At 54.5% G+C, this 463,161-nt stretch overlaps 133 protein-coding genes and 2 non-coding genes across 135 annotated transcripts; 65 read left to right on the plus strand and 70 right to left on the minus strand.

Annotated features, from left to right (window-relative positions):
• Positions 1-1,235: 1,235 nt before the first annotated feature.
• On the minus strand, positions 1,236-3,458 carry LRP88_13689 (P-loop containing nucleoside triphosphate hydrolase protein; the record flags this gene model as incomplete). The annotated part of the gene is made up of 1 exon (XM_083250047.1): positions 1,236-3,458. The coding sequence occupies one exon, from the start codon at positions 3,456-3,458 to the stop codon at positions 1,236-1,238; it is 2,223 nt and encodes a 740-aa protein (XP_083094381.1).
• A 4,263-nt stretch (positions 3,459-7,721) lies between these two features.
• LRP88_13690 (uncharacterized protein) lies at positions 7,722-11,231 on the plus strand (the record flags this gene model as incomplete). The annotated part of the gene is made up of 1 exon (XM_083250048.1): positions 7,722-11,231. One exon carries the CDS (start codon positions 7,722-7,724, stop codon positions 11,229-11,231), a length of 3,510 nt encoding a protein of 1,169 aa, XP_083094382.1.
• Positions 11,232-12,199: 968 nt separating this feature from the next.
• Positions 12,200-13,599, plus strand: LRP88_13691 (phosphomevalonate kinase; the record flags this gene model as incomplete). The annotated part of the gene is made up of 2 exons (XM_083250049.1): positions 12,200-12,468; positions 12,537-13,599. 2 exons carry the CDS (start codon positions 12,200-12,202, stop codon positions 13,597-13,599), a joined length of 1,332 nt encoding a protein of 443 aa, XP_083094383.1.
• A 395-nt stretch (positions 13,600-13,994) lies between these two features.
• On the minus strand, positions 13,995-14,433 carry LRP88_13692 (uncharacterized protein; the record flags this gene model as incomplete). The annotated part of the gene is made up of 3 exons (XM_083250050.1): positions 13,995-14,175; positions 14,230-14,288; positions 14,347-14,433. The coding sequence occupies 3 exons, from the start codon at positions 14,431-14,433 to the stop codon at positions 13,995-13,997; spliced, it is 327 nt and encodes a 108-aa protein (XP_083094384.1).
• A 1,706-nt stretch (positions 14,434-16,139) lies between these two features.
• On the minus strand, positions 16,140-17,718 carry LRP88_13693 (Aldehyde/histidinol dehydrogenase; the record flags this gene model as incomplete). The annotated part of the gene is made up of 4 exons (XM_083250051.1): positions 16,140-16,253; positions 16,329-16,498; positions 16,549-17,263; positions 17,314-17,718. 4 exons carry the CDS (start codon positions 17,716-17,718, stop codon positions 16,140-16,142), a joined length of 1,404 nt encoding a protein of 467 aa, XP_083094385.1.
• A 739-nt stretch (positions 17,719-18,457) lies between these two features.
• On the plus strand, positions 18,458-19,420 carry LRP88_13694 (RNA-binding ATPase activator ESF2; the record flags this gene model as incomplete). The annotated part of the gene is made up of 1 exon (XM_083250052.1): positions 18,458-19,420. The coding sequence occupies one exon, from the start codon at positions 18,458-18,460 to the stop codon at positions 19,418-19,420; it is 963 nt and encodes a 320-aa protein (XP_083094386.1).
• A 581-nt stretch (positions 19,421-20,001) lies between these two features.
• LRP88_13695 (ribosome-binding protein NMD3) lies at positions 20,002-21,637 on the plus strand (the record flags this gene model as incomplete). Its single annotated transcript, XM_083250053.1, has 2 exons — positions 20,002-20,069; positions 20,149-21,637. The coding sequence occupies 2 exons, from the start codon at positions 20,002-20,004 to the stop codon at positions 21,635-21,637; spliced, it is 1,557 nt and encodes a 518-aa protein (XP_083094387.1).
• An 86-nt stretch (positions 21,638-21,723) lies between these two features.
• LRP88_13696 (uncharacterized protein) lies at positions 21,724-22,593 on the minus strand (the record flags this gene model as incomplete). The annotated part of the gene is made up of 1 exon (XM_083250054.1): positions 21,724-22,593. The coding sequence occupies one exon, from the start codon at positions 22,591-22,593 to the stop codon at positions 21,724-21,726; it is 870 nt and encodes a 289-aa protein (XP_083094388.1).
• Positions 22,594-25,761: 3,168 nt separating this feature from the next.
• Positions 25,762-27,500, minus strand: LRP88_13697 (pyridoxal phosphate-dependent transferase; the record flags this gene model as incomplete). The annotated part of the gene is made up of 3 exons (XM_083250055.1): positions 25,762-26,847; positions 27,253-27,312; positions 27,387-27,500. 3 exons carry the CDS (start codon positions 27,498-27,500, stop codon positions 25,762-25,764), a joined length of 1,260 nt encoding a protein of 419 aa, XP_083094389.1.
• A 4,008-nt stretch (positions 27,501-31,508) lies between these two features.
• LRP88_13698 (uncharacterized protein) lies at positions 31,509-32,808 on the minus strand (the record flags this gene model as incomplete). Its single annotated transcript, XM_083250056.1, has 3 exons — positions 31,509-31,749; positions 31,938-32,632; positions 32,695-32,808. The coding sequence occupies 3 exons, from the start codon at positions 32,806-32,808 to the stop codon at positions 31,509-31,511; spliced, it is 1,050 nt and encodes a 349-aa protein (XP_083094390.1).
• Positions 32,809-33,704: 896 nt separating this feature from the next.
• Positions 33,705-35,336, plus strand: LRP88_13699 (major facilitator superfamily domain-containing protein; the record flags this gene model as incomplete). The annotated part of the gene is made up of 1 exon (XM_083250057.1): positions 33,705-35,336. The coding sequence occupies one exon, from the start codon at positions 33,705-33,707 to the stop codon at positions 35,334-35,336; it is 1,632 nt and encodes a 543-aa protein (XP_083094391.1).
• A 117-nt stretch (positions 35,337-35,453) lies between these two features.
• Positions 35,454-36,142, minus strand: LRP88_13700 (chaperone EMC4; the record flags this gene model as incomplete). The annotated part of the gene is made up of 3 exons (XM_083250058.1): positions 35,454-35,535; positions 35,596-35,951; positions 36,026-36,142. The coding sequence occupies 3 exons, from the start codon at positions 36,140-36,142 to the stop codon at positions 35,454-35,456; spliced, it is 555 nt and encodes a 184-aa protein (XP_083094392.1).
• A 701-nt stretch (positions 36,143-36,843) lies between these two features.
• Positions 36,844-39,420, plus strand: LRP88_13701 (adaptin N terminal region-domain-containing protein; the record flags this gene model as incomplete). The annotated part of the gene is made up of 5 exons (XM_083250059.1): positions 36,844-36,888; positions 37,179-37,363; positions 37,412-37,487; positions 37,537-37,901; positions 37,950-39,420. 5 exons carry the CDS (start codon positions 36,844-36,846, stop codon positions 39,418-39,420), a joined length of 2,142 nt encoding a protein of 713 aa, XP_083094393.1.
• A 2,533-nt stretch (positions 39,421-41,953) lies between these two features.
• On the plus strand, positions 41,954-42,781 carry LRP88_13702 (ubiquitin-related domain-containing protein; the record flags this gene model as incomplete). Its single annotated transcript, XM_083250060.1, has 2 exons — positions 41,954-42,563; positions 42,624-42,781. 2 exons carry the CDS (start codon positions 41,954-41,956, stop codon positions 42,779-42,781), a joined length of 768 nt encoding a protein of 255 aa, XP_083094394.1.
• Positions 42,782-43,326: 545 nt separating this feature from the next.
• On the minus strand, positions 43,327-43,853 carry LRP88_13703 (proteasome maturation factor UMP1-domain-containing protein; the record flags this gene model as incomplete). The annotated part of the gene is made up of 2 exons (XM_083250061.1): positions 43,327-43,785; positions 43,851-43,853. The coding sequence occupies 2 exons, from the start codon at positions 43,851-43,853 to the stop codon at positions 43,327-43,329; spliced, it is 462 nt and encodes a 153-aa protein (XP_083094395.1).
• A 399-nt stretch (positions 43,854-44,252) lies between these two features.
• LRP88_13704 (P-loop containing nucleoside triphosphate hydrolase protein) lies at positions 44,253-46,184 on the plus strand (the record flags this gene model as incomplete). The annotated part of the gene is made up of 1 exon (XM_083250062.1): positions 44,253-46,184. The coding sequence occupies one exon, from the start codon at positions 44,253-44,255 to the stop codon at positions 46,182-46,184; it is 1,932 nt and encodes a 643-aa protein (XP_083094396.1).
• Positions 46,185-46,717: 533 nt separating this feature from the next.
• LRP88_13705 (DUF202 domain-containing protein) lies at positions 46,718-47,484 on the plus strand (the record flags this gene model as incomplete). Its single annotated transcript, XM_083250063.1, has 5 exons — positions 46,718-46,824; positions 46,880-46,980; positions 47,032-47,211; positions 47,269-47,330; positions 47,401-47,484. 5 exons carry the CDS (start codon positions 46,718-46,720, stop codon positions 47,482-47,484), a joined length of 534 nt encoding a protein of 177 aa, XP_083094397.1.
• A 128-nt stretch (positions 47,485-47,612) lies between these two features.
• On the minus strand, positions 47,613-49,897 carry LRP88_13706 (uncharacterized protein; the record flags this gene model as incomplete). Its single annotated transcript, XM_083250064.1, has 5 exons — positions 47,613-48,484; positions 48,532-48,906; positions 48,957-49,142; positions 49,202-49,270; positions 49,324-49,897. 5 exons carry the CDS (start codon positions 49,895-49,897, stop codon positions 47,613-47,615), a joined length of 2,076 nt encoding a protein of 691 aa, XP_083094398.1.
• A 1,030-nt stretch (positions 49,898-50,927) lies between these two features.
• LRP88_13707 (uncharacterized protein) lies at positions 50,928-52,941 on the plus strand (the record flags this gene model as incomplete). The annotated part of the gene is made up of 2 exons (XM_083250065.1): positions 50,928-51,320; positions 51,373-52,941. 2 exons carry the CDS (start codon positions 50,928-50,930, stop codon positions 52,939-52,941), a joined length of 1,962 nt encoding a protein of 653 aa, XP_083094399.1.
• Positions 52,942-53,212: 271 nt separating this feature from the next.
• Positions 53,213-55,548, minus strand: LRP88_13708 (mismatch repair ATPase MLH1; the record flags this gene model as incomplete). The annotated part of the gene is made up of 3 exons (XM_083250066.1): positions 53,213-55,117; positions 55,173-55,357; positions 55,527-55,548. 3 exons carry the CDS (start codon positions 55,546-55,548, stop codon positions 53,213-53,215), a joined length of 2,112 nt encoding a protein of 703 aa, XP_083094400.1.
• Positions 55,549-57,885: 2,337 nt separating this feature from the next.
• On the plus strand, positions 57,886-58,266 carry LRP88_13709 (uncharacterized protein; the record flags this gene model as incomplete). Its single annotated transcript, XM_083250067.1, has 2 exons — positions 57,886-57,929; positions 58,020-58,266. 2 exons carry the CDS (start codon positions 57,886-57,888, stop codon positions 58,264-58,266), a joined length of 291 nt encoding a protein of 96 aa, XP_083094401.1.
• A 1,897-nt stretch (positions 58,267-60,163) lies between these two features.
• Positions 60,164-62,434, minus strand: LRP88_13710 (Zn(II)2Cys6 transcription factor domain-containing protein; the record flags this gene model as incomplete). The annotated part of the gene is made up of 3 exons (XM_083250068.1): positions 60,164-61,140; positions 61,193-61,404; positions 61,824-62,434. The coding sequence occupies 3 exons, from the start codon at positions 62,432-62,434 to the stop codon at positions 60,164-60,166; spliced, it is 1,800 nt and encodes a 599-aa protein (XP_083094402.1).
• A 14,699-nt stretch (positions 62,435-77,133) lies between these two features.
• LRP88_13711 (Lon protease C-terminal proteolytic domain-containing protein) lies at positions 77,134-80,198 on the minus strand (the record flags this gene model as incomplete). The annotated part of the gene is made up of 4 exons (XM_083250069.1): positions 77,134-77,221; positions 77,335-77,504; positions 77,569-79,676; positions 79,730-80,198. 4 exons carry the CDS (start codon positions 80,196-80,198, stop codon positions 77,134-77,136), a joined length of 2,835 nt encoding a protein of 944 aa, XP_083094403.1.
• Positions 80,199-81,026: 828 nt separating this feature from the next.
• On the plus strand, positions 81,027-81,956 carry LRP88_13712 (uncharacterized protein; the record flags this gene model as incomplete). The annotated part of the gene is made up of 3 exons (XM_083250070.1): positions 81,027-81,030; positions 81,087-81,196; positions 81,252-81,956. The coding sequence occupies 3 exons, from the start codon at positions 81,027-81,029 to the stop codon at positions 81,954-81,956; spliced, it is 819 nt and encodes a 272-aa protein (XP_083094404.1).
• A 498-nt stretch (positions 81,957-82,454) lies between these two features.
• Positions 82,455-83,355, minus strand: LRP88_13713 (uncharacterized protein; the record flags this gene model as incomplete). Its single annotated transcript, XM_083250071.1, has 3 exons — positions 82,455-82,658; positions 82,714-82,960; positions 83,018-83,355. 3 exons carry the CDS (start codon positions 83,353-83,355, stop codon positions 82,455-82,457), a joined length of 789 nt encoding a protein of 262 aa, XP_083094405.1.
• A 1,921-nt stretch (positions 83,356-85,276) lies between these two features.
• Positions 85,277-86,153, minus strand: LRP88_13714 (isopentenyl-diphosphate delta-isomerase IDI1; the record flags this gene model as incomplete). The annotated part of the gene is made up of 3 exons (XM_083250072.1): positions 85,277-85,509; positions 85,566-85,904; positions 85,964-86,153. 3 exons carry the CDS (start codon positions 86,151-86,153, stop codon positions 85,277-85,279), a joined length of 762 nt encoding a protein of 253 aa, XP_083094406.1.
• A 950-nt stretch (positions 86,154-87,103) lies between these two features.
• On the plus strand, positions 87,104-88,394 carry LRP88_13715 (actin cytoskeleton-regulatory complex protein END3-domain-containing protein; the record flags this gene model as incomplete). The annotated part of the gene is made up of 3 exons (XM_083250073.1): positions 87,104-87,340; positions 87,394-87,628; positions 87,676-88,394. 3 exons carry the CDS (start codon positions 87,104-87,106, stop codon positions 88,392-88,394), a joined length of 1,191 nt encoding a protein of 396 aa, XP_083094407.1.
• Positions 88,395-88,518: 124 nt separating this feature from the next.
• On the minus strand, positions 88,519-89,697 carry LRP88_13716 (NAD(P)/FAD-dependent oxidoreductase; the record flags this gene model as incomplete). Its single annotated transcript, XM_083250074.1, has 2 exons — positions 88,519-89,523; positions 89,581-89,697. 2 exons carry the CDS (start codon positions 89,695-89,697, stop codon positions 88,519-88,521), a joined length of 1,122 nt encoding a protein of 373 aa, XP_083094408.1.
• A 602-nt stretch (positions 89,698-90,299) lies between these two features.
• Positions 90,300-90,740, plus strand: LRP88_13717 (long-chain fatty acid transporter ACB1; the record flags this gene model as incomplete). The annotated part of the gene is made up of 3 exons (XM_083250075.1): positions 90,300-90,396; positions 90,464-90,474; positions 90,588-90,740. The coding sequence occupies 3 exons, from the start codon at positions 90,300-90,302 to the stop codon at positions 90,738-90,740; spliced, it is 261 nt and encodes an 86-aa protein (XP_083094409.1).
• Positions 90,741-91,720: 980 nt separating this feature from the next.
• On the minus strand, positions 91,721-92,581 carry LRP88_13718 (uncharacterized protein; the record flags this gene model as incomplete). The annotated part of the gene is made up of 2 exons (XM_083250076.1): positions 91,721-92,244; positions 92,302-92,581. 2 exons carry the CDS (start codon positions 92,579-92,581, stop codon positions 91,721-91,723), a joined length of 804 nt encoding a protein of 267 aa, XP_083094410.1.
• A 2,595-nt stretch (positions 92,582-95,176) lies between these two features.
• On the minus strand, positions 95,177-96,535 carry LRP88_13719 (uncharacterized protein; the record flags this gene model as incomplete). The annotated part of the gene is made up of 3 exons (XM_083250077.1): positions 95,177-95,487; positions 95,538-96,382; positions 96,438-96,535. The coding sequence occupies 3 exons, from the start codon at positions 96,533-96,535 to the stop codon at positions 95,177-95,179; spliced, it is 1,254 nt and encodes a 417-aa protein (XP_083094411.1).
• A 5,091-nt stretch (positions 96,536-101,626) lies between these two features.
• On the minus strand, positions 101,627-103,092 carry LRP88_13720 (protein RAD55; the record flags this gene model as incomplete). Its single annotated transcript, XM_083250078.1, has 5 exons — positions 101,627-101,890; positions 101,944-102,259; positions 102,312-102,575; positions 102,770-102,980; positions 103,035-103,092. The coding sequence occupies 5 exons, from the start codon at positions 103,090-103,092 to the stop codon at positions 101,627-101,629; spliced, it is 1,113 nt and encodes a 370-aa protein (XP_083094412.1).
• An 8,165-nt stretch (positions 103,093-111,257) lies between these two features.
• Positions 111,258-112,502, plus strand: LRP88_13721 (carbon catabolite repression regulator; the record flags this gene model as incomplete). The annotated part of the gene is made up of 1 exon (XM_083250079.1): positions 111,258-112,502. The coding sequence occupies one exon, from the start codon at positions 111,258-111,260 to the stop codon at positions 112,500-112,502; it is 1,245 nt and encodes a 414-aa protein (XP_083094413.1).
• Positions 112,503-123,915: 11,413 nt separating this feature from the next.
• On the minus strand, positions 123,916-124,483 carry LRP88_13722 (protein tim21; the record flags this gene model as incomplete). The annotated part of the gene is made up of 3 exons (XM_083250080.1): positions 123,916-123,933; positions 123,985-124,164; positions 124,217-124,483. The coding sequence occupies 3 exons, from the start codon at positions 124,481-124,483 to the stop codon at positions 123,916-123,918; spliced, it is 465 nt and encodes a 154-aa protein (XP_083094414.1).
• Positions 124,484-124,926: 443 nt separating this feature from the next.
• LRP88_13723 (ADP-ribosylation factor GTPase-activating protein) lies at positions 124,927-126,596 on the plus strand (the record flags this gene model as incomplete). The annotated part of the gene is made up of 5 exons (XM_083250081.1): positions 124,927-124,998; positions 125,063-125,198; positions 125,254-125,437; positions 125,497-126,206; positions 126,259-126,596. The coding sequence occupies 5 exons, from the start codon at positions 124,927-124,929 to the stop codon at positions 126,594-126,596; spliced, it is 1,440 nt and encodes a 479-aa protein (XP_083094415.1).
• A 429-nt stretch (positions 126,597-127,025) lies between these two features.
• Positions 127,026-128,292, minus strand: LRP88_13724 (2-nitropropane dioxygenase; the record flags this gene model as incomplete). Its single annotated transcript, XM_083250082.1, has 3 exons — positions 127,026-127,836; positions 127,941-128,202; positions 128,280-128,292. 3 exons carry the CDS (start codon positions 128,290-128,292, stop codon positions 127,026-127,028), a joined length of 1,086 nt encoding a protein of 361 aa, XP_083094416.1.
• Positions 128,293-129,350: 1,058 nt separating this feature from the next.
• LRP88_13725 (folic acid synthesis protein) lies at positions 129,351-130,885 on the plus strand (the record flags this gene model as incomplete). The annotated part of the gene is made up of 3 exons (XM_083250083.1): positions 129,351-129,599; positions 129,657-129,865; positions 129,922-130,885. The coding sequence occupies 3 exons, from the start codon at positions 129,351-129,353 to the stop codon at positions 130,883-130,885; spliced, it is 1,422 nt and encodes a 473-aa protein (XP_083094417.1).
• A 3,366-nt stretch (positions 130,886-134,251) lies between these two features.
• Positions 134,252-135,727, minus strand: LRP88_13726 (NDT80/PhoG-like DNA-binding family protein; the record flags this gene model as incomplete). Its single annotated transcript, XM_083250084.1, has 1 exon — positions 134,252-135,727. One exon carries the CDS (start codon positions 135,725-135,727, stop codon positions 134,252-134,254), a length of 1,476 nt encoding a protein of 491 aa, XP_083094418.1.
• A 5,289-nt stretch (positions 135,728-141,016) lies between these two features.
• On the minus strand, positions 141,017-141,664 carry LRP88_13727 (uncharacterized protein; the record flags this gene model as incomplete). The annotated part of the gene is made up of 1 exon (XM_083250085.1): positions 141,017-141,664. The coding sequence occupies one exon, from the start codon at positions 141,662-141,664 to the stop codon at positions 141,017-141,019; it is 648 nt and encodes a 215-aa protein (XP_083094419.1).
• Positions 141,665-147,936: 6,272 nt separating this feature from the next.
• On the plus strand, positions 147,937-149,520 carry LRP88_13728 (uncharacterized protein; the record flags this gene model as incomplete). The annotated part of the gene is made up of 2 exons (XM_083250086.1): positions 147,937-148,018; positions 148,202-149,520. 2 exons carry the CDS (start codon positions 147,937-147,939, stop codon positions 149,518-149,520), a joined length of 1,401 nt encoding a protein of 466 aa, XP_083094420.1.
• Positions 149,521-151,585: 2,065 nt separating this feature from the next.
• Positions 151,586-153,980, plus strand: LRP88_13729 (P-loop containing nucleoside triphosphate hydrolase protein; the record flags this gene model as incomplete). Its single annotated transcript, XM_083250087.1, has 5 exons — positions 151,586-151,669; positions 151,720-151,888; positions 151,949-152,143; positions 152,199-152,391; positions 152,444-153,980. 5 exons carry the CDS (start codon positions 151,586-151,588, stop codon positions 153,978-153,980), a joined length of 2,178 nt encoding a protein of 725 aa, XP_083094421.1.
• An 86-nt stretch (positions 153,981-154,066) lies between these two features.
• Positions 154,067-155,575, minus strand: LRP88_13730 (ATP-NAD kinase-like domain-containing protein; the record flags this gene model as incomplete). The annotated part of the gene is made up of 1 exon (XM_083250088.1): positions 154,067-155,575. One exon carries the CDS (start codon positions 155,573-155,575, stop codon positions 154,067-154,069), a length of 1,509 nt encoding a protein of 502 aa, XP_083094422.1.
• A 566-nt stretch (positions 155,576-156,141) lies between these two features.
• LRP88_13731 (tRNA (guanine26-N2)-dimethyltransferase) lies at positions 156,142-158,085 on the minus strand (the record flags this gene model as incomplete). Its single annotated transcript, XM_083250089.1, has 1 exon — positions 156,142-158,085. One exon carries the CDS (start codon positions 158,083-158,085, stop codon positions 156,142-156,144), a length of 1,944 nt encoding a protein of 647 aa, XP_083094423.1.
• A 726-nt stretch (positions 158,086-158,811) lies between these two features.
• Positions 158,812-159,897, plus strand: LRP88_13732 (uncharacterized protein; the record flags this gene model as incomplete). Its single annotated transcript, XM_083250090.1, has 2 exons — positions 158,812-158,954; positions 159,099-159,897. The coding sequence occupies 2 exons, from the start codon at positions 158,812-158,814 to the stop codon at positions 159,895-159,897; spliced, it is 942 nt and encodes a 313-aa protein (XP_083094424.1).
• Positions 159,898-160,669: 772 nt separating this feature from the next.
• Positions 160,670-162,244, plus strand: LRP88_13733 (uncharacterized protein; the record flags this gene model as incomplete). Its single annotated transcript, XM_083250091.1, has 1 exon — positions 160,670-162,244. The coding sequence occupies one exon, from the start codon at positions 160,670-160,672 to the stop codon at positions 162,242-162,244; it is 1,575 nt and encodes a 524-aa protein (XP_083094425.1).
• A 4,051-nt stretch (positions 162,245-166,295) lies between these two features.
• Positions 166,296-167,022, plus strand: LRP88_13734 (uncharacterized protein; the record flags this gene model as incomplete). The annotated part of the gene is made up of 3 exons (XM_083250092.1): positions 166,296-166,835; positions 166,892-166,937; positions 166,994-167,022. The coding sequence occupies 3 exons, from the start codon at positions 166,296-166,298 to the stop codon at positions 167,020-167,022; spliced, it is 615 nt and encodes a 204-aa protein (XP_083094426.1).
• Positions 167,023-167,990: 968 nt separating this feature from the next.
• On the plus strand, positions 167,991-171,903 carry LRP88_13735 (uncharacterized protein; the record flags this gene model as incomplete). Its single annotated transcript, XM_083250093.1, has 2 exons — positions 167,991-168,334; positions 168,393-171,903. The coding sequence occupies 2 exons, from the start codon at positions 167,991-167,993 to the stop codon at positions 171,901-171,903; spliced, it is 3,855 nt and encodes a 1,284-aa protein (XP_083094427.1).
• A 790-nt stretch (positions 171,904-172,693) lies between these two features.
• On the plus strand, positions 172,694-172,775 carry LRP88_13736. Its single transcript has one exon. It is a non-coding gene; the product is annotated as a tRNA-Gly (tRNA).
• A 544-nt stretch (positions 172,776-173,319) lies between these two features.
• Positions 173,320-174,811, minus strand: LRP88_13737 (Alpha/Beta hydrolase protein; the record flags this gene model as incomplete). The annotated part of the gene is made up of 2 exons (XM_083250094.1): positions 173,320-174,615; positions 174,677-174,811. The coding sequence occupies 2 exons, from the start codon at positions 174,809-174,811 to the stop codon at positions 173,320-173,322; spliced, it is 1,431 nt and encodes a 476-aa protein (XP_083094428.1).
• A 1,094-nt stretch (positions 174,812-175,905) lies between these two features.
• On the plus strand, positions 175,906-177,186 carry LRP88_13738 (Nem1-Spo7 phosphatase regulatory subunit SPO7 domain-containing protein; the record flags this gene model as incomplete). Its single annotated transcript, XM_083250095.1, has 1 exon — positions 175,906-177,186. One exon carries the CDS (start codon positions 175,906-175,908, stop codon positions 177,184-177,186), a length of 1,281 nt encoding a protein of 426 aa, XP_083094429.1.
• Positions 177,187-177,300: 114 nt separating this feature from the next.
• Positions 177,301-178,287, minus strand: LRP88_13739 (uncharacterized protein; the record flags this gene model as incomplete). Its single annotated transcript, XM_083250096.1, has 1 exon — positions 177,301-178,287. One exon carries the CDS (start codon positions 178,285-178,287, stop codon positions 177,301-177,303), a length of 987 nt encoding a protein of 328 aa, XP_083094430.1.
• Positions 178,288-179,729: 1,442 nt separating this feature from the next.
• Positions 179,730-181,503, plus strand: LRP88_13740 (major facilitator superfamily domain-containing protein; the record flags this gene model as incomplete). The annotated part of the gene is made up of 6 exons (XM_083250097.1): positions 179,730-179,883; positions 179,931-180,243; positions 180,292-180,450; positions 180,503-180,570; positions 180,628-181,091; positions 181,150-181,503. The coding sequence occupies 6 exons, from the start codon at positions 179,730-179,732 to the stop codon at positions 181,501-181,503; spliced, it is 1,512 nt and encodes a 503-aa protein (XP_083094431.1).
• Positions 181,504-182,074: 571 nt separating this feature from the next.
• On the plus strand, positions 182,075-183,446 carry LRP88_13741 (uncharacterized protein; the record flags this gene model as incomplete). The annotated part of the gene is made up of 3 exons (XM_083250098.1): positions 182,075-182,192; positions 182,257-182,318; positions 182,370-183,446. The coding sequence occupies 3 exons, from the start codon at positions 182,075-182,077 to the stop codon at positions 183,444-183,446; spliced, it is 1,257 nt and encodes a 418-aa protein (XP_083094432.1).
• Positions 183,447-183,798: 352 nt separating this feature from the next.
• LRP88_13742 (uncharacterized protein) lies at positions 183,799-184,149 on the minus strand (the record flags this gene model as incomplete). The annotated part of the gene is made up of 1 exon (XM_083250099.1): positions 183,799-184,149. One exon carries the CDS (start codon positions 184,147-184,149, stop codon positions 183,799-183,801), a length of 351 nt encoding a protein of 116 aa, XP_083094433.1.
• A 1,010-nt stretch (positions 184,150-185,159) lies between these two features.
• Positions 185,160-186,165, plus strand: LRP88_13743 (translation initiation factor eIF3 core subunit g; the record flags this gene model as incomplete). The annotated part of the gene is made up of 3 exons (XM_083250100.1): positions 185,160-185,188; positions 185,254-185,887; positions 185,941-186,165. 3 exons carry the CDS (start codon positions 185,160-185,162, stop codon positions 186,163-186,165), a joined length of 888 nt encoding a protein of 295 aa, XP_083094434.1.
• Positions 186,166-189,090: 2,925 nt separating this feature from the next.
• Positions 189,091-192,141, plus strand: LRP88_13744 (phosphatidylethanolamine N-methyltransferase; the record flags this gene model as incomplete). The annotated part of the gene is made up of 3 exons (XM_083250101.1): positions 189,091-189,286; positions 189,350-192,006; positions 192,067-192,141. 3 exons carry the CDS (start codon positions 189,091-189,093, stop codon positions 192,139-192,141), a joined length of 2,928 nt encoding a protein of 975 aa, XP_083094435.1.
• A 1,064-nt stretch (positions 192,142-193,205) lies between these two features.
• On the plus strand, positions 193,206-194,583 carry LRP88_13745 (Lactonase, 7-bladed beta-propeller-domain-containing protein; the record flags this gene model as incomplete). The annotated part of the gene is made up of 3 exons (XM_083250102.1): positions 193,206-193,672; positions 193,721-194,180; positions 194,242-194,583. 3 exons carry the CDS (start codon positions 193,206-193,208, stop codon positions 194,581-194,583), a joined length of 1,269 nt encoding a protein of 422 aa, XP_083094436.1.
• Positions 194,584-197,666: 3,083 nt separating this feature from the next.
• On the plus strand, positions 197,667-199,871 carry LRP88_13746 (Zn(II)2Cys6 transcription factor; the record flags this gene model as incomplete). The annotated part of the gene is made up of 3 exons (XM_083250103.1): positions 197,667-198,035; positions 198,091-199,556; positions 199,607-199,871. 3 exons carry the CDS (start codon positions 197,667-197,669, stop codon positions 199,869-199,871), a joined length of 2,100 nt encoding a protein of 699 aa, XP_083094437.1.
• Positions 199,872-202,248: 2,377 nt separating this feature from the next.
• Positions 202,249-209,435, plus strand: LRP88_13747 (putative serine esterase-domain-containing protein; the record flags this gene model as incomplete). Its single annotated transcript, XM_083250104.1, has 7 exons — positions 202,249-203,126; positions 203,180-203,353; positions 203,408-203,894; positions 203,967-204,799; positions 204,853-204,862; positions 205,407-205,637; positions 206,151-209,435. 7 exons carry the CDS (start codon positions 202,249-202,251, stop codon positions 209,433-209,435), a joined length of 5,898 nt encoding a protein of 1,965 aa, XP_083094438.1.
• Positions 209,436-210,137: 702 nt separating this feature from the next.
• LRP88_13748 lies at positions 210,138-210,227 on the minus strand. The gene has a single exon. It is a non-coding gene; the product is annotated as a tRNA-Ala (tRNA).
• An 876-nt stretch (positions 210,228-211,103) lies between these two features.
• Positions 211,104-211,992, plus strand: LRP88_13749 (mitochondrial K+-H+ exchange-related-domain-containing protein; the record flags this gene model as incomplete). Its single annotated transcript, XM_083250105.1, has 2 exons — positions 211,104-211,537; positions 211,590-211,992. The coding sequence occupies 2 exons, from the start codon at positions 211,104-211,106 to the stop codon at positions 211,990-211,992; spliced, it is 837 nt and encodes a 278-aa protein (XP_083094439.1).
• A 253-nt stretch (positions 211,993-212,245) lies between these two features.
• LRP88_13750 (uncharacterized protein) lies at positions 212,246-212,772 on the minus strand (the record flags this gene model as incomplete). Its single annotated transcript, XM_083250106.1, has 2 exons — positions 212,246-212,428; positions 212,488-212,772. The coding sequence occupies 2 exons, from the start codon at positions 212,770-212,772 to the stop codon at positions 212,246-212,248; spliced, it is 468 nt and encodes a 155-aa protein (XP_083094440.1).
• Positions 212,773-213,883: 1,111 nt separating this feature from the next.
• LRP88_13751 (oxidative stress survival, Svf1-like protein) lies at positions 213,884-215,254 on the minus strand (the record flags this gene model as incomplete). Its single annotated transcript, XM_083250107.1, has 4 exons — positions 213,884-213,976; positions 214,042-214,843; positions 214,899-215,114; positions 215,232-215,254. The coding sequence occupies 4 exons, from the start codon at positions 215,252-215,254 to the stop codon at positions 213,884-213,886; spliced, it is 1,134 nt and encodes a 377-aa protein (XP_083094441.1).
• Positions 215,255-218,045: 2,791 nt separating this feature from the next.
• LRP88_13752 (GATA-type transcription factor) lies at positions 218,046-219,419 on the plus strand (the record flags this gene model as incomplete). Its single annotated transcript, XM_083250108.1, has 1 exon — positions 218,046-219,419. The coding sequence occupies one exon, from the start codon at positions 218,046-218,048 to the stop codon at positions 219,417-219,419; it is 1,374 nt and encodes a 457-aa protein (XP_083094442.1).
• Positions 219,420-220,563: 1,144 nt separating this feature from the next.
• On the plus strand, positions 220,564-221,320 carry LRP88_13753 (histone H4; the record flags this gene model as incomplete). Its single annotated transcript, XM_083250109.1, has 6 exons — positions 220,564-220,709; positions 220,770-220,801; positions 220,854-220,869; positions 220,959-221,046; positions 221,094-221,156; positions 221,210-221,320. The coding sequence occupies 6 exons, from the start codon at positions 220,564-220,566 to the stop codon at positions 221,318-221,320; spliced, it is 456 nt and encodes a 151-aa protein (XP_083094443.1).
• Positions 221,321-222,075: 755 nt separating this feature from the next.
• On the minus strand, positions 222,076-223,475 carry LRP88_13754 (uncharacterized protein; the record flags this gene model as incomplete). Its single annotated transcript, XM_083250110.1, has 2 exons — positions 222,076-222,947; positions 223,367-223,475. The coding sequence occupies 2 exons, from the start codon at positions 223,473-223,475 to the stop codon at positions 222,076-222,078; spliced, it is 981 nt and encodes a 326-aa protein (XP_083094444.1).
• Positions 223,476-226,332: 2,857 nt separating this feature from the next.
• LRP88_13755 (uncharacterized protein) lies at positions 226,333-229,427 on the minus strand (the record flags this gene model as incomplete). Its single annotated transcript, XM_083250111.1, has 2 exons — positions 226,333-228,800; positions 228,857-229,427. 2 exons carry the CDS (start codon positions 229,425-229,427, stop codon positions 226,333-226,335), a joined length of 3,039 nt encoding a protein of 1,012 aa, XP_083094445.1.
• Positions 229,428-230,563: 1,136 nt separating this feature from the next.
• LRP88_13756 (uncharacterized protein) lies at positions 230,564-232,492 on the minus strand (the record flags this gene model as incomplete). The annotated part of the gene is made up of 6 exons (XM_083250112.1): positions 230,564-230,626; positions 230,687-230,950; positions 231,006-231,338; positions 231,394-231,544; positions 231,597-232,118; positions 232,176-232,492. The coding sequence occupies 6 exons, from the start codon at positions 232,490-232,492 to the stop codon at positions 230,564-230,566; spliced, it is 1,650 nt and encodes a 549-aa protein (XP_083094446.1).
• An 812-nt stretch (positions 232,493-233,304) lies between these two features.
• LRP88_13757 (uncharacterized protein) lies at positions 233,305-234,504 on the plus strand (the record flags this gene model as incomplete). The annotated part of the gene is made up of 2 exons (XM_083250113.1): positions 233,305-233,319; positions 233,395-234,504. The coding sequence occupies 2 exons, from the start codon at positions 233,305-233,307 to the stop codon at positions 234,502-234,504; spliced, it is 1,125 nt and encodes a 374-aa protein (XP_083094447.1).
• A 10,768-nt stretch (positions 234,505-245,272) lies between these two features.
• On the minus strand, positions 245,273-250,444 carry LRP88_13758 (inositol polyphosphate kinase domain-containing protein; the record flags this gene model as incomplete). Its single annotated transcript, XM_083250114.1, has 5 exons — positions 245,273-245,477; positions 245,554-248,904; positions 249,015-249,036; positions 249,096-249,242; positions 249,334-250,444. The coding sequence occupies 5 exons, from the start codon at positions 250,442-250,444 to the stop codon at positions 245,273-245,275; spliced, it is 4,836 nt and encodes a 1,611-aa protein (XP_083094448.1).
• A 2,505-nt stretch (positions 250,445-252,949) lies between these two features.
• On the minus strand, positions 252,950-255,756 carry LRP88_13759 (alkaline-phosphatase-like protein; the record flags this gene model as incomplete). Its single annotated transcript, XM_083250115.1, has 4 exons — positions 252,950-255,165; positions 255,219-255,431; positions 255,494-255,521; positions 255,616-255,756. 4 exons carry the CDS (start codon positions 255,754-255,756, stop codon positions 252,950-252,952), a joined length of 2,598 nt encoding a protein of 865 aa, XP_083094449.1.
• A 2,034-nt stretch (positions 255,757-257,790) lies between these two features.
• On the plus strand, positions 257,791-261,032 carry LRP88_13760 (rRNA-processing protein UTP21; the record flags this gene model as incomplete). The annotated part of the gene is made up of 3 exons (XM_083250116.1): positions 257,791-257,901; positions 257,957-260,633; positions 260,692-261,032. 3 exons carry the CDS (start codon positions 257,791-257,793, stop codon positions 261,030-261,032), a joined length of 3,129 nt encoding a protein of 1,042 aa, XP_083094450.1.
• Positions 261,033-261,467: 435 nt separating this feature from the next.
• Positions 261,468-262,136, minus strand: LRP88_13761 (Golgi apparatus membrane protein TVP15; the record flags this gene model as incomplete). Its single annotated transcript, XM_083250117.1, has 5 exons — positions 261,468-261,643; positions 261,699-261,767; positions 261,818-261,876; positions 261,984-262,055; positions 262,117-262,136. The coding sequence occupies 5 exons, from the start codon at positions 262,134-262,136 to the stop codon at positions 261,468-261,470; spliced, it is 396 nt and encodes a 131-aa protein (XP_083094451.1).
• Positions 262,137-262,688: 552 nt separating this feature from the next.
• LRP88_13762 (mitochondrial elongation factor MEF2) lies at positions 262,689-265,167 on the plus strand (the record flags this gene model as incomplete). Its single annotated transcript, XM_083250118.1, has 3 exons — positions 262,689-262,760; positions 262,815-262,875; positions 262,940-265,167. 3 exons carry the CDS (start codon positions 262,689-262,691, stop codon positions 265,165-265,167), a joined length of 2,361 nt encoding a protein of 786 aa, XP_083094452.1.
• Positions 265,168-265,577: 410 nt separating this feature from the next.
• On the minus strand, positions 265,578-266,443 carry LRP88_13763 (RmlC-like cupin domain-containing protein; the record flags this gene model as incomplete). Its single annotated transcript, XM_083250119.1, has 3 exons — positions 265,578-266,005; positions 266,088-266,254; positions 266,316-266,443. 3 exons carry the CDS (start codon positions 266,441-266,443, stop codon positions 265,578-265,580), a joined length of 723 nt encoding a protein of 240 aa, XP_083094453.1.
• Positions 266,444-271,058: 4,615 nt separating this feature from the next.
• On the plus strand, positions 271,059-272,668 carry LRP88_13764 (uncharacterized protein; the record flags this gene model as incomplete). Its single annotated transcript, XM_083250120.1, has 3 exons — positions 271,059-271,388; positions 271,445-271,677; positions 271,726-272,668. 3 exons carry the CDS (start codon positions 271,059-271,061, stop codon positions 272,666-272,668), a joined length of 1,506 nt encoding a protein of 501 aa, XP_083094454.1.
• A 989-nt stretch (positions 272,669-273,657) lies between these two features.
• Positions 273,658-275,356, minus strand: LRP88_13765 (uncharacterized protein; the record flags this gene model as incomplete). Its single annotated transcript, XM_083250121.1, has 3 exons — positions 273,658-274,623; positions 274,675-274,972; positions 275,031-275,356. The coding sequence occupies 3 exons, from the start codon at positions 275,354-275,356 to the stop codon at positions 273,658-273,660; spliced, it is 1,590 nt and encodes a 529-aa protein (XP_083094455.1).
• Positions 275,357-275,849: 493 nt separating this feature from the next.
• On the minus strand, positions 275,850-277,189 carry LRP88_13766 (Thiolase, N-terminal domain-containing protein; the record flags this gene model as incomplete). The annotated part of the gene is made up of 3 exons (XM_083250122.1): positions 275,850-277,006; positions 277,066-277,081; positions 277,136-277,189. The coding sequence occupies 3 exons, from the start codon at positions 277,187-277,189 to the stop codon at positions 275,850-275,852; spliced, it is 1,227 nt and encodes a 408-aa protein (XP_083094456.1).
• Positions 277,190-278,120: 931 nt separating this feature from the next.
• Positions 278,121-278,743, plus strand: LRP88_13767 (E2 ubiquitin-conjugating protein RAD6; the record flags this gene model as incomplete). The annotated part of the gene is made up of 4 exons (XM_083250123.1): positions 278,121-278,162; positions 278,213-278,277; positions 278,339-278,563; positions 278,620-278,743. 4 exons carry the CDS (start codon positions 278,121-278,123, stop codon positions 278,741-278,743), a joined length of 456 nt encoding a protein of 151 aa, XP_083094457.1.
• Positions 278,744-280,228: 1,485 nt separating this feature from the next.
• On the plus strand, positions 280,229-283,144 carry LRP88_13768 (putative kinesin family protein (KinA); the record flags this gene model as incomplete). The annotated part of the gene is made up of 3 exons (XM_083250124.1): positions 280,229-280,348; positions 280,417-282,839; positions 282,898-283,144. 3 exons carry the CDS (start codon positions 280,229-280,231, stop codon positions 283,142-283,144), a joined length of 2,790 nt encoding a protein of 929 aa, XP_083094458.1.
• Positions 283,145-283,804: 660 nt separating this feature from the next.
• LRP88_13769 (uncharacterized protein) lies at positions 283,805-284,940 on the minus strand (the record flags this gene model as incomplete). The annotated part of the gene is made up of 2 exons (XM_083250125.1): positions 283,805-284,755; positions 284,803-284,940. 2 exons carry the CDS (start codon positions 284,938-284,940, stop codon positions 283,805-283,807), a joined length of 1,089 nt encoding a protein of 362 aa, XP_083094459.1.
• A 1,164-nt stretch (positions 284,941-286,104) lies between these two features.
• On the plus strand, positions 286,105-287,297 carry LRP88_13770 (leucine carboxy methyltransferase; the record flags this gene model as incomplete). Its single annotated transcript, XM_083250126.1, has 2 exons — positions 286,105-286,363; positions 286,423-287,297. 2 exons carry the CDS (start codon positions 286,105-286,107, stop codon positions 287,295-287,297), a joined length of 1,134 nt encoding a protein of 377 aa, XP_083094460.1.
• A 749-nt stretch (positions 287,298-288,046) lies between these two features.
• Positions 288,047-289,077, plus strand: LRP88_13771 (transcription initiation factor IID, 18kD subunit-domain-containing protein; the record flags this gene model as incomplete). The annotated part of the gene is made up of 2 exons (XM_083250127.1): positions 288,047-288,190; positions 288,238-289,077. 2 exons carry the CDS (start codon positions 288,047-288,049, stop codon positions 289,075-289,077), a joined length of 984 nt encoding a protein of 327 aa, XP_083094461.1.
• Positions 289,078-289,301: 224 nt separating this feature from the next.
• Positions 289,302-292,874, minus strand: LRP88_13772 (uncharacterized protein; the record flags this gene model as incomplete). The annotated part of the gene is made up of 2 exons (XM_083250128.1): positions 289,302-290,497; positions 290,549-292,874. 2 exons carry the CDS (start codon positions 292,872-292,874, stop codon positions 289,302-289,304), a joined length of 3,522 nt encoding a protein of 1,173 aa, XP_083094462.1.
• A 1,051-nt stretch (positions 292,875-293,925) lies between these two features.
• On the plus strand, positions 293,926-294,416 carry LRP88_13773 (AP complex, mu/sigma subunit; the record flags this gene model as incomplete). The annotated part of the gene is made up of 2 exons (XM_083250129.1): positions 293,926-293,957; positions 294,017-294,416. 2 exons carry the CDS (start codon positions 293,926-293,928, stop codon positions 294,414-294,416), a joined length of 432 nt encoding a protein of 143 aa, XP_083094463.1.
• A 286-nt stretch (positions 294,417-294,702) lies between these two features.
• LRP88_13774 (uncharacterized protein) lies at positions 294,703-295,340 on the minus strand (the record flags this gene model as incomplete). The annotated part of the gene is made up of 2 exons (XM_083250130.1): positions 294,703-295,161; positions 295,209-295,340. 2 exons carry the CDS (start codon positions 295,338-295,340, stop codon positions 294,703-294,705), a joined length of 591 nt encoding a protein of 196 aa, XP_083094464.1.
• A 1,236-nt stretch (positions 295,341-296,576) lies between these two features.
• Positions 296,577-297,575, minus strand: LRP88_13775 (regulator of Vps4 activity in the MVB pathway-domain-containing protein; the record flags this gene model as incomplete). The annotated part of the gene is made up of 2 exons (XM_083250131.1): positions 296,577-297,437; positions 297,552-297,575. 2 exons carry the CDS (start codon positions 297,573-297,575, stop codon positions 296,577-296,579), a joined length of 885 nt encoding a protein of 294 aa, XP_083094465.1.
• Positions 297,576-298,309: 734 nt separating this feature from the next.
• On the minus strand, positions 298,310-301,514 carry LRP88_13776 (putative nuclear serine protease HtrA2/Nma111; the record flags this gene model as incomplete). The annotated part of the gene is made up of 4 exons (XM_083250132.1): positions 298,310-298,518; positions 298,571-300,868; positions 300,922-301,118; positions 301,177-301,514. The coding sequence occupies 4 exons, from the start codon at positions 301,512-301,514 to the stop codon at positions 298,310-298,312; spliced, it is 3,042 nt and encodes a 1,013-aa protein (XP_083094466.1).
• Positions 301,515-302,992: 1,478 nt separating this feature from the next.
• LRP88_13777 (uncharacterized protein) lies at positions 302,993-304,846 on the minus strand (the record flags this gene model as incomplete). The annotated part of the gene is made up of 5 exons (XM_083250133.1): positions 302,993-303,289; positions 303,347-303,796; positions 303,925-304,041; positions 304,218-304,387; positions 304,438-304,846. 5 exons carry the CDS (start codon positions 304,844-304,846, stop codon positions 302,993-302,995), a joined length of 1,443 nt encoding a protein of 480 aa, XP_083094467.1.
• Positions 304,847-305,997: 1,151 nt separating this feature from the next.
• LRP88_13778 (uncharacterized protein) lies at positions 305,998-306,624 on the minus strand (the record flags this gene model as incomplete). The annotated part of the gene is made up of 4 exons (XM_083250134.1): positions 305,998-306,113; positions 306,170-306,268; positions 306,320-306,515; positions 306,571-306,624. The coding sequence occupies 4 exons, from the start codon at positions 306,622-306,624 to the stop codon at positions 305,998-306,000; spliced, it is 465 nt and encodes a 154-aa protein (XP_083094468.1).
• Positions 306,625-307,946: 1,322 nt separating this feature from the next.
• LRP88_13779 (J domain-containing protein) lies at positions 307,947-310,829 on the minus strand (the record flags this gene model as incomplete). Its single annotated transcript, XM_083250135.1, has 3 exons — positions 307,947-309,673; positions 309,729-310,688; positions 310,742-310,829. 3 exons carry the CDS (start codon positions 310,827-310,829, stop codon positions 307,947-307,949), a joined length of 2,775 nt encoding a protein of 924 aa, XP_083094469.1.
• A 2,097-nt stretch (positions 310,830-312,926) lies between these two features.
• Positions 312,927-313,550, minus strand: LRP88_13780 (CUE domain-containing protein; the record flags this gene model as incomplete). Its single annotated transcript, XM_083250136.1, has 2 exons — positions 312,927-313,220; positions 313,281-313,550. 2 exons carry the CDS (start codon positions 313,548-313,550, stop codon positions 312,927-312,929), a joined length of 564 nt encoding a protein of 187 aa, XP_083094470.1.
• An 843-nt stretch (positions 313,551-314,393) lies between these two features.
• LRP88_13781 (NOT2/NOT3/NOT5 family protein) lies at positions 314,394-316,265 on the minus strand (the record flags this gene model as incomplete). Its single annotated transcript, XM_083250137.1, has 8 exons — positions 314,394-314,459; positions 314,512-314,653; positions 314,711-314,920; positions 314,976-315,177; positions 315,232-315,297; positions 315,350-315,801; positions 315,914-316,058; positions 316,121-316,265. The coding sequence occupies 8 exons, from the start codon at positions 316,263-316,265 to the stop codon at positions 314,394-314,396; spliced, it is 1,428 nt and encodes a 475-aa protein (XP_083094471.1).
• An 881-nt stretch (positions 316,266-317,146) lies between these two features.
• LRP88_13782 (CobW/HypB/UreG, nucleotide-binding domain-containing protein) lies at positions 317,147-318,507 on the minus strand (the record flags this gene model as incomplete). Its single annotated transcript, XM_083250138.1, has 5 exons — positions 317,147-317,470; positions 317,529-318,024; positions 318,111-318,165; positions 318,217-318,228; positions 318,408-318,507. The coding sequence occupies 5 exons, from the start codon at positions 318,505-318,507 to the stop codon at positions 317,147-317,149; spliced, it is 987 nt and encodes a 328-aa protein (XP_083094472.1).
• Positions 318,508-318,913: 406 nt separating this feature from the next.
• On the plus strand, positions 318,914-320,474 carry LRP88_13783 (Mob1/phocein; the record flags this gene model as incomplete). Its single annotated transcript, XM_083250139.1, has 2 exons — positions 318,914-319,129; positions 319,182-320,474. 2 exons carry the CDS (start codon positions 318,914-318,916, stop codon positions 320,472-320,474), a joined length of 1,509 nt encoding a protein of 502 aa, XP_083094473.1.
• A 636-nt stretch (positions 320,475-321,110) lies between these two features.
• Positions 321,111-323,384, minus strand: LRP88_13784 (uncharacterized protein; the record flags this gene model as incomplete). Its single annotated transcript, XM_083250140.1, has 4 exons — positions 321,111-321,369; positions 321,433-322,232; positions 322,287-322,810; positions 323,123-323,384. The coding sequence occupies 4 exons, from the start codon at positions 323,382-323,384 to the stop codon at positions 321,111-321,113; spliced, it is 1,845 nt and encodes a 614-aa protein (XP_083094474.1).
• An 8,083-nt stretch (positions 323,385-331,467) lies between these two features.
• On the plus strand, positions 331,468-333,112 carry LRP88_13785 (uncharacterized protein; the record flags this gene model as incomplete). Its single annotated transcript, XM_083250141.1, has 4 exons — positions 331,468-332,464; positions 332,517-332,633; positions 332,705-332,810; positions 332,875-333,112. 4 exons carry the CDS (start codon positions 331,468-331,470, stop codon positions 333,110-333,112), a joined length of 1,458 nt encoding a protein of 485 aa, XP_083094475.1.
• A 269-nt stretch (positions 333,113-333,381) lies between these two features.
• Positions 333,382-337,137, minus strand: LRP88_13786 (condensin subunit SMC2; the record flags this gene model as incomplete). Its single annotated transcript, XM_083250142.1, has 5 exons — positions 333,382-333,646; positions 333,704-336,792; positions 336,862-336,961; positions 337,011-337,051; positions 337,111-337,137. 5 exons carry the CDS (start codon positions 337,135-337,137, stop codon positions 333,382-333,384), a joined length of 3,522 nt encoding a protein of 1,173 aa, XP_083094476.1.
• Positions 337,138-337,564: 427 nt separating this feature from the next.
• LRP88_13787 (uncharacterized protein) lies at positions 337,565-341,548 on the plus strand (the record flags this gene model as incomplete). The annotated part of the gene is made up of 4 exons (XM_083250143.1): positions 337,565-337,740; positions 337,795-337,885; positions 337,937-340,870; positions 340,925-341,548. The coding sequence occupies 4 exons, from the start codon at positions 337,565-337,567 to the stop codon at positions 341,546-341,548; spliced, it is 3,825 nt and encodes a 1,274-aa protein (XP_083094477.1).
• A 1,001-nt stretch (positions 341,549-342,549) lies between these two features.
• On the plus strand, positions 342,550-343,596 carry LRP88_13788 (uncharacterized protein; the record flags this gene model as incomplete). The annotated part of the gene is made up of 2 exons (XM_083250144.1): positions 342,550-342,952; positions 343,010-343,596. 2 exons carry the CDS (start codon positions 342,550-342,552, stop codon positions 343,594-343,596), a joined length of 990 nt encoding a protein of 329 aa, XP_083094478.1.
• A 476-nt stretch (positions 343,597-344,072) lies between these two features.
• On the plus strand, positions 344,073-346,055 carry LRP88_13789 (P-loop containing nucleoside triphosphate hydrolase protein; the record flags this gene model as incomplete). Its single annotated transcript, XM_083250145.1, has 2 exons — positions 344,073-344,428; positions 344,480-346,055. The coding sequence occupies 2 exons, from the start codon at positions 344,073-344,075 to the stop codon at positions 346,053-346,055; spliced, it is 1,932 nt and encodes a 643-aa protein (XP_083094479.1).
• A 453-nt stretch (positions 346,056-346,508) lies between these two features.
• On the minus strand, positions 346,509-347,687 carry LRP88_13790 (WD40-repeat-containing domain protein; the record flags this gene model as incomplete). The annotated part of the gene is made up of 3 exons (XM_083250146.1): positions 346,509-347,162; positions 347,218-347,443; positions 347,515-347,687. 3 exons carry the CDS (start codon positions 347,685-347,687, stop codon positions 346,509-346,511), a joined length of 1,053 nt encoding a protein of 350 aa, XP_083094480.1.
• Positions 347,688-348,080: 393 nt separating this feature from the next.
• LRP88_13791 (uncharacterized protein) lies at positions 348,081-349,423 on the plus strand (the record flags this gene model as incomplete). Its single annotated transcript, XM_083250147.1, has 2 exons — positions 348,081-348,662; positions 348,719-349,423. 2 exons carry the CDS (start codon positions 348,081-348,083, stop codon positions 349,421-349,423), a joined length of 1,287 nt encoding a protein of 428 aa, XP_083094481.1.
• A 255-nt stretch (positions 349,424-349,678) lies between these two features.
• Positions 349,679-351,051, minus strand: LRP88_13792 (MCT family MFS transporter; the record flags this gene model as incomplete). The annotated part of the gene is made up of 2 exons (XM_083250148.1): positions 349,679-350,797; positions 350,851-351,051. The coding sequence occupies 2 exons, from the start codon at positions 351,049-351,051 to the stop codon at positions 349,679-349,681; spliced, it is 1,320 nt and encodes a 439-aa protein (XP_083094482.1).
• A 1,181-nt stretch (positions 351,052-352,232) lies between these two features.
• On the plus strand, positions 352,233-353,734 carry LRP88_13793 (fungal specific transcription factor domain-containing protein; the record flags this gene model as incomplete). The annotated part of the gene is made up of 2 exons (XM_083250149.1): positions 352,233-352,469; positions 352,517-353,734. The coding sequence occupies 2 exons, from the start codon at positions 352,233-352,235 to the stop codon at positions 353,732-353,734; spliced, it is 1,455 nt and encodes a 484-aa protein (XP_083094483.1).
• Positions 353,735-356,064: 2,330 nt separating this feature from the next.
• Positions 356,065-356,871, plus strand: LRP88_13794 (2,5-diamino-6-(ribosylamino)-4(3H)-pyrimidinone 5'-phosphate reductase; the record flags this gene model as incomplete). The annotated part of the gene is made up of 1 exon (XM_083250150.1): positions 356,065-356,871. One exon carries the CDS (start codon positions 356,065-356,067, stop codon positions 356,869-356,871), a length of 807 nt encoding a protein of 268 aa, XP_083094484.1.
• A 301-nt stretch (positions 356,872-357,172) lies between these two features.
• On the minus strand, positions 357,173-358,916 carry LRP88_13795 (permease for cytosine/purines, uracil, thiamine, allantoin-domain-containing protein; the record flags this gene model as incomplete). Its single annotated transcript, XM_083250151.1, has 4 exons — positions 357,173-357,869; positions 357,927-358,172; positions 358,392-358,559; positions 358,618-358,916. The coding sequence occupies 4 exons, from the start codon at positions 358,914-358,916 to the stop codon at positions 357,173-357,175; spliced, it is 1,410 nt and encodes a 469-aa protein (XP_083094485.1).
• A 2,700-nt stretch (positions 358,917-361,616) lies between these two features.
• On the minus strand, positions 361,617-362,215 carry LRP88_13796 (uncharacterized protein; the record flags this gene model as incomplete). Its single annotated transcript, XM_083250152.1, has 3 exons — positions 361,617-361,695; positions 361,880-362,023; positions 362,094-362,215. The coding sequence occupies 3 exons, from the start codon at positions 362,213-362,215 to the stop codon at positions 361,617-361,619; spliced, it is 345 nt and encodes a 114-aa protein (XP_083094486.1).
• A 38-nt stretch (positions 362,216-362,253) lies between these two features.
• LRP88_13797 (cytochrome P450) lies at positions 362,254-364,019 on the minus strand (the record flags this gene model as incomplete). Its single annotated transcript, XM_083250153.1, has 9 exons — positions 362,254-362,294; positions 362,356-362,412; positions 362,491-362,513; positions 362,575-362,741; positions 362,799-362,942; positions 363,022-363,137; positions 363,204-363,541; positions 363,619-363,751; positions 363,821-364,019. 9 exons carry the CDS (start codon positions 364,017-364,019, stop codon positions 362,254-362,256), a joined length of 1,218 nt encoding a protein of 405 aa, XP_083094487.1.
• A 2,671-nt stretch (positions 364,020-366,690) lies between these two features.
• Positions 366,691-367,656, plus strand: LRP88_13798 (Ribokinase-like protein; the record flags this gene model as incomplete). The annotated part of the gene is made up of 1 exon (XM_083250154.1): positions 366,691-367,656. The coding sequence occupies one exon, from the start codon at positions 366,691-366,693 to the stop codon at positions 367,654-367,656; it is 966 nt and encodes a 321-aa protein (XP_083094488.1).
• A 127-nt stretch (positions 367,657-367,783) lies between these two features.
• LRP88_13799 (uncharacterized protein) lies at positions 367,784-368,203 on the plus strand (the record flags this gene model as incomplete). Its single annotated transcript, XM_083250155.1, has 1 exon — positions 367,784-368,203. The coding sequence occupies one exon, from the start codon at positions 367,784-367,786 to the stop codon at positions 368,201-368,203; it is 420 nt and encodes a 139-aa protein (XP_083094489.1).
• A 2,237-nt stretch (positions 368,204-370,440) lies between these two features.
• Positions 370,441-371,601, minus strand: LRP88_13800 (ubiquitin-conjugating enzyme/RWD-like protein; the record flags this gene model as incomplete). Its single annotated transcript, XM_083250156.1, has 4 exons — positions 370,441-370,521; positions 370,583-371,337; positions 371,391-371,485; positions 371,555-371,601. 4 exons carry the CDS (start codon positions 371,599-371,601, stop codon positions 370,441-370,443), a joined length of 978 nt encoding a protein of 325 aa, XP_083094490.1.
• Positions 371,602-372,021: 420 nt separating this feature from the next.
• LRP88_13801 (coiled-coil domain-containing protein 124) lies at positions 372,022-372,735 on the minus strand (the record flags this gene model as incomplete). The annotated part of the gene is made up of 2 exons (XM_083250157.1): positions 372,022-372,523; positions 372,587-372,735. 2 exons carry the CDS (start codon positions 372,733-372,735, stop codon positions 372,022-372,024), a joined length of 651 nt encoding a protein of 216 aa, XP_083094491.1.
• A 9,209-nt stretch (positions 372,736-381,944) lies between these two features.
• LRP88_13802 (major facilitator superfamily domain-containing protein) lies at positions 381,945-383,903 on the plus strand (the record flags this gene model as incomplete). The annotated part of the gene is made up of 6 exons (XM_083250158.1): positions 381,945-382,029; positions 382,085-382,394; positions 382,444-382,502; positions 382,553-382,592; positions 382,648-383,175; positions 383,231-383,903. 6 exons carry the CDS (start codon positions 381,945-381,947, stop codon positions 383,901-383,903), a joined length of 1,695 nt encoding a protein of 564 aa, XP_083094492.1.
• A 4,856-nt stretch (positions 383,904-388,759) lies between these two features.
• On the plus strand, positions 388,760-391,914 carry LRP88_13803 (transcription factor domain-containing protein; the record flags this gene model as incomplete). Its single annotated transcript, XM_083250159.1, has 4 exons — positions 388,760-389,100; positions 389,231-390,088; positions 390,139-391,069; positions 391,123-391,914. 4 exons carry the CDS (start codon positions 388,760-388,762, stop codon positions 391,912-391,914), a joined length of 2,922 nt encoding a protein of 973 aa, XP_083094493.1.
• A 755-nt stretch (positions 391,915-392,669) lies between these two features.
• Positions 392,670-393,401, minus strand: LRP88_13804 (uncharacterized protein; the record flags this gene model as incomplete). Its single annotated transcript, XM_083250160.1, has 1 exon — positions 392,670-393,401. The coding sequence occupies one exon, from the start codon at positions 393,399-393,401 to the stop codon at positions 392,670-392,672; it is 732 nt and encodes a 243-aa protein (XP_083094494.1).
• Positions 393,402-394,472: 1,071 nt separating this feature from the next.
• Positions 394,473-396,980, minus strand: LRP88_13805 (uncharacterized protein; the record flags this gene model as incomplete). The annotated part of the gene is made up of 1 exon (XM_083250161.1): positions 394,473-396,980. The coding sequence occupies one exon, from the start codon at positions 396,978-396,980 to the stop codon at positions 394,473-394,475; it is 2,508 nt and encodes an 835-aa protein (XP_083094495.1).
• A 6,599-nt stretch (positions 396,981-403,579) lies between these two features.
• On the plus strand, positions 403,580-404,701 carry LRP88_13806 (uncharacterized protein; the record flags this gene model as incomplete). The annotated part of the gene is made up of 4 exons (XM_083250162.1): positions 403,580-403,709; positions 403,764-404,020; positions 404,073-404,508; positions 404,565-404,701. The coding sequence occupies 4 exons, from the start codon at positions 403,580-403,582 to the stop codon at positions 404,699-404,701; spliced, it is 960 nt and encodes a 319-aa protein (XP_083094496.1).
• Positions 404,702-405,237: 536 nt separating this feature from the next.
• Positions 405,238-406,659, plus strand: LRP88_13807 (FAD dependent oxidoreductase; the record flags this gene model as incomplete). Its single annotated transcript, XM_083250163.1, has 2 exons — positions 405,238-405,339; positions 405,520-406,659. 2 exons carry the CDS (start codon positions 405,238-405,240, stop codon positions 406,657-406,659), a joined length of 1,242 nt encoding a protein of 413 aa, XP_083094497.1.
• Positions 406,660-406,969: 310 nt separating this feature from the next.
• LRP88_13808 (uncharacterized protein) lies at positions 406,970-409,113 on the minus strand (the record flags this gene model as incomplete). The annotated part of the gene is made up of 4 exons (XM_083250164.1): positions 406,970-407,054; positions 407,106-408,875; positions 408,933-409,001; positions 409,094-409,113. 4 exons carry the CDS (start codon positions 409,111-409,113, stop codon positions 406,970-406,972), a joined length of 1,944 nt encoding a protein of 647 aa, XP_083094498.1.
• Positions 409,114-410,725: 1,612 nt separating this feature from the next.
• On the plus strand, positions 410,726-412,873 carry LRP88_13809 (heat shock protein 70 family; the record flags this gene model as incomplete). Its single annotated transcript, XM_083250165.1, has 3 exons — positions 410,726-410,752; positions 410,811-411,009; positions 411,066-412,873. 3 exons carry the CDS (start codon positions 410,726-410,728, stop codon positions 412,871-412,873), a joined length of 2,034 nt encoding a protein of 677 aa, XP_083094499.1.
• Positions 412,874-413,299: 426 nt separating this feature from the next.
• On the minus strand, positions 413,300-413,851 carry LRP88_13810 (uncharacterized protein; the record flags this gene model as incomplete). Its single annotated transcript, XM_083250166.1, has 1 exon — positions 413,300-413,851. The coding sequence occupies one exon, from the start codon at positions 413,849-413,851 to the stop codon at positions 413,300-413,302; it is 552 nt and encodes a 183-aa protein (XP_083094500.1).
• Positions 413,852-414,271: 420 nt separating this feature from the next.
• Positions 414,272-416,199, minus strand: LRP88_13811 (signal recognition particle subunit SRP68; the record flags this gene model as incomplete). Its single annotated transcript, XM_083250167.1, has 3 exons — positions 414,272-414,785; positions 414,835-415,959; positions 416,009-416,199. The coding sequence occupies 3 exons, from the start codon at positions 416,197-416,199 to the stop codon at positions 414,272-414,274; spliced, it is 1,830 nt and encodes a 609-aa protein (XP_083094501.1).
• Positions 416,200-417,755: 1,556 nt separating this feature from the next.
• LRP88_13812 (SNF2 family N-terminal domain-containing protein) lies at positions 417,756-421,243 on the plus strand (the record flags this gene model as incomplete). The annotated part of the gene is made up of 3 exons (XM_083250168.1): positions 417,756-417,768; positions 417,871-418,356; positions 418,407-421,243. 3 exons carry the CDS (start codon positions 417,756-417,758, stop codon positions 421,241-421,243), a joined length of 3,336 nt encoding a protein of 1,111 aa, XP_083094502.1.
• Positions 421,244-421,948: 705 nt separating this feature from the next.
• Positions 421,949-424,851, minus strand: LRP88_13813 (gamma-tubulin-complex subunit SPC97; the record flags this gene model as incomplete). The annotated part of the gene is made up of 3 exons (XM_083250169.1): positions 421,949-422,374; positions 422,430-424,393; positions 424,446-424,851. The coding sequence occupies 3 exons, from the start codon at positions 424,849-424,851 to the stop codon at positions 421,949-421,951; spliced, it is 2,796 nt and encodes a 931-aa protein (XP_083094503.1).
• Positions 424,852-425,611: 760 nt separating this feature from the next.
• On the plus strand, positions 425,612-426,479 carry LRP88_13814 (proteasome core particle subunit alpha 5; the record flags this gene model as incomplete). The annotated part of the gene is made up of 3 exons (XM_083250170.1): positions 425,612-425,636; positions 425,706-426,244; positions 426,306-426,479. 3 exons carry the CDS (start codon positions 425,612-425,614, stop codon positions 426,477-426,479), a joined length of 738 nt encoding a protein of 245 aa, XP_083094504.1.
• Positions 426,480-426,894: 415 nt separating this feature from the next.
• On the minus strand, positions 426,895-429,914 carry LRP88_13815 (Zn(II)2Cys6 transcription factor domain-containing protein; the record flags this gene model as incomplete). The annotated part of the gene is made up of 6 exons (XM_083250171.1): positions 426,895-427,239; positions 427,301-427,949; positions 428,007-428,069; positions 428,121-428,643; positions 428,792-429,703; positions 429,776-429,914. The coding sequence occupies 6 exons, from the start codon at positions 429,912-429,914 to the stop codon at positions 426,895-426,897; spliced, it is 2,631 nt and encodes an 876-aa protein (XP_083094505.1).
• Positions 429,915-435,484: 5,570 nt separating this feature from the next.
• Positions 435,485-436,966, plus strand: LRP88_13816 (25S rRNA (adenine645-N1)-methyltransferase; the record flags this gene model as incomplete). The annotated part of the gene is made up of 2 exons (XM_083250172.1): positions 435,485-436,177; positions 436,232-436,966. The coding sequence occupies 2 exons, from the start codon at positions 435,485-435,487 to the stop codon at positions 436,964-436,966; spliced, it is 1,428 nt and encodes a 475-aa protein (XP_083094506.1).
• A 372-nt stretch (positions 436,967-437,338) lies between these two features.
• LRP88_13817 (DNA damage-inducible protein 1) lies at positions 437,339-438,644 on the minus strand (the record flags this gene model as incomplete). The annotated part of the gene is made up of 2 exons (XM_083250173.1): positions 437,339-438,066; positions 438,122-438,644. 2 exons carry the CDS (start codon positions 438,642-438,644, stop codon positions 437,339-437,341), a joined length of 1,251 nt encoding a protein of 416 aa, XP_083094507.1.
• Positions 438,645-441,864: 3,220 nt separating this feature from the next.
• Positions 441,865-442,964, plus strand: LRP88_13818 (uncharacterized protein; the record flags this gene model as incomplete). Its single annotated transcript, XM_083250174.1, has 4 exons — positions 441,865-442,194; positions 442,277-442,690; positions 442,743-442,829; positions 442,884-442,964. 4 exons carry the CDS (start codon positions 441,865-441,867, stop codon positions 442,962-442,964), a joined length of 912 nt encoding a protein of 303 aa, XP_083094508.1.
• Positions 442,965-443,237: 273 nt separating this feature from the next.
• On the minus strand, positions 443,238-443,939 carry LRP88_13819 (orotate phosphoribosyltransferase URA5; the record flags this gene model as incomplete). Its single annotated transcript, XM_083250175.1, has 1 exon — positions 443,238-443,939. The coding sequence occupies one exon, from the start codon at positions 443,937-443,939 to the stop codon at positions 443,238-443,240; it is 702 nt and encodes a 233-aa protein (XP_083094509.1).
• A 370-nt stretch (positions 443,940-444,309) lies between these two features.
• LRP88_13820 (protein NOG1) lies at positions 444,310-446,403 on the plus strand (the record flags this gene model as incomplete). The annotated part of the gene is made up of 3 exons (XM_083250176.1): positions 444,310-444,439; positions 444,499-446,306; positions 446,362-446,403. 3 exons carry the CDS (start codon positions 444,310-444,312, stop codon positions 446,401-446,403), a joined length of 1,980 nt encoding a protein of 659 aa, XP_083094510.1.
• Positions 446,404-447,036: 633 nt separating this feature from the next.
• On the minus strand, positions 447,037-449,041 carry LRP88_13821 (GDP dissociation inhibitor; the record flags this gene model as incomplete). Its single annotated transcript, XM_083250177.1, has 8 exons — positions 447,037-447,231; positions 447,288-447,442; positions 447,496-448,035; positions 448,126-448,471; positions 448,558-448,585; positions 448,647-448,706; positions 448,838-448,862; positions 448,996-449,041. The coding sequence occupies 8 exons, from the start codon at positions 449,039-449,041 to the stop codon at positions 447,037-447,039; spliced, it is 1,395 nt and encodes a 464-aa protein (XP_083094511.1).
• A 1,058-nt stretch (positions 449,042-450,099) lies between these two features.
• Positions 450,100-450,970, minus strand: LRP88_13822 (mitochondrial 54S ribosomal protein uL29m; the record flags this gene model as incomplete). Its single annotated transcript, XM_083250178.1, has 2 exons — positions 450,100-450,387; positions 450,455-450,970. The coding sequence occupies 2 exons, from the start codon at positions 450,968-450,970 to the stop codon at positions 450,100-450,102; spliced, it is 804 nt and encodes a 267-aa protein (XP_083094512.1).
• An 8,905-nt stretch (positions 450,971-459,875) lies between these two features.
• LRP88_13823 (transcription factor domain-containing protein) lies at positions 459,876-462,870 on the plus strand (the record flags this gene model as incomplete). Its single annotated transcript, XM_083250179.1, has 2 exons — positions 459,876-460,599; positions 460,655-462,870. The coding sequence occupies 2 exons, from the start codon at positions 459,876-459,878 to the stop codon at positions 462,868-462,870; spliced, it is 2,940 nt and encodes a 979-aa protein (XP_083094513.1).
• Between the last annotated feature and the right edge of the window lie 291 nt (positions 462,871-463,161).

The following is a 463,161-nucleotide window of genomic DNA, read 5'->3' on the forward strand; positions in this document are numbered from 1 at the left end:
GCCCCTCAATAACGGGATGTAGTCACGCTTGACAACCCCTCAAACACACATATGCAGCTGCCCACAAGACCAAACCCAATCACGCATGACAACTAGACAAGGGAACCAGGCTGTCGTTCGTTTCGAAGCCCCTCATGATGTCACTTCAAGGCGGTGCCTCAACCCCCCCGCACTCCCGCCTGCCCAAGGAACGATAGTGGCGGGCTGCCAGGGAGACGTGAGGTTCCTTGTCTTCTTACTCTGTCCCTTTTCCTTATGCAAACGATTTCTTAGAACTCCAAAGCATGGAACTGATCTCTGGACAGAACCTGTCCATGTTAAACAAGTTAACGCAACTCGAAACACCAGAGACCAAGGCATGGGGCAAGTCTTCCTTGGGTTCTACCCTGAGAATCAAGGCTCCCTGAGTAGTTGCATGACTCCGCAACGAAACACGCACTTGGAAGAGGCCGTCCATAGCCGGCATGACACTAAACGATGCTGAACAGTCACTAGGTCGCTGCAAGTCCTACGCAAGCGTGGTGAAACCATCGTCGCCCGCCCCCGACTTAAGCAGTTGCCCAGACCAACCTGCACATGCCTTGGTCAGGTTCTCACACCTTGCAAGAATATTGTAATTACCTGCCTGGAACGGGAACGAGAGAGAACCTGGCGGCTAAAGGGAATCCATGTTCATCACCCCCTGCACGATGACGAGGATGACGGGATGCACAGGAAGAATCTCAGAGGGGCACGAGGAGGTTCGGCCTATGGCTCTAGGTGGTCAGAAGACTACGGAACCAAGGCCCCCAAAGCCCATGCGATGTTTCCCCAGCAAGGACAAGCCGTGGGGGTCCCGGGATGGTGCAGCTTCAACATCTTGTCAACTTACCTAGGCCCAGTTTCAACATGTTGATGACGACTGTTGCCAAGCACTGTTACGAAACAGGGCCTTCGCAACGAAATCACAAAGCGTCGCCCCTAACCGTCGTGAATGCTCATTGGATATTTGCCTTGGACATGGTTCCTCTCTTGGAGGCTCTGGGGTGAAGTTCGGTGTCGCTCACGGGTGATATTCCTCAGGAGAGAAGCACAAAGTCATTACTGCACATGCATTCGAACAACACACACGGCGATGTGGAAATGGCGCGAATGACATGCCTCTGACAAATTACTTGAATCGAAAGGGAAAAAAACAAGGGCATGACCGCCCGGCTTTTAATGGTCTATCTCAAACTAGAAATGCAACCCGCTACTTAACCAATATTAAACTCGTCCGCGGCAGAATTCATCAACATCATGCTCTTCTTCTTGATGATGTTCCGGTTCTGCCATTCGTCACCCGCCTGCTGCTCCTGATCCTTCTCGACGCCCTTGTTGTTGCGCTTCTTCGTCTTCCTCTCCACGCCCGCCCCGATGCCGCCCGGCGCCTCTCTCAGTCCGTAGCTCTTGGCCGTGTGTCCCAGGTGCAGCTCCGAAATGTCAAAGTGCTTCCTCTCCTCCTTGGTGTGGGTGGCGTACGCCCTGATGTGTGACTTGAAGCCGTTTCGGGCGAGTTCGAGCCGCTTCGTGTCTTCGAGAAGGCGCTGCTCGATGTGTAGCTGGAGACTCTCAGCCTTGTCGTGGTAGGAAGTGCCGTCGTCGGGCTTGGCGGATGTTTCGACGGGGAACTCGAGTTTGGTCATCATTCCCTTCTGAAGGATTGAGTCATAAGACTGGGGCGTGGGAGGCGTGGATGACTTGAGAAGCTCGATATAACCCTCCTCTGTTCCGGGGAGAAGGAAAAGGAGAGCGTCACCGGGCCTTCCAGCTCGAGCAGTTCGACCAACACGGTGGATATGATCCGCAAAGCTGAAAGCAGGGTCGTACTCGATGACCAGATCAACGGATGGAATATCGAGACCTCGCGAGGATACATCGGTTGTGATCAGGAGAGAGGGCGACTTGCAGGCTGAGAACGAGCGCAGAGTAGCTGTTCGCACCGGTTGCGACAAAGATCCGTGCATTCGGTGCAAAACGACCTCAGGGCTTGCAGGTGACGTGATATATGCTGCTTTGGCCACCGTCTTGGAGATCGACTCCGCGTCTTTCGAAGATGCCACAGGTGCCTCGTCATTGTTAGGATCCCGCAACATCTCGTAGTGAAAGTCGACCGAGTCTGCGCAAGAGATAAAGATGATGGCCTTCATCGTCTTTCCTCGCCGGGAAAATGTGGACTTGAGATAAGATATCAAGGTGACGAGACGAAGCTTGGCGGGAACAATCGAGTAGTACTGGTGAAGCTGCGCAGGCGCCGTCATGGCCGTTTTGTCAATCTCCACCTCGCCCTCCTCCTTCTTGGCTGCCAGGAACGTCGCGTCCGCCAAACTCATCTCTCCCAGCTTCTGCACGTTCATCTTCATAGTGGCCGAGCAGAGTACAGTGACTCTCCGGTCAGGAAGAGACTTGAGCGGTGTCCCATCGGCGAGCTTGTCAGAGACGTCAACCTTGCGGAGGGCTGCAATGGTCTTCTTCAAGTCATCTTCGAAACCCAAATCCATCAGACGATCTCCCTCATCCAGAATCAACCATCGAACAGTGCCGAGATCGAGAGCCTTGGTGTTATCAATATGGTCGGCAAGTCGTCCAGGTGTTGCGACCAAAAAATTGACGCCCTTTCTTATGCGCGCCTTCTCAGCCTTCTTCGACTCTCCTCCGGTGATTGCTGTTGAGACGAGCCAGGGGAACGGCCGAATAAGTTGCTCCAGAACGGTGTGGGTTTGCTTGGCGAGTTCGCGAGTAGGTGACACGATGATGGCAAAGACTCCAGAGTCGCGGTGAATCTGCGCCTTGCCCTTCTCACTGAGGAGCAGAACGCGATGCAAGATCGGCAAGAGATAAGAAAAGGTCTTTCCGGAACCTGTCTCAGCTTGCACAAATGCATCTGAGCTGTTTTCCAACATGTGAGGAATAACCTTCTTTTGGATGGCTGTGGGACGCTCCAAGTTCATCTTTGCCAGCTCATCGACGAGGCGGGCGGATAATGTCAAGGTGCCAAAGCTGGCAACATCTGAGAGAGGAGCATTTGTTGGCTCCGGAGCGGTCCAGTCTGATTGCTTCTCCTCCAACTCCGTCTTTTGGGCAGGGTTGTAAGAGAACAGCCGTGAGATGACCTGCCTTCCCTTGTCCGCATGAGGGTTTCGAGGTTGGCCTGAGGCGGAGGATCCTTGGGCGTCGGTGTCTGCAGGCTTTGGTCGTGAAAAGCTCCTAGGGGCCGCTCTGTAGTCGGAATGGCCATATCCTCCATCATCCGTCCTCTGGCGTTTCGTCGATCTTTGCTCATCAAACCCGTCTCCTGTAGGCTTCGGCTTGGATGAGCCCAATCTTGCCGACTTCTCGGCCTGTTTCCTATCACGCCAGCGACCACCCTTGAACTTGATTTGAGGCTTGATAGGTCCAGACCCCAGCTCAAAGTTTAAGAGCATGCCATCGTCGGCCATGGTTGCGGTTGTTGTTTGAGTTGGTTGAGGTGAGAGGTGGGGCTTGCACTTGATATCTTGAAGCTTGGGATATTTTTTTTTCTTCCTCTCTCCTTGGGGCTTATCGATAAGATGGGTGGACACCCTTTCTGCCACATCACTACTAACCGTTTTAGGAAGGCGGGCCTTCGATGTGATGCTTCAACTCAAGCAAGGTTGGTCTACATTTTGATGTGCTCTTCTCTCACTGTCACAACACTAAGCCTGGATAAAGGAGTAGTATATATGAAAGAGCCGAACGCCAACGATTATAAAGCAATGACAGCCAACTTTTTTCTTTTTTTCTTTTTCTTTTTTCTTTTAGGTATTTTTTCACATTGTGATTTGACTCTTTCTCTCCTTGCCTCGATATGTGTCAGGAGTGAGGCTTCTGAGTAATAAAACGAAGTTATTGTTCAGACTTTTTGGGAGACTGAGTGATATTATGCTGGCATGGCCATCGGCCTCGATATTTATAGGGAGATAAAATTAAAAAAAAAAAAAAAAAAAAAAAAAAAACCTCAGGCAACATAGCAGGCGCGAGCGCTTCTTTCTGAGAGATCCGGGGCAACATGGCAAGCCTTGCTCAGTGAGATGTTGGTGAGACCAGCCTCGGGCACGATTTGACCAACCTGCTCCTTGCGAATGACAACCGTGGGTCTATCGATAAGATCTTATCGATCTTACCACCCATGCCCAAAGTTGTCAGGAATGGGGCAGCCACAATGCCGTCCATGATGATTTCAGATGCAATTGAGCTCCGTCGTAAATCCGAGTATAGATTGCCATGACGAAAATAGTTATCTCATGACCGTCAAAGCGGAAACTCCATGGGGAAAAGACTCGAATTTAATTGCAACCTCAAAGAAAGTCCCTGACTTTCCCGAACTTGACCTGTCAAGTGACCAAGATCCTTTGAGTCATCTTACTAGGAAAGCGCCGAGATTGCGAAAATGAGTTGTCGTTGAAGTTGACGAATAGAGAGGGATGACGCAGTTGGATACGAGGCGGGACAACGAGGCATATTCTCAATCCCGTAGAATCTCGAACCCCGGATTATGGCGCGTAAGCAAGCACAAGGGAGGCGCGCGGATGCAGAGTGATGCAACCGCCATTGTGACACGGTTCGCATTTCAGGAGAACCTGATTGCAGGTGATACAATCTACTCAGTACCTACGCACTGTACCTGACACAAAGGCTGTGAACAAACTAAGCCGATGCCACACACGAACAATCATGTCGTTGACACACAACCTGATCAGGCAATTAGAAGAAACGTCATGAATCTACAGCAAACTTTTCGCTTTTCAAAGGCTCAATGTGGTTCTCTAGTCCAGTCTCTTTCAACCCATCACACGTTGAAGGTGCTTGTTGTTGTTGTTGTTGTTGTTGTCGTCGGACGTCGGACTGTTCCATCAAGCCGATAGGAATTAAAAGGCCATGCACGACGTCAAGGATCCAAATGCCAGACGGTGATTGAGGGAGTTCGGACCGGGGCAAGTGAAAATGCCGATGCGCCTCATTGCAGCTTACAGCCGCTCGGGCTCGGCTAAGCAGCCAAAGAAGGGGAGCTTGGAGACATGAGAGGCAAGGGATATGTCAGCCAGCAGTCAGACGGGGCTCCGTGACATCCGGGCATCGACGGGAGACGGGTCTTTTTCGTCGTCGGCCCTGTTGCCTGGCCATGTGACGGGAACAAATTGTAAACTGCAGCCCTGCGGTTCCCAGCGGTTGGAGCTAGGTAAACTTGGTGCTGACATTGCCACACTGTTTTTTTCTCGCTTGTCGCTTTTTTTTTTTTTTTTGCCTTTTGCCCTGGGACTGTGGCTTGGGCAGACGGAGTTCCGCTAGAGTGCCCGGATGGCAACCCGGGGGGTTGTGTCTTGCAGACGTCGGGGTTAACCGTAGATTTGGTGGTAAACTACTGTGCTGATGCTAAATTACTGCCAGTGAGGCTTCGTTTCACTTTATTGCAACGTGGTTGTAGATGATACTTGGTAATTTCCCAAGGTCTGCCACACCTTCTCCAGATTTTCAAATCTCCCACACCGAGAGAAAAAACGTGGATGATAGCCGAGGAAGGTTGTGGCGGCGTATTGCTTATGTCGATATCCATATCATGATGGATGGACGGCCCCAACTGGATCCACCTCTGCACGACTGAACACGAGGGAGAGCTGAAAAAAAGAACCCTCATGGACCAGGACAAGTAAGAAACGGTCAGGAAGAGCAAAAATTATGAAATCTGAAATTGGATTGACGATTCACAGCCCTCGATCAAGCCTCGAGGTGTCCTCTCCAGGACGGGGCATCTGGGAGAGACCCGACAGGCTGGACGTGGAGTTCCGGCTTCTCCCTTGGGTCCCCACCACCAGCGGGAAGACGAGGTCAGGGCCCATCCATTGAGGCATGGCAGAGAGGCTAGGGCAGCGGGCAGCCAAGGAAAGTCTAGGACAGCTGCACCGGTTTGTTCTCGCCCCGGCCACCACCACGGACGGAGGCTTGGGGTGTGGCAGAGGCAGAGGGTGGTCAATGACCTCGAGACCCCTGATGATGCGTGCTCGACTCCTGGGCCCTGAAGGATGGATCTGCGTACTGTAACTGTCAAAGGAATCAAGAGTCAAGAAAGAGGGCGTGCCGTCCAGCCGTTGCAATTTGTCGTCATTTTACGCGCATGCCATGTTGTGGCCTGGGAGCCTACGTAGTAAGGTAGGTCGCGTGCGTGGGGACCTTTTCAACCACCAAGCAGAGGACAGAGATATCATAATCAAATCAATTTCACGTGTGCGTGGTTTCTGGCGCAAAGTGCGTGCTGCGCTGCATTTGACTGGGGGATCCTATGGAGAAAAAGCAATTGACAGAGATCGTCCCAAAAGCAAGCAAGCAACACAACGAGAAAAAATTGTTGCATGCCGACTAAAATCCACCGGTGATAGGATTCGGTGAAAGGTGATAGGCCGAGGGACAAGACGCAACGACGCCCTTCCAGCCGATTCCTCTGATAACCAGGATCCTCTTTCTCTCTCTGGGATGCTCGTCTGCATGCAAGCAGAGACCTAGCATGGGCATCCAAGCGTCCATTGCAGTCCAGTCCATCAAAGTGGAATTGATCCATGGCCGCCTTTTCCCTCGCGTCTTGACAAGAAGCACTTGACCTGCCAGAAATTGCTCTTCGGGAGCTCTAGGGAGCTTATCAAGGTAACAGAAAAAAAGGCGGAGGATGATCAACACCAAAGCGACGAACCAGGTACAACAACGGCTTGAGTCATTCCAGAACCTCACCCACTGAACGCCTTGTCTCCGAGCCCACCCACAGCAGAGGAACCCCCCTGTCGACACACCCACAGAAGGGCCACAGCGGGGTCTTCTGTACGCACACAAGCCGCCGCCTCCGCCGCAGCCAACGCCCGTCGCCCTAACTCCGCGCCCCGAAAAGGCCGCGCAGACATCATCGATGGCGGACAGAAAAAAACTGCCCGGCTGGCGTCGTAGCGGTCTAGCCCACTGCGGAGGGAGCTCACCTTGGGTGGTGGCAGCGTGAGTCGTCCACTGTAAAGCTCTCGGTTGTAGGGCGGGTTTGAAGAAACTTCCCCACACTCTGCGGCCTCCCTCTTGCCTTCTGACGCATCCATTTTGTCGCAACCTCGATCGCAGCTGCCATTTACCGTGGTAGGTACGTAGCTTTCTGTATCCACACCGCACCCTCAGGCAAAGAAAAAAAGGCAGCCGCCCCCCCGTCCCCGAGGCCCGGGTCCATGCCGAATCCCACATCCTCGTCCTCCAGCAGGTCAAACAATCCTAGACGAACACTTTTTTCTTCGATCTGCCTCCAGCCATTTCTTGAATTCTTTTCCTTCACATTTTTGCTCTTTCTTCCTCCCCTCTACAATTCCTTCCCTATTCTGGCCTGCGCGTTTGTTTGACGGCTTGGGAGCTGTCAAATGAACCTGCAATCGTTAATCATTTCTTCCCTCTAATGTAAGTGGTTTTTCTTGTTGTGCATTCCTCTTCTCCGCTGGTCCACCACACCACTTCCCTCTCCGCGCGCCCACCGAGATCTCATGGCCCGACCACGATCTCATAATCGTTCGACGTGATTCCGGCTTTTGCTCTTCCTCAGGCACAACACTCAATGGCGTTTCACTATACTCGAGACGCAGCTTCATTGCTTGCTTGTTTCCCCTCTGGTTCCTGTTGCTGATGTAGAGGCTCCGCAGTCCTCTCCCCCGCCAGGCGTCTTCTAAATGCCCACCATATACTCCTCCCTTTACTCGAATTTCGTCCGTCAAGGATCAACATTCGCCAAGTCGATCACTACACACGGCTACGCTCAATCACTAGTCGCCGCTACTCACCCTCACGTCCTCAATTCGCAGAACCGACCAGTCTTTGTTCGACGAAAGACCAACCGCCTCGGCCGCTTCTCTAACCTCCAGCTTCACTCCGCTTTCCACACTGAGCGAACAGCAACCTCGGGCCTTCCCGCCGTTGAGCATCGCCCCGAAAACCATGGAGGTTTAGACGCCTACTTCGAGGCCTTGCAGCACCAGCAGGCCAGCGGCGAAGTCGATGCCGAATGGACCCAATTCGACTTTCCCAAGCGCATTGAGTGGAAGCCCACCGCGGCCTCCATTCTCACCAAGGATAAGGCATCTGCCCAGGATGTTGAGCAGGCGTTGATCGAGGAGGAGGAGAGGTCCAACCTCTCCCTTGAGGACCAGGCGGCTCTTGCGCACATCGATGCTGCCCTCGAGCGAGAGATTGAGGCGCGGAGTCTCCAAGAGGCGGCTGAGAATGCCGTCGCTGCGGGACGACCAGCTTCTGCTCTTGGCCTTGAGTCACGATCTCCTGTGGTTGAGAGGTCGCGAACTCCCGCGAGTGTCGCTCGCAGTGCCACCCCGCCGGCCGATCCTCAGTCACAGTCTTACGCCGACCACCTCCACAAGCTCGCTGAGGGTGGTCGATATGCTGAGATCCCGGCTGTCTTCGAGGCCATGCTGGCCACTGGCGTCCAGCCCATTGCTGGTGCCTACAACGCCCTCCTTCTGGCCGCCATTCACATCCCGATCAAGAAGATTGAGATTGTCTCCAAGGCTCTCGATGTCTACGCTGACATGCTCCGAAGGAGGGTGTCGCCTGATGCCGACACCTTCAACATTCTCGTTGGTCTTCTGGCCTCCCGATGCCTCGAGGTGGCCGAGCTGAAGGCCATCCTGGAGGACAAGCGTGCTCGATTTGGTGGAATGGATGAGCCTGGCAAGTTCATGCTCGGATCCCACGAGCTTGAGCATGCTATTCTCTGCGAGGACGACCGGCTCGATCTTGCCATCAAGCTGTTCGACACCTCGGTTGACACCGACGCTGCCGAGTACTCGGCCGAGACTTACCATCAGTTGATCACTGCCTGTGCAAAGGCTGGTCGCGTTGCCGATATGCTCCGTCTCTTCGAGCACATGGAGGCCAATCAGACCGTCCCCTTCGCAGCGGTCTTTCCCACCATGATCACTGCGTTTGCCTCGTCCGGCGACCTGATCAGTGCTGTCGAATGCTACAACGAGTACCGCAACCTGGCCATTGCTCACGATGAAGGACGCGATACCCTCCATGACCGACTTGATGCCGAGGTCTACGCCGCGGTCATCAACGCCTATGTGGTGACCGACAAGATCGAGGGTGCTATGAAGTTCTTCAAGAAGATTGTCGATGAGTACGGTGTTCGTGCTGCTGACATTAAGGATGCTTTGGTCACCACCGGCTTTGTCAAGGGTTTCATTACCCGAGGTATCTACCAGGAGGCTTTCCACTGGGCTCAGGCCGTAGAGGCCGAGTCTCGTGCGAAGGCCATGGGCGAGATTGCCACCATTGCCGCTGACAAGGATGACAAGGCTACCGCTGTCGCCGCCTACACCGGTATTCCTACCCACTTTGAGGATCTGGCCACTCCGGCGACCGCTCTTCTGGCCATGAGTGTGCGAGAGGGCGATGTCGCCAGTGCCACCAAGTACTGGCAGGCTCTCAGCAACCCTGAGATGCAGGCCACTTCTGCCTTCATTGAGCCCACCGCCATGTATGCCGTCGCCTTGATTGGCTCCGGTCAAGTGGCCGAGGGCCTGGCTCAGTCCGAGATGATGTTCCAGCGAATCCGATCCTCAGTGTCCGATCCCCAGTCTCACCTTGCCGAAGAGATTGACGAGGGCGCCGAGTTTATCTCACGGTACATGGAAAGCCGAGGAATCACTGATCCTCGCGAAGCTGCTTCCCAGGTCTCGAGCTTCCCCCAGCAGAATTTGTCCGCCTCTCCCTTCCTGTCGACCCCTAGCGTTTCCAGCTTCGAGGATACTTACGACCCATACGCCCACAACACCGACTTCAAGGGTTCTTCCCTTATTGCTGACGATTTGGAGGGCAACCACGGCCGCAAGGGACCTCGTCTCAGTGATGCTCTCAACCGATTCCGAAACATGCGACGTGCTGGCCGACACCCCCGTTACATTACCTACGCTAAGCTGATCTCCGCTGCTGCCCGTGATGGCAAGATTGACCTGTGCCACGACATCCTCGCCATGGCCCGAACCGATATGCCTCTCATGCCCCAGTACGCTGTTGTTCGTTATGGTTGGTCCAGTATCCTCGATGCTATGGTTGGCGCTTGCCTGACCATGGGTAACCGAGGACGGGCTGAGCAGTTCCATCAGGAGCTTCTGGAAATGGGCGCTACTCCTTCTGCTAACACTTTCGGTCTCTACATCACTACCCTCAAGGACTCGACCAAGACTTTCGACGAGGCTTCTGAGGCTGTCCGGATCTTTCACCGTGCCAAGGCTGAGGGTGTTGAGCCCAGCTCCTTCCTGTACAATGCTCTGATTGGCAAGCTTGGAAAGGCCCGCCGCATCGACGACTGCCTCTTCTACTTTGCTGAGATGAGGGCTCTTGGAATCAAGCCTACTTCGGTCACCTACGGTACCATTGTCAATGCTCTCTGCCGAGTGAGTGATGAGAAGTTTGCTGAGGAGCTGTTTGATGAGATGGAGGCCATGCCCAACTACAAGGCTCGCCCCGCTCCCTACAACAGCATGATGCAGTTCTTCCTCACCACCAAGCGAGACAAGTCCAAGGTTCTGGCTTACTACGAGCGCATGAAGGTCAAGGGAATTGCCCCTACTGCCCACACTTATAAGCTTCTGGTTGATACTCACGCTACTCTCGAGCCCGTCGATATGTCTGCGGCTGAGGAGGTGCTTGGCATGATCCGCACCTCTGGCCAGCGTGTCGAGCCTGTTCACTACGCCTCTCTCATCCACGCGAGGGGCTGTGTGATGCATGACATGGAAGGCGCCCGCAACATGTTTGATTCGGTTCTCAAGGAGGGTCTGGTTCCCGTCAGCGCCAGCCTGTATCAGGCTCTGTTCGAGGCTATGGTTGCCAATCACCAGGTTGCTGCTACCGAGTCTGTCCTGGAGCAGATGCGACGCAAGGGCGTTGAGCTCACCCCCTACATTGCCAACACTCTGATCCATGGCTGGGCCGCTGAGAAGAAGATTGAGAAGGCCCAGAGCATCTATGATACCGTCGGTCGGGAGAAGCGCGAGCCGAGCACATACGAGGCCATGACCCGGGCTTTCCTGGCTGTTGAGCAGCGGGAGCAAGCCAAGGGTGTCGTGGGCGAGATGCTCACGCGCGGCTACCCCAGCGCTGTCGTCAACAAGGTTCTCGAGCTTCTTGGTGGTGGCCAGGAGACTGCTGCTGCCGAGTAAAGCATGTTTTAGTTGCATGATATCAGTGTGAATGGTTGTGGGACCGGGAATTGTTTTCTTTGTTGAATTGGCGCAATCTGCTTGATACCCCGTTGTACTGGTTGGAGGTTGGGTGGGTTTTTATTATCGGGGATATTGGGATGAAGTTCAAGAGGCTGGTGGCCCTCGAACTGGTTGACTGGAACGGCGTTTGGGGAAACAAAACGGGTCTTGATACGGAGCGTTGGCCTTTGAATGATTGGATTTGGGGCCGGACGTTCCCTGATAGAACATCACCACTCCAAGAAAGGGAAAACTACATGTCTGCAGCACGAATGGACCAAAAGAGCAGGGAACGAGGCAGGTCAGGTCAGGGGACAGGGGAAGGGAAGGGAAAGGAACGGATAAAGGAGGCCACCTGGGAAGAATTGGTCAAGGGAAAGCAGAGCAAAGGGTCCTGCTGCTTGTACCAACAATATTTACGTATCTACCTATAAAGGAAGAAATGACAATGATGAAACAAGTCAAGTCGTTTGCTAAGTGATGATGAGACTGATTGGAGATTGCACAAGTTGAGGAGTGATGCTAGGTTCCGGTATGTAGCGACAATGACGTGAGGTTAGCATCATGATCAGGTCAAACAGTTGACTGGTAAAGAGTGAAGCCTTGCTGTTGTGTATTCTGATTGGATCATGGTTGTGCCTTGGAATAGAAGCAATGCTTAGGAAATGGTCTGTCGGACTCTGAGTGTGCTTAGATGACAGTGTGGGTCATGTGTGGAAACCTCTCACATGCACTGTACGAGTAGGAAGGAAGCTGATGAGATGAGGATGCCCCGCCAGGCGTCTACGATTCTTCCCGGACTATAAGTTAAAAGAGCTCACAACTCACGGAGCCATTGAGCGTCAGCCCCAATTGATCGTCTTGCCCTTCTCTTCACGCCTCTCTATCGACTGTATAGATACATATATACATACCTGCCGCCCAGCATGTCCACCCGCAACCCCACCGTCGCCGTGTCCGCCCCCGGCAAGGTCTTCCTGGCGGGCGGGTATCTGGTGCTCGACCAGCAGTACACGGCGTTTGTGTTTGGGCTGGACGCTCGCATCAACATCATCGCGGGCGAGATTCACACGACGCCTGGGGTGCAGCTGACCGAGATCGTCGTCGACAGCCCGCAGTTCCTCGAGGCGCAGTGGAGGTACGGATACCACCTGGCCGAGGAGGGCGGCGGCATCAAGGTGACTCAATTGCAGGTGTAAGTGAGAGCCCTGGTAATTTAGCTTCTAAGAGATGAAGTCCATCTCATTACTCACTCTTCTGTAGCGGAGCCAAGATCAACCCCAATCCCTTTGTCGAGACAACCCTCAGCTACGCGCTCACCTACATTGACCGCGTCGCTGGCCAGCGGCCCACCCACAGCATGACGTCTGCCCGCCTCATCATCCTCGCGGACAATGACTACTACTCCCATTCAGAGGTCAAGGGCTCCAAGGGTGACCGCTTCGCCAGGTTCCCCGTGACGCTGGGCGAGGCCAACAAGACAGGCCTGGGCTCGTCGGCTGCCCTCGTCACCTCGCTGACGGCGTCCCTTCTGGCTCACTACCTGCCCCAGGACCTCTTCGTCATTGACTCGGACAAGGGCAGGCGGACGCTGCACAACCTGGCACAGGCGGCTCACTGCGCTGCGCAGGGCAAGGTCGGGTCCGGCTTTGACGTGGCGACGGCCGTCTACGGGTCCTGCAGGTACAGGCGCTTCTCGCCGGCGACGCTGAGCAAGATTCCCGAGCCGGGAGCCGCCGGGTTCGCGGATGCGCTGGTGAAGCTGGTCGACGGTGAGTCCGAGTGGGATGTCGAGATCCTCAAGGACGCCGTCATCATGCCCAAGGGCGTGGTGCTGCGCATGTGCGATGTCGACTGCGGAAGCAAGACAGTCGGCATGGTCAAGACGGTGCTGGCGTGGAAGGCCCAGAACCCGGAGGCTTCCAAGAAGCTCTGGGATGAGCTCCAGCGGAGGAACGAGCAGTTCATCGCGACTCTCAACGCTGGTGATGTCGAGCAGCTGCCAAGCAGAATCGCGGCGGTGAGGGAGTTGATCAGGAAGATGGGCGACGCGAGCGAGGTGCCCATCGAGCCCGAGAGCCAGACAGAGCTCATCGACGGCCTAAGCACCGTCGAGGGCGTCTACGGCGGCGTTGTCCCGGGCGCTGGCGGCTTCGACGCCGTGGCACTGCTGATGAGGGACGACGAGGAGACCAAGCAACGGGTCGAGGAGTTTCTGAAGCGGTGGGCTCAGGACAAGGGCACCAAGGTCAAGCTCTTGGCCGTCAAGGGTGAGATGCAAGGTGTCCGATCCGAGAGCCTCGACGTGTACGCAGGCTGGGTCTGAAAGCAGAGCTGACGTAGAGGAGCCATGTTGGTCACTGAAAAGAGAGGTCCAGTCTCAGAAGCCGAAATAAAACATTTTTGCTGTCCTCGTCACCGCGTTTCATTCACATTCCAGGTGATGGCTTGAATGGGTAAAAGCAGAAATTACATTATACTCCAGGTATGATGGACAAGTAACACATTTTCGCCTTCCTTTCCGATCCTTTCCTTTCCGTGCCTTTGTTTGTTTTGAGATGCGAATCCCAGGCATCCATATCCGTATCCATCTAGTTTATATCGTACAAGGGGATCCATGCCACCTACAGTTGTCAAATACGTGTTCCCAAACCAACAGTGACGCCCCATTCTTTAAAAAGCAACAAACAACAAACACGATCCTGCTGAGGCTGTGTCTCTTCACTGCAGGCTCTCGGTCGACGAGACAGAGTTGGACGTGAGGACCGACTTGATGGGAGGCCGGACAGGGTGGGAGAAGAGGCTTGATGTCGAGACGGGAGAGCGAGGGGCTCGAGGGGGGGTGCATGGGTCTGCGATGCCGATGCGGCTGGCGGCCTCTTTTTCACGGAGCATAACGAGTCTAGATGTGAATGTTAGAGGTGAAGATGTGATGTTGTGGATTGTGTATGCTTACTGCTCCTCGGACAGACCCGGCAGATGGACGGGGTTCTTTTCAAAGTTGAACGGTTCAGACTAACAAGAACAGTCAGTAACACGGCACAATCGAGTCTAACACCACAGGTAGACTCACAATCTGCATCGTCCTCTTCTCCTTTCGCCGCCGAACAATGGCGTGAACACGCGAGCAAAGCGTCTGAAGATCGTCCGACACGTGCATCTTGGCTCTAAAAGTTCGAAGGCGAGTAAAGGGTAGTTGAAAGCACCGGGGATCTCTTTCCGGGGAAGAGACGAGCACTGCGGATCCCATCAAGGTCTGATGTGTCGTTTTTCTTCTAGAAGGTCGAAGAGAAGGATTGTGTTTGCTTTTATACAGACAACAACAACATCTGCCTGCAGACTCTTGGGGGGAGGAATCCTCGATCGACGGGAAAGAGGCGGGACGTTCTAGAGCCGGCGAGAAAGAAGCAAAATCGAAGTGATGTGTGTGTGTCTTGACGCACAGGTTCAATGGAAAAAGAGACCAGTTGAGAAGTGGATGAAAGAAGCAAGTTGTTTCTTTAAATTTGACAGCAAGGCGGGAAAGACGGTAATAACAAGCTTCTAGACTCGCTTCTAGAGGAAGAAGACAAAGAAAAGAGAGAGGTCGAGAGGAGAAACCCGGCACGCGGCTCGAGGGGGTTGGCGGGTATTTGATAAGAGAGACAAAGAAGTTTGGTGTGAGTGAGTGAGTGAGTGAGTGGAGAGACTGTGTAGAGAGGAGAGTCAAAAAGTCCAAGACACGGGAAGTGGGAATGAAAGAGAGAGTGTGTGAGTGAGAAAAAAAATGAGTGACAGGAATTCTTTTCTACACGAGAGAGGAAAGACTTTTAAATAAATGAATAAAAAAAAGGAAAAACCCTTTGACTCTAGAGCGCAAATGCCAACTCATATAAAACCAAGACTTTGAAAGGATCGTCCTCGTAGAGATTGGCTGCCAACATCCCAAAACGCCGGGAGCAGGGGCAGAGCGACAAATCTTTCTGGAATGAATCCGACGCACTGGAATTCCAACCGCCTCCAGGGGCCATCAAAGTCCCCTTTTTCATCTCTCTCGCTTTATTGACAAGTCCACAGCTGGCTGTCTCACTTCTCGCCCTTCAGCTGAGACAAGGCGCAGTGCACACGCAACGCACGGTTGCGGGACATGACCGTGAACAACAAGTCGAGTGCGCTTACGAGAGCTAGAGCTGGAGCTGTCACAGGGAGGCCGCTGCAAGAAATAGCTTAGGTTCGGTACCTGAGCCATGGATCCATGTCTTGGACCTACCGACAGGGAGTCAGTTAGTGTATGCGTGTCACACGAGGGATGGGCGCATCGCTAATCGCAGAGGCTACCCATGATCTACAACCTGTCAAAAGGATGAATTATGCAACCGAACCATCCATCATTGATCGACCTTTTCGTGTCGTGATAGTTTACTACCTTGCCCAAGGGAATGGGCCATCAATGTCGTCACTCGCCGCCTCCACACGAACCGTACCACGCCGTGGCGGCATGTCGCAGATTGCTCGACACACCAACGTGTCCGAATGCGGTAATGTCATCCTGAGTAGCTTTGGTTGCGAGAGAGATGAACTTCCTCGTTGAAAACGTCTCACACAAATCGCTCTCTGGCGAGACGCGTCTCAGAGACAGTCGCCAAGCCACCCGTTATCATGTGCGTTCTGCTCGACGCTCACAGAAAAGAGACTCATCATCAACCGAACTGTGAACCGTGGTCTCATATCATTTCATATTCTTTCTCCATTTGCTTGTTTGCTTGCTTGCATGCAGCTGACACGTCCTCTGAATCAATTCAAGGCCGCGTTCGTCTCATTCATCCGAGTCACATGTCTAACCGCCCCTTCTGTCACTGATCCGTTCCCAATCAAAGAATAGGTCCTCTATTTCGGATAATCCTTGAGGTGGTAGCTCTTGAGCTTCACAAACTGGTCAAAGCCGAACCGGCTAAGGGTCTGTCCCTTGCCTGAGTTCTTCCATCCTGTCCACGCAAGGTCCTGTTGTCAATTAGCAAATGAATCCATCAATACGTTCCCGCCGACACTCCCTGCGCTAGGGAGAAGAAAACTTACCGGGCTCGGGTAGTCGCAACGGTTGACAAAGACGGTACCCGCCTCCACTTCCTCGGCAAGCTCGTATCCTTTATCCGTGTCCTTGGTCCAGATGCTGGCTGTGAGTCCAAACTCACTGTCGTTCATGAGCTTGACGGCCTCCTCGTCACTCTTGACCTTCATAACGGGGACTGCAGCGTCGTTAGTACAGGTTACGTCAAGATGGACCGCAAGAATTTACTGATTGGGGCAAACGACTCCTCCGTCATGACTCGCATGCTGTGGTCGACGCCCGTGAGCAAGGTGGGTTTCACAAAGTTGCCCTTGGCAGGCGGGTTGCTAAAGGTGTCGTTCTCGGGTGTCGCATCCTTGGCACCATTGGCGATGGCGTCCTTGATGTGGTCCTCGGCAGTCTGCTTGGATCGCTTCGAGATGACAGGGCCGATTTGAGTCTCCTTGGAGAATGGGTCACCAAGCTTGTAGCTCTTGAGCACATTCTGCACCGCCTCGACGAACCTGTCGTGGATCTTCTCATCCACGTACACACGCTCAAGAGAGCAGCAGCTCTGTCCCGAGTTAAAGATTGCGCCGTCGACAATCTCGGCAGCAGCCCAGTCAATGTCGACATCTGATCGAACATATGCCGGGTCCTTGCCGCCCAACTCCAGACCGACGCCCACAATTCGGTCAGAAGCCGCCTTCTGAACTGCAAGCCCTCCCGCAACAGAGCCAGTGAAGCAAACCAAAGAGATCTTGGGATCCCTCACGATAGTCTCCATAAGACTGGGGGATCCAGAGTGGAAGTACTGGCAGACACCATCGGGGAGGCCCGACTCCTTGAGGATCTCGGCAACACGCTCCACGATGGTGGGTGTCTGAGGTGAGGGCTTCAGGATCACACTGCAACCCGCGAGCAGAGCAGGAACCAGTGAGTTGACCAAGATGAGGTAAGGATACTAGATCGGGTTAACAAGATGATCAACATGGTGATAGGGCTAGCACGTACATTCCAGGCAAAGATGATGAGCACAGGACCAACAGGAACCTTTCTGATGAAACGCTTGAAGCCCTTCTCGGCCTCACCGTCGGTATCCTGCAGAGCCTCGTCGCTAATCTTGAGGAGATACTCGCCACGCTTGACAGCTGTGGCAACCTCTCCGGGTGTGTACGAGATGGGACGTCCCATCTGCACGGTAAGCTCCTCACCGAGCTCATCCTTCTTCGCCAACAGGCCGTCCAGGAACTTGCGCACGATCTGCTGTCGCTCCTTCAGCGTTGTCTTGCGGTAGCTCTCAAAGGCCTCGGTGGCGACCTTGGGGAGGGTCTCAAGATCAGCCGCAGAGGCACCATTCCTGGTGAGAATGGCCTCGTTGGTGTTGGGGGAGATTGTGGTGATGACTTCGACAGACATTGTGAGAAAATTGATTAAGGAACTAAGAGAAGAGGAGGGTTCAAGGTTGAAGCCTTGTATCTGTAGAGAGACTGGACTATCTCGCTTGGAGGTTGAAGAGTGGAGTATTTGAGTTGGAGATGCCTCACTCACTCATCAGTGAATGACGGCGGCAGGCGGCTCGCGGCTCGCGGTCCAGTCCATTGATTGATTGCTCTTGCCCCACGTAACCCATCCGAAACCCGACGTCGGCCGCAGCCAAGGTCATTCATCACTCACCAACCCCGCTATCACTGCCCTCATGATAAGGCGAGAGAGGGAGAACTGGCTGCCGCGGTACGCCCTTCCACAAAAAGAAACCTGCATCAGATTGGTACTGGGATGAAATGCCGAGGAGTCAGTGCTTTGCTCTACCTAGCTGGCCTAAAATCTACTACATGTCTATGGTAGAGCTAACTATCCGCCACCCAACTAAGAACTTGTCATATTTGGCCAACATCAGTAACAATTATCTGTAGCTAGAGGCGATGCCTCCAAAATTAAACTCCAATTCGCTTTGAACAGTACCATTATCAACTTGGTATCCTGGGCTTCCCCTCACAATCGGTGACGTCGTTCAAAGGCCCCTCCAAGTCACATGACCCTTTACCTCAATGGATGAGCTAGGGATGGCTTATCTTATCAGCCACTTTTTTTTCTAGATCCCCAGCCTCAGGGTCTGATGCTCTGCAGTTCGCGACAAACCAATTGGCACTTCAACATGGCGCCCGAAAAGAAGAACGACTTTCTCGACACCGCCGACAGCGACGAGGAGAACGATGTCGGTTACAACTCTGAGGATGAAGTGACAAAGGGCGGCCACACCGCCAAGCGACGGAAACTCGACTCGGACGATGAGGACGACCTGGGTAGCGACGTTGATCGCGATGCCAGCGACAACGAGGACGATGTGGCCGAGGGAGGTGCAGACCTAAAGGAGGATGAGGAAACCAAAGACGAACCCAAAAAGTCAAAACGCAAATCAAAAGACTCCCTATCGACAGAACTGCCCGACATCACAAAGCCCCTAACAAAGAAGAACCTCGTCGCATCCGAGGCCGCAATCAAAAAGTCTGGCGTCGTCTATCTCTCCCGCATCCCGCCCTTCATGAAGCCCGCCAAGCTTCGCTCCCTCCTCGAGCCCTACGGCACCATCAACCGCATCTTCCTAGCCCCGGAGGATCCTGCGTCGCACGCCCGCCGCGTCCGCGCCGGTGGCAACAAGAAGCGTTCCTACACAGAGGGCTGGGTCGAGTTTGTCAACAAGAAGGATGCCAAGGCCGTCTGCGAGCTGCTCAACGCGCGCACCATCGGCGGCAAGAAGGGCAGCTACTACCGCGACGACCTGTGGAACCTGCTCTACCTCAAGGGTTTCAAGTGGCACAACCTGACGGAGCAGATTGCCACCGAGAACGCCGAGCGCACCAGCCGCATGAGGGCCGAGATCAGCAAGACGACACGCGAGAACAAGGAGTTTGTCAGGAACGTCGAGAAAGCCAAGATGCTCGACGGCATGGAGGCAAAGGCAAAGGCCAAGAAGAGGAAGGCTGGTGGCGAGGAGCAGGGCGAAGACGAGGTGCGGCAGGTCAAGAGGTCGTTCAAGCAGGTTCCGCTGGCCAAGAAGAGGACGGAAATGGAGGAACAGCCAGCAGAGGTGGCGAGAGTATTAAGCAAGATTTTTTAATAACCAGCCAGTTTTTGATACTTTTCTATGCGGAGTACAGGACAGTTAACTTAGGACATATAAAAATGGCATTGCATAAGTATATGGATTTCCAACGCCTTCAACTTGAATCACACCAAATTAAGTTGAGCTCAAGAGGTACCTAGTTAATGGGTAGTTGCCAGATGGACTTATCTCCTACCCTAGGAGCTAAGGAATTCGCATTTCCGAGTTATATGAAACAACATAACGTACCCAGCCACAAAATGGTAAACATCATCATCACCATCCCCCATACTTCCAATTATCATAGGCACATGCTTCGATCTTTAACATCTATGTGCAGCCTAACACGTCGAATATATCTAAGGCTATTGGTAACCACAGCCAAAGAAAAATACCCCACTTTCCCAAAAAAGAATCGCCAGAAATCGCCTCCCGGCAGGAGGGGCAACAATTTTTCAGCAAAAAAATCATGGCCGATAAGGCGCCCGCAGCGCTTATCAACCAATTTTCCCACTCTTTCCTGAGAGTCACGAACTCGTCCATCTTGAAACAAATCAACCAAAGCCATCCATTACCAGAGACATCGTTTGCCCAACATGTCGATGGATCTTGATGACCAGCCTATTTCCATCGCCCCTGTCTCTCAGCAGCAGGGCGCTGCGACGTGAGTGTGCCCTCGTTCCCATCCCATCCATCACCCCGCACACATGCGCAAAGAGAAAGACGACTAATTAAGACTTCAGTATTCTCTGCTGCAACTGCGGCGCCCCTATCGATGGAACGACTTCCGCCGGCGCCCTCTGCTACGACTGCATCAAGCTCACTGTCGACATCTCCCAGGGCGTCCAGCGCGAGGCCACCCTCAACTTCTGCCGAGACTGCGACCGATGGCTCATGCCCCCCACCAGCTGGATCGTGGCCGCCCCCGAGTCCCGCGAGCTGCTGGCCCTGTGCCTCAAGAAGTTGCGCGGCCTGAACAAGGTCCGCATCGTCGACGCTAGCTTTGTCTGGACCGAGCCGCACTCGCGCCGTATCAAGGTCAAGCTCACCATCCAGGACGCTGTCCAGGATGGTATGCTCCTCCAGCAGAGCTTCGAGGTGGTCTACGTCGTGGCCTACCAGCAGTGCCCCGAGTGCGCCAAGTCGTACACGGCCAACGTCTGGCGAGCCGCCGTCCAGGTCCGCCAAAAGGTCCTCCACAAGCGAACCTTTTTGTTCCTCGAGCAGTTGATCATGAAGCACGGCGCCCACCGGGATACCCTCAACATCAAGGAGGCCAAGGACGGCATCGACTTTTTCTTTTCCCAGAAGAACCAGGCTGAGAAGTTTATTGATTTCCTCAACTCTGTTGTTCCCGTCAAGGTGAAGGCTTCTCAGGAGCTCATCTCTCACGACGTCCACACCTCCAAGACGTCCTACAAGTTCACATACTCGGCCGAGTTGGTGCCCATATGCAAAGACGACTTGGTCGCCATGCCCATCAAGATGGCCAAGCAGAACGGCAACGTCTCCCCTCTCCTCCTCTGCCACAGGATCGGCACCTCGGTCTACCTTTTGGACCCCCAGACCCTTCAGACATGCGACATCAGCTCACCAATCTACTGGCGTGCTCCTTTCCTGTCTCTCGCCGACACACACGAGCTCGTCGAGTTCATCGTCATGGATATTGAGCCTACCATGACTCAGAAGGGCAAGTGGACGCTTGCCGAAGCCACAGTTGCCCGAGCCTCTGATCTCGGCCACAATGACCGAACATATTTCACAAGGACACACCTGGGTCGACTCCTCCAGCCTGGTGACTCGGCCATGGGTTACCTACTGTCCGGTACCGTCTTCAACAACACAGAGTACGAGGCTATCGAGGCCTCTAACCAGTACGGGTCGACAATTCCCGACGTGGTGCTGGTCAAGAAGCACTATCCCCGCCGCCGGAAGAACCGCAAGAGAAACTGGAAGCTCAAGCGCATGGACAAGGACGAGGGCGAGCTTCTTCCCAAGAAGGCCGATCAGGACCGTATGGACCGAGAGTACGAGCAGTTCTTGCGGGATGTGGAGGAAGACGAGGAACTCCGTGCTACGCTCGCCTTGTACAAGTCTAAGAAGAAGACAGAGGAGGAGATGAGCATAGCAGAGACGGAGGAGGGTGATGATGAGGCGCCGCATGTTGATATGGATGAGTTGCTGGACGACTTTGATGAGCTTACGATGGAGGATCGGCAAATGCATGGTTAGGACTCACAATGAAAAGAACTGATTTGACTTCCATCGTGTGTGTCGGTGTTTGATAAGATTGTGGTGATGAGTATTGCCCATGATACTCATATAAAAGAGGGAATGTCGTCGAGGGAAGACCTCTTTTTGGCAGGTGTTTGCTGTTCCACCTTGCGAACTTGCTCTTTTGACTTTTGCCGTTGAATTCTTCGCTTCTTAATCCCAAAAGGGTCGTCATCTTCATCGTCATCATGAATATCCTTGTGCTTGGATGCTTTGCCGGTATAAGGTGTCTCGATTTTGCTGGATGCTGTAGTTGGCCGCCTTATACTCGAGCTTGTTCTTGGGGTATTAGTGGTGGTCGTGCTCAAGGGTCGAGGAGTGCTAAATGTCGGCCTTGTCGCTGACCGAGCCATGGCTGGAGATGAAGTTTGCGCGATGCGACTTGATTTCACCATGGGTGTCCGAGAGGGCGTGGATAGGTCTAGATCCTCTCCGTCGTCCGTCTCCTCGTCATCCGCGGCGGGTAGTTGACGCTTCTTGGCCGAGAACGCCTTCGGAGTTGCTCTTAGCTTGACTGGGCTCAACTTTTGTGAATCGAACCCTGCTGCTGCTCTTGTGGCCGCCGCCCCGGCCATGCCGCCTGATATCCATTTGTGCTCCTTTCTGGGACTCTCCATCAAGCCCTTCAGGCTCCTCCCCACGAACGGCGTCTCTTCTTCATCGCCGTTACGCATGAATCCGCGCTGTTTGACAGCACGCCGCGCGCTTTCCTGCCTCCGCCGAGCGAGGAGCGTGGATGCCCCTATTACAGGACGCTCAATCTCGCGGATGGTGTCGGCGTTTTGGCTCTTGGCTAGAGATTTGAGACGGTTGTACTCTGCGCGGTGAAGATGCGTGGTGAACTGGTGAGCCATGTTGACGAACTCATCCTCGACCATGCGGTAGCGGTCATCATGCTGAGGACCGGGTCTCATGAATCTGGGGTATATCAGTCACGGGGTTCAAGAAAGGATAAAAGTGAGATGTACCTCTCTGGTGGCGGTTCTGGCGGCGGTGACGTGGATGGGCTCCTTACACCATCTTAAAACACGTTTAGTCACGAAACGATGTGCGTGAGCAAGTTGTGAGAATACCTTCATCGTCAATGACGCGATCGCAACGCGGTTTCTTGATGAACGACGCCGGGGTTGAGGCTGACGGCAGGCTCGGTGGGTGAGTCCGCGCGGCGCGTGGGCTGTCCAACTTTCCGACCAGTTTCTTATCAGCGCTCGAAGGAGTCGTGGATGTCTTCCACGGCAGGCGTCTGCCCATGGTTGCATTACGGGTGGTTGATTGATTGATTTGATTGATGCTATCTTGATAGTGTTTGGTGGTGGGGTCAGGAGTGGTTGGAACTGTGCTCGCGTAGTGGCTCTAGGCAGCTACACCTCCCCAGGCATTTGGGCCTAGTCGCGGAGTCACACAAAGAGGAGAATAGCATCCAACACAACAGAGCTACCTTCTAGGAACATTTTTCTGCAGTAAGGAATAGCATTTTGCGACACTGAAAGTTCAGATGGCTTTTCTATCTTTAACAATCATTCCTAGGTAAGGTTCAACCTGTTCCCCGCCACGGTGGTGCAAGGGAGGCAGGCTGGTAGTTGAATAAGTCGAGACTCCGCCTAGCTCAACCTTGTGACTGAATTCGACATACCATTATTTCCTAGGTCGGAGAATGGGCCTTCTTGCATTAGATAGTTATACGAGTTACTGCCTTTGACAATCTCCGTCTGTTGAATCTGAACGGGAATCCCTACCAATAGTTTGAACCAAGCCGGCCGACCTGTGAACCCAACCATCCATGCAAGTTCTGTTCTCATGAACTTCCTATTGCAACAACTATCCCGAGGTCATGTAAATATTACAACTCACACCGAGGACGTTCACAAGAAAAAACAATGTATTACCGAGGCAATCCCCCCCTAACCTCCCAAGATCGCCAAGTCATGCCACGGCCTGTCGATTCAACCGGGGAGATCAGTCCATCTTGCACAGCCGTCTCGGTTATCTTTGTTGTCCACCTACCTAGACACAGACACGGATGGATATCTGTCTCCGCCAACTTTCACTCCCTCCGGAAGACCAGTGTCCGAAGAGATAAGATGCTGGAACGGGGCAGAAAGCACACTTCCGTCATGTTGGGACTCACCAACAAACCCCCCGGCGATAACCCCAGAGATAACCCCAGATTCGCCATGAGTCGAATGTTTACGCCCTGCTCAACCCTTGCTTATCGAACCAAGGCAGCGTTTTTCAATGTCCGAAGCTTCAACACCCTCATCCTGTGAGACAGTTGAGACACGCAGTTACATGACCGCCAGAAGTTGCCCTCCCTCACCAAACAGCCGGGTCTCTCTTTTTTCCTACAGACAGCCTCACCGAGATACACAAAATACGCAAGGTACACTACCGATTGCGAGACCCCTACGTAATGTTGGTAATCTGCACCGTCCCAGTGGCCGCCAAGCAATTTATTCTTGGTCATTTTTACTATCGCCGCACCCCCACCGGCATCGGAGGCCCTTGCAACAAGAAAGACTCATTGGAGGTGGGAATTTTCTTCCCCAAAGTCCTGGTTTGTACCTTCAGGTCAACATTGTTTGGGTCCCAAGGACCCGCAGCGGTGGATACGCAATTGAGTAATAGCCCGCCTGCAAATGTACATAGAGCAAGTCATCTTGACCGGCAAGTTTTTCCTGCTTTGAGAAAAACATTGGATCTTGTAGAAGTTTTACGGAAAAACTTCATGACATCGGCGTTTGTCGGGGTTAAAATGGATCCTATGTTGTAAAGCTGCTTCCTCATGACATAACGAAAAGGTAAGCAGGACTGTTCAAACAGCAACTTTTGATGCAGACTTGCAGTTCAAACATAATCACCTGGTTATCAAAGACAATCCACTCCCCCCTCTGGACTCACTTTGTTGTCCGCGGTGAAGCTCCTTATCACCTCCGTCCCCACCGCCAGGAACCTCCGTTCCGCCGGTTTCCCCCGTCCAGGTAAAGTCAAGCGCAGAAACACCACACCCCCTCCGGCCATTGGCCGGGTTTTGGGTCCCGTCCCAGTATCAACGCCCCCTGGTCCCCAGGTCAGGGCAAGCGAGCGGCTCCCATGCGGGGGAACAAATGGCATCCATGCGGGGGTGGGCTGAAAGAAAAAAAAAATCGAGAGAGAAGGTGAAGCGGGAGAAGAACGAAAACCGGACCGCCCTTCTCCGTGTGGGGAGGCGACCGTCTATTCCCTTTCCCCAGACGGGACCAGGGGACCAGTCATCGACCCTCCCCCCTCCCCCGGTATCTCGGAGTCGCTTCACCGTCGGCCGTGAACCCTCACGAGGCCGGACTTTAGAAGAAGTCATCGTCGCCATCTCCCCCGAGAGTGCGAGATTTCACCGAATGGTGTGGGTGGTGTTTTCTTTTGCATGATCCCCATGTTTCTTCTCTTGCGTTGGCGTCCCTTCCTGCTTTGGGCCCCAGCTACCACAGAAAGATAAAACTTGCCCAACAAGGCAGGAACTACCCGCCGCCCAAGGTGAGAGGCGGGCCAATCACAGACAAAGCTCGGGAATCGGAGCCTGCTCGAAGCGGCAGTTTAAAAGAAATCGAGGGAGGGAAGCTGCGACTCCACTGCACCTGCCTTCCTCCGGGCCAGGTCAGGTCAGGTCCCCCCAGGGTGTTCATGCCCGTCTGCTGGGAAAAGATGTGGCGTCCAAGTACCTAACGCCAAGAATACGCCCTTACCACATGTCAACGTGGACAATGAAACAAGGTCTCGAGACTTGGAGCTCAAGCTCAAGCTCAAGCTCAGACGACATCACACGATAAACAGAGCAAGGCACAACATACAACAGGTTAAAGTCTAATTCGTCTTGAAATGCATTGGCTTGCGGGTGAGGTATATTAGAGCTATACGCAGAACACAAAAACCAGGATCGTCCAATGCTTTTTGCAGAGACCCCGCCAAAGATGTAGGTAGGTACCTAGGTGCGATAATCAAAAGCTGTAAACCAACGCCGAGTCCTTTCCAGGGTCTTCTTGTAGTAGTAGTGTGACCATGTCCCATGAGTTCATACAAACGATCCCAAAACAAATCAAGTTGCTTGCTTACTCTTCCGTCACCTCAACGTCGTCCCGTACTACCTTGTCAACAGCCTTGGCAAAGTACTCGACGTTGTTCTCGTTGAGACCAGCCATGCTGATGCGACCGTTCTTGGTCATGTAGATGTGGAACTCTTCCCGGAGCTTGAGTACTTGTGACTCGGTCAGACCCGTGAAGCTGAACATGCCAATCTGGTCGGTGATGTGGTTCCAGGTGCCAGGGGTCTCGAGCTCCTCAAGCTTGGACCGCAGGGCGTCACGCATGCTGATGATGCGGCCCGACATGGTGCGCAGGTTCTCCTCCCACTCGGCAAAGAGGTCGGCGTCGTTGAGCACAGTGCTGACAATGCGAGCACCGTACAAGGGAGGGTTGGAGATCTCGGATCGCTGGAGGACGGCGAGCTGAGAGCCAATGCGGGTGATGGTGGTGGAGGCATCATCACTTGAGGGAGTGACGGCGTGGAAGCAGCCAGCACGCTCGCCATAGAGGCCAAAGTTCTTGGCGAAACTTTGAGCGACAACGAGCTCAAAGCCCTGCTCTGTGAAGTAGCGGATGGACCAGGCGTCGCGGGCGAGGTCGCCAGAGGCGAAGCCCTGGTAGGCGGTGTCGAAGAAGGGGAAGTGCTTCTTCTCCTTCATGATGGCAGCGATCTCGGTCCACTGTTCCTGGGTCGGGTCGACACCAGTGGGGTTGTGAGCGCAGGCATGGAGGACGAAGACGGAACCCTCGGCAGCGGATTGCAGAGTCTCCTTCAGGCCCTCAAAGTCGAGGCCCTTGGTCTCCTTGTGGAAGTAGGGGTATGTGTCGACCGTGAGACCGACGTTCTTGAAGATCTGGTGGTGGTTCGCCCAGGTGGGATTTGAGACGTAGATAGTGCGGGGGCCCTGGTAGAACTTGGCGAGGAAGAGAGCGCCCAGATGCACGGCACCGGTGCCCGAGATGGTCTGCAGAGTGACGGTGCGCTTCTCCTGGAGCGCCTGGGAGTCGGCGCCGAAGATCAGCTCGGCAGCCTTGGAGGTAAAGCTGGCGATACCCGCAATGGGGGCGTACTCATGGTTGAGCTCGGGGTCGTTTCGGAGGATCTCATCAGCCTGTGACGCATGCGGGGTTAGCCAAGTTCTAGAGCAGTCAAGAATTCGGGCAAAATCGCGGCGGGGCCGATTGGGGCGATTGGGGCGAGCTCTGGCACGGATTTGCGCGAGAGGGCTCCATGAGGCGCATCGTGAAGTGTTGGCCCCATGACCCCCGAAGCGCGCTTATACGGAAGCCAGAGAGAGCGCGCGAGCTGTAAGGAGCTGGAGCTGCCTCTGGCGGATCCGCATCGGAGGCGTCTCCCGAGCAGGGGGGATTGTTTTTGGGTGGTAGGGCGTTCGTGGAAGGGCAATGCATGTGCATGCGACAGAGGGGATGGGGCTTATGGGTTTATGCGACAGAGGGATGCAGAGGGCGACGCGGCAGAGCGAAGCTCACGGGGAGCAGCTCGGTGTAAGGCATACCTTCTTGACGACGGGCAACACCCAAGGCTTTGCGTTCTCGTCTCTGTAAGCGCCGATACCCTGAGAGAAAGAGAGGTTAGCAAGAGTCAACGACAACAAGAGGGACAAGATAAGAAGAAGAAGAAGCAACTTACAAGATCGACCTTGCTGGTGCTCTCATCGGCCTTGTAAGCCCTGGCGAGACCGAAGAGAGCATCTTCGGGGGCCTGGGGGACAATGTCGGCAGGGAAGTTGGTAGTGGAAGCCATGATGGGCGATAGATGACGAGCGATATGGTTGAGTCTAGAGATGGAACTCGAGAAAGAAGAGGACGAGGTCGGCGCCGTTTTATCAGTCGAGCTGAGGATGCTACGGCCACCGTGAGTCTGACGGGGCGTGCTCAGCGACGGTGTCATAGTGGGCTGCGGCCCTGAGGATTTTCGATTAGGGGGGGGGGGGAGGAAGGAGGGGCCTTGGGGCCTTGGGGAGCCGTCTCCGGTGGCCTGGGTGGGGACCGGGGGGGCGTGTTTTTGCGGGTGAGGTGAGGTGAGGTGAGGTCCCGGGCGGGAGTGTGCGTCCGAAAAAGATACCTGGAGTACATTGGAACAGTCAGTCAGTGTCATCCATGGATGATGGACAGTTGTTTGTTTGGAGTGCGGCATGCCACTGGAGATGCCCTGTAGCCAGCCTGCAGCGCACCCCGAGCCCGCCGAGTCGCCCCCCCGGGTGCTGCAAGACTCTGTAAGAGGCTGCCGCTCCAGCGATGCATCGTCGCTGCAGGTGTGCTGCACTACACTGCACTACACTGCACGCAACGCCCCAGGCCCAGTCCGCAAGCCCGTAAAGAAAGATACCTTATCGACGAAAGGTACCTACACCGGTGACCTCAGGTCCCCTCGAGCTTGAGGTGCCCGCTCCACACAGAGGAGCCAGCCATGGCAGTTGCGTAAACCAGATTCTGGCCTGATGCAATTGGCCATGCCCGGGGCGTGGTGTCAAGGAGCTCGACGCACGCGGGCAAATTGGGCGCCGTTGTTCCGGACCAGTGGAGCGCTCGGGGCAAGGGGCTGTGGTGGCTGACTCCGCCAGATGCCAAACGAGGGCAAAAGGTGGGCGAAGGTGGGCTCACCGGGCCACGCTCCAAGGTGGACTTTTTGCTTGTGCGCTTGCGCGATGCTTGTTGTCCGATGATGACTTATGGATGCCCATGTCCGAAGGGAAGGGAAAGGGAAAGGGACAATGGATGCCACGATGAGCATGGACACGGATGGAATGGACGACCGGGTTGCCGCCGGCCGGGGTGCATGGCTTTTTTTCTTCTTGAAGTGGCAAAGGGAAAAAGGGAAAGGGGGTGGACAACAAAAAACAGATGGCAGCTGGGCTCTCAACTCAACTGGGACAGGCCTGCAGCGGACCAAGGGCAGCTTTTCGTTTTGTTTGAGCCTTGCCGTTCACTCACCTTTGCTGAAACTCGCCTGCTTCCCGAGTTCCTGGGGTTCCCTAGCTCTGCCTCAGACGATGATGGGCAGTAGTGCGCTTCTAAGCTGTTGGTTCTGGATGCAAGCTCCAGTTTCCAGCAGAGCTCGATCGATACAGCGGTCAAAAGATGATGATAGTAATAATAGTTCCCCGAGTGGGAGAACGGTAACAAAACGGAGTTTGACAGAACGGTCGGCGAGACCACCCACGAAACAGAGATCAGATGGCAAGAGAGATTGGATGTGGCGGAAAACGAGGATCGATCCTGCTCCCCGATGGGATCTGGCGGTTGTGTGTACAGTAGGTCCGTTATGCAAGACCGTGAAACCGTTTCCCGAGATGGAATGACCAGTTGCAGAGGTTGTAGTTGGGATCGGACCTTTATGCTTCGATTCTCATTCCCCGGTGTCCATCTTCTTCCCCGTCCAGGGTGACCGCGATCCTCTTTTTATGCTTTCCCGTGGAACTCGGCATACCGAAAAACCTCCGCGGTGCTTGTGAAAAAGCTTGTGAACAAGACGTTTCTCTCTCACCTCGGAGGGAAAAAAGGGCGGCGAGCAAGCAATAACCTCGCTACAAAGTACCTAGGTAGGATTGGGCAACAGGAAGGACAAGGCGCCGAGGCTCCTTGTCAGTCTAACGTCACGCGGCGGATGGATCTGACCGAGCGACGTCCACTCAACTGTCACCTTTCCCCGTTCCTTACCTATGTACCTTTTCGTACATGGGCTTGGCATGGGGACGGTGAGGTAGATTACGGAGCAGGACATGGGGACTGTTGACGTAGTGCTGCAAGTGACTGATTACAGCTTGTTTTTTTTTCTCTCTGTGTCTCTTTGGCTGAGACTGGAGTTGTCAACGAGTGTCACTTCTCTGAGACTCATGACAACCCAACCCAGTTGTCTGTCTGTCACGTTCGTCGTCGTTTCCTTGTCCTGTCTTGCGGTTCGCTTCGAGTCGCTTGATTGCTTGTTTCATCTGATCTATATCTCATCGGATTTATTTATGCGAAGAATCAAGGCCGGCTCATGCCCGCTCACCGAGTTCCCCTTGTCTTGTCTTGCCTTGCCCGTGTGTATCATGCCTCCTCGCCGAGTCCTCGCCTCTTGTTGCTTGTTTGCTTGCTTCCGTTCCCTGCTGATCTACATTCGTAAAATACGTACTTGTCAATACCTTCTTCCCGTTAGTTTCTTCCCCAACCCCCCATCCCCGTGCCCCGATGACTCCGATGGATCCAATCCATTACGGTACGGTACAGATAGGTATTCTAGGTACCTGAATTGCATTCATCCATGGTCATGCCCCATCCCCCAGAAAAAACCCGGCCTTCCAGACCCCTTCGATTCCCTTCCCCTTCCATCGCCCGGGCTCCATCCCGCTACATATGCATCTCCCGGTGCCGAGTGGCTCCCTTTGGGGACAAAAGAGGCCCGTCGCGGGTCCCGTGTCACGGGGAGGAAAAAAAAGACACTTGTTGCAAAAAAAGACCATCACAAGGGGGCGCGCTTCGAGATGCACGGTTGGGTAATAGTCGAGGCCCGGTCGTCAGCAGAAAAAGGAGAGGAGCTCTGGCGACCTCCGACTTCGCCCGGCTGAAAACGTAACATGACGCTTCCTATTTGTCGTATGATGGAACGGTCGTTGCAACTTGCGAGGCTTATCCCTCATCACCACTCATTCCCCCCTCCCGTCCCTTTCAAGCGCACCCGCGCGCCCCTGAGGGCTTCTACTCAAAGTATGGTTCCATGAGGGCCCCGGCGCGGGGCCGGTCTCCCCGCCAGCGTAATTGGACGACATCCATCCATTGCGGCACGGCATGGCATCGCGTGTCTTTGCATTTCACACGGGCTCAGGCTAGTCCCGCCAGAGGGGAGAGCATGTAGAGTTGAGCTCGAGTTGTCGGCGTCTAAGTGAGGGTTGTGTGCCTGGTTGCGCGGCTGCGCATAGTTGCCATGTAGGATGGATGGATGGGATGGTACTGTATGGCATCATGTAGTGTGGCAGACTTGTTACAAGCCATGGATTCTGCAGAGGATAGATCTGAGAGGCATCACTTTCGCCTCACCCTCACGCCTTGTCGGTAGCCGTAGGTACCCCCAGATGGAAACGGCCATCTTGCTTTTGCTTCCTTGCTCCCCATGCAGATTTCTTGCCTGGCCCCTGTTCCCATGATGTACATTGAATACTTTGCAGTACACTGCCGGCCCTCCAGAGTAAACCCCCTCGCCCCGTCCCCATCGCCGCTGGCCCTGCGTCCCTCGTTGCTGAGCTGTGTTGGGCGTGGGTGGTCGGCCCCATCGCCTGGCCGCTGCCCTATCGATCGTCTTCTCGGTACCTGTGCACATACGATACGCCCACTTCTATCTATGGCAATTCTCTCTCCCTCGAGATTGGACCCTATCGGTTGCGCGATCCCGACCCTGAATGGGATTCCGCATAATCTCCACTGCCATGAAAGGTGAATGGGCAGCCCCACGCTCTGGCCACCGACAATTGCGCAGTTTCCAACAGTTAGTTTTACATGTCTGTTTTTGTAGTGAGAAATTTGGCTGCAACATGGAACCAATGCGCAGTGTGATATGCCGTACACGATCCATCCCTGGTTGTCTCTGCCTCCCGCTCTATTCCTCAACTGCGGCTCCCACGCCCCCCTCTGACAGGCAGGCAGTTGGAACGCCTTGATCTGCTCTGCGCTGCGTGGTGGCTCATTCAAGCAGTCCAGTCAATCAATCGTCGGCTGGCACGACGACCACGTCGCCCTACCTACCCACACCCCCTTCTCGTTCGTTAATCAAAACTCAGATCACGAGGTCCCAGAGAATCAGAAACGCGCACACTCCGCTGGCCGCATAGCAAGTGTACTTGGCAAAGCTTGCGCGCTCCGTTGCCTTCTTCAACTCCTTGTTACCGCCTCCCACGTTGTCTGCAGTGGAAAACGAGTCCGCCACCAACTGCTCAATATGTGCCGACTGCGTCGCAAGATTGCTCACGAGGAGCGACTGCAGCTCAGAGATTTCCAGCAAAGACTTCTCAGCGGTTCTGCGGGACCCTCAATCAGTTCACCTGAGCAGACACCGGCTCATTTTCCTGTAGACGAGGTGGGGCGCCTGCTATCAAATGGACCCTGACGCATATACAAAGCATAGCGTAGCTCAGGCACAGAATAGAGCCGCCCCAGCAATCGGTCTACTGTGTGGGAAGGACACATGGCATGGAACGTAACGTACCTGACTTTGTCCAAGCTGCTCTCGTAATGCTTCATCATGTCTTGGTTCCCTTCCTCAAACATCTGTATCTGCTCCTCTGTCAACCCCTGGCTCTCGCTCGGAGCCTGACCGTCGTCGGACGTAGGGATCGCCCCAGAGGCAGGGGTCGCCTGGGACTGTCGCCGGACAGACGGAGGGGAGAACTCTGCAAAGTCCCCGGCGATAGATGCCCCGGATTTCGAGAGCATGCTGCGGCTCTTTTCCATCTCCCGTGTCAGACGTGCCTCCATCATGTCCTGCTGTGTCCGGCAGCACAACTCCAGTCGCTGTCGCAGAAACCATAGAATGCCGTCCCGGTGAATTCCAACGTCTCGCGCCTTTGCTTCTGCTGCCGCATGCTCGTTCGACTTGTTGCTGGCCATGCCGCCCGACGCCCATGATCCCAACGCCCCGAGACCTCCCACGTACTTTTTTCGGATGATGGCCGACTCGGTCTCGCGCCTCAGCTGCTCGGCGTCATCGAGGGCGCGGATGCTGGCGTTGAGCTCCCGGATCATCTGTTTCGCATTGGCGTCGATGTCTTCTCGATCTCTGTCCGAGAGTACGCGTGATTGCCCCTTTGCAGCTCGGCTATGCGTCTTTCTCGGTTGTGCAGTCGAGAGGTAGGCCTGCCTAACGTCTTGGAGTTCTCGATGCAGACTGGTGATGTGCGAGTTCTGTGACAGCCGGTCAGCTCGAGTGTGGTGGCTAGGGAGAAGGGGGGGAGGGCGTGACGGACGATCCGGTATGCCTCCTTCAGAAAGCCATCGATGGCATCCATGGTGACTCGTTTCTTCGCCGCTGGCGCATCTCGTTGCCGAAGGAGCTCGTTGAAGCCGATTGTGATGTCCATGGCGTCCAATGCGCACCCTTCCCGGGCCGGAAAGGAGGGTTGCACTGAGAGAGAGAAGTGCCGAAGAGGAGGGAAACGTCGATATTAAGCTGGTAGTGGATGCGAGGTTTTGCGCCTTCCCTGCTTTGCTTCGGCTCAAGCTCATGCATCAACAGGAAGATCCGAGGTTCAAGACACCATGGCTGCAATTCGATGAAGCTCTGACGCAGAGCTGTTACGTAGCACCAAGTTGGGTGGCTTAGTCATCCACCAGCTCAACCCCAACCCACAGCCGACTCTTGCCAGCTCTCTCCTCTCCATCTTGACTCCAGCATCATCCGAATTACGAGCCATTGAGGTCTGAAAAATTGCTCTATCCTCAATACAGCATATCTCGCAGCTTCTAGACATCGCTCACCGTCGAGAGCCTTGTTGTCCTCATCCTATGAGTGCAACTCTCGCTAACTCCACTCGCTAGCTTCGACCAGCAAATGATCGACTAACAGTCAAGATGCTCCCACGTGCTTCACTCCTTCATCTACCCCTGGGTTGGCACTCAACGAACTCCCCACCAGCTTGCAGCGGTTCTTGATCTGGCCACTGGCGGTGGTGGGGATTTTGATGATGCGGCAAAAGTACCCATCATCGGTACCTCGCCGAGTTGCCAACGGCCGCAAGCCGGAGACAGGAACGGGGACCTTCCGGGACGTGGGTCTCGTCCGAGTCGACCTCCCGGCCGAAGTAGCACGGAAATAAGCATCATAGCTTCCGGAAATAGAGCATCTAAGGAGGATGGAGAATCATTGCCGATATCGCCAGCACGTTATCGAATAGAAAAAGATTTGGACACTCCTCTCTCGCTTCTCCTCACGTCATGAACAACAAACTCATCCTTTCCCCTATTCCAAGGATCGGCCATGGAAGGGAGCAGCAAGAATCACCCAACAACCGACGCCAGCAACCCCGTTGGCCATGATGAGAATCCCAACGCAGAGATGGACGAATCGAACATATCAGCAGCGCCCGAGCGCGGGGCTGAGAAGGCTAACGAATCGACCATTCGGGAGCCTGCAGAGCGTGCGGACCAGACCATCTTGAACGATCCGGAAAGTATGTCAAGAGTCTCGAGCGGACCGCCCTATAGCAGCTTTTCCAAGAACACCAAGCGATGGATCACGGCCATGGTGACAACCGCAAGCTTTGTTTCACCCCTGACCGCCAACATCTATTTTCCAGCCCTGAACCCAATCGCCGAAGACCTGGACGTTTCCGTTTCGCTTATCAATATCACGTTGACGTCTTACATGATCTTTCAGGGGCTGTCCCCCACCATCTTTGGGGACCTTGGTGACATGGCAGGACGTCGACTAGCCTACATCCTGGCCTTCCTGATATACATCTGCGCGAATATTGGGCTCGCCCTACAGCGGAATTATGTCGCGTTACTGGTATTACGATGTCTTCAGAGTGCCGGGAGTAGCGGGACCCTGGTGCTCGGTTTCGCCGTGATTGCAGACATCTCGTCGACGGCTGAGAGGGGCAAATACATGGGAATTGTGGGTGCTGGTATCAACGTCGGACCAGCACTGGGACCAGTGTTGGGGGGTGTGCTGAGCCAGTTTCTCGGATGGCCCGCCATCTTTTGGTTCTGTACCATCTTCGCTGTCTCATGGCTCGTTCCTTGGGTCCTCTCAGCCCCAGAAACGTGCCGGAATGTGGTTGGTAATGGGTCGATAGCACCGCAGCGATGGAACAGGTCACTCCTGGATCTCTACAAGCACCGCGATGACGCTACATCCCAGAACATTCCCAAGCGGGAGTTCAAGTTTCCTAACCCCCTGAAAACCTTGGGCATTGTGTTCGAAAAAGAGATGGCTCTCATCCTGTTCATCAACGCCATGATATATCTTGGTTTCATCCTAGTGGCAGCAACCATGTCCACCCTGTTCAAAGAGATATACGGATACAACGACCTCGAGGTCGGACTCTGCTATCTCCCTTACGGCGCTGGATGTGCTGGTGCGGTCGTTGCTCAAGGGTATGTCCTGGACTGGAATTATCGCCGCATTGCAAAAAGCATTGGCTTCACCATCGATCGTCGTCGAGGAGATGATCTCGCAAGATTCCCCATAGAGACTGCCCGGATCCAGCCTTTGTACCCTACACTGTTTCTCGGCATTGGAGCTCTTATTGCATATGGTTGGGCGTTGGAGGTTGAGACATCAGTTGCCGTACCGCTGGTCCTAGTGTTTCTCATTGGCATGCTGATTCCAACGTCGTTCAGCGTCCTCAACACGCTGATCGTTGATCTCAACCCCCAGGCGCCCGCAACCGCAACAGCAGCTAATAACCTCGTGCGGTGCTTGTTTGGAGCCGCGGCAACGGCAGCCATTGACTCTATGATCAAGGGCATGGGCAGGGGCTGGTGCTTCACATTCCTTGCGCTGATCAACCTGGCGTTGATGCCTGCTCTGAGGCTGCTAGACAAGAGAGGTCTGCAATGGAGAGCAGCAAGGGCGAAAAGAGAAGTATCAAACGCAGCGGCTTGATTCTATAAATGTGAGTCTGCTGGTATGCACGTTGACGTACATGCATAAAATGATAGTTTCTATTCAATGTAATTGTGGCGTTGGGGTTTCATTATGGGTCTTTATATAGACCGGCTGTTAATCATAGCACTTGTAATGGTTTATAACGCTGCCACAGCGTGTTCCAAAGGTTCCCTCTGCACCTCCCACATCAACCAGTCTGATCGTGTTGTTCTGGGTTTGTTAGCAACTGTCAAGCTTAGATGTCTATGACACTTACGGCAATAGGCCCATGCCATTGATCTTCCAAACTCCAACAGCCAGTGCAAGAAGCTGGCACGCCACGTACACGAACTTGACCTGCAACATCTGGGCTGAGTTGCTCTCCGTCTGGAATCGCTCGAGTGCCTGGTTCGTGTTGACCAGACCCATCAGGGGGTTCTTGAAGGCCATAAAGACCATCATGATGCTGAAGATCTGGAGAGAGTTGCCCGACATGTACATCATGAAGCCTGTCATTGGGAGTCCCTTGACAGGAGCCAGCGCGACCTCCCATGCCTTCTTGAGCTTCAGGGTATCCATCTCTTCGGCGGTCGGGGGCTTGCGCGGCTGAACCTTGGCATCCTTATTCTGCTTCTGTGACGGGTGTCAGTCGCCCTGTGATCGAAATCCACGCGATGAGGGAGCGCGCATGCCTTGGAGTGGGATACGGCGGCTCCGGAGCTGAAGCCTGGAGGGTCCTGGACACCTGCCACCTTGGCCTTTGCGGCAGGGGGATGTTCGAGCTGCGAAACCCAGGCAGGGGCGTTGGATGACTGGGCAGACATTGTTACTGCGGGTAGAGGTGCGAATTGCCCGGTGGCAGAGTATATCGTGGTCGGTCGCTCGTTGTGTCGCGAAAGGCTGAGGTGTGAGCTTCGGGGAGACGTCGACGTTGGTTCATTGGAGGCGGCCCACTCAAGCCATGTGGCGTCGCCGGCGCTGGGCAATTTACGCTTAATTGCAAGCCCCCTATGAACCGTTATCGATAACGTCCGATACCCCTAGAAAGTCTTGGCTGCTGTTATTTGGCTTACCTGAGAGTCTCTCGAGCTCTCCTTTCCCACTCCGACGACGCCGGCGCCCGACGCAAAACGACACAGCAACGATCGCAACAAACGTCGCGATATTTTTTCGAGACCCTTATCGTATCGCCTCCCCCGGACGCAACGAGAGAGGCCCGTAGCGACAGAAAGCGCACCAGAGATCAAAGACACCCCTGTGGCTTGGAATCGTGGACAGCACCTCAGGCGCACATGTGACCGTCCCCTCCTCCCAACTGCCATCCACCCTCCACGACTCCTGGTGCTGGACCACGCGTTTCGCCCAATTAGCTGCAGGATCTTTGGACAGCCGCTGCGAGTCTTCCAAGAAACAAGAAGTGAGGGGCTTGCGAAGTCTGGGGCGCCTATTCCGTATTCATCATCCCACCGGTTGCATCAAAGCCAAGTCGCAGTGATAGCCCCGTTCGGGATACAAGCACAACACCATGTCGAGCTCCGCCGGTGGAGGGGACTCCAAGTTGTTTGCTCGAGTAAGCCTTCCTGCTCCTCTACCATGTCTCAGCCTCGTAGGACGTGAGCTCCCTCAACACGTCCTTAATCCGCAGCGCTGAGACTTTCCATCTTTGTCTCCTTTCCCTCCCTTTGCCCCCCGTACCCTCGCCGCCCAACAAGAACCCCTCCATATCCCAATCACGCACTTCGACCTCATGTCGTTGCCAACCCGCCCTTCCCTGCCGACACGAACCACGGGATGGCCGCCATGTTTCTCGCATACATTCCGCCGACGACGACGTATAGTTCGAGGCTAAAATCTCCGCAGGGCAAAGTAGCCGAGCTACGCCTCGAGCTGAACAGTGGAGGAAAGAAGGACAAGAACTATTCGTCCAAGAAGATTGCGCTCAAGAAGATTGTCGCCAACATGACAATGAGCAACAATGATATGGTAGCTCTGTTCCCTGACATCATCGGATGCATGGGTATCCAGAGCTTGGAAATCAAGAAGATGTAAGTCTTTTGGGAGTTTGGAAACGTTCCGTAGCTGACAGATTGAAGGTGCTTCCTATTCCTGGTCAACTACGCAAGGATGAGACCCGAAATTGCCGTCAAGGCTATTCCTGTGTTGGAACATGTTAGTCTATCGAGTTCCGTTCAGCAAATAGCAACTAACCATGACATAGGATATGGAAGACCACAACCCCCTAGTGCGAGCACTGGCTCTCCGCACAATATCCTATATCCATGTGCGAGAGTTTGTCGAGGCGACTGTACCGCTGGTCAAGCATATGCTCAAGGACGGTGACCCCTATGTTCGAAAGACGGCGGCGTTTTGCGTGGCGAAGCTCTATGATCATGATCGACATATGGTGGAGAATTCAGATCTTATTGATCGCCTAAACTCTCTGCTGAGAGATGATAACCCTACGGTAGTCGCAAGTGCGTTAGCTGGTTTAATGGATATCTGGGAACGCAGTGATGCCATTAAACTTACCATCGACTACAACAATGCCTCCAAGATGGTGGCCATTCTCCCTGACTGTTCCGAGTAAGTCAGCTAATTGTTGAAAAGAATATTGCTAACTCATGGAAACAGATGGGGTCAGACGTATATCCTCGAGGCCCTCATGTCATACGTACCACAGGAATCTGGAGAGGCGGTATTGCTGGCCGAGCGGATATCTCCACGACTGTCACATTCTAATTCGTCCGTCGTGTTGACCTGCATTCGGGTGATTCTGTATCTGATGAATTATATCGCCGACCAAAAGCAGATCTCGGCTCTCTGCAGGAAACTGTCGCCCCCTCTGGTTACACTTCTTGCCAAGGGGCCCGAGGTCCAGTATCTCGCTCTTCGAAATGCCCTTCTCATTCTCCAGCGACGACCAGAAGTCTTGCGGAATGACATTCGAGTCTTTTTCTGCAAGTACAATGACCCCATCTATGTCAAGGTCACCAAGCTTGAACTCATCTTTATGCTCGCCAACGAAGACAATATCGATGAAGTCTTGACAGAACTGCGCGAGTACGCCACCGAGATTGACGTTCACTTTGTGCGCAAGGCGGTGCGTGCGATTGGAAAGCTTGCGATCAAGATTGAGCCAGCAGCGCGACGGTGTATCAACCTGCTCCTTGAGCTTGTGGCAACCAAGGTCACGTACATCGTGCAGGAGGCCACAGTGGTTATCCGAAACATCTTCCGCAAATACCCCAACCAGTACGAGTCTATTATCAGCACCTTGTGCGAGCACCTTGACTCCCTGGACGAGCCTGAGGCGAAAGCGGCTATGGTGTGGGTGATTGGCCAGTACGCGGATCGAATCGAGAACAGCGATGCTCTGCTGGAGGACTTTTTGTACTCGTTTGCCGAGGAGCCAGTCGAAGTCCAGCTGGCCTTGCTCACGGCGACGGTGAAGCTCTTTATCCAGCGACCAACCAAGGGACAAGAGCTGGTGCCCAAGGTCCTGAAGTGGGCGACGGAGGAGACAGACAACCCTGATCTTCGAGACAGGGCGTACATGTACTGGCGGCTACTGTCTACGGATATGAACGCTGCAAGGCAGATTGTGATGGGCGACAAGCCAGCGATCACGGCCGAGTCGGAACGACTCGACTCGGCGACGTTGGAGGAGATGTGTCTCAACGTGGGCACTCTGGCGACGGTGTACCTTAAGCCGGTCCAGACCGTCTTTAGATCGGCGCGGCCCCGGAAGCTTCAGGACTCGCCGGCCCTGCAGAAGCAGAATCTCCTCGTGGCGGCGGACAGTCAGAAGAGCATCAGCATGTTTGGCCACGCCGGGCAGCCGACGGATATGGATCCCAGAAGCCGGACTGCAATGACAAGCAACGGTCAAGGGAACATTGCGCAGGCGGTCAACGATGCGGACGCATACTTCTCGAGCATCGGCACGCAACAGATGGCGTCAATGCGCATCGACCAAGGGGATGATGTGTTTGGAGGAGGTAATGGCCACTCGACTGGGTACGTGGTGAGCGCGCATGCCCCTCAGGCGGTTCTCCAACCAGCCCAGGGCGCAGGCAGTAATGGTGATCTTCTAGTGCTATGAGCGATATCTGAGTCAACTATCTAGCGACGGGAGGTATAGTGAGGATTCAAAGCAGTTCAAATAAATCAGTACAAAGCTCGTTCTGCGTCAGAGACCTTGTCAGAGCACGTGTGTCTTCCTTCGAGGCGAACCTGAGACCATGTCTTCTGGGCGCCCCTTGTCAAGCTGATTCTCGACTCATGACAGGAATCTACGGAAGATGGCCCGGGAGACGGAGTGGGCTTGATTCGGTTTGGCTCAAGAACCTTAATCCAGATGTCCGTTTGGGGCGAAGCCAGCCATAGGGTCACACTGGCGAGATCTAGACTTGCCTCTTTGGTCGGGACATGGAGGTCAATTGAGGAGCATCAAGACCAAGAGGAGCGAAATGGCGGAGAAACAGTCGCACGTATGGGTGGCCTCATGGCGCAGGTGAGGGGGGAATAAAACCCGAGATATCGGTGAGCGGGTGTCGAGACCGTTTTTCGAGCGTGTTGCATGTGCATCGTCCGCAAACGACTGTGGCGGGAAAACGCTGGGGTATTCCCTCCATCTTGGGGGCGAGATACGGTTCAGGAACAAGCCGACTCAGGAGATGCATCCATGCAAGTCAGTGTGAACTCAGGAGCAGAGTTGATTTGAACTGCCCTTTACTTGTCTTGATCAGCTTTTTGTTAGCAAACCATCACGGAATAGCAGCAATGACCATTCGGGCATCAATAGCTCATCTCCGGGGGCCATGAACCTGGCCTAGAATCTGGTGATGGAGTGAGCAGTGACCAGTTGTGCGAGTAGAGCGGATCTTATCCGAGGAGCTGCTCCATTGTTTCTTCTCAAAAGTTCTGTTAGTATAAACAAACGAAAGAAAGATATCTCGTTGATCAAAAGTTATGTTAGATGTCATAAAGGGCCATCATGGAAGAGAGGATGAACTCATGATAAATGGGGGCGAATAGGAGACCAACCGGATGGCGGTCCAGAAAGGGAAACACAATGGATCCAATGGCAGGCAGACTGTGCAACGTCCTGTTGGGCAGCAGCTCAGGTAGTCAGATCAGAGCCCATGGACCGCCAAAAGCTTCATCTCCAGGGGCAGCAAATACAGTGCGTATTCCGACGCCGCCAAGGATCGATGGCTTGCCGAGGCTGGGGCTAGTCGAGCGGCCCATCCGGCTTCCGTGGCCCGTCAACCACGGGCGGGCAACCACACGGGCAACGACTGGTGCCAGTGGTTCCTGCCGCAAGAACTGAACCTAGACTTGCTGAACGGGAAGTACCTGCCCGTGTGGGCAAGGTACCTCGATGCCCGCCAACCGAACCAGAAGGTACCTGACTGAGGTGTGCTTGGCTCCTTCTCGCTCCATCTCTTTGGGTCTGGGGAACTTTTTAGCCTCCCGTTCTATCCTCGCATCGGTCGGCTTCTCGTCCCTCTCCCCGTCAAATCTTGCTTTTCGTCCATCGAGAGACAGAGGCAAATTGGATCTCGTTGCTTCGTCGTTTCCGCGGCGGCTCAGAGCATTTTTAAGCACCATCAGAGGAGCGCCAAGCGTCCTTCCCCAGTCGTTTCAGCTACTATCATACTTCGGTGCGCTGCGCGTACCAAACCACCCGCCCAAGCTCCAGAGTACCTCCCTCAGCGGTGTCGTCACTTTTACTCCCCGTCTGTACTTACTTTATCTTGGCTCTCTGTCCGACATTTCTTGCATCCATTCAACGTCTCCTCCCCCGTGGGCGCCAACGGTTTCCCCTCGTATCTCATCCGCCGACATCGACACCTCCAAGCAGCATAGCCCCCCTTTGCTCCTGCACCTCGCAGCCTTCCCATCGTGGGTTGCTTCGCCCTGGTCTTGGCTCTCGTCTTCGCCCTCGTCATCGCTGGTCGTGCCTCTCTCGGCGACTCAAGAGCCATCCCCAAGCCAAGGCTCCCAAGGCCCCAGGCCCCCCCTCCCTAGCCGTTCCTTGTCGGGCAAAGCGTCCATCGAGCGACTCCACCAAGAAATCCACTGCGTCGCACCGTCCGCTCCACTTGGGTCTCCACGCTCCAGCCGCCTACCGCCCAGGGTTGCTTGCTCGACCTGCTGCTTCGCTCTGCTGTCGCCTGCCTCTTCCTCTGTTCTGCGTCCTCGTGCGTTGCGTTGCTCTACACTGCGTTGCATCCATCCTGTCACAACTTGATCAAGCGTCTTGTCTGGCTGACGAGACTCCGGCCATTTCTGCCCCACCCCCGGTCTCCCGGCCCCCGGCCTGGTCGATCCATCCTCCCAAGGAACTTGACGTCTTTCACTTTTAATTCCGAGACCAGACCTACCTGGCCACGCTACGCTACCGAGACGCTTCCACTCTCATCCGCATCCTTGATCCGCCATCCCATCCATCCTCGAACTCTTGATCGCGAACCCACCTTTCCACCAGTGTCAACGCCCGCGAATGATCTGGTCGCGTTGGTCTCACTCTCTATCACACGTTTTCCAGTCTCGCGTGGTGTGATCATAAGCCTTCGCCGCCCTGTCATATCCGCCCTTCTCCCAGAATGTCGGCTCCAGCGGAATCCACCATGAGCGGTGGTAAAGCTGTACCAGAAGAGACCTCACGACTCGAACAACCTAATGACGCTGTCGCCCTTGACAACATAGACCAGCCATCTCAACAGGCGCCCCTCGATCCCGCATGCGACACCGATAAGGCGGGCGACAACGCTGCTTCAAACGAGCCATCGTCTTCGACAGCCGCACCAACAACATCCGAGAACCCCGAGCAGCCAAACACCGCAGCACCTCCCTCGCCAAAGGGCAAGGAAAAGGAGATGGCTCCTCCGCCACCTACAAAGCAGGACTCTAACTTGGGTATTGGGCCTGCTGTTGACGACATCAAGGCTGTTGCCGGGGGCTCGTCTGATGGCCCTGTTTGCAACATTACTCTTCTCCTGACATCGGGAAGTCGACATCCTTACAAGATCGACGCCAAGTATTTGAACCGGAGGAATGTGGATATTCCAGACCAGACGGAGAGCGGGCAGCCGGATCCTTTCAGCATCAGCATCTACACCCTTAAGGAGCTGATACTTCGTGAATGGCGAAATGATTGGGAGGCTAAGCCCGCTAGTCCCAGCAGCATCAGACTTATCCATTTTGGAAAACTATTAGATGATAAGGAGCAGTTGAAGAGTAAGATTCACCGCTGGTCAGATCAATTCACCGAAGAAAACTTTACTAACCGACTTGTAGAGTACCAGCTGAGCACGGAGAGCCCCAATGTGATACATATGAGCATTCGACCACAGGATCTTGATGAGGAAGAGCCCAAGGCTGGAAACAAGAATCTCTCGTCAGGGGGCGGCGATGGGCAGCGATCTCGAGGGTCAGGCTGCTGCGTGGTATTATAGGCGACATCTACGATGGGTTGAAGCGATTCCTGAGCAAAACAAACTCGGCCCCTGTATCCGTCAAGGGGCTCACTACGACATGGGCTAGAATCTATCGACAGCTGCGAGTTGAGCTGTCTGCAACAATCGACGAGCCCAGCCCCTGACTGTCCAAACAGTAGGGTGTCGCCCGTACGTTCATTAGTGTTTTCTTGGTCTATTGTCTCTGGTAAGGAGAAGCGAATGATGGGTATGACGCGTGGAAGACGGGGACATCGGAGTCTACATTGGCGTATCATTGTGTATATTCAATGTTTGCGTGTTTCTTTTTTTCATTTATTTTTCACCGGCGCTTCGCTGACAGGATTGTCAATGCCCAGCGCATATCTAGCAGGATAGATGGCACTCATATTGCTGAATTCATATTATTTCATCCCTGCACACCTCAGGCGAGCTGACCTGTTTAGCTCTTGAGGGTCGACCGCCTTGGTCTTCTATAAAGCGTATTGAGCCGTGTTGTAGAATGCCATGACATGGTTGCTCGGCTGGTGAACTGCGGTGTATGTTTACTGAATCTTGAGCTTCTTCTCCATCTCGTCGTGGAAGCCAGCAACGCCCCTCGTCTCATCGCCGGTAAAGATATCCTCCCAGGTAATCATGTCATCGCGACCCTTGAGGATATCCTCGTGGACGCTGGGTAGACCTCCGCCGAGAGCCATGGGCCGCCACTCGCCGTTGCGGACAATCTTGAGCTCCATGCCGCGGCGGATGGGCTCGGCCATGCCAAAGGAGCGGCGGAGGGTCTCCATGCGGAGGGACTCCTGGGTAGCCTCCCAGTTCTTGAGGCGGGCCTCGAGGGGGTGCGCCGACACGGGGACCGACGACTTGGCGTTGTAGGGCGAGACGCCGACGCCGTGGCGGAGGGTGTCGTGGATACCCGGGGCAGAGGGCGCCGACGAGGTGTGCGTCGTGTGGGTGAAGGTCTGGGGGTTGTTGTTTCCGGGGACGATGCGCATTGACTGAGACTGGAGGGGAGGGTTTGTTAGCTTGATGTTATCGCGGATGGGATACGGTGGTGTTTGATGCTTACCATCTTGGCGGTTCGTGACTGAGGCGGAGAGGGAGAAGAGTGTTGCTGAGTGCGATATGCGTGTCTTGCTTCGGTAGTTTCCTCGAAATGGGTGTTGTGAGGTTATTCGTGGGGGGGAATGTAGGCGACGTTGATGGGAGGTTTGGCTGGTTGTGTGTGGTTGATGATGAAAGCTCCAGCTGCCTTGAGCAGCCTTGCGCTGGCGTTGCCGCACCTAGAGGTACGTACCTACACCAGCACCTGGTAGAAGGTACGTACCGCCGAACCCCGGCTTTCCCATTCATGATGGAGACCCACGCAGGCATCGTCACTCACTTACCTAAGGTGAACAGTTCCGACTTCGCTGATTGACTTCAGTACAAGAATGAAACTTGTACTTCTTGGAGGAACTCAATTCACATCATGAGGCCTCTTCCGACACGTCCTCCCATTATAAGGATCGCCAATGGCACCTTTTACCGGCACCATCCCAACGCAGCATCCTCGCGCCCCAACCCGCCGCTCTTTAGCGACTTGAGCTTCGAGCTCGCTTCGGCGTCATCCACACCTCGCAACTGGTGCATCGTGGGACCTTCGCTGTCAGGAAAGACAACTTTCCTACAGGCGCTGAGGGGGAGGTTTCTCTGCGACCCTCCTGCTGCTCGGTCTTATCCCTACTTGTCTACAGACGCTGTGTCGAGCCGGTTGCGGACACCACAGAAGGCTATTCAGTATGTGGGTTTTGATGCTGAACAGGGCGGAGGGAGTTTGGGTGGGAATGTTGCTACGAGTGCGTATCTGTCAGCGAGATATGAGTCGAGACGCGAGATCACCGACTTTTCTCTCAGAGACTTTTTGCTGGGCAACACGGAGTTGAATCCCCTGAAGGAAAACCTGGACGACGATGCCAGCATCTCACAGGATCTCCTTGCTAGAGTCGTCAGAGATCTCAAGCTTGAGCATCTCCTCGATCTACCCGTTTCGTTCCTCAGTAACGGACAAGGTCGAAGGGCTCGTATCGCTCGTGCCCTCCTCACAAAGCCCGAGGTGCTGCTCCTCGATGAGCCTTTCATGGGACTTGATCCGCCTACGGTCACAGGTCTGAGCCCCTTGCTTCAGTCACTGGCTGAAAAGGCAAGCCCCCGGTTAGTGCTCAGCGCGCGACCGCAGGATCCGGTGCCCGAATGGGTAACGGACCTGGTGTACCTAAGGACAGACTGCCAAGTGGGCTCGATGGGACCCAAGGAAGAGGTCCTTGATGGTCTGAAGAAGTACATTCAAGGAGTGCGAAAGGATGGGCTCGTCGAGGACGAGAAGTTACCACTCCACTCTCTCGTTGATATTGGACGTGTTCTACCTTCAAGCGCATCGACTGAGGGATCGGGTCACCTGGAGCACGCATCTTACAAGGAACTGGAGCCTGTGAACCCCAATGCTGAGCCGTTGGTGGAGATGAATGGGTGCAGAGTTCAATACCAAGGAAAGGTTGCGCTGGGTAACTGGACTCAGCAGACTACCGACGGCTCCAAGGATGGATTGATATGGACAGTTCGACGGGGTGAGCGCTGGGGAGTCTTTGGACCTAATGGATCAGGAAAGACGACAATCGTCTCGCTGCTCTGCTCGGATCATCCCCAGTCTTACTCTCTTCCCATAAAACTGTTCGGAGGAACTCGTCTTCCAGAGCCGGGCTCTGGTAAACGGCCACTTACTTTTTGGGATATCCAGTCTCGAATCGGACACTCTAGCCCGGAAGTTCACCAGCACATGCCTCGTAACCTAACAGTTCGTCAGGTTATCGAGAACGCGTGGTCAGAGACCTTCCGCGCAAAGCCAAAGCTGGATGATGCAGCCCGGGAAAAGGTTGAGGCTGCCCTTGAATGGTTTGCGCCAGAGCTCAACCCAAGCTACTCATCACCTTCAGGTGAGAAGCTCGCATGGGCAGACGAGTACATGTTTGGCGGCCTCTCCTTCAGCGCGCAGCGTGTGGCCCTATTTATCCGCTCCATGATCAAGGGTCCAGACGTGGTGGTTCTCGACGAGGCTTTCAGCGGCATGGACGATGCGGTACGGGACAAGTGCACGCTGTTCCTAGAGGAGGGCGAGGCCAAGACATACCGAGGCGAGGAGATTATTGAGAGCGATGCCTCCAAGTCTGGTCAAGTCAAGATTCCGGGTCTTTCTGGCAACCAGGCTCTCATTTGCATTGCTCACGTCAAGGAAGAGGTGCCCGACTGTGTGAGGGAGTGGCTGTGTCTCCCCGAGGCCAACACAGGGCGAGCGGCGAGGTTTGGACGACTGGACGGTCCGCTAAGGACTGATGAAGGGCGATGGCGTGAGGTCTGGGGATTCTGAAAGAGCTATTGTTTGTGTAATCGATGCCATGGCAGAGATGTTGATGTAGAAGCCAGAGGCACGTGAGCGCAAGTTAAGATGTGAAGTGCAGGAAGGAGATACCAAGTGAAAATAAAAATGCAGGTGCTCCATTGATAATGATGCCATCTCACAAACTGGTACAACGCCCAGTTTCACCATCTTTTTTCTAAAAATCCATCTCATGATTCAACTCGCAGCCGTTAATTCTCATGAGCCGCGGCAGATGGTGTAGCTAACGTTAGCAAGCCACATTCTGCGGCAATCGGTGCTAAGCATGGCACCATCCGACCGACGGCGCCGACAGCCAGACTAGAAGGTCCCCGTCCCGTCCAGGTTGTCTCAGAAGCTGTCTACCAGTAGCCAACCAGGTTGACATCACCACCACCACCCTCCTACTCAATTCAACCTCACATGGTCATTCCATTCCTCTCCGCCTGGCCATTGTAGTCGCCGACTTCCTCTGAATCCCTCTATTCCGCTCTCTTCAACCTCAATTCTTTTCTTCACCCACAATGACCTCCCATCAAAACGACGGCATCGACGATGAGGACCTCACGGTTCACGCGTGCTGCGCGCCGCTTGAGAGCTTCACCCGACCCGTCAACGTCAGTGAAATAAGGTGCGGCTATCGGGAAACCCGTGGCCAAGAGCAATTGACACTCATGCTTTCACAGCGAGGACGAGCGGAGACCCTTCTTCCACTGGCCGTACTTTGGGCCTCTGCTAGTTGAGAATGAAAGCAGCGATGCGAGGGATCACTGCGCAAACGAGAGAAGTGCGCATTTAGTTATTGCTCTTTTACGCGATCAGAACTGACGCATCGTAGCTTTCCTCTCGTATCTACGCCTCTCAATCTACATGGCCATCGTCTCGGTTGCCATCACCCTCTCCTTTCACCTCAAGACCGAGGCGACGCCGCTGGAGCTGCGCATGGCCAAACCCCTCGGCACCATCTTCTGGGCCCTGTCCGTCATGACCCTGTTTGCCGGCATGGGCAACTACATCAGTGAGTGTGGCGACGATGCAAAAGGATCCGCGCAGCCTGCTGACAGGTCACACGCAGCAACCGTCAACAAGTATAGCCGTAGAGCGGCAATCGTGCAGATTGGTTGGAAAACACATGCCGTGAGTTCCCCTCATCAGATCGCAGAAGCACAGACCGACAGCTGGGCCCTTGACTGACATCCTTGTCCAGATATTCAGCATCACAGCTGTAGCCATCATAGGAACTTGCCTCATCCTGCTTGTCATTGCCAAGATTCGCAACTCAAGTTCATGATGACATGAGATACCCAAACTTGAAATTCCATTGTATTCTAGCGCCAGAGTTCATCATGCAAATCCGTAGTTGATGGTGAAGAAGGAAATGTCCATCCATATCCACGCCCTCCCAACCAGTAGATCCTATTACGCCTCATCCTTGACCAGCTTTTCCGCAGGCGCCGCGTCTGCTGGTGCCGCCGCCGCTGCTTTTGGTGCTTCAGCCGACCCAGGCGCTGCCTCGCTGGCTGATCCAGCCGTATTACAAAATAGATCACCTGCGTCCTTGTCACGCCGTGGCATTCCATAGTCGTCCTCCTCGTCTGACTCGCTCTCTGAGCATCCACCGACTTCTTGGCGGAAAAGACGCGCAAGATTCCTTGAGCTTGATTCCAACTCGGCAAACGTCAAGGTGTTGCCGTCCCATGAAACAAGCGGTACGTCCTCCAACGCTGGTAATTCTCCCTTGCCAGGCAGTGTGGCGAGCATGTCTATCTGAGACGTGGAATCAAAGGTGGAAGTAGCCTTGTCTGCTCTTCCCTTGTCCCCGTCTTCCTCTCCATCGCCCAAGTACTCCTCTGGGACATTACTCAAGTCGCTGTGGGCTCCGAGGATGACGCTGGCCGTCTCCGGGCTGGGGTAGAGTGTCAAGTAGCCTCGGAGGCGCGATAGCTGAAGCACATACTCTAGCCAGGCTGGGTGCTTCTTGGTGGCGTGCTTCTTGGCCAAAAAGGCTGGTGTGTCTTTCTTTGTTTGTTGCCTCTCCAGAATCCGCGATACGTAACCATGGAGCTCAACCCACTTGTCTCCCATGATGAGAATAGCATCACTTGTTGGTGCTTGCCAGAAGAAAGGGTTGTCGTTATCTGACTTGTCGGTGGTTTTGGGGGCTGTTAAAGGGGTGGTGTCGTCGAGAAGGGCGCTGCGAGACTGAAGACTAATGCCCATGATATTATCAGTCCAGTCATGGAGAAGAGAGGCTCGAGAGTAGAAGCTGTGCAGCATGGTGTATTTGACATCTGGTCGGCTTAGCATGGTGTATAGGCGAATGCAAGGTGTCACTTACAGTGAAAGAATTGGGACGACACCTCAGTGTGAGGTGCCAGCACAAGTACATGGTTGTGTGAAGGCTTTCCTGGCCAGAATGATTCTAGGAATCTCACCGAGCTCTCCTCTTCATCGATCTGGTGAGAGGGGATTCGGTGGCGGAGTGAGATCATCTGCGACTGGGGCAGTTGACCCGATGATCTCAAGGGCCACTGGAAGTCAGACAAGAACTTCTCAAGCGGCTGCTCAACGACCGAGGGCAGCTCAATGGTAAGGTGAGGAGTAGATATGGGGCTCTTGTCCGCATTTCGAAGAGAAGTGAGGAGCCTTTGTAAGTTGGCCGTGCCAAGAGGGGGTGCTTGGATGATGATATCAAAATGCACCTTGTTCCACGCTGAGACGAGTTAGTGAATTAGCAACTCAACTGCATGAGGCTCTGCTCACCAGACAGGGACGAAGCGTCAAGCTTTGAGATCCAAGAGAAGCGAGCCTCGGGCTTATCCGGGAGTTCTATGAGGGCCGACTTTGTGGCCATCACTTGATCCCGAATGGAGCGCAGGAAATAGTCATCTTCGAGGTGGGAACTATCAACGATGATGGCCTGAGGATGCATAAAGTTGTTGATGTAAACTAGGGATCAGGCGAGTTAGACAAGATGAGGCTCAGAAGGGCAATGGGGCCGGTCTTACAAAACGAGCGGATAGTAGCGAGTTTCAACCTTGTCTCAGTAGACGTGGCAGCATGGTCGGTGCGGGCATCTACAGGCACGATTAGGAGGGTGAATTCGATAGTCTCCAGGGGTTGGCCATACCATGAAGAAAGAGCTTGCAGCTATCATCGATGCCGTTGATCTGGAGCAGCTCCTTAAGCGGCACCTCACTCCTACCGGCGATAGCAAAGTGAACATGGTTCAGGTCTTGCGCTGACATCTGACAGGCTATGGGGAGTAGCGTAGAGACACTCTTGAGGTTAGAAGCAGCAAACAAAACATTCCTATTCCTCTCATAGCTGCCTCCGGTTCCTTGGATATTGCGCAATGTCTTGGCCAGCTCCGGAAACCTGAGGGGTCCATTGTAGGCCTTATCCTGTCCTCCTCTGTTGGCGCCATGGCCCGGCGCCGCCTCGCGGTCTGTCGCAGACTGTCTGCGGTCCGTCACACTGTCGGATGGTGATAATATTAGGTTGTAAACGGCGTAGAAGGTGAGCGAGGCGAAGACGACGTAGGCAAGAAGACGACCGAGGGCGCGACGACGGGGCGCACGTGTAGCTTGCCATTGAGGGAGTCTGGGGTTGTGTCCGTGGATATGATGATCGTCGTCCTTTTTGGCCATTTCCTCGTCGCCGACCCAAAAGCGCGCCTTTGTTCTGCCGCGCGCAGGAGTCATGATGGCGGATTTCGTCGTCGGATCTGTCTGGGGGTGGTGTAGTTGTTCAGACTGCGTCGATGGGTGCTGCTGATAGTGGAGGTGGGATCGAGCTCATGAGGAGAGCTTTCGAGCGAGGAACTAGGGAGGGATGTCGACGGGAGACATTTACGCGGCGGGTCTCTTCATGGGCGGCGGATGTTTGCGACGAGGGAGGGAGGGAGAGGGTAAAAAGGACAAAGTCGCTTTTAATGAATTAGGAGCAAACGATTGAAGAAGGATGACGAAGCTGACCCTTGCTTAGAACCTAGCGGAGGTTAGCTGTTGGAGGTTGTACCGTACCGTATGTAACAGCGTGGCTCGTGCTTGGCATCCCGCAGTGTGGCTTGGTTTTAGCTTCGCTTTCAGTGGCTTCAGGCTTGGGGGCAGCTGGAAATATGCTGTAAGATGGGAGTGTCTCAACATAAAAAGCAATGGAGTAGATGACGGAGGTATATTTGTGCATAATAAAGACTTCTTGATCGTCAACTATAAATGACTATGTTCCATATCTTGATACATGCGCTACTAAAACTGAGGCGAGCCGAAATCGTTGTCTAAAGCCATAATGTAACCTTGTAAATACACTCGACACGAGAGGTTAAAGGCCACTTGCCAAGGCGAGGGTGGTTCTGAGACCAGAGCAGGGAGAAGCAGATAAGGCAGGGTCAGACAATGGCATACCTGAGCACGGATACGCGGCAATGGCACAAAGGATTGTTCAAGACGCCAATTCTTTCAAGAGGTTATTCCCAGCCAAGATAATTAATCACAGGGATGACGAGAAGTTAGTAGTAGCAGCTTGTACTCCATCGTAGTGTTAGCAACGGCGAAACAAATATTTTGGTGGGGCACGAATCGCCGTCGCCAAACATCCTTGTAAATTTTCATCCACCATCAAATTATTCACACTTTAACAAGAAACACAACTCACTCTTGTCCCCTTCCTTTGAAACAAACTCTCTCTCTCTCTCTCGCCCCAAGATAATCAACCTCGGAACACTTCTCTCCCATGGCAAAGTCCCGCAGAAATCGCGGCAACGCCGCCCGCAAAAACCCCATAGCAAAAACCATCAAGCCGCCCTCGGACCCAGAGCTCGCCGCTCTCAGAGAGTCCAAGATCCTTCCCGTCATCAACGACCTTAAGAGCTCCGACCCCAAGTCTCGCGCCGCCGCCGCTACCGCCGTCTCGAGCATCATCCAGGATGAGAGGTGTCGCAAGCTGCTCCTGCGCGAGCAGATCGTGAGGACCATCCTCGACCAGACCCTCACTGACGCTGCTCTCGAGAGTCGTGCTGCTGGGTGGGGGATCTTGCAGGTTCTGGCTCAGGAGGAGGAGCCTGATTTCTGTGTTCATCTTTACCGGGTTGATATTCTCACTGCTATTGAGTTTGCGGCCAAGTCGGTAAGTCAAATGTTTCAGCCTGACCAAGTATGCATCAACTCACATGAACCAGGTTACCGAGCTGTTGCTGTCCAAGGAGTTGGAGTTCCAGAAACGTTCCAAGCCTGAGCAGACAGCCATTCTCAGCATTGCTTCATCACTCATCTCACTTCTGACTGCTCTCGCTGAAGCTCAAGATGACATTCTAGAAGCCATCTCCCGCAACACCATCATCACTCGCCTTCTCTTCCTCCTCACATCTGACGAGCTTGCCAGCAACCCTGAGATCGTTTCACTAAGGAGCGATGCCCTGGCCTGTCTCATGATCCTCTGTGAGGATAACGAGCAGCTTTCCGACAAGGTTGTCGCTTCCAAGGAGCACCGCACATACGGCACCCTTCTATCTTTGAGGAAAAAGGCCAACAGTGACGGCATTCTGGCCTGTGGTGTCCTGCATAACCTCTTTGCTGCTCTCGAAGGCCAAGACTTGGCCCTTGGTGCCGACGATTCTCTTCTTATCCCCACTCTCTCACAGGCCATCAAGACCTACGAGCCAGGTCAGTCCTCGGACGCTCTCGGCTGGGCGAACCCCATCGAGTGTCAACAGCTGGCCCTCGAGATTCTTGCCTCCATTGGAACAACGCTCAACACATCAGGGGATGTCGATGGACCCCCCAAGCCTGAAAAGACGGGAGCCAAGGATGACGAGGAGATGGGTGATGCCGATGGGGTCTCTGATGGAGAGGAAATGGCAGACGACGATGATGAGATGGACGAGGACGAACTAGAAGCCGACATGGAGATGGTAACAGGCGCTGACAGAGACGAAGAAGACGGAAACATCGATGATCTCCCTGTTCTCAAGACCCTCATCGATACAGCCCTCCCTGAGCTCATCCGTATAGCCTCCCTCTCCCCCTCGGATGACACAGCCCTCCGCCTCCAGTCCCACGCCCTCGCCGCCCTAAGCAACATCGCTTGGTCCGTCTCACTCATTGACTTTTCGGACAAGCACAACGCTCCCATCCAGGCCGCCTGGGATCCCGCTGGCCGCGCCCTCTGGACCGGCGTCGTCGCCCCTATTCTCGCCACCGATACTGCCGACGTCGGCCTCGCGACACATGTCACCGGCCTCGCATGGGCAGTCACCCGCTCTCTCCGCGGCCGACCCTCGACCCCCTTTGCTGATGAGCACCGCCGCTTCATCGCCCTCTACCAGGCCACCAAGGGCTCCCCCGCCGCCCAGGATGCCGAGGATCCCTTCCAGGCCCTGAGCGTAAAGTGCATTGGCGTCCTGGGCCAGCTGGCCCTCGAGCCCGCACCCCTGGGCCGCAACCGCGACGTCGGCACCTTTCTCATCACCCTCCTCGCCGGTCTGCCCGCCACACCGCCAGCCGACGCCGTCGAGGCCCTCAACCAAGTCTTTGACGTCTACGCCGACGAGGGCTACTCATACGACAAGGACGTCTTCTGGAAGGACAACTTTGTCAAGCATCTCGAAGAGGTGCTCCCTAAGGCGCGCGCCATGGTCAAGACCATCGACAAGCGCGCCCATGGCGAGCTGCGCCTACGTGCGGACGAGGCTGTGCTCAACTTGAATCGTTTCTTGGCGTACAAGCGGAAGAACAAGCCCGAGGCCTAGGTTTAAATAAAAGCTGTTGAGTTTTTAATCTGATGAGAATATGAATCTTGGTATATGCCGCTCAAGCAAGGCTTTTTAAACTCGTCATGTAATCCCGAAGTGACTTAGGAGACGCCTATGTGCTCTTGTAGCTTACGCTTTTATCTACTTTGTCCTCAAAGTTGATCCCAATAATCGGCGCCTTCCCCCATATTCGACAGTTCCAACATATTGAGCCCCTTAACCGCAGGTGGTAGGTTCGAAGTCCCGCCTCTAGATACTCTCATGACTCTCAGCACCGTTCAAACACCCGATATAAACCCTTCAAACTTGCAACCTCCAGCACTCCATCTTGCATGAGTGATTTGGTCGCCACCAGTCTCGCCTTGAACGCCGGAAAGAAAACGTGTTGTACGGCGTGCCTCACATGCTGACGCCGAGCACGCAAATCTTCGTCAATTTTCTCCTCGCGAAGGCTTTCTGGGTCCCCTGGCAATGCTGGCAACGATTCCGGGACGTAGAAAGTGGCCAACTCACGCAGAAAGGTTTCAAAACACGCCTTCTCCTCGGTCCAATCGACAGCTGGGCCAAGACGGAGGAGAAAGCGAGGGAGTTTGACCAGGGGTGGAGTATATCCCTTAATGAGAAGCGGCAGCGAGACAAGTTCGCCAGCAGGGGAAATCTCAAGAGAAAAGTACTCGAGCAGCATTTCGCGACGCTCAATGAGCTGATCTGCCACTCGGTTGACCAAGGTTTCAACGTCAAAGTCCTCATCAGGCGAGGCAATGGCATTCTTCTCCGTCTGAGCTGCCATTCGAAGCAGCTCACGGAGATCCAGTGCAGGGCCAAATCTGATGGTGCCAAAGTTGCCAAAGTCTGTCAAACCAAGTTGATAAAAGTATTCGAAACATGTCCGGCCGTAGTCGATCAGATATAGCTTGACGTCTCCTTGGATCGCCGCGAGTCGACGCTGGTCGTCAACAATACCAACAAAGGTATGAGAGGAAAAGATCTCTGTCAACTCATTATGCATATCTTCTCTGACATCGTGCCTCAACTGCTTTATACTGTTGAGTCGACATTGGACTGTCTCTCGATCCACCATCTCATATTCCAGAGCTTCGGGTGCCGCAGATGTATCTCCTGCATGATCGTTCGACGCCGTAGACTCGCTCGGGCCAGCCCTAACAAACATGGATGTAATCTTCCGTTCGGCAGTATCGGTTCTAACCAGGTCATTCGAGTTTCTTCTAGCTCTTTTCGTTGCCGGTGTTCTTCGGCTAGGGGTCCCGTCGGTCTCGGTCTGTGGTGTTGATTCAACAGGCTTTGCACCGGGAAGGAGAGTCTGCGTCATAAAAGTTCGGCTAGTATCAACAGCAGCCAGCTTTGACTCGATATGCTCGCAGATAACCTGGATAATCTCATCCTCATTGAGGAAGTGTACTTCCTTCTTGGTGGGATGGACATTGACATCTACCCGAGCCGGGTCGATCTCGAGGCTCAAGTAGATGAACGGGTGGCCATTCTTGGGCAAGAAATTGCTATACGTCTGCTCCACCGCCTTCTTGATATGTGTTGACTCGACACATCGATGATTGATAAAGAGAAGCAGCGTTGTCTTCTTGACCGAATAGTTTGCATTGGTCGCGTAGCCCTCAGCCTTGAAACCCCAGCGATCTTCTGAAGTCGCAAACTCCAGGAGCTCATTCGCCACACTGCTACCGTGAATCTGGCGAATGCGATCAATGACGGTGGCGTGGGCCTGTACTGATAAGCTGGTCGATGCCTCGCCTGCTTTCTTGCAGGTGAAGCCAACGCCCTTGCAGTGGACGGCGTATCGACCAACCATATCAATGATCTTGTTGAACTCGTCAGCAGTAGAGCGGAAAGCCCTTCTGCGGGTGGGCACATTGTAAAACAGGTCTTCAACTGTGATTTGAGTGCCCGGACGACCCGCCACACCTTTTGGCTCGGCTGACTGACCAGGTTTCGGGGCAGTCAGTCTGCCGTCGAGGTAGTGAGCCCGCCAGGCGAGGTCAGAGTCCTTGGTCTTGGTGGTGACAGACAGGTGGGCAATGTGGCTGATGCTGGCCAAAGCCTCACCTCTGAATCCATAGGTTTCAATCGAGGACAAGTCCTCAAAAGTGCTGATCTTTGAGGTGGTGTGGCGCTCGCAGAGAATTGCCAAATCATCTTTCTGCCCTGGGAATCAGCCTTGTGAGTCATATGGGCGTGGTGGCCGAGTCATTCACCTGGATTCCGCAGCCATTGTCGGTGATCTGGAGGAGCTTCAGGCCTCCATCCTTGGCCATCACGTCCAAGGAGGTAGCGCCCGCATCGACGGCGTTCTCAATGAGCTCCTTGAGAGCATGGACAGGAGCCACAATGATCTCGCCGGCGGCGATCTTATTGACAACATTGGGGTCAAGTGCCTGGGCTTCATGTCAGCATGGGAAGTAAGCCACATCTGGGATCCAAAGTGGCAAAGGCAGCCGCAGATAGTTCGCTAACCTTTATTCTTCGGGGGGCACTGCTTTCATCGGGGTCGCTCTCGGCTTTCCTTTTTGTGCCGGCATGGGAAATGCCGTTGTCGATTGTTGGGACACCTCCCATGTCAACATCAGCCATGATGTGTGTGAGTCGGGCAAGCAAGGCTGGGTACGCACTCGCCCGGGGCTGTGTTGTCTCGACGCACTGGCCCAGCAAAATGATGCGGGTTCAGGGAGGTAGATGCGCGCGAAGATGAAAGTGGAAATAGTACTCGTAACGCAAGAAGCACGGTCATGTGCGGGTTTGGTTGATGTCTCTTATCCCATGTCCGTTTCCTCGTTGGTTGTTATCTCATCTCTCGTTTCCCCTGGGGCCCGGGTTGTTCGGCCGTGGTGGCCTGACCTGGTTGACGTTGTCTAGAAGAAGGGAAGCGAAAAAAACAAATAGGCGCGTTCATGCAGGAGAGGACGAACTGCGCGTAACCCAAGCCAAGCAATCCGTGAGGTAACAAGGACCTGGTGATCGGATGAAATGCCGGCGGCCTCAGTGGAGGAGCAGGCAGCTGGGCATGTGTGGCACGTGATACGGCGCTTGCATGCTGGTACCTGCCTTCTGTAGTAATACCGAATCACGATTGCAGGTATGTACAGCAGCAAACCAAACACCGTCGAAGAAGAATTCCCCTGAATTGCCCTGGATGCGTCAGCTTATGCCTAAACTCTATTTCTTATGGTCCAATATCATGACTTTTTTTTTTCTTTTTCCACATTGAACAACTCATCACCCTGCAAGGCAGCTTCGCCCTGAAGAAACCTGGTCCCAACAAAAGATCTCAGTACAGATTAGCTCAAGAAGGCCCGTGTGAATCAGCCCTCCAGGGCTGTGAGTACGAGGATCGCGCGGGGATGGGATGGTGCAACCAAACCATGGCCCGACCTCAACCTCAATCTCCATCCCCCGCGCCGCGGCCTTGCTCCATAGTTGGCCAGGCGCAGGTTGATGTGATCCAATGCAAGCTAAGGTAGGTACTGCTGGGCCAGAAGCAGGTGCCTGCCTCTGTGAATGGGTGAATTGCACTACGCTATGTCACTGGCTCACAATGTCTCAAAGGGCAGCGGGATGTTTCTTGCACATTTCACTAAATGTGCATGTGAAATTTTGTACCTCAAAAAAGGGACACAATTAACAAACATCTCTTCCATGAAGATGCCTTGTTAGTCTTTTTCTCTTGGGTGACTCAGTGTCCAAGTTAGCCTGAAGCGAGGCGCTCAGCACAGCCTCTGAAGTTGAGCCTAGCATTCTGCCCAGCGTCGAATATGACAGTTCAACTCTGTATATTGGTATATTGAGTCATTGTCCTTTTCACTGCGCCCTTTCACAGCCTCTATCCTTTGTCCTTTTCAACTCATATTGAGCCCCGCAGTCCCACGTTGCCTTGTTTTCCTTTCTCTGCAATTTCCATTTCATACTCTTCCTGGGCGTCTAGTCCGTGGCGCATGTGCGCCTGCCTCTGCTAATCCACTTCGCTCTTTTCACGGTACCTCAAACGTTGAGACAACATGCGCCTCCTTTCCTTTCGTACATCGCCCACTGACGATGGGAAAAGTCTGCAAATCTTTTCTCATTTCAGATTTTTACTCTCTTCACCGCTCTGCTGGGTGGCAAAAAGGTCAGTTGTTGCCTGGATAACTGGTAAGGTCATCAGGTATCACCACAAGTGTGAGACACAGAAAAACTCTCCGGGGGGTGACAGTTGGGGCAACTGGGCGCTTGCTGTGCTTCTCTCTTCCCTCACCTGAATTCCCAATGCAAGTCTGTAGCTGCTTGTTAACCATGTTGCAACATTGTCTCGCGCGGTACTGGGATGTTGGGTTGCATGCGCCTGTCAGACTTTGTCATTGACACAAAATGCAACTTTATCACGAAGTGTCTGTCATGTGTTCAGGGACCCCAATTCAGGGACGCCAGTCAGGAACATGAGGCTTCTAAGAGGTCTACCAGAAATGGATCAACATGAATAAGATGCTAACCGGCATCTTTGAAGTCTATACATCCGTAGTAAACACAGCTGTGGGCGGAATTGACGTACCGTGTACTCCAAGGTGCCCATGGCAGCCTAGAGTAGTCACGGCTGTGAGGCGCAAACCTCCAGCTCCACCACCCTCCTTGTCGTCATCCATGGCTATGAATTTTTCCACTTCAACCGTACTACGCACACACTTGAGAAAGGACCACGGCTTGAAAACAATCGTCCAAAACACACTTGTATTTTAGATCCATTGCTGACCATCTGCCTCGTGGTTCGCAAACAACCGTAGCTCTTATTTAAGTCCTGCTTCTGCCGCACCCCTTCTGAATCAAGTCCCTCCATCTTTCGACAAACCATTAATACCCAATTACGGCCCTCCTGAGAAGCATCAATCACCAAACAACATCGCAGTCCTGCTCGATTAACCTTCCAAAAACATTTCGAAAATGGCTCCTTCCACAGTCAATACGTCTACTATCGTTCACCCTCCGTACGCTTCTTCCCCGTGTCTCCCAACTCTCTCCCGAGCGAGAGTGACGCTTCCAGTAGACGCTCATTGCTGACATGAACCACTTATCAGATCCATTTCCTCCAACACGCGCTCAGTGTCACCCGCTTCTGCCCCGACCAACGCCGGCCAGCCTCCAGCTCCCTCCGACAGCACCACCTTCGGTTACATGCAGTCCGGCCCCACCGCCCCGGTCGCTGGCAGCGACCCTGGCGCCGATCTCGACCGCCTTTCCAACAACAGGAATCTCACTCCCATCAGGCCCAGAGTCACGCTGCCGGATATGAGTGTGCTAGTGACGACGCCCAAGAAGTCCTAGGCAGTAGAGGAAACACCTTCTTCAGCAGACCCGGCTCGACGAAGTCAAAATGGCTGCATGAGGTCAGTGGGGGGGCTTCAGAGCAACTCAACACAGCCGGAACACAACTGAAGCCTACGCCGAAGCTTCAATGACACAATAACAACGACCCGTCTCGACAACAAACTTTCCTGACCTTTCGGCGCCAGAGACGGATCCCCCACGAGCCCTTGTAATATAACACCACGAATATTTCCGGGTCGCCTTTCCCCGTCTTCAGATTGTTACCACCTTCGGCATTATGTTTTTCTGGATTGTCTGTTATTGTTTAGAAAGAGGTCGATGGGTCATATCGGCCAATTCGCATTGGCTAGCAGGCGTTATGGATAGAATGGATGTTTGGAGATATAGGTGCCCGGTTCAATATTAAAACTGCTTCTTTATACCCCCAAAACTTGCCCCTTCAGGCCCTTACCCACAGCCCGTGATGTCCTCCACCAGCCTCCTCCGCCGCCCGATCCAGCCAGCACCTGGGCCACAATGTCGGGGCGCCGGACCTCGACTCCGATATTCGCGTCTCCGGCACCCGGGTCGCTCTTGTCTCCCCCATCCCCATCCCCGACACGGCGGCCACAACGCAAGCCCAGGTCCCGGGAGTGGAGGGAGCGGGCCGTTCTGTAGGGCTCTCGGAGAATTAAAAATAAAAATAAAGGAGCGGCCATCGATCGAGACACAGACGCGCGCATCCCTTCCTCCGTCCATACATCACACGCCCCCTCTCAAGGAACCCTTGTTCACCTGCTGACTGACTCCATGATAAATTCGGGTGCTGGCCGCATTGGCCACGGGTTTGGTATCACAAACCACACACACACAACGTTTCTGCATCCATCCATTCACTACCTGCTCTTCCCGCTTCCTTTGCCGTGTCTTTCCCGCCGCCTCATTGGTGGCTTCGGCTCTAATCCCCTGGCTGCCTCATCTCTGCGCCAATCTCTCGCTCTCCCCCTCCCCCCTCTCGTTCCCTTCCAACTGCTTTGCCGTGAGATCAGATCCTTCGCCAGGGATCAATGCTTGTTGCGTTGTGTAACCAGCATCAAACACGTGGGATGTCGCATGGATTGCTTTCAACATCGTCCTTGAGTATTCACAACGAGATCCTCTACCTCCCACTCTCCGTCTCTCCGAGCCTGCATCGTCCCCCTCATCATAGACCCCAATGTGTCCTTGACGCATAAACAAACATGCTGCCCCTCTCGGTCTCGTTTGCTGCCCAACCCTCATCTGCAGGTCTGCCTTGATGCCGGCCAGCCAGCATCGTCCTTCTTCTTGGCTCGAGTTCTTCCTCTTTGCCCGCCCACTCTCTGTTTCCCTTGCGACCGAGTCTCCCTCCTGGGTATACTTGAAAACGCCTTCAAAATGCAGCAACCTTCAGCAGACTTCACCAACCCTTGGAACCAATCACGCTGCTCATCTAGAGCTTCTCTTTCACCATCAAGGAACACAACCTCATACAGAGCTGCCCAACACAGAGGAGTCAGCTAAAATCAAATTCAACCAGTCATTTGGCCGCTTGTTCAGCCCTGCAAGCTTGTGGCCATTTCAACGTCCTCAACGCAACCCAACGCCGCCGGCTGGAAATGCCTGAAACAGCCTCCTTGACAGGATCCCATCCATCCCTTACTGGCTTCTTCGCTCCCGCAACAAAACAAAAACGGTATATGTGGTGCATCACACCGATAGGACTATTGTACATGCTGTGGTGTCCTTATAGACACGAAATCCCATCACACCCAAATCAAAAAAAATCAAACATCCCATCCAGGCTCCCCCTTCATCATGTAAAAATGTTTAGTTTCCCTTCATTATCAGTATGGCGCTGTCCCCTTGCGCCTCGTCACTGGAGCTTTTCACGGCACTACCGCGGCCGTCCTGGAGCATCAGGCTTATCGATCAGGCCTCCAATATCAACCCGACTCGGCCGCTCCCCCCGAGGCCATGATTGCTCCCCCGATGGGCGTGCCCCAGGCTGATCTGGCTGGGCTCGGATCGGCGGAAGCTGAAACGACGCTTGAGGACGTGGTCCGCTCGGAGGAGGTAGTTCGCTTCGGGGAACATGATATGACGGTGGGCCTGCATATTCGGTACGGCTAGGTGATGCCGCATACGACGCCGCTCCAGCACCGACAGCAATTCGAGGAGACAGATTTGCCGGCAGCTGCGTTGAGGGCCCAGGAGCCGGTCGAGATACCAAGGGCATGTCGTTGAATCGGCCCCGTGTCGGGTCAAAGGGTGGCGGCACTGGCACTGACGCTGGCGGCGGTATTCGCTGACTATAGGCAGCCTGAGGAGTCGGCGGTTGAGAACCATAGGCATGCGCCACCTCTCGAGAGACAGGCGAAGGCGGCAAGGGATATCTCAAGCTGAGCATCATGACCACGAAATAGATGGATCCCTCTTTCGCGAGGCCTAGACGGATAGGAAATTGCCTCGGTTGGCCATCAACACCTCTGAATACCAGGTATTCTTGGCGGTCAAGCTGGAACCGCCCGATTTCCTCCGCCCCAAATCCAAGTCCCTGGATGATGTGGTCGAGCCGAGCGAGTATGGGAGGGAGGTAATTCGGTTCCTTTCTCGTCTGTTCTTCGATGAGTTGGCTTCGAATCGACAATACCTTATCCCTGTCTGATGGAGCAACAACATCACTCAAGTTCTGTCCGTGAAGAACAGGGTGTCCCACAGCCTCAGTAAAAGCTGGCGATGTCTTTGCAAAGTCCATCTTCATATTTAGGAAAGCCACGGGCTCTCCACCTCTGGCAGCAGTCGGCAAAGGTGCTGGGTAATGGGTAGGGTCGGTGTTCGGTGTTCGTTCGAGGTACCTGGGAGCCATGTGTTCTCTGATTCAAGTGGTTAGCGAAATGGCACAACCAGTCCGTAAAAAGGGGACCAGCATACCCAGGGCCTACTGGCACACCCGAAGGGTATATGCTTAGTGGTCGCCTTGCTGCAGCATCCTGAGGGTGCGGAAACCTGGACGGGTCATAACGCGTATCTCGATCATCCCTTAACCGTGGTCGACCCCTTTTCTTATGTTGAACATCCACGCATGACTCTTCCTTTCCGTTCGTCACGCATCTCGAGCATGGCCGTTGCGCTATCCTCAACATTAGCCCCTGAATCAACATCTTGCATCGTTTAAAGCTCCAAGTGGTCCGCTGAGAAGAGCGAGTCCCAGGCCTCCCATCTTTGAACCCCAGCCCCTTCTTCACCAACACAGAGACGGCTTCTCTTATGGGGGAGGGGGGCTATCTATCGGAAGCTTCCATGCCAATCTGACTAGTCCACTAGGACATAGTATGATTGTGTGTCCATGTTATCCAAAAGCAGGGTAGGCGCATTCGATATCGACAAACTCCAGGAAAACTTCAGCACACAACAGGGAGTGGATACCACATCGCGCAAGTGCTCTCAGGGCCTAACAAGAAGGAAGAATACGGATACATACCATCGCAACTATCTGCAAGTCAGCAGGTGAGGCTCAGGGGTAAGGGCTTATCTTCGCACGAGTTGCCACTTACCGAAGATGGGCTCGTTTGCAAGGAACACACGCAGAAGCCACATGGCCTTTGGTTTTCCTCTGCGATTTGGGCGAAGTCATTGCCTGGTTCTCGGTGCCCGTTGGCCGGGCAGATGGAGGATAGGGCGCAGGCGCTCCAGGCCCACCAGGAGGGATGTAGCTTGGCGGTTGAGACATGGACGGAGCGCCTGGTTGAGCATAGGATACAGGTCGTGGTGCCGTTTCCTCCGGCCTGCGATATGAGTATGCGGAAGCGTCGGGAGCTTCTTGCTGGAACAACCTTGGAAGCGTGGGCTGCATATTGATTGGTCCTGGGCGATCAATTGGAGGTTGTTGAGGCAGGTTACCTCGATAGGCATCCTGACGATTGGGATTTGAATAGCCAACAGGTACTTGACCACGATCACCAGCTTCTTGGGGCGGCTTCGGGGGGAGGGGCGGAGATCCTGACATGGGCGGAGAGGGATATGCCCGAGACCGAGCAATGGCGTCCTGCTCTGCTCTCTCGGGTGCCCAGGTCAGATCCAAAGCTATTTGCGCCAGGTCTGTGATGCCTCGGCGTTGGCCGAGAGGAATAGACGTTGTATCGAAGAAGGGGCTATTGGTGACCATGAGGGGAGAGGTGCTGCAGGATGATCAGTCGGCTGGACAGAAAGGTCCCAATCCAAACCAACAACAACAGGCAGGGCCTTTGGTCAAGGCTGGCCTTCCTTTCAGGCTGTGGACTCCAGATGTATGGTAGAGGTTGTTATCCAGCTGCTGACATGCGCCCGTCAAGCGCCCGCGGCAGCCCTGGGTCCGCAGGCTTCCCCAGCGATGGGCTCGTCTGTCGAAAGAACGAGGGTTTGAAATAACAGGCAGCTCTAGCCAGTCGGAAGAGCTAATCAGGCCGTCGAGTCCACGGCTGCAAGGTTGTCGAGACTGATGAGGAAAGAAGGCTGCCCCGCTTCGAGGATCTGCAGAGCTGAGGTGGCAGGAAAGAAGGACAGGTCCAGGAGAGGCAGAGTATTAAGCCGATGTTGGGAGTGTTTCGCTGCGGCAGCGAGGCAACAGGCCAAGGGTCAGAGGAGGCGACAAGCGAGGGTGAGGACGAGGAGCCGTGAGACGAGATGCTGCACCCGTGATACTAACAAGATGGATCTTGGGGAGGGCTGGTGATACGACATGAGGCCGTGCAGTTGGATGTCGAGACGGAGTCGGGCAGCTGCAGATGTTCCCAGGACCGGAGCCTGAGAGGCGGAACCGGACGAAGGAGGACGGGGAGAGTTAAGTCTTTCGGGCCCTTCCTGGCCGGCAGGCCGTGAGCACAACAAGTCGGACTGCGGACGGAGGCTGGACGGTGGCCCGCAGTCGGTTTTTGTGTGACTGCTGGGGCTGCCCGGGGTGGGCGGCGCGATTGAGATGCAGCTGGGATGGGTTCAGGGTTGATGACAGGGCCTCGGAGAGGACCCTGGCTCCGATTTTAGAGTGGCTGCTAGTCAAGGGTTCCGGTAGAGGTCCATGACGAGAATTCTCCGCCTGTCTTGGGCCCCAGAGATGCGTCAGAGGTTTGCTCGCCTGTGTTGTGTTGTGTTGTGTTGGGCTGGCCTTTTTTTCTGTCTGGGCGCGCAAGGAGCAATAAGACACGATACGCGGTTGTGATTGGGGCGTGCCTGAAGGCGAAGGAGTGTCACCAGAGGATGAGGGCGATGATGAGAAGGGAGTCTTCAGCCTTTCTCGTCCGTTGCCTGTCTGAGCTTGACCAGAACGGACCTGTCTTATCGGCCGAGGGTGTATGCTCCTCGAGTCTACCTTCCTTGCCTGCCTTCCTACCTGCCTACCAACCAGCAGCTGTAGGGGGGGCGTGAGAGCTAACAAAGGAAGACGAACAAGGGCTGTCAAGCTGGAGAGCTGTATGGAGTGATGGGAGCCGTCGACAGAGACGGGCGAGCGCCGACTGGCTGGGTAGAAATCGGCAGGCCCGAATGGATGGGATTGACAGAAAACGATGAGGATGACAACCCAACGGCTGGGAAGTCGAGCAGCAAAATGAAGAAGCCGCCAACCAGCGGTTTTAACTAGACCAAGGCGTGAAAGAGTCAAGGGAAAAGATGTGGACGAGGATGCAGATGCAAGCGCGGACGCAGATGCAGCCAGATGCAGCACAGCAAGACGCAGCTCGAGTCCGACCGGTAGGTAAGGTATCCGTAGTCTCGTCTTGTAAGTAGCAACTAACTTGACGGACCAAGGTGAGCTAAGCCTAGGTACCAGGGCGGTATGGCGGTGCCTGTGGAGATGGTTGATGTGGAGGTTGTCCATGGGCTCTCTGCCCGGCCGAGGGAAGAAGGGGGGGGTGGAGGGGTGAAGCCAGAAATGGGCGAGGGGCCCAGCAAACCCAAGAACGCAGCTAGTGTCAAATTGCTCGGTAACCCTGCAGAATCGCAGAATAGCAGGCCGATGAAGGGCACATGATGTATGTTCATGGGTAGGGATTAAGGCAGTGAAGGAGGAGCCGAGAGGCATGAAGCGGGGGATCAATGTTGGTTATCAGAGGCGCGGCGGGGGTCAACAGCAAGACGGGACGACGACGACGGCATTGGCATTGGCATTGGCAGGGATGAAGCCATCAGTATCAGTCAGAATTCATCAAGCTCGGCTAGGTACCAAGAGGCGAGGGCGGGACTGGAGCCTCATATCAAGACAGAAGCAACAACGCCTAGCTAAAAGCCATGGCACAGCTCTATGAGACCACTTGTGGATGCGGCAGAGACAACAGGATAAATAAGAGGGTGAGAGCCCAGATGAAGTCGAGCAGAGAGAAGCATTGGCCAATTGCTGAGCCTAGGTGAAGCGAAAGTGGGCTGAGTTGCAGTTGCAATTCATCAAGACCAGTGCGGCGCGTGGTGGCATGGAGCTTTGGGGCCCAGGAGAATCAAAGCGTCAGCGGAACGTTAGTGCTTCTCTGTTCCAGATCTGAGGAGCCCATAGTGCCAATCCGAAGCTGATGCTGCACATCATGTATCTAGCGGCGCAGATACAGTGTTAGTTGTCGAGTAACAGCACCACTGGGGAGCCATCTCGTCTGTCGGTTCAATGGCACGCGAACAAGGACTACGAAATCAAGGTTGGACATGACGCTGGTCTTCCTTGCCCATCTAGTCCAGTCCGTCCAGTGCTTCGTGGCTAATTGCGGAACCAGGTACCGAAGGCCTGTAAAGCTTGAGCTTCGCAAGTTGGCAGGAAGGGTGTGCGGGTTGCGTCTCCTTCGGGCGTGGGTGTTGAGGTTGGCGTTGGCCACAGCGTTGGTGCTGGTGTTGGTCCTTGGCTGGCGTTGGCGTCAGTGAGCGGGCTCTCGGGGTCAGGGTGGAGCCTGGGTCCCCAGCTACCTGCCTGAGCTGAGGAAAGCCAATGGGTAGGTAGGTAGGTAGACATATTCATCGTTCGGCCGCCGCTCCGACTCGACCAAGTCCCTCTTGATGCCTTGGCAGGAAGGGGTCCAGTCACCATATGAGACCGCGATGCTGCGTACGCCGTGAACCTGTCGGTACGAAGGGGGCCAGGAAGGATGCCCTGATGGCCGGAAGCCCGGGGTATGAAGACAGGGGCCGGGGCTAAGACCTGGGAATGGGACTGGGACTGGGATTGTTTTGGAAATGGGGGGCGGATGATGCAAGAGATGATGTTGGAGAATGATGGGATGAAAAGAAGAAAAAAGCCGGGGGTCGCCTTTCCCTGGGCTCTCTTGCCTTGCTCTCCCTCACCCTGCCTTTGTCTGCCATCCACAGCCAATAGCCGGTAACCCAAGCTCTGGTTAGGCTCGTTGTGGGCATGTGTAGACGCTTTAGTGCAGGCGGTTGCGCCGCAATTGGAGGGCTCTTGTGCTCGTTGCGGGTTGGGATGGTTGGTGACCCTAGTGGTGGTCTGCTGCTCCGGCCGGCAACATCCAACGTCGCCCGCGCTTCTCAACTACAGCACGCGCTTCCTGCTTTAAGCCCCGGGAGCCTGGGATGACACGGCCAGCCTTGGTTGGGTGTGGTAAATTTAGCCAGAGGTTACCAGCGGCGGCGGCGAAGCGCAGTAGGGTTGAAGGTAGCCCTCGACATCCATGGGATTGGGACTCAAGGAGATGGGAAAGTGCGAATAGTAGCTTGGATTCATGGTTGTCTTGGGTGGTGGTGTTGGTGGGGATGAGGGATGCCGGCGCATGCCTCTGCCTGAGTTAAACGGACGCCTGGTCGAGGTCGTGTCGTGTAGGTTGTTGCGATGACATTTGATTAATCCATGGATGTTGCTCCAGGCCAGGTCGGTCCCTACGCAGATAGGCTCGAGGGGCGGCCTCTTCATCTCCATCGATAGCTGCTTCCCGTCCGCAGTTCCATATTTAGATAGAAGGTAGCAGGGAAGTAGTTGTCCATAGCACCTGCCTCCACTTCCAATCCCACTGCCAGCTGCCATGGCAAGGTCCAGGAAGGTTCCTCTAACGAGAGCAGAGGTTGGGGTTATTAGTCACCTGCCAATAGCCGCTCTTTGTTCAGTGCACGGTTCCGCAAGTCCATTCACTCACATGCGGAAGCTCACTCTTTCACTTTCTCTCTTCCACTCTCCAACCTCAATCGCTGGGAACCAACCTACCTCGATGCAGAGGTGGTAGCACGCTCAGGAAGCTAAATGTACGATGCCACAAGATCTGGTGCCAGGGTGCAAGGTTCAGCCCCAGCACCAGTCAGTCCCTCGGTTGCACCACATGCTGCTCTCATCCCCTCGTCCATTGATGATACTCGGTCCTCGACCAGATGGCTCCCTCCCGTCCTGTTCTTGAGTCACAACGACGACACAACCACGGCATGTTGAGCAACACAAGACACCGCATCAGCTCCCGCCTTGGGGGAGCACTTTCCCTTGCAGACTGGGAGGCTGCTTCAAGAGCACAGCCTAACCAACCCCGGAGGTGCTTGGCTGACACTGCACCAGCGCCTAGCAAGTCCCAGGACCCAGGAAATCCACCTCGATCAACGGCCATCCCAAGTTAGCGAGTTAGCAAGTCGTCATCTCTGCCGGCCCGGCGCGCATCGGCAGCCTTGGTATCTGGGGGGAGGGCTGAAGCACCGTGCCGTTGAGACAAGGAGCAGAGCTAGTGTGTACAGGGCCAGCCCCCCTTCGTTCCAGTGCCCTATCAGCCTCACCTGAGATGGATGCTACACTCCTCGGGAGCCTGTCTACCAACACACATCTGGGAGACACCACTCAAGCGTATACCTTTGAAGGGCAGTAAGAGGTGTGAATTCCAGGACCAAGGAAACCTCTCCAGCGAGTCTGGTTTGCGAGCAAGAGCGAGATGTGGGGGCCTGGAGGCTGGGCTGCCCAGCAGCCTCTCTACCACCCACCTCTCACACACGCAGAATCTAGTGGGTAGTGGGCCATTCCCCGCTGTGCGGCTGTCACTACCAGGTGCTGAGTTGCTTGGCGTTCGCTTAGACTGGACCGGACGCTCTCTTTGGCGGGCCTATCGCCTGCTTTGACACGAGACGGAGAAAAAGGCACAGTCCAGACGAAAATGTTCCCTGATGCACTCTTTCTGGGCTTCATGGTGCGCTGCTTGTGGATGGTCTCGAAGGATCCCGAGTCTGGCGCTTCCTAATTAGGGACCGTCCCCATGACGTTGCCGCACCCTCTAGCAACGGTCGGTTACCAACTAGTGCAATCCCAAAATCATACCGGCCGCTACGACATACTTTGCATGTACGTACCTGCTCATTGGAGACGGAGGAATAGATCTGGGCCCTGCCGTAGAGGTGCGGGCCAAGAGGAGACCACCTCGCCTGGCTGGATGCAACAGTACCATCGCGGGACGAGTCAAAGCATGAGGGCAGAAAATTTCCGTTGCTCGCGAGTGTCGGATCTCACACATCAACCTCAGGCTTGGGACGGTGTCAGGCCAGCCCGATGCCCTTGTCGACCGAATGGATGATGACAGGAGTTGTACCTATCTCTTGCGGGCGCCACACTAATAGCATATCACATCTGTATCGATGTCTGCAGCCCTGGAGAAAATCTCCGTGGCCCGGGGTGCGCTGCCGTCAACGTGCGGCATCTTCACAGTCCACTGACTGACTGCTGCTTCCCCGACCCTCCTGCTCCGAGCGGCCGCTCCCAACTGCATCCCAGGGCGACCCCGTCCGTAGCCTTGCAAGTCCGGCCATGATGAAACGACCAGTTGCGCATCATCAAGCCTGCAGATAAATTCTCGCCCAGTTCAGCAGGCCACCCATACCCAGCACCATCGTTGATGATCGCCATTCTCCTGGGGTGATGACATGCCAACCTCCCTTTCTAATCTCAGGGCTCGGGATAAGCTCCAGGCTCTGCAGTTGAGATTCCCTTTGGCCCATGGTGGGCGGGTTTAATATCCCAACGGCATCGCTCCAAGGGGAAAGAGATTGGCTCGCCACTGTTTGGATTCGATTCCTGCCCTGGCCTACCCTCCGAGTCGAGTCGAGTCGCCTGAGTCGGGAACTTGATCCCTGCCCTGCTTGACGGAGCCCCGGTGCCACATCGTCACAATGATTACCTCGAGAGATTCCAGCTTCAGGTAGAGAGGTGCCGACCGACAGGTCACTTCATGTTGGAATTACGTCGGTCGAGGCGTAGCCGCGACCGTTGGGCCGGCCCAGCTCTAGGCCAATGGCTAAATGTCCCGACCCAGGGCGCGGCTTGCCCGCCGTCCCGTGCTTGCACGTCCTAGCTCCCAGACCATGGGAACCTTGGCTCCCAGTGCGAGAGATGCCACGGCCCAACCAAGGAAGGCTTCATTGTGCATGACAGGGCACTGACAAGGCAAAATAGACGGACTGGCAATGGATGTTGATCTCGTCCTTCTGCCCCTGCCTGCTGCTCCATCGCATTCGCAGACTATTCTGCACGCGACCTGCCTGTGGCGTAGGCTATAGTCTACTCAGCTCGGAGATGATGTATTGAAAGCTGTCTAGTTCGGACTCGTGCGTGAATGACGGGGCAGCGCATGATGCCTCTGGTCTGGTCTGGTCTGGTCGTCGTCGACGTTGCTGCAGGCAATACACGATGCCGTCTCGGAGAAAAGAGGCTGAGAAAGGATGCAGCCTTTAGCGACGACGGTGTGGCAAAGGATGAGACATGCCGCTCAGAAGAAAGCTGGAATGGACTCCGGCCAGGTCCAGACAGACGAACTGGCGTGATCTTGAATCGACAATCGCTTGGCTGGCCACGGTGACTTGTCCAGACCCTTCCCCTTCCCACGCCCCATCACACCTGTCTAGAATTGGATTAATTACCGGCAAACTATCGTGTCTGCACATGGCATTACGGGTCTTGGCTTTTCTGGCTGAAGTAACCTTGGCCAGCACGGACGACGGACGGCTCAGAGCGATAGGTACTTGACTCAACTGGCAACCATTCGCCGGCATGAATCCTGCTTCATCCTGGATCTTGACTGAGCTGGTCCAAGCAGAAGCAGAGGGGAAAATGGCGGCAAGCCAAGGCGACTCACTCACCCTGGCAGCAAGCCACGGACCCAAGGCTCAGGGCCTGAGCTTCAGAATGTGGGTGCGCCTCAACGCCGTTTTCTTGCTTCTTTGAACCAATGAACCAACGAACCACGACCGCAGTTCCAAAGCCGTTGAGCCAGAGATGGTACTAGCAGACAGGGACGGCCTTCAAGCCACGGCCATGCACGCAGATCCAGCTGCCGAGTTTCCCAAAGCAAGACTACGACCCAGAGGCCCATCCCACCTGTCAGACTTCACCTGAGACATTCAGCATGTGGCCGGCGATGATGCCCTTGACAGCAGCCAAGAGACCTGCCGTTTTGGAGTCTGGTCGTTCCGAGCGTTGCTTTTTCAGTCGTGCCGACATCGTGGCTGTCGCCAGCTCACCGAGCAAACCCCTGTCCAGCTGTCCTTGAACCAGATCCCCACGCCAGTCCCTGCTTGCGAGTTGCATCCATTCCGTGCTGACGGTGACTATTCAATTTGCTGTCAACATCCCACACCTCGACATTGCCTCGTGGTCTGATGCGGCTTAGTGCCGTGCCTTGGCACGCTCGACTCCGGCGTGTCGGTGCTGGGAGAGGGCACTGTGAGGGACAGGAGGCTGCCAGGAGGCTGTGCAGGGCGAGTCAGGTACCTGCTGCAGTGCGCAAATGGGCGCAGACCGTGAAGTCATGGCTGCTGGCTTTAGACTCAGATATACGACCATCCATCTATGAGCTAGGAAGAGTTGCACGAGGTCAACCAGCGGATCTGGTTTCCAATTGGCTCACGCTCATCGTTGGAACTACAGAATTATGATATCGCGCCCACGACACAGCATTGACCTGCCAACCAGCTCGAGGACTCGGGTTTGTTCCTGGGACATATCTTGAGAAGGATATTCGTATAAGAAAAAGCGGCCCAGCCGCACAAATGGCCACACCAGCAGGATGGTTGACTGTGGATATCGGCGCCAGCCTTTACTGGGCTAGTCGAGTGGCTGTCAATGGATGTTCTGTGCACCTACTGTGCTGTGCTTAGGGAGTATGTGACGCCGTCATGTCTTCAGAGCGGTGCCGCTCTCCTCCCTTTACTTTTGTGCTGCGTTAATTTCAATCTGAGAGACTACAGTACGTGCGATGCGACTCGATGACTCGTCCTGGGGCGTCGTCGTTGGATCGGGGCCCAAATGGTTGGTTTTTGCCTCCAGACCGGCGCCCTCGGTGTGTCTGGGTTTCCTTGCAGCTGGGGCTGTCTACTGTACAGCACAGTACCGAGGCGAGGGTTCAGCAGAGCTGACTAGCGATGCTTTCCGTGGGATGTCTTAGACAAGGGAACTTATTTGGCGACTGGTTCACAGAGTTGAGAACTCTGGGGTTTCATGACGCGGGTGTTGTCGGACCTGTGGGCGGATGTGGCGCCCTCTGTGTGCTGTGAGACATTGGCGAGAGAGATGTTCCTATCGTGGCAAAGTAGAAGAGTCTGGAGCCTTGGGGACGCGGCTGACAACCTCCATTTTGACGATGTTGAGCCGCGTCTGGGAGCAGCAAGATGTCGTCACATCGAACGAGTGAGGCGATCGAGCAACTAGGGGTTCTACTGGCCGATTGACGACGGCATGTACTCAATCAAATGCCATGCCAAGAAGCAGAAAAATCACCGTGGAGCCGTGGGATGGGTCCATTGTTGAAGCTGTCCCCGTCACAATGACTTTGATAAGGGGGGTTGTAGATAGCGATGCTACCCTGCACCGCATCAGCGGAAGACAAATTCTCCTCGGCGTACAACAACTCGGGCATCAAAAGAGGCGTCGGATGCGAGATGCGCAATCGCCTGTTGTACAGCATCCCGTGGATATAGTACATGGGGCATAGAGAGGCTGTACAACGGACGTGCTGCAATAGAGCTCGAGGTTCCAAGACAACCATGGGCCCGTTACCATACCGCTCTGACAGCGCAGAGCAAGCCAAGCCCGTCCCTTGTCTACCAGCCCTGGCCACCCAGGTGCAGCGGGACTGGCTAGCAGCTTGTTGGCCCTGCATGAACAGGCCGCGCGAGCGGTAAGCAATATTTTACTGCATTTTATTTTTATTTTTATCTCCATACCTATCTCCTGTACTAATGTGCCTCTGTTGCGGCTGACACGCAGATGGCTGGGGCACATGAGCAGCTGCACTGGGCCAGAGGCAAGGCTTGGTGGGGATGATATGATGATGAGCAGGCTGAATTTCTATTCTCTTCATAGTGTGTAGACGGGTAACTAGATCCGAACCGATAGTAGAGGGACTAGACGCATAGTTGAACATGAGGTGGCCAGCAACACTAGACCTATATCGCAGCGTGGGAAGTCTACGTGGGCAAGCATATCCCCGTCTCTATCTAGGTAGTTTTCCCATCAATTGGGCGGATGACCCGGGAATGGCGTCTTGCCTGTCTCGCCTCCAGCTGCCTAGGTTAGGTAGGTTGGTTGTGGGTTTTGTTTTTAACTTTTTGCCAGTGTTGGGTCGCTCCTCCCGTCTCTTCTGCGACCAGGCTTATTAGGTCAGGTCAGTTGCCGAAGCAAAGGTGCCAATGCCAAATATACGAGGAAGGAGCGGGTCCCTAATCCCATGTAGGCAATCCGCCAACACGGCGCTGCCGTTTCCTTCTCGCCTCCCATCATCTCCTTTCTTCTTCCTTCAACATCTGTCACCAACAACAGCAGCAGCATCATCTCGCGATACCAATGCCTCCACCCACCACTGCCACCACCTCTTGGCCCGACTAGGTAGGCTGGTTCCTAAAAGTGGTCTTCAGAAACGACCAATAGCGTCTCAAGTCGGATCGGCGGTACAGCAACAGGGTCGCCGACCTTGCAGACAATCCACTTCAACAAGCGGGGAAAAGAAACGGTGACGCAAAAGCACCAACAGGGAGCCCAGGCTCCTCTGATTTCACAGCGATACGCGTTCTGCATATCTCTCGAGCAGCCAGTTTCGTCATGTTCAATACAGCTCCTTCATAGTAGCTAGCTGTTGACCAGCCAGCCTAGCGTTTTCTCGCGATACTAGGACCGCAGATCACTCTCTCTGATGCGGCTTCTTCCGTTCTATCCTGGAGCCGTTATTCCAACCTGTCCTCCACCGGAGATATTTCGCAGCAAGCCAGGCGTCATACCTTACTTGCAGACAGTCAGTGCCGCCACGAAATAGCTCGACGCCGTTGCTAGGATTTGTCCGGGGGAGGGTGGACAGGTGCCCGGCCGGAAACTAGACCCCCGAACTACTTCGGCCTGGTGCTGAGTCTAAAGACCTGGGATCCGGACAGCCATGGCACAGTCCTCTTGCTGGCTCCTCCGTCCTGGGAGCACTATCCAAGACATGACAGGGTCACCCCTGCTCCGATGCGCCGCTTGGGAAGCTCAAGGACACTTTCGGTAGGGGGAAGGACACATGGCAGTGGAACCTCGCCTGTCTCTCCACATGCAGCCCAGCATCGTCGTCAGCGGGCCTTGATTGCCAACCAGGTCTTTCACGAGCAGCTCCAACAAAGAGTGCACTGCTAGCTTCCCTCTTGGGCTGGCCGCAGCGTGCCAAACCACCGAGCTGCTACTTACGGGTCCGAAGCCAGGGTCTGATAGCCTGCAAAGGCTATCTCCAGCGGAATTGAGTTTTCAAGTGCGGCGCAAGAAGAAACTTTTCATGCAAACAAGCGTTGTGTTGCTCCCGTCTCCCTCTCAGAGTTGCGGCGGCAGTCTGACATCGGGCTTGCCTATCGTACGAGCCTGAGGGTCCCGACCACAGTCTGTTTCGGTCGAGGATCCAGCACGGCTCAGCTCAGCTCAGGTGAAGTGCAGCTCTTCAACATCGCCCACCTCACCGGTTTCCCATGGCTTGACAAGCTAGCCGCGGCCTGCTAACAGCAACCGCGATTTCAGAATGCCATGGATCATGGATCAGCCCAGTTGCCAGACCATGTCTCCCTCGCCCGGTACGTATCGCTCGCACTCCAGATTCGATCATATGCCCGGCAGCTCCCAGCAGCTTGGAGGCGGGCGGGACCCTCCCCCTGGTGCGGCCTTTTGACCTTTTGGGTAGAGCCGAGTAAACGGCGAGCGTTGATTCCCTGCAGGCCAGCTACTACTGTACGATCATCTAGGGTGGCATTTCATCTCATCAAACCCCACCAGCCAGGATCCTGGGCTTGGACATTTGGAATTGACGCAAGACGACGAGTGCTACAGGCCCGGCTCTGGACGCCCGACCCTGGCCTGCCCCCCATACACGCCTTCCTGCTTGGACGGAGGCCTGGGGACTCTCTTGACAACACCCAGCTGGTTGTCAGCCTTGACCACGGCGGCTGGTGCCGTGGTCGCGGTTCCGATAGGGGCAGCGCTATTGGCAGGCTAGGTAAATTTCCGTGACAAGGGTGGTCCTTGGAAAACATGATATGATATGACGATGTTGTCCACCATCACGGCGATGGGCTCTGGGGATCAACTTCTGACCAAGCCAGATTGGTTCCACCTCTGCAGACTCCGTTGGCAGCCAACCCAATACGTCACCTTGCACAGACTTGGCTCTGTCGCTCCAACCAGACGAGGGCTGATGCTATTGCTGGAGGTATCCATGCTGCGGCCTCGATAGCTTGGCGTTGAAGGAATGGCGGATAATGGGGACATCTCATGGCGCGGATCAACTCTGCCCAATGGAGCAGCCGCAGCACTCCAACAATAAGACATCACAGGATTCAGAACGCTCCGCTCCCCTGGGGATCGACAGAATCTCCGGCTTGTCTCGGGCCTCTTTGCGGCCTTGTCTTGCTGCACGAGACCACATTCAACTCTGCCGTCAGCATGGAGGCTTCAAGCCCCCTCCCCTGGTCCAACAGAGCGTTGACCAGACGGAGATTTTCTGGCTGTTGTACGTCGGATTGAGGGGAATTTGTTGTCGATTGCAAAGACTCTGCAATTTCTCGGGGCCCATGGCTCGCAGAATGCATGCCTGGTTGGTTTCGAGCGATGCACATGGCCGCTGTGCCGTCGGCCTTGATCAAACCAAGAGTTGCAACTGCCCACACATGAGCTTCCAACGGGGCAAGTTGTCTGGCAGTGCTATCAGGCAACGCATGTTCAACGGCAGATGGAGGATTCCCGAGACATGTACAACACGGGGCCATTGGGAGTCACCATGGGCCCAGAGGCCTGGGACGCGGCCGTGTTCTTGCAGGTTGTGCCAGGCTGGTCCCCGCGGGTTACTGCATACTCGGCCTCTCATCTGGTCATATCGGCACGGACGATCATCCGTGCACATGACGACCCAGCCGTGGATGGAGATGTGACAGATGATAGTCGAGAGCGATAATAAGGGGTAATAATGGGGAGGTAAGGTTGATCGACGTGCCCTAGGTATCCAGTCTTGGAGGCAGACCGAGGCTGATACACGATACGTACTGACCAGGCCTCTGGAGTAACTAGGTGCAGGCGGTCATTTGTCAAGGCCACCAAGGTGGAGCAGACCTTGTACCAAGCGGGCTGTATCAGACTCTGATAGGACCCTGCAAGTCTCATTGCGCGCAGGATTAGTCTGTGTTTCAAAAGCGCAAAATGACAGGTGTGTGCGGATTTGATTCAGCGGCGCTCATGAAGATGACCACGAGGTTATGTATGGTTTCCGCTGACCTGCCCGGGTCCCGGTCGAGTCGTGCACCGATGGGGCAGAGTGGCTTTATGTCTCAGGGAGAAGGCTACTGGGCGAATGCCTGGTTGTGCTATGCACGACGGACGAATCCTGGTCAACAGGAGCAGTTGACTCTGAAGTTGATTCACACCTTGGCTTGGGCCACGGCGCAGATTGGAGGCTCTTGGCCTGTTGCTGACAGCAGACTATGCTCGACAACTGAACTGGAAAGTAGAGCCTGTGTTCAACAGGCTCGCACAACTCACCCGTTTCACGGTTTCATGCCAAGCCTCGCGCTTCCTCTATGAGATATCCCAAACATGCCTGCACATGCACACCGGAGCGCGCCTCATCATGAACTAGCAACTGGCGCCATCAAGAGCTGCGTGCCGCCGGACGCGGAAGGGACAAGTGTTAAAAAGCACATATGTTTTTGTACACACCGGCTTGTCATCGAATTCCAGTCACCAATCCAACAAACATGATCTGATCTTGCAGAAGCAACTTCAAGGCTTGGGACAGAGACGGTCTTGACTAGTGAATCATCGACGGCGCAATGCGGCTGATGACCTAGTTTCGCTTCCTGGTTCGGATCCCCTCTATGGATTCGCTTCTGCTACCAGGGAAGAGAGAAAAAAACAAATAAAACTCTCCGCGAGGCTTTTGCGGTCCCCTCCACCTCTGCCGTTCCCTTGATGTCATGGCCCAGCATTGCGGATCGAAGGCTGAGATTGGGAGGCGAATATTCGGTGGGAGCTCCGACTGGCCTGATAGGTCTGTGAACGAAGGGATATGCACCGCCTTGCGACTGAACCCTTCCTTTCTGCCCCTTCCCTCACTAACACCGACAACTTGCATCCACGACCCGCTCCTCGGCCTATGGGGGTAGTTGTAGGGCTTACGATGCGCTAAATTCGGCTGTCATTACGGAGTACGCCTTTTGGAGATGAGATCAGATGTGTGCGTAATGTACGTATGTACGCTGTTGGTTGGGGAATGGGTCTCCCTTGGATGGTTTTGTGTCGTGCGAGAATGCGGCACGAGTCTAGGTTTCTCTCAGGCTCAAGGTCTCTCCCTAGGGGCACCGAGGGCATGGATACCAAGCCCCCAACGTCACGGCAGTGATGCTGAGTGGTCTAGTGACCAGACAGCTCAACCCTTGATCTTTGCGCGAATGAGATCGGTTATAACCCCCAAGTACAAGCGAACCAGATCAGGACAAGCTGACGATCGAGTTTGGTATTCGAGACAACTAGACCTAGACATGGCTAACATTCAGGCTGGTAATCATACCATACAAGGAAAAAAAGAGCCAAGACAACGCCCAAAAAAATGACCAACTCCCTTGGCTAACCCTTCAACATTGGTTGACCCTTCACACCGTGTCTCGCTGGCTCGCACCGACATTTCTCCCCCGCAGCATGAGCTCCGGAGCGTTACACACGTCCTTGTCTGGCACGTCGAGGCCTCTCGACCCTGCCGACTGAGGCTGTCGTGACGAGTCGCATGTGCAACTGGACACCGTTTGATGGACGATTCTCTCCCGGAAAATGACAGATGAAACGACACGGCCACACCTATCACATCAGACCAAGCACCATACCACGTCCTCGCGGCCATGAACCGACCAGGCTCTGCAGGGTAACACGGGGACTCGTCCATGTTCGCTTGATCCGCTGCGGCGTCACCCTGGCGGTACCTGTCTGGCACAGAATTCACCGCACAGAATAGGCGAGGACGGTGGCGCGCTCACGGTGCCAGAAATGGCACGCATTTCTTGTCTGGGAACGCCACAACCACCGCCTTTACTGTCTTTGATGCTGCATGTCTTAAAAGGGGACCAGGCATGTGCGCACGCAGGGGGTGAGCCATTGTTGGCGCCGGCGGGAAGGACAACGTGGGATCACGGGAAAGGGGGGGCTGTGAGACGGGTGGCCGTTTGGTGGATCGGCTAGATGCGTCGCAAAGAGGGCTGAATTGGGCCATGCTGGGGGATCTCGGTGAGGCCTAGGTGGACGAGCATGGGCGGGGAGGGTGATGGGCGGCTGGGGGAAGGTCGCCACGAGACGTTTCAGAGTTGAGGAACAGGACAGGATGGGGGACGCATCCGCGAGACATGAACCATGGGCCAGGTGACGGTGCGGCCAGAGGATGAGCTGAGATGCAGCATCCATCACAGTCGGCTCTCGATACCTCGGTAGTTGCTGTCATCGGCCCATTGCGAATCTGGCCAGACAAGGCGGATGGCCTCCCAGATATGGCTGTTCAAGACATGCGTCAGTGATACGAACTTCTCGTCCTCGGGGCATAGCAAGTGGCGGAGCGTGCCACGAGGGGCGCGTTGACGAAGCACGGGGTAGAGGGCATGACTTACTTGACATGGAGGATCTCGAGTCCATCCTTGACCTCCTGGGGTAGATCTTTGACGTCCTTTCGGTTCTGGGCCGGCAGTAGCACCGTCTTGACTCCCGCTCGGAGGGCGCCGATGAGTTTCTCCTTGATACCTCCGACGGCTGTGACTCGGCCCCGGAGAGAAATCTCGCCCTGTTACACACAAGACTGTCAGTGTACTGAGTCATCACGGTTGACTTGTTGCTTGGGAACCTACCGTCATGGCCATGGTCGGTGGCACCGGCTTGCCCGAGAAGAGGGAGATGAGTGCAATCGCCTGGCCGATACCACTGCTGGGACCGTCCTTGGGGATGGCTCCCGAGGGACAGTGTACGTGGATGCTGCGCTCCTTCATGATATCAGTCGTCGGCTCTGGTGTGAGGCCCAGCTCGAAAGCATGTGCCTTGACCCATGTTAGTGCCACCTCGACGCTCTCCTTGAGAACGTCACCCAGCTTTCCTGTTAGCTGAACTCGTCCGTTGCCGGGCATGTCAGCAACCTCGATGAAGAGGATGCTGCCATTGCCACCGGTACTGTAGGCGACGAGACCCGTCACAATGCCCGGGCGACTCGTCTTCTCAGCAATCTCCTCCTCGAACTTCTCAATGCCCAAAATGTTCTCGATATCCTCCACTGTAAGATCCGAGCGGTACTCTTCAATGTGACCCCCGTCCTTGGCCTCGGCGAATTCCACAGCTTTGGCACGGCAAACGGAACCAATCTCACGCTCAAGGTTACGGACTCCGGATTCACGAGTGTAAGACTCGATGATCTTGGACACAACGTCCTGGTTGAAAGCAACCTGGGTCTCGGCAAGTCCGTTGACCCTGATCTGCTTGGGCACCAGATGCTGCATCGCAATGTGACGCTTCTCCAGAGTGGTGTAGCCGGGGATGTAGATGGTCTCCATTCGGTCCAGGAGAGGGGCGGGAATGGTCTCCAGGCTGTTGGCAGTAGCGATGAAGAGGATCTTGGAAAGATCAATTGGCATGCCGACGTAGTGATCCTGGAACGAGTGGTTCTGCTCGGGGTCAAGAACCTCAAGCATGGCGGCCGAGGGATCACCGTGGATGCTGGCTTGTCCAATCTTGTCGATCTCGTCGAGCAAGAAGACGGGGTTGGCAACACCAACCTTTCTTAGCCCCTGAACGATCAAACCAGGCATGGCCGCAACATAGGTTCTTCGATGACCACGGATCTCGGCCTCATCTCTCACGCCTCCGAGTGAAATGCGGTGGAATTTGCGGCCCAGAGCCGTAGCCACTGACCGCGCAAGACTTGTCTTGCCCACACCTGGGGGTCCTGCCAGAAGCATAATGGGAGACTTGTCCACCATACGCTGGGACTTGAGGATTTGAAGCTTGGCCACGTCGGGCTTCACGGCCTCGACTTCTGAGCTTGCCTCGGCCGTCTCCTCTTCTTTCTCTCCCTCCTCCTTCTTCTCCCTCTCCTTCTCTTGCTGGTGACGCGCCTCAGCCTGGGCTTCCTCCTCCGCCTTCTTTATCTTCTCGTCGACGTCATCATTGATGGATTGTTTGAGTCTCAGAACGGCCAGATACTCGATAAGCCTCTTCTTGACGTTATCCAGTCCGTAGTGGTCCTCATCTAGCTGCTTTCTTGCCTTGTGCAGGGTGTCCGGGCCGAGGCGGTCATCAGTCGTGGCTGTCCAGGGGATTTCGGCGAGCGTTTCCAACCAGTTTCGGGTGACTTGGTATTCCTGGTTCATGGGTTGCATCTTCTGGAGTCGGCGCATCTCCCTCTCTACCGTCTTGGCGGACTCTGCAGGGAGCTTCGCGCTTTGAAGCTTGCGTTTGAGTTCGTCAAGCTCGTTGGCTTCCTCGTCGTTATTTTGGTCGTTGCCGCCGGGCATCTGAGCACCGGGAGGCACAAAGGTGATGCCGGGAATGTTGGGAATTGGGCCTGTCTTTCGCTGCTGGTCCTCGTTTAACCGATCGAGAATTTGGACGGGCATTGTTGTGAAAGTAGTGATCTTGAAGTTATTCTTGATGCCGCCGACCTGACGCTCCAACAGTTCAATGACCTTGGTGAGGCGCACCTTGACATCCAGAGCGGCGATAACCTCGAGCTTCTCCTCGTGCGTGCTCTCGACCAGATTGGCCATGAAATCGGCGAGAAGACCGGCTTCCTTGAGCTCCCTCCTCATGATGAGCATCTCGAGTCGTCGTGTAAGCACTGGCGAAAGCACTGGTCCAGCCTTGGTTCGGGGGAGAAGAGAGGAAATCCTTAGAATAGTGACGAGTTCACGGGATCGCGATTTCAAAAGGTTGAAGAGGTCTTGTAGCTGCTTATCGGGAGGACTGCTGGCTGTAACGGAGATAAGTGGGGGATCATTGACAAGATGACGAGGGTAGGCCTACTATCTTCTTTAAAGTATGTAACCTTTGCCTCAAAATAAGGACGCTCTCTAGTGAAGCTATCGATGCGGATTCGCGTGACGCCTTCAACGCGCAAGGCGAACTCCCCGGTACCTCTCCCATCGATGCCAATGATCTTGGCCTCGACACCGAAGTTGTAGAGGTCCTCCTTGCGCGCGGATCCAGGGAGAACATTTTCAATCTCTGCAGGATCTATGTCCTCAGCATCGCCGATGAGACGCTGGCCATTGGGGCCGACGAGAGGTGACGAGATGGGGACACAGCCGATGGGGATGCTGTCGATTCGCGTGTCGGGGCCCTTGGTGGCGGCCTGCTCGTAGACGTGGGCGAGGAGGGCGGGGACGTCGGGTCGGTTGGACGAGACTGGAATGCGCTGGACGAGACCGGGGAGGAGGATGGTGCCTCGTGCGAGCGGTATCAGGGGCAGAGTTCCGGTCTGCGGCTTGGACATGACGACACGAGACGTGGCTGCTGGAGATTAAGGGGATTAGAAGACGGGAAGAATCAACGCTTGGTAGAGAAACAAATTAGGGACGATGGCGGGTTCTGCTCTGATGGACAAAGTAGATGGATACGCGAACGGACGGAAGTGATGGATGGATGGATGGATAGATGGCCGATAGATGACCGTTGTTGGTCGCGGAAAAGAAACCTGGAGAAACACGGGGGTCAAGGCCGAGGCCGGGGTCCGTTGCCGCTTCGCTTCGTTCGTTTCCACTTTTGATGGGATGCCGAGGCTAATGCGAAATGGGTTCTGCCAATTGTTTGACGATTTCATATGTGATGCTCTCCTCTTTGACAAGAGGAGGAGCTTCGGGAAGCTGCCACGGCTTCTCACCGATGCCATCGTCTTCCATGATCCCAGCCGGACATCCCGTTGTTGTGACCTGATGTTCGCATCCACTACGGGGAAGCGTTCCGCTAGATGCATGATGAGGTCGAGTCGTACCTTTGAATTGTGTCAAAAGCCATTGAGCGAATGGTGTTCTCTTTGGTCCAGCTTCAAGACGTAAAGGATCGTGGCGCTCTCCTTGATTCATTCTGTCGGCCACATGTCACCCTCCTGCTTCTCCTCAGCTTCAAGCTTGGTGATGGCTTGGCAATCGCTTCTCAAATGGCACGTGCTCGAACTTTGGTGAATGACTAAGGCAGAAGCTGCCCCACACTGTGAATCGCGGGGCAAACCCATTAAACCTAGGCGCGTTTTAACGCGTCTTCTATTCCCTACGAAGCTTGCATCCTAGTCTTCACGCTCAACCTACATCACACAATTATCACAATGTGTATGTGCAACATCTCACCTTACCTCTTGCGGATCCTGACTGACAACTTGCTACAGCTGCCTACACTGGATTCCAAAAATCAGGTTATGGCCAAGGGGGCGATGACTCGGGCGGTTTCTTTGCTGGAGGCTCACAGCAGGGCAGCCAGGGCGGCGGTGGCGGCAAGGTACGATGGCATCCCTCACACTTCACCCACAGCTTCTGACGATCTGCCTTTACAGTCATACCAAGATGAGTCTTTGCGTCCTGTCACCATCAAGCAGATCCTCGACGCCGAGGAGGCCTTCCAGGGCGCCGACTTCAAGATCGACGGCTCCCTTATCACCCAAATCACATTCGTCGGCCAGATCCGCAGCGTGACCCCCCAGCCCACAAACATCACCTTGAAGATCGACGACGGCACCGGCCAGATCGAGGTCAAGAAGTGGGTCGACGCCGACAACAACAACGACCCGGAGTTCGAGCTCGACTCGCACGTCCGCGTCTGGGGACGCCTCAAGTCCTTCAACAGCAAGCGGCACGTCGGCGCCCACGTCATCAGGCCTGTCGAGGACTTCAACGAGGTCAGCTACCACATGCTCGAGGCCACATATGTTCACCTGTACTTTACCAAGGGGCCCCTTGGTGGCCAGGGTGGTGCCAACGGCGAAGGAGATAGCATGTTTGTCGACGGTGGCGGCTACAACGACCAGGCCGGTGGAAACGCAGCGCCTTCGAAACTGTCTGGATGTTCCGGCCTAGCCAAGAAGATGTTTAGCTTTATGAACGACGCTCCTGGCGGCAACGAGGGTGTCCACATCAACGGTATTACCAGCTCTACTGGCCTGTCAGTGAGAGACGTTCTCACTGCTGCCGACGAGCTGCTTGGTCAGGGTCTCATTTACACAACGGTTGACGACGAGACATGGGCAATCCTCGAGTACTAGGTTGAACAAATGTTACGAAGGAGGGGCTTGTCGACGTCCACGCCTACAAATCTACAAAAGCTAGGTGCAACGGTGTTGACGGTTATAGGCGGGATCAGCTTATGAAGGAATGACGATTTTATTTGTTTTCTTTCTTCCTAATGAACGACTCGAGCTAGTCGACCAACTGCAAAGCAATGCAAAAAAAGCATAAAAAATTAGAGCAACAATTGCGGTAAAGACTGGCGGTCAGCAAATGTCGGCCAAATCGAAGCAATCCATGATCCTCTCCCTTATCCGTGTGCTCATTCTTATTGTTCCCAGAGAATCAAGGTCGATCGGTCAATGCAAATTCATGACGACAAACACATTTCCTCACTCAAAGTTCAAGACTCACATCACAACACACTCAGGTCCATGTGCTCGTCTTGCACCCCCCAGCTCCTCGACATACTCGAGTTCCTCGACGACAGCCTCTGATCCCTCGTCGGCCTTTGGCTGGACCAGAGGCTCGTTTCCCTAGAACTTTACCGTGGCCATGACGGCCGGGCCGCAGGACGGTCGAGGGGCCTGAGGCTCGCGGACCATGATGTACATGGTGATGGGCTCCGGGCTGTTCTCAAAGACGACAGGGCGTTTGACCTTGAAGCCGAACTTGGCGTAGTATTCGCTGTTGCGCTTGGTGCTGGCTTCAAGGTACATGGGGCGGTTCTCGGCGTCGGCCTGAGTGAGTGTTAGCGTGTACTCTGAATTCTTTTCGGTTATTTCTTACCTTGGCAATCATGTCGCGGATCAGCTTGCCCGCGTATCCCTTGCCTTGGGCAGCAGGCTTAGTGCCGATGTAGACGAGATAGTAGCAGTCCTTGTCCCTCTCACCCATGACCTCCTCCTTGGTCTGGTTCAGCACAGGCAGCATCTCATCGTAGTAGCGTCTCCTGCCCTCGGCCGAAAGCTGGTAGTACAGCCTCCACATGCCGCTGCGCAGAGACGTCCACCAGTCATCCATTTGCTGACCGGGAGGCAGCCTGACGACGCATGTTAGCTGAAGCTTGTTTCTCAGAGACACAAGGGGGGAAACATACCACAGAGCAACAGCGTCGTAGTCGGACCCGATGGCCGTTACGACGCCCTTGTAGCAGTGAGCCGCCACCATGTACGTCATGTGGTCGACATGGAGCTTCCACTTCTGCTCGTCCGAGTAATCCGCCATGTCGTCGCCGTCGAGCACATACTGGCTCATGGCGTCGGTCGCGAACGCGTGCGCCAGCGACCTACCCGCCTCGGCCGACTCGTTGACGCTCACAAAGCGGATCGAGTCCTCCCACGAGGGCGGCACGAGAGACCGACGTCGCCACTTGGCGAGAGCCGAGGCGCCGCTGAGATTATGACTGATACTCTTGGTGGTCGTAGTTCCCTCCATGATGAACCAGTTATTTACTCGGTACTAGAACTGATGGCTGTATCTAGAAAACACAGGGGCTCCCCTTTTTGCAAAGAGGGGAGCGCCGCGGGTGGCATTAAGCATGATGGGTTCAGATTCATCAAGTCCCCAAACTCACATTGTATATTTTGGATACTATCGCCCGTGTGAACCCGCGAGAGCTGAGTTCTGGAGACGGGCGTGAATCTCGAAGGATGACGCAGACAGTTAAGGCTTGTGCGAACTTCAACCGACATCAAGTTGGTGCTTGAGCGGGCCAGGCTCGCGATTATGGCTTTAAGGGGAGGAGGGGGATGTAGGTATCGAACGAGCGTCGATCGGTTCGACCGAGTTTCTCAATGTGGGCGTACGATAGGTTCACGAGGGCGAGCTGAGAGGAAGATGGTTGGAGAGACAAGTTGACAAAGAAGAGAGGCACGAGAGGTTTCAGACGATAATGTTGACTGAACAGTCGTTCACCATGCAGAGGTTGGTGCTCAGAGTAGCAATCAACAAGCGGCAACAGCAGTAGCAAGACACCAAGGTGGCTATTCTTTCCAGCAATCCCCTTCTAAGAGAGAGCTTAGCAAGATTTCCTGACAAAGGGTCCTGTTAGTGAGGCCAGACTGTGGTGTGGGTAGAATGACTTGAGATAAAGTGAAGTATGAGAGTAAGAGGTAGGTAGGTAGGCAGTTGAGGAGAGGAAGAGAGAAGCAAGCAGAGATAGGCAATCGGCCGAGGGGGTTTATGTAGGCGGGCGGGTGATAGATAGATGTGCCGTGTGGACCCCAATGGCCGGCAGCGTAGATACGGCACAACTCGAAGACTCGGTGATGCCATTGGTCAGTTTACAGATGACAGCCACTTCGTGGGGTAACGGCTAACGTTAGCTCTCCCGAGTCGTACACGAAAGGGAACGGCGAGAGGGCAGACCGAGCGTTAGGGAATCAAGGAAGCGGGAGACGGAGCACAGTGCTTGGTCCATGAGGCGCCCTGGGGGACCACATGACCATGGGTGGCCGGTGGGGGGCAACCCTGCAGAATCCGTGGAATACTGGCAAGCCATGCTGTGAAGCTGTCTCAGAGACCTGGGGTCAGCCAGTCAGTGTACGGTTGCTGACTGTTTTTGTGGCTCCTTGACGTGGGAGAATGGGACTGAGCCATGGAGATTCCTCAAGCTGTGGAGATGAACGAGAGCTCTGGCGTCAGCTGTGGTCCAGTATAGCCAAGGACGAGCGTGAACCTACGCCACCTGGTGCAGGAGATGCGAGGGCCTCACGCGCAGGGCATCCTCTCATTAGTCAAGATAGCCGGCTCCGGGTCGAGGTGCTTTGTTGATTGAGGAGCACATGTGCCTCCAACGCGAGGGCTGAATCGGTTGGCGCGGTTGAACCAAAGTTCACCGGCAGCGTCCAAAGACATTGATTGTCTTGTCTGTCTTGGATGTCAGCGGCTTGCAACGGCACCCGAGGTCACCAGACTAAGAATGTACTGTGCAACTTGTGAGTTGTGATGAGCTCGGATGAGGCGGGAAAGAAGCAAGTTGGGGGCTCAAGTATTGATGCACAAGAGTCCAATCGCTCATATGTGAGTAGTAGTAAATCATGAAAATTCGCCCGAGATTGCAGCTGTCTCTGCGAACTGCCAGGGTTTTGCAGGGCCCCAGAAACAACAATTTGCTGCGTCGAAGAAAATGATGAATGTAAACGACGTCAAATTAAAAAGCGGCTCTGTGCCCCTCGTGAGATCTGATCTAGACACGGCGGAGGCGCGAGAGCGGATATCTATGCTGATCGACCGCGAACAGCCTATGCAACCGCAACCTGATTCTTTCCCTCGTAACTCTTTTTGGCAATCATCTTGTCTCCCCTGTCGTCCTGTTTCGTTCCGGAGGTTTCTTTGTCTCGTTATCCGTGGTTCGTTACATGCGGCGAATCTCCTGCTCGTTCAGGTACTTGTCCAGGCCAGAGTCGAGGTTCTCCCACCACTCAAACAGCATCGAGTTGCAGATGAGCTTGAACCAGGGAGTGAAGACCAGGCTGGGGTCGTCGAATTGCTTCTTGAGCTTCTCTGGGCTGACATACTGGGTGTCCCTGACCTCGTTCTTGTTGACATCGAGGTCGACATTGGCCTTGATGAACAGAATATAGTCGACTAGGTCGCCGTTAGATATTGTACCTTCGCATCAAGAGACCAGTTGTAAAACATACTTTCATGTTCACCCCACTTTCCGTCGCTGGGAGCCTTGTAGTGAATTCGGGTCAGGAAGTGGAACTTCTCAAAGGGGACCTGCTCCTTCTTGATGCCCAGCTCGTGGTCGAGCTTGCGCTGAGCGGCCCTCTTGACGCCGGCAATGGCATCCTCGAGGCTCGATCCCGTCTCCGTGGGGATGTTGAGGGGGTGGGAGCAGCAGGTGTTGGTCCACATGTCGGGGAAGGTGATCTTCTCGGTGGCGCGCTGCTGAAGAAGCAGCTCGTTCTTGTCGTTGAAGAGGAAGACGGAAAAGGCACGGTGGAGGAGGCCCTTGTCGATGTTGGTCATGAGATGGCCTGGGAGTGATCTAGTTAGCAATGCAAAGGATTCGGGGTATAGCTGAGGCGCAACGTACAAATCTTCTTGCTGGCAGTGCCAATTGGCTTGTCGTTCTCGTCGAGGACGATGCAGACCTCGTCCATGAGGCGGATCTGCTCCTCATCGTGACCGGACAAGGGCTCCGAGCTGGTGTCGATGTCGGGGAAGAGACGGAGCATAGCCTCAGCCGTGATGGGCTGGGCAGTGATGGTTGTTGTTGTTGACATTGCGACAGAGTTGAGACAGTACAATTGCGCAATGCTTCAAGAAAAGAGAAGAGAGAGTCTTTGCGGTGAAAGCGAAGCAAGCAAAAGAGAGCGGTCTGTAACAAGCAAGAGGCGGTTTAGCTTCAATTTAAGGTCATTTCCTTTGCCTTGTGCCCCTCCAAAGGCTGTTCGGGTGTGGCAGCCGTGCCCCTCCATGGGCCTGCCATCGATTGGGCAGTCCACTGAAGCCAGCCACTGGGGGACGATTCCTGGGGGGCTCATGCCAGGGACAGTGGGGCTCAACCACAGCAAGCTCGGTGAGACTCGTCTGGGGATAGTGTCGTTGTTCTATGATCATGTAGTTGGAGCAGTAGTTGTAAAGCCCAAAGTGGAAGCCCAGAGGCATATGCGATTTCATTTCGTGAGACATTATGGACCATCAGGAATATGTCAAGTAGGTATGCAGCCGAACTCAGGGGTTAAGCCAACACAGACTTCAGTAGCTCTATGCATAATTCCTCTCCCTCACTCTCTGAATCCGCATGTATGCCATACCTACATACGTATGTGAGCCTCACGTGTCAGTTAATCACAGCCAGTGAACAGTGAATGAATGGCCTGTCATCTCTCACCACCTTGATCATGGCATGGGAGAATGATGGCCGAGATTGAGATTACTTATTGCGCTTACTTGGATATTTCTCAAAGCGGGGCTCGCGGAACTGCGGCCTCTCCATCCCATCCATCAGGGGAAAGCAGCCCAAGGCGTGGCTGGAGACGGAGCTTCGTCATTCGCAACCTCACGCCCCGACCCGACACCGACATCATCTCTCCGCCGTATTCCACATTCTGCGGTCGCCGCCCAAACGATTGCTACTTAATTCTACTCTCCAGATAATCTGATCTTCCCCTTTGTCCTTGATACTTTCGCCGGCAACGTCCCCAGTCGTCCAGCGCCATCCGACGCAGCCATGGCTCCCAAGATCGAGGCGCAAGAAATCGAAACCTATTGGAACATCTTTTCCGCCCGGACAGGCGGCGGCAAGTTCCTTACAGGAGAGCAGGCCGCCCCCGTGCTCAAGAACAGTGGTCTCCGAGATGATCAGCTGGAGCGAGTATGGGACCTGGCAGATGTGGACAATGATGGAAACCTTGACTTTGAGGAGTTCTGCGTCGCCATGCGCGTCATCTTTGACATCCTGAATGGGGTATGGTTCTGTCGCTCAAGAACCTTTGTGGCACGGCAGCTTACCTAGCACAGGAATACGCAGACGTTCCAACCTCCCTGCCCGATTGGCTCGTCCCAGAGTCCAAGGCCCATTTGGTGCAAGCGACCCGGGCCATCACTGGCAAGCAAGTGCAGTTCGAGCAAGTTGAGGATGAAACAGAGGACCTCGGCCTCAAGGACGGCTTCGAGTGGTACATGAAGCCCGAGGACAAGTCCAAATACGAGCAGATTTACCAGGAGAGCCGGGACATGCGCGGCGAGATTGCTTGTACGTCCCCTAACTGAATCTCAAGAAGCATAAGCTAATCGACACAGTCAACTCCCTCGGCGATCTCTACGAGTCCCTTGACGTTCCCGATACCGACATTAGATCCGCATGGAACTTGGTCAACCCATCTGCGCAATCGACCATTAACAAAGACGCCGCCCTCGCCTTCCTACATATTCTTAACTACCGACACGAGGGTTTCCGAATCCCGCGCACCGTCCCTGCCTCTCTCCGCTCCAGCTTTGAGCGCAACCAGATCGACTACCAAGTCGACAACCAGCGAACCGGCGCCAACTCACGATGGGCTACCAAGGCCGACGACTCGACCACCACTGGGCGCAAGGCCAAGTTTGGCGACCAATACCTTACGCGTCTAGGTCGTAGCGGTTTCAAGACCGCGGGCACAGATTTCTCGACGGAGAAGACGGAAGATTGGGAAGAGGTGCGACTGAAGCGCAAGCTGCAAGACCTGGAGGAGAAGATGAAGAAGGTGGAGGAGATTGCCGAGCGCCGGAAAGGCGGCAAGCGTGATTCGAAGCCCGCACTGGTCAAGAAGGAACTTGACCAGCTACTTGAATACAAGCGCAGGGAGCTGAGGGAGCTAGAAGAGGGAACGGGCAAGAGTGCGGTAGGCGGGGGTCTTAAGAGCATACAGGAGGATCTCCAGACAGTCCGCGAGCAGGTCGAGGGTCTAGAATCACACCTGCGGTCGCGCGAGCAAGTGCTTGAGGAGATCCGGAGGGAGATTGAGGACGAGAAGAGGTAAAGGGGAGGTCGTATATAATCGAGGGTTGGCGGGCTCGCTGTTTATTATGTAGGAATATCATGGCGTTTTCTTTAATGGGACGTTAGGCGTTGCTGCTCTAGTCATTCGCCTACTCAACCCCCTGTCACCACATACTCCCATCCGCGTACTTCTGCGTGCGCTGCATACCCAGAGTACGGCCCTTGACTGCCCACACAGCGAGAGACGGTACGGGCACGACTCCTAGTCGCCCAGCTCCGCGACTGCGACCTGTGGAGCATAGGAAGACATCCACGAGGGGACCGCTCACGGACTGTGCCGGCTTGTCCTTGAGCGCAAGGTCGATGTTCTTTGCAACGCCTGCGGCCTGGGCGTCAGTGATCATGAAGGCCGCCCGCGGCTTAGACACGACGTCTCCCACAGCCCACACACCATCACCAGCAGCCTTCACACGCATCTCCTCGTCCACGTCCACATAGCCGTGCTCATTCAGCCACTCCTTTGGCAAGAACCCCGTGTTGGGCCGGAGTCCCATAGTCGAGAGGTACAAGTCCGTCTCAAGAACCCCACCGTCCGATAGCGTCACCCGCGTCCTACCGTCCGGCAGCTCCGTTGCGGCATCGGCGCGCACGCCCGCTCGGATCTCAACGCCCAGCCGGCGGAGCTCGGCCTCGACACACCCGGCTATCTGATCCCCCGCGACGACATGGTCCCCTGATGATATGAGCACTACTGTCGTTGATGGGAAGGCGTAGCGGATTTCGCCAGCCAGCTCGACTCCAGTGGCGCCGGCGCCAGCGATGACAATATGCTTTGCCTTCTCAACCTTGGCAGCTGTGTCGTGAAGACTGGTCAGGAGGTCCTCATGCGAACCGCTAGCCTTCCAGGGGAGAGCCGGGTCAGCGGCGTCCGCGCCCGTAGCGACCACAAGGTGATCATATGTAAGCACCGGGCCCGGGCCGCCGTCCTTATCAACCCGGACGGTGCGGGCCGCTGGGTCAGCGGCGGAGGCGGCGCCGACGATGAACTCAACGCTGCCGGCTGGGTACTGGGCCAAACCAGGCTCAATGGGAGCGAGGATCTGGTCGTCTTTAATTACACCAGGAATAACGGCACGGACGGAAGCTAGGTTCCAATAGAAGTGACTGTTCTACCAGAGTGAGCCTCGAGGGATGGCTTGTGGAAAGAGGCCGGACTTTTTTTTTACCTTGGACACGAGAATCACCTTGAGGTCTTCCTCATGTGGCCGCGTGTACTTGAGCAGACGGTGAGTAACAGCCATGCCACCGAGGCTGCCACCCAAGACGACGACGGTCTTTGTCATGATTGTGAGCTTGGAGAGAAGCCGATGTTAATTACTCTTCTTTGTGTTTGTGGTTATGATCCTGTGTGAGTGAGTTGACTGATGAGAGCAGGATGTAAAGGGAGACGTCGTCGATCTCGGAATAATTCCATGTTTGTCTATGACGAGCCGACGTATGGCACGTAGCCTACCGCAGTGTGTTTCATGGCTGAATCATGGTCCCTCCATAGGTATATGTCTGTCCGCTTGACATGATGCCGACAGTGTTGCAGCATCTGTCGCACCGATAGACTCGCACATCATCTTCAAGCTGTTGAAGCCGAGGCATCTTTGTGTCTACTCTGGTCGATGATCATCCGCTGATGCTCGTGCCTTGTTCGGGTAACGCCGCGCATTACCCGACTCACGTCCTCCATAGCGAGCGCCGCGCCTGACCCCTCCATGGCAATCCCATGACCCCGCTATAACCCGCACCGCCGGGGGGGAAGGCCAAGTTCCTCAACAATAATCCCAACACCCGCAACTTCGTCATTTCCTCTTCTCCCTCTCTCATCTCTCTCTACATACCAGAAGCAACTCGCCTTTTACCTCTAATCACCAACCTCCTTCTCTATTCCATCACCATGGCTGCCCCCCAGAGCGACGCCTTCAAGAAGGCCATTGAGGACTCCAAGAAGCTCACCTCTAAGCCTGGCCCTGACGAGCTCCTCCAGCTCTACGGTAACCGCCACCTTGCCCCCCCCTCACCACGTTCCCATCCCAGCTAACATGTTGTCTTTTCGCACAGCTCTCTACAAGGTCGGCACTGGTGAGGACTTCTCCAAGGCCCCTACCCCTGGCACCTTCGACTTCAAGGCAAGCTCCCCTTACGCCCCTCCCAACGCCGACGAAAAGCTAACACACTCCCACAGGGCAAGGCCAAGCACAACGCGTGGAAGAAGGTCGTCGATGATAGCGTCACCCCCGACGCCGCTCAGGAGCAATACGTCAAGCTCGTCGAGGAGCTCAAGGAGAAGTACGGCTACGACGAGAACAAGGTGCCCGAGGCCGTCGGCGGAAACTAGACGAATTTAGACAAGACGAAGAATGTTTACGATGCGACGAGGCCAAAGAGTAGGGAACCCCGGTACACACATACATGAAGAAACAGAATAAAGCTTGGAATGGAAATGGGAGGGCCGTTTGCTATCGGTTGCGCTGCGTCCGCACGCGTCGTGTTTAGTTGCTGAGAGAAATCATACCCAGTCGCTTTCTCATCTTGATTCGTGTCATCGAGAGCTTGAAACTGACGCCATCTTGTGACTTACTACACCATCACCTCCATATTTACACTTTGGTTCCTGGGGTGGCTGATAGCTGCTTTCGGGAGCGGCCGCATCATCCCGGAACCCTGGAGCCAGCCTGTCGGTATAAGATATGATCTAATCTCAACCCAGTCGATACCCTGAGCTCTTATTCATCCTTGACCTCTTACTACTAATATTGCCAAGCTACGAGTCATAGTCTCTATGCAAACCTCACAAGACACGTGGGAACCTTCTCAAGCGTGTGCAATGTCGAGTAAAATTGTCTACCAGGGCAATTATTAGGTCAAGTATGGTCACGAAGCGGAGGCTGTAGCTCTCGCTCCGTGAGGAATAGTAACTAAGATTCAAGTGTAAAGTAGGTACTAGGTACCTTGGGTATACGAAGGTCGTGTACCAGACGTCAAAGCATTCCAAGCACTTGTGAGCGTTTCTCATTTCGTCCATCTCATCCTCTTCCTCGCTCCCTTCCCTTCCTTTCTTTTCCTTACCAAACACACAAAAAACACCAAGCCCGTCAACTCCGGTTGAAATTCGAAAAAAGGGGGTATGATCATCAGAAGGGTATTAGAAGCTCGACATTGCAACACGGGGTTTTTCCAATAGTCGTCATCTCAAATGCACCAAGCCTCCCATCGCTCTCTTCATCATGAACTCGTAAATATCGTGGCGACGCCGAGCACGTCGTATCCGAAAGGCGACTCAAGAGTAGCCAACGCTTCCACGGGACAGAGCTTGATTTAGAGGAGGGCGAAGACACCAGCAGCGACAAGGAGCAGAGCGCTCACACCAGTGGTGGCGGCACCACCGGTGGCATGAGTAGGCTCACTGGTTGCCGTGGTCTCGATAGGAGCAGGACCAGTCTCAGAGGGCTGAGTCGGGACGGCACTGGCGATGGTGCTGTTGGAACCACGCCATGCAGTGCTGTAACCAGAGCTGGGGCAGGGGGTGGTGGTCTTCTCAACGACCTCGGTCTTGGTCTTAGCCGTGACGGCCTTGGTCGTGGGAACAGCGATGGTAGTAGGGGTGGTAGAGGTGGTCTCAGGGGTGGGGAGAGAGGTGCTCGTGATGAGAACGGTGGTGGAGATGGTCTTAAGCTCAGAAGCGGTGGTGGCAGGCTTGGAAGTGGTCAAAGGCGAGTCGGTCTCAAGGCCGTCCTTGACGCCGTACGCAGCCGCACACTGAACCAAGTCCATCGAGTCAGGGCAGCACCAGGTCTGAGACTTGGTGTCATGAGTGCAGTAGTAGCCATCATCGCAAGAGTCTAGGGCAAGGTTAGTTCATCCATTTTGTCGTGTAAGCCGAGTATGGCGCAACATACTTCCAGTGCCATCAGAGCAGCACTTCTGCTTGACCAGGGGGTTGTAGCAGTGAGTGGAATCGTCGTTGGAAGGGCACGTCTCGTAGCCCTGACCGCAAGCTTCAGCGCAGGTGCTGCCGTCGCCGCAGGTAGACTGCTCAGGCTGATACCCGGGGGTAGAGCGACGCGCGAGACTGAGGCCCTCAACGGGGGCCTTAATCAGCTTGTAAGGCTGGGGGTCGGCGGCGACGTTTGTGGCGCAGGCCAGAAGGACGAGCGAGGCGAGAGTCTTGAAGTTCATCTTGGCGGACGGGAAGGACTGAAGTCGAAAGAATATAGTCGAGTTGAAGCGCTTACACGATGCGATTTGGCAGGCAGGGAACGAGAGCCACAAACAGGGTTTCGCGGTGGAGAAACAGTGAAGCGAGTAAGTGAGTGAGTGAGTGAACAAGATGCTAGGTCTGTAAGACTAGGATCGAGTAAGGATGCCGTGTCAAAGGATGAGTTGAAAGAATGGATCGAGTATCGACAGATGCGAATCTCTAGGCAGGACAACGACAACAGCAGCAACAACAACGAGGACGGAGAGGGTGGAGGAGGGTGATGGTTGACAAGATGGGGGCCATCTCGGTGTAAGTACTCATTTGAGGGTGCCACTGGCAGTGGCAGCGAGGGAAGCAAGCCGGTACACGCCAAGGAAAGAAAGGCTCAAACGCGACCTAGAACCACAACGGGCAGCAGCCCAGAAGCCAGGCCAGCCCTGGGCAAGGCATCGCGAGAGAGTCCGGCTGGTTGGAAGGGGAATGGGGTCTCGTCTCAAGCCTCCCATAGGCTTGATCGACGGGTAGGGGGGGCGCGTGCTTGGCCATGGATCCCATCTCCTTTTTTAATTTAAATTGTGTCCCCCCCTCGACATTTGCCTCCATCGCGACCTTGGGCTGCCCGGCGCCTAGCCTATTGTGGGAGCGTTGAGGGGTAGGGCAGTTGAGGCCCTGGTAGAAAGGAAGGGAAGGGTTCTTTTGCGACGAGACATCCATTGTTTTGACAAAGAGTTTCTTGGTCTTTGCATCCTCGTCCAAGACAAACATGGTGTTTCATGCAACGCAGTCGACACATGTCCATGCGCCGGGCAATTAAGCAATTTGTCCGAGTCGAGCGAGTCTCTCTGCTAACTTAGTCTGCGAGATTTTCGACGCCAGATCCCCATGATCGTCAGTTGCATCAAATGAGGGCTGAACTGGAGGTGTTAATTAGCCACTCACCGACCTGCCAGACCAGACCTTGCTGGACCATGGCATGGCATGGCGCATTAGACCGCTTCAAGAGTGCAATCTTGGGGAAGAAGAGAGAAGCCTCTTGACGTCAACGAGTGATATTGCAGCTACAGAGCTCTCCATTTCTTCGACATGGGCTCTCAAGGCCCTACTTGCCTCTTCTGGTAGGTCCCTCCAGTCGCAATGTCACCCGCTGACGCCTCTGAGTGGCCAGCTTGCTGCCGCCCGGCTTCAGGGGTCCTGCCAACCAGCTGCAGGTGCTAGCCGAGGCCCGTTGCGCTAGGAAGCCGCCTGACGCAGGAACCAGGAACAGGCCACCACACAGAAGCAAGCAATAGATACCTACTGAGTAGACAAACACGCTGCACAAGCTTGAGAAGACGCAAAGCATGAAGAGAAGAGGAGAGAAACATTCATGGCAGACGTGGCTCTTCTACGGCTAAACTATCCTCCCTGCTACCTATACCAAGCCCTCCTATTGGCTCTCCCACTCACACGACACCACCCGGGTTTCAGGTTATTCCATGAACCAGGTCATGGGCCATTAGCCTCTCGACAAGACGACAGGGATCTCAAGGGCTGGACCGAACGAGAACGTCAGTGGCAATCTCAATTTCAAAGTCTGTCTCTTTGTCGAGTCCAGCTATGATTGCCAGACTGCAACCGCTCGCCCCGACTCACCAGGCTGTTGCTAACCATCACTTGTCTGTGACACTATGTGCATATAAGTCAACAAACAATACATTCATTATTCACTCTATTTCCTCTTCACCGACAGTATATAGTATTCTATGTTTAGGCTTTGTATGCATCCATCATCTGCCAACACATTGCTTTTCTATTTATTCCCCATCATGCATCACCACCAGGCCAGCTGCACCACATCAATGCCTCGCATCCAGACAAACCACCTAAAAATAAAAAGCAAGCCCAAGACAGACAACCTGACTCTCTTCTTCTCGTGACTCACTGATTCTTTATGCACTTGCCAACATGCATCTTGCCGTTCGTGTCAGTACAGTCCCGACGGCTGGCGACAAGTTGCCGTCAAATTAGACGCCCTTGAACAGGCCCAAATATACCGCAAATTGCTCCTCATCTCCAGCAACTCGGAATATCTGTACCTAGCCGTCCGGCGGGATAATTCATCGCGGTTAATAGCACTTGACCCTTCACTCTAGTTCCACTTGACTCACCATCTCCTCCACTCATCTGCATCACAGCATAGAAACGGTCAAAGATCATCCATCTCACTTCACGTCGGTCAAGCTGAGCAGCGACAACAAGGGTGTCCCGAGAGATTATTATCTATCTTGGTACAACACACAAAGACACCGCCTATTCCCGACATGCCCTTGCCAGGTTTCCAGAGACGCCTTGTAATGGAGCCTATTACACCAGGTACAATCTCATCCCTGGCCCATGAAATCTCTCATCTGCTCCCTTTACACCGTGGAAACCGAGGCGAGTGAATACCCTAGCTACAGTAAAGCCGAGAAATAAACCAGCCTCCATGCTATCCCTTTTGCACCAGGCTCCTTGAAAGCGGCACCCCATCGTGCCTAGCCAATGTGTTCAAGGAGCCGTCAACTCGCTGCCACAATGGTCTCGAGGGAATCAAATTAGTCCTCGTCGCCAGTCATCTTGGCAACCCATTTGTTCATCTGTAGAAACTTTTCCTCAAAGGTCTTCTGGAGTCTCTCTCCAGCGGCCCACATAGGATCTCCCTCCTTCCAGTACGTGAAGCAGTTCTCAAAGATCTGGCGAATGTCCCTCAGGAACTCATCCTCGTTTGCGTACTCCTTTCTGTCCATCTTAGCCTTGATGGTGCTCAGATCCATAGGTCGCTTGACTTTGTCAAAGTAATCCGGCACGCCATCTTCAATAGGCTCAACGGGATCACGAAAGGGGCCGACGAGTCGGGTCCAGAAACCTGTGCAAGTTAGTTCCAGTGTCGTACAAGAAATGCGAGGGTTCACGTACCAGGGCCAGATAGCATTCTGCTCAAGAGGTCGGCACAGAATTCCATCTTCCGTGCTGTGCTAAACTCACGGCCGTCTGCGTAGCCCGCGCTGGTTCTACGCTTGACAGCGGGCTTGGGCAGGGTGACGCGAGCCTTGATAGATCTATCCGCCGACGACGGGTTGCTGATGGGGATCCCACTGACTCGTCGAGCCTTCTTGGCGTCACTGTCAGGCTCGTCCTCGAGGTAGTGAACATTCTTTCGAGGTGTCGCAGCCGGCATGGTGGAGGGCACAACGATGGATTCGGTAGCCCGCCCTACCGCGGGAGCAGTGTCGAAGGAGCTCATGGCAACGACAAGCTCGCTGAGGACCTCCTGGGGCAGCGACTTGGCAAACTCTGCTCGAGCATCCGAGGATCGCATGTACTCGGCCGTCCACGACAGGAGCAGCTTTCGGATCGAAGAGCCCTCGGGGGTTTCCTTCCAGACCTGGATGAGAAGAGGCGTCGCTGGGATTCGCTCAGTGAGACGTCGACAATCAACCATGGCATCGAGGGCCTTGTCACAGAGCCCCTTGATGCCCAGGTGATGGCCGAGCTTCCAGAGTCCAACCAGGGCCTCGTAGGAGGGCACATTAGACTCATCAGATATGACCTTGTCGGTGTACAGAAAGTGTTGGGCCAGCCCAAAAATCTCCTTGGTCGTGTCGGGGAGCTTGACAAGGTGTTCTACCTTGTCAAGGGAGCTCATCGCAGCGAAGTGTTTCTCATAGAATTCGGATCGCGCGCAGAGAAAGTCCTTCTGTATTCCAAAGGGACATTCTTCGGGGCCGACAAGAATGATGACAAAGATGGGATGCGGGTTACTACATGGGATATTAGCACGATGTTCGTCCGGAGAAGGGACGGAGTGTTGCGTACAGCCAGGAGAATGGCTTCTCATCCTTCTTGACATTGACAGTGTCAGTGTCAGTGTCCTTGCCAGCCGGGGGACTGGTCCCGTTCTGCGGTTCAGCCATTGCGATTGCGTGATACCGGAATTTTTGTGATAAGTAAAAGGTGAGGTTTGATATTGGAAAGGTGTGGGTTTTAAAAGTCGTCGATATCTGATGCAGGCCTGAATTGGTGGTGAGCAACTCATTCACGGTCGCTTGAACAATAGAATATTCGTGCCACTGTCGAAGTCGACCCGTGCACTTGCATCGCCATTGACAGCCAGCTGACGATATGCAGTCCTGGTGGGGGCGATTTTGGGTCTTGTTGTATGCAGATGATTGATGATCTGCGGTTCACAGAGGTGTCTCAATCTTACCTCAACGTCCCCCAACTCCCGCGTTCAAACTCAGGTCCAATCTCACCCACTGGCAGACACACTTCGAATCGGGGTTCAGGGCCAATTGTGCCACATCTGTCGGCCGCTAACTGTAAGTGAATCCAATAATTGTCAGCTTTTGGATAAAGGGGGTTGAGCAGCGATGAAGCAAAGGCTGGCCGTCTTTGATCTCCTGTTCGGAATGGATGGAGTGAGCAGCAGTCGCGATGAGCTTGTTGGCCAATGAGGTCGCTGAATTGCTCTGAGGTGAGTCGGCATGGAGATTGTCCGTTTCCGGCTGACCTCGGTCAGGTGGGCTTGACCGAGAATTGGCTACCCTGTACCAACTCTAGACGTTGACGAGGACTTGGAGTTATATGAACAGGACAACTCAGTGTCATTTTACTACTTGAGATTGGTATCCTTCACAGATTATGACCTGCTTTGAATAATAATTTTGCTTGTTCTACTGAATATTCATGTTGTTTGCTCTTATTCTAAGTTCAACCAACGATGGTTGAGATATACAAGTGTAGAAACACCAACACCACTATACCAGTGTCGGTTGAGATGAGCAATCCAAAACGAGTAGCATAACGATGTCTCGAAACACGCAGGGTAATAGCATATGCCGTAAAACTCGAAACCGCCAATCCCGGGAAGATATGAAACTAAGTCTCCAGAGATATATCAAACCCAGCCCATAATAGTCCCCAACTAAGATCACTTAACAACTATCCCCATAGCCCAAATATGCACAGATAAAAAAACACACCGGCATTGACGGTATCGACAGCGGTACCCATCTCTCAGGCACAGACCGCCGAGTTTCCCCCATACAGCAGCACTGCCACTGCTCATCACCGCCAGGATCCGTCCGAGTATAGAAGGTGGAAGGCGACGTTGTATCAGCTTTAGAGTTGCCCGACAACACATCAAGGGGAAATCGGTTCCCCGAGGACGGACGGGCCTACATGACACACGTGTGTAATTCATGCGGACTCTCATCCGCGGCAATGTCCAAAAAGCCTTTAATGTCACGTCAGCATGGGACTCGAGAGGCGTGCCGGTTCAACAAGCCAATCGCTTGTTATCTAAGCGAACAATAAACAAAATTGAAACCAAGGCAGCGAAATGCCTCTCTCGTTCCGCGGCTAGGGATATCATGACACGCGACAGCCGGGACGAACCCGCCAAGAGATGAATGACCATGAGCAGCTCGCTCCGGCGTCGGCAACAGATTGCGAAGGAGAGCGCGTGCTCAAGGTATCGAATTCAGGCAAATAACACTGACAGCCAGTCCCCAAGGTTCGCGGGGACCCCGTGATCCAGGACCAACGCCATCCTCGGTTCCCCAGGTTTCCCTTCTCCGTTCAACCACACCCCTTAAGGAGCCCGTGACCGGGAGAATGCGACGGCAATGGTAAATCATGGAGTTTGACAGGGCCGTCGACCGTCCACCGCAACATTACTGCCTGTATCCATCACGCGTTTCTGCTTGGCCCCCTCCGTCCGGCACGGCACCTAGACTGCTACCCGGGAGAGGTAGAGGCTCCGTCCGTCGCTGAGTGCCGAGGACCGTCTCCCGAATGATACGATCGCGCAGGTCGGCGAGGGAAGCCGGGTGCATCGGACGATATCACGTTTATCTGCCTTGCTGCGGCGGCGGTTTAATTCCCCAGACCGAGGACATGGTGCATTCACACACACGGAGAAACACATCTTATGGGGAAAGAAGGATGCACCATGGGGTCGATGTAGCAAGATCGTCGCCCATCTGCCGCGCATATGCCGATGAGGCATCCGAGACGGAGGTGTAGGAGCAAGGAACGGGAGGGAATGATTGGGGGACGAGGGCGCCAAATCTTGGGGCAGACGGCCGTCAACCACGACGATCAGGCCAGAAGACGGTCAGGGCGCGTGCTTCAACATTCCATTCCACGACGGACATCCACGGATGCCGTACCGTACAGTCTCTCCTCTCACCGACCAAGTCCGAGATGCCGTCGCACGCGCAGGAGAACCCGAAACGGTCGCACGACGAGTGCAGTCCCGTCGTGTGCTTCCCGTCTGCCGAGGCCGCCAAGCATCCATACAATGTATCAGTGAGGCCAAAAGAAGCAAGCAAATCCAGGGGTATCGTCCACTGAGGTCGTAGATACAACCTTGCCCTTCCATATCTACCTTATCCCCCGTGTGTAGATAGGTAGCTGTAGCTGTAGCTCCTCGCTGCAACGAGGGGGAGCTCTCGGAGACTGGTCTCCGCTTCGATCGGCCCATGTCGACGGAGAATCGCCTGAGCGCCCTGCAGATGCACCCTCGTCCTCAGTAACAATCCCTGAGCTTCCTCGATACGGAGCCCACGTACGATCTGACGAGCAGCCGTCTCACAACGGCAATAGTCACGGGAAAGAAGGAGAAGCGGGAAGAAGAAAAAAAAAGTTGCCAAGGGGGAGATGGAATCGATGGTTCTCCGGGTAAGCAATTGACAGAGCACAACAACACCACGTAGCAGCGCTTCTACACCGCTAACATCTCGTTGTCAAGGACGAACCATTGGGCGCATTTGCCAATGCCAATGGGTCTCGCAAGATGCACGACGAGAGGCGTACAAAGACGGCCACCGTATAGCTTCATTTTATCAATCCCACCATCTCACCCATCCCCCAACCCCAACCCCAGTCACGATAAAAAACGCCATTTCTTCCAGGTGCGGACATGTCTCGGCACCGCTGCAGTTCCCTACAGGGGCTAGTGTCATTTCTCTTCCTTCTTTAGCACCGTCCCATCTCGGCCCAACTGGCGCATCGCATCCCAGATCTCACGATCTGGGCGGCTGGAGTCGTACTAGCGCACAACCCGCTCGTTCGTTGCCGAGAAGAAGCGACATCATTGGCGAGACTGGGAACAGAGTTGAAAATGCATTGAGTGAGAAAAAAAAAAAAAAAGCCACGACGGCGGTGTGCATCCAAAAGCCGCAAACCCGTAAAAACTCCATCATGGCCTGCTGCCCAACAACCGAGAACAAAATTTTTCTTTGCCCTTGTTGCCTTCACCTCTAGACTAGATAGCCGCCCTTGACGTTGAGTGGTGGTTCTCGAGGCAGGTTGAGGCGGAACGGGTCATGTCGGGAGACTGGCTCTGACTCACAAGCAAACAACCAGCGTTGACTTGGCCAATTCAAGATCTTTCTGCGTATCCAGTCAGGTACCAGTCCCTGTCTGTAACCGCTCTACTCATGATCATGATGCATCTTGTTGTTGCGTTGTCTCGGGGCAGAGTGACCCCGTCAAACACGATCCCCACTCCATGATGAAGCACTACTCCGTACGGTGATACAAAACACAAGAGCATCGTCTTTTACAGTAGCATCAACCTCTCCATGCCATAGCCATGTCGGACCCTCGCCGAGTTCTACTCCACAGCATGAGATGACGTTGGGGACTCAACCCAGTCGACGACCAGGACGCTTGCAGGTTGCATCCCATCGTGCATAGATTGTGCCGGACTGGGGTGTTTTGCAGGCTAAAACTGCACCGCACGATGAGTAGCGAGCGATTTGTGGGAGACTCTCAGATGGCCGTCATAGGAATGAATGCTGAAGACTGGAGGTAACGTTAGTTGGGGTAGATTCCGGCTCAAGTCGTAGTGTCGCACAGAGTACAGAGTCGAATGCCGATGGCACTGGCCCTATTCTTGGTACAGTACCGTACCATCTCATGCGTCATCAATCCCCATCTTCTTCCCTGCTTCCATGATGCTTCCTCGGAGGTTTTCTTTGCTTCCATCCCTCAGACCGAGATGGTTGCGTGCCCACCACGTTTTTCATGCCGAGTTGCCACCGTCCATGACGGCAAGCAGCAGGTTGATGGGGGAAACCTTGGGAAGACCAAGGATGGGATGGATGGCTGGATGGCAGGGAAGATTTGGATAGCCAGGAGCCCCAAGACGCCATCGCATCGGCCATGGTCCAAAAGCGCATGAGGGTGGTGTGTCGTTACGAAACCCTGGGGCAGAAGCTGGACCAGAAGTATCTTTTCCCCACAGGTACATCGAGCATCCCTCGAGCATCCCTCCAGAAGAGCGACCGGCCCGGTGGAGCACGAGCCCTTCGATGCTTGCTAGGCTTGCTTGGCTTGCTCGACGCTCCACGCCCGCTCAGTAAAACCTCCGCCAGCCGCCCAACCGTTGTCCCTGCTTCACCTGGATGGAGAAACGCCCAGGGCCTCTAGTCCTCTTCGGGACGCCTGGGTCCTGGGGCAGTCTCTTAGCTAAGACGCCAATGATGCCATTAGAGAAAATTCTTGTCCTTCCAGAAGCATGCCATAGTCTGGGGCACCCGGGTAAAATAGGTCCTGTATGACGAAACCCTCCCACCCCATGAGCCACGCTCGCTCCTCGCTCGGCCACGATGCTTAACCTCATGGGACTACGGCCGGACTTGGCCGAGCTTGCTTGACAAACCGACTGTGGCCCAGCGAGCACGATGCGCGGCTTTATTGCGGTCCCCCACAGTCCCAGCGTTGCGCTGATTTTTCGCTTTCGGTGGAGAATTGGTAGGGTAAGAAAGGGGCTCACATCAATGCGCCTTTTTGCCATTCTCTCATCTCGCTCCGCGGCCATGTCGTGCCCTGCTCCGTTCCGTTCTGAGGCTCTGCCAATGCCTAGAGATGCCGGTCGCCGTCTCGACTCGGTGTCCATTCTCGGCGCTTCGCCGGCGCCGAGAAGGGTTCTCGCCTCCTTCTAAACAATCCCCAGACTCCATCCGACCCATCTAGAGCCTCCTTTACTTTGCTGATTAGTTGTCGTCCCCGTGCTCCTCATCGTCTCCATCACTGTTCTCGTCCTCGCTCCGTCCGACTTCCTGGCCCAAGATGAGGTCCTCACTGCCTTGCCACTGAGGTGGCGGGGCCGGCATAGCCGCTTCGTCTTCATCTGCCCATCCGTAGTCCTCGTCGTCCTCGCTGTCAGGAACTTCGAGCTCCGTCTCGCCAAGCTTTCGCTTGTGCCTGGCCAGCTCAATTGATTGAATCGCTTCGTAGGGAATCTGGGCCACGCCGTCCTGCCATCTTCATGTGAGCGATCGCCAGCTTGGACACACGATGCCTGACATACCAACTCCACTTTGAATGCGACTACGTTCTCCACGGTCTCCTGAGACGCCTTTCCATCCACCTTTTGCAGACCTGCGAGGAACACGCTCGCAAGCTTGCCCTCTTGCCAGACCCAGTCTCGAAACACGACAAGCCGTGTCGAGACCCCTTGCTCCCAAACCGTGGCATTGACTGCTGCAGTCAACGTTGCACCCCTTTCCGAGTGCATCTTGGTCGCGCATTGAGACAGGATTACAACTGCGCAATTCCTAGTGGCCGCAAGTTTGTGAAGAGCATTCATGATGGACTGCAGTGCCTGTAGCCGTTTCGTAGAGGGACTTGGACCTGCAAACATGTCAGCTACGGGACATCAAGCACTCGCTTATCCACATACCCTTGGCAGACTTAGAAATAGCCTTGCCATCATGCGATTTTGGCAGAGCCGAGTTGACTAATGCTGATAGGGAGCTGATAACCACCAGCGAAGAATTGGCTGGTATAGCTTTGGCAGTAGGTCGTGAGATGAGGGCGACAAAGTGAGGAAGAGTCAGACATGAATAATGAAGGAATCGACCAGCGTCACCCTCAACATCATGCGCTTCCACATCTGAATCGCCTTGATCGTCCTTGATAGTATTGATGACTGCCTTTAGCCTGTTGTGAGGAATAGCCTGAAAGCAGTCTATACAGTAAAGTTGGGTCAGATATTGATATCGAAGGAGGGTTATGCTTGACTCAACGAACCTACCCAGACCACTGCATTGCCATCCCGCAATGCATTTGAGGCGAGCTGCAGTCTTTCTCGCACGTTAGTCTCGTAATATGCAAGGGAACGTCCACTTCCTTACCCCAAGGCAGTTTTCCCCGTTCCAGGGGGGCCCCAAATTTCTGTCACTTGGCCGCGATGAACACCACCTTTTGGGGTAGAATCCTGAGAGTCAACAGATACTGTACCCGCAAGAGCATGATCTAGATCCTCGAGACCTGTAGAGACATGGCTTGACGCGTCGCCTCTAAGCTCGTCCAGGGCCTGGGAAGCCGAGACGGTTGGTAATCGGTCTGTATAGCGGGTTAGTTTAGGCACCAGATCGTGGGATGCATCGTGAGACTGACGGGCACCAGATGTGTCAAAGCTGGCTCTGTCATGACCGTGAATCGCATGATAATCCATCCTCCACTCTCATGACGTTGCGCGGAGTTTTTCCAGGCCAGTCAATAAAGCAATCGTGAGTGGACCTTTCATCACTGGTGGTCGCGGCAGTCACGCACGTGCTTCGAAGAACAAAGAACGCGGGGTCACGTGACCTAATAAATACTCTTTCTAAGTCGTCGGGCAAGTCTCGCGGCGAAGCTCCCACGCCAAAGGATCGACCATCTGTGGAGGATGAAACCCTGTCTTCCTTTACGGCATAGTCGACTTCTTTGGAACATTCGATGAGACCGAGTATCAGCCCACCGAAGCTCACCTGAGCTAGCTCTCCGCTTACTCAAGGTTGCCTTGAACTGTTTCCCCTTCTCTCCTCTCGCCGAGCCACTCAATCCCCGGCTTTGGGCCACGAATCTCGATAAGCGGTCCACAGATATCCCAGCATGGAGCAAGGGCAGTTTAACCGCTGTGGCAAACGGCCGTGGCAAACCGCTCGCCATTGGGAAGGGATCAGAGCACAATTGCCAGATAGTCGTGGTATTTGCTGTGAAAGGTGAGCAGTCACAGAGTTGTTGTCCACTAAGAAAGCCGAAAAGGCCAAGGTCCATTAGACTTTATTGCATTCCACAACGCTTCGGTCACCACACCGGCACTTACGGGCCAATATCCCAGCAAATATTGGCTACACAACTAGCTCCTGGGAATGGATGTGGCTCGGGTAACACTGAGCTGATTCTCACCAGGTCGACTTCAATACGGGGCCCAGCGAGTCCTAAACCCCAGACGAGTATTGGAGCCATCGTGGGGACGTGGAGACTCCAGCTTCAAATTAGAGAGTGGCGAAGAAAAAGGTGCGAGGTGATCGCCGGTGGTAGATTGAGAGCTTGACTCGAGCAGCGCATGATACTAGAGATAACGACCTCGGCGCTATTAGCACTTCCTCCCGTCCTTGAGATGATTGCGGGAGGAGGTTGTGGGGAAGACGAGGCTACCCCATTCCCCATCTCCCCGGTCCCCGGCAGAGCACGGAAAAGATTTCGAGTCACAGGATTGACAGTCTGGGGTCATGATAGGAGCCTGTCCGTAACGGGAAACTGCAGAGATAAGAGATTCCAGCTGACGGCGTGATTAGGACGGACCGGCCAAGGGACGGTACAGCGCAGCACAGCACAGCAAAGACGGGGTCAGACGGTGGGCGGGCTCCGTTCTGCGACTTTCCAAGATTCTCGACGGTCTTGGCTCCCCGTTGATGCTTGTGTTACATCCATCCAGACCATGCTTGTCTTGTGCCTTGCATGAGTTACCCCGTGCCAGTTTCAAGTGACACAGCAAAGTTTGCTTGCTCGACTCGCAACGGAGGTGGAAGCCTCGGCTCTCAAGAGACAAACGGACAATTGCTTGTCTTGTCTGAGGGAAAAGACGTCCAGTGGAGTCTGGATGGCTGAGACTCACTGATCAAGCTTCTAGACTTGCTGCAGCGATGACTTCGCCTCTTCCCCCAGGTCTGCCCCACCCGATTGCAATGCAGACCAAGGAGTTAGCATTACGGCATCAGATTTAGCGCCGCCATTTCCGAGCTTGACCCTCTCCTGGTGGTTTATCGCTGTTTGATGCTGTCCCGCTCACCCAGATTGTCCGTGTATCCTAGCTCGCTCCAGCTTGCCGACAATGAGGCTTAGTTGGACGTGCACTGGAGACGATGAGACGGCGTGTCCTCTCAAAAACCCTCACCCGGCTAGATGCGGCGGCTCTAAACTGCAAGGTACCGAATACGATTCCAGTCCATGATGGGGCAGCGTGGTGAAAGCCCTGACTTTTATCATGGGTTTGTCGCCTAGACCCTGGGGCCTGTCGAGGAGCTCCTCCTCCTCCAGGAGGCCTTGAGTCTGGAGAACCAGGTGCCCTTGAGGTAGTAGGGTAGGTAAGTTGCGGGCCATGACACCGGCCCGGTCAGATAGCTTCGTCTGGCTGAATGAAGCCATGACCACGGCGGTTCTTGTCCCTTTTTTGCGGGGAGACAGGTGATTTCGGTGCGACAAGTCATCTCACCTGAGGCTCTCAGCACCCACACCGACAGCCAATACAGATGGGCGATTGGACCGACAGCTCGACTGTGCGGCTACTGTGCATCACGGCGGGCGCCAACAGTACGTGCACGGCTCGGCCAATGTCGGGATCGTGAGCGGGAAAACTGGGGATGGCCAGAGACCAGAGGCTCGGCAGCTTGCGTGCTGCTCGCTGCCATGCTGCAGAGGCAGTAGGTATTGGACGATGCCAGTGCAGCTGGACCAGCTTTACCAAGCGTGGCAACTCTCAGTGTCAGAGACCCCCACGGAGAGAGGCCTTTCATGCGACGCACGGCCACGGCTATGTGAAGCTCTCCCTGGCCTTGACTGTGACAGTTGCTTTCAGCGCCATGCTTGCGCAAGATCTTGGCCGTCTTGCTCAATCGTCCCCCTAAGCGCCATCCGGGAATGGTCATGGCCATGACGAGCTTCATCGTCCTTTCCTGGGACTAGTTCAGCCTTCAATGAGCCGCAGGCCCCTCTGCAAGGGACATCATGGCACGCCGCTGCATTGTGCATGCAAAAAGCTGGAGCCCCGCGAAGGCTTGTTGGAGATCTAGACCCTGGGATCTGCGACGAGGGACCTCCCACAAGCCACCACCGAGGCTCTGGCTCGGTATGCCAGAAGCCGATCAGCGGCTTGCCAGGGCTGCTGTACCAACACGTTTCCTCACCGGATAGCTTCAACTCTCGGTCAACGACCGCTGCAAGATCACGCCTAGCTCACCTATTACATGCGGCAGAGCACCCCCAGGTCTCTCTCTTCCGCCATCAACGATCCCAATCTCGCGCTGACATTGAAGCCCCCCAGCGGAGCCGCCTCCGATGGTGGTCGGATAGGCACCTGGATAGCATCACATCACGTAGCGGCGAGTAACGTAGTCGACCCTGATGAAGAACGGCACTACGCACAATACCACCACGTGGGTGGGAACAAGCACTGGGAAGTTTGTCGCCTCAATACGCCCAAGATCCAGCAACCGAGATGACCTGCCCCTAGGAGTTCTCGGGCCTTTAGACGCCTAGTCGGCTACTCTGGCTAAACGGCAAATCAGACGGCCGGGACTGACACATGAAAAACGCAATTCCTTTCGAGTGTCGTGAAATCCCCAAGACGCCCCAGGGAACGGGGCTGCTATCGTGGACGGGGGTGTAGTCAAGCGGTCCAGTCAGGGCCGACGTGGCCGTATCCGCACGTGTTGGGTCCCTGAAAGCCGCTACTGTGGAAAAGTCGTTCGACGGGCTGGGGTACAGAGCTGGAGACTGAATTCTCTCGGGAGGAGGACGGGCATGACTACTAATGCGTCATTGAGACGAGAGTTGTACCCCTTCGGTCTGAAGTAGATGACATCCGTGGCAACCACGAGGGCTATCTGGGGAAATAGAACGTCTCCGGGTGCAAGTCTGAGTCTTAACCGGCTCGTTGGATTCAGGGCGGACGCATTGGCCGTATCGGCTGGACATGGTTTGCCGCATCTTGCATGTCAGCGCATTATTAACATCGCGGACTAGCAGGCCCTGCTGGATTCCAATGGAGCCCCCTCATGGAGGATGGAGGAGTTGCGCATGGACAGGCAGCTGATGAAAATGGAGGCTCTTCTCAAGTCGGACCCTCTCTCTGGGGCAGCGAATCCGCGACAGTCCAGGCGCAGGGCAAGGCCAGTTGGCCGGCGGCGCTACGGAAAGCTGGGTAATCCCGTCGAAACAACTGTTTGCTGACGACACTGCTCGCCTTGTCGAGGCAGAGGCTCAATGCGTCAGGGGTACGGGGTAGAAATACATGTATCCGTGTTGTCAACCGCTTGCGCCTCGAAGCCGCAACCCGAGTGGCCTCGGAATGGTTCATGCCTCTCGTGCGGGAGTTGGAGGCGTCAAATGCCAGCTGCCAAGATAAGGACCAAAAACCTGGAAGGCCTTTGAACTCCGGACCAAATCCGAGGTGTTGACATGCAATCGCGGACATCGCCGTTCCGAATCACCGAGGGCCAGGATAAGATCTGAGATCATTTGCCCCGGAATTGCCGCAATCGGCTAGCTCGTAGGGTTGCGACAGGCATCAGGGGCTCGGGTCTGGGGCGCCATCGCACAAGGGGAAGCTGGAGAAAGATGGAGCACGACAGAGCCTCCTGGCCTGGGGTTTCTTGGCCGGGCTCAATTGCCTTATCTGCTCGGGGAAGCTCGCTCAGTACAAGACAGACCAGACCAGACACACGATGCGGTGGCGCGCTAGGATTCTTGGATAAGGGCGGCCTTGGTTGACAGGCTAAACGGGCTAACACGACAAGGAAGCAAAGCAAGCGCACATCAACAAGGGGCATGGGTCGACCCAGACGCCCGCCCGGTGGCTTGCGAATCCCTACCATCTGCCGGAGGAGGGTGTCTCTCTGCGCCTGTGTTTGGGAACTTGGGCGTGATATCAGCCAGATTAGCTTATCACCCCCACGTTGGAATTGGGCAAGTGTTAGCACCCCTGGCGGGCTATCAGCAACATTGGCAACATTGGCTGGATGTGGAGGGGGGTGAAGTATTCATTCATTGTCCGACACCAGACCTGACTCCTGAAGCCTGGAATCTGGGGAAGAGGTTGCCGTCCATCCGCTGTACCGTAGCCGCAGCCGCAATCTGGAGATATGGAGATATGAAGAGGGGAAGAGGGGAAGGGGAGCAGTCTCGAATCTCTGGATGGATCTCAACTTATCTCGTGATGAAGTTGATTGCGGAGATGGGCAAGGTAGGCCTGGGCTGGACGGCCCGCAGACACGGCAGGTGAGAGGAGACGGCGGCAGACAGACAGAGCAGCTCATTTGATTTGGCTTAGACCGAGGGTATTGCCCGGGGATGGGGGCGGACATGAGGAAGCTGGCAGAACTGCGAGGAGGCGAATCAACCTCTGGAACCATGTCTTGGAACTGGGCCTCATGGGGACGCCTCATGTGGCTATCTCCCCCCTGGAAAGGACCGGCCCCGGAATACCAAGCAGCGCGCGACTGACGATAGGGACCTCGAGGATGATGCACTCGAGACCTTGCAAAGCCTTTCCCCCCCAGACGACGGCTTAAGGCGGAACTCTGGGGAGCGCGCTTATCGCGTTGAATGGCCCGATTACACTGGGGCCAACAACCTGATGGTGATGGGATGGATTTGCGCCGGTCTCGTGGCTCCCCAGAAAAAGAGAGTACGGCCCGGGAGGGGTTCAGGAGGAATCTGGAGTTTAGACAACTGACAAGTCCGGAGTAAGGGACTGTCTGGTGATTTGATGCCGGAGCTCAGGCTAAGCGGGCTTATCATGGTTCGGCCTGAAGTGGTGAAAGCCCGGCCATGGCGCCCTTTGGTGTTGTGGGAGTAGATACCCCACAATCGGACTCGTTCCCGAGGCTTTTGCCCTGCGATGTCGCCCGATTATTTGTTCGCGTAATTATTTTCGAGCCTGGCTCTCCTCTGCTTGGATCTGGCAACCAAGACCAGGACGCCCTCCCCTCTTGAGCCGGCCACAACGACCTGGACCTGCGGCTGATCATGTCACGAGAGAGTTTGCCCCAAATCCGGGGGTAAAAGTGTGTGTGGAATTGTGGTAACCTGGGGTAGGGAGGATACTATCATGCGGGATAGGCTATAGCCCCCTTTGAAGGGCTGCTAGCCGGCAGCAACAACAGGGACACAAAAGTATTGCCGAAGGGGGCAATAAGAAAAAGTAAAGATAGGCCGGATCGATTGATAATGAGAAACCAATGCCAATCGACCCTGGGACGGGGTAGTGGCGCTTCTGAAGCATCGTGAGGTCCCAACCAGGAAGTAATCAACGCCATCCAGGACAGCCCTAGCGCAGTGTCCACCTGAGAAGAGGAGAAGAAAGAGGAGGGTCCCACTGGAGCTCTGAGACTAGCTAGCATGATAGCATCAGAAGACGGAGAAACGGAGAGACTGAGTTTGACTGGGGGAGTGCCGTTGCATGGCATTGGCATTGGCATGGCATGATGGATGGGATCGAGGACAGGTCCGACGTTGCAAACGGGCGATTACGTACGTTGAGGAGCCCTTCTTCACCATGGTTACTCATACCAAGGCGAAATGCATGGCAGAGCATGACAACAGCGCCGCACAGAATGGACAATATGCCTGATACAGGAGATCGACACGCAATTGCGTCTTCTTTGCCTACCAAGGCGCACAGCCATGGCAACACGAATTATTCACGAATGGCATGTTTGAAAGCAACCACTGCCATGCCATGCCAGCTCAGCCCAGCTTACAGCACAGTAGCCCAGCCTCAACAAGACGACAACCACGAGTCAACGTGGCGGTCGCATAACGGTTCGGTACAGGTCCCGTAAAAACCGAAAAGGGCTTGAGGGCTCTGAGCAAAAAAATCACCGAGAAAAAAAAGGATCAAAGGGGGCAGTCGGAGCCGCTTCATGGAATGGAGACCAATCAGTCGAGCACGACATGAACAAGAGGCCTGATGTGCCCCACGCCCCGGGCCGGCCATCAGAGAGAGAAAAAAAAACTACAGCGCTCACAGCGAGAGGAAGCCCACGGTGAAGTGGAGCGAGAGAAGGGTGGGCGAAAGGTCTCACCGTCGAACCTCTTCGGGCATTGGCGGCGGCCAGATGGGCTGGGGGGCCAAGCGGGCGAACGAGAGGACGAGGAACAAACTCCACACGCCTCTCCAGGTCGGCATCCCAGGACGAAGGTGAGAGGTCGGCGTTCGGGGCGTGGAGGCCGAGTCTTGTCCTCTCGAGGAGGGGACTCCACGGGCGCAAACAGAGGCCAGAGATTGAGGATCCCAGAGATGGGGAGAGACTCGGAGGATGGTCGGCGCGGAGGGGTGGACTCCGCGGTCGAAAGGCCATCTCGGGAGGGGTGGCCGTACCAAATCCCCAGTCCATCCGTCGTTGTCGTCCCGACACTGGTCGTGACTCGTTCCGTTCGCTCTTGTCTCCGGGGGCGGATCATGAAAGTTTTCTCAATGTTGTACCGGGGGAGATGAGGAGGCAACTTGCAATGGACAGGTTGGACGAGGCTTGGAGTAGCACATTGGGTCTCTCTGTGACTGATTTTTCTTCCTTCCTCATCTGTTGCTGCTCGCCCCGTTATGCCCCCCAGGATAAGGCCCGAAGAAACGGGGCATCCAGGTTTCCAGTTGTTCCAGAGCCCCAGCGCAGGTTTCCAGTGGAAGACCCCATCGCACCTTCCATTGGAGCCTCCTGCTTCTCCCGCCGGGGTAGAAAGGGACGAGCAAGAAAGGTGGAGGGGCAGGAAGGTACATACAGTCCACGCCCCACGCCCCACACGTCCTTCCTTACTTGCCTTCCCACGCTCATAAGATCACCCCTCATTTTCTCGTCTGGGTGGACCCTCCTCTGGCTTGTATGGCTCTTGCGTGCTTGAGGTGAAGAGCGAAAAAAAAACTGTGAGAGCCCACTAAGGGGGCCACCCACGGGGCACTCCACTCACTGAACAAACCCACTGGACATTGACATTCCCCTGTAGCTGTAGCGGTGCACCGGACCAACCCCCTAGTCCTCTAGTGACCTGCCCTGCTGGCCCTGAGGGCGCTCCTGTTTTACCGCTGCCTGGCACAAGGCGGGCTCAGGTACCCTCGGGCAGTGCCTACAAGCCAGCGTGGGGTGCAGGGGCGTGCATCTAGGCAAGGCGTGTGTGCGTGGGTTGCTTGTTCCCGTCCCTCGTTCCTTCTTCCCCCCCTCCACGCACCCTCCACCCTCCACCCTCCACCCTCCACCCTCCTCCACTCGCTCCGTTCACTCGCTCGTCCTTCTCCGTCTCGATGTCGCAGTGCGTGGTCTAGTACCGACCCGGCCGAGCCCGGCACTCTTTATAACCATTGGATCCCCCCCGTCCCCTCCTTCACTCCAGATTCCCGTTCTCTCCAAATCGTTACGCCAGATCCTCCAGCTTCCCCAGAACTTGACTCCTCCACCAACCTGCATCAGCTTCAGCTTCAGAGACTTCGTTCCAAGAACAATCACCCAATACACCAGCAACCCAAACCGCACATCAACGATCGCTATATCGGCTCTCGACTCTGGACTCTTATCCACCGACATCGCCAATCTTGATAACTTCTATCACGTTGAGCGTTGGGTCCTCCACCAGTCGAATCACATGCAACGAGCACTGGATTTCTCCAACCTACTGAATCCCACAGCGTCGGCTGATACGGAACCCGAGAAACCCCAACAGGGCGACGTCGAGATGGCAACCGCAGCAGTCACTGTTATCAAACCCAACGGGCCCCTCCCGGGTGCCCAGGCCTCAGAGAGCTCCAACGAGCTGCCTCGACCTTACAAGTGCCCTCTCTGCGACAAGGCCTTCCACCGTCTCGAGCATCAGACTCGACACATCCGCACTCACACTGGCGAGAAGCCTCATGCCTGCCAGTTTCCCGGCTGCAGCAAGAAGTTCTCTCGCTCTGATGAGCTCACCCGCCACTCCCGTATTCACAACAACCCCAACTCGAGGAGAGGCAACAAGGCTGCTCAGCAGCACCAGCAACAGCAGCAGCATCAGATGCACCAGCAGCAGGGCCTCCCGCCTCACATGCTTCCCGATGGAATGATGGCGCCGCCTCCCGCTCCCAAGACCATCCGCTCTGCTCCCACATCCACTCTGGCCTCCCCCAATGTCTCTCCTCCCCACTCTTACTCGACATTTGCTCTTCCCGTCTCGGCTGTTCACTACAACCGAAGTGGTGACATTTCCATGCTGGCCAAGGCCGCTACTCAGGTTGAGCGTGAGACCCTCACTGCTCCTCCTCACCACAACTCGCGTCACCACCCTTACTACAGCCACGGAATGCACAGCTCCCGAGGCCACCTTCCGACGCTCTCCTCTTATCACATGTCGCGCTCTCACTCCAACGATGAGCCCAACGACGACCACTACTCTGGCGCTATGCGACACTCCAAGAGGTCGCGGCCCAACTCCCCCAACTCGACGGCTCCCTCTTCGCCAACCTTCTCCCACGACTCTCTCTCTCCTACTCCCGACCACACTCCCATCGCCACTCCCGCTCACTCTCCTCGCCTGCGACCTTTCTCCGGCTATGAGCTCCCCAGCCTCCGGAACCTGTCTCTCCAGCACAACACGACCCCTGCCCTGGCTCCTATGGAGCCTCATCTCGAGAACCACCATCTTCAGGGACCTCCTCCCTCTTCTGCTCCCCGCGCCACTGGAATGTCCCTGACGGACATCATCAGCCGGCCAGATGGATCTCAGCGAAAGCTCCCCGTTCCCCAGGTCCCCAAGGTAGCAGTCCAGGACCTGCTCTCGGATAATGGATTCAGCCACAGCGGCAGGAGCTCCGGCGCCAACAGTCTGGCAGGAGGCGATCTCATGGATCGGATGTAGGACAGACGATTGCTTCGCAGCTCGCACGACATGATGACGAACAATATGGGTTATAGAGGTATAGAAAGAGACGGCGTTTACGGGTTACTACATGGCAATCGAATTTCATCATCTCAAACACAGTATTGAGCACTCGAGGACTTGGGCGGCACTTGTGAAACGAAAGAAGGCAGGCATTTTTCTCCAGGGGCGGCGGACATTGGTTCCAACATGAGTCCCGCCCTCTACGGGGGGCGGCAGAAACTAGATTTCGAATTGCGGAGCACTTGGATTTTTCCCTCGGGCTTGCCTCGGGGCTGTTGGGGCCACCATACCTCGACCGGAAAAGCAGAGTCTATTTTGATATCCATGGCTGGTTTTTTTCCCTTTCTTTTTTATTTCTTGAGACAAAAAAACTCGACTCCTGTCTATTCAAACAAAAATTTTATGTCAAATGTCTAATGTTCATGTCTTCCTTCTCTTGTTCAATGTGCGGGATCACTTCTATTGCTTCGGCACCAAATGTATCCATTGATTTGGCAGAGGGTCTTGAAAGATAACTAATGGCGACCAGGGGTTGCAGTATCGGGGGGTCGGCATAATGGGCGGAGACGTGCCCCCGGAGGGATTTTGCTCTCCTGAGAATTACGAACCAAGTGTATGATGTATGGTAATAGATAGACGCAGCGCAGCACACGCAAAGCAAACTAGCTCGAGCTTTACCCACTCAACCCTGACCTGACCTGTGACTTTGTTGCTTTGACTTGACTTGACTTGACTTGATCTGATCTGACCTGTGTGATTTGGAATGACCAAGCACTTGATCCAACATGTGTAAACAACCTGCCCCGGTGACCGACGTCAGGATCGCCTCGTGTGACATAATGAAGACGGAGGGAGACAATGTGGGAGGGAGCACCCAGATCAGATCGGATGGACAACCCTGCGGAACCGCAGCTGGAGGGTTGGAATCTGGATCGCGTCCTTACTCAAACGGGGGAGCAGGTCCGGGGAGAACCAAGGGAAAACAGAAACGTCAAGTTGAGGTGCTGTAGCTAGCGAGCACACCTTGGGCCAGGCAACTCGCGCTTTGGCATGTCGTTTGGCCTGTTTGGGTAGCAGGGCCAGCGAGGCGTTCAGCCAGCCCAGATGGATGGCCTTAGTGCGCGCGCCCCTTGGGGGCTTGGGGGACGGTAGGTAGATCTCAGGATGCCGTCATTAGTCGGGGAGTTTGACAGCATCCGTGGTTGCTAGGGGCTTGTCGATTGTTACGCAGATGTTTCCCCCCTTTGACCCGGGGAACACTCCTTGGTCAAGATGAGACTCTTTGCTTGTGTTGCGTGTCCCTCGAATCGATATCCTCTCTCTGGCCATGCTCTTCTCTCCCCCACGCACACACGGGCACACACGCACACATGCTTCCAAAGGGCTGACGGGACGGCACAAATCAATCTGATCTGCCGCCTTCCCCCACCACTAGAAAGCCAAGGCCTGGGAAATCCCACCACCCACACCCATGCCCCTCCTGGATCTCTCGTCCAACCCCTGCGGCGTCAACTCAAGTGGGTGAAGATGGGTTGAAAGTCAGATGGTCGCAGTTATCACATGGAGACGAGAAAACCGCAGGTGATAAGAGCACAACACCACAAGGGCCTGAGCCTAAACACCATCCACTACCACACACACACACTCATACACAAGGGAGGAGGGGAAAATAACAAATGCTTTCTCATCGGCTCTGCGGCTAAGGCGTGTATGGGATGGGTTGCGTTGCGTGCAGCACGCGGTGCGAGGTCGGCGCATGAGCGGACCGTAACCGGGCAGAGAAGGGAAGGTAGAAGTTGAACCGGATTCTTTTCTGGTCTGATGGAAAAAATATTTGCCAGCAAGAAAAAAAAAGAACCCCTCCAGTTTTCGAGGCGCAGCGGCCGCACGCTTCCCCAGTTTGTGGACGCATATACTTTCAGGGCGCTCCAGCAGAGAGTGGGCTCTGAGTTTCAGGGTGCAGCGCCTTGGCCTCGAGTTTATCGGGCAATGGAAAGCCACCAGAACCAGTCCAGCATTGGACCTAACTTTCTGCGTGCTATGACAAGTCCCTGACAAGGCTTCGCCTCGTTTCTGTTCCCCCAGACTCTCTATGGGTTGTCAGGGGTGGTGGTAACACAAAAAAGCAAAGAACCGACGTGGAATCCCCCATACAGACACACAAAACAAAAAAGCTCGTAAAAGCAGCTGCAACATTTGGGGGGGCAGAAACCTTCTGAGTGGCACGCCTCAAAAGCTCTGCATCACGTCAGCCTGTGAGGCTTTGGGCGGTGGTGGTGGATGAAAGCTGAGCTCAGGCGCAGCCCCCCTGATAAGTGCTTGCCTGTTTTCCCTCCCTGGTGGCGGCTTTGTTTGATAACAGGGCCAAAGCGGCCGTCCGTCTTACAGTACAATCAGAAGGAAGCTCTTGCTCCATCCAAAGACGATGAACCACGTAGGACGGAGAAGGGCTGGTTGCGCGTCCCCTCCCAAGACCAAGACCCAAGCCTCTTACTCTTCCTTCTTTAGAACCGCGTACAAGTTCAGGGGTGCAGCTATTTAGGATTTGGCAAAGGCAAGGGGAAGCAGCGTCATTGGGCGGACCAGCATTGGGGGCGTACAGTCGTCATGTTTGTGCGTTGTGCCTCTTTTTTACCCCATGGGCCAGTTGAATGAGGCATCCAATGTCAGGTCTACGCAACACACGTACGGCAACCCCGCCTATGAATTGTTGGGGGGATGGATCAAGGGAAGTCCGCCCTGTGTAAGAGGCAGGTCGGCCGGCTCGTAGGGCCGCTCCACGGTCTCGGTCTCGGGCCGGGATGGTCGGTGAAGGTGAAGGGGAGGCGTTACGCGCGGAGAGTCGCACAATGGGGCGTATCTCTTGCTCAATCCGGCCGCCCTTCGTGGGCTGAGTGGTCGAGTGCTGGCCCTTGGCCTGCGATAAGCAGTCCGGTTTAATTAGAAGGCGGACCAAGATGCAGCACAAAGCGCCACACGTGCGTCCTACATACCACCTACTGTACATGCACAGTACACCGCCAGAACCGGGGCTGGCGAATGAGGGCTGAGCCGGAAATCGGGAGAGGATAGAAATAAGGGAAGTGGTGTGAAGAAATCTTGGGAACCCAAAGGAAGGAGAAAAAAAGGGAAGCCCATGTTTGGTCCATATCTAGGCGAGTGTCAGAAATCCGGGGGTGGTGTGTGCGCGCGAAATGCGGGTGTGTAGCCGCCGCTGGCTACTTCTGCTGCTTGCTTTTTGGAGGGTGGTATTCGCGGGGCAGAAAGAGCCAAAGAAAGGAAAAAAAAAAGCTGGGGTTGGAATGGGCGCATTTGGCTGGTGGATGGACGATGACAACGGCATGTCGACGACGTCAAGTCTTTGTCGATCTTTTCCCCTGACAAGAAGGGGAAAACAAATTTTGTTATCACGCCCTTTTCTCGAGTCATCGTCGTCGTGGCCCCCGTTAATGATGTCTTATCTTTTGGGTTTCCGGGGCCCCGGAGGAACGGAGTCTCTAATGTTTGACTCAGGGGCCGAGCATTTTGGAGCACATTGTGCGCCAGTTTGCATCTCCCCCAGACCAGGGCACAGATTGAATTAATGAATGAATACCCTCATCACCATGCAGGCAGGCTTGATTTTGTCCCACGTCTAGCTGCGGATAGCGGCGGCCGCTGTCTGGGGCAGTGTGTGACTGTGTCACCTCACCTGGGGATGGGTGCAAGCAATGCTGGGTGGGCAGTTGAACAACCTGATCCTGAATCCCGGTATCCTGATCTAGCATTGGAAATCGACCACCGCCAACAAAGAGACCGCCGGCCCGCTCGACGAGAACCGAGTCAGTCAGTCATGGGAACGGCAGATCTCATACGGGCCGGAGTCTGGCGTGGGGTTGTCTCCCGGACTTTGAATGCCATCAGAGTTGACTAGTCAAATGCTTGGATAGAATAGCCGGGCGAGACTAGAGGATAGCATGCCAATCTACGTCTTGAACACGGGTCAAGTCTCGGGATCAGCGTGTCTCACGACACAAATAGACATGAGCTCCTTACTTGTTGTCTAGAAGATGCCGTCAAATGGCTGGCTGACCCGAGACCAATTCACGTCAGTTCCTTTCCTTTCTTTTCCTTGCGGGGGTGGAGTTGTGTTGTCGGTTGAATGTAGTCGAGATCGGCCATCGCTTCTTATACATCATCCCGCCTTGCGTCGCGCGGTTGAGACCAGATGGGCAAGCGGCAGACGAGACAAGAGAAGGGAGCTTTTGTTCTTCAAGGGGCGTGTGAGGCGACCCTTTCATCCATGGATGCTTTCAATTACAAATTTCTGGGGAAAGTAAACGCCCTTCTTTCCTTTGCTCCTTCGACCTATCACCTGCCTAGGTAAGACTTGCCTAGGAAGGCAGGCAAGTTCTTTGATGCAATTTATGCGCCCACTTATAAGCGCTACCTAGACTCTTAGTCGAATCGCAGCGAGAAGAAGGGTCTCACTTGGCCGATTCCTTATCTTCCTCATCTTCACATTCATGTCCTCGGTCGATTAACACCGAGCCTGACTCGTATCCTCACCTCGCCATCATTTAGCCGATCATTCGAAGGGCAATCGGCGTACAGAAAAGCCACTCTGCCTTTGTGGAGCTATCCGCGCAAACCCCCCCAGACGATCGGCAAACGCCCGCAGACAGCTAATGACACATCTTCCATGCCCAGCCCAGGCAAGGCCAGGCAAGACTGTTTCCACAAAAGAAAAAATAACCTGTAAGTTGCGGTACCTGAAATCGGGCAATCTAGCCCGGCACGGAGCGCTGATCAGGGCACCCTGATAGCGAAGAACGGGCAGTCCAGCGTGTTTTCCTGTTGGCGCTAGCTCGAATGTCAAGCGACATTTGATGCTCCTCGTGGCCTGCTTGCGATGCCCATGGGATGGGGCTGCGGATACACACGGCATGAGCATGAACAGAGCGTGAGCGAGCGGCCGTTCATCCACACAGACGGGGCGGGCCAGGGAGTTCCAGCGGCTGGGAAATGAGGCCTTCTGAGGCTCCTCTGGCGAAACCGAGAACTGAACTGAATCAGGTCTCGGCCGGCAAGGGGGCTTTGAGAGAGATGTCACAAAGCGGACCCAGGAATGACGACAGGATCCTCCAACGGCATCGACGACAAAGAATCTGATGAGCGCTGTGTACCTCTACGGAGTACCCGCCGAAGCTGCATCACCTCCAGCTCCAGACGATGGATGGATGTGTCCCCCACGCCGCGCCCCGCGAGATGTCAGAACAGCAGGGGTCAGCATGGGGAAGATGTCGTTGCAAACAACGATGCCCTTGCCAGACAGCTCCATCTAGGGCCCCCAAGGGGTGTGGGTAATTTTCATGCCCACAGGCTCCAAGCACCGGGTTCGGTTCACCAACAAACACCTGCTGCTGTCTCGGCCTCTGAGAGGTTTATGCCGTTGAGCAACCCCCATCCAGCATCGTCTCATCTTGCGCCGGGACTGCTCATGCTGACATTGAGACAGAAAGGTATCCATCCACACATACTACAGGTAGACTCATTGCGGTTTGTATGCCGGACGGGTTGCACCCCGATGCCCGACCGGTCTGTCTGAGTCCGCATAGATTGCCGTGAGCAAGTTTGCGCAGACAAGTGTCAGGCAATGCACAACATTTCCTAGGTGCCCAAGGCAGTTGCTTGCATAAAGCGCAACCCTTTTGTATCTTCATTTGATAAGAGGCAGAAACCGGCTTCCGGCTAGCGCACGTCGTTGGCTGCTGACAAGTGCAGCGCGCCCGACGTGTTGGACAGCCCAGATTGCCTGTTCCCTGCCAGAGCATGGCATAGCTGCGATCCTGTCGTGTACGTCCCGTCCCGGCAGACGAAACCAACACCGAACGTGGTCTTTGCTTGGCGTGGGAGATGACGGGCTTTGGTCCTACGGGCGTGGGACGGAATCCAACGTGACGGGACAATCTCCCACGGGTCGTTCACGCATCTGACTACGGAGCAGGCATTACACAATTTCACGCTCAGCCTACGACCTCGTCTGATACTTGGACCGGGACCAAATGGTGCAGCTCTTTGCATCTGCCACCCAGGCATGCCCTCTTTGTTGATGCTCAAGGCGGCCGCAGCGCACGCATAACGACAAAGAAGCACCGTGATTGCCCCGTCTCGCTTCACAGGCTTATTGTCAAGCAATCACACAACCTTGCCGTGTAACGAAGAGCCTCAGATCGCACGTCCTTGACTGGCCATTGCGCAACCACCAGCGAAGGGTTGGCTTCCAGTTGCGCCCGGCCGTCTGAAGGAACGTGATAAGACCCTGAACTCGCAGCATGTGCGTTGCGGATGCTGAGGAAGCTATCTGCATGTGCTCAATCGCGGATCCGAGTACTCTGGAGCCATAATGGATCTTGCGGCCGCGGAATATGGAGCTTATCATGAAGATTGAGACCTTGGTTGGGGATCCATCAACCTGACAGGCCTTATTTCGCCGGAGCGTTGTGGGGATCGCGGAAGCAAGGGACCAAACATGGACGTCTGTGGTGAGATTGTAACGCGTGTTTAGGGCCCTGAGGCATCATAAGCGAGGATTGATGGGATCTTGTTGAGCCGCCATCTATCGATGAAGAGCTTCCGCAGGGCTGAGATTCCCACCGCGAGTCGGTTCCGCCGGCAGCGTTCTGCCGTATCACGGAGCTACATGTTACCTATTGTTGGAACGTGCTTTAGCTATTTGTCACAATCACATGTGAGGAACCATGTCTAACAGGTACGTGTACTGAGTCGATGTTGACTAACAAACTCGAGGTCTTTCAGAGGTTGGAGATGCACGTTGAGGGTGTAGCAGCCCCGATTGGGCTCTCTTAGCATGTGATAATGCTTGCGCAAGCTCTGGTTTTTACTTTATTGAATAAGTGATGAGTCGGAATAACAGTCCATGACGGAAAGGCTCTGAGTGGGCTGCTGCAGAGTCGTTGACGGCATCGGCATCAATCAAGATGTCTTGACTTGCACACCATTAGCTTCAGTCAACGACAGGCACCTTCTCAGCTGTGGACGCATCCAAGATCGGAACGTTCGGGCGCCACGGACCACATCCCGATCTAATCAGGTACGGCCGGCATGAGCCTGGTGGACGGTTCTTTCAGCCTCAATTCCAGGTTCACCTCCCCAGGTGTGCTGGTGCTGTTTGCTAATATTTTAGTTCCCAACAAGCCGGGGAACGACAAAGGTGTTCGGACATGCGGAAAGACTTCACCTCTGGAGCTTGCACAGGGCGAATTAGCCCTGCAAGTTTAGCTGATGGGCTCGTATCATTCTCGGTCAGAATCCAGACGCTCGAAACAGCCAAGGAGGGCTTGCGTTAAGTCAAAGCCACCACGCTGTCCTCTTTTTGCAGGGTCCAAGGCTAATCCAAGGTGAGCTCGCCAGTGAGGAGCAAGCACGTTCTCAGCAGGGATCTTTAGCATCCAGGGTCTCTCCTCGGAGGAAGACGGAAGATCCGAGAAGACTTCGGGAAGAGACGTGTTCTCGCGCACTAATCAACCCCTTTACGGGTGAACCGAGAGCTCCAATCCAAAAGCCAAGAGATAACGTCAGTTTTACGGGGCCCGTGGGGAATTGGATGAATGAAATGCTGGGGGCGAGTCGCGGGAACCGCAGAGCCGCTCGTCCGAGGCTCGCAATTGCCGGTACAGCGTTGCTTTGGCGGACGACCTCCTACCGCAAGACGCCGGGCGTAGACCGAGATTGTCTTGAATGGCGGCATCCCGAGATCAGTGAATGGAGACCGAACCCCCGAAGACAGAGACAGAGATCGCGGATCCGACTTCGGATCATAACTCTAGTGGCAAGCCTTTTGTCAACCTCTGTTCATTTCCCCAGATTTCACTCCGCACGCCCTTGCTCCAGAAAACGCCGATCGCTGAGCCGCAGTACAGTGCTGTAGGCGTGGGCGTATGACGATTGTGGAGGATGGCCATGATGGCTTCGTCGAGGAACTCTAGTCTGGTACCTCGTAAGGTTTCGCCGACTGTCGACACTTGGGGATGGTACGATTACTCCGTACCTGATTATGTAAATGAATAGGTGCTTGAGACGGTAGTGTAAGTGTAGTTCTCAACTTGGTGTCAGTCAATAGAAGACTACCTACCCAACTCCTCAACAAAGCAAGTCAAATCAACCTCCAGCCTCGAAGTTCTCTGACGTCGAGAGGCTCCCATGCGGCTCAAGAAACACGAGGTTGTTGGTTTGTCCCCCGCATAATCACATGCCTTGGCCCGTTCTTGGGGAAAGATGGCTGCCGGTGGAAACGCGGCCCGTATATCCCACAACCTCGCCGCTACGTAGCGGGATGCCGAGGTGATGCCGTGCACCGCGATGACCGAGGTGTTTGTTGGCTACTATGAGTATGGGATTCGGCTTTGTAGTACCGTCGGAGTTTATGGGGTGTGAATCTGAGAGCCCATGTCGATGTGAACAGCTTCACGGCTAGGGTGTGTTATGAGATGAGGTGTGTACAAGCGACCCGAGGCTATTGCCGGCCTCGGTATAGAGCGGTCGATTCGGCATGATGGTTCATGTCACATTGTGGAATTCTACGATGAACGTGTCTACCGAGGCTGGGATGATCCTAGATGTTGGCGAATTACTAGCATGCCTTGACTGTGAGAACCAGTTCCTTGGCAGACCAGTATCGAACGGTTGGCCATACCACATCCCTATTGAGAAGATTGAGTATTGCCGAGTTACAAGTCTTTGTAACTCGTTCAGGCCTGAGGTTGACGAAATTCAACTAGCAAGCAAAGTATCATTCGTCCTACTATCTACGATCCTGGCATCACCTTGGGGATATAAGAATCCATACAGCTTTGGGGTTACCAGCGATTGTCATACCATGACACTAAAGAAAGTGTCAGAACCCATGAGACTCGGTTGCAGCCGAGACTTGAGGTGCTGCGACATGTCTGCTTGATCTGGTTCATACAGCTATGATTCTAATGTGGCGAGGCTGGTTGTTCAACAAGGCCTAGAACCTACCACGTTCTTTTCCGCAGAGATATGATTACATTTGAGTCCTATGATAGTCTATAGTTGGTGCAATAACTGGAAGTAGGTACAGATACTAGATCTTGGGAAAGCGGGCGGTTGTGCTTCTAACCACCCTCTTGTATCAGCTCCCTCAAGCGGTCGAAACTGCTTTAGATAGTCAGGGTATGGGACCACAAACCATTAAAATCGCCAGAAGCCATTGGCAATAGTCTCTCCGTTCTCATAAGTTTACATACTGTTGCCAGTGCTTCCTTCCACAGATGTTAAGTCACCTCAGTGAACTATCAGGAACTCTGGGGGTAGTCGTTCTGGATAGGGTTGAGACTCGTCCGTTAAGTGTGCTCCTGAGGCTGGATATAGATGATCGAACGAATGAGCCGATATACTTTATGGGGCAAAGCTGGCCTTGCGAGCTTCGGGGGCTATTATCAACTGGCTATAATCTAGTCGTGAGCCTCTTCTATAGTAACTGACTACACCGCGACGCCATCAATCGCACAAGCGGAATATGACCTCTCAAGGTAGGATCAGTGCTGATCCACAGCCTGACAGAACGGCTCGCCTCCTACTCACGGCCCAAATTCTTCGAGTTAAGCTAATGCTGCCTCCAGTGGTTTGAAGCCAAGCTCAAAGGTATCATCTGCCCAGTTGCTTATGTAGTAGAAATATTCAACTCGGACCAAAGTTCATGTATATCGACAGAGCTAAGTCACGTAAACAACGGCCTCGACATGTTTTGTGCCTTATGTACTCAACTTGTGAGTCTCAAGCAGAACTGTCTTGATGTTTCTACTTAACCGACGACGCATGAAGTAAACACCCCTCCTCATTCAAGCCTTAGAGGGGTTCGTTAAGACAATTTGTGTACATGGGACATGCCTAAAGAGCTGGTTGGATGCCAGCCACTACGTTGAAGGGCATGTCGTGGTGATATCACTGTGTTTAGAACTGCATATCTGTTCCCAGGCTGCCTTGGTGTATAGTTTAGGAAAGCTCATCCATTGAGTCGGCAAGAACTACGTTGTGGCAAGAAAGAGGCCTGGGGTATAAGCTAAAAGGATGAGCAAACTTGGCCGATGTCTCAAGAACGGTCGGATTATTCTTGGTCGTTTCATCAAGTCCTCTCAGTTGTGGCAACAACCTGGTGGTCTGGACATGGCATTCCCTTACTTAGAAAGCACATGATAAATACAGTCTTAACTAAATGTCAAAGGCTGAGATTTTTATGCTCTCCGCTGATATGTAATTTGCAACGATGCGTGAAACCAATACTTCCAGCTTCTATGCAAGGTTAAAGATATGGATCAAGCATGCAATTGTAGTCTCACAGAAACTCATCACGTCTGAACGACGCCCGAGTGTGGTGGCCTTTGCAGGATGGTGACTTCAAAACGCATCGATGCCCTTACACGGATATCTCAGTGCTAATGAGTAGGAATAGATTCACAGACTGCTCCTATCAAGTAAGAACTTGCTAGCATCCATCGTTAGGGTGTTATGGCTTAGCAAAGCCATACAATGGCGACACATTGGGAATGTAGTCGATCAGCTTTGAAGAGAGGAAATAGATTTATGTTCAGCGCGAACACGTCAGACAGTGATGTATGTTTACTAGAAAGTGCCGGCTTAACAGGAAGGGCTGTAGAGTTGGCTCAAGGTGGCTTCGCTTGAGTGTTGGTAGGCCAAGGTGAGGAGAAGGGTTTACTAGGAATGGCAGAGTGATTGACCAGAGAGAGGTTTGTAAGAGAGTGATGAGAAGTGACCGTGGATTAGAAAGAGATGCTGTCCTCTGGTTGTCCAATTGAGGCGTCACTTGACATGGACGAACCCAATGAAAGGGGTCAGCTCTTTAAATATAGATGGCCCATCGAGAACTCCGCATCCGGGCATGTCAAATATTCAAAATCATCGGCTAAGTTAATAGATACAAATGGAAGCTGACCAGGGGCCAAGCAACCAGGATATGATACAAGGAAACCACGCCTGCTCATCACATCGTCGAAGCCATAGCAGAGGCTTTCCAGACCAAGGCCGAATGTTGTCCTTGGTGGAAAACGGTATTGATACACTTGGCGCCGTGGTTCAACCCCACTTGACACCAAAGAAGCTGAGCTTCTTCCCTAATTTCGACGCAGCTGTCTCTTCATGCTCGAGGTAGACCCTCTCGTGACCCTTTACATCCACAAAGAAGTACTTGTACTCGTAGTCGCCCTGTCCGCGATGCCTAATCATGTGTAGTCGCGCAACGCCGTTGTTTAATGGCCCCTCGACCTGTTGCAGTTAGCATATGTCCGACTTTAGGTATGCTTGTGAACTTGCATAGAAATGCATCAGCAAGTGCTGGTTTCCCTGGGCATCAACAGACTCCGTGGACCTAGAATTGTCAGCACTTGCCCAATGTAAGTATGTGATATACATACGCAACAGGGCGTGCCCGTCTCCACTTGTTGAATGTTTCATCTCCATGCGCCGAGATCTTCTTGGCGTCGCCGAGCAGCTCTAAACATCGAGGGTCGTCCTTGATTCTGTCGACGGCGCGATTGAAGTTTGAGATTTTGCTATCGGGAGAAAAGACTTCGGTCCACATAAAGTATGTCACGCCACCCTATTAGATGTTTAGAAATTTGTCGCATGCCTTGGCGGGAAAGGTAACTTACAGTGAGCACGAGGCCGATCAGAATCATGCCAAAGTTGACAGTCTGCTGTGTGGCCCGACCAGCCTTCTCTGCCACTGAGAGCTGGCTCCATGGAACATATCCGGTATCGTTGAATGGCGTTACTGCCCTCCGCTTAGGGCCCTGGGGTGTTGCGCCCACGCCTTTATGTGTCGCATAGCATCGCGAAAGTAGGAGAGGTTGTAGTTTGGAGGGGCACCCCACGAAGACGGTCGATCGGATCGGAATTAAGGAGGTGGTCGGCTTCATCCTGGCGGTCTCACAGCAGCCATGGTATCAGGACGATTGCCCTGACAATAAATCCAACGATTGAACCAACAAAAGGCTGACGTAGGAGTTGACTGCATCTCGAGCCTCTCTCAATTGGAGCTCCACGATGGGTTCCGTGTTGTAGTTGCTTCACCGCCCGGCAGAACGACGTGGGGAAGAGATGTGGCCGAATCGGGACTAGCGTGGCTGATATGCCACTTTACCTTAGAGACACCTGCCCTTGATGACCGACTCCTTATTATTCCTTGAACGATTCCGGCGCCCAACTTGACGTTAAGACCTCCCTAGCCCGACGGACTCTGTCTCTTCTTTGACACGTCACCTATAGCCGTCGCACCTTAAAGTGGCCTCTCGAGCTCCCGAAGTACTCGCCAACCTTTCCAGAACATTGTGTCCTGCCTGATCGAGGCCCAAAAGTCAACATGAGCGCTCTTGCGACGAAGCAGCAGTCGCTGAAGATCTTTGAGAAGTTGAAGACCAAGCCTACGAACAAGGTATGTAGCTGCCAAACACTCTTTGCGCAGCCGTGGCAGCAGCGCTAACCATTACCCAACTTAGATCTGCTTCGACTGCGGCCAGAAGAACCCTACCTGGACATCAGTTCCCTTCGGCATCTACCTCTGCCTGGACTGCTCTGCCAACCACCGAAACCTTGGTGTCCATATCTCATTCGTGCGATCAACCAACCTCGACCGTATGTAGCCTGCGACACCTCCCTCATCGCCTACAAGACTGACGACCGAGTACAGAGTGGCAATGGGACCAGCTGCGCTTGATGAAGGTCGGTGGTAACGAGTCTGCCACCAAGTTCTTCCAGCAGAATGGCGGCACCGCTGCCCTGAACAGCAAGGACCCCAAGACCAAGTACCAATCTAACGCCGCCACCAAGTACAAGGACGAACTTAAGCGACGCGCTGCGCGGGACGCCCAAGAGTATGTCTCGGTTCTTCCCCTAAGGCGCCCCTTGATATACATACCTGACATGTGTCTAGTTTCCCCGACGAGGTTGTCATCACCGATGCTGTCGATGACGGCTCTGCCACCCCCGCCGGCGAGCCTGACGACGACTTTTTCTCTTCCTGGGACAAGCCTGCTATCAAGAAGCCTACACCCCCCGTTTCTCGCACCGCGACCCCACCTGTGATGGGCCGAACACCCTCTCCTTTCCTCAACGCCGGCAACGGCAAGGATATTGCCCGCGCTTCTTCGCCTCTTGCCCGAAACGCCTCGAGCGAGTCCAAGCCCGCAAGCAGAATCACGACATCGGCTGCCCTCCGCAAGACTGGTGGCATTGGTGGTCCCCGCAAGGCCAATGTCCTCGGTGCCAAGAAGACTACCAAGCTGGGCGCAAAGAAGGTTACTAGCGACGCCATCGACTTTGACGAGGCCGAGAGGAAGGCCAAGGAGGAGGCCGACAGGATCGCGAAGCTTGGCTACGACCCCGACGCGGAAGAGGACCCTGCGACCAAGGCTGCTACTGGATCGGCTGCTGCCATCATTTCTCCCACCCCCGTCAGCCCCAACAAGAACAGTTATTCATCGCATACACGCCAGAAGTCGGATGCCGAAGTTGAGCGATTGGGCATGGGCATTGGACGACTGGGGTTTGGCCAAATCGGTGGCCCCAAGGCTGCCGCCGCCGCCCCCAAGAAGAATGCTGGTGGATTTGGTTCCGTCGGACCTGTCAAGGCTGCGGCTGTTGGTAAGTTTTACCTATGCATCTATCTGAACAAGCATGTGCTAACCCAAGACAGATGACTCGGAGCGATATGCCCGCGACAAGTTCGGTGCCCAGAAGGGCATCTCATCAGACGAATTCTTCGGCAAGGGTGCCTTTGACCCCAACGCCCAGGCTGAGGCCAAGACCCGACTCCAAGGCTTCGAGGGCGCGAGTGCCATCTCGTCCAACGCTTACTTTGGACGACCTGAGGATGAGCCTGAGGAGGAGTACGGCGATCTCGAGTCGGCAGCCAAGGACTTTGTGCGCAAGTTTGGCATCACGGCCGGTGATGATCTCGAGAACCTGACACAAATGGCGGGCGAGGTGTCCTCCCGGCTCCAGGGAGCCATCCGATCTTACCTCGGCAACTAAACAGATGTGGAATTGACAAGTTAGAATGAGAAGCATGAGGTTCCTGTGTCTCCAGGGGACGTCGAAGGAGAAGAAAGCAGAGAGGCATGGGCCGGTTCGAGAATATGGCATCGAGCAAATCATGGCGCATATACCTACGTGCGCTTGGCATGGCATGGCATGAATCTGTCTGGGGCGGGGTGCTTTTTGGAGCTGGCGTACATGCGATGTCCCAAGTTGGCTGCTTTGGTTACCTAGTATGAAATAGAGATTTGATGTTTGCTACCTACCTTAGTTTACGATAAAAAAGAGTCTACACTGTTTTAAATCTTTTCAAGTGTCAGATCAAGTAAAGCAATGAATTCATGCTGCAATGGTGCGTACTACATGGTGATGCTATAGTCTACAATAAGGTATCCAGAAAACAGGAGCGTCAAAGAAAAAAGGCTGTTACAGCTTGGCAATCATCTTGTTGCCCTTCTGCAACCAAGCGACGGCGTCATCCACAAACTCGTCCACGACGGCCTTGGCCGACTTTTGCTCGTTGACCACGGCAGCACACTTGCCCATGAGGTAAGGGCGGTACTTGTCAAAGATGTCCTCCTCCTCGTCATCGTTGTCGTTGGCGTTCTCGGACAGCTTGTCGAGGTCGGCCTCGTAGGGGATGACACCCTTGGCAGCGAGCTCCTTCATCTCGGCCACGCGGTTGGTCTCCCAGTCGTTGATGTACTCATTGTTGCGCACACGCATGGGACGGCCGGTGAAGATGATGGTGCGGATGTTGTCGTCGTGGCCAGAGGTGCGGACAGCCTCCTTGTGGGCCTTGGGGGCGCCAGCCTCATCAGTCAGGATGAAACGAGTGCCGACCCAGACGGCGCCAGCGCCCATCATGAGAGAGGCGGCGAGCAGCTGGCCGTTGTGAATGCCACCAGCGGCAATGACCTGAACAGGCTGGCCGGTCAGGGGCGACTTGTGCTTCTTGCAAATGTCGACGACGGCGGGGATAAGGACGGTGGTGGGGATGTCGCCAGTGTGGCCGCCACCCTCACCACCCTGAGCGCAGATGATGTCGACGCCAAGGTCGATACACTTCTGAACGTGCTTGACATGGCCGATCATGTTCATGTAGACGATGCCGTTGGCGTGGAGCTTGTCGACGACGGCCTTGGGGGGCACGCCGACGGCCGAGACGAAGAGCTTGGCGCCCTCCTGGATAATGATGTCGACCAGCTCATTGAGCTTGCCCTTGGTGTAGTCGTAGCTGTTTCGGAGTGTCAGCCAAAGTGTTCATGTTCAAATTTGCATGTGATTGAGGACATGTCGGGAGTGGAGGGGCCGGAATGTGGAGGATGGGAGAAAACGTACTTGGTCTTGCGAGCGCTTCCGCCGACCTGGGGGAGAAGCAGGTCAACACCAAAGGGGGCGTTCTTGTCGACGAGGAAGCTCTTGAGCTCGGCGATCTGCTCGCGCAGCATCTCTGGGGTGTAGCCGACGCCTCCGATGACACCGAGGCCGCCGGCGTTGGAGACTGCGGCGGCGAGCTTGGGGCCGGCAGCCACGTTCATGCCGGCGAGCAGAACGGGGTGCTTGATCTTGAACAGATCGGTGATGGGGGTTCGGAGCTTCTCTGCATGACGAGAGTTTCTGTTAGCGATTGCTTGCGCATCATAGGGGAGCGAATGCGATTCCGGGGTAATGACGTACGTGGGGAGGCCATGATGTCTAGATTGGCGACTGAGGTTTTGTAGATGGAGGACAAGAGCTGCTCGCTTGGTGGATGAGGAGTAAGTGGAGGAGGAGTAGAAAGAAAGAGTATGGAGAAGTTAGCAAGCGTGGTCAGCAGGGGCTCAAGAGATTATAAACAAGCCCCTAAAGTTGTTTGATCAGCTGAGGGGGATGCAAGAAAGAGGCCAGAAGCTGCTTCGCGATGGACGACGGATGGACCACATGCCGAGGCTTGGAGCCGGAGATGGGAGGATGATGCGGGGGGTTAGGCCGGTTATGGCTTAGCGCGCAATTGAAATTGAATCTGGGGAAGATGCCGAGGGACGAGAGTTGCGTGGCTGCCTTTTTTGGCTCGGTTTAAACGGTTATGTCGGTTCATCGCTGAGGAGAAATGAGATTATCAGATGAAACGGACAAAATGAGTTCTTTTTCTTCCTTGCTGCAATTATCAGCTGAGACTGGGATCCATCCATTGTTGGACGACAGTCTTCTTTGTCTCTGACATGTGCTCTCGGTGCTAGTCTCTGACTAAGACGGTCTTGGCCTCGGACGCTATTCAAGACCCCGTGACATGGACAATGACAACCACTGCAAGTTCAACGTCAGCCCCAAAAGCCACCAAGAGACAACGACTCTGACTCTGAGTCAGATTGAACAGTATCAATTCAACTCGTCCAGGGCCCAAATGTAAGGGTCCAAACTCTCAAGAGACGAGTCATGGTCAGCCTGGACGCTTCTTCATGGCGTCCACCTTCTACCGTTCATCAAGGCCCCACCAGCTCGTCAATTTAGCGCCAAATTTTTGCAACCTCTCTCCATGGAGGCTCACCACTCGCTCAAACACCATAACCTAGTCCCGCGAACCAGCATGTAGGTAGGTAGCAGCGGCAGACGAAAATCGCCATGAGAAAACCTTTTCCTTCCCGCTCGCTGATACGCAGCCTTGCCACTACACGCAATGCTGCATACCCGTCCAGGCGAGCCTTTGCCTCAGCCTCGCCATGCCGGATGCCCTCGGCCATTACGGTGCGACCTCGCCTCTGCGCGACAATGCCTGGACTGAAACGCTCAGCTTGCGGCTGTGCGTGCTCGTGTGGTAGCGGAAGCAACAGCGGGCCGCGCAAGACGACGGCGTATATCGCCTTGGGGAGCAATATGGGAGACCGCGTTGCTGAGATTGAGCGTGCGTGCAACGAGATGGACCGTCGAGGCATCAAGGTCAAGAGGACCAGTAGTCTTTGGGAGACTGAGCCCATGTATGTGACGGACCAAGACCGCTTCGTCAATGGAGCTTGTGAGGTGTGTATATCAAGAGGAAAGAAGATGTATAGTTCAAGAGGCTGACCAATCATCCAGGTCGAGACCGAGTTGGAGCCCTTGGCTCTGCTGGATCAGCTACAAGCCATTGAGAATGAAATGGGCCGCAAGAAAGTCATTGACAAGGGCCCACGCAACATTGACCTAGATCTTCTCCTATACGGCGACGAGAGGGTCGACCATGAGCGGCTCAAGGTTCCTCATATCGGCATCCTGGAGAGGGAGTTTGTCCTCAGACCCCTGGCCGAGTAAGTTGAATTTTTCTCGTCAACCGTGTGACAAGGAAATCTGACAACCGCCACAGGCTCGTTCCGGCAAAGTCATTGGACCCCTCCAAGCCGTGGAAGCTAATCCAGGACCATTTGAACGAGTTACCTCTCGGCGAGCCCCTGTCGTCCATGACACCCCTCTCGCCGTCCTCGAGTCCCCTGACGCCACTCGCGCGCAAGAGAAAGACGCATATCATGGGGATCCTCAACCTGACGCCGGACTCGTTTTCAGACGGCGGGGTGCATGCTCAGGAGAGCATCGCTCAGACGGTGATTAACATGGTCAGGGACGGGACGTCTATTATCGACGTGGGCGGCCAGTCCACTGCGCCTGGCCGACCCGAGGTTTCAGCTGACGAGGAAGTATCCCGCGTGGTGCCAGCAGTGCAGCTCATCCGCTCCATCCCAGAGGCCCGCGATATAGTCATCAGCGTCGACACGTATCGGGCGTCAGTAGCCGAGCAGGCGATAGCCAGCGGTGCAGACATGATCAACGATGTATCAGCCGGTGTGCTCGACGCCGGTATGCTCCCGACGGTGGCCCGGCTCGACAAGACCATCTGCCTGATGCACATGCGCGGGACGCCGCAGACCATGACAGAGCTCACGTCGTACCCGGACGGGCTGATCCCAACGGTGGCGTCGGAGCTCATTTCGCGGGTGGCGGCGGCCGAGGCGGCGGGGATCCGGCGGTGGCGGATAGTCCTCGACCCGGGCATCGGCTTCGCCAAGACTGGGTCTCAGAACCTCGAGGTGCTCCGACGTCTCGAGGAGCTGCGGTACTGGCCTGGTCTCGAGGGTCTGCCGTGGCTGGTGGGCTCGAGCCGCAAGGCCTTTGTCGGGAGGATCACGGGGGTGACGGAGCCGGCTCGGCGGACGTGGGGCACGGCGGCGACGGTGGCCGCGGCGGTGCAGGGCGGGGCCGACGTGGTGAGGGTACACGACACGGCCGAGATGGGAGCGGTGGCCAAGATGTCGGATGCCATCTGGAGGTTCTGATGTGTACATCTCAAGTTGGAATAAATCAAAAATGCCGTGATATAGAGTACGACTTGGTGGCTTGCATTCCAGACTCTCCCGCCAAGCTTTCCTCTCTCCCCCCCCGTCAAAGCTGTCACATATCAGAATCCGTCTCAGCCTATCACCTCTTTCCTCCCCACATATACACGACCACGCCCCTCCCTCCCTTTTCCCTTTGGAGAGAATTTCTAAACCGGCGTCCGAGGAAGGCCTCATCGGTGGAGCCTCTCTGGCAGGGTGCGACCGGTGTAGCGACCTGCATGAGGCTCATCAACCCTGTTTGTTTTGGGTGGGCAGTCGCTTGGCGTTGTTTTTGCTCCGATTACTTTAGGGGGGGGGAGTTGTTTTCTCAGCCTGATTTTTTTATTTACCGAGTGACATCTGCCTGAATGCACTCTTTCTCATGTGATGACTCTACTCCCTCCAATTCGCTTGATCGAGTACAGAGCCTGATCTCAAGAGGTCAATGTCCATGCATCCACCCACGTCAGCGGGCTTCCTCTCCGCCTCCGCCGACCGGGCTGCTGGCTTCGTTGAGATGTGACGCTTATGCCGCAACACGTCGGGAGATGTGAAAGTGGTGGCAGCAATGGATGGCAACACAGCGCACGCAGGAAAGGAGGCTTGCATGATTACCCGCCTCGGTGGAGGGGGATGAGAAAGAAAGCAGACCGGGTAACAGGGAAGATGGAGGGGAGGGGCTTTCTTCCCCCCTCCTCCGTGAATCTCGCCATTGTTTGTGATGAGGGCATACTCAGTCAGCAAGGCAGGCTTGATGCATACAGGGTCTTTTGATGGGTCTCTGTGAGAGTGACACGGCACGGACGTGATAGACCCTGATGCATCTCGTCGATATCTGTCTCCGGTCGGCCGCCCAATGTAGAGTGATGCAGAGGCATGGCCTGACGTCTGTGTGTATGTCTGTATGTCTGCGAGCAGCACTTGCAGTTGAGTTTTAGTGTACATACCTAGATAGGTAGATAGCCGTGCTGAGCTGAGCTGAGGTGGTGTTTTTGATTTTCACGCCGCAGCCTCAACTCGGTATTGCTCAGCAGACGGCAGCATCCATCTTTTAGACCATGCAGTCTCATCACACCGTGTTACTTGACGATAGCTGTTTACTGTCACCAACCTCCTCTCCTATGCCTCGTCAATACCCGTCTTGGCTTATTCCCGATCTGATCCACTCTCCCGCTCCAGACTTTGAGATAGCGTCGATCCTCTTTCTCTCTGCTCAAAGTGCCCCCAACCCTAGACCCTCTCACGAACCCGCCCCGCCGATCCCTTCCCCCCTACCAGATTTGTACTTACTGTTTCCAACCCTTGTATTTTACAGCCACTAAGAGAAGAGAGATGAGCGCTTTCTTTTACATACAGTGCGTGCGTGCCGATTTTATCCCTGCTTTGTCGCACTTGGCCAAGTTTTTTAGACTTCAACCGACGTCGGGCTAAAATAGGTCGAGTAATCTACCACCAAAACCCATTTGCCATCGTTGGACTGTCAGATGGCAATTAATTCCCCGTCGAGTTTTTGATTGATTGAAATTCTTTTCATGCCCCTTCCAATGAATTAATCTGATAATGGGGACGGTCCGCGCCCTTCCCGCCGGGAAAATCACCCTCTAGCGTGCCAACCTTAATCCAACAACCGCCTCAAGCACGGGTCATCCAACCTCTTTGGTAAAATCTGCTGATAAACACCATGTACCGGGTACATACATACTGTAACAGTGAGGGTGGAACGGCACAGCGTCGGGGCCAGGGGTTCGCTTGCTGGTTTCTCCCAAGGCTGAGCTGGGGGTGTTACAGCATCATGTTGGCGTGGCCGCCGTTTTTTCATGCTTGACAACAGATCCATACCACTATAATAATAACCGCCCTCGCCTCCCCAACGTATGCACTTGACAATCTTGACCTCTGAGACCTTGAGATGTTGTCATCTTATGCCATGTTCGAGACAAGACAAGACGAGATAACCCGTAAATCACATTCACGCCCCTCCAACCTCGACAAGCCTCTTTGGCTAAATCAACGCCATCCTCGCATCCATACGACGCAGCCGAGCCGAATCGAAACGAAACGATACGACACGAGCTGAACAAGCAAGCAAGCCAGCAAGCATCATTCACTCCCTCCCTTGCTTCGCTTCCTAGACCATGCAAGATCCCTCCTCACCGAAAACACACGGAGCCGCCGTGCCGTCTTTGGTGGAAATCAAGTCATGGGACCGGCCAAGTGACGAGAAGACATGCATCGATAGTGAGAATAGAGAAATGACCAGACATCCGAGAAAACCTCCAATCAACACTGGCCCAACGGGTTCCCGCATGCCACCGAGCCCCCCAATGTGCCTGTCTGTATGCCTGCCTGCCTGCCTGCCTCCCAACCTACCTGGCCATGTATGTATGTAAGTATCCTTGAGCTCGACGCCCAGTTACTTCTCTCTCAGCTTGCCAACGCCCACGTCTCCCTCTCATGTCTCATCCTCCTCACCCACAGAGTGCGCCCTTTCTCATACCCCTCCCTCACCGAGCCACAGGAGCCAATCGAAATATCAAAGTAACCAAGCAGAGTATCAAAAGAAAGGAGGTGTAAGAAGAGGAGCAAGAAGAGAAGACCCTGGTTACCTAGGGCTGTGGGGTGCCAAGATGAAAAAATGACCAAAATTACATTCAGTTGAGAAAATGAAACTTGTAGTAAATCCATGTGTCAGAAGAAGTGAAGAAATGCACACTCTGGGTATCCTCCCATCCCCCCCTCTCTGCCTTTGACCTTCTTGTCGAGCCATCTGCCTCTCTTACATTCTCAGCCCCAGTCAGTGTAGTGTAGCGTAGTGTAGTAGACATCCAAGTCATGCCGCACACAACCAGCTCCTGACCAAGTGTCGTACACATCGTCGTCATTTTGATTCTTGCCCCTGGCCTGGCCTTCTGTCCCCCCATGCGTGCCTACCGTCACAGGTAGTTCGGTTGCTGCTGTCCCAAAGCGCCCCTGTCTTTTCAAACGAAAGAACTTTAACCTTAGATCGATCGATCTGGTTCCTGAACCCAAAAACCCATGCCATTGTCATGCCCATATCCATGCCCGTAGTCGTACCTGTGCCTGTAACCGTGCCCATGCCCATGCCCATGATTCTTTTATTTGTTTTGTTGTGTTTTGTCTTTTGCTCTTTTTTTTTTGGCGTCTTTTTTCTCCTTTCTTCTTGTAGAAAATTTGTGTGTCCAACGAAAGTATGCAATTTTGAACCTTTACTTGATTCTTCCATCTTCTTTTCTTCGCTCGTGTACGGGTTCGTCTCGTCTCGTTTCGTTCCCTAGAGCGTATCCTGAGCCATCCATGTGTGGCTCATGTCATGGTCATGTTGATTCCAGACGAGGGAATCATGGAAGTCGGGTAGTAGCCGCTCGATGTCGACTTGCCCTCGAATGGCGCAGGTGTACGATCCCCGAGATGTGCCGGAGGTTGAAAGATGCTTGGGAGTGTAGTGCTATCGTAGTCGGTCTTGATCTTGGCGCCTACGTCTAGCCCCGTGGCCATGTGAGGCACCACGCCGTCACGCTCTGTTCGAGGGTTGAACAGTTCGACCCGTTCGCTCTGAGTCTCGTAGATGGGCCCTGGGTAATACTGATACTCTCTGACCGTGTTGATGGCCTTGGCCTCCTCGGACGAGATCATCGACTCGGGTGGAATGTCATGATGACGCACGCCATACATGTTTCCTCGGTTATCGAACCCACCACCGCCGCCGCCGTATCCCGGTGGGTTCATCATCGGATTGGCGTTGAAATCCGGCATTCCGCCCATGGGCCCAAATGGCCCAAGATTACCGGCCGAGCCACCTGGTCCGCTGCTCTGGCTTCCGCGTCTGTCATTTTGATAATGTCCGGGTGATCGGCCCCGAACAATCATTTTTGCGGACTTGCGTGTGGCCACCTTGACGAAATGATCACCGTTGCTGCCGTTGCTGCCAACGTCAGCCCAAAGCTCCACGACCAGCTGGTAGTATTGCTGAGCAGCTCTGCGCTTGCCATTGTTCTGCGTGGCCTGCTTGAACTGGATACGCTCAAAAGTGTGTTCAGTGGGGAGCTGCTGGCCGCCGGGCTGGCTGCTGAAGCTGTCCGAGTAGACTGGGCGGCTGGCCACGTCTGGGTACATGCCCATGTGGTGGTGATGGCTCGCCTGGGGTGGTTTGACGCCCAGGCGAACCCTCTCGGGCTTCATGATGGGACCCTTGTCCCGCTTAGGCGTGTGCTGCACGAGTTCAATGCTGTGCTGCTCATTGTCGGATACAACGGCCGAGATGCACATGGCAAAGCCGTAGACTTGGACTGGCTGGTTGGAGCCGGTCGCGGTGTACTGGATAGACACACCGGGAAGATGGGGGTTCAGTGAGAAGGAGCAGATGCAAGAAAAGTAGTTTCTGCGGTAGCAGGTCCATTCGTTCTCCGAGAGGAAGAAGCCTTTGTCGATTACACCCTGGATTTCGGCCTTGACAGGCGTTCCCGCGCCGTCGGCGTACTGAAGGCTGCCCATCATGTGGACTGCTTGCAAGGGAGGAATGTTGTTCGGGGCCGGTCGGCTTGTGTAGCCACTAGAGCCCATGCTTGGGGCAGCAGTGGAAAAGACGGTGTTGGGGCTCGTCGTCGGAGACAGGGGATGACGGCCTCTATGCTGAGTTGCAAAGGATGGTGAGCGGGTAGCGTGTTCAGACGGCCTTCTGAAGGAGGGCGTCGCAGGCGTGTACTGGTCTCGAGTACTGATCTGAGGTCCTGGGTGAGGAAGAGCTGCGGTGCGATGTGAAGGTGGATAGGGATGTGCCATTCCCGTCGAGGAAGTGCTACTGCTGACGGCAGTCAGTTTCTACCTGTTGCTGCTCAAGAGAGCTTCTCTCTGGTGCTTGACATATCCAGCCCGGCACATGTCTCGGACGAGGATGGGGGAAGGGAAGGGGGTGCCTGGGAGGCCGGCCAAACAGGACAAGCTGATCAGTCGGTTCGAGGCGGCTCCCAACGACTGAAGGGTTAACAGGAGTGGGATGAATGATTGATTGACTGATTCTCTATCGGAATGACAAGTGGGCAAGGTAGAGTAGAGGGTGTGCGACTCTGACCCTGACTCTAGAGGGTGAGGTTGAGGAGTGAGGAGTGAGAGTGAGAAGGACAAGTGAAAATGAGTGAGAGGGAGAGCTTTAAAGAAAAGAGACAACACGACGTACTTGGAGCCAAGGCGTGAGCGGACGTCGATCCCCGGATACAGCTGAGGACCGGCAGGTTGAGACTGGAAAAAGGCACCTCCGTCCTGGGGGTACTGCGCAGCCGAGTTAAGGACCGGCGGATGGAACAGGTTCAAGAGCGACGAGGACTGGGTGGGCTCTATCGTCAAAGAGGAGGTGCTGGCTTCTTGGGGGTATCTGACGCCTCATCAGCGGATCGGCCTTAGCCAGGGAGCGGCAGACAGCGGTCGCGGTAGCGGTAGCAAGGAGGACGCGGGCAATAGGTAGCAACAGCAACGGCAACGGCAACAGAAGCAGCAAATGGATGGCAATAGCAGCAGCAGCGACGGCAACGGCAGAGGACGCGGCCACAGAGACGCTGTATTGCCATGCCCTGGAAATACAGTGTTCCCCGTATCACAGCTTGCAGCGCACCTCAGGTATCACCGTCTACCGTTGGTGTGCCACAGGCAGCCAGCACGGTTTCGAGAGGCTGCGGGAAATGCAGCAGCTCACGGCACTGGGCAGCGGGCAGCAGCGGGCAACGAGGCAACGGCAGCAGGCTTGCAGAGGAGGGGGGAAGAGGAGGGAGAAGAAGAGAGACAAAGTAAGCGCGGGAGTGGCTCCGGGGTGAGGCAGAGAGCCATGGCAAGGCAAGGCAAGGCAAGGGAATCAGAGAAGGTTGCAAAGCCCTCCACCATGCGTCCCGTCAGTGGACGGATAGGATAGACAGTGGAGGAGGTTTGATAGGCAAGGTAGGTAGGTAGGTCGTAGGTAGGTCGGAGACAGGTACGTAGTCAGAGGTAGACACCAAAGGATAGACTAGATCCTCAGGCGAGGCGGCAACGGCAGTGACAGCGGCACCCCGGGCGTTAGAACAGCGTGCCCATTGCTCAACCTCAAGCCACCGACGAAGGGGGTATGGAGGGGAGAGACGACGACGTTCGTGGGCTGCACTTTGATGGGCGGCGTGTGTGAGTGTGAGTGTGTGTGCGTGTGTGTGCGTGCGTGGGTGCGAGCGAGAGTGAGTGAGCAATCGGGCTGGCTGGCTGGCTGGCTGGCTGGATACACCGGCCGACCTGGCTGGGAAATTTCAACAAGGGAGCGAGAGTGGTGGAGGGACGGGCAGCAGGGATTTGCTCTGTGGGCGACAGCGGGGAGGGGGATAAGAGAGAAAAAAGCACGAGCAGGAGAGAGGGGGAGGCTGGCTTGCTCGAGCGACTGGATGGATGGACGGATGGGCTGGGGTTGGGGAAGCCGAGTTAAGAATGGGGATTGGAATGCTCGAATGACAAGGACGGGAAGACAATGCTGGGGAACTAATCCGACTTGTCGCAGCTGAGCAAGCTGACCCGACAAGGACTGTTGGTTCCAGGACCTGGCCTGTCTGTGTCTGTGTCTGTGATCTGTTCTGGTCTGGCCTGGTTTACAACTCGTATCCTGGCGAGTCCAAGACAAGTTGAGTTGATTTGATGGGAGAGAAGCGGGCAATTGAGGCAATCGCAATCATTGACCTGACCAACTTAGGTCTCGGCAGAGATTTCCCCTCTCGCTCGCTCGTTGCCTCTAACTAACGCGTTGGGCGGGGAGAGAGAATACAAGCAACAGAGAGGGTCCGTCCTCGAATCGAATCCAGTATAAGCGGCAGAGACCAAGGCCGGCCACCTTGTAGGAAAAAGAAACGAAAACTGACAGGGGGTTCTGTAGTGCTAGATCCGGCAGGGAAAACTGCAACAACAACAAAATTGACAAGTTACTGAGCGAGGCAACTAGCCCGTCCAGTCCGTGTTTATGCCGTCTGTCCGTCCGTCCATCCATCCATTCATTGTCTGAGAAGCCCGACAACGCCACCACCAACGTGCTGAGGCCTGCAATGAATGACATCCATCGGCTCAATTCGCCAAGTGATAGCTGACGCCTGTAGGTAGAATGTGACGGGACAATAAAAGTGAAATGACGAGACAGGACAAGCCCAACCTGCAGCAAGGGCTCTCTTGTCATGGGTGATGATGATGGATAACGTCAAGTACAACACAACGGAGCTGAACGCCCAAGCCAAGGGACAGACGGCAGCACGCACTCGAGTCAACCATTGCCGCCACCGACGTGGGTTATCACATCCAAGTGGTCCCTGGCGGAGCTCACCCCAGATCCTAGATCCCAGTTCCCCGTTCGCAACTTGCGAACGTTGGTGAGCCTGTTCTTGAGCCATCAATCATGTCCAAGGGAAATTAAAATGTGCAATGCGCCTACTAAGCCCACCGCACCAGCATCCATGTTTTGCAGAGTACCGACCAAGGCCATCAAGAGGTAAGGTAGGCTGGGGAAACAAGGGTAGAGATACTCAACCAACAGAATGCGCAGTAAAGAGCTCGAGACAAACAGAACATGCCGCTGACAAGGAGGGTAAAAGGATGAAACAAGATGCAAAGAAAGAAGCGCATGTCATCAAAACTCACCTCATTTCTCCCGCGTGCGTCGCCATATCCATGTAGCCCATCGTGGGCGGCGAAGATTCGAATTCCTGTTTAAGTGACGGCGCATTAGCCCCTGGTCCCAACGGCGATGACAAGCCTGGCGAGTCTTTATTTCCTCCCCCAGAAGGCGAGGAAACCCTCTCTGTTGTTGAAACAGCCATGGATGTGTGTCTGTCGTCTGAGCGGCTACATGGCAACGTGTCTTGCTTTTCAGCCCGGGATGTCTGCTGTCCTGTTCAGTTAGCCGAATGTCAATCCCATCATCAACGTTGATAACAGCGCAACCATGCCCCCAGGTTGCCCCAGAGTCATGCAGATTGTTTGCCGTCCAATTGTAGTTTGTCATGACAGCTTGGAGCACCGGATCCCTCTCGCCATGCGCCATACAAGCATGCCTGCCCGGTGCAACAGAGCACTCCAGACCCCCAAACGCAAGTCCAATTGGGGCCAAAATCTTAGGCTTGCCGTTGTTGGCGCACGAAACACGAAGTACAAAGGTGCACAGCACTACAGCACACAGAACTGCAGCCGAAAACAGGACGCCACAGATTTCTTGCAGAGGGCACAATCCTTGCGTGGATTGGTCTACCCCCAGCAAGACTTGGCACTGCTCGGACGACGCAGCTGTCTATCGTTGACTTTGATTGACTGACAGCCGGAGCGAGCATTCAAAGCCACTGCAAGGAACAAGGCGTAGCCGAATGCCATTAGCTGCAGGTCTGTCTTTCCGAGCTGCAGCTGAGGGGAAGCGGCAATCAAACCCACCGCGCCGTGGTATGTCAGGACGAGGAAGCTGACTGTTTGTGAAAAGGCAAAAGAAAAGTATCATACGTACCAGTATTGAGTGAGAGTCTTGAGAGCGCTGGCCCTGGTGTACCCGAACCTACTAGATGCCGTTCCCACTCCAGATGGAGATACACAGCCAAGCATCGTCCCCCCCAAATTTGGAACCTCAATGCTCCGTGAAAGAGAAAGATCTCATCGTACCTTGGGAATTTGAGAATTCATGCGCGGCTCTCAAGCGACGCTTCGCTGTCGCAATCGAGAATGTACTCCACCTGGCAATTCGCAATAGTAGTCGGCCAGATTCGAACCACCTGTGGTCAAGGCTGGGATCCGGATAATGCACTTATCGGCAAGATTCCTTCTTAGCTAACCGCCATTCTCCGTCCGGATCGTAGTAAGTTTGGGATAGCGCTCGTACCTGGAGAATCGATGGTTGAGAACGATGTGGGTTCCTTGTCGTTGTCCTCGAATGTGGGGAGCCCCTTGACTCCTATTGTTTTCTAATATGTTCTTGGACCTGCATGGGCAAACAGGTTAGCTCTCTACCTCTAGAAAACTCATTTGTTCTAGAAGGTGCGTGTCAAGGGGATGAATGAAAGTCGGAGACGCCAGTGTAATGTTTATGAATCCAGTTACGAAGCTGCCATATTGGAGGTGCCGGTCTGATCCTGCTTCCAAGGCATTCTTCTCAAAGGGCCAGCTTTCAACATTCTGTTGCTACCGGCACTCAAAGAAAATCGCCCAGGGCCGAGCTGAGGGAGAGAGATGTGGGTGCCAGATTCGACAATGCTGTAGAAAGCTGCCCAGAGCAGCTCAGCAAGCACATATGCGTTGACTGATCTTGGCAAGGAACTGGCAAAGCCCAGTTCCCCAAGCCCAAGAAACCCAAAAGAGTTTCCGTTGGTTGCGGATAGCTCAGCGGTTGAAACTCTAAACAAGCCCGTCAAAGCATCCAGGCACCACCAGGTCTTCGATAGTGAATCGAGGAATTCCAGAATAATAGTCGTGTCTCACCTTTGTCTACCTCGTAAATCCTAAACGAGTCTGTTCGTGCTGATAAGGTTTCTCCTTCGTAGGTTACGTTGTTCGAGAGAGGTGGCTGTCGTCGATCCACGGCCGAGTGACGACGTCGTTCGACGAGCTGGTGTAACGGACGACAGGCAGAGTGCTGGGCTGCTGCGAGGAAATTGTGAACAATGACAATACAAGAGAAGGCACAACCGCGCGAGTGCAGGATCTCGCTGTCTATATACCCTCGCTGCGGCTTCAGGCGGCGGTGGCTGACCTAGGATCGTACAGGAACAGACTGAGAAGAAGGGATCAGAGAGGCTCAAGGGGGCGACGGCGAGAACATGTGGTACAGGTCTGAGCAAAGAGTAGAAGGGGAAAGGAGCTAAGTCCCAAGCAGGCAGTCTGCCGATGGTCTCGAAGAAATAATGGCAGACTCGGGGTCACCGGCCGGGGGCAGGGACCTTTGGATGGGGATGACTTTGGGTTGTGCGAGCCTGAGACAACGGGAAGGAGACATGAAAATTATGGGGAGCTCGATGATCCTGGTTCTAATAAAAAGCCAAAATTCTGGACATCTCTTGGATGATCGAGATAGGCAGATCCAGGAGCGGTGTAAGGCATGGCCTAACCGCCATCAATGACTGGCAGCAGTGGAGAGCCGCCGAGGGTGCCCGCGATGTTGACGGAGTTCACGGTAACAATCAAAGGCAGGAAGCCGTATCCAAGTGCAGGGCCATGCTGCAAATCCCCACGGCTCTCGCCACCCAGGCCACACAAAGGCCTCGAGAGCCCTTCCTTGACGCACTCCGGGATGAGATCACGGGCCGCCGAGACGCGGCGAACCATGGCCGCTCGAGAAGAGATCCGTCTGCTCGAGCTAGTCTCGATCAACAGTCTCCCCATCGTAGACATAGCAATTGGGCAGTTGTGCTTCGGTAGGTGAACGCAGAGACCAGCCTCAGGACCGAGCAGAGCGGCACTTGCAGTCGCCGTGCTTCGTATATGGTACAGCCGTGGTGAGAACCATGGACGCTGCCCTGAGCCTGAGAAGCGTAGCCATCCATTCCGGGCGCCAGCCCGAGTGCATGAGTATGCAAGCACCCGGCCGTGAAGGCTTCTACGATACGCCACAAACACGGGCTTTGATTGGGAAAGGTCCGGCTTTGACGAGAGAAAGACGCCAGAGTCGGAACACAGCAGGCCAGACCAGGTGTGAGGCGGTGGAGGGACAGCAGCCAGCCACTTGGATCGAAGTGCCTGATTTCTGGGCATTCTGTCTCTGATACGAAGTCGAGGTGGGTGGTCAAGACCTGCGGTCACGGCGAAGGAGAAAATCCGCGGCGAGAACCATTCTGCGTCTGATGGCGAACGATATTGACGCAGCGACTGACGGCTTAGCCCATGCTTAATTGGGAGCTTTTCTTTCGCCAGGTGCAGCGTTAGGTCGGAGAGTCCCCAGGGAGCATAATCGCCGAGAGATCAAGGCACCGGCCAACCAGAGGCAGAATAAGCATCCGAGGCCACCTTGAACGGTTCAAGCTTTTCGGCCCTGTGAGCACCTCCACGCGCTTCGACAACCGGGTGGCTTTAAACCCTGACGCCATACGCAGGCATTGCCTGACGTCCAAGTCTGAGTAGGGCGGAAGATGATCGACCGCCCCCTGTCAGATGCCCAGGCCATGTTTCAGGCCCTGACGAGGCTAGTCATCCTTACACAACGACACGTGAGGCCGAAGAAGGTTTCATCTCCACGTACGGCGGATGCGGCATAACGGTTAGGGAACAGCAACACACCTGGCTCTCTGGAGCCGAGAGTCAACGGCTCTTTGGCATAGGGGCTGGAAGCTCTGACCAGGCCAGGGCTATGCCGGATGCTCGTGTGGAGCTGGCCAAAGGGAACGGGTGATCGATCTCAAGATCAGAAGTTCCGAGGGGGCGTTGATGATTGCGTAGCTTGGGGGCGGGCCAATGATATTCTCATCTACCCGAAGTGAGAGGGAGGGGGCGGCGCAGGCGCATTTCATGCTCCATCGTAGCGAGGACGGACTGATGAGCATGCCCAGAATTGGAAGCGGCAGGAGCTCGCAGACTCGCAGACTCGCAGCCTGCAAGCTCTCGTGTTTCTCCAGTATAAGTCCATCAAAGCCATCTGATGTTGGTGTCGGTTCCCGCTCGACTACCTAGCCTTGGGCGGGTGGGCGTGCAAGATCCATACGTCAACCCCGAGGGCGCCGTTGTCACGCTTCCCATCCGCACAGGGCGCGTACCTTGGAAGGCATATCGTGACATGCATTGCTTTGTCGCCTGAATCAGACTTGACCATGGCAGGCCGGCGGCGCAAACAAACGAAAACATGGCGAATAAAATCCAAGTTCGTCCTTGAGTCGGATCGGGCCGTCACTGGGAAGCATCTATCAGACCGACGGCTGTAGCCCACAGTGTAGATGTTGTGGCTAGAAGGGGAGTGGTGAAACTGGAGCCGTTGAGACCGCTGCAGCAAGCATCAAGCGCGTGAGTTCGCAACAGTAAAGCTGGGGATTTTGGACCGTTCGGCGTGATTCCAGTCAGATCTTTGTACTATGTGACATGTGACTGGGTTTCCAGGTCTCAAGTCGAGCAACCATCCTCTCTGCTATGCCTTGCTGATTGAGGCTGGACTGGGCGCGATCCTGCTGCAGCGAGGAAGAGGTGATACAAGAAGCAAGGCGTACTGTGGGTGTTTCGAAGCAGAAGCAGAACAGAAGCAGCGCCGCGGCGGTGAAAGCAGCAGCTCGGTGCCTAGCAAGCAGGGAAGCAAGCAAACAAGCATGCCAGTGGTGCACTGGGCTACAGGAGGGTGCTGCGCCAGTCGTCCAGGATCCATCTCTGACCAGGCTGCCGGCAGCAGGACCGTGAGTGCTCTCGTAGATGGACAAGGGTGGTTGAATTCCTATGAGATGCAGGCTGGGTAAGTCAGCAAGGATGGACGATCCTTGCTGCACATCTCACCCAGGAGGTCGTGTTGATGTTGAGCATGGTCCCAGCTTCCCGGGCGACCCTATCCTTCACGCAGGTGCCGTCCGAATAGGACATTTGTTGATGCCAGAATATCCATCCATTGACTGATCAATTCTCGTTGGAGCAAAGTCAAAACCGCCCAGGCTGTGAATGACAGACGGGGAGAGGCCGCGGATGGGCCGCAGACGGGCCCGTGATAGAAGGTAGGCAGCCTGTTGGTAATGGGCGTTGTGGGCGCGTCATATCCTACTCTGGGGTCTAGATGCGAGTGGATGATGGTGTTGTTGGAAGCGAAAAGAGTCGTCACGCACGGGCAGTCCCTCACCGGTCAACACATGGCTCCTGCCTCTTGATCTCCGGTGGCGGCTCTTGACGATGACTCTCGGCTCATGATTGGTCAGATCACCCACACAAAGGACCCACCGTTCAGCGCCGCCAAGAGCCTGTCAGAGGGGAACGGTGTGGGTTTGTTCGGCCCCAGCTTGCGCTAGCTCGGCGTCAGTGCACTGTTGGTGGGGACCCCGGGCAGGAGCCATGATGGATCTAATCCAGGCAGAGGCAGTTGCTCCTAAGACCGACTTCCATTCATCGAGCTACCATTGGAACTAGGGAGCTTCCATCTCATGTGCCATCATCAGCTTGCGCTAAACCAGGCACCAGAAGCTTCACTCTTGATATAGCATGACTTTGAGTTTCTCTTTGCTCCACACCGGATGATTTCAGCCTTGGCATCTCGGGTTCGAGCCTTCTTCGCTCAACGGAATCCCTCCTGGATATCCATCCCCTCCTCCACCTTGACCAGAATCGCACGCGACTGAACAAACATTCATTGCTAACTTGACCTCTCGTCTCTGTGGCGCCGATGAAGTTGGAAGGCACGTAAGCACAGCTTAGCCAAGTCAGGCAATAGCATTTCCGGAAGCTTGGCTTGCCGACAATGGATGCTTGAGACTGACTGGCTTCAAAGATTCCCCTCCCAGGCATCTCATGAGCAGCATATTCACGTCCATGATCTCGGATTCGATTGACACCTTGCGCTGTTTGGATGGCCCGGCATAAAGATTGTCGACAGGACACTTGACAACAGCTGGTCAACACGAGCACAGTATTGTTGTCACGGCGTCGAATTTCAGCACAGACATGAGGCCTTGTTGCCTGCCTGCCGTGCGAAAATGACCAGTCTTCTCTGTTGACCAAGGTGAGGGGCATGCAGACACAAACAGACCGTGCGTTATGGCTGACATGGATGAAAACTACCTCTCTAGGGATGGAGCTTATGCCTCAGACCTGTCGACCCTTTCCCCTGAAGCTCACGATTCGGACATTGCAAGTGCTTCTGCAGGGCATCGCATCTTGACCATTCTTGGACCAGTGTGCCATCCAAAGGCAAGCCGGGGAGTCAGCCGTGGACACTCGATCATTACTCAGTTTCCTATTGCCCGAGAACGCCATTGCAACGGGACCTACCTTGACTCCAAGACAGGTGGATCTCCAATCATCAAGGCCTGTGGTCTGAGTGGCACATTCTTCCCAACCCGGAAGTCAAATGCATGAGATCGTTCCCAAGGTCACACTACGCTTGACGGATTTCCTCCTCCGACGGCGTTAAACCAAATGCAACATGAAGATCAATCAGAAATCCAGGCTCGATACAATGTCTCACTTCAAATCAATCATTGCAGCATACCCGGTTTACCCCGGATGCGAAATGACTGGCGCAGACTGCTTCATGCTCAGAAACACCCGGGAGCGGAGACAATACCATCCGACTGCATCTGCTCTTGGCGGACTGTTGGTTGATATGTGACTTGGTCTTCAAGATAGGGTATGAGGCCAGCAGAAGCGAATTTGGGCTCTGGCAATTATCCGGGACATCTTCATTTCAAGACATGTCGCCTGGAGGGGGATTAAGCCTGCCCCAGCTCAGTATGTCCCTATCTCGAGCCCCATTGGACTTCGGGATGGGAGTGTCCATGAAAAGACGCAGATGGCAGCATAACTTCGGTTATCTTGAGTGTCGCGACAGGGGATGCACCGATTCCCAACTCCCACCCTTTATTTGGACACTTCTGGACCACAGTGACTATCATGAGTCCTCTGAACTCATGAGGCCTTAGGTTGAAACTACGCGGACATCCAACATCCGTTGAGTGTTGAGCTTGAAGGTCTAGACCCCGGGCATGTACCCAGGTAGACAACCATCCCGACACTCCCTGTGCGACCCTGAAGGAGGAGGAGGATGGCTCCCTCCAGACCACCCTGCTGGGAGTGCTTACAGCAACCTATGCAGGTCTTTTGACACCAATCTACCGAGCGATATTTGTTGGCCTCAAGCATGCCCGGAGAAATCGCTAGAGGGCTCCATGGTTGCTCAGTTGTCCCCTTGACCTCAAATCGGGCCTGCATTAGAGCCATTTGCCGGATTTGTTCGCTTCTTCTTTCCTGATAAAGCTCTTGTCAAACCAAACTACGCAAGCTAGTTTTGATACCGGAAACAAGCTGCGGCAAGGAGGCTTTGGCCAAGGGGCCATGACTGCTGTGCGCACCCTTCTCTCACGGGTGCTTGCCTCTGCGCGCGACAGGGTCTCTAAACAAGCCTGGCGTGACTGAGGCATCATTCCCTATTCAATTGATATCGCAATAGGATGGGGAAGTGATACGTGGCGAACGCCTGGGAGCACAAGTTAAAGCTGAATTGGTAACCAATGAGCCGCGCCCAAGCAAGCAGGGCGGCGTATTGGCGCCGCAAATACCCCCTCGAGCATGAGATGAATGTGTTGTCGGTTGCTATCCTGATTGTCATGCTTCCTTTGAAACGACACGGACCAGGGTGGTATGACATGGACCGGCTCATGACCCTCTGCTGCATCCTGAGATGAGCAGTCACGGATCTTGTTGCCTTAATTTAGGGGACAAGCTTGCCCTTGGATCTGAACTCGCTATGCGAGTGTTCTCGAGCCTTGAAGAGCACATGGCCGCAAAGGCTGCAGGCACCAAGCCACCACCTCGAATAGAACTCATCATGCCGACTTGGCCAACAACAATGCGGACATTGACCACCAAGCTTCGGCGCCACCCAGCGGTTGTCCGCCATAGATGGCCGGAAGGATATTCTGTACGACCCCCCAGCTTCGATGGATGAAATCAGGTACGCAGGCGCCCGTGGTTCATGAACCCTTGCCGACGGGCAAGGTTTTTCCTGCTTGGAACGATCGAGAAAGCAACGTTCATTACCACTTGTCCCCAGCCACGGGTCACTTACACGCAAAGATTCTTAGAATCGAGACTCCAACGTTGATGGAACGTAGCAGAAGACCAGCAGCTATTTCCGGATATCCATCACTGGCCTGAGATGTCGGTCCCCGGAAGTCGTCAAGGCAATCGGGAGGATTTACCAATAGCAACTAGCCATCTCATGCCTACCCATCCAGCTCTCCTATGGCAAGGGACCTAGATTGCAAGGTTATGGGGGCCTGCTGATTTCAGGACTGGATGCTCCAATTCTGGGCACATGCAGGTTTCCGAGCAGTCCATGTCATCTATCCTTGCAAGTCCTCAGACACAGCCGTCACTCATCAACACACTCTATGAGCCCGTCAGGATATGTCTGGTCGAAAGGAGTATGGAACTGCTGTAAAAAGGGATTTGGTGAGTGTGCACGGCATGATGCTCTTCGAAGTATGGAATCGCGATCTGACATGTAGAGGGGGGTTTCTCTCCAAGGCTCCAGAGACCGTTACCCACGCAACAGATAATACCCATCACCCGGTGCTTTCTCGATACTCGGTGTACACCGGCTTAGTATATGGACGAGTATGCATGCACGTCATTGCTGGGGGCCGGTTGACGTATGAAGGCTGCATCTGGGCCGCGAGACGGCAGCGAGGCGAGGTGAAGCGAGGCGAAGCGAGGAGGCCATGGCGGTTGGCCTTGAGGGCGTATCGGCAAGAGATTGAGTCGGCTGTGCTATTTACTTAGACATGATCTGACCATGCTCTACGCTGGATCCGTCCATATGTCAACAATTGCCGCGTGTGATGAGCAACAATGGATGGATCTGGATATCTGCAGTCACATCTCACAGCCTTCCCTCCACGCCTATCCACCCGACCAGGACTCCACGCTCAGACGGACTGTCTGCCAGGGGCTTGGGGGCTCTGTCGGTAGTGGCGTTAGCGCCTACTGGGGGTGTGAGACCACTAAGCCCAGCCTGGAGTCACCCTGCCGTCATGGCTTCTCTCCAGTGAGACGAAGCTGATTAGGGCGGCGGCAGGAGAGCTGGAAATGGATGGCTTGGATCAGGATGACTCTTTGCGCTGATGACTCTTCCATGGATCCATCTCATCATCGTCATCCCTCAGTTCAACTCCACTCTCTCCCACGCGACAAACAGACGCTGGGCGTCAGCTTGACTCATCGAGGTTGATACACGATCCTAGACAAATACCTCTACGTTGCACCTCGATCTCCAGAGCTTCTTTCTGCCCTCACTCCCTCTCGGCTCGCCTGCCACTACCTACTGGAGAGAGGCAGCTTCTTCCCCGGGCATGCCGAAGAAAAGAAACCACATCAGGTCCTTCAAGCCAACTCCAGCGGCTTTTCCGACAGCCTCTTCATCCGGCAGCTCTGGTAAGCTCATCCATCCAGTCCCCTTTCCCCCTTGACTTCTCGCCACACGCATCGCACGGCAGCGCACACGCCCCTCCTGTGCTCGCCCGAACCCCCGGCCACCTCTCGGCTTGCTTCCTTTTGAACCCCTCCCCAGATACCTCAGGACCGCGTGGCAGCCAGAGTCTCACAAGCTGTGCTCAGCAGACAAGCCCTCCCGAAGCGTCAACGAGCTCCTAGCAAACCTACGTCGTACCTCGACTGGCCCCTCCGCCGCCGGTGCCGCCGCCTCCTCGTCAGCCCTGCCTGCAACAGCTCCGAGCGTGCCCCCCGCCATCAGAGAGATCCTCCAGATCCCCGAGACGCCAGCCCCTGCTCCCCGACACATCACTCGCCAGAGATTCGACGGTCATGGCAGAAGACTCCCTGCTGGTCCTCCTCCGCCGGGGAGCTGGGTCTCCCGCGGCCCCGCGGATCCCTCTGCTGAGGCCTCCTCGAGCTCCTCGCGGTTGAGCCAGAGGGGCCTGCAAGATACCTGCCTACCGGGGACGTACCTCCCTTCCCGTGGGAGTATGATAGATATCGTTTTGCGGAAGCTCGCATGCGACTGGAGCTTCCACCGAGTCTACAACCAGTATCATCTGTACTTTGTGCCCAACCATCTCAAGTCAGCCCTGATCCGTTACGTCGGAATTGCGAGCGAGGACGGCTTGTCCATCAGTGATCTCAAGATCATTCTACTGCCGCCGCCGGATACCTTTGACGAGGATGAGTTGGATGAGCTGGCTACTTCAAACCTAGAGGTCAACTATCTTGATCTATCGGGGTCCATTGGCCGCTCGATGAGATTAAAAGATATTAGTGACTTGCTGTTTCCCGTGAAGGAGCAGGAACCCGCGTCAGAGCTTCAAGAATCCTGGGACACAGCCGAGGCGATCCCCAGCCCTCCTCGGACTTTGCTGCCCAACCTCACCCACCTGTCGCTCGCCTTGCATCCTCATCATGCCTCGTCTGCATCCTGGAGGCAGCTCATTTCGCTGTCCTCCAAGCTCACGACGCTCACCCACCTGAGCCTTGCGTACTGGCCCGAACCGTGTTTTACGCCCCGGGCTCGCATGTCGACAGTGGCCACTCCCCAAGGGGGCCAGATTCCGTACGGGGGCACGAATCTGTACTCCCATTCGCTCGATCACGACTGGAGCGAGGCGTTGCTCGTATTGCGCATGTTTAGTAGGAATCTATACGCGCTCGAGTTTCTGGACCTCACCGGTTGCTCACCCTGGTTCAAGGCCCTGTGTGCTGAATCTGGCCACGACTTTGTCAATTGGGCTGACAGCTGGGGCAAGATCACTGAGCTTCGGCTCTACACAGGATGGACCCCTGGTCCGGATGCCTTGCCTTCTGAGCAAGCGAGCTATAGGGAATCTATCGAGATGGCCAAGAGCGTGGCGAAACATGTTCGAACGATGAGGGCTGGCAAGGGGCGGTTCATTGCTGTAGAGCACGACCATCTAGACGCATAGAAAACAAATCTGAAATACAGCATCATAATTATGTACATCATCTGATACGCTCTACGTGAACTAAGTCCGAGAATTGACTTCGGCTTAACGCAAAGCCTCAAACGTGCCACTTGATGCCAGAAGGTTAGTCCTATTATCTGCCCACCTTGACAACGTAGTCTTCCTCAGTATTTCTATCTATGATTTAACGCTTTGTGATTGAATGGTGAGCGGCATGTCGATGTTGATGCTGAAAACTACCATAAGATGCTGTCAAATCATTCGTTGAAACAGATTTCGTACCCATTCCCAAAGCTAGTCCTTCTCATCTCGCCGGGCAGATTTCTCATGTCTTCAGCAAAGTGCTTGATTCAGGCTACCGATCTAATTGGACTTTTGATCGACGCTTGGAACTAATTGAGTTTTTCTTAAATGAGCTGGGCTATGTGGACGATACGCCCGTTACACTTGCCTCCTCGTCCGCTCGCAGTCGGAGAGCAAAGCTACTGAGGGCGGAACTAGTTTATGCCGCAACAGGGCTTTATGTAAAGGCACAAAAAGTTGGACCTTGAGAAAGTTTCGAGAAACTCTGCGTATATACACCATCTCTTCGAGCTGACAGGGGCAAATCCAGGAGGAGTTTAGAGGCAAACATGAGAGCTGGATGAAGAGCACCCATCACCGAAGGTAGCCAACATAACCTGTCTACCTATGTTTACGATAACTCTGAGTAAATACACGAAATGCGAGTATATATACACAACTGTTTAGATTGCATTGAGAGCTAGCAAGAGTTGTGATAGCCTCAACCGTTCCAGCATTTTAGGTGGATCTAGGGTATGTGTCAAACAAGGCAAGAAAATGACTACAGTTTACGCTAGCCGCGGCTTGCTGTGATTAATCTATGATCTATCATTGTAAAAAGTCAGAGAACGTTGGCATCTCTTGTCAACCACTCCCACAGCGTAATTCTGATGAACTCATGGCTTATCTCAGATATGGTCGTAACAACCTTACCAGAGAGTCATGTTACGCTCGCTTACCAAATGTCACTTCAGACTCCACGAAAGAGGCAACTTAGCCATAATTTACTTCTACCCTTAGATCTAATTGCTAGTCAGAAGAATCTTTAAAAGCCTGTCAGAACGGCGTGACTATGTAAAAATGACCCAGAGGAGGCTCCGGCCGTAATATCGGGTGAGTGGAGCCCGGGGCCGGCGATCAAGGTAGATGCGGAGCTTTGCTCCACCTTTCGAACAACAAGTACGGAGCTTGAGAACAAGTTCAGAATGAAGGTAGGATAGTGAGTATTTGAAGAGTCAAGATCAAGAGTTGTGGTAAATGGGGAGATGCTATAATGAAGTACTGAGATGTGGATGGGCGTTCCGCAGAAGAATGAGGATGAAAGGACATGGAAGGTTCAGCCAGCAACCATGATAAAATAGGTAGACACCTGGTTGTTCTATTTTGACCTTTAAGCATCACTACCTTTGAGAGTCGATTACTAAAGGGAGACTCTATTAACTTAGGTAGGTAGGTAGTTAACTAGTTCGTCTGGCCACCTCCCTATTTGGTGACTTGCCAAGGAATGGACTGAGCAACACACATCTCGTTGTGACAAGAATTGTGAGTCAATCAAGCCATTTTGCATATAAAAACAACAAAAACGACTTTTCTCACCCAATTTCGTATGCTGATCTTGCTCTTACCCCCAGAATATGGCCTGTGTGGAGGTTGACTTGCGAGTCACTCGGTGTGAGTCACTGCATTATTGTGCGACATGATGGCGGCATTTTCAGTTGAGCCGGCGTTGGCAGTGGCGCCAGACGACGAGATGGTTATTGAAAGAATGTGGCTGATGAGAATCGAACAATTGTTCACCCGCCACATTCGCAACTTTTAATGATTGAGGAACCTACTTAAACAGCAGCGACAGAATGTCATGTCGATGAGAGCCTGGTCTTTCAGGACTTCAATCACCAAGGCAGGAGCTTCTCTCAATTGCACCTTCCCCAAATTGTTTTATTCCCGAATTTATTCCCCTTCCAACTTGTACCTCCGCTACTTCTAATCCAACATCTTCAACATGACGTCGATGGCCTCGGAATCCGTAGCAACCATCCTCTGCAACTCCAAGCAGACGCGCTTCCAAATCACCAACTACCGCGAGGTATGACCCCTCTACCATCCAATTATTGGTTTGCATACTAAAATCTTTAGCTCGACATTGAAGGTGTCACCATCACTGTCACCTCGGGTGAGAAGCCCGTTGGCAAGGGTAAAGGCAAGGCTAGAGGTGAAGGCATCGAGATCCTTGCTGGCGCCAAGCTGCGACTGAAGGAGGGCCAGCGATATGCCCTCGTAGGCCGGAATGGAACGGGAAAGTCCAGTAAGATGAGCCAACCGGAATTACTACTGTATTATTGAGGACTAACACATCTGTGCGAAGCTTTGCTCAAGGCTATTGCTGAAAAGCTCATCCCCGGCATACCTGAGGAGACCCGAATTGCTATCCTCCAGCAGACGAAACTTGTGGATGAGAAGCCTAGGGGCACGCCAGAAGCTGGCAATGAAGGCCTATCCGTTCTCGAGCAGGTGATCGAGAAGGCCACAGCCAAGCAAGCCGTTGAACAGGACATCAAAGGTAATCTTGACTTATATTCTCCAAGGCAAACCAAGCTTATATAAAATGCCCACAGGTCTCTCTGAGGGGGTAAACGCCCCTGACCCATTTGCCCCTGTTCGAGCCCTTAGACGGCTCAAACACCAGAAGCACCAGCAGCGCCTCTTCCGTCTCGATAAAGATGCTCGACTTCGAAGTGGTGCCCGTGGCATGCAGGCTCGAAAGGCATTGACGGCTTACGAAAAGGTCGTCGCCGAGTCAAACACTCTGTATGTGTCCCTGGAGAGTTGAGACTTGACCTTGTCTCTAACACGCCCATAGGCTAGAGCAGTCGAACGAGGACATTTCGCCAGAGGCTCTCCAAGCTGAAACGCAGGAGGCCGTCGACATGCTCGCTGATCTTCAAATCCAAGTTGACCCAGCTCGGGTTTCAGAGATCGAGTCACAGGCCAAGAAGATCCTCACTGGTCTGGGCTTTAGCGATGCCCTCATGGGGAAGCCCATCTCGAGTCTGTCGGGCGGTTGGCACATGCGAGCTGCTCTGGCAACCGCTCTAGTCCAGGAAACCGACATCCTCATCCTGGACGAGCCTACTAACTTCCTCGACCTGCTTGGAATTATGTGGCTTCAGCGCTATCTTCAAGGCCTTGAAGAGTCTGACCAAGCCCCAACTCTTATTCTCGTCTCCCACGATCGCGACTTCATCTCACTATGCACTGATTTGCTCATACTAAAGGATAAGCAGCTCACCTACTTCCATGGTGACTTGCCCACCTATGAAGCATCGCAGTCTGAGCGCAAACAATGGCTCACCAAGATGAAGGACGCCCAGGACAAGCAAAAGGCTCACATCGAAAAGTCCATTGCCGCCAATATCAAAGCCGGCAAGGCAAACGATGATACAAACAAGCTCCGCCAGGCAAAGTCGCGACAGAAGAAGCTCGATGATCGCTGGGGACTGCAGGTCAGTGCCAAAGGCGGTCGCTTCAAACTCAACAGAGACCTCGTTGGTTATCACTTGACGGCTCGCGAGGAGATTGATATCCCACCCGAGGACCGGCCTGTGGTGGTCTATCTCCCAGAACCCCCTGATCTGCGCTTCCCTGGTGCTCTGATATCCCTCGAGAAAGTCGCTTTCCGATACTCGGCTAAGACCCCTCTTGTGGTTCAAGACGTTACCCTTTCTGTTGGTATGAGTGATCGTATCGGTGTCCTCGGCTTGAACGGTGCAGGAAAGTCGACGCTCATCAAGCTTCTAGTCGGGGAGACGCAGCCAACCTCTGGAACTGTCACGACACATCCTCGCTTGAAGCTTGGATACTACTCGCAGCATGCCGTTGATGCGCTACAGGCGCTCGGCCGTTCAGAGCCTGCCCTGACCGCCCTCGCTCTTCTCACTCGAGAAGTTGATGGGGAACTCACCGAGGGAGATCTTCGCGGCCTTCTGGGCCAGCTCGGTCTCCCTGGCCGCATCGCTTCTGATGTACCCATTAGTAAGCTCTCTGGAGGACAAGTCGTCCGCTGCGAACTTGCACGCCTTTTCTGGCGTCGTCCACACTGTCTCGTGCTTGATGAGGTGACTACTCATCTTGACTACGAAACAGTGACCGCTTTGCGAGAAGCACTGAGGGATTGGGAAGGCGCTGTAATCCTAGTGAGCCACGACCGATGGTTCATGCGCGGTGCGGTTGAAGGTGCGATGGAGGATGAAGAAGACGATGAGGATGAAGATGAGGAAAAGGAGAGCTTGAGAAGGCGGGTGGTGTATCGGTTGAAGGGAGGCAAGATGAGCAAGCTGGAGAACGGAGTGGAAGAGTTTGAGAAACTCATGGAGAAGAGGGTTAAGAAGCTGCTCTGACGGCGCAATTAATGTGTCAATACGGACGTTGCAAGAAATCCTGGCAACCTATCTCGGTAGTTACTAGTAGCTAGAGCTAGACACTATCATAGTTCCGAGGATCTTTGCCCCTCCCAGAGATGAGTGTCGGCCAAGATTCTGACAATGATGTGATCCAGCATTTTGACACTCATCTGCCCGCCCTTGGGAATTTCCACAATGGTCCCATCGATGCAGACCTTGCGCCACCTCTCGTCATCCTCAAGAATAGTAATCTTGACCTCGTCCACTTCATCATAGCCAACACGCTCGCCATCATCCCACTTCATGCCAACATGGCTTCCCTCCTCATACGCCTTCAGCATGACATTCATGGTGCGCTCACCGCCGATGGGACCAAAGTGGACAAGCCTGAGTCGCGAATCTAGAGGCCGAGTCGCGGGAGAGATTGTGAACTTGCGCTCGAGGTTCGACACGAGGGCCGTCAGAACGTAGGCGTGCTTGTCGCGGGGGATGATCTCAAAGGCGGTGGAACCACGACGGCGGATAGACACCTCTGCGGCGTACGCGTGAGACTCGCGCAGGAGCTCCTGAGCGACCATGCCGAAGCGCTTGTCCCCGTGGACGCGGTGCTCAGGGGTATCGCTCTCATAGACGATGCTCGCGTGGAAGCCGTAGCTGGCGACGATGGCCCCCTGGAGGTGCGACACTGATGTCTCTTGCTTCTGCAACTGGGCCGGGTCGACGGCGGCAGAGGGTGATTTGGCGGATTTGTCGGCGAATGTGACGATGCGGGATCCAGGCGAGAAGGATGCCCGGAAGACGGGGAGGTCATGGGCAACTCCTCGGAAGAGAGTTCGAAGGCCATGAACAAGCGGTATTGGGCCTGGGTCAGAGTATAGAGGCTTGTGAGTTGAATGGAAAAGGGCATTCCCCGTTCCTAGAGGCAGCAAGGCAATCACAGGAGGAACTTCAGGTGGCTCATCTCCATCAGAACCATTCAGGAGGTCCACGACACCGCCGTCACCGCTGAGAAGCACGACGGTCCTCCCACTAGGGCGACCACCCTCAGGAACCCACAGTTGCCGTGAGAATTCCCGAACAGTCTCTGGGCTTTCTGTGACGGTGACCCTGTAGTGCGACTTGGATGAATCGACCGTCAAACCATCGGTGCGCTCCCTGTGCGTAGCAACCAAGTCCCACAGGGGCTGCAGTACGTCCTGCCAGGCCGCCAGGGCCAGCCCCGTGCCAGACTTTGTCGAGACGATAATGTCGACATGGTTTGTGATTCCAGACTTGCTGGTGACGCCGTGTTGGAGATGGGGAGGCAGCCCAGTGACCATGAGGTCGAGGAGCTCGGAGGGTATCTGCGTGGTCCTCAGGACCGAGAGTCGAAAAGGGTGTTCCTTGTTTTCGGAATCTTGTTTGAGAAAACAGAGCAGAAAGTCGAGACCAGTGCCGAGTTTGCCTGCCATGAAGACAAACAAGAGCTCATGGCGAGGAGCTTGCTCGGAAACTTCGGCCCGAGTCCATGTCAGATTGTCACCGACGATCGAGACATTGTCGACGATTACAATCTCATTGGAGAGATCAGTGGATGGTTGTTTGGAGCCCATTGTGCCGAGGTAGGGTTCAAGGGATGCAAAGAAGACGGACGATGCGAAAAAGGAAAGAGGCCCTCGTTAAAGGTGGAAATGAAACAAGAAAGGCTGCGGTGTCTTTAATACTAGGTAGCTAGCAGTGCGATTTGGCGACAGAGGTGATATTGGTGTCTCTTCCTGCGGATAATGCGAGCTATCTAACCAATTGCGACGAGGCTCAGAGGTAAGGAATGCGACAGGACGCCATTAAGTCGCACGACGCGGCGATGGGCGATATCTGGAAGACTGAGCGAGGGGCAGAGGCTTAGTAGTCGAGGTTTCGAGAAGCGTGTGATGGATGAGTTTGAGGGTTATACCAAGGATCCAATGCATCTTGGCCTCCTCTCGGCGTTTTTGGTGGGGCTAGCGGCTTTGCTGACGAACATTGAATATGTCCATAATCGCCGACGCTTGCGCAATCCGTTTGCCTTGAGGCCTTGCTCGTCTCGTCTCGTCTCGTCCAATCCGCCCGCCCGTTGTCGCTTATGGTAGCCATCATGAAGAGCAATCAAATCCAAGGTATCCCGTCTAGTTGCACAGTATCACCGGCTGCTTGCCTTGCTCAGAGGACCCCAGTTTTCTCGTGGGTTCATCTGATATCGCACAAACTTCTGCTCTCCTCGCCTGCGCGCAAGACGAGCCAGGTTCTCATCAAAGACGAGGGTCTTGCGCAACGCCATCTCGCTTGGGACACCTTCGTCTTTCCCGTTTGTCGCATCCGAAGGCTTTGTGTCGGCGACTGCTGAAGATGGAGCCGACTGTTCCACACCCTCCATTCCCGACCCGTTCTCTGCAGTCTCAGTCTCAGTCTCGGTCTTGTCCTGCCCAACAATCCCGGCATCACTCAGGATCTTCCAGGCGGCCGAGGTTTTCTTGATATTGGCTTCCTTGATGGGCGACTTTTGCCGGATCCACTCGGTCATGACCCACCAGATGGTCGACCATGGAGCATCTGTCTTGATGCTACCTGGTCGACAGTGACTCCGTGCAGTACGGTATCCTAGGTGAATCAGTGCGCCTCGGAACATGTCCTCGCTTGGGGTTGAGCAGCTGACCACATTAGCCAAGCGGCTTGGGATGACAAAGAAAGGATACAGGTCGCGTGTGGCAAGCTGGGCGTCCTTCGGGTCCACGGGCTCCTTGACTTCGGGGCCAGGCAGATATTCTTCAAGCGCCGTTCGGAGCATGCCCTCGAGTCTCGGCATCGTACCATACACGGAGCGGTCGGCGCCAGGAATTTGGTCAAGCAGTTTTTGGATAAACTCCTGAGAGTGAATGTGTCCACCGTACATGGGACCGTTGATATGCATCCTGGTACCGCAGTGTTGGCAGTGTTGATCTGCGGTTGGTCCCTGTACCATGCTATGCTTGTAAAATGCGCCAGTGCCCTTCTTGTTGGGAGCAGGCTTGCTCTTCATCATAGGCTGAGTCTCCCAAGCACCGCAGCCTTGGTCACAGCTGTAGACCAACATGGTCTTTGCTGCTAGGAACTTGACGGCTTGCGGAGACTTTGTCACCTTGATGAAGAACTTGGTATAGAAGTCGATGGAGAGAGACAGGAGAGGCTCGATCGAAAGACCGTACCGAGCTGCCGAGGTGGCAACCGCGTTCAGAACAAGTCGTAGACCAGCTTCATGTGAATGCAATCCCTTGATCGGGATGCCTCCATACAAAGCAAACGTCTTCTCGCAATAGCTGTGTCCTGCCCACACTGCGCTATCCGTGCAAGTAATGCAGAGAAGACCTCCGTCATCTCTCACTGACTGCACAGCAGCATCAAAGAAAGGAGCAGCGGTGCCATAAGGGTCGAGATCGATAACGTCAAACTTGTTGGCTCTGCCAGGGTTGCCAGTCCTGTCTCTATTGGATAGGTCGTCGGCAATCCCCCGATACATGAGACCAAGAGCATCGCCTTGTGTGACGGAAATCTTGTCCTCCAGTCCATTGTGCTTGACATTCATCCTGATCGTCTCTGCGGCCGAGTCAGACAAGTCGTTGGCCTTTACAGAGGTCACAAATGGTAGCTCGTGGGCATATCGGAGCGCGCGCAGTCCTGACGCCGACAGCGCGTCGAGAATTCGGAATTGGGCCTTGTATGGCTTTGGCTGTTGAGAGTTCTCGGCTTCCTCAGCCTTGGGGCCCTCCTCGGTCGCTTGCGCATCCTTGGGTGGGGGGTTCGAGGTGGACTCGGTAGGCTTTTGCTCGTCATCGTCGCGCTTTCGCTTCTTGCCCTGCTTGTTCATCCTCGACTCGAACTGCCCCTTTCTCTTCTCAATAGACATCTCTCCATAGGTCTTGATCGCGAGAACCGACAGATCACGGTTGTACTGCTGGATCGGGTTGTAAAAGACCTGCTGCACCTCGCCGCGATCCTCACCAATCTTGGCGCCCTGGGGAACGAGGATGGTTGCCTTTCCCTCCGTTACGGTTCTGTACTCCTTGCCATCGAGGCTCACGACCTCTGTGTCGACTTTGTTATCCGCCATGTCGCTGGGGGTTGTGGAAAACAAGCGTTGCGCAGGTGTTTTGTCGCAAAGAATTTGATGGCCGCGATTCGAGTTGAAAAGAGCAGTGCGCAGATGGAGGAGAAGGGATGGGCTCCTTGGTCCAAGTCCCGCACTGGCGCGAAGAACTGGCCGTAGTATCCGAGCACTGCGAAGCATGCAAAAGTGTTGCACCAAGAGAATTTGCATGGCTCTAGAGTAGAGCTTCTCGTGGTGGAAGCTGAAAAAATGGAGATTCTGCCACTCGCAGGACGACAACGGCAGGCGGTGAGTGCAAACACCCACATAGAAATCTGGGTGGCTGAAGAAGTCTCGTTCTTGAGTGCATCATTGGCTTCCTATTGGATGTTATGGATATCATAGGTTGGATTGATTCATTGACGGGAATTCATCAATTATGAACTTAACCTGGTCTTCTCATTTATGCTGCACAGAAATATCCTCTGAGCGAGAAGTTACGTAGTAATCGCCATTTAGAGAACGATGGCCCAGATCAGCATCCTGGAGCATAGCGTCAGGCTAAACTCCTGATCCTTCCTTATAATCGCGTACAGAGTCTATAAGATCAAGATGAGGTCAAGTGCTCTGCACTGCCCTGGACAGCTTGATCGAGTGCTCTTGCTGTGTGTGTACCTATCCCAATAGCTAGCTACTCGTGAGGCAGGCACGAATCTTGGTGTCCAAGGGAAGAGCGTACCAGTCATCAAGATGGAGGCCCTCGTCAACTCCCGAGGCACCACCACACAACTTCTTCATCTTGTGCTAGGTAGCCATCACAACCTCAAGCATCCAATCGCCTACTCTAATCTCATCAACATCGACACTCTCTTTCTCTCCATTCCTTTCACCCTGTGAGTTACAAGAAGAGCCCATCTCCCGCGAGACCGGGTCTTTAACAGTCAACAGCCTCGTTCAATGAGCAACAACGCCTCTAATTTCCATTCACTTGGCCAAGATTGCAATATCAATAACATCCCAATGTCGGATCATTCTAGTTCCAGCAGAAACGGCGGCCCGCCAGCGCTCCCGCCCCTCCCTCTTGGCTCTTCCCGCCAGCCTCCTGCATCTAACGAACAAGGCAATGAGCGTGCCTACTTGAAGACATCCCGCCAGCAAGACCAAATCCAGGTTCCTCGTCACAGATTCCTTACATCGAATGAGTGGAATGTTCTCGCTCGTGGTGTTGGCGCCATTCGGGATACGGAAGAGAATGCACTCGTGGTCCCGACTAGCTGGTGGTGGCCAGCCAAGGGTCTTCCTCCAGGACTATACGCAGATGTCATTCGTCGGAGGTCTGTTTCTTTCTACTTCTTTCACCTCGCCAGCATCGTCCGCTGGGGCCTCTTGGTTGTGCAGCTTGTTCTCGGCGCCAGCCTCACTGCGCTTGGTGCCTTTAGCTTCGTCAATGGTACATCTATTACTGTTCTTGGCGCAGCAAACACCATAATTGCAGGACTTCTGGCTCTCTTGCACAACAGCGGACTTCCGGATCGATACCGTTACGACATGGCCGAGTTTGAAGAGGTGGAGGACCACATCAAAGAGATTCTCACGACAAGATTAGTGCGCGCTGATCTGACGCTGGATCAAGTACTTGCACAGTGCTACGACCTCTTCCACGACGCAAAGACAACCGTCGAGGCCAATATGCCGGCGACGTACACTCCAAGCCAGGCCACCCCAGTCAGAAGAGGTAGCGTCTCATCGGTGACACCTGGGACGGTCACACCACCAAAGCCGACTAGAGTTAGCTCTGAAGACGACCAAAGTCCGGCGACGCGACCTGGCAAATGATGCAGGGATCGAGAAAGTATGCGCTCTTTTCAGGGTCGACGCCCAAAATCGACTTAATTCGCAATGGCACTTGTACCTGCGTTAGCTTGCTTATCGACAAACACCATGTTAGTCAGACTGTCTACTTGGTCAAAAAGATGTATCCTTGGCATCAAAAGATAGGAGTCAAAGAGATCTGCAACTTTGAGACATGCAGGCTCCACGGGTTCTTCAAGATTTGACGTCAACTGGTGATGGCATGTTGATTGTGGCCAACGGCCCGGCCTTGACACAGAAAAGGGAAAGGCCAGTGAGTGATCGGCTGGCATCCACGCCATGAACCCTGTCACAGTTTAATTGCCTGCCCTGGATTTCCCCTCTTGAGACGACATGACACGACCAGGGTGCGCAGGGCCATGTCACGCCTAGAAACTGGGGCGCTTAGTTTCATGATGGCCTCGAAGGATGGCCAACCCCCACTACACCCTATCTACACTAAACAAGGGGACGATGACCTTCACAATGACTGTGCCGCATAGGGAAATTCGTCGCAACCGTTGACTATCTAGTGTTAATTTGCTTTAAATGGCTCGATTCGCCCTTCCTCGCGTGCGACTTTTTGTTTCCCCCGTCTCAGAAGTCGTTTCTGTTGCTTTGCCTTTGCACCACCATGCCTCTGTTGTAGTCGTTTAGCGACAACCATCCAGATTCTACCCACCCAAGTCACTCATTTTTTACTGGATAGGTAATCAGGTCGTCTTCTGGCGGTTTGATTTCTCTTCATTTTCAAGCCATGATTATGCTTTCTAGCTTCCCATCTTTACCCCCTAGAGTTGTTCAACTGGTGGTCTTGGTCGTCTTTGGCCTTCTCTTCATTCATACGCGATGGCTATCACAGTCTCGAGAGGACAGGATCGGCCTCAACCATCGTGAAATCGCAATCAACGGCCCGGTACCGGAAGAGCAATACTTGGACCGGCTGACACGACAGATCGGTCTCTCGAATTACACATCATGGACCGCATGGAAAATACGAATCTCAGAGCAGGACTCTGAGTGGACGTCACTTACGAACATTGACGCAGACTTTCATTCAAACCAACCTAGAGTTGTCGACGTGCGCGAACCTGTCCGCCGAGACTTGGTTGCCAACCAAGAGCTCACCATCCCCGTCCCCGGAGGCCCTCGCCCTGGACAGGTCGACGCCTCGGATTTCTTGTTCGCTGTCTCGACTAGCTTTGAGCGCGTCGCCAGAGATGACTACGCCGTGGTCAAGGACTGGGCGCGTTGGATGACTGGGGGAAATCAACGCGGAAACGGAGCGAGCTTTGTGCTTATGCTTGATCAGGCCGACAGCCTGCAGGTCAAGGAGCTCAACAACGTCCTACATACCTTTGGCATCGATGCCCATGTCACCGCGTCTACGAACCCAATGTCGGCGGCGAGGAGATACTTTAGCATGATCGAGGCTATCAAAGGATTCGGTGCCAAGCTTACGCAAAACGGCCAGAGAAAGAAGTGGTACGGCATTCTCGATGAGGAGATCTTTCTACCCAACCTGTCATATCTCCAGGAACGCCTGTTTGCCTTCAACTCTGATAAGGAGCTCTACATTGGGCTTCCGAGCGAGAGAGGAGATTGGGCTATCGGAGAGGGCTTCATGACCACCTACGGTGGTGGTGCCGTCTTTCTTACACGATCTGCTATAGCGCGCATCCCACAGCTGCCTTGTTTCGGTGATAGCGCCGATAACCCGACAGACAAGAAGCGATGGGACGGTGTTCTCCAAGAATGCTTGACGCAGCACACGAGAATGAGGATGCATATCCTTCCAAGCTTCTACTCGCCCAGCCACAACGACGAGTATACAGCCCACATTGACAGCTACGAGACAGGCGTTCAGCCCCTGGCGCTGCACGATTATGAAGAGAGACACCACCTCACTCCTAGCCTGGCACACCTCGTTACTGATGTTTGCGGTGAGGCATGTTTCTTGCAGCGCTACCGCTTTCGTGACAACTGGGTCCTCGTCAATGGCTACACCATCACCGAGTACCCAGATGGTATGAACCTAGCAGACATGCCACTCTCCATGGTAGGAAGGTCAGCAGAGGCGAGACGCAAGTCTGTCATCGGCCCCGTCAAACTAGACGAAGACCCGACAGACCGAAAGATGCTGTTCTGGACTGGGAGACGCAACGTCTGGAAGCTGATGGACTCGGCCATGACCAAGGAAGGGGACGTATGGCAGGCGTACGTCAAGAGGGGCGCGGTGGAGGATGCGACGTCGCGCAAGAGGTCCGTAGAGGACGTGACCGACTCGGTGATTGTGCTAATCTGGGAATCGGCCGCTTCTGCTGCGTCATGAGTCAAAGGAAAGGAAAGGAAAGGAAGGGAATTTCTTACGTTGAACGTGTATCATGTGTATGGCGGGTCAGTTAGTGTCTTTTAAAGCAAGAGAATGATATCCTACGATTTTCAGAGTGGTCACCATGGGGACGTAGTAACTTGTTCAGCGCTGCGTGATGTTTGTATGAAGCCCGCCTCCGTACCAGAAATGAACATGTACTTGAGAATAGTGATTGATGAGTGTGGACTCAAAGTAAAAATAATTGTTATTGTTGGCTATCTATTGTCCTAAGGGTGGTCTGGTTAACTCGACATGTCCCCTAAACAGCCCAACTATCTCCTGTTCTTTCTTCACCTAGCTCTCTTCATGCTCCCTCATCCGTATAGAAGTGAAGCTCCAACTTCAACCCTGCGAGGTTACCCGTGCTCCATGCATGGATATGCTTCTGCCTCAGCCGCCCCTCCGACTCGTTGAGCAACTCCTGGAGCGCCTCAGACATTTGGATCTCCCACTCAGCTTCAGATCCTTTGGGGATTCCACTCTCAAAGGGCTTCACCCAAAATTTCTCACCCGGCAAGTGTGCAGTGGCGCAGATGAAATGATCGGCAGGCGCTGGAGTAGTCAATATGATCTCGTGGATCAGACATTCGACAACCTCGGCCAGCTCGCACATACAGCAGACCTCTGCAATATTGCCGCCTTCTGAGAGGGTAGGCAGAATAGTAGATAACTGGGTCGGGCAATTGGGCACGGGGGCGCCCAAGTAGGCATGGCAACATTCCGCGTGCTGGAGATTGGCTCGGCACGTAGGAGAATTGGGATCGCGCTCCTCCTGCTCACACTCCCTGAGGTACTTGGCAATGCAATTGTCCCCAAAGATGTGTCCGCAGGCCAAGATAGATGCCCTGTGGTCCCGTTGGGAGCCGAGATTACTATATGGCTGCCCGCCAACTGTTGTCGACTCGAAGCAGATCTGGCACGATATATCGAGCCTGCCAAAGTTGTTACTGTCTTCTTCTAACTTCTTCTTTAGTGATGGCCAAAAGCTATCACTTACCTTGCTGGATTCCTGGGACATAATGGAAACCACGGAGAGCTTTCCTGGGGAAGATGGGTCGTATCTAGCCAACGTTGTTGGTCAAGATGAGGAAGTATCCAAAGATTGGTGGGGGGGGAAAGGGTGAGCCTCGAGACTTGTAGGTGTCAAGACGACTTTCAGTAGAAAGTGTATGAGTCGGCAGATGTCGAAGTGTCTGCGTGAGTGGATGTGAGGGGGAAGGGGGGAAAGCCAGGGGTAAACCGAAGAGTCAAGGTCTATATATAGAAGAATGGGAAGCCTTTAATCTATGAATTTGTAGGTTCATCTACTTACGTGGCTTGATGGGTCGTATTCTCGAGTTATTCAACCGTGTTCAGCTTCCTTTAAAAACGTTCAGTGTCCCAGCACATGACTGAAACTTGAGGACATGCGTATCACATCTCAGTCTATATAGTAAATAAGCTGATATTAACACACATGTGGAAACTGTACTATCTTTTTCATGTGTTCTTGTCTTCAGTAGCTCACATTCTCTGCCTTGTCTCGTCAGTTGTCTGATCACTCGCCGTCTGTCGCGGGGACAGTGATGGGCTGGGTTATCTGACGTACAGATCGCCTATCCATGTCCAGGGGGCCGCTGTACCTAAACAAGCGAATCTTCACGTCTCCATCTTTCACGAGTTGGCCAGGAAGGTTGCAGAGAACGACTAGTCTGGCCTCTATGTTTCGGCAGATGTCGTGCATGGAATCCGGTAGGGGTATCTCGACACACTCGCGCTCGTCACCCACCAACCTTCCCCAGATGAAATCTAGGACTTGGACATGATAGACGACTTCAAATGATTTCAGCTCCCCCCGAAATTCAGGCTCAAAGGTACTAGTGAGGGTTGTCAAGCACCGTCCCACATCCTTCAAGGTGCAGTCAGTGCATTTGGGCGTCACTGGCATACCTTCGGCCCTGGTAAACGGTTTGGCGTCAAAGTCTTCCACCCTGTCGGGCATGTTCCAGCAAAAGAGGAAGCATCCGCACTCGGGGCGATGGAGCGGCTCGCATTTGAGAGGTCAAGTGAAGCGAAGGCCCTTTTTTCGATGGTACATATTGAACTTGTGCATGCAACTGGTGCCGACTAGGTGGCCACAGGGGAGAATCACTGCTCTATGACCAAGTCCATTGTTGTTTTCACCCTGTTCATCGGCCTTGACTGACATGGACAAATCGCAGATCATGCATTCTAGGTTCAACCGATCCATCCCTGAGGGATCCCTTTCAAAAATTTTCCGAAGGACCGGCCAGTACGACTCATTGATCTGGTCCTCCTCCCTAGAGGACGCAGGGGTGGTTTCACTCGTCTCGTCTGAAGACATGGTGGAATCGGTGGGCGGGTTTTACGATGAGTAGAATCTAGATGAGCATGTTGAGGTTCTGTGGTGTGGTCAAACTCTTGTCTTTTTGTACATGGCCAGGAACTTGAACATTTGTGAACACTGTACTCAGCCATGGCACCCGAGCCAAAGAGAAGTCTTGACATACTCTGTTTTGTCTGTAGTTGGATAGAACAGCACTGATTTAAGTTCAAGGGTGCAATTTAGGTCTTGTGAAGAATTCCAGAAAAGGAATGAGAACACGGGACACTGGTGAACACTCATTTTAAACAAAGGCCACCACAATTAAGACTACAGGGGCCCTTTTTTCCGAGTTAACGATTGTTCTTTAGTGCAAAGGTCATGAGAGAGTTCATTGTTACTCAGTTATTCAAGGCACAGACTGAGGATGGTACGTCAGGTCGCCCTATGCCTAGGGTATATCCAGAACTACAACAGGTTTTCAGGGGGACAACCCAATTTCTCGGTTTCATGACCTCATGGCCCAAAGTATGTACCACCCCTATACTTATCAATTATAAATGAACTGCTAGCTTATACTTACTATGCCATAGTAATAGCCGCTGCGTGGAACAACAAATTTCAGTCCATTCGCCCCCCTTAACCTATAGTTTGAGTGATAACGATGATAAGAGATTGGGGCGTTAAAGTTCTGTATGTCATCTAATTAAATCGATCAGGCGCCTTTTAAGTTTGGGCCTTGCTACGAGTTAATGTCTTGATAATATTCTTTTCTGGGTGCGTCGGGGTAACCATGCCGGTAAAGCGTTTGAACTTCGATATGACAGCGGCCGGCATTCTGATCATCGCATCTCAACCCCATCCAGGTTTGGCATTAATTTAAGAGATAGGAAATACATTCTTGCATATGGTCATGTTCTCTCTACAAGGGTTAGTCTTTACTTATCCGTTGGCGTATGCACGATCGATGTGGGAGGCAGGACCTCAACCTCATCCTCCGCAATGGCCTCCTGATTTGGCGGTGGAGGATGCCTTGAACTTGGCTGCGCCACGAGGCCTTGACCTTTTGTTCTAGCTGGCAACTCATAATTGGATGCCAGCCGTCTACATGGCATTCCACGCCTAAGCCCCTAGAACTTCGCTTGTCATGTATCCTGCTCCTATCTTTAGTGGGCTGCATTGCTACCCTAGCCAGTTGAAGGATTCGGCGACTTGGCGACTTGGCAACTTCAATCCATCCAGTCAAGTTGACGACCTCAACCAGCTAAATATTTACCATCTGTTACTTTTATGGCACTCTTAGCAAGGGAACGTTAACAGGACCTCAGCCCGGCTAAGCGTGCATCCTTCAGGGGGGCAGCATGAAGGGAATCACATTCGGGGACCAATTCTAGCCGATACTCACCAACAGGAGCGATGCCCTTGTAACTAATAAAAATACTCTTGCTGGGGCTTCACAGCCACTTATAGGCGCCGTTGCTGGGCAGTGATATCTTAACATGATACCAACAGTGCCTCACTGTGTTGTTGCTCGGCACAAATGTGATCATCTATAAAACCTCGATATGCCATCATGCCAGGGACGGGATAATAGGACTCATCAGACTCATTCATTCAGTCACAGCCCTTTCACAGGCTCTCCTTTTCATCCTGCACACCATCAGCCCAACTCTACCAAATCTCAACATGCGCTTGGCTCTGGTCATTACCTATGCCGTTCTCGGCTTCTTTCCATCGTGCCTCTCAGCAATGGCCATAAGAGGTCTCCCACCCAACTACAGAGTCGGAACCCCAGGCATTGTCCACAACGATGGAAATGTCACCAAGCGCGGCGACACCCCCAAGTACTGTTGGGTGTCAACCATCGGAAAGGGCACCTACTGGTACGTCCCATATTTCGCCGGAGACGAAAACATCGCCTGCGTCATGGGTATGCAGCACTATACGGGTCTGTGGTGCCCCGAGGAGAAGTGGTGGCCGAGCGAATACGTCGACGATATCATCGCTGCGGGTCAGGAGCAGATCACCAAGGACGGCGGCGGCGAGAGATCCTATAAGGGCGTCTTTGAAGCGCAATGGGAGGGATGGACGAATGCTATTCCCAGTCGCGCACCGATGCAGGCCATTTTGGATGCCTACTTTCGATTCACGCTGCCCAACTGCGATACTGCGCCTTTGGCTTGCAGTCACCAGAACCGTCATTATTACTACAACTTTAAGGGAGAGGTAAGTAGTTCTTTACTATTATCGTCAAATAGAGTACGCTAACAATAATAACGCAGTCTATCGGAATCGTTCACAAGGATGGCGATTGTGGTGGTTTCCTAGGTATTGGAGGCGATCCCCTCGCCTATTGCCCAGGTAAAGACCACTGCAAGAAATAGGGCAGAAGCACAAGAAGTGTGCTGTGTAATGATGAATGATGGATTTGACAGCGAGCTAAACATGATTGAAACGATTAAACGTGCCACATTTCCCTGCTTGAAGCGTGTCCTTGATTGCAGATCGACCCATGTTGTTTGGAGATTGTTGAGTGATGGATGGTCCATGTGCCCGGCCCCAGCCGAGAATGTTGATCAATTCGAAACGAGCTACAAAGACGAGGAGAGCAATCAAAATTATACAAAGGATGAACTAAAAAAGAACAAAAAAAGCAAGCCACGCAACGCTCGTGGCGGCAAGCCTTTGATATGAATGTTTCTATTCTAATCCATTTCTTAGGCGCCCAAAGACTTCAACGGCGCTTCACCAACAAGCGCTCAAAATACGCAACAACCAACCAAGATACGACGCACACGAAAATTCCAGGCACAGGGGCCTGTTTCATCGCTGGAGGGTGGCCAATGAAGCCTCTGATGTCATACGGCCCCCATTACAGCGTTACACCGCACGGCGTGCCCAGTTTTTGCTGCCTCCCACTCTCAGGGCCTTCCTCGGCGGGGGAGTTGGCCCGTCGGCCAGCGCAGCCAGTTCGGTGGGGACAGCATCACTGCCATCACACTCCGCCAATCAGACTCTGCGCTTTCCCCAACTTGGAATGGACGGTCCCACAATGGACCCCAAGAGGGCAGGGGTCTCCAATCATGACGCGACCGAAGGCGGCAGGCCAAACACCAATATCTTGGAAACCAAACCCTCTAATCGCCTACTCTTTTCTCTTCTCATGACCTCTTTTGAGACCCTTTATCGTTTAATTTGTTTCTGTTAGTTATTCGCGTTGCTGGCTGCGAAAGCCCTTCACTTGCAACAACACCTCTGATTTTCTGCGGAATCCATTACAACACACATTGGGGAACATACTTTCGGCTCCCTCCCCCTGCTGGGGCACAATAACCTCTCCTCCACGTTTCACTTCCATCAACTCTCTCCTCCTCATCCAACATGTCTTCCACAGCGACAGACACCGCGGACTCGGTGACCGACACGGCGTCGGCCACCGGGACCGATTCGATTGTCAGCTCCCTCGCCAGCTCCATTGCTAGCACAATAGCTTCCTCCGCCCTGTCGGCCTCGGAGACTCTCAGCAGCTCAGAAACTCTCTCAACCGGAGCTACCAAGACATCTTCAGGAGGCATAGATACCACTCCATCGCAAACCAGTGCCGCGGACAAAGACAAGGGCATCGGCATCGTCAGCTTCCTTACTGCGGTCGCTGTTGCCATGGTCGTCTTTGCAGTTCAGATCTTGCTATTCTTATTCCTGCGTAACAAGCTGGCCCGAATTTTGTAAGCTTTGGACTCCATATACCCAATGCGATACCCTCACCCACTAACCTTCTTGCAGCAAGCCAAAGACATATCTAGTGCCCGAACGCGAACGAACCGAACCACCTCCACGAACGGTAGTAGGCATGCTCAAAACCCTATGGCACTACAGCGACCGCGAAGTTATTGAAAAGTGTGGACTCGACGCCTACTTTTTTCTTCGCTACCTCAAGACACTCCTCATCATCTTCATCCCCATCTGTGGCATTGTCATGCCCATCCTGATTCCCCTCAACTACGTCGGCGGAAGGGGCAAGAACATTGACATCAAGGACGACGACGCCAGTAGAAACGAAACCATACCGACGGGCCTGGACACACTTGCATGGGGCAATGTCAGTAGTAAGAATACGAGCAGATATGGCGCCCACTTGCTTATGGCCATTCTCGTCGTCATTTGGGTTTGCTGGGTCTTCTTCTTCGAGCTTCGAGTCTACATCAAAGTACGCCAAGATTATCTCACCAGCGCCGAGCACCGACTTAGGGCTTCCGCCACCACGGTTCTTGTCAACTCTATCCCCGGAAAATGGCTCAGCGAAGAGGCTCTGATGGGCCTCTTTGATGTCTTCCCCGGAGGCATTCGAAACGTCTGGATTAACCGAGACTTGTCGACGCTGCTGGACAAGATTAAGGAACGGAATAAGGTTCACCTCATGCTCGAGCAAGCAGAGACGGATCTCATCAAGTCCGCGAAAAAGGCGCAGTTGAAGCAGCAAAAGGCGCAGGAAAAGAAGGAACGCAAGGAGATGAAGCTTGGGGCAATGAGCAAGAAAGAAAGGGCCGAACGTAACGCGCGCGAGGATGCTGAAGCCCAAAGAATTGCGATGAGCGCTGAAGGCATGACCGCTGGAGACAAGCACGAGGTTCCTCATACTATCGACGCCGGAGTTCGTGAATCTCGATACGAGATTCTCAACCAAGCATCAGCCAACAACACCGAAGAGGAAGACAAGGCCTCATCCAAGGGCTTCAAGGTTCCGCTCCTGGGCGATCCCCTCTCCAAGGTTGGCCACGGCATCATGGGCGTTGTTTCTAAGGCCGGCAACAACGTGGAAGATACTTTGGAGACAACTAATGGCTTCATGGGTCTGTCACAGACCAATGATAACCGTGCCCCCTCTCGAAGCTCTGATCGATATCGAATTCGCCCCTCGGTTGATGAAGATGACAACCGTATCTCGGCCTCGGAGACGCTCCGCCAGAACAACCACTCTCGAAACACTTACAGAATGTCGGTCGAAAGCACAGCTGAGATCAACCCAAAGCCTTCGCGCGAGCCTATCGGCCTTGGAGGAAACACTGTACGGAAACTCGAGAACCCGGAGGACATCTATACCACCAAGGATTCCAAGTGGTGGCAGTTCTGGAAGCCTCCTCCTGGTGCCTACACATCTCCTGTCCCCCAGGGAGCTGCAGCTGCGGCATACAAGCAACTGAAGGAGGACAACAAGAAGACTCTGTGGCAGACGATCAAGTACTCACTCCCATTCGTCAAGCCCGAGGTCGAGGAGGAACCCATCGAGTATCCCTTGGCATACAACCCTGATTACACCGAGGAACAAGACCAGCCTGCGGAGTGGGAGAAGTATCTTAAGAAGAAGAATCGCCCGTCGCATCGTCTCCCCCTCTTCGGCGTCACATGGCTCTTTGGAGTGCCTTTTGTCACCAAAAAGGTCGATACAATTTATTGGTGCCGAGAGGAGCTTGCTCGTCTCAACTTGGAGATCGAGGAAGATCAGAAGCACCCTGAACGGTTCCCCCTGATGAACTCGGCCTTTATCCAGTTCAACCACCAAGTTGCCGCCCACATGGCTTGCCAGAGCGTCATCCACCACGTTCCCAAGCAGATGGCCCCAAGAATGAACGAGATTTCTCCCAAGGACGTTGTCTGGGACAACATGGCTTTCAGTTGGTGGCATGAGTGGATTCGATCAGCCCTCGTCTTTGTTATCGTTGCCGCCATGATCTTTCTGTGGGCAATCCCTGTTGCTTGGACGGCGGCATTGAGTCAACTAGACCAGCTCATTCAGGATAATGAGTGGCTTCACTTTCTCAAGGACAACCCGACTGTACACAACATCGCCAAGGCTGTGGCTGGTGTCTTGCCCGCTGTGGTGCTCGGTCTGCTGCTCTTCCTCATTCCCATCATCCTCGACTTTCTGGCCAGTTTCAAGGGAGCCAAGACTGGATCGCAAAAGGTCGAGTTTGTCCAGGTCTTCTACTTTGTCTTCTTGTTCATCCAGGTGTTCCTCATCGTTTCCATCGCATCTTTCTTCGCGGCGTCTATTGACGAGCTTGTCAACAACGTGAAGCAGTTACAAACTGCCAAGGCTGTCCTTGATCTTCTCGCGACGAACCTACCCAGCGCTTCCAACTACTTCTTCTCGTACATGATCTTGCAGGCCATGTCGACAAGTTCTGGAACCCTCCTCCAGATCGGAACGCTGGTCATGTGGTACGTCATTGCCAGGATTCTCGACAGCACTGCACGTAACAAGTGGTCACGAAACACCAAGCTCAACCAGGTCAAATGGGGCGCCTTCTTCCCCATCTACACCAACTTTGCCTGTATCGCGCTGATTTACTGCGTGATCGCGCCACTCATTTCCATCTTTGCTATCATCACCTTTGGGCTCTTATGGTTCGCCCAGCGATACGCGATGCTCTATGTCACTCGGTTTGAGCATGATACCGGTGGTGTCTTGTATCCTCGTGCTATCAACCAGACTTTTACCGGCATCTACTTCATGGAGCTCTGCATCGCGGGTCTGTTCTTCATTACCAAGGATGAAAAGGGCAAATCTGCATGCACAGCCCACGGAATCGTCATGATTGTTGTGCTCATCCTTACTATCCTCTACCAGGTGCTCCTCAACTACTCTTTCTCGCCACTTTTCCGTTACCTGCCAATCACATTCGAAGACGAGGCGGTGCTGCGTGATGAAGCGTTTCAGAGAGCTCAGGATCGCCGACTCGGTCTTCTTGAGGAGGATGAGCTACCAGAGGAAACTGAAGATGAGCAAGAGAAGACACACCAGCCAGAAACTGCTCAAGACATTGAGATGCGCAAGTTCGGTAGCATTCGTCGCCCAGTGAAGCAGGTCGGCACTTGGGCCAGGGACGGAGGAAACCAGATTCGCAAGCTGGCAGCGGTGGGCAAGTCGAGGGACAAGAATAAGAAGGCCTCGGAATACCGGCGACAGCATCGCGAGAAGGATGTCGAGGCCCAGCGAGCTATTGGAGAGGCACTTTTCGGGGGAATTCACGACGAAATCGAGGATCTCACTCCAGATGAGAGAGATGCCCTCGTTCGACACGCGTTCCAACACGAGGCACTTCGAGCACGCCGGCCTACCGTGTGGCTCCCTCGTGATGATTTAGGCGTCAGCGATGACGAGATTCGACGAACACAAGAATACAGCGAGAACATCTGGATCAGCAACGAGGGCACAGCTCTCGACAGCAAGGTCCGCGTCGTTTACGGCAGGGCACCACCCGACTTTTCAGAGGTGGACCTGATCAATCTGTAAAACACAAGACAAGACGAGGAGGAAATGTACAACGATTTTTTTTTTTTTACGGCCAGGCCTTTGTTACTCTTTTGCGCGGCGTCTCTGGAAGAAGGTTTTCTGTGGCTCGGAGCAGCGTCACAAAGGCACCTTGCAGGCAAGATGCAGTTTCCCTGACAGAATGAACGGCAACAAATACCCTGGCTCAAGAAGGGGGCATTTTGGTCTCGATAGAAAAACGAGCAATGGAGCTGGGGAGAGATTTCAATTTTTTGCTTATTAGACTTTATGAATACACGTATAACTACGATGTTGAATCATATCATTGTCATAGCTCTTGCTGTCCTGCTGGTGAGATCCAAGATAGGCACTTAGGTATGAAGCCGATCTACGGGACCACGTAAAGCACAGCCTTGGACGCTCTGTCTGAGACTACAATCATCATAGGGCTCGAAATTATAGTCCAAGACTTAATGCAGTCCAGTCAAGGAGTACTAGCACCCTGTGATTAGGAACTGATTAGATTAGACCCCCAAGACGGCCAAGGCAGCATGAATTTGGCTTCTCGGGCCGTCCCGACGCCTCATTGTGCCTGCATTAGGCTAAGGAGAAGATCTCAGAGGATTATAGAACGCGTTTTTTGCGGCTTTAATTCGTTTAAAGTGAAAAGGAGAGCCCAACTATCCGAAGCCTGGGAAAATGCGAATGATGGGATTCACCTATGTTGGCCATGGGTTAGAGTAGACCTCAGGTTATCCCTCTAGACTACTTAGTCTCCAATGTTTCCCGTAGTTATCACGTGATAAGAAAGGCGTAATTGGTTTAGTGGTAAAATTCTCCGTTGCCATTCGAGTAACGTCGGGGAGCCCTGGGTTCGATTCCCAGATTACGCATTGATTTTTGCCTTTTTTGCACATTCTCCTAACAATCAAAGATGTCTGTTTCTTTTTGAACATTATAGAGGCTTGTTTTGACATGATGGGTGTTGTGGTGGGCTCGTGTGCCCATGACCACCCATTCTCTATTTGTCGAGATCACGTGCAGCTTTCAAAGCATCACCCAATGGCAGTGACCCAGCTCACATCATGGCAGCAGACCCAAATCAATGCAGTTTAGAGTAGAATTTTAATTGTATTACAGAGAATGAATCTTTATACCGCTGTCTAACACTTTTATAATAGCCATGCTAGGCCGTGTATGTCTGTATCCAAATCTAATGATGCCGCAGCACAAGTCAGAAAACGCCCCTCCAAAGCGGCTCAGCAAACCGGCATGTCGTTACGGTCTGGGTCTCTCTCGACGCGCACATCAAGGCGCCGCGTGCAAGTCTCCCTGGCGCTAGCCTTGGTCAAGCAAGTCCCATTTCAACGCCGATCCAATGAAGCCTTCCCTTGTCCTTCTATTTTGATGCTCATAGCAGATTTAGAGTTATGTCGTCTATAATCCACGTTTTCGTCGCTCGTCTGCCCTCGTCTCTTCAAGCTCCTTGCGTATCATGTCGTTAAACTCATCTGGGTTATCCAAGTACAGGTGGTGGCCAGCCTTGGGAATCAGGAGGACCTTTGTTGTGCCGTTCTCATTGCGCTTCTCCTCGTCTGTTCCGTGGAGCAGTGCCTTGAGTCTTCTGTTATTGAGCTTCTCCTGTGCTGCTAGACCGCCAGCCACATCCATCCAATCATTTTCACCGTACATGAAAACGATGGGGAGACCTGTTTCCCTCTTTGGTGGGGCGCCGTCGGGTTGGGGAATCAGTTGTCGGCCAACCTCTTGGATACGGTTGATAACCGGACGACGAGCATATGCGCCAGGGGCGAGGATATATGCCAGTGCGTACTCGCCACTACCCTTTTGCTTGAAGATGGAGAATGAGTAGTCGTGGAGAGCCTGGGACTCGAGCTGCGGCAGATGGTTGAATCTCCGATAACTCCAGCCCGAGACGAATCGGGGGCCAAGAGGGCCACTCATGCGAACAATGCTGAAGGGCGAAATGTTCTGGTCCCAAAGCCAGACGAACCAGCCAGGCAGAGGGCGTCTCAAAACATTGGAGGCAGGCTTGTGCTTGGAGAGCGTACCGGCATCGTCGGTGGTACTCTGCTGGTCCTCTGTAAATTCGTTCGCCAGCGAGGAAGAGTTGGGATCAGGCATGGAGGCGTTGACAGCGTAAGGGTCCTCCGGCACACCGACTGGCGAGGCCAGAATAAGCTTCTTGAGGCGCCCAGGATACTTGATGGCGTAGGAAACAGCAAGATAGCCACCCAGAGAATGACCTAGCAGGGTGAATTGCTCCAGCTTCCTGGCCTTTCGCCATTCTTCCAAAGCATCGATAAACCAGCTCTCGGCTTCAAGAACTTGGTCCTCCTTCTTCTTGGCGTGAATCTTGAATGGCGGCCGAGTCGAGTTACCCATGCCGAGCATGTCCAGCGCATACAGCTTCAGTCCCCTCATGCGCGAAAGGGGTTCGAAGTTCTTGTAGAAGAAGCCGAGACCGGCGCCATATCCGTGGATCATGACAAGAGCATCTTCCGTCTCCTCCCCGACCCGTTCGACCGTAACTTCATTGAGGGCGCGATTTTTGCCGGACAGGTGGACCATTGTCCGTCTCCATACTCGGGTGCCATATGGATCGGGGCGGTCTGGGGTATCGATATTTGTGATGCTGTCGTTGGCCTCCTTCAGGTGAGGCATGAGCTTCAAAAGGTTGCGCTCAACAGCCTGAGGGGCAAGACTCGTCCACTAGACATTTTGTTAGTGCTATTCCCGACTGCGCTCTGATATTGCGCCGACTTAGACTTACCCATTGGTATGCAGCGTCTTTGTAACCAAGTGGGAACAGAAAAGCAGAAGAAGGCTTAAGTTCAGGTTGATGTTTAAATTCCTCAGGGGCATCAGCGGCCCGGGGGGGTCGCACGGCACCGTCTGCGGTAGACATCTTGCAAGAGGCAGCGGGTAGCGAAGCGGCGAGAGTAAGACGCGATAGTTGCAACGCCGCGAAAGTCGGTTGAATCTTGAGCATGGGCGACAAAGCCGGGGCCCTGGCCTCTTTATGAAGGCCCAGGCAGCCAAAACGACAAAAAAAGGGAGCCCCAATCAATTGATGACGCCTCGACCGTGACGCAAGTCGAGAACCGGAGTTAACGCAGAGATCGGCTTTTGGATGGTCCCGATGCCGACGGCCGGCGGCTGTGTTAATGATTAATGGGATGAAGTCCGCTGCGGAATGGACGAGACGGGGATACCCATTGCCAAGTCCGCAGCAATGGATTGGAAGCAGATTATGAGATGAGGCAGAGAAAAGAGTGTAAAAGGGCTCGCCCCCGAGGTCAAGGAGTTGTTGAGGCAAGTAAAAAATAGTAGAGAACGTCAAGGAGCCTTGTTAGTGGGAACCTGGAAGACGGGAGGCGGGATATATCGGTTTCTGCCGCTCTTGCCTTGGCCTTGCCTTGTACTGGGTACCGGCTGCACCAACGATGTTTCCCCAACGTGTTGGGAGAATCCACTGCAATTGGCGCTTGGATCACCCTAGCCCATCAGGTACCCCATACAAGTACCGACAGGCCGAGCTTGGGGCTTTCAAGTTCTTCAAGGCCTTCTGCCCTGCACCGCAGAGCAAAAAGCCGCTAGCCTAGAGGGGAGCTCCCTGTTCTTTTTGGCTTGTGATGACGATGGACCACCCACCGAGAAACGTTCCACCACCCGCCACGTTCCCCAGAAAAAGTCACCAGTAAAACTAACATCAACCACCACCACCACAACCACCTCTCGCATCGCCCACGTTTTGCGCTACCCTGAGCCGTCAGCGGCTCCAAGTCCGATTAATCACCCTCGAAGCGACGAATCCCCTTCTCCCGTTCTTCCTTCCCGTCGCTTATCGGACCCGAACTTGACCGCCCATCGATCCCCCTCCCTTCGCCTCGCACCTTGGCTCCTCTGCAGTGCATGGCCTTGTGCTCTCCCTAATCGGCTGCTCTTCAGCCTCTTGGGACCGACTCGGCCGACTAAACCTCTGGATTCCCCCATTGCGACATGGCCGACGACGTCGACTCCATCGTCAAGGGCGCCTCGGCCCCTAGCCAGGGCGTCAAGGAGGTTGCTGGCTCAAGTTCCTTGGGCAAGCAGGGTGACCCTCTTATCCATACTCCGAGTTCGCCTTCCATGATTTACCTGAATCTGTTGATTCTCGAGGCGTCGCTACGTGCCCAGTTTCTTGAGCTGCGCGCCAGGAAGCGTCACCATACCTTCTTCCTTGCGCTCCTGACAATCTGGATCGCCATGTTTGGATATGCTCTCTTCTTTGCCCCCCGAGAAGACGGTAGGGGCGTCGGTGGCTCTATCTACTGGGCCGTAGAGGGTGCCGAGAAGGTGTGTTTTATGGGTGGCATCATCACTGCGATTCTTGTGTGGGCAACTGGGATCTGGGAGCGCGGTATCAGGTGGCCGCGACGCTGGTTTGCCGTCTCCAACAGAGGCCTGCGCGGCTTTAACTGCAAGCTCGTCATAATACGGCGACCGTGGTGGGCTGAGGCGCTCTCGACCCTTGGCTTTTTCTTGACTTACGGCCTCTTCTCGCATACCGCCAGCTCATCCTACCGATACGTCGAGCCCAGCCTCTTGCGCGAGGTCGAAAGGGAGCTTCAGATCTCGAACGATAACCATCCTACATTGATACTCCCCCACGAAGATGAGGAGCGGGGTGGCCATGAAGAGGACCTCGCGCCAGGCGGCGACTACGTCAAACTGCTACTCCTTGCTAAACCCTTCTCAGCTACCTTTAGAGAGAACTGGGAGCTATACCGAACCGAGTATTGGGAGAAGGAGAATGAGCGGCGCGCATTGCTGCGCGAAAAGGTCAAGGAACGGGATCACCAGCTAGCAAGGCAGCAATATGGGTGGTTATGGTGGCTTCCATGGCGACAGCCTCAACTCCGACGACAGGACCCTGAGAAGGCTGCTCACCACCCGCGCCATCACGTAACCGAAAAGGAACGTAGGCGCCGGGGGAGCAGTGTTCGTCGTGCCTCGACCAGCTCCACCAGGAGCCAGACGCCGACTCTGGATGGTGAAGACCACCAGGTCAGCCGTCGATCTAGTAGTGGCTCGATTTCTGGACGCCGGAAGAGGCTCTCGACAAGCTCCAAGCCAAAGCGACCCGGAAGCGACTCGCGATCCGTCACTCCGGATTTCCCATCGCCCCTGGCTCGAGAGAGCAGCGCAACGCATACTCCAGATTTAGGGCCAGAAGGCGGAAGGGAACTGCGAAGCTCGGGGTCGAGATCGACTGTTAGTTCGAGAGAGCGCGATGGTTGAGGGACGCGGATAAGTAGGACAAGGGGTTCTAATAACTAGCAAATGATATGTTTACGACTACTCTACGCATGTATGGCATTCGAATATCTGGTGGGGAGTTTCTATGGTGAAGTCTCAGAAGTGCGCCACGGTCACCCTATCAATCTCCCTTGACTTCTGGTCACTAAGAGGTGTCGCCCCTAGGGCGATGAGTGCCTCGGCTGTGTATGGTTTCCATCGCTTGGTTAAGATAGTCACCAGCGAGTGACGGGATCCCGGGTAGAAGTCGCTGGGGGCGATATAATTGATATCAGCGCCGAGGTCAAGCAGCGGTTGCATAGAAGCAGCTGAGGCGTCGTTGTTTATGCCCAAGTATCGGGCTGCCCAGAGCAACGGTGGGTATCCATCAGCGTCTGGGTCGTTTGGCCCTGCGTGTCCCCCCTCTATGATCATCTTGATGGCCTCCACGTTCCCGTTTATGACAGCAACATGCAGCGCTGTGGTGCCGCAGGGCCGTTTACTAGCCGTCTCGCAGATCTCTATCGAGGCGCCGCGACGGAGGAGCAGCTCGGTCACATCGTTCTGCCGGCAGTGAATGGCTGCAATGAGAGGCGAAAACGAGACGGGAGGCGGCAACTCGAATATTCCACGGTCTTGGAAATCAATGTTGTAGGAATCTATACCGATCCCAAGGCCGAGGTCTCGCTGTGTCAGGGACTGAGCATCGATATCGGCGCCGTGATCCAGCAGGAACTCGACAGCATCGACCTGTCCATGCTCCGCAGCAACGTGCAACGGCGTCCAGTACCATCCGGTCACGGCATCCGTCTGGGGGTCAAAGTCGCCAGAGGTGTCGTATACCCGGTGCGTCCACTCCTCAGCGGCGACGACGCGGACCGTCATGTACTCGGCGATGTGCTTCAGAGTTCCGATACGGCCATTCTCAGCAGCCCAGAAGGTAATGTCGTGGTTTCCCTGCTTTGCCTGTCGCTTGTAGAGTAGCGGTATGGCGATATCATAGAGGTGGTGCGATGTCGCTGCAATGCTGGCTACTGCTCGGTTTGTGCAGCACTCTAAGACGCAACAGATTATCTCGGTGGGTAGACGATGAAATGAAGTCATGATAGTAGCTGTTTGTGAGTAATTATCTCAATGTTCAACATTGCAATGTTTTTGAGTTGTAGATCTGATCTGCCAATTGAGGCGATTTGATGCAGGTGGTTGAAAAGGATCATGATCCCCGCTAGGCAGATGCCCTATTGGTCGTCCATTTCAGCCCATATGGTGGAAGAAGAGCACTCAACCTCGAACTGAATCTGCTTCATGTAAACGAAATTCTATCTGTGTAATTTTCCTTGACTGACGATGATTGACAACCAAACCTTTGTCGGAGCACAACCCGGGCCAAGCTGCACACTACGTTTTGAGCCTTCGGATGTAGGTCCGAACCAACATACCCTAGATGGTGTTGTAATTTCTCGCTGCCGTCTTGATAACGGCATGGCCGAGCACTATAGAGTACGTGACGGGCTTATAACTTCTCTTATCTTGCCCAAACTTTATTTCTGTTACAGTGAGATCCGTGCCGTCGTTATCATGGCGGACTCACCGAGACCAGACCAACTGCCGGAGTCTAGATATACGACCGAAGCACCAATAGCGTCTCAGATCCCGAACCTCAAGGACCAATAAGATGTCGTTCTGCCATGGAAGAGCAACAGCCAACTACCAAAATTGTCGGGGTGGGTAATTTTCGCCGGTAGTGGTTAATTGTTCTTCCTGAAGTCATGACAAGACACTCGGGAAAGACTCGAACTCCAAGCAAGCATCTTCTTTCCGAATAAATAACCGCGTACTCGGATAAGAGGAAATATTCTCTTATTATTACATGCTACAACTTATTCATCTCGCTGCGGGATTTGATACGACCCAACGATCGTCAAACCTGACTCGCTGCAACCCTGACCAAGATCCTGGCCCCATATGACACAAGAAAACAGAACCGCATACGTAAAAAACCTAGAATAGAGGGGGCACGGGACTCGTAGACTAATGAGGAAGACTCCCGCATCTCACCCCAGCTTTCCTGGCCCATCCATGGTACGAGCTTTCTCCAGGAGTCCCTAGATACCCGCCGGCACCTCGCCGTCGGCCACCAACGACCGTGAGGCATTCATATCAAAGGTGGACATGCTCTGCGTGCCCAGAGTCTATCAATTCCTTTTACTAGGCTAGCTTATTCGCTGAAATCCGGGGTAAAAGCCTGCATGAGCGGTGCCACCATCCGCCCGTCGCCGCCGTTATCTCCCCGGCCTGATCTTGAATCCTTTCCTTCGACAGGACAGTCACTATCTTGTAGGTCGATCCATTTGGGGTAAGATCAGAGATAAACTATGGCACGAGGTTTTTCTATCTGTAGGTGGCGGGTTGTGGGAGGACGAACGATTTGTGTAGTTAAATAAGCTTGCTTCTGCACGACCAGCATAACGATCTTGACCCCTCATCACTTGTCTTCCCTCTTCCCCAGTGCCGCCTTCTATAATCTGTTGTAGAAGCTGCTTGCAATGTTTAGCTGGGACAAGTTTCTCTCTGCGAAGCCGTCTCTGGACGTTCCAAGTCTGGAGACGGTGGACCTCAATGACAAGGAGATGGAGAAGAGAATCGTCAGGAAGCAAGATCTCCGTATCATGCCCTGGATCTGCGTTACCTACCTGCTGAGTATGTGCATACACATTCTTATTATAGCATCTGCTGACATTCCCAAGACTACCTCGATCGAGTCAACTTGGGCAACGCACGCACACTCAACAATGACACCCCCGAGGACAACATCGTGACCCAGCTCGACCTCACTGGCCAAAAGTACAACATCGCCGTGGCCCTCTTCTTCGTCCCCTACGTCCTGATGGAGTTCCCCAGCAACATTCTCCTCAAGTACTTTTCGCCCAGCAAGTGGATCGCTAGGATCATGGTCTCGTGGGGCATCGTCACCATCTGCACCGCTGCTGTTTCGACATATGCCGGTCTGCTGATTGTGAGAATCTTTCTCGGTCTTGCTGAGGCTGGTTTCTTTCCTGGGTGAGTTGGGAGTTTTATCTGAGGGGAGAAGCTTTGCTGACTGGATAGTGTCATGATGTACCTGTGCTTTTGGTACAAGCCAGAGGAGCGAGCGACTAGAATGGCCATTTTTGCTTCCAGTGTCGCAGTAGCCGGTGCTTTTGGAGGTTTGCTAGCTACTGGCATCTCTTTCCTCAACGGAAAAGCTGGTTTGGCTGGCTGGCAGTGGTAAGTTTTGAAGTTGCTCCGTCGATATCTCGTTGTCTAACAAGTGCAATAGGCTGTTTGTCCTGGAGGGCATTCCCGCTGTTATTGTTGGTGTCATGGTGTGGTTCTGGCTTCCCGATTGTAAGTACCAACACATATAAATAGCATCTTGAATTATGCTAACCTGCGCCTGATCAGACCCCCAGACAGTCTCGTGGCTTTCCCCCGAGGAGAGAGCATTCGCCGTCAAGCGCCTTGGCCCCTACGCGCCCTCGATGGGCGACAAGCACTGGGACAGCAAGGTCGCCAAGGAGACCGTCATGGAGCCCTTCTTCTGGCTCTTCGCCATTCAGTACTTCTTCATGACCAACTCGCTCAATGCTTTCGGATACTTTGCCCCCTCGATCGTCGCCTCGCTCGGTTTCAAAGGATACAACGCCCAGCTCCTCACAGTTCCTCCCAACGTCTTTGCCCTCTTCATTATTATTGGCAACTGTCTTCACAGTGACAGGACCAAGGAGCGCTCGAAGCATGTTATTGGTGGCTTGGCCTTTGTGGCTACTGGATATCTTCTACTCGCTGTTGTCACCAACTGGCGTGTCCGCTACTTTGCCGTCTTCATCATTGCCTGCACCAACGCAGCTGTTCTGCCCTTCGTTGCTGTAAGTGAACTCTCTAGCATCTTTACGCACATAAATTGGTTATTGACTTTCTATCTAGCACCGAACGGCCACCGTCCGAGGCTCAACCGCGACAGCCCTGGCCACTGGAGGCATGATCGCCATTGCAAACACTGGCGGTATCTCTGCCCCCTTCCTGTTCCCCAGCAGCACCTCTCCCATGTACGCTATGGGCAACTGGACAGTCTTTGCCTTCCTCGTCGTGGCAGTCTTTATGACTGGATACGTCTGGTACGTCTTTGGCAGCCACAGCGGTTACCGAACTGGAACGGCAGATGAGGGAGGCAACCTCGAGGTCCTGGACGCGGGCGATCAGGACCCCAACCAGGTCATGAACGAAGCGCTTGCGGTGGAGAAGAAGAAGGAGCAGATCAAGGATATTGACATGGCTTGATGACTTGTGTTTTGAAACAAAAAAAAAGTTGGATTTTGGCTTCCGGAACTCACATTGCTATGATTCATGAGAATACCTCTAGAGTATGAAGTTGCAGATGACAAATCAAAGATGATGCTGCTACCGAATTCCATGCCGAAGATATTTGATCGAGTTCCATTGACAGTGTTAGTGACGTTCGTATTGTGCAGAGCCTCCGACTTCGCTTGGCATTTGATGTCACTCCCCGTGATGGTTGTCTACCTGTCAACCAGTCAGCGTAGAGTCATTTCCACCCTTGACAATGATAAAGAAAACACAGTAGAAAATCTCAAGCTAAGATCCAACTTGTTCAATTCGTTACGAATTGCTCTTGTAAAAGAGGCGACCGAAAATCGGGAGTAAAATGCTCCATTCAGGTGCGTCGGAACTCCCCCGCATCCCGGCATTTACTTCGGATAGTAACACGACGACGCATGTATAATCGGATAAAGAAACAACCAGTCCAGCCTTTCTTATAAATGCGTCTTGTTGTTTTTGACTTTGATTGATCGAACCATCAAGTAACCAAGACAACGAATTCATCGCCGACATGTCTGACGTTAGAGACTTGGAAATCGCCATCATCGGCTCGGGCATGGGTGGCCTAGGAGCCGCCCTCGCCCTGGCCAAACGAGGCTTCAAGCACATCAATATCTATGAGGCCGCCAGTAACCTCGGGTTTGTTGGAGCCGGTATTCAGATGGCCCCCAACATGGGGAGGATCCTTGACAGGTTGGGCTGCTGGGAGGGCATTGAGAAGGAGTCAACCTGTGTGGCAGGGAGCAGCATCAGACGTATACCTTGATCCATTCGCCTCTTCAGAACTCAACTAACACTGATTAGAGGGAGCTACAAATGTCGAACTTGCTCATGTCGATATGCCTGACATCAAGGCCAAGTATGGCTACTCTCACCTTTGTGGCCATCGATCCTCCTTGGCTGGCCACATGCATGAGGCGTGCAAAAAGGAGAGCAGCATCAAGTTCCACTTCTCAACCAGTCTACTGGAAATCACCAACTTTTCCCCTCGGGTTTCATTCAAGGTCCAGCCCAGAGACTCGGAGCCTTACACGTGCCACGCTGACATTCTACTTGGCGCCGACGGCATCAAGAGTGTGACGCGAGCCCAGCTGCTGCAACAGGTGGGTGCTGAGCCTGAAGAGGCCGAGACTGGGCAGGCTGCCTACCGCATCATGCTCAAAAGGGAAGACATGGCCCACGATCCAGAGCTTCTGGCTTTGGTTGACAGTGACGAGGTGGTTAGATGGGTTGGAGAGAAGCGCCACATCATTGCCTACTCTATCGCCAACAAGTCCATCTATAACTTGTCGACAGTCCAGCCAGATGAGAACTTTGCCACAGCCCCATCCATCACGTACACAACCAAGGGGTCGAAGAAGGTCATGCTCAAGGTCTTTGAGACCTTCTGCCCTCTCGTGCAAAAGATGCTCAACCTGGTTCCTGAAGGAGAGGTCTGCGAGTGGCGTCTGAGGATGTACAAGCCTCTACCGACCTGGACACAAGGGTCCGTCGCCCTCGTCGGAGACGCCTGTCATCCGACATTGCCGCATCTGAGCCAGGGAGCAGCCATGGCCATCGAGGACGGCTCGACCATCGCCGAGGTGCTGCTACAAGCCCCTGATGCTCGGCCCGAAACTCTCGCCAGGTGCCTCAAGGTGTATGAGCTGTCTCGGAAGGAGTGGACCTCGAACCTCGTCCAGATGGCATACATGTCCGGGCGAACGTTGCACCTGGGCGAGGGCAAGGCCAAGGAGGAGAGGGACAGGATGTTCAAGGAGCACAAGAGCAACGGCGCGGTGCCAGACAAGTGGGCATCTCCAGACGTGCAGAAGATGATTTACACGAACGACTGCGTCGAAAAGGTCAGGGCGGAATTCGAGACACTCTTTGCTGGGGTATAGTATCAGATCAGTTTGAGATCTGCGGCCACACATGCACAACACACAGCACATACTAGTCTGCATTCGTTCAGGTGAATTATATGATTAGAAGTCGTGCTTTGATATCAAGGAAACAAGCAAAAACAGCTGAATTAGTCCTTCCGGTACCTAATCAAACGAAACCCCAACGCCTTTAACATTCCAGTGAATTCTGCCCGTCTTCAGATGCGCCAACGCTGCGCTCGCCCCCTAGTCTCCTGCCTTTCGCGCAATATGCCCCAATTGCCATCAAATTCCCAAGAATCTTGCGCAGTGTAGTGACGGTGATATCGCGGTTGTAGGTCTTTGCGTAGTCGGTTTTTCCTTTTTTTGTTTAGAAGAGGCAGTCCAAGCAGCAGCAGCAGGCCAGACCGGCGAGCAATCCAGTCATGAGGCCACCTCCGGAACCGCCACCTCTTCTATCGTCTTCGGGATAGTAGCCTTGAGGAGGAGGACCGCCGGGCTGTCCATAAGGACCTGGCTGAGGAGGATAGGGGCCCTGTCCAGCTGGGAAGGGACCTTGCTGCTGGTTGTAGTATCCCATCTGAGGACCTTGCTGATAGTAGGGTTGCTGACCCGGCGGAGGGCCCTGCTGGTATTGATCTTGCTGATAGCCACCGTAGGTAGGCTGAGGGGCACCTGGGGGAGGGCCGTAGGCGGGAGGTTCGTCTTGCTTGTAGGCCATGGTGAAGCGGGAATGCGCTGTGAGACTCTGAAAAGGGGAGGGAGTGGTGGATTGCGAATAGGGAGCGCGCAGGAATGAGCGGCCGATCTGTGGTTCGCGAGGAAGGATAGGATATCAGTCGATATGAACAGAAGGAGAGATGTAGGTATTGACGGGACGAGGAGAAAGGAAAGACGACGGTGAGGAGAGGAAGCTCGTAACTAGTAGTAAAGTAAGTGTCTGGTGTCCGTCGGTCGGTGCTAAACTCTCCCTCTCACATGGCCCCTTGCACGCCACAGGCCGCGTTTGCGGGACTACGCGGCACCGGATTGGTGTGCGCAACGAGCTGCGCCACGCTTGGCCCTTCCAGGCCCGAACGCCCCCGTTCACCCAACAGCTTGGCATCTCAAACCGGCGCGTTTGGAAGGCCTCCCATTGTGATGCCAGCGCCAACGTGCATCTACCACGCCGACTTTTGGAGATTTGAATGCACATTTGGTTGTCCTCGATGTGTTTCAAATTTCCACCGCTTCTTACACGAGCTATTTTCAAACAAACAGATGCATGGAACAGTCTCGGTTGGGTAAGCATACGAGTTTAACACTGCGCCACTCTCTCGAGGCGCTTGTCGCTTCGTGCCGATATTCCCGGGGATATCAGTGACGCTCTGGCTTGACAGAATGGCACGATTCCAAATCAGAAAGTGGCATACGCCTCCAAAGGTTCAACAAAAAGACTCGGACTTGATGTATCACACTACAATGGCTGGGCAGCTTCTCAGGGGCGGAATAACGTAGGCCCTGTGGCTGGTGCACATCATGTGACTTTACTCTTTCGGAGCTGCTCTGTGGCTTGACACTTGCCCCACCACCGTTCAATCGCCGCACCACGAAAAAGTGATTAAATTCATCCATCACCGAGAAACCCCACGATCACGAACCGACGCCCCGACGAAGCTCTACGACGCATCCCGACGGCACCGCGAGAAAACGACGATATAGAAACAGTCGCACGGATACGCTCGATTCATCATGGCTGCCGCCGTTGCGAACAAGCCCAAGTGAGTGCAGCGCAGTTCGGACTGGGGTATCGATATGCCCTCTGACTAACCCCACCATCAAACAGGCACGACTGGGCCGACGACGACGATATCGAGGAGACCTCCACCGATCTCCCTCCCCCCCAGACCATCTCCAACAAGGACGGCACCAAGACCGTCATCACATTCCGCTACAATGACGACGGCGAGAAGGTCAAGACGACTCGCCGCATCCGATTCATCACCCACACCGAGACCGTAAACCCCCGCGTCGCCGACCGAAAAACCTGGTCCAAGTTTGGCCTCAGCGCAAAGGATCCCCCAGGCCCTGCCCCCGATACCACATCCGTCGGTGAGAACATCATCTTCCGACCAAGCATCAACTGGCGCAAGGATGCCAAGGACGAGACGGCCGACCCCAACGCCCAGGCCATGAAGGACAAGCTCAAGGACAAGAAGGTCAAGTGTCGTATTTGCAACGGCGAGCATTTCACTGCCAGGTGTCCGTACAAGGACACCATGGCGCCCATCGGGGAGAGCGGCGCCGCCGACGTTGCCGCTGGCATGGGCGACGAGCCTGCTGCTGCCGCCGCTGGTGGAGCTGGTGCCAAGAAGGGTTCATATGTGCCTCCTGCGCTGCGTGGCACCGGAGGAGCTGGCGAGCGGATGGGATCCAAGTTTGGCGAGAGGGACGACTTTGCTACGCTGCGCGTCACCAACGTGAGTGCTGCCGTCCCAAGACTCTTGCGTGATATGCTGACTTTATACCACAGGTCTCCGAGATGGCCGAAGAGGGAGAGCTGCGCGATATGTTCGAGCGGTTCGGTCGTGTCACCCGAGTGTTCCTTGCCAAGGACCGGGAAACCGGCATGGCCAAGGGATTCGCCTTTATCAGCTTCGCAGACCGCGGCGACGCTGTCAAGGCCTGCGCGAAGATGGACGGATTTGGTTTCAAGCATCTCATTCTCCGGGTGGAGTTTGCCAAGAAGGCTCAGTAGGGATTTTAAATTCTTGTCGTCACGGGTTAGTTAGGGGGCACGGTAATGCATTGGTTGAGGGCTTCAACCTCATGATTCGACGTCTGGGTACGGTTCTGAGATGAGATGGGGACACAAAAGTGATATTGCCTGCTTCGATTTGTGATTTTGGACGAGGCGAGAATGTTTGGGGGACCAGATCGTTGAATGATTACTGTTGCATGACAAGTGTTGCGATATGCCTGTGATCAACCTGGGCTGTATCTGTCTGCTCGTGGGTCGTAGATGTCCATGTCGTTCGATTAGGCTCTGGATAACCCTGGGCAGATAAGCAGCCGTGTTCAGGCCAAGAAAGCTTAGACTCGACCAGGGCCTGGATATGATGGGGAAAGGCCTTCTAATACCCATGACTTGGAGGTGTATGATCTCTGAAGCTGCTAAACACTTGGTTCTTCACTATTGGAGTCGGCTCGCTAGAGCTGTCTGCCAAACACCCACTAGGCTCCATTTCAACAAAGAAAAAGTGCCTAAGGCAGGAAACAACACTTGTTTAGTGAAGCTGAAAGGTATTTTCAAGTCATATCCGTGGCCTGGAGTTTGATGGCCCCTTTACCTGGTTTCTCCTCTTTGAGGAGAAGGGATGGAATGAATTGTCACGACCGAGCCCCTTTCTTACCAAACAACTTGGTCTGGTCGGACACTTCAAGCATGTTTTGCTCAGGAACTTTAGTAGCGCCCCAGCTTGCCCCTTGTTACGTCGTACATACCGAGAGAGTTCAAAGACCGAAAGAAGACTCGATGGCGAAATCAGAGAAGCCCAACAGAGTCACTAATCGTTTTTGATTCCCAATCGAAATTGCGGTGTCCTCTTAGTAGGAATAACGCACACTAAACTTGAGTGCCGCAAGCGGTGATTGACGTGTGGTATGCAGAAGGCTCGATGCAGTGCCGAGGCCTTTCATCATGGCATCCTATTCTTCCAACTGGACGATTCGTAAAGCAGGGCATTGCAGACTTTAACCGTGCCAATAGGGCTCCCTGAGAGTCGGCCCGTGACTCGACCCAAAGATAGGAATTATTTAGCGATTTCTCAGACTTGAGAATTATGTGAGTCGTTAAGAGCTCGTAATTTCAGGGGACTACCGCGAGCTGGTATCCTTGCCCACCAGCAGATGCCTCGACTCCGAGACGGATGGAATGACAACGAAGGAGAAAGAGATAGTAATTAAAAGACGAAAACAGACCAGGGGCCAATGAGCTTCAGCTTCCCAACAACTCGTGAACCGCTTATTCTAAGATGAAAACTGGCTCGATAGCGGGGACGAGACACTGCGGGATAAATGTCTCTCTCGCCTCCAGCAGTCGGGTCAACGGGATCCCTTCGGAATTCATTCGAGGCGGATTAGAAAAGGCCACTGTAAGATTAGCCATTGGCGTATTTCGCTCTCAACAGAATCGACTAGCTCGTGAAAGCAAGGGTCGCAGGTCGAGACCCTTGAAGGCTTGATGACTAGGGCTTGGGGTGATAGACGATCGCGAGAGAGTCGCTTCTGGATCCAGCTCAGGGTCTCGTGCTCACGGCCTTGGGAGGTCTTGAGAAGCGGACAAGCGAGTCTGGGCTAAAATTGAGACTTTGATGGCAGTAACTTTGCAAACGTATCGAGTCACAATGACCTCAATGTTGACTTTGAATCTCAGCCCGTAGCAGGGCGAAGCATTGATCTGAGATGCCTCTTTCCTCTCTGTTGCTCAGATTCACATGTGATTGTACCCCACGGATCTCGTTTAAATGAGGGTCCATTTCGTGCGCTGGCCTTCAAGGATCAGTGAGACGTGAAAGAAGCCACTGGACCTCTTCCATGGTCGAAGCTCACAGGAGTCGCATCCGAGCCCCCACCGCCGACTGGTGGGGTAGCTCCCGCGGTACCTATCGGGAGGCGTCCTCGATCACGGCGCCGGGCGCCGGCTGCAGTCCGTCTCTGCAGCGGCAGGGCAGGTTCCGGGTAGAATCGGCGTCGAGGAGCTGTCGTCGGTCGGGTCATGTGAGGCCGTAGACGTCAGGAGATGGTCGGTAGAGCAATTGTTCGAGCAGGGAACTCACCCGATGGAGGCTCTGTTCCCAAGTTACGGACCGAACAGGGAGGGCACGCGACTGAGGCGCCGAGAGGTGGAGAAGTTGATAGAAGTCCAAAGTCTTTCTTTGAGCGGTGTTTGGGGCCATTCCTAGCCCCACGCATTGAGTAAGGCTGGCGGGCTCCACGGTGTCACAGTGGGCTTAGCGGCTCCTGCTCCCTTGCAGCGCTCGCTCAGTGCCCCCCGGGCGGGCCCCGTTGAACGGTTGCAGCAGGAGCAGCTGCAGCCGGGAGGGAAACTGCTCCCCGCCTGTACTGGAGGTGGCATGTGTTACACGGTGGGCAAGTCTGTCTACCACACCCTCTTTCATTCTTATTCGCATCCAATCCCACAGACCAAACAGATCAGCGACTAATCGCAAGCCCAGACGAACCTTCAAAGTCGCGCCATTGGTGGCTTCTTGCACGTTCTCCTGCAAGAGGTCCGGGGAATAAATCGAGGCACAGCGCGGCTCCCCTGCTAAATCCCTCCTCTCCCTCCACTCACGACGCATCAGCTAGCCCCAGCTTCCAGCAGCTCAAGCTCCAGACCCTGCCCTGAGGTGCCCTGTCGTGTCCCGTTCGGAGCAGACAGAGCAGAGCTCAACCAACTGGCCCCGTGCTCTTTCAGCGGAGCCCTGACGTCGTTTCGAGCGCACGAGGGGCCTCCCCAACAGTTGTCCGTTTCTAGGTTCCGTCCCGTCCTCACTCGCCATTTCTACTTTCTAAACCATTTCTTTCTCTTTTTCCTTCGTCCTCAAGGGCGTCCAATTCATCAACACACCTCTCGTCAATTCAACATTGCTCTTCTGCTGAGCATCAAGCAACCTCAGTCATGAGTACTGCCGCCGATTTGCCCTCCACCGGCCCTGGGCTTCGGCTTCGGCAGCCTGGGGTCGAGTCGTCGGCCGATCAAGACAAGCTTCCCTCAGAACCAGGGCACAGCCGCCAGTCGTCAGATGCCAATGCAGATGCCAATGTGTCATCCGACAAGGCAAGCAAGACGTATGGACGAACCCCGGACGGCACAGGTACGCTTTGTTCATGGCAGAAGATCGTTTGTCGCGTTGGCTGACTTTCACATGTCAAAACAGTCTTCATTGTCCCCACCACTCATGACATGGTTTCTCAACTTCTTGATCCTCGACAACCAAAGAACTTTTCTGATGCAATTGTCTTGACTATCCTTGGTCTTCACATCTTGGCTGCCTATTTCCTTCCCTCTGTCTGGAAGCGCACTGTCTTTGCCTTTGTCTTTCTCTTCTGGCGAGCCTCCTACAACATCGGAATTGGCGTTCTCCTTCAGATTCAGTCAAACCATCGCCGTCTCGTCACTTGGGCTCGTCGCTGGAAGCTCTTTGAGAACCCAGCCACCGGCAAGAACCCCCGACCATGGCTCTACAACCTACTCAAGCACGAGCTCGAGACAAAGATTGAGGAAGATTACGAGTTCGAAAAGGCCCCCATTGAGTACAACACATGGCTGGTCTTCCGGAGGGTAGTTGACTTGATCCTCATGTGTGATTTCGTGTCCTACTGCCTCTTTGCAATCGTCTGTGGTCACAGCCCCGAGGGTGAGAACCCCCTGATTGGCTTCTCTCGATGGGCCATTGGCATCTCTCTCATCGGCTTCAACCTATGGGTCAAGCTGGACGCTCACCGCGTCGTCAAGGATTTTGCCTGGTACTGGGGAGATTTCTTCTACCTCATCGACCAGGACTTGACCTTTGACGGTGTCTTTGAGATGGCTCCCCACCCCATGTACTCGATCGGCTACGCGGGTTACTATGGCATCTCTATGATGGCCGCCAGCTACGAGGTGCTCTTCATCTCCATCCTCGCTCATTTGGCCCAGTTCGCCTTCCTCGTGATTGTTGAGAACCCTCACATTGAGAAGACCTACAACCCCCCGCCCCCTCGCAAGCGAACTGCCTCTGAGAGCCAAGGTGATGTTGTGCCCGCCGATATCAAGTCGCTTGAGGGCGCATTCGATGAGCAGACTCTTGCCCCTACGCACAAGGAATCGCCCGCTCCGGTCCACAACCTCGTTGGCTTGAACAACATTGACCTGTTCCGAGTCCCTGACTTTACCGTCATTGTTCTGCCATCTTATGTAGCTGTCCTCACCTTTGTAACGCCCTCAACTCCCGTCTGGCAAGCCATTTTTGTCCTCCACGCACTGGCGTGGCGCGTTTGGTATCATCTCGGCCTCGGCCTCATCCTGGATAGGCAGTCAAAGACCAAGATGTGGACGCGTCACTTCCTCAAGTTCGGCGAGAGTGCTGGCGAGGCATGGCGTCAGTGGAAGGGCCTTCACCACATCAGTATGATCATGTGCAACACCGCCTTCATTGCCGCGTGCTGGAAGATGTACTCCCCCCCTGAGGACTGGGCCTACGGCTTGGTGATGCTCAAGCACGTTCTCGGTGCCGGTCTGGTGGCCCTCCAGCTGTGGACTGCCTTTAGCGTCTATGACTCCCTTGGCGAGTTCGGATGGTTCTGCGGTGACTTCTTCTTTGACCAGCAGGCCAAGCTGACCTACAAGTCCATCTACCGATTCCTCAACAACCCTGACCGATTCTTTGGAACTGCTGGTGTCTGGGGCGCTGCGCTCATCACCTGGAGTCGATCCATCTTCCTCATGGCCCTGGTGACACAGATCCTGACCGTCTTCTATATCTCGTATATCGAGCGACCACACATGCAAAAGATCTACGGCCGGAGCCTTCGCAGAGAGGCGGGACTTACCAAGTTCATCAAGCGCTCGCTTCCCCCACCCGTCAAGGGATGGCAGGAGAGCGTTGACAAGGTGCTGGACGATACTACTCAATTTGTCGAAGACTTCCTCGATACTGCTCGACCCAAGTTTGCGGCTGGTGTCAAGACTATTGTCAGGGACACTTCGGCGCTGTTCAACATGGCTCCCGCCCGACTCACCATCACACGAATCGCTCCCGACTTGCAAGGCCACGATCCCAAGCTTTATTCCCTCTCAGTGCAGGGCACGCCCTCGATGAGTGCCTCTATCGACGAGAAGTTCACTGGAAAGGAGAGTTTGACTGGCAGGTTCCCCAAGCAAGTCAAGACTATGAGCTACGAGTACGGCGCGCCTCTTCGAGTCAAGTGGAGGGCACCCGCGGGCCACAGCAAGAAGGACTGGATTGGCCTTTACATGGTCACAGACAACCGTTCTAGGGAAACGACCGAGGTGCCATCTTTGGGACGCTGGGCACCTACAAATGCTGGCGTTTATGACTCGTTGACAGCCGATGTTAGCATTGCTGTGGAAGAGCATCCTGTTTCAACAACCGAGGCGACCGAGACCGACATGGTGGAAGGCGAGGTTGAATTCCGAGGAGACAAGCTGTGGTGGACACAAGGTGTTTTCGAATTCCGATACCACCATGATGGACACCACACTGCTCTCAGCATTTCCGAGCCCTTTGAGATCCGTATCAGCAAATTTGACGAGGAGGACGTTGATGTTGGTGCTAAGGGACTGTACGAGCAAGCAGTCGAGTCAGCTCTTCTGCCAGTCGTTCAGAACTGCTTGGACCGCGATCCTGATATTGCGCCTAACCAGCCTGAGGAACCATTTGGTGGCCACGTTGAGCGAGACACCAAGTACGCCAAGAGAATTGTGTATGCGATCCGAGAAATGTTTGGCATCGAGTTTGCACCACCTGTCGTGGCTGCGGACGGAAGTGTGAGGAAACTTGCATGGAGAGTCTGCAACGCAAAGGAAGTTTTGGTACGTGCAAGAAATATTGATTCGATTGATTGTAACTTGATACTAACTGACTCCGTCTAGGCACCTTATAGCATGTCCCGCTCAAGAGGAACCACTACGCCTGCAATCCAAGATTTCCCTGCCGAGAAGGCCTGATTTTAGGAGTAAGAGGAAGTGATGATTGGAGCGTTAAGAGTCTAGGAATGTGTTGTGTTGAAAAGGGGTGATGGCGGGGTGAGTTCAAGATCCATATGATACCAGGAAAATGTGATAAAAGACGAGGAAAAGGGGAGTAAATACGGGCTTGGACATTTTTCCAGCTATAGGAGTTGATACAAAAAATACAATGACATCTGGTGTTTATGACCATTTCTTTTGAGGAAGTTGTTGGGTGTTGAAGATGGTGGGCTGATGAAACACGCTTCATGATTCGTGGAATGATGTGAGACTGGAAGCGGCCGTGTCATGATGTGGCTCTGTTGCTGCTGCTGATGGATGTGAGGCAGGGCCCTCGGCCGTTGAACCCACCCACCGGGATATGGTTAATTAAGAATGGAAATGGATGCATGTGAAACGGGCACATGATACATACGTACGAACGGTGACCCGTTAAAACGTGGAATGGATGGATCTCAGATGTTGGGTGCCACTGCATCCATGGGCATGGCATGGCATGGCATCGACCTGAGGGAGGCTTTTGCTGTGGCTGTTGAAGCTGTCACCAGCCCCTGTCTGTCCCTGCCTGTCTCACAGGGCAGGGCAGGGCATCCACTGAAAAGAAGAGTTGAACAAATCCTCCCCAGCTTCAACTAACTTGGCTCCTCCATGGACTCTCACGCTCACGCTCACTCTCACTCTCATTTCCTTTTATTCCCTTAACCCGCAATCGCTTCCTTCATCACCCGCTCCCCCTCTCCACCCGCTCCGCATCAACTCCATTCCATCCCATCCCATCCCCTGCAGCAACGTTGTCGGCTAAAAGACCCCCCTGTCTGTCCAGTCCATTCGGGCAATGCTTGCTCAAATCTTAGCGCCGGATAGCTAGCGTGAGGTCGGGTTGCTTTGCTTTGTCGTTGACCATCGTCGTCAACTCTCAAGAGTCCGATCTGATCATCGACTTGCCGCTTTAATACGCTGCCGAGAGCCGGAATCACACAATGGGGTTGCTTCACAGGCGGGCTGCCTCGTTAGGGAACCCCTTTCGGGACAACAGCACCGCGATGCTGGTCTCGACCCTGTTCTTCGTTGTGCCGGTATTTCTGCTGCTGCTTCACTGCGCGTACCACACCCTTAACCGCGGGTATGCGCCTTGGGGCATGACCCACGGCTATTTGCAAGACCATGTGCTCTCGGAATCTTTCCTCTATGTGGCCTCCTACAGCGGGGTTGTCACTACGCTTAACATCACGGGCGTCAGACAGCAAGGGGGCGTTGTCGTTGTTCTTCCACCTGTGTCGACAACCGAGGGATGTGCTGGGAGCCCGTCGTGGCTTGCACTAGCTGACCGGGACTCGCTTCTTTACTGCCTCGACGAGGGGCTAAAGGATGGCAAGAATGGCTCACTCGTGTCCTTTAGGACAAACCGAGATGGGTCCTTGACGCCGTTAGGCAAGGTGTCCACTGTCTTTGGACCTGTCAGCGCTTCGTTGTACGGTGGCCGAGGCCACAGCCTTGTGGTGGCTCATTAGTATGTTACCCCTTCGTGATGAGGTCCAGAAGCTAACAGAACATCCAGCGGTGGTTCAGCCCTTTCCACTTGGGACATTCGGGATCCAGCCAAGATATCTCCTATTCAAGTTCAAGAGTTTGAACTTGCTAAGCCTGGCCCGAACCCCTCCCGGCAGGAGGCGCCGCATCCTCATGCCGCGGTTGTTGACCCCAGTGGTCGATTTGTCCTGGTGCCAGATCTAGGCGCTGACCTCATCCGCGTATATCTTGTCGATCACGCGGGCCCTGGTTTGATAGAGCTTGGGCCTCTGGCCGTTGCTGCTGGCAGCGGGCCTCGACACATCGCCTTTGCTGTCAAGCACAAGACGTTCATGTATGTTGTTACCGAGTTGGGCAACACAATCGTCGGTTATGAGGTGGCGTACGGCCAAGACTCTATCGCTTTTGAGGAAATTTGGAAGAGTGGCGTTCACGGTAAGGATAAGGATGTGCCAGAGGGTGCGGCAGCTTCTGAAGTTGTCGTCTCTGTAAGTGCCGACCTCTTGGGTTCTAAAGGAGGTTCAACGTCAGCTAAAATTCTTCACACAGCCTGACATGAGATTCCTTATCCTCTCTTCTCGGAATGAGAACACTCTCGAAGTACCCAACTTTGATCTCGACAACACCACGAGTATCATCTCGGACCCACTCGTCAACTTCGAGATAGATGCTGAGACGGGACATCTCAACCTACGTCAGGAGGTGCCTTGCGGAGGAGGTTTCCCTCGCCAGTTCACCATCAGCAAGGCCGGAACCTTGGTTGCGGTGGCACTTCAGAGTGATGGCCGGGTTGTCGTCATGGAGAGAGATGTCAAAACAGGCTTGCTGGGCAAGTTTGTTGCGTATGCCGAAGTGGAAGGCGGAGTCACAGCTGTCGTGTTTAATGAGTGATCAGGCCATATTTCAAACAAAGTCAGCATTGATCGTCCCCCTTACAAGCAGTTCCGGTCCTCTTCCGTGATGCACCTTGTCTCTGTTGGGCGTGAAGGCATACATGAAAGTCATGTAGCTGTCAGACGGCGCCGCCCACATTCCGAGATGTGCGTCCTGTTAGAGTCGTTCAAACATCAGCCGCATCCGCATTCGATCAGACGTCAATGCGTAGAACATCGTGTCCGGGTCGACGGCTTCCGAGGCCGATGAAGGATGAAGCCGAGCAAGTTGGGTTGCAGTGCCAGGGGCAGGTCGCCTTGCTCCGCTGCCATGTCCCCAGGTGATCGACCATCTCGGAGCTGTGGCGATCGTGCTATCTGCAGTTTCTGATGCAGGGGGAGCGCCCTGAAGCATTTTATAGCATCAGTGCATTAATGTTTCTTCCTTGCAGATACTTACGAGTGGGATGAACTTGTTTCAAGGCAGCACAAGGGGCTCTCGGAGCCGAGTACAGAAGCCTTCTACGGATTCATGCAAGACCCTTATTTTACTTCTATTACAGAACCGACTCGGAAGTTGTCAAGTTCCGACAACCCGACAAGGTTCTAGTCGTCGTTTTCAATAGTTCAACTCGTGGCTGGCAAGCCTTGTGAAGCAACGGTTGGGGTGCATAGGACCCCGCCGGAGAAAGTGTAGCGATGATGCATGGCTGAAGTTTTCCGTGTGATGAGACTACAGCAGCTGCATGAGAGCAAGCTCGCAAAGACTCCTGAAGTTGTTGCGGTGAGCGCCGTGGCTGAGACCGTCGTTCTCTTCAACATCGAGCGGCTGCTCAAAGGTTGTCAACCCAGGCCAGGCTCCTTGAAGTCGCATTAGGCGTGAGCGTCAGCCCGCGTGTCGGTACTTGGACTGAGCGAAATGATCTGGGAGGCGTCAGTCAGACAACCTTGGCCAACCTTCTCCTCTGTTGGAGACAACGTGCCACACCCCAAGCTTCCCCGCAGGTTTGACAGGCATTCTGAACTGGACCAGCATCATGTTCAGCGCCCCCAGACCGGGAGGGGGTGCACTGGGCCCCAGGTCGGCTACGGGCTGAGGATCGGATTGGGTAGGATTACAAGGCTCTACCGAAGTTGCCCTCCTATTCGGGCCGTTCGTATGCTGCCATCATGAGGGCGACTCGCAGGACAGTGCGTTCAGATGCTGACCGGCGCCCACTGACGACCTATATTGCCCCAGCGTATTGCCTCAAGAAGAGGCTGTTAGCTCCGTCGTAGCTTCATCAGCCTTCCCGTCTTTCCGGATATTATTGAAGATCTCTGAGAGTCAAAGGACGAGACAGGATCCGAGGTATCGTGATGGGTGGAGAGGTTTTTGGTCCCATGGCTCCCGAGCGACAGGGCACGGCTACTATCCGAGGCGATCATCAAGTACCCGAAGCAGCAAGGCTCGATTGACCACGAGGTCTAGACCGAAGCATCTCCATCTCGTCTGGTCAAGCTCTGCCGGACAAGGTACAGATGTTGCGAGACCGAGATACCTAGGGAAGCTCACAACAGTGTAGCCTTGCGATTTTAGCAGTCAGTTGCCTCTAGCAACTGAGTTATAAAATGAAAGGGTTTAGATGAAAAGAAATTGGACAAAACCAAACAGTTCCAGGATGTGAAATGACGCAAGTTGGATAGATGGGATGGAGGAGAGCAGGTAAAGGAAGGTATGGCACCGTATACACTTGAGAGCGCACTGGGCTACAGCGCGTTAGCAGCAGCAACATGTCGCGCATGCAGCTGCACCCCAGGTGGATCCGGTTCCTGTAAATACAGTGCGGATGTCTCACAACGCACATGTTTGGCTTCAGATTACAACTCGAGCCTTTCTTCATGCACGCTCTTTGACCTCAAACAACCTGGAACTCAACTGTCCAAGATTGTGACAAGTCTCAGGAATATCCCGAGAAAAAATGGAACGACGAGACTTTCAACGACCGTTCTCGCATGGCCAACTTCTCCACACACAACAACCAGCTATGATATGACCGGCCCACCAATCCGTCCTGTAGGCGACCCTCCCTCATCAAAAGATTATCCCCTACCTGGCTGCTTCAACGGGAACAACTGGCTCGGGCTCCCTCGTGCGGGTGATGACAAGCCTGGGCAAGGGGCGAGCGTCAAGCGGCCGATTCTAACTTAGCTTCTGGGGGACGGATCGGGCCAGTGCTCCAGAATGGCCAACGGAGTCTCGCGAAGCCGGCGAAACGAGAGGGCTTCCCCAGATTGGATCACCCGAGCTGTCATGATCAAGTCAAGACGAGACGGAACGAGACGAGACGAGACGACGGCATACACCACCACCACCACCATCATTGCCCAGAGCTGCGCCCGACACAATCGAGTCCAGCCAGTTCAGTCTTGCCCTCGGTTGTCATGCCATGCCCTGCCTTGCCCTGCCTCGCCGGCTCTCCATGCTCCATGGTCTTGGGACTCTGGGGGCCTGGCAGCCGTTGACTCGTCTAATTGGATCCCTCAAACACCCGCTGTGGTAGGCCAGCAAACGGTCCATTTCTCCAGAAGTTCCCAAATCGTTAAATCTCCTCCGCCGATTCTCCACCACCCTCTTCCACCGCCGGCCGCACCAGGGTCCGGGGTCATCGAGTACAGTGGTAACAGAGTCCTCTGAGACCCTTGTCCTTGCCGCTCCCCCATACATAACCATAGCTCCTCCATTTCGGTCCTCGGACGGAACGCCTCTTGCGACGTCAAATATTTGAACATCGCAATGCCCTCATTGTAACGGTGACGCCTGGCATACAAACACCTCGCTCTCAGGCTTGTCGCCTTTCTTGGAAGATACCACTAGTCGCCCGCTGTCAGCTTTGGCCTTGACTCTGCTCTGGAGCTTTCATCCCATCGCCTGATCCTCGTCTTACCGACCACCTCTCCTTTGCCTTGGCCCGAAATGTCGCCTCGCTGACAAACTCTCTGGGATTGTGCGCGCCTTCAGCTCTCTCCCCCCTCGGGACCGACCCAGCATCGACCTCATCCATTGCCGCACTCTGAACCAGAGGCAGCCACCCCATCTCGCCCTATTCGCATTACCACGTCATGTCTCCATCTTCGACAGGCGAATCTCCTCACTCAGCCTCCATGACTGCTGCGGCCAGGCCGTTTGCCGTCCCTTCACGCGACAGCTTCTCGCTAGAAATCCCGGCGGCTTCACTCACGGCCATATCCAACGAGATTGGAATAAAATCCCCTGTTAATTTCAAGAACCAGCGCACAGCTAGTTTCAGCAGAGACACCATGTTGAGCTCGGCGCAAAAACCCCGTCATCTCTCCCAGTCATCTGAGAACAGAACCGACACCATGACCAACGGCACACAGAAACTCCCGAGTGATGAAGGCTCGAACCCGCTCAAGAGGAGGAATACCGAAACAGGTGTCGACTATCCCCGGCGCAGGGCCACCATCGCTGTGCGTTGCGACATGAACCCGCTGTTGCTCATTCCGCGTGCTTACCATTCTCTAGTGTGAGGTTTGCCGTTCGAGAAAATCCCGCTGTGACGGGACTAAACCCAAATGCAAACTATGTACCGAGCTTGGTGCTGAATGCATCTATCGAGAGCCGGGTATCAAACTGGATGCCGGCGACAAGCTGATCCTCGAGCGGTTAAATCGTATCGAAAGCCTGTTGCAGATGAGTATGGTGAGCACATCGCCAAACGGCCTCAACCTGACCCAAGACTCGCCTGGTATGAGCAATGGCACGGGTCTTAGTGGCGACAACCTTGTTATGGCCGTCAACCCCACCAACTTTGTCTCTATTCCCAACGGTGGATTTGGCACTTGGTCCGCTCAGCCGATTGGAACGAACATCTCTACCATGCCCAAGGTTCACACCAACGCTGCCATGCATTTGTTGCAATGGCCTCTCATCAGAGACTTGGTCTCTCGGCCGTATGATCCGCAAATCCTCCTCCAGTTGGAAATGGCCCGAGAGCCGCTCCATTCTCTGACGAAAACTCCTTGCGTGGATCTCTCGAATACCCAGGCGTATATTGAGGCTTACTTCGAGAGGGTCAACGTTTGGTACGCCTGCGTCAACCCGTATACCTGGAGAAGCCAGTATCGCACCGCCCTTTCCAACGGTTTCAGAGAAGGACCAGAGAGCTGCGTGGTACTTCTTGTTTTGGCACTTGGCCAAGCAAGTCTACATGGAAGCATATCTAGGATCGTCCCCCAAGAGGATCCACCTGGTTTGCAATACTTCACGGCGGCCTGGTCACTTCTTCCGGGTATGATGACGGCGAACAGCGTTGTTGCAGCCCAATGCCACCTGCTTGCTGCTGCGTATCACTTTTATCTGGTCCGGCCCATGGAAGCATGGAACCTTCTCTGCACTACCAGCACGAAACTCCAGCTCCTCCTCATGGCACCGAGCCGCATCCCGAGCCATCAAAAAGAACTCGTGGAGCGCATCTACTGGAACGCTCTCCTGTTCGAGAGTGACTTACTGGCAGAGCTCGACCTACCTCACTCAGGCGTGGTGCAATTTGAAGAAAACGTTGGCCTCCCGTGTGGATTCGAAGGTGAAGAGTCGGAGCAGGCCGTTGGGCGTGATGAGCTTTGGTACTTCCTTGCTGAGATTGCCCTGCGTCGACTCCTGAACAGAGTGAGCCAACTCATCTATTCGAAAGATTCGATCGCATCAACAACAAGTTTGGAGCCAGTTGTCGGGGAACTCGACTACCAGCTAACGCAGTGGTACGAAAGCCTACCATTGCCACTGCAGTTTCCCTTCACACGAACTGTCCTTCAAGACCCTATCCAAACGGTGCTTCGACTTCGGTTCTTCGCTTGCCGCACAATAATCTACCGACCATACATCCTAGCAGTATTAGACAATGAGCAGGCAGTTTTAGACCCTGCTGTGCGGGAGAACTGTCACAAATGTCTTGAGGCTTCCATCCGCCAGTTGGAGCACATCCACGAACAGTACGTATCTCGAGCCCCTGTTTTTACTCTGCGATTAACGTTCGATATAGTCATGCTGGACACATGCCATATATCTGGCAGGGGGCACTGTCCATGGTCTCCCAAACTCTACTCATCATGGGCGCCAGCATGTCACCATCCTTGCTTGGTATATTGCTAACATTGGTGCCCCATCGAGAAGCTCTGGATCAAATCATCAACGAGGTGGTCCTGGAGGTTGAACGATACGCAACCCTAGCTCCAAGTCTAAGCCTAGCCGCCGAGATCATCAAGGAGGCTGAGGTGAGAAGGCGAGCGTTTCTGGGAACCCCCTAGTCAGGCGGGTAGTTTCTAGCCTCGCAGGCAGTGCAAGCGCGTAACCAAGTGGTTTGCTTGGCGGTCCAGGACCAACTCACGGCCGGTTCGTGAGACCCCGCAGACCTGGCGTGCTTGCTCAACTCAGCCCTCGTCCACGGGGTTAATACGCGTGCTTCATTGCACGAGGGCGGCCTCTTTCGATACGATTTCGTTCAAACGACAAAGGCACTGCCTTCTTTCGCTTCGAATTGGAGTATTACGTGGCTGCGACATGTCATTGCAACAAGCTTCTAGGCGGTGTCCCGCAGGCTTATCGGCCCTGATCTCGAAGCCCCGAAAGTTCTCCGGGCGCAGCCCCTCGAACTGGGTGGCATACTTGGGGATCATCCGGGGTGCATGCGTCTGGGTTAACTCAGTACCTGCGGAAGCGGCGGGGAAATGGGAATCGTTGGTTGGTTAGAAGGGTTCCCTAATACGGCTTTCCGGACCGGACACCCGAGACTGTCAACACCACGACGATATTTGTCTTCAAATGGAAGTTCTTAGTTGCATTATTTCCAGGGGTCTTGGTAATGGGTGGGCAAATTAGCAGGAAAGCAGGGCAGGTGCCAAACCTCGGTGTGTGTGGGAGGTTGGATGATGGAGTAAAGGTATCTCGGGTGGATTTCATGTCTGTTTGTAAGTTGATGATGACGTCTTGGATGATTGCATCAATACCCATTTGATTGTTTCCCGCCTACGATTAGCATCAGCGTATACAACCAAAGGCCCTGGAAAGGCCTATATTTGTGGCAGCGAGCATCCACTCTGGCAGATGTGCATCTATCTCGCCTTCCGGTGAGCTGGTTAGAGATGAAACAACGTTTCAAATGGGAGTGAAATCTCGGCTACCATTAAGGGGAGCATGGTCATTTCCACCCGTATAATCGACAAATGAGAGCTGACAGAAATCAGTCTGGGGCCCCAGATACCAGAGACTCGAGTAAGCCCAGGGGTGACTGATTAGTCTTCCTCTGTAGATAGGCTCAGGAAACGTGATCTCGGGTACAGGCGGGCGAGTGCGGGGAGGGTCGGGATGAGACCAAGTCCCTGCAGACAATGAAGCGGCGCCGCCCGGGATCGGCAGTCGGTGGCATACTTTGCACCCGTCAACAATCCGGGGTGCCGGGCGCTGGCCGGACCGGGCCGAGGAGGGTGGCCCCACCCAGGATTTCCCGGCCTCATGGGGACGGCCGATGCCTGATCCCCACGTCCGGCGGGCTCCCGTACCCTACTACGTAGTATGAAGATCCCAGGGGATTGTTTCATAATAAGGCAGACACGGATCCCATAAGGCATCCGTTAATTGGGACGTGTTTTGACGGGCTAATGGTTGCTTATTGCTGCCAAATATGAAAGGTGGTGTCGGCACTTGTCTGTCATCCATGCCCGAGCTATGTTCTGCATAATGTGCACGACAAAGATGGATGACGATACATGTCAGACATGAGGCCTTGAATTCGACCTCATTCTGTGGGCAGGGCAGGATTTTGATCCATCTTGATGATTTAGAGGCGACACAAGAATGGATACGTACCGTGCGTGCTGTGCAGTTGGCCAGCCACGTGACATCACACCGACAAAACAGATGCACCCACAGCAGCGCCGGCTCTCTAGACGCCAGCCACCCAACCACGCGGGCTCTTTGGACAGGATTCTCGTCATAAAGGGCTTGACGCTTCCACGACTCGTATGATCCGGCTCGTACGGTGCTGCAGAGCATACGCAGGGTCCATGGATTCCTGGTCCTCAAGTCACTGACGCCGCCTACGACGTCGACATTCCTCACCAACCCACGCGGGGGAGGGGCTCATTGATTCGCCTTTGGCTGCCCGATGGCTGATGGGGTGACCCTGTGCTGGGTATAAACCGCGCCCAAACTTGGTCTGCCGCGTTTCCCAGCGGCCAGCAGACGCAGCAGAACCTGGGCAGGGGGGGAATCGCTTGTCCACTTGATCTATTCGTCTTCTCCTCTCCCTTTCCCCCGACAATTCCTGCTCGTCTTTCCTCTTGTCTCATCGTCCTCAAGAAGATTGGCATTCCCGCCCTTGGACGTCCCCCCTCGAAAACCGCTTCCCGTCCCGTCTCGCGGCCCAACTTTCCAAGGCTCGCACTTGGCCCTCACCCGACGTGACGCTGCGGTTGCCATGCATGATCAGCCCCCCGACTCCAATCAGCTTTTGGGGGGTGCAATTGCTCGCGCAGCGTGGTCTCCGTTGAGTGGTCCAACTTCGTCATCGCGACTACCCTCGCCTGCCAGTGTGCTCCGACAGAGGAGCTAGTCTAGCCTCGGCCGTGTCGAGGCCCAACGCATACGTCTTTTCTGGGCCTTCCAAGTCCTCAGAGGCGCCTCAAAATGAGGCTAGGATACGATCGAGACGTTGGCGATGGCCATGCCCGCCTCGTGCGTCGCAGGCCCCTCCGCCCCGAGTCTCGCGATTGGTATGGGCCTGCTGACGTCGTGGACTACCCGATGCCCCATCGGACACGTATCGAGGAGATACAAAGGCCCAGCAGACGGACGCCCAGGGGCTATGCGAAGAGCTCCAGGAGCTTGGATGCGTACCCGCCAACCATGATGCCGCCACCGCACTTGACACGGGCTTCAACAGATGCTTATAAGCGACGCCCTCAGTTTTCCGTCTATGAAGCAGAAGACGATGACGATGACTCCGACGAACGATGGCCGCCCATGAAACCCCGGGGCCGCTACTCCGAACGGGCCCGACCCCGCCAGCCGCTCCGAAAACCCAGAGAGCCGACCCCGGAGTCGACACCTCCATCGGAGAGTGAAGAAGAAAGTGATAGCGAGGAGGAAGACGATGACGATGATGAGGAAGATGATGATGATGATAGCAATCAAATAGAAGTGGTGGTTGAAGAGGTGGATGACGACGACGACGACGACGACGATGATGACGATGATGAAGAAGAGGAGGAAGATCACAGACCACGCCCGAAACACCGACACCATCGACACCACCGACAAGTGAGCCGTGAAGAATATGTTACTTCCTCGGATGAGAAAAGACGACGAAGGCGGCAGAGAGTACCCTCATCGTCCACCTCCGACGAGATAGAAGTAACCTATGGTCGTCAAGCCTCCTCCGAAAGAGGCTCCCCCGACCGGAGACCCTCTTTGAGACGTGAGGTCAGCGATATGCCCAGGCACAGCTTCCCAGCGAGGTACACAAGTGTAATTGGGACTACTCGACCGCCTGTGTCTTCCAGGAGGTGAGTCGTGAATGCAGTCAAAGCTGCAGGGCTCGTACTAATCAAGACACCAGGACAACAAAGGTCTATGAATCACGAGAGCTAGTTCGCGAAAGCCGCCCTCGCCGGACTGGTCCTATTCAGGTCATCAGGGAATCTAGGTCGTCTTCACGACGCCCTCCGAGCTTGGTGGGCAGCATGTTTGGAGACTCATCCCGAAATGCATCTCCAGACCGGCCTGCTAAACTGTGAGTGCCCTCTACAGCTGCTTCTTTGTAAGCTCTAACAAATTGTGCCTCCAGTCGTGATTGTAAAGGATGCCTGGACGAAGTTCCTGTATCGAAGTGTCCCAAGCTTGACTGCGGCCATCGCATGTGCCACAACTGCCTCAAGCGACGGTTCAAGCAGTCCATGACAGATCCTCAGCAGATGCCCCCGAGCTGCTGCCCCCCTGAGCCCATTGGCCTGGAATATGTCGACACGCTTTTCGATCCCAAGTTCAAGAAGATGTGGAACAAGAAGTATGTGGAATACTCGATTGGAAACCGACTTTATTGCCCCTCCAGGCGATGCGGGGAATGGATTCGCCCGGCAAATATCTATACCGACCGTGACACGGGACGCAAGGCTGCCCGTTGCGACCATTGCAACACCAAGGTCTGTGTTGCTTGCAACGGCCGGTGGCATTTCTCTAGCAAGTGCCCTAGGGACGATGAAACGGTGAGGTTCCTCGATTACGCTAGAAGCGAAGGGCAGAGAAGATGCCATAAGTGTGGTGCTCATGCCGAGGTCAGAGACGGCGAGAATCACGCAGCATGGTAAGACAATCCTGGATGGCATAAATGTGTCTGCTAACACAAGAATAGCCGATGCGGTGCCAACTTCTGTATTGTATGCGGACAAAAGCCCAAGAGATGCGAATGTCCGTGGTTCAGCCCCGACAACCCAGACTCTGATCAGGTTGATACGGATGGCCCTGCCCTTGTACGCCGAGGCGACATCCAAGTCTTCCGCGAGGAGGCCCCGGCACCGCCAGAGGAGAGGCGAGTCTCTCGACGAGCACGAGGATCTACCAAGCCCCGATCGCGAATATATGATGAAGAAGCTCTTATGCGAAAGCAGCAAGAACAACAAGAGGAGGAGCTAGCCCGTCGGTCACAATACTACAGCAAGGAAGATGAGTACGACGCCATGGGAGACATCCCAGAGGAGGTTGGTGTTGGAAATCCACCACCGGGGCACTTGATGGACAAGTACCGCGGCACCGGCCGTAGAGTAGTTGGTGCTCCGCCTTCCCCAAACCGGCCAGGGTTTGACAGGAACCCTCCTCCTGGAGAGTACTACTCTGGCAGTGACCATATGAGAGGGCCACCGATGGATAGACGACTGGCAGATCGATTCGCGGAACCCCGATATGGCCCAATGCCCCCAATGGAGCCCCCGGTTGGAATGATGCCGCCGGGCTTGATGCCACCACCGATCGGAATGCCGCCTCCGATCCGTGAGAGCATGTACGGCGGAGGCATGGGACCTGACCGGGTTATCGTGGAACGAGATCCAAACTACGACGATAACGACTCGTACTACAGTCACAGCTCCCGCAGCCGCAAAAGCGGGCGGCGCAGCGAAACACCCAAATCCTCCGAGCTGGCCGGACTAAGCGGGCGCGGCACGGGCATGGGTCGAGTAGATGTGTGGAGGAAGTTTGTCGAGCCCGGAGATCCCGAAGGGGAGCTGACTACTGTAGCCGCGTCAGCGTGAGTATTAGATGAGAAGTGCATGACGATTGATGAGGGATGGAGTTTTCTTAACGGGTGTGAACAAGAAAGAAAGAAAGAGGTGGTTGAACGATAAAAGATTGCTTGCATTATAGAGATTGGGTCGTTCCATCTGTCTTGGCTGGGTTTGAGTGGGATTTTGCATCTGGACTCGGATATGGGATAGGGCATTGGACAGAGGCCAACAGAACTAGCATTCTACCTTGAGAACTACTGTGTACAGTAGCTACTGATGGCATGGCATTGGCATGGATGATATGGTATGGTATGGATGACATGACGATGGCAGGGGGGCTTTGGAATGGGTGGTCGTTTGATTCTAGTCTTTTTCAGCTTGTCATGATTAATGCGGTGTCATTTCGTATTTGCTTTTTGAAAAAATAGAGGTGCTTCTAGATGGTGCTTGTATTGATATATATTGCTTTGTATGCTGTCATAGATGCTTTCAGAGTGAGGTATTGCATCCATCTCATCAGACATTGAAAGGGTCCAGTCGCGTGACAGGGATGACCTCAGCTTGAAGCTTGTTGAGAATAAGCCCAACAACAAAGATGCATCGGAGCAGCCCGCGACTCCCGCCCGGGCTCTCCATGCCCGCGGTACCGCGGGTTCTGGTTTTGTACAGTATCGCGTGCTGTGGCTTCAGTGGGCTCCAGCGGCCCGCGTGATCAACCCAGGACTGCTCATGGCCTGGAAGCCCCTAAATCGAGAGAGATGTCACTGGGGCCCCCGCCATGATCGGGGGTTCATGTATGCCATTGGCCGTGGCTGGCTTCCTCGACGTGGCCACCCGAAATTGAGGGCGACTGCTTTTGGCCGTTTTCTGGGAAGCTTGCCGTCATTGTACATTGCTCACAACGCTCTTTTACCCGTCCCGTCCACTCGGTGTCGGTCTCGCAAAAAGACTCGTCTCTCATTCTCGTTGCTCTTCTCTTGTTGGCCCCCCACCGACGTCGGGTCCTTCGGCCGGCCTGTTGCAAGACCCCGTCTGCCGTCATGATCGACGCCCCTCTTGTTGCCATCTCTCAAGCTCGTCTCCTTTACAGCCGCCAATAATTACAGTACCAAGCAGATGTTATCCACGCCAGGCATGCTGACGTCAAAAGGCACCTTGTAGCCTCTCTCTTCCTCTCCCCTTCTCCCTCGATCGACACCACCTACATACCGTACCTAACTACGCGTCACTCTCATCCGAAGCACCAAGGAACCGCCCCTGCCGTCCTACACTCGCACCTGGGTACATTCGCCTGCTGCCTGTGCAGCGCAGCGCACCGCCGTCACGATGCTCCTCCTCCACCAGGTCGGCAGCCTCAAGACGGGCGAGGTCGTCCGCTACACGGTGACATACACCCCATCCCAAGATCGAATCCTGCCGTCCCCCGAGAAGCTCTATCTTCGCGTGCGCAACACTTCGGCCATTGCCCTCCGTGCCGCCTTCGTCCACGGACCCTACACCCTCTCCGTCGCCGCCTACCCTGCCGGCTTCAACCCCAACGAGAAGTTCGAGCACCCCGAGCTCTATGGAGTCCCCGAGTTTGAGCCTATGGTCAAGGCCGGTGGCTCGTGGGAGTGCGAGCTGATGGTCCCTGAGAATATTCGACAGAGCGCTGGTCTTGGAAGTCATGGCGGCTTTGGCAAGGGCCCCGCTCACGACGATGAGTGCGCCAGCTGGGTTATTGAGGTGTCGTCGCAGGTCCTCTTTTCGACCTCAGCAGCTGTAGGCTTCGAGGTGGTGCTTGCGCGAGACTACAAGTCCTTGAACCTCAGCAGCTCGAGCCCCGTTGTTAGCGGGCAAACACAAGCGGCGCAGCCAGGGAGGATTAGCGACCACCAGCAGAGCCCAGGCTCAAAGGACGGACATCACCCTGCGCAACAGCGCGGCATCTTCTCTCGCGCGATACGGGTCAAGGCGGAGGATACGGCGACTCTGTGGAACACTCCTAAACTCCCAGAGTGGGAAGATCATAAGCATGAACACTTGCAGAAACACCAAAGTCAAGACAAGCCCGCTGAGGGCGAGATCAAGACAGGCGAACCGCCTCCAACGAAAAAACCAAAGCAAAAGAAGATTCACATGGTGATTCTGACACATGGCCTGCACAGCAACCTTGGCGCCGATATGCTCTTTATGAAGGAGAGCATTGACGCAGCTGTCAGGCAAGCCAAGATCGATGCCAAGGCAAGGCGGGCCCGGGAGCGAGCCGCCAGAGGTCGAAATGGGGAAGCCGGAGCCGAATCAGAATGCGCCGATACAAAAGACATGGACAAGACGGATGGCGATGAGGATTCCGACGACGACGAAGAGGTGATTGTGCGCGGCTACTCGGGCAACGCCACCAAGACTGAACGCGGGATCAAGTATCTCGGGAAAAGGCTTGCGAGATATGTTCTCTCCATGACATTCCCAGATCAGCCTTTCCTGCCGTCAGGAAAGGGGGCGACCGATACCATAGTCCATACCCTCAAGGGGGACAAGGACGAGTCTGATTTGAAACCAGCACATAAACACAGCACAATCCAGCTCGACAAGGACGGGGCGCATCTTTACAAGGCAGAGCGGCCTTATAAAATCACCAGCATCAGCTTTATTTCACACTCTCTAGGTGGACTTGTACAAACCTACGCCATCGCGTACATCCAGAAGCACTCACCTCAATTCTTCGATCTCATCAAGCCCATCAACTTTATCGCCCTAGCTACACCCTTCTTGGGACTTAGCAACGAAAACCCTCTGTACGTCAAGTTTGCTCTTGACTTTGGCCTCGTGGGCAGGACGGGCAAGGACCTCGGCCTGACATGGCGAGCACCGACACTCGCGCGGAGCGGTTGGGGTGCCATCGTGGGCAACTTGGGAGAGACGGCCCATAAGAAAGTCTACGGAGAGTCGCAGCCCGAGTCAAAGCCCCTGTTGAGGATTCTACCAACCGGTCCTGCTCACACGGCACTGAAGAAGTTTCGCAATCGGACTGTCTACTCGAATGTGGTCAACGATGGTATCGTGCCACTTCGCACGAGTTGCCTCTTGTTCCTGGACTGGCAAGGACTCGGACGAGTTGAAAAAGCTCGACGAGATGCTGGCTTGGTCGAGACGGTTGTGGGATTCGGATGGGCCGAGTTGACAGGTTCCAACCTTGCAGTCTCTCGCCAGAGGCAATTGGCGTTGGGAGATCGTCAAGCTGACTCGGGCTCAACAACGCCCCATGAAACTCATGAGAACATGCACGAGGTTCCACAACCGCCCAGCACGGCCATGATGGAGGACGACAGAGCGAGTCTGCGGTCCGTACCTACCCCTTTTGACGATGTCCCGTCCGACTCGGCCGATTCGAACAGTAGCGGACCTTTGGCAGGATTCTTCAACTTCTTCAAGAGCAATGAACCGCCCAAGACTCCCACCGTATCTCAGAAACAGAAAAAGATCTTCCGGCGGAGTCAAACGATCAACTTTGATGAGCTCGGGGATACATCTGCTGGCGATTCAACCCCGACTTCGAACAAGCCATCGAGAGTGACATCTGGGCACGAGGGCGAGGAAGGCATGACGGCTCCGCCAAGGACGACCATCTTTGAGTCTGCTGGGGATCTCCTCAACCCCAAGATGCCAGATGTCGAGTATCTCATCGACCCTTCCAAGCGGCCGCGCACCATCTTTCATGACCGTGTCTATCACCCCTCTGACATCCCCGGACCACCACTAAAGAAACGCCCAGCGACGTTGGTTAGAAGAAAGACTGGTCAGCGCTCAAACTCGTCGCGAGCGGGCTCAATAAGCAGCACCAGCTCATCCCCTAATACCTCGATGAACCACGAGGATACGATGCAGTCAGCCAAGGACTATGACGACACGGCAAACACAAACCCCGACAAGGAACCGCTGGAAATCATTGATACCTCGGCCATGCGAGTGGAGGAAAAGATTGCCAGGGCTTACCACAAAGATCTGTCTTGGAGAAAGGTCCTTGTCAAGGTGGAACCCGACGCGCACAACAATGTCTTTGTGCGACGCATGTTTGCCAATGCATACGGCTGGCCTGTCGTCAAGCACATGGTTGACGCACACTTTAGCGACTCTGCTGCGTCACGCCTCCGCGATGAAGACGAGAGCAGTCGAGAAAGGGCACGAGACATGAACCAGCCCCCGGATGAGCACGGAGGTGAGATCAAGAACAGCAGAGATAACCTTGCGGGCATCACCCGGACTGAGAGTGAGAGCCGGGAGGCCCTCGACGCGGTGCCAGACTTGCCCAAGGCACCACACTCGCGAGGCAGCGACGCTTCAGCGGCCCAACGACCATCGCGATCGGATCGAGAGGACTCAGCCACATGGAGTGAGCGGGACTGGGTCGACAGCGAGTGTGATAGCGATCTGGACTTTGGAGGAGACCCGCGTGACCTGCCTCCTCTGTCGCCGGTTCAGCAGGACAAGGGCAAGGAGGCGCAGGGGCGGAGCTCAAGCCCACTATCAGCCGGGTGGAACTGGGCGGAGAAGATTGTGGGCAAGGGTGCGACATCACGGGCGAAGAGTCCCGTGCATGAGAGCGGGCGGAACTGAAGGGCGCCAATATTGGGGATTTTTAAGATGAGAATTTTGGCAGAAGGGAGCAACAGTGTATAAAGGATAGAAGGCATCCATTGGCGGCGTAATGAGCGGTTCTTTGGCGCATCACGGGTTGAATAAAAGACGATGACTCCAGAAATGTGCGGACGGCGAGAGGTTCTAGGTCTGTATGCACGAACAGACAGGCCTATGTAGGTCTTACATGGAGGAAGACGCCGACGATGAGATGTCTCAGGCACAGAGCCGTATTCTCGGATTCAAAGACGGGCTCCATTTCGAAGACATTCCGGAGAAAAGGTGTCAGGCTAAGAAACAAGTGTGTTTAGTCTGTGGGACTTTTGGGGAAGAAGTCTCCCTGCATATCAAGTCTGTGACGGCTTCAAGAGATGTTGAAACTCGATCGAGATGGGCGTCGTTTGAGTCTAGACATTGCAGATCCATGTTTGGTGTTTTTCAGAGCTGGTTGGGCTTGGTGTTTCGCCAACTCGAAAGAGCCGATGGACTCATGAGGAATACGGTGCTCAATCCGGTATACGTGATGAGTGAGAGCCAATGATAAAATGAATAAATCAATTAACTAACTTGACAGTTGCAGCTGGTCTGTGCAAAAATGAAGTAATCTGTATCATCAAGTCGGAAGCAAATAAGCAAAAACGTCAAAAAGAATATATAACAGCGGAATCAAACCGCCTGAATTGGACGAACAGGGAATCGAACCCTGGACCACTCCCAGATGATTCGGACAGAACATGCTAAGGGAGTATTATACCACTAAACCATTCGCCCGAGAGGATTGTTGAACAACTGAGGGATTTTGAACACTATGTTTGGTGGGCTGAGCCAAGGTGGGAAGAGGTTCTTGTGTGGTGGGGCTAATGTGAATCGAGTGCCGAGATCGAGGTGCACAAGGTTGCAGAGCAAATCTCTTGGCCAGTGAGGACCGAGCTTTTTAGAAGAGAAGATGAAAGAGCCGAGATTGGATGAATTTTTTGTATAGAGTCATTGACGTCGATGGATCCATGGAAGGGTAATGATAGGTAGTCTACAACCTGTGCCTTGAGGGGAGGTACTTTTGAACGCATCAGGTCTCTCTCTCTTCTTGCACGTGCTGTAAAGAGCATCGAACCTTCCCCAACCATGACGACCATGTGCGTCACTCTGGGGGCCTCCAAGGTCAGAGCTTCAAAGCGAGCTAAACTCCATCCAATGCAGCACAAAAAAAAAGAACCGACTCGTCCACCGACCGGTTCTAGTTCTGCATCGTCGTCAGCTTCGCCACGACTCTGGATTTTTCCGATCAAGGGTCCTTTTCTTGTTGGGTCTTTTGCCTCACTATTTAAATAGGTACTTGTTTGTCTGTCGTGCCCATTGTCGCTTCTTCCGTCGTTGTCTTGCGCCTTCAGCCGACTACTCACTCCTCCCACCGCGCGCGCGCCCGCCACCCCGCCAGCTAGAATATCCCGTCTATGATCGTCATGCTGCGATAAATCTCTGACGACTTTGCTGCGCCTCCCAGCTGGAACCTCTCTCTCTCCTTCTGAAGCCCACCGCGAGAAATACCACCCGACGCATCCGCCGAACGCTTAGCCACATTCCTAATATCCCAACCTCGTCGTCGTCGCATACGGTGTGCGCCCAGGCAGCACCCACCCTCACCGAGCCATGAGGTTATTCCTCCTCCCGCTCTCAACGCGGAGGACGCTCCTGTACGCCAAGCGCGGCCACATCAACAAGCACGACCACGGCTATGTCGACAGGGCCGCTGACTTTGCCGCCAAGAAGTGGGCTGAGTGGGAGAAGATGGAGTCTGGCTGGAAGCGCAAGGTGGTCGACTACGGTAACCACGCCTTTCGGCGCATCCCCTACGAGGAATGGGGTCTCAAATCGGTCCCGCCCCTGACGTCCCGCCGCCGCGCCGAAGAGCTTGAGGACCGCAAGAGGGTCGAGGTCGTCTTCCCATGGTCGGTGATACCGCCCAACAATGCATTGGGTATCCTCAAGACTCTGGCTACGGAGCGGCAGGCGTTGCATCGCAAGCGCCTCATATGGTGCTGTATCGGCATGCCAATCACGATTCCATTCGCATTGGTGCCTGTGTAAGTGCCAATGCCCATGTCTTTCTTGTAACATGAGAGCTGACATTTCTAGAATCCCCAACCTCCCCTTCTTCTATCTCGTTTACAGAGCCTGGTCACATTACAGAGCCATTGCGGGTGGAAAGCACATACAATGGCTTATTGAGAACGAATTGGTCTACTCGGTGCCATCAAGGACGCTTGATGATCTTTATGCGCTTCACGCACCGCCGGCTGAGGAGCCAGATAACAAGGAGCGCACACTTCTAACGCAGAAGGAGGTTCAGACCTTTTCGAAAACCCTCGACATGCCCGCGCTCGAGGTTGAACTCGAAAGGGCCATATGGCAGGTTGAGCAGTCACTCAAAGACCCGTCGGACAAGGGCCCCAACAAGGAGGAGGCAGCCGGCACAGCCTCCGAGAAACCAGGCTCCACCACTCCGGTGGAGGAGAAGAACAAGAAGAAAGATGAATGAGTCAAAGACATGTACGCCTTGGACGATGTATGATAAAGAGTAATTGGCACGGCCTTTTTGGGGGGGGTTCATGGTTTTTGGAGAAGTAACTGGGTTGTATAGATGGCGGCTTGAAAACAAAAACAGGCGTAGTACGCGGGTATATCCTATAGAAAACTCTCCCAACACCAAAGCAGAAGAAAGCGGAGCAACAATCGCAAATCCCTAATCCATCAATATCACGGTCACGGTCCTCGTCGTCTCCCAATCTCAGTCATAAAGGCCCCGCCTGCCGCAGCATGTCGCGGACCTTGAGGGCCGGCAGCACACCCATGAGACCCATGGCCAGCAACATTCGCCTCGTCTTGAGGCATGACAGGTCTGGTAGTCGAAGACCACTGGCGATGCGGTGGGCGTCTGAGAGGGAGAAGCTCATGCGGAGCGGGGGGTAACAGTTCTAAAGCGGCAACGTCTCAGTATGTGTACCGCACTATTGTTCATTATATCGAAACTCACCTTTCCCTTTGACCCCTTTGCTAAAGCAGCAGCCGCTGCACTCTCGTACTGAGCAACTTGGGCACTCAGCACATGTCCTCTCCACGCCTCGGCGGCCTTGACCCGGAGCAGTCGTTGAGTGAGAGTGTGTGATGCCGGGTGGTTCCTCCGAGTGGTCCGGTTGCGTCTCCGGCGCACGATGCGTCCAGGGCCGTAGTTGTTCTCGGGTCCATGGTTCGTGGGGTTGAGAGGGGAGGGGATGACGGGTGCGTACGACGACGCATCGCGGTAGGCAAAGGCAGCCATGACTAGTATTCTTTCCTCTCTTCTGCTGGAACGAAGGAGGAGGATGAAGCTCACGAGGGAGAATGTAAGTGGAATCGATGAATGGAATTATTCTTCTCGAGGAGTTGTTTGTTTGAGGGAGAGTGAGAGAGAGGGGGATGAATCCAGAACCAGGAGCAAGCAGTCCTCTTTATTCAATTCCTCTGGACCCCAAGAATCGGATCACAAGCCATGTAATAAAAGTGACGAGAAAAAAAGCCCTCTAGGGGCTGGAGACACCCATCCATCAGGTAAAACATTGTGGTCTGGATCCGAGGAATGTTGACAATCGCGTATAAGTCGCGAACCCCTCTCAGCCGCGACACACACACACATACATCATCGATCCCACCCTCATGATCCATCATCAGCTCTTCGGTGCTTCTAGTCAGGTACGCCAGGGGTTCCCGACGACTCAGATCATCTGTGTGTTTTGAATGTATGCACGTCAATAAACCCAAAAAGCAAAAAAGGAGTGAAGAAACAGAGAGGGAGCAAAAGATGGAGTGGGGGATGGCCAAGATTGTGACGAGACAGCGTAAAGTTCAGAGAGGAGAGTCGCCGCGGCGAGACATTTGCTCCATGGTCAGTGGGTAAATGAATAGAGGGCCCCAATGGTTCGCATGGAGCCATCGGGTTCTCCCTCCCTTGAGTACGGCGGGCCTACCTTAGGTACCTAATAATCGCCTATACTATTGGCTTCTCCCTCTCCACATTGTCTCCTCTATGGGCTAATATCTCTTGTTCTGCCCTGCCCTTCCCTTCGTCACAAGAGACATTGTCATGGAGCTGACAATGGAGCGATTGCGGGACGCGATCCGAGCGAACAAAGGTTCAATTACACGACGCGGCGAGACTCCCCGCCGTCTAAATGGAAGTTTGAGTTCGCGAGCGAGCTAGGTTATTAAAAAGAACCTCAAGGGCATCATCCATCAGTGACTGTATCTAAGCGAGTGACCAAGCCGTCTCCAACGCCGACCCTTTGATTATTGTATTATTACCCAACGTGATGGATGCAAAGTTGTATCTGTGTAAGAACAGGGATCCAAGACGGATTCAAGAAAGAGGTGAAATAAAACGACCGTCTTGTCTATTACGAGATAAAGGTTGCTTCGGTGAAGATGGTGCCCTCCTCGACGATCTCCTGGTCGCCGATCTTGAGCTTCAAGGGAAGCTTCGGGTGGTACTATACGGCCGAGTCAGCAAGGGGCATGGGACATTATCGGCTGATGCGGAAATTAATTAACAAACCTGATAGATGTAGGGCTTGGTTCCAGCAGCCGCTGCAACAATCGTCTTGACGAAGCCAGGCACCTCGGCCATGACATCGACGCGGTCAACGCGCTCTTCCAAAGGTCCCTCGGAGGACGCCTCGACGACCTTGCCGTCCTTGTCCGTGCCCGACCAGGTGTACTTGGCATGGCTCGGCTCCGGCCAGTCATTCTCCGAGTCGTTCTTAACCTGGGTATGAGTGGCCGTGTTCTTGGAGCCTCCAATGAGAATCTCGCCGTCCTTGGCGATGCCGCCGACGTTGACGAGCGTGGAGCCGTAGGAGGGCGTGCTGGTGAACTCCATCATGACAGCCGAGTAGGTGGGGCCCTGGAAGTTGACAAAGTTCCACCGGCTGGCGGCGTGGTGAGGCTTCATGCCCTGGAGGGCGTAGACGTAGAAGCCGCGGCCCTTGAAATCAATGGGGCCCTCGTCGGTGGTGATGGTGCCCTCGGCCACGCACCGCGGCCAGAAGACGTGTCGCATGGAGCCCCATGGGTTCTCGAGGTCAGTGCCATACAGAGTCTTTCCGGTGGCGCCGGCCTGGAAGCCGGGAGAGGTGCGGGTGAGCTTGAGGTTGACGATGGCCCGCTCGTCGTTCATGCTCTTGATGGTGTAAAAGGTGCCATCCTCGGACAGCTCGACGGCGAGGTCGTCGGCGTAGAAGCTTGCCATGTCCTCGCTAAAGTCATGGTTGGTGAGGGGTGTCGAGCACCAGAGGATGGGCTTGGAGCGGTCGGGGTAAAAGACTTTGCAGTTGAACTGGCAGGTTGTGCGGATGCCGCTTTGGTTTCCATGTTAGCCTGTACGTCCAGTATAAGCGGGCACGGCGCACATACGCAACATTGCTGTAGATGACCTGGAGAAGAGCGATGTAGCCGTTCTCGCCAAAAATGTAGATGGTCTGAGTCTCGACCGACGTCGAGTCCATGGCCTGCCACTTCAGGTCTTCACGCTTAGCCTCGGTGAAGGGCGTCTTCTCGGTCTCGACGGCGACCGACTTGATGGCCTCGGGGCCATAGATGGGCTCCTGGGTGCCGGCGACATTGGCCAGCCTAGAGCGAGGGTTCAATCGTCAGTTTTTTTGCTGCTTTTTGAGGTCAAGACAAAGGCAGCCGAGCTGGGCCAGGGTCCAAGCCAAGGTGGGGTTGGATGGGTGAGGCGTTTCTTACTGCTGCTTGGCCCAGTTGAACATGATGAAGGTATTCTCGCACGGCACTGGATATTTGGAGCAATAGGGGAGCAGAGGACAAGATACTCGACGGGTTCGGCGGAGAAAGGATGTGATGATGGGTCGAGAAATGCTGGGGGAGGTTCCAATTAAGAGTCTTGAATCGATGGGGATGGATGGATGTCACTTACTCTCACACCGCTGGGGGCATGGTACCTACAGCCTTAGGTTTCTTTGTGGCTTGACTTGATGCAACCTTGGAGGGGTCAATCATGGAGTGAGGGCCGAGCGGAGTGTGGCTGAAGACGTGGGGCCCTCAGCCATAATGACGTGTGTGAGGTGAGAAAACGCGTATTCGAGACGCGTTTTTTCTTACTCGGATCTGAAGGTGCTGGGGAGGTTGACGACGAGACATACGTTTCCGGCATTGTTTTCCCTACCTTCAGCCCAGGCAGACGCGGGAAGATTATGCGCCACACTTTGCTCTCGGCCTGGTGGACTTGGATTAGCAGTAGTCACTCCGTGCCTTCCGGAATTTGCGGGAGGCCTCGTGGACTCAGCAACGGCGAGGTACTAATCTCAGCCATGCCCAATTACATGGTTCTTGTCACCTTACCCTAGAGACGCCGAGTTGCCCCAGCAGATCCGGTCAAGAAAAGGCGAATAGGGGCTCTGGGAAAGTGGTACAGGCAGGCATCGTCGGGGCTCGGCTGTTTGATGCTTGTTTCTTATTTGAACTTCGACGTTACGTCACAATAGACCCGAGCTTCTATGGCCGTGGAAAGGTGAAATTAGTCTCAGCAATAGCCAGATCATGCATTCTAGATGCACTCATCTTCCACTCCCCCGAGGCCGCTTACACGCCAATAACCAGTTTAATGGCTTCTACTAATTACCGAGCGTCACCACAAGAAGCGCACAGCATCAGGTCATTATGAAAATTACCAAAAAGGGGCCGGCCAACGGAGGGAGGCCAGATCAACGAAATCACTCGCTGCGGATCCCCATCACGGGGGCAGAAAGAGATTTGGGCTCGGCCAGCTGGCGACCCCCCTGGGAAATTGTCCGCCTCTCTGGAAGGCCTCGACGAGGAACCAGGGACAAATAAATAAACCCCACAGGCTGGCGGGAGATGGCGATTAAGAATCCTCGTCGATCGGTGAGTTTTTGTTTCTCGGCGCGTCCCTAAAGACAGGACGATGAGATCTCGGAGCGCGTGATCTATGATGGTAGCTCTTACGTTCGTACGAACACCAAGACAAGACGGTTTGCCAGATCCGGCATTACCTAGGAATACGAATACTCCCGACTCGCTGGACGGACAGTTACAGTACCCAGGTTGTAGGTAGCCGGCCAGTCAGTCAAGCTGACAGGCCACATTGCGGAGGGGACAGTAATAATTGCTTGTGTAACGGCCAGCTGTCCAATCAGCAAGTCCCTAAACCTTCCAAGGCTCTTGCTGCAGCCAAAAACAAAAGTCTGCAACTCTATTGCTCGCTCGGCGTGTCGGCCCTTTAATACTAACATTCATTCACTGAGACTCGGTCGCTGATCAGTGCACGCGCGCCGCCGTCTCTCAGCTTAGGGGCCCCGGGGAATGTTGATTTTCCCAGATCACGCTTGCTTTCTTCTTCAGCTTTCTCATCTCATCGCATCAAATCATTCATTCAACGCGACATCGCTTCGCCTCGCTTCGTCGACACTGCACACCCCCTGTTGGCGCCGACCATCACTTTGGCTCTCTGTTTTGCAAGACGTAGCCGTAGCCTATTCCCCGGCTTATTCGCGTCCACTCGCTGTCTCTCAAGCTTCGTCCCTGACGCCCGCGCGGCCGCAGTTGATCAATCTTATCAGCGCGCGGCTACATCTTGATCGATAACGCACTTATCCAGACTACGTATCTCGCAGCAAGCTGCTCTGCAGTGGGGGCGCCAGGTACATATCCGAACCATGGAACCCACGGGCATGACGACCTCGTCGTCAATGGAGGATGAGCTGCCACAGACGACAACAACTCAACAAGATCACGACCCCAACGGTGCACCACCAGGTCTCGCAGACATTGCAGCAATCTGCGCAGCTTCGGAGAAACTAAGGTACGGGATTATGTCTCTCTGGATGTGATCATGTCGCGATTGTCACACAAAGCCCAAGCTCAACTTCAAGCGACTCGAACCCTTGGCCGTTTACTATCCGTCTGACCTAGCACTTACTAACACTCATCCACAGAACATTGTGTGAGCCATATCCATCACTCGGGATGTCCCCTAGCGCACCACACACTGCTGCATCGCCAGCTGCAGCACCACCAGCCGCATCGCCAGCTGTTGCATCTCCAGCAGTCGCGCCGCCCACCGCCACATCGCATGCCGCGACGAGTGGGGGTTCCGGGAGTAACCTGGTGAGTCCAGATTGATTTCTTATGTCATTATCTTATCAGTCCGTTCCCGAGATCACACTCCTGGGCCTCCTTCACGACCACCGACCCACGGTTTCCATGTCACCTGGACCGCAAACTTATTACACAAGGGAGCGAGCGCCGAGTGCCCATGCTCCGTGGTGCCCTGTAGTGGTCCTTGGGGTGGCCCACTGCTGTTCACCGTCTTATCGCGGCCGATTGATATGGTCACGTGAATCGGCATATCCTTGATGGCACTAAGCCTATCATGGGGTCGAGTGGGGCTCTCCTGTGGGCTTATCAAGCCAGTTACGTTGCAGCCAAAGAATTTTACTCCATCCTCTTATCGTGGTCGAGATAATAATCATCGCCCTCCCTCCCGCTTCGCCTTGGACTTCATCTTCAACAACCGGCGTCATGATGGCAACTAACGGATCAACGCAGCCAACCTGCCAAAACTGCAGCACTTCGACCACGCCGTTATGGCGCCGCGACGAATTTGGCTCCGTCTTGTGCAATGCCTGCGGTCTGTTCCTCAAGCTCCACGGCCGCCCTAGGCCAATCTCTCTAAAGACGGACGTTATCAAGAGCCGCAATCGCGTCAAGACGATGCGCCCGGACTTGGCGAACAAAAAAAAGGTGTGTTTGTTTGCGCCCGACACAGTACCCCTTACTGACCCCTTCTGGCAACAGCAACAACAACAGCTACAACAGCAACAGCAGCAACAGCAACAACAGCAAGCCCAGAACTTCGTCTCCACTGATCCCAACGGTGTTGACATTACCGGACAAACTGCTGCCGCCGCGGCGCATGCTGCTCAGGCCGCCCGACGAACATCACAAAAGTCAGCCAATGGGCATGATGGATCCGACTCTCCGATCTCGCGCACCGGAACCCCCTCGATGTATTCGCATAGCCTGTCTTCCTTCATGGTCGAAGACCCATACCAGACTGGCTACGTCGCTACAGGGGAAGGTCGAGCTACATCCCCCCTAAATGGCGACCGCAAGATGGAGGCCCCACAGACCCATGAACAGCTTATCGCTCACAACTCGAGCTTGAAGACTCGGGTCAGTGAGCTTGAAGTTATCATTGAGCTTTTCCGAGGTCGCTTGAGCCAGCTGGAGCAGCAAGAAGCCGTCGCGCGAAGTGGTCAACAAGTCGCAGGCGCAGAACAGACCCAGCTGCGTTCTCAACTGGAAGCCACTAGAGAAAGTGAAGCGCAATTGCGCGCGCAACTCGAGGACAGCCACAGAAGAGAAAACAGCTTGAAGCGACGACTGGATGACCTCGAACTTGAGCTTAAGGCAGCCCAAGATGCTAGAGAGGCTCTGGAAGAGCGCCCAGCCAAGAAACCCCGCATTGCCGAAGTACAGATCAAGGATGAGGTTGCCGCGGGCATTGAGGCTGCTGCTGAGGCCCTGCTGGCCGCCGAGGCGGTTAAGCCAACCGAGCCCACCGCCACGGAACCTGCTCCTGCTCCTGCTGTGGAAGTTCCTGAAGCACCCGCAGTGACCCAAGCTCCCGAAGTCGCTCAGCCTTCAGAAACGCCTGAGGTCCCTGCCGCGACTGAGACAGCAGATGTTCCTGTCGCGCCTGAAGCCACCGAAGCCACCGCAACTGCTGAAGCCACTGAAACTTCGGAAAGCAAAGAAGTGACTAAGGTGCCGGAAGACATCGAGATTCCTGACGCGCCCGCTGCACCAGAGGTATCCGCGCCAGAGGCATCTGCCCCTGAAGCCACCGAAGGAGTGGAAGCAACTGAGCCTGCAATCGCAGCAACAGCATGATAAGAGTGACGTTGCACATCATCTTGACCCTCAGCATGTCGCACGCAGCTGACGCTGGAACGTCGAATTCGGTTCCACTGTCATTGTATCAATACCTGTGTCGGCGGCGCATCAATGCTACTAGCCTCACAAGATGCGACGGCGACGATGGATGATATAATATTTCCGCATCGTTTACTCTTATTGCTTTATACCCTTGTTCGAGAGGCGTCGGGCGCGCTCACTTTGTTTTCATGTTATACCTCGGAAGGGCAGTGGTAGCGAGGAATCTGGCGTTGAGGCCAACTGTTTTGATTGTGCGAGACAATTGGGGAGCACACATGGTTTTTAATGGGACGATGACGATGTCAAGTTTGCTGGACCCTTTTTCAATCGATTGACGGGTTACCAACTACGTAGTACGGGCGACTTGGGAACATGTCGCGCCTGGTCGAAGGCATCATGGAGTTGAGCCTTACTGGCTTCCTCTGGAGGCTGTGTACGGTTGGGGATTTGAGAAGTGCGCACATCGACCTAGGCTACGAAAAGTTACGCTGCTTGCGAGATGATACAAAATATTCGATCTTGTTAATATGAATTTTGAGTGTATTTATTATGATGATATTTGGAATCTATGGCTAGACGTAGGTACTCACTCTACAACTAACAAAGTATACGACTATTACATAATCCGTCCATATTGCTCTTACTTGCTGCTTGTATACGAAGGTACCTACTTATCCATGTGTTCTTCTTCCCTGTAGCGTCTAGAATCTACTAGACGTGCAAATGGTTTGCATCTATGTTGGCTCCCGTTTGCTATGATGGTGTTCGTGGTTGCTTGCATAGTGAGGTCACGTGTTGTTCATGAGCAGACCGGCCTCCCGTCTGCCTGAACCTTAGGTAGGCTTTAGGGTGTGATATGATAGCTCTCTCCCCTCCAACGGCATTTCGAGCTCGCCACCTCTCTCTTTGTTATTCTGGAAAACAAAACACACCAGAATCAAATACCTACTTACTTGTCGCATTGGTATTCATTACACCGAGCTCTTTCTACAATCGCTTTTTTTCTTTCTTTTCTTTGAGACGCATTTGCTCGCACAGACCATTTCGCGCCGGTCCACTGCAGATCAATCAAGCTTCTTATCGACAACATCTCTCGACAATGCCTCCCACCGCGGCGACTCGCGGGGGTCCTGGCCTGAGGACGATGAATCCGTTGAATCCTCTAGTGCGCAGAGGTATGACCCACAAGCCTGGAATGGGCCGGGGGCCGGGCGGGAAGACCCTACCCGGGACGAAGAGACACCGGTGAGACTTCACACAAGACATCGACATCGCTCAAGGTAGATGCTAATGATTTCACCATAGAAAGGTTCTGACGGACAGTATATTTGGAGTCAGTAAGTATAATCTCACTTGTTTATGCATGAACGTGTTGCTAACATTGTACAGCCAAACCTGCCATCCGGTGAGCTTTGACTGTTGCACAGAGGGGAAACTGACGACCAACCTCGAGTCTTCTCTTCGAGAACTGCAGAGTACTGACTGAGACCCCAGACGACTTGCGCGCCGCGGCGGCGTGAAGCGTATCTCTGGCGATATTTACGATGAATCGCGGAAAGTTCTTAAAAGCTTTCTCACGAACGTCAGTAGCCATCTGCCCTAGCTGCTCCAACACTGACACCCAAGCAGGTGATTCGCGATTGCATCATCTACGTCGAGTACAGGAACGCGAAGACCGTCACTATCAGCGACGTATGTTGACCCAAACGGCGCCCATGTTGGAACTCTGCTGATCTGGTGACTAGGTTATCCACAGTTTGAGACGTATCGGCCGTCCTATCTACGGGTTTGACCCAGACACGGCGGAGAACAAGGCAAAGAGGCGCGACGCTCACCAACCTCTTCGATACCGCTAAGGGGTTCATCGTGCCCGGGCTTGTAGTAAGCCATCATGTACATGACATGAGACGACGCAAAAGGGGGGGAGTTTACCGGCGTACGGGGGGACAAAACTGTTTCTGTCATTTGGAATTCTGTCTGTCAAATCTCGCGGGCGTGTTTGGCTTTGAGACGGACAAAAGAGAGGTTGGGCATTTCACCTTCTGGGGGATAATTTCGACGTTGAAGAACAAGGGAAGGAAATTGGCACTCTGTTTGAGTTGAGAGAGATCAGAGATTGTTATTAGCACCAGGTCCATCATGCATGATATGACCCAATGAATTATGAGCTTCTTCTTTAACGAAAGAAATAGGTATGGGGTATCTCAAGTGACAGTACAAGTAGGTATCCAAAAAATATAGCAAGCAAGCAAGCTCCCGCCATTACGTGCTTCTTCCCCTGGCGTATAAGCCTCCATCTGGTATAACCTCCGTATGGTATAACCTCCAGTCTGGTATCGCCTCCACCTAGTTGGTGGTCTAGTTTCCTCGAGTCTCTGTCATGACCCTTCTTCTAGTGGTATCTGTGTGTAGTTTGTTTGTTGATTACAGCCGCGTCTTCCCGTCGATAGTATCGTCTCCTGGACTTTATATCACTCCATCGTCACCGGTTTCATTCTCCGTCTCTTCCTCATCATCGTCTCACATTGGTCGCCTTTTCTCGGTGATGAACTCGTTGGTTGTAGGACCCTTCATGTCCTCGTAATGTTGTTGTTTCATGCCATGGCCGCGTTTACCTTCTTCTCTTGAACATGTCCCAGTCGGCCAGAACTCCGTCCAGAGCCTTGGTGGCCCGCACCTCGTCCCTGCGGAAGGGCGCGTTGAAGATACCGGGGAGAAGCATGGCGCTGTTAGCGTGCTCCTGGGCGAAACCGATCTCGGCGTCCTTGCCGCAACGCTCCTTGGTCACGCGAACGGCCTCATGGAGGAGGTCCTTGCCAACACCCTTTCCACGGTAGTGGAGGTTGGTAGTCCACGCGCGGATGACACCCTTTCCACCACGGAGCGAGAGAGATCGTCTGCGTCTGTGACCAGAGGTTGGGTTGGGTTCGAGACGCAGGACGAGCGTTCCAATGATATCGTCGTTGAGGCGGGCAGCAAGCAGGGTATCCTCCTCACCATCGTCGGCCCGCAGCCAATTCCAGCGCAGTCGTTCAGCCAGGGAGATGTAGCCACTGGCTAGGTATCGGATCCCCATGAGGTAACTCATGATGACACCGCAGGAGATAGTCATACCAAGGCCGGGGTCGAGACGAGAGACGCCACCGAGGTGGTAAATGGCAGCGAGGGCAGTAGACAGACCAGCGAGGCATAGTGGGTGGAAGACGAGGTTCAACGAGGCTCGCTGACGCATCTGGGCGATGGAGTCGGCCACCAGGCGAAGACCCTCGACCTTGTCCTGAGGCTTGTCGAGAACCTCGAGGGACAGCGGTTCAATGTCATCGTCGTCATCGAAGCCACAGAAGGGACCACTGGCGGCAAGCGGCGAGGGCGATGGCGGGACATAGGAGGAGAACGGGACTGAAGGACCGAGCTGTGGAGAGTTGGTCGCCGAGGTCATGGCCGAGTGAAGGACGAGATTGGCGCGGAGGAATGTGAAGAAGGCTGCGGGCCGAAGTGTTAGTCATGGTGGCTTTGGCTGCAAATGTGTCTCGTCGAGGCCATTTCCAAAACGGTGAAGCGGAAGACCAAGCTCCCAGACAAAAGTTGTTTCAAGCTATCCACCAATGCCATTTCTGATACCGTCCGCCTCCAAAGGACACCATTACGAGCTTCAAGGCAAGGTCTGACTGTGACTCAAGCTCATCGCTTGAGCTCGTCGTCCAGGTTGACCTTGACCTTGAAACTCATGACAGGGGTGGCCTTGATGGTGGTGGCCGAGGTAACGAAGTGACAGGGGACCTAGACAAGCGAAAAAACTCGGGTCCAAGAAGACAAGGGTCCAACCACAGCCCAGACGAGTAAGAAAAGAAAAGAAATACGACAACAACAATAGGCAGAAGGGAAGTTGGGGAGAAACTCACCAGCACTCGTCTTGAGAACGGGGACAGCACCGACTCGGTCTGCCATGGTGCTTGGGTGGCAGGTCCTCAGGTCGAGCTCCCTGATAGCGATATGGTGAGGACCCTCCATGGTTGTGTAGGTGGCCATGATGGCTGTGGGTGGGTAAGGTAGGTATTAAAGAGACAGCAGGAGAACAAATATAAGGGAGAGATAATAGAGTAGAGCAAGGAAGGAAACCAGCCTCCAAGAACAAGTGCGTAGACTGGACAAGAAATAAGAGATGGTGCAAGAAGAACAAGATGGGTATCCGTAATAGTAATAGTAGGTGTGTATGATAATGTCAAGAGATGAAGTGAGAGAGAGGAGGGAGAGCAAAGAAGAAGTAGGGGTGGAATCTGGGGGATCAAGAAGAAATTTCAAAGTTTTGGATCTCGAGGCATTGGTCGTCAGCTCTTTGTTCTGGGCGACCCGACGCTCTGGTGGCCGTAGCGCCCTTTGCCCTTTGGCCTCTCAAATGCAACACACTCTGCATTAGAATCCTTGCATCTTTTGCGGCGCTGACACGGCCTTGCGAGCCCGGATCCCTGGGCTGGGAGGGTCTTCCTTGTCCCTTGTCTCTCTCCCAACCTCTGACGGCGACTGAGATTGTCGTCCAGGTAGTGCCAAGCCTAGCACGTATGCGGTTTGCTCCCATGTGGTGGTTGCGTGACAGTCGACGCTATTCTGTGAGCGATATCGTCGACGTGCTGCCCGCGCGGCATGGTCGTCCTCCTGTGCAGCAGTAGCTTGACTTTGGCACGTCACGTCAACTCGCCCTCCTCCTCATTCTCCCCTCGACCTCCTCTTCTGTGTCTCTTATCTCGATCCCCTCCTCCAATCATGCTTCATCGTCCACAGCTGCGAGCGTCCAAAAAGACCGCAAGCAGCAGCCCCCCAGCCCGTTTCCCCGCCGCCAGCAGAAGTATCATCAGCCAACTTCATCATGGTCTCGCAGGGGCTTGCTTGAGAGGGTCAAGCCCCTCTAAACTCCACCCCTTCTACCCAGCAATAAAGAAAGAGAAGCGGGGAGCCGAGCCGACAAGCAAGCCAGAAAGGCGTTAGCTCACCGTTGGCGTAGCCCATTAAAACCCGTGGCGTTGGTCGCACCGTTCCCCTCCACCCTCGTCCGCCCGCTCAGCTCATCAATTGTCGTCAAGAGCACGCGAGTCCGGTACCTCAGCGTCGGGTTCACCTGGGCTCGAGATAAAAGCCCTCACCTTGCCCGGGGCAACTTGATATCGCAGCCGGGCCAAGAGATGTGCTTCCCTCAGGTGTGAGTGGGCTCCTGGCCTACGCTGGAGGGACTAATCGTCGCTGGCAACCCTCACGTCGGTAGCTTGGGCAATCGTGTGATAACGCGCATGAGCCGTCGCGCGAACGCCTAATTGTCCAGACGCCACAAGATGCCCGCCATCCCGCTGCATCGATACCGCTCGTTGCACTAACGTCAACGTCCCTAGCACGTAGCCATCACTGTCGTCGCTGGATCGTCAGGGGGCCTTGGGGATCGGTCAACCCAGCCCAGGCAGATGTGAAGCCTGTCTGTTGGGACGAGAGTCTGGACCCGCGACGACGGGTGTGTCTCCTCATGCCACTAACCGTAGCGGCACAATCGTCTTTGACGCCATCTCTCTCTCATGCAGCAGCCAGTCCAATAGTTTGGTCCTCGACGCGTACGTAGTAACCTGACTCTGGTTACAGCGCCCCCATGAACATCAAAGGTTGAGTCGAACCAGGGCAAACCAACACTGGGCGCCATCAGGAATGGATGGATGAGTGAATGCAGCAAGAGGTCAACCAAGAACGGATATGGCTTCCCTCATGGATCCAGCTCCACTGCTGACGTATCAAGCATATCCCCGACTGGCCCAGCTCGTTAAACGCGCCGCCCGCTAGACATTGACACTGACTGGGGACCCCTTGGATCAAGGCCGTGGCCCATGGCCCAACCGACTGTGTGGGGGACCAGCCGAGAATTGAATTTCCTGCGCCCAACCACAAATGCTTGGTTACCAACGGTAACAAGATCGTGCGGGATAGTTCCAACGCCTCGTTGCATTTAGTCACCAGCCATTGCCTGTGAATGACCGTCGTCTCGCAACTTGCCGCCATCTTCATCTCCGTCACCTCCGTTTTCGTGGGGAGCGTTTCTGATCCTGAGAATTCCGTCGCATCCTCGATCCCCTCCCCGACCGCTGCAGCTAGAGATGTAGGATGTAGGTAGTATACGGAGTAGCATGCCTGTGCTCGACCATCGTTTCCCCGTCAATGCGGGCCCGCGCTTCAGGAATGCCAAGAGACGCTCATGAAACGCTCGACGACGAAACTCGAATGGAGCACGGGGCACGGAACGCGAAACACTTGATGTCCGTCGTTACGTTTGACCACCGGCGATCTGTTCCCAAGTTGGTTATGCCCGCCAGCAACGTCGTTGCTGGAGCCGCCGTCACCACTGCACGGATGGACCCTGGGTTTTCGGCATGTGGGAGATCGGGTGCGTTGAGCAAGGTACGTAAGAGAGTAGGCAGCCCGAGGTAATTCTTTTTTGCTAGACGAAGCTGCTGTCTGTGCCTTGTAGATTATCTCTGCTGTGGTTAAAGGTTTAATGGGTATTGTTGAATCGTCAAACATTGAACGAATCGGATCAAGAGACATGAAAGCACCTTCAAGGTTCAGTTGCCCAACACACAAAGTCACATGTCATGGCTATCATGTACATTTGATCGTGATCTGGAAGGAGCTCTACACGATGGATGTAGGTACCCAGCTCCTGCCTTTATTGGAAGCACAATGGTATAACAACAATCACCCTTGTCCAATATTTCATCACCAGGCGTCACATTCCATCATCTCCAACCAGACGGGATGTTACAGATACCTTCAAGTCTACCCATCTCGAGCATCCAGATATGGACATGCGTACCCAGAAGAACTCTAACCTTGCTCTCTACCTCCTCAGTCGGTGCCCAAGCACCATTCCAACAAAGGCGAGAACTCGGTATGCTGTTCCGATTGCAACCAAGACGCCAATGTTCATCCACTTTCGATCCAACTCGAATCCAGTCTCTCGCGCAGCAATGTTAACCTTGTAGAGATAGGCGAACGGTGCCACGAGCTGCCCAAAGTATATCTCCGCAAGCCAAGTAGCCGGGGATGCTCGCCAAAGCCACTCCATGTGCCAGTCCTTGACTGACGACAGGGGCGGTGCTGATCCAGACAGGATACCAGTGATGAGTGCAATCATGGTTGCAAATAGCGGCGCATCTTCTCTGCGGACGACCATGCTCACGATGCTGGCAAGACCATATATGCAGTAAAAGTACAGCAGGTTGGTAAGAAACGCGAGACCCCAGTCGATGATGGGCACTGACAATAGGAATAGGGGTGTCGTGAAATGGAGGCATCCAAGGGCCATCCGCGGCAAGACAGAAATCACCTTGGCAATGAAATACGCAAATCGGGAGTGTCCTGCTTCGGCCTCCCGTCTGTATAGCAGCGTCTCCTCAGAGAAGAGCTTGACTCCAGGGGCAGCCGCAACGAGACCAACAGCAATGGCGATGAGGAGGGCAAACTGCGGCGCAGAGATGAAATCGATGGCCGTCGACAAGACCTCGTAGGGTTCGTGGAAGATGCCAACAAACATTATGCCGTTCTTGGGGTTGTTGGCGAGTCCTAGCAAGGCTCCGGCAAGCACCGCAAGTCCCATCTCAGCGAAGAAGGCTCCCTTAGTGCGATATTGTTGAACCATGGCACGGCAAAGGCAGAGCCAGGCTTGCTTGAAAAATGGAGCACCGCGTTTCTTGAGGGCCTGGCGCATGCCAGTATCACCCAGCATGGTCGATCGGACACTCCTGCGCTCGAAATCCTCGGCCGTTTTGGCCTTCCGAGATGTTGACCAGTTGGAGATGAGGGCCTCCTTGGAGACGTCACCTTTGGCGTTGTATTCTCGACCATTTCCGGTGATAATGTCAGTAATCACGTCGGCGTGGTTGCTATGCTCGGGGAAATGGAAGCCCATGCCCTCAAAGTATGCCTGGGCCTCAGGCTGGGGTCCTTCATAGATGGTCTGTCCGTTTCCGAGGAGAATGAGGTTGTCGAATAGCTCAAAGATCTCGGTTCGGGGCTGGTGGATGATGACGATGATGGAGATACCGAGCTTCGCAATTGCCTTGAGCGTGCGCATGATGGAAGATGCGGCGGTGGCATCGAGACCACTGGTTGGCTCATCAAGGAAGATGGCCATGGGCGCAGCCGCCAGCTCCATGCCTATGCTCACTCGCTTTCTCTGTCCACCGCTAATGACGGGCTTACCTACACTGCCGACTCGAGAATCGCGCACATGCGACAGCTCCAAGCAGTCAATGACAGACTCGACATGAGCTTCGATGTCGGCCTTTTTCCATGTTCGAGGAAGCCGGATGCGTGCCGAGTGGACAATGTTTTCGTAAACGCTCAACTCGGGCAGTACGATATCGTCTTGGGGCACATAGCCCGTCAACTTCTTGTAACGCTTCATCTTGCCCGGGGTATTATTGACGGCAACGATACCGCTAGTGTTACTAGTTTTACCCATCAACACGTTGACAAATGTCGACTTGCCGGCTCCCGATCCACCCATGACAGCCACGAGTTGTCCCTGTTCGATGGATCCAGTGACGTTCTGGAGAACTGGTTTGACGGCCTTCTTAGGATGGAAGCTGAGGTCGGAGTACCTGAAGGAGAGACCAAAGTTTGTCGCCTCGGCTGCTCTGCGCATCGAATCAACAAAGGCCTTGAGCTGCGGTGAGACCTCGGCTTCCTTGTGCTGTTGATCAGAGCTATCGGTGCTGCCCCGTGCCAGAGCTGCCTCGAAGCCATGACCAGGACGACCCTCTCGATGTGGCATGTCGTAAGGCGAGTAGGGCGCATAGGGACTGTACGAGAGGTTCATGGGGGCCATCTCGTTGTCTTGTCCCTCGGGCAGTTCTTTGTATCCAGTGATGGTGGCTCTCACAGCCCTCATGGTCTTGTGCCTCTTCAGGGTGCCGGCATGCGCCTTGGAGGTAGAGTGCCACCGCTGCCGGAAAATCAGGAAGAACATGCCAATGACAAGGAGGACGTCGATAATGATCAGGACCACCAGGGGAACCATGAAGCGCTCGAATGATGATCCCTCGGGACAGAGGCTGCCAGAAGCACAAGGCGTCGGCTTGGAAGCACCAGGTTGACAGTATGAGCCCTTTGGACATCGAAACTTCTTCTTGCCTTCGTCTTCGAGAGGACAGTAGTAGCCCTGCTGGCAAACGATTGGTTCAAAAGGACCCATGCCTATGTTTTCGCCTTTGTAGTGGCAGGTCATTTGTGAAAGTCGTCCGACTGTGCACATCTCATTGGGAGGGCATGACTGGGGGAGTGAGTTGATGGTGTTGTTCATGCCTGGACTGATTAGAACTCGTTTCTCACATGGCTGAGGCTCAGCAACTGGGACTCACAAAGAAAACCTTCTTTACAGCCATCCTTGGTCCAAGACTCGACGGACTGCAGTTGCAGTGGCAAGGCGCCAGGTCTCCAGCACGGCGCCGCATCTAGGGGTAGCTGATCATTCAGCAGCTGTTGGTAAGAGCGATAGAAGCTGGTCGAGAAGCTGGACTGATTCTTGCCGGTGCAGTCTCGGTCGTAGACACTGAGCCTCTTGTTGTCTTCCAATGGCTTCAGTGTCCGGGTTCGAGCGTCCCATGTCAGCTGTTCGCTGGTCTTGGGAGGGTTCGACGCGTCGTAGATGGGCAGGTCGTCGATGCTTCCCTTGCCATTCTTGGACTTGAACCATTTTCCTGTTGTCGCGTTGTACACGACCTGGGTCTGGTTTCCGATGCATTGCCAGGCGGCCTCGTCACGCTCGAATCTCCATCCGTCTCCGGTGAGTTGATCGGCGCCGGGCAGAGGTCGCAATGCGCAGAGGCAGGCTGTTGTGTCGAGGAAGGATGGTCCTTCTGGCCTCACGATGGGGAGGAACGGCTGCTGCGGCACCTTGGCCGGATCAATGCCCCAACGCTCGAGCGCCATTGTGTTGCGCCTTAAGGGTGATGCTGGTTTCCCTCTGGGGAAGAAGAGTGTCGTTGGTGTGAGAATGCGCTCACGAGATGAGTGATGGTCAACGGCAGTTCAACTCCCTCGCATCTCGGCAGACCTGGCAGCGCGTGGGATACGTCTTTATACATGTTGGCAATTCCGCAAGGACTGCCTCAATGGGAAGAAAGACAACAATGGGGACACAGGGAATGAGCCCGAGAGTATGAAGGATCATCCAGCCAAGATGTGCTGCTGAGGCTATGGGATGGGGCCATTGGGGCTCCGTCGCTGGCACAGCGCAGTGCTTGTGAGATTTTAGTGCCCGCGAAGTCCCAGGGTCACAGAAGGCGAAGCTATTTCCAGCCAGCGGTCAACGATTGCAATTCCAATTCCTCCGAACGTGGTAGATGCCCCGCCGATCTCGACTGGCATGGCCAACGAGACGTGGTGGTGACGGCACCAGCTGGATCGTAGCATTAGGGCTGAGCCGGGTCGAACGTATCACAAGCAGTCAGCAGAAGATGCACATCTCCCCTCTGCGACTAGGATGCGCTTCAGTCCTTCAAGTTCATCTTCACAAGCAAGGTTCAGGGTCGAGGTCGTTGAGGTCGGTTCCCACGTTCGTTCCCGCAGCCTTACATCAGCGGCGGCGGCTCTCATTGGTTGGCGCTCCATCCCGCCCGATAGGGCTTAGAGTGTGGCGCACTTTGACACGACGTCAATCCAAGGGTTAGGGTTACCTTAGACTACTGCAGGTGTTTCTAGGCGCGAGCTCAAGAGCGAACGACGAACGACGACGCGAATGCCGGTGTTGGTGTTGGTGTAAATCTCACCTCACCTCACGACCATGCCCGCACGGGTTTCAGGGAAATGACGTGACGTGGTGGTTTCGAAACTTTTAGTGATAATCCGCGCCAAGGCTAACTACTGCATCTATGTCTTTTTTGCCTATTTCGGCCGTCATTACGCCTGCCAAGCAATCTGCCTTGCCCATTAGCTGAATCCCTCTCGATCCTCCCTCTATCCACATGGATCTCAAATCATTTTGCTGTTCCCGGGGTATCGTATCTCATGCGTTGCACCTTTTTTCTTCCCTTCTAGCCAAGACACAAGACTCAGCCCAGCCATTATTATTCCTTTTCCGTTACAGGGCCAGAGGCCACCGGTCCCTTCTCCGCCTTTTCATCTCCCGTCTCACCCGTAGCATTGGGATTGACCAAGCCCATCGACGCCGTCATCTCCTCCGCCGCCACCTTGTCAGCAGGTGTGTTGCCCTGAGTTCCGATGCGCAGGAACGGCAGGAAGAGGCAGCTCAGTCCCGCGAGTCCAACCGACACGAAAAAGGCCATTCGGTAGGGCACAACCGGATCGCCGCCATCGGCCTGCGCCTCCCCAACCGAGCTGTACACTGCCGTCGAAATACCAATGGCGACCGTCGAACCCAGACGAATAAGCATGTTGAAAATGCCTCCGGCCAATGATTGCTGGTGAATCGGAAGCGACTGCATGACGTACATCTATAAGATTTCGTTAGCATCTGTCCCTTGTCCCTTGAGCCATCAGGATACCTACGTTGGTCACGTTGAACTGAAAGTCGGCGCCAATGACATTCATGATAAGAGAAGGAAAGATAAACGCCCAGTATATCGTATTCGCCTTCTGAAAGGTGAGAAGGAGGTTGGCGCCCAGGTAGGCAAATGAGCCCACTGCCATGATGAGGGTGTTGTTGATGCTGTGGAGGATGCTGGCCGCCACCACGTTCCAGATGATGCCCGCGATGACCTGGGGCAGCAGGTGCACCGCGACGTTGAGGGCATCATAAGCCTTGACTTCCTGCATAAAGAGAGCGAGCCAAAAGTTGGAGGAAGCGAAGGACATCATGCCGAGAATCGCCGTCAAGACAAGCTATTATCCTTGGTAAGAAAACTGCCGAGAAGTAACGGCAACAACAGACACATACCAACGAGAAGTTACGGTCTCTCCAGACATGGAGCGGCATGAGGGGGTGCTCCCAGTAGCTCTCCCAGACCACGAAGCCGACGAGGAGAAAGAATCCAACGATAAGCATGGCGATGATGTGCGCAGACTTCCAGCCGTCATCGGGACCAAGACTGTACACAAGTTAGTCCAACCCAAAGCATGGGGAGAGGGACATGAACATACGTCAAAGCAGCTGTAAACATGCCAATACCTGTAACAGTCAGGACAGTTCCAACACTATCGAACTGCCTCAGAGCTGTGCGCATGCGTGTCTTGAATGGTGTTGGTTCAAAGGCTTCGACGCTCGGAACAATCCAGATGGATGCAACTCCAAGCACGGCCCAGATGATGGATAGGAGGATGAAGCCGGCCCGCCAGTTGAAGATGCGAGCTGCAATACCACAGACTATACTACCCAGGGCAAATCCAAGGGGGTTTCCAGCCGAGAAACTTGCAAAGGCCCAGTTCTTGCGCTGCGAGGGCACGTTGTAAGCGGCTCCCAGAATGCCAATGGCTGGGGGCACCACCATGGCTGAAGCCAGGCCGAGTACGCCACACAATATGTCCATCCAGAAGGGGTTCTGGGCAAACGCAACGATCAGACAGCCTCCGCTGAAGCAGCACATACCGAAGAGGAAGACGGCCTTGCGGCCCAAGAAGTCAGCGAGCTGGCCCAGCGCAAGCTGGAATGCTCCAGCAGTAAGCCTACAACCGAGTTAGAGGACTGAAGGCGAGAGAGGACATAAATATGTTAAGACTTACGTTGCAGCAGCAGCAATCCACGAGATTTGGCTCTGTGTCATGCCAAGGTCCTTGCCAATGGCCGCCGTAACAATAACTGTCGAGCCAGTCAAAAAGGTATTTGTCGCCATGGCAATGGTGGCCATGAAGACGAATGCGACCTCCTGAAAAGTGTTCTTGAAGCATTCGGGACGCGCTCCCAGCCCCGACACGGCCTTGACCTCTTCTCCTCCGCTTCCCTCAACATCTTGAGCGTCGTCGACGTTGGCGGGTGTCTTTTCAGCCTCTCGGGAAGTGGGGGCTTGATGGCCGCCCCTGGATGCCGGATCGGAGGCCATTGTACCGGCGATTGCTACGCCGCCGGAGCTCGGTGATGACAATAACCCGGAGGAGGACAAGCGCAGGGTCACCGAATCGTCCAACTTTCCCGAGCTTCAGTCGGGCTGACCTGTTGCTGCTCCGTCCGTTGGGTTGATGAATTGAGCGTGCAAAGGAAAAGTGGGATGAAATAAGGTACTGAAGCAACCGCTGATATAAGGGCCCAGATGCCGTCCCCACTGCGGAAAACTATTTCACGGATTGGCAGAGGTCGAGATCTCACGGGAGGAACTCCGAGACTCTCCCGAAGTCGGAGGCGGCGAGAATCGGTGATATCGAGGGACAACGACTAGGCTCAGGTGCGTCTGGTTGTTAGATGCAAGGACACGGTGGGCAAAGCAAGAGAACAAGACGAAAACAAAATAGAAGACAAGGGAGGCCCGACAGTGTTGAGCACCGCCAAGTCAACTACTCCATTCCTGATGGGACTCTTGAGAAAAGATTTGCGCGCCAGCAACGGCAATTCTAACCCTTCTCCCTGAGCAAGCTCTGCCTGCAATTGACACTAACATTGACGCTCCCCTCCCACACTGCCGAAAGTGGGAGCCGAAGAAGCATTAATTGCGTGCGCGCCTCCAGCTCCAAAGGCAGACTTTCAGCTCTCAAAGCCGCCTAGTTTCTTTATTATTTTGTCATGGCTTAGTCAATCGCTTGCTGGTGGCGCCGACAACGGTGGGGTTGCTCATCTCGATTATCAATCAGTCAACCTCTGCCATCCCCATCAGCAACAAACAGGCGCCCTGAGAGGTCAATTGAACCTGTCGCAGAAGCAATGAAGGTCACACAGGTATGATGCGAAGTTCATTACGCCGCATGCGATAAGATAACCACCCTGGAGCCCGTCGCTAACAATTAATGCCAGATTTGGTTCTACCCTATCAAGGGCATCCGGGGAATCCAGCTGGAATCCGCCAAACTGGGGCCCCAGGGTCTTGAACACGATCGCCGCTTTATGCTATGCAAGGTCGAGGAGTCGGGCGAATTGACAAAAATGCAGCTGTCCAAATTCCCCGAGTGCAGTCTCTTTGCCCAGGAGATTGTCGGTGACAAGATCCGCGTCAGGTACATAACTCCTCAAGAACCGTTGGTTCCCTGGCAGCCGGAACAAGACACCGTTTTGGACGTTCCGATCGACCCAAAGCTAGACGGGCTGGACAGAGCCGACGTCAATCTTCATCAAAGCTTGGTCGTCGCATATCACATGGGTCCGGAGTACGACGCATGGTTCTCTGCGTGCTTCGGCTTCAGCACCGCCCTGGTCTTCATCGGTGATGGTCGACGCCCTGTCTTGGGAACTTTTTCACCTAGTGCCCAGAGATGCCCCCAGTCATGGCCTTCGTGGCTAGCGAGCTATGTCGGGGGTTACGGGTTTTCTCGCACCGATGAGGACTGGCTTGCCTTTTCGGATTGTGCCCCTTATCTCTTCGCTACGGAGCAGTCACTCAACAACGTTAGTGCCCGCCTGGCCGAATGCGACGTGGACATGCGAGCCATGCGGCCCAACATTGTCCTGGACGGTGAGATCGAGTGGGATGAGGACTTCTGGGCGCAGTTGTCCATCAATGGCGCGCACAGAATCGCCCTGACCAAGAACTGCAACCGCTGTACTTCCCTCAACGTCGACTATGACACCGGCCGTACAGCGAAGGGAGAGCGTGGCACAGTGCTCAAGAAGCTCATGTCTGACCGGAGGGTTGACGTTGGTGCAAAGTACTCGCCCGTCTTCGGCAGATATGGTTTCCTCGTCAGCAAGCCTGGCAACAACGCCATCGTGTCCATCGGCGATCATGTCGAGGTTACGGAACGGATGACTGAGCGTACCGTCTGGGACTGGTCGCTGACAGATCCCGCAATCGCACGGTACTATCGCCATGCTCCCGATGCCAAGATGAGCTTGCCCGTCCTGCTCTCGCTTTGGTTGACCAGCGCGGCTTTGCTCGGTCTGCTTCCGTGCTGGTTTCTGCTGTCTTGAATAGAGTCGTAGTATCAATCAACATGCCACATACGCGTGATAGATGCAGCGAGTTCATTTCTCTTACAGGAGAGCGGCAGTCGCTTCCAGTATCATCATCCAACGCTTCAGTGACCATCCCGTCTTGGTAGGGAAATTCATCGACCTGCCCGGTCGCAAACGCCCAGTGTCCGTAACATCTCGGCCCGTGACGCCGGCGCGGTGGGGACTGGGGGTAGATCCCAAACCCGGACCCGACACGGAGCGGCGTCTTTTCGGCCTTGCCAGTGTCCGCAAATGGCCGGAGAACAAGCGGAGGCGAGCAGAGTACTGCCTTGTCCTAACGTCTGGAAACGTTCCATTACCCTGTGCCTGTAATTGCCGGAGCGTGACAAGGCGGTCCCGCGGGTCGGTTGCACAGGAGCCCTTGGAGCAAGCAATCTGAGGAGTACGAAACTTGACGTGTCTGAAGTGACATGGAGTGTTCCAAGACGAATAGATGTTCAAGTAATGCTCGGGAAGCGCGAAACGAGGCGAGACGAAGCGAGGCAGGCTAGCCACGGCCTGGGGCGCGATGGACGGTCGGTGAATGAGGCAAAGGTTAATTTGTCGTCAACGGTCTTGGATTCGCAAACCTTCCTCACTTCAACACCCCCGGACTCGTTCCCCGATGGGTCCGTGTCGGCCGGGCGGGCGGGAGGTCGGATCCGGTAGACAAGGGGGGCGTGTGCCATGTGGTGATATGGGAGCTGTTGGTATGTTGCCGCCTCCGCCGTCGCCGTCGTGACTCAAACGATGATTCATATGAATAAAAATTAATTAAAGAGCTCTCGATCACGGCAGCGTGTGCCTAGGCACATGAGTGCTCGTGTGGCCGCTGAGCGTAACGTGAGCTGGTACATGGCAATTTGAGGTCCTTGTCTGTGCTGACGTCGATTCTCCACCCTAGGGCGCGAGAAGGGGCCCCAAAACGCTCTGTGGGTGAGGTGGAAACAGGCCGAGGCGGTTTCTGAATTTGTTCTGGAAGCCTTCTGGTTCATCTTCTCTTTCCACGGGTCCTCAGGCTTGTGGGTCGCTGGGGCTTGGGCTGGACTGGGCTGGGCTGGCTGGGGGGTATTGGCGTCGTCGCCTCCTCGTGAAGCATTGGAGGTGAGGACTTGGTCGTTTTCCCTTTACAGCCTCGGTGTCCCTTTGCAGCGAGGGCGCCCTGCCACGACACAAACACAGACGTTGACGTAGCCGCAGCCGCAAGCCATCACCGTAGAGGGTTGGGATGTAGCCTGGGCAATATCAGCTCTATTCTTGCAAGTCTTGGGCTTCTCCCACGTCAGGCTGACACCAAGGATACCTCATCGACCCATGCCGAGGACGTCTCCGCCTCGGATTGCATTATTCATGGCGCGAGTAAGTCGGTCGAGAGAGACCCGAAGCGAGGGGAGAAGAGGGGAGAAGAAAGGCGGAAAGGATCAATGATGCGACGAGAGATCTACACCTCAATAGGTGCGGCGTATGGCCCAGAGCCGGAGGCAACGTGAGGCGGACGACGGACAACGGAAGGAGCGGGGGGAGGAAGTTGGGAACCTACTTACCTACCTGCCTGGGCAAGAGCGAGCTGGCTAAGGAAGACCATCCGGCCAACAGGAGATTACAGGACCTTGGCTCTTTTCCCCAAAACCAGTCGAGCTTTGATAGGTCCAAACCAGCAGTCCTGGCCGGCTCAGACAAGGAGGACAGTAACTAAGTATGATTCTGACCAATCGTGACTGACTTGGGGTAATTGTTGGCTGTTGACGGCTTCGTTTCCGGCACCAAGGTGAAGTGGAAGCTCCCACTTGGGTCTTGGGCCTTGGGGGGAGGCTTATGACGACCAAAGACGGGGGTCCATCTGGCCGAGACCCCAATCATGACCTCACCATTTCAATTCACAGCTCCACGCTTTACTTTTTTTTTTTTTTTTCCCTCCCTTCTCTCTCCTCCTCGGCTCAGAGAGAGAATTTAGTCACTTCAGGATTCACTCCCATGTCCATGTCCATGTTCACGTCCACGTAGCAGTACAGAAACACAGTTAGAAACAAAATCATGCCTAAATTATGACAACACAGACCAGCAAGCTAAAAACATTTTCTCCTGCCTTCTAGGTAGGTAGTCTCTCGCCCTGAGCTGAGCCCCCTTTTGTTTTCCCCATGTGTCTGGCCCGAGCCATAGTCTATTTCGAGCGCCTGCCCAAACACCAACCCATCAATTTCATTTGTCTTGCCTTGCGCCATAAACCAAACAGAAACAGAGGCTTAAACAACATGAGGCCATGACTGCGTGTCCCTTCCTTCTCCGTACTCCGGTTGCCTACCAGGTCGCCCAGGCAGGTCTAGAGGGTTAATGCCAAGCAAGTGAAGAAGAAAAGAAACCCAAAAATGGAAGCAGAATCAACGCCATCCTTCTATGCGATGCAGTAACAACAAACAGCGCAGTCGACCCCAGGGACGAAGCGAACAAGAGTAAGAAAGAGAAAAGATCAAAGAGAAGATAAAACAGAAAAGAGACAAGAAACAAGAGCGCCAAAACATCCTGTAACACGCCAAACTTCCACAAAGGGAAACCTCGGAGCCGCGCCATAGATTGGAGGAGGTGACAGGCGAAAACCGAGATACTCTGGAGACGTCAAAAGTGCCCAGAAGCCCCGTAGAAGCCCTGTATCGGTCGGCCCTAGGGGCCAAGCGAGTCCAGGCGTTAGTAACCACAGGAGGGTCACTAATGCTGCACAGTTCCGAAAACGGGCTTGAGGTCCCTGGGACTGGAGCCTCCCACGTGGAGCGTGCAGGGCACTACTCCGCCATGACAGTCCGAGAAAAAGTGTAAGTCATTCAATGCCACCGTTTGACCGAATCCCCCACCTGCGCTCTGGGATGAATCGAGATAAGCGTCCTTGGGCGCTTCTCCTTTCGGGCCCTTGGCGTCCAGACACCAGATTCAACCTGTTGGAGAATGTGGCTGCTTGAGATGCGATGCGTTGCGGTCCGGCGCGTTTCGATGTGTTGTCGTGAGGCTCAGCTCAGCTGTGCCATCCTCGCTGGCCGTGAATTGACACCCCGGCAAAAGTGACGTTTCGTGGTCGGTGATCGGTGCACGAGAGGGGTGTGACACGGTTTGGTAGCCGTACATCCAGAGCCAGCTCCGGGCTGTCGTTCCGTGCTCTGCCAAGCGCAATCAAAGGCCCTTGTTGAGACGCTCTGCCTTTGATCGCAATGTGCGCCTGCACCGAGACTAAGAAGGCATCCTTTTTCCTTTTGGGTTGAGTCTCGCGTCATGTCAGTCAGGCCACACCCGTCATTTGCTAGCACATGAGCAAAGAGTGAACGGCCCACGCACGGCAGAGAATCGCGCGCGCACTCACACACCCCTTTCCCCCACGCCAGACACCGAGGATGCATGTCTCAGCGCCGGGGGTTTTTCCCGCAAGGGCTCAAGCGGCCTGCGTGCAAGGGCGGCACAAGTGAAGCTTGCAGTATGTGCACTCAAAAATCATCCAGTGAGGTCCGGAACGGCAGTGTTGGCAAACCCACTGGATCAAGGTGCTATCTGACTTGATCATCCGGAACGAGTGGGCGCAAGCGTTGGCCATTTTGTCGGTAATGGTGGCGGTTGTTTGGGGTGGTACAGAGGAGGGTGTAGGTGTCGTCGAGAATATCTTGGAGGTGCTGAACCCTCTCACAAGATTTGGCCTGATTGGGTGGGAGGAGGATCCTTGGGACGGAAATGTTAGCCTTGCATGTATATATAACCAACTGGGGCACGACCGGTCATGTAAGTGGTGATGGTCATCGCAGCCTCTCAGTCTGCATGCTCGGTACTTACCAAAGGGGTAGTGGTTTTGTGTGAGTGGCAGATGCAATCGAGTGCGGTGAATCGATGTCGAGTGTTCGGGAGGAGACGAGTTGGAGAGGGAGAGTGAGCAATGTGAATGGGTGATGGTGATGGGTGTTGATGGTGTAGAAGCCGTTGAAGTGATCAAGTGATGTTGAGCAGTGATGGGAGGAGGAGGCCTTGGGCTTTTATGCTTTCAAAGAGGATCAGGTGAAGTGGTAGTTGCAGTTGCCGTTGCAGAGATGTGATGTGATGTCTGCCGTTTGTAGGGCCGGGGACCGTCAAACGAGAGCCGTGATGGAGTCGGAGAGCCGGGATAAGGCTTGCAACAACATGGACAAGAGATAAACGACGGGTGATGGAGGCACGAGCGACGAGGCGGGAATGCCGAGGAGGTGTGCCAATGACAAAATGGAGTAGATTAAATGGCCCAGGACGCGAGGCAAACGAGCGAGGTCGAGCGTTGGAGTGCCAGTTCTTGGGTTGTTACAGCACGGCACGGCACCGCTCGGGGATGTTGTCGATAATATGTACCTGCCCTGCCAGGTGGACGGGCGAGGATGATGCCCGTGCCCTTCTGGCCTTGGGAGCCGTCAGTCATGCCAGTTGCAAAATATCCCGTCCGTCGGCCCAAAAATCCAGAAGCACTCCCAACCCCCGGTCTGGAAAGGGTGCCTGTCCTCTGACGCTTCTGGAAGAAGTGAAGAAGGAAGAGGGGAAGGGGAGGGGAGGGGCGTAGGTAAACGGTTCCCAAGAACGGACCAGCAACCAAGCACAGGGCAAGGTATCGTACCTAACGTGTACCCACAGACGCAGGTACCTGCCTTCTGCCTCGCCTTGTTTGATCGCGCTACGGCCAATTACTTCGGACGGGGGAACAAGCCGAGCAATTCCCAATGGCAACGGACGAGGACGCCAGAGCCTACAAGGAAGGGCACGGGCAACCACCATCCGTGGGCGGGGGATGACGAACTGGTGAGGTGAGGTGTGGTTGACATGAGGTGAGTGTAGGGTTGAAGTCCCCGGGATAGGGATAGAGCCCAGGCAAGCCCCGAATGTGTCAAGAGAACAGCATGGTAAAATCAGAAGCCGCCCAAGAGCCCATGGGCGAAATGGCATGGCCGGCCAGCCAAGGCTCCGCCGGTTGCGCCCCCGTGTCCTGGTTCTCGGGGCCAGTTGCGCCAGGATCGGAGGTGGAGACGGCCAGCGTGGGAGTTGAACAAGGACGGGCCAGTCTAAAGCTGCTGCTGCCGACAAGGGCAGGCCGCAATCCGCATGAGGGGGTCAGTCGTGTGCATCGCATCGCATCGCAGGTGTGCGTGCTGTGCTGGGAGAACGGTGCGAATAGAAACCGCGGGCCGTGCTGTTTTGGAAACAGACCGTACGGAATCGATACCGAGGAGGCGGCAGATAAACCTAAAACTGCGACCTAGGCTTACAAGGCTAGTGCGCTCTGAGCGAGCTCCGAAACTGCCACGGACGGGCTGGACCTGTAGAGGCAGATGGAGGTGAGACGGTGAGGTCACAGGTAGGGGTGAGAGCATGAGAAAACGGATGCCAAACCAGTGTGAGCCGGCAAATGGCCATGCTACATGCTGTGTCCCTCTGTCGCATGTAAGAGAGCGGAGCCGACCGTTGGACCAGGAGTGTGGGAATGGATGGTGCCTGGGCATTCTGCAGAGATGGATATGGAGAGGAGAGGAGACAAGACCAGACGGGTGGGGTGGCGGTGTAAGAGTGAGAACATCTACCTTACCTGTGAGTCCGGGTTTCGGGAAATAAATCAGAAGCCCAGACGACGACCTTAATACGGAAGGCGCATGGATGAGTTGTCGCCTCCTTCCCCGGATGACTACAGTACCTAGTAGCCTGTCTGTTCCTAGGCAGGTACTGTACCTACCTAGGCAGTTCCAGCTTCTCGGAACCTACTCAAGATGCCTCAGCCAGAAGACAAAGCGAGCAGTCGGAAGGCGCTCACCACCACCAAAACAGGAAACAAGGCATAAAGTTAGGATGATTAGAGTTTCAACCCACGACTGCCGCCCTTGCCGGGACGTCCACTGGCTCTTCGGGTCTTGATCCCTCATCTTCCGCCTCGTCGATGCCCAAGTCATTAATCACATCTCCATGGTTGTCGCAAACAAGTTGGGTAGGTACCTACTCAGTACTGGCTCTTCTTCGACCTTCGAACCTCTCCTGTCTTGATCCGTGCTTCAAGTAAGGGTCCAGCCAGGCAGAGAGCCAGCGGGCTCACACAATGGGGCTCTAGATCGGGTATGGGAGACCCCTTCCATCAGCAGAGGTGCTTTGTCCCGTCTGCATCTTGAAAAACCATCCCCGGCAATACCCATCTCTGCTATGGACCAGCTTCCAAACTGACAGCTGATGTTGCTCGCATCCCGGCACCTAGCTAAGGTAACTCCTTTACCTGCAACACTCCGCTGTCTGCCGTGTTGTCATTCAATCGACAAGGCGGTGCTGACGGTTAACCATCTCGCCTCCTTCACGCCATGGCCGATTGGGACCGTCTTTTGATATCGCCATGAACAAAATCGGCGTGGGTCTAGACTTGGCGAACTGCTGGGCGATTGCCTACCTCGGATGGGGTCAACCTTGAAACTAGGCCGCCTCGATGTAGCGCGGCGTTGGTGCCAAAACACAAGATCGACCTCTTTACTTCTTCCCGTTGGTAATCAGCTGGCTGGTGCAACTCAATGTCGAGCAACCCTGTACCCCGTCCGTCATGCCACCCCAGCGTTTTTCGTTTCCTCGGGCGTTTTCGAAGCGGTTTGCAATCCACCACCGACCTACTTGTCTCCGGCTCCGCGCCACACACCTTGCCTTCTTCAGCACACCGTCCTGGTGCAGGGTATGTAGACACAAGCACTTGCATTCGATCAGAGGCTAATGGCAGACTGGGACTATGTTCTGTTTGGCACAAACCTCGGTGTTGGCTGAGTAACTCTGCTATTAGTTTGCTCTCGGAGTGCAATACTTATCACATCACAGACGTCGATTGCAACCGCAAATACTCAGGTTGTGTCACCCATCTCACAGGCTGTCAAGATCTATCAGATGGTTGCTCAATCTGGCAAGGCAGCCAGCCCGTGAAATGGGCGTCTTGCCATTCGCTTAGCGCTTGTGCGCGATTACTGGCGGACCTCGGCCACTCCTCAAAGGAGGAACGTCATCTACTGATGCTGAACTGGTCACTGCAGAGTTGTCACCTCGCATCTGGACATGGTTCACCTGGCTTCTGCTTCTGCTTCCGCGACTGGGATCGCGTGCGATGCTTCCGTTTTCTGTGGCTAAAAGCTTCATGCTGTCGGCGGCAGATGAGTAAACGCGGAATGGGCTATTATTGCCCAGGGACCACAGTTTTGCAGCCCACAGACCATGGTAACCGTCTGACTGGGTTGACCATCAAGACGAGGCGGCCCATCTCTCACCGTTATGGGGCCCGCTGTGATGAATACATCATGATGCTGAGGGAGATGCTGCTGATGGACGCTGGAGGCACTGACCGCCTCAGCCCACGACGCCGGGCACAGCCGTCTCATCTCCGTCATCAAGTTCTCCATCGCTCTGCTTCCATCCCAGGTTGTCCCTTCTCCCATGGGCCCGTTTCCGTCTGATAAACTACGGCCCGTCTCATGCATACAACAACTCGGTGGCTCTCCGACACTGGGACCAATGATGGCTTTCGAATTAGAATGGAACGTGTAAGCGAATAGGCCGCTCGCTAGATGTTGTTTGGAGACGTAAGCTCCGTGTTTGTTTAGCGGTTGGTTGTTGGTTTGTCTCTGATCTGTTGTAGCCGCCAATATGAGCACCGATGATGCTCGTTTACTTCCAACAACCTGGGCTCAAGCTGGGTACACGCATGCTCTGGCGGGTAGAGCCGCCCATGTCGGCCGGCCGGCCGTACTCTCTCGGCGCATGCCTGCCTGCCTGCCTGCGCCCAATCCAATTTGTGCTCTCGTTTGATTTGGGCGTTTTGAGAATTTGTCTCTTTTCTCAAATTTTGCGTGGCCTGATGTTCTCTCTTGTCCCGTTTCAGCGAGATGCACCGAGCCATGAGGTGTCGTCTGTGGACCTACTTCCTCTTTCGTCCAGTGACTGCTGGATGGCCCCTTCCAAGGTTCGTTCCCCTCCACCCACTCACTGCAGGTGCGCCGCGATGCATCCTCCACTCCGCTTACACCTTCCATCCCGTTCGCAATCTAGCCTCCAAACGTCAACCTGTAACCTCCAACAGTCCACCGACCGACCTACGACCTACACCGTGGATACTACCCAACGGGATTAAACTTTGCCGCCCCTGTCATTCGTGCCTTGTAACCTTCCCTCTCCTCTCGTCTCCTCCTCGTTTATCAACTCAATCCTTCCTCGTTCATGCCTGACCATCCTTCGCCAAAAGCCGCAAACAGCCTCTCATCCCCAAAGCCAAAGCCTCTCAATGCCAGCAAACCTTCAATTGCTGGCAAACAAATAGGCTTGCTTCCGGACGTCAGGGTACAAGGAAAGACCTGGGACGGAATCCCCTGTCCCCATCGATGACAACAACGTGGCAGGCCTTACCTTCTTACGCCCCTGGTTCACCCCCATATTGTTGATTGCCATCTTTTTTTTTCGTGCTCGCTTTGTCACCATCTCCAAATATCCGGCCTGTTGGTTTCCTGCATCATGCCTTGGCCTTCCGTGCCAAGCCTGGCCCTGTCTCTTGCACCGTTTCTCAACACAGGCCAGCCCTGAGCCTCTCTGCATTTCGTCGTCAAATCTGCTGACTTGCAGCCCATGCGACCCTCCCGATGTCCCTCCTTACCCCCGGCTCAAAGAGAAAGCGCATGGCGCGACCTGCCCTCCCCGGACAGCAACCCAGTGTCCATGTGAGTGCGGCCTGTCGCCGGCTCGTTCTGGCAGCCCCGGCAATTCGATTGTTCCCCCGCTGTGTCCGGGCCACAACCGCGCCGCCCCCAAGCCGCCGGTCAACCGTTGCTTGCTGCAAGGTGCTCTGCTCCGTCCTCCCGGCTAGCCACCCGTCTGGGACCCCCCGTTCTGAGAGACGGATCCGTCGACCGTTAGGTGTCATGATTGTGTCGGCGTCAATGGGCGCCTAAGCTTGGGCCAAGCTCGTCAGTCAATTTGACGCCTTGTTACTGAAACCGAAACGAGAGCCGTGGATGGAGCCGCATTTGTCTTCAGTGAGGTCATGTCTCCATGACCCCTCTTACACAGTCGTCCTCGGCCGAGGGGGATGCTGGCATCGCCCCGTTTCGCCCCCTGGCCAGAGTCTTGACTAGCCTCGTGGACTTTCGACGATACCTACTCTTTGGGAATACGAATACCCGAGCCTAGGGCGGCTCTACTATGGAGGCATTTCATATTTTCCGGTTAGCTTGCAAACCCGCCAACCGTGGTCGTTCGTCTCGCCTGCATGCTCAACAGCCCCATGCACATCTGCCGGGCGCCGGCATCGCACTTCCCCATCTGCAGGCGCCTCCGCTGTCTCGGATCTCTGAGGGAAATACACGGATGGCCTCCTCTGTTTGGACAGCGGCCCGTTGTCTTGAACCGCTTCTGGCATGGAGTGACGTCGCCAGCCAGTGGAAGGACCTAGTCGGTGTGCTGTGCTTGCACACTTCATCTTACGATCGAGCTTGGACCCATCATTTAACGGTTGGCTGCCTTAGTGGTAGGTTCATCCCTTCTCAAACGGGCGAAGAGAGCGTCAAGTTGCCCACTGTACTTGCTTCCATCAGGTCCATCGCATGTGGCCTTGCTAGCGCTCCATCGTTCCTCGGCTTCTTTCTGCCACCTCCAGGACGACTTCTGTTGCTCAACTTCTATCATCAATCGGTCTTAAGAAGCATAATTTCCCTCCTCCTGGCTGAGCAGAGGCTCATGAGGCGACTGCGCTTCACGAACAGGCCACCAAGAGAGCCCACCAGCGGATCCACACATTCCAGAACACAAGTCGAACATTCTTTTTGGAGGAACCGAAAGACCGTGGACCCTGTCCTGCTGAAATTCCCCCCACAGCAAGGCCCCTTGCTGGGCTTGATTCTGGCGAACGCCCCCACAATCTGGTCATTGTCACGCAGTAGCAGGTTTCCCATGGAAAGCATTAGGTGAATACCACCGCATGTTACTCGTCGTGGCACTGCCTCAGCCCTGGCCAAGGTCAAAGGATCCGGCACCCACGGCCTCGATGGCGAGTTTCAGGAGAAAGAAATTGTATCGGCGATCGCCTAGCTGAAGGTTGACCCAGATTTCCGGTTCCTGGGGTTGGGGGCTTGGGTCTTTGGGCCTTTTGCTTTGGCATGGCTGCACCAATCCCATGTTGTCGGTTTCTAAACCAGGGGAGGTCTTACACGCTGCTCGGAGAAAAAAGCCCCTGAAGATGGATGCCAAGACGCCCCATATCGGCTATTAACAAGCCTTTGCAGGGTGAGCTTCATTATATGCACTTGCAAACCCTATGCACGGAGCCCAACGGCTTCTGCATGGGAGGTAAGGAAGAAGAGATTGAGCCCCTAGGTATCCAGTTACCTGGAAACAGCCCTCATGTTTGATGTGAGCTTGACGAAAATTACACCTCGAGCACCTTATCACTCAGAAAGAGACGGCCACAAGGATCGATTGATTGATTGGTTTATTCATGTGTCAATGTGCTATTTCAACATGGTGCGTCCCGGAAGCCTCATGTGGTGGCTAGCCCTGGACGGTACTGATAGCAACGCTACACGGCTGCTGACCCCCTCCCCCGACGTGGGGAGGATGGCTCTGTCTGGCCTCATCAACAATGCCAATATTCGGTACAGTGTATGGCTCTAATGTGCGGTGAGCTGTGATGGGAGGCTTTTAGGTTTTCCGCAAGACCTTGCCCTAACCATCAACCATCATATCATCCGCGCATTTTCCTCCTCTAGGAAACAATCACCTCGCCAGCCCCGGTTGCGAGATCCTTCCTACCATCCTCATCGTCTGGCTTTTGCCTATCAGTCAGGAGATCCTTGGGCGGCACAGCCTTCATCTCCAGCACATCGTTGTCGCTCCCTTGCCGTTCTAGCTCTTCAAATGTGAAGGCATCCGACAGATTCACCGCCAGGAACGTCTTTGGTAACTTGACCCTGCGGTGCGAGTGTAAGTATAAGGTCACGGGGAGGAGGTAGATGCAGGCAGGGAGGGTTTAGTGGGGGCACTTACTGATTGAACTTGGCTCGCAAGGTCTTGATGACTTGCAACCAGTCGGCGTGGGGTGTCAAGCTTCGCCTGGGGGCAAAGCCAATGCAATGTCGGCTGTCAAGCTGCACGTGCAGGGGGTCAAAGACGTGGCAGCCCGGGCTAATGGTAATTCGGATGCTGTACGTGAAGGTGGGCTCGTCATGAGGTGACGCTCCCTCGCCCGTGGTCTTCATTTCTGCCTCGTAGAGCTCGAAGCAGATCTGCGAGAGGTAGTCAAGCTCAGGAATGGTGCTGCGCTTGATTTTAGTCTCGACGCCTCCCTCGATGATGCAGTTGAGCAGCGTATAGATGTGGGATTCCTTGGTAAAGTAGAAGAAGGACTTGGCATCGTCCGACGCCTGCATCTCCTCGAGGTCCTGAACGATCTCCTTGAGCAGGGGCAGCGATGTCAGCAGGCCAATCTCGAGCTTTTCGCTGTCCGAGATGCCATACTCCTGAGGGCAGATGAAGTCGAATAGGACCTTGGCTAGTCGGTAAAGCTCCTGAAGCGGCTCGTTGCGTGCGTCCGGTTTGGACGCGGCCTGGTTCGTTCCCTTGTAAAGCCGGAAGTACTGCTCCGGCGGCGCCTCCTCATTGAAGTGTCGCAAGTTGTTAAGGAACGATCGTCTTCTGAAGAGCTTCTTAACCGAGGCAGACCGGCTGCCGGCCTCCACCTTGTCCGAGCCATCGGGCGATGGGTTCTTGTCAACCTTGGCGTCTTCCGAGGACTTACCATCCTCCGCCGACTTTGCTTTTCCGTCCTTGGTGCCATTAGCACCGTTGGGGGTGTTGCTCGTGCCGGAGGCTGAGTACTCGTCAAGCATGTGGTTGGGTGGTGTGTACACCCATTCGAGGAACTGACGGTTGTGCAGGGCATCGAACTTCATGGTGTCGTAGAGTTCCGAGATCTTGCTCGGGTCAACCTTGTCGCCATCGCAGAACTCTGAAAAGAGCTTTTCCCAGCGTTCTCGGAACAGCTCCGCGTCTTCGCCACAGCACCACCGCGCCTGGATCTGGCCGACCGTATTTGCATGTGAGAGCGACGACGCGATCGACGAGTTCGAGTTTTCACCCGATAGCCTCTCGGTACTCGGGTTTGAGATGGCATTGAGCGATGTAACAGCGCCGCTGTACAATTTGCCGTAGTTGTACTGCATCACACGCCGATGGAAGTTCATCAGCTGCACGACTCTTGTCTGCACCTCGGAAGGCTCGGGCATGTTGTCTGGCCAGGCAAACTGGGCAGGCCGTTCGTTGCCCTTTCGCAGTAGACCCTTGAGCTTCTTCTTGACCTTGTCCATTTCGTCCTTTGCCGCATTCGAGTCGTCCAGCAGGTCCTTGCGAATCGTGATGAAGTCTTCAGGGACATCCTTCTTGCCTAGGAACGAGGCAGACCAGATCTGCGCACTCGTAGTCACGCGCCGCTCGGAGCTGCTGAACACGTGAACCTCGTCCAGAATGTCCCTGTTCATGAGCATGAGGTCGTTGCGCATGTTCTCGCCAAGTTCTTGGGATTGGTATCGGGCCGAGTGCGTCGGCTCTCCTCCCCATTTGACAATGAGTTGCAGCTTGTCCAGAACCAGGCTTTCTTCAGCAGCTGTAAACTTGGACATTGTGACACCGGAGAGAGAATCATGCCGCCTTGGGCTCCGATAGGGTTCGTCCTCCAGCGATGCCTCGCCTTCTTGTCCCGTAGGACTGGGCTCCTTGTTTTCTTCAGGCACAGGCACTTCCTCAACGGCTGGTACCACCTCCGTCTTCTTTTTCCGGAACATGGGCTTGATCTGGACCTTGGTGCCTGGCCAACTTCCCTTCTTGACGAGCACATTTCGAAGAGCCCGGAGTTTGCCACGATCCTCAATGTTTTGTTCGTATGCCAAATCCACTGCTTGTACAACGCTTCCCAATGCAGCTTCGCCAATGAGCAAAACCTCTTCCTGGTGCCCCTTCAGGAGAGCAATGAAGGGCTCTGAATGGAATGTGAACTTGTACTTTTGCTTGGGTGTCCGATCCGCGTGCCGTATCACGGAGACTATACCCTTCAGCTTCCAGGAGTGTGTTGGGAGGGGGGGCTCGGGCGCGGTGCTCGGCTGCTCTGATGGCGCATCCGATATGGCACTTTGTTGTGTCTGTGGAGGTGCCGAAGAGCTGCCAGACAAACTCAGATCAGCAGGGACCGATGGAATGAGTGGTGTCGCCGCAGAGCTGTGGGACTTGGAGGGCAGAGTGCTGTCTGGTATCAGAGGAGTAGCAGTTCCGCTGGGAACACGGCGGAAAGAGTCGTCGGGTTGTGAATCCGTAGCGTTCGACATGGAGTTTATGCTTGTCCTAACCCCGCCAGTGCCAGGCAAACTTGTTTGCTCACGATCCTTGAATGCGTTGGCTGCTCGAGTAAAGGGGTCGGTGTTATCTGACGGAGCAGGCGATGGCATTGGCGGAGTGACGCCTCCACGCCTGAGCTTTTCCTTAACAAAGAGGTCTTTGAGGATACCGGAGCAATGGTCGTAGTAGTCGTCGTTGTCCTTGACAAAGCTCCAGCCGTTGACGTCGATGACATAGCTCTTCCCTGACGCTCGCAGCAAGTCGAAGCCACAAACTCTCTGTCCAAACGCTGTAGAGATCCTACTGGCCATTTCCCTCTCTTTCGTATCCAGAGCCGTGACGTAGCGCAGCTCTTTACCGTGCGTGTTTCTCCGTACGACACCATCCACAACAGGGCTCTTTCGTGTCTCGGCATGGCAATACGCGGGGCCGACAGTGTAAGCCTTGACATCTTCGGCATTGTCAACCTGCATGAAACTTTCGTAGATGTAGCTGCTGTCGGGTTCGGTGATTGCTCTGGGAATGGTTAGATCTTGTATATAGTCGGAACTCTTGTTTCCAATCTTTCGGAAAAGCTTCCTAGCACCCCCACCAGCGCTCTTTGGGAAGTAGATGATAATGTTGTGATCCTCGCCACTTGTTGGTTTCTCGACGAATGGCTTCCTCAGGATTGCACCATCCACGCTCAGAGCATCCCCATCTTCGATCAGCTCGACTTTCTGAGGTGGAGGAACCTTGGCAGGGTCAATTGGCTCAAAGGAAACACCTGAAACATCCTTGATGTGCTTGACCATTTCTGGAGTGAGAATCTGGGGACCGCCATCACGACTGACTTCGATTCGCTTTGGTGTTCGGACGTTTATCTTGTCGAGCAGGTGCAGGCAGAGACGGCGATCCCACAGGATCTGCTGCATGGGAACATCATTAACACAAAAGGGCTTTCTCGCCTTGACATAGGCAATTGCCTTGTCGAGTGGGAAACCATCCGAATAGAAAGAAATGAGGTAGTCGCTGCATCTCTTGTTAGTGATCGTTTTGGGAAATCCGGCACGTGCCTCTTGCAGGAGCTTGGTCGATGCACCCCACCATTCTACTTCGGCTCACCGAGGGAATGGACTCACCAGATGGGCCAATTCTCAACCTCTGAGGACAAAACAGATTAGTCTCTCCTAGAAAATACATCTCTTGTGGATCAAACGTACCTTCGTCGAGAATCACCTTGTCGCCAAAAACAATCACGTCAAACTCGCGATTGGCAATCAGCCGGTTCAAGATGTTCCTGCTGGGCTTGCTCCGCGCCTTGACGTCAAGGGCGCACACCCCAATGACTCCCCATCGAGCTGGCTTCACTGCAGCAGGTTAGAGACATCGCTCGCTTCCAAGGCCAGTGGCTTCGAGATGAGAGAAGGGGAAAGAAGGGGGAAAAAAAAGAGGACTTACCCTCCTCCCTTTCCCGATGGTGGGGACCCCGATCGCTACTTGGGCTGTGGCTACTTGTCGCAGTGCTTCCACTAAAGCGCCTCTTGGCACGACTGCGGGAGCGGTCAGGCATGGAGCGCAAATTTGAAGTGCTGTTCTGCATGTTGTCGCGGATGGCTCGCTTGGTAAAGTCAAGTGGCTGTGAATGGAGATCCCTCGGGACCAGGTGATGCTGATGGTGATGTCCCACAACCGAGTGGCCTTGCTGAGTAGTGGACGAGGTGGTGACCGTCACGTTGGAGATGCCAGGCTCGGACTGAGACGGCGTTATTCCTTTGCCTGTCGACAGAAGGCCAGGTACAGATCGTGGAGGTGTTCCCAGCTCTGACCCATGAGCAGACGAAGAGCCGCTGAGGACGCCTCGAGCAGATGCAAGAGAATAGAGCGAGTTTCCTGAGAGTCTCCTGGACTGAGGATCCGAGGAGGAAGACAGGCGGTTGTTGATGGCACCGGAAGGTTCAGACGAGACGGTGTAGTTCGAGTTGGAGCTGTCGCTGGCGGTGGGCAGGCGGTTCAGGTTCCGCTGCTGGTTCTGGTTCTGGTTCTGGTGGGGGTCTTCGGTAAGGGCGAGCTGGGAGTCGGCCAGCGCCAGATCCTCAACGCAGACGTCAGAGGTCATGGACTCGCGGCGGGTGTGCAGCGGGAGAGAGTGAAGGTTTTTGACGGCCGCCGCTGAAGTCGAGACGTGCGAGGGAACAGAGAAGCTTGCACGACGGGCGTGGGTCTCTGCCGTGTCCGGCTCGGCACAGTGACCCTTGGTCGTTCCTGCAGCAGAGATGGAGGAGGAATTGGCGAGGGGTGACGACGTCGAGAGGATGCGAGAGGACCTGGGAGGATGGGATTGGCTATAGGTATGGGGCAGGGATTGGCCAAAACCAAGATAAGGAGCATGAAGGTGAGAACGGCGAGGAGAAGAGGAAAAGTCGGCAGCAGAAACGTCGTCGGAGGGGCTAGTTGAGTATGGTGGTGCTGGTGGTGGTGTTGGGCTATCCACGGCGCCGACGGTGGTGCTAACAAGCTTCGGGCCCGGTCGGTTGCTCATGGTGTCCACGGCGGCATCCATGACATCCATCCGATCAATGGTGTGCGCTGCGCAGCCGTTTCTTGTGTAGTGGCTTGTGTGAGTGTGCTTGTGTGCGTGTGTTTGTCCCGTTTGGTACAACACAGTAGGTAGGTTGGTGGCCAAAAAAAGACACCAGCCCAGCTGAGAGCTAATCGAAATTTTTACCTTTCAGACTGACAGACAGCTATGCCCGCTCCGGCATGAACGAAATGACAGATCCCGGCGGATAGAAGCGAGAACCTCGCACCAAGTAACCAGGCGGTGATGGGCGACTGCAGTAGGCGAGCTCGGAGCTTGTCGCCTACAAAACTCTGCCCGGTGCTGTAGGCCCGTTTATCAAGGTTAGGGACAGGGCCTCGAGTTGCTCAGCTTTAACCTGCGAGCAGACAGTGACGGTGGCTTGGACGTTTTCCGATGTCTCGGACCCCCATCTACCGATGTTTCTGCCCTTTTGTCTAAATGTCTCTGACGAGGACGGTTATTAGAGCTCAAGGCAAGACGGGCTGATTTGCAACCGGTCAGACGGGATGGGGTCATAGCCGGGAAAAGATGCAAGTGCAGGGAAGACGAGGGGAAAAAAAGATGATGCTAGGCGGTGATTGTTATTATCCTCTTCTCTTTTTTGCCCCCTGGAGCACGTCTCGCGTCCGTTCCAATGGGCGACTGAGACGGTGGCCAACGGATGCGGCGCGGCTTGTCTTTGATGTCTGCTGCTGCTGCTGCAAGTCACCCACTCACTTGTTGAAGTGGGCATGGATGAATGGGAATATTTTTTTCTTGTTTGTCCGGGGGATAAAGGTCCTGGAGCATCGAATCAGCGGGCTCGATGACGCAGGCGCTAGGGATCGCCACCATGCATCGAGATGCCGATATCTTGGTTGATAGGTTGTTGCCAGGGTTTGTTCGACGAGATGCTTTGTAGGGCCGGCCGAGATGCAAGGGCTGGCTTGCTCTGCTTGGCCGGATGGGTCGAGGCCCCCGTCGTCGCCTTCGCCGTATCTATAAGAGGTCCGTGGTCCCGTTCAACTTGCTGGCAAATGACTGTTTTCCTGTCATTTGGTCACGCTACGGAGGATTTGTCGTCCCTGCTGTCAAGGTGCCCTGCCCTTGCAAAGCGAAGCTGCTATCTTCGGTCCGGAGTTGCTGTCCTTGATCGCTTCTCCATGACGGGATTTGCTGGAAGGGCCTGGATGGCGGGGTCGCGATGGGGTCACCGGGGGAGGGGTCCTCTTGAGAGTGGAGAGACTAGAGGGCAGGTTCAAGGCCTTGTGAGTCTCGTGCCCTTGAGGAGGCGAAAGGCGAGAGCCGGAGCAAAAAGAAAACAGCTTTCTCGGGCCGTTCCCGTATGAGACGTTTCCCCCGACTGTCTCTGCGATACCTTGGTGTTTATAAACTCCCTCTCTTTTCGGTTGATTGACTGACTTGCATGCGGCCATGACAAGCAGCACATGATGGCCGCAGAGAGGACGCTACGCAGCTAGAGGTGAGACACTAGCAATCGTCATGGTGCCAGGAACTCGGCAATTGAGATGAGATCTGGAAGGGGCATGCTCGAATTGAGCCACGCCATTGGGCGAGATGAAGCGGAAATGGATGGCCACGAGGTTGATGCTAAACATCGGTTCTGGTCCCTTTGTGGCTTGGGGGCTTGGGGCATGCGACCACCCAAACCCGACGAGCTGGACCTTTGCTGCTGGCTACAGGGGGCGAGACCAACGCTGGGGAACCGCTGTCGATGATGATGTCGTTGATGGCCATGGCTTGTCGATCCGGTTCATGCTCTCTGGTTGTCGGTTCGGCAGTGCAGATGTAGTGCTCTCGTCAGCTGCCGCTTCTGTGGCCCTGTCAGTTGACCTTCATGGGTTGGCTGACTCTTCTGAGTCAGTTCCAACCTGGTGGGTTTTCAGGTGAAACCCTTCCATGGGTGAGGAATCCTTCAGAAAGCTTGTTGTTTGCAGATCCTCCTCTTCCAGTTCACTCTTTTCCTCTAGATGGCCCCAGACATTCTCATGGTTCCTCTCTTTTGTGGGGTCAGGCGCAAGAATCAGGGGTTGATGATGTGTTCCGTACGCGCCGTGTAGATACACTCCGCGTTTAGCCAGAGATTGGATAATCTGAAACCTCGCACCTGGGTCGCGAACGTTGCTCTATTGCTTGATTTGACCGACCATGTACAACAACGGGAGGCTTGTTAACCTGTGCATGTGGCACTCAGCCTACATATACACACGTGTCAAGCTCGCATAACCGCCTGCGTTACGCGTCACCCGTCTGACCTGTGTGAGGGAACCTGAAGATCATCAACAACAACCCAAGATACATGAAGCACGAGAAGAGTCGAAGCTGAAGTGTCCAAGGTATTTTATGAACCAAATATGCTCGAGAGAGCCCATCCTGTGTTACATACAGGTGTATATGCCATGTTCCAGGGCTATCATGTCCCAAAGCCCAGATCCCAAACAAAAAAAACCAAGCAAAAGTACCCAATGCATCATATCATACATTAAACGACGCTCAGTCGTCAGATCGATTGTATCCCCAAAGCCGGTTTCTCTCTATAGTCCACCAGTGAGCCACTGCATCGGCTTCACGAACCCAGTCGGCTGCTTCTTTGCCGTACTTGGCCTTAACCGCCTTGATCATGGGCTTGATGGCCCACCCATCCAGAGGATCCAACTCTAACGGATCCTGTCCCAGGTCGGTAAATGTGTATTCGAGATCCTTTTTCAACGGGATCGCCAGTCTCCAGGGTGCGTCTGCCGATGTGATCGTGAGCATACCACCGCCAGGGTTGATGAGCCCAAAGTTCCAGGCACGACGGCCATGTTGAGACTTGATATATGGTCGGATCAGTGATTGACCCTCGTAATCATGGACTAAGTCGGACGCAATCGCCGTGTCGTCCTCATTAAGGGATCCTGTGTGGACAAGGAGATCAAGGAGGGTCGGTAGAATCGAGATCGAGGTTACGTTCGCTTCGTACTGGATGCGAGGGATATTGGGGTGTCGGAACGAGATGGGGACTCGGAAGTTGCTGATGTGGCGGTTCTCGTAGGTACCCGTCTTGGAGAAATCTTCTTTGAAGGCTTGTCCGTGGTCGCCGACAAAGACAACAAGAGTCTCGTCGGCAATTCCGAGATCGTCAAACATCTGCATGAGCTCGCCTATCCACATGTCGGTGAACCTAATAGTGTTGAGGTACTTGTCAAAGTCCTTGTGGCGCTTGCCCTCCTTGCCCATGTACTTCTCGGTGTCGAACCACTTGGGGACACCCCAGGGATGGTGAGTTGTGCTGGTAAAATGCGACATGAAGAGACGCTTGTTGTTGGCGAGCCCCTCGGTGATGTACTCCTTGATGTGCGCCTTCAGATCCGTCTCGGGATAGCCAAAATAGTTAATCTCTTCCATGTCGGGATTGCTCTTGGCCTCCTTGTCGAGCTTGGGCTTCGTAAAGATGTGCTTGAATCCCATCTTGTTGTCGAACATATCCTGTCTATCGTATGTGTCCGTAACAGCCTGGAAGAAGGCAGAGTGCCATGGGTAATCGTGAAACTGTTCACTCTTCTTTGACCCCAGTGACAGCCAGCCTCTGGCTGCCTTGGTCTTGTTTTGCTTGAATGTGTTTAACATATTGAGGACCTGAGGAATGCAAGGCTGATAGCTCTCGAGCTCGGCCTCCTCGAACATGTTTACCGCCATGGGCCAAGCGCCACAGTGAGCTGCCATGAGACTCTTTGTCGAGACACTGCTGCTCGTGAGGCCTCCGACAACGTTGATACCACCATACTCAGGCCTCGTCTTGTCGTTCCACACCGGCTTCGCAGGAGGGTCGTAGGTGGTGCCGTTGCTGGCACTAAAGTTGCCAAATTTGCCTGTAATCTTCTCAAAGTTTGGCGTCAAGCGGGAAACTCGGTCGTTGACATCATCTCGAAGTGAGTCCTCGTGGGATTCCATAATGAACCTGTGAATGTCGGTACCTTGCTGGATCGGGAAGAGCTCTTCGCGCATGCTCTCCATCAAAATGAGGGCAACGTGTCGAATCTTGACAGAGTTTTGTGTGAGGGCCTCTTGCACCGAACCCAGGATACTCTCCTTAAGGTTGGTAATCCGCATTGGGTCGGCAACGGGGTTATAGAAGCCTCGGTCTGCGAGCGTGCCGGGGCACGAATCGTCGGGGGCAGCGGCCTTGTCCTGCGATTTTGTCTTATTCCACTTGTCAAACCCGTGAGGGATTGGATCGGGCAGCCACTTGGGAGTGTTATCTCTGTACTGCTTGACGAATTTGCTATCCCTGCCAGGAGCCCAACCCTTGAAGTGACCCTGAGGATCTTCCCACTTGGACTCCTGGATGAGTTCCTTCAAGGGCCAGTCATTCTTGGATGCGCAGAATCCGAGACTCGGCTTGAAAGAACCGAGAATTCGGAAGGGCAGACTTGTCGACATATGGTTGTATGGCCTCTCGGGGCGGACAATGGCCGTGATACCAACGAAAACCAAGACAGACGATGTGACGATCCAAGAAGGGATAGCGCACCATCTCCGTCGCATTGAAGAGCGCTCTTCCAGACCCTTCTCTTGCCCACTGCGACCGGAGCTGGATGACCTTCGACCATAGTCAGACGGGGAGGCGGAATCTCCGGAAAGATCACGCTCCATCAACGGTTCGACATTCTCGGGATCGCGCTGTACATGTTTTTGCGGGCGAAGCTTTCCTCTGAGAAATCTGGAGACTTTTGCAAGGTTAAAGACCTGGTGGGACAGCCTGGAGAGTCAGGCGACGTACCTGAAGCGATGCGCTTCCCCAACCCAGCTACAAGGTTACCGACGAGCTTGTAGAGAACGCCCTGCGTGAACCATGCAAGAATAATAATGATTAATGCAGAAACAAGAACGCTGTGGCTCTCGCTGAGCAAGACTTTGAGGCCTTCGTCGTTGGCATAGTCCCCTGCATCGCTCCACTCAACTTCGCCGCCCGTCCTGTAGTAAAATCCAAGCTCTGATGATGCAGCGCCGATGGAAATCAAGCTTCAACGGCGAGTCAGCATAAGCGGGCGCAACGGAAAAAAAAATGCACACGAGGGGGATACTTGCGTTAAGAAACATCCAAAGCAGTAGCCGACAAAAGAGACGATTGTCCGTTCCCTCCGCAGCAGGAGGCGGCCAAGGAAGATTACGAAGACATCTTGCAGGAAAAAGGTTGGTAGGTAGACAATGAAGTCGATGGCAGCAATAGAGTGCAGGTGAATGTACAGATGCAGCAGCTTGGCAACGAGGACTGATACAAAAAAGATTGCAAAAAGAAAGGATACTGAAGAAGGCATATTGGGCCTGCTTCACATCATCGAATCGATACTGCACCGACTGGAAGGAACAGAGAAACGAGCAAGTATGATGGAGGAAGGAGCAAGACGAGGTGAACAGCCGGCTGGGCAAAAGCCAAGATGTTTAAGGAACTGTTGTCAGACCCAAGAAGGCTATGCACTAGACCACAGTAAGACATTGACACACAAACACTGCACAAAGCCCCAAAAAGCCCCAGGGATGGCGCGGATGGCCCAGGGATGGCATCTGGTCGCGTGTTGCTTAAACTGGGTAGGGTAGTAGGTAGGGTAGGCTAAGCTGATGGCCGGGTGGGAGCTGACTGATCGCAGTAATCGATGGCGATTCTTCCATCCATTGCCGAACCGTGGCCTCCATTCTGATGGAACGCCAGTCTGACCAGTCCCTGAAGCCCCTTTCCGCCGTGGCTGAAACAAAAAGGGCTCTCCAAAGAGTCGATCTCCTGCCTCTCTAGGGGGATTTGAAAGGGCATCTCCGCTTTTACGAAGAGAAGGGGGTGGTGCTGGTGGTGAGTGTTCGTCAAGCTCGACCCGATTTACTTCTTTGTCGACCGTCCGTCGTCGCAGCATGGGCCACCCCCATGAGTTGCATTGCGCTCGTCTGGTCGTCCTTGATATCGAGTGGGCCAGGATTCACCGATGAATGGCTACGGATGCGCTGGGCTGGGGCGCTGCCGAACCTGAGGCGCGATACGAGACGGCCACACAGGAGCGTTGAAGTCCTGGCTAGTGCCGACAACCTTGTTTCGCTGGTGTCCCTGATGGCACATGTTTTGGCTGTGCATAGCCGGCCCTGGGATGCCCCCGCTAGCACCTCCGAGCTGATGAATGAGTGCTCTGCTCTGCTGCTCTGCCTTGTTTAAGGTTCCCACTGCCAGGCCATCATGGTGACGTCCTCTCTTCCATGTGCCGAGCTTACGAAACCCCAGATCCTCCCAGGCACAGTCACAACCTAAACTCCGTACCTAAACTCCTAACGTTAGATCGCAGAGCCAGGCTATTTTGGGACGGCGGGAAGCCTGCTTGCGCTTGCCCCAAGCATGTTTCGTTGGATATTGATACGACACAAAAAGGGCGAGCTGACCGAGATTAACCAAGAAAGGGCGGCCAGCCTGCCTCGTAACCCCTCTTCGTCCAGGACCTGGACGCGGCTCCATGGTTGCTTTGTCCTTGGCGCATTTCAGCACCAAGAGCCGTCGTTGGATAGCCCGTACGCATTATCCATCACCATCACCGGATACGTGTTCATGGCGTCGGCTGCTCCGTGCCTGCGCCGGTGCTGCTGGAACCTATACAGCCCTACCAGTGCTACGACAAAGAATGATGGAAGCCTGATGATGGCAAACGTCTGTCTTTGTCATGCCTAAATGGGCGGCGCCTCATGCCAGTCGCTCGGCCCTTGCTTCAACATGGCACGCACGTCAAGCACGGTCAGACTCGGTCTCGAATTCCATTCAACGCCATCCCACTCGGCCCCACTATTTGGCGCTTTTGACATCGCTGGCGCCGTAGCCTACCTGAACATCCTTCCAAAGGGGATTCCCGACCGGACATGCCAAGCTTCCATCAAGATCTCCCGAACCTGGAGCTGAGCTGATGGGAGGACGACAGAATCAACCGTACACGTGATGTCGAGACACCTGACCTTTCCCCCTGAGAATGGGGACTGAGAGAAGATGAAGAAAGGCAGAAACACACGTCCGCCGAATTCATCACCGAGCATATGCAAGGATGCAATAGTTTCGAATAAACTTGCTACGACATCTAACTTACAGTGCCTTGTACTGTGCAATGATTTCTTCAGCTTCTCCAGATGCTACCCCTGGGCGGACAAAAAAAGACGCCCATGTTTTCTGCTCCCCGGTACTGCCCCGCGTCACCGCCAAAAATAATTTTTGGAGATGGCTCCAGCCTCACACACTGAGCGGCCTTGCATGAGAGAGCACAAGCCGGTTCGACTACATATCTGGCTCCATATATAGCCTCTTCGCATCAGTCGCGTCGGCTAGGCTCACGATGCCTCATCAAGATATTGACCGTCCGCTGGTCAAGCGCCAGAAGACGACGGCGCCCGCCAATGCCTCGAAATCTCCATCCAACTCTTCGAGGATCTTTGCGCCTTTCCGAGTACGTCTACCCCTCTACCCTCACTCTTCGCAGCCTAACTCCCGCGATTGTATAGACTGTCGGCTTAGTGTCGCCGACGAGTGTTCCTTTCACCTCGATCCCCCTCGGAAAGACTACCTTTCAGATCTCTACCTCGGTTGGTCGCTCCATCCAGACCTACGATCTTCGCCGCGGTCTCAACCTCGTCTTTGTTACCCGGCCTCAAACCCCCGCTGATATTACTGCGACACTTGCCTGGGGCAAAAACATTTTCGCAGCATGGGGTGGATCAAAGAAGGGCGAGCCCCAAGGCATTTGGGTGTTCCAGAGGGGTAAGAAGGTTGACGAACTTGCGCTGCCCTCCGACTTGGACGAACCGATCCAGCAGATTTTGATTATGGGAACATGGACTATTGCTGCTGCTTCAACGAGAATCGAGGTGTTCAAGACGGCATCTCTCGAGCACTACACCACCATCTACACGACACCCGCAAACCAACGCGGTAATGAAATTACTGGCGGCATCGTCACCATGCCTACCTTCCTGAACAAGATTTTCGTTGGTCGCAAGGATGGGTGGGTTGAAATTTGGAATATCAGCACGGGAAAGCTCATCTACACCATTCTGCCTCCGTCTCCCGACAGCGGTTCTGTTACATGCCTGGAGCCTAGCCCGGCTCTATCACTGCTCGCCATCGCCTATTCCGAGGGAACTCTGATCATCACCAATGTTCTCACCGACAAGCGTGTCATCCGCATTGAAGCTGGCAGCTCAGAAGCGCCGGTAAACTCGATTTCATTCCGAACCGATGGTATGGGTGCTGGTAACGATGGGCGCAAGGACGGAGTTATGGCGACGGCAACTGCTGCGACTGGAGATGTGACATTCTGGGACCTCAACGGAGGTGGCCGCGTGATGGGCGTTTTGCGTAGTGCCCATAACCCGCCCTCTTACGAAGGCCCGACTGTCCGTGGCGGCATCAGCAAGATCGAGTTCCTCCCTGGCCAGCCAGTGGTGTTGACGAGCGGCCGAGACAACTCCCTCAAGTCTTGGATCTTTGACGAAACACCGTTCTCCCCTGTGCCCCGAATCCTTCACTCCCGCAGTGGACATGCTGGCCCGGTCAATTGTCTCCAGTTCCTGCCATCTGACTTTGACGGTGCTGATGCCGGCAACAAGTGGCTGATCAGTGGTGGCCAGGATCGGAGTCTTTGGGGATGGAGTTTGCGTCGGGATGGTCAGAGTTCAGAGCTGAGCCAGGGCAACATCCGCAAGAAGGCCAAGAAGGTGGGCATCTTGTCAACCAATGCCCTCGCCCATGGACCCACGACGACATTGGAGGATCTTAAGGCCCCAGAGATTACTTGCATTGCGTCCTCCTTGAACCGAGACGGTGGCATTGGAGCCATGCCTGGAAAGCAGGCCATCTGGCAAAAGTCTCAGAACAAGAAGAAGGCCCAGGATGCAGAGCTTAGTGGTATGACGGGCTGGGAGAGCGTGGTGACAGCTCACAAGAACGACCCCTATGCTCGAACCTGGTTCTGGGGACGAAAGAGGGCAGGCAGATGGGCTTTCGCTACAGGTGATGGCTCCAACGTCTCAACCGTTGCCATCAGCCCTTGCGGCACCTTTGCTCTCGTTGGTTCCGAGTCTGGCGGCATCGACATGTTCAACCTTCAGTCGGGAACGCACCGCCAGAGGTTCCCCTCAAGATTAACCCCAGCCCAGGCAAGACAGCTCAAGATGCAGCAACTGCGACAAGCTGACGATGTCGTTCAACTGCACACTGAAACCGGCCGTCAGTTCGCAGCGGGCACTGGAAAGCACACCAAGCCTATCACAGGCTTGATTGTTGATGACATGAACAAGACGGTGATTTCTTGCTCTCTGGACGGCAAGATCAAGTTTTGGGACTTCTTGACAGGCAACCTGCTGCACCAAACCGACTGGGCGCCGATGACTTTCCCTACAGGATGCAGATATCATCCCTCGAGCAACCTGCTTGCTTTCTCCTGCGACGACCTGTCAATCCGAGTAGTGGACATGGACACTAAGAGGACTATTCGAGAGTTCTGGGGACCTCGAGACGCCATCACCGACTTCTGTTTCTCAAGCGATGGGCGATGGATTATCGCATCCTCGAAGGATTGCATCATCCGGGTATGGGATCTCCCTACAAGCCACCTGATCGACGCGATCCGGCTCGAGAAGCCCTGCAGGGCACTTGCGATGTCAGTTACTGGCGAGTATCTGGCTGCCACGATTCAGGATGAGCTCGGCGTTACGCTCTGGACCAACAAGGCGCTGTTCAAGCACGTTCCCACGCGGCAGATCTCTGAAAAGGAGATTGGCCAGGTTTCTCTGCCTACGGTCTCTGGCGAGAACAACGAGGGCATGCTGGAGGGCGCATTCGAGGAGGACCAGGACGACGAAGACGACACTGTTGTGGCGCCTACAATCGAGCAGCTCAGCTCCGAGCTGACAACTCTGAGCTTGGTGCCCAAGAGCCGCTGGCAGACGCTGCTGCACTTGGATCTCATCAAGGAGCGCAACAAGCCCAAGGAGGCCCCCAAGGCTCCTGAGAAGGCTCCCTTCTTTTTGCCCTCAACGACAGGCAAAGAAAACATCCTAGCGCCAAAGCAGCAGACAGAGGCGGAGGACGATGGCAAGTCACGAATCACAAAGGTCGAGAAGGCTCGGTTCGAAGAGGTGCTGAGCTCCAAGCTTCAGGCTGGAGCAGCAACTGGCACTTGTAAGTTTCTAATCCTTTCCGCTGCACCTTGACTCGCCATCAAACTAACATGCTATAGACGATGAATTCATTGAGCATCTCAAGTCTCTCTCCCCCTCGAGCGCAGATCTCGAGCTGCGCTCACTCTCCATCGGCGACGGCAATGAGGGCTCGAACGAGCTGTTGCATTTCATCCGCGCTCTGACGGCTCGTCTCAAGGCCCGCCGCGACTATGAGCTGACTCAAGCGTGGATGACAGTGTTCCTGCGACTGCACTTTGACGTGGTCATGGAGAGCGAGGACCTGCTGGCGGCGCTGAGTGAGTGGAAGGAGTATCAAGAGAAGGAGTGCAGCCGATTGGACGGTCTAGTTGGCTACTGCAGTGGTGTGGTTACCTTCTTGAGAAATCCCCGGACATAAGTAGGAGATGACGGTGATGTCACTGGCTTGAGTGGTTGGCGTTTTGCAAGTGGCGTGTCTGTTGCTAATTCCCAAGAGTTCCTCGCGATCTTGAAGTTGTCGAGAAGACGAGTATATAGAACTAGACGAATGCAAAAAAGCATCTATTCTTTAACGTCATACACTACCAGTCCCGTAATCCCAATCGCCGAACCCTGTTCGATCGAAGGCAACTCTTGAACTCCGCCTGTGAGTCGTAAAAATACACATTCCACTACTGCCGTCTCTTCCCAATTCCAACCTCACGGAAGGGTCCTGTCCTGATACCTCCCAATGTCACCGTGTTTGTTACATCTTGGCATCGTTATTCGGCCGCTGCAGATGGTCGTTGCGAGGCAGTTTATGCGCTCAGGTCTGAGGCGCGCCCTCATTGGGCAAGCTTTGTTGATTGGCGCTCTAGACCTGCTCGGCACCCCAGCCAGCGTCTTCGGCTTCGCGCATGTTGCTGGGAGGCTCAATGGAGGGAAGGAACTCGAGGGCGACATATGCGATACCGGTGATTCCGACGATGCCACCGGCGATCTTGCTAATAACCAGCTGGCCGAGGAGAAGGGAGCCGAGGAAGATGTAGACTGAGTTGTATGAGTAACCATCAATGTGGCAGGTTTTCAGTAGAGCGCGACTTACAGACACCACGGCCGATGAAGGAGAAGAGGAAAGAGGCGTGTCGCGACACCTGGGGAGGAATCTGGAACTCTGTGGCTTGTTAGACATGATGGAGAGCTCGGAAGCAGTCCAGAACGTACCGAGAAGGCCGATGACGAGACCAAAAACAATCATATAGCAGCCGACAATGATAGGTTGCCTAGGCGAAAGGTGTTAGTGCTTGCAGTTGAGGCTTGTCATGCCGCATGAACGCGCTCGGATGCAGGGGCGAGAAGGGGTATTATCGGGTGTTCAGTTGGAACATACATGCTGAACTGGAAGATGTGCGTGATACCACCCAAAAGGGTGATGACGCCAACAGCCAAGTTGACAATGCGGCTACGCGATGGTCAGTAACGATGTTATTGTGACATGGGGGTTGGCCGGCGCAGCCACTGACAAGATGTCAGAGAGCTCCATGGTTGCTGTAGTTAATGTCCTTGCGCTTTCAGGAATCGAGGTCGACAAGAAGCGGGCTTAAGAGCTGCTGAGGGTCCCAGGCAGCAGTTTAAGGAGCGTAGGTCAGATGAGGGCGATGGCGATGAAGGTATGCGTGGCCACGAGACAAGACTTGAGTTGGAGAGTCGAGGATTACGTAGGAGCTTTGGCTTTGTCGCCGGGAGAGGCACGTACAGGCGGCGCTCATTTGGTGCTGTTTCTGCCAGAGCTCACCGCCTTCTGTGGTAGGACAAGCGCTGCGGCTAGCTGCCAGGGAGTAGCCAGTGGGTCTTCTGAGCTTGCTTCACGAGCCGGCGAATGACATCAAGGCTGAAAACAGCCGAGAAGCTCCAGAATCAACCTCGAGGGACAAACTCGAGGAATTGAGATGCCCCAGACGAGCATTGCTGCATCTCCTGGCTGGGGATGATTGTTCTTTCCCTTTTACGTCGAGGCCCGGCCGTCAGAGGCTCGGGCCGCTGCATTGCACGCCAATGGCGAGGCAGGGAGCTCGTGGGCTTGTCTCGCAGGGCTATGCACCAGGCACACCATGATGCTCAGCTCCAGAATACCCGGAATATCGGCATTATTGCCCATGTTGACGCTGTAGGTGATGACCTGGTAGTGGCAATGTGTGACATACCGCTTACTGACTGAAAGGGCAAAACTACTACTACCGAGCGGATGCTTTATTATAGTGGCGTCACGCAACGTGTTGGAGGTATGCATGGCTCATGATGTACTTACATGGTATGATTGGGGGATATACTTACCAACCACACCAGATGTTGATGCTGGAAATACTGTAACCGACTTTCTCGAATTGGAGCGAGAACGAGGCATCACCATTCAGTCAGCCGCCATCACCTTCAACTGGCCCCTCCAGCAGACACTTCCCCCAGGCGTCCACTCCAAGACCATTAACCTTATTGACACGCCTGGCCATCAAGACTTTCGCTTCGAAGTCGATCGTTGTCTTCCCATCCTCGATGGCGCCGTCTGCATCATAGACTCGGTCAAGGGTGTCGAGGCTCACACTGAAAGAGTATGGGCTTCTGCTCACGAGTTCAAGGTACCTCGTCTGGTCTATTGCAACAAGCTCGACCGTGAGGGCGCATCCTTCAAGAAGGCCGTCCTCGAGATCGGAGCCCGACTCAAGGGATGGCCTCTTGTCTGCCAGATCCCGTGGTGGGAGAAAGAGGACTTTGTCGGTGTCATTGACATTATCGACCGGGTGGGATATCGCTGGAAGTCGGAGCGTGAAAAGACGCGATACGACTTTCCGGCGCTCCAGGAGAAGCTCTCCAGCTCAAACAAGGACCTTCTTCCCGAGATTGAGTCAGCGAGGCAGGCATTGATTGAGGGTCTCGCGGATTTCGATGAAACCATTATGGATGAGTTTCTCGCTGAGAACCAAAACATTGACGGTGCTGTGATCAAGAAAGCTATCCGACGAGCTATTCGGAGTGGCGATGGTACCGCCATTCCCGTGTTTGCCGGCTCCAGCTTCCGTCACATCGGCGTTGAGCCCCTAATGGATGCCATCACCGACTATCTACCAAGCCCAGATGAACGTCCATCGGCAGAAGTGCGAGTTGGCTCAGTGAAGCAGCGCTTGGCTGATGTTATCGAAAAGAGCTCCAAGTCTGCCAAGTCGACTGTCGCATCCATCGCGTCCGTCTTCAAAGTCTTCAATCACCCCAAAGAGGGCGTCATTAGTTTCATTCGAGTCTACCATGGCACAATGACCAAGAACGCCTCAAGCTTCAACACCAACATGCTTATCAACGAGAGACCCATGGGGATTCTTCAGATCTCAGCATCCAAGACGCAGGACATTCAGGAGCTTTCGGTGGGACAGATTGGAGCCCTTAGGGGACTCAAGAAGGCCCGTACAGGCGACACGCTCATCACAACGACCGGTGGTAAGCCTGTTGCTGAAGCATTCCGCCACGTTCAGATCCGACCACCCGAGATTCCACCCCCAGTCGCCTTTCTGCAAGTTGAACCCTACGGCAATGTTGCTGCCCAGCAGCTTCAGATTGCCCTGGAAAACACAACGCGTGAGGATCCCAGTCTTCGATGGAGTCGCGATCCCAAAACGGAGCAGTTCACCATCCAGGGCATGGGCAAGCTTCACCTTGACGTTTCACTCTACAACATGAAGCAAAAGTACAAGATCGATGCCGACTTTGGCCCCATCGAGGTCGACTACAAGGAGTGTGTCACAATGGCTACACGGCCTCAACACACAGTCTTTGACCGCCCCGTTGCGAGCAAGCCTGGAAAGGCGTCCTGTACAGCCGTTCTTGAACCACTTGAGGACCACCATCGAGAGAGCTTGCTGGAATCGAGCGTTGAGCGAGACGGTAACATATACCATATCTCAATCCCTCTGACAGGCGAGACCAACTCGCTCAACTTTGATCCCGAAGAGGCCCGACAACAGCTTCTCAATGGAGCCATTGCCGGCCTGGCGAGGGGGCCGCGCCGTGCAGCACCCATCCACGGATGCCACGTCACCATCACTCTTGACACGGAGCCCGCCGCCTGTGAGACTCCCACAGGAGGACACTTTAGCACTGTCGCGCGTACTGCAGTGCAAGCAGCGCTCCGTGACGCCTTTGAAAAAGAGCAAATCGGCATCCTCGAGCCCATCATGCTCGCCCACATCACCTGCCCCGAGGTAGTCGCCGGCACGGTGCAGCACGATGTGACGGCGGGTGCGGGCGGACACGTCCTCGAGGTCAACGACCGGTCAGCCGAGACGACGGGCGAGGACCACATCGATGTGTCCAAGATCTACACGCCTCCCGATCCCTATGACTCTGTCACGTCCCTGCGCGGCAAGAAGTCGACGACGCGCATGGTGGAGATTGTGGCCAAGGTGCCGTACAAGGAGATGCTCGATTACGACAATCACCTGCGGAGTAAGACGGCAGGGCGACATTCCATGACCATGTCGTTTGACTCGTTTGCAAAGGTTGTCGGCCACCGAGAGAAGGGCTTGTGAAGGATCTGTCTCTGATACACTGCGTGTTGGATAAGATGACGAAGCTCATATGTATCATGATGTAAAATAAGGTAAAAATCAAAGCTCACAACTAAATGCATAGTTGACTACAATATCAAGGTGCGCCAATTTGTCCACCTAAATGTTTCATGTCATCACATAGGGGTGAATAAAGGTGAATGAACAGGTATATGTATATGTATAGTAGGGCTATGTACAAGGTGAATGCCATCTACAGAGAAGAGTGTTGAAACCCGAAACGAAACGAACCAAAACCGATCCGATCAAACAACCCCAAGAAACAATGATAAACAAATTCTAGAATCCCTTGTTTACGCCACCATGAGCTCCAGCTCAAAAACCAAGTCGCCGTCTACTCCCCAGGTAAGTGAAAAGCAGCCAGCTCAGGCTTAGATGCTGCGCTTCTTGATACCGCACTTCTTGAGGCAGTCCTCAACGCCGAGGGCGATGCTCGCGGGGATGGCATCACGGACACGGTCAATGTCCTCGCCAGCGATGGTCTGGCCAAAGGTGGCAGCAATGACATCGTCGCTGAGGGCAAATGTCTCGTCGGCGATCTGGCCGGTGCCAAAGTCCTCGGCGGCAAAGGCAGCAACAAAGGTAGCAGGCTCGCAGTCGGGGTTGAACTGCGTGTGGACGGAGCCCTGGTAGAAGGGGGTCATCATGTTGGCAGAGAGCTCGGTGCGGATCACGCGTCGCTTGCCGTCCTTGTCGAGGACACCGTTCTCGGGCACCATCTCGGTGATGAGGCGGCCAGAGGTGACGATCTGAAGCTCGGCGGAGCGGGGGTGGACGTGGAGGGTGTTCATGCCGCAGGCTGTAAAGGGGGAAAGCTGTTAGCTTGGTTGTTCCTCGTGGTGTTGAAGCTATCATGTCTCAGGGAGAGAGGGTTGTCTTACCATCAACACGGCCGAGAGCCATGCCGGCGCCGGTGCCAACAAGAGCAGGGAAAGTCTTGCGGTTGGCAGCGATGAGCTGGCCACCCTTGCCAGGGTTCTGTTGCTCCTGGTTGAAGTCAAAGACAAAGTCCTTGTCATCAGGGATGAGGGCGAAGCGATCAACGGCACTAGGGGGTAACTGTTTAGTCCGCGGTCTTTGTATTGCAGTCAGTTCTAGATGGTACTCACGTGTCGGCGAGGGTGAGCTGAGCAGTCAGGCTGAGACCATCGGAGCCCCGTCGAGAGTTGTGAGGAGCAGCCGAGGCGAGGGAAGTGAAGGCCAGGACGGCGGAAGCGATAGCGGCGGAGAACTGCATCTTGACTGGTGGTATTTAAAAGATGGAAAAGGTTGTTGATGTAAGTTATTGGAGTGTTTGAAGTGAGTATGAGAAAGCTGTGAGGCTAAGAGTGTTTGTGATGCTGGTGAAGATGCTGATGAAGATATTCCCAACTCCAAGCCGAACAAGCCCGACTTCTTATACACAACATCTCTCGCCCCCAAACAACACATCAAGGTTATCATTATGGTTGAAATCGAACCAAGTATAGCCCAGGAACTGCCAGCGCGAGGCTTTGAGCTAGAATCTCACTCGAAAAAGGCAACATCCCAGGCCCGACCGCATCGGAAAGTCGGGCTTCCGCTGGCCACCATCACCAAGCATTTGTCAAAGCCCCTCCAGATACCTGTATTCAAATCACCAGCCACTCCATGACCCTAGGCCCAGCCGTGCAGAGGTTGTCTAGTGCTGAGCTGCGTGCTTTGTCATTGGGCGGGAGGGTTACTCTGATGGATTGTTGGAGGGCTGTGCAGAGAGAGGCAGAGGCGGTCGGTCGGGTCTCTCTGGACCAGCGCAGCCCCCGAATTCTCCGACTGACCAAAAATAGTGTGAGAAACGGTTCGCCCAAGCGCTAAGCGCCTGCGGGAGTCAGCACCAAGAATGCGTTGTCGGTGGCGCCTCCATCACGGAGTCTAGCAGATCCGGCGCGGTAGACGCCAGCCGGAGATCCGTTTTGCATACGTGCTGCCACTAGAATAGTACAGAAGGGCTGGGTTTCCCCAGGAAACAGGGACTCCGCGGTCTTGGCTGTCAGCGTTGTCGGCCGCGATGAATGATCTCGAATAAGCATCGGATGCAATGCAACGTGATCCATAAGCAGGACAATTTTAAGATTGTGATCTTTTGTTGATCATTTGGAATCAAATGCCCTCATCAGTTGACATGTCGCTTGTACATAGACTGAACTCATAGTAGAAACTCCTGTTAGTCACACGCAAGCCAACACCACGCGATTCATCAAGACATTGCTTTGTTCCGGTCGGTTCCGCGCACGTACCAACAGGTGATGGATGCCATCATTATGCAGAAACGAAACAAACAAAGCAAAGCAAACAAAACATTCATGGCCGTTAAAATCTCCCCAAGCCCCCCTTCAATTTCGTGACTCCAGCGCCATCAAGCCATCCTCCACTTGGTTACCCGCGCCACTCCCGCTCGTGACAGCCTCATATGTTTCGATATGAGACATGGCTGCATCACTACTTTTACCTTTCAACCTTTTCCTGATGCCTTGCCGGTACAAATAACTCATCCTCTGAAAAATCATCGCTATAGGTGAATCTTGTTATGCGATCCACCGTCCAGATTGTTCCATTCAAGTAGGGCTTTGCCTTGCTCAAAGACCAGTTACTGGATGTGAACTGCACATTGACTGCCTCAAACATGCTGCTCAGCCAACCAGTCTCACTCGCCAGCTCACATTGAACCCATCGAAGCTTGGGGAACTGATCCGGTTGGCGCTGCTTCAACTCAGCAAGTCTCGCGAGACCCTTCTCCAGCATTGCCCGCCCTGTTCCCCCCCATCTGCTTGGTCTGGATCGACAAAGATACCAAGTGATGCGGGAAGTAGCCGGATCAAGGGCTCAGAACGAGGAAGGCCTTCCTCCTGTATTCCATCAAAGCCATAGATCATCTCAAAGCCAATACATAGGTGCTCGAGAACAGCAAAGTCTCTGAGATGGAGTCCATCTTCAATCTTGCCAACGAACCGACCTTGGGTGCTTAAATCAAGATGCAGCGACTTGAGCGTCCTCTGGTAACAAGAAAGCAGACTCACTGCGTCCGACAGCTGAAAGTGCCTGGGCATGTTTCGGCGCGAAGCTCCTCCTATGAAACTCCTGCTCTGTGTCGGCGGCCGCGACTCGTAAGCAAAAGTCTGAAGTCCACCGATACAGGCATTCAGGATGTCTTTAAGAAACGTCTTCCCAAGCCAGCACTCTGTCATCCGAAGGATCTTGAACTTTGGTAGAGGTGGTATTCTTCATAGAATCAGTCGCATGGAGGTTAAGGGTGTCTAGGCCTGGAGATAGCCTGACAACATCGTCAGGGCGCGGCCCAATATCCAATCTTCGAATGGGAAGTGACGAGATGTTGAGCGCTGCAAGGGGCGAGGTAGACACGCCGCCTCCGCTTGTCCATCGTGAACAACGTTGAAGACCGAGGTATTCGAGACTCAGGAGTTGAGCAATCAGCATAGCAACAAGCTCAGCTGCCACCTAATCCCTTTCCCTCCTTCGAGTTCGAACATCGCGATAGTACACTGCGGCATAGCTTGGTCCATAAACTAAAGGCGCCAGGAATAGTTCCCGATTTGTTGGTTTCCCAGTCAGATCACTACCTTCAGGACGTGGTATACGTGATTTCCAAATCTCGGCGAGGTCGATTCCTAGCGTTTCTGCAGCTTCGCCGAGCACGTCTCGAGGTCGATCACGATTGATTGCCCATAACAGCCTCGGGTGAACTCTTACCAGACGGGCCAGGTCCCGGCGCTGTCTAAGAGTCCGCATAAAGGAGATGAGCCGGCCATCCCAGGTATACAAGTCAGTACGCCATGAGTCATCATAACCCAGGACAAACTCGTGATACAAGATGCTCTGAGCAATCTCTCGAAACCTTCTTAAGACCAATGATAGCGAAACGAGGGCTTGACGATCCACAGAATACCACGACTTTTCGTCAGGGTTCTGTCGTGCTGAGCGATATCGCAGTGGCGGAGCGTCCCAAGGCTCGTTGTACTCGCCCTGGCAGTGGAGGCAGAACGGGCCAAATATCAGGACCAAGATATCCGTCGGGAAGTTTCCAAGAGAAGGGTAGTCCATGATTTCAGCTGCATCAAAGAAAAGGCCATGTTCATGATCCAAGATCCTTTCAACCATGTGTCGGTGTAACGAGTGTCAGACTGCCTTGGGCGAATGCAAATCACGTGGAACTTGTGTGACTGCCTGCCTGCCAATGTTCAGTCTCTCTTGAAACAACTTCTACTACCTATGGACACTCTTCTTCACCAAGGATGCAGCCCGCAAAAGAAACAATCCCGCCCTAGAACATTTGAACAAAGCTTTTAACATGGGATTTAATTGCTTCCTTTCTTCCTTCAACCATGGGCCCACTCGGCCGAGAGCTGAGATTCAGCTCCCACAGGACATTGCGAAAGGGAATTGCACCAATGGATACGCCGAGATCAAGCAGCTCTGTTTGGAAGGTCAGTTCAGTTGCGATCGCAATACGGAGTATCGTAATCGAATGACAGGCACTAACAGGCTAGCTGACTCGCTTCCTCCAGCTTAGCAGCTCTGTGATAAGCTCTCTTTACCGCGGACCCTCGACCAACTACAGACAGCACGCGTCGCGCTCGCCTCCGCAATCAGTTGTGGCTCTTGGCGCATAACCAGAATCAGGGACTGACCGTCCTTTTCGAGCTAAAAAGCACATTGGCCCAGGAACCATGCTACACGACAAAACGCCTGGCCAGGGGTCCTAAATGACCAACAGCCAATGCCATGCTTTGTCACAAGCCACACAAACAAACGGCCAGGGGCGTTGAGGGAAAAAGAGGAGAGGGCAGACTGCGGAAGACAAAAGACGAAATGGAAGCCCTGCGACAAAGCCAACAACCTGGGATAAGACAATGAGCCGAGACCAGTCCAAGCCAGGCTCAGAGACAATGCGCCAGCATCTCTGATACAAAACTGGAAGCGAGAAACTGGTCGTATTCCCTTACTCGGTCGTTCTCCCGGCTTAATGCCTGTTATATTCCCACGCGCAACGATCCGGCATCGCGTCGCATCCCTCAACGGGACCGAGTCGACCTTGTCTTTCATCATGAGGTTTAATCTGCGACGAGGGCAGCACCCTGGTTTCCAATGCACCTGAGCCAGGCACCGTCTCGACAGGATTGGCTGCGCCGGGCAAGGGGGAGATGAAATGACAGTCTGATTGGAGACCGTCTGATCACCCTGGCCCTCCGCCGGCGAAGCGAATCCACCATAGACAGGGTCTCGAGGGTCAGAGCCTTCGTTCCATGCAGGCACAGGCGCAGGCACAGGCGCAGGCACAGGAGGGCCATGGGTCCCGTCATGGGTCCCGTCGTGGGCCCTGCCAGGAGCCCACCAGGAGGAAGCCATTGCCTCATCTCTCAATCTCCTGGCCGCGGGTGGTAGGATTGCTGGCGGTGCCGTTGACGCTGCTGGTTCGCGCCGGTCCCCGCGCTGCTGCCCATTGCTCATTTCCTGGGGATCCATTTCCATCTCTCCCACTTTGCTTCCTTGCTTGGACCTGTCGATCTCTTAATATTCCTGTCCTGCGCTGCGCTTGCTGCTTCCACTCCTTCTCTCGTTTCCCTTGATTTGTTGTTTAAACGTTGGTGCTGCTGGTTCACGAAATCCTTCGACCTTTTCCCTCGTCAGCTTCATCACTCGTTCTGTTGCTCGACGACAAAGACATTCCTTGCCCGGAACCACCAGAATCTATTCTACCTATGTCCAGGTTGTGACGCGTTGTATGAAAGGACCGGAGGCATTCGTTCATTAACTAGGAACATCCGTGCTTGGATCTCGCGATACACAACCATCTTCATCTATCGACGACAGACCCCATGAGACTCGCTACTCTTCCAATCGCCCTCGCGGGCATCCTGTCGGCTTCGTCCTCGTTCGTCGCCGCCAAGGCTCACCAGCACCATGAGCGTGGCGCCGGCCATCTGCATGGCTCTCCTGCGCCCATCGTAAAGCGAGGAGGCCAGTGCCAGTTTCCCACCGATGACCCCAACATGGTCGCCGTCACTCCCGATGAGAAGAACGGCGGCTGGGCTATGAGCCCCGATCAGGAGTGCAAGCCTGGCAGCTACTGCCCCTTCGCTTGCAAGCCCGGTATGGTTATGAACCAGTGGGATCCCGATTCTACCTACGACTATCCTGCCTCAATGGTACGCCGCCAATATGAGCCACTCATCAGCTGGTAACTCGAGCTAATATACTTCAGAACGGTGGTCTTTTCTGCAATAAGAATGGCGAGATTGAGAAGCCATTCGAGGGTAAGCCCAACTGTGTTCAGGGAACTGGAGCTGTCGAGGCCGTCAACAAGTGCGGCTCCAAGATGTCTTGGTGCCAAACCGTTCTGCCCGGTAATGAGGCCATGATCATTCCTACTCTCGTCACCTCGAGCGCGACTCTGGCTGTTCCCGGATCTTCATACTGGTGCTCCACCGCTGCTCAGTAAGTAACGCCCAAGAAACAACTATGGAATGTCTCTAACTGTGTTAGCTTCTACATCAACCCCCCTGGTGTTGGTGAGGAGGGCTGCATCTGGGGCACTGAGGACGAGCCCATCGGAAACTGGAGCCCCTACGTCGCCGGTGCCAACACTGAGGCCAGTGGCACTACTTTTGTCAAGCTCGGCTGGAACCCCATCTGGGAGGACTCGGCCTTGAAGAGCAAGCTCCCTGACTTCGGTGTCGAGATCAAGTGCCCTGACGGCGGCTGCAACGGTCTGCCCTGCAAGATCGACCCCAGCGATGGTGAGGGCAAGGTTGAGAGCAATGAGGGAGGCATTGGTGCCGGTAACTCGGCTTTCTGTGTTGTCACAGTCCCCAAGGGCAGCACTGCTCAGATTGTTGCCTTCTCCGTCGGTTCCGGCTCGGGATCTGATGACTCGGATTCGGATGACGGCGAGATGGGCATTAAGAAGGTGGAGGAGTCTTCGACGACCGAAAAGGCCAAGCCCTCTACTACTACGACTGTCGCCGAAACCACAACATCGGAAAAGACGACCTCGACCACTGAAGAGGCTACATCGACCACCGAGGAGTCGACCACCACTTCTGAGGCCCCAACCACCTCCGAGGAGACTACTTCCACCACCTCGATCGAGTCCACCACTACCACTTCCGAGGAGTCCACGACCGAAGAGTCTACTTCGACACCTACCACGTCTACGTCCAAGGTCCACAAGTCTACCAAGGCTGTCACCACCACCAAAGTCGTCACCACCAAGAAGACTGCCCCTACTGTCAAGCCCGGTATCTTCCACGAGAACGGAACCACCACCTTCACTGGTGCCCAAGTCACCGAGAAGCCCGCTGCTACGGAAGCTGGCTCTGAGGCTGCCCCCACCCAGTCCAAGGAGGGTGAGGCTGGTCGTCATCAGGGCAATGCTGCCGTTGCTGGCCTTGTCGTCGCTTTCATCGCTGCCGCCTGTTTCTTTTAATTGAAGAAGCCCCCTCAAGAAAGACCTAATTTTGCATGTTCGCTTCTCCCTCGGCCAGCCTGCGGGCTCTCAACTTCTCCGCTGCAGCCTTTGCTTGGATGGGTGATGTCGGTTCTGATATCATCCACACCATCACTTCTCTGCCTCCCTCACCAGTCACTCACTACCCACCGTCTCATCTCCCTTCACACCTGGCAGCTGGCATTCTCCTCTTCGGCAAAAACTATTTTCCACGTCATACTTTGACCTTTACTCTTTGCATATACGATCAAGCCAACCACTCTATCGGCGATAGTGTTTATTGTCTTTAACCAGCCGGACTTGATTTGACAGCCGTGAACTTCACGGCAGCTGGGTCAACATGGTCACTGATACCCGCCCTCGGGTGTTAATTTGCTTCAGCAAGGATCTTATCAGATACTTGTGGCCCGCGGGCATTATATATACGTTCTACGCATTCCTTTCACGGTCGATATACCCTTTTTGAGAACGTTGGAGGCTTTGGATATTTGGAGGAATTTGGAACTGACAAGCGATGTTTAATTGTGTGCTAATTTAATCTCGGAATTGACGACGTGTATGTACAAATGAGCAGAGAGTGTTTGGAGTGTTGGAGAAAAGAAGAGATGGTGAGGCTTTGTTGGATGGTGTGACCTCCTTTCTTGGTGGTCATCTCGGCGCCCTCACGGGATCTTGTGTGGTTTTTTTCCCTCTGGAAAGAAAAAACGAAATGATCAGACATATTTGATAGATAGTATGATTGGCGCAGTCGTACCTACATAGCTACGGGCAAGAGAAATGTGGAAGATCATGAGCCAAAAGTTCCGGTCCAGATTGCGATCCATGGTGACATGACCATGTCTAGTTTAAATGATGTTTCTCGGGTATCTTGCCTGTAATATACAACGCTATTTCGACAGCCGGCGGGTGACCTATATCCAATCTAGCCTAGATGGTTCATTCAATTTCAACCCAAGACCCCCCCTTCTTTACTCTTTAACCCATCCGGGTACCTCCTCAGGGTCAAAGTCCTCCTCGTACCTCCTATCCTGGATCGTGTGCCACACGTTGGGCCATCCGGCAAGCACAGGGCTCCCCTTTGCCTTTGCTCCGATGATAGCGAAGCGACCCTGGCCGTGGGCGATGAATCCGTGCATGAGGCCCTGCTGGACAAGGGTGGCAACCATCATCTCCACGTCCTCGGGTGTAACGTCTGCGTTGCCCCAGACCATGCCCTCGTTTGGCCGCAGCGACTTGGGACCGCCTGGTGGTGGGGCTAGTATTGAGGCTTCGGTGCTTTGGGCATTGTTTGATAGAGCCTTCATGAGGAGAGGATTCACGTGTTGAGGGCGACCAAGAGTGTTGGGACCTGATGGGAGCCAGCCTTCGAGGCGGCGCTGGAGATACACGGCGACGGTGTGGAGATCCGCAAGGTCGAGAGTGGCCGCTTTACGAGAAGAAGCATCAGTTGGAGGTACGTAGGTTAGGATAAAGGTCTTTCGACTAAGGGATCGCCATAGGAGAGGTCGGAGACGATTGCTGAGTGTCAAGAGCAGGCCCTTTTCAAAGAGCCAGGTCTCATGCGCAGCCAAGTGGTGCTGGAAGTGGACAAAGTTTCCAGACCGGATGGCCTGGCAGAGAGGAAGGAAGACGGGGGCCAGAGTCTGGCACTCTTGGCGCTGGAGCAGTACCTGCGAAGGGAACCGCCCGAGAAGGATGTTGCAGGGAATGAGATATGTGAGGATGTTTGTCCGGTGAGAGACAAGCTGGGGAGGCGTCTGGAGATACGCCTCCTGTAGGCAGAGGGAGGCGCGGAGGTAGTGGTTGTTGGAAAAGTTGAAACGACCAAGATAGTAGAGGAATGTGACGCGCTGGGCGGCTGGGTAGAGGGATAGTGGTGGCGAGATTGTCGAGATGTTGACAAAGATCATCTTGGCAAGATGAGTTCTCCGGCACTGTATCCATGTCAGAACGAGAAAAGATATGGTGATGTGTGAGGGTCATACTGCAAAGAGGAGCTTGAGGACGAGGTTGGCAAACATGTAGACGCCAACCTTTTTGCCCTCAGGTCTGGCATAGCGACCGCTTGAACGGTCCGTTAGACACGTGGTGAAGATCTTTTGAATGATTTCTGCTGAAGACTCTGCGATTGTCTTGTCCTCGTCCAGAGCTCGAAGACGGCGCGTCAACTCGGGACGCCTGTTGAGGCTCATGGTGAGACGCGCAAGGGTCTCGGAGAGGGACATGCTGGTCTTGAGGAGCATGGCGCCGTATGTGGGATGAGCAAATGCCGTAGCACATGAGCTATTATCGCCAGTTAGCAAAGTTCTTCTTTGTCTATCAGTGAGGGTGAGATGCGCACTTGACGAGGCCGCTGAGCAACTGATGAGCGCCGAGCAAATCATCGTAATTGACGTCGCGCCAAAAGGCCATGTAATCCTTCATGAAGGCGATGAAGCCCGGCCACACGGTCGCCTGGCCGTCCGGAACATCGTCATCCTGCGGGAGAGACCTCTCGATGACGTTGTCGAGGCCCTGCTGGCGGAACTGGGAGCGCAGCTCAGCGGCGAGGCTGTGATACTGCTGGGGGCTTCCGGGCTCGACCTGGAGCCAGGCGCGAAGCTTGTCGCCGTCCTGGGCGCGGACAAAGTTGCGAACCTGGGTGAGGAACTCGAGAACCAGAGGCATCTTTGGTTTGTGGAAAGGTGTGGTTGAGATGCCAATGAGTGAGGTTTTGTTCTGAGCGCGTCGAGATTGGCTGGTTGCAAGGCTGAGGGAGGTTTGGCGAGTTGACATGGTCGGTGCTCCACTATGAGACAGCGAAGATACGTTCCATCCCGAATGGGATATATCACTTAACATCAAGCATCATGCATATGAGTTTAATGGAAGGTTTACAGTGTCAGTATTTAATTTCCTAATTGGGTTATTTAATCCTCAATGCATGCGCTGCGTGAAGCCTCGTTCATCCCGTCTCCTCAGACTTCCTGGCCTACCTACCCTGCATCACACCAAGTGTCTTCCGAGTCATCAACATCATGCAAACGACAGAACTGTAACCGGTTGTAAAAGGGGCGCAAAATCGAGTACACAAAAATTTTCGATTTTTTTTACGCTACTTGTATCTATCATCCAGTTTTAACTGACGTCATTCATGCCTATTTTCATCGCTTTTCATCTCTTACACAGACTCGATCCGCTGTACCACAAGGGCGGTTGCAGCACCACCACCATTGCAGATAGCCGCAACACCATACTCACCAGGCTTAAGCTGGTGAAGCAGAGTGGTGAGGATTCGCGAACCAGAGCTGCCGAGGGCATGGCCCAGAGAAATAGCACCACCCAGAGGGTTCACCTTGGCACCCTCAAGACCCAGGATCTTTGAGTTTGCCAGGATCACGCTGGCGAACGCCTCGTTGAACTCCCAGATGGCGACCTGGTCCTTGGTGATTCCTGCGCGCTCAAGAGCGATGGGGACAGCCTTGGCGGGGGCAACGGGGAAGTCGATGGGCGATGTGGCGGCATCAGCGTAACCACAGATCTTGGCCAGCACCCGGGAGCCTGAGCCATACTGTTGAGCAATAGCCTTGTTGCCGAGAACAAGAGCACTGGCACCATCGTTGAGAGTCGACGAGTTCGCCGCAGTCACAGTGCCGGTTCCATCGCGGACGAAAGCGGGCTTCAGCGTGGGGACCTTGTCGAACTTGACATCGTTGAAACCCTCGTCGGTGTCGACAACAATCTCGCCCTTTCGAGTCTTGACGGTGACGGGGGCAATCTCATCAGCAAAGGCCTTGTCCGCCCAAGCCTTTTGCGCGTTGCGGTACGACTGGATGGCGTACTCGTCCTGCTGCTCGCGGGTGATGTTGTGGTTCTTGACAGTGTTCTCGGCGCAGTTGCCCATGTGGAATTGGTCGTATACATCAGTCAGGCCGTCCTTGATGAGACCGTCCTCCATCTTCACATGGCCGAAAGCGGGGAGCCCACTTGCGCGGGGCACATAGTAGGGCACCTGGGACATGTTCTCCATACCACCAGCAATCTGGGCCTCGGCAAGTCCCAGCTGGATGTTCTGGGCGGCCAGGCTGACGGCCTTGAGACCAGATGCGCACACCTTGTTGATCGTGGTCGCCTCGACTTCCTTGGGGAGGCCGGCGAAGATGACGGCCTGTCGTGCGGGCGCTTGGCCAACGGAGCCCTGAAGGACGTTGCCCATGTAGACATCGGTGATCTTCTCGACGGGGACCTTGGACTTTTCGAGGGCCGACTTGATGGCGACGGCACCGAGCTTGGGCGCTGACACTGACAAGAAGGAGCCATTGAACTGGATTGTGTTAGCTGAGCAATGGTTAACTAGAGAACCTGGCATGCCTTGGTTGTAGGAGTTCGCGCAGCACTCAAGATGTAAGCATCCTGCAGTTCCTTGCGCAGAGCTGGCCGAGTAGAAAACTGTCGCGCCCCGTTCACATGTCCAGCAAGCTGGGCAAGCCGGCCGGCGGATCTAAGCTGAGTAGAGGACATTGCGAGAGAGGAATGGGGTATCAGAAGAAGGGGTTGACAGAACAAGAAAAAGACAAGAGAAGAAGAGAAAAAAGGATTAGAGGAAGAGGAGATCAATTAGTATTGTAGCAGTCGCAGAATTATAAGACCAAAACGGCCTCGGGTATCACGGGAGAGAGATGGCCGGAAACATTAGAGATGCCCTCCGCTCGGTCCCCTTCGGCTTCCAGCGGGGGAGGGCCGAAAGTGGTGGGGGATGAAGCTCTCTGAACCGAGCTGCAATCCGGGGAAGTGACGTCTTGCCTAGGTACAAGCCCGGCAGTGGGAAGGCGGCGGCAGATACAAGTACCTTTGCTGCATATCTTGCAAGAGTATTTCCGCCGAGCCCTCCATTTCCGTAAGCTAGACCCTGGAACAAGAGGAACCAGTTCCTGTATCGGACAACGTCCGCTGCCTTTTGCGGTTTCGCTTCCGAACTTTTCGGTTCCGAAGAGCCATGACGGATCAAGAAGAGCGGCCTTTGTCCCCCGCGACCATCTCAAAGACCCTGGTGGACGGACCACCCTGGCGGACTTTAGTGATCACGTGTAGTCAACAAAGAGTAGTGGATCTGACCCGGGCAAACAATTGGCTAAAGTCAAACGGATCTCTGATTGGCCAGCGATTACTGACACTGGAGCCTTCCAGTGGAATCACTCTCGTGAGGCTGTCGATGACCAATCTCCGTTTCCGCCCCATCCCTCCACTTTGCACCGCCAAATCCGTTGTCGCTGTAACAGCGAACCGTGCAGGTCATCTTTGTTTTCACACTCTGGGGATCATAGTTGGAATCATCGTCGTGGTCGGGTCTTTTTCTTCTTATCACCATCGAAACAGTCTCGATATCACACCTCCGAGCTCTTGAACGACTACCCTCCACCTCTCGAGTCCGCTTCCGCATCCATCCGCCATCATGTCTACAGCTGCGCGCCGCCGCTTGATGCGAGACTTTAAGGTATGGCATCTGGAAGAATAGCCAACATATAATGTTAACACCAGCTGCAGCGCATGCAGACCGACCCTCCCGCCGGTGTCTCTGCGTCTCCTGTCCCTGACAATGTCATGACTTGGTATGTCGCCTCGCCTCGACACCATCGGTGACCCGGCTCAGATGCTAATCAACTGCCATAGGAACGCCGTCATCATCGGTCCCGCCGACACCCCCTTCGAGGACGGCACCTTTCGACTCGTGATGCAGTTCGAGGAGCAGTATCCGAACAAGCCCCCGCAGGTCAAGTTCATCAGCGAGATGTTCCACCCAAACGTTTACGCCACCGGAGAGCTTTGCCTGGATATTCTGCAAAACCGATGGAGTCCCACGTACGATGTCGCCGCTGTTCTGACCAGCATTCAGAGGTAGGAGACAGGAAGGGAACACGGTTGCATATGAATTTGATGCTGATCATGGATAGTCTTCTCAACGACCCCAATACCGGCTCGCCCGCAAACGTCGAGGCTTCCAATCTGTACAAGGACAACAGGAAGGAGTACACCAAGCGTGTCAGAGAGACGGTCGAGAAGAGCTGGGAGGACTAAGACAGAATCGACTCGACTCGACTCGGATCGAAGCGACTACAGTGGGACAGAGAACGGTATGCCAACGTCGACTTGTCCAGCAGAGAAATGGATCACGGCCGCTCAACCATCATTCCCGTTCCTTGCACGGCCCGAATCTTGATAGCCGAACGAAGGACGGGAACAAATCTGTATATGGCGTTTTTTGGTGCGTGGAGTTGGACTGAATTGCATTCGAGGCGTTGCGACGTCCGAGGACGGAGGCCCTCCTTGGGACATGTTATGATATATCACGAGGCTCACTAACTTAGGAAGAGGAGTTGTCTGTTTCTTGAAGCGTCCGCATCTTTTCGAATAAAGTCTTGTGTGTGTGTGTGTGATATTGACACTTGTCTGAGTCGTTGACTCAGTGTTGACCAGTGACGGCGGGGGGATGCCATGGGCGGGTTGATTTGTCTGCTCCGATAGGAATGATGGCACCCACTCTCAATCATGCCGAAAGGAGCCCGCGTGCCATGATGATAACGGCCAGGTCCCACTTCCCAATGCCTGAATTGCTGTTGACAATGCGCACGCAATGATCCCTGCCACCTCCCACATTATGGTGTCTTGTTATAAGCTTGTGAGATGTTGAGCATAGGTACTAGATGAACTATTTATTCATTATTAGAGATCCTGCCCCCTTGTCAGGCAGCATCTTGACTAAAACCACCAATCCATCCCCCGATCAAGCCCCCCCACCCACGCCGCATCACGCAGTGCAGTATCAGGGACGGGACCCTGACCCCCTCTCCAAATTGCGTGGTTGCTGCTGGCTGAAACCCACACGGGGCCGTCCAGTCCAGTCGGTGGGGGACCTAGGGACGAAGGCGCCTAAAAGACCCAGCCTCAGGGGGGCCTGAAAACTCCAAAACCCGCTAAATCCCCCCTAAACTTACAGGAGGGGGCCTCCTGAGCGTACGCGAGTCTTCCCCTCCCCGTTTCCGCCCCCCCTCTTGGCAGTAGAGTTCTCCAATCAACTCGGCCAAAACCCACCGCCTCTCCATCGTTGTCAACGACTCGAGCTTGCGAAAGTGTGTTGTGTTGTCCAGTGCGTGTGTTGACCTGGCTGTCTGTTGTTGTTGCGCCGCACCCTAGTGTCAGCGCCTCTCTTTCTCGGTGTGTTTGCTGATCGCACCACAAACCACCCACCCCCCGCCAGCCAGACCCTGTCTTGGCCGTGTTTTTGACCTCTCCAGTATCTTATCCTTTTTCACTCTCCCTCACGCACGCTCCCTGCCCTGCTCCCGTGTTCGAGGTGTTCGAATCTCGACGCCGGCTTGCGGCTCTTTGCACCCTCCCGCGGCCCGCATCTCTGCGACCTCCCCGCCTCCCACCCCCCCCTGACGGCACTTGCAAGTTACATACATACAGACAACCAACCCACGATCGAGCCCAGCGACTCTTGGACGGCAGCACCGTGGCCGATGATAGCTTCCCCCGTGTGACAGATAGCCTCCGTCCATCATGTCGTCCGCAAACAGCATCAAGGTCGTCGCCCGGTTCCGACCTCAGAACAAGGTCGAACTCGAGTCGGGCGGAAAGCCCATCGTCTCCTTCGATGGCGAGGACACCTGCAGCCTCGACGTATGTCAATAATCTGCCTCTGCACCGCCTTGAGTGCCTTGACGCCCTTTGGCTAACCCGTTTCCTAGTCCAAGGATGCGCAGGGCAGCTTCACCTTTGACCGAGTCTTTGATATGGCATGTAAGCAACAGGACATTTTCGACTTCTCGATCCGCTCCACCGTCGACGATATCCTCAATGGATACAACGGAACCGTCTTCGCCTACGGCCAGACCGGTGCCGGTAAGTCGTATACCATGATGGGCACAAACATCGACGACGACGACGGCCGAGGTGTTATTCCCCGCATCGTCGAGCAGATCTTCGCCAGCATCATGTCGAGCCCCGGCACCATCGAGTACACCGTCCGAGTCAGTTACATGGAGATTTACATGGAGAGGATCCGCGATCTGCTCGCCCCCCAGAACGACAACCTGCCCGTCCATGAGGAGAAGAACCGTGGCGTCTACGTCAAGGGTCTCTTGGAGATTTACGTGTCGAGCGTCCAGGAGGTCTACGAAGTCATGAGGAGAGGAGGAAATGCCCGAGCCGTCGCCGCCACCAACATGAACCAGGAGTCGTCGCGATCCCACTCGATATTCGTCATCACCATCACCCAGAAGAACGTCGAGACCGGCTCGGCAAAGAGCGGACAGCTGTTCCTTGTGGATCTGGCTGGTAGCGAAAAGGTCGGCAAGACTGGAGCGAGCGGACAGACCCTCGAGGAAGCCAAGAAGATCAACAAGAGTTTGAGTGCCCTGGGAATGGTCATCAACGCCCTCACCGACGGCAAATCCTCGCACATCCCCTACCGAGACTCCAAGTTGACCCGTATCCTGCAAGAATCCCTCGGTGGTAACAGTCGGACGACACTGATCATCAACTGCTCTCCTAGCAGTTACAACGATGCTGAGACACTCAGTACCCTGCGATTTGGTATGAGAGCCAAATCCATCAAGAACAAGGCCAAGGTCAACGCCGAGCTCAGCCCTGCCGAGCTCAAGTCCCTTCTCAAGAAGGCCCAGGGGCAGGTCACCAATTTCGAGAGCTACATCTCAAATCTCGAGGGCGAAATTCAGCTGTGGCGTGCTGGTGAATCTGTTCCTAAGGAGAAATGGGCGACACCCAAGACTACCGATGCCGTCGCTAGAACCAAGGCCGACGCACGAAGCTCGACACGACCTTCCACACCCTCACTAATAGCGGAGAGCCGCTCAGAGACGCCCGCGATATCTGAGCGCGCTGGCACACCCAGCTTGCCGCTCGACAAGGACGAGAGGGAAGAGTTTTTGCGACGAGAGAATGAGCTGCAGGATCAGATCTCAGAAAAGGAGTCCCAGGCCACGGCTGCCGAGAAGCAGCTTCGGGAGACAAAGGAAGAGCTCGCCTACCTCAAGGAACACGACAGCAAGGTGGGCAAGGAGAACGAGAAGCTCACGACCGAGGTGAACGAGTTCAAGATGCAGCTGGAGAGGCTCACGTTTGAGAGCAAGGAGGCACAAATTACCATGGACGCTCTGAAGGAGGCAAACTCGGAGCTTACTACGGAGCTTGACGACGTGAAGCAGCAACTCCTTGACGTCAAGATGAGCGCCAAGGAGACGGGTGCTGCCCTCGACGAGAAGGAGAAGAGGAAGGCCGAGAAGATGGCCAAGATGATGGCCGGCTTCGACCTGGGCGGTGACGTGTTTAGCGAGAACGAGCGTCACATCGCAGAGACTATCGAGAAGGTCGATGCGCTACATGAGCTGAGCGCCACCGGCGACAACATCGCGCCCGATGAGTTCCAGGCACTTCGAGCCCGCTTGGTGGAGACACAAGGCATCGTCCGACAAGCTGAGCTCTCCATGTACAGCACTACTTCCAGCGAGGCCGACTCAAGGCGGAGACAAGAGCTGGAGGCTCGTCTGGAGGCCGTCCAGCAAGAATATGAGGAGGTTCTCACCCGCAACCTCGGCCCCGAGGATGTTGAGGAGGTCAAGGCTCGACTGGAGAACGCCTTTGCCAACCGCCAGACTGCCCAGTCTCAGTTTGTGGATGAGCTGAAGGCTGATATTACGCAGAAGGCTGCCGAGAACACAAGAATGAAGACGCTGATCGATGACCTTCAGCAGCGCGTCAAGGCTGGCGCCGCGGCACCAATGGCCAATGGCAAGACGATCCAGCAGCAGATCGCCGAGTTTGACGTCATGAAGAAGAGCCTCATGCGTGACCTTCAGAACCGATGCGAGCGTGTTGTTGAGCTCGAGATCTCGCTGGATGAGACCCGAGAGCAGTACAACAACGTTCTTCGATCGTCCAACAACCGGGCGCAGCAGAAGAAGATGGCCTTCCTGGAGAGGAACCTGGAGCAGCTGACCCAGGTCCAGCGCCAGCTCGTCGAGCAGAACTCGGCTCTCAAGAAGGAGGTTGCCATTGCTGAGCGCAAGCTCATTGCACGAAACGAGCGTATCCAGAGCCTGGAGAGCCTGCTACAGGATAGTCAGGAGAAGATGGCTGCTGCCAACCACAAGTATGTATCCCCCTTGCTGCCCCTTTTCAGTCAAACAGCACTGACAGTGTATCACTAGGTTCGAGGTCCAGCTGGCTGCGGTCAAGGAGCGTCTCGAGCTTGCCAAGGCCGGCAGCACCCGTGGCCTGAACTCACCAGGCGGCTTCAGCTTTGCCAGCGCCGGCAGCCGGATTGCGAAGCCCCTCCGCGGAGGCGGTGGCAGTGATGTAGCCCCCGCCATCCCAACCATCCAGAACCTTCACCAGACTGAAGGGAACAGTGGCAGCAGCAACAAGCGAGCTAGCTGGTTCTTTAACAAGTCATAGACGTGAAAGAGAAGAAAAGGAAAAAGACACCAAGAGAGAGAGAGAGAGGTCCCTGCTTTTGCGTTGGGCACGGCGTTGCGAGCAGATCTGGTAGAAGCCCCCATCATACCCCCACCAAACAATGCCCCGTTCGATAAAACTTTCTACTTGTTTCTTTCTTGTCTTGATTATTTTCCCTTGTCCCCTCGACTTCCCTTCTTGCTAGACGAGGGCCATAGAGGATGGGGAGGCTACGATGATTTGGATTTTATGACATGCTTCGCAATGGGACTAGGGATGGTCGGATGATTGCTATAGGGACGGCGCTCTGGGCGCGAAAGAGGGAGGCTAAGTGAGTTTGGTGAGATGAGGCAGAGAGAGGAGCTGCAGAGCAGAGCAAAGCAAGATATTGCACGTGTGGGAGTCTTGTTCCACGACGACGCAGGTAGCTCAGGCATGAAGTTTAAGAGAGTTAATGAATTGAGTTTCCAACTGGGTTTGATTTGGTTACCAGAGCGGGACTAGATAGACAAGAAATGTGATATGTGGTATTGTTTTTATCCAATGGTGCACTCCTTATTGTGCACGACATACATGGTACGCTATACGTAGATGATGCTAAAGTAGGTGGTTGAGTCGAGAAGCCGTGAGAGTGAGTTTTGAGTGTTTGCAGAGGACAGTTTAGTTGCCCTTCTCGCCAGAGTTGCCACTCTTGGAAGCAGCGACGAGGCCGAAGATGACGATCTGGAGGCCAACAAAGGCACCGAGAAGCGCGCCAACACCGATGGTGACACCGAGGATCTTGACATGAAGCATGATGATGCGGCGCCAAGCAGCCTTGGAGAAGCTGGACCAGGCGTCAGCGACGCTGGCATAGCCAGGTCCGCCGACGACAGCAGGCTCAACCCTGCCGTTAAAGGAGCGGTCGAAGGGGACGATGGTGTCCTCGTCTGCGGGGAGGAGGGAGGCCTGGATACGGACGAGAACAACCCAGGCGGGGATGAGCAGGATCACCTCGCCAACGACAAGGATAAGGCTAGCAAGGAGGATCCTGAAGGAAAGGTTGAAAGGGTCGCTGAACCTCGAGATCTGGAGCGTGTTGATAAGGAGACCGCAGAGGGCAAAGGTAGCCTGGCCAGCGGCCCAGAAGATGAGAGTAGGTCTCCAGGTGGCCTTGAGGGTGGTCTTGAAGGGGGGCAGACGGGACCAGAAGCTGAGGGCAGAGGCAGGAGTGATGACCTGGTGAATCCAGGCGGCTCTGAACTGGACGAGGGCCACGGAGCTGACGAGGCCACCGACGAAGACGCCGATGCCGTAGGGAAGGCAGAGCGAGAAGGCGCCCATGATGAGGGCGCTGAAGATGGTCTGGACGATGAGGCAGGGAAGGCCACGGAAGCAGGCGCGGAAGCCGCCATGAGATCGGACCAGACGGAAGGTAGCCCGGAAGGACGAGGTGACGGGCCGGCCGTCAGTACCAGGGCCGGCGACGTTGACAGCCGGAGCGGTGGTGGAGGGAGTCTTGGGGCCGTTGCCGTTGGCGAGGGGCTCAACGGGGAGGGGCTCGTAGGCGGGAGGCTTGTCATCCTCGATCATGGCAAGGAGGGGGAAGACCTTGCTGAAAGTGTAGTCGATCTGGAAGCTGTTAGAGAGGTTACACGAGGGGTTGAGGGGAGACTCACGAGGAGGATGGCGGGGATAAAGACAATGTAGTTGAGGATGATGATGATGTATTCCCACGATAACTGAGGCGACTCCGGGCCGCTGTCGCTGGGGACATGGCCGCGCTCCCAGAGCACTCTGCCTACGTTAGAGATCATGATGGCGGATAGAATGAGCGAGAGATAGTTTTATGAAAAAGAACAAAAGAGAAAACGGTGATGGTGTTGATAGAAGAAGAGTAAAATAGGTGGACAGCCTCGAGTTGAAGGAGGATGGTTAGAGATTCATGGATCTGAGGTGGGCGGCGTTGAATGACCTTTATGGGGTTTTACAGTGAGAGACGCCCATTGTTAGTGGCGCTGCAGGGGGGGTGTGTTGCCTGCAGGCAGTGTTCCTACGTAGGATGTGCACAGCCCCAGTGGCCATGATGGATCTACACACCCCATGATTTGGAGATGAAGAGTTAAGAGTAGATTAGATGTGAATGAGTAGAGTTTTATTCTTGAATGTTGGTTGAAAGAATATTATGCTACTATTAATCTATCGCTGTGATTTAATTGTATCTCTTGATTTGCAGTGACTGAAGCTTCCTTGAGTGAATCATTGCTTCGGCCATTGCTGTATTGGGTAATCAGCGAAGGATCTTGACCCTCGTCTTAGGACTGGTAAGATGCATTAAGGCCAACAATACTGCCTAGGCAGTGCAGCTATATCTACTTTGTTAAGTATTTTATTGTAAAAATTACTCGAGAATTACAGTATTCTCCCTTTATTCATTCATCCACGTTGTCGTCTACTGCCATCTCTTTAAGCTCATGTCCGGTGCATCCGCGCTCGCCCTCGTTTGCTGGTGCGGCGGGTGTTAGCGTGAAAGACGCGTCGACATTCCAGCGGAGCTTTGAAGCAGCCAATAGCGGGGAATTCTGCCCGTGGCTAGTGGCGCTTGGCTTGAGACGCCTGGGCGACGATGGACGTTAGGCGAGACATTCATCCTGACACATGTGAAACAGCAATATCTACCAACAGCTTATTCCCTATGAGTGATGTATTAAGTCGAAACATGTCAAGCAATGGATACGTTGGAAGAGGCGCTGTCCTACATTGCGTCACTGGTATTCATAGGCTGATATAATCTGTAGGCAAGTCCTACCTAAGGTAGATAGAGGCTCTAGGGAGTGCCCCGCAGCGCCTGCAGGGCTGACACCCATGGCCATCACTTGCCTAACTCGGAGCTGTGCTGTCAACCTTGAACCACCACATACAACCTCAAGCTCCATATCAACCCTCACCACCAAAGCCTCACCAACCTCCACCTCTTGGCCATGTCGGCTCCGGAGATACCAAACCTACTCAGCTCACTCCGATCCGCTCGCGGAGGACGTGGTAGAGGGAGAGGTCGAGGCGGACATCACGGCCCCTCATCCGTCACCCACGATGCCACTATCCAGGGCACCGACACAGACGCCTCGGTGTCAAGGCTGAGCGCTGTCGACCTTGGGTACCTCGATGACCCGTATGCTCAGTTCTTTGTACAGAGCGCCGATGGTCCTCCCGCGAGACGTCTCCCAATCATCAACCGAGGTGCGCTGGCTGGGCTAACGCCATGTTGTGCTGAGCTCGACTAAACCAGTCACTTGCAGGAACATATACTCGAACAATTTCTCTTGATACCCTAGTAGATTCTTTTCTCAACGACGATGAGGGTGCCGAAACAGGCTCCTCACCAAAGCAGATTGTGTCACTAGGTGCTGGCACTGATACTCGTCCTTTCCGGTTGTTTGCATCAAAGTCGCGGCCCGGTTTGGTCTATCATGAGATTGACTTTGAAGTTGTTGCATCTAGAAAGCTACGGACTGTACAGGCTACACCGCCGCTGAGAAACATCCTCACAAACATCTTCAACGACACCAAGAGTACCTGGTCAAGTCGACCGGCTTCAGGAGGAGAGTATTATTGTCATGGCCAAGACTTACGGAACCTTGCTCCGCGCCAAGTCCCTAACCCAGACGAGGAGTCTTCTTCACGACTAAAGGAGCAGCCTGAAGTCACTCTACCAGGCTTGCGCAACGATATCCCGACCCTTCTCATTTCAGAATGCTGCCTCTGCTACCTCGACGTCGCAGAAGCAAGCAACGTCATATCATTTTTCTCCTCCCAAATCTCCAGCCTTGCGACCATCATCTACGAGCCCACCCATCCGGATGACGCCTTCGGGAGGATGATGGTGTCTAACCTCGCTGCTCGGCGCATTCAAATGCCGACTCTGGACAAGTACCCCACACCCGAGGCTCAACGGACAAGGATGGCAGAGGCTGGCTTCGAGACGGTGCACCACATGACGATTGAGAAGATCTGGGAGACGTGGGTTTCACCAGAGGAGAAGCAGAGGGTTGACTTCTTGGAGGGACTAGACGAAGTGGAGGAGTGGAAGCTGCTGGCTGCGCATTATATCGTTGTGTGGGCTTCCAAAGGGAACGGCTTTGGGTCCTGGGAGAGCGTTGGCGGAGGGGCTTAGTCTTGGCAATGAGCAAGAGGGGACACTTGAGCGATCTTGGGGTCATCAATGGCTCAGCACGGCGACTATCGTGACGGGTCACCTTGACATGCTCATGCTTTGTCGTGTACTAAAAGTGCATACAGCAGCGTAGAGTCTTCGTGATGCAGGCACTAGAGAATTTATGAGACCACGAAATCTTACTATAAAATTGAATACCCCATCGATGAGATGAAGATACAGATGGGACAATATTGCCCATTTCACAGCCAGAGCTCCTTACAAACATTCATGACTGGTTGTGCTATCGTGGGACTCTGTTTACCTAGGTAGGTGGTGGGTCATTGTCGTGTTTCCCTTCATACTATGGCGCAGAATGGCAGTTTTGGCTAGTCTGAGTGTGCTTTTTTGAGTCAATACGCATGTGACTAAAATCTAACAGTTTTTCGGTGTTGAATTACTCTGTTAAAACTCACCTCGCGAAATACCTTAACGGTGTCTATTTACTTAGGTACTTGGACGTTGAGGCTCACAAGCAGGGGAGACAGACAAGGTGGAGCCATATCCATTTTAGGTTTAGCACGTTGCCCAGCACCTAGCTCAACGAACACAACATCCATCACAGTGAGTTCTGAGTTTAGAAAGTGTAAGTTCTCGAGAACTGTTGCTCTTGTCACGATTCATCCCGACTTTTCATAAACCACACATCTTCTGAATCTTGCTTCATACCAAAGAAACACCCACCTTACACTTGATAACTAGACTTCACAATGGCCGACTCAAAAGATAGCAAGGCGTACAAGTATCGCCAGGAGATTAGCCAGATGATGTACGTCTCTGGTGAGACGGCTGAACCCCCGGTTGAGACGACGAGCATCATTGAGGATATTGTCCGCCAACAAGTCATTGAACTCGTACGCATCTACCCATTCTATTGATACAAATTACTGACAGAATACAGCTCCGCAACTGCACAGAGCACGCCTCGCGGCGCGGCTCCAAGTCAATCGGCATCAACGACCTCATCTTCCAGATCCGCCACGACCAGGCCAAGGTGTCGCGTCTGCGCACTTTCCTCTCGTGGAAGGACGTGCGCAAGAACGTCAAGGACTCTGACGACAAGGGAGCCGACGCAGACATCGCGGCGGGAGACGACCCCGTGGGAGGCGTCGTGGCCGGCGGGGGACCCGTCGACGAGGCAGCCAAGAAGAACAAGAAGGCCAAGGTCGGACTCCCCTGGGAGCCCTCGTCCTATTACAACGTCGAGGTCCCCGAGCGTGAGGAAGAAGAGGATGAAGAAGAAGAAGAAATGAACTACATCACCCTGCAGCGCCTGCGCAAGGCCGACGAGCGGACAAAGGCCATGACCAAGGAGGAGTACGTCACGTGGTCCGAGTACCGCCAGGCATCCTTCACCTACCGCAAGGGAAAGCGTTTCCGCGAGTGGGCAGGTTTCGGAATCGTCACGGACAGCAAGCCATCGGATGACATTGTCGATATTCTCGGCTTCCTCACCTTTGAGATGGTCCAGACCCTCACCGAGATGGCCCTCAAGGTCAAGGAGCAGGAGGACCTGGCCAGGGCTCAGACCGGAGCCGGAGCAGGGGCTGGTGGTGAAAACGCTCCCAAGAAGCGGAAGCACGAGGGGGCCCTCTTTGACTTTCCCAGCGAGGGCAAGACACCTATCGAACCTCGTCACGTCCAAGAGGCGTCGCGACGCCTTCAGCAGAGGCCCAAGAAGTCGAGGGCCATGCTTAACGGCACTCGCATTGCTCAGCACACGCCCCTCAACATCTTCTAATGAGCACTTGCACTCAAATCAACTCTGGAATCGGCGGCGTTACGAGTACTGCATGGTGATTTTTAGTTACGGATGTGACAACTTAGGAAACGAGGGTACGGAGCGAAAGGCGCAGGTGTCATTGGGTTTTCTCATGTTCTTCTTCTTGTCTGGCTTTTCTCGCCTTGCTACTCTCTAGACTTTCGAATTTCATATAAAATGATCCCATTAAAACATCTACTTCGTCACCTGTTGTCGTGACTTAGTGTAAACGCCCGGCGCCGAACAACTGCATCGTTCTCACACAACCGTGTTCCAACTCTCTGCAAGCTCATGGGTATATCCTCCTCGCTATCACTGTCCACGGCATCCTCAATGCCCTTCTTCTTGCGTAGTCTCTCTCTAATATGCTCTGCGTGTCCCCGAATCGTTTGTGTCCGCTGTAGTCCCGTCGTCCTGCTGTTGTCACCCAAGAAGGCTGGTGCCGTTGATACTTCCTCTGCCGGAACGCCGGCTGTGCTGCTCTCGACGGTAGGCACAGATGCCAGGGGTACGTGGTTCAGGTGGGTGCGCTGACGGTAGTTGCTATACTCAGGCTTCTCAAGCAGTCCGCTGCGGAAGGCGTTGACCCCCACGAGAAGCTTGACAAGCTCAACAAGCTCCTCGAGATACTCGATAATCTCCATCTGACCTGCAGTACTCGCGTTCCAAGACAAGAATCGCTTCTGCGTGATGAGGTGAGCAACTTGCTGAGCCAATTCGCCATTCTCATCAAACACAGTCGGCACACCGCCAGCAGGTGTGTGCGTACCACTTCGCGACGCCAGCACTTCGCGGACGTGATTGACAAGCCGGAGCTGGGCGAGGCGACTTGATGGAATGAACTGAGGCAAGGGCTGCCATGTTATGAGAGCCTCGTTCACTGAAAAGAGAACGAGCATAATGCTGGCAGCCACGTTGCGTCGATACGCGTGGACCTTGGGGTTCAAGTCCTCCAAGATCGAGGAGCCATATTCTTTCCGTAGCTGAACCACATTGTCCATCCTGTCGATGATCTGGTGTAAGACATAGACAATCTCTTTGTAGATTGGCTCAAGCGGCTTGAAGCTTCCCTTGAGACGCGGCTCAGTCGTACAGAAGGGGAGAAACGTCTCCGCCGCAGCCAGCGCACCGCGTGCTTTGCTTCGGGCATGATTGAACCGTTTGTGAAGTCCTGGGTTCCGAAAGTCGGGTTTTATCGGGCTGTCTAGCCCAACTACCATTGAAGCCTGCATGTTTTGTACCTGTTTGACAGAGGCTGAGAGGGATTCAAGCAGTCGATCCCGCGCTCTGACAGGGAAAAGCAGCATCTCAATGAGAAGAGCGACTGCCCCTCCGATGACAAACGCCGTCAATCGCTTGTAAAAGTTTTCGTAGGCGGTACCAGAACCGTTCATGGCAGCTAGAGCTGGTCAGTAACTCCTTCATATTATATAAAGGGTGGGAGACATACCAAGGGCGACGACAACCATCGTCACCGTGGCTACCATGCCAGCCTTGACGTATTTTGTTCCCAGCTGGATATAGAATGATGGAACTATGCCGACCACCAGGATAAAAACCATGGCCACCCGACTCCCTCTCCCTATCACGTAGGAAAGGTATCCAAGGACGCAGCCAAATATCACGCCAATCAGACGGATAAAGAAGATGAAGAACGAAGTGCCTATAGCCACTTCAAAGACGAGAATCAGCTGCATGGGCGCCCAGATACCGCGAACCCCCGAATACCAGCCGTTCCAAGAAGCCACAAATGCAGGCCAGCTCACAGAGAAGACAGCAAGAGCGAGCTTGAGAGCATAAGAGATGTCGTCTGAATCCTGAATCCACTCAAGGGCGTCGGCTGCTTTCCCCCTCAACTTGAGAATCTTGCTCTCGTTGCTCTCATTTTTCGAGTCGTTCTCCGGTCTGGTCTCTTCGTTTTTGGGCGTATCTTCTTGGTCCGTCAACCTCTCAGGTTCCGCAAATCTGATCCCCTTTTCTTCGTCCTTTGGGTCTGATTGCTCAACATGTTCGTCGTTTCTCTTATGGTGCGTCTGGTTCCTGGCCTTGGAGCCAGGTGGTGCTTTTCCTCGGCGGACCTCCTTTCGACCTGTTTCTGGGAGTACGAGACCATCGATTTCACCACCAGTTGTCAACCATTGCCGGATATTGATGTGCTTGGGGAACCAAACGGACGATCTATCGTTTCGAGCTTTCCTCTCTTCAACAACCTTTCGAACGTGACGCAACATCTCGAGGATATGCATTGCAGACTGACGGAACGCAAGAACAAAGGAAGAAATAAGAAACGTTTCCATCCGGGGCATAAAGTCGATGCTGTGGCCAGTTTCGTCCAATGCAGAACGTCGAAGCTCCATCGCACAGCTGGCGTCAAAGTTGGTGATAGCCTCGTTAAAGACGTCGATCCGAAAGTCCAGTTCCTCCAAATGAATTCCTTTCGGAGCGGGCGCACCTGATGGCAACCTAGGCACATCGTAGCAATAGGCCAAACATACAATGACCAATCGCACCGCCTCTTTGAGTGAAGCCTCGAACTCTTGAACAGGCTCACGAATTCTCTCTAGGATTGACTCCAACAGACTGGCGCTGCTTGCTTCAATCTCTCTGAGCGGCTTTGCGTTCTGGACTCTCCGTAGGTAGTCATCAAAAGTGGACATGCGCTTGATACCGCTGGCATCGCTAGCGAAACTGTCGGTTGCTGTAAGATCGTCATCCTCAGAACGATCGTCGTTTTCCAGGACAATGAACTTGTTCTCGCAAGCCCCGATGACAGTTATCGTGCTCTGAACAAGACTGCTCATGTATGAAGTACTCAAGGGCTTCATGCTACTCGGAGGAAGAGCCGAGATGGAGACTTCATAGTTGACCTCCCTTTGAGCGGCCTTACAACGAGCAAGTCGAGTTCGAAGCTTTGCCTTTTTACCCGTCAAGCTGGCGACTGTTGTAAGACCAACTGGGACCGTTGAGGCACGATAGCGCCCTTGAGCTGGTTTAAATGGATTTGGAAAGCCGTCCAAGAACTTCTGGAAGCGGCCCTTTTTGCGTTTCGGTTTTTCGGGAGAGCTCTTGGCCGTAGTTGTCAGGGTTAGACCGACTGGGTGCAGGTCTTGTTGTGAATCGCCGCCGGGAGTAACAAACCAATGGGTGGCGCGAGTAAGAGTATCCATGGTTTCGCACAGAGTATCGATGGCAGAGAGACCGAGAAAACTACTCGACAACTCAGGGAACATGGATATGTTGACCACCACGGTAACACCGCCACCAGCAAGGAGTGGGTAGAGCACATTGGTGAAAACAGTCAAGGTTACCTCATGAGCCCCCCCAAGGAGTACGATAATACTGGCAATGAGGAGGAAGGCGACGAATAAGAAGACACGTGGACTCGAGGATCTCACGTAGCCATGGACCAGAACGGACACGAGCAGGAACATTGCTCGGATGGCATAGGCGGCCGGCTCATTGCGCTCGAACACGAGGCTTGATAGGAAGAGGCCAAATAGGGACCACCCAAGTCCTAACAGAGAGCCTAGCAGGAGCATCAAAAGAGACTCGATCATAGTGCCCATTCGCTGACCAGGATGAGCAAAGACGGTAGCCATCGGGGCTAGAAAGGTCGAAGGGCCGAAAACGGAGACAGCCTTGGGAGTAATGACAATGATGACAGCAGCGGTACATGCAATTGAGCATTTCACGATGCGTTGCCACAAGTCATTGACTTGGTAGTCGCCCCAGATGACTGTAATCAGCCTCCGGAGGCGCTTGGTGAAGGCTTTCATGTTGGTTCTCTTCGCAATGGCGATATCGTCGTTGAAGGTGTTGATGCTGGTGAATTTGCGTGAGGGGCCAGTGTCATCCCCTCGACTTGAGTATCGACGCCTCGAGACTCGCGTCGTCGTCAGAGATGGGAGGGATTATCTGGACATAGAAAGCCATGCAGAAGAGAGTAAGGGTCCTGGGGAGCGGCGAGGTGGTATCGATTGAGGAAGCGGAGCACGATGGGCAGTAATAAAAAAAAACAAGATGGTCGATGCGTTGGGCGGGAATTCAGCAGGATTAAATCATGAGAGTAATGGCAGACAGCGGGGGCAGCGTCTCTTGGTGTCTTGGGTTTTCGTGTCTTGGGCTCAGGTTCATGTGGAGGGAGGACGAGGGACCCCTGCGAGACTCGTCATAATGCGCCCAAGGTTATGGGCTAGGGCATTGACTGGTTCTTGGCTTGTGAGTTGTCAATATCGCGTCGCGTCTGGTGATGTTGGAATGAGAGGAGAAGGAATTGGGGAGGGGAGGGGATCTTCAAAAGAGGAGAGATAGCACACGATCACGCTACGGCAGACGGAGGAAGGCGCGTGTGACTTGGTTGTTGAAGGCAGGAACCCAGATGCGAATAAACTTGTCAGACGGGAGCAAGCAACCAAGAGTGAATAAGCGTCTGGGTAATCAACGCCATTTTCTAGCAATTGAATTAACAATATAAGCCTCTTCGGCCACAAGGAAAGCCAATTCCAACACTTTGCGGGGAAATGACAGTCACTTTGCGAGATGCAGATCCATTGCGATGCAGATGGATGCAGATGGTGGAGAGTTGCGACTTCCGGCCACTGGAGTTTGGGGTTCTCCAGGGTCTCCAACGGGTGGCCTTGAAGCCCCTCAGTGGCTGACCCCCTCCAAATCGCCGCCCAATCAGCTGTCGTCGCCTCTGCAGCCTCCTATCCTTCGCGCTCCAACGTCCAACTCCATCGGTTCCGGCGCATCCATCCCGCTATCACGAGCCTCACCTCCCGAACCTCATTCCTCCTTGATCGAGCTTCAGCCTCGCCCATCTCCACGATGCTCTCCTTTATCCTCATCCAGAACCGACAGTGAGTTTACCACCAGCCTCGATCCCCATGCCCAGCACACGTTGCTGACTTCTTTCCAGGGGCAAGACCCGTCTAGCCAAGTGGTACGCCCCTTTCAGCGACGAGCAAAAGATCAAGCTCAAGGGCGAGGTGCACCGCCTCGTGGCGCCGCGCGACCAAAAGTACCAGTCCAACTTTGTCGAGTTCCGCAACAACAAGATCGTCTACCGCCGCTACGCCGGCCTCTTCTTCTGCGCCTGCGTCGACACAAACGACAACGAGCTCGCCTACCTCGAGGCCATCCACTTCTTCGTCGAGGTCCTCGACGCCTTCTTCGGCAACGTCTGCGAGCTCGACCTCGTCTTCAACTTTTACAAGGTCTACGCTATCCTCGACGAGGTGTTTTTGGCTGGCGAGATTGAGGAGACGAGCAAACAGGTTGTGCTCACGCGGTTGGAGCATCTGGACAAGCTAGAATAAGAACGAGGTGGATAGTGCTGGTGCGGAAGGAGACGATAATGACCGGAAACTCGGTCGTGATACCCCTTCAACCTGAAGCAGGGAGTTTTTGTACATCACCGGGTGGCAGACAGGAGTCTTGGCGTTGGAGGAATAATTCATCATCTCATTAATATACCACTACAGGTAACTTTTGACTAATTCGGTTTCTGCTTCCTTTCACTTTCATAATCGCATTACTCTTGTCGACCAAGCATGGCCACCTCCCATCCATACCCACCCTCTCATGATTCTCACTCCTCCTGAATCAACACGACAAGTCTGATTCAGCTTCCTCACCGCAGTGGGCGATCTCTCCATCGTCGGCCGTCACGGTGGTCTCAGTCAACGAACTCGAACCAAGTGATGCATCAGTGCCGACATCATGAGGTGAATCGTCGAGGTCTGAGATTGGGCTCAAGGGCGGGAACAAGGTCGGAGAGCGCATATCTGGCGTGTTGTTCTCGAGATAGTGCCAGAGGATTTCGAACTTGTCAACCGGCATGGACTTTTGCCGTTTCGGTGCCGGCTCCTCTGACTCCTCCGACTCTGACTCCTTTGGCTCTGGCACCTCCAGCTCCTCGTCTGGCGTTTCAATGCTGGGAATTGGGATGTCCCTCGTGGGCCAGTTCTTCAAAGCCCACGCTAACCGAGCCCTCTCTTCTTCGCCATCTTCGTATTCCTCCCTCTTTCTGACCCTCCCACTGCCATTACTATGTCCCGAGCTCTTGGCATGGTTAGTACAAATCGCAAAAGTGAGGTTAGCCAGATTACCTTGGGTTTGTGCCATGTGTTGGCAGTGTCATCCCACCGTTCACACCGAGCCGCTTCTCGGCCAGACTCTTGACTTTTTGATGTCGCCTTTTCATAGTTGGACTGGGCAGTGTAGACTTGCTTCGAGTCCATGGTGATCGGCGATGCGAGATTGATGAGATCGGGGCGTCGTGGAGAACCTGGAGAAGGACTGGGTTGGGCGTATATAATGTGCAAGGGGGAACTTGAGGACATGAGAGGTATGATATGTCGGCTTGAACGTATATATAGGTAAGATGAAGGGAAAGCTGGGAAGGGTTGCCTGGTACGTTGTGTGTTGAAACTGCACTCCCTGTGATGACTTCAACTTGTTGAAGGAGGAAGAGGAAGGAGGAGAGAGCTGGCTTCAAACTGGGCCATTTGACAACCCCTTTATATATACTAGGTGAGTCCCAAAATAGAATATTCCATTTTCATCTTGTCCTCACTTTCTTCACGGTGAGGGGCAGAGCTCACTGATATACTGCCAAATAAGGCGACGACGGTTCGCTATCAAATTGCTCTTGACCGGCCGGCCATCACTGGCAGCAATCAAGACGACACATCACTGTCTGAATAGGGCAACATAGCAATCAAACAATGATTCATTATGCTTCTAGCGGTGGCATTCAGTGCCGGGTGCCTCTGTGGGTGCCTCTTCTTTCTCGTTTGTACTCTCGTTTTCACAGTCTATACACTTGTTGTGTAAACTACATGGCTGCCAAGATCATGAATGTGCTGAGTCTTTGATGCGAAAAGCTGTCATTAGATATGGTTTGGTATATACAACAACGATAGTAGCTTCTCCTAGCAAGCTCCTTTCCCGTGACTGCTTTGCGTACCTCTGCGGATTCAACATCATGATGCTGGGTCCGTCTCAAGCTCACTGCCAAACAGTCGCAAGGCCAGCACTGAAAGGCATGGATGTGATGCTGAATCACGGGATGACGCTGGTTACACAAAGTCTTCACATCACAGGCAATCTATCACTTCATCACATATCTCTTCCCAAGTGTCATTTCCCATCCGCTTTGTAGTCGATCAGTGGACATTGTCCCGCCATATCTGACATATATCACAAGAGTCACATCCGAAGCGTGTGCACGTTGCGAACATTGTGACTCTGAACCAAACTGAATCTGTTCAAGTTGAAAGGAAAAGATCTCAACGTCTTGGTGTCACCACGGCCATGCCATCCCCAACCCTCTGGCTTGTAGGTTTCTCACTCAAATGAAGCCAAGACACACTCAAGGTTGACATTGCACATCCAAAGTTCTGCTTAAATCAATAATCTCTTCAAAACAAAACTCCATGGTGCCATACATAATTCAAGAAACAACATATCCCACGTCACCGCTTCTTCAACGCCGCAAACCTCCTCTCCAAGTCTCCGATATCTGGGATCGATCCCTCAGGCTCCTTCCGCGCCGCCTCGGCCTTCTTGCTCGGTTTCAGCTCCACAGATCCCAGAGTCACCTTGGGATGCACGTTATCCGTCGTCATCCGGGGCGGCGTCACCGTGAGCGGACTGGTAGGACCCCCACCGCTGAGCTTCTTAACCGGTGTGTTTAGGACTGGGTCCTTGGGTCCCGCTGCCAGAGGCGCCTCGAGGACCTTTTGCTTCTGCCCACCCGAAGGCTTGTCTTCATCGTCTGCTGCTTCGTCGTCGTCGTCGAGGAGCTCTGGGGGTGGCGAGACCGTCTCCCGCTTGGGCCAGTCAACGCCGTAAGCCTTGGCAATCTCCTCCAGGTACCCAACCACAAGCTCCTCCCGAGGAGGCGTGACGCTCAGCTTCTTGACCACCTTCTCGTTGACCTTGCCTTCTGTGTTCTCCGTGGCCGACATGACATACTCCTTGCCGTACTTCTCGGCCAGCAGCGTCCTCACTGTTCCGAGCTCTTTGATCTCCGTCTTGGGCGCCGCGTAGATCAGACTCTGGATAGCCTCCTCCAGTCCTGGGTCGACCGTGTGTCCTTCCATAAGCCCCGCGCGCGCAAGCAGTAGTTCGCAGTAAAGCTCGAGCATCTCGTGTAGCTCGCTGGTGATGTCGGATCGGATGATGTTCTCGACGCGGATGCGGGCCGAGTCGATCTTGCCGGCCTCGAGGAGCTGGGCCATGGCCCTCCGCTGGGTCTTGCCGAGTTGCTCATCTCGCTGCTGTACCATGCGGAGGCGCGCGATGGTGAGCTTGAGCTGGACCTTGAGCTTGGTCTGCGACCATGGACGTCAACATCGGTACCTCGTCGCTGGGCGACTGTCGCATCATGACAATGGATCCATGGCGGGGAAACGTCCATGTGGGGTGGCTTAGAGGGGGGGACTCACCAGCAAAGAGGCACCAGGCGCCATGATGAACGAATAGGAGGGAAAGAAGAGAGGAACTGGGGAGAGATTGGGTTACAAGAGAGGGAGGGTATGTAGCGCCGGGGCGGCTATAAAGTAGAGAGAGTTGGAGAGTGTGGAGGGGGAAGAACTGGAGCCTGGAACTTACACAGCAACGCATGGGACAGCCCAACTGTGTCTAGCGCAGGCTTCAGCTATGAGCTCATCACCGTCCTCGGCCCCACCAAAGCTTCATCCAACGCCTCGACCATGGACTATCCCAGGCAGCCTCATAACTTATACAACAGCCGCCATAGAAGACGCGTCACCTTGTTCGTAGACCTCATTTTTTTTTTCTTTTTTCTCTTTTTTTTTTTTACTGATCACAGCTTCTTCTGTCATTATTAAGGCCCCAAAAACATGGGGAGCCTGCCCAGTCAGTCTATCTTTGTTGGAGCAGCTTGTCAACTGGCTTCCACACTCTAGGTAGCCAAGCCCATCCCATCCCAAATTGTACACGTCTCTCCGTGCCTACACAAAGCCATGATGCCCGTCCCAGGGGCTGTCGCACAGCTCCAGATAACCTCGAAACCGAGGTCCTTCATCGCCATAAAACGCCATGTCCCGATCCCACAGCCGCGGATTGCCTGCTTGCTAGCACACCCGCTGCTCCTGTAGCAAATATTTCAAAAAATGGCATCGTAGTTGGTACACTCCCTCTCTACCGGGGACTTGCAGTCATTGCTGAAACCTGCATCCTTCTACTCCATGTCGGCGTCCTCTGCAACTGGCGCCACGCCGTCAATTGCCTCGCCCGAGAAGACCTGCTTGCCTTCGTATGTCACGCGGCGCCATCCGCACGCCTCCTTGTCGTCCTTGATCCACTCCATTGTCGGGAAGTAGTGGTCGTTCTTCTTCATCGTAATCACCCACGGCACGCAGTCAAATGTGACTGCCTTGAGTCGGAAGTCTAGATCCTTGTTAGTTTGTTCATCCTTCTTACTCCATCAGGGTGTACTCACAGGTGTTGTCGGGAATCTCCCGGGTTGCGGCGATGAACGAGTCCAGATCGGGCGTCGAGGTGCCATTGACATGTGTGATAAAGTTGGTCGGGGCAAGACCGTACTGGTAGGCCGGCGAGCCGCGAATCCTACTTGATACGTAGACCTCGCTGTGCAGCTTGCTGATTTGCTGTCGAACAGCCTGGTGAGGCCTGTGCAGGATGGCACCGCAGAATGAGACCGCATGGTCCGTCTCCACGTCATCCGCCGCGACGGTAGGCAGCTGGAGATTCATCTCCTCGCACTCACGAACAATGACGGCGTCGAGGACTTCGTGCGAGTACATGACATCAAAGTCAGAGATGGTCGTGCACATCTTGCCGTTCAAGGTCAAGACAATGTCTCCCTCGAGCAGCGAAACCGGGTGGTTGACACGCTCAAAGGCCCGCTTGCTGACCATGAACAGCTGGTGGTGAGATCGGTTGGCCTGGGTCACCTTCTTGATCCATTCGTTGGACACGCCCATGACAGATGCCTGAGACATCTGAATTGATCTAAATTCGACCGAGAGAACGCGAAGCTGGGGGGTGATGCTCTTCTGGATCGACTCCACAACGGGGAGGAGAGTCTTGGTGCCTAGACCAAGGTAGTACTCCTCATCCCGTTGAGAGCATGGCGACCGCTCGCCAAGATACGACAGCCACAGAGCCTGGACCGTGCCGTCAGGGGCTACAAGCACACCACTATTGCAAGACGAGCCCAAGTTGCTGTCAATCGTAATGGCATCAACGTTGACAGCACGGTATCGGGGAGCTCCCGAGTTGGCAGGGATGGCTACCGCTGTGATCTCAGTGACGTTGGTAGAACCATGCACAACGCGGCCGATTCTGTTATAGCCAAGGAAGTAGGTCTTGGCACCCTGGGTAAGGACTTCGTTGCTCAGTCGTGCGCTCTTGACGGGCGCATCAACCAGCGAAGTATCGTACTGAATAATGGCATAATTCTGGAGAGGATGGAGGAAAACCACCTTACCGTCCACGATGATGGAGTCGGCGATGGTCACGGTGATGTCGCACAGATCGTAGGGAACAATGGCTCTGGAAATCAAGACCAGACCCTTCTCAGCATCAATGACCAGACCCATACCCCAGCGTCGGTTCTTGGGGAAGCCATCGAGCTTCACAGGCATGGTACAGTTGATGTGCACAAAGCTGCGAATAAGATCCGCGATACCAGGGTGAGGCATATGATCCAGCTCGATGAAGGAGGCTGATCGACGGACAGGGGGTACGGGAGGCAGGGGGTCTCCCAGGTCGGTAAAATCCCAGACGCCCGTCTCATCGTTTCGAACTGCCAACTTCATCTTGGAGGCCCAGTGGCGGTCAATGTAGACAACAGTCGTGTTGAGAGTGTGCAAGTCACGTAGATGCTTGTAAGTGACCACCACCCTGGCGCGGTCAGGGATACCCTTCATCACCTCGATGAACGTCTTCAGATCCGGCACCTTCTTGTGATCAACAGTCTGAACGATCCAGCCATTGTCAGCATTGTCGAATCGGAAGGATCCAGCAGACTCGCAGACGAAGACGCCCTTGACGGCGACAGCATAGAGTCGAGCCTGCTGGTAAGAGAGGTCATGGAAACTGGCACCCGCTACAGAGACGAATCGGTCAGGGGTGATGCTGTGAAGATCGCCAACCTGAATATCCACCTCCACATCCTGCCCACCGCGCTGAAGATGGAGTTTGATGGTCTCGCCAACGTTGGAATCCAAGATATCATCCAGTCGGATAAACTGGCTGATGAGCTCACCGTTGACCTTGATGAGAACATCACCTTCCTCAATCTTGCCATCCGAGGGGCCCTGGGGGAGGACGATCTCAGCCACAAGCATGTTGGTCACGGTTGGGAACTCCTTGCGCATCGCCGCCTCCCACTCGGGGCTCAGGCCCAGCCTACGGCACTCGTCGAACGGCTTGAGAAGGAACTGGCACTGGATATCACCACGGGTGACGGGCTTGCCAGCTTGGATACACTGGAGCGCCCGCAGAGGTCGGTCCAAGGGGAGGAAGTAATCGGTGGAAGCGCCATCAGATCGACCGCCAGCCTGCAGGGCGACTGCGCTGCCATCCTTGTTGACGACTGGACTGCCTGAACTTCCTCCACTGGCGGCGGCATTGGCCTGGTAGTAACACGTGTTGAAATCGCTGTAACCCTCGCCGTATTCGGGCGCGTTTCGATCGAGACGGCTGATGACACCTGACAGGATACTGAGCTTTTCTCCAGCATCGTTACCAACCACTCGAATCTCGGTGCCAACTACAGATGAACGTCAGCGTGTCTCGTGACCAAGTTTTCTCGCCACAGCTTACCTTTGGCGAGGTCTGGTCGCAATTCTAAGCCATCGACGTGCATGTACTTGATCGCCTTGGGATCGTATCGTAGAATGCCAAAGTCGTGAACGGGGTCGCGGTAGACGGGGTAGCAGTCGACCTCTTCGTGGTTGTCGAAGACCAGGTGGCCCCAGAAAGGACCAGCGCCGACAACATGGCGGTTGGTCAAGATGTATCTAAAGCGTCCATGTCAGCTTCGTCCCTGTCGCGTCATGACAGCAATGCGCCGCTCACCCTCGTTCAGAGTCAACAACATATCCAGTAGCCTCGCTAGTCAAGGAAGGGTCGGTATCGAAGGAGCACGTCTGACAAAAGCGAATCGAGACGACGTTGCGAACCACCTTCTGGATGGTGTCCTGCCATTCACCTAGACTCCCTGGTGTTCCAATATACATAGCGGCGTGGGGATGAAGGTCGTCGGTGAGGTCGGAGTGGTCGTCGAATTCAACAATATCGGGTGTGTTGTCATCAGGCGAGAGCTTTCCGTTGACTGCTCTCTTGGCCGGGGGGACCTGGTCGGGCGAACCCGGGGCCTTCCTCTTGGCCCTTGCCGAGGCCGCGGCGCCGTTCATGACGAAAGGCCTCTTGAGATCGCGACGGGAGACGAGACGACGGCCGCGAGCAAAAGCACGGCACTGAGGACGGGATTCGAGGGCTCGAAAGGGGACGGGGACGGGGTGTCGAGATGTTCGGCCTGGGCCGCAGACGGGGCGCAGGGCCAAGGGTCTCAGTGACAGGGTCGGGATCCGGCGCGAGAGAGGGCGACAGCGCATCCAGAGCAAGCTGGGAAGCGCAGATGGGGAGGAGAGGAAATGATGGAAATAAGAAAAAAAAAGGATTGAGGATGGGGGTTTAGCAGCGCATGTGATGGACGACCAGGCTGAGATCTGGGGAAAAAATATGATGCATGTCTTTTGCCTTGGCTGCTAACAGTGGCAGTGGGTGTGGATCAGAAGGATTATTCAGGCTGCATGGCTGCTGCTGTTGCTACGCTACGTACCTCGAGGTGCCTACGTAAGAGCCAGGTCCCTAGGTGTGTGGTGGAGGGACTGGAAATGGCGAGTTCACAAGAGTCATATTCTAGTTCTGCAGCTATTCACACACACAATAAGAAAAGTAACAGAGCACCTCCATCCGAGGATCCGAGGCACTATGCTATTGTCCTCGTACGAGTCCTTCTGACAACCAATATGCACGTAGCTTGCAGCTCACAAAGAACACCGCCTTCCCAACTTTTTTTGTCCGCCTCCCACTAGCTCCGCCGCCCTCGCTGCAGAGCCCACTGCACTACAGGGGAAATGACACCCAGAGCCCGCTAGACCAGGCGCTAACCCCAGCACACCTCTGCCGGGCCCTGGCCTAAAAACCAGAGCCCGCCAACAAGGTTGTGCCTTATGTAAGGCAACGCCATCGTGCATATGCACTCACCCATTCCCCGACCACCCAGAGGGTGTGGACGTCTCAGCCAACCAACTTCAACACCAACAGAGGCATGACCAGTCACTCGGGGCCTGAGAGGGTGGGCGATTGAGACCTTTGTCCCGCTTTTCAAGTTCGCATTTCTCTTCTATCAAGGTTCAAACGGGTGAGGTTGAGGCGCCTGTGCTCATGTATGTCTCATCCGAGCTCTATCACGCTTCTATAATGCAACGCTTCGACTTTTTAACTGCTGCACCTGACCCTCCAACGACCGTTGAAGGGGACAAGATGTACGAATATCACGGTTAACCAAACCTGCACCTTTCCATCCAGACCGCCGTTCGTGATGCTGTGCCATCCCATGCGGCCGAGCCTGCGGCATCGACAGAGCTCGCTCCTCGATCCACGGGACCATGCCGTGCATGCATCCAAGACAACAGTTGCCGTCCGAGACACGGAAATAAACGTGGATGACTTCCGCGCCACAGGATCCCGAAGCATCGCAGCTTCGTTGCACCGCCTCCCGATTCCAGGTGACCCTCAACACGTCTCGTGCCATGACTACCAGGGGTATATCCTGGATAGCTTGCTGTTGTGTCTGTCACGGAAGACATCGTACCAAGGGTCTCCCTCAAATCCCTTCGCGTCGTCTCCGCGGCATTGGCTCGAACAAGGCGTCCATCGAGGCCTGCTGCTTCTCTGGAGACATGCATGCCGGCCAGTGGATGAGATGTCCCCGTCTCTTCCTCACAAACCTGCTGTACAGGGCCCAGGCGCAAAAGACTGCTGCGACGCTGAGTGCCGTCGGGTTGTGGAACTGGTCAGGAGACGAGAAGATGATTGTCGACGTGTACGCACACATTTCAAACAGGCTCTGCCAGCTGGCTTCCACAGCAGAAAAGGCTCCCCGGTTCTCTGCTTCAACTTCCTACATTGCCAGAGTCAGCAATCTTTGCGGCATGATACCTTCAAGGACCAAACTTACCTCCTGAATTATGATCTGAGCTGACAGATCAAACCCCCATAGTCCTACTCGACTAAGCATCGAGCCGCATACAAGACCAAGTGTTGATATAAGGACGTTGTCTGTGTACCTCCAGAAGATGGAGATACCGACGGCCAAGCAGCCCAACTGCCAGCTTGAAAACCAGAGACCGGCACGAACAGGGCCAATCTTGGTCATCAACCACGGTCCGATCCAGGTAGCCAAGACCTCAAATGCCACCGAGACTGTCCTCGCAACAGCAATTTGTGTCGGAGTGTAGCCACTCGATAGTAGATAAGTCACCATGACACCACCGAAAGACAAGACTGTGCAGTATAGAAGTGCCCCTGCGAAGGAAGGGATAAAGACTGGGTGTTTGAAGTAGAGGCGCAGGTCTTGATAGGACTTCTTGACAGCCTTCTTCAATAACGTCCACGGTCCTTGGGTAGGCTGTTGGGGATTCTCGTCATTGTGTGTTGCAATTGCGGGTATCGTCTTTGGATGCTGTAGCTCCGGTACTTGATGGTATACCTGATTGGGTGAGCAGATGATCTTTTTTATATGTTAAGTTGGCTTACTCGGGCAATAGTAATGTACTCAACAATGACAGAGGTGCAGTTCATCCCCAAGTTGACAAAGATGGCCGTTTCCGTAGAGATGCCATCCATGATACCGATAAAGAACGGCCCAAGAAGCTTACAAATAAGGTCAATGCGTCTCATCCGGGAGTTCATTGCTATCAACAAATTAGATGATGTCTGTTGAGACTAGGAACAACTTACTTCGAAGTGCTGTAGTGTCCGACTGTGCAACGACGACGACCTGGAGGGAAGTTAGGAATTGGTCTCGATTGTTCGTCTTTATCACATACCCAGTCTCTCTCAACTGACACCAGGTTCATGATGGCGGCTAGTTTCTCGATGCAAGCCATGAGGACTAGCAACGCTAGAAGGCCAGTCCGTAGCCCATCAGAGAGGTTCTGAACTCTGCTCAGGACGAGGAAGATGGCACACGAAGTAGCGACAGCGAGCCGTTGCGAAACTAACGACTCAGTATACTTAGTTCGAGCCAATGGCCGTTTTGTGACATACCAATGGACAGCCTCACGGTCTTGAGACGGTCCTCGCGGTCAATGTACTGGCCAACCCACGATGACAGCGCTATTGCAGCGGCGCCGCGCGCCAAGGCGTAGACTGAAAGCGGCATCAACGTCCCGGGGAAGATGGAGGCGAGATAGAGGACGCTGCCAAACTCAAAGACACGCGAGTTCCACGTCGAGAGGGTGTGCGAGACATAGAGCCGGCGAGCGCTGTGGCTGACCGTCCAGCTGGCGTCTTGACTATTGGATACATCGTTGCTGCTGCTATCGCCGTGATGAGATGATGGATTCAATGATGAAGCGTCGGTGTGCGGTGATGCTGAAGATGAGCCAAGTAGAGGTGTGGTTTCTTGGTCGCCGACACCGGCGGGTGTGGCCATGGCTTTATTGGCCTGGTACATGTCGAGCAAGAGAATTGTCGCAAAATTGATTTCCAATTAACAAAGCATGATTAGAGAATGAAGCGACAAAACTATCACAGATGGTATCTAGAAAGAAAGAAAAATGTTTGACCTTGGTTGAGGTTTCATCAAGGTAAAGTTGTTCGTCGCCTGATTCCTTCCCTTCGGCTTCTCTGGTTGCCGGCCCCATCACATTTTAGTCCCCTCCACTATCCGGTCCCTGTCACTCAACATTGGAATCCCTCCCGACATTTCGGCATTTCTCCATGAGGCAATGTTGGTATAACAGATGGGACAACAAATACTTATTTATGGACCCGATTATTAGAAGGGAATCAAGGAATTACTGAAAGCCTTTGGATCAAAGCAACGGTTCAAGTAGAAGGGGTTGAGACTCTGAGTGAGACATGAATCATAAACGCCAAGAATAAGAAGATTTGAGTGTGTATGAGGAATCTCGACATGCTGCAAAATTCTAGGACAAAGTGGAATAATAACGACAATATGAATCAGAATTAATACATGGTAAAAGATGTTTGGCATCTCCTTAAGCACCAAACGTGGGTTGTCAACTAAGTCCTTGTTGGTTGTTGGTTTACCCTTAACCAACAAAGACACAACAAACCCAAACCCAACGAACCGGGCTTGGTTAAGAAGAGAAATCAAAAGTGATGATGGACTCTTCTTTTGAAATTCCACAAGCGTACTTGTCTCTCTTGGTTGTCTTGACTGCGTATTCATATGCTTTGTATGTTCTCTAATCTAAACAAACCTGTTTCGAGAGTCTAGAACTCCTCCTTCAACAGCCTGGAGGCAAAGTGTTTCTTTGAAGATGGTAATAGTCAGTATTTGGAGCACATCCTATCACGCCTCACACAGCCTCACTTGCTGATTTAACGGGCTGTTTGCATTTCACCTGGCTGTGTGACTAGATCCGAATACTCCCATCCAGACCAGGACCACTACTTCTGCACCCCCAGCGCCGTTCAGTTCCAATACTCGATGACCATACTTGCATGCCGAGAGATGTGACAGTAAAGTCAGAAATAGCAAAATAGATAGAATCATCATCGGCTGCACATTCCTTCTTCCCCTCCATTCCCATGTATGCCAAGTGGCATCACGATCTTCGTTTTTGGGTCGAGGAGACTCTAGACCTGGCCATGCTCAGAGTCGGCGTCGAAGCCGGACTCCTCCTTGACTTGGAAGTCCTCAAGCTCGGCAGCCTCTGCCTTGATGGCCTTGGCGGCACGCTCAAGAGTCTCGGCTATGGCATGGTCAGCATTGTAATGTATGGCAGAAGAAGAGAAATTGGTAACATACTGTTGCTTCGCTTGCGAGAGCCAGACTTCTTGGTGCTGACATAGGTGCCATCATCATCGTCCTCGGACTCAACCTTCTTGTTGGCCTTGCGCTTGCGGGCTGTGAAGAGTAGTTAGATTTGGCCAGGTCACGATGAGGCAAGACACTCACGAGTAGCCTTCTTGACAGGAACTCCGGCGACATCACCATCCTGCTGCTGCTGTCTGAGAGCGTCGATTCTCTTGTTGACAGCAGTCCACTGGTTCTGGAGGGACTTGACGGTGCGGCCGGGCATCTGGACCTCAGACCAGTTGATGCCCTTGCCCTCGGGCTTCAACTGCATGATGATTCGAAGAAGAAACTCGTTCTGTAGCACGTTTGAGTTAGACTAAGATGGTTGAATGATGTCTTCAGCACGTTACCTTGGCCTCTTCGGTCCAGGCGTTAGCCTTGCCAGTGGGGGTTCCCTCGGACATGATGAACGTTGGTGAGGATCGAAGATGGATAGTTTGGTTGCGTGGGCAGGTTGCTTCTTTGCTCAAGCAACGGGCAGTTTGCTACTGAAATATGGTCAAGACGGGGTCAGCTCGAGGGTCAAGGTGCAAATGAAGAAGGGAAACACGGCGGAGGGGAAGCTGCTCTCTCACCTTGGGAGAGATAGAGGCAGAGTCAAAGGTGAATTCTGCCAAGCGAACTGTGAGACCGATACTCTTTTGCCAGTCAGTAGAGAGCGACGAGTGAATGAAAGGTAGAGAGTAAAGAGTAAAGCACAAACCGAAGAGATGGTCCTGTTGTGTTGTGGTGAAGAGGAGAAAGGTGAAGAGAAAGGGAGAGCGAGTGCTAGTTGAGGGTGAAGGAGAGTGAAGGCTTCCCCGCCCTGCTCGAAAAGAGGAGGGGATTTTTGAGGTAGAGAGAGCACTGCACTGAGCCAGCACTGGCGCCTAGTCAAGTCCAATTGACCCAGGAGTTAAACAAAGGGCATTGGCAGGCGAACGGGTTCGAGTGCGACGAGTTATTTGAAAGGAGCAAACAAACTTACTGCTAGAATAGTATCAGTAGCTGTAGGTTTTCCCTATATTGGGGAGGTGTTGCGAGAAACGAGGGGCGTGGCGTGGTGAGCGAGTGTCAAAGAGAGAGTGTGGGGGATGAGAGAGTGTGGTGCAGGCCAGAGAAGCTATTCCCACACCCAGCCTACCTATATGTCTCGAGCTCACTCTCAGAGCAGTGAATCATTTGCTCTCAAAATAGATACAACTACGAGTTAATGACTCTCACACATGAATTTTCACACGCTACTCAATCAGTAACTATTCCAACACAGTTAGACCACACAAGTCCTTCAGGTCCATTACCATCTTGTCTATTTCTATGCGCTGTTCATACCATCGTATACACGTCCCGGAGCCTCATCTCCGTGAACCACGCCCTACCTTCTCTGGAGACCGCCGTAGAAGCTGTCCAGTATTAGTAAGGGCGAAAACGCCTTCAATGCCAAACCGCCATCGCCAAGCTGCTACTAAAGATAAGCCATAACCAGGATCAACCGGATCGCTCGCTCCCATGTGCCACACGTTCGCCTCGAGCTTGTGTTGTTATCTTCCTGCCCAGATCCAGGACCAAGCTCCCATCGCCGGATTTCCCCAGAAATGCCAGGAAATCATCTCTCTACCAGGGCATTCATGCTCTCTCCGTCCGTTAGACAGCATCCCATCTTGTCATCCCATATTGAAGCATAACGACACAGTAGACAGTGCGCCCCCCGTTCGCTGCCAACTCCACAAATGCAAAACCAAATCGCTTACTTCATCCTCATACGAAACGCCATGAACTCTCGGAATCGATGCTCGTGCTCTTCACACGCTGCACTCCAGCGTCTCCGAACGTCCATGTCCTGCTCCAGCCAGTTGTAGTATTCCTGAACATCTGCATCACCGCGAGCCTCTAGGAACGAGTATCCCTTCTCTTCTCTAGTACGCGCAATGTGCGCCTTTCGTGTGGCAAAGTGGTCGACCACCTGGCTGTTGAAAGTATCCCAAAGTCGCATGTAGTTTTCGAAGTCTTTGACGTACTTCTCCCAAAACGCCACATTCGGCTGGGCTCCATTAACTGCTGGGAGTTGAGGAGCGACAGGGGGTGATGGAAACCTCAAAGGATGGACCTTGGGGAGCTTGATGGAAACATCAGCTGAAGCCTTGCTCTCGAAAGGCAAGTTGTCCTTCATATCCGCAAAGGACTTCAGCCCCGAGCTCTGATGGGCAAATGGAGCCACGTTTCGCAGGTCGGCGAAACTAGCCCGGAACTCCTCACTATCCTCCGATCCCACATTGTTTGGGTTGGGATTCACCGGTTTCCTTGGGATCTCTACCGGCTTATCCTTGCCGTTCACGTTGTCCACATTGCCAGGGCGCCACTCAGGTCTGGAGGGCTCAACGTTGATGTTTCGAGGACCGTTGAATGCCGGAGCTGTTCCCACAACAGGTACTGGTTCAGCGGGTTGGGCTGGCTGTGCCACCGGTGGCTTGGGCTGGGGTGAAGGCGTAGTCGGGGCCGGTTGTGGTGTTGGGATCTTGGGGGGTCGAGGTGGTGGGACCGAGGTCGAAGCAGGAGGGCTGTCGATGTCCATGGCCTGAGGGCTCTCAGCGACAGGGGGCTCCTGACCCTTTCGTCCACGCCATTCAAACACCTCTTCATCACTGCTGCTATCGTCGACCAGTGCTGAGTGGCTCGGCTTCTTGGAAGCTTTGGGCTTCTTCGAGCTTGCTCGGTTAGATCGAGTCGGGGACACCGACTTGGACTGAGATGGCTGCGGAACAAACGTCTGTGGGCCAAACTTGTCACTCCATCCTTCAGGGTTGAACGCCGATTCGGGCTTGCCAGATTCCGGCCTCTCTGACTCAGATGGAACACTCGAAGTATCTGTACGGTTAAGGGTTGGGCGCTTCTTCGGCGACCGACGACCTCCTCTGCCTGTCTGAGATCGAGGCTTCGTTGGGCTACCTTGCTCTGCTCCACCAGCGTTAAACTGCCAACCAGTCGCGTCCTCGTCCTCGGCGAAGCTCGTGTTGATATCGTTGGTGCTGCTTCTCGCGAAGCGGCCAGGGTCAGGGGATGTTTGCGCGAAAGTATCGTCGTTGACGGGGAAACTGAAGCTATTGAAGTTGACCTTGTTAGCACGATTCGACGTACGGGGGTGATCTAAGTTGCTGTATTGATGCTTCGTCTTCTTGGTTGAGCTTCCAATCCCAGCGTTATTGATAAGCTTGTCCAAAAATTCGACCTGATGACGCTCAAAGGGGGTCAACTGATGAGGAGAATCATGTCTTCCACTGGGAGACGGGTTGAAAGAACTGGTGCCTGAGTCATAAGGGCATGCGTCGTATTGATGAATGCCCGCCAGACCTGGCTCAAAACCATGATTTCCCCGACACTTGCTGGATCCTGGTGAAAAGGGAAGGTGGTTGTACTTGGTAGAAGATGGTTCGTCATACATTGATGGTCCGCCAGCGTTGCTTTGTGATTGAGGTGCTGTCAAGGCGTGAGCAAGTCTGGCGTTTAAGATAGGTTCATCAATAACACTTACGGTTTCCGTCTGTAGGCACATTGGGGGCTTGGTCGGGAGTTGGAGTAGCATTCTTGAAGCCGCTGCGAGTCTTCTTCAAGGGAGCTTTGGGTCGGTCTGCGGGATCTTTAGGGAGCGGCTGTTCATGGCCCTTGGGCGCACTAGCACTGCGTTGTCGGTTGAAGGCCTCGTTATCAGAGGACTCGTCGCGGTTCGTGGTGTCTCGGGTGCTCTTGGCTCGGTTCAGGGGGATACCGTCAAAGGGATTCGTCTTCTCGCCACCATGTGACGTGTAGGGAGTGCTTTGTCGGGGATCTGCCCAGTTGTCTCGGTCTCTGAACTGGCTTAGAGGATCTGGCATCGTAGTAGGAGGTGGTCTCGCGGGAGGTGGGGGAGCTTCTTGAGGAGGCTCTTGCGGAAAGGTTTGCGCATATCGCTCCGATGCTGATCTTGAGTTGTAGTTACTGCTAGCCACTGGTGGCTCATCACCCATGGCTGAACGAGGATGGAATCCCGTCTTCCTAGCACCAAATGAGGCTTCGGCGCGCTGTCTGGCAGACTCAGTCCGTGGAGGAGGGGGTGGAGGAGGAGGCCGGGGCTGATCGCTCGTCTTGGCTGACGGGCCCTTGCGCATGTTCTCGAATGCCCGGGCAGCATTCTTCTTTGCTTCGGTCTCCGACTGCTTCGCGGTAGGAGGAACGCCTGAAGCAAAACGGGTTTGCCATCTCTGGGCGCCTGATGGAGTCGCTCTCGGGGTCCCGTTGTTACGTCGGGGTGGTGGCGGATACTGGGCACTGACATTCGACCACGGGTTTCCCTTAACACCCGATGCGCCTGGGTATCTGTTGCGAGTTCGCGATGCATCATACTTGGCTTTTTGGTCGGGATCGGAGAGAATCTCGTGCGCCGATTGAATTACTTGGAACTGGGTGTTGACCTCCTCTTCTCGCCCAGGATTGCGATCTGGGTGGTACTTTAGTGCTGTGCCGCGAGTTAGTTGATGCAAACGATTCAGATCCCGGTTGGAACGGTACCAAGTTTCCGGTATTGCTTCCTAATATCCGCGGCGTCTGCCGTCGGGGGCAGCTCTAGGTCTGCATAGTAGTCTCGGGGTGTGCCCATCGCAAAGGGCTCTCGTGCGCCGCCGACAAGTCGCTGAAGTCGGTTATGCGATGGCTAAGAGATCACACCAGCGCAGAATGAAAGATCAGCTCCTAGTTTGTCTTGGGATCGGCATGAAGGTTCGTGTCAGATCAATTTGCACTGCTCCTCGGGTAGGCGAGAGGGTGTTGGTGTTTTCGTCTCGGTCCGTTCGCTATACGTGAATCATCTAAGATACTGTAGATCCCGATGCGGGTTGCGCTCGGATTAAACAGACCCCGGATGATAGCAGGTTTGCTCCGTGCGAGTGCAAACCGTGTGAAGCGTTGTCTTGAAGACTGATGTCAGCTCAGGAATCGCCAAGCCAGCGGAGGGGCTGAAGTGAAGCGGCGAGGACGATGCAGGATCAGGATCTTGAAACCAGGAAACGTCAGGGAAGTGTCCTGGGCTGCGCAACATGGTTGTCCAGCCAGGAGCTAGGTCGGGTTTGACAGTATTCAAAGACCTCGGAACGAATGGTGCACTGCAGGGCCGTTTGGCTGTGTCCTCTTCCACCCGAGTTCCATTCTCGACACGGGGCTGCACAGATCCAGATCGGGGAGAGAGATGGTTGGCAGCTGATCCAAGGAAGCGGCATACTTACCAGAATGACGTCAAATCTTGGCCGTGAGGCAGGCTTCTAGGGACAGAGCGAAGTTGCAGAGAGGGAGCGGCGAAGGATGATGGAAGGAAGTCGAGGCGAATAGTCGGGCGCTCAAGGGAGGTGATGCAGCAAAAGTGTAGAGAAGGTCGAGAGAAGAGAGCAGCTGGCGCGCGCCAGAGGTGATCAGAGGTCAGGTACCTTTTAGCGATGGATGGAGGTTGATGGTGGGTGCCAGGTGTGCGGGAGGACGGTACTTCAAGGTACTTTGTTCCCCGAAGATTCTCGATGTACCACCCAGGGCCGCGTCGAGGGGCTGTGGCTCAGCTCTGGTGTGGCCTCCCAGCGCCTTCTGGGGCTTTTGGTCCGGCTTTACAGACCCGCACGGACGGATGCCAAAGGGTCTATCGGGTCGGTGCTTTGGAATTCAAAGGTACCAGGTTATTCACTGACGTTGGAGTCCTTGGGCGTAGATTTGTTCCAGGCAAAGTACTTGGGTGCAGGGTCGTGGGCGTAAAAGAAAACAAAACATGTGGCGGGGCAGTTTGTACCGGCCACGGCAACGGGGTGATGAAAGAAATCCCCGGAACCCCACTTCGGGCTGGAATGACAGACAACAACAATTGTGAGTGCCACCAAAAGTCCTCATGGACCAGGTGCAATCAATTAGGATTGGATATTTTGTATGGTGGATAATATACGTTCTACAATGGTAGTAAATGCCAGTTGATCTCACTCGGCTACCAGTCATCAACACTATGATGCGACGATGTATGATGGCTTGGTCTATAAACTTGATAGACCCGAGTAAAGTGAATGCCACACCTTCGCGTGCATGATTTCGCACTTCTCTAGACGAAAGACATACAATCTTACACTTGGAGGCCGTACGTGGTGCACAAGTGACCCCGTCATGAGAGCACTGCCACAAGTGCACTCATGACGAAGCCACATCAGCACCGCCACGCCCGACCCGGGTTGACATCAGAGGCTTGAGGGTGCCCGTCTGTGTCTGCATGGGACCTCGGTCGAGCAACACCAGAATCCAGGGCCATCGGAACCCGTGTGGCACTGAAGGCCTCTTCTCAAGCTGTGAAACGTGTAGCGGCCATAGCATCTTTTGCTGACAGTGTCTACCCAAAGGGCCAAAGGGGGAGAAGAGCTTGTATACACAACAACGGAACCAGGTTGCGCATGTGATCAAGCCAACCACGGGTGTTGGTGCACTACCTAGCCAGCATCTCTGCAGATCTTGGACTCGATTCTCAGTCAACCTCGCCTCGAAGGGTCCTATGAGATACAGGATATGGAGAGATTGCGCTAGTATCGTGAAGGCCTCACAACGCAAGACGGACCAAAAAGGACTCGTAATCGCATTCATCCAATGGCACGCGATCACATCAACAACGTTGCAAATTCTCGCTGGATTATCTGCCCGGTAAATTTACTCCATCTCATTATTTCTCTCTGCCTCAGCTTCACTGGCCCGCCTTCTCCGCCGCCATCTTGGCCTCCATCTTCCTCCGCGCCGCGAGGATCATCTCGTCCCGCCGCCGCTGCAGCGAAGCCTGGCGCTCGTCCCGGTTCGAGCTCCAGCCCTTGCCCTGAGGATCCTGCTCGCTGGACGGCGTGGTGTCCAGTTTGCTCTTCAGATTGTACCGCGTGATCAGGTCGGGCTGCGCCGGCTTCTCCGGTTGTCGGGGCGCCGTTGCTGCGCTGGCGCTGCCGGCGGATTGACCGGGAGGAGGCGGTGGTTGGAAGGTGATCGGGGGCTGGAGGGACAGTTCTTGTTAGAAAAACCGCCTGTGTCGGAGCTGAAGTCTTCAACATACCGTGTCTAATCGGCCGGCCAAGATGCGCTCCGTAGTGTTCTGGATATTTCCTCCGTTTCGTTGCAGATCCCAAAGGATACTCCGTCTATCCGCCTGGGGAAACATCTGTTGTATCCTCTCCACTGCGACCTCTCTTGACCTCATAAACGCCTCGGGGGAGCGCGTAGCTTGAGGTGGCGATGGGCCTCCGAAGAACAGATATCGTATTATCAGACCCGAGACCACTAGGATCGCCAGAAAGTACGGCAACGAGATCTGATCGTCCGCCATGGCTGTATAGTATGCGGAGCCGTCCACGAAAGGCACGTGAGCCGTACTGCGGTAATCGACGAAGTGATGCGGATATCTGCAAGGGCGGCTAAGATGGCAGTTCGTGGAGGTGAGGGAAGTGAAGGGTAGATTCACATGGAAGCTAATGAGCTGCCAGCGTGGGTCGATGGTATGGCTCTAACGTTGTGGTTACGCCAACAAGGATGACCAGGGATGGGGCGCCCAAAAAGCTCCCTTTTGGAGAAGCCAATGGTGGGGAAACCTCGGCTAATTCCCCAACCTAAGTTGTTTCAAAAGAATACTCACGTCACAGAGCTCAAGGTCACAACTTATGTTACCCCTTTGAAGCCACTGATTGTAGATGATATGAGCGCAAGGTATTCCAGGTCGATGTGTACAAGCTTTAAGCCTCCAAGTGTATCTAACAAATCAAGCTGAAAATAGTGCGCAAGGGTGATAATGCGTCCCCAAAAAAGCACTCGATCCCTCATCTCACACATGAATCACTTCAGGGACACGCCCAATGCAACTCCCGCCATCATTGGAAGGACACATATGCTTTGCAGAAACCGGGAGGCATCTTTTATTGAGCGCCCACACACCGGTGAAAAGCCATCAACTTCAAGAGACTAGATCGTCTCATTACTGACAGTACCAAAAGACCCAAACCATTTCCATGAGAAGGAGTTGCCCCGCCCTGACGGCCAAACGCCCATGGTACACTTCCCACCGTTTCCATCACTTATCCCCAATGCTGTCTTATGTTGCGCCATTGTCATGGCCCTTCTTGCTGGCATTATTACCCTTTGCCTTTGAACTCGGCTTTTCTAGAGATGTGTTACTCTAGGACACAGCCGGTCCCTGGCTGAGACTGGTATCAAGGTCGCCGTAATGGAGGGTGAATTCCCGCTGCAGTCACCGTTAGTTCTCGCCCTATAAAAGCCTAGACATATCGACATACCCGTTCCTTGCGCCAGGTGCTTGAATCCCACACAATGTAGTAGCCTCGCTCGTGGGTCGGGCCCAGAGTTTGAGGAGTCATGTGGTCATCCTTTGTCAACCAGAGCTGCAATTTCTTGTGCCATCTCCAGTTTCGCGAGTGTCTAGCAAGCCCGCGTTAGTGAAATGAAACCTTTCTGAGGCGAATCGGTCGTCCTTACAGTTCTACTGCGGCCATCTGCTGCTTCAAGTCCGCTGGGGAGCTGTAGAAGATCCAGAATAGGGTCTCCTCATTGAAGTTGGGGATTTTGCTCTCGATTGGTTGGACATTGGTCACGTTGTAGCAATCAGGCAGTCGGAATTTACCGGCATTTATAGCTGGCCGAGGAGGTGTGTCGTCAAAGAGGGAGTAGTTCTGCGTTGAGAACAGGCTGGGCTTGGTCAGTGGTGCTCCCAAACCAGACAAAAAGCACTTACTCCGGAGACGACATGTCGAGCCCCAACGACATCGGATCCATGCCCACCACCATCGCGTGGTAGTCGGGATAGTTGTTCATAAGCGTTCTGAGGCCCTTAATACCCCACCTGTCGGCTGCAGACATGCCAGCTAGAGGGTCAATAACCTCTGCAGCTTGGGCGTCCTGGTCGTCGTTCAAATTCCTACCAGAACCATCGTTGCCGATAGCTCCTAAGGGAGATGCTCCCTCAGCTGCGGCTGCGCCAGGTCCTTCTTCCCGCATACCTGTAGGTTTCTGCCGTGAATCGTCCTCAGTAGCAGCGGCCTTGCTATCCTGTGGCCTTGAAGAGCCTGCAAAGTTTAGCATCCGCATTAGAAGAATCGAAGGGAGACAAGGGCCTACCAGGGGCGCCAATGCCAGGCGGTGACCTTGCCTCATTCGCCCGGCTGTTAGCCGAAACCGCGTTGAGAAGGCCATTCCCCCTGTTTGGCACATGACCAGAGGCACCAGCTTGAGGTCCAAATCCCAGAGATGACATCAGATTCGCCGCGCGCTCAGATGAAATGTCTCCGTTTGCTGTTCGGTTGAGAGGGGGGAAGTCATCGATGCTGCCGGTTTGAGCCTGAGACGACTGGCCAAGGTTCCCTTGGTTTCCGAACCGAAAGCCACCCTGCACTGGAGGTCCGCGGGAGGAGGGGCTGAACAGATCTTCTTGGCCGCCCTGCTGCGAGCCAAGGGTGGCAGACTGGTTGCGTGGTACAGGGCCACCTGGGTTCCTCGACCCAGCCGTCGACCACATTGACTGCGCGTTGGCGTTGGACATCTGAGGGTTGTTGGATAATGATGGAAATTCTCTGGTAAATATTAGCGTGTGTTTATGTTCAAGTTTGGTGGTGGAATGATATATGGCGCCCAAAAAGATGAGCAAGTATGCGAGAATGTTGATGGCGAGGTGAGTGCACATACGACAAGTCCAGAGGTGTGGCAGGCTGCGACCCGGTCAAACTCTGCGCAAAGCTCACGTTCCCGCCAAGCTGACGTCCTGCGTTCTGAGGGCCTGCCCCTGCCATAGGAACACCTCCTCCAAACGCCCAACCCGAGTTGTTGTTTCCTGTATCGATGCGTCGTTAGCCTCAGCTCGAGGTCGGGCCATGGAAGCCGCCCGGCTACCACCAGGGCGGCTGCAAGCGCGTACCCAGCTTTCCGTTTGGTAATCGGGCTGAACCTGCTCGTCCAGGTTGTTGAGGTTGTTGTTGACCACCGAAGCCACCAGGCATTCCGCGGAGTGTCTGTGGCACTGCCCCTGCCGTTCGATCATCTCGTCAGCGCTGTCCTAACAACCCAGTGCTTTCATAATTTCTCCAGCCGTGATCCAAGCGACACTATAGAGAGCTCCAGATCGGGCTTTGCTCCGCATTTCAAGCCATTGAAGCGATTGTTGAGTCGTCCGAGCGTGGCAAACGAGGGTCGAGGAGGAGCATCGTGCGTGGTGCGAAGAATCGCGGGGATACACGAGCTCAGAAATAGACGCAAGGCTTCGTCCAAAAGCCGTAGCCACTCGCAATGTCTCGATGGGGCGAAGCGTGATCTCGGTATCGCAAGGTTCGGAGGCACAGGCTGGAGCGCGGGGTCCTGAGGCTGAAAGAACGACGTCGTGGGGTGGTCCTACCTGGCCGATTCATGATTGCAGTAGTTCGCGCGAGCTTTGAGGGCAAGTCGCGGAGGATGTAAAGTCAACGTAAGGTTGTCGAGCGAATGCTTGGATGGGAGGTCGCGGCTCGAGACTTGCTGCGTAGGTTGTCGGGCAGACGAAAGGCGGTCGTTGATGCGATCGATGGATGCTCTGGCAGGGCTCGCTCAGGCTTTTGCTGGCTGCGCTGGTCGGGGAAGGCTACGTACTGTGATAGGTTGTGCTGTCCATGCTCTGTGCGACTTGACGGCTGGGCTGGGCTGGCGGCACCTTCCCTTCCAGTGGATGCCCGGGCTCAAGTGGGTCCGCACCGACAGCGATGTACCCGCCAATCAGAGCCGGAACCGGCCAAGGCTGAGCGGCTGCTTGTTCGCACCTCGCGTCACCGGGCAGGCATTGGCAGCGTCAACACCAGGTACTGAAACCAGGCGCAAACAGGACCTGAGCCTGACCTTGGATGCATCTTCCCGCGCAGCGATTGTCGTTCTTCGTCTATTCGTGACTCTATTCTAGTTGACCGCTTGCTTGAAGCTGTTCTCAAATCCAACCTCAGCCACGTTTCGTCCAATCAGAATGATCTTGCCCTCTGGAGGCGGCGCCTCATCATCTCGTGGCCCGTCATTTATCTCAAAAATCTCCCTGACCCCCTGCAGCATCTTGATGTCTCCGTTGGCAAACACAAGACGACCCTTGGAGCGGTGAATCTCAAACCCTCCCTCCTTGTCCGCCTCGGGGAGCTTGTTGTCCCACAGCACTGACCGTAGCCAACGGTCAACAGCATCTAGCTGTTCCAGTTCAAGGCGACCGACAGGAATCGTGACGGTCGAGATGGTCTAAGCGGACGGTTAGCAACAGATTTTGACCCAAGTACCGAGGTCGACGGGAACTTACAGGGTCGAGATGGCTATGCCCCTTGGCACTCGCTTCCGATTCATTGAATTGATCATATGCGTGCAGATCAAGCAGGAATCCCTCCAGCTGGGGAACCACACTCCTCTCCGTCACATGGATCTTTGCCAGCCCGTTGATTGACTCAATCCGTGCTCTGACCTGGCTGAGCTCCGCCTCCGTAACCATGTCGGCCTTGTTGATGACAATCACATCCGCGTGAGAGATCTGGACATGGGCTGTGGTCATGAGTGGGCCATGATCGTCGTGGTCATGTCCTTCAACCTTGCCGTTGGGGTCATCAAGGCTGAGTAGGATGTTTTTCGCATCCACCAAAGTGACAATACCGTCGAGGTAAATTGTGCTTCCAAGCCCATCGTCCACCCAGAACAGCGGCGCCAGGTTACCAGGGTCAGCCAAGCCAGTCGTTTCCAGGAGGATGTAGTCGAATGCGCCCTTCTTGGACATGAGGGACTCAATCGCGTTCACACCCGTATCCCTATTCATGTTAGTTTTGCTCCGAAAACAGAAGGCTTGTCCTACTTGACTGAACAACATATGCAGCCATTGCCAACTTCAAGCCACTCCTCAACTTGTTCATCTCCCTTGTTTACAGTAAGGGACTTCTCAATGTCGAGTGCTGCAGTCCCACTTAGAAAGGCAGTAGTCATGTCACCTCAGGAGTACTTACAGTCCCCAAATTCTGTTCTGGAGTTAGCAAATGTTTACCATCAAGTCACGGTCCTTCCAAACCGTTCATAATCACAGCAATCTTTTTGCCATGCTGGGCTGTGAGGATGTAATTCAACAGCGTCGTTTTACCGGCGCCGAGGTAACCTAACATATGTCAGAAATGAAAGTGAGTGGTCCATGAGTTATTACCTGTAACAATAGTAATAGGGACCTTGACCGTGATTTCGCCATCCACATTGTTCGCGGCCGTGTTAACGAGCTCTGGCGGGGCATCGTCATCAAAATCCATAGTTGCTAGGCTTGGTAATGTCGTCAATCTCGATCTGAATGTTCGGTAGAAAATGCCCGAGTTCCACGCTCGAGAATTCAAAATATGTAGGGAAAAGTCCGATTTAAAATCCTAGAAATCGCTCTAGGTGGTGTATTTCCAAGATTTCCACTTCTATCATTTCGAATCAGGCACAGAACTTGGATCGTTGCGTATAAGTCGCACAGTCCCCGTTTGATGCATTCACCAAGCTGTCTATGCGTCTACTGAGGTCTTTTCTAGGACCCAGCCAAGCCCTGCCAGCCACTCACCCGCCAACGTCGCAGCCTCGTCGTGTGCTGTTAACCGCCCAGCTCTCCCCCAAACCTACACTCGTTCGTTATCGTGTGCGTTTTCTCGACACTGCGGCTCGACACCTCCAACCGCCATGTCGCTAGCACCGAGTTCGCCTCGGCTACCAAGCCCGCCGCCCGCGGCTGAGATCCAGATCGGTCCCAAGTCGCCGTCTGGTGGCCCAGCAGCCAGTCCCCAGACGACACCACAGGAGCAGACACAGCTTGATGCGAGTTCTAGACGGCGGATACACCCAGGCACAAAGGCGGCAGACATGGCTGCCGGGCCTCCTTTGATACCCTTACATGAGGTTTGTTGCGCTCATGTTGACCCATATTGAGCTCCCAACTAACATCAACCAGCTCGACTCTGCCTTCCAGCTTCAAGAACACCTAGCCGCCCTCCACTGCTACCATACCGCCTCCAACACCCAACCAATCACGCGCGCAACAGCACTGCAGCTTGCGCAACCCCCAAACGGCATCGACCGAACCATCTGGCTCTACGAGCTCTGTCGCTTCCTCATCTCCCAGTGCAACTCTCTCATCGTCGGCTTCCTCTTCGACACCCCGCCGTGCAGTGCAAACACGTGCCCCGAGATGCGCGCTTCGGAGTGGCAGTTCCTCTGCGCCGTACACGAGCAGCCCAAGAGCTGCTGTGCCATTGACTACTGCTGTCATACCCTCGACTGGGCAGCCAACGTCGTCACCGACCAGAAGATCTTTCCAAGCCGTTTCGTCGTCCTCAGTGACAATCATAGCAAGAACGTCGGCATAAAGAACCTGGTCAACGTGTTCCGCAGGCTGCACCGCATATTCGCCCACGCATGGTTCCAGCACCGTGGCGTATTCTGGTCTGTTGAGGCCCAAACCGGGCTCTATGTCTTCTTCAAGACGGTTTGCGACCTGTACGATCTGTTGCCTGCCGAGAACTACAAGCTACCGCCCGAGGCAGAGGGCTTGGAGACTCCTCAGCTAGAACATGAGATTGAGAAGCCCACACCCACCATTCTGAAACCTCCGTCCCAGCAGCGCGGGCCTGGTCCTGAAGACGACAACATGCATCCCATGAGGACAAACACTCGACGCCATATAAGGAGCAGCCCATCAACAGGCAGCGCCGTGACAACCGTCATGGAAGCGGAGGAGGAGGAGCCTGACGGAGTCTCACGCAAGCTCCGAGACATGCACATCACGGCCCCTTCACCAGTCGAAGAGGAGCCTGAAGTAGCTGAAGTCCCTGTTATTGTTGAGCAGTCCGCTATGCCGCAGGCCTCGTCTGAATCCCATGAGCAACCCGCCGAAGAAGAGGACGAGGAAGATGATGCCGACGCCGACGATGCTGATCTGACAATTGTGGAACCGGCCGTGGAGCCACCGGAGCAAGGTGCTGAAAAGGACACCGACCCTCAAACTACTGAAGCTGAGTCAAGCCCACAACCAGCAGTGCCCGAAGAAAGCCAAGAGAAGGACACAACTCAGGAGTCTTTGGCGGAGGAAAACGCTTCCGCGCCAGCGGAGACAGCGGTTGAGGAGCAGGGTTCTGCTTCTCAAGTTGCCCCTGAGTCTACCGGTGAGAACCAACAGACACAGCCAGAGACTTCCACATCTGCTACCACAGTGTCGGAAAAGGAGACCAAGGAGAATGAGGCATGATAGACCAGCAAAGAAACGCGCTTTACTTAATTCACAGCTCCTGCTGTCCGGAAGAGTGCTGTAGATCATCAGGTCGAGGCTCGCGTTAGCCAAGTTACTATATAATACATTGTATAATCTGAGTTCTCAGAGGTTGGGTATTTGCAGCTCGGGGAAGTAGCCGCTTTTTTCTTTTCCAAAGTCCATATCCAAATCCGCTCCGTCGAACGCCCTCTTGTGCCAGGTTCTTCCCAAAGTCTACCGTTGCATCACCCGCCAACGGCCGCCCTCCCGAGAAACGTGTCTATCCAGTTTCGCATGATGCCCCCCTTAACGCCATGTGACCTAACGTGGACCGAGATGATCAACCCTGTGTCGCCGTTGATTTCCGTGCCTCGCCTTTCCCGATCATATGCTCGCTCTGGTGGATAACTCCTAAAGAGCCAGCCATCTAGGCCTCAGCAATAGGCCTGAGTTCGGAGAAGTCTCGCTGCTCCAGCCCAACACTACTGCCTCAAAAAGCCATCGTATCGGTTGCCAAGCAAGCAAGCTGCGCCCAGGACCGAGTATTACATCCTCCTACAGAACAGCAGAATGAGGCTATTCAAGTCCATTGGATAATTTGTGTCGGCTCGTGCCCGCTTCCTGTCCCTTGCTCTACGACCCGGGCCCCTCGCCAGCAGGCGGCGATTTGTTTGCCTCATCCATTAATGACATCTTGGCGAAAATATGCCTGACCTCTCGAAGGTTCTCCTGTTGAGCTGTCACGGCGGCGGCGTTCCGCTCGTCGGCGAAGTTTCGGATGTTCTGTAATACAGGGCTGAACCCTTCATCGTTCGGTAACCACCACTGCACACACGACGGCTCTCGGAAGAGCTGGGCCATCTTACTTCGAATTGTGATAGGATGGATGTATCTAGCAGGCTGATCAGCATTTCGCTCTATTCGAAACAGCACACATCGGAGGCCGTCTCCTTACCCCATAGTCTCCAGCAAAGCAAACTTTCGACGGAACCACATGTGATGCCGTGCGTCCTGAGGCAAGAACAATGCCGCAATTGCAATGCAAGCTTGTATCAAGACCAACACGCCCCTGGGGGTCGATGGCCAGAACTCCAAAGTCTCGAAATATTGGCAAGTTCTGTACGCATGCCGGTTCAGATCCGCGAACAAGATGTCCGGCCTTATGCCAGATGACTGGCATTTGTGCATAATCATGATACTATTCCACTCCGCGCAAAGGACGGTTGCGTGAAACAACGGAAAGTCGTAGAGGATACCGACGGTGTATGGGTCGACAATATCGTCCGAGGGAATCGATTCTGGGGGCGGGAAATCCGTGATGAGATATCTCTGATCCAGGAGGGCAGGGTCGCGCTTTTCCTTCCACTCGACGAGTCGTTTATCTATTGCCTGGTGCTCTTTCATGAAGTCTTCGGGAGAGATCTGGCCCCTACTGCCTTTGGCGAACAAGATGGACATGTCGTATGAGATGAGCCGGAGCCGAGAAGACCATTCTTCGATTACCCATCGCAACTCCGCTGGATGGGCGGCTTTTTCGGATTGATAGAAGTCCACCATGGCCTGGAACCATTCTCGAGGCAGGTCGGTCGGAAAGCCTCCCATGAGGGCCACAAAGTTATCGAATCGAGCGTACCAGCTAAGGCACATGCGGCCCATGGCGGTCTGCATCACGGTCTGGGGGGTGAATATGCTAGTCAGTATCTCGAGTGCTGCTTTTTGGTGTCCCATGAGGTTCACCCAATCGCCAAAGTACTCCTAGATAAAGTTGTTAGAGGACCAGTATCGGAAAGCAATAGCTCGCAAACGTACCTCTATCGTAGCAAGCTGCAGGATTGTCAACAAGGTGGCCACGTTCGGTTTCTCCTTTCTCTTGAGTAGGCCCAGTAAAAGTGTCACGCTCTTGTTATAGTACTGCAAGAAATCTTGCAGTTTTCCTTGGGGATTGTCAAGTGTGAGATGATATGCAGAGAAACCGACAACAGCGTTAAGCAGTGGCTCATGACGAGTAGCCACGCTAGGGAGGATAGTCTTGAAGAAGTCATCCGAGTCGGTGGGGATACAGTAGTTAAAGCTGGTCATGTTTTCGACAAAGAAGGCAAGACATCGCTGATATTCGGGCGGCAAATGCGACCAGTCGGCTGGTCCTAGGTTCACGGGGAATTCGACAGAGGGGTAGGCAGCTGCGAGACTGCTTGGTGTTGCAGTCGCACTCGATGGAGACGAGCTCTTGGAGGGTGCGGAGCGTGCCGAAGACTTTGACGTCTGGTCTTCCGTTTCTTCCTCATCAGGGATCGTCTCAAGCTTGCTCTCTCGATCTGCATCTTCGTCGTCTTCTGCATTTGAGGAGGAGGGACTCGTTTGCTGAGTGGAGGAGGTAGAATCTCTAGATTTACCAGATCCCCCTGAGCTCTTTGAGGATGGAGGGTCGGGATACACACATTCTCGACTCCCCTTTTTGCAACCTTTGCATTGTCAGTAATGGCGCCCAATCGAATACATGCCATGGAGCTACACCCACGTTCGCATATTGGTCGTGTTTCGTCGCACTGAGCAAGTTAGATGCGCAAGTTTCCATGTTAGTTGCGAAGTGTTGCGTACCTTGACTCTCCGGCTCCGGCACATAAAGCATCCGGAACGTGTCCTACGATGCTTAACATGGTCCACTGCAGCAGGAGTTCCAACCGCAGACTTCCGGCGACCTTTCTGGGACTTGTTTGGGTTAAACATCATTGGGTCCGGGAAGCCGGTGAAATACCCGAGCTGCTGATACGGACCAGGCATCGGAGCGGAGGCCATGGAAATCGGGGGACCATGGAGTCGGGGGTCGAGCATCTCTTCGGGGGAGGTAACCGGATTCATCCCAGCCCCCGACATGGAAGAAAGAAAATGGTGATAGTAGTCTCCCATTGTGACAGACAGCTGCAGCACAAACAGCTCGGGTAGGTCGAGTGTTTCAGAGCTGCTGAGGGAAGGTGTCTTGGGTTAGGAAGAGAAACAAATTGCGATTCGCATGCTTGCCGAAAACGGTGCTTGCTGATTGACGGAGTTATGCCGGGTCTGAAGCGCACAATACAGAACCGTGAGCGGACAGAACCTTTCTTGAAGCTTAGCCGTTCCACCTGGCCCATGTGCCAAGGGCGGCTCGGAGTATATGAGCGTCAAGAGTCGACCACCAAGGCCAAGCAGAGAGGCGAGTTTCGACAAGATGAACGTGGACGATGGGGGCAACCAAACTTGGGGGCCGGCTGGCAATTTCTGTTTCCTGCCGGTAACAGTGACTAACCAGGGCTACGATCGTCCCCTAGTCTATCACGACAACCCCGGGTTGAAACCGGGAGAGTGGTAAGGTAAGGGCGTGCAGGAGGTGAGTTCGTCAAGGGTTGAGAGGCCTAGATGGGGAGCTGGTCCCAAACAGGCTGCAAGCAAAAGCCAGAAGAGGGTTGACTTTTATCAGGTTTGCTGGCACTGCGGATAGATCCAGGAAGCGGCAAGACGTCCGTGGTCTAGTGAAACGTGGTTTGCAAGGACGCTGTTTGGTCACAGGTGGGGGGAGGCCTGGGATGGTTGTATTGCAAGAGGGGCAGTCGACATGAGCAGGGACATGTATCGCGGCTGGGGAGCGGAGAGGCGCTGTCACGGTGACAGGGAGGAAAGATTGATCGATGGAGACACCTCTGATAGTATGGCAGAGGTTACTGGTTCCCAGAATCAGGGAGGGGAGGGGTCTCTGCAAAGACCAGCGGCAAGATGGGTCGGCCTGGGTGGTATCGGGCAAGCAGTTGGCCGGAGCCCCTGGAGATGGGGATGAATTCGAGGACGTCGTATCCTGTGGGAGAAGACCTGTCGCATGCAGGCCTGACGGGGCGTCAATCGCTGATCAACGGACAGCCCGGGCTCGTGGGTCCCGGGAGCCAGCCAAGAGCTTAAGTTGTGCCTCTTGACTGTTGGTTTTTGAGGAGGATCCCACGCCCACGGACAAGCAGATGAGCAAAGCAGGCCACTAGTTTGCGGATAGATGGTCCGGGCTTGGATGCAACGCTGCTTGCGGTGACTAGCAATGGGGAGATGGAACGGCACGATGAGGAGAAGATCGAGCAGAGTGATGACCTTCAAGGTCGACAACGTCCATCCGGTATGTTGAGTAGGCTGCTCCCGGGGCGGAACGGCGGATCCGTCTTGGGGCTTTTCGGAATTGAGACGAGGGTGTGTGATGGAGCCTCTGGGGTGTGCGTGAAGCTTCAGAGGGCTCCGGCAAAGCGGTACAGACTAAGAACGAAGGCGAATGAAGCTGTCGTGATGTCTAGATCTGGGAGAGCAACAAGGGAGAGCCCAACGACATGGAAGACACAACAGCAATGACTGACACAAGACGGTGACTTCCTAAAAGAGGATAACAATAACAATGCCAATGGTATGTCAGAGCTAATAAAATGATGAGGATACGCAAAACAATAACAATAACGAGGTGTTTAATACGGTCAATAAGAACAGTCAGTGATCGATGTGCCAGGGGTGAGTAATAAAGATTGGGTGACAGGATGGATGATGTTATTACCAAACAAGAGCGCGGGGCGGGCTGAACTTGGGTTGGAGGGGCTAGAGTGAGGTAGAGGGGGAAGGAGTGAAGGGGGAAGAAACACCCCCCCAGCCACGATGGCTACCTGCCTTACCTTGCCTGCCATCCATCCATGGATGCTACTCTGCTGGACCTTCCTTGCCTCCTCGCCGGCCCTTGACAGCTTCTTTCTTCTCTCGTACATGTTTTTTCCAGGTCCTTGGAATTGAGTCGACTGAGATTATTTCCGAACAACTCCGCCCCGTTGAACAGTAGGGCCCGGTATTCTGGTCCTTGTTTCCCTCTCCAAGAAATGCCGTTTTGTCTTTACCTGACTGGGAGTGCCGTGGCCACGGGTGACTGCAGCTGACACTCTGGGTTGGCGTTAAGATTTCAACTTGACGAGGGGGAACCGCCTCCTCGGGCTTGGGTGCACAGGGCGCGGAACTGGCCCTGCCCCAAAGCAGCTTAAGACCGCGGAAAGGAGACCGGATGGCTTAGAGGTGAGTCCCAGCGTCGTCAGGACCTCCCTTGGCTCTCTCAACAGGCCATCGAGGAGCCAGTACGTATTGCATGTCCTGATTAACATTGCAGTACCGATGAGGTCCATATCGTCGGTCACTCCAGTCTCGCTGGGCTGGGGCTGGCATTGGATTGGGCTTGTCGCCACTCAACCAGACCGATGAGCGACTGGGTTTAACGCCATGGGGTCAACAGACGTTGTCGACGAGGATCAGAATGGAGCTGAAAGGCTGTGGAGAACCCACTGTCCATGGCGTCCGCCGGGGACGGAGCAACTTCTTGTTCGTTGCATGGTGCCTGTTTGGGCATCTCACATCTGCGCCCGCGCTCTTGGCGTCGTCCACTCTGCCCTCAGTCTGTGGAAATAGGACGGCAGGCCAGGGGTCATCCATGAACGCGGCCGGTCATCAGCGGTGATGCAACCTACAAGAGAGGGGAAGAAGTAGGCGGTCGCTGGAATAACTGGCTTGAACCAAAGATGCAAGGCATCATGGGTGCGTTCCCCAACCTCTTGCCCCCCCATACTGAGTGAGAGGCTGAATTCACAACATAGCCAGTCCCAATATCAAGCGTCCTAATCGCCACTATAGCTGCGGCTGCGGCATCGAACAATCATGCCACGGGTTTCGCAGTTTTACTGTCGTGCCCCCCAGGCACCTGTCATGACAAGCTTGGCAAAAAATGCGATCATGGTTCCCAGTTCTCGGACGGGAAAGATGACGATCTGATAGGGCCCCGTCTACAGGGGTGACGGAGGATGAGAGTGCAAGCCTTACTCAATAAAGGCCTTGCTCAATGGAAACCCCTTGGGGTGACACCGACACCCTGAGCCATGCAGAAGCAAGCAGCAAGCATTGCGCACCGCACACCATCCGTCCCAACTTTCACAACCATCCACACCAACAAACAAAACGGCTCTGGTCTTGACGACGTCTTTGACGCTTGGATCAGGTCCCGCTCCCTACGCGTGGGTCGTCGCGTGGCAGACCCAGTTGTGAACACCACCGTGGGCCGTGGCTGTTCGAAATTGACTTTGCGTAGACTGTTGAGTGTTTCTGAGGCATGGAGCCAGTCATGACCATAATGGACGTCAAGACATGGCTATGAATCAGTGCACCGTTACTGCAGGTGGCTCTTTACTTTCCTCTCCTTCTCACCCTCTTTGTCTCCTGTTAAGCGCGTTCACTCAGCCAGCCCGGAGATTAACAAATGTCCGCAGGAAGCGAGCCACGGACGAATGATTACAACACTACTACGTGGGAGGCCACAGCTTCAACAGCCTCCCACCGGACGGGGTCCAAGTGAGGCGAGGATTTCTTCATCAACCACTCAAGCCACCAAATGGCTCTTCCACGATCTTCTTTGACCGTGTTGAGATCGAATCAAGTCTAGCTCAACACTAAATGCAGGTCTGGGTCAACCTGAAGCACAGGCCAAACGCGAAGCAGGCAACGCAACAAGACCAAGCAAGCATATTCAACAGGGCATTCCCCCGTCCAGTCTCAGCTGGAGCAAGTCCGACTGCTCCGTGAACCCAGCATCTAGAGCCAGAAAGCGGTGGCCTATTCATCCAATAGCCAGCCATGCCTCGTTGGTCGAACACTGCATATTTTGACATTGATGAACCGTGATAGGGGTCAAGAGCAGCGCAGGGGACCATCTCTGCAGATGCAACCTGTACCCTGCAACGCTCCTGTATGATGATATCGGTGTCTCACCTCACGTGGCATCGTATTCCACCGTCGGAGCCGGCACCCGACATCATCGGGGCGCTTCTCGCTCTCGTTCGGAGACTTGAGCAAAAGCCCTGCCGCCGACGCGCGCGGCCTTCACCTGGGCAGCGGCACAGGCATCCCCATGACAGGTGAGCACCAATGCATGGATCTCCTCCACCTTGCTTTGTTACACGGGTCGGGAGCTTTCCGCCGGGCCCGGATCCTAGGTTTCTAGAAAGACGTCAAAACAATGTCACAGAGCCTCGGTCAAATATTGGCCCAGGAACATCTTTTACTACAGGCACTCATCAACCTTGATGAGGATATCGTCTAACATCGTTGGGCAGCCCACCCTTATGCGCACTACTCAGTTCAGGATGGCTTCGATGTATCACCCACGGCCAGTATATTTTTTGATATGAAATGGCAGCCTGCTTGTACCAAGATGACAAGTCATGTTGTGGGCAGGATGGTCCGGCCTAATAACTGAACTTTGCAGCCAACCATTAACCCACAAGAGACAACCGTTTTGAACGGGGGCATTTGCTCCTCTCGTGCCGTACTCGTACTATGCAAGCTAAAGACAGAAATTCTTTCTCGCATTGCGGCGGCGGCTCCGACTCGTTGCTAGCCAAGAACTAGCAGAAGAATGGTATCTATTCTCCAATTCCGGGACTTGGCCGTGGATCTTAACTGGTCCAAGGCCGATGCAGTTCTTCGGAGTCTGACAGCAGGGGCACCAACAAGCTGGAAGAAGTTTTCAAGCGGGTACTCATGATTAAGACCTGCACGGCTGCATGGAGGTGGTGGGTTTCGAATCATTGCCCACAGGGGCGCGAGAGGACGAAGGATCGAGCCAAGGAGGCTGCTGCTTTGCATTTGCGCTCCAGGATAATACTCCGTACGGAGTACGGAGTTCAGAGTGACTAGGGCTGAGGAGGGCCAAGGCCGTTGTCGACGGGCACTCAAGAATTTTCTTATCCTTGCTCCTCCTCCTACCTTGGGTCTGTCCCTTCAAGACAACGAACGTGCTGGGGCGAGTTGCAATAATCGGGGTTTTGTCACGACTCCGAACCGCCAGGGCGGCGTCGACAGGGGGAAAACGTCACCCACGCCTCCAAGAACTGCGTTCACAGGCGCAACCTAATCGTTCAAGGCATGGCAAGTGGTCTGATGAGGGGAAATAAAACGCCATCCAGAACCGGCGCCTAGACCTGCAGCGCAAGACGTGGAGGCATAAGCGCCAAATGTCTAGCCAGAAAACCAGTCAATAACACCAAAATCCCCTCTTCCCAGGTCTGTGGCTCAAAAAGGAAACCTGATGGGTCTCCTTGGCGGTCTCCATTTCTGGGGACTGGGGCTGTCAAGGAGCTCCCAGGGATCTTGCTGGGGTCTACGGATGGGAGCCTTCTCGTTGGTGCTTTTAACAGGGGGCCACTTGAGAAAACTGCGACGCTGTACGGGTAACTGGGCAAAATTGGAGGCTTCAGCATAATATCTGCTATGAAGGCTCCACAGGACAATGTTGCTGTGCATTCAATATGCGCATGGGATCGATACTTGGTCAGAATCCCTCTGCAGGGTTTCGCCCCTCGCCCATCCATTGCATTCGAGATGGGCAGTATTCCCGTCCCGGATCATGCCGAATCATCCAGCCGTTGCAGTGCCCCAGGTACTTTGCCCCCGGAGTCGTGCCGTCTGTCAGTCAGCGAGAGAGTGAGAGAGAAAGTTAGGATCCAGTGGTTGTTGCTGGACATGACTGGACTATCGAATAGGCATTGTGAGTAGCGGGAGGTCCGCCAGACAACGAACGCCAACGAACCAAGATCGAGCCTCACTTGCCTGGTTCATCTCGAACTGCTGGGATCTGCCTTGCAGGACGGAGCGGAATCATCACCAAGAGGCAGGTCTTTCAGCCCGAGATGCACGGGGGGTGGAGCGCGGAGGCGGGCTTTGGTATTCCGGCTGGCGTCTTGAGAGAGGTCTGGGAGGAGATGAAGTGAGGAGATGCTGTTGGCCTCGCATCTATCATCGAGACTAGTTGTCAATCTCACTGCTCTCACCAGGCCAGCTTGCGACAGAGGCCCAACATTCCGCACAGGGCGAAGATCTGCGCGAACCCCCTGCTGAACGCAACGCCCATCATCAATCCAGTGTCTGCTAATGGGCAGCACTAATGCTGGAGGATCTGGGATTTGCCTATTTTTGGGCGGGCAGCCCTTGCCCAACGTTCATCATGTGAGATTGCGCCTAGCAGCATGAACGAAACGAGTGACGAACTCGTGCTCGATCTGGGAGCACGATGACGGCTGGACGAGGCATCTGCCATGGTCTTCCTTGTCACAACCCGCAAATGACTTTACCGGATGCGTTCAGCAAGACCCTGGCTGACAGCTCACTGGATGTCGACATTGGACAAGCCCGTGTATTTCGGCCCACCCCGCGCTCCCTTTCGTGCCTGGCCTGGCTGCCCTGCGAGTCAGTTTGTCGATATGACCAGGAGCCAGGAATGGAGGCTCTGGATGAATACAGAAGTATCTCCGGCTGGCCCCGGGGCGATCGGTGCAGCGAGGAATCCTTAGTGGCCGCAGCACGGGGCTGTGAGAGGCACCAAGGGCGAGTCCCTGCTGGGCTAATACGACTAGGTTGACGGTTTGACGGGAATTATCCCGACTCCGCTAGTAGCTCTGCAACCTTGGTCCTGCATTTGTTTGTTGATGGCCGGCCACACTGCATACCCTGCACCGGCCGCCGGGCAGATCAAGCTCCCCACAGGAGGGCGGTAGGGCGACGAATGTGCAAATGAGCGCCAGGCCACTCACGCCCACGCCTGAAGACGAGACGGCGGGAACAAAGGCTACTGCAGGCTGAGAGGGACGTGTGGACGGCGCCTCACTGCGGTGCGCTGCGGTGCGGCGTGAGGCGAGAGGCTGGTTGGCAAAGTGGGATTTTAACTTTGTCTTTCCTTTCTTTTGTGTCGGGACTTGTTCTCACCCCAGTCCAGCTGAACTGACACGGCTGTCGTCATGGAGGAGTGTTGTTGATGATGGCGAGGCTTTGGTCAACGGCTAACGTTAGTAGCCAGTCTAACTTGCCGGAACAGCGGGGCCATGGAACCAATGTGCCGATGTCCCATAGTGCCCGTTTTCGACGGCTTCATTGTTTCTGAGAAGGGAGCTCCCCTCTTTTCCAGGGCGCCGTCTGTCAAGTTGACTTAGACACGTATGATCTGTGGGTGTGAGACAGATAGGTCGAACTGGGCAACATGGGGTGATGTGGCAGCTACGAAGCCACCTATGCATGGCGCCTGGAGGTCCCAATCAAGGGCGAGGCTTTTGTGTGGGAGGGCACAAAGGCGGATGTTGGCGTGCAGTGGTTGCAAAGGGCACGCTGCAGGGTTAGCAGGGTTCTTGACACCTCCAACATTCTCACTCTCAGCCCGTCTTTGGTTGGTGCAGCGGATGCCGTAAAGCGCCTGGAGATCCAAGGCCCCTCTTCCCGTGCATATGATTCAGGTTGGAAACACCACAATCGAGAAGCCCAGTGGCAGCAAGTACCGGGTTTGGCAAATGGTCATGGACGATTTGCTTGCCCATTAAAGCTGCATACCGCTGCGGCCCTAGCCGAAAGGGCTGATAACTTGCATCCATCCCCATCAGACAGGTCAAGTACAGTAGCGCCACCCTGGAGCTACTTGGTACCTGGACGTATTTCTTGTCATGCCACAGCCTCGAGCTCCGTGATGATGACTCGAGGAAGAGGCACTCACTGTTCCGACCCAGAGAGAATGACCGCTCGATAGCATCGAGTCATTGTAAAGCTACTGGCTGCAATGACTCTGTAACGCACCGTGTCAGGTCCTGTTGGTCCTCTTTCTCAGACTGACCCTAGCCACATCTAAAACCAGGTGCGCCACAGATACCGTTGGCCGGGTCCGAGCCATCGGGGCCCGCGGCCAAGGAGTTAGCAACACGACGAACTCAACATGGACCCATCATGACATTGATGAACGAGAGACAAGACATTCCTGGAGAAGTCGGCATCTCGAGACCTCGGCAACGGAAGCAACAAGAACAGGACAACAACAGCAGCAGGAGCAGCGGCAGCAAAACACACCCATCTGCAAGGGCGCTTCTTGATCGTGGATCGTGTATGCAGGTCTGAGATACCACGGAACCCGCCATCGTGAGAGCGAACCATGTCCGCAGCAGCCGACTCGGGGGCCTTTGTCCCCAACCTACAGGGCCCTCTGGACGCTGCAGCCGGCAGTTCTACCATCGTGCGGCGCCTGGGCGACATGGCGACGGCGCTGCCGGGCTTTGGCACCAGTATGGAGGCGACAAAGGGGCTGCTGTCTAGCGTCGACGCAGTCTCGCTCATCCTCCTTGCCATAACCCTCGCCGCCTTCCTCATCCCCATCTTCATCCTCTTCCCGCCCGTCCCCGTGGACCGCAGCGATGTCCTCAACCAGACCCACTCCCGGGTCGGCGTGGCTCCGGGTGGCAGTAACCTCCGCCGCCAGTTCTCCGAGGAGCACCGGGCCCGGGAGGGGCGTCCGCCGCGGGTCCAGGGCTTGTACATCTACCCCGTCAAGTCGTGCCGCGGAATTGAGCTTGAGAGGAGCAGGGTGCTACCTACGGGCCTGGAACATGATAGACTGTACACGTTTGCTTACCTGAAGCCTCCCCGGGCTGGCAAGGAGGACAGTCCTTTCTGGGAGTTTGTGACTCTTCGACAGCTGCCCCTACTCGCCAACGTCAAAGTCGACCTCTGGGTCCCCGACCCGAATAAGGCGAGCCGCCAGCTGGGAAAGGTAGACGGCGCCTTTCTGGTGGTGAGGTTCCCCTGGATGGACGGAGGGCTGCGCGGCTTGGTGCAGTTGGCCTCGGCCAAGATCAGTCACGGGTTCAAGGCCGTGCCCGAGAAGGAATTCCTGCTGCCCGTCTCGTTCCCGGACATCGAGGAGATCAAGGCCCGGGGCTACTCGTTTGCCGACGTCAAGATCTGGAACGAGGTCACCACGGCTCTCAACATGGACAAGGAGCTTCCTACCGAGCTGGCTCGCTACCTGGGAGCAAAGCACCAACTAGGCATCTTCAGGATGGACCCTTCACAGCAGAGGGAGGTATTTCGGTGTGCCCAGCCTAAGGAAGCCCTGGGCTACCAACCCGTTGTCGACTTTCACGATGCTGTAAGTGCTTTGCTTGACTGAGGCTGTGGCGCAAGGGGGATTCATGATCTGACAAGTCCAGTACCCCCTCCACATGCTTAGCCTGAGCAGCATGCAAGCGCTAGACAAGAACGTTGTCAAGGACGAGACCATGAAGCAGCTCGATGCCCGACGGTTCCGGTCAAACATTATCAGTATGTCTCAACGCTACAGCACAGCACAGCACTAACCCGTACATCCACAAATGGCCACTAACACGTGTCAGTCGCCGGAAACGAAGAGTATGACGAAGATAACTGGAAGGTTATTCACCTCAAGCACGCCACCACTGGCCAAGAGTGCCACTTTGACGTGGCCTGTCGAACTGTCCGGTCAGCGCAACACCCCCCTTCCCCCCTTTCACTTTCGACAACTCGGGTCTAACAAAGAGTCTAGATGCAAATTGCCCAACGTCGATCCCGATACTGGCATCCGGCACAAGGCTGAGCCGGATCGGGCGCTGAGGAAGTTTCGTGACGTCGACGAGGGAGCTCCCAAGATGGGATGCATGGGGATGCAAATGTGCCCCATGTTTCCCGGTGCTGCAAAGCCCGAGCAGTTCCAATCATTCATCGAGGTGGGCATGGATATCGACGTTGTCCAGCGTGGTCACCACGTGTACATCTGCCAATAGTTTTCTACAAGCAATGTTGGGGGGCAAGGAAGAGGCTTTGACAAGCCGTGTAACAGGAGACTAGATGGAATGAATGGGTGCAAAACAATAAGATAGATTTCATAGGTCCTGCCTCATTACATAGAGCGGTATCACAACACAAGGTATCTCTAAACCACCCAAGACTGTTCTCCAGCGCCCAGCCAGCCCGACGCCTCATGTGAAACCTCCCATCTAGTCTTTCTCATACACTCGTTTTAGGGCATCCAGAGAGGTGTCTGTCAGCATCATTACTTCATATCTGCCGGCGTGAGAGCCTGCACCATACTGGTGCCCTCGCTGAAGCGCGTCCGGAAGATGCGGTTCGCGTTCTGGAACATGCCGTCCTTGAGACTGACGACGATGAACTGCGAGCCCTTGAACCGCGTCTTGATTAGACGGCCAATGTTTTGAGTGTGCGAGAGATCCAGCGCTGCGTCAACCTCGTCAAGAATGTACATGGGCGCAGGCTTGAACTGAAGCAGAGCCATGATGAGAGAGAGAGCAACGAGAGACCTAGAGTGGGTTAGTTAGCAAATGCCCTGTTTAAAAGGGGTTCATGAGAATCCTCACCTTTGACCACCACTCAGCTCGGTCAAACTTTGCTTCCACACCTTTCCGAGACAGACCTTGACCTCCAAGCCATCGCTGATAGTCTTGCCCTCGGGCGGATCAAGCTTGGCAAAGCTGCCACCAGGAAGCAGCTCCGAGAAGATGTTGCCAAAGTCTCCGTTGACCTTCTCCCACGTCTCCTGAAGGGCCTTCTTCTTGTAGTCGTCCAGGCTGACAATCGTCTCCTCGATCTTGCGCTTGTCCCTGATGACCGTCTTGATCATGTGCTTGAGTGACACCTCCTTCTTCTCAACACTATCAATCATGTTCATGACCTTGGGGTTGATCTTCTTCTTCATGCCCTGGAACCGTTCTGTCAGGTTGCGCAGCGTCGACTTGCACTCCCCGATATTCTGGTTACGGAAGTCATAAGGAGTTCCACTGCGGCCAAAATTGTCCTTCTCATCATGGATCCATTCGTATTCCTCTTCGAGATGGGCCACGTTCTCAGCCGCTCCCTCCTGCTCCTTGTGGAACTTCTCTACCTGGTGGCCGAGTTTTTGCATCTCGAGGCCCTCTTCGGCGATGCGTGCGTTCTTGGACCGGGTGGCATCCTCCAACGCTCGAAGCTCATCATCAAAGAGATGTAGCTTGGCACGCTCATCATCAAGCTCAGCCTGAACAGTGTCGTGTGTCTCGGTAACTTGAGCCTTTTGCTTGACGAGATCCTCGATATCCTTTTGTTGCGCACTGATACCGACATCGACTTCTTGTAGCTGCTCTCGAGCAGCAGACAGATCGAAACCCGCTTGCTCAGCATCAAGCTGAGCGTTTTGAAGCTCCTTCTGGAGTGTCTTGACTGCAGCAGCGTTCTTGCCGAGACCGGCTCGTAGCTTATCAAGAGCCTTCTGGAGCTCGACGAGCTTGGCGTCCTTGTTGTTGTCGAAGTCCTTCATATCCTTTTCGATGGTCTTGATATCGGTGCTAGCCTTTGCTTGCCGGGCCTTGGCCTCAGTGATACTCTCTTTCAGCTCTGCGATTGTTGACTTCATGTTCTCGACCTCCTGGATGATGGATGAGGAAGAGTTGCCGCCGATCTGCTCCTCAGCAAGCTTGATCTCGTGAGTCTTCAAGTCCAGGTCTTGCTTAATCCTGCGGGTTTGGTCTAGCTTGGCCTTCTCGGAGGAAATTCTACGCTGAAGCTCCTTCAACAAGTATTCGGCCTCGCTCAGCTGGCGGGTTAGGCTGTTGAGCTTCTGCAGAAGAACTAGAACACCACTTGAGTTGGGTGAACTTCCACCAGACAAGGTACCCGAGGGGTCGTAAGCATCACCCTCGAGAGTGATACTCCTCATGCGGACGTTGGGATCAAAGGTGACTCTCTTGGCCGTGTCTGCATCGGCACAGATCAAGGTATTGCCGAATACGTATTCCATCGCCGCGGAGACCTCGTCGTCGTATCCGACTAGAGTCAAAGCCAGATCGACCTTGCCTGGAGCAATTTTTTGAGCTGTAGCGATGGTTTGAGCTGATGCCTTGAAGGCGGCAATCTTGTTGAGTGGAATGATGGTCACTCGCTTCCGCAGCTTTCCCCTCTGCAGTAGTTGCGTACCCGTCACCTCGGTATCGACGACGACGTTGTAGAGGCGACCTCCAGCACATATCTCCAAAGCAGTACCGGCTTGTGTGTGCTGCTTATCCAGCGTGAAGAGCTGCGCGACCAATCCCTTGACCTTGGACCGGTCAAAGTTGGGCACAGGATCCGCGTAGTTGAACTCGGTGTTGGCAACCCGGCGCTTCAGCGTGTCCGACTCTTGTCTGAGGTTTCTGACCGTTTGCTGCAGCTCGGATTCTTGCTTGTACATTTGCTCTTCCTGACCTGGCTCAAAGCCTAGACGGCTGAGCTCCTTCTCGAGCTTTTGTGCCTGGACCTTTAGCCCGTCAAGGTCTCGCAAAAGATCAGCATTCTGCTCCTTCGCCTTCCTTGCTCGGGGCTCCTCTTCCTTGATGCGTTTCTCTAGATGCGATATCTTGATCTTGGCTTGCTCTTGTTCTGTCGCTGCTGCTGTGGTACGGTTCTTGGCGTCCTGGAGCTGACCTTGATAACCATTCTCCTGGCCGTCCTTGGAAGCGACACCGGTTTGTAGTGTCTGGAGAAGCTCTTCTTTGGACTCTGCATCCTTGTTCTGCTGCTCAAGGTCGTTCTTTGCAGCATCGTATGTGGCTTTGGCGTTCTCGAATGCGAGCGTCTTTTCTTGCAGGGTGGCCTCCAACTCGGCAACAGTCTTTTCCATCACCTCCTTCTTCTCCTTCTCCTCTGCTAGACTGGACTTCTTCAGGTCGAGAACAGTGGCCAGCCGCACAAGTTCATTTGAGTGCTTCTTGGCAGCCTCCTCCAGTGCTTGGGCCTTGCCGCCCTTTCGAAGCTCCTTGTCTCTCTGAGAGCGCACCTTCTTGACATCTTCTTCAAGGTGGGAGATTTCGCTTCGCAAGCGAGCGGCTGAGTCCTCCAAATCACGCTGCCTTTGCTTCTTTCCCTCAAGATCTGCTGCTGATTGTCTCAGCTTCTCTTGGCATCTGACATAGTCGTATGCAACAACCACTCTGGTCAGCCGCTCGAGGTCGTTTTGTGTCTGTTGAAAGTCGAGGAAGGCTCGCTTCTCGGTTCGTAGTTTCTCGAGCTTGGGCTCGATCTCGTCCTTCAAAAGCTCTCGAAGCTCCCCCAACTTCATCTCCTTCTTCGCCATTGTTTTCAAGGCCTTGTCTCGGCGATCCTCGAACATCCTTGTTCCTGCAGCTTCCTCAATCATAGCTAGGATTTCCACAGCCTTCATGTTGAGGACCTTTGTGATACGTCCCTGCATGATGAGGAAGTTGGGGTTGTTGATATTAAGCTGAACGGATTGGAAAAGGTTCTGCACCGTTTGCTGTTGCGCTCGATGACCGTTGATGAGGTACTTGGAGGTTCCTCCGAGGACGATCTGGCGAGTCACACTGATTGTGGCATATTCTTCGAATCCAATCGGCGACTTTTTGGTTTCTCGGTTGTCGAAAACGATTGTGACGCTGGCTTTTGTAACACCCGCTTGACCGCGCTTGTAAATCAAGTCCTACGAACTGTTAATTGAGAAGGATGAGGGGGGGTTGAGCTGGCTTGCCTGTAGGTTTTGCGCTCGAACAGTAGACATGTTGGTAATTCCGAGAACAAAGCAAATGGCATCGAGGATATTCGATTTTCCACTGCCGTTAAGGCCAGTGATCGAGTTGAAGCTCTCATCCCTAGGGGCGTTAGCTGTGGCTGTCGAGTTGTTTTGGCTGCATTATTTACCATCCCGAAATGACCGTACGCACTGCGTACGACTTGAAGCCCTGCGCAAAAGATTAATAACTGCAGAAAATTGCAAGACTGATTGCAAGTGACGGCTTACGTCGATAATCACTTCAATAACCCTCATCTTGGTTGAGGCTGAAGGTTCACGGCTGCTTTGAGTTGCTGTTGCTTGGTTTCGTCGCTCCGGACCTGAGGGGGGACGCGATAGCAAGCCAAAGTAAACAATAATGGGGGGTAACGATAAGCGCCATGTCACGTGCAGATCTCAGATCAGTACGTACCCACTGGACGGAAACGCGCTTTCCATTTGGATTCGAGGGCCTGTCCCACTTTAAGTTGTTGTTGTTAGCGCCTGCCCTGCCCGGACCCAAAACAAACAGAGCCACCATCCAACTCCGAGCTCTTTCTGCGATCAACCAAGCTCTTTGCAACTCCACCATTTTAGTTGTTTCCTGACACGCAAGCCCGATGAACTTGTAATCCGCCATATACGACTCGAGTCGAATTTGACCCTTTCTTATTACCGCGCGCACCTTCTCACGACCGACACAATGGCGGCTATGCGAGGACCGCGCATCCCAACTGGTTCTGCGGCGTGGGTCGCCGACGAGCGCGCTTCTGCCCTCCAGATCGTTGATGTCGAGGTCGACGAGTTCACGTACGCTGCTCACAATGAGTTCTCGTGGCTCAACGAGCACATGGCTGGTATCTTCAGCGAGAATGAAACGTACGCGTTTTCCGTCTTGCTCTGGTCGCGCCTACTAACATGGATACCCTTTAGCAATATCGCAGAGACCTTCAAGACGCCTGGTAAACTACGCGGCAAGACGCCCCGAACTGTGCGCAAGTTGAATCCCACAGAGCCAAGAGTCGTAAGTGTCTACGCCGTGCCTGGTTTGATAATAATTGCTGATGAACGATAGCCCTTGTCGGATGTTTTCGGTGGCACACCTAGCAGTTCAGCCAATCGTTTGGCCCATCACCTCAGAGCTCACACACCTCAGCTCCAGAAGGAGTCTTCGATTCCTCCTCCTTCCCCCTCACCTCGGCGTCACGCGCCCTCACCACCGAAGCCGACATTGCCGTCTCCTGAAAAGACGTTCCGAATCGCCCAGGAGGACGAGACCGTGAATCACCTCGAGTACATTTCCTCGGACAACCATATCGACGAGCCCGTCGAGCAGGAGAAAGAGCCCGCTCCGACAGCCAAGTCACAGCCTATGACGCAGGATTCTGGCTATTATGGAAGCCAGGACATCAACTCTACAACTGTTGATCCTCTCGCCCAAGAAGATGCCTCCATGATTGACCCCACAACAATCGACGAACTTGTCACTGTTCCCGCCGAGTCGAGCCCTCTGCATTCTATTGTTCAAGATGAACCCGCGGTTACATCACCAGCCAAGACGCAGCAGACAATAACCGAGCCCCAGGAGCCCGAAGAGGCATCTCCTGACGACGCCCGCTCCCAATCCGACGGTTCCAGCCCGATGCGCCCAGGCTTCCGCAAGAGCAGCCTCAACTTCCCATCTCTTCCGGCTCGAGAGCCTCTGACAGCAGGAAAGAGTGGCGGCCCTAGAGCGTCTCGGACTAGCCATCTCGACTTTAAGAGGACCAGTTACCTCGGCAGGCATACGGGAGGAAAGAGTCTTGGAAACTACGCAAGACAAGATGCCTCCGACGAAGAGGATCACGACGACATGAATGTGGACGATATTCCCACGGTACCCGCTCAACAGCGAGACAATGCCGAAGACCTTGCCGTTCACCACAACAAGACATATACTCAGATGCTACAGGATCGGATAAACGTGCTTGGAAAATCCCAGCCCAACGGTAGCCGACCATCGAAATCGATTCACAGCCTGACAAACTCTCAGCCCGCCCCTGCGTCCCAGTCTGCCCCAGAGCCGAAATCACCATCGCCTAAGAAGCTTGAAACTGCAACAACTCCTGGTGCTTTCCCCGAGGACGACGATGATGACTGGATTGACCCTCCAGCTGCTGAGCCAGCCAGTGGAACAGCGTCTGCTTCGAGGCCCACGCTTTCAAAGAGCCATTCTGCCGACGTGATGGAGGGAATTCATGGAAAGGAGACTGTTGGGTCTCTAGACGTGGATATCGAGGAACGAGCAAAGACGCAATCGCCTACTCGAGCCGCAGCAACCCTTCAGCGACCCAATATTCTTGGGCATGGAAAATCTGTGTCTGTGCCTGCTATTCCACTTGTTGGCTCGCTGGAGCAGCAAGATGGTAGTCCTCTTAAGAAGACGGTCTCAGTCTCGAACCCTTCTGTCATGATGGCGACTGTGGCCGAGTCTAGTGTTTCTCAGACTCCCACTAAATCGCCCTCACGGCGCTTCCGCGACAGCCCCTTGAAGCAAGTCAAGAACAAACTATCGTCTGTTCTAACCATGTCCAAGGGGCTCCTGATCAGCAGTGCAGCGGCCAGCGCCGAGGGCAAGTCGTCGATACTCTCACCGTCCACAACCCGCCTGGGACTCTACCCGAACTTGTCTTCGGAGGCAGCCCTCCGCAAACCCAGTGCGGATTCGCTAAGGAACGGTAGCCCTGTTGCTGACCGACAAGCCAGCCCATCTCGACCTGTTGCTAAGCGCACTCGGGCTTCCACGGAACGTGAGAAGGAGGACAAGCGCCGAGAGAAGGAAGCCAAGTTCCAAGCCGAACAAATGGACAAGCTTGAGAAGGAGCGAGAAAAGGAGCGCGAGAAGGCCCGCGTCTTTAGCAAGGAACAGGAGAGGATTGCCATCATGGAAAAGCAACTCGCCGCCAAGAAGGAGAACGAGCCTCCTGCCACCAAGACTACGCCCAAGGCCACCCGGTCCAGCCCTCGCAAGGCTAAGCTGTATGAGACGGAGGCAAAGGCCGCTGATCATGATGTGGATATGGTCGACGCCCCTACCATGGTACCCCCTCCCTCAGCCTCGCGATCGGTTGGACCCGGTCAACCTCTTCGCAACAAGGAACTCCGGAGACCTATGAAGCCAGGAAAGGAAACCCTTGCCAAGACGAAGCAGGCTCCCACTGTTATCCGAGTGAATACGGGTTCGCAGCATTCGCAGTTCCATCCTGCCAGCAGCTCCATGTCTGCGAGTTTCCAAGATCATGGTGCTTCGACAAGCTCTCAACCTAAACAGCAACTGGCGAGCAAGGCGAGCAAGGCTTCGCTCCAAACAAAGCCATCTGTCTCAGCTCTCAATGCTTCAGTAGGATCAACTGGTCGTCCTCGAGCACTCGATCTAGCAGCAAAGAAGAAGGAGCAGGATGATCGAGAGGCGCAGCGCCGGCGTGATGCGAAGGCCGAAATGGACAGGAAGAGAGCGGCTGCGAAAGAGGAAAAGAAGAGGCAGGAGCAACTTCAACGACAAGCGGAAGAACAGCGTAAGCGTGAGCAGGCGGATGCAAAGAAGAACGCTCAGCGCCAGGCAGCTATCGAGAAGGCCAAGAAGACGCCAGCACCCCCTCCCGCTGCCCGAACACAGCCGAACGGTCCTCCTGACTACAGTCTTGGACTGGACAAATCCAGCTCGGTCCAGCGAGGGGATGGCCCTCCTCGACCCCCATCTCGCATGAACTCGGGCATTCACAGGTCTCAAGAGGACATTGGGCGTCCTGTCAACGCGGTCTTGTCGACTGCTTCCAAGTCGAAGAGGCCCCTTGGCCAAGATGCCAACGAGGATGGACCAGCCCGACATGCTCCTTCTCGTGGCCCTCAATATCAGGCCAAGGATGCGAAGCGCCGCCGAACGAGCGATGAGTTTGCTGACGAGTTGGACTTTGATCACCCCCCCAACATCAAGGGACCGCCTCTTCGCCCATCAAGCACCCTTAAGAAGGTAAGACATAGCGATAGCCATCTCTATACTAGAATCAAGGCTGACCATAATCAGGACATGCAGACGAAGAACATGATGAGTGGCTATGTCTCTCAGAATACTGTTCAAACCCTGTTCAAGACTGGTGTCGCGCAGCACCCAGGCCAAGCCAAGGGAGGCAATCCCTTGGATATGGCCCAAATTCACAAGGGGGCGATTCCGTTTGCCCCCAACCCCAACCCTGCAGGACCTTCGTACAAGACGCCTGCCCGTCTCGGTGGTGTCAATGGAGTCAAGTCGGTGGCCAAGTCTGCGCAACGATCATCGCCGCGATTCCAGAACCCTGAGGCTATCGAGCTTCCTGAAATTCAGACTGATGATGAGGACGAGGATGATGATGATGGGCATGCCCTCACAGCCGCAGCCTGGGCTGACTCTCCTGACCTCCGTCGAGCTCTAATGCGACAGGAGGTGATGGATCCATCACAAGTCTTTGGTTCGACGGCAGCTCTGAACATGGAGGAAGTCTTCAACCAGAGCAAGGAGAGATTCCACAAGTTCCGTGCTCGCACTTCTAGCGCCAACTGGAGCGGCCCTGACCGTCTTACTGAGGACGATATCCGAAAGGATCTGGCAGCTAGAGATAAGTTGAGACGAGAGGGCGGATGGTCGTACGAGCTAAGCAGAGACATGATGTAACGGTCTATCAAAGTGGACATGAACACACTTATGACGTTTTGGAGGGGAACAAGAGGAGTGGCAACAGGGGCCACCGGACAAAAGGGAACCGGACGGGGATGAATGAGTGGTTTTTGCATTGCGATGGATGTTACAGGCGACAAATTGCGCATTTCCTATGGAGAGAAGAGGAGAGAGTAACTTGTATTTTTTGTGTTTGGCGAATGGCGAAAACGGAACCGGGACGGCAATTGGTGTTGTTAGATTTTATCACGTATCCCTCCGTACTGTACTGTACGTACTTGCGCATCCGAGGACAGATATACTGTACCGTTGAGCCAGTTGAAGCAACTGGATGACGCTACTGCAACGCTGATGATGCAGTATGCAATAGAGATTACACACACAACAGTATCTGCACACCATACACCACACACGTGAAGGACGAATGGTTCCTGGTGAAGAGAGTTGCGAGAGGTCGTCGCATTTTCCCCACTCTAAACAGCCTCATTGGAACGCTAACCTTATCATGGATGGGATCCATGAGCCCGGCTTTCGGCCTCCCGCGTTGGCTCAACAGTTTTTTTCTGGGCTGGGCGGGCTCTCTCGCTTTCACATGTCAGACTGAGGCTCGGGATGGGACGGGGCGGATTTGACATGGGATGGAAACTAGAAATGATAAGTTTGGATTGGGTTGGCCACTGCACTGCGGTTAATGCAATGCCTGTACCTGCTGTGCTCGCCTCGTGCCTTTTTTTATCGCTTGTTTCATGAAAGGCTTCTTTTCTACCCTTTCATGCCCAAGTTTCTCTCCTTTCGCTCATCTGCTGACCCTGACCCGACCCTGGTCACGAGAGTTTGCTCACCAGGGGCTTCAACATACTCACTTCTCTTCTCACTTCCTACACCATGACGTGGACGTCTAGGCTGTAGATTTGTCTCGTTTCATTCCCGGCATCCATCCTCTCACTTACCTCGACTGAAGCACGCAATCAGCTCTCTTGCTCTCGCACCCGACGACCATGGTGTCCCACATCAGATCATTTGCGCCGGCGTTCGAGGAGGTCAAGGTCGCCCAGATCACCGAGAGCAGGATCTCCAACGTGGTCGCCATGCTTCCCGTGTCGCTTCAATCAGGCCCGATCCGCTTCCTTCGCCGCAGCATCAGCCTTCACACCCTCCGCCCAGGCGTCGTAGTCCCCGCTGCGCAGTCAAAGCCTCGACCTCTCTCAGAAGCTGATGCAGCAGCTCTCAATGCTGAGCCGCTTGAGACTGGCATCCTGACGCAGAGGGATGAGCCTCAGTATACGGAAGACGAGGCTGCGCGTCCGCAGCGGATGAGTAGGGTTCTCTATTCGGAAACCAAAGACGATGAGCAGGCTGTTAGAGCCGCGTCTGGTATTCACTGGAAGTTTGCACGGCAGGGTACACTCGCTCCTGTCGTCTGATAGAATGATATCGCAAGCTGACCCGTCTACACAGGGACGAATCTCGTCAACATCTCGATAGATGGGGGCAGGCCCGCCGTGACAGAGGAGGACGTCACCTTTGAGCGCAAAGCCTTTGTTGACGGTGTGACATATCTCCTTAAAGCTCTACCGCAGGACCTCGATGACTGTGAACTGAAACGGGTACAAAGCGCTCTACCACAAGAAGTCAACCCACCGAATCTAAACCGAGGCCAACTACAAACTAGCTCGAGCCGAGCCGGCCCTAGTCGAAAGCGTTCGATTCTTCATCGTGGAGTCCAGATGACTGTCGTCAACCTGATCTTCTTCCTCAGCTTCCTGATGCCATACCTGCTGTATCTCATACGGTGTGCCGCGAGACTGGAGCGGAAATACAAGATATCCGAGGTAGTTGTTGGTCACGGCATCGACTTTGTCAACTCGATTGGGAAGCAGAGCGCCTCCTTGACCGAGACGATAGGCCAGATGAACGACGGCAAGGTTGGACAAGCTCTTTTGGAGGCGTTCGTGTGGACTGTAGATGGCGTGACACAGGGCATCTCTGATGGTCTCGGCGAGGGTCTCTCGATTGTGGGATCCAGGACAGTCCAGATCGCTTAGAAGGAAGACCTCGTATGGCAAAACAATATGGTAAATTTAGACATAGACGTTGGAAACCGGGAACATAGAAGTCGCCTTTGGCCGTCGACGAGCACTGCGACGCAGCGATATGACATTCATGAATTGATTAACATGCATGATGCTTCTACTCAAGCCAGCCAATGACATGTGAGACGTTTCGACTCAAGCTGTTTGTCTGAGGTACTGAAACAAAGGGTCTTGCCTTCCATGAATCTTCCGGCGCCCCACGTGACGGACGGAGCGGACTTGCCGCTCAACCTAAGAAAAAGAACCCACTTAGCCGATAAGAGATTGTGAGAAAAATTCCCTTCCGTCCCAGCGACGCGATTATCGCCTCCAAACCTCCCATACATTAATTTTTCCCCTCTCCTCCCCTCCGTCGTCTTCAATCCGTCCTTCTTTGTTTGCAATCGTCTGTGGCATTGTCTTTTCTGTCCCTGTCGCACTCAGTCACAATGTTCCGAACAAGCATTCGGCGCTGCGCCAACCAGGCCAGGACAGCCGCCGCTGCTGCCCTCATCTCTCAAACTCGAGCCGCATTGCCCGTCGCCCGTCGTCAGGCCCTGTCCGCCCAGTCCTCAATCGCCACCTTGAACAAGATCGCTTTCATCTCCCGGGCGTACTCTGCTGAGGCCAGTGCTCAGGCCTCGCAGCCCACCAGCTCGGCGCCTGCTGAGGAGCCCACAAAATTCGCCGACCTTGAGAACGTCGACCAGACTCTTCTCAGGGCCATCATTCAGGGCATGAAATATGAGACTATGACTCCTGTCCAAGCCAAGACTATCGTGCCTGCTCTCAAGGGCACTGATATGTGAGTATCGCAACCGCTGCCTCGAGATTTCGCAGACTAATTCTTTTCAAGTGTCGCACAAGCCAAGACCGGTACCGGAAAGACGCTTGCCTTCCTGTTGCCTCTGCTGCAAAGAATGATCAACGAGGACCCGACACTCGCCAACAGAGGTGCCAGACGTGAGGCCCGATCCGACGATATCCGTGGCATTGTTCTGTCTCCTACTCGAGAACTCGCCGAGCAGATTGCCGTCGAGGCACGCCGATTGACCGCCAACACTGGCCTCGTTGTCCAGTGCGCTGTCGGCGGCACTGATAAGCGTCAGATGCTTCACCAGACCCGCCGACAGGGCTGCCACCTTCTGGTTGCCACCCCTGGCCGTCTCAACGATCTGCTCCAGGACCCCAGAAGCAACATTGAGGCGCCCAACCTGGCGGCTCTGGTCCTTGATGAGGCTGACCGAATGCTTGATACCGGTTTTGAGAGGGAGCTCAATGAGATCCAGAGCCAACTCCCTCGCCCCACCGACAAGATTCGCCAGACTATGCTTGTTTCCGCTACTATCCCCGACTCTGTCATTCGCCTGGCCCGTACCATGGTCCGCGCCGATGATTTTGAATTTGTCCAGACCATCCCCGAGAACGAGTCCCTGACTCATGACAAGGTTCCTCAGCACATCGTCCCCGTCTCCGGCTGGACCCACGTCTTCCCCTCGCTCTTCGAGCTGATCGACCGTGAGGCTGCCAAGTCCTTTGAGGACCCCAATGCCCGCCCTTTCAAGGCCATTGTCTACTTCAACACCACCTCTCTCGTTGAGCTTGCTGGTGAGATGGGTTTCCACCGACAGCGAAACTCGCGTTCCCGGGGCACTCACCCTCTGCACACCTACGTTATGCAGTCCAAGCTCACCCAGACCCAGCGACAGAAGGCCGCCGACATGTTCCGTGGTGCCAAGTCTGGTGTTCTCTTCTCGTCAGATGTCACGGCCCGTGGAATGGATTTCCCTGATGTCACTCACGTCATCCAGGTGGATACTCCCCGAGACCGCGAGTCTTATATCCATCGTCTTGGACGAACTGGTCGACAGAACAAGGAGGGTGAGGGTTGGTTGATCATCCCTCATGCTTCCATCGGCGGTGCTCGCAAGCTTCTGTCCGGTCTCCCTATCAAGCAGAACAACTCCCTCGAGAGTGCTGAAACTGATGTCGAGGGTGGTGAGGCCACTCCCGCTCACAGGGATACCCGAGCAATCTTTGAGGTCATGCCCCGCCGACTCCTTTCAAGCACCTACGCTTCCATGTTTGGTGTTAGCGTTGACAAAATTACGCTGGCTGAGGATGTCAACAACTGGACTCGACATGGCTGGGGCTGGGATAACCCCCCCTATGTCTCGCCTCTTTGGGTCAACAAGATGGGCTTGTCCCGTGCTCGGGGCATGAACATCAAGTCGAATGACTTTGACGACGGAGACGATACCCGATTCCGCGGAGTTGACCGAACCAACCGCGATCCCTTCGACGCCATGTCAAGGGATGCCCGCCGTGACGACTCCCGCTCCCGATCTTCTCGTTCTGGTCGTCCTTATAACCGTGGCCGCTCTGGTGGGTACAACAGCCGTGGATCTTCCTATGGATCTTCTTCCTTTTAAGGGGTAATGGGTGACTCTGTGACGTGAAAATGTAACAATACCAAAACGACGATGGACTGAACTGTTGGATGATTTGTACTTGTACTGGGCATTGTTATGGGTACGGGATGGATGCGCATGTATGATATGGAAAAAAAGGGGGTTTGGCTTGTTTTTTTAGACATGATGAAGGCGTCATATATGTATGTGGTTTTTGTCCACGACTACTCTACTTAAGAAATGATTCTAATCCCAACAAGAACTGATATTTCGTGTGTGTGTGATTGTTGTCTTGCTATTATATCCGCGACTTGTCCTCACCACCATGTCTGACATTCAATAGATATCATGAACATTTATAGCCAAGGGCATTTCTCGACAGACAGCAGCACCGTCAAAGACAGCCAGCCCAACGCCTGATCCCAACTCCCAGTCAACGAACGCCAAGTTTATACATGTCGGTCTGTCCCTTGATCACGGTATTCGCTGGCCCATGAGCATGTTGGCGTCCCACAGCAGCACTCGCTCATCCCAGCCTACAGAGGCGACCCAACCACCCATTCCGAAGAGACACCAGTCAACTCCAGTGACAAACTCGGTATGCCGATTCATGATGCCCACCTGATTGCCTATTGAGGGCCCCATGGCTGGGTTCTGCGGTTGGCCAGACCCGTCGTTCCAGAGCCGAACCGTCATGTCGTAGCTGGCGCTGATGAGAGTGTCGCTCGCATGGGGACTCCACGCCAGCCTCCGGACGGCGTACTCGTGCCCTTGCATGACGGACAGCGGACCAGCGGCGGGGTTTCGGATGTCAAACGTTCGCAGGACCCTGTCCACGCCGCCCGTGGCGATGACAGTGTCTCTGTACTTGTTCCAGTCATGAGTAAGGATCTCAGAGGGCTGGCTAGGGGCGCTTATGGGCGAAGGCTGCAGGGGAGGCGCATGAACAGGTATGGTTGTTGTAAGGTGGTACTTGGCAGAGGATGGCGTTCGGAGGTCGAAGATGCGGAGATGCGAGTCGGAGGATACGGCAGAGATCAGGGCGGGGTTGGAGGGGCAGAAAGATGTGCTGTAAGTGCAGTTTCCGATGGGGAGGGTCTTTATAGATTGGTTACGCGTTGGCGACCACTGTCGACTATGATTAGAGGCATTGTTCGCAGCGGGGAAACAAGTCGAAACTCACAATCTTGACTGTTCCGTCCCAGGAGCTCGAGATGAAGGTGTCCTTGGTCACGGGACTCCAGCAGACTGAGAAGGCTTCCCTCTTGTGTTCGTGAAAGTTCATGACGGGGAAGTCGTTGACGCCTAGGTCAAACAGCTTCAGCGATCCATCTCCGCAGGCGACAATCAGCTGGTTCTCGTTGATCTCGGACCAGGCCAGGTCGTAGAGCGCATCGTTGGTATCGAAACTGCGGCGCGAAAGAGCGTCAGTGACCAAAGGAGAGCATTGGCGACCCAATCGATGTTGGATGCTACATACGTCTTTTCAACCTGCACGCCCTGGGCCGTCAGGCCGAGCGTGAACACGCGGCCATTGCCCACGATGCCAAAGTTGGCCGACGTCGCGACGGCGATGCGCGAGTCGTAGTACGGCGAATACTTTACGGCGTAGGGGTTGAAGCCCTGCGTGCGGAACTCTAGCATGGCAGCCATGATGCCGGAGGAGGGGTGTCTTCTGGGACGGGTCGCATCGACACAAGGAGGGTTTATTCACAGCAGGGCGACCACCATTGAACCTCCTCTCGAGACCTCAAGTAGCCCAGGGAGGTCGTATTGACATGTGCCTCGGTAAAGGCCGAGCCGCGGGGTGCGTGAGCCATGCGTCTAACGATGCGATGCGTCATCAACGGGTCGGTGCATTAATCGAGGTCAGAATCACGTGCTCTCGCGTTGACACATTTCGCGCCACCGCGCCCTTTCAGCCTCGACATTGACAAGCAAATGATCAATCCATCTTTGGACGTGGATTTCGCAGAATGCCACCGCGTGTCCTGTTATATACTGCTGAGATGAGCAGCAGGTGGTTCTAAATACCCTATTGAGACTATGAAAGCCTTCCTGACACGCCCTAAACGGAAAGCATCCCCGCCTCAGCCAGACAAGACAGAGCCCGAGGAGCCAACAGAGGTCAAGTTGGCACTCTTGTCATCTCTGCATCCGACATTCGAACAGGAAGACTTGTTGGATATTCTACTGGCTCATGATGGATCCGTCTCTAAGGCGTCCGCTTCGCTCAAGATTCGGCCCCAGGCGAAGAAGGGCAGTCGGGTCATTGGATACCAGCAGTCCCTAAAGCAGTATGCGTCGCCAAGTAGCTCAAGCTCACTGGCCACGTCGCCGGTGAAGAAGAAGCTCAAGTCGAAGAAAGGCAGCACGCTGCACCTCTACGACCCAGAGGACGTCGCAGAGCACACGCCATGCACCATCATCCACAACTTCCTCCCACCTGAGGACGCCAACGAGCTCCTGAAGGAGCTATTGGAGGAGGCAAAGACATTCGAAAAGCCACCATTTCAGTTGTTTGAGAATATCGTCTCCAGTCCGCACACGTCGAGTTTCTTTGTCGAGAGTTACGACGAGATCCGGCGGACAAAGACCGACTATCACTACAACGGGGCTAGACTCACGGTATCTCCCCTTTTCTTCAACGTTTTCAACTCCATATCTGACTGTCGGGTATGCAGGATGTACGGCGGATTACACCACAGCTCCTCAAGGTGAAACCCAAGGTTCAAGAAGCTGTCAACGCCGAAATTCAAAAGCGGATCAAGACACGTTACCCAGGGGGTAAGAAGCTCAAGTATCAGCCGCCAGAGGACTGGATTCCCAACTCGGCCATTGTCAACAATTACCGCGGTCCGCAGGAGAGCGTTGGCTGGCACAGCGATCATCTCACATATCTCGGTCCTAGAGCGGTCATTGGGTCCGTCTCCCTCGGTGTCGCCCGCGAGTTTCGAGTCCGTCGGATAATACCGAAGGACAGCGATAAGAAGCCCGTCGAGGATGCAGACGCCGAGGGTCAGATATCCATCCACCTCCCCCACAACTCGCTGTTGGTGATGCATGCCGAAATGCAGGAGGAGTGGAAGCACTGCATCTCGCCAGCGTTGTCGATTGATCCCCACCCCATCTCAGGGGTAAGTCGCATCAACATTACCTATAGGGATCACCGCGACAACATGCACCCTCGTCGCACGCCTAGGTGTCCATGTGGCGTCCCCTGCGTGCTTAGAGTGGTGACCAAGAAGAAGGAGAACTTTGGCAAGTACTTTTGGATGTGCTATGCCGGCAACGTGCCAGGCAAGGACAACTGTGGCTTCTTTCAGTGGGCCGAGTTTGACGATGATGGGAACCCTTTGTTCAAAAAGACAGATTCAAAGACATCTTGAATATATTACATGAGCAAGTATGCTTTCGTCTCAGGAATACACATACACGCCCATGTTGTCCTTGCCCAATAAGGCAGTCATGGACATGCGCCTCAGTGACTCTATCATAACAAACCACCATTTTATTATTCAATGTCCTCCGAGATCTGCCCCTTATAGGTGCCCTTGTATATGCCACCATATCTATTTATTTACCTCTATATCCCTATCTACCCTCCAGTTTGCCCATTCAGAGTTGCCCCTTTTAATCTGTCCCTACTTCTTAGTAGAAAACCGCATATACTTCAGCAATGCCAGGCACAAAGCCGCAGAAACATACATGGCCCCAGCAAACATCTGCACCCGAAGATACGGGTACTTGTCTGTCTCGTTGTCCCTTAGTTTTACGGCGATGGCCTCTGCCACAGCCGTAGGAGGCCCCAGCACCAACCATAGGACCCCCAGGGCACTCGACATATTACCAAGACCAACAACCTCTGCCGCCAACGGAGCCGCCGTTGCCCACAGAGTCCCTGCTACCAACCCAATGACCATGGCGAAGAAGCAAAGCGCCACCATGGACTTTGCAAAGACCCAGAAAACAAAGCAGAAGAAGCCTGATAAGAAGGTGGCGGCCAAGGCAACGTTAAACCTCCCGAGTTTGTCGCTCAGAACCCCGACTCCAGGTCGGCCAAAGGCTTGACCGAGGTTCAGGAGCGCACTGGCGATACTGCCTTGATGCTGCGTCAAGCCTATGGCAACGGCGTAGCTCGAAAGACTGAATAGCAGCACCACGTATGCCATGCTGCTCAGGAAGGCCCATGCCAATAGGATGTTGTACTGCACATTCCGGAGCACAGAGAACCGCATCGCAGCGCCCTTGGATCTCTGTTTTTCCTTGGGTGGGAGACGAAGTAGGCTTCCGCATGACAGGTTCACAGCGAAGCATATGATTCCAAGGATTCGCATAGTCCATGGAAAGTCCAGCCTGGGGATCATGGCCCCTGTCGCCAACGAGTATGTAAGACCGCCAATCCCAGAGCCAGCGGCAGCGATTCCATTCGCAAGACTTCGGCGTTTTTCGAACCAGTGAGAGGTCACCCCCACAGAGCCTATGAAGCAGAGGCCCATGCCGATGCCGAAGCAGATGCCCTGGGAGAGAAATAGTTGCCAGTTTCTGCCGACAAAGGACGTTGTTATCAGCGAGACCGCTTCAAAGACTGCCCCAATCACAATGGTCACACTTATACCGCAGTGATGTACCAGAGCGGTTGCGAGGGGAGAAACAATCATGGCACATGCAATGCTGAGACCGCCAACAAAGGCGTAATCAAGCGCGGTGGTGCCGGGGAAGGTATGATCGGAGAGATAAAAGGCGAGGATAACACCGTATGCCTATCCACTGCATGTTAGAGGCCATATCTAGACTGAGGAGGTGATTTTCATACACTGTTGATGCCCCAAGTATGGGCATTAATCAGGAAAGTTGCAGCAACGCACACCCAGCCATATCCTCCCTCAGGGGGGGCCTCCGGGTCTTCCTGGTGTTGAATGTCTGGATAACAACGATCGATTGCACACGACATCTCTTCAAGTTCGGTCGAAGACAAGGTCGAGCGACTGTCGCCAGGAAGAGTTGATTCAGACATTGTGTAAGGATTATTCAGATCGGTCGTAGACGTAGGAGGTTCAGTTGCGTTTCAAGAGCCGTTCGAAGACGAGGGAAGCAAGTGTAAAGACCGGGTTTCGGTTCCTTGCCTGTATCAATCAATCGCTCTGGCTTGGGCAGAGCTCTCTTAATGTACCTTCTCACATAAACACTTACATCGGTCATCTCGGCCCCGGGAGGCCGAGTCGATACCAAGTCCATCGCCGGAAGGGCCCACTTATCTCCGGCGACGATTTCATTGGCCAATGCTTCGTGGCCAATGAACGCCACCGCCCCGGACCCTCGGGGCCGAGAGGGCCGAAGCCGGCATGCCTCCAAGATCAGATTACGGTAGTCACGGAAACTTGGAGACCTCCAAGTGATTGAAAAGAAACCTCGTCAGTATCGATCATGGCTCAGATAAAGGACAGCGCAGTCGACCGAGGTTCTCCCCACGAGTCTCCCCAGTCACAGGCTTCGGCGGAGCATCGCCGGCAACACCGGTCTTGTGTCAACTGTTACCAGCGCAAAGTACGGTGCAACAGGATACTGCCATGTACTCCCTGCTCTCGTGCTGGGCTTCAATGTGTGTATCCAACAACAGCACGTGCCGCTTCGAACAAAGCACCGTCATTGCAGGATATTTCAGACCGCCTGGAACGACTCGAGAGTCTACTGCTGGAAACACTGGGCAGAAATAGTGCTGAACATGCACTGGCTCCAAAACAGGAGGTTCAAGTACAAGCATCTCAGACACAAGAAGCTCGTGCTGTACCTGTGCCTCCCACCAAGCCGACCTATTTAAATGATGTCAGCTCCAGACCATGGGAAGCTCTACTGCAAGCCGGTAATCGGGCTCACTACGTTGACAATACAAACCTGCTTGACCTCTTTCAAGATGTACGCCACTCAATGCCAAGAGCTTGGATAGCCAGGGTACTGATACTTTCCCAGGAAGACCGAATCAACCCCCCCGAACTCAATGAAGTGCAGGAGAGCGTGCCTGGTTCATCCAGCGGGTTAAGCCTTGCGCTTGGTTTATCACCCATGGATCTTTATTCAGGCACTGACCCAGATCACCTGCATCCGGACACACGTCTCGCTCTGCGGTTATGGACAGTGTACACAGAGAGAGTAGATCCAGTCCTCAAGATCCTCCATATTCCAACTACACAATCTGCCATGATCGCCATGATTTCAGGGCCAAAGCAGACTAACCACTCTCTCGAGGCACTGGCATTTGCAGTCTACTATGCTGCTGTTACCAGCTTGTCCGAAAATGAGATGTCGACGATCTCAGTAGACTCTCGGCAGGGGTTCCTTCAGAAGTGCAAGCTTGGACTGAACCAGGCCATCACAAAGGCCGATTTTCTGAACGAGCCAAATATGACGACGCTACAGGCATTGGCTATTTTTGCAGTAGGTGTGTCTTAGGTGAATTTTCTATCCGAAGCTGACCATAGAAGACGTGCCTCAGGGTTCACGACAACAGCCGCGCCGTCTGGGTCCTCATTGGAACTGCGATCCGGCTAGCGCAGTCCATTGGGATTCACCGAGATGGGGCCTCGCTCAAGCTGGACCCTTTCGAGAGCGAGCTCCGTCTCAGGCTGTGGTGGCACCTCTGTGTGCTTGACTCGCGGGCGCCCGAAGACCACGGCTTCACCAACACCATCGAAAACCTCGATCAAGGGCTCCGGCTGCCCCTCAACGTTGACGACGCTCAGCTCTATCCTGCCATGAGATCTTTGCCGCCTGATTCTGAAAAATGGACAGAAATGACCTTTGCCCTCGTCCAGCTCGAGGCTGTCAGGCTGGTACACCGAATCTTGGTCGCAAAACCGAGGAATGACCTTGAGACTCCCGAGAATATCGAGGCAAAATGTGCAGTCCTCGAACAGCACAACCAGTGGATTGAGTCGAGGTTTCTATCTTTGCCCCCAGCGTCAAGTCTTCGCAATGCTGCGTGCGCCCACTACTACACAGCGTGTGCCAAGATCGAGTTTATGCTTCAGGTGCGCCAGGAGCTGCACCTCAACCGGCACAGGGAGGCGCCGGGCGCCGTGTTCAGGGGCCTTGGGGAGCGGCCATTCACTGCCGCGTGCCGCACATTAGAGAGGAACTGGTCCCTGGCGAGCGGGCAGATCTCAATGGAGCACACGTGGATCTTCAAGACCTACACCCAGTGGTACGCCCTAGCCTACGTCTTGAGGTACCTGTGTGCTTTCCCCAGCGTTCCTGAGACTGAGGAGGCATGGGTGCTGGTCAATCGGGTCTTCAGCTCCATACCGTACGCTCAGAGTGGCCAGATGGCTCGGGAGAGTAACACCGGGAGGAATAGTATTTGGAAGTGCCTGGAGTCGCTGCGCTGCCAGGCCTTGAACGCGAGGACAGCAGCTCGAGGCTCCCCTGTCCCTGAGCTCTCCACCCCTAATAATTCCCAGGGCAGCCCAGTAGAGGATGGGGCATTGGCAACTGAAATCAGCGCCCCTTCAGTTGGCCTACAGGATCAATTCTCAAGCCCAGAAGCTGCCTCGTTGTTTGCGGACCAAGTGGAGCCTCCTCGTCTGTCCGATACGACGCAGTTAGCGGATCAATGGTATAGCGGGCTGCCGCCCTTTGGCGACTTTGCGATGCCAGAGATGCTTTACTTGCCCGAATGGAATGACATTGTCAACGGGAGCTAGCCTGAGTACTTAAGATTCAGACAATGTGATTCAATAACTAGAGGCGAAAGGAGTCGAATGTGTGTGATAGTCATTAGGACAGTGCGTAGGTTGTAACTTGTCGCCCTCGCGCAAAGAAGGTCGTTCCCGTTTAGTACCGGAATGTGGCTTTTGAGGCGCTTTGAAATTCAAAGTCGTTCCAAGGCGTTCCTGGTAGGAAAAACCATGAATCTCGTAGGAGGTGGGCTAGTATCAAAAACCCCCTCGATTGCATCGATAGTGTAGCACTGATAAGCTAGTAGTAGCATGGGGCTGTCCTGATTCGAGTGCCCTATTTCTCTTCCGGAGCCTTTAGTTTCTTGCTCAAGGCACATCGCGTGGTAGGCCTGTGTCTCAATGCTGTAAGTCATTGGTTGTGCCCTGGGACACTGAGCCTCCGAAGCCTGTCCTGCTTCAGGCGCCTGATCTAGTGCACCATCATCATTATCGACATAATTTTCGATGAGAATCAAGCAGTCTTTAAAAATCCGGTTTTCGTTCTCTATGTCTTGTCTTCCCCACAGTGACCGCAGGTGCCCCTTTTCATGTGACTTGGTCGATATCCAGGCTGAGACCCAGGTCTCGGATGACGGTCTCGACCCTAGTCTATGATGCTGATGGTGTGCTGTCTCGCCTCAAGATTGCGCAACGCCAACGCTGGCATTCCCCGCACTGGTAATGGCGTTCCTCGGTTGGTATTCCACCGAGGCTCTTGGTCAACGTCTTAGTGCAACCAATTGCGCCAAATCACTATCTTAAATCCCCAGACTCCATGAGCGGGTTCGGACGTGGGCCGGCCTTGTCTAAGACCGATATCGAGCGTGAGAGATTTGAGCTTGACACTGGCAGTAGAGCGGAGTGTATCTGCGTAGTATAACTGCTGGTTGAGCTCTGGCATGGGTTTCTCGTAGCCTCAATTTGCACTGCGTAGTCTGACGGAAGCCTGCGACATGGAAAAGCCGAAATCATCTTGCTGCATCCAAGAGCCCTCTATTCAAGTTTCGTACGAAACGAGAATGAAGCTCAAGGACCAAAAGGAATCCCTAAGGCTGTGGTTGAAGTCTTTGATGCCAAATTAGCCGCTTGGGGGGCTTGGCAGTGCATCTGGGTGAAATCACCACCAGAAGTCCCCAATCGCATACCAAAAGTTGACCAAATTCAATTGAAAAATTCAGTTCAAACTGGCTTGGCATATTTGAATGAAGCAGACAGATCGAATGCCCAAGTGCCATTCAAGCAGAGGACATGAAACATGACTGACCCGGGCATGAGGTCCGGTGATGGCGCGTCGCCGATACGACGGGCGGAATGGACGCAGATCGTCTCGATCCAGGCTAGCGGCAAGATGACATCTCGCCGAAATTGCGACACCGCCTTTGATTTTATCCAATGACTTGGTTCTGAGGCGCAACTACTAATCGTCCATTGGGCCCTGCAACTGCAGCAAAGTCGACTGTGTCGCAGAAACCCTGGTTCTGTCTCTTCGGGGTTGAGCGGGAGGGAAGATGAAGCTTGGGCCCAGGTACGCAATCCTAACAGCCCCAATTCCCGAAGCGAGGACAAGGGAGCCAGCGAGGACCCTGGTCGGCGAATCATTGGAAGGGTGTGTCGACCCTCTAGGAAATAGAGTTCGATAGTGGCTGCAAGGCATTGGGAGCGCTCGTCACTGTTGACAGGATGCATGGTTGGTCAGGAGAGTTGGTGTTGATCAACAGTAAAGGATATTCAAAGCTTTCGGGGAGCGAGCTTATTGGATGTGCCTGGCGTCACACAGGCACCTTCCCAACGTGTGAACGCTCGAGAAGGAAGGAAGCGGTTTGCCAAGAAATTGGAAGGCAGTCCGTGGGTCGTACCCGCCCCTGGTACGCCGCCAGCCACTTGCATTCGTCCCAAGATCTTTCCTGGTGAGAAAGCCAATTTCAACTTCCCCTCTAACTTCCAGACAGCACGAGGGTGAAAATCCTTCAGGACCCTTGAGTGCTCCGCCATCTCAACTCCCGTCGTCACATACCGCCTCGATCCTTTCTGCAGCCCGCCCGCCTTCCTTGGCCGCTCTCGCCAATTCCCAAGTCCCGCTTGGATCCTTTTCCTGCATCGCGGCACGCAGTTCTGTGCAGCCGGGTTGCCGCCGGCATCTCGTCCAACGCCTCGCAGCTTGCAACGGCGATCCCTTGTCGATAACCCGGCGCTAGGAGCCGCATGACACTGACATACGGTTTCGGAGTATTTTCTCCTGCCCTCTCACTTCTCTCCAACTCCTTCTCTTGAACAACACAGACCGTCTTCTCGCACAACGTCAGAATCGCGCAACCATGTCTGAGCTGCTCACTTTCCCCGCATCATCAGCGGCCATGCTGGAATCTCGCTTACCCCCGTCGACCCTCGCCCAAGGAACCCCCTCGCGACCCTTCGTTACCCTGACCTTTGCAACTTCGCTCGACTCGTCACTTTCTCTCGCACCTGGTGTACGGACCCGGCTCTCTGGGCCCGGCTCCAAAGCCATGACCCACTATCTCCGTTCGCGCCATGCGGCCATCCTCATCGGTGTCTCCACCCTCCTAGCCGACTCGCCTGCCCTGAACTGCCGCATCGCCGGTGCTGCAAGACAGCCCCGTCCCATCATTATCGACCCCCATCTCCGCTGGGTTCCTGACCCCACGGATAAGGTCCTCGAGGTCGCACGTCTCGGCACTGGCCTAGCGCCCTTTGTCCTGACTGGGGTGGGTTCCGAGAGCTTGCCTGCCGCGAGTGTTGCACTGCTTGAGCAGCATGGCGGCAAATATATTCATGTTCCAGCCACGTCTTCAGGTCCTGGCAGCCGCATGCGTTTTGATTGGCGCGCTGTCTTTGATGCACTGCTCCACGAGCATTTGACCAGTGTCATGGTTGAGGGGGGTGGCCAGATCATCAACTCGTTACTAAACCCTACGTTCCACGACATGATTGACTCGGTCATCGTCACCATTGCGCCCACCTGGCTCGGTCAAGGGGGCGTTGTCGTATCTCCGGATCGGCTCCAGGACTCCGCAGGTGTTCCGGTCCCAGCTGCAAGGTTATCCGAAGTGTCGTGGCATCCCTTTGGTGAAGACGTTGTTTTATGTGGGAAGCTGCATACCTAGTGCCCCAGAACTGGACTATATAAATATCTCATGTCCCTGCCGCTTGATTTGGATCTAACATTCCCTTTTCGCTACCTGTGGCTCTTTTTTGTTCCTTTCTCTTTTGTGTTTAACACGTCCTCCTAACATGTGTAGCCTCTGAACCCGAGCTCGAAATGACCCACCAGCCATCCGCCTCGCCAAGAAAGAATCATCTCATCGTCGATATCGAGTCTCGAAGTTACTAGACATCCACCTCCTCGCGACCAGATATTCGCCCATCGAACCCCCAATGCCTCGATCCAACCTCGACCTTCACGTGTCAGACACGACCCGTCCACTTGATTTCCAAGCTCCGCAGTGGATAGTATGCGAGCCCCGTGACGACGAACGCCGCCTCGAAACCCAGATCCCCGATTCGTTCTCCTATGGGTCCAGTGAACCATGGCGTGTCCATCGATGGTATGACTAGCCCGAGGCTGACCAACGAGGCACCCATGGCTGCCAACCCCGTGGGAAGATATCGCCCCTTGTTCCATATTTCTGGGTCGTACGAGCTGTAATCTCTCTTCCGGAAGACCACAAGCTCCTCGATCATGACGGCGTCGAAGCATCCTGCCCAGTATCCGATGACGCTGAGGAAATTCTCAAGCGAGGTTGTCCATTCGGCAGCCGCGTAGATTGCCATGGGAATCATGATTGCCATGGTGACAATGATGAAAAAGAAGCGAGGCACCTTGGTGAAGACTGGGAGGAGCATCTGCAAGCACAAGGCCACCGAGTACATGGAGTTCAGCGTGTTCCCGACGACACTCAATGCAAGGACGACCAGAATGAACTTTCCAAACCCGCCAGCCGGCGCAAGCATCTCGGCCAGCACGCCGCCGACCCCATAGACGTCCCACGCCGTCTGCCACGACTCGTTGTTAGGGATAGCACCGCCAATGGCTGCCCCGAGTATGAGAAGAGGCGTTGCAGGCGTCGACAGGCCCAGGTACACATACGTGAATAACTTACGCCTAAGCACCTCATCAGCTCATCGACACTCATGATAAGTTGGAGCTAGGACCACTCACTTAGGCTCTTTGGGATCATGATAAATGGTGAAGTCGGACACAGTCCCGCCAAAGGTCATGAAGTATCCGGCCATCAAGCTTCCATACCCAATGACGCCCTTGACCGTTGCTGGTTCATGCTCGACCTGTTGCATGAGCTGCTTGCCTCCGCAACCAGCTGCGATGGCAATGGCAATCAAGTTTGGAAGCCACTGCCATCGCTGCCAGGCGTGGATGGCTCGATATCCAAGTAGCGCTGCCACGAAGCTGATTGCGCAGACAATGCCGATTCCCACATTGACACTGATTGTAGCCTTCTCGTTTAAGGCTGCAATGGCCTGTCCGCTAACGATGGTTCCCATGAGTGTGAATCCAGTCGCCGTTCCCGCGCTCAGGAGGATTGGAATGACAACAAAATAGAGTCTGTGATCAAGGTTCCAGCATCAGCAGTTGAGTTCCAGGAAAGGATTCAAGATGGAGCCCTACCCGAAGGAGTATCGAGCCTGGATCATCTGCCGCATACCAGTCTGGTACCCTCCAATTCCCATGATCGCTGGCGGAATACATGTCACGAAGTTGAAGAACAGGATGATCAGAGAAACGTCTCGAAGCTTAAGACCATATACGGTCGTGCCAAGGGCTCCGGTAGGCAGCCTATCCGTTGGTCAGTAATTCCTGGGATCATCAAGTCGGGACAGCTTGGTCAACGGACGGTAGAACGCAAAGGAGACAGGTGAAGAATACTGTGAACAAGTTGCTGTGTTGGGTCTGGGTCCGTTCTTCTGGTGGCACCGGCAGGATCCCGTTCTCTTCGACGCCGGCATCAAGCACTTTCCTGTACCACCTTGAAGGTATGCCTTTCATGTGCTTGACGGAAGCCGCAACCTCGACATTGGGGCCGTCGTCGTTGCCATCATTCTTCGTCTGGCCTGGCCAATGAGGGGTACGGTTGGCCTCCAGGTCATCGCCAACTGGTACCGTCCGGCTGATGGCAGACGACTCGGAGTTCATGATTTTGAGCGATGGTTCGATGTCGTTGGCGTGTTGTGAAGATCTGGGGTCGGAGATATGGATTGGGGGCATGGCATGGTTTTCAGCTTTTCAACATCAAGGACGGCACAAGGGCGGAGAGAGGAGTCGTCTTGCATCTCGAGACTCGGCACCTCGCACCTACCCTTCCCTGGCCACTATTATTCCTGCTATGGCTCACTAATCAGTCAACTGCAGATTCCAACTTGCGCTTGAACCTCAGGTCCTTGTCACAGAACAAGAGTTGTCCGTCGACGCTGCTTTGCCAAGGCTGCTTTTCACAGACGGCAATCGGATTCGAAGCCGTCTCATGTACTCAGTCTTTGACTGATGTATCACGCTGGTGAGAAATTTTGTTCAGCATGCATCTTGGCGACTAAGGGATTTTGGAGATGAAGTAGCCCTCTGGCAGTCACCCGACCCTCTGTGGTTCATTGACACATGGCTCCCATCTGAATTACACTGGGTCATAGGTACTTGCGTTCGAGGCTCTCGGAGTCTGTCGAAAGTCGGTGACATTCGCTATGGTCCATCCCCAAGCCTTTGGACGAAACTGAGACAGTTCAAGCAGGCTGTCCTTCTCCCTGCATGCGGTTCGGAGTTAGCGAGCAGGCCAACATCTCTTCATGATCGTCACGACTCGCTCGACTTTGGCTCAACTCGCAGGGGCGCTGCATCCCAGGTCCCCGTCGACGCAGGCTTTGTGGGCCTCTGAATGGAACTTGGTCAGGACGTCAAACACTGGCGCAGATCCCCTCGAACCGACCTCTCTCTCCCTCCCGCGTTGCTGTTCTTGGGATATCTTGCAGATGGAGTCGGTCTACCAAAGCAGAGCAACGGCACGCGGACCGATGAAGCACCTGGGTATTCCCTCCCCTCACAAACCGGGCACAGGGACCCTCCTATTTGATGAGTAAGGCCAAGACCGACGTGTTCTTACATTTGCTCATGCGTCCTGCCTTCTCTCTGCTCACACTATCCACGGGCCGCTAGCAAACATGGGGTGGAGAAACGCAAACAGCTCAGCCTGTCCCTGCCCGGCTGAGACAGACGAACTGCCGTTGTTGATCGGGTACGATATTGTCTCACAAATGGGATCTCCTCTTGGCCGATAGGACACCCCTGAGGGGTTGGACTGACGCGAGACGAGCCGTGAGCCAAGCTCTCGCACCCCACCCGGGAGCAACAGCAGCTACGTCAAGCCCCAGCCCTAGACCCGCCAGGGCGACGCCAGGTTGACGCCAGGGCCGTGTAGTGGTGCCCATGATTGGGGTGATTAGTGTGCCTGGGTGAGGCAACACGCACCCAACGAAGCTGAGCTCGCCTGGAGTACTTCAGCCGGGATCTCTGCGCCTCGAGCGCCTCTTTCTCCCAAGGCCCAACGAGGAAGTTCGAGGAGCAAACACCCTTCCCGCCCCCTGTCGGCTGTTGGCTGTTGGCTGTTTGTTTTCCATTGTTTGTCGCTGGTCTCGTGGCCGGTCGGTTGTCGATCTGGGACATGCGTGTCTGTCATGCGAATCTTCCCTACAGCAAGCATCTGTGCGCGATTTACCTCCGACAACCCATTTGCATGTCCATGTGGAATTGGAAACAGCATGAGTAGCGCCGATACCTGACGGATCATGGGGTGGGCTCGCCTGGCAGCTGGATGGTTGGCCATGCAGCGGCGGTACAGTACTGGTTAGGATGCAGCAATCCTTCTCGTGCCGATCCACATACTGTGATACGTGTCTAAGCCTCTTGGGATGAGAACGGCGCCAGATCTGCCAACAAGATCGAGAGGCGCCAAGGTTGATTGTGGTGGTGTTCGCGAGTCGCGAATCGTGAATCCAAAGGCTCGGCGTCGTGTAACGGCGGAGAGTGACGGATACAAAGGCATGAACCGCCGGGTCGGATGAATGGTTCCAGGCCGGCTCTAACGAGTCGAGCGACCAATGCCACGCTACAACAACTCCCCTGATAGTCTGGACGGTAAAACACGCCTGATGACCAGCCAGACTCTGCCGACATACTGCACGATGCAACGGCGGAAACGCCCGTCCAAGGCCAATTGGAGAGTTCGTAGAACTGGGCCGCCTCAGGGTACTAGCTTGTCGCTCCGTCGGCGCCGCGCTCAGTCTAAAGTGACCGGGGCCGAGTGTTGGGTACGTTCCACACCAGACCAGTCTCGGGGTAGCCACATGGCAATTGGCGGTGATGCAACTAGCCGCGCCTCGTTTCTCCCAGGTCCCTGTAACTCGTGCCAAAAGGCGACACACCCCCATCTCAAGATGGATCCATCCGACGGAATGAGATGAGACGGTCTCGAGGGGTAGGGTGAAAAGGGGGAGGGGAGCCCAGGAAGGTAAGGTAGGTAGGTACGGTACAACACCGTAAGTACATAGTAGCCGGCATCAAGTCAAGGGAGCACCATGATGGTGGCAACACTTTGTGGGCAGATAACAACAGACTAGATCTGCAGACGAGACGTGCTCGGGACGAATGTCGCAATGAAAGAAGAAATTTGATTTATGACTTTGAAGCTCCTCAATCTGCAAGAAAATGACTGGGGGGCCCGCCTCACCAAGGCGCAGCAATCAGGTCCCCCATGTTGCGGGTTCCGGCATCCAGATTTGGTTGCTTGTGTGAGACGGACACTCGCTCGCTGCCGTTGCCGGCGATTGGTAGGGATACAGTGGAAAACTAGTCGTGGTTGGCACCGATGAGCACTGCTGCTTTGTGACTTCTGGGCCTGATGTCACACTCAAAGTGCTCAGGGTGGCTTACACGAGAAACAAACATTGTCAGCAACTTGCTCGGCACGCATGAGGGGTAGTGAGGGAGAAGCAGAAGAGAGTGAGTGAGTGAGTGGATACAGAGTTGTCGTCGTCAACACAGCATCCAGGAACGAACCAAAAAAAAATAAAACAAGGGGTTTGTGGGGAGGGTGGGGGGAGTTGACAGACCAGGTTCCGCCATTGGTAAATTGGACTCGAGGCTCTATGGGACTCCCGTCTGGACCCATCTTCTTGCGGAATTCGAGCGTTGCTAGCATGGTCGCCACCATGATCCAGACGCTGTTGTCGGCCAGGAATCGGCCGACGCAAACTCTGTCCCCCGAGAAGGGTCTTATGAGAATCCAGAACCGCGACTAGAACATCCAATGTGGCATCAACGTACCGTCGCCCGAAGCCAAAGTTCCCAACCGGGAATGGCTCGCCCGCGCCGCCTTTGACCAGAGGCTCGTATCTATCGGGGTTGAAGTCGTGGGGCGCTCGGTAGATCCGCTCGTCGTGCGCCATGGCATGGGCGTTGGCGTAGACCACGGTCCTGGAGCTTATCAGACTCTCCCACGTCCCCCGTAACAATGCAGTGCCGGGACTCCTACCCTGCAGACAAGGTCAGCCGAGTTGCTTAAACTCTCATTGTGAATGCTCCGTACCTCTGGGAATGAACATGCCCTGATAGACGTCATCCTGGAGCGACTTGTGCGGGATCCCTGGTGATGTCACCAGCGTCAGTCCAGGCTACCGTTACAGGGTACTGGGTCCCCCTTCCAGCCCCAAGCCTTACTTACCTAGAGGGGCCAAGGGTGACCATCTGTGAAGAGCGGGTTCCTGTCAGACTGATAGAAATTTATCCAAGCGAACTGGGGCCGTACCGATAGATCTCCTGCACAATGTGCTCAATGTATGGCAAGGAAGCCCGGTCCGAAAAGTTGGGCAACCTATCGGGTCCGATGACCGAATCGAGTTGGCTTCGGGCTTTCTCTTGTATTTCGGGATGAAGAACCATGTTGAGGATAAAAATTACACATGTTGCCCAAGTCTGAAAGTTTGCTGCTCAGTAATCAAAATCAATCGTCATTCCAAACGTTGAACCCACCGTGTCTGCGCCCGCAATAAAGACTGCACCAGCAGCGCCCTTGATATCGTCGAGCGACCACTCTTGTTCTTGACCGTTTTCCTCGTTGCGTCTATACTGGCGTAAAAGCTCGTGTGCCAAAGATTCGTTGTCGCCGCGGTCATCCTTATCAAGAGTCAGTTCCCCGCTTACAACTTTCAGAGGTTGTCCAAGATATGCACAGCTAGTCAGTCAGTTGACTTACATGCTCAGACTGCGCTGCCGCGAATGGGACGTTGTGGAGTTTCTGGATAGCCCAACGCCACTGTCGTGCAAACCGAAGTGACCAGTCACGAACGATCCAGTCCGGCAAATGGCGAGCTGTGGATAGCGCATGAGTAACTCCAACCACGTAAAGAGGACCATGTGGGTTCTTTCTCGCCTTACCCAGGGGTACTAAATCAACGATGCTGTTGGCCGGAGCTCCGCCGTTGCCAGTGGCGTACATTGCGTCGTTGGCAATCTGGATGTACGGGTCATCGTCCTTGGGTACCTCAGTACCGTAGCTTACCTGGAGCACAATAGCCACAGCGAGTCGACGGAGCGAAGTCTCCCATGAACTGGGCTTGCCCATCATGTTGCGAACCGTCCGCCGAGCCTCGGTTATTTGCAGCTTGTGCCATCGACGAACGTTTGTGTTGCTGAATGAAGTCTGAAGTAGTCTTCTATGCATCTGCCATCGTCGTCCGTACGGGAGAAAGGTCAACGTTTTGCCCCAGCCCATGCTAAGCGAGACCTTTGTGTGAGCGTCCGAGGTACAAGTCCTGTCACTCATGCGACGGAGAATTTCGATTTGACTTACACCTCTAGTAAGGTGAACCTAGGTCGGTCGCAGAAGTTGGCCCCTTTCTTTTCAAGGACATCCCTGGCTGCTTCCACGCTGTTGAGGACAACGATGGAACGGCCAAGAGACTTGACATGGATGATATCCGAGTCTTGTCCATATTAGAGCCAGGGGTTCCCGAACCACCATGTCCTTAGATGACAATCAGGCTGTTACTCACCGTATTGTCTTGCCCACCTGGCATATGTTGCCGCAGTGTTCTCCTTTGGTATCAGACGAGTGTGGCCTAGAAGGAACTCGGCCGGGGGGCCAGGAGGTAGCGGTAGTGTGGGTTGAGCACGCCGGTGAACCAGAGCGAACCACATAACCGCAAGGACGATGGCTAGCTCAATAAGAGCCTTGGCTGTTGTGAACTCCATGTTGACGAGCAAAACTATGAGTTCGGCAGGAATGAAAAAAGGGCAAGGTCAGAATTGAACGAGCTAAGTAAACTCGGTAGAAGTGGTATTTGACAATTAGTCAGGGCACTCAGTAGTTGGTCGTTGTTTCTGTCTTGGGAAGGAACTGATGGGAGCTCTGATGGGGATGGGGATGGCTTCACACCAATCTGGGGACGGCCCCTTCCTCCAACTAAGATAGCACCCGCGCGCTGGGCTCCTTCCTTCCCTGCCTACATGCCTTGGCAGAGCACTAAATCACGCTGAGATGCAGCTTGCTTAGGTACTAGCAGTAGCAGTGATTCAAGCACCTTTCAACTCCAACCGAGAACGAGCCACCAAGGTTCACCTGATTTCTGAGCTCCAAGTTCAGGGCAGATTCCAATCGCGCCTACCTCGTCTGTCTGTTTGTCTGAATGAATCGTGGGGCCGACTCCGGACCGATGGGACCCTCTTGTCGCGGGGCCGCACCGGCGGCTGGCCCATACAGAGAGCCGGTACCAACTCCCATTATACGCGGCTTCAGCTGTTAAGAACATAGACTGTCTTTCCTCTTTCCTTGATCGACACTACACGCACCGTACTCTTCTCTCAGCTGGGCGAACGGAGAGACGTTTCGCGACGGGAGTTGGTCAGGAGAGACAGATGATGGGCCCGGGCTTGTCATCACCGACATTTGGACGAATACATGACCACGACGAAACTCTTGGCAGCTGTTTTGATGCCATGGAGTTGCAGACGGGATATGACACATGATGGCGCGGCTACAACCGACACCATGTTCATTCATGTTCCACTCGTCATTTTCTGCATCCAGCTCGGGGCAATGTTGCTGCGATGCTGGTTGACAGGTCTGGGCCTCACGGCTTCCACACACACTCCGTGCGCTCCCCGCGATTAAGTTACGGAATGATTAGCGGATTGTCTTTGCTAAGACCTTCGGCTCCGTTCCTCTGGAGCAGGACCCTTGCTAGTTGCGCCGGAGGGTCCTGCGTGCTTGGCCATCCATCAGGTAAGATGAGCCCGATCCAAGACACCCGTCATGATCCAAGACAACCGGGTCGCGCCATGAGCTTCCAAGGTCCCGGAACGAGGTCTCGAGAGAAAGGAGAGCCACTCAGATGGAAGTCGCAAAAGCTAACGTCTAGTTTCCGCGGTGAAGCGCCTCCTCGGCGACCTTTCTTTCCAAGTCCGACCACGGAGTGGAGCACCTCACCGCAATGCCATGTGCTTTGACATCAAGCTTGACGTGGTGGAAGAGTGGAGAGTGGCTACATACCGACGCTAAGTAAGGGCCGGTACTTGAGCTGAAGGGTTTTCCCAACCGCGAATGCTCCGTAGGCGAGTTACCCGACCCAGAGCTTTGCCGGGCTGGGAGATTCGGGATTCGGAGGACGTCCTTCTCGGTCACGGCATCAACAAATGCTGGCTAGTGCTGCCACGCCATAATGTGTGCTGCATATGGACCCTGTCTGTCCGAGTGACCATGAGACGGCTCGCCTGAGAGAAATACTTGACCGACAGAGTGGTACGAGGATTATAACAAACGACATATCATGGAGGCTTTGTTCGTCCTTGGATGTCTAGGATGCTTGGCCGATCCAAGTGGAGCAGTCGTCTTCATCAACCCTGGTTAGTGACATACTTGTGCCATCTGAGCAAATTTAGCTCTGATGAAACTGACTCTTGTTCACACAATCGTGTTTGTTAGTCCACTTAGTCATCTGAGACTAAGAGGCTGAACGGAGACCTAGAACGGGCGGAATACGCGAGTTCGATAGTGGCTTATTACTCGTAATATCTCAACTCGGAGTCGACGAGGAGCGGAAAAAACGAAGACCAAAAAGGGGCGAGGATGCGAGATGATGGGACAAAGCAAAGAGTCAAACAGAGGGGGCGGAAATCTTGCAGCTAGGGCGCATGCGACAAGCAGGTGTCAAAGATGGATGCCAATGGAGACACGCTGCATGGCACTTTCTTTCACAGCCCTAAGACGGCAAACAACTTGACAAGAGCCAAAAAGTACCTCATCCCCTCATTCACAGTGGGGAGATACCTGCCCACTAACGCAGCAGATGCTCCCAACTGTAAGCCACCACGCTGGTTGCGGGTGCCCGAGATTGCACCCTGAAGTGATGGAAAGTGGGATGGGATGGGATGGGGATGTGGGGGCATGATGATTGATTCTCGGGAAAGCGGGAGTTTGAGGCCCCCCTCAACCCTCGTGGTATGTACCTGCCTTACCAACAGATGCGCGGTCCAGGCCAAGTATGCCCCACTACAGATGCACGTTCCCCTCAGCGAGTAGCGTCAACCACGAACAGCCCTGACCTCGCCGCACCACACTACGTACAACATTCACTCAGGCCATTTTCATCCAGATCAACCAAGACACTGCTCAAGGGACAACCCAACCTCTAGGACCCCCAGCCAGCGCTGCATAGAACCCGCTGATCCGCGAACGAACTCGGCAAAAAGCAATTCATCCATCAGATCAGCCTTCAGGCCTGGCCGAGATCTCTACGCCAGACCCCCCTTCCGGACACACCTCCCCATACCTACCCAGGTCCAGTACCACGCACCACGCCCACGGCTCCCGATCCCCTTGACCTCATCCAACATTGCAAATCATCGCTTCTGCATACCGCCCATCATGGCCTCTCCCGCTAGCCTTCCGCGCATTACCATCCTGGGATCCCTCAACATGGACCTCGTCGCCTACGTGCCACATCATCCCTTGCCAGGTGAAACTCTCACCTCGAACCACTTCAACACGTCCCCCGGCGGCAAGGGCGCCAACCAGGCCGTCGCCTGCGGCAAGCTCTCACGCGCCGCTGACCTGACCAACGCCTCGGCCGTCGTCTCCATGGTGGGTGCCGTTGGCGCCGATCCATACGGTACCCTCCTGCTCGATAGCCTCCGCTCCTTCGGCGTCGCCGTCGATGCTGTTGCCGTCCGCCAAGACCAGAAGTCTGGCCTGGCCATCATCGTCGTTGACGAGCCCTCTGGCCAGAACCGCATCATCCTCTCGCCTGAGGCCAACCACTCTCTACGCCCCTCGGATTTCGAGTCCCTTCCTGGACCTCGTCCCGACCTTCTGATTATGCAGCTTGAGATTCCTTTTGATACAGTCATCCAGGCCCTGAAGGCTGCCAAGGCTGACGGCGTCCCCGTCCTCCTCAACCCGGCTCCTGCTCAGCCCTTGCCTGAGGATGCCTACGAGGGCCTGGCTCATCTCGTAGTGAACGAGACCGAGGCGGCCATTCTTGCATACTGTGCCGAGTCCGAGCTGGACGACCTCGACGGCTTGAACCGTGTTGGCCGTGTCTTTATCGATAGAGGAGTCCAGAACGTCATTATCACTCTGGGTGGCCGAGGCGTCTACTACGTCAACAAGGGAGGCAAAAGCGCGCTGCTTCCTGCCACTAAGACGACGGTGGTGGACACCACTGCTGCCGGTGACACCTTTGTTGGTTCATACGCCCTCGCTGTTGTTGCTGCACAAGGCGGCGACTTTGACATTGAGGCGGCCGTCACCACGGCAAACCGAGCGGCTGCCAAGACGGTCTCACGCAAGGGTGCTCAGATCTCTATTCCCTGGAAGGATGAGCTAGAGTAAAGGTAGACAGACGCAGCTTTTGTTCCGTAGACAACCAACAACAAAGAACCATGCCAGTTTCCCGCCCCGCCTGCTCCCGGGGCCGTTTTAGAACCAGGCCCCCCATCCCCATCGACTTGCGTCCTTCTTGCCTTTGGCTCGTGTCGTCGGCACTGCTGGCACTACTGGAACTCCTCCCTCCCGCGCCGGTCTGCTGCTGGCTTCGTGGTCCCGAGTCGCCGAAAAGTCGGCCATCAGGGGGAACAAGCCCCTGAGGGTCTCAGCCCCCAGGGAACGTCTCTTCCACAACGTGCTGCTCAGAGAGGCCCCTGATGGGACTCTTTGGTCCGAGTCCACCGGAGATTGGGGTCCCACGCAAGGGGTATTCCCTTTCCGTGGCCGTCCTGGCTGTGGTCCGTCCGTCCCCGCGTCACTTGCGGCCCGCGAAGGCGGCAGCCCTCCGCTCTGGGTCGATATGCAGGCCGATGCTGCGCTGCCACAGCTTGACGCTGCTCGCCTCACTTCTGTCTGCGAGGACGAGTATCTGACTCGATCGTGGTCTCGCTGAAGACTGGCATGTCTCAGAGGGATGAGGGGGGCTGCCGCATGGCCCGAAGCTGCCGACATGCGTCTACTGCGTTCGTCATCCTCCTCCAACCGTGACCACGCCGCTCGGGTAGACTGTGCTGGCCTCCGTGGGGCATAACGCAAGGCCGCAATCTGTCTCATCACGTCCCTCGCGCTCTCAACACCCTAGTGTCTCTCGATTAGCGGCAACAGTGGGTTCGGCGTCGGCTCTGGAGGAGGAGGAGACCACGGTGACATCGTATTGTGGAGTTTCACAGAAGCCATGGCCACTGTCTCAACTTTGCTTTGTATACTGAGCATGCCTTCGGCTTGGATGTCGATGTCCCTAGACGTGGGAAAGGCCGAGTGACGATACGATAGCCGCACCTCGATATACCCCACATGCGAGTTGCCCAGCTCCGCCTCTAGATCTTCTATGAGATCGTCCGATTGCTGTCGGGGGTTCCCTTGCTTCCCGTTTCGAATCCCTAACCTTACATCGACCTGCGTCTGAGTCAGGAGAAGGACACTAGAGCCGGCGTTAAGGGTTCTGCTGATAATCAGTGACTAGTCCACGTCGTCACCTTGGCAGCATCTCGCATCTCGCATCCCGCACTCACATGGGGAAGGATTGGTTCTGCAGAACCCGGACAACAGACGATTTTTCCGTTGGCAGGACTTGGACTTTCAAGTCGTAAAGGTGGCCAAATTCAAATGGGTCCCCTGGAGTGTCAGTGCCCCATTGTCCATGGCAGATAGCGTCCTTCTTTCAGACCTACCTTGCTGATCACACCCTGTGAGGCTCTTAGGGCAGCCTGACCGCTCTTGACAAGGCCCCGGCTCTATCACACTCTCGGAGGCAGACCAGAGTCGGCCAGAGACCTCGATGGCGGCCCACAGGCTGTGACGCCCAGGCTCGAGAGAAGTGGCCTCGGGCGTGATAACGATATGCGGTGCCAACACACATGACTGTCTAGGCTGCCGGATGGAAGCGAGGTTCGCCGCAGGAAAAGGGAGTTCGGACAAAGGCAATGCATGCCCTTCTCGGTAAGGTGCATGGAGCGTGGAGGGCAAAGTTCCCGCCAAAGCCGCCTCGTCACATATGTTGGATAAGGGGGGACGACTCTTGACAGAGCGCACCCCGTACCCAGCGGGAAAGGTGCAGGATGAGTCAGTTCTCTTGTCTGGATGGACCCTTGCATGTGCACCGCGCTGTGCTTGTCTTGTCTTCCTCACGGTCAGCTGGGGTGGCGGCGTGAGTCCAAACCTCCGAGGCGGACTTTGGTCTCTTGCCCAACTTTTTGGCCTGAACAAGGACTGACGATCATTCAAGTTTGCATGACCCGTGTCTTTCCTCACTTCCAGGTTTTCTTTTCCCGTAACTGCTTGATCTTGATCGAATCTTGGCTGTTTGAGTAGCACGGATGCCTTGTCTCCAGTGACATCGTGCTTCTGGCGACCTGTCATATCGCGCGGGTCCTTGCTAATGTTTCTATCACATTTCACAATCCTCAGAGGGCTCGGCTTCCCAAGCGGAAAGTTGCGTCCGCAAGTGTGAAAGTTCCTGTGTGGTGAAGTGTCGCCTATGGGAGTTGGCATGGTGAGCCCGTGTCTAGGAGTTGTAGCCGATTTTTTGAATCTTGCGCCGAAGAACCTGCGCCATTTTAGCATCTCGACCAAGAACAAAGATCGCCGGCTACTAACCCTTTCTTGCAGTGTTTTCGCCGAGGCCAGATGTTGGGGAGTTGCTCTTCTTTCTTGTAATAGTGTCACTTGTCCGTTCGGTTGCGCACATAGATATTCTGACTTTGGCGACTTGTGCAAGCACTCGAGAATACACGCAGGGAGAAAATAATAGAGACAATTAAAAACTCTGGTATTCCAAACTTGATTGATGTTCACAACGATTACAGATGGTGTGTTTGGTGGGCGAGTGGATAGGTAGTCATATTCAACCTACCAACTACAAGAATAACAAGATTTTAGTTTAGGGGTATCAGAGTGCTCTTGCTATGCAGATAGCAAATTAACAGAGACAAGGCAAGTGCTAGACTTGCATCCAATGCGAAGAAGCAGCGAGAGAAACTCCATCCTCCGTGGCCAAATTCTACCTTGCCCCAGGGTAGCTGTTGCGGCTTCAACAACGACACCTCGGAGGAAGGCGATATCTGAGGCATGCTATGGAACAAAGCGGAGGGAGCTGAATAAGAGCACCTGGAGTCCATTCATGGTATGAAATCACGCAGATTGTCCAAGCGTCCGGCGGAGATTCTCCTTGACCGAGTCTACGTCGTTGTCTTCCATGGGAAGGAATTTGATCTGCCGGCAGTTAGATAAGAGTCAACAACAACGTCCTGAGAATAAAACATCTCTTGCTTACCAGGTCATCAGCTGTATTCGTCCCGCCATAAAGGACAGGCTCCGACAAGCTCGAGGCAATGCCCTTCTTGACTCTGTCCTCCCAGACCCCATCCCAATTCCACTCCCCGGGATGTCGAGTGGTGATGGCAGGTGACGCAGGTGTCGCCTTGTCCTGCGTTTGCTCAGAGGCCTGCTCGCCTTCTTCCTTGGGCTTCTCCTCGCCTTGCGGTGGCGCGGCGGCGGTCTCTTCTGTCAGCTTGCCTGCTGCCCGCCGGTGCGTCCTCCAAGCATGCCAGGCACCCGGGTTCCCTGCTGCGGCCAGCGGTACCGAGTCCAGAACTTCCTCGTCGTCGAATGTGCTGCGGATGTAGTGTAGTACCTCGTAAGCCGATACACTCTTCTTCCCGGTTCGCATATAGGATGGCCTTCCCGCTGACGATGCAGGTGTCGTCGTGGCGCTCGATATGCTGCCGGTCGGACCTGGACTTGACGTTTGCTGTCCCGAAGTCCGTCGCGCTTCTATCATGCTCTTCCTTCCCCGACCGAACCAGTCTGGGAATCCATGCCGTAAGCTGAACCCCCCGGGGGGCAGCCGCTCCTGATCCGAGGCGCTCACGGTGCCGCTGTCTTCGATCTCGGTACTGTATACGTAGGTGGTCAAAGGCGTGATAAGGGGGTGGAACATGTCAGTCGAGAAGGTGACTAGGGGCGGTAGCTGAGGATAGGTGTCGGGAAAGGATATCTGGAACCTGAGGATGGCAGGACAATACGGGCCTGGGGAGGTCAGCGGACGCGCGGCTACATTGGGAAGCCGTTGGAGTCCTTACCTTTGCGGACAAAGAGGACGCCCGACCAGAGCGTGGCATCTCCCGGAGTAAGACTGACGAATATCCCTTCAGGGCAGGCCTGCTTGAGTCCGGTGCTGGTACTCCCCGTTAGCCCAGCCGCCAATGCCGCTATTCAGAGGAGGGGGGGGGGGCTTTGTACGGACAACTCTGAGAGGAGCTGCTGTTTGCGCAGCGACGGCAAGGCGCCCATCTTGACAGACGCCATTCTGCCTCTGAAACCGGCCGTTGAACCGGAAATAGCAGAACCAGGTCGCGATATAGCTGCTGAAGCGAGATGCTCGTGATTGAAACCCCCTGGAGCTTCAGGTTGCTTGTTGTCGGGCGGTGTAGGATTCTGCCGACTCCGATGGCGGGGTGTGTCATATCTGGTGGGGTCATGAGGCCGAGGCTTCTCTGATCGAGGATGACGATGAGAAGCTCGATAATCCATGATACTTGGTAGTAGACTTGCTCGTAGGGCGTTTATTCTTGCTTCTCATACGTGCTGGAAACTGACCAGCAGTTGTCTAATTCCCTAAGTAAACGCTCCATCATGAATAACTTGAAACTTTTTCACCCGTGCCTCCTCTTGATGGCGATATCCAGTCATGTAGAATACCCAAAAAAAAACTTAGTGACCGAGTCGTTGCTCAATCTTGGCCCTCTCCTGGTCACGGATCTGAGCCACCTCGTCTCTCGAGGCGTTGTATGAGGCCGTGACCTGGTTGAAGGGGTTGTCCGGGTGCTTCTCAAACTCCTTCCTGATCCTGTTCTTCCTCTGCTCCATGCGCAGCCCGACGCCGCTGCCGTCCTGCTTCATCTCCTGGAGACGTCGCTCCTCGTACTTGGCATACGCGGCGGGGAATCGTCGCTCGGGGTGCCTGTCGATCTTGTCGTTGTCGCCGCCCGTCGTCAGGGACAGGGCGTCCAGGGCGTTGTCGATACCGGATGCGCTGATGGCAGAGGGCTTGTCGTCGTCGAGCTGCGAGAGGTCGAGGCCGCGCGACCTCTTGACGGGGGCCTTGGACTTCTTGGGAGCCTTTCCGGGCGTGTTGGCTTCGTCCTCGGCGAGGAGGGCGTCTTTCTCGGCCTTCTTCTTGGCGGCTTCAGCCTTCTTGGCAGCTTCGGCCTCCCTGCGCGCAAAACATCGTCAGCTATCGGAACAAGATCCCAACGGGGGAGGAACGGCTGCCTACTTCTTTGAGTTGTTTTTGGCTCCCTTGGACCACTTCTCATCCTCAACCGCCGCCTTCTTGGCGTCCTCGGCAGCAGCCTTCTGAGCGGCGGCTTCGGCCTTGCGAGCGTTGCCCGCGACCTTCTTGCTATTCTCCTTCTTGCCTGCCATTGTCAACGATCGGGAAGTGGGCGGCGCGTATGTGTGTGTGTGTGTGGCTGAATGGAGGGGAGATGAGAGGCGTCAGCTTTGCGAAACACGGGCCCTTGTTTGCTCGAATATGACGAGGTCCGTCTCGGTCGGGTCTAGTCCAAGGAGGGATTTTCTTTGATGTCGTACTGTACTGTAGGTAGTTTGGTATAGATGGACCTGTTGGTGTGGGATCCTGGTGGTGCCCAAAGCTGATGCCTGGGTCCGCACCGGACAGTGCGACAAGGTGCAGAAGCCACACTTATGAGCACTGTATGCAGTGTGAGGCATCCATGACAAGGAGCCGTCAGTTAATGCGACAATCGCGGATCCATGAGATCCATTGAGGCTGGTAGACAATGGATCGATCTATTAGGTAATTCCCCAGCTTGGGCTTTTGCGCACAGTTCTTTATAATTTCTTTAACCAAAGACCCCTTTCAGAGTGTCCAGTCAAAGCGTCTAGTCTAGGTTTCCAACCATATCCGAAACATGCTCTCTCGCAAGCTCCCGTGGTAACAATATACGATGTGGACAACGCTTAATTACCTCACATCTGAGCGAGACGACCAACAGTCACAAGATCAAGTTCATGTCATGATCATGTCCAAGTAATATCCTACACCATATCCGCATCACATCAGCGTGCTTGAACCGTCACACTCGCTTAGAGGCGCCCAAGGGTCTCACAATAGTATTTCTGCAGGTGTGTGCTGACCGCCATGGCAAGCCAACTTGTGCCATCCATTCTACTTACCCATCTACCTGGCATTGTCCTCCGAGGTACTCTTCATCATTGTACCCCGACGTTGACAGCTAGATGCATCAATAGTTGGTTGGGCCCTTGTTCACATGCTGGTCTTCAGCCTCACTCGAACTCTTCTGATTGCCAAACATAGACCAATACTCCACATGGATCATGCAAGTTGGTGTTACACAGCATATGATGCTCCATATCTCCGGTCTTGGGAGGAGCTGTGAAGGTAGGTGGGCGCCGACGAATTGACTTTGGGAGCCAGATTTACCCAACCGTCACCGCCGCGTCACCGCCGCATCTGGGGGCTTCTGTCAGTGAGCCCGTCCATGTTTCGCCTACCGCCATCATCGTCGAGTCGGTATTACAACGATGCGTATCATGGCCAGTCCTAATACATGGCCTCAGTGATGGAAAAATGAAGCAACACTAGGTTGCTAAGCTTATGCATGCCGTGGTTGGTCGTAATCGGCCCGCGAGACCACCGCCCTCAAACCGCCTATTCCCCTTGAGGACTCTTCTGCTTCTGTCGTGCAGTTCCCGAACCACGGGACCGGGACACCCAACGGCGAGATGTCCTAAAGCAGCCCTACAGCGTGGTGATAGACGAGGGAGAGAGTGCGTGCCTCCCGGAACGGGGAACCGGCTCAATAGGATCCCATGGCCTAGATCGCTAGGCACATGGCTAACCAGGTTGGTTTGCTTCACCACCGCGCGACAAGAGCTGCTCTCACAACTTGACCAATTATTGCGCAAGCCTTGCGACCCCCGCATCCCGTGAAGGGTCGATAGGAGGTAAATCCGCGTCGAGTCATTCTACCGGCCGATAACTCGAGTGATAGCGTTGGTGGTTGAATATAGCTTCGGCTCACGATAACCATCTCCGATTCAGACGTGGGGAAGACCGTATTCGGTATCATCCATCCGACAGGCTGTGATGGCGTGAGTCCTGACAACCGGTCCGCAGGTGCGGCTGTGGTAAGCATCCATTGCAGCTCAGCCCTCCCCAGCACTGCTGAAGGCAACCAAGTCGCTGTGCCACGGTGAAGCCGAGGGGTTATGGATACATGCAGACTCAGTGGCCACCCGTATCCCTTAAAACCAGCTCGACAAGGAAGATATCCTGGAAGAAATGCGACATGTGAGGTTTCTTGACAGGGAGCCGGCTGAGATAAGAGTCCCCGCCCAATTGCACGTCGGGACTACCTATGATTAGAAATGCCTGGGTCAGCAGCGAATAGTTTCTCCGTTTCAACCCTGCGCGGTTGCCTGCGACGGTTCGACGAAGCTGGCCTCAAACGACATTCGTTGTCAAGCAAGACAGCACAGTCTGGGGTAAAATGCCGTTGCTCTTCTCGATTTGGCTTGCTACATGCCCAGAGAAATTATGAGCCGATTGCAGAAGTTCCTAGTCCTGAAAGGTGGCAAGGCATCCTGGTTATTGAAGCGAGTGGCTGATGAAGCTCAACTCAGCTCCCAGCGCCTCCCTTTTTGGACAGTATTCCTCTGTGTCTCGGTTGCAGTGTTCTCAAGGGTCAACGCCAATAATTGATAGCTCATCGAACCATGGTGATCCAAGGGTTTGGTGTATGGTCGAGTAATAAGGTGTGTTGAAGTTCCTGTGATGGACGACTTTGGCAGGCTATGGCAATTGCGGCTTAGGCCACTTCGCTTCCGTCACGATCGATCGGATTTCTATATGGGTTGTTAGTGACGTAAGTAGACGTAATGGGGGATTTCTGACAGCCAGACCGTCCATGAGGGAGAGTCTGGGAAGAAGCTTGGAGCGGTATAGCAAGAGTGTAATATCCCCCATAGTGCAGACCGCCTGTGTCTCTAAGGAAGAGGCTGAGCAGACATTCCACTGTGAGATGACTTGGCTCAATGCCGCCGGATGAGATCTGAACGTTTCGTGTCATCTCGCTCTCGGTTGAAAAGAAACCTTGGTTCGGAATACAACCAAGGGCCGCGGACCTTGTTGTTGCCAGAAATATCCACACGACGTGGCGCAACCGAATTCGATGATGCTCATGAGCTCCCGAGACCGCCTTGAATCACAAAGTCGTAAACGTACTCGGTACACGTATTGAAACACTTGCGGTAGCCATTCAGTAGGGGCGGATGTTCGGCTTCATTGCTGGACCAGAGTGTATTGTGCTGAGCCCCATGCCCCGGCTGGGATGACCCCATGGAAATTGCAAAACAGAAATTGCAATTGTGTCGCGGCCACATAGGCAACCAAGGCAACCAAGGCACTCTGCCATCCATAGACATGGCCAAGCGTTGAAGCGAGATGTGACAACTCAGCGAGACCGAAGTGGCAAATAAGTGACTCTAACTCTGCGACGGCGGGCGAGCCTCTGGCAAGATCCTGGTATTTGTCCGAAGGCCATCCATAATAACCCCAGCCGTGCAACATCGGCTGTGCCGCGGTGCGGTGCTGTGGGGGACTGAGTGCAAGATCCAAGCGCAGTTATGCTGCGTTGTCGGTGCAGCGGTAGTCGTCGGTCAACGGCAAGGGAAAGTGTGTATAGTAGCATCGGCTGCTCGGGCTCCTGGGCGTGATAGATCGACAGCATGGGCTCAGGGACGCGACCATGCCATGCAGGCTTCGCTTGAGGGCTGCAATTGCATGGACAAAGTCCCTGTAGGGAGTAATCTGCCGCCGCCGATAGAGGAGACGGTGAGGTTTGCTCACCGAGTCGGGCCCCAGCTGCGGCGCAGGCGGGAAGCAAGGCTGCAGACGGGAGATTGGGCTCGATCAGGTTCCTGGTGGCGCGCGACCTTGTTTGAGAGAAAGGAGACCCGGTGATCTGGAACAGCCCTGGTCCGTTTTGAGAACGCCAGATCAGCGAGATTTGATGTGGGCACGAAGCAGAGGCGCCCAAAGGAAGCTTCCCCGAGCGAGGTCCCAGCCCAAGCACGCAAGCCGCCAAGGCAAGGCAAGGCAAGGCCCAAGTGCCACCCTCTTGTAGACCAAGATCTACTGTGCTGCAAACGTCGGCCGTGGTTATTTCGGAGACAAGGACCGTCATTGCTTGAGTGTGGTGGACGTCATAGTTGCACCTCGCTTAGGACAGAGTCGACGCAAAGTAAAACCGCCAATTGGCCGTCCTGGTAGGCAGCTAGAGGCCGAGACGGCACGAGCGTCCTAAGCAAAAAGCAACAACCCGTCCAACAATTCCTTGCTGGTCGTCCAGAGGTTCCATTGAGCAGTCGTCGCCCGGGGGAGGTTGTGCTGCGTCTGCTGCATCCGTCCGGCAGCAAGGCATCCATGGACGAGAGGCGAGCGCAGCGCAGCGCAGCGCAGGAGGAGGGATTGCGGGTTACGGATTGCGGAGCCGGGCCTAGAGAGAGGGCAGTATGGAGCAGGTAGGGAGTAGCGAGGGCTGAGAACTGAGAACTGAGAATGCAGTCAAGTCTAGCAGAGCTATCTCGCTCGCTCTCCCTCGTCTTGCCTTGCCTTGTCGCCGCAAAGTATCTGGCAAGTTTTGCTCGACGCTTGCGGCCGTGCCAGGGTCTAAATCCAATTCGTCCGGATCGACAAGGCACGGTTCCCCGTCATGGGCAATTGACTGCAAATCACGGGATCCAGCGCCGCCCCTGCCAAAAATTGCTCCTTCCCCCTGCTGCGCACACCCCTTCTCGCTCCTACCCTCCCTCCATCTGTTCGCAAACTCCACCCAGCCAACCCTGGCCCCTTTTCGAAACCTTCGAGAATCCCAAGAAGAACCGGGGCGAACAGCGGTCAGTCCAACAGCCCCTGTCCTGTCCAGCCTGTCCCTCCATTCCAGCGCCTTCAGCTGCTGAACACGCCAGGACAAGGGCCTCTTGCAGCCCCAGAAGCCCCAGGGCGCCCCAGGAAGTGCGCTGGAGCTCACGGCCTACGCCGAAGGCTTGCGGGGTCATGGCAATCAACACGAGATGACGGATGGATCCTCTCATTTCTGCCATGAGGAGTTGCTGAGTGTGGTGCTGTGCTCTGGCACAAACGCACCGTTGCACAGAGTTCTCTGACCCCCCAAGAGGGCCGGCCTCGACGAATAGGCGTCGACCACAAACTCGACTACCTCTGTCTGCCGACCGACGTGCTGCAGCCTTCAAGTCCCATCCATCCAAGGATGGATGGATTGATGCCGCTCGGTGATCCAAGTTTTGCTCAGGCCATCACCCTGATGCTTTGCGCTCCCTGCGTCTGCGTACGTGATCAGTACAAATCGAGCCATCCGGACTGCTGGGTTCGACTTATCCGTACGTTTCTGAAACATGATGCACAAGTATCCCACCTTTGTCTCCCCCCTTCGCCTTTCCTTTGTTTCTTTTGACAGGAGGTGTTGCTCCATCTGTCACTCCGTAGTCCATGACTTGGACTCGCTCCTCGCTTCGTGTACGGTACGTATTGACGGATGCATCAGATCAACCCAGTCCACCGGGACGCTCGCCCGCCGCCCCCTTTTCCCCTGAGGCCAACTTGGCCCGCTTTGCTCTTTGGACCACTCGGCTTCTCCCCTCAAGCGGGGCGCCATGCGACGGGTTCCCAGAGAGGTAGCCTTCTCGTAGCACGAGACCTGCCGCGGGTGAATTCAGAGGTACCGACAAACACTCCTCGGGTTCCACTTAAGAGCCCGGAAGCCAGGAAGAGGGCCCGGAGGCTCGCAAGGATTCAAGGTGAAAAGGGAGGCAGGCTATTGGACGGCGACAAGCGCCCGCGCTCAATGATGACGACAATAGAATTTTGAACTCATCCACGGCTGACGCATTGCGGCCATGGCCTCTGCCAAAGCCGAGGTCTCTGAATGTTGTGCAACAGGTCAGAATTCGTATGGCCAACGGGAAGGAAAAAAAAAAAAAAAAAAAAAGCAAGACCGGCACTGCTTTAGGCTTCACCGATGATATGACTCTACACTTGCAGATGCAAGGCGGATCTGGCACATACTCGGCAGGTGCCTGAAGGCGTCCACGTCGTCGGTATCCATTTGAGTCTATTTTCAAGTGCCTACTGCACAACATGCATACATATGAGAGGGAGCCACGGCGCGAGAAAAGCCAGAGCGGTGCTATGCCACTTCCGTGACAGCCAGCCGCAATTTCGCAGTGGGGAGCAGGGCACAGGGCCTGGATTGAGCCACTGATTACACAGGTCAACGCGCACCTCGAGCTCGGATGCACTGGCACGACGGGAGGGAACACAACATGGGCCAAGCTCAAGCTGCTGCTTGCTTCTGCACTGCACCTGCCCCGGGCCGGCATTGTCAAACTCGGACCATGTGTACGCAATACCGGCGGGCTTCGCATGGGGAGACACGATCCCCAGCAAAGGGCGACTCCCGAGAGGTGAAATGCCTCCTACAAGGCACAGATAGTTGCATCCAGCATCTCGACTGGTTGAGACCAGGTCTTGTATCTGTGGAGTCGGCAGCGCGCTTCCGGCACTCTTGTCGTTCGGGGATGGGGGCTGACGGCCCAGCGGGTTGGGTGCGAGTGGGCCTTTGGATCACTTCCAGAAACGAGTCAAGGAGGCCACTGGTGCTGGCGTGGGCCTATTCGTGTTGCCCAATTTCCGGGCTCGAAGCCCTGACTTGAAACCACCACAACCACAAACCCAGCACATCACCGCCAGTCTCAGCTCTAAGCTGGGTTCCAGATGGGTGGCTGGAGCGCCGCACCACCGGCTCCACGTGCCTGGAGTAGGCGAAGGGTCCGGTAGGGCATGGCGGTGACAATGTCTCGGGTTCCTGATGAGATACACCTCACTTTCAACCGCGACCCCTTGCTTCCCCGTACCCGGCTCCCTTTCCTCAACGCTCCTGGTATGGGGCTCGGGGTGTCAAGCAGGCTCACCCGCCTCGCTTACTACGTGCCAGTGTTACTATGGACATGCATTCTATTCTGCCTTCTTTGCCGCCTCTCCAGGATTCTGGTTCTGACCGAGGGCAGTGTAACTGATCGGGGAGTAGATCTACACCGTTTCTTTCAGTGTTGACGGGGGAAACTACGGTCAACGAGGACAACACGTCAACTAGGCATACGCCATGCTTCTCCTGCTATGCCTACCTTATTGTCATGGCATGGCATGGCCAGAAGCTGTCTCTGCCTGCCGGCCGGATCACTTCCAGACCATTGTCGTCAAGGAGCCTGGAAGTCTTCAAGGCTTGTGCCCCGCCCTTGCTGCGGATGATGTCCCTATCAGTCATGGGCAGGTGCAACATCATCCGCATGAGGATTTTCTCGAGCTTGGCGGCCATCCCCAACCCGGGCATCTCGGCCTAGATACGTCTTTTTCGGCCGACTGATACATGAAAGGACGCATCTGCTCCGAGATCATTTCGTGCTTCTCAACCTCGTCTTGTGACAAGTCAGGGAACGGGTGGCCCCGCAGCACAGCACAGGCAGGCAGGCGTCTCATCGCTAATAATACCCAGCCTGGTCTTCCGAGGTTATTCATGGAAGTTCTCGTACTGCAGCAAAAAAGCACTTTGCAGTTGTTGCTTGTCCTGTTGTCCTGTCCTGTCATTCCCGTGTTCGGATGTGACAAGCAGTGAAACATGTCAGCGGTGCGACAAGGCTGCTGTGCTATAACGGTGCTGGCAATGCAGCCCAATCCCGAATGACTCCTATGTGCATCCGAGTCATCTGCTGACCATGCACTTTGTCGCGCCGCAGATTCAAACGTACCGTACCCACGCGGGATGGGATAGCATGAGACTCGGAGTGGGAGGGAGGGTCTTTGTTTGGCGAATACGTCGGGCAGCGTCGATGACAGACTCGAGAATGACAACAAGAACAACAACAGGTGAACAACACACGATGAATGGAGTCGGAATCCCCATGGGCTGCTGGTTCCTGTGGGTTGTCCGAGGCCGCGGGGGATATACTACAGTCAAAAAGAGAAAACTACAGGATAGTCAACCTCTCCTATCGGATGTCCTGGACCGATATCTCTACTCAAAGGGATCTCTGCCCAGGCCGACGTCACCACACGTCGCACCGCCAAGGCCAGGAGGACGGGCCATGCCACGCCATGTGCCCTGACAATTGGTGGTGCTCGCGCTCTGTGTATCGCTGAGAGCCGTGTGGGAGTTTGGCCGTCACCGAGGAGGGTGGCCCTTTGGGCAAGTCTTCCCTATTGCTGCTCCACAGCTGGGCTGAGGCGACTCCGGGGGACGTTTCCGTGTGACCACAGGCTTGCCGCTGGGACCGTTGTTCACTTTTCACCGCCTCCCATACCCATCATCTTTGTCAGCGGGTGCGAAGGTCAGCCTCGTTTCTAGCAGCCAATGCCGTAAACAGGTTGACTGACCGCATCGACCCTGCATCTTAGTTGTGTCAGTCATGAAGCGGTGGCCTCGCTCATCATCAGCAACAACAGCATCTCCCTGGCTGCCTTTCTGACAAGACATGATCCATCCAGAGCCAAACAAAGCCAACAAAAGCCAACAGCAACTGCGAGATTCATAGCCACGCGACGGAAATGCCGGGGTAGGACGCTTAGCGCCATGTAGGCTCCGAATGTCGCGCCCAATAATTAAGCTCCAACCCGGCCGTCAGCCCATGGCGTTTTGCTCGACACACGTCCCCGTCCGGCTTCCGCCCTGTCGAACCGGCGAGTGCTCGGCCCCCTGCAAGTCTCCAAGGACAACAGGCACCCCTGGCCAGGTACCTACGAGGTACATTCATGGCTTGGCAAGGTGGACGCTCGCTCGGGGACGCTCTGAGGGCCCCATCTCCTTGGGACCCAGCCCGCCAGACGACCGATTCACTTCGCAAGGCCAGTCCGCCCTGTCAACCAGGGTGCCTCTTGCAGGATGGCGTCCCGGTGCCCTGACGCCCCACTGTCCATGTCATGCCCAAGAATTTGGAGCCGTTCGCCGCATCGCCTTGGTGTTGGACAGGAGATTTGCCCTCTTGTGCTCATGTCACCGCTCGTTCCAAGCTTGGGTCTAGGTAGGTAATTAATTCACTCCAAGATGGCCCATGGTGACATGTACCCCAGTCTGTCCGGCCGGGTCGAGGGGTGTTGCTACTACCGCTCTCTTATAAGTTATCCACCCCATCTTGGATCCTTCTCTTTTCCTTCTGTGAACCTTCTACGACCATTTGCTTTATTAGTCTCCCTTCTCCCCCCGCCACCTCGAGCTCAGTTGCTTTCTCTTCAACCTCTTGACTGGCACGAGTCTCCTATTCAGTCTACACAACAAGCACCCCTCGCCAGCTTGCTCGTGTCTCTACTGTCCCACCACCAACAACCACAGTTATCCACCCTACCGACGACGACATCTACAAGGGCACTTGATGCTCTAGTATATACACCACGAAACCGATTCAGACAGACAACTTGCGGCTGAAACTGTGTCACGCAAGGAGACAGATCTCATCCACCACGGGATTCGTGTAGGACGACAGAAATTTTTGGGTCAATTGCATCAAATCAAGCAGATATGGGGAGGAGTCGTCACATTTCCGCGGCCAACCGCGGCCAGAAGCAGCTCCCTCCGTTTCCGACAAAGCAGATGTTTGTTCTAGGTATGACGCCTCGCACATCTAGCCCCTTGGCGATTCTTGGACTGACAAGGAGCAGCATGCTGCAGGATATGCGAGCCCATCGCATTCATGTCCATCTTTCCCTACATCTACTACATGATTGAGGATTTCAACATTACCGATGATTCCAGCAAGATTTCAGTTTACGCCGGCATGGTCACCTCTGCCTTCACTCTGGCCGAGTTCTCGACAGGAGTTCTATGGGGACGACTCAGCGACAAGATTGGACGGAAACCTGTGCTCCTGTTTGGCCTTCTTGGAACTGCTCTGAGCGTGCTTGTTTTTGGATTTGCCCCCAGTCTGCCCGTGGCTCTTTTCGCCCGTGCTCTGGGTGGTCTTCTCAACGGGTGGGTTGTCTTTTGAAGCCATTGAGAGCGCTAGCTGACTTGAGACCAGTAACATTGGTGTTCTCCAAACCACAGTCGCTGAACTTGTTACTGTTAAGGAACAGCAGCGTAAGTTCTTGTTTACCAGCTGTGGAATCTTAAGACTAACTTTCCCGCAGCACGCGCCTATACTATCATGCCAATGGTCTGGTGCATTGGGTAAGTGCAGAAAACTGAAGCCTTTTGGGATTGCGAGACTAATCCGGGCATCTAGATCCATCATTGGCCCCATGATCGGAGGAGCTCTCGCCAGACCTTGCATCAGCTACCCCGAGATCTTTGCCCGCGGAACCATCTGGGACCGATACCCTTACCTCCTTCCTAACCTCTTCAGCGCCGCTACCGTCTTTGTTGGCGTCATTATTGGACTCCTCTACCTCGACGAGACTCATGCTGAGAAGAAGACCCAGAGGGACCGTGGACGCGAGATTGGTGACTATCTCGCCAAGCTGTTCGGCAGAGTGACCAAGTGCAACGGACGAGGACGCGCCCCCGAGAAGCAGGCTCTGCTCGACGGAGAGCGTCACGTCAGCTACGGTAGCCGCCACGGTTCTTCGAGCTCTGATGAAGAGGACGAGGCTCTGCCCGCATATCAAAGCCAGGAAAGCTCGCCCCGACTCGCTCCCATGGATGACACCCGATCTCTGGAGTCCCAGCCCCTCGAACCTATTGTGCAGGAGAAGCCCAAGACCTTCACCAAGCCCGTCATCATGAACATTATCTCGTACGGCATTCTTGCTTTGTAAGTGTTTGTCGCCGCTTATTGTTGGTGTTGTGTCTAATCTGTTCTCGCGTAGCCACACTATGACCTTCGATCAGCTCTTCCCAGTCTTCCTCAGTACCGCCCGACCCGAGCACCCTGTCCATGACCTCCCTTTCCGCTTCACTGATGGATTCGGACTCGAGACCAAGGTGATTGGATTCATCATGTCGGTTCAGGGTCTCTACTCGCTCTTCTCCAACTACCTGATCGTTCCCCCGGTCACTCGACGACTGGGCTCTCTGCGCCTCTTCCGACTCCTGGCGTTTTCTTACTTTGCGTTGTACCTGGTCACGCCGTATCTGGTGCTGCTGCCCGAGCCGATGAGGATGCCGGCCATCTACCTGCTCGTCATCTGGAAGTGTACCTTTTCGACCATGGCCTACCCCAGCAACGCTATCCTGTTGGCGAACTCGGCGCCTTCGAAGCAAGTCCTCGGCACTATTAACGGTATTGCGGCCTCGACCGCTAGTCTGTGCCGCGCTCTAGGGCCAACCCTGTCGGGACTCCTGTACTCGTTGGGTCTCCAGACTGGATACTCGGGACTTGCATGGTGGTTCAGTGGACTCGTGACCATTGTGGGAGCGTATCTGAGCTCCCAAATCACCGAGGGCGGACCCCAGGAGGAGGCAGTGATGCCAGAGGAGGAAGACCCGCTCATGGATGAGGGTCTCTTCACGGACTACGATGGCGACGACGACAGAGTTTGAAGAATCATCCATCATCGATCGACATGAAACAGCGGCATACGATTTTATTTACACACCCGGCGTTTAAACGTTTCGAAACAAGCAAGCAAGCAAAAGGCGAAGGAAGACTCGAGACGAAAACTTTGGTGACATTTCTTTTCCCGGGATGGATCCATTGCATTGGATGGATTGTACAAAGGGCACGCACGCTTACGTCGAATAATACCCCTTTCAAGACAGCGACGACGACGGAGCATGGAACAGGCGTTTTTGCAAAACAAAAAAGAAGGATTGATCTGCTTGGGACATTTGAAGGTTCCATTTTCTCATGAAACATAGACTTACGGATTGGGTTCGGCGACGGAATTGGCGACAAGTAGAAGGCAAGGATGGGAAACGGGCGGAGTGATGGGTTTGAGCAATGTCTTTTTTTTTTAATGGATTCGCTGTACGGCCGACAGCACCATGCGCAACCTGCATCGCCGACGATGAGACCCAGGGGGTCCGACGGGGGCGTTGATGTATGAGTACGAGCACAATGGTGGTCCTAGAGGTGTCGACGGCTTTGGTTTATTTCTTTCTGCTTGGGAATGGATCTATGGAGAGTTCGAACAAGTCTGGCTACCTCGCGGGACCGAGACTGGCGGTGTACGAAGTAGATGGTGTATCTAATTGGCAGTAATCTGATGACTGGCCTGGCCTCATTTTGAGCAAGACGTCGATAATTGTGCAGTGGTGAATAGTGAGGTGAATTGTATTGTCTTGTATCCGTAGGTAGTTGGCGGTCTATTCGCAACCTACCTCCCTATTACCAGGTATAACAACTAGACATGGCCGCGGATCTGCTGCCGATGCGCAACCGAGCATCGGGGCCTGGTCTTGATACGCTTCATATGTAGAAGGACTCGCTACAAGGTGTTGTGCGCATCGTCGCATTGCGTACAGCTACATGATGGCCAGGTCTCGGCGGGCAGGGAAGGCATGTCGAATTCCGCATTCACATGGAGGGAATCAACTTCCAAGCAAGCAAGCAGCCCATGCCGTGTCGAGACTACCTATCTCCAGCCTGAATGAAGTAGGAGGCCCCGGCGAAAAGACGGTGGCCGTTGAAGCAAGCCGGGGCCGGTGGGACCGAGAAACAGGGGATGGAGGCAGCGCAGCGTCAACGACAGCAACGACATGGCATGGGTGGTCAAGTCGGCATCCAATCCCTGGTGGAGACACAGACAGGTAGAGAGAGGGGAGGGGATGGATAGAGAGAGCCTCGGGGTCAAGTTTCACATTAAAAGAGCAGAGCAGACTGAGCTTTTTTTTATGTCGCAGACAAGGGGTGCACGAACCTTCATGTCAGCCCTCTAGATGCAGCGCGCGCCATGGTGGTGATGTTGGTTGTGCTACCCACCTTGACCAGTATGGAAAAGAGGAAGAAGGGGAAATTTTTCTGTGAATGGAAGGGCCTCGGGGGTGGTTAATCCCTTGATCCCTGGCATGGGGAACAGGCAGGGTTGGAATCGAATCGGCTCTTGGAAGACGAGGAGGTCCTTGCAAGACAGATGGATGGATGCTTGCTGGGTTCGGGTCTGGACTACACAATGGGATCTTGCAGAGGGCAAAAGCTTACATCGTATGAGGGCAGAGAGGGCAGCTAACAAGATGGATTCCAATATTTGACCCATTTGTCCTGGCTATTGTTGCACAACAGAGCAGTGCCTGTGGGTTCTCTCTTGAGCACACCCCCTTCCTCGGGACGCTTGGTCTCTTTCCTGGTGGATTAGGTAGGTTGAAGAAATGCAGCCGCAGCCGCAGCCGCACCAGCAGCAGGAGAGGAGCATCTGCAGCATCTGTATCCGTGGAAGCGTGGCTTTTGACGGAGGTTGGTGGTGTGGGGGAGGCTAGGAGACAGGACCCTTGTTGCTTGGAGGACAAGTCTGTACACCTTTTGAAGGACGAGTTGAGAAGGAGAACAATTACAAGCTGGAGAGAATGGATGAGCAGGAGAGAAATATTGAGGATAAGGTTGTGCGCGTTTTGAGACTGCTCTGAGATTAAGAAGAGAATGAATCAAGATCTAGATAGACGAGCATCTTGGCTCTCGGCTATACTTGCGGCTGAGGCTGAGAGCACCAACACCAGAACCAGAAACTTGGATCAAACCACGGATGCTGGTCGGTCCATCAATGACGATGTAGGAGGAGGTTTACATACGAATACGGCGCCGGCATCTCGACTCGGGAATCGGAGCTCCGCCGCTTGATGTTATGCTGCAGCCACCCGGTCCTGTGCATCCGACCCGGCCCAAGGGCGCAGGCAATGGGAAGCCGGGTCAGACACGGGTTTTGTTGCCTGCAGGAGTTGTGACGATGGTGACGGAGGTTTTTTTGAGTGAGATCAGCATGAGAGTGTGGAGACGAGACGGGAACGCGTGAAATAACGACATTTACACGGACAAACACGATCAGGCTGCGGATAATTGTGAGCGACTTTGTTACCGTCTAGGTCAGCTTTGCTTCTTTCCCGGTGCCACAGCTGCTACAGCACTGTACAGCATGTGCGTATGTGTGCGTGCGCGCGTGCGTATCATGTACGATGAAGACGCGCACGCGGGCGATTCGATGCTGTGCCGTACATGTGTGTGCGCGTGTGTGCGTGTGTGTCAGTGTGTGTCCCTGGATGCCCGTTTTGGGGAGTGGCACCGAGAGGCGGGCGGCTGGCCAAGGCACTTGACTGACTTGCAACAAGGGGAGAAGGAAAGGAACCAGCATCTTGGAAGACAAGGCAAAAGGAAAAAGAAAACAAAACAAACTGAAGCGAGCGCGTCAGATCCGGATCCTGTACGTCAATAGCCGGGCCCATGGTGACGATGATGATGCCTGGAAACCAACATAGATATGGAACCTCAGATACAGTGGGAACCAACGCCTTGTCCAAGGCGAAGAGGCGAGGTGGAGAGAAAAAGAAAAGAAGATGGTGATTGGCGTGTCATTGGTGTTGCGAGGCTTTCTCCAATTTGTGATCAATCACCAAGTCTAGGCTGGAAAAAGATCGTCAGGGCGACTAATAGTCCCTTCCGTCAAACCAGACCATCTCAGGTCAAGCCAAGCGAGGCGAAAAGAGGAGAGAAAACTTGAAGATTGTTGTTGCGATGGATGATATGTTGACAATTGCTTATCAACAACCGGTACGGTACTACTCGACAAGGCCCCCCCCTAGAACCCTCCCATGCCGGATGCCATTTTATCCCACCCAGTCAGGGAGAATCTGGCCAATCCGCCGGCCCAATTCGAAGCCATAAAAAAAAATCACAGCCGACATGCTCTGTGCTTGTGCTTCGGCACTCCAGGCCCTTTACCAAGTCTGGAACCTGAACCCTTGTTCGACGGGCATCCCACATCCATTGAGGATCTGGATCTGTGTAAGGACGCCGTAAGGAGGGGAAGAAAAAAAGAGAGGGAAAAAAAGAAAAAGAGGGTCCATCCAATATTTTCTTTTTTCTTCCCTCTGTGTTTTGCCTGTTGTTGGCTTTCCCCTCTTTCAAGTGTCTCGAGTCTCTCTGCTTGGTTCGTGCTCAAGACCCCCCCTGGTCTGTCCCATTGAAATTTTCCTCAACGGCGCAGGCCAACGAACAAGCTAAAACTGACTGACGGGAACCCGGGCTCGATTGCTCTGCTTACATTCCTAGAGCCTCTTGTGTCGCCTTTTGACTGCGTTGGCAGCTTCAAGGACCCTTGCCTGTCTCCATCTCGCATGAAACAAACGTGACCAATTTGACATGGACAAGAAGGGAAAAAAAAACCTTGGTCATAATTGATTGCCACGCAGCGGCCATCAACCACCGCGGCCGCCACTTGATTCTGCCCCCAAAAACGAGACCGAGATAGAGACAACACACACGCGCTACGGAGAGTAACAAACAAGCTCTTTATTGCATTTCTAATGCTTCAGAGCCTGCGCTAGCTAGCTTCCATTCCCTGTCCTGTCTGCACCTGCACCCGCTGCTTGGTGCCGCTAACGTTTCCCGCCGTCTCCGCCCAGGCCGCTGACGCCTCCCTCTCTTACCTACTCTCGCACCATCTCCCTCTCGCTCGCTTGTTACATACATGCAAAAATTCATCATTGCGCTTCTCTCTTTGGTCATGGGTCGCGCAGCCCAAGCTCCACGATAGGATCCAATTCCCATCCATCTCCGCCCCCCTCCCCGCAGAAAGCCACGCCGGTCCGCCGCACTACTGAACCAGGACACTACCACTCGCACCGCACACACACGCCGACGCCATACCGCGCTTGTTACAGGCGGTGGCAGAGGGGACAAAGAACTCAGGGCCCAAAGTGACCGGCTGAAGAGCTTCTCTGGGATTGATCAATCATCTTGGACTCGGTCGAGTCTAGTCCGGTCAAGCTCCCTCGCCTTGTCCAATTCATCCATCTCAATCTGTCATCCCCCTCGTTTCACACCTGCTCCAACTTTTCCAACCCCGAAACATTCAATTCGCATCCGACCTGTCCTCCGGCGGCTGCCTCGGCTCGCTGATCGTTTCCCGCCTGGTCTTGGACTTTGTGTTTCGTCTCTTTTGCTCTCATTCTCCTCTTTTCAAGCTCATTGTTGGTGCTTATCATTTCGCGACAAGGAAGGGGGGAAAAAGAGATAGAGGTACTAGCCTCCGGCCGGATAACCCGAGCTGCCGTTCCGCCTTCCGTCCCCGTCTCCGTTCCGTCCACTTCCCACCCCCTCGGGCTTCCTTCCTCCGCGCGTCGCCTCGTCCAAACCATCGCTTCAAGTGCCGCTCCGTCCATCGCCATCGCCGTCCCCTCACCAGCGTCTCACCTAGTGTCGCCCGCAGCCATCGGCTCCGTCCTCCGTCGCCCGGCGGGCCGTCACCATGCCTGCGCGCGGCCCTCCATCTCCGAGCTCCCAACCGGCCAAGCGACAGAGGCAGAACTCCCTTGACGATGGATCGCCGCGCAACGGTCAGCCGAGCCCCAACGATCGACAGCAAGCCGACGCCGCATCGTCCGCCGCCTCTGCTCCTGCCTCTGCTGCTGCCTCGGTAGCTGCCAAGCCAGGCCAGAGCAGCAACTTCCGCAACGTCAGCGCCTGTAATCGATGTCGCCTCCGCAAGAACCGTTGCGACCAGAAGCTCCCGAGCTGCGCGAGTTGCGCCAAAGCCGGGGTCGCCTGTGTCGGCTACGATCCCATCACCAAGAAGGAAATCCCACGCAGGTACGATAAGGAACTGGACGCGCGGCGGTGTGGGAGCGAGAGCCTCTGTGCCTCGCTCGACGTCGCGTGCTGGATATCATATTGCGCCGTCAATGTTGGGTGGTGGATGATTTGCTGACCTGTCGCGCAGTTATGTCTTTTATCTCGAGACGCGAGTCGAGCAACTCGAGAATCTGCTCTCGTCCAATAACATCGCATTTCCCCCAGCCGAAAACCTCGAGATATGCTCTCGCCCGGGCACCGACACCGCCAGCATCAACTCGACGACAGAGACGGGCTACTCGGGTCAGTCCGAGGCTGGCGATCGCACTATCAATAGGCCTCAAAGCCAGGCAGTTGAATCGCTGAAGCCCAAGAAGCCGGGTCAGGCCGGCTTTCTCAACATTGTCAGCCCCTCGAAACCCCGGTCTTTGGCCTCGGCGTCTGGCGTCTCGTTTGCCAGGGTCGTGTACGCTGCTGTGCAGTACTCTACCTCTGGCCAGACGGGTATGGGTGATCGACCAGGCTCACGTCAACCTACAGGAAATGGAGCTTCGCTGCGCGACTCCTTCTTTGGTCTTCACACACGGCCCACCATCAAGCCTGCCGCTTTCCCTCCCAAAGAAGTCGGCCTGCGGTTGGTGAGGCTCTACTTTGAGCATTCTAATCCTCAGATTCCAATCCTCCACCGAGGAGAGTTTATGCAGACTTTTGAGCGCGTCTATGCCACACAGGACCCCGGTCGCGGCTCACGCGAGCTGTATTTGCTGAATATGGTATTTGCTATCGGCTGCGGTGTCATAGTGGGCGAGCCCGTAAAGACAGAATCGTCGGGCGGTAGTACGGGCGCCGAGGCCAGGAGCCGGTGTGAGCCTGAAGAATACCATGCGAGCGCCATTGTTCACCTGGAATCGTGCCTGAGCAACAGCGGCGGGGGATTGGAGGTTTTGCAAGCCGTGCTTCTCCTAGCCAACTTTGCCCTCCTCCGCCCTGTTCCTCCTGGACTCTGGTGAGTGATGGATCAATGAACTGCTGAGAAAGAGGACTAACATGTGTCAGGTACATCATTGGCGTTGCTGTGCGACTCGCGGTTGACCTTGGCCTTCACTACGAAGACGACAGAGACGTGGAAGTGTCGATACCCGAGCCTACCGAGCCGGACCAGACTGAGGGTGCCGGGCCACGCGAGAATGGTGTTCAGGCTCGTGGAAGAAAGCTGTGGACGCGTGACATGAGACGACGTCTGTGGTGGTGCACGTACTCGCTTGATCGGCTGGTGAGCACATGCGTTGGAAGACCATTCGGCATTAGCGATCAGGTCATCACAACCGAGTTCCCCTCGCCGTTGGACGACGACTATATCACGCCGACGGGGCTCTTGGATCCACCATCAGACCAGATCCAGCCCAGCTACAAGCATGTCGCCCATCACTACTTCCGCTTGCGACTGTTGCAATCTGAGATCTTGCAGGTGTTGCAGTATAACCAGGCTCAGATCGCCAAGGCGGGCGTCTCAAACAAGCATCCTGATACGCATATGCACCTGCCGTCGCCTTTCCTGGTGCAGTTTGATTCGTTCCGGTCATGGCGCATCGACATAGACAGGAGGCTGTATCGGTGGAAGACGTCGGCACCCACGAGGCAGGAGACGGGCGTCATGTTCTCGACCGAATTCCTTGAGCTCAACTATTGGCAAGCCATCATTATGCTCTACCGCCAGAGCCTGAGCGTGCCCGCCATGTTCGAGGGCGAGTATAACTCGTCTAACGAGGTCAACAGTCCCACGGCCTACCAAGCCGAGCTACGCGAGGACGAGGATCGTATCTATCTCAAGGTTGCTGAGGCTGGCCAAAAGATTCTTCGTCTCTATCGACAGCTCCATCTCAGCGGTCTGGTCAGCTACACTTACCTCTCCACGCACCACCTCTTCATGGCAGGAATTTCGTACTTGTATGCCATCTGGCATTCACCAATTGTGCGAAGCCGCCTTGTAAGTTTACTTCTCCACACAGCAGAAAGAGCTGCTGGCTAACATGACATTAGACCATGGACGAGGTGGATTTCACCATCCTCGCGGCCAAGTCGGTCCTCACCGATATGATTGACAAGTGCCCGCCAGCTGAAACGTGCCGGGATGCCTTCGACCGGACAGCCAAGGCCACCATCAAGATGGCCAGTTCTACAGGAGGTTTCGGGTCCCCGACGACTCAACCTCGAAGACAGCGCTCGGCTTGGAATACGCCCCCTGACTCATCCAAGGGCTCGGCACAGGTCCGTCACCGGCACCAGAGCTCCGACCAGGCGTCTTATCAGTTCGACATGTCGCGGTCTGACTCGCTCTCGTCCCCGACACTGTCCGTGACGGGCGAGGTGAACGCGCAGCCGTCTCCTCCGATGGCGCGGACTGCTGAGGGGTACATGCTCAAGTCGCGTAATCGCCCAAGCCCTTCGGAGCTCAACCAGGAGGGATCGCCTGTGGAGTCGGGCATGGTACCATCACCTGGTGTTCCTAGGAGAGTAACGTCCCAGCCATCCACGGGTGGTGGATCGTATACTGGACAGCACCCACAGCAGCAGTTCAGCGGACCGGGACCGGTTGATTATCCCGACGCGCAGACGATGGAGTTCCTGCAGAACTTGGGTGCTTCGACCAACGGCGAGTTCGGCAGGATGGACCAGTCTCAGATCGACCTTGGCATGGGTATGAACTGGGAAGGACTCCATCACGACTTTAGTGAGACTCCCCAGATGAATCCCTTTGATACCTTCTTCTTTGGCGGGCCCCAAGGTGCCAACGGCAACGGGTCTAGCAACGATGGAGGCATGAATATGTGAGTAGTGAGTGATTGGTTACTGTTCTGTTTTTACTTTATCTATCTATCTATCTTTATTTGCCGGTGCTGGCGCGAGGGCTAGCTTGCAGACGTCAGGCAGTCTGTCAAGCGATGGGTGGCATTCTTGTCTATTTTTTTTTATATCTTAGTCTATACTTGCTCAGATCTGCATCAGAGGGCGAGGGCTCCGCCTCTGTTACTTGTTGTCATTGTCAGTCGAAGCGAGAAGTGGGAAAAAAAGTTGGGGGAGGTGGTTAGAGGACATGGTGCCTTTGGGCTGGCTGGTTGTATCTAGGCCATGATCTTTAAAGAGATGGGAGAAAAGGGGGAGAGGAGGACACACACAACATGAAAACAGCCATGTTGCGCCGTATCAAGGGACAGTTGAAAAGGCCGATTCGTCTGTATATATATAGCTTTCATGACGAGACCGTTCAGGGGGGTATCTATGGAAATGACTTGGGCCTCTGCTCCAAAGACTCGAGCCCATTCTGTCCTGTCGTCTGCTTCTTCTGGCATTCTCGTATTACTTGGCTTCATCCGTCCTCGATCGCCGTCACCACTCCTATTACCCCGTGCTCAAGAACTCTCCTCGTTATCCAACTTAACATTATCTATAATCAATCACTCCAGCGCTTTTCCCCCAAACGTTCATTGACGGAAAAGTCTCCGTCCATCAACCCTTTCTGTTTGTGCTGAATTCGTAAAGTCGTAACCGGAAGAAGAAAACGTGTTAAAAATCGCCGTAACAATCCCTCATCGATCCCGGCTATACCGCCTGCTCTCCCTCCTCGGCGAGTAGTCTCTTGGTGGGTAGTCTCTGTACCCATCATCCCTGTATGACTCTCGTCGGTACCGTTCCTGGCTGTATCGCTGGCTGTATGACCTCCTCGGCGGCGAGGGGCTGTGCTCCTCCTCGACGACGATCTCATTGTCCGATGATAAGCCCGACACGGCGGATTCTTGGGCGAAGCGCGGGTGTGGAGGCGCAGACGAGAGAGGAGAGGGGGTCAGAGATGGAGGCTCGACGATGATGCGCTCACGGGCCGGGGGGTCGACAATCACAGGCGATACCCTCCTCCGGCTCCTCTCGCGCGAACGCACAGTCGTAGCCTTTGACCGTGTCGTCCTCCGCGATCCATTGCTCCTTGGCCGTCGACTCTTCCTCCCCCTCTTGCTCTTAAAAGTGATGACACTCCGACTCGCAAAGGTCGATGAGTCGCCCCCAGTAACGCTGCTCATGGGCGCGCCAGACTCCTCGACCATGACAACGGGTCCCCGGTGCAGGATGACGTACACGAGCCATAGCAGAAGCAGGAACCCGGCGACGGAGCCGAGAACGATGCCCGCCACGACGCCCGGGTGAGGCGAGTTGTCAAGATTGCCATATGTCGACGGCACGGGGACAAACGACGTGCTGGACGGGTCGTTTTGCCGGACCGCGAGCCGGTTCCCGGAAGGTATCGTTCTCGAAGGCAGGACGGGCATTTTCAGCGATTCCCTCTCTTGAATGACTCTTTCTCTTTCTTGTCTCTTTGTCGTCGATGGATATCGTCGTTGTTGTTTGTTGTTTTGTTGATGTTTTGCGTCTACGACAGGAGCCGAAAGGACGCGCGCGCGCAGAGGGAAAGAAAGGCAGGTCGCAGAACGGGAGACCTACCCTTAGCGCATGGCAACCGGGTTGGCAAGGAGCGATCGAAGCAATTAAGCTAGCTTCCCCTTTCGATGGGGGTGATGATCGGCGAGCGAGCGACGAGGATGGGATGAGATGGAGGAAACAGAAATGGTAATTAAATGGACGGATGGGAGGAGCGAGGATGAGGCTGGTAATGCAGCAGTAGCATCGCTCGGAAACTACCGCAGAGGTCTCTCTCTTTATTAGATGCATCCCAGCCACACCATTTTTTGGTCGGCAATCTTAGCGAGACACGGGCAAGTAATTACATGACCTCTAACTTTGGTTTTGGCATTATTGTAACCTCTCCAAGAGAATTCAAAATGAATAAATGCTTTACCGCTACGCATCAGACCAATTTCTGCAGACTTCTATCCTATTTGAGCATCCGATACAGTCAACTCGGGTTCCGGTGGCCGCGCGGCATAAGAGTGGAGCATCTCGGCCCCGGCCCGGCCCCGTTGTCTCGCAAGTTGGAACGGCTTTCACATGTTCTCGCCCCTCAATCACTCAACAGTATATCCATAGTGAGGTACATATAATCTTGTCTAAATTTTGGACATAATCGTCTCTTTTTACTCGCTACAAATACCCCCTAGTCGCTCAAGATCTAACATACAATATCCCGCTCCCTAATACATTTACATCAAAGTCATCCAAGGCCGTCGTCGCATATCCAGAAATGCGCCCCCATACAGCCAATGCCCCATTGTTTAATATAGTACAAGAAAAGAGAAAGAAACGGGAATAAACTCTCCAAGTCAACTTTTCCAGAAACTGGTCCCAGTATCGTTCCGATTCGAAAAAGGAAATCTGCGGCAGGCGCTCCGTCGTGGTCATTAGATATGAAAGCAGACAAATAAAAGTCAAGAGAGTCAGAGACTTTATACTCTGATTCGTGGATTCGGGGGAAGTGGTGGCAGTGCACATGTAGGTGGTGGAGCTGGTGGAGGGCCTTCGCTCAGTTGAGGCATGCTTCGCCGGATGAACAAGCCCTTGCTGCCCGTATCTGTCCTCAGTTGCGGGTTGCTGGCGGATGCGGGGATCGGAGGAAGAGGCACCGTAGGCGGTGGTGCAGGCAGTGGCAGTGACTCGGGTGCCATGGGCGGAGGGAGATCGGCCGAGGCGCTATACTGAGATGCTCGATCCGACACTATAGACTGCATGCTCGCTCGCCTCTGGGAACGTGCCTTCGCTGACACCGAATCACTTCGGCCATCGCCATGCGTGTCCATTGAGGTACGGCATCTGACCATCTCGTCAGACCCAATTAGGGACGACCGAGATCGAGTTCTTTGAGGGGGTCCAGGTCGGACCGGTGTTGTAAAGTTGCGCAACATTGGATGAGGACTCTCAGATTTGCGCCATTGCCGCATCCCTGAAAATCTGCGTGAGCTGGCTGGCCGGTTAACCTCGACGATAGGTTCATCGACAGGCGCCAGGCTTGACCGTCGTGATGGCACATCATATGTGTTGGGAATCCGCGGCAGGGACATCAAATCATCATCGCCGGGGTCAAGCGGTTGGGTCTCGTCCCCATGACGAGTCACCGGCCGCTCGTGCACCTCCTCCATTGGTGAGGGTTGGTCAGCTACCATTGACAGCGGTCGCGCAATCGGCAGAGTGGTCGGCGGTGCTCTGCGACCCAACGATCGTGTCTGGTAATCAGTCATACCTGACTGCGTCATCATGCCAAATTCCTGCGCTGTACTCCTCACATACGAAAATCGTCTGTTTGACGTGTTAGGAACGCTGAAATTTGGTGTTGGTGCCTTGGAATGTTGCGGCGTGTTCAGATCGTGAATCAGCCCAGATCCGTACGTCGACTGCGGCCGCACATTTGCTGGTCCACCGCGAAGCTCGACGAAGGGGCCCAATACTTGCATCGATTGCCTTCGGTCGAGGATCGCTGCAGCGTTTGGTCGTGGCCTTGCCTCCGGCTGGCTAGCTGCTTCTTGCACCTGAGGCTTCTCTTCAAGATTCGTAGGGAAGGTGTCCACAATCGGTGACGGCTCTGGGGACGATCCAGTGGATGTCACAACTGTCCGCTGTCCAGAGGATATAAAGGAAAGGCGGTTCGAGCTATCTCGTAGGTTATCCAGCTGCCTGCCATCCTGTGATACGAAGCTGTTGGTGGTTGAAATGTCGTCCAAGGACTGGTCAACGGCTGTATCAGGTTCGGCAGTGGTAGTAGCCGAGTCATCGGCATCGCTCGCTCTCCTCCATTGAGATCCTTGGGTGCTCTGGCTCATGACGCGCGACAGTCGATCTGGATCCCTCACCACCAGCGTTCGTTGGCTGGGCTGCTCTCGTAGGGGCACAAATTCATCCTCAGCTTTGGGCTTCCCCGTCTCGGTAAGCGTCCGCTTGCCTCCCAGGTTCTCAATCTCACGGCGCAGTGTCGCAATCCAGCCTTCCATATCCTCAGCAGTCTCGAAAATCATCAGAAAGTTGGACGCTTGTCGCCGTTCTGTAACCCGGAGGTTCCAACGTGAGAAGAGTGATCGTGAGGAGTCAGTAGTCAGCGTGCCGTCGGATTCCGTAACTGAAGAAACCTGTATCACCCAATGACGACCAGGAATCACGTCGCTGGCAAAAGCCGCCGAGTTTTTTCCAAGATGGAGAACCTTCTCGGGCAATCGGTCAAAGGGCCCTTCTGCTGAATACTGTAATAGATAGCCCGATGTTACCAGGACGTAGATCTTGTTCGTCCATTCAAACTTAGGAGCGGGGCCAGAAGTGTTGCGTCGGTGCTTCTTCTTGACCTTGCCCTTCTCAATAGTGCCTGTTTCCATGTCAATTGCCGCAGGCAAGTCCTCGCGGGATGCATTAACTCTGCGCTCATGCATGCGCAGAATGACTTCTGGGGCCAATGACGTAGCGGGCAATGTCATGTGCTTGATAGCTTGAGGAAATGCTTTGAAAAGTGGTGGAGGATGCCATGTTGCAATTGGTCCTCGCGCGGGTTTCACTGGCCCTTGAACCCTGACGGCACCAACGGATTTCTGGAGAGTAGATGGGGTCTGATGATGAGCGTCGAGTATAGTGGATAATGGGCGCGGGCTTCGTGGTGTTGTGGGAGAATGATCAGACACAACAGCTGACTGGCCATTGGAAAAGGTGCTCATATCGGTAACGGACGTGTGACTCCCGATCGATGTGGGCGTTTCTGGGATTGCCAACTCTTTTGGTGCTTTGGATCGACTAAACAGACTCCTCAATCCCAACCTAGACTCCCTCTTGTTGACCTTTTCTGGCTTCAAGGGAACCCGGTTTTCTTCTGCTGCCATAACGTCGATGTCCGGTGGGCGGCTCCTTCGCGACGGTGTATGATGGCTCTGGAGCGCTTCCAAGGTGCCGCTATGGGCCATGAGGGAATCTCTGTAAGGCATGGTTGCGAAGCCGACAGCGGATGCTTAGGATGGTGGAGGGTTTGCGAGGGGATGCCCCCAAGGGGACAGCCGAGCGGCGGGCGTCGTCGTGGAAGATATCTGTCGCGCAGGACAGAGCGGCACGAATCGGCTACCTTGCTGCCCGGGTGCAGGCGACGAACAATACTGGTGTGACGACAAGTTGAGGATAATACTGCGAGCACCTCGGTTGGGAATATGCGCGGGACGATGTCTTCGTGCGCCCAAGTGTGTGACAGGCGGGAAGCGGGAGCGGGAGATGGCGAGGATAATGGGGATTGATGGATTGGAATGTGGGCTCCCGTCTCGGATCTGGTGGATCGCAACTTGATATCAAAAAGTTCCGTCGCAAGATGGCGCCGGCATCAACTTGCAAGAGGCTCGGCTGTTTCTTCTTACCAAGAATGGAAAGTAAAGGTAGTGAGGAATAACAAGAAGAGAGGAAGAGAGCGACCCAAGTTGACAAGACAAGAGAATGTGAAGCCTACTTGGCCGTAAAGAATGAGCAAGCGAGCAAAGTAAACACGCCGGAAAGAGGGCGCGTATTCAGACAGAGTGCAGCAAGGTAATATAAGATGTTTGGATTGGAAAGGAGAAGAAGTCAGCGAGACGCGGGAGGGGGCGGGAGGAGGCCCGTTGTATTGGATGGAGGAAACGGCTCCCAGTACGGAGAAGGTGGGTGGTGTGGTGCCGGGTCGTGATGTAGTGAGTACATCGACTACGTATCGGGGAAGGTGCAGGGCCTACTTACACTTACCTTACGGGGATGGGCATGGGGATGGGGACCTCCAGAAGGAAGGAAGCCCACCCAACGTGCCCGCCAACTTCACCTCAGGCACGGAAGACAGGAGCGACGGGATGCAAGGGAGGGTTAACTAGGAAGGGACTTGAATTCTCTTCTTATCAGGACTCCTCTTTAACAAGAACAGCACAGCAACATCCTCTCCTCGACATCAAATCCTCCCTCGAGTCATCAACTCGACTCCCTCGCCACGGCGCTTCCAGAGGGAACAACAGTGTCCAAGGTGACATTGCGCTACACCCTCCTTCTACTGGACGATGAAGTACCTACTCTTTTCGTTCGCTCCTCAAAAAGACAGAGCGTCAAGGCACTGCACCACCCAGTCAAAGTCACAACAGCACGGGATCCGCTGGGTCAAGAATCCCTGCACTGCCAGAGATGGTTGGAAGAACAAGCCTCACGCAGGTACGGGGTACATGTGAAAAGAAACACGCACAGGGCGCCCACAAAGCCCACCCACACGGGGCATCCCACTGGAGTGAGCGACGCGGCCAGAACATGGGGCCTCGCCTGGTGGAACCTGATCTTGATGACCAAGAACAGCTAAATTCGAGCGCCCAGCGAGGCGAGCGACGACCCAGCAGCAGAGGGATGAGGGAACAGACAGGGGTGACCCCCTGCAACCTGCAAAACGGCTGCCAGGGACCGAACCATACCTAGCCAGCCCGGCGAACGGGGTGCTAACCAGTGGAGACGTTTTGGCAGCCCGGGAGTCGCTCCTCTCAAGGACACCTTTCTAGCCCGAGACAGAGCCACTGAGTTCGTACAACTGTATTGTACCATTGTCCGAACATGGGCTGATGAGGCTGGAGCTACTACGTAGGGCGAATCTCCTCCCTCCCTCATCATAGTGGCCGGCTCTTTGAGGGCCCAGGAGCCTGGAACACATGGGGAAGAGACCAGCCCCCAGCTGCTCCAGCAGAGTCTGAGCCTTGTCAATTGGGCCAACAAGTTTCACGGCAAACATGGACGCGAGCCCGACGCAGATGACGATGTTCATACGTGTGCCGCACAGCGAAAAATTCAGGACACGCAATATCGACGAAAAGGAACGGACGCGACGGTTTTGTACGGCCCAGTAATTGGCTGAGACAAGGCACACGGCTTAAAACGACACGACACGATACGACGCCAGACGGCACACTGGATCGATTTTTAAAGAGTTTACTTGCGCACGGCACCTGGACGGGTTGGAGGAACTCTGTCCTCTCCCAAACGGGCTGAGCCTCGCCGTCGGCTCAAAGTGCCACGGCCTTCGAGGAACCAACCTAGCCTCTCGGGGGCCAGGGGTAAGCAAGCCGTCTTCACCTCCCTAGCCCAAACCCTTGAGCCATGGCCAGGGTTGAGCGGGAGTTTTTCAACTTGTGACAAGTCTAGCATCTATTAATCCCAGCTTCTTCCTAGCATCTCGGCTTCGAATCCCCCATGTCACCCCCACTCCAGGAATGGAAATCCTTGCAGCTCACCCTTCACAGCGAATAGCAAGGAAAACCGCTGTGTCGCAGGCTGCACGCGCGTTTCGGAGGCTGTGGTGGTAACGGTGGCTCTAGTCACGATCTTTCGATTTTCCAAGCCGATCCTTTTGTCTCCCGTGCCAAAATGATTTGGCCTACTTGTCGACCCTCATCTTCCAACCCAAGGTTCGGCATCCCGCAGGGCATCACGCGCATGCGAGATCCTCCGAGACGGCTGCGCAGCAACTCTTTCTGAGAGTATCGCCGAAGCCAGACTTCACAAACGCCCATCACGGAAGCACAACCTGCGGTCCGGGCTCAATCGCTGCCAGACCAGTGTCTCGCAAGCACGGGAGCCGGTGTTAGTACTGGGAACGTGCCAAAGCCAACCTTGCAACCCTTACCCTTCTGCTGTCATTTTTTGCTAGCCTCAGCAGTCAATCGGTAATACAAGGGTCACGGAAAGGGTCTTGGCCGCTGCGCTGACAAGCCTCATCAAGCTGAGAAGCCAGAATAACAGGGCTTTTGTTTCGGGATCGGCGCGGAAACCGCACAAAACGAGCGATTCCATTCTCGCTCTCAACCTCAGTTGGTCATTCAGAGGAAACGTGTGACAGGGGCCGGATTTGTATCCTCGAGCCTGCATCTGCCGCAGCGCCAACAGCGAATACTCTCCAACATCAGGGGCTATTTTTCCACTCGCCTTATTACCCTCTCATCTTACACCATTTAGCGAACACGATTTGCTGCCCATCTCCATACCGCGGACTCTGAAGAACAGGACGTCTTTGAGTCTGTGCTAGGTTCCCTGCCTCGAAATCCAAAAGTTCTTGGACAGCTCGAATGCATCTCATTCTCCACACAGCGCACAGGTTGCACGTGAGGAGAAGCCGGTGCAGTTCAGTGCTGGGATCATTCTTGTTTGCTTGAGTGACGTCGGTTGACCACAAGTGCAGTTCAACATCTACATAGAACATACTAATCGCAAGATCCCCGAGTCTTAATTCGACAGACTATAGGCCTCCTGCATGATGCAGAGGCTTTCTCGGCACTTGAAAAATCGTTCCAATGATTAAATCACATCAACAGAGGAAGCACTAGGCATTTCTCTCCACGACGGTACTCAATAGGCCGGTCCTTTCGTCTCATTCATCAAGCGAGCATTAGCCCACATGTTGGACCGTCGAGCTACACAGCGTCTGCTGTCCTTCGCAGTTTTGTGCAAGCCAGTACGCCTGTACTCCGTGTGTGGTTCTGGAGATACAAGACACAACCAACGGCCTGGGCCATGTGCGGTTCCGCTCATATCCAGTCCGGGGGCACCCTTTCCAACTCGTCAGCACCAAGGAGCCGTCATCGCTAGACTCTTCTACGCATCCACAGGCATCCCGGGTATTCCTAGGTCCGGCAAATTGGGTCATCGATCGAAATAGCATCGGTGTGCTCGCCTAAATTGCCTAGCCTTGATCCATCCAGCCACGACAGTATCGCACAAGGCACTAGCCTTTTGGCATTGAAGATACTTGAGCCTCTGGATCTCACGCACGCAAGCTTATGCGGGAACTCGCGCCTTTGGGTTTGAATTGCGGGCTCTGCAGAAGATGCAGATCGGCTGGCCTCGTTCCTGCAGTAGTGGGCGACTAAACTCGGAGCTGTCTGGTTCGGATTTCGCTTCTCTGGCCACTGAGCCAATGCCACCGTTGATACAGGGTCAAATGCCTGCCCTGATTGGAGGGGCGCTGCTGCAGACCTGGATATGGGCGAGCTGGGAGGATGGCGCCGTGAGACAAACCTATTTCCCCGTAACGAGTTCCTCCCTCCCACTCGTGTGGTGGAAATTATCCAGGAAGCAAACATTGCTTACGATCGAGACTGGACGATCCGTAAACGTTGGACCAGTCCGGCTTATGCGGTTCTCAGCCAAGTCTGCTCCATATAGGATGTCTCGGCTCCATCCAGACCCATGTGGACTAGGCCAGGGCCGAGACAGGTTTTCTCTGGTCATTAGGCTCCTCCTCCTGGGTGGTGGAGCATCTTGGGAGCCTTCCAGGCCCGGTTTTCTCATCAACTTGGGATGGGCCGTGGTAAGCGATTACAGAAGACAGACAGGAGCTTCTTAGTGCCGGGTGTTGTGGCCGCGGCCGCGGTAGTTGGTGTCGGGGGCTACGTAAACGACAAGGGCGCTGGCACAGATTCAGTACCGCCAGAATGGCTGGACTATCCGGATCAGACGGTGAGACTGAGGGTGAGGTTGCGGAATGTCACCTTGGTTGTGAGATCCATGGACACATCGAAGGATCTGCGTTGCTAATCAACGTCCTCAGCGGTGAACGAAGCTAACGAGATGAGCTTAAGATGAAGATGCCCAACACGCTGGCAAGCTAAGTCGAGTTGCGTTCATATTCTCTTTTTGCTTTTTCCAACAAACACGGAGTTGTTTCGGGCTGTTTTTTTTTTTTTACTTCGCCCATCAACCAACAGCCCCCCACGTTGAGATGAGTGTAATTACCTGGGTAGGCAGAAGAGTATGCAACTCGCTATGGCCAGATGTTCTCTGGCAAGAGTATCCGTCGAACATGGACGAGTGGAAGCTCCTGAAAAGAGGCTTGCTCTCAGCATCTTGGGATCAGATGAAACCGCCAACAGGGACAAGGACAAGACTCGACGACGGGAGAGACCCTCTCTTTTCTCCGCCATCGGCCACAGACGTGTCTGGGTTTAATTAACTTTTCTTTTTGCCTTTCGCCCATTCGCAAGGGCCATGGCTTCCTATCCATGTGCGCAGCGCACGCCCGCAACGCTGCATGTTGGCCTGGGCTCTCTCACTGGTTGAGGATAGGTGATTGGGGCTGGGCACATCAGAGTTTCACCAAGATGGCCTGTTCTCAGCACCTCTGCTCTGTGATGTTGGGCGGAGGCGTTTCAGGAGCACATATTTCCCCGGAACCCCGGGCGTTGAGGCCTTCCAGAGGGCCTTGCTTTCGTCCCCTGTCTGTGTGTTCGTCTGGCCTTGACGACCTACAGAGTGTATGTGGTGAAAAGGAAGCTCAGATCGGACCGAGGTCCTGGTTTCTCGCATTTGAAAGGGCTGATGAGTCGCCGAGGCTGATGGGCTAACCTGTCTCGGTATCAGAGCCAGATGCAGCGTGATAATCATCAGTCTGACACATGCGAGGTGCAGGCCTGTTCGTCCAGATGTTGGGACGAGGGACGTGGGCAAAGGAATCGCGAAACGTGAAGATGAAGCTTGGACAATTGGTCATGATTATCGAGCAGATGTAGGTCCATGGCGTTCCGAGAGCGGTGAGAAGTTGTCACACCTTGGTTGAGCGATGTCGGTATGGGTTCCTCGTGGCTCCTATCGTTCGTATGGCGTCGTCAGGCCTTGTAGCCACTGCTGGTGAGTGAAACTCTTGGCGACGGGTTTGTGCCCGGAGAAGCAGATGGAGTCCATGGTTCAGTAGAGCCTGCATGCACGCTGCGGGTGACACAAGAAGCGTCCAGGCTCTTCTATCTGGATCCAGCGCCTACCTATCTACATGGGATCTTAGCCCGACTTTGCAGTGCTTGGTGCAACAGACAGTTCGTACCTAGTCGCCGAAAGGCGAGGCAAACCAAGAAACGGAACCGCGTCGGCGCTGGAATCAGTAACAGTACCGAGCCGAACGCAAGGTCAAGCCCGAGGCCCCGTCACGGTCAGTCAGGATCATGGCCACGACCAGGAAATCATGAACTCGAAGCCGGGCACGAGACGTCACTGGGAGGCGAGTGCAGAGACAGAGGCCAAGTCATCCGGGGACCCAGAGACGTCACAGGGCGCCTTCTCCAAGGCTCAGCGGGGTGCAGAAGGCTGTAGCGGGCTGGTCAAGCCCCCGCCATCGACTGACGCGCCCTGTGACCACTGACAGGCAGAGCTCTGAGGGGTCGTGATCGGCGCAGAAGCAGGCCACATCCTCACTCAGCAACTCCGGCGCATCCTCATCATGGACTCTACGATCCCTAACAAATAGCCTCGTCTCTCTATCATCTTCGACGACCCTAGATGTTTTGCTATCAACCCTCAGCAAGCAAACAGACCTATCATTTACCTGAGCATCTGCTCTAGCACGCATCCTGTCAACTTGCAGCTCCCGTCAGCTTGTAGCTACCCACATCAACCCCTCCAAACTGCCGACCTAACTCAGCCAATCGTCGTCACCTTGACAGCAAGCAAACATCCATTGACTCTTGACGTCTTCACCGACCCAGCTCGCCTCTACTGCCTCGAATACATTGCTTGTACATCACCTCACTTCTCAGGAGAGCAGAAAGTACCACCCTCTATCATGGCCTCTCCAACAGACGGCACTGCGGTTCCCCGCAACGAGTCGCCGACCAGATCTCCGCGATCAGCTTCGATATCGTTGCAAGCAGCCGCGACCATGAATGCGGGACTCCAGCACGAGCCCACACGACGTACGACTCCATCTGGAAACTTCTATGGTCTGAATCTCTCTAACAGGAAACCAGGGTCGTCTAGCAGCTCCCTTTCCCGACATCGATCCTCACCTCAAGCCGGCCGCCGTCGATCTGCCGTCCTCATGAACCTCCAGCTCAACGACCCATCCATACCAGCTCCCGGCGAGATGGTCAGCGAAGAATCCGGCCTCACGACTGCGAGCCCACGGCCGATTTCTGGCTCGCCCCTGTTGGTTGACCCTCATCATCATAGAACGCCCAGTCTGGGCGAGCTCCATCAGGAACTAGAGGCGGAGCAAGAAGCCCATGTGGTATGCGAACTGGGTGTCATGTGCAACAATATTGACTAACGGTTGATAGAACCGCCTCTTGCAGATGATTCGACAGCAGCAGCTCGAGCTCCAACGGCTCCAGGCCGGTCAGCCACAGAACGTAAACCAGACCTCTGCTGTTGACGATAGCAGCGCCATCTCTGAGCGGTCGGCCCATGGCACGCCTCATGCCTCGAGCTCCCAGATTGCGATCCCTCCCTCCTTGCCCTCTGGCGGCTCAGGTCCCCGGTCCGCCACTCATCGCCATCCCCGAAGCTCCTTTGACATGGCTCGCGCCGACCTCCAGCGACGATCTAGAACGCCCAGTCGCAGCGGTGCTTCCCCGCGTCTCCGTTCGACGTCCATCGGTGGTGAAAGCGGGGACTGGGTCCTTGGCGGCCGAGATGAAAGCGCCTTCTACCAGGCCGAGACTCAGATGCTAGTTCGGGAGAATCAGATGCTTCGTCATCGGATTCGGGAGCTAGGTAAGCACCGGTCAAGTGTAATAGTTTGAGACTATGTGTACTAATGCTCTGACTAGAGAAACAACTATCTGATCTGGGCACTGGCTCCCCCACTGCCCATGAGCCCCCTCACCACTCCAGCCTGACCAGATCTTCCACTACGGCTGAAAAGGAGGAGGAGAAGCCTTTAACTGAAGCGCCAAAGGAAACCTGAATTTGAAACTTGTGGTTCGATCGATTGGGACGCTGATAGGCATTAAGCATCATTGTTGGGGAGTTTAGCGAGTTTGCTTCAGGGTAAGGCAGATGGCTACAATTGTGCGTACGAGGTAAATCAAGTCAGTGCGAAAATCACCGTGGCGTTTGGGTGTGTTTTTCATGCATGGGATGAATGATTGAAGGGGCAGACGAGGTAATGAATGGTTGAACGACTGGATGTGAATGGCAACATCTCGTGGAAGTTGGAGTTGGAGTTGGGGCTGGGCTTGGGTGGACTCATGGCGGCGTTTATTCACGAACTGGGCCAAAATGGTATCGAGAATAACAAAACAAAGCATCCATGACCGAACTGATGGACGATAAGATGCAAAATTCGCCGTGTTACTGCACTAGTTATGTCGGCCCAGGGGCAGTATACGCCGTTGACATGGCGTCATTGGCCAGCTCGGCAGATATATCATGTAGACCGAATATCAGCTGGAGTTTGCAGTTCACAACCAACTCAACAATACCAACAAAATCATGTCCATGATGCTGCGACCACTGGTGAGATCTGCGCCTTCTGGCTGGCGAGGCATTCAGAAACTCAACTTTAGCTCGACATCAGTAGCTAGAGCGGATTTCACCCATGCTGTAAGTGCCGTTCTTCATCATGCCATGTCCGGAGCCGGCGTCGGTCCCTCGCTTCCCGATACATCCCGCCCGACGACCCCATCATGAGATGTTTAGCAAGAGTGAAAAAACTAGACATTGCCTGCCATAGAACAGCCAATTGCCCATGTCAACAACACGTGCACTAACAGTACCTGCTAGGTTGTCGGTGGCGGCGTCGTCGGCCTCGCCATAGCCCGGAAGCTCGCGCAGCGCGGCGACAACTCGACCGTCCTGATTGAGCGCCACAACGCCGTGGGCACCGAGACGAGCTCGCGCAACAGCGAGGTCATCCACGCGGGCATCTACTACGGCCCTTCCAGCCTCAAGGCGAAGCTGTGCATCCGCGGCAAGAACCTGCTGTACGAGCTCTGCGAGAAGCACGACGTCGGCCACCGCCGCACCGGCAAGTGGATCGTCGCGCAGAATGAGGCTCAGCGGGAGGCCCTCGAGAAGATTCATGCGCTGTGCGAGAATGAGCTTGGTGTTCCTACGCGGTGGGTGAGCGGTGAAGAGGTGAGGCGTGATGGTGAGGGCGTTAAAGCAGCATATGCTCTTGATAGTCCAACCACGGGTATCGTCGACTCTCATGGACTCATGATGTGTCTCTTGGGACTGTTTGAGGAAGCTGGCGGTGTGGCAGCCCTCAACTCCCCCGTCGTGGGGATAACACCCCTCGGCGCTCAGCCCGGCAGCGAAGGCTGGGAGATTGAAGTCAAGGACGCCTCGACCGGTGAGACGTCGAGCATCACAGCCGAGACTCTCATCAACGCGGCCGGGCTCGGCGCCGCGACCATCCACAACATGATCGTGCCGGCAGACAGGCAGCAGAACCTGTACTACGCCAAGGGCAACTACTTCTCCTACTCTGCGTCGCACCCGCACATCTCTCGCCTCATCTACCCGGCCCCGGAACCCGGCGCCGCGGGGCTCGGTACGCACCTGACGCTCGACCTCGCGGGCCGCGTGCGCTTTGGACCGGACGTCGAGTGGGTCGACCGACCTGACGACCTGGCTGTCAACGCGGCGCGGCTCCCGCAGGCGATAGTCGAGATTCAAAAGTACCTGCCCGGCGTCAAGGCCGAGGACCTCGTGGCCGACTACGCCGGCATCCGACCCAAGCTGGCGGACCAGGGCGCCGTGCTCAAGGGCAAGGGGTTCCACGACTTTGTGATCCGTAGGGAGGAGGGTTATGAAGGATGGGTGAACCTACTGGGCATCGAGAGCCCCGGATTGACGAGTTCGCTGGCCATTGCGGAGGAGGTCGAAGGACTTGTATACGGCAAGGAACAGTCACTGTGAAAGAACGAAAGCTGTTGCGATTTATCCTATTCATGCTCAAAAAGGTATATAGAACGACAGCCTACCATATGTTAGGTAGCGAAGGGTAGTCGGCTGGCCGAGGCGAGAATCAAAAACGCCGCCAGAAGGAACTATGATATTTCTCAAAGGTATCCCACGTCCATGCAAGCAAGCAAAGCAAGGCAAAGCAAAGCAACCGTCGTCGTCATGTGTCATCATCACTTTTGGGAACAAGCACATCGGTCTTCCCAAAGAGACCGCAAGAAAAGCCGCCAACGCCAGCAAATCATGTCATGTCCTCCTCCTTCCTTCATCTCATCGAAACACTAGGACAGAACTTTCGGCTCTGTACGTCGACGTGGAGTTCGTAGATGCCGTTCTGAGCACCAACGAAGCTGTTCGAAAGTTAGAAAGGGGCACTGACTTGGACACGAGGTAATACTTACAGGGTGCGGCCGTCTTCGCTCCAGGCCAATCCGGCCGTATTGTCAGGCGAAGGCGGCATTCCAAGGCCTCCATGATCGTCCTCCCACCGTGTGACGACCTGGTTGACCAAAGGAACTATGATGGAAGTGTCATCTTGGTCACGGTCGCCACCCCGTTCTCTGGCCTGAAGGATCTCGAGGACGGTGAGATAGGACGAGTCCTGCCTTTGGCGCTGCTCCCGAAGCATCGCCACAGTCTCTCCAAGACTCTCCATCCACCGCTGGTCTGGTCTTCTCCCATTCTCAGGGGTGTCAGACGTATCCCGCGCGATCGGTCGAGCTCCGCGAAGGCGATCACCAGCACGATAGGTACCCAACAAGTCTCCCATAGCACGGCCAATACTACTGCTCCTCCGCTCTTCAGGCCTCCCAGAATCGTCGTTGGCGGGCCGGCGAGTCGACCTCTCCGCCCACAGGGTAGTCGTCCCAGCTGTTGGCCTATCATCTGTACCGGCCCCTCTCTGTCTTTCTCGATTGCGGCGACCGAGCTGCATGGCTTCGAGAACCAAAGTCTCGTTTGCGGTGAGGGGGCTGTTGAGTGTGTCAAGCATCTCTAGTCGTCGCCTTGAACTCTCATTGCCTCCTGGACTAGTGGTATTATCTCGTCGATCGCGGCGATTTTCCAAAAGTCGAGGGTCAATTGTGTTTCGGTCAAGGATGTTGATGTGCTCGAAGCCTGGCTCTTCAATGTCAACAATTTGACGGACTGTAAAGTTGCTCCTCATGTCAGCGATGCCAACATGCCCTCGGTCTTCCGTCCAGGCCAGCATGCCGTATGGCCCTGGGCAGAACGCCATGTCTCTGACAGCGCCTGGGCCGCTGTGTGGCCGCGAAGACTGAAAGGACGTTATGAGAGGATCGGCATCAGGATTCGACAGGAGGGCAGCGTTGAAGATTGATATGGTGCCGTGCTGGGTGCCAACAGCAAGGTATGCGCCGGACTCAGAAAAGCAAGCGGCAAAGCTTCCTCGACTATCAGTCTTGTCATCCTTGCGTTGGCTCTTGAGAAGTATCCTCTGCGTCTGCTCCCACTGATATCCCGTGGATTCCCTCGACCTTGACCCCGATTCTGAGGGCTTCCTCACTCGCTGGTGGACGTAGAGATACGGGTCGTCGAGGATGGCGATCAGCAGGCGGCCGTCTGGAGATATGAGGGCGCGGTTTACAAAGTCGGGGTATGTGATTACATCCAGAGGCTCGATTTTCTCCTTCTGGTCGAAGTCACGGAGGCTGACTAGGATCACGGTTCTGTCGTTGTTGGCCAAGATTGCCACTGGTTCGGTGTAGGCCCTGTCATGAGCGGCAAGACTAGTTGGCGGAAACCAAAGGGTGACGCAGTTGACTCGGTCTTTGGCAAGTTTCATGCTTTTGGCTATGAGGCTCTTATTGGATCGTCTGGCTCGCGATATCAGAGAAAACAGGGAGCTTTCACGGGTCGAATCGAGCCCAAGGCTAAGCCGGGTCTCTGGATCAAGATCGAGAGAAGAGCCCTGGTTGTCGTCATCATTACCGTCGTCGAGCCGCATCGCCACGAAATCGCCGTTCTCACTACCACAGCATAGCCATCCTTTCTCGGCGACGAGGCATCGGGGCGCAAAGGTAAGAAGCTTGATGGTTTCGCATTCGCGTGTTGTGGTGTTTAGGCGTTGGACATGGTTACTGCCGTTGCCTCCCGGGAAATAGACGATGTTTTTCTTTTCGGCGCTGACGAGGGAGCGTAATTGCCAGTGCCTGCATGTATGTATCATGAGCATGAGCGCAAGAAGGGGATGTATGATGATGACGTACTGCGGGCGCACGGGGATGCGGTAATGTTTTCGAGACTGCTTCGAGACAAGGGCCTCGGTGGGATAGATCCTATGGGCTATTAGCGATCATTCCGCGGGAGGGCATGATGGCAGAAAATAGTAGTAATGCCACGATGCGATCTGGCGGCGTGGGAGTCATACTCGCTCTCGTCTACCGCCATCCTGACCCAAGCCGCCCCTCAGTCAAAGCGCTGAGTTGAGAGGTCGACGGGCGTTTGGCCACCCGGCGATAGGGGTGATGTTGCGACACTAGGAGATGCGATGACGACGTTTAAGCTCCTGAAATGGCCAACGGTCAGATGCTGGAACGGGCGGGCGAGCTGTTGTGGGACCAGGCGAAACGGGCGAGAGAACTGGAGCTGGAGCTGGAGGCGGAGTCGAAGAGATGGGGAGGTATCTGTGATTCAGGTGCGTATATGGTCGAGGAATCGATGAAGAGAGGCGAAATATCGACGAGGGTCGGCGGCAAAGGGTCGTGCGATTGATGGCAGTGGGTTTATGTAGCGTGCGAATGACGTCTGGCGTGATGAAGGTGGTGAAGTTATGTAGGTAGCGACTGGGTTAATCCAGACCCGACCAAATGGAGCTTCAGCGGCTGCCAGCTCTAGTCGGGGTAAAGCAAAGTACAGTACCACAGCACTGGGATATGGATATGGCGCCCGCTAGGTGTGCTGACATGAGCAAAAGAACAGGATCAAGATTATTGGTCCAGCAACAGAGCCAATGATGGATTTTTTTTTTGTTCAGCCTGCTTATCCAGAGACAGGTTGTGTCTTTGAACGGGAAGTGGGATAAGCGCACCCTGGCAGCTGGAGAGCTACATCATGATGCATCAGCAATTTGGTTTATGATAGGTACCTCCTCAAACTCTTTTGTATGGCAAATAAACCAAGACATGCCTAAAGTCTGCAGCTTCAATGACGCCGATACTGGAGAGCAAAGCAATCGGTCGTTCAACGCCGGGCCCAGTCAAGCATAGAGTAATGTATTCTCCGCCGAGGCCAAACTCCCTCTTAGATCCATCTCAGAGGCCAATTGCATGAACCTGTCGCAAACCCGGTGGCACCGAAGCTCCCTGTCCGGGGGGCGAGCTTTAAAGCACGGACGGTATCACGTGCGGTGCAGCTTTTCTTTTCTCTGCTCCACTCCGGGGCAATGGGCTTCGGTGGTGGCTGGGGATGGAAGCGCTTTCGGCGGGCTGTTTAGCGCGCGCAACTCGGGCCCTCATCGCCGAGTCCGATGCTGGTGATGGGTGCTTTTGGCCCCGCACATTCGGACTTTGCAGTGCCTGCTTTTTGGAGTTTCATGTCCGGCGGAGGGCCAAAACTCCAAGATATGAGCAGAAACTTCAATTGGCATATGCAAAGATCAGATATCCATATTGCAGCCATGCACTTCCTCCCTGCTCCCGCATTCCAATGCTCTACATTCACCGCCATCGGCTGGCCCTCCGATCAAGTAAAAAAACTCGGCCAGAGCCTCCAGGGAGGTTGAAAGTGGGTCTCCGTAGGGAATAACCATGGTCCGAACCTAGCCGGCCAGTGGGGACGCCGCTTGCCTCTTTCCTTCGGCTTCTATGACTGACCAGTGGCCGACCGGGGAAGAAACCTGAGCATCCATTTTTTCTCGGGACAGAAAAATTCGCTTCCCTTCCCTCTCAATCCTCCGCCTCCATCCATCTTGTAAAACACCTCTCTCCCCCATTCAATCTCCGACTTGCGCTTTCATCCTTTTTTCTTTCCTGTCTTCTATACCCCCATTACAATAATCAAGATGTTGGCTTCGCGTTTGTCGAGAGCTGTAAGTCTTGTCACTGCCCCTCAATCGCTTGATCAATACTGACCACCAACGCTTCCAGCTGCCCCGAGCTTCCCCCATCGTCGCTCGCTCGGCTGCCTTCGCCCGATCTCCTCTCGCCTCCAAGTTCGCTCGCTATGAGTCGACTTCCTCTGAGGGCAAGGTCCAGGGCGCCGTGATCGGTATCGATCTCGGTACCACCAACTCGGCTGTCGCCATCATGGAGGGCAAGGTCCCTCGCATCATTGAGAACTCGGAAGGTGAGTTTCAGCTATCAATTCGCTCACTGGACCCCCCACTAATCAGCACGCATCAGGTGCCCGAACTACCCCCTCAGTTGTCGCTTTCGCCGAGGATGGCGAGCGACTTGTCGGTGTCGCTGCCAAGCGTCAGGCCGTCGTCAACCCAGAGAACACCCTCTTCGCTACCAAGCGATTAATAGGCCGAAAGTTCAGCGATGCTGAGGTGCAGCGCGACATCAAGGAGGTCCCCTACAAGATCATCCAGCACAGCAATGGCGATGCCTGGGTCTCTGCCCGGGACAAGAACTACTCCCCCTCCCAGATCGGTGGCTTCGTCCTGAACAAGATGAAGGAGACCGCCGAGGCCTACCTCTCTAAGCCCATCAAGAACGCTGTCGTCACTGTCCCTGCCTACTTCAACGACTCTCAGCGTCAGAGCACCAAGGATGCCGGTCAGATCGCCGGTCTCAACGTCCTCCGTGTCGTCAACGAGCCCACTGCTGCTGCCCTCGCCTACGGTCTTGAGAAGGAGACCGACAGCGTCGTCGCTGTCTACGATCTTGGTGGTGGTACCTTCGATATCTCCATCCTGGAGATCCAGAACGGTGTCTTCGAGGTCAAGTCTACCAACGGTGACACCCACCTTGGTGGTGAGGATTTCGATATCCACCTCGTTCGCCACATGGTCCAGGACTTCAAGAAGACTTCTGGCCTTGACCTGTCCAGCGACCGCATGGCTATCCAGCGTATCCGTGAGGCCGCTGAGAAGGCCAAGATCGAGCTTTCCTCCTCTCTCTCTACCGACATCAACCTTCCTTTCATCACTGCTGATGCCTCCGGCCCCAAGCACATCAACATGAAGCTCACCCGAGCTCAGCTTGAGAAGATGGTTGACCCTCTCATCAGCCGCACCATCGAGCCTGTCCGCAAGGCCCTCAAGGATGCCGGCCTCCAGGCCAAGGAGATCCAGGAGGTTATCCTCGTTGGTGGTATGACCCGTATGCCCAAGGTCGGCGAGTCCGTCAAGAGCATCTTCGGCCGTGACCCCGCCAAGTCCGTCAACCCTGACGAGGCTGTCGCCATCGGTGCCGCTATTCAGGGTGCTGTTCTGTCTGGTGAGGTCAAGGATCTCCTCCTCCTTGACGTCACTCCTCTATCCCTCGGTATCGAGACCCTGGGTGGTGTCTTCACCCGTCTGATCAACCGCAACACCACCATCCCCACCAAGAAGTCCCAGGTCTTCTCCACTGCAGCTGACTTCCAGACCGCTGTCGAGATCAAGGTCTACCAGGGTGAGCGTGAGCTCGTCAAGGACAACAAGCTTCTCGGAAACTTCCAGCTTGTCGGTATCCCCCCTGCCCACCGTGGTGTTCCCCAGGTCGAGGTCACCTTCGACATTGACGCCGACTCTATTGTCCACGTCCACGCCAAGGACAAGTCCACCAACAAGGACCAGTCCATCACCATCGCCTCTGGCTCCGGTCTCTCCGACAGCGAGATCCAGCAGATGGTTGAGGACTCCGAGAAGTACGCCGAGGCCGACAAGGAGCGCAAGGGTGCCATTGAGGCCGCCAACCGTGCCGACAGCGTCCTGAACGACACTGAGCGTGCCCTCAACGAGTACGCTGACAAGCTCGACAAGACTGAGGCCGACTCCATCAAGGAGAAGGTCACCACTCTCCGCGAGTTCGTCGCCAAGAACCTCTCTGGCGAGGGCACTGCCACCGCTGCTGAGATCAAGGAGAAGGTCGACGAGCTCCAGGTCGCCTCCCTCAACCTCTTCGACAAGATGCACAAGGCCCGCAACGAGAGCAGCGAGCAGTCCTCTGGCGAGCAGCAGCAGTCTCAGGAGGGTGAGAAGAAGGACGAGAACAAGCCCTAAGGGATTTGACATCTCGGAGCTGTAAAACAACAAGAAAAGAAAAAAGATATCATGAGGAGTGAGGGGTACGCGGCTTAGAACCCTTCTCTCCATGTATTCCATTGTATTCATATCCCGCCCTGGCCGTATGTAGTTTTTACCCATGTCCTTGATTTAGGGTTGGCGGAACAGGCGTTGGAGCTTTAAAACCTCTATTGAGAGATCACTTGGGACGTTTTACGAGATGATGGTACGGAAAGGGGGTCAGTGTTTGCATATACTTGTACAATGACGAACCTGTTGTAGGTAGAATAATAACACATCCCCCCTCAATCGATGCTTTCGATGAAGTTGATGGCCCGTCAAGTCACAGTGATCATCATACATGTACTCATGTGATGTTATTTGTTATGATAAGGAAATGAAAAATGACTGTATGTTTGCGTATCATGACATCCATGCCCACGCTGTGTTGAGTCTGTTTACTCCATGTAAATGAATCGTCTTGGCCTTTTTAGAACCGTCCTTCTCATCAGCTCCTTCAAGCGGATTTCCTCCATTCAATTCCATCATAGACCGTGCGTGCTTTAATCGTGATGCGTGCTCTGTAGGCAGCTGAAAAGTATCGTACAGAGAGCCCCGCGCATTGGGATCGCGCAGCGGTACTCGCTCTCCGGGGGTGGCCGTGCCCGTAAAGAGGAGCTGGCGACCTTCGATCTCGAGCTCGGACACAGGACGGACCTTGCGGTCGTCCTTCTTGCGCTTCGTTTTGGTGGTTGGTGAGGGTGCAGATGGGGTTTCGAGAAACCAGCCTCTGCGCTGGGCGAGGCGGCGTTCGAGAAGTTGACGGAGGACGGAGATGAAGATGGATATGACGAGGAGGATGATGGCCATGGCAACGATTGTTGCTGGAGCTGGGCGACCCAGCCCTGGCCATGAGGGAGGAGGCTGAGGTTGCCAATGCCGCAGCGGCTTTGCGCTGACTGTATCGTGATCCATGTTGGATGAAGTCAACTTCAGCAAAGGGATAGAGGAACTCGAAGGGTTGTCACTAGAAGACCCGCCCGACAAAAAGGCATGACGAGGATCCCGAGAAGGATGAGAGTTCAGACAAGAAGAGAAGAGCACAGACGAGCAGCTAGCTAGGTAAAAAGGGCACAGCTTAGAGGCACACGAGGCGGTGAAAGTAAACAAACGACATCATTTGCGCCAAGACACGGTGCTGATAGAACCGAGAGGGCCCATCTCTGGACTGGAATGGAGGCAGACCGGGCGATTGGGTGACAAGGCATTTTTGATAGAACTGCACCGAGACACCGAGGGCTAGGATACGGCGCTATTTGTAAAGGGAGGCATGTGGTTGGAGTGCTTAGAAAAGCCGCGACCTAGATGTATCACTTTTGGTCTGATGTATTTTGACTATGATCTCCCGAAACCGAACCAGCCCCTCTTGGGTTGCTGAGGCGCTGGCTCTTCCGTGCCAGCCGTCTCTTCCTTTGCAGGCTCAGCGGCTGCTGCCGGCGTCTTGCTAGGATAGTCGATGTAGTTCCAGGCCACGTCCAGGAAGATGGGCTTCACGGGAATGAGGGCCAGCTTGGGAGGGAACTCGACAATGTGCGACAAGTTGACGCCTGCAGAGGGGTACTCATGGAGGCTCTCGATGAGCGGCCGTTGGACGCCGCTAAACTGCTTGCTATTCTTGCGGAGATTGTCAATGTGCACAAGAGCGCGATGGCGCTGAAGCTCGCCGTTGAGGATTGTCTGTAGGAACTCGACAGCTGTGGATGAGACAGTCAAGCTCAGAGCAGCCGCGTCTTCGGCCTTGGGGACCTTGGACAGGGCATCTTCAACAAGTCCATCGGCATGGTTGATGAGGGCAAGGGCGTTAGCAGCACTACCAGCGATGGCGTGAGAGCGGGCAATTGCCAGAGCCCTATAATGCTGTTAGTTCTGATCGTCAAGAGGGTTGGTGCACGACTTACTTGAGGGCCTCAAAGTACTTGACATAACCGTCAATCTGGTCAGCCAGTTCTTGGTCGTTTGCCACACCTGGTAGTTCCTTGATAGACTCGATATTTTGCAGCGTTCCGTCGTATAGAGCAACCTTCTCCTTGAGCTTGGCCAGCTTCTTTCCCGGGGGAAGCTCCTTTTCATGCTTGGCCGCCTCTTCGGCAGTCTTGCCCTTCCTTCTCTTCTTTGCTCCGTACTCCTCGGGCGCGCCGTCGTGGTGTCCTGTTAGAACCCGGTTACGGCCAATTCTCCAGCTGACTGTCTCAAAGTTGACAGCGGTTCTCGTGATCTGCAGGCTCTGCATCCGGGGATCGCTTTGCTCCACGCCTTCGCCCTTCATCTCCTCAATGGCCTGCTTGGTGGCATCGACAGCGTCTTGGCTGAGCATCAGGATATCATCATAGGCAGCAGCTAGCTCATGTGGCTCCCGTCCCTTAGGCTCTGCCAGATTCTGGGTAAGCTTCTCCTTTGCAGCGAGCATGGCACCCCAAGCCGTTGCAATCTGAGCATCCTCGATGCTGACTTCTCTGGAGCGCCAAGTCAAAGTCTTGGGCGCGCCCTCGGCACTAGCAACGCCATCTTCTGCCTCTTCCGCTGACCTGAGAATGCTGGGATCGATCTGATTAATCTCGTTGGCGAGTTCGGATTCGGATTCGGGAAAGGCCTTTCGAGCAATGGTGGGAATCGGAACGGTTCGCGGCGTCTGCAATTGATACGCAGCATAGCGAATAGAGGGGTCAATAGTCTCGGAGAGGAGATCCTTGAAGATATCGCCCTTGGTGATAGTTGCCAGAGCGCTGTAGATGATGCGCGCCTTCGCATAGCTTCGCAAGCTGGTATCCCAGGCCGTCTTTTCAAAAGCGGCGCTTCCGTGGATCAATGAAGAATATGCCTTGGCCTCGAGGATGTCGGTGGGAGTGGCGCCAGAGGTATCGGCTTGAGAGAGAGCCTCGACAAGTTCATCAGAGGTGCGGGCGGCTTTGACGAGTCGGGAGACGATGTGGGATCGCTTCTTGACGTCGCTCCAACGACTCGACTTCATGCTCATGGCCTGGGCCCAGGCTCGTTCGCTCGTGAGGAGAAGAAGGTTGGCATATCTGGAGCGTGGGTTAGTAGTTTCGGGTTGAGGCTCGAGGTAGTACACACTCGTTGTTCTTGGCGACTTCCTCTGCAGTGACCTTGACAGGGCCTTGAAACTTCCCGCGATTCTTAGTCACGATCCCAAGCTTCTTGCGGCAGCTCAACAGCCGCTTGGCCAGGCTCTGGTGGTAGGACGAGTAGTCGCCATAGAGGAGCGCCTGGTCGCGGCCCTGGACAACGAACTTGGTGATGTCCATGGCGGCGGTGGCGGTGACGACGGATGGAGATACCTGTAGTGAAGGCTCGGAGGGGCCAGTGGAGCTACAATGTCAAGGGTGACGACTAAAGATGAGGTCACGTTTCCAGGCGATAAAGGCTGAATGAGGCTCGACGTGGAGGTTTAGCTCAGTAGCGGGGGTTCATGGGCCGTGTTGTCAAATGGCGGGGCACCAAAAATTCACACAACGGACGGTAAATTGTTAGTGGAGCGGATGGAAGGCGGCACGGGCGGGCATCTGCCATCAGTCAGGGCAGCTGCCTCGAAAATTCTCTAAATTGAAATTACATAAGCGCGCGGCTGCATGCATCATCGCCATCCTCATCATAAGTCTGAGTTCATGATGGACTGATGATAAACACATGCTTGCTCCTGGCCAAATCAATTAGCGATACAAGCTCTTTTTCTGGAGGGGGGAAGCTATTGCAATGTGGAAAGTCTTTGAGCTATTAATTTGTTTTGACTTCCTGGCAGCTATCAGAGTTTAGCTGGCCCCTGCGGAATGCGGTCATGTGCCATTGTAGACATTGATGGATGGGCATTGTGAGTGTGAGGGACCATTCAGCTGCTGATAGCAAGTATACTTCTTATTCAAGTTGCCTGGTCAGCATGAGTCAATAACCCAATTCCAGGTACCGACGATTGGGTATCCCACTATTACAGAACCGAATCCGTCTTACATTGTGTCAACAGCTAATTCACACCTGAGGCTAATAGTGAATGAATACGGACGACAATGTGCATCAAGGGACTGAATCCATCTCAGGCCATCACTCCTCCAGGCACCCCTGTCACAGCCCACCATCGTCCCGTTCACAACAAGCGTCTCTGGCGCCAGAAAAACAGGCTCGTACGCTCCATTGTCAGACTTTGGGAAAAAGCCTCGAATGCTTCTTTGATCATGTGCTCCTGTTCGATGCAGATGCCCCGCAGAGCCCGCTTGGGCTAAGCCCGGATAGGTAGCCACCCTGTGACCACCGTCGATGCAGCCTGCAAGTCACGCATTGTCACGCGCCGAGGGACGTGCTTCTCTAAATCTACACTTTGCCTTGAGAACCTCACCTCGTTCTTCCTTCTCACTCGCACTGCACCTCTTTATTAAAAAAGGACAAAGCCCAGGGCGGCTCGAGGGAACAGAGACCTTGCATAGGCTCTCACCTGCTGGCTTTCCATTATTCTTTTCACCCGTGGAGCCGGGCCTTGAGGTCCTTCCCTTGTTCCTTGTTCGCCCCTCGCTCGCCTTCCATTTGATATCGAGCCGCTTATCATCGCCTCCATTTCAACCAACCTTGAACCCTCCAAAAGCACCTTGCACTTCTCGCCTCTGCGCTCAAGTGTTTGCACCTCGCTCGTTGCCCTTCTGCGTCGCACATTTCTCACACTTGCTACCTGCTCCTTGCGCCCGCAACCACGTGACAGTAATTCTTGTCATGAGAGCGGCACTTGTTCTCATGAACCCGACCCACGAAACACCTCTCGCGAATTTGACTCTTACTCTGCAACCTGCCGCCTGCCACCTGCGGCCTTCATAAAGAGATGGCTACAAATGGTATGTTAAGCTCGTGAACGAGATGAGACTGGATTAAGTGAAGCGATCTGTTTCATTTCATCTCGTCCGTTACTCCGTCCTAACTTCTAACGTTATGTCCAGGCCAGTCATCTCGCTCCGCCAACGCCGTTCCCTCATGGAATCCCGCCGCGCTGCTGCAGCCAAATCGCAAGACGCCCTCGAGTCCAGATCTCACCAACCCTGCCCAGAGGCAGTTTTCGCCATCCCAGAACCTTCAAAGAAATCTACAGAGACCGCAGGCGAACAACCCCGTCGTCTTTCAGTTCTCAAGTCCAAATGATACCCCGTCTGCCGGTCCATCTAGTCGATCATCCACCCCAGGAAGCAGCTACACGAACGGAACCAATGGCGCCGGTGCATTCATTGAGCGTATGAATAACATTCAGCATCGTTCGGTAGTTCCGCAGGCCAAGCGACGACGAGTGGAGGACAGAGAAGGCTCTCATGATGGCCAAGCTCCCACGGTCCGTGGCGGAAGCGGGATTTTGGGAGGATATATCCAGGAGAAGCGCAAAGAGGCTAACAGCTCAACTGCCTCGCCAGCCATGACTGTCGACCTCACCAGTGGTATGTCTAAATGCTTGCCATCCCTTGTACGTGCTTGCTAACCTGCTCAGGAAACGATGATGAAGAGGTAGTCATACAAGACCCTCGCGATGAGGAGGTTTGCTATGGTATGATCAAGGCGGCGCTGAGCTGCAGCCGAGTTCCCTCGCCAAAGCCAGGTTCTGTGCAGAGCCTCTGGGGCCCAGGCTACCAGCCCGCTATCAAGGTCGTACTCAAGAGGCAGGTGGGCGATACATCGTTCAAAATACAAGCATACGACCACACGCGGCAGATCATTGGTCTCGTTGAAGCTGCAAGTGCCCGTGCTGTTGCTCCTCTTCTCGACTCGAATATTCATTTGAGAACAGAATGCCGGATCCCGCCACAACCCAAGCAACCCGGTGAGGAACCTGGCCAGCCGACTTCTCGATCTTACACTCTGGACATTGTCATGTACGGGCCCGTCAAGTATGCGCGCAATGTGGGCGCGCACCTGAGCAAGTACAACCAGAAGTTGTTAGCTCCCTACCTGGTCCAGAAGGGCATTCGCGTCCAGAACCCTCACGTTCTCGAATATCGTCCCCCCGCCCCGAGGTCATATTCTTCTACCACCTCTTCAGCCGATGGACAAGGGGGTTCCTTCACCAGCACCGTCACTACTCGTACCGTCGAGGAGATTCGTTCAGAAGTTATGGGCGTGTTCGACTCCCTCACGCGAAACGACGATCTGCCCGAAATGGAACCTTCCTCCAACATCCTCACACCTCTGCTTAAGCACCAGAAGCAAGGATTGTTCTTCATGTCAACCAGGGAGCAGCCCCGAGACGTGCAGGCGCAGGAAAAGACCATGGTATCATTCTGGCAGGACAAGATAGGCCCGGCCGGACAAAGGCTGTTCCTCAATGTCATCACTGGACAGACCCAATCCAGGCCGCCGGCAGAAACTCGAGGTGGAATCCTGGCTGACATGATGGGTCTTGGTAAGACGTTGAGTATTCTCTCACTAATCACATCCTCGACCGACAAAGCACTCCAGTGGGAGCAACGAGCTCCGATCCAGCCAGAAGCTCCAGAGCAAAGGCAGTCGAGGCATGATGTTCTCACCCAGCAGCCAAGCCTTGCCTTGACACCTCTGATGCGAAACTCCAAGGCTACTCTGCTTGTCTGCCCTCTGAGCACTGTTACCAACTGGGAGGAACAGATCAAGCAGCACATTCGGCCTGGTACTCTCAACTACCACATTTACCACGGGCCTAACCGAATCAAGGATCCTGCGAGGCTGGCCGGCTTTGACCTTGTCATTACTACATACGGCTCCGTTTCGAACGAGCTCAGCTCTCGCCGGAAGAAGAAGGATGGGCTGTACCCGCTGGAGCAGCTTGGATGGTTTAGAATTGTGTTGGACGAAGCACATATGATTCGTGAACACTCAACTCTACAATTCAAGGCGATTTGTCGACTGCAAGCCAATAGACGCTGGGCTGTCACCGGAACCCCTGTTCAGAATCGACTTGACGATCTGGCAGCCTTGCTCGCTTTCCTCCGCCTCCATCCTTTCCACGATCGGAGCAAGTTTCTCCGTTACATCGTGGAGCCTTTCAAAGCGTGCGATCCCGAAATTGTGCCCAAGCTACGAGTCCTCGTTGACACGATCACACTACGGCGACTTAAGGACAAGATCAACCTGCCTCCTCGAGAGGATCTTGTGATAAAGCTTGATTTCAGCCCCGAGGAGCGCAGCATCTACGAACTTTTCGCAAGAAACGCCCAGGATCGAGTCAAGGTGCTGGCCGGAATTAATAATGGAAAGGCCCTTGGCGGAAACACGTATATCCACATCCTGAAGGCCATCCTGAGACTCCGGCTGCTTTGCGCGCACGGCAAAGACCTACTCAATGACGCTGATCTAGATGCCCTGCAAGGAATGTCGGCAGAAATGGCAATCGATATTGACGATGACGACGATGAAGATGACAAGCCGTCTCTGTCGGACCAGAAGGCGCACGAAATGTTTACTCTCATGCAAGAGACCAACAATGACGCATGTATCGAGTGCAGCAGGAAGCTTGGCTCTAACGAGAGCTCCAACATCGAAGCCGAAGGTCAGGATGACATCCTAGGATACATGACTCCCTGCTTCCACGTCATCTGCCGATCTTGCATCAAGATATTCAAGGACCGGGTGAGATCTCTGATGGCACCAGGCGAGACGTCTGGATACTGCCCAGTCTGCAACGCCTACGTCAAGCATGCATTCGTGCAGCTTCACCGTAGGGAGGTGGATGCGGAGCATGATGGTCCAGCCAAGACCAAGTCGCGGAACTCGGTCAAGAATTTCGACAAGTACGATGGTCCTCATACCAAGACGCGGGCTCTGGTCGAAGAGCTCTTGCAGGCTAAAGCAGCCAGTGAGGCCAATCCTTCTGAGCCGCCTTACAAGTCTGTTGTCTTCTCGGGATGGACCTCACACCTGGATCTCATCGAGCTGGCCCTCAATGCCGCTGGAATCAAGTTCACGAGACTGGACGGCAGTATGAGCCGCACACTCCGAACATCGGCCATGGACAAGTTCCGTGAAGACAACACGGTCCATGTCATCCTTGTCTCGATCATGGCTGGTGGACTGGGTCTGAACCTGACAGCAGGCAACAACGTGTATGTGATGGAGCCTCAGTACAACCCGGCGGCAGAGGCTCAGGCTATCGACCGAGTCCATCGACTGGGACAGAAGCGACCTGTCCGCACAGTTCGGTACATCATGCGCGATAGTTTCGAGGAGAAGATGCTGGAGCTTCAGGAGAAGAAGATGAAGCTTGCCAGCCTCAGTATGGACGGACAGAGCAAGACGCTGGATAAGGCCGAGGCGGCTCGGCAAAAGCTGATGGACCTTCGAAGTCTTTTCAAATGAGTCACGACATGCACTGCACTGCACAGTCGGTTGGACGACTGGATGGGAAGACGGACGCTGCATTGGGCAGGCGTTTTTGGTGTGTTTTCTCACATTTGATTTCTTTCATTTCTTCTGTCTTCTTCTCTTCTCTCTGCTCACTCACAGTGAGCCGGTTCGGGCTCAATTAGCATCATCCTGGAGCGTGAGCGCGCAGGCATATATACATGGATTTCGTTTTGGTTCGTTCCGTTCCGTTGTGCGCTACTAGGTTGGCAAAGGGGGGGGCATACACCTGGCTCTCACGAGAGGTTTCTTTGCGTCATGGGAATAACAAAGGGGTTGAATGGGATGGCATGAGCATTGAGTTGAGCAGTTCTCCGATACCACAAAATGCAGGCAGTTCTGGGATTGCGTATGGCGCGGCGTACTATTGTTGCTGTTGTTGACGGGCTTTTGACCCATGGACGTCATGAGCAGCCAAGGTTAATGATAGAGGGGTGATGACATATAGACAGCGGGTATTCAAAGGTATTCATTCAATGAAGAGGGAAAATGAGTTCAAGTTGACAAGTCAACCATGATGTGGTCGATTGATTGATTTGGTGGTATCTAAGTCTCTCAATGATCCCAGTCTTGAAACCCCTTAACGCCAGCCTCGTGCCTCCCTTTTGGCCCATCCACCATCACTCTACTGCCAGCAAGGAATCATATTGCTAGCAGCCATCAAGCAGACTCATCCTCGTGGCGCAGGCCAGAATACTCAGTCCCCTGGTTGGCAGTGCTCAATCTCGCACACAGACTCAGGAGTACGACCGTCTCGGTGGCCGCATAGTGGTTCAGGGCGTCGAGTAGGATCTGTAGGTGACGGCTGAAATTGCCCTCCCACTTGCGGATGATCTCAAAGAGGTTCTCGATGCGAGCTTCGGCATCACCAGCGCCGCCGCCGGCAGCCGAGACGGTGGACGTGTCGTGGGCAGCCGAACCTCGCTGGGTGGCCTTTGTGGTCTGGAAGCGCTTCCACTGATCCGCTGTCATGGTGGGCGGCCTGGTTGCGCCAGAGAGGTCGGGGTCTGACTTTTCGAGCTCGCGGGTGAGCCAGTTTGTGTAGGCGGCGAATATGGTACAGGTCTGCATGAGCTTGGAGTGAATCTGACGAAAGGTTAGTAACTGTGTCACGCCAGGGTGTAGATTAATGTGTACATACCCTCAGTAGCTTGCTGTTGGTAAGCATGCACTCCTTGAGACACGTATCCAAAAAGTCGACGTGATCCTGCATCAGCTTGTCGACAGTCCGCGTAGATACCCCTGGACCCGAGTTCACACCTGTAGCATCCTCGTTGGTCCGCAGCCGCGACATGAACTTGGTCCAGTTGGGCTCAATGACCTCGGCGGTGCAAAAGTATAGCAGCTGCTGGACAAAGACAAGCATTCGCGCGCGGAGAGTCCAGACACGGCGCTTCCAGATCTCCAAGTTGCGCAGGACGCCCTTGTGCGCCCAGCTGATGCCGCGCGTCTGCGTCTGCCATGTGGTGGAGAGCTGCGACTCGAGGTAGCGCAAGGAGAGAAGGTAGCGGAACAGGGTCTGGTATCGCCAGACGGTCTTGCGGCTGATGACGAGGGAGACAGGAAAGGGGACAAGGTAGTCAAGTTGCAGAGAGGTGAAGCCGACGGCGTTCTTGTCGTTGTCAATGGGTTGGTTAGCCAGGGGCTGCAACGCCTCACCCTGCTCAATACCCGTGATGTTAACGACGCGCTGCAGAGCCTTTGTGAGGGTGGTCTCGTTCATCTCGACCTTGACGTCCTCCTTGAAGGGGTCGAGGGAGACGATGCTTCCCGGCTGACGCAGCACCAGGTCCAGCAGAGACTGCAGTTTGCCCGTGTTGACAGACTTGACAGGCTTGCGCAGCTCCGAGGCACCCAGCTCGAGGAAGTAGGAGAAGTAGTCGGATGGGTCGAGGAAGAAGTAGTGCTTAAGAGAGCGGAGACGGGCCGGCAGCGCATGTGTAGTGAGCAGCAGCTGCATGAGAGACTCGTTGGCGTGAGCATATGCGTTATTGACGTTCTCGAGGAACCGGCTGTCGTCGAAAGAGACGGGTACGTCCTTTACAACCTTGCCGACATCGACACCACCACACTCGCGGACGACGTTCAGGTATTTTCCAGCAAGCAAGACCTTGCCCTTGACGCCCTCGAGTTGAGGGGGGATATCTTGTTCTCGAATAGTATATCGTCGCTCCCAGTAGTCGTCTGTATAATCCTGCTCTAGCATCTCGCGGCGGATGCTCTTCTGTTCTTTGATGAGGAACTCTGCATGGGGATCATGAATCCCACCGTGATGAAGCCACTCGTTGAGCATGACCATGTAAGGTTTGCTCGCATCTCGCAATAGTGTCGTCAGTAGAGCTCGGGCTGCTGGGTCTCCCGATAGGGACTCAAGGCGCTTCGTGATCAAGCCAAGAACAACTCCGCCTTTGCATATCTTCTTTCCCGTCATGTTGTTGGGCACCAGCTCACCGCCATCTCGCAGTGTTTCCAGGATGTTTTCAAAGTCGTCGGCACTATCCTCAGACTCGTCCGTCTCCTCATCAAGCAGCGCGTTCTTCTTGAGGAGCTCGTGAGCCAACATGTATAGCTGAAGCATCATCTGTCTCGTGGACAGGGTGTGGATATTGAGCACATGCACCGTAAATGTGTCACTGGTGAGAAACTGTGTCTCGAGCTGTGCAATCATGACCAGGTAGTCATGTAGAAACTTGCGTATTGACGCACATAGGGCGTGGTTGACGGCGCCAAACTCCTCACGACTCTGGACATCGACAAAGGCTTCGAGGGCAGAGTAGTAGGTCGCCATCTTGAGCATCGACAGCGTCAGGTCTTGTAGACTGGGGTCAAGACCGGGGAGCGTCCTGAAGCTTGGCCCAGACAGCCTATCCCTCTCCTCGTTGGGGTTATATCCCTTGGCGAATCTGATGTACTGCCCTTCATATCCCATGAAGACGTAGAGCAGGTCCTCGACTATGGCGGCTTCTTGGAGCTCGAGGCTCAGCTCCCCCAAGGGTTTTGGCTGGGGGGCTTGTGGTACGGTCGATGCGAGAGGCGGGATGGATATTCGAGAAGCCAGAGGCGCTGTAGTATGTGGGAGGAGGGTCGCTTCCGGATTCCATGGTGCTTTATGCATGGTCAGCCTTGATGCTCTCGAGTGTCCAACGGGTCGTCATACCTTGAGGAGTCTCAGCTCTCGACTCCCGCTGTCGTGCCTCGGGCGCCTTGTGCCTCGGTGCTTCCGACGCACTCCTGCTCTCCGAGGGACCTCTCCGTCGAGTGGCCCTATCCGGACTCGTCGCTCGAGGCACCACGCGCTCGAGGTGAGCTTCATAGGTGCGCTCCGTCACCCTCCTCTCCTCATATCTCCTCTCCTCGACGTTGCGGCTCGTCGGCCTTGGGTTCCCGGACGCCGTGCGCTTATGAACGCCCGGGAAGCTCCCCGGATGAGGCGACGGCCCCTTGCTAGACTCGGACCGCTCGCTCTTGAAGCTATCGGTATGCCTGGCGGAGACGCGGGGCCGTTCTTCGCGGTGCTCGCTGGCGCTTGCTCGGCCCGATGCTCTGGGTGCACCGGATGACATGTTTTAGCCGTCCTACATTGAGAGGGCGTCCCTGCGCCGTCGACCAGATAGAAGCCCGGGGACTTAAGTGTGCGGTTGCGGATGTTGGCCGGGGGGTTGTTGATATAAAGGAACTGGTCGGCTTGGGGAAGCTGTAAGTGTGTGTGCCCAATCGCGCGACGACGTGACGTGGGGTTTGTTTCGTCGCGTCAAAATAAATGGATGAGCTTGTGTTACTACGTGGAAGAGAAGTGGTGACTGAGAACAAGATGATGAGTGTATTGGATTTAGTATGAAATATAGAGAAAATTAATTCATTCGCATTAATTGGCTTTGTTGTAGTCGTATACCTGAAGCATTGTTTTTATATGCTCGGGCAAGCATTCAAGCCTCAGCCTCGTCCGGCACTTGAGCTTCTTACTGTGGCGGTGAAAATGTGCAGGTGTGGCTTCAGCACCTCCCGTCCACTAAAAATCCAGGCTGCAAGCCTCTAGCCACTAACGCTGCAGCGCGGCTACTACGTAGGCGGAGTGCTTGCCTGGCTGAGGTCCATGTTGCTCTAAACTCCACCAGAGCTCGCATCCTCCGCATCGTCAACCATCATCCATCTTCGCTCTGGTCTTTCAGCCCCTCTCACCAGCTCTTCCTTTTACCGTCTGGCAAGCTCTTCTACGCAAGCTTGCTTACCCGCCTCAACACCCGTCTTGCACCTCGCATCTGCTCCCCCTCGAGCCCTCTCTCCGCCCTCTCTAGCTACCAACCGTCCATCACAACCGCCAAGATGTTTATGGCAAGATCCGAATACGGCATGTCGACCCTTTTCTCTCTTTTCCCGGTCATCGTTCACTCTCCAGAGCAAAGCTAACCTCTGCCAGACCGGGGAATCAACACCTTCTCCCCCGAAGGCCGTCTCTTCCAGGTCGAATACTCACTCGAGGCCATCAAGCTCGGCTCCACGGCCATCGGCGTCGCCACCTCGGAGGGCGTCATCCTCGGTGTCGAGAAGCGTGTCACCTCGACCCTCCTCGAGACCTCATCCGTCGAGAAGATTGTCGAGATCGACCGTCACATTGGCTGCGCCATGTCGGGCCTCCAGGCCGACGCCCGCTCCATGGTTGAGCACGCCCGTGTCGAGTGCCAGTCCCACTCCTTCAACTACAACGAGCCTCTTCGTGTCGAGAGCTGCACCCAGGCCATCTGCGACCTTGCCCTGCGCTTCGGCGAGGGTGCCGACGGTGAAGAGACCATCATGAGCCGCCCTTTCGGCGTTGCCCTTCTCATTGCTGGCTTCGACGAGGACGGCCCCCAGCTGTTCCACGCTGAGCCCAGTGGCACTTTTTACCGCTACGACGCCAAGGCTATCGGCTCTGGCTCGGAGGGTGCCCAGGCCGAGCTTCAGAACGAATACCACAAGGTGGGTTCCCTTCTTGACCCGCGCAGCTGAACTGTGACCAACTAACGCTTCTTCCCCATAGTCCCTGACTCTCACAGACGCAGAGACTCTTGTCCTCAAGACATTGAAGCAGGTCATGGAGGAGAAGCTAGATGCCAAGAACGTGCAGCTGGCTAGCGTAACCCGGGAGAAGGGCTTCAGAATATACACAGACGAAGAGATGGCCACCGTCGTAGAGCGGCTGCCTGCCAACTGATGAGGTTGCTTAATGATGAACAGAATCCACGAATAGACAGACAGAGAATCTTGATCTCGGCGTATCTTGGGTCGGCGTGCAACCGCGAGTTACCAAGGTACCCAGGGAAGAAGTTGTAGACAAATACCTAGGCGCCCATGGATGGCCTTCTGAGGAAGGCCCCTCTTATGTATCATTAATGTATGGATCCAACAGGTGCCCAGAAATGATCCCCCCGAACATCTCGATTCCTACCACCCACATCACGTCTATCATTTCAATTCCACCTACTTCTCCATGCAGCTACTCTATCTGACAAGTGCCATCTGCACCAAAGATGCGATCCATAAATTCATGTCGCGTTATAGGATATAAACAAGTAACACTCCAGATCCTACCCACCTCTTCACTCCCTATCCAAGACCATGTCTTCTCCCTATCCATCATCTTTGAGTTCTAGGAGCTCCAGATCTCGTTCGACGCTCAACAAACCGAGAGCATACGATGCTCGTTCTGACTTGGCCACAACGATCCGCTGGTCTTCGTTTGGCTCGAGTTCTTGAATGACTCGGTCAATACGTCGTGGATTCTGCCACACCGAAATGGGCACAACACCATCTTCGGTCGTGCGAGCATATGGCGCGCCGCGGCCGAGCTGCGCAGCTTTGATCCAAGATGATTCGCATCCATCAGCAATCCGTCTTGCAGATTGCCAACCCGTCAGTCGGGCGATATCACGTAGTCGACGAACGACCCAGCGCCGCTGCCCATCATCCTGGTACTATGGCATTGTTAGCTCCGGTTCAGGGTCTAGTGCCTTTCCTCAGATGACAGTCACGTACCTCGATAGCTGCTACAAACAAGCAAAAGCAGCTCTCAATGAATGCTGCGCTGACCAAACAGCTTATCTCCGTCATCTGCGAACAGTCGTCTGATAGACCAGCTGCCACCCGGCCCAGCTTGTTCGAATATTGTGCCGTCTGCCGCGCCGACATTCCAGCCGCCTGCATCGCGGCCGGTGGCATCGAAGGGTGAGTCCGGAAGAGGTGGATCATGCCCATATAGTAGTTCATCCAGATCCCGGCCACCGAAAATGTCCGGTATTGCATCGTCATTCCAAACGGTGAGTCCCGTTTATCCGAGTATTCCGGTCTAAGAGGCTGGAACTCAGGACCCAGGCTGTTCTCAAAAACCTCGAATGCATGTTTGATGGCCTCCCACTCCTGGAGGGCAGCTTGGAAGCTGGCTTCAGGGTCATGTTCATCAGTTGAGTCGCTCTGTGGCGATGACCCAGCCGGGGGTGTGAAGCCTCTTGGGACCTTGAAATTCCCAGTCGTGGGTACAATGCCAGGGAATGCAGGCGGCGAACCATTGCCAGCTCCAGGTGGAGGGCCCTTAGCACGGCTTACTTTTCTTTTTCGTGAGACATCTTTGGAGGAAAATTCCGCGAGGCGCCCAAGCAAGAGTATGAGATGGTCATATGTTCCATATCTAGATCTTCAGTGTTAGAAGGCCATCTGAGCCCAAGTCATTAGCGGGTCAACTAACATAGCTTCCAGTTTAGAGATGGGCGCTCGGGGCGGACATTGAGACCAAAACTCGTATTCCATACTAGGCCGGTTAGCTATGTCACCATCACACGTATGAACAACTCACAATAACTTGGTGCCTCCAAGCATACTTTGATACACATCCATCTTGCAGTACCACCAGTACAAGTCCCGTACGTTTTCGTATTGCTCAATATCCCTGTCAGTCACAGTGATGTTGGGCGAGTCAGCCGGTTGCTCCTTGCCCAGTCCGTAGTCATCTGGCGTGGTTCCATGACCCGAGAGTGTGTGAAGGAGGTTGTAGTCAAGGTCGTTAAGTTCGCTCTGTGATGTTACCAGGAAACCGGGAAAGAAGCTGCCCATTTGGTTCTGATTCCGGGCATCCCTTTCTGCCTGTTTCAGTCGCTTCACCGGCAGGTATCTCCGCGACATCTCCCTTAAAGGTATCTCACGAAACAGAATTCTGGCACCAAACAGATGGTTACACCATTTAGTATGATCCGATGACCAAACTTCGAAGTATGCCAGTAAGAGTGTTGCTGCGACCGTCGCAGGTTGTGTGCGCCTGAGGGGTGTGTTGACGTTTCTAGCAATCCTACGTATTGCCAGGTGATAGTGCTTCATGGCTGCAGTAGCTGGTATTTTTTGCAGTTTTGCTATCTGCAAGGCCGCCAGAGCAAGCATGGCATGAAGTAGAGCGGGATGGTTCAAGGATATGACAGGAAAGGTGTCTTATCGACGGTTAGCGCTTGGCAGGACGTATATTAGAGACGAAAGGCTTACAGCTCCAAAGATTATTGGTTCCTTTCGGAGTAGCGTCGAACGAGTTCTCGCCAGTATGGTCGAATGGGTGCCTCTCATACAATGACATGCTCGGACCTGTCACCTGAATGAAGTGCATGAATATAGCCAGCATCCTAGGATCCTTGAGTTCAGATATCCGGGCTGTTGCGGTATAGTCAGAGAGTATGTTGCACTGGGCAAACGTGGAAAAAGCTCGAACTCGAGTCCCATTCGAGTCCCATGTACCATTGAAATGCTTCATCACCGGTCCAAGAACCTCTCGGGGATCTCGAGTTTCATCGTCTGATTCCCCCATCGAGGCATCGTCTTCCGGCAAGTCGTAATCAAGGGCGGATTCCGGTACTGACCTCACCGGTTCGGGTGGCTCTTTCTTGATGTGAACAGGATTCGCTTGGCTACCGCTAGCATATGGTTCACCCGCATAGGATTTGCTGCTCTGTCCGTTAGTCGGAGGGCCGAAGTGGTGCGGGCGATGCTCTTGTGGAATCCCGGCGTATCCTGTGCGAGGTTCGGGTGGCATCATGCCATTAGGTTGGTGGTATGAATGCGGAACAGCAGGAGCATTGAAATCGTATGCGCCAGGGGGCATCGGGCCTTGTCCATGGGCGTAGTTTCCATAGGGCACATGTTGATGCCCATGATAGCTGAAGGAGGGTGGCTTGGGGGCTATCATGGGCAATGGACCTTGAGAGGTCTTTGCCTGTAAGTGACTGACGAGATGCGAAGACCCTGGGGGATACAAAGCAGGACCAAAAGGACCACCTTGTATCGCGCCCATTGGGTCCTTGAAGATGACGCGCTGGCTGTAGCCCTCACATTGGCGTTTGGATTTGATGCAGTTATTGCACGTAGGCCTGCCTTCGTCGCATTTGATGCGCCTTTTGCGACAAGCTTTACGGGAGTATACGTCAGCAATGTAGCTCTCGAAGTAAACATGCAGGAGTAGCGGATTTATAGACTCACTTAGACAACCAGTTTTTGTCCTCTTGCGGATATTATTCCTCTTGCGATCCGGGTCGTCTTTGCCATCATCTTGTTGGTTTGAGGCAGCAGGTGCCTTCTGAGCAGTAGAAGCTGATGCTACTCCAGAATCTCCATCCATGATGAAAGGGCCGCCGAGGTGCGAACTTCACAAGCTCTCGGTTCACGCAGTCCTTTGTGGTTGACGGCTTCACATGGCGGTTCCTCGCCGTTGAGTCGGGAGCAAAACCCACAGTCCGAGACAGGAGTATTAGAACACACGGCTATGTGGACTGGGGGCCGGTAAGCAGGACAATCAAATCAAGACGGGTTCGGCTCGGATGATAAAGTTGGGATGAAAGCGAACAGGCGGGACCAAGAGCAGGTCGGGACGAAGAAACAGCCGAGGGAAGATAAGAGGAGGTGTATCCGCAAATATGACTTGACGAGTCCAATAGGTTAGAGGGGACGGGAAGGCGCATGCAATATAGGTGGATAAAGGAGAGGGAGGGAAGTGATAGAGTCGTGCTCTCAAGCGCGGGAGGGGACGGGGGGAGAGCAAGACAACAGCCAAGGATCTGGGATTGTCTACTATAAGGAAGCTTCTGGCGGCAGGTGCTAGAGCAACTGAAACATGTTTGTGTAACTTGAGAGTCGGCGGTTTACCAGTTGAGCTCGGCCACCGGAGCGAGGAGATGGATGGGCTTCCTGTCAAGTCTGGCCGGCGACAAGAACTGCGGCCGTCGCAGCAAGGATGACGATCTTGTGCTCGGCGTTTTGTCTTGTCCGTCTGCTGTTGATTGAGCCGCCTGGTCGTCCAGCCGGGATGTCTCTGAGCAAGCTTCTTGTTTTAGCTCTTGCTCTCTCCGTGTCTCTCTCTTTTTGTTGCCAAGACGATGGACCCTTCTTTTAACTTCGGGGCGTTGAAAGAGTCCGGCTGATAATGAACGGCCTCTAGTAAGGCCCAATTATTCAAGTTTGCGAGGCGACTGATGAGAGAACGAGAAAGGGCCGAGAAAGGGCAGCACGCGCCCCGGGTCCTGAGGGCGGCACCGTACCCGCCGCCTGTAAAGGTAGCTTAGCGGGATGTTGGGATGTGTGGAGATGAGGGTGGTGGTTTTTTGCCGGAAACTGTGGGGGGGCTCTCCGGCGATGGTGATGGTGATGGCGTCCCGAATAGGGAAGGTACACAGTGTCAAGCCAGACACCGGGTGAGTTCAAGCCCACAGACGAAAACCAGCTCGTGTTGGTAAGAAAGGCGTTACTGGAGCCTTGAGAGTGAAGATTGGAGGTGAAGGAGATGTTCAAAATCAAGGATGGAAGAGGAAGGACGTGTTAATGCGGAGGGGAAAGGCCGGCTATTCTCAGATCAGGCTGGCTCGACGAGGTGGGCAAGAACGGGAGGCACCTCCTCAGGCACGCAGGGTACCTCCTTCCTTCCCACTCTCAGACTTTATTTACCGCCTCGAGGCTCAAAATTGAAATGGAAGGCGGCCAGACCAGGGAGGACGGGGCACAGCGGCGCAGTGCAGTGGGTGTCACGGAAAGACAACTGAGAGACACCACCATGGAACTGACAGAGGTGATAATGTGAGATTAGGTGCAGTAAAAGAGGGGAATAAAGCAGTTCGTTTCTCTTGTCTATGAAAGAGGAGATGCCTCGGCTCCAGGCCATATATCCGTAATCCAGACTCAATCCCACTCCATAAGCACTCGAGGTATCAAGACGGGCAAACTACAACAGGCATAGTCGAGTCCACAGCCAGTACGAGCCTCTGCAACCCAATGTACATGCACTAATCAGTCCTATTAGTAACAAAGGCCGCTATCCCAAGCAGATGAAACTTGAAATCATCACCGGGCCAAATGCACCGCCGGATGGGAAACCCTGATACAGTATGGACAAGACATGGGGATAGCTTGGGCCAAAACTGCCGCTTGACAATCTGCAGGCGCGCCAGGGCCAAGGCACTAAAACTCCCACCGCTCGCCTTAGCACGACCCCAAGACTTCCAAGAGACAGGTACCGCCGACTCGACGGCATCAGAACTGCCACTCATTTAACGTGGAAGTGGATTCCTCATGCATCCATTGCATTGCAGAGAGGGGAGAGACAGTCCTTCAAGTCTAAGGACAACCCTGTCCTGCTGGCGGCGTTGCAGTACTAAGGCGGGCCTATCGTTCGAGCACCCCCGGCCGGCATCAGACCCCGAAGTATCCGTTTCCCGTTTCTCAACGGAGAGTGATGCAGATAAAGGCATTGTTGCTTCTCTCTTGCTCTGCCAACCAGCAAGACCGTCTCAGATTACGCCTTTTTCTGACACAGATCTACCTGAAAAGTAGAGAGCATTGACAACAAGGTCGAAGCCATCATCAAACCCTAGACGCACGGGGAAACAATACAATCCGGCGGTTGCTGTCAGGACTTAGCAATCACAAGCTTAACGCCGCCATTGCCCAGTGCGACACCCTGGGGCGTTCCCTGGCCCAACCTTAACCCGACCATGCCGATCTCCATTCGTCCATCTAGGACCCGGCATCTAAGATGCCGCTCTCCTTGCGCCTGGGGCTTGCTGGCTGCCGAAGGCTCCGTACGCACATGGTAACTGCAGGTATCAGAGCCGGCAAGACAGGGCAGGGCCCGTATCTTGAGATGAACAGCACTGACTGCGCGGGACAGTGCCCTCCCTCCAGTCAGTCTACGGTGCTATATCTGCTCTCATCATGGAGCACGCAATGCAATGCAGCCACAAGCCCCCAAATCAAGCCCGTCGGTGAGCACAACACCCCTCTGGCTCCTCCTCTGCTCATACACAGTGCCCTGTGGGCTCTTTTTCTGGCAATTCCAGCCCTAAATAAGGCTCGATGACGGACTGGGCGTCTCCCACCACACCACCACGGCCCTTAGACCGCTGCTCTCAACTCGAGCTTGAGGCCGACTCCCCAACTAACGTTACAGTACGTAAAAAGATTGGCGAATGGTTTTTCGTAAATCTTGGGCCCTTTTCTCGGAAGTGACTTGGCCGAGCTCCTTCCACCTACAGTACCGTCGGTCGGGCCCTTCTCGGACGGGTTCCCCTCCCGCCCGCGGACCCTCCGAACGGCTGCCAAAACCTTATTAGCAACCTCCTCCGTGCGTTGCACTACCTTTACTACCTACCTACTATGGTATACTAGTTCTTGACCTTTGTTCACTTCCCTCGTCTGCTGCTTCTGATGGATATTAACCGTTGTTGAATCCATTGTTGGCCAGGGCATTGCTAGCCTGTTGGTCTGCGCCTCCTCCTGCCATGGGTTCCTGTACACCATGAACCAATGCTTCTATGCGCTCTCATAGTTTTGCCCTCCTACTCGAGCGCTAAGTCTGAATGCAGCTACAGTACCAGTTCAAGAGCACCTGTGTAACACAAACAAAACATACCGTTACACATTCCTCGTTTCTGGTCCTGCCCAGGTCCTTTGAACGCATCATGTCTTTAACGCACAATGTACGACCTCACCAGACACACTGCCTCTGAGCAACCCGACTCAACACCAAAGGCCCCCCTTGCCCGGTTCTCCGCCTGATCGTCAGGCCGTGAAGGTGTAGCCCAGGTCCTTTCATCCCAACCCCGGCGTTGCCCGCCATTGGGATCTTGTCCCGGCAAGCCACCATGCCGCGAACCGGTGTTGAAGTGTCATGCCGCCGTTTCTTTGACGCAGAACTGCGCTTCTGATGTTTCCATCACGATCGAGCTCGAAAGTTCTCGACGAACGGTGCGAAGACATGTCTTAGACCCAGTCGTTGGTCTCAAAAACTTGCCTCATCTACCAAGCCGCGGTAGTACAGACGCCGCCATTGAAGAAGGCTCTGGCAAAACAAGAGCTTTGGAGGCCTACCAACAGGTATACCTGTGCCCCGTACGTTGCGTGCCTGTTCCACGAGTACGAGCCCTTGCCCAGGAAGAGTGCTGCAGAGCACTACAATCTTCGTACAGATATAGAGATGGACCTTGATGAGTGGGCAACCAACCCCAATTCTGCAACTTGGGATTGCCCAGTTTGCATGCCGTGTCTTTTTGGGGGCCATCCTTACAGACCGCCATGCTCCAAGATAGAGGATATTCCTGGCTTCCAGCTTCAAAGACTGAGTTGCTTCAAGCAAATACTGTGAAGTCCTCGTGTTGTGGCGCTGTGGCAGCTGTATAACTGTTGTGTCCGGTCAAGGGCTTCGGAGGCCACCCCCGTTCATACATGCTCCAGGAATAAGCTGAAGTCGCGCCTCGTGTTCAGATGAAGCGCCTAGAGCATGGCCGCTCGCGGGAAGTCACGCCCATGATCCGGAACCATGCATCAGGCGGATACCCTCTGCTCCTCGAGTATTGGTGCCATTCCCACTTCGCAGCAAGCCAAGTCGCTCCATGGCTTGTCGGGCGTCCGGGGGTTTCACACTACGATCGGATTCTCGATCGCCAGCAGCTCGCGATCGTTTATCAGGGCTCATCGACTGATCTTCCCGCCTCCAGCGACTCCTTCTTTTACATAATGTCTCAATACCCGCTGTGAGCAGGCTTCTGCACGCACCCGTTGTCCTAAATAGCACAGCCATGCGGCTCATGGCATTTCCACCGCGTAAGGAGGTGTGACGAGTTCTCACGAAGGAGCCAGTCTATTTCGGGGAAGAGACGGGCTTCCAGGGCCAAGACGGTCGAGAGCATCGAGAAGCCCTTGGCTACTGTGCGCTTTGTCTCAAGTTCCTAGAGGAACTGGAGCTGTACGACAACCTGTCACCCTAGTTGCGTGAAGACTATCGCCCAGCTTACTTGACTTTTTGGCTTGGTCAGCTCACTTTTTTCCGTGTGTTCGATGTTCTTCTCTGTCCCTTTACATCAACGGCCTTCAGCTGAGAAGTCAGGTGTCTTAACTGGAGCTCTGAACTAAGAATAGACCGCTATCTCTCGATACACAAGGAGCAAGGGAAGGGTCATATCACGACACACATCATGGAACGCGAATAGGGATCCAGTCCCTCCAGGTCATCTCACAGACAAGCATGATACACTCAGTCATCTTAATTCGAGCCGCCATGGTATACTTAAAGCCAGCCTAAGTAGAATTAAAAGTATCTAACCAAACTGGCGAATATGAGATGGAGAGACGTTGTTCTCTTGCTGCCTAGCATGTGCTAATATGATGTAAGCCATGCATTTAAAATTGAGACGCTCCATGAGGACAAGTGGACAATCCAGTATGTCGGTACAAAGATACTCAAAATACCAGATGAATTGGAGATACTAAAGTCAGTTGATAGGGCCCATTATGCTTGTGTTGCCATTTGGCTTGCCTGGAACTATGTGAGAGCACTTGCAACAAACGGACTCACAAGGGTCAGACGAACGCGATAATTGAAACACCCATAGATTAAGATTCAAAGAACTAGCTTTTCTAAATAATCCCCTATGATAGTTATTCCAAATTCTCAAAGTAAATCGTGGTATTTATTCAACTCTCACCTTGTCTTGCTTCTCTCTCCCACTCGAGGTTCTTGTGGTGTTGTAGGTTAAGGCGCACGGGCCAGGTGCCGACTTAAGATTGATACAGCGATATGCCTACTTGCGGTAAGCTCGGCGTGCGTACCTCGAAGCAAAAAAAGTTCAGACGTCAAATTTCCTACAAACCATTTGTTCACCACGACTTCATCTTGAACAACATCAAAACCCACAAACCTTCAAAATGTTCGCGGTACCAGGATGGTCCGTGTCAGCAGACACGCTCAAGGCTGAAGCGCCTTCAGCAAACAACAACAGCGCCCCCGGCACAAAGTCAAAGAAGCGCAAGCGCAACAACGCCGCCGCCGCCGCTGCTGCTGCTACGGAAAATGTCACATCCTCAACCGTGGCCGACTTGTGGGAATCAGTCATTGAGGGCAAGAAGCCCGAAGCCCCTCCCAAGCCCGATAAGTCTGCCAAGCGGCAGAAGAAGGAGGGCAAGGGGAAGCGCGGTGATGATGAGCAACCTCAGGACAACAGCAAGCAGGGTGAAAAGAATGGAGATGTGCAGCCTAAGAGCAAGAAGCAAAAGAAGCGGAAGCAAAAGAAGAAGCCCGCAGAAGACAAGGATGTCAACCAAGAAGAGCCTGCTCCCACATCAGCAAAGAACGACGCCATCGCCAAGGCAACGCCTCTGCCTCCCGCTCCTCCCAAGCTCACCCCCCTTCAAGCCTCCATGAGAGAGAAGCTCATCTCAGCACGGTTCCGACACCTCAACGAGACGCTCTACACGAAGCCATCCGAAGAAGCGTACCAGCTCTTCCAAGACTCCCCCGAGATGTTTGACGAGTACCACGAGGGCTTCCGCCGACAGGTCAAGGTCTGGCCCGAGAACCCCGTCGACAGCTTCCTCCAGGACATCCGCTCCCGCGGCAAGGTTCGCCAGCCGGGCAAGGGAAGGCCCGGCGCCCCTCCTACGCCCCTCGCCAAGATGCCGTTGCCCCGTACTCAGCAGGAGTGCACCATCGCCGACCTCGGCTGCGGCGACGCTCGCCTCGCTGAGGCTCTTCAAGCCGATGGCAAGAAGCTCCGCGTCAACGTCAAGAGCTTCGATCTCCAGAGCCCCAGTCCTCTTGTTACTAAGGCCGACATTGCAAACCTGCCTCTTGCTGATGGCTCCGCCAACGTCGCTGTCTTCTGCCTTGCCCTGATGGGCACCAACTGGGTCGACTTCATCGAGGAGGCCTACCGCATCCTGCACTGGAAGGGCGAGCTCTGGGTTGCCGAGATCAAGAGCCGGTTTGGGCCCATCCGGAACAAGAACGCCCCCGTCGTCCACAGCGTCGGAAATCGCAAGAAGGCGGCCGCGGGCAAGAAGGGCAAGGGCAAGGGTGATGACGATGCCGACAACGACGAGGATCTGGCTGTTGAGGTGGACGGTGCGGATGACCGCCGCCGAGAGACTGATGTCTCGGCATTCGTCGAGGTTCTCAAGTCGCGCGGTTTCGTCCTTCAGGGGGACCGCGCGGCTATTGACCTATCCAACAAGATGTTTGTCAAGATGCACTTCATCAAGGGTGCATCGCCGACAAAGGGCAAGGGTGTGAAACCCCAGGAGCCTCCCAAGGGGAAGAGGGGCATCATCCGCAGGATAGACCCCGTGGATGAGGAGCCAGAGGTGAACGAATCTTCCATCCTGAAGCCATGCGTCTACAAGATTCGATGAGGGACGAGTTAGAAGGGGGGTTGAAGACGGCTTGTACACACATACACAGTTATCACAGCGAGGGATACCCGCACCAAAAGCTATCGTGCAATTTTATTTCTTCGTAAACGGCGTATAAATCTCATTTCCTCTCTTGTTGCTCCTGACTGCCATGCCACAGAGTTCATCAAAACCCTGTATGCTAACCCCCTCGGAGCGTGGGCTTGGACTTTATCTATCCCCCATCGCGGCGAGTTGTTTAACTTCCATCTATTATTATTCTGCCCACGCCCAAGCTTGTTCTTTTCCATCCTGGTCCTGGCCTGATCCTGGTCCTGATACCCTCCCATGCTAGTAGTGACGCTCTGAAAAATGTCATGGATCAAGTTGGGTTTAGAAAAAGATCAAACTGGCAGCCACATCCGCGTTGCCGTCTGCTGCTTGGAGTGCTTGGATCGCTTGCTCCCTCGTAGCGCCCATTGATACCAGGCTCTCAATAGCTTGCGGCGAAATCTGTATCCTCGGAGCAGCAGGCTGGGCTGGGGCTGCAGCTGGAGGCGCAGCAGGGGGGGCAGCGGGAGCAGTGACTGGCGCGGGCCGAGGAGGGGCTGCCGCAGGTTGCTGTTGCTGTTGCTGTTCACCAGGAGGAAGAACAGCACCCGACCGTTGTCCGATGGTTGTTCCGTCGGGGCCAGGTAAGGTAGGCTCCTGTACAATTGCTGCCTCCTCCTCCTTGGGGATTTCTGCCTCTCCCAAGAAAGGAACCTCCTCACCTTGGATGATCAGCTTGTCCTTGGCCAAGTCAATGGTGGCCTGGTATCGCTTCAGCATGTCGAGGCCGAGCAGCAGATCGACTGACTTGCCCTCCATGACAGTGAAACTGCAGGGCAGGAAGAGGTTTCCAATCTTGATCTGGGCCGAATGGACACGTCCGATGATGTTGGCCGTTCCCACACCACGAGCAACGCCAGCAAATCGGGTATCAACAAGACGCATAATTCCACATTCCTCGGCACAAGCAGGAGACATGATGGTTGCCTGGGCTCCAGAATCAACCAAGGCTTTGACATTATGACCGTTTACGGCCACGTCGAGGTAGAGCATGTGAACTCGTCCAAAGACTAAATGGATTTGTCAGTCATCCGGTTTCGACCCTTTCATCCCAGCATGACTTACCCTCGGGGTTGTGCTCCATAGCATTTTGCAGGTTCTCCATAACTCGCTCCTGGCGGATCATTTCTTCAATCTTCCTCTGGTTTTCGACATTAAAGGGGTCGTCATTCAATCTCTCAATCTCTCGTTGCCGCTCCATACGCTCTCGCTGCTCTCGATCTTGGCTATCGTGAAATATCTGGGCAAAGCGGGCTGGGTTGTCCACGGCCGCGGCCAGCTCAGGGTGCTGTCTCTGGAGCTGCGCTCTCACTGCGGGTTGACCCAAAATCTGAAGGCGAATAAGCTCGGGGTCTTGTTCATTGCCGCCTCGTCTCCGGGGCTGAGGACGCCGAGCTTGCTCTGGAACGCCTGTACTGCCTCGCATGTCACGGACGTGCAGAGCCAGCATGTCCCCATCCTTGATCTGGTGTTGCTCCATCGTCTGGGCATCGTCGGAGATTAGGCGGCCATTATGGTAGAGGTGTTGTGAGGTCGGAGGGATGGTTGATTCTGCCTGGATAGACTCGCGAAGGGTGGCCAAGGTCATGTCGGGGAAGATTTCGAGTGTAAGCAGGCTGTCCTGCTCCCCAGCTTGGGGATTAAATATATTGAGGGTGATGCGCCTGTTTGCGAGCAGCAGTTAGCCTCTTGAGAAATGAATGGAGAGATACATGAGAAACCACCAACATTGTCGCTAGATTTCGTGATTGTGGTTATGCTAGCCAAGGCGAGTGAGATCGAAGTTTGGGGGAGTTGAGGTGCGGTCGAAATCACAAGGCAGACGTCAAAGACGTAACTAGCAAAGTGGCTGGTTCGTTAGGAGTGCTTGCGTGAACGTGGCTAACAGGGCCCAGCTGCCTAGGTAAGTAACTGGGTAGGGTAGGTAGATATCGTGGAGGGAGGGAGAGCAAGACAAAGCCAGACCCAAAGTTTGGAGCCTGGGGAAGACGGACAAGGTGCGGATGGGGATGCAAGAAAAGAAGAAAAAAAAAAGTTGAGAACTTTGCAGGAGGTTGGTTGGCTTGTTCCGCCCCGAGATCAGATGGAGATGTAGATGCAGGTGCAGATGGAGCTGGCTTGGCCGGGGGAAGCTGGATGAGGTTCAAGGTAGGTACGTTCAGGTCGTGAGGGGCGCCGGAGGGGCAACTTTGGGCAAGAAGTCGCCGGATTTTCGGGGCGAGCGGCGGTGACGACAGAAGCGTCTGAGCGCCCGCGGCTTAACGTTAGGGATAGAAGCCACTAACCTCTAGGGGATAGGTCACTGAGACGGTGCTGTTGGAGGGGCTGCCAGAATACAGCATGCACATTGCAAGTCAGATTGCATGGATAACGTCATATTTTTAATGTCATGCTGGCGGAGTTTTCTACTCCTATCTCAAGGAAACCTCCGCACTCAAGATGCAGTACTAAAGTAAGCAAGTAGCTGGAGTTGAGGTGCCTTGGCCAAGCTTCAAACCCAGAGAATAACATTGCTACCTACACAAACAAACATTTCATTTGTATTCATGTCACTCGGCGTGATTGTGGACCGCCGCAACTGCATATACTGTACCTTTTCGTCGACCTGCACGCACGTTATTGCAGCCACGGATCCGATCCTGGAAGCCGACAGAAGCCAGCCGATGCTCATGGACGAATCCCAGATCCCAGGGGCGAGCATGACAGCGGAGCACCAGGCTGCGACAGCGTCGACGAGGCCGCCATGATGCTGACGACGAACCGACGGAGGCCCTCGGTCATCTATTGACTTCCAGGCAGGTCAGGTCGGTTACTGCTGACAAGACTGCCCAGCAACAGATCACTCGCCCTGCTGTGGCCAGGTCCCTTGTCCTCACAGAACTGGGCATTCGTGCGCATCGTCGTATTCCTGTCCCACGGCCGCAGCCTGGAAGCCTCTTACATAGTGGCCAGCTGTGACTGCTGCAGGACGGCTCGGCATGAACCCCGTCTTCCCCTGGTTTCTCGAGGCCCATACTCCAGAGTCGTTGCCAACAGCAGCAACCTCACAGGTGGTCCCGAGAAACACTCCTCCTGCCGCGTGCAAGCCGGCTGCGGAGCAGGGCACCAGATCAGGTACACTTCGCAGCCGTCGATGCCCGGCCATGTGCGAGCGTCCAATGCCCGTTGCGTACGCTCCCGCGGCTGTTGGTGATTTGCAACTGGAGCCGCTTGAGATCGCATGCGGATGCTGCCGCTCCAGGGAGCCTCCTGGTCATAATCCCCCATCCAGGGATCCCCAACTGCTGATCGACCAGGTTGACAGGGAGTCCTGGGGACGCGCACAGCGATCTCCTGCAGCGCTAGCTCTCCTCGCAGGCTGGAGGCTTGTGTTCCCGGTTCCCGTTGTCCGGGTCACTCGGGGATCTTAGCGATTCGACAAGACTTGGTTCAGTCTTGGCCGAGCTTTGCCGTTTGTTGTTGGAGCTGCCTGTGCAGTCCCGTCTGTCTTATTCTAGGGCTGGGGACCCAGAAAGCTGGAATTGTCAGACTTATGTTGCCTTTGATGTTAGTGGTATACGGGGTATCATCAGTTATGCCGGAACTGGACTGAAACCCTGAAGTCGCAAGCGAGACTTGGTGGGTTGAATCTTGAAGCTCGTGTCGTGCATACCAGAGTCTCAACGAGAATTAGGCGAGATGCGTAACATCCATGGATCTCAATTTTCAGGATGGCGTGTAAGTCGTGGAGGAATCTGGTGAGCTCCAGACATGACATTGCTTGTATCGACGTCAGGAAGTCGGCCCCAGCTGAAGCTGGTGCAGGTGACCTAATCCGTCTACCCTAGACTCTCGTGGCCGATTACATGGCCAGCTCAACAGCATCACAATTATCACCGGGTCGTTGCAACAATCTTGTTTGTCAGTTGCTGCCTTGTGGTTACAGAATCTGCAAACTGCCGCCTTCTGTTTGCTCCTACTTTCGCCGCAGTCACGCGACCATGGTGAGAATGACTCTGAGCTAGGTAGCCATGTCATGTGCTTGAGCAACAAATGGATCTTCTCCCCCGCTCTCATGAACCCATCCTGACGAGAAGACGGAGAATTATTCGACACCCCCCTCCAAGATAGTCCAAACTCCAATATCGTGCCAAAGCTCCACGGCCGCCCCCGCATAGATTGCATCGCATCAACCCTTTTTAGAACCCTCAAACTCATCATCTCATACTCCGACCGGGTTCGGCGGCTCGACCAGAGCTTGGACTCCACTTGGTCCATCTCGGCGCCGGCCTCATCGTCCGATCTCTCGGTAGCCGTGGGTCCACCTGGAGTGGACGAGCAAACAGGATTCCCAAGAGTTCTTTCCCGTCTCATGACGCTGATTCACTTTCACCAGTCAAACGAGGCAGTGATTCAGTGACTCAATACAATCCGCAAACACCCCTTTGGGCCCTATCGCCGGGGTCATCTCATCAATCAGCCAGCCCAACTCCCGGGAATATCAAGTAGGGCAAAGCCATTCAGCCTGTGTAAACCACCGAGCGCACGGGCGAGCTTCATTTCTTCTCATCACATCATCATATCACCAGCTGAACAGCCTCGACCACGGGGAACCCAGCCTCAGCACGAGTTAATCGAGAAATCAGAGACCCACCCCGGCAACAGATCTGACCTGACCCTTGAAAAAGGCTCACCAACACTGACTCTCATCTCATTCCATACCTACAAGACCGTGCCTTCAGTTGCACTCCTTCTACGGAAAGCCACTCTATTCTTCTCATCCCAAGGAGATTACTACACGAAACATAAACACACACACAACCGTCCAGATGAGCAGCATGGAAAAGAAGAATGAGTTTGCCACGGCCGCTAGAGACATGATCTTCTCTGGAGGCGCCACGGGTGATAGGGACACGGACGACGATGGTGGCGCCATCGACGACTCGTGCGACGCAGATGAGGAGATGGTCACGTCTAAGAGGAACATTGCCCAGCTGAGAATCCAGAAGAGAAACTCGGAAGCCGGTCTTCTGAAGAAAGTCATCCCATTTCACTGGGCACCGATGCTCTCGCCCTTGACTGAGAACGACATTGCAACATGTGTCACGCTGGAGAACGCTGCGCTCTCCGACCCAAGACACAGGTCGCTGCCCGAGAAGGTAAGCCAGACAGCATATGCCCGTTTCAAGCAGTTCTCCATGTGATAGCGCCTCTAGAATCACCACTGACCAGTTGCCATAGATTGAGTACCGCATCCGCAAGTCTGGAGGGGTCTGCTACGGCCTCTTCAACACATACAGACCAAATGATGCAAAGGACTGGACCATCACCACCCTGCAGCACAGCCGACCTGTCGAATCTGGCCGCTATGACCACGCCAAGCATGTCATGTTTGTCCACATCCTAGCTACCCTAGGAACTCACCCAGTCGTCACCGACGCCGACATGGCCATGCCCGAGAACTGGCGAGATCCTTCGGCTTGTCAAGGTTCACCCCTGGGCCACCAGTCGACGGGGAGAACAATTTGTCTCCATTCCTTTGTCGTGTGCCCCGAGGTCCAAGGTGTTGGCATTGGCAAGACGGCGATGACGTCGTATCTCCAGCTCATGAACGAGTCTGGCATGGCTGATCGAGTTGCATTGATCTGCCAACCTGTAAGTTCTGACATATGTTTTCCCTCAACTTTCCAGGTTCTAACACATCCAGTACGCGATCCCATTCTACAAGTGTTTTGGCTTCAGAGATATTGGCCTGAGCACCGAGGCCCTTGCAGGACAAGGCTGGCATGCCATGGTAAGTGGTCAATTCGCTGTTTGATCCAGTCCGTTGCTAAACGTGCCTCTGCAGGTGCTCGACCTCAGCGGTCCCAAGAAGAAGACCAAGGAAGAACCCACTCAAGTGGCTAAGAAGCCCGGGAGCTCAACATGATGATGGATCTCTCGCGGCTTGTCTACCTACGGTTGCCGTCAACAGGCAACTATCAGAGTATCAGCTCAGGAGAAGCCGCAGGTATTTGCTTCATCTTTGTACCACGGCCAATTGCTCGCACAATCGAGTCATCTAAAATAATGAGATAGCTGGTCTATAACTTTTTGCGTTTCACACTCTATCTCCCTTTTGATTGCCCAAATCTCTTTCCTGGTGACCATTTTTAGTATCATAACATCATTCTTTTAACCCATTGCTCGACTCCCGTGGCGTTTAGTCGCTGGCCTTGTACTTGAGGCGGTACTCTTCGGTTCGCTTGATGTCGTCCTCGGAAGCGAAACTCTTCATGCCGGCGATGATGTCGTCCAGGGTCAGGATGGCAAAGATGGGGATGCCGTACTCCTTGCGAAGCTCACCAATGGCACTGGGGCCAGGCTTGGACTCGTCACCATCGGCAGCAGGGAGCTTCTCCATGCGGTCCAGAGCGACGACGATACCAACGACGATACCGCCCTCCTTGCGGATCTTGTCAATGGCCTCCCTCTTGGCGGTGCCGGCAGTGATGACGTCGTCGACAATCAGGATCTTCTTGCCCTTGAGGGGAGCACCAACAATGTTGCCTCCCTCACCATGGTCCTTGGCCTCCTTGCGGTCAAAAGAGTACGACACGCGGTCCAGGTTCTCGGGAGCCAGCTCGCCGAGCTTGACGGCGATGGACGAGGCAAGGGGGATGCCCTTGTAGGCGGGGCCAAAGATGATATCGAAGTCGAGGCCGGTCTGCTGCTGGGCCTCGGCGATGGATTTGGCGAACGCAGTGGCGATGGCGCCGGCGAGGCGGGCAGTGTGGAAGAGGCCGGCGTTGAAGAAGTAAGGCGAGATGCGCTTCGACTTGAGCTCGAAGCTGCCAAACTTGAGGATCTCGCCGGCGATGGCGGCCTGGAGGAAGTCTTGCTTGTAGGGGGCGAGCTGAGACATGTTGAGGAGTGAAATTGATGAGCAGAAGATAATCTCTTGTAGGTCGATATGGGTAGAGATCAAAGTTTTTGCAGTTGCGATAACCCCTCCATCCAAAGCAAAATGGCTTCGATTGGTGTTGACCCTCACCTGCTGGCGCTCAATGTATGGCGGCGGGGTTTAGCGGGGTTGAGATCCAGATGCCAATTGACCTCAGCCAATCAGAGCCCCCGTCCTCCCCTCGCGCGCACGCCCACTTATCGATAACACGAGTAAAAAAAAAATTGACCGCCCAACTGAATTTGCCATTATCCTCCTTCAAGCGTCGAGTGTCTCCTCCTCTGTCGCTCCAATACAAAATCATATCGAATTGTCCGACAGATCGCCCATCATGAAGACGACCTGGAAGGATATCCCCCCGGTTCCTACTCAGCAGGAGTTCCTGGACATCGTGCTGAGCCGGACTCAGCGCAAGCTGCCCACGCAGATTCGCGCCGGCTTCAAAATCAGCCGTATTCGAGGTGAGCACTGATAAACAACCACGATACTCAAAACAGGTCGCTCACACTTCCACGTCTAGCCTTCTACACTCGCAAGGTCAAGTTCACCCAGGAGACCTTTTCTGAAAAGTTCGGCGCCATCCTCGAGAGCTTCCCCCGACTGCAGGACATCCACCCGTTCCACAAGGATCTCCTCAACACCCTCTACGATGCCGACCACTTCAAGATCGCCCTCGGCCAGCTCTCCACCGCCAAGCACCTGATCGAGACCATCTCCCGCGACTATGTCCGCCTGCTCAAGTACGGCCAGTCGCTCTTCCAGTGCAAGCAGCTCAAGAGGGCCGCCCTCGGTCGCATGGCCACCCTCATCAAGCGCCTCAAGGACCCCCTCATGTACCTCGACCAGGTCCGCCAGCATCTTGGCCGTCTGCCCTCGATCGACCCCAACACGAGGACCCTGCTCATCTGCGGCTACCCCAATGTTGGAAAGTCGAGCTTCCTGCGCAGCATCACCCGCGCCGACGTCGACGTCCAGCCTTATGCCTTCACCACAAAGAGTCTGTTTGTCGGTCACTTTGACTACAAGTATCTCCGCTTCCAGGCCATCGACACCCCCGGAATTCTCGACCACCCTCTCGAGGAGATGAACACCATTGAGATGCAGAGTATCACTGCCATCGCCCACTTGAGGTCCGCCATCATGTACTTTATGGATCTCTCGGAGCAGTGTGGCTACACAGTGAGCGCCCAGATTGCTCTCTTCAAGAGCATCAAGCCCCTCTTCTCCAACAAGCTCGTATTTGTCGTCGTCAACAAGATCGACGTCACCAAGCCTGAGGACCTCGAGCCCGAGCTGCAGGCTGAGCTCCAGTCCATTCTCAAGTCTGGTGAGGTCGAGCTCCTCCAGCTCTCCTGCAACACCCAGGAGGGTGTCCAGGAGGTCAAGAACGCCGCCTGCGAGCGTCTCATCGCCGAGCGCGTGAACCAGAAGCTCAAGGCCGGAACAAGCGCCAGTGGCAACATCGGTGGCAGGTTGGCCGATGTCATGTCCCGAATCCACGTCGCCCAGCCCATGGGCGGCCAGGCCCTCGAGACCTTCATCCCTGAGGGCGTCAAGGACCGCAAGAAGTACGACAAGGAGGACCCTGAGCGCCGGAAACTGGCCAGGGATGTCGAAGTCGAGAACGGCGGTGCCGGTGTCTTCAACGTCGACATGAAGGCCGACTACCTGCTCGAGAACCCTGAGTGGAAGTACGACAAGATCCCCGAGATCTTTGACGGCAAGAACGTCTACGACTTCATCGACCCCGACATCGAGGCCAAGCTCCAGGCCCTCGAGGAGGAGGAGGAGAAGCTCGAGGCTGAGGGTTTCTACGAGTCGGATGAGGATGTCGAGGACGACGAGGAGGCCGAGGTGCTGCGCAAGGCCGAGCTGATCCGCGAGAAGCAGCAGCTCATCCGCAACGAGGCCCGCATGAAGAAGCGCCTCAAGAACCAGGCCATTATCCCCCGCAAGCTGGCCAAGAAGAACCTCTCCGAGTTCGAGGACGCCATCGACGCCCTGGGAGTCGACGCCACCGACATCGCCGAGCGAGCCCGCTCAAAGTCGCGCCCCCGCGGCCGCTCCATGTCCCGCAGCCGCCTCGGCACCGAGGACCCGGATGCCATGGACGTCGACCGTGCCAGCACCCCTCGCGACCGCATGCGCTCCATGAGCCGGGCCCGAAGCCGAGCCCCGACCAGCAGCCGCCGCGACGACGGCGTCCAGGACGACATCACTCGCACAAAGGCCGAGCGCATCGCCAAGCTCAACCAGAAGCGCATGAACCGCATGGCCCGCCAGGGCGAGGCCGACCGACACACGAGCGCCTCCCTGACCAAGCATCTTGTAAGTTGTCCCTGTATTGGATCCGTGAAGCCACTGCTAACTTTTACTCTTCCAGGTGGCCGGAAAGCGTGGCATGGGCAAGACAAACCGTCGATAAAGGAGTCAAGTCCAGATCTCTGGGCTCGTCTTCCTCCACGTTTGTTTGTCTTTCTCTCTCTCTCATTTTGGCATATTTTTGCGGGTTCGTGGGCCGTGGTTTTTGCCTGGGAGTTGGGGCGTATGGAAAAAAGAGAATACTGAATTGTGATCCCATCGCTGAGTTGTTGTGTACGCACTTGATTGCGCGTGTGGTGTCGTTGCTGGGGGGGGTTCAAACCAGCTCGGCTAGAATAGTAGATATCACGGGTGTCCCTTGCTGGAGCAAAGAAAGGGACTACTCTATCTTCTTCTTAACTTAAGTACTTATGATTTACGAGGCAAAAAGTTTGACTGTTGATAATCAAAGATATCACAATGCCTGATTACACATGTATCCATGTTTCCCATATGATTGATTATTGGATCATACGTGAGGTACACTATCGAAAAAAAGGTATATTTCAAGGGTGCTTGTCGTCTACAGGGACAGTTTCTTCACCCTCGGTTTGTCGTGGGTCGCCACAACAACCGTTGTCATAATGATGATTACAGTCATGAGAACAAAGCTGACGCACGCCGTTGTCTCCATTGCGCGGCTCACCTTCTCCTTTGGTTTCTCCAGCCCCAGCCCAGACTCGTGGTCGCGAGCTCTCTACTGATCCTCGGCGACCTGGATGCCGTCCCTCAAGCCCTCAACCTTGAGCTCCTCACCGGCCGCACGACGGTAAATGTCCTTGACGTCGTCGGTGGTGGTTTCGAAGTGGCTGGTGGCGTCGTAGCTCTTGGAGATGAAGATGTTGTCATTGGTGCCGTCCGAGTTGGGCTCGTAGATGGGGATGGGAGGGCCCTGAAAGACATGTCAGCTCAACTCTGCAGAATACCTGCTTGATGTAGACAACTTACCATGAACTGCTCCTCGATCTTTCCGAGGCGGTCCAGACCGGGCTGGAGCTCAAGGTGGTGGTTAGCCGTGGTCTCGGCAATGGTAGAGACGATGGCGATCCAGTAGCCCTTGGGGCAGACGTTGTGGGCGGATGAAACGCAGGCGATGTAGATGTCTAGCACTTGTCAGCAAACACATATGAAGAGAGCAACATATGGGGTCACATACCGTTCTTGCGGCCGACCTGGGACTGGGGGATGATGAGCTGGGCCGAGTCGCTGTCGTTGGTGCCAGCCAGAGGGTGCTTCAGGATACAGATGGCACGGAGAACGTGGCCGACAACCTTGGTCTTGTCGACAAAGTATGAAGGGTCACCGAGGATGAGCTTGGCGTTGGTCTCGAACTTCATCTCCTCAACACCAGACATGGTGGCCTTGATACCGACAGCCTTGTCGCCCTCGTACAGGATCTCGTCGACGTGGGTGTTGAGCATGTAAGTGCCACCGTAGATGGCGGACAGACGGGCAAAGCCCTGGGGGAGCTCGCCGAGACCGTAGAGAGGGTAGATGTAAGGGGACTTGCCATATCGAGCGACCGAGTTACCGTAGAGGCGGATGCGCTCGATGGCCTCGGGGGCCTGGCCGGGGTTGGTGATGTAGTCGTCGGTGAGGTACAGGGCCATGGCGTGGCCAATAAAGTCCTTGGTGGTTGCCTCGAGTCCGAACTTGTCAAAGACATCCTTCATGGTGCAGCCGTTGATGTCGAGACCTAGTTGAATAGCTACCTGTCAGCTCATGATGGTCTCAACCAGCGAGCAGTCACTGCATTGCTCTCGGTGCTGCGCTCGGGGATACAAACCCTTGTGTGTCGCGGGGTCGTTGATGTCAAAAGTGCCGACCCACTCGATGAAGGACTTCATGCGTCGCTTCTCAAAGATACCCATCAAGGGGGACTTCAGAGCCTCCGGGGCGTCAGAAGGCACCTTTGCGACGGTAGCTTTGCTTCCAGAGCCCTGCTGGACGTAGCTGCCGGCAACCTGCTTGAACTCGAGATATCGTGTCACGTCGGTGGAGACGAGGATGTTGGTCAACTCGCCCGAGGACATGAGGAACTTGGGAACAAGGTCGATGTTCCAGTCGTTGAGGCGGCCATACTGCTTCCAGGGCTCCTCGCCTTCACGGTAGTTGCCATACTTCTTGAAGAGCTGCGTGAGGTCGTCGTTAGAAATGTCGGGTCAAGGGGAGGAACGCTGGTCGGGGGGTAGAGGAGTGGGTGGGGGGGGTTGCATACCGCCTCGAGGTTCACGGATGCCGCCTCTCTGGAAACACGGTCAGCTTGGTTGTCTCTGGGGGGTGTATCACGGTGTAGGGGAGACTAACCCGCCATAGTGGTCATTCCGGTCGATGTGGAGGACCTTCTTGCCCTTGACGCTGAAGACACTGTTGGGGGAACCATCAGCCGACCGCCTTTATATCAAGCAGCACCAGCACCATCAAGCGCCAGCGCATAGGATCGCAAGACGAAGCGCTGTAGCACCAGCTTTGCTGCGTCTGTCCACTCATCGACTTACCCAGAGAGAATACACTCGGTCAGTCCTAAAAAAACACGGTCAGCACAGAATCGAGACACCAAGCTCCCCATCCATCCGTCCATCGCATAAAGTCCCAAGCTTTGGCTAGATGCGGGGGGGATTCGAACAGCAGAGCAGAGGCGGGGGAAGCGACATACCAGTGCCCAGCACGATGACGTCGTATTCCTTTGCAATCTCATCCATGATGCACGATGGTGACTATCCGTCGATGACTGAATGTGAATGTGTAGTAGAGAGAAGAGGTGAGGGTTAAGAAAAAGGAGGAGAGGAGCAAAAGAAGCGGGATGAAGCTCGAGCGAGGTGCGAAGAAAGTGGCGGGGTTTGGGGAGGGGATGAAAGCATCGGTCAAGGTCAATCCTTAGGTAGCCCGTGTGGGGACCATCCTCATTATTTTAGAGGACCACTGCCAAAGGACACTCCAACTTCAACCTAACCTTGTGGTTGACGCCTCCAACAGCAACGTCTTACCCAGTTTGTCATGTCCAGTTCAGGTCATCATCTCGCTCCCACGAGACCGATCACTGATTATTGATTATGCATTGCCCGTTTCGTCCTGGCTACTAATCTGCCAGATCGCTTAATCCAATTCGACTAGGTAGCTAGTATGAGCCGGTGACGGTCCCCAGAAGACTCACCGTCATATGATTGGGCTGGCATGTGGGCTTCAATTGTACGATGCAGGGTCCCGCCGTCGCTGAGGCGTCGGTTGCTCGCCAAATGTGTAAATGAGATGCCATTTTCCTTCTCGTCTTCTCCTGAAAGGTGACGAGGACGTGGACATGGTCTCTTTGAGCTGTTGGCCCCAGTGCCACCGCTGCCTCAACAAGACCTGCGTGCCCCCTTTTCACCATCCCGGTAAACGGAATTCCGGTGACTTGAACTATAAATGCTTGCTCAATGCGGAATGCATATGCGAGTGTGTAGCTCATGCCCTATTTTATCGGTTTGCATGACTGACATGTTTGTCAACTTCATGCTATCCGTCGTTAGTCGACCACACTACTCATGATGAGCCATGACAACCATGACCCGGCCAAATGTTCATATCCGCGCTGCACAGTCGTATATCGTACATTTATCATACACACACATGTCTTGTTTCGTCTACTGTATCTTACATGCCCTAGATGTACACGACGAATAAGTCAACCTAGCTCCAACCAGACATCATGATCCTTTCCCCTTTCCCGTCCCAGACATGTCCCGACTATGCGTGGCATCATTTCATCGATAACAGGCCTTTATCGTTCCAGTGGCTTCTCTGGCTTGCCCTGTTGTGCTTCCGCTGTAACGGTGTCCACTGGAAGGCTGTCCTTGGCGTCTTGGGCAGCCTTGACTTCCGCCTCCGTCTCTAGTTGTGTCCACTCCACGGCCTCGGCCTCGTCCTCATACGCAGAGGGTGTGTAGACTTTGCCCTTGGCTCCTTTCAGGTTGATTTCGGGATCATTCGCAGCAACCTCAACGGCATCCTGCCAGGTATAGAATCGCTCCGTCAGCGCATGCTTGATGGCTCGTTGCGTCTTCATGACCTATAATTCCCGAGTCAGCACTCCAATACTCCAGTTCAGGCATAGAATCGTTAGGATTTATGTTTACCTCTTCATCTCGTGTATCAAGCTCTCGCTCGCCGAATCCCAGCTTGGATCGAAGAAGCTCCGCCCGTGACGTTGCAAGCATGTTCCTCTCCCGGCAACACACCCACCACAGGGCATGCAGGTCCTCCCAAGACTTCTTTCGCAGCTCCTCGACCGTCCACGCTCGTCCGTGCTCCTCTGTCTCCTTGGGCGTCCACAGCAACTTGCCCGGCGCGGGGAAGAAGCCCCAGAGCCCATGGTCAGGATCGACCTTAACCTCGGGCTTGAAGTCGCGGGGTTTGGGCAGGGGAACGTTGGACATGGAGAGAGGCTCGCGAGGGCCTGAGCCATACAGGCTACTCACGCCACGCTTCGGGTTGTTGTCCTTGGTCTTGCGCTTGCATTGTGGTGCGGTCGTTGAGAAGTGGGCGGTGGCTCGAGGTGCTGAGGAGGCCTTGCCGATCAATGATGTTCTGGAGGGGGTGCAGGCCTGGAGTATCCGGCCTGAGGAGGACCGCAGCGCAATTGGGCTTGCCATTGGCAGATATATGGCCTGTCGGGACGTTTGGACGAGGCTATTCAACCCACCTCAATAGCACGCAGCAAAATTTGGGGCACAGCTCGCTGTCTCTCGGTGTCGGCTGATTGTAAGGCCGGCGCCGCTCTTGGAGTCACGTGCACAACCTGCTCACCGAGGCTCACCGAGAGATGGATCTCATCAGTGGATTCCTCCTCGATGGAGGCGCACTTGCAGCACGGATAGCCTGGTACGGAGTACAGAGTACATGATCTCTTGGGGTGGGTGATGCGGGGGAACTACTCCAGATGCCCCATCTCATAGCCATCTTCTAGAAAAATAAGGGTGTTGCCAGTTCCTGGCTAGAAAGACCACCAGAGCCACAAACGGGATGCGGGCCCTATCCATTCATCGTCAGGAACGGACGAGCATGAAGCTGGGGGACTCCATCGCCGTCTCCACGTTTCTGAACCCATCGCCGAGGGGACGGACATTATCGTGATCAGTCCTCTGAGCAACGACAGTTTCATGTGAACAATTCAATGCATCAAACTGCGGCGAGATGGCGCTTACGACAACATGAGACGCGCGTCGGGTCATGGAAACCACCGACTTGTTTCCAAACATAGGTACTATAGGCACCGAGAAGGGTAATTGCAAGTCTTCCGCCTCTCTCACCCTATACTGTATGAGGTCGGCACAGAGAGCAAAGCTCGTCGTCCTTGTGTGTAAGAGCTGGGCAGCAAATGCCTCGTTCACGATGTCACCTTCAGGGTAAATCCACACTGCACCGCACTTCACCCGACATGTGTGACGAGCAAGTGATAATCGCCCAAGGCCGCAGATGTCCGTGCCGCCTGTGTCGGCACCATTACACGTGTGCATGTGTTGATGTGTTCCTTCGACACGCACTCATCGCATAGGATGCTCATCCATGCGTCACCGACCTCACCAACCAGCCAGCCTTGGCCAGCAGATACAGGCTACAGGCTACAGGCTCACAACCCTGTCACGGGCGGCTCGACGTGAATGCAACATGCAACCCCTCCCCTCGCGTCTGGCGCGTGGGGGTTTGCACAGCCTTCCTCGGCCATCTTTCCAACTCGCAATGCCCGATTCAGGGAAAGATGGTCATGCAAGCCATGCAAGTCAGAAGGGTTCGGGGGGTGACTGCAACCCAGGTGCTTGCAAGCGGAGCGCAACTTGGCGCCCAACAAGGGGGCATCTGCTGTAATTGTCCAGAGACATTTCTGGGTTTGTTTGGCATTGGCATTGGCAGCCAGTATCGGACAAATAATACTGCCAACCATTCTATCGCGGCATATCCCGCAGGGAAAAAAAAGCCGACACATCACAATCATGAGCTTCAACACACCAGGATCCAGTTGCCAGCTGCATAGCTCGCCTCTGGTCGCCTCCCCAACGACAAACTACCTTTTCAACCGAGGCGAGGCGAATCTCCCTAAACCAGGTACCTGGGGGCTCTTCGAGACAAAACAAGTGGCAGTGAGCGCCCGAGTCCATAGCTCGAGTCAAGTGAAACGGGCAAGGGACAGGAAATACGGATATACATACACGGGACACGGGAAAAGGAGATTACGCCTCAAGAGGCGCCAAAAAGCAAGTCAGGAAAAAGTTGTTCGCTCACCGAAACTCCGAGGAATGGTGCGGGCGAAAGGAGCTTTTCGCAGCCTCTCAAATCACAAATCCGTCGTCATCCATCCATTCATTCACCAATCTTGCCTTTGACAGGTAGCCCGGGCCAAGTTCGAGAACCGTTCTGGCCTCAACTGCTAGCGTCAAACATATATTCTTTCAAGTGAAGTGTGCACCGGTGGTTAAACCTTGGGGCTCGTGGGACGCACTGGTATCGAGTACTTGACCTCGACAGCCAGTCAACGCACAGCAGATTCGCGGAGGGTTCGTAGTGCGCCCCTCCCACTTCCCGCGGTGAAGACGTACTGTACCGTGTCGTACGTACGTACAGACCTGGAGAAACCGCCAGGGTCAAACATGTGTCGCAGCTGTGGTGCGAGCATCGGCTGCCCATCGTCATCATCGTATCTTGCTTGATACCGATCACCGACAGCAGTTAACCCGCCCTGCAAGGTCATATTACAGCCGGCTCAAGTTTCCCTCCCTAGAACTCCGTAGACCAAGTTTGGAAGTCTCAACCAGCATTTTGCTTTCCGAGTCTGCTCGCCAGCGACGCCGCCAGTTGGTGTTGGTGGGGGGCCTCGTGGTGAAACGGACACCGCGGCCAGCCAAGAACGACGCCTCTCCGGCAGAGTTCCGCACTAGACGACGCCAGTGGTGATTAATGATGGGTGGGATGTTGGATGTGAAAAGGCGTATTGTTGCAGGCTGGGCGTTCGTGACGTACATGACCGACCGGCGGCTGTGGGTGGTTGGGAAAAACCAAGCTGGCGCTGGTCAAATAAGCATTACCCTATTAGCTCCGATACCCTCGACTGATGCTCTCTTTGTCGCCGAAACGGGTCGGGGGTGGAGGGCTTCGAGGCCGTGCACCCTTCAAGATTCCGCACCTGTCGCTTCAGACGTGCAGCTCATCTCTCTGTACGGCGTAGTCAGAGTAGATTTCGGTGGCTCATCACTAGACCGGCCCGGCTGAACAAATGACGTGCGGACATTGATGTGCGGTTGAGAGAGCGAGCGATTTAATTCTCTGGCCGTCGCGATACAGTACAGTATCAGGGAATTCGAAACCCCCGAGGCTAATGATTTATGACTCGTGCGGCCGTGCCTACGCTGCAAGCGGTCCGTTCATTTGCTGATTGCGCGGAAAATGTCGATACGCACAGCACGCGGGGGGTTGATGGAGGGAGGGATACAGGACGGAATCCTCCTCGGTTGTGTTGCCGACGCCCACGGCGAGCAGTTCATACATGGCGTGGAGATGAAGCCATCGCGACGTGCCCTTTCCCTACCTAATGTTGTGCGTTAGGACGATGTGGCCCTGACGGGGTCTTCAAGGAGCGGGAGGGACCCAGCAGGAGGAGCTTTGGTGCTTTGAGGCTCAACATGCCTCCGTCCGGCACCACCAACGGCAGTTTTGCTCCTCTCCACCAGGCCCGCTTCTCCAACGATTGCCGAACATGGCCCTCTTTTGGTGTGGTGCACTGGAGAAAACCATGATGGTGTGCATGGCTTACCGGACGAGAACCACATCTCCGACGATATCGGGCGAGATCCTCCTGTCCGCGTCCAGATTTCTTTGACCAGAATTTTCGCCCCTTACGTCGACGAAACTGTATCATTGTCTCAAATGTCAAACGGGCACCCTCCAGGAGCCCGAGCCGCCCTCACCTTCGTAAAATCCAGAGGCAGACCTCAATCCCTGTTGTCCATGTCAGCCACTGAATTCCATCGGATACCCCGATGGAGCAGTCCCGACTGTCGGAGCAGGGGTCTCCAAGAAGGGCGTGTCTCTTGCGCACTTATCAGCTGAGGTTGCGAGCATCATCCCTACGCGACCAGAATAAGTCACAGTTAGCGACCAGACAACCGATGACATCTTTGAACAGCTTGCCGGCGGCACCCGCGCCCGCCACCACCAGACCCTGGTGCCGGGCACACATGCCAGATTCGTACATGCCACAATTACTACGCCATTTGTCAGCGAATATCTTCCATGGCAATCAATCAATGTGCTGTGAGGAACTGCTGTAAGTGCAGGATCGCAATTTGCCTGGCCTGTTTATGACCTGTCTCCTGGGTAGCTACCAGCAAGTTTTTGCCTGTCAAACGTTGGCTAAAACAAACGTGAGCTTGGGTGGAGCGCGAGTACGGTAGGCAAAACGGCGGTGGTGTTTCTCGAGTCGGTGAAGTCTCGGAAAAAAGAAAAAGAACGTCATAAGAAGTCATGGGAGAAGAAAATTTGATACCTCAGGCCACGCAATGGCCAGGGGTAACCAACCCCGGCCCGGTACTGACAATGGCGGTAAGGACACATGTTGAAGAGGCAAAATACCCAGGACGATTCTTGAGCAACGCGGTCGTGATTGATTTCAATGCCATGTTGGACGTCGTCGAGATTGATAAACGACAAGGTGTGTATCCGCACGATGGCGGCTCTGGCAGTTGTTCTGTCCCACGTTCTGGCCATGACAATGTCCCACAGCGTCCGCGCCCTGGTAAAAAGAGGGCCCAAGAGGCGCCGCCACAGAGGCAGGGGTGACTGATGCTAGATTTGCTAGCTCTCTCAGTGGCAGGGAAACAAAAATCCCCCAAGTCTCAACCAGCTTGGTTCGTTGATGGCTGTTTCTCGGGAATGACGCCTGTCTCGGTGTTCCCGCCGCTATGCATGCACAGAGGGAGGTGGTTGACATTCCCCCAAAGTCCCTTTGTTTCGAGCTTGCCGGTCATCGTCCGATCGCGGAAAGCCCTCAACGGGCTGCACTGGCGGGTAGATGCCCAACTCGGTTGCTGGACCAGGACATGGTGATATCGTGACAAGGCGATATATATTTTGTATCGTGCGTGGTCTGAGGGAAGCATGGTGGTTGCGACATGGGCGGGTTCTTAACAGGCCAGCGTGGGCGGCTCAGATCAACTCTTCTCCAACTATGGAGTACGCCTCCTCACGGGAAGGACTCCACCACAAGCTTCTGGAGTCAGAATCGAAGCCTTCCCTTCCCTCCCTCGTTCGTCCTCGAGCAGAATGCTATGGCGGGAAGGTGAGGGGTTCCAAGGGGCCTGGCTCCACTGAGATCTGCCTCGGTGGGAACAGCCGGGCGTGGTGTTTTCGGGAGCCATTGGACGGCCCCGTTGCAGTGCCTGGCGTCGACGACAAGGAGATCCGAGGACCATTGGAGCAAAGTGCCTCGTGTCAATCAATTCGCGCGTGCCTGCGTTTCAGGGACGACAAACCAGGCGCACCGTCTGACCGACACTGAGGGTGATTTCTTTCCCGCGGACTGTCCGCCGCAGCGATCGGAGTACCTCGCACGTACTAACAGGATTCGGCGAATTTTGTTCTCTTCCTTTTTTGCTTCTGTTGACCCACTCTGCTATTCTTTCGCTCTAGGTTGGCAGGGGTCCGTTGAATCGTCAGTGCTGTTGACGCTAACTTGTCGAGCTTTCTCTCTCGTACCTAGCCAATGTCTCCTCGTCCGTGGAATTTTTATGCCGAAAAGTATTCCCCCAGGGTGCTGCCCCCGAACCAAGAGAACTTTTGGCCGAGTTCACCAATCAATAGGTTCGAATGAAAGGGCTCCAAGGATCACACCGCGGCCAGTGCCCTTGCTCCTTGTCAGCCTTTGAGCGCGACAGAGGACAGGGAACATGCTTGAGACTCGCTTGACTCGTGGATCCTGCACATCATCTTGGGATCCTGGCGTCTTCGAGTCACGAGCCAAGCGCCTGCCCGTATGCGCACATGGCTTCAGGGAACTAATAGTCTGTTTGGCAAGCCCCCAAGGTCACGATGCCAGAACAGTTTACGTACCAGCGTGGGCGGCGTACAGTGTAGTGCCAACAGAAGGACAGGCCAGACCTTGGTCGCGGCTGTTGCCAAGACATACTGCCTGAGTTTGGCATAGGATCCCGTTATTAAACCGCTCTTGAGGCCAACGACAAGCGCGCCGTACGTATCATGGCTAGGGATGGTGCCATGGCATGGTTGAGCAAAGCAAGTTGACCTCCCCAGGACGGGCGTTGAGATGTCCAGGAGCCACAGGGCTTGAAAGTTTGCCGCTGTCAAACAAGGCAGTCGGGAACTCTGGCCTGCCATTGGTCCTCGACCGAAATGGTATTGATATCAAATCGTAGGTGAGTTGGCCAAACACCTTTGTGAATCTTGAATCACATTAACAACGCCAGTGTCAACAATACCGTAAACAGGCCACGGGGACTTGCAAGAGATGCACGAGACAGCCCCGGACGATGTCTTGAAGCATCTGGTACGCATGAAACATCTGGTCAAGATCTGTCTCAGCGCGAAGGACATATCGACGGCTTGAAGGCGGTCGAGAAAATCTGGCCACGATCCTCTAGTCCCGTAGCGTCGACACTAGTCGCTCAAGTTGCTCACAAGATCAGGCAAGAAAAAAAAAATCAAAATGAGAAGGGCTGCATGATCTGGTCGAGAGATCCCGGCGCGAACTCGGCGTCCGAGTCGTGTATGAGGTAATGCGGTGAGAGGACTCGGTTTGGTGTGAAGCATCGTGACCTTTGGGTGTGTAGCGAGGCCGGCTACGACACCGGGAATCGGATGGGGCAGCGCGCACCGGAGACTAGGAGTACGAGGTATCGTGTACAACGGTCCAGGAAGCCCGGACAGCTTGACAGGTAGGGAGGCAAAGCGTACCTGTTACGAAATCACCCAACCTCCAACAATTCCCACGCGGAGGACACCCCCACCCCCCTGGCTCGAGCACATTTGGCGCACCGTACCAACCGACCGTGCAAAGTCCGTTGTCCGAGAGGCCGTTTGTGAAGTGTCTCGACGCGTTGTGCATCATCCTGGTTTCTGTCTTTTCTTGTGCAGAGCGATTCCCTGCCTGGGGCCAGGATGGCGAGACGAGCCAGCATTGCGAGCATCGGTGCAAGTGCCGCCAGATCCCTGACTTGACACAGGCATTGGAGGACCGCCTGACACTGGGTGATATTAGGAAAAATAGTGATGCGGTGATGCTGACCACGACGTTGGAATAAGAGATGGTTGTTCAGGGCCTTGGGTTTGGTTGCCTTTGGCGGGCCTTTGTCATGAGGCCGAATCCCCAGACGTGCTTGCCCGCGCCTCTTGCCCCAGGGTTCCTCCCTTCCTTGCCGGGCGGTGTCGGACGGCGAGACCGGTGCCGCTATCGCTGCCGCTGCTGTTGCTAACGATGCCGCCCAGCGCCTCAGTTGCCTCATGGCCTCAACGCTGGAGGCTGCTCTGGATCGGAGGTGCATTTCATCAGATCAGGATGGTGCCTGAGCGAGGGGCTTGCATGTCAGGTCGCCGCCTCACGCACACCTTGGCCGATGCGCCCAAATCGGTTTGGCGTGTTTGGCATTTCCGTCAAGTACCTTATACGCTTGATGCGCCTGTTGGTACAGTAGCGAGGACAGACGGGATGCAGAGTTTTTTTTTCTTTTAGGGAGGCGTCATGGCCGGCGGCAACCTGAATGAGGACATGCCCAGTGTTTGCCAGTGTCTGTATCTCTTGGAGGTGTAAAAGATTGCAGCACCCCCATCCATCATCCCCTCGGCATCTGGAGAATTACAGTGCGTTGAGGCGTTAGTGATAAGGCGATGCTGGAAGGGAAAGAAGCACCCTGATCGTTTCTGTGGATACGACGAGGGTACCTGGCTACTCGCTGGACGTGGCTGCAGCCAGTAGGTGACGAGCAAGTATTGAAAGATTCACCGCAAACCGCAGTGCCTTTCACGGGCCCCAATTCTGGCTGGCGGCTTAGAGCGGCAATGGCACCCACGCTAGCGGCCAACTGGGACAAGCCAGAAATTTCGCCGTAGACCCGATTTGAAAGAGAAGAAAGACGAAGGGTGATTGCTAGTACATAGGCGAGAGCAGACTCGGGTGTGTAGAGAGTAAAAAACGAGGGAAAAAAAAAGAGCGAGTGTCGGGACAAGAAGGGAAGGGGAGAGAATTGGATGCTGCAAACAGTTGGCGTCCAGTGTTGAAGCATCGTCCTTGCTTGGCAAATGTCGCTGGTACCAGGTACTTCGGCGTTTACTCCGGCTCTGGCTGCACTGGTGGTCGTTTTCTCCCGTTGTCGTCTCTCACTGGCCGACAGGGGTAACAGAAGAGAAGGCAAGGCAGGCGGGCAACTCGTCTCTCATTTTGGCGCGCGCTCTCACTGTTTGCCCTCTGTCTGGCAAGGCGAGGTTGGCGGGTACGGCGAGGTAGGAGGTACGTTAGGCTTCCTTCTCTCGGTTTGTTCCTCTCTCCCGTTCCCTCATCTTCCATCTTCCTCGATCTCCCCCGAATTTTTTTTCTCGCTCACCTCACTCACTTTTCTCAACATCCCCTCACATCAATTCCAGCTCTTGCATCCCCCCTCCCATTGAGCAACTCGCCCGACTTCACTGTCGCGACATCTCCGCAAGATTTGCGCGTCTGGCGCCTGGCCCCATCAAACACGTCCGCGACCCGCGACCTATTTTTTTTTTTTCCTCTGCTCCAGATCCCAGCCCCAGCTATCCTCGTTGTGGTTCCTCATCCTCGCCGTGGGCCCACTTCCCTCCCAGCATTATCCACTTCCCACTCTCTTCACTGCACCACCCAGGTGTGTGAATTGTGAGCGTGCAAGACCGACTACTACGTACTGTGCGTGCCAGCCAAGGCATTTCAACGGTTCCGCTGTTGCTGCGAAGTTCTCTCTTCTGCTGCCGCTTTCCACTGCCGCCTCGCGCCCTCCTGCGATCGCGTACTAAGCAGAAAAAAAATTGCTACTTAGTGTCCGCTACCGCAACACTGTCTTTTTTATCTCACCCCCGCCCACTTCTTTTTTTTTTCTTCCTTCGCGCCTCTCGCACTCACGCCCTCCCTCCCACCCACGCAACATCCACCCACCGCAACCCACCTTTCCGACCTTGCTGCCCTGACAGCTTGCCCGCCTGAAGGAGAAAAAAAATAAAAAGGTTCGAGACCCAGTTCTCCACTCTGTGCACCCTCTCCAAAGCACCACCTTCAGAAGAGGGACCTGCCACGAGCCTCATCCTCCACCATCCGGGAACCTCGTCTGCGGAGCTCTACAAGGCTTCGTACTTGATCTCTGTTTGCCATCGAAGCTTGCAAACTTCTGAGGATCCCTTCGACCCCTCTTTCTTCTTCTCCGCAATCCTCGACTTGGACTTGTCATCCACCGCCAAGGTCCATCATACCCCGGGCAGTTTTTGCGTCGCGGTTTCTTCAACACCACGTCCCTCGTCACCAACTTCGCCTCTCCCAAGGGTAGCATGGACGGTTCGCAGTACCCCTCCAATGGTATAAACACGACTTCTTCTGGTCAGACGTATCCTTCACCTACCGCAATCTCTCCCAACCAGCTGCAAACCGGCTCGCCTCTTCCTCAGACACTGCCGCCGCTGCAGCCCCCAACGTCGGCCATGCAAAACATCTACGGCAGCCACCCGCACACGCCGCGGACTCCAGGCACCCCAAACACGCCTGGATCTGCCTCCAACCTGCCTAGCTACCAGCAGCAGACATCGCAGCCCGGCGCCCGTGGCGGTCTTTACTCAATGCCCCCGAACCAATACCCGCCTCCCCAGGCCTATGGCACCTCGGCGGCCATGATGCCCCAGGCGACCACAACCGCGTCTCACCCACAGCCCATCGCGCCCGCGCCCGCTGGTGGCCGAGGGCCTCCGGTGTTGCGACCTATGCCTCCCGGCGGCATCATGTCCCAGCCTGGTGTCTCTTCGCCTTATGGCCCTAGCTCGCTCATGCAGCCTACCTCGGTTCTTCAGGAAGGCGAGCAGCCTACTCATGTTGTCGGATCGCAGGGACGACGCGGTATCTTGCCAAGCGCTCCCGGTCGGCCTGCTGCCCCGGCTGCTGGCACTGGTGGCACCAAGAACACGGTCATTCCAGTGAAGGATGCTGATGGCAAATTCCCATGCCCTCACTGCACAAAGACCTATCTTCACGCCAAGCATTTGAAGCGTCATCTTCTGCGACGTGAGTCTGAAAGCACTATTGACACCTACAGTGATTACTAACATGCACCTGGCAGACACTGGCGATCGCCCATACATGTGTGTCCTTTGCCGCGATACGTTTTCTCGAAGTGATATTCTGAAGCGCCACTTCCAAAAGTGCTCTATCCGCCGTGGAAACCCCACTGGAGCTAGCCACTTATCCCACCCTCAAGCGCACGTCAAGAAGAACGCCCAGGCCCAGAAGGCTGCTGGTCTCGCTCACGAGGGCGACCTGAACCATCTCAACGGCTTGAGCAACCTGCCCGCTGACAACATGGTCCACCCCTTTGGCATGGTCCCTGTTAATGACGGCATGAACAACATGGCTCAGGACCAGAGCCAGCTGTCCCGATCCAGCTCGCTCGGCCGTCTTGACAATGGTAACAACGCTGACAGACGCCAAATGAACGGCCAGGTCATGGGTGCTTCTCAGCCCTACGCTACCGACCCCAACTTGAGCAACCAACAGATGCCCGGCTACAGCATGCCCCCGGCTCAGAACGGAATGCCCATGTATGGCGGTTCAAACAACCAACAATCTAGCCTTGATTGGTCTCAGATGTTCCAGGCTGGTGCGCATCAAACCTATATCAACAACTCTTTCAATCCTAATCTTGGACAGACGCAGATCGGAACCAAACCCGAACCTAATGCCGGGCCCGGAACGACAGGCGACAGTGCCAGTGCCACCGACCCCCTCTTGTCGAATTGGGGAATGCCATCCCACCTCCAGAATCCATACAACCAGCTCTCTGATCAGATCCTTAACTTCTTTTATCCTCCTAACCAGGCCATCGATCCCCAAAGCGCGGGAATGAACCTCTACTTTTCACCCGACAACGTCAAAGACTTCTTGGACAAGTACACCCATTTCCACATCCATATGCCTTTTCTCCACGTCACAACATTCAAGGTCATGGAGGCATACACTGGCTTACTCGCAGGCATGTGTTGCATTGGCGCTTGCTACTCAGACCGTGTCACGTCGTCTAACGTTCGCGAAATGATGGACTTTCTCGTTGTCGCGCTTCAGCGTGACTGCAAGATGATGTCCAATGCTGAACTGCAGACAGGCGAACCGAGATATGCATCTCGGACTGACATCGAAGAGCTGCAGGCTGTCCTGTTAACATGTATCCTTCTGCTCTGGAACGGATCGCCTCAACAACGGGAGCGGGCTCGACACATTTACCCTGTGCTTGCGTCTCACGCCCGGAAGCTGAATCTTTTCCAGCCACCCAATGATACCGCCTTGATGTCCCCTCTGCATCGAATCGACTTCAACCCAGCTGAATTCGACCCGAGGCAGTTCGCCTGGGAGACTTGGATTGACCAAGAACGACGCAATCGCCTGATGTTTGGTGTTTTCCTTTTGGATGCGGCAATGGGTCTCTACTTCAACTCGAATCCACTCTTCGATGTGTTTGAGATTCACCTGCCTCTGCCTTGCGATGACGCCGCCTGGGATGCTGACAAGGCTGAGGTGTGTGCTGCGGCACTTGGTCTCAAGGGTGCTGATGCTGTGCGGGAGACGAACCCTTCTGGTACCCAACGAGCGAAGCAACCAGAGATGGACTGGGCCCTCAAGGCTCTCCTTCACCCATCGTATCAGATCCAACCAGGAAGCACCAATCTCTATGGCAAGTTCGTTTTGATCCACGGCATTTTGGCTTTGATTCGACGGGCCCAGGTGGACGGTAGTGCTGCACAGCTCTCCAAATTTGGAACCCCTCCTCCAAGTGACTGGATGACCCCGACCGGTACCAACAGCGGACGGGCAACTCCCGTGGATGGGGCGGCTGCCAACACGGACCCACAGAGCCTGCAAGCACTCACCATCGCCCTGGGCAAGTTCAAGCAAAACTGGGACGCCGACATGGCCAATCAGTTTCCACCAACCTTGCCGGGATCAAGCAACCCTCGACGACATGGCTTCTCGCGGGATGGTGTGCATTTCTATTGGCTAGCCAACTACATGCTCAAGCACACACAGATGTCTGAGTTGCGACTGTCCCCAGACGCTCGTTTCGTGCAGGTCATTCAGCTGTTGAAGTCGGTCAAATCATGGGTGATGTCTGATGGTGCGTCAAGAGGAGAAGAATTGGGATCAGTCGGAGAGATTGATGATCAGTATGGAGCGATGGATCTTACACTTGAGATGGCAAAACTATTTAAGCCTCTTCCACAGGTGGTGGAAGACGCTGGCACTGCGTCTGTCAAGACGGAACTCGACACAGGAACGGCAGTATGACTTTCTTACCTATTCACACCAAAAAAAGCACTCGGAGGGGTAGGGGTTGCATCAGGAGGCGTTGCATTCTGATTTTTTTTTCTTGTTTTCTTTGTATCTGGGTCACTGGGTTCGACCGAAGTGATAGCCCTCTTCGGATCGGCTGGATTGGTCTCATACGCATCCAAGGTCGGCACCGGCATTTTTGTGCAATGCATTTGTTGAGAATTAGACGGGGAGAGGAGTTGCTGCATTATTAGACTTTGATCCAGATAGAGAGGGAGGTCTAGCCGGTTATACGGTCTTCCGGCA

This window comes from Fusarium phalaenopsidis, assembly GCF_050370095.1.
Source record: "Fusarium phalaenopsidis strain FUZ10S chromosome Unknown contig_32332, whole genome shotgun sequence".
NCBI lineage: Eukaryota > Fungi > Ascomycota > Sordariomycetes > Hypocreales > Nectriaceae > Fusarium > Fusarium phalaenopsidis.